Source organism: Cyanistes caeruleus, chromosome 2 (assembly GCF_971803275.1).
Source record: "Cyanistes caeruleus chromosome 2, bCyaCae1.hap1.1, whole genome shotgun sequence".
In the NCBI taxonomy this organism is placed as follows: domain Eukaryota; kingdom Metazoa; phylum Chordata; class Aves; order Passeriformes; family Paridae; genus Cyanistes; species Cyanistes caeruleus.
The window spans coordinates 60129164-60705879 of NC_141702.1; the positions used below are offsets into that span (position 1 = coordinate 60129164).

Below are 576716 nucleotides of genomic sequence, written 5' to 3' on the forward strand. Positions count from 1 at the left end.
AAACAGAGGGGGGAGAGAGAGAGAGAGAGAGAGAGAGAGAGAGAGAGAGAGAGAGAAAATGGCTTTCTTAGTTCAAAATATACACACGTTGTTGTTAGCAAGAGGAAAAATGTTTGCATTCTTGACCTTTACAGAGGTAAGACAAAAAACAACTGTTTTTTCATACTAATAGCATTCTGTGCCTGTCCCTTGTATATTTTCTTTTAAACTTGCCATTTTGCTGTTGCAGCTGGGCTTGTCAGTTTTCAGCACTAATGGGTTGTGATATGGTGTCAGGGGAAGTCAACAATCAATGCTAGAAAAAAGGGCTATCACTGCTGACACAGCCAAGGATGGAAACACAATGGCCTTCGCTTGGAAAGAAACAGAATAAAAATCCTGAGTTATATCTTGCTTTGAAGATTAGTAGAGATTTACCAGTCAGTGACCAAGCTATCACTTTCACCCCTTCCTACCTCAAACTATCCTCTTATGGGACTGTAATATTACTCCACGTCTCACCCAAAATATAGGCATTTAGATTAACAAAAAAAAAAGAAAAATGCTTTTAAACAAACATTTGAAAGGACCATAGTTCACATTTTTGTTTCAAGCTTGTACAGTTATTAGCTTTTAAAAAGCTGAGGAGAAAAAATGTTGGACTGCATAATGTATGCCTGTGGAGCAGCACAGCAGAAAAAGCATTTCGGATGCCTTTCCACTGCCCAGTTGTGAATTAGATCAGTGCTCAGCCCCTCAGCTCCAGATGAACTCAACACAAGCAGTGGACACTCAGCAGCTGTTAAATCAGATGTCACTGACAGAATTATGAAAGATAGACAGTGTTCAAAGGCATTCAGCAAGAATAATGGCAGTATTATTTATTTCCATAGCTTCATGTCAGAAAATCTGTCTAGCTCTAGGTCTTCTATAGTCCTGGAGAGAGACAGAGAGTATGGTTATCTGAGTTTCCAGACAGGGAAATTGTGACAAGTACATTCTTTAAGATGAGACCAAGACCTTATACATACAGACAAAAACAGAAATCAGCACACATCATAAATATGTTACCAGACCTCATAGCTTCCTTCCCTCAAAACTGTATTGTCCAGTGTCATTATGGATCTTTTCATACCAGTTGATAAAAGGTAAGTCACCAGTTTGCCTCTTCTATTAATGAAGGTGACTGAGATCAATTTCAGAAAATCCAACATCTCCAAAGCAAACAGGAGTAACCAAATCTTTCCTCTTCCAAGCCAAGAAATTATCTTCTCCAAGATATTTAGATATACCTGACTCCAAAGGCAGTCCCAGAATAATTTTTCCAAGGATAATTTGTTTTTCTATCAAGTTATGGTCCTAACTGTGGACTCACTCTTCTGTTAATTCAAAATGTAATTTTTAGAATCACAGGCTACCTTTACTAAAAGCCAGTTGCAGAAGGCTTTCTTCTGATATAAGGACACCACAGGGTCATGGCAGTAAAAGCAAAGGGATGAGAAGGAGTGGCTAAGAACAGAAAAGCAGCAGCAGTGAGAAAGCTGGGAAGATGGTAGAAGGAATTTGGAGAAACCTCAGGAGATGCTGGGAATTTTAGGGTATTTTGTCTCTATGTGAGGCATTCTTTTCTGTGGCTAATTTCTCCATCGCTCATCAGACAAAAAGCAGATCCAGAGAAAGAAACAAGCAGAAGAATATTTTTCACAGGATCTCCCATTATTCCTGCATCCTGCACTTCCCTCCTCTCCACAACCCTTGCTGCCAAAACCTGTCTGACCATTAAATGTTGTTTACAGGCAATCAGTAAGTGATAAATTCATAATGGCATTACTGAACCACACAGCTTTCAGAACATTACTACGGCAGCACAGTTTTGACACCAATCCTTAAATAACAGCAAAAAGCTGCTTCTCCAAATCACTTGTTGGTAACACACATCTGTTTTGGCCAGCTGCTCCAATGAAATACAGAGCAGCACCGAGGAACGTGGCTGCCAGGGAGATTGCACTGGATGCAGTACACACAGAAAACATCTCAGAAGGAGCTGTGAAGGCCTCCTCTCTATCTTGGTGTTGCATTGCACCAGGAGAGTGCATGGGGCTTAATGAACTGACCCCAAGCTCACTGAAGTGAGTGACTCTCTTCCCACTCCAGTGGGCTTTCAGTCATGCTGCTTGAAGGAGGGGTGAGCAAAAAATTTACTTTAGAAGCAGTTTTAAGAACACTCCGTACTGTGTGGTCTTTCATCACAAAAATAATGAAAATAAAATTTACTGATTCACAAGGTTTATTTTATCTAATTCATATAATAGAGACACAGCCAGTTTCTGATGTTCAAAGCTATATGAAGTCTGCAGACAAAAGAGGAGCACATCATCATAAAATAAAGTGCTTAACAATTGACCAGAATAAGTAAGGGAAATACTAGTGGTTTTTTACAAACATAAGCGTGAGAAAAGCAACAAAATATCATCCATCAAGATGCAAAAAAAAGAACATTATGACACCTTTAAAGTGCATAAATAAAAACTAAAATACAAAGACTAGAGACAATTTTGCATTCTGGTTTAATCAGTCAAAGACAGCCATTCACGCCCCCGCCTTCTCTATATCACTGTCTACTTCATTATTGCTATCTATGGAAACACAGTGAAAGAGAATCAGTCTCACCTGTGAAATGCAGGAAAAGGAGAAAAGGTCATGGAGGTAAATCCTATAAACACTTAAAAAACTGAAATTAATCTCTTAGAAAAATTTGATTGAAATTGACTTGAGTCTGAGTCCTGTGACCTGGATGGAAAAGGTGGTTGAAGGAGTGTAAACAGCAGGTAATCACGGGCACTAGTTTGCTGCAGGGGTGTTTTTAGTATGTTCTTATTTAATATCTCAATTAATGATCTGGAAAAGGAGGCAAATAGCACATTAATGAAATTCACAAATGACAATAAACCAGGAGGCTTGCAAATGTCAGAGAGGATAGCAATAGTATAAATGGAAACTAACAAGGTTAGAAATGTAGACAGGCAATAAAATGAGATTCAATGTGGAAAAATGTAGACTAATATACTGAGGAAAAATAATCAGAAACATGAAGAGTCCATGAGAAAGCAAAACCTGGAAAGCATCTGCACGGCAAGATATCTATGTGTGACAGTGAACAACAAATTTAATACAAGTTCTCAAGGAGATATATCATTTTAAAAGACCGATGCAATTGAATATTGAAATATGCAGTAGAATAATGTCAGAAGAGGGAAATTATTGTCTGTGCATCTGGGAAGATTTCTGCAGAACCCTGCATCCAGTTCTAGACACCTCCATAACAGAAGGATGCTGGTATGCTGAAAAGGACTTCAAAGAAGATCAACAAAATGGATTAGACAAGGAAAGGACTTGATTTATTAATCTAGGTAACAAGTTGTACTGGTATTAGTTGGGATAGAGTTAATTTTCATACCAGTACCTGGAACAGTCCTGTGTTTTGGATTTAGGACAACCATGTTGGTAACACACTGGTGGTTCAGTTGTTGCTAAACGGTGGTCAAGGACTCTTCCTTCTCATGCTGTCCTGACAGCAAGTAAGTAGGGAGGAGTGCACAAGAAGTAGGGAAGGCTTGCAGCCAGGACAGCTGACCCCAGATGGCCAAAGGGATATTCCAAACCATATAGTGTCATGCTCAGCACATAAACTAGGGGGAAATATAGCTGGGGACCACTGCTCGGGAACTGGCTGAGCATCACTGGTCAGTGTGCAGTGAGCAACTGCATTGTGTATCACCTGTATATTCTAATCCTATTATTAATACTGTTTCCCCATCCTTTTCTGTCCTATTAAACTGTCTTTATTTAAACCCAAGACTTTGACTTTTTTTGCAATTTCTCTCCCCCATCCTGCTGGGAGAGGGGGAGTGAGTGAACAGCTGTCTGGTGTTTAGCTGCCTGTCAGGTTAAACCATGACATAGGGGCAAAACAACCACTATCTAGAAATACATGACTGATGAACAGAGAGAATGGAATTTTTTGGATGCTAACATGCAGTGGTACAACTAAATATAATGGGATGAAACTAAAGAAGAACAAAATTTGGACAAAGTATCAGAGAATTTCTCAGAAACCACATGATTCAGTCTAGCAGGTAATTTTCAAATGGACAATTAATGATGAAGTCCCACCAAACAAAGCATTTGAAAGTTGAACAGTTAAAAGCACTCAATGGCAAACCGTAGTGAACAACTGTGCGCTCAGAGGAAGCTGAACTACCTGGCCTAAGAGTTTATTTCCCACATACAGCAGTATTTTTCAAGGAAATGCATATCACATATACTTCAGTCCTACTCCAAAGTCTAATTGTAGAGTAAAAGCAAAGTGACTGCATACATTGACTATTTAAAGTACTCAGAGACAAGCAGATGTGCGATCTGTTTTTACACAAAACACACTTCTTTTTCAGCAGATGTGTTTTTTTAGTGATGTGACCCTCAGTGTATTTTGTAGATTCAAAGGAAAATGTGATTAACTTACTTATTTGCTTATTCATGTCTACTGCCTTTCTCTTTTCACATTTTCTGTACACTAATATCTTTATTTATTCTCATGTAATATACTAGAACTTCCCTAGCTGCAGTACAAATCTATTCACAGTGAAAAAGGAAGCTTTTAATGCTGAAAGGCATTGTAATGCTCCGAGACCCTGGTGTTAAAAGTAACAGGGGAAACAAAGACTGAAAGTGAGATGTAAGCTAAGAAATACATGGATATAATTTTCCTTGAAGAGCAAAAATGTGAGTTTATCAATTAAGTGATTTGTGTGTATTTACATGTACCTACTTTACCAAGTTCCCCACTTTTATGAATGCCTACTTTGGATTTTACAAAAACTCTTCTCACATTCTTCCAAGGAGAACAAAGAGGTGAAAGGTTTTTCAAAGTTTTCCTGTCCTTCTCACTTCCCCTAGGGGTGGTTGGAGAGCTAAGGAAGGAGCAAAGCTTACTGAGAAGAAAGCTCCTGTTCTTACTGTAATAAAAGGTGGCAATCTTACCATGTATAGATGCTCAAATGATGTATAGACGAAGGACGTTTGCAGTGAAGATTGCCATAGGCAAAACAGCAGATCTAATCAAAAGCTCTGCACGCATGGATGTAGCCAACCAGTGGGAAAAGAAAGCATTCGCAGCACAGAATCTGGAACTGCTCTTCTGTCTCTCCATGGCTTCCCCACCAGAGCACAGGTGAAACCAGGAGCCTTGATACTCCGGGCAGAGAGGCTCTGAGCCAATGCACAAACTCTTTATGACTCTGTCACAGGACGCTATTAACGTAATAGCAGGCTTACTTTTTTCCTTTTTTTTTTTTTTTTGCATGGAAGCACATGCTGCTATCATCTATCTCCTATCAATAGTCAGTAGAATGAGGTGATGCTTGTGTGGCAAGTGCTGTAAAAATATTTCTATTGTACAAAATAAATTACAGATCAAACACATACATAAAAAAATATTATTAACATTTAGAGCACTTGCATTTTCAAAACTGTCAAACTGATAAATGTATACATGTCCTCAAAATCTAAAAATTACTGAAAGTCAGGACACAAACCACAAGAAGTAAAGCCCCTTCAGCTAAAGCTACCGCAGAGTTCCTTCCTCCTTCACCCTTCTGAGAGTAACTGTGCTAACCTAGGTGTCCCAGAATAGAGGTATTACACAATCCGTGATCTCCACGATCTGAGAACAATGACTGAGAACAATGAAGCACAGAGAAATGTGTTAAGGTACTGTGGCAGACACACCTCGGCACTTTTTCTGTTAATTTTTGTTAATCTGCCTGGGGGAGGAGAGTGTTTTTATCTAGCAACACAGGTATTTTAAACTGTACCCTCTTTTGGAACTGTCAAAAAACGGACAGCCTGTAAGTCAACACGTGGGGATTTTTTTTCGGTAGTTGGTTGGGGTTTTTTCCTCTGTGCCTCTGTCTCACCTTGCTGGCCCTGCCTATTTAGACTGCAAATTCCTTGGGTGGCAGGACACAGTACCACAGTTTACACAGTGCCAAGCACAGTGGGATCCAGTCTTTACTGGGCTGTGTGAACTGCCATGAAACAACAAGCAAACAAAAAAAACTTTAATAATAATAATAATAACTTACCACTCATCAGTTTTGTAGAACCTTGCAGAAACCAAGAGACTCTAAGGGGACAAGCTGGCAGGAAGAAACCTGCACAGTGCTCCTCTACATGACAGGTGATAGCATTTGATTGCAGACACCTCTCCTCCTCCCAATGTCCTCATTTTTATGGTGTAGCATGAAATACATTCCTGGGCACAGAAATCACCAATAACCCACCAGATTTATCTCAGCTCAACATGGCAGTAACCCCAACTACTCCACCCCCTGTGCCCCCCAGCCCCTCCAGGTGTCAGTGTAAGGAGCTGTGCTGTCTGGACAGTGCAAAACAGACAACAGGATGTTTAATGGTCTACGCTGCCGTCCGAGCCAGACACATGAGCTGAAACTCGGTCTCTCCACATGCAACTTGGATATCTGGCAAGTCTCAGTGAGACACATTTTCCTCTTGGCCTCCTTTCCTTATTTCTAGGCCCAGTGTTCATATTCAAAGGAGCAGAAGTAGGCGGGGGAGGGGGGGTGTGTGGGGAGGGGGGGTGGAAGCAGAGGGGGACAGTCCAAACAGTTTTAGTATACAGAGGAACAAGAAAACTGGAGGGGAAAGAAGATACATTCCCAGAAAACATAAAACCTAAGGAAATTCACTTGTCTGCAGCATAACAACAGATTTGGAAGGGGTGACAGGGACTGACTAGCACTCAGTAGCACATCATCCGAGGCAGGGAAGAGACATCAGGCAGGGGGTTGGGAAGCAGCAACCAGCTGCCCCATATGGTCAGCTCTTGGTAGGCAATTTGATTTTCATTTTCTCTGCTGATTGTGCTCATCCCTGTGGTATCTGGATGGAAAAACAATGGTGGAGATAATAGAACAGGATTGCCCAGGGCATTTTTGAGGGCTTGAGAGCCATTCATTCATAGATCAAATCTAGGCCAGAATGGATGCAGGTAATCTGCTGAATGTTGGCTTATATGAAATGTTCCAGTGCTATTTCACAAGTATTCACATAAAAATTGAATAATTCACAACTTTCTTAGCATTCTCAGCAGATAGCTCAGCCTCGACAGCCTCTCAGGTCTCCACAGCCTCTTAGTACTAATGACTTAGCTCTACAAATATATTTAAGAACACAAGTCTGTGCAGGTTCCGAGTGTAATTGTGGTCTATTCCGAAAAATGGTTTGAGGCAGTGACGAGTAAAGCAAGGTGTGGGAAAGATCCCATTATTGTACCAGTTCTGACAATAAAAGAAGCCCTTCATTCTCCTAGGCTGTTAATCTGGTACCTTCCATGAGCACAAACCTAGAGGAGGTATATACTTAATTTAGGTGGTTGACCTTCCATTGTCTTCCATGTGTTCACAGGTTAGCGAGTGACAATGGCACTTGTCATATCCCATTTTCTATTGCATTTTGCCCTGCAGCAAACAGAGAATTTATTATCATTGTCATCATCATTTTAAAATAAATTAATTACATGTCATAACAGAAAAAAACATCATTATTAAAAAAATACAATTAAAAAATGGTCATCAAGTGGTCATGTTATGTAACACTCCCTTTCCACTAATCTTCTTCAAAGATCACAGAAATATATATATTATATATTTATATATATATATATAAATTGGAGGCAAATTATGATGAATATTTGCCAGAATATCCAAAAATGTGCCCCAAAATATTTTTAGTTTAAACAAACCCTGAGGAAAAACTATAAAGATAGAACAAGTGTTTTCTATTTCTTATTCAGAATAGAAATCATCACGGCAACTGCAATTCAGCTGTTGATAAGGATGTTCAAACACCCCATGGTGAGACAGCATGGCCTATCTTTACCTGGGAGGCAGGAAATCTCTTTGGCCTTACATCTGGGAGGTCCTTCCTCCCACTCTGTGTCCCCATTTGAAAAGCTGCCTGTTAATGAGTTCCTGCATAAATTCATGCTCTATATGGGACTTGGACACACCATTGCAATGCCATTAAGAGCAACGGCTCTGAATTATGTGGAAATCTTTAGCAGCAGGTAGGGAGAGCCATGCCAGAATGCAAAACCAGAAGAAATGGCAACTCAATGGGAAACTTAAACTGATCAGAAGGTTTCCCATTTGGACAAAAACATGACCGCCATGGTGCAGCAATGCCCTGTTTCTATGATGACAGCCAGCATATAATTATGCCAGGGATGCTCAGCGTTCCACCAGCAGCTTCTCCCAGCTCTTCAATTGCAATCCCCATTTTTGCATGTGCATTTGTACACGAACGCATGAATGGAAGAGAGTCCGGATTTTATTGCAATGTGCAGGGTGGGTGATTCAAGCCTTTGTGTAGGAAGTTGACTCACCTCCTTCTGAAAGAAAAAAATGTTCCGACACAATTGTAATTCCCTCTTTTTCACGTAAAGTCAGGCAACACGTACAGAACCTTCCAGCTCAGTATTTCCTAAACAGTGGAAACGTGCCTAGAAAGTTTAGCTTTGAAACCTGTGACTGCAACAAAACAGGTCTGCACCTTCATGTCGGGTATCTCGAATCCCTGTGGCTCGGCAGCAGGCAGGAAAAGGGGGGAGGTGAAGTGGAAGGGAGAAAAAAACAAGTTGGCTTGGGGGGAGAGGGGCGAGTGTTTTGGGCTTATTTAATAATGCACTAGTAAACAGCTCAGGCACAGAAATGCAGTGCAGTGAGAAAGGGAGCTATCCTTTGGAGCCTATTGCTTTAAATTTGCGCGCTGTAGCTTGAAGCATTGCACAAACTCTCGGTCTGCTGACTGCCTCCCTGGAACACAAACACACGGGTGATTGGGAAAGCTGTTTTCCAGCCTGCCCTCCCTCGTTTCTGCCGGGCTGCTTTTGGTGTTTATTTATTTTTAAACAAGTCGTGTACATGGAAAAAAGGAAAGAAAAAAAAAAAAAAAAAAGAAAAAAAAAAGAAGAAAGAAAAAAAGCGAACAAAACCCACACATCTTTAATCAACACCTATTTCCTTCCAGGACCCTATGATCCTCTATTGATTCCCATTAAAATGCTTTTCTTTTTCTTTGCCCCCTCTGCTGATCGAATTTCAGATCAGCCAGGATGTGCAACTAACCTTCCGGCACAACTGAACCCAACTGACTCACCCAGATCAAAGGCTCGGCGCATTCATTAGAGCCCAGCACAGCCCAGGCAGGATCCGTAATGCAACATCTCCCTTTGCATTGCAATTAACGTGGGGGAGAGGAGTTCGTATTATTTTTATTTTTTGCAAATGTTCTGGCTTTTGATTTTTAAGCGGGAGGCTGGGGGGGGGGGGGGGGGGGGGAAGAAGTGGTGGGAGGGAACGAGAACAAAAGAGAGATCTTTTTACCCGAGGATGACGTCAGTTCGATGTTACTGACAACTATTGATGCACGTGGAGCAACTGCAGGCAGATCCCCCCTCTCCCACCCCCCGCCTCCCGGCACTTCTCAGGGAAACAATATGCGGGAACAGCCCGCGGGACCCGGCAGCGGCTCCGGGTCGCTCCGCCAGCAGCCTGAGCGCCCGCGCCCCGCGGCCGCCAGCAGCGGCGGGAGGGGCCGAGCAGCCCCGGGCCCAGCGCGGGGAGCCGGCTCCCAGCCCGGAAAGCCGCTCTCTCCCGCGAGGGACGCGGGCAGAGGACACTGTCCCCGTGCCCCGGCTCCCGCTGGGCGCTCCCTGCCCCCTCCCGAGCCCGGCCCGGCGCAGGCACCGCCGCGCCCCGGCCGCGCTTCGTTCTGCCGCGGGGAGGGAGCGCGGCCCCGGCCGCCGGGGCGCGGCCGCCCGCAAAACCCGGCCTGGAGCTCCGGAGCGGCCAGGGGTGAGGGCTCACCTTCGGCCGCCCCGGGCGGGTCAGGAGGAGGCGTAGGTCCAGCCGAGAGCTCTCCTCCGTGGGGTCGAGGGCAGCTCGTAGGCGTCCCATGGCCGGGCCTAACTTCCGAAAGTCACGGCTGGGTCAGAGCTGAGGCCCCTCCAGCCGAGCCCGTCACGGGGCTCCCGCACCCTTCCCGGCAGGCCTTGTCTGCTCGCTCCACCTGTGTTCAGCATCTCTAAAATAAAAAATCTGTGCCGGTTTGGTACGAATTGCCAAGGAGGTGTAAAACAGGAACAGAGAAATCAATTTCTGTGCTGCATAAAGGATGATAGAATCACATAATAGGTAAGGTTGGAAGGGACCACAGTGGGTCATCTGATCCAGCCTCCCTACCTAAGCTGGGTCATCCTACAGCACAGGATTGTGTCCGGATGACTCTTGAATTTCATCTCCAGTGAAGGAGACTCCACAGCCTTGCTGGGCAGTCTGTTCCAGTGTTCCGTCACCCACACAGTAATGCAGTTTCCTCACATTCATGTGGAACTTCTATGCAGCAATTTCTGCCCACTGCTCCTTGTGACCCAATGGTTTGCACCAACAACAAGAGCCTGGCTCCAGTTTCTTGGACACTTGCCCCCCACCACCTTTAGATATTTTTACACATTAATGAGGCCCCCTCACAGTTTTCTCTTCTCCAGATGAACAGATCGGCCTGGGCACAGGCTGTGCTGCCTCAGGAGTGCTGGGTACCAAGAGCCATGGTACTCCATGGCCCCCCACTTTAGATAACACACAGACCTTAACTCGGGAGTGGGGGCTGAGGCAGTGCCTGCTTCTGGCAGCCTTGAGCTCCTTTCCTAAAGTGCACACAAAATGTTCCCTTAAATGCATGAAACTCGCCTGAGCCTGCTCAGGCTGGGATCCTGCACGAACCAGCCTGTCAGTTCGGCAGAGGTATGTTCTGCCGACATCATTTCACGTGAGCCACCCAAAAGCTGTCCATCGATAGTCACCACTATCACTTGCCATTGCCTATTTGGGGATTTCAGTGAAATGGGAGATATTGTTTTGTGTGTGAATACTACCCCTCCCTGAGCTATCTTCTCCCATGTGCAATATGTTTCTTCCCTTACAGATTAAATTTCATCCACTAATTGACAAGTACACATCTTACTTGGAGTTCTGCCCATTTTTGACACTGAGCATGTGGCTCTTTCTGAACAAGGTGTAGCTGTGATTTACACCAGTCTGCAATTTTTGCTTGTCTCCTAAATGTAGTTTTCATAAAAGTGTTGTTGTCAGCTCTCATGATTGTTTGGTGAACTGATGTTCTGTGGTAGAAAATCTGTAAAGTTCCAGTTATGCAAGTAAGAATTTTGGCTTTCATCTAAAAGGAAAATGTCTGGTTCTGGTCCTCTTATTTGGAGCAGAAACTTACATTATGTGTTGTAGCAGATCTGAGCCAAAAGGAAAGGAAACATAAATGTGTTATTATGACTGTCACTGGTATTGTTTTATTTTACCTCTCTTGACACTTGTGTCCCTGATTCTTTATAGGCTGGCAATACTTAATATAAGACACAGATAAAAAGACTTGTGGAGCTTACACAACCACCTGTTTCTCTGCTTGGAACTCTCCACTATATTTTAAGGTGAGACAAACAAGCATTATTACCTACTGCTTACGCTATTTACACTTACAGAGTCGTGGTGGTTCTCTCTGCAAAACCAAGGTGTGTATTTATTCTTGTGTTGCTTTAAGGGACTGTAGTTTGGGCAGCTAAGTATATGTTTTTGTCTGGATTATTTCTGTAAAAATAAGACATTTATTATTTTTACAGGCTTGCATCTCAGTAGAAGGCTGTGTTGTACTATGAGAGAGATGCCATTTTCTCTAGATGTTTATAGCATGCCATAGCTTTTCACAGTTTGCCATGGTAGAGATCTTCAGGAGTTTTTCAGTCTCTTTTTTTTCTCAGACATATTCATATAGAATCTACTAAGAGGAAGAGATGATTGTTTATAGAAAGTTTACTTTGTCTTATCTTATTTTCCATCAAAAACCCTCTTAACTGTTTCCATACCAATTAAGCAAATTTTCCTTTACTAAGTTTAACTGTGAGAACATTCATCTGTCTCTTATCAGTTTTGACTCCTGACCTTGTCATGGTCAGGCTAACACTTCCCACCTACACACACACTCATACAAGTACCCTTCACCTATCAGAAGATATTTGCCACATGGTTTGAGAGGAGAGGTCCTCCTTTCTCAAGGACTGCATTGCCAGCATCATAGTTTGGGGAACCTGTCCATTGTAACTCTCTGTAGTTATATTCCTGTTTCCCACACCCTTATGTCCCCTTGTTTGGCTGGTTGCAAAATCCACCTCATCAAGGGCTCCAGGTTCTGTGGAAGAACCAGAGGAAGTAGGTTTGCTCCATTGCAACCATGGCAACACTTTTCAAAGATGCAGCCTACAGTCCTTGTGAGTCTTCCAGTTTTCCATGGCAGCCTCATTTCTCAGAGGCTACATCTACTCCAGGAAAAAGTATGTTGCAAAACATGTAAGTCGATATTCAGTAAAATACCTCCTTAGCATGTAGAAAACCATCTGAGCTCTAAACAAGAGTGGAGGACTTCATAAAGTGCTGTGAACGTAATATAAGAATTGAACAAAAGGGAGAGAGGTAATTTTAACTTCTCTTTCAGATAGGCCCTGTGCCATTAAATCAGCCAAATTTTTATAAATCCAAAATCTCAGTTGTGTTCTCACTTGTTAAAGCAGAACCAAAAAAAAGCACTCTGGTCTTCAGGTTGTCCATTTCCCGAAGATTCCTATGAGGCCTCACACTTGGATATACCTGTGGACCTAGAGAGTTTAAAGACAAACATTTTGGTTTGCTGTCCTGCTGTACCAAGCCAAATTCTCAAATGTCATGAATTTTTGTAATGTTCAGGAGTGTCCTGAAAGTTGTCTTTGTATGTTTTGATAGGGCTTATGTTATGCATTCACACGTGAAGTATCAAGAGTTTGAAACAATGCACTCGGAAGAGGGGGAGTAAAAACTTTGTGAGCCAAAACTTATTTTGTGGGAGACAGTGAGATAGAAGGAAATTTTTTTTATGGAACTTTATAGCCTGTGGTACTAAAATCAATTGAAGAGCTTCCACTGCCTGCAGTGGCAGTGGATGTGGGCACTGATATTTATAGTCAGCCTGTACACTGAAATACACTAGGTTCAACAGCAGTGTGTTTTTTACAATGCCTGTGTAGATACACATTTCCCAAATATTAGGTCTCCACCCATGTTTCTATTCTGAGTTTCGAGTTGAGCACTAGACACCCTCTCTTTCCTCTAATATCTATCACGCCTGGCTTCTGTAGCAGCACCATGCCACAGGTTTGTTCCACAGGTATTACTGAAGTTTATCTGTCTATAACCAAATTGTTTCCACTGCAGTATTTCTTAACGGAAAAGCTTCTATCACTATTGGTAAAAAGTTATTTGACACAGCCTAAATTTTGAGCTAAACATAACAGGAACCCATTAAACATACTTCATATCACTTGCTTGCAGCCCTTCAACAGGATAGATTTCTTTTTTTCTCACTCACAACTTGCAGATCACCAGTTTGTTCAAGTGCAGGACATGTCTTTCCAACTTGAGAAACCAATGCCACTGCTGCCAGAGTAACTGGGAGGACAGTTGTTCCATGTCCTTATTCTGAGTGTATGTGGGGCATCCCACTGTACTGAGGGCAGTTCTGTTCTTTTAAATTATAAAGGAGCTAAATTCTCTTCCAGTGTCCAGAGTGAACTCATTCGTCAATTGGATGCATTTCATTATCCTCGTCAGCTCATTTGCTTTTCCTGGTGGAGAAAAAGGCTGAATCTTGTTTTACTTTATGGAAGTCAGGATTCTTTCTAATTAATGAAGTTTCTGTTTAGCCAGCACTATGAAAGGTGTTCTTTCCACTGTACATGTGTGTACTGAAGAACACATCTCCTCCTCTGGTAATTTTTTTCAGTAGTACCTTTTTGTCTGAAATGAAAGGGATCCACTCCTAAGTCCTGGACTGAGAGCTGTGCTCCTAAAGGAGAAATTACTCTTTTAAGAGATTCCCAAGAGCTGTAGCCAACCACAGCATAGTGTAGATGTTACACTTTTTGTACATTGCATCTTTGCCAATATTTGAATACAAGCCATAATTCAGTGGGAGCATAAATAACTTCCAAAGAGATGGATGCTGTGGTATCAGGCCAAATGGTAAGCCTTGTCAGTGCCTACATTCTCACTTTATCGATCACACAGCATAATATGATGCTCCTTATTTAAATCCTTCATGCAGATGTCGTATCGGGTTAATTGACAAGCAACTGGATTTGATAATAGGTGTAATGCTGTAGCAGCCATTGATTTTTGGGTAGTGTGGATGTGCAGGTAGTGATCATGGGGTTATGATTCTCAGAGGTGGGACATGAATAAGTCTGTGGGTCACAATGTAAATTTAAGCTGCTGAGGGGTGAGCATCAACTTACATGCCAGTTTAGATTGATATAATAATCCTTTATAGGGACAGAGCATGATTGGCTGTAAGAGTTGTCCTTGTACCTGAATTGTTTCAGAGCAGCAGAGCTTTATGCTGAGCTTAAACAGCATGCTGTTAAGAATCAGTACCGATGTAAACACAGAGAATGATGTCTTTATTTTGGCCGTTATGTCATTGAGTATTTCACAGTTGTTGAAATCATTTCATTTTCAACCAGGCTGCTTCATCAGTCTATCAGCAAAGACTAAGCAAAGTGCAGCACTGAAAATGAAATTAAACTCCTAGCTCTCCAGATACATAAGTGATAGCACTTTTGTTGAGCTGGAGTTCTGTAAGAATGCTTACTAATTCCAGCTAATATAATACAAAGTAATTTGCTGCTTCACTTTTTTTGTGTTAAGTTCATCATAGTTATATTGTTAAGTTTTTACATGAACTTATGCTACTCTAGGTCATAGAGAGCAAAGAGGTAAATAAGAACGAGCAAGGAAAGGGTAAATAAGGAGAAGAGGAAAACAGGACACAGAGAAGGTCTATAAGGAGATGAGAATTAGGAAGTAAAAATAGGCAACATCAGAAGAACAAAAGATGAAGGAAGAAAAACAGTGTATCACAGGAGCTGCAAAAAAAAAAAGAGAGATGTTAAAGTGTAAAAGAAAATAGAGGAAATTAATCTAGGAGTTGGAAAAAAAGTAAGAAACATCTTTAATTTCTTGCAGAAATATTTAAACTCATTGGTAGTAATCCTGCTTGCGGTAGTTCACTGTGTTTGGCTCAAACCTTAGAAACACACTTCTATAGGAGTTTCCCAATTTCTTTTTGGCACCTGGCTTGCTTATGTATAGGACTAGGCCTCCAGAGGTCTGAGGAGAATGGGTTTCTAATAAAGCTCCTCCATACCAGAGTTCAAAAGCTCTCCCACAATGTAATACACAATGAAAACTGACACCACCAAATGGCTTTAGTTTCCTTCTTTCTTCCTCTGGATGTTACGCACTTTTTTTGGCATCTGCATATCTGACTTTAGTCTTTCTGCTGAATATTGAGCATGTGGTATGGAAAAGTAAGCTATAACCAAATATATATGTTTATATATCAAAAGCTACAGTAATACAGGTTTTTGTAAGGCTTTTTTCCTAATTCTGTGAGAATAAGCAAATGTGAGGCACTTCCTCTATTATGTACATTTATATGGGCTGTGTGGTCAGAGGTGCTTAGCAGTGAATTTGGCTCAGGGCAAGGGAACAACAGCAGTAATTTAAGGGGAGATTTACTCCTGTTAACACTTTTCAGAATTGGCAATAAAATCAGCTCAGTACTCTTAAGATAGGGAGGGCTGGATTTTAAACAAAATATGGAAAGTATATCATCAACCTGAAAAGTGATCCAGTGAAAAACTGTTTATTATTAATACCTAAAAAAATACATATGTATTTCCAACAAATGAATGATAATGAGAGGGCTGCTCCCTTTTCCTAGAAATGATTACATTTTCTTTGCCCTTCTGGTTTGGCTGCTTTTAGGCTATTGCTTATGTAAAACAGAACGCCTCCTAAGCCATCGTTTACTAAACAATCTCTGGCTTCTGATCTCACGCTACACAAGAAGGTAAATTGTATTCTGTGTGAGAAGCTTTAAACGTGAGCGTAATGGAAAGGGGATATTCAGTGAAACAAAGACACACCTCCAGAAACAACAAAGACAGTAAGTTTGAGCTACTTAAATTTGAATTTTCATAGTTGAAAAGTAGAACTCAAACATGGAAAAAAGACATCAACTTTCATTAGCCCCACAGGTATTTATTTTACCAATTTGTATTTTGCTTTTCTCTTCTCTTAGCAAACCTGTGTGGCAGTTTGTTGAACAGAGAAGGACAACTCTGCTCTGAAAAGATGGAATGCTTTTCTGAGAGATCAGCTTCCAAAGGTGACAATCTTGGGTCACAGCAGGGATGCTGACTGCTCAGTCCAGAATGCTTTTAAACAAGAGGGGATTCTCATAGCTATGAGCCATCAGTGATGAAGTAATGACCACATCCAGTTGTGCTATCAGTAAGATAGGTTGCTCAGCTGCAGGCCATACCTCTGACATGCAAGCACACAGGCTGCATGGCATAGGCCTTAAGGGATATCCAGAATTTCAGGCACACTGGTAAATTTGTGCTTCATGGCAAGTGTGAGAATCTCGTCTTCAGTCTGCAGACCAACTCCATGCAAAAAGCATCTGTTTATTAGATGGTGGTGTCCATCCACTGATGTGTCATAAAGTAGGCAAATGTCAAAGTGTTTGTGTACTGTGTGTGGACAGAGAGTCTTCTGTGATAGCCATCAGCTGAGAGGGAGAAACCAGCTCAGTCCCAGGTTCCACAAAGGTGTAAGAGCTATTCTTGCTTCTATAGGCACAGGTAATTAATCTTGTCTGTCATGTTAGAGCTGTTGAGAATAGCTACAGGCAAAGTGTTGCAATACAGGAATCACTCCAAGGAGTTGTTAATGCAGTGGAGTTTGACCCACACTGAGTCAGTAGAGTAAGAAGTGCAAGCCGAATGAGAGAAAATCTGTGGACAGTAGCATATGGACATAGTGTTGAACAGTTGAACACTATTACTTGAATTATGGTTAATTATTCTCTGTGATCTGCATGTCCCTAAGAATAAGTGGAGGTAGAGATAAAATGAAGGCATAAATAGGGCATTTCACTTTATATCCTGTGCTTTGGAGGAGCTGGCAAAGATCCCAGCTCATTCCAGCCTAATACATACAGGGTCATCACCAAAACCATGTACCAAGATGACTCTGAGGCTGCCCACCTGGCATTTGCCTGGCAGCCGTATAGGTTGTCGTACTGTGTGTCAAGGCAGAGAAATACCTCTTTCAAGAAGGAATGTCTTTTCTTATATTAGTCATTGGGATGTGCCAGAAACATAGCTTACTCAGAAGAACTGGGCAGGAGCAAAGGGAAAATCAGTAACTGTTCTCAGAAATTATGACGTAATTGCCTTTTCTCCCTGGAATCAGGCACAGAAGTCCCTGGCAGAGAGCAATACCTGAGAAAGCTTTACAGTGAAAAAGCATTCATATTCCTGAAAACAAAACAGCTAAAAAAAAAGGATCAGCAAAAGATGCTTCTTCTAAGGAACTCTTTGTGCAAATTTGTTTCACAATTAGACAGTCAGAAGGCATCTAACATGCTTACCCAGAACCTGTCTAAGAGAAGGACTGAGGGCAGCCTATTCTGTTTGTGGCAGAGGAGGGAATTTGAGCTCTCTCATGGGTAATTTACAAACATCCAGAAGAGATCCCTACTTGTACTCTGGGGGCTAAAGGCCCGGTTAGTTACGGAATAAACGCCATCAGTATTTCGCATGCATACATACTGTGCTGTGTCACACACAGTGTGTTCTTCTTACAGAGCTATGCCTGGCACCTGCATTGTTTTCCTCATTCATCATACACCGGGCGTGCATTAGTGACAGCACCGTAGGAAATTGTATTCTTCATACTGAAATGCATATATCTACCTGTCAGAAACCCACATGTTGTCCCAATAAGGGCCAAGGCTTAACTGCTTCTTAGTAGTCTGGTGCAGAAGCGCACATTACACAACTACCCTCTGTGTTCAAACGAGCCAGGACTTCGGATAGAGGCTGTTGCAAACCAGGATGGCAGCTGTCTGTGGATATAATCGCCACTGAAGACATACTGCCAGGGCTTCTGTGTCCTGGTTGCACAGCTAGGGGCAGAGCACTCAAATATTTCTAAAGCTAGATATGCAAATGCCTCTGGAATGAAGCCTTTTACAGTTCTGCTCTCATTAACCTGATTTGCATATGTAAATGACCTCTTGCCACATGATAATGAGGTCTGCTCATGCAGAGATGTTCAGCATATAAGCAGAGGGTTTTCAGTGACAATCGGAGCATTTTGGCTAAAGCAATTGGTACAGAGATGGGACCAAGAAAGAGGTATATGCAGAATCCAGGGATAGATAACAGGGCAAGGAAGAAGAAGGAAGCTAAAAAAAAAATCAAGTATTGTAAATGCCTCTTCCAAATGCCAAGGGCATCTCCAGTTCTAATGCCTTACTGGAGCAATTTCATAGAGGAGCCTGTGACATGAGAGCAGCTGGAGAACACTGACAATTGGGAAGTGACCTGTGGCATGGAGCTACTCGGAAAATAGTGCATGTTTGGCTCTCCTAGATGAGCGAGTGCATGGTCTAGCATTCAATGGCTAGTTTAAAGCAGCCTCTTCCAGTTACTCCCGTGAGAACCATCACAGAGAACAGAGCTGGACATGTGGTGGTGGGTCAATCCTTCTTCAAGGGCAGCCTCCACTTTAACCATTTCTCTGTGCATACCTCTTTGCCACTGTCACACTCATCCTGAGGTGACATTTCTCACAACAATATGCTGCTTAGCTTCTCATCAGGAATATTTTATACCTATGCCTTGTTCAGTGTGTGTGGAGGCATGACAAAATCCCTCCTAGGTTACCCTCCTTGGATACCGTGACACTTTTAGAGAAGAAATGACTGTTCATCTCCTGAGATATCTGTCTTCCTACTTGCTGTATTTAACTCTTGGTTCCTGGTTCTGCCATAGAACACTCAGCTGCTGAGAATTTGCTGACTCAGAGCTCTGCAAAACCTGACTAATCAAGCACTATCCTTATCCAGCTCAGAAAAAAAGGAGTGATCAGTTGCACTCAAGACTCATACAAGGTAGGAAGGAATACATTCATCCTTTCAAAGGATGAAATGGCGCTCTGGAGCCAGGTCTTTTCAAGGCCAACTGGGAGCCAGTGAGGCTGGCAGACAATATCTGCTATTGCCAGTGACAAAAAAAAATAAAAAAATTTAAAAAATTAAAAAAAAATAAATAAAAAAAAAAAATTGCAGTGGGCTAACTCAGAATTTGCCTGTGAAAAAACTTTCCTTTGTCCAGTCAATTGACTGTCAGTTTGTATTGGTACTTGGGAAGTCGGGTGTGGTTGGTCTCTTTCTGTCACTGGAAAAATAATAGTAGCCAGGACCAAATATCCATAACCAGCTCTATTCATAGCTGGTAAGCAACCAAACTGAGGTTTAATGAAATAGGGTAGCAGCACATGTCACAGTCAATTAAAAAGAAGTTGTGTACCTATCTTCTTAACAAGCCAGACTTAGCCAAACTAAGTTAAAGTAACAGTGAAGGCAAAGCAACTTGGATGTTGGATTTATATAGGAAGTTGAATTCAAGTTTATTGAGGAAATTAGTTAATCTTATTACTACTTTTGCTTTGCTCCTACTCACACCAAAGGAGAGATCATGCATATGGGAGAAAGAGAAACTAGACACACTTGTATTTCATTACCTGTCCACTGCTGACAGAAATATATGCAGTATGACTACAAGTTATGGTTAACTTCAAAGCACTAAAAACTGATTGTCAAACATGCTCCATCCTTTTTGCACATCAGTAGGCAGTTCCTGGCGCAGCCACTGGCCCAAACCTAATTCATGTGTGCTCCACCCTTTACAATGTGGTCATTACATGGAGAAACTGCAGTGTACTCCCTCCCCATCATGTCCACCATGAAGAGATTAAATCAAGAGATTCAGTCTTACCGTAGTCACACAGTCAGTATTGTATTTCACAGCCAACAATATCATCCAGACTCATGACCTTCCCTTTCTTAAAAGCCTTCAGGTCTGGGCCCCAGTTTACTAAGGTTATATTCCAAAGCCTTCTCAACACTGAATGCTCAGCTTTTAACAAAAACAACAGTATTGCATATCTGTGCTAATATTAATTTGTTTGGTGGTTGTAAGAAAAGAGTAATGTGCAGAACCACCTACAAATGAGTAGTGTCTAAAGAGCTTAGTCTGGGCCTGGTGGCTTATTCATATAAATAAATCAGAAGGATCTGGCAGAGCTTGCAGGGTCTTTTGAGTGTTTCTGTATAGCCTGTCTGAGCAGCAAGCCCTTAACCACACACTCAAACAGCCTCTGGGAGCACTCAGTCTATTTGGGCAACTAACAACCTGTCCTAAAACTGAACCTTCAAGCATTTGCCATTTAGAAAAGGCTGTCAGCCCACTAAGCAAAAAGCTCATGGAATTCTCTAACTTATTTGGTGCCATCTTTAAAACATTTTTGTTTAACTTGATTTTTATCTTTTTTAGCAGGCAGGCATTTTTTCCTTGTTTTTAGAGGCTCTAATCAGACAAGAATTTTATGAGGCTATTCCAGGAGAAGATAATTAATTCCAGACCTTTCTCTTCCCCCTCTTTTGTTCAACTTAGGTATACCATCTACATACCTGTCTATAACAACAGAGGCAAAAATCCTATGAGACTTCCAAGAAGCTTGGTTCATCTTTCATTAGATCACAGCAGAACTGAACCATATCCTCTCATTGCTAGACAGTTTTTGAACTAGGCTTTTCCCAGTCTCACTGGGGTATGTATGTGAGCTGGAAAGGTTCACAATGCATTAAGATTTCATGAGGGCCTAATTCTGTTCTCTGTTGCACTGCCCTGAATCTTCAGTGCGTAGCACTTCTGCTTCTGCGCCACATAACTGGGAATACAGTAAGGCTCTGAGTAGCCATCCTCCACTGAATGGACCATCTGAAAACCAGTGCTCTAGCCATGCTATTTGTGATTTTTATCTTGAACAAACATAAGTTTAGTGTCGTTACTTCATTCCTGTTGGATAAGTGTCTGAGGAACATTAAAGATGTTTTGGCTGACAGAGAAAACTTTTCTTTCAAATGTGTTCTTTTCTTTGTTTTAGAGAGAAAAAACCAACCAAAAAACCCAAAACAAAAACAAACAAAAAACCAGAACCGAAAAAGCAACAAAAAATTCAAACAAACAAACAAACATGACAAAGGCATTTTGAGAGATCTTATTTTGTATTAAATGGTCAATGGCCTTTCATTATTTTGTCATGGATTGGTTGCATCTGGTGCTTCTGTATGAAGTCATACAAGAAGGCACAGAATTCTTCCCTTTTTGGACTGCCATAGTTGCCATAATTGCAGACTCTGTGCGTTTGTGAAGAAGCAGCAGCTCAGAACAGAACTTGGACACCTTGTAGACCTGGGACCAACAGAGACTTTGACTCAACATACCATTATTAGAAGTGTAGACAAGACAAATTAATTGTGTCATAGGAACAGTTCCCAGCTCCCACAAAGAGCTATGGGCACCTTGGTTTCTCCTGTTCCTGTCTGTAGCATACAATTTAGTCACATTAAAAAAAAAGTGCTGTGGTTTTAAGTAGTAGCTGATGAGAAACTGAGTAGATGGAGGAATTCTTAATTAAGTAATTAGACAAATAAGAGGGGAAAGGATAATATGATACAAAGTGATGAATAGAATAGAATAGAAAAAGTAGGTCAGGAATTTCTGTTCTCCCTATATCGTGATGCAAGAAAAAATGACATGCAAAGAAGTTCAAAGGTGAGAAATTCAAAGTCAAGGAGGGAATGGTGTCATGTAACCAGTAATTATCTAGGGGAAGCCTTTTGCTTCTGGAAGTCCCTGATGCCAAGAATTTATCAGGTTTAGCACTGAGACTAAACTATCCAGAAATGCCATAGAGATAATAACAGCTTTACAAAGTAAATTAAACCTCCCTTCTTGTTTTAATCCAGTCCTAAACAGAAAGTCCTTCAGCTATGACACCTGCCTTTGAGCTATCTGGTAATGGCCACCATTTAAGATATGTTGGTGGAACAGTGAGATCTGAGTCGCCTGGTGATTCTTGTAGTCTTATGTCCATATAAAAGTCAACTTTATAATTGGTGCAGAGTGCAGGAGAAAATCCCATCCCAGGGACATTTACAGCCTTGTCTTGCCTCTAAGAGCTAAAGCCCACTAAAAATGAATGTAGAAATGAATGTAGTTTCTCTACAGCCCTAGGAGATACCTAGCTTGAGGAGGATTTGTTCCCTGCAACAAGTAACAGCATTCTCAATGAGATTTTCAGAGGCATCCATGTTACTTGTCTTGGAAAATGGGCCATCCTTCTGCTGATCTCTGAGTCCCTGGGATGCTTCTCATGCCACCAGGAGCTCAAAGATCTGACGCCTCATTATTGCCACTTTCCATCAGAACAGATTTGCTGCAAATGCACACTTTTTCTGCACCTTACATATTATTCCAGACATTCAAAATCAACTCTCTCAAGCTGACCCAACTCTGTTATGGTGCCTTTAAAACTGGTGTAAATCATAAATTTGTTGAGGACAAGCTGCTTTATATTTTCAATAAACTTTTGATTAATTTTTTTAAGTGTACTTTAGAGTTTTACACACTTTCATCAAAACCAAATGATTTGATTATTTTCTGTGTTCATCTACACCACTGCTTTGCCTGCATGTTTACAGCAGCTATTAAAACAGATGAAAATCATCATGTGCTTCAGATGGATCAGGGTAATCACATCCACCAACGCTGTGCATTAATTTTTAGCCTATTCCAGCAAGAGATGCAAGAAAGAAATCATCAAGAAAGAAAACTATTGGATACAGTTGTATTACCTGGAGCAAAGTGAGTCTCTTGGAGCCTGGTGGCATTCTGTGTGACCGAGGTGATGACTTCTTGTCATATTTGAATGAAATCTACCTGATGAAAATGAAGCATCAATATCAGTTCAACAGGCACTTAAATCCAGAAAATATTTCTACGTTTCTAAATAAATATATTTTCTTTTGTCCTGGAGACAATATTCCAGACTCTGGCTCTGGGATTGGACATGGTATGCTGAAACACAGTAATACAGTAAATGCATTCTGTATTAATTTAAAAACATATAGATCTAGCTTAGTAAAAGATAAAATCAGTTTGAAGGAACACAGGAAAAACCACATCTCAGCAAAATGTTTAAGTGTAAAAGGTTTATGCCAGACAGGGAAACAAAACAAGAACTGAAGGACTGCAGCAGTTTAAAGAGACACTGTTGCAAGAAAAGCAAGTTTTGGAGGTGTTCAACCTGATATAGGCATCCACAGGCTTGTCCAAATATGTTCATTTAGCCTGAAAGGTGTCGGGCCCTGGTCTTACAATGAAACAAATGTGTGCACTGATTGATTTCTTCAGACTTCAGCAGCCAATTATCTTCATGAAATTTCTTCCTCCTGTGAAGCAAAAATGGTAACTTTGGTTACTGTCTTCTGCAATATCACAGATTTTCACAGGAAAGAGCCACACCTTACAAATAACAGCTGGAAAGCTATCCTGGCTAAGCACAATAGTGTTAGTGTGAATCCCTCCTGGAAGATGCTAAATCCATGAGGCCCTTTTTTATCATGGAACCATTATAGAGACAAGGTTTTAAACCACTGCATATACCAAATAGTTCTGATTGTCACAGGAACTTTTTTACAGACTCTTTGACCACACATTCAGTTTGTCTAAGATAGTTTCCAGCAATTAATTTAATTTGCAAAGTTAAATATCATCAGTGTAAAGTAATATCCTGGGCAAAATCCAGCCTGCTCAAAAAAAAAAAAGAAAGGAAAAAAAAAAAAGGTGGCAAATAGAGTGCCATGACCATCTTCTGTAGCTTTAAGGTGAATTTCTGCCTTTCTGTATTCTCCTGAGTATTTATTTGGTGATAACAACTCTGTAAAGTATTTGTAATCTCTTTGCTTTGGGCATTGCTGATGTTATGCACATAGACAACCATCTGTACTTCTATTTCCCAGAAGGCTGAAAAAATGATAGTTTCAGTTGTGAGCTGTGTTACTGGTGAACAGAAGACTTCTCCAGCATTTCCATTTATGACTTCTAGGATTAATTCAAGCTTCCAGTACACCTTGAGACTATGTCCATCCCCAGAAATTACTTCAGATATTCAAAATATAGTTTCACAAAACAGTTGCTTATCTATCTTTTTTTCAAGGACTAGGAAGCAATCAGAATGGTTAAGTGATATGCAAAAGGCACTCTAACCCTCACATTGTAGGACTTCAAAGTTATCTTTGAAAGAGGATGCTTGGCAATGAGGAAAATGTATATGCATCTAAAAAAAACTTGTTAACAGTAAATTGAAAGATTTCACTAAAACATCCTTTTACAGTAGCTTTCCTATGGCTGTACAAAAATGCAGACACCCATGCACATACAGAGGAAGGAGAAATAACAGTGCAATTTGGGGAGTTCAATTACTCATTCCTGTACATTGAATTCACTATTTTATCATAAAGTAATACGGTTTTTCAGAATTTCATTCCTCACCGGTGTTTCAACGTCTTCAAATGAGATTAATCTGTAGGAATGTATTTCTAGTTTCTCAGCATGTTTCAGGTAGACTTTTGGAGTGAAGTAAAAAGGTGAAAATACATTTTCTGTTGTACGCATATAAGTGCAAAATCAGCTTTTCTCTCAAGCACTACAAATAATCATGAACAGCTCAAAATCTCGTCAATGGGCATGGGTTGTCCATTTCAAGAAAAGCTGAAATGAAGGAGGAAAAAATGACTGGGGGGAAAATGGTTTATGTTATTTTGGTTTATATTTTATTGCTAGAAACTGCTGTCTCTTTACATTTTCTTCTCCTGAAAAAGAGGTTGCGCTCAGTGACTAAATCTGTCCTCTCAAGGGAGCATGCATTACTACTGCAGCAGCAGAGGTGGAGGCAGCCCAAGCACAGAGTTAGTCTCAGAGACTAATCAGACCTTTTCTTAATATCAAGAACTCAATTCCAACTTGTTGTTTTATTGCTGCCTTATAACAAGGAAAAGGAAAAATAAATGAAGTTACAAGAACTGAATGATAAATTAAGCATATAAAGTCAAGACAGAGAGAATTAATTACTTATTTAAAGATTTGCTCAGGTCTAAGCAGCAGCATTTATGCTAACTTCTTATGCTGTTTTAACCTTCTTTGCTCTGATTCCAGGCCCATAGCTTTGGAGTTTCCATAGTATTTTTCTTTTCATTAGGATGTGGTGATAACAGCCATTCTTTCCTAGCACAGAAACTTCCCCTGGTCTTAGTTCTTTAGTTTTTCTCACCTTTCCTGCCACTGTAGAAGCTTGGCAGGGCAGTGGGTAGGTGATTTATAGACAGCTTTGGATTCTTGTATATTTCCTTTATTAAATGGAGCAAGATATTTAATTAGTTCATCATAACTGGCTTTGGATGCAGCCTTCATCATTAAAGTTTGTCAGCTGTCCACATCTGGAGGAATACTCTAATGGTATTGCTTCCCATGTCTGCCAGCCCATGTCCTATTATTCAGGGGCCTTATGTGTCTGTGCTACTTCCTCCCCTCTGCTTCTGTGAAGCTAGAATGTGAACACATTCAGGTTGTCACTTGAATTTCCCCTCAAAGGGGTATTTCCCAGTTGAGAAGGGGCCAAGAAGCACAATACAGCCAGAAATATTTTATCTCCATGGAGCTGAAGTGCACAGAAGAAGAAGGAACTCTGAAAATTGCAGAGTCTGAGGCAGTGCCCCAAAACAGAAAAGAAAATGTTAAGGTGCATTGCAGACACAGACTCTCCTGGAAAGAGGCATGAAGCCAAATATAAGGGATTGGTAAGTGAATACAACCTACCTCCCAGTCCATAAGCATTTCATTTAACTACAAAACCTTTGGCACCCAAGCAGAGTATGAGTTGATACAAATAAAAGCCAAGCCTTTGTCCAGCAATGATCAGATATTTTCATTAGCGTAGAATCATCTGTGCTCAGTGACACATAGTACACATGCATGAACGTAGCCCTAGATCTGGAAATCTAGTCAAGTCTCAGGCTTCTGGTTCAGGCATTTATGTGAGTGATTTTGACTGAGAAGTCTTACAGTCTTTTTGTTTTGGTTTGGTTTGGTTTATTTGTTTTGTTTTGATTTGTTTTGTTTTGTTTCTCTGTTGGGTTTTTTGGTGGTGCTGGAGGGATTAGAAATATCTTCCAATTCACTGTTCTTGTTGTGGTTTAGTAGTCAAACTTCCATTATTAGGTAGAACATTTAATTGGAAGAGTGGTTGAAGCAACAAGACAATATCCGGATTTAAAAAATCCCTCAAGGACAGTGGGTAGAATGGGTGGTCAGGCCTAACAAACACTGACAGCCAGGCCTCCATAAACTGTCTCTTTTACCATCTATATTCATCAGTCTCATAAAATGAGTCTACATAGCTGTGATGATAGCTGGGCAGCCCATTTCACAAGTATAGAAGTCACAGCTATTTAACAAGTGGCATTTTCTAAGAGTCAGAATGGAGCTTGCATGGGTAAAGTGCAATCTATGTCACACATTCCTGCTAATGACCTAACGGCCTATGCTCTCACAGCAGAAGAAGGGAAAATTAATCTTCACCACAATTGTTCCATTTCTCAAACTTCTTTTTAGCAAAGATATAAATTGTGCCAAATATCTATCAGTTTTATGATGACAAGACCATCAAACTTGTTTCATTAAACACCCTCCCCCCGCTTACAACTGTCTAAACAAGATTTTTCCATTTAGTACCCTATCAATCCAGAGTTATGATTATTCAGTAACTGAGGGGATCTCTTGTATTTAAATATTAATGTTTGTGTAGTTATTAAAGTATTTGATGATTTGTCCAGGGGCACTGTAAAATTAAATATAGCATGTCATTTATGGTAATACAGAGGAGAATAATAAAAAATCGTTTTCATTCTGGTTTTGTGTCTGGCTGTGCATGTTACTTTTACTGCTTATTTGATAGTTGGGGGTATTGTGTGTTGTTAAACCCTTTTAAATGTAGGACTTCAAAGCATATTGTTAGGAACATATAAAAGATTATCTCCCAAGTTATGACTTTGTGTTGCTGTGTATGAACTGTTGTCTGACAGTTATACTGCTAAAGGGGAAGGGAGTTTTCCAATAAACACTTATCATGTGTAGCAGTACAGTAAGCCCATAAATATTTTGGGAAGCTCACTTTTGTCCATGTGGTATTTGCTTTCAGAAATCACCTCAGCCTACTGGAGCAGAGATGTGTATATGTAATTAGACTTCTCAAGTTATGTATATTTAAAGAACATTATTTAGGCACTCCACTCTGACATCCTCATGCTATAAAGAACAAAAGAGAGAGAAAGCAGGAAGGAGAGAGGCAGAGCATCTTATTTGAGGCAAACACTTGACTGGCATTTTTATGTGTAGGTGTGTAGCTTCTTCAGGGATAGGTTTTTTGAGGTGGGATAATGGGAAAAAAAAAGTACCTATGCTTGACCCATTCTACTAGGAAACCATTCTGTCCATTTAAAAACAATAGTAGATAAAAATGACTTTTATAAGGTCACTCAGAGCCAGAGCCAGGAATAGAAAGCAGGTCATATGAATCTAAGTCAGAGCACTTGCTATGAGACCAGACTGGTATTTCCTGCTGAAAAAAAATTAAATGAGTTAAAATCTTGAATGACTGCTTTAACTGCACAAGAGAGGGGCTATGATTGAGGCCTGCTTCAGCTTTTTCATAGAGGTCATTGTAAAATGATTCTGTAGCTAATGATGGACAGTTGCTACAGGATGTATCTTCTTGGTACAAAGGTGTAGCAATCTGTCATATTTTTTAAAATATGTCTGGCAAACTGAATGAATACAGAAAACAGAAACTGAAACAACAGAATCAGTTGGTATATTTAAGTTTTATTTATTATGTTCATTCTAAGCCTGTTTTTACAGCTGATCATAACCTTCTGAGAGTGTGTATGTATGTATGTATATATGTATATATATATATATGTATGTATGTGTGCAATGTAGCTAAATTCTGTAAAACAGCTTTGTTTATAAATTACAACCATGTCAAAGTCAGGAACTTCACTTAGTGTTCTCAATGAACCAATAATTCACCTGTCTTAATACTCAATATAGAGAAGTGCTCTCTGCTTCATGTTGACTGCGATGACAAGATACGGTGTGCGTTTTTTTTTTCACTGGCTTAGCTTGAAATGCTTCATGGGAGGTTTGGGATCCTCATTATGTAACAGCAATTTAGAAATTTTTAATTAAGGACGTATATGCATGTGAGGCATCCGGATTATGGTTCCAATCCAAAGCCCATTGCAGGCAATGCAAAGACTCACATCAAGCACATTAATTGCTCGATCAAAACCCAAGGGCTTATACTGGAAATAATACACAAATTAGGGTTAGTTCCTTTTTCAAAGGATAGATTAATCTGCACAGACTTCAATGCTACCACAACAAGGCTGTTTCCTGTTTAAAATGGGTTTGTATATGTTTACATTACACCTTGGTATGCCGTGAGGATATGTGCAACTACCATGCCAGGCTGTCTGAACGGGCTGGAATGGCAGTATGGGAAAGGATCTGTAGCCTCAGGAATGATGTGTGGAGAAGGCTTTGCCATGAGCAGTGAAGAATGGAGACCACATCGATGAGAGATGAATGTGGTATGTAAATCTCCACTCCATCCCTGTGTCTCAACTGAGTCTTGAGGCACGTATCAAAGACAGGGAGTGTTTTAGCTGAACACGAAGCAGGAGTGCAAGACACTCATGCACAGGACTAAAATGGGTGCAGAGAACCATCATCCAAGTCATGGAGGCCACACAAAGTAAGGGTCAGACGATTTCCCACAGCCTCCTGTAGAACAGCCAAAAAACAAAGGGCTTTCATTGAAGTTTGAAAAACAGATGCTCTTAACTGCCTTAGAACTGCAACAGCTTCTACCAAACAGCTCTATCAAAACACACCCATCATCTTCTGTCTTGGCACTTCACTCCTGTCACCTCACTTCATTGTCGCTGCATGCCTATACCTCACATTTCACTTCAGACTCAAATTCACTTCAGTATTTATCTTGAGGGCTTACCCCTTCTCATCCTTCATGATTGCATATAATGAATCAGAATCCTTAGCTCTCATCTCGTTTTTACAAAAGGTGAAATGCTTTTCATCCCATTTTCTTATAAAGGCATTTTCCCCGTTTCTTTATATCTGCATGTGAAGGAGACATTACAGAAGTCTGCCTAGTCATTTTGTCATCTTCCTTCATATAATTCTCTTACTATCACTGTTGTGATGACTAAAAAATTATCTGAGAATGATTAAACAGCTGGTGTGCTGTGACCACCACTTCTTATAGTAATTGTAATCCTCCCACTGTAACCTCGAGTTGTCTCTGTCTCTTTGTTATATTAATCTGTTGTCTCTAATATATTCTTGGACTGCAAAATATATCCAAGATGGGAACCAGCCTTTTTCACTCACCCATAAAAATCAGCATAGTGCCTTGCACCCCAGTACCTCCACAAACATCACTGCTGATTTCCCTGACAGTTACCTCAAGCACAAATAATTTATAATATTTTTTTTTAAGAAAATTAATTGGAAGGGAATTATAGACACATGAGTAATATATCTACTCCACTCCACATGCTTTCATGGAAGAAATTGCTTATTTTAGATACATTTATGTCACTGTGTGATACTCCAGAAATATAGGGACACACATCATATATGAGACTTCAGTGTATTGTTAAAATGTTACTGGAAATTGGTGCATCACACACCAATATGTACTTCTAATACTTGGACAATAATTCTGCACCTCACAAGGATGTTGCAAGGATTAGTTAATATGCTAGCATTTATAAAGTGCTTTGAACATTAAAACATTATAAAGTGAACATTATACAGTGCTTTGAACATATCTAAATGTGCATTATTATTATGATTATTAATAATAAAAATAATAAACTGTATTTATTCAAAACTGTCAGAATCACTAAATATGCAAAATCTCTGTTGAGTGTGTGTGCATATTATTATTTTGTAATGTAGCAATGAAGTTCTATGCATGCTAAGGAAGACTGTGTCCTGTTTGATAGGCAAAAATGTTTCCCCTGCAGTATGTGCCCACCTCCTGCTAGTTACATATATCAGAAATGATTGGTAAGTGCCATTCAAACTTTACATCTTTTTCCTTGTCGCCTCTAGAAATGTCACCATAACCAAAGGTTAGCAAAGTACTGTTTCCTTTGTTGTAATTAGAGCTGTACTAATCTCAAGTTGTAACTCAACAGGTACAGAAGAGATCTGTTCTTTCAAGAACTGTTAGGAATGGACAAGCAAAGACTCGTCAATCCACACCCCAATCCTGAGCAGCCTGGGTCTACAAGGTAACTTTCTCCATAGTAATTTCATGTTTAACCATGGGGTTATATCATGGGTAGGTGATACAAAGTTAAACATCACAAGAAAACCAAAGCACAACAATTTATAGCAAAGCATGCCCTATCTCCAAAGGCAGTGGTCCCCTTTTTAGCCCTTTCCCACTTCTGCCTCCTGCACCCTCTGCTACCATGGCCCTGCAGCTCGACTCCCAGGAGCCTAATAGCAGGGCTGAAATGGATGTGTCCCCAAAGGGTAGTGACCCAAATAAGCTTCCCCTCTGACTCTCCATTTGGAAGTTCAGCAAGGTCTGTGTGAAGGATATGCTTTTCCTCATTAGCTGCATTCAAGCTCTAAACCGAGTACACAGTTAGGTGTCCTTGGTACTTCTGAAAAACTGCATTGCATTAGGTCACGGAATGCTACTATGTAGCTGGGTAGCGGTTGGCATAATCAAACCTAAGCTGTCTAGACTCAAGCTCAGTGATCAAAGAAGCTAATGGAAATAAAATATATTGATTAAAATTACATGTTTTGCCCTGGCACCATATTATTGTGACAGGAGCACTGTAGTAATCTCCATTCACAGTGGGGACACACACAGCCATGGAGGAGGTTACAACAGACATATTGGGTAGGAAGAAATGAGTTGATCAAACCAAATGTTGGAGCGAGGACAGATCAAATGATGCCACATGGAAAATTATGGTTTGGAATGAAGAAGTGGTCCATTTAACAGTACATAAAGTCTCTGTAATATGCATAAAATCAGCAGCTAGCAGATGTTTTCTGACACAGTGCATCTGTATGAGGCTGAGACATATTCACTTCCACTGTAGCGGCAATACACAGAGCAGATATAAAGGCAGACCCTCCAGACAGATGAAGGCAGCCCTGCCCTTACTTTATAATAACAGTAAATAATAACTTGCATTAATTAGCAATCAGAAATTTAATCATGGATTCGGATGCAATTGTGGGAGGTATCATACAGAGGTTGAAAGGAAAACCTATCATCCACTGGTAACAGATAAGACAAGGAAAAAATTTCATTCCAACCCTGCATTTGATAAGATCTTGCTGAAAATATCACCTTTGGGTTATAACTCTCATTCATACTTTGTGGCCAAAGGCAACTTCTTTTAAATCTCAGGAAAAATTCTTCAGTGAACTCAAATCTGCAGAAATGCAAATGAAAATAATTTTTCTTCAGTTAAAAATAATATTGTGCATTTTATTTCACAGAAGCGTCTTGAGTTTTGAGAAAGTAGCTGATCTAAGCAGGATGGTTTATTTAAAGAACTGATACAGCAAGGGCATTTCCTTTCCTGAAGTTGCTTGTTAGCTGGGAGACAGTAGAGGAAAATATAGTATGTTTCTGTCTCAGGCTTCTCTGATATCCTAAATAGCCATTCATGCCTGTCCATGGCAAAATATAGGCTACTCACAAGAGGCAGTGCAAATATTCACAATCTGTGCTTTGTTCTTCAGTGGTTTTACCACAAGAAATAATACTTAATGACTGAGAGACTTAAAATATCAGAATGAACGCTTAATTGGTCATGACTACTATAACTGATAAAAATAAGGAAGTTCCCAATACTAGAATTTAAGTCATCTGAACACTCAGGGCCAGCATGATGGAGGTTATCTTAGAGTGCACCGGCACTTGTGACAAATTAATTTATGAAGACTGAAGCCAATTGAACAGAACTGCACTTCACCAAACACAGTTGAGGAGCACCCAGTCTTGAGCACAATGACATCATGTCTTGGACACAGTACAGCCATGTGTTTGAAGCTTCCAAGGGCCATATTCATCAGGCAAAGAGACTTTAAAAGCTTCAGTCATGCAAACTACAGTTCTTATACTATAGACTAGAGATCGTGTATCATCTTAAGCCACTGTGCTTAATGATTTTTAAGATTCTCAGCTGTTTTCAGAGCCTTTTATGGGACAGTTCAGAGAGACTTAGAAATCTCTTCAGCCCACGCTAACATAACTTCTCAAAGCATCTCTCTTAAGCAACTGTCTGCAACAAGAATGAGAGATGTCAGCGCAGGAAGCAAAAAGCTGAATATGGAACTGTCTCCCTTTTGAAAACACTGGAACAGTGATAGATCTTCCTGACACGAGATTACTTTTTGTCCAAGAGACACAACAGCAATACAATCCAATAAATAAATAAATGCAATGCTAACTGCAAGATATAAATGTCAAGATAAAAAATATGTACCTCTGGGCGTAATTGTTAAAGTATATTATTTTGGAGTGTATTACCATGGAGGTAAATTGGATATAGCTGCCTTAACAGATACCAGGGATTAAGTTTTACCCAAAAGTTCCAGAGCAATCAACAAATTGGGAAAACAAAGGGAGAGAAGCTTTAAAATGAGACACGCTTACCCCAAAAAGGCTGTCAGATCTAGCAGTGAAAAATGAGCATATGTAGAAAGCTCAATTAAACTGAGCTTCCTACTAACTTTTTCTGTTTTGGACAACAATCTCTCACTTCTCCAGCAGTGTCTGTAGTATTGCCATTATGGCACTGGCTGCCAATTGCCAAAGGCTTTGTTAATAGAAAATGGAATTATTTTTACTCAGGACTCTTTATTCTTATTGAGTGTGATTTACTGTAGTGTTATTGAGAAGGTCTCATTGTCACCTGATCATATCTTGTCACAACCAATGAGATTACTGTCAGGGAGAAAGCTGCTCATTCCAAGAAACATTTGGTAATAAATTGATTACTAGCTGAAGCTGATACTTTACAAAAAGAGCAATCAATTACATATCTGCCATTGCTCAGAGTCTTACTTTAGAAAGGCACATAAAATAATCACTAACTAATCACACATGGCGGCTTGGGCTGGACTGTGTGAAATCAACTTAGACACACACAGGATTATAAAGTGTTTTTCACAGACTTTGAAAGCCGCAGTGTAAAAAGCAATGATTGTAGATGACCATGCATAATAACTGGGTTGTGAAGAAGCGTCTTGCTCAACCTCATTCTAAGCACGGCATACTCAATACTGTTTACACTCACAGAGTAATAGTTATTTTTAACAATCACTAATGAGCTGAAATATCCCAGCCCCCACTTCACACTTAGTATTCATTTTCAAATCTACTATTCCACTGCCTTCATAAATTCAGGAGGCCCTCGGGAGATCTCTTCCTTGCCTTGTGACTGTGCCTGTGGGACATGCTGCTGTTCCTCCCTTGACACTAATTCCAATGACATCAGGGGACAGACACACAGAAATGCACCAGGATACAAGCTCCAAACCAAGAGAAATAAAGACTGTATGAATGATCTCTTTTCTTACCCCTGCCTCCCTGTTTAAGCCATGGAGAGCTTTCCTTCGTCAGTGCCTTTACTCCTGAATGTCAAAACAGGCTGTGGGACTGTCTGCCACCCCCCAAAGCAGGAGACTACAAGAAAGGTTCCCCGGTGAACATCCCAGGCATGGATCCAACTGCTGAATTAGAACAGAAGAGGAAAGACTTGTCTCTACCTGCTGTTATAAGGATTCACTTGTTCACATTTTTCTCCCCTTCCAAAAAGAAAGACTGCAGAAAAATTCCTCCCCCCTTCTTTCTGGTCTCCCACTTATTCAGAAACTAGGTTGAGAATTTGGGTTTGGCTGGTGCAAGACCAGGCTTTCCAGTCCTTTTTTGCTCCACTAGCACCAATTACCCAGGAGCAACAAAAATCTCAGTCATCATCTGCTACCAGAAGAGGTAATTGCAGAATGATCCTCTTGTATATACATATTCACTATTGCTATCATGGCCACAAAAGAAGTTCTATCCTGAATTCTTACTTCTACTTTATTACAGATAATTTTCTTACTTTTTTGTTTCCCATGTTGAAAAAATTAAGGCTCTACTTTTTTTAATGAAGTGTCATTGCCCAACACTTGTGAGAAATGATGACCATAAAGCCCCTCCTCCCCAGAAATGGCAAAATCCATGCTGACTCTGGTCCATCACTGTCCAATGTTTAATTCCCCAATTTTAATACAATGGTGTAATTACTTATTTTTTTTTTCTTTTTAACTATTTGTGAAGCTAACAGCATTTCAGTTGAACTCAGAGGGCTCACCAGTGAAATGAGTAATGCAGAGTGCTTTGGAAGTGACATGCAGTAGAGCTGGGGGGGAAGGGGGAGCACCTGCAGACTGTAACGGTAAGGGCTGCAGGAGAGGCAGGAAACAGAGAGGAAAGCTGAGAAGGTAGTTGCAGATTTAGGAGGAGAGGATGGATTTGAACTACGATAGAGCTGCAATGAGCGCTCAAATACTAGGATGGGTCCTAGAAAAGGGTTTGAAGATAGAGAGTACATTCAGTTTGTATACACAGCTGTTCCTAACATGCCTCTGGAAGGAGGCAAGAGCAGGGTCAAGAGGTTGATGCGGTTTTTCATAGAGTATAACCATTTATTTTAGGCCCAGTTTCCAGAAGTGATTTAACACTCTATTTAAGTGCTAGTTTTTAAACAGTAAATGGAAACACACCATCCTCCAGGAAAAAAAAAAAAAAAAAAAAAAAAAAATCAACAAGCAAGGAACTCTAGCACATCCTCTGATTAGCAAGAAAAAGCATGAAGACAGGGACAATGAGTCCAGTTAAAAATTACCTTAAACACAGTAATGACAGAGACATACACATCTACAGTGAAGAAAAATGGAGAGATGAAGAACAAGGGCTAGCCCAAGAGGTATTCTTGGAGAAATCTAGAATAATCTTTAAATGAGCATTGTATTACTGATTGTTGTTCTGAAAGCATAGCTGCAACTGTAATAGTCAATGTAGTAGTAGCAGTAGTATAGTTCCTCTCTTCCAAGTTTTTTTCTTCCAAATGTACAATATTATGCATTATCCTGACACACTAGTAGAAACAGGCCATAAAGAAGCCAAGTGATTAGCCTGGAATCATGTGCACCACTGATGGACCCAGACTTTGACCCTTGTACACAGGATTCCCAACGTCCTCTGTCTGTTTAGCTGTGCTGCCACAACATGGCAAGACACTGTCCCACAGCCCATTCAAAATATACCACTAAAAGCTGTACATGCAAAATTCTGTGAGTTTTAGTTTATTCCATCTAGAAGAGACACCCAGCAAGACTTAACTTCTGCCAGTTAAGGACTTCTTAAAAACATCTGCCCTGGATCCAGGGAGTGCTGAAGCAGTACGTGGTTATTTTTCTCAGAAGAGCTGAAAGTGCTGCACAACACTCAGTGGCTCCAGCACAGTGATACAAAAACCATGTGGCACTTCTAGCTACTTGATGACAGATATTCTCTTGTGTTTGGCCATACACTTACAATACATTTATTCTTAGGATTATGTCATTGAGCATGAGCTGCTTTCAGGCATTAGATCATACACCTGGCCCTTCCTAAAATGATGTTTTAACCATTTGCTGAAAGCACCAGTTGAAAGGATGATTTGACTAAGTGACTAATTTGACTGAATGCCTGTAACACTTACAAACTATTTTTAAGCCATTTAATAAAGAGCTTCGTCTGATAGATTTGGGCAAAAGCTGCATAAATTGTGGGTCAGCACAAAGCAGCAATTCACAGATGGGCCTCTCTAAAAAAAAAATCACACTATTTTTGGAAGCATTTGCTCCTATACCAATTCAGACTAGTACTCTATCTTTTCTTTGCTCTCATGGATAAAATAGGCAACACCTTCAAAAGTAAATACATAAAAAATTTAGGTAAGAATGGAAGGTATTCAAGGCATAAAGGCACAAAAACAGGAGTTAGATGCCTAAGACATGACTGACAGGACTTCATCCATGTCCCTAAGTATCTGAAGGAAGGGTGTCAAGAGAATGAACCCAGGCTCTTCTTGGTGGTGCCAAGCAACAAAACAAGAGGCAACAGACAGAAACTGGTGCACAGGAAGTTCCACGTGAATGTGAGGAAGAACTTCTTTACTGTGCAGGTGAGCATGCACTGAAACAGGTTGCCCGGAGAAGTTGTGGAGTCTCCCTCACTGGAGATATCCAGTAACCATCTGGACACAATCCTGTGCCATGTGCTCTAGTATAACCCAACTTAAGCAAGAAGGTGGGACCAGGTGGCCTACTGCGGTCCCTTCTAACCTGACCCATTCTCTGATTCTGTGAAGTGCCCTTTATCATGAATTCAACACTTGCATTCTCTGCTTTTTAACCACTATGCAAATCATGGAATCATAGAATGGTTTGGGTTGGAAGGGGCCTTAAAGACTATTTAGTTCCCTAAAATAGACCCCTGCCATGGACAGATACTTTTCACTAGACCAGGTTGCTCAGTGCCATAGAGCCTGGCTTGGAACACTTCCAAGAATGAGTGTCTGGATTTGAAAAGACTGGTGTCTGCTAAGGAAGGCAGGAACTCTCCGTAAAATGGAACCCCCCTATGGATGCTAAAGACAAGCAAAAGCAGGGAGCACAGTGCCTGGGGAAAAGCAGGCTGCATAACTTTCTCAGTCTTGCCTGAGAAAGTTGCCTAGGAAATCATAAGGAGGAATTAAAACAATCCTCAGAGATAGAAGACAGCCTTGCAGGTGCTGTTCGTCAGTTTCTTGTTTTCTTGCAAGAGAAGGTTGAGGAGCGGTGTACCCCACTGACCAATGATGGTAATGTGTTAGTTCATCAACCAATAAGAGTTTTACCTTTCTGTACTTTCGTGTATCGGTCTATAAAAGAAGATCTGAAGTAATAAACCTTAGGCTCTCTCCTGTTCAACACACAGGAGAGTCTGTGTCGTTCTTCTCGCCATTCCAAATAGAGTGACAACCCCTCTGCAAATTATTATAATCTTGAAATCAAGAGGCTCTCAGGCAAAGATATGGGAATAGGAATAACAGTTCTTTGCTAGGAAAATTAAAATAAAAATGCAGTAGTAAAAAAAAAACAAACACTGACAGAGTCAGAATACAACCTGACACCCTGTTGGTCAGGGTGTTGCTAGCAGTTTGATTAAATGATAGCTGCAGTCCTCCTGGAATGACAGATGTGGTTCTGTTGAAGCAGTGATCCTGTAGAAGGGTGTAGTTTCCCTCTGAAAGTCCAGTGGTGGTGTAGATGGGTCTGGTCTTTCCTCTGGGAATCCAGTGGAGAAATGTTGTGGCGGGCAGTGGTGATCAGGGTGCCATGACCTTCCCAGGAAGCATCCCCTTGGGGACATCTTTCAGGCGCACAGGCACACCTGCCTTGCCCCAGTGATTTAGCAATAGCCCTCAGAAGGGCTGTTGAAGTTGTCGGTGCTCCTCAGGTGACTTGGAATGAAGAGACGGGTCCTCATATGGAGTTCCACAGGGAGCCTTTATTATGCTTCTTCTCCAGAGGGATCATGGGATGAACAATGCGGAGTGAGAGGAAGCAGGGATTTATATAGGAAACACAAGGGGCAGGGTACAGCAACAGGGCAAATGATCTGAGGGTTCAGGGGAAGGGGGAATGAGATACAAATAACATAAATATGAGGGAAAGGCATGCTGGGGGCAAGATAGCAAGTAACCATAACAAGGATCCTCAACTGAGGCCTGCCCTTGAAAGGGAACAAAGTAGACAAAAGGCTATAGGTTCTTCCTCCTCCAGAGGAGAGTGACCACACTGTCTATCACCTCAGCGGCCTCCAGAGAAAGGCTGACTGCAGTGCTCCAAATCTCAGATTATAGCCAGGTAGGAACGCTGGGCTCTTCCTAGGGGTGGAGCATCTCACAAAGGGATGATGTAATTTTATCAGTCATGCAGTAAGACTCAATGGCCCATTTACAGAAGACATCACCCTGGAGGGAGCATGGGTTGTGAAGAGATAACACTGCCACACTTGTTTTTAACAGCTGGCCCATTAATAGAAGATATCCCCCTGGAGTTAGGAGGGATGGGTCATGGAAGAGATAAAGAACTGCCCCACCAGGTTTTAATAGATGGTAATAGAATACATACATTTGGTTATTTCTTGCATTGCAACCCAACAATGAGGCATCCACATCTCCAGGCAACCTTCTGAATACCTTAGCACCTTCACCATAAAGAATTTTTTTCTTAATATCTTATCTAACTCTATTTTCTTTCAGTTTGAGTCCATTTCCCATTGCCCTATCACTACATGCCCTTGTAAAAAGTCCCTCTCCAGCTCTTTTGTAGCTCCCCCTTTAAGAACTGGAAACTTGCTCTAAGGTCTCTTCACAGCCTTCTCTTCTCCAGGCTCAAAGACCCCAATAGTCCCACACTTGTCTTTATAGAAGTGTTCCAGCCCCCTCATCATCATTTGTGGCCCTCCTTTGGACTCACTCCAGCAGGTCAAGGTCATTCCTGTGCTGAGGACCCTGGACCTGTATACAACACTTGGAGTGGCATCTCGCCAGAATAGAGGAGAGGGGCAGAATCACTTTCCTTGACCTGCTGGCCACGCTTCTTTGGTACAGTGGGTTTTTGGGGCTGCAAGAGCACGTATGCATAACATACTTAACATACATAATTACCTACACAAGCATCTGGATTAAAAAAGTTTTGAGTGGCTCTAAGTAACAGCAGTTTCCACATACTAACTCATTAATGCTTTTCTTCCCCCAAAATAAATTTCACCCCACTTTTGATTTGGGGCAGGCATATTCTGCTCTGCAAGGGGATACAAAATGCTACTAGTTCAGCATCTGCACTGATTTACATAGATGTAACTACATAGATGTAACTATCCAATAGCCATTTTCTGTTGACTCTCTTTGGTTTACATAACTGCAGGAAATACAGCGTAATAAAGAATCCAGCACGTGGTTTAAAAACAGGCACTCCATTTCTGGCAGCGGGTAAGATAGGAAAAAAAGCCTTTAATTTGAGCCTTTGAGTGTATCCATGCAACATAAAGTACAAGCGTGAGAGGAACATGCTGATAGTTCTGCACTATTGCTAACGGTGCTGAGACGCAACAAGAAGGAAAATCTAAGTGTGCCTGCTCGTTTTCTCAGAGAACCTCCCCATAAGAGCCAAATGAGGGTGCCGTTCTTGGCAACTTGGTCCAGTGTGGCCTTTCTGTGGCCTGCTTCATAGCAAGTGAGAAACTTTACTGCTTATATTGTGTATTATTTATACCATGGTTGGGCACACAAGGATTCAGAATGGCTCTACATGCTTGTATGTGTAATGTAGAAATGTAGAAATTAATTGTATCATAGAAATATCAGAGAAAAAAATTTTAGAAGTGTCTATATTTAAGGGCTAGATATAGGGAACAGGTTACCAGTGGATTTAGACAGTACAGATTATGAAGTGATTGCAGAAAATAAATGTCCCTGCCCAAACTGTGAAGAACAAAATAAACATATTTATTTAGCTGAAAGTGATATTTATTCTTTCCAAGGAGTCCTATGTATTCAAAAGGTAGGGATGTATTTTATACACCACAAAGGCAGCTGCGGGGCAACTGTAGCTCTATGGTTTTGTTCGGTTGAATGCAAGCTACGGGGAGCCTTTATTTTTCTATTATTTATCATTTTCAGAAACAATCTAGACTGAAAACAGTAGATTTTGTTCTTTCTGCAAGGGAAACATGGTAAAATCCAGCACAAAGCAGACAGCTTAAAGACCAGTGTTAGTTTCTGAAGTGACTGCTCTTCCCAAGCAAGCGACAGGAGAGAAAAAATTGGGTCTTGACAATACAGTAAGTAGATTTCTAAAAGGTTTTTCCTTACAGCTCAAATATATTATGGGACTCGACAAACATTAGGCTCCACTTGTAAGAAGAATAGAAAAGGATAATGGATAGAACAGTAAGAAAGATCACTTTGAAACAGAGTCAGAAGACTCAAAACAAGGAGAAGCATCCCAGGTTAACCTATCTACTATTTTCAAGATTCCACAAGCTTATGGGTTAGGCAGTTTGCCAGTACCAACCATAAGAAGCAGTATTATTTTACCAGCTTAACTGATCACTCAAACTGTTAATCACTACAAACAGCCCTCAAAAATATGGAGGATGTAGAGAAACAGAAAAGGACAGAGATTGTCTGAATATACAAATGACTGCTGATTGTTTACCTGGCACCCTAGGTCCTTGTTGTATCAGCTGCCTCACAGAGTAAGTGGGCTTGGATTCTTGATGCAGTTGTACAAATCAGATTTTGTTTTGGTATTGTTTCCAGCTGAAAGCCTTTTCTTTATTCTAATGGTAGGAGACTTTCTTCCTATTAAATGCTTCAATGGTGGATTTAAATATTTAGAGGATCCACATTACAGGAGAACTGTCTGAGAGCATCACAAAGAAACCATTAGTTAAATCCATTAAGGATCTCCTTAAGTGGAATTCCCTGCTGTTATCTACATGATAGCCACATAAAAATGACACTGGAGGAAGAAAATGTTGGGGAAAATATTCCTCCTCACATACTGTATCTGTAAAAAATCCAGTTTTACTGAGGGATCCCTTTTTAATTGTTTCAAAAAAATTTATCTGAGAATTGTTATACTTTGAGCTGAATTAGAGTAGGGGAAACAACATGTCTCAATTTTAGCTGAGCTTTTTCCCCTCTCAAGTAAACCTTTCATTAGACAAGAAGGTACAGGATCTCTTTTTGTTTTGGACATGGCATAAACCATCCAAGTTGTCTTCACATTGCAAGACACGTGAAGTATACACAAGTTTCTGTGCTGTCTATTTTAAAATACGCATAAGTGGTAGCAGTACAGCTAAGGTGTTCTTTCCTCCAACTCCTAGAGTAAGGCACTTGAGCCATCTGAATTTTAAAACTTACACCATCTTTCCTGTTGCTCTTGCTTTTACACAGGAGAAAAATCTTGAACTCCACAAAGTCATTCTTCCATTCTCTACAACCACAGTTTGATATACGTTCAAGAAGGCAGTTATATTCAACAGAATCTATCCATTCTTTTTCATTTATGTAACATTTTTGTACTATTTTTTGAATGCTCAGGAACTTCTGATGTGATGTAAGCTTATGGATAAAATGCAGGTAACAAAAACAGTACAAACACAATGCATAAATATCCATGTTGGTTTTAATATTGATATCCCTAATCTTTCTGTAAATCAGTATATAGTGTCTCAAATCATTGATTTTCTCTCTGGCCTCCACTTTGAGCGTATTTTATAAAACCCAAGAGAGAAAGACCTGTTCTGCGCTCAGGGTAGTATAAACCCATTCTATAAATGTAGGAAATTTCCTTCTAGGACGCTAAACAAAACATCTATTTTCTGTTGGAGAATGAGATACTCAGAAGTCTTGGTTTATCCATAAATGTAGATGTACATACACAGGACAGTGCAAGACCACTAAGCCCACTTTGTCTTCTCAATTAAACTTTATCTGAGAGATCCAATATAGAAGAGAAAAAACCACCTGAGCAAATCTGTTATTTCAGGGGTCAGCACCCTACTGGAGGGAAGGAACAGCATGTGGGCAGTAGTGAACAAAGCAGAAACAGAAGCCTGAGTCCTGGTGGTTTGAGAGAAGTATCCATTACAGGCAATGGCTCCAGGCTTCAGAAGTCTGGACACTGGAGGGACTGTTGCATCCTGTGAGGGAAGATACCATACATCAGTGTCCAGGAGCCTTGCACCACTCAGATTGGGTATGACGCTCGGGTCCACACCCAGAAAAACTACACTAGGACACAGTTCAGGTATGGCGTCCCGTAGTATTGCAAATTAAGTTCTCAAAAGAATGCAGAACACTGGCTTGCTATAACATCGCCTGTCAAGGCTGTGGCAACTACAAGTTCATATGACATTGGCAGCACACAGTACTGCCCATTGGAGCAGCGGGATCACAGCTTCTTCCTTGCCTGCTCCCAAAACCTCCATCACAAAACAGACTTAATGCCCGCCAAGTGGGGAATGGAGCAAAGATACACCACAGCACTGAGAACGTTTATTACAGATTAGTAAGGGTCTTGCTGTGTATCGCTACAATAAGAATTCAGGGTGTGATAAAACCAGTACTCCTGTTTAATCCCTCTATTGATTTTCCATTGGTATTTGTAACCCTTTAACAATTTAACTGCTGTGCTGTTTGTGCCCCAAATAAAAGTTTTAAGTATTTTCCAGGGTTTTTTCCAATTATGCTCCTTCAAAGTAACCATGATTGATAGTAACTCCTACTACCTCAAGCGTTTTCTCTACAGACAATGGCTATGCCAAGTTCCAACACGGGGAAGTTAAATGGCAGTACCTTTTAGAAAAACACTTCTGAGTAGAACAAGAAAGGGATGCACAGCCATGGAGGGAAATGCTGCCCCAAAAAAACAACCCTGGCGGGCAGTGTCACCGCAGCTCCAGTGGCACCACTGCGCGGATGACCTGGCGCAAGACCCTCAGAAGACAATAAGAAGGCAGGCACCTAAGGTCTCTAAGAAGAGACATTTCTCCCGTCCGGCTCCAGAGGGGCCGGTCCGTGTGCGGAGCCAGCCCTCCCCGCGCTGCCCACAGCCCGCGGTGCGCGACATGGCGGCGCTCCCGGCAGGCACCGGGCGCGCGGCGGGCGGGCGGCCGCGAGGTGGCGCCGGGCGGAGCAGGGCCCGGGCCTGGCGGGGCTCGGAAACGGGGCCCGGAACTTAGCTGCTCCGAGCCGGATTGAATCGACTGAGAGATACACGCTTTATTTACCCACTCACTTTGGGGTCCCATATAAATACTTGTTCACGTATTAAGTGTTATTGCGACAAATGGGGATCTGTGTTGCTCCTAATGCCAAAATCTTTGTGCTAAAATAACATTTTTGTGGAGCGAATTTGCAAGGCATGAGTGTAAGTGATGTTTGAATTCACTGTTTCAGCCATTGTGGCTTTTTGTTTGCTTGTTTTCTTTATAAATCTCCCTCTCCGTCCCAGGAAAAGCAAACAACTCTCGCCATGTTTCCATCTCCAAGACGACCCTTGAGAGTGTCCCCAAACCAATCGCCGCCCCAACGCTTCAGCGCAGTGCTTGTACTCCAAGCCGGAGGCCGCTTGTCCAAGGAGTCGCCTGTCTACCACAACAATGCCAAAGTTTTGGTCCTGCCTGAGTCGCACTGGGATTCCCGCTGGGTGTTTGGTCCGGTGTGGCTCAGGGCAGCAGTCAGGCCTCACCCTGCTCCTGTCTCCACCGGCGGAACCAAACCAAGCTGAGCCGCATCTCCCGTGCAGAGCTGGGAGCAGAAGGGCAGCGCTGGGCACACCGAGCTGCAGGGTTCCCTCACCCGGGCACGGCAGGCTCCGCACCAGCCCTTCCACGGGAGCGAGTTTGGATCTGCGCTGCTCCCACCTCCACTGGCAGCTGAGCCCTTCTCCCTTGCCTGTGTGAGCCCAAATTCCGTGGAAAGGGCAAGCAAGAACGCGCAGTAACTGCAGAGCGCAGTTCACTAATCCACAGGCTCCAGCTGTGGATTAGTGTTCCCAGCTGTGTTTGTCTCCTTGGGCTGCTTGCACACCTCATGGAGAGGAATGGACCGCTTCAGTGTTCTCCAGACCTCCTGTGTGCCAGCACCGTCCTTTCTGAGGCGCAAGGCACAACTTTGGAGCAGAGATTGCAATCTTCTCTCCAGTCCTTTGCTTCTCCCGGCCTCTAGCTGTGCCTGCCTTGAGATGTGCCTATACCCCTCCCAGATCCCTCACCTTCCTGCCTCACTGCCAGTCCTTCAAGTTTTTCCCGAGAGGATGAGTGAAACAAAGCACCACACAACCCTGCGTGGGATGTCTGCACACACGTGAGACTGGCAGCTGCTGCAGTGGGGGACAGACAACGGGGGTGATGGGTGGGATGAGTGAAGGAAGAGTCAGAACTTCGGTGCTGGAAATGAGGAGAAAATCCCTGAGGTGGGTGAACACTGTGAACAGCACCATGAGGCACAAATGGCACAACAGCTCAAGAGGGAGAGAGAAGAAGCAGTCAGAGCAGCCAGGGAAATTTGCTTCCCTAAAACACTCACCTTACTTAAAAACGCATTCCCAACAATCACCTTCAAACTGTTTCTGAATGCCCAGAGGTCCAGTTCTGTTCCTCAGTGAGGAGAAGGGCTCAGGTGTGAGTGGTGCAGATGTAGTGAAAGCTCTAACATACAACCAGTGAGTTTTATAAACTTCCTTTGAGCAGAAAAGTCATCGTTAAGCTAAAATTGCAGAACTAGTTACAGAGAAAAAACTGCCCCAGAGCACTGAAAGGCTTCAATAAGTTTATTTAGGATAAAAAGGGAAAAAAAGGGCATGGAATGTAGCACAACTTTATTAAGGTGGACTAAAGGTCGATTAGTGGTCATACCCTCCTGAATTATAGAGCGCCTAGATTTGAACAGTGGTAAGGAACTGCACTTTTAAGCACCAGCTCGGTAGAGACTGAACATGTCAGGCTGGTCCTTAAGCCATGCACACCTACCTCCTAGGAGCTCCCTGGAAATGGAGGCTGGGAGCACAGATAAATAAAGAGTAAAATAGAGTAACACCCACACCTTTCATGGGTGGGCAAGGCTTGAAAGTTGCTCATAGTCTGATCAGGCTGGTGCATCTGGCCTACACTTACAGACCTAAACAGTGATGTTCCCTCCTCATTCCCTGCTCCTGAATGAAGTGCTAACTGTTATCACCCTTCACCCTTTCCTCTAGAGTCTCTTCTGAGAGCTAGTTTACACCACAAAGAATTTTCCAGTATAGTTGTAATTACAAAAACCACAGGGTCAGCGCAATTTATTCCAGTATCACTTTTGCCAGTATTGTTAAACCTTTCCTTCAAATGACAGAAACTATTTTTGAGAAAGAACTTTTTTTGTTAGTCGTTGTTTATTTCGACTTTGTTCAGCCTGATCTTTTCACACTCCTCCCTGACATAACTATTTGGCCAATAGATTTGGCCTGAACTTCTCCTGAAACTCTCTCTGCACTCTCCCTTTATTAAATGCTGTCATGTGTGGCACAAAGCTGATGGTTGCCAGGGCCAGTTGTATGCCGTTTCTTTGGCAGCATCAACAAAACTGATTGGTTTAGGAATCACTGAGGGAAGTGTTTTTCGGTGAATACTAAAATCCCAAGCAGTTTAGCATTGATACTGTCTGCTAGTAGAATAAAACCATCTTCCAGCACTACCATAAAATGTTATTGGTAAAAATACCATTTTACTGGTACAATTGTGTCTCTACCAGAGGCTTCTGTTGACACAGCTATGCCTGTCAGGGCTGGCATCTCTTTAGAGCTATGCTGGTAGACATCAGTCCTGTAAATATGATCTTGGTCATTCAGAACACACATTCACCCCTTTTCGACTCACAGTGACAACTCCATCACACAACTGCAGTCAGTACAGTTACTCTTAAGACAGTAAATGCAAATGAAGATGCAAATGCATGTTGCAATTCAAATCAGTGAAACAACATCATATTCTGCTGTTCTTCCCTTACAGCTACTTTATGCAGATTCATAAAATTTAAGGTCAGAAGATACCTTTAGGTAACATAACCTGAGGTATAACAAAGGTCAAGCAATTTTATGTAATTAAGCCTCATGACTCATAAATAAGCAAGCATCTTCTAGAAACCATTTTTGAGTCAAAGACACCAAGTGAAGAAGTCACTATCTTTCTTTCTAGTTTATAGCTTTTGCCTCACAGTTTTAAATCCAGAGCACCAAGAAGTATTTTGACCTCTGTGATTCCATCATCTGTGCAGGTGCCCCTCCTTGGACTTTCTCCTCTCTGTGATGCGTTCTTTGATCATTCTTTGATTCCTTTTATTTGCATTCTTCCAGGTAACATTCTAATCCCTTTTCCAGCAGCAGACCTGCCATCAGTCTCCTCACAGAGCAGCATAAACCACCAGGCTGACACACTAAGACATATCCTCCCCCCGTTCTGGTGTCCTTTGCAGGGAGAGGGAGAACACCCTTGTGACAGTGTGTGCTCAGTGGCTACTGTCAGCTCTGTGAGTGGGGCTGAAATCACCTTGGTGGTGTGTATTTTTATTTTATGTTTTCTGTCTGCCACACCAAGTTTTACATTGCACTGATCTCCAAGCTCTGTGGAGGTAAAAAGCATGCCTGGGCACTAACAACTCTGCTTTTGTAAGGTCTGGGAATATTGCACATATATAAATCTTAGCAAATTTATTCCAAAATGCAGAAAGTAAGGGTTTTGACTGATATATATTTGTCGGTACAAAGGTATACTTCATATTAAATTCATGTTATTAAAGCCCTTACAAGAGAATCAGCCAAGCAGAAGATGACAAGCTTAAAAAGAGATACCATTGTGATTACAGAAAGACAAGAAAAACAAACAAAATTATCCTTACTTTCATTCTTTCTAGCCCATATAGTGTTTATGAGTAGCTGGGTTTAACTATTCCTGCCAGCACAAAAGTAATCAATAAAGGAACACCTTGTATAGAAATAATGCATTTTCTGCAGTTACAGCTAAACAGAACAGATTCTAACAAATTCCTAAGGATCCACTTTCATTATTGAAGAAGATTCTGAATTTTTAGCTCTGCAAATAACCAGCTGAATAGACTGTAATTCAATTTTTATTAATATCCAGTTGTATGTCACATACCTCAAAGTCCAAGTGTCCCTATGTATAGTGTTTCTGAGTACTTGACATCAGACAGCTGGGAATTTTCTCAATATGATGTATAGCAAGTGACTTTATTGGGGTAATTTAGGACAGACCCTGTAGAACATGTAAAAGAGTTCTTGGCTGGGAGCTGTTTCTCCAAATCTATCTGAGAAATGACTTGCAATCTTACTCATCTTCACAGGTGCTTGATGCCATTGATTTACAATTTTATATTGCAATTCTAACAGGTTAGCTGAAATAGAGCATACACGTATGAAGGACATTATTGAGTCCAATATCTCCAGCTCAGGAGAATGAGATAGTTCCCTTTCCCATTTAATCATAAATGTTTCTTTAGTGGGCAATAAAGAAAAAGCAATGGCTTTATACAATCACCCCACAATGTTCTGAGATTCATTGCTAAGGAATAAGATTTGCTCAGATAAAAAGGATTCTCTAATACAAGTAGATTTAACATCAGACTGAATAAAGGAACTCCTGAACTGGAAGTAAAGAAGCAAAAAGGAAAGTCTAGTATGTTTCACTTTTGTTGTATTTCTAAGGGAAATGTGAATTTGTTTTTACTGACAGGTTGAGATAAATATTCCAAATAAATTAAATCAGTTCTTTCGGCAGTCTTTAGAGAAAATAGGAGTAAAATACACAATACAGTTAGAAAAAGAGGCAGATTACTTTTAAAGCTAGTATAGACTTCATGACAGGAACAGAGAACTTGGGTTCAGGTCTGGTCATAAAACCCACAGTTTCCACACCTTCCGAATCATGATCCCTTGGTTTTCAAAGCATACCTAAAAAGTCAGTTCCCCTTAACTGAGTAACGAGCTGCATTTATACAACTGTAACAGAACCCACCATGCTCAAGAGGCTTGCATAGTGATTTTTATGATTCCCTTTCCTACCCAAGTAAAGTTAGCAACAATTCTTTTGAACAGGATGGAGCACTGAATGAGGTGAAGTTCACAATAGTGAACTTCGAAACAGACATAAAATAGAGATCCTAATTCATTCTTACTGAACCAACATAATTAATCAGCAATGCTCTTCAAATACATGACTCCATTGAGCTGTGCAAATAAGATCCCTGTATAAAAATTATATGTATTAAAATTAAATCAGCTAAGTGTTTAGTACTTTGCTCTTTACTTTGCTCTTGCTGAACTTTGATTTTTCTGTCACAAGGCACGTTGAAAACCTGCTCAATTGTCACAGCCCTTCAATGAAGAGCATAAAAGACAAGGTGACTGTGATGATTTTAAATTATGTGGCCTTTCCCAGAATGAGTGGAGTCCCTGATTTCTAGCTGGTGAGAATCACCACGGATTCCCAAAATATGGTCCTTTCTTCTTCAACATATGCATAATAAGTTTACACCCAGGACAGAATGGTATGGCAATTTAAATTTAAATGTGGTGAAGTGAAAACCATATTTGTCCAATCCTCTGTATGAAAAGAAATCAGTTGTAACATGGCAAAAAGATATACACACATTTAATTTTGTTACAAAGTCTGCTGAATAGGTTAGAAAAATCTTAATAGTATTAGTATATTACTTTTTTAAGAGAGAGAGAGCCCAGAATTTTTCTCTTCACTTACAATTTTTCTCAAATCCACCAAGTGAGTTAAAATATTAGAGATGGTCTGTTTGGAATGAAAAACAAATAGAAATAAATAATTGTCATAAAAAGCAAGCCTATTGTCAGTCCCTGAGTCTTTCCTGCCTCTGACTATAGCATCTGGATTTGTTAATGCAGATGACTCACATTGTTAAGTCCTTGTTAAATAACTAGATGATATTTTGGATTAATAAAATGTTTTTTCTAATTTTAATAACATTACTTTTTATATTTAAGCAAGAAGAAACAGATGTTTCAAACAATCCAGTCCTCATCACATGGTAGATTCTCTAGTCTGTCACTAAGTTTCATGGCTTAACAGGAGCAAGGACTACATGAATTAGTAAGCATTTCTAAGATCACACCCTAAACTAGTAGCATTTTGAGATCTTTTAGAACTGCATATCTTGAAACATCCAGGATATTAAAAAAACCCTCCTCTTAGCTTAGTCGAGCTCTTAGCTTATTTGAAGCAGGTGGCCAGCTGTGAGGGACGCTCTTCTAAAGAAATGCTTCGCCCTCATAATGAGGATTTGGTTGTGGCTTTGGCAATCAGACACGTCGTGGCAGAGAGGATGTGAAAGTGAGGTACCCAGGCGGCGGTTGGTGGTGACGTCCTGTTTGCTGAGGACAGGAGCAGCGCGTCCATGGGGACTGCGCGTGTAACCGACAGCTGCTGAACCCCTCAGGAGCACAGCTTTCTCCTCTGCTGGCTCCCTGGGAACAAAGCCACGGCTGCCTCTTTACCAGCTTAAGTGTGGAGCAATTTCATCCAAACTAACTTCAAAGTGAATCTACAGATCGCAGACATTTCAGCTGCATCCTGTGATCCCTTGAAAGAATTGCAAGCTCACTTTCACAGCTTACAGGCTCTATTGAACCACTGTATAAGCAAGGATGATGGATCAGCAGCTTTAATACAAACCTGGGACTCTGGAAATGTACATATGGTTCAGCATATGCTTCATAAGTGTCCATCCTATTGATGCATGCAGAAAGAATATAATAAGAAATTAATAAAGAAATAAAGATGGCAAACTCCACCCCCTGAAGTTTTTACTACTCTAGGCTGGACATATAAACTATGGATAAATGGTCTTTACTGACATGTAACTGTCTCTGTATCACCATGACTAATATTTAGGGCCTAAATAGATGGAGTCCCTCAGTACATCAAAAGTATCGTGTTTATTGAAGAGGTTACTACCACCTGCCAGCTGTTTATTGTCCCTCAGCTGGAGTCCACTGTCTCCTCAGATCTGTTGGCTTATTTTATCCTATAATCTTATTTAGGCAAATGGGTCTCAGTTAATGTAGATATTTTAAATAGTAAGTCTAGGAACATGGGTTGTTTAATCTGGACAGGGTTAGGGAATATACGTAGGAGCAACTGTATCAGCAGATGTGAGGATCATTAATATTTGACAGGGTGATGCGGACCAAAAATGGGGAGAGTAACTTTTTTTCACTGGCTCAGCTGGGTTTTGGAAAAGACCACCTGTTTATAATCTTACAACATAATTTTCTTTCAGCAGTAGCGTTGGCTAAACAGACCCTATTATCTCCTTCTGCCACCAAACCTCCTCTTTGGTCAAACAGAAAGACGTGGGTAACGGCCTCATGCGCTCTGCCCCTTCTCTTCCCCCTTCCTGTTATGCCAGAACTACTGTTTGGGCCGTTGGGTGAGTCAGTGCAAGGATCTGGATAAAAACAAGTTTTCTTTCTCCCCTCTTGGGTTGCTGGCATGTCATGCATCTGTGCAGACCCTTGCATCAACACCCCCAAGGTCCAGACCAGGTGACTGTGGCCATCATCTGGAGCTCCTGGAGCTGGCGCTGCAGCTGAAAGAAGTGTTCGTGCAGTCATGACATTCCTCCCTTGTGTCTCTTTTCCTTGATGGTAAAGTGGGGTTAGGGTTAGGACTTCTCAGTGTTACAGGAGTGCTTTAAGGGTAAATGTATCAAAGCAACAGCTCTCAAACCAGGAAGTTGCTCCCTTGAGAAATTACAAGATGCACCAAGTTGGGATGGAGAAGGCTCAGGACAATTTCATGTGACTTCTTCCACCTTCTCCCTCACCCTCTTTGCAGCTCTGCAGCTCTTCATTTTCATCCCCAAGAGCATTCACTTTGTGTCACTTATGCAAAGGGAGCTAAAGAAAATTGGTACAGGGGTGAACTTTGTTGGAACTTGGAGGGCAGGATTACAGTGTGAGTGATATTATGAGTGATACAGCATGACTATACTTCAGGAGGCTAAACAGACCAGCTAAGGCAGCTGCAAGTTGGGCTGCAGGAATCTGGGATTATCCAGCAAGCAGATGTGTATGCATGTGTGAAAGGGTGGGGAATGAAGATAATGTGAGGGAAAGAGGGAATTACAGACTATTACAGCAAAAGAAAAAGGTGTGTCTCCAGCTAAAAGACTCAGAGATGCTGTATTTGAGATTGCATATGGTAAAATACTATAAAAATGGGTCAGAAATAGAGTGCATCAGGCAAAATCATAATTTGGCACACTTATAAAAATTCAGAATTACATATACACTATAATCACAGACAAATAAAAAACCGGTTTGCAAAGGAAGAATACTGTGTCATCTTGTATTAAAATCCATGCATTTCTGTCTCTACGTAAAAATATCCTACAGAAAAATATTTTACTTGGTTAAGCCATGGAGGCCACAGTAATCTGTTTCTAGAAACAACAATTGATAAATACTATGATATATAAAATGTAAGACTATAGAGTGGAAAAAGTTTAGGAAAGAAAACTTGAGGCTTTTTATTTTTATTGGAACGTCCAGCATGTTTACAGCTAAGGTACCAATCTAATTTATTTTATGAGAGTGAAAGCTGTGTACTGTCAGTTTGACTGTTCCTTCAGTGTATCAGTAAAGCTGGCATGCTACAGCTGACAATAGGAAGGACCTCCAACCAGTGTGTAGCTAGCAGTAAATATTTCTTTTGGTTTCCCATGTATCTCTTGCACATCAGAAAATAAAAGATTTGTAAAAGGCAGGAGAATGGGAAAGAAACTTGGCAGAGAACTCTGTGATTACTGTTATAATGACTCTTGTTTAACTTTTCTAATTTATAAAAAACGTGACCATAAATTATTAATTCAAAGGAAGGCCAGCCTTTTCTTAAATTTCTCCAAAATGCAATACTGTTCTCAAACAAAGGCACAGGATCCAGAAGTATTAGTGTAATTCAGTTTAAAGGCTCAGATTTCAGTGGTGGGTGAACCCTGAAATCAACAATCCCTCCTATTATTGCCAAATGCAAGATTTTGTTTTGATTTAGAAAATTGATTGGGCCCCTATCTCACCAAAGTATAGACACAAAAACTGTTTTTTCACAGAGGCCTCAGTCCACAAAAGCACTTAATTAGGCCTTAACTTTAAGGATGCAAGTGATCTTATAGAGTCCAATGGATGATTCGCATTTGTAAAATTATGGCATTTAAACAGTCTACTCAAGTGGTCTACCTCTAGCATGTTGCATTTTCATAATAAAATCATGTATGACATTCTTGAGATGGAGATGGTAAAGTCCTTTTGTTTACACATTGCCAGAAGAAATTGATTAAATTGCCCAGGATTAGTGGCTGCTAAAGATTGGATTTTAATTAAATGTTACAGTGTGTCACTCTCTGTTTTAGGCCATGATCTGTTGGCATAAACCACATTTTTTTCAAAGTTCATTTTGTCCAGCTAAAATAATTTTTTTACACTTACCTACAGGCTTTACACCTAACAGATCCTGGCTTATCAGCTGGACATCTACGGCACTAGTTTACTTTTTACATTTGCGACTGAAATGTAAATATTACATAATAAAGAAAACACCGCTGTGTTACATTTATATGTTGACCACATAAGGGATCTTTTAAAGCAAAATTCCATTACTATAGTTCCAGATACCAGGCTAAAGCAGCTCTGAGCTGGCTGCCTACTTTCCTGTGATCTGATTTATGCCTTATTGAAATAAATTAAAAGATTTTCACTGACTTCAGAATGATTTCGATTGGATGTTTAACTAGTAATAGAAGTGATAATTTAATAAAAGCCCACGTACTTCTCTCTTTTTTTCTCATTAAATCTAATGCAAATCTAAAAGAAGGAAATTGAGAATTACAGTGAATTTGACAACAGTTTCATTAAATTGCACAGTGGATTTAACCATAAAGCACAACAAGATCCCAGTGAAAAGCTTTTTCTTTTGTACACAGAGATTTTTCAGACTCCTGTGTTCACCCGTGTCAAACCCGACAGGCCCTTGAACCTTGGACTGGATTTTTACCAAAAAAAATTTAAATATTTTTCCCCATACCTCTTAACATAACATCTCGTAGATGTTACAATATTGGATTGTTTTCCGTCTGTCTCTTCAGTGTTACTCTTCGTATGACTTGGAAGGCCAAATGGAAGGATGGCTGCTGCACTGCTGGGAAAGGCAGTAACTTTCATGGGGTCAGGCTGCAGACAGGTGGCCTAGGTGGTCTGTATAAATGTTGTAGCCAATGGTGTAAACAAATTACCAACAGTAAGTTTAGAAAATGATGTTGTTTATTTTGAATAGGGGTCCTAGAGCACCAAAGTTGAAAATTTATCATGAAAAATCAAGAGAAAGAAACTACACTTGGACAACACTGGTTTATAGAAAATAATTAAATTGAAGGAACAATGAAAATACAACTAAAGTTGAAACTGCGCATTTGCGATATCAAATATCAACGCAATCACTTTGCAGCAGATAATATGCATGGCAATTAGGGCTTTTTTACATTATATTAGAATAAATTCATAATTCATGCATACAATGAGAGCTTTTGGAAAGGAGCATTTGAATTTAACAAACACTACCACTCATCATCTGAGCAAAGATGGCAAAAGGAATTTCAACATTATTTGCGATCTAAAAAAATTGAACCATCGTTGTTGCTTTGTGTTGTGCTTCCCTTGCACAGACTGCAGTGCCTTCTGTCTGCTTTAGGGTGTGGCATCTGCCATTGGGGAGGAAAAACTGGCATGTGTTGCCTTTTATAGCAGACTGATTTCATTGTGCTGAGGGCCTCAATTTTATAGCCTCTTAGTTCCAATCTTGTAGCCGAGTTCCTGAAACAAATGGGAGGAAAAGGAGTTAGTGGTACGAACTCTTCAGTTTAAAGACTCATCCTTTTTTTTCCCTTTTCCCAGGGAAAACATTTCAAAGTAAATCTGTGTTAAACTTTTGTGGGTTATTTTCCTGATTGAAAAGAGTTGCGGAGTGTGTCAGGAAGTATTGCAATCTGCAGCCCAGGCACTATCAGCACAGCTTAGCAGATCATCAATATATGTATTTTTGCTCAAATATAAATGTCTCAAAGTGTAAGTGTTTAATTGATTTTATATTTTATGTTAGAGTACACATGTAACGAAATACACACAAGGAGACATCTATATTTTTATTTGCATATGAAAGACTTTAAAAATCAACTTAGGTGGTTTAATGTGTATAATTAGCGTGCATTTGAATATAGAAAAGAAGAAAATCCAGGAGATAATGTCAAAAAGGCTCACTAACAAAGATGTAGTATTCTCTTGGCAAAAGCTGATGAATGATTTGGCATGAATTCATCTTACGGTTCTGTTATTCTCTCTCCTACAAAGATGATATATCCCTTTCTAGCAGTTTGCATAGAATTGCAATTTGTTGTTGTTACAGACTGTAATGACCCTTGGGTATGCACCTGATTCCCCCCACTAGAATTACTCACCATTTTTTTTTCCCGGTCTGTGTTTATATATGTGTAGCCATATAACATTTTTGCACTTGCAAAGGATACCAAAAAAACCTACACAAAACCACCAACCAACCAAAAAAACCAACCCCCCAAACTGTAAAACAGAAGTATTAGCAAGATGTACTTCATGAGCACTGAGACTTTTCAAAACTAACTCCATAATGCAAATCATATTTCTGACTTTTCAGAGAGAACTAAAATTAATAGACACTGGAATCACACTGCTCATACATTTATCAATAATCTTTGCATGTAACTCAACATTAGAGCATGAAGCTTCTGCTCCTTTAATGTTTTCACAGTGAATTCAAAAAAGCCTATCTACTCGTGACAGCATCTTTCTTGATATGCTGCGTTTTTCTCTACCATTATGATTGAATCTCCTATTTATCCATTTTGAAACTTGAAAACGTGCTTACCTTTAACAGAGCGTATAAATATATTAATTCAAAACACAGTGGTTTAGATCCTTGCTGTATTGAAAACATTCGCTAATATCCCAGTTTGCTGTATTCATAGCCAAGTATTTGATCTCCCAAATGCTTTCATTAGTTGAACGTAATGTGTGACTATTACCTTTTGTTATACTAGGGTATCACTTGTATCAAGATAGTTATAAAAAAAACTTGAAACCGTTCTGGTTCAAAAATGTAGGTCATCAGCAGCTTTCCATTTGGAGCAAGAGTTACTCGGATTACATATATTGGGGTGTGTGTTACTATGTTTTCATGAGTGTCGTGTCCATACTGGAAATTTTATTGTTTGGGGAGACAATTATGAGACCGAAAATGTCTCTCGCTCTTTGATCAACTCCTGTTGAACTGCAAATAAGTACACAGAACATATTGAAAACGGCCCTATATATAAAAGCATCATCAGTGCAAATGACCGTTAGAATTTGGAGACAGCTGGACAATGTGGACAACTGCAAAGATGCTACCGCTGCATTATTTTTGGTTAAATTTTATAACCGTCTTCACATACAATATAAATCTTCAGGGGGCGGGTGGCTGGGGGAAAAAAAATCCAAAACAAGTCTGATTTCTCCGTCAAGCGAGCAAACGCGTCCCTGCCCTCGGAACACGAGGAGGCTGCTGAGCACGGCACAGGGGGCTGGGGGGCAGCGGGCGGCCCCCGAAAGTTTGACCGCTCCATCTGCTCCGGCACAGCGGGAGCGCATGGCGGCCCCTCGCCTCCCTCCCGCCGAACCGGCCCGCGCGGGGCAGCGCCGCCCGCGGCACCCTCGGCTCCGCAGCACCGGGGACAGTCCCGCTCCCCGCCCCGCCCCAGCGGCGTTCGGCGGCCCGGGGCGCCCGTCGGGGCCCCTCGCTCGGAGCAGCCCCCGCGGGTTCGGTGCTCCGCGCAGGCCGCGACCCCCGGCGCGCACACGGGCGGGACCCCGCCGGGAGCGGGGGGACCCGCGGGGGCCGCGCCCCCCATCCCGCCGCGCTGCCGGGAGAGCAGGGAGGGGAGCCGGAGCCCGAGCAAGTCCAGCCTGGAGTCCAGTCCGCGTTTTGCGGGTGCGCGGGAGCGATCGGGGCGGAGGGGGCGATGGCTGCCGGCGCTGGCTCGCTCGCTCGCTCATGCCATGCTGGGCCAGCGCGGCTCCGGCAGACGTGTGTTTACCCATATCCGGGTTAGGGAGGAAAGGAGGAGAAAAAAAAAAAAGTTTCATTTAAACCTGAACAAAAAAACTTTCAACATGAAATCACACAGCGGGAACGGGCACGGACCGTAAGGCGTTCTTACCATTTCTAACCTCAACCACGGACTCGGGGAGGGAAATCGCTGTAACTCGGTGCGTGCGGAGCGGTCCGCAGGGGATACTCCGGGCTCAGTCAAGTCCCTGCCCCGGCCGCTTCTCCTTCTGCCCCTCTCCTCTCCTTCCCCCCCACCCCTCTGCTCGCACCCCATTTTTCAGGGTGGGAGTCGATTTTTTTGTTTCGTTTATTTTTTCAATTTTGGGGGTTTAAATTTTTTTTTTTTTTTGGTAGTTACTATTATCAGTACCAATTTCTCCGGACTCGCAATGTTGCGATGATCATGGCCGCGCAAGTCGCAGCGGCTCCGGCGAGTGCGAACAACAGCAAGGGCAAAGCCCCGAGCCTGCCGGGCGGCCTGGGCCCAGAGCGAGGCCCGGGGGGGGCCGGGGCTCCCGGGCCGGGCCCCGCGCTGGGGGTCGGCGAAGGGAGTCCGGCCGGCGGCAGCAGCGTGAATAATTTAGATCACCATCTCCACCACCACCACCGCAGCGAGCCGCCGAACATGGCCAATAACGCGGCTCCCGCCGCTGCCGCCGGTAACAACAACAACGCCAGCGGCGGCGGCGGCGGCGGCTCCTCCTCGGAGCCGGCTCTGAAGGAAGGTGGAAGCTCCTCGGAGTTATCTTCATCTTCTTCGTCTTCTTCTTCCTCCTCCTCCTCCTCCTCCTCCAACCCGGGCTCGGCTATGGAGACGGGGCTGCTCCCCAACCACAAGCTGAAGAGCGTCGGAGGCGATCACCCCGCCGCGCCGCCCCACCACCACCATGCCCACCACCCGCATCACCATGCCCACCACCACCATGCCCACCACCCGCACCACCACCACCATGCACTACAGCAGCAGCTAAATCAATTCCCGCCGCCGCCGCCGCAGCAGCCGCCGCCTCAGCACCATCCCGTGCAGAATAACAACAGCAGCCTCGGCGGCGGCGGCGGCGGCAGCGGCAGCAACAACAACGGCGGTGGCGGTGGCGGCGCTGCTCAGCCCAGTGCAGACATGGAGCAGCAGCAACATGGAGGAAAAGACAGTGTTTTGGGCGCTCAGGCCGAGCCCCCCCAGCAGCCGCAGCAAATGCTGAATAAAGGCGCCGACGAGGAGGAGATGCCCGGCAAGATGGGCGAGCCCATCGGCGGCCGCTACGACCACCCCGGCTTGGGACCCCTGGGCGGACAGCAGCAGCCCCAGCAGCCGCCCCCGAGCGCTGGGAGCGGCGGCGGCGGCCTCGGCGGCGGCGGCGGGAGCGGGGGAGGCGGCGGCGGCCCCTCCGCGGTGGGTGTCTCGGAGTTCAATAGCTATTATGGCAACCCTGCCCCTGCCCCTGCCAGCAGCGCTACGGCGAGCCGCGCCGGGCCTTGCTTTGATCAACATGGCGGACAACAAAGCCCCGGGATGGGGATAATGCACCCCACGGCGGCCCCCAACAGCATGGACCCCCTGCAGAACTCCCACGAAGGGTACCCCAACAGCCAGTACAACCACTACCCGGGCTACGGCCGCGGCCCCAGCGGCGGCGGCGCGGGCGGCGGCGGCGGCGCGGGAGCCGTGGCGGCGGCGGCGGCGGCGGCCGCCGGGGCAGGCGGCGGCGGCTACGGGGGCTCCGCGGCGGGCTACGGGGTGCTGAGCTCCCCGAGGCAGCCCGGCGGCGGCATGATGATGGGCCCCGGCGGTGGAGCCGGCCTCGGTAAGGCTGGTGCCGGCGCGGCGGCGGCGGCCGGCGGCTTTGCGCGGTTCTCCGGGCAGAACCAGCACCCGTCCGGGGCCACCCCTACCCTCAACCAGCTGCTCACGTCCCCCAGCCCCATGATGCGGAGCTACGGCAGCAGCTACCCCGACTACAGCAGCCCCAGCGCCCCGCCGCAGCCCCAGCCCCAGGCAGCGGCGGCCGCCCCGGGAAGCCAGCAGGCAGCGGCGGGCATGGGCATGGGCAAGGACATGGGAGCCCAGTACGGAGCGGCGAACCCGGCCTGGGCAGCGGCACAACAAAGGAACCACCCGGCGATGAGCCCCGGGAACACCGGGCAGGCCATCAGCAGGACCCAGGTAACTCCCCGCGCTCGGTTAATGACGGCTCATGCCTCCGTGTCGCTCGTGTCGGGCTCTTAGTTTCTTTATAATTCACTTTTTTTGTCTCCCCACCCCCCCGCCTTTTTTTGTCTTTTTATTTTTTTCTCTTCCCCCCCACCCCACCCCCGTTCTCTTCTGGGCCAGTTTTGCCCCTCGCTGCCTCCGTAGCGAGGGTGAGTCGTGCACAATGCGCGGCCCCGTTGGGGCTGAAGGCACCGGAGTGTGGCTTTCACTGCTGAAATTAGGTTGTTCTCAGGCCCAATTAATATTTTTCCCCACCACTTTGAAACAGCGTCGGAGAGACGCAGGGCCTGGAGGACAAGCAGCTCGGGACGGACGGGGGCGGGGGTTTGGATTTTGTAACCGGAGTGCTCGACCCGGGGGGCTCCCGGGGGATAACGTCCATTATCTTTCACGGGGCCTTTTTTTTTTTTTTTTTTTTTTTTTCTTCTCTCTTTAACCCGTTGTTTTTTTTTTATTTATTTATTTATTTATTTTTTTAAATCTCCGAGCAGGACGAGTTGCGCCGTTGCGCGCTCTCAGCAAATTAGTTTGTCACTGATTGGAGTTACCGCAGTGAGATCCACGTAACGCGGCCGCGCTCCTTTCCCTGTGGGAAGAGCGCGCGCGCGCGCGCGTGTGGGCGCGCGTGTGCGCCCGGTCCGCCGGGTCGTCCCGGCCCGGTGACCTGCGGGAGACTCGCCCGCCGGCAGCAGCGAGCCCGGGTGCGCGGGCGCGTAACTGCCTTTCACTCCTCCACAAACACACGCGGAAATTTTAAAAAAAAGAAAGAAAAAAAAAAAAAAAGGGAGGAAAAAAAAAAAAAAAAGAGGGAAAAGTCCTTGGCGTCAGCGAAGGGGCGCGGGCACGGGAGCAGGCCGCCGCCCCCGCTCCCTCCCGCACTGCTCTGCCCCAGCCCCGGTAACTCCGGCGATCGATCGATGGACGGATCCGATCGATAGGCAGGCGCGATGATCGCGGGGCGGCGGGTGCGGCGCAGCGCCTTTCCGGGGCGGCGCGGCGCGGCGCGGGAGGAATGCCGGCTGCCGGGCGCGACCCTTGGAGGAGCGTCCGGGTCTCCTCCGCCCGCCAGGTTGGGAATTTGAATTGTGGAGGTAAACTGGCTGCAACCGTCTCCCGACAGCTGCCTCCGAGTTGACATCTAATCTGCCATCTGATTGGCTCCGCGCGCGCCACTGGGCACCTCGCGCCGCTGATGTAAATAGAGGCGCTGGAGCGGCGCAGGCACAGGAGCCCCCGCCGCAAACACCGCCGGCACCGGGGGGCACCGGGGCACCAGCGCCGCGCCGGCACCTTCCTTCCCCCTGCGCCCCCCGGCCTGCCCGCGCCGCCTGCTTCTCCTGGGCACCGACTGATTCGTTTATCTGCTTACCTCTATTTACTTACTTACTTCAGATTTTTAGTTCCGCGCTAATTAGAGGCGGTAGGGAAAGTGCCTCGTAACAACAGTGGCTTTGGACGAGGGTTCGGGTTTTCGGGTCGCGCTCGCGCCTTCTTACAAAAAAATCAAACCCAAAACAAACCCGACAAATCTAAACATTCTGTAATGTTGCGGATTACGGATGTTATGCGAGGGATTGGATTTTTATTAAAAAAAAAGAAACCAAATACTAGTTTCGTTGCATTTCTGTTAGCTCGATGCCTAACCTGTGCATGCCTCTTAAATAGATCGTCTTTGCGTGTGAGCTGCTGTAGGTGAGAGAATGCCGTGTATTGTACAAAGAAGGGAAGAAGGAGCCGCTCTGCCAGAGGTTGTGTTTGTTTCAGCTCTGCAACAAATCCAGATATTCGAGAGAAAACGTAGTTTTGGGTTTGAATTGTGGCTAGAATACTTCAAGAAGAATCGGGAGTTGTTGATCTCATTATTTTTCTACACGAGTGTGAGATTAGTCTTAAATTCTCAGTAGAAAAGTGAATTGTGTTAAATGGAGTAGTGCATTAGAATTTGATGGGTTTCTTTTCTCTTCAACAAGATCTTTCTATTAAGAACTGTTAAATCTTTTAACAGCAAGGTCTGACAGGAACAAATGCAGGTGTATGCTTTTGGGGTCCTCCAACGGCTGGATCTTTCCATAAAGTAATGAATAGAATCTGGAAAAATCACCGCTTAATATTGCAGATGGTGTATTAACACTGAAAAAAAAAAATAATAAAAACCTTAGATGGGCTGTGTATGTGTTTGTCTACTTCCAATACACCATTTCTGTCATGTTTTTAGTTTTTATTCCATTTTCCTTTCTTCCAAGGAAATAAGGGGTGTGTGTGTGTGTGTGTGTGTTAATTTTTACCTTTTTTTGAATTTGCAATGGTAAAAGGGTCACTGGAAGCCATAATGTAATGAGGCCTCATATGCATAACCTTTCATAATTACTCTAAAAATATTTGCATCGTTTCCTTTTAAACAGGTAGTTCAGAATTCATGTCTTTAAAAGCTAGAAAAACCGTTGTCAGACATCGTGCATGCTAGTTCAGGGTGCTGCTTCTTCGTGGCAGAGGCTGTTTAAAGTATTTTATTTTTATTTGAAGAGTGAGAGTAAATTCATTAATGTCCTCGGTATGACCCTTAGAAATACTTCCTTATATTTTTAAGGATCTAACCTTACATCCTTTCTTACAGATTCCTTTTTTCTTTTTCTTTTTTTTTTTTCATCGTACGGATTGGCATGCAGCTTAGAAAGAATAGTCTGGCAAAAGCACAATTTCTTTGATTATTTCTAAAATTATTTTTTCCCAAACAATAATTGTCATAAAGGGAAGACATCATTGTTTTTTATATTACGTTTCTTCCATTTAACCAGTAAGAGATTGAGATGAATTTTTTTTTCAGGTTTTAAATTAATATTTACTGATGTATAAAATGGGTTGTGTCAAAAAATAGTTACCATTAGCTTGCAGAACACAATTGGTTTTGGACGTTGTTATTTATTTTTAATTCCCACATGTCAATCTCCATGTATGTTGTATCATTAAGAAGAGAAATAGATTTCTTTTTGAAAGAGAAAATTGGAATGTTTAGTTCAGCATCTGAACAGAAGGCTTCTCTTTATTTTTTTTTAATAATCATCTGTGTGTGTGCTCTTGATATGTGTGTACACACATTGGAATACGCTCACTTGTCATGTGTCTTTGCAAAGCAGATGTTGATTGGCCCCTAAGCCTATAAGGAACTATTGTCCTGTGAACAGAGGAAAAGGACCGACAGTAAGCTACAACATCTGAGATGCTTGTTCAGGAAATTCCTGCCTCGGCATGGGTAATTTTTGTAATATGCAGAACTGTGGCATCCTACTCTGAACTAAGTTCTGTATTTGTCCAGCCTATTAAATTACTTAAGAAAATTCTGCTTCCATTTAATATAATCACCTTACCCAACTGAGAGATGTGATGTAAGCTTGCGATAGAAGCTTCCTGCTTCTGAAGAAATGCACATTTTCTAAGCAGATGGATGTTGCTCACACTATACATTGATTTGGTGGTGGGGAACTTGTGTGATGCTAGTACAGTACCTCATCATTCAGGTCTTTCGATTATTGATTAATCCTTGACAGCGTACAGTTATTTAGAGTCCTGAGACTCCTTTTATTCTTCAGTTCTGATTTGCACTGCAGTAGTTTAACACGTTAGCTGGCCTCTCAGTGTGCACTTTATACATGTCTCTCTCCTTTGTACATGTGTGTATGATTTACATACACCTACACAGAAGGAGAAAACCTGTGTCTTTTCAGAAGTACCTGGATAAGATAACAGAGCAAGTGTTAGAAAAAAATCTGTCGAGCTGCTCTGAGTTTGTGTATGTATAATTTGTTTTGTTGCAGAGAAACTCTGAAAATGCCTGATTCTGCAGCTCTTTTTATGCCAAATAGATTGCCCGTATTGAGAGTTCTGGCTAAGCCAAGGCTGCGGAATCATGTCCTGTGCCTGAAGACCATTAAACAGCTGTTAGTGTGGTGAATAGATTCTTGATGTCTCAATGGGAGAATAAAATATATTTTTCCCTGTGCAGTTTCAAATAAACAGTTTAGTATTCACATAGCTTCTATTTAGAAGTAGCAAATAGCAATATTCACAGTTAGTAGCATCTATATATATATTACGACCATATATTTGACACTTTGTGGTTTGGTGTTCAGTTATTGGTTTCTGTAGTAGCGCTTATGCCTACACATGGAACAGCAGAACCCTGTGTATGAGATACAATAAAGAAAGAGAGATGCAAACCTGCCTACTCTATTACTGCTTCCATAATGTAAGGATTCTTCTACTAAGCAGTCGATTATGTCTTTTTGGCATTCTGATCTGAATCTTGGGGGATGAAAACTAAGGCATTTAATCCATTGCTAAATTTTCTGGTTACGTATGTAAAATAATGTTTTTGAAATTACTAAGCGTGGTCTGTTAGGTGATGCTTGTTCATTCTGAAATAGTATCTTAGTTAAAACTAGATTAAATTTGTGCAGTGAAAACAAGTTTGATTACTTACTGATAGATCTTTCTTACCTTTGTGCCTCAAATATCTCCTTATAGGTATTTTGACATTCTAATTGTTAACATGAGAATGGCAGGAGTTTATTTACTGTTTGGTCCCTAAGATTGTACCTGTGCCCTATACCAGTTACATCTTTCAGTACTTCTTCAAAATGTGCCGTTTATCAGGAGGCTTTGAAGATTCTCTGTGGATATGTAAAGCAGTGTTGCCACATTCACTGTGCATGCATGCTCAAGGCTGCAGAATTTCAGTAGCATGTGTTTGTGGTAGGCTAACTTGCTAGAATATATTTTAGAATTGTGATTATTAAGGTACTTGGGAAAAAAACTTTTTTCTTTCAATTTTGGGGCTATTTACATAGTGTTAAATATATGTTTTGGTACGATTGAATGAGGACTTTAATTAAACTTAAATTAAAAGTATACCTTAGTGGTTTTCAAATTTGTTTTGAAAACTAGTAAGAGAAAAGTGCTGCTTAGCGGTGTTGTTTTTGTATTGCTTGGTGCTTATAGAAGCAAAGAAATGCAATGCACAAAAATCTTGTGGAGCCAATCGTATTAGAATAAAATTTATTTTAAGGAAGTCCTACCTGTTAATAAATTTAAAATTATTTTTTAGTAGACCTGAAGGGTTTCTATACATATGATGTATGTTTTGCCATTCAGATTGTAGTATTACCCTTTTTCTGTTACCCAGTCATACCTGTTCATGCTCAGTTTCACACACAAATGCTGATGTGCTGGCAGAGTGCTGCAGTGTTTGTGTTGCAGGTGGGCTGGATGATTTCCATTGTTGTACTTCCAGTTCTGAGAGTGTGGCATGCAGTGATCCACCAGGAACATGTCAGACCCAAAAAAGCCAAACCCACTCAGTTTCACTGCAGTTGAGGTATCCTCAAGGATAAATGTATCTTAAGATACCTATGTGAATCTGTGAACAGTGGGGACAGTAGATGGCTGATTTGTACAGGATTGATTTTAATTACCTTTATCTTCTCAGTAGCAACGTTCCAAGTACATTTGATCTTTACACTATTTTTCTAGTGTGCCTTGGACTGGAGTAAAAAATTATTCTTCCTGTTGTACAGGGTGGGGAAACTGAGGCATATAACATCCACTTTGCTTCAGACAGGCACGCCCGAGGACAGGTATTTTGGAAATAGCCAGGGTTTTGGTAACATAAGCTCTAGCTTTTAAATTAATCCAGTCTTATTGTGAACACATTCTGTTGTGGGAGAATGTAAGCCTTACTGGATTCTATTCAGTGAGTAAGAAGACAACTGAGAGAAACAAGAGGTTTGTCTTCTGTATCAGTTCACTTAAACTGAAGGCGCTGTAATCCAAAATTTTGGTATTCCTTGCACTGTTTTATCATTACATACCCAATATCATCTATATAAAGATGCTAGATTTCTCACAGAAATTAAACTCTGAGGAAAATTGAGTTGAACAAGTGCCCAGGAGCTTGATGAGTGTCATGGAACTTGTCCTTTGATGAATATTCTGCACAGAGCACCAGTGTATGCTGGGGCGGGGTGCATATGGGGGCGCATGCACAGACTTCCTTAACACCAAGTCCAGTTGTTTTATCTGGCAAATACATTGTCTCCATTTTTGAAGTGAGCAGATTTCATGCGGAAATCGCAGTTGTTATGTCTTATTTAAAGATTGCTTTTCACATAGGAATTGTTCTTACTGCAAATACGAAGTACCTTTTATCAAACTTTGTATTCTGAGTGTAGGATGCTTATGTTATCTGAAGGTGCCTGCAGTTGTTTTGGAAATTGTGAAACCTGAGATCATTGTCCTGATGCTTTTATTAAAATATTTTATTTGTTTGTTAAAACTAATGTGAAATCTGTGTAAAAGCTTTTGGGAGGCATGATTTGAAAGGGTGTTGATACATGGTGCATTTATATTCCATGCATGGTGGAAATGTTAGTTTCTATATTAACGGTTTATAAAGTGGCTGAATTTCTGAATGTGTAGTGACTAATTTGTGGATATAAAGCAGAGTTTGATGGTTCTGCAGCATGTATAAGGAATTGCTTTCAGTATAGACCTATCAGTGTGTGATCTACGTTCATATTACTTTTTGCATTTGAGTCATTTTGGGTTAGTAACTACATCAGAAGAACTAAGCATGTGTAGAAGTATGTAATCTATTATTATTTTTTCTCCAATTTTAAGATCTATTAATTAATCTTTTGCACCTGAACACGCACAATTACCAAATAATGTTTAAGAACTCATTGCTGTGCTCTGTCTTTGCCCTACATTGTAGGCTTCTCAGATTTGAAAAGATACTGAATTCAGGTTTGTGATGTAGTAATTGTTTATGAAGACATCCATCTGAGTGATAGGCCCTCTGACACTTCCATCTGTAAGGCCGTGCCACTGATCTCCCCTGCCACCCACATCAGTCTCTTTCTGGCCGTTGAAGGGTGGGGAAAAGAATATTCTTCTAATATATTTTTACCTTTTTTTTAATTAAGGAAGTAGGTGTACATGAAATTTTAGTTTATTGCTTAAAAAAACCCAAATATGTAAATGGGAAAAAACCTTGATGTATAAATTCCCTTTTTTTTTTTTTTTTTTTTTTTTTTTTTTTTGAGGGATAGCATTGTGTTACTATTAGAGTCATGCAAGCTTCTACTTCAGTTTTTTGTACTCATGGGGTTTTGGTGGGATGGTTTGGGTTTTTTGTCCTTCGTGTTTTGTTCAATATTTATTTTAGGTATCTACTTACTCAAAAAGTAAATCTTAGGTAGCAGGGCTTTCTCTTGGATGTGATTCTGCCAAGTTACTGAATCAATTTACTTGCCCTTTAAAGACCACGTGGCTAGCTTCACTGTGAAGTTTGTTGTTGCAGCTACATAGTTAGATTCAAGGAATTAATTGCATCCTTGACTAATAGCTGTTGTGGCAAACCCCTTTGCATTTAGTTTACCATTGGGGTGGTAACGTATCTTCACTGCCAAAGTAACAGCCTTTATAAGAAGCCTCTCTTGAGGGGATTTTCGGGTATGGCTGCTGAGGTATTTTGCTGAGTTTTTCAGAAGGTAGATAGTTCCATAACAGGTTTTGGTCACCTTTTAAAAGGGCAAAGAGGTCTGTCCTGGCTGTAGCAGTTCCTGGTACAGCTGTCTTTCGCAAAAGGACCTCAAGCTGGAGCATGGTTGTTCTTTGTTTGTTCGAGTAAAGAAAGGAAATCGGTTCAGAAAATCCCAAAAGGAGGGATCCTGTTTTAAAACATAATTGTAGTCATGTGTGCTGTTCACAGTGTGGACATGGCTTAATTCACAGATTGATTGAGGTGGAATAGTGCCTTCTTTACACAAGCAGTGAATTCAGCCATGGTAAGTAAATTATGTGACTTGAGGAAAATGGTGTTAGTAGAGGATTGGTGCAGGAATTCTTGATATCTCTCAGCTGGCCGCATGAGCTAAAGGTAGCGGTTTTACTGACTGATACCTTAGTTTCCCCATGTTGAAATAAGGATAATATTTTCCTTATTTAATGATTTGAGTTTGATATGCCGTTTTAATTACAGAGTAATGCAGAATAAATAGGTAGCCGAAATACTTGTTACATTTGAAGGTATCCAGTCTGCACTGTGCCTTCCTCTATTTGGATGGGATCTGAGACTTGGTGTTCCCAGCACTGATCATGTTATTTGGTTAGCTTGTCAGACTTCCTTGTTTGTAAGCAAGATACTGAAACATCAGCTCTGAAAATTTCTTTTGAAAGCACAAGGACAGGATTTGTAGTTCTTAAATTTTATTCTTTTAAAGTTAAAAATAAAGATAAGGAGGTTTGTTTTGACAGCATCAAAGGAATATGCTGGTTTGTTTGCAGCCTTTGATTTGGATGGAATATATGGAGTTCTGTATTTTTTTTTTGTGTAGCAATTTATGTTGTGAATATTTTGGATTTTCTGTTTATGTGAAATGTTAGTATCGATGTCTTATTTTCAGGCATGATTTATGGAAAATAATTGCGCTTTTGTGAATATTTTTTTTTTTAATTCAGTGTTTCTTATTTGATTGAAATTCCCAAGCGAAGAAAAGTAATAAGCACGTTCTTTATAGCTGTTGCTGTTTTAAATTTACGGTTGGTCATAGAGGTTATTTAAAGAAATAATTTTGGAAAAATAGAGGTAGGTACATTTGAGGCTGTATTAGCTGCGTACCAGCAGTACCAAAATAATTTCGCTTGGCAGTTTTACTTATATTTGGAAGTTCTTCCTTCCGCTAGGCAGAAAGGTCGACTTGCGTGAGGGAGGTACCTTCTGGGCGCCCGGCACGTAGTGTCCGTGGGACGTGCCGGGGTGTGTGGACGCTGGTGGCTGTTTTGCCGAAGCGGTGCCTGGCTGAGGCATTTCCCCGGCGGGACACGGGGACGGGAAAGGCGGGGACGGAGGCGAGGGGGGGCGGCGGGGTTCCGGGCCGGTGGCAGCGTCTGTGCAAGTTGCACACACGAAGCGAACAAGTTCGCTTGTGTGGCGTCACATGATCAAAATATTTTCCCCTTTGCCGCCGCCAGAAGCTATCTGTTGCTTTTCAGCAACCTCGCCGCTCGGGCAGCCGGCCAGGCGCTCCCCCCGGCCGCGGGATGGCCCGGCCCTCACCGGTGGCACCGGCGACGTGGGCACCGTGTTTGTGTCCAGCGGTGGCCTTTGCGCCCCTCGGGAAGCAGGTTTGTTGTGCCTTCACATCTAAGAATCGGCACCGCGTGGAGTATTTCCAGCATTTTAAGTGACACTTATTTTTACATTTCAAATTTTTGCTAGTAAAGAGATACTGCATTTGTTTGTCTTGTGTGTTGCGGTTTGGTTTACAATATTCGTATTTTTTCTTTTAAATCCCGAAGCTAACACACATGCCTTGTGATAGCCCCCCCACCCCCTTCCAGCCTGGCACAGAGCCGGTTTTCCTACTAACAAACTGTAGAAGCTACTAATTCAGCAACATTTCTGAGATTTTTAACTTTCTGCAGAATGCTCTTTTTGTTGTTGAACATGTGGTATGCAAATATAAATGGAAATAGTGCTATGGAGTATTTTGTTGTGGGTTTTTTTAAGTATTAAAAACACATTTTGCTTTTCTAATAAACCCCATAACCAGACCTTTTAATGTTTTGATATAAATAGCAATTACACTAACTGAGATCCAACCACAACTGAAAAAAACCATTTAAAATCATTCAGAAGAAAAGCTCCCAACTTAATTGAGCTTTTCCTTTAAAGAGGAGGGGCTGATTGAGTAGCAGCATCTGAAACAAAGTGTCTCTAGTTGTAGAACAGTGTTGAAGTGATCAAGGTGTTGGGTTTGAGGCAAATATTTGAAGACTTTTCCAATAATTAGCTAGGAATCTAAAGGCTACTTCAGTCTAAGCTGTTGAGAGCTTTATGTGTGATTGCTGATGGCAATCAGAACGTTTACTGTTTTAATTGAGACCCTTGAAAAGTTTTAGATTTAGGTACATGGACTGGTTGCTTCATATATTGGGACATGTAGGGATTTTGGTTGTTCACAGGAAACTTGCTAAACGCAAGTGTTTGAACAAGCAGTGGAGAGGGATTCTCTGTCCCAAGAAGACTTTGCATAGCCACACATACCCACTTTTAGTTCTTCGGCTCATTTCAATAATAATAGCAACAGTAACCATGCACTTCCTCATTACCAGGAAGGTTGAGGAGGGCCTGAGTGAGCTGTTACTTTGCTGGGATGTGGTTGACAGAATAGTGGATGCAATCTTCTACTTTTTCTGCAGATACTAATGTTGTTATGTGTGTCAGCTCTGTTGTGTGATGTGGTTGCTCAACACTCTACCTCTGTATTTTCCCCTTCAGTGAGTGAAAGATTTATTTGTGGGTTATTTACATCTGGTTGATTTCTTTTCTTCCCAAAGTCATAGTACTTTGTTTTATCCAGATGTCATAATGTCTTTTTGCTCCTTTGTCTTGTGATACTTCTTTTTCTTTCTTAAAATGTCTTTCTCACTTTCCAAGTCATTGGAGTGACAGAAAAGTCATCCTTACTGTCTTCTGCAATTTTAACAGTTGTGCAAGAGTGATTAGTGTGACTGTATAGCCACCAAGAAAATAGCTTTTGAGTGATCCAGGTACCCATCCATCTGTCTTGACTTGTATTTCCTCCATCCCTCTAACTTGTATTTGCTCCTCTGTCTTCCAAGTTGACTAAAGTTGTTGGGCAATGAGTGGCATCAGGGAAAGTGGCTTCACTATCCAGCTCCCTGTGCAGCCTCTCTCCTAGTGACTAGAGGTCACATTACATTTAAGAAGAAGGAAAAAAAAGCCATTAAAAAACCAAACAAGGAAACCCCCAAATCCTGACCAGACTTGATATAATAGTAAAAATTGTATGAATAGCTATCTGTGGGTGATGGTGCTGGTATTTTTGTTTCGGGTTCCTCTGTTGCTGGTCTTCTAAGCAATAGCAGACTTGAAGGAGGGAAACAAACAAAAGGAGATGAAACCAAGTTGAAATGTAAATGTTGATGTGCATAGTTTTTTTTTTACCTGGCATGGCAGGTGTGATTAAAAAAAAATATTTATTTGCCCAAAAGATATTTGAAAATACATCGTCATGAAAATTCAAGTGTGGTGTTGCTGTTCCTGTGAAAAGTCTAGAAAAGACTGGAACTGAGGAGAGGGAACATTTGGCATATAATTGCCTATATTAAGTAGTGATGTGGTGTACTAGATATGTCCTTTGCAATTTTATATTACTTGATACTTCATTTCATAGACTTCCTTTCCTTTTAATTCTCCTCAGAAGATTGGGGGTGTAGAGATCTGCCAGCGATGGTTGTTTGTTATTCCACAGTGTCATTTTATTTGAGGGAATGTATCTTAAGAAGATGGTGAATGAAGCCTGTTTAAAAAGTGAGTTAAGGTTCCATTGTTCTAGGAGAATACCTTAGTAATTCAAGAAAGAACTAAGGCCAATTTCTTCCTGTGTGGTAGTTTGCAAATTCTGTTGCTTTGCCTCTAGTAAGACGTAGATGTTTATTTGCAACAATCTTGTTACCTGAAAAAAACTCCACAATGTCTGATTTACCTTCTGTGTTTCTTTTCTCTATTCCTGCTTTTTGACATTCAGTTTAAATTCTTCCTTTGCTTGTGGCTGATGTCTTCCTTGAAGAGATGGAGGAAGAAAGTAGATGCTTTTTCTTAAAGGCTGCAGCTAGTCATGACATCATAATGGAAGGTTCAAATATTTATGATTTCTGATGACATTTTTACTTTCTTGAAATTCTTGATCTCGCATATGGTTGTATGTCTTACTTGAGAAAATTATCTCAGCTAGTGTGCCAGAAGTAGGAAGAAATGCACTGTTCCTCTCCAGAAGTGGGTTTATGTCTATCCAAAGAGACAATGAACATGACGGGAGTGGATTTCCCTTTTTTATCCCCCCAAATATTTGATACTGAGCATTCAGTATTGAGTAATGTGTTTTGTTTGTCATTTTTATGTTAATATTTGTGAATAAGCAGCAAGTATTTTTTTAAATTTGGTTCAGTCTATGTACATGGAACAGAAGGTCCACATGGGTATTTCTCAGAAGGACAGCTTTGTGTCCTTCTTGACTTTTGAGGATCATAGGCTGAAACAAAGAGCAAATTAACAGGAGAAAGGTTGTAACACATAAATGCACAGGAGAATATATGTTGAACCAAATGGACATCTGCTTTTTATGTAGATACCAAGCCAGAATTTCTCTTGGGAGAACTGAAGAAAACTTGAAAATATAGTTTGTTAATTTCTGTTTATTTCTGCATTTTTCAGTAGGCTTTTGTTGCACTCCTTGAGTACTCTTTTATCCAGTTTAGTGTTGCTAAAAGATCTTGCACCACTGTGTGAGTCTGATGGTTGTCTGAAGCTGATCTAAGACTTCACTTCTGTTGTAAAGACCAGTCCCCACCTTTTTATAAGCTTCCTGCTGCTTCCCTTGTGTCATAAGGTGCATCGCATCAGCTCAAAGATTTGTCTGAAAACTAATCCTGCCAAACAAGACCTGTGAATGTTTAGCTTTCAGCCAGATCATTGAGCAGGTGTGACTTACAGAATAATCTTTGCATCACAGAGGTAAAGCAAGGGAGAATACGGCCGGCTTGACTGAGGGTGGGCTTCAGGCTGTGACAGCCCCTTTGGTGGTGGTTCAGGCTTCTGTCAGCCTAAACTCCTCACTGCATTGCCTCTTGAATGTAAAATTAGTTCATAAATAATGACAGGCAATTTCTTAACATTTCTCTGGAGCAGGTAGTCATTGCTGTCCCTCTCCTAAAAGGAGAGAAGCTGAGGCAAAAAGTAATTTTTTTTCCTCTAAGGATGATAATTATACAGAATTCATTGATTGCAGTGGCCAAATAAGCTGTGAGTATCTTTGAAAAATAAGATTTCAAGAGTGGAACTCATCTAACCATATGTACTGTAGGCATTTGTACCTGATCTTTTTGTGTATCTTTGGTGCAAAAAAATAGTCAGATCTTCATGTGAATCATCTCATCCTAAGTAGATGTGTAATGCCGGTCTAATGAATCATGCTCCTAAAGTTTCATGTTTTTCCCCTCATCTAAAGAAAGTCTAAGCCGATAAGCTCAGGTGTTGATGTCAAAGGGCAGGTGAAATTAATTCCTTCCACTATATATAGTGTTTTCATACAGGCAAATGACTCCAGACTCGTGTTGGAATTCTGGACTAACTTAGCTTCCTCTCCTTGTCTTGTTAACCTGTTGGAACTAATGGTTTTCATACCCATTTCTACTTAAGCTTGACACATTTCTATTTTGTTGTCCTTTGTATAATGCCTATTCAGAGGGTTTTTTGCTGTTGCTTTTCTTTTGGTATGTCAAATTTTTGCATGTAAGATCTGTCAGTATTGTTTACTTTTGCCCAGCATATTTGCAGACATACTGGCGTACAGGCAAATTTGAAAATACCAGGATGAATTTCCAGATCAGTTGACCTTCACGCTTAGGTACGCACTTTCCTCTGTACAGAGATGCAGGCTTTTGATTTGGAAATAGGACAGCAGTTTTGTTGTGTAGATGCTGCTTCACAGTACATGGAAAACTCTTTACTCGTTGCTGGCACTTCAGCTACAGAGAAGTGGGCACCTCTGGGAAGGAGCTTCTCTGCTGTGGTGACCCTCCTCACCCATTACTGGTGCTCCCTGTGGCTCCAGTTCCTCCCACTGGTTGCTCCCAGGGGTGTCTCTGTGGGGCATTGTGCAGAGCAGCAAAGCCAGTGAGCACTTTGGAGGGCTGAGGGGCTCTGCTGGGCATGGGGTGTTAGGAAGGCGCAGCGCTGTCGGGGGATCTCTGCCTGCAAGAGAGACGGTGGTTGTGGAAGCAAACAAGGTGTATCGTGAATGCCACGGATGTATTCCAAAGTGACCAAACCTGGTGTTATGCTGAGGGATGAAATGGTTTAGGACAAAAGGAAACACAGGGATGCCTGTCCTGCATAGAGCTCTTCTTGGCAGTATCATAGTTAAAGAGGAAAAAAACCACAATTTGCTAAAGAGATTTATCTGCGCATCCTGAAAAATGGGTACCATAATCCTTAATTATCTCCAAGCTCACTTAGGCTTTCTTAGTAAAGTATTTTAAATGCCAAAACTGAAGTATTATAGTGATTAATAATTTCGCTGGTATCTTCTTAGCAGGGTGTCAGTACTTTCCACTTTTTGGAGGCTGGCACAGCCATATTTTTGTTTGCATCTCTTTTTTGTAAGAAAGAAGGGATCTTTCTTACAAAGGGCGGCAGTTTATTTGGTTTAGGCTTAGGTTTCTAAGTTGAGTATCCTCTGAAAAGTTGTTTGGTTTCAAAAGATTCTGAGGAGCCTTTTGTAGTTTTAAAGCTTGTATTTCTTTTTCGGTTCTCATAATTTGAAGTTCAACTCGTGGCATGATTTTCAGATGGACTGTTTTCCCCCCAGTCTGTACAGGGGGAGGAGCTTGAGGAATCATGGTTTCCTTAAGGTTGACTGAAATGTTCTAACTTCTATAGCAAATGAGGTGAGAATGAAATTGTCAGAAGGATAGAGACTAAATTATTGAAGCACTTGACTGTTTAAAGTGGCTGGGGATGTACTATAAAAGGTGTGAGTCTAACAGTCAAATGTGTAAACAGCACCTTATTCCTTCCTTGTACCTGATTTCTCACTTTTGCTTTATATGAGAGGCTAAATCAGTGTGGGAGATATCGCAGTCATTCTCAGAGTGTTAGTTTACAATGCCTCCACCAGAAGAACAATCTATTACCATATAGAATAGCAGTGAGAAAAGCATTTTCAAGGAAGATTAATTGAAGTAATTCATCACTTTAAAATGAAGAAGGTGCATCAAGCAAAAATAAAAGCTAAGTATTTTATGTGCCTCTATTGGAATTTGATAACCATTTGTTTTGCTAGAAAATATATGTGGACTGGGCATCTAGTGCTTGTCTACACAGTACAACTATGTGCTATAATTATATGCTATAATTATACCAATATAACTCCCTATGGAGACACTCTTATACCAGAATAAGAGTTTTTATGGTTTATCTTACTCTGCTTCCAAACCACGTAAGCTTAAGAGGGAAAGGGTACTCTTATGCTGGAGAAAGTTTCCACACTGAGATAGTTATATTGGTATAATTATGCATTTTTTTACTTCAGTGTAGACAAGTCCCTTGTGCCTTTTCAGCTTTGAACTTTAGTTAAGAATTTCTTGGTTGTGATAAGTGTCTAAGCATTTTTATAGTATATTTTTATAAAGGGACTTGGGTATTTAAACCAATTACTTAGGCCAATTAACAGCTTCCTGGGTATTGGATAACAATAGGATATAAAAAGGGATCAGAATTCATGTTCCTAGCTGCTTGGATATATCTGCATTTTTTCCCCCCCTCTGTGATTTTACCAGTATTCGGTGTACAGCACAACAGGTGGAATAGTGTGTGGCTGTCTAATGAGTTCTGTGTTGGACACTTTTTGTCTGCTGTTTCTCATTATTCCTTGAGTTTTGTTGTGCTGTGGTTCTAATTGCATGTATCTCCATGGATCACAGAAAGAAGCTTCCTTGATGAAGTTGAAAAAACTCCCTCCAAAAATGTTAATTGTTTGGAGAATTGCTGAAATGTATTGATCTTTACACAAGACAGGACCATAATTGACTTGTTAGGCATAAGTTGTGCAAGAAGTGACTCAAATTGGATTCAGAGGAAGGGGAAGGCGCAGGAACCCTTTTTGTATGCAGTGTAGTCAGGAGAAGGGTGATGAAAGGCAATTTGGTAGGGGTGATGTCTCTTGCCTGCTTCGGTCAAAAGTGGGTACCTAGAGAGAGGTAGTCACATGGATGGTGCTTTGAAATTGGCCATCTTCTCTGGTTCTCTTCTCCACATTTCTCCTTTGCTGCTTAGCACACAGCTCATCTCATCCTTACATTCACACCTCCCCAAAACCAGGAATATGTAAACATTTTTTACAGCATTTTTGCAGTTTCTGTAAATATCAACATAAATTACTTAGAAACAGTTTTTCTTACCTATCTTTTTTACTCCTTATGAAAAGACTGCTTTGAAAAACATACCTCTTTTTATTCCCTTAATTTTCTTCTATCAATGTGTCTAGCATGTTTGTAGTGTTATCCATGTGGTCTAGCTTTGCTAGAAATTGAGGATTATGACTTGAAATGAAAAATTGCAGGAATGGGAGAAACCTTGTAATAAAATAGAAGTGATGTAATAACCTCCAAATCATAGAAGAGCAGGGCTTGAGGTGACATCAAGAGGTCATTTAATCTATCCGTCAGCTCTGAGACAGGGTAAGGCAGACTAACGTTCATGGCAGATGTTCATCTGTCCTGTAGTAGTAACAGAGTGAGCAAAAAAGAATTATTTATACTTAGTCTTCTCCCTTCTGTCCCCAAAGCTTTGTGCAAACCAAACTTTACACAGAATTGGTGTGAGAGGATATATGGATTCTTTCAGGATTATTTCAAGTTTCAGAGCTACTTCTGTTCTTTTGGAAACTCTGTGTTTTCTGTCAAAACAGTCTAATGATATTTGTGTATTTTTGGGTGTAATATCCCATTTTAATTTTATCTGGCTGTCTGTTGTTCAGGTGTATTTCTTTCTGAAATGATTATTTTTCTGTGTTAGCTTTATTTCTGGTGTCTCCTCCTCTTTGGCACTGAGCAGCTCAGTTTAAAAATGTGTAGCGTTTCATTTTCATACTTGACAGTATTTCTGGTGTGTAATCAGTTTCAGTTTTCCTTTTTTTATTCAATTTCTTTTTGCATGAAAGAGCTGAGCAGAAAAAAGAAAAACAACTGTGGGTAGGAGTGTAGAAGTGAGAAGGGGAAGAATGTGTTTAAGAAATGATAGTACTCAGCAGAAGAGCTGGGTTTAGCTGAAATGTCAGGTTAGACATGAACAGTGTGGCCTTAAGTAAAGATTTATATTATTTGAAGAATAAAGAGAACATACGTTTCAGAATTTTATGTGTGGTATCTGCAGCTCTTTAATCTAGATTGAAGGTTGCAAATTAATGTCCAATGAATAGCATCTTTCTAAATTGAACAGTACCTGAAATTGGACTGGCAGGTACCTTGTTGCTAAAATGAGTGTTTCAGTTTGTTTGCTTCATTTTGCCTTTTGGTTATGTCAGCTGAGAAACATTGTCTTTGCTGCTAAATGACTTTTTCTGACTAGGTCAAGTAATTTTGACTGAGTGAACTGTCTTGAGTCCTCAACAGCTGCAGGAAGGTGCTGATGTAAGTTGCCGCCTTGGAGAAAGTTTAGATGTAAATATACTCAAATAGCTGTTGTCCCCAGAAATAGCTTACTCAGACTTACAGAAAAGATACCCTGTACCTGTACTGCTTCAGTGTTTATGAAGGTAGTGATTCCCTTCTCTTTCCTTCCAATCTAATCTCATCATTAATTTTACTTCTGTTCTAGATTTAGTAACTTAAAGAAGTTGGGAATACTCTGTTTTGGGTTGTGCCCAAAGGGGGCTCATTAATTCTGAAGATTCTCTCTAGCAAATAAAGAAGTTTCTTTGAAGTGCGTTTAGAAAGCTGTGTTGGTGTTTTTGCATGGTGGCTGATGTGGGCTCTCTTAAGGACTGGGAAATAAGAGGTGGGCATAGAAGTGGAAAGAAGCCAAGAGTTTTTGGGCAGAGAGAATTTGAAAATATAATGGTTTCTACTGTGGGAGAGGGAAGGCAGTTCTATGAATATGGCATAATCAGGTTTCCTGTTAAATAATATTTCTTTATGAGATGAGAAATACTGAAAAAGTGGATCAGCTTTCCTGCTTTCATACTTCTCAGACCAGATATGTCTCACATGCTGATTTTTAATTTAATTTTAAATGGTGTGATATTAAAAGAAAATTATGATCATATATTGAAAACACATGCCTTCTTTGCATAGAAACTGAAAGTTGTGGACAGCAGTTATACTAAAACTGTGAATTTAATTCTGAACATTCTATATGATTTGTTGCAGAGGGGTTCATAGCCATGATTAATCCTGCTTCTTTATTTGTGCACTTACCTATGTATGTGTTTTATGCATGTGTTTGAGTTGAGATGCTCTGGGATGTTTCATAGTCTGCTAGGATTTGTGGAAGGATTTGTCCCATTTGTTGTGATTGCAAGAAGAGTAATGAATACTTAGTGATTTCTGCCAGTTTTGAGAAATAGGTGAAGGCTCTAGAGTAAACCAGACTTTGACCTGGTTTAAACCTAGGTCTGACTTTTTTTGACCCTGAGTGAGCCACAGTGAACTTTGTGTTAACATTGAGATACATTTTTTGAAGGTCATTTCTCTAGAGGTCTTCGGAAGTCATTCCCAAATTTCTGCAAAGTTTTAAGTTTGTTTAAAACATGTGAGAATTAGAGGTGTTTATTTTAAAATTGGCATAGCTTTTAAATTATAATAACAATGTTATTTTGCTTTCAAAATATTTGTATAAGTACATACATGTTGATCAATTTTTTTTATTGTAGAAATTAAAATTTAAAGATGAACAGATCTCCTAATACTCTGATTTTTTTACTTGCTATGTTTGTTTCAGTACAGTACTAATACTAAGTGCACTAGTATTTCTAGAATTACTTGCAGGGTGTTACCCACCACCACCTTCAAAGTGAAATTTACAACTCCTCCAGTCTTTGTCCTTTTAATTCTAAAATCCCAATGATGTGCAATCCCAGGAGTGTTGTTTTGCTGTTGCAATGTAGTCTTTTTCAGATGATACATGATTTAGTTGGAAACAAATTAGCAGCAATGAATGCCTAAAGAAAGCAGTTTAATAAACAAGATTTTTGTAAGACCTAATCAGAATTGTAAAATGATACTTGTGAATCAGTTACATTATACAATAGGGCGGATGTGAATGTATGCATGTGTGTGGATTCATGGTTTTTAGTCACATTGTTCTCTCAAGTGATACAAGGGTTTCAACCTTCAGTTTACTGTTTCTTCTAATTTATAACTTAACTATTAAATGTTTTCAATCAATAATGAACATTCCCACTCAAAACTGTAATTTGTTCAGGTAATTGATTTTAATTTTTAACTACTGACACCACCCTCCTCCCTTTTTTTTCCTACTACTTTAAATCACCTGTTGCTGGTGAATTTTTGTTTGTTTTGCTCTTGCCCAGGAAGTCAGTTCCATGCTGCTGACAGTGTCGCTGTTGATGAGAAGGGTCATTATAAATGCAAAATAATCACAGGCAGGTATTCACCAAAAATCTATTGCTACAGCTCCACAGGATGGGTGTATAGCTCTGGATTCATTATCTGTTTGTAGCAGATCCTTGGGCTGAGCTGACGCTGCTGCTGTGTCTCTAACTAGGACGCTTTATTTTTGCAGTGTTCAATCAATGTGATAGAGAGATTATTATGGAACGATGGTAAAAAAAGATGAACTGGTTTGTTTCCAGGTAACTTAAAATTTTGCACTATTTGCAATCAAGGTTTTTCAGCCTCTACAGGAAGCAGTTTTAATATAGAAAATATGTTACAAGAGAAGTTTCTTGGCAGTTGAAGAAGTGACGGGGCTTCTGTTATAGAACTAAGTTTGCTTTCCAATTACCCTGATGCTAAATATATCCTTTTAGGAATTCCACATATATTGGCTCTAGCTAGGGGCTTTCCCCTGTTTTGTTATTTTAATTAAGACTATTTTTTACCTATTAAAAAAAAAATAGGCTTGAAAAGAGCTAGAAACCAACAAATATAGAAAGTCAGTGCTTTACACTGCTTTTTAATGTCCCAGGCTGCTATCTCGTGTTGTAAGTAGGGTGACTGATTTTTTCCTTTTTCTGAACACTTGCTCGTGTAGCAGAAGGATATAACTTAAAACTCTGGCAACTATTTCTCAGTGTGGCCAGAACTTTCTGAACCTCCCTTAGTTGAAATTTCATGTTATGGCTATGGAAAAAGAAAACAACTAATTGCTCTAGTTTGCCTGGTGGAGTTTTCCATTCTTTTACTCCTTTATGCATCTTTATTTCGGTAACCTATCAGTTTTGTCAATGATGTTTGTTAATGATGTTTGGGTGTCCCCTTGTCCGTGTCTCCCCTCCTCCCCAGTTTTATTCATCATGAACTTAGACACCCAAAAAAAGGGAAGAAAATTCCATAAAGCCATTTAAGTGGCAGAGCAGTTTGCAGAGAGGAAGATAATATTTGACAGTAGTTGGGATGAGAGTAAGAGCTGGTGGGTTGGAAATAAAAAGGAGCTGTGTTGTCTAGAGTGTCTGCTAGGTTCTAGTGTTACTTGGACTCTGATTTATTCTGGAATTGCTCTGGTAAGGTCAATTACAAATACCAGCAGTAAGTATAATTCAGTTTTTGAAGAGTTGCCATTTGCTCTTTTTTGGTAATAGTGTAATCTCAGAACATGGCCTAGAAATTTTACATTTGCTTCATTCATGAGCACTTGATGAAATCTAGTGTATAAGGCTGAATTTGAGCAGTTGAGGGGCTTATTTTTGAACTTATCTTAGAAATAGGTGATTTTTTTTTTAAAGGAATTAATACTGTTCCAAGTGATGTAGAAGCAGAAATTTAAGGTCGTCTTTTTTTTCCCCTCCTTTTTTTAGATGCTTCCAGGGATCTTTTTTTCTTTGGAATGGAGGTTCCTGAAAGATTTTTGAGTACCTTGTTGCAGCCTATAGATGCAATTTCTCCTTTTCAACATCTTCTAGATGTTTGAGGGTTTTTCCTCCCTTAACCTACCCATCCCAACTCCTAGTCTTGTTTCTTGTTGCATAATAACTGATATCAGTCTCCCCAAAGTCCTCATGTCTCTTTCCTTGTTAAAAGTGCATATAACACTTGTTGTTATGAGAGTGAAAACCCAGTCACAGGAAGGTGAAGCGTTGTGCTCATGTTTGCATATCAGGTCAGCTGCTGAGCCAGGAATAGAAGTCCTGTCTCATGACTCAGTGCCCTAACCGCTGGAGCACCGCTCTTTTCCAAGAATATAGTAGCAATGGGTATAGGAGTAACTACAGCAAATATAGGAGCTTTGCTTCCAACTCTGGCAGGGCTCCAAGGCTTATACACAGCTTAAAAGACAAGGGGAGAAAAAAAAAGCTTTCTAAAGGAGCTCCTAAATAAGTTCTGTAAAGTTACGGTTTGCTTGGCTTTGTTTAAAAACAGCAAAAAAAAAAAAAATCTAATTGAAAATAGCTTTCCAGAAGGTTTTAAGATGTGGAAAAAAGTTCCATGTGTTTGAAAGTCAAACTTTGCTCTACAAATAACCTTAAGAGCGGCCTGTGATTAAATCTTTTGTATATTCAACAACAAACTCATTTTATGCAACCGCAACTATGATAAAATTGAATTAAATGAACCTGCCTCTAAGAAAAGATACTGAATAGCTGAGTAGTGCATTATTCAATGAATGGAAAACGGGGAGGCTGGCTGAAACTGCTGGGAGATGGTTTTTAACATTCTATCGGGCTAAAGAGCAATTCTGTGAAATCACTGTATTTGTTTCCCCCCTACCTCCCCGCCCTCATTTTTTAAATAGCAGTGCTCTTCATACTGTCAGAATTCAGTGTTGTGACACCCCTACTCAAAAGTTATGACAGCAGTGTAATGACAGCTACTGCCTCTTGAGAATCAATCAGGCAATTAATTTTGTAAATGAAATGCTGATTATACAAAGCTTCACATGAGAGGCCCAGTGATTAAAATCAATTTAACAAATTGTTTCAGGTGGGACTTGATTAATAATTTGCCATAAATGCTGAGGATATATGACCAGCATACCTTTTTGTGTGTGTGTGTGTGCGTTAATATAGAACTATATATATCGCTGGGAGTGGAAAAAATCTGCAGCTAACTGTATGTACTTTTGGCTTGTGACCTAGATGTGATTGGTTATACCTTTTTGTGGGTACTCTATCGTCCCCCGTGTCCACAATGTCACCATTTTCTCAGCTAGTGTTCTCTCCAGCAATTAAATACATCTAACTTTAAATTTCATTTCTGTGAGTAAAGCCAAGTAGTTCAGAAAGTGTACTCAGATCCACTTGAATATTAAGTTTAGGAAGTTTTTGCTTTAAAATTTAAAGTGGATGTGGGATTTTTTTCTTTTTACATCTCTCCCCCCTGCCACTTTTATTTAGGACGTGCATTTTCCCCCTCTTACTGCAATACTTCTCTGCAGGCAGCCTTCCTGCAGAGCTCCCCTCGTTCCACTCAGGGCAGTGGCTCCTTGGCTGACAGACACTATTTTTAGTACATCCTTTTCTGTCCATCTAACGCTGTGTTTGTGTAAGAGCTGTACAAAGTAGGTAAGGGAATTTTTTTTCCGAGTTCCAGATGGCAGCCATGCACAGTGAGTGAAGGTGTTTACTTGTCTAGGAAGCTGAGAACCTCATTGCCAGACAAAATAGAAGTAACTGGTATTCTGGGTGGGGCTTTGCTTTTTTTAACTTGGTTTTCTGGGTTTATGAATGGATTTTCTCTTCCTTGTTGAGCCTCATAGCCTTATTGAGCCTCAAAGCTTTAAGGCCTCCGCTGGTAAATCCAGCCTGAGAACTTTTGGTTACTATTTTCCCTTGCTATCTGCCTTGCTCTCCTGCTGGGGGTTGCTATTTTGACAGTAGAAATGCCAGACTGAGAGCTCTGCCCATGTCTGACTGTGCTCCAGTGCCAAAGCTGTTGTATGGTGCAAAACCATCCCAACACAGGCAGTTCTAAGTTCAGACTGGACTGTGGATGAAAGTAGCCAAAGTGTGGTCATGATCTGGCAGCACATAGGAGAAGCAGCTGGAATGAGTGACCTGTTGTATAGTCACTGATAGGTTTACTAGCAGACATTTTAAAGAACCCCTGAATTCTGCTGCACTAGAAATTGCTGCAAACCTGTTGAAGAGGGGAGTAGAGCTTCTGTATGCCTAAAGAAAAGAGGTCTTCTTTGTAGGGGCGTCCAAGTTGGAGAAAACAAATCTAAAGACAGGACTTTAATTCCTGAGTACTTCTCAGAAGAAGTTTGATATCAGGAAAGTGGGTTACAGGAGAAGACTGAGTCTTCATGTGTGATGAGGACAGGTAACACACGTTAAGCTGACTTTAGAGTAACCTGTTAGCTGTCAGTGACAAAGTGACTAACATTGCCTGTTAGGCAGTGACAAAGGTAACTTGAGGGGCAGGGGTTCTGAGCTGTATATCCATGCAAACTTGTCAGAAACCTAGGACTGTTTTGGCCATCAACTTTGTTAACGTGTATTATTGCTTCTTAGTGTTTCTTAACCTTTGCATGCACTTGCAGTGGCAAATGAAGAGGTTAGTTATGTACATGCACTTCATTAAAAACAGGTTTCTTTTCTTTGCTATGTTTGTTGTTATTTGTTCTTTCAGTAGTTGTTTAGTTTTATCTATATGCAAAATTATAAATAGAGAATGGCTGAGACACAGACCTTACAGTTTTTGGGTTGTGTGTGTTAAAAAGAGAACTCAGAAGAAGATGAAAAACAATATATCCTACTTCCTCACCCTGCAGAAACAGTTGCTTGTATAAATTGTAAATGTTCTAGCCAAGTAGTAGTTGATTCTTTCTGGGGGACAGCTTTGATTTTTTTTCTTTCTTTCCTTGTTAATTACTTACTTTCTGTTTTGAGTGGGAAATAATCTTTCTGATGTCTCCCTGCAGCTGAAATCAGACAGTATGCAGAGCTTTTAAGACAAGGAAAATGGCTATGTTAAAACTCTGCTAGTGTATGCTTCTTCATTTACTGGATTTTCTTTCATCATAGGCTTATGTTGAACCGAGCTTTTTGGTTTTGCTTATTACTTATTGTGTTTGTGCAACTGCCTTTTTAAATTAATTTTTTAGTAAAACAGACAGTAGGAAAAAACTAGGAAGCATTTTTACTAGTCACCTCTCAGACTTTATTATTAACGTCAGAATTTAATGCTGTACATTCATACTTTTTTAATAGTTGCTTGCAACTTTCTTAAATGGATATTGAAACCCATGTGATGAGAGTTGTTTTGATACTCCCTCTTTTGTCACATAAAAATGTTGGCTGAGGCGTCCTTGTACATGTTCGTACAAATGATGACATTATCTAGGAGTGGATTATCTTTTCTGCAGTTCCATCCTCACGCCAGCTGTGTCATTGTATTATAGTGAATACTTCTGATTATCTTTAGCGATAAATTTGTGACTTGGTGCATGACATAGAGATCAGAGCTCCATGCCCATCTTCCTTGGAATGTCGGTAACTGATTGTCAGCTGTCCTTATTTATTATGAGGTTTTCAAGGCTTTGGTTTTTATACAGACATGGGTTTTCTCTTCCCCCCCCCCCCCCTTTTTAAAAATATGGAGACAGAATCTTTGGCTGCAGATCAGTGAATAAACAAAGAGTTATTGTATTCATAGCTCTGGGAGTTTGAGGGGAAGCCTACTTGTTGAGTTCATGTTGTTTGTTACATGCGCAAATGATGGAGCATTACTTGAGATGCTCTGTGGCTTATAGTGGCTTTTGCTGTTGTCAGCCAAACCAATGCCTCTTTCAATTTTTTTTTTGTTTACACAAACAAAAAAGCACACTGTCACTTGAAAAGTAGTTACATCTCATGTAAATACTCTTGTCTTCTAGTGAATTGCTTTGCTTTGTAGAAAAGAGCAATGGAATGGATTCACATCTAAATCCCATTGTGACCTTATTAAAGTGTCTCCCACTTCTCCCTCTTGAGATTTCAGTAGTGGGGGGGTCTTTGTGGTATCTTTAAATAGAAATGTTAGTTGTATTTTGGGACAGTGACTGGTATTGTTTATATTCATAATATAATGTTTATATTCATAAACATTTTGTTGTTAGAAGTGAAACACTAGTTGATAACTTAATAGTGGATGTATACATATAATGTGTGCATAACATCAATAATGCCTTAAAATAAGAGCTGGTTTTGGTCAGACTGCTTCTCAAGTTATTCTCTTGTGCAAGCTGCCTCAGATCTGAGTGTAGATGAGGTAACTGGAAAAACACTGGCTAAATGACTGAAGAAAATCGTAGTGTATTTTTCTCTCACTTAGGAAAGACAAAATTGAATCTCCAGGTAACTTCAGGGTGAGGTGATTTATTTGATTGTTTTGAATGGGAGGAGAGCAGAAGTGATGGTGATACTGAGTTTACAAGTGGGTGTAGAATATTAATTTTTTCACTTCTGCATATAGCAGGAATGTCAGGTTTATGTATTCTTCACAAATCATTCAAGAAAAGAGCAGGTAAGAAAAAAAGGTTGTCAGTACTTTTTTACAGAGATACTATTTGTAAGTAGTGTAGGCTTTTCAGTGTCCTACCTTAATGTGGTTGTATTGTCAATCTAAAGACTGGGAATGAAACCTTGGCCCTGTTGAAATCATAAGCAAACCTTCCACTGGGTGTTTTAAGGTGCTCATGAAGCACATAATAGGCAGAAACTCTTATGAAATACTCTGTTCTCACAAAGCCTGATAGTACATGTGCAAATGAATCTGATACTGACAAGAGATAGGCACTATAATAAAGGGGTTATAAATTATAGTATTTCTGTGGTCTGAAGCAAAGAACAAGACTGTTCAAGGTATTTTGAGGAGCTGCAGATCTACTCAAAGTTTTAATGAAATGCAGCAAGTTGAAGAGGAGGTGTGGAGTCAGAAGCAAAAGGCAGAATCCATCTAGGTTTGCCTGGAAGAATATGGTGGTAAAAAATAGCATGCGCAAACACTAGATAAACTGGCAAAATGCTAATGTGTATTAGGAGTAAAATAGTAAAATAAAGAAAAATTGGACTGTTCTGTAAAGGCAGGAAAAGAAACAAATGGATATTGATTACTACAATGACACTGAAATAAAATCTAATAAGTAATTAAGACTTTGCACTATGGCATGTGATAGGATTAAGTAAAGGCATGGAAGACGTGAAAATACATCATCCATTTGTAGTCAAACATGCACACTGGGTTTTGGAGGAATGTGATGTGATTAGAGTGATGTTGTCATTTTTGGTAAATGTTAGAGCACACTAGTGGATGGGGTTGGGTTATGATCCCTGTGGCATAAAGAGGTTGATACTTCTCATAATCATCCTGTCACTGAAAACTTATCTTTGAAAACTGTTGGAACTGATGTTAAAGAAAATATTGGAACTTAATAAATGTTAAAGTAACCTTCAGATAAAATTATGATATGTATGTCTCAATTAACAACTTCTTTTAATAAGTTTTTAAAATGTCATGGATAAGAGAAAGTTTTGCTATAAGAATGAAATCAGTACATCCACACAAATGATAAAGCTAAAAACTGTGCATGCATTAACGCTGGAAAAAGTTAAATTGAAATTTTTATCTTCACTGTAAGGGGAACAGTACTTGATGAGCAGCTCCTTTTTCTTTCTGTTAAGTCTATGACTCCAGGTCTTTCTCACCATACACTGTTCTGAACACAAATTTTGTCTTTTTATTAGAGAGTTTTCAGTGGTATTGATCGTGGACATATTAAATTCTAAAATTGGTTCTTGTTGAAGAAATGATGGGGCTTTTTTGTTCATTTTTAGGGTTGGAAATGTTTTCCCTTTTTTTTCATTTTTACACAAGGGAAACTGAGGCATGGTTGTAGGAAGTTTGGCCTGGTTTTGATGTCTGTAGATGAAATCTTTTGAAACACAGTTTCTGGAAACACTTTCAGAGCACATCCATCTTCAAACTCAAAAGTTGTTGCGGTTGTACATACAAAGCATTTCCTGCAGTTTAAGCCCTGTGATTTCAAGTTAGGATGCATTAAATCAGTAAATTTTGAAATTTTTTTGGTTTAGTGAAAAACTGTGGCAGATGCAGAGGTAGAGTCCATTTCTGCCTGAGCGACACAAAGCTAGTTTAGACGGTAAGACAGTTGTCTCCTTCATTCACTACCTGTATGATAAGTGAAGCCCTTGCTCCAATAGCTTACACTGACCCCTTCTCTGCCCTGTGCTGGGTGGATACCTGGAGGAGGCACATCTCTGCTGCATGTGAGGATGGAAGTGTGACTGTGGGTTTAAAGACAGCTATGTTTGTGAAGGAGACACGCTTAATGTTGGAGGAGCAAACTTAATTCCAAGTGCCCTGAACTTCTGCAGTAATAATCTTAAGCCTGGGGGAGAGCCGGCTCTTTGGTTTTGTTTTGCCTCCCAGAAATATGTTGACAGCCACTGAGTCACTGGTAGATGTCTTCACCTTTAGCTGCACCACATGGAGGGTTGGGATCTAACCTGAGGGGAGCCAGGAATAGCAGTGGTGACTTGTCACCCTCCATAAGGACCAGCTGATGCATAGGATGAGAAATGCTTCCTCACCAAGTCTGTCTTGACTTGTCTCCAGGTCCCTTGCTTCCCAGTGACCACATCCCCCTTGGTTCCGGTGTTCTGTGAGACACTGCAGCCCTGTATGGATTTACAGCAATATCTGAGGCTCTTCATCCCTCCACCTTTCTGAACTGGGGGGTTATCACCTGAGGGAAAGAGGAATGGCCCCCACCTGAAGAGAACACAGAGAAGAGTAGTGATGGCAGGCTGGTGAGAAGGAGAGAAGGAAGGATGCCCTGGCAGTGAGGCTCACACTCCCAACACACACACACACACACACACACACACAAGCTCCGCTGCTTGGAGGTCACTAGTCCAAAGGACAGAGACTCTTTGGCCTGTATCCATGTCACCTCCTGACCTTGTTTCCTCCTCTCCCCTTCAGCTCTTTCTGCCTCATTTCTGCCTCCATTGCTTTTTCAACTCATTGTCCCTCTTCCCTTGTCTGGCAAATTCAAGGCAGCCTCCACACACTTTGTAACTACTCTGAAGAAGCCTTGCCCTGCCCCTCACGTGCTCCTGTTTATTCCTTCTGTGCTCCCAGTCCAGTGGCATTCAGGTGCTCTTTCTGACAGGGGCACATGTCTTGCCTTTTGTGAATGTCCAGTGTCACCCTGGGAAATTAAAATTCTCTGCCTCAAAGCATGATATTCAAGAGGTATTTTCAAGTGTTTTATGTGAGAACATAAACCATGTATTTTTCTGTGACCTCATTCTAAGACATAGCTGAACTATTTCTGCTGAATTTTCCAGAGAATTTCAGCCTCAGGCATCCATATGCCCTGGAAAATTTCAGCCTAAATGCTAGAAGTTTGGCAAAGTTTATATGCACCTGAAAGTAGTCTTCATAATGGAAAATGTCTGATTGTTTTAGCTGTCTAGCTGCCTGCATTGTTTATATTTATGAATTGGATGCAGAAAATACTACACTCAAAATTAATTAAAGTTGAATTGAAGTAAATGTGATTATTGGAGATGAGACGTGTAAATTATATCCTGAAACAGAAGATGGTAGCAATGAAAAGTGCTTTTTGGCTTCATGGGAATCTAATGGAGGAAGCTCAAGAATCACTTTGAACAAGGATTTATTTTTGAGAGGAAGAATATGACAGGTGATGCACAGAACATTAAAACACAGAAATAAACATAGATAAAGTATTGTGGTCTATAGGAGGAAATGTAAGTTGTCGCCTGGGACCCTCTAAGAAGGAATCTATAGTTCATCTGCTTAGCCTCTGTGTTTTTATTTGAAACTGTGGTGAGAGTGCATGATGGCCTAAAAAAAGCCAAAATTGAGAACGTTGTTTTGAATCAGGTGATCTGAAGTGGTTGAGGAACCATTGATTTTGAAAAGTATGAAATCTAAATGGTAAATTACCCAGGAACATTAAGTGGCAAAAAATAGAAACTTCTAATCTGGCTACAGAGCAGGCAAACAATAAAGGGAAAATTGCTGAGTAATACTTAACCAAAATTAGCAGCGAATGTGGAATTTGCTATGGAAGCAAAAAAGGGCAGTCCTCTTTTGAAGTGAATGGAGATGTCATGTAAGGAGGAGGTTATCATTTCCATCTCCTCAGGTGTAGTGTGCTCATATTCAGAATATTTTATTAGTTTTGGGTGACATTCCTGGAAAATTGGTATTGGTAATGGTGGAGACAGCCAGGGGAAAAAAAATGAGGTTTGATGGATTTTATTTGCAGTGAGGAAAGAATAATAGTTCATTAAGCAGTGACTGCTTTGGAAAGGGCATATTTGGATAGGAACAAAAAAAGTAGTGTGTTAGTAGTACAAACAGCATTGATGAGCAGAAACAGGGATGGGAGTGGGAAATGTTAGTTATTGTCATAAGAACTATTACATCAGAATGTAATAGCCAGAAAGGACTTGAAGAGGCTGTATTACATAGGAGGTTTTAAAATTAACTGTTCAGCAGTGTGCTGCAGGAGAATATGTGCAAAATGTGCTGCAGGAGGGAATCCTGCTCCTGGTGGGAGGGTGGGCTGGATGGGTGAATTAATAGGTCTTTTTTGGGGGGGAGGGAGGGGGAGGGAGCAGGAGAAGAGGGTATGTGCCACTTTCATGAAGATGAGATTGTGATAGGCCTTGTGAAAGCTTCACCCCACATTCTTCCATGAATCTAACCAGAACTCAGGAATTAAAAAACGGATGTCATATTAACAATACAGGGCTCTGCACTTCATGAAGTATGGTACTTTTTCTGCCTCAGTTAGTTCTCAGTAATAAAACATGAGAGTAATACTACACAATGGTTGACACCTGTCCTGAAACTCTTACAGGGCTTGGTAAGTGCTGCCAAAAAGTCTAAAAATAAAACTTCCCTCCCTTACCTCCCTTCCCCCTCCATCACTGGTTGCAGTTTGGATTTTCTGTGGTCTATTGAGGAGGCAAATAAACTTTCACATAAAATGTAGGTTATGACTTGCTTTTTGATCTGGAAACTTATTAGTGTGCACAAAAGCAACAGGAAAATGCTGAAATGCAGTGTTCTGTATGCATTACACTTCTTGGAAACTTTCTTTTCTTTCCAGTTTCACTTGTTTTTTGATGTGAGAGAGCAGACATTTTCTCAGGGTTAAATGGTTTGTCCTGTGTTTGCATCTCTCTTGATATACATGTTTTAATTTTATTTTTGTTTTAACGTTTAGGTCAGTGATGCTAATCAGTGTGCAGCAGTATATTTAATTATTTCTTAAGCTGAATTTTTTTGGGAAGTTTTTCTCCTTTCAGTCTGTATAGGCAACAGCCTCACGTTTGAGTGAAAAATATTTTTTTAAGTTGTTTTAAATGGACTGGAAGTCCAAAACTTAATATTCAAAACCTCATCTAATTAATCAGAGAAGCCCAGGGTATGGTACTTTGCCAGTTTGCACATCAAGTCAATATTTGATGTATAAAGCATTGAGAAAACACATGTATCATTCGCCCGCAGTGAGCGTGACGATTCTGACCTTTTTCTTCGCATGTCTTAAATATTGCTTTGCTTGTGTTTGCCAACAGGGCAGTCCGATGGATCCGATGGTGATGAAGAGGCCGCAGCTGTACGGCATGGGCAATAACCCTCACTCTCAGGCACAGCAGAGCAGCCCCTACCCCGGGCAGTCCTACGGCCCTCCCGGCCCCCAGCGCTATCCCGTGGGAATGCAGGGCCGAGCCCCGGCAGCCATGGGAGGAATGCAGTATCCACAGCAACAGGTTTGTGGAGGATTTTTCTGGGTTGCTTTGGTTTCCCTCCTCTCTTTCTCTTCCCTCCTGACATTCTGGTAATACAGAGGGTGCAAGAGAAAAACCTCAGAAATAAGCATTTCCTGAGCAGAAGGAGGATGAAGGACTGTTTTAAAACTAAATAAATTATGTTCACAGTGTGAATGTTTTCTGAAATCCTTTACAGTTCAAACAGGATTTAGTTTGTTGCTGGTATCTTTCTGGAGAGAGAAGTATGTCAAATGCCATGAATTTTTTTTTTTTTTTCCAGTTGACACCACTTAGCCCTGCATATTTTTTCGTTCTTTTCTTTGCTGTTGTTCTTGGTTTTCTAGGGGTTTTTATGTTCTCTTTCTCTCCGGCTTACATGCACTTAAGTGTAAGATGAAAACCTAGAGCTGACATCAGCACATCAAGGCTAGTGTAGTCCAGTGCATACAAAAGCATTACATATTTATATCAGCTGTTTGTTGTTGTGGTGGCTGGTTTTCTTTTTTCTCCTCGTTTTGATAGGAGTCTGTAGCTTTTCCTATTTTTTTTTCTTTCACCAACTCTTTAAAGTCAGGATTTTTTTGAATGTATCAGAGTATATAGAAAGGTAAGGATCTCCTTTTTATCTACTTGGATTTCACTGTTGATGGAGACCTCTTGTGCTTTTTTCCTGCCCTTTTTAAGAAGGTCAATCTCAATGTGCATACCATGTACTAAAGAAAATACAGCAGTTTTCAAGAGGGAGAGATAAACCGAGGTTATCAAGAAGTTAATGTTTTGCTAATTTTTTTCTTTTTTTTAATTAGGGATGTGAATGTAGGCAGTGAGAGCTCTACACCGCCTTGTGAGCACAACAGATTAGTAACTTGATCATTAATGGGAAAGAACATTTGTTTTGTGCAGCTTCCCAGTTACAGATTAGCTTTTTTAATGTTGTTTATTGTTAAATATAGGAAATAAAAATAAAATTTTGGACTCCTGGCAGATAGGTGCCTGGCCAATTCTTGTTACTACCCATCCAGTAGGACAAGATGTTAGTCAGGCAGTTAATTAAATAACAGTTTCAAATATATTATAATATCATTAGTACAATGATATTAATTTTTATTCTTTTCTGCTGTTAAATAGATATTTACTGATAAGGAAGGGATTATTTAGTTTAGAGATGCCAAACATTAGATTTGGTTGCTAGATTCAGGCAGCAAAGCATTTTGTCATTTGCAAAAGGGAGGAGATATCGAATAAAGAAGGCCTTATTTTTCTGTGTATCTGTAACCAAAGTGAAGTTATTAAAACACATTTTTCATTTAAATAAGAGTTACTCTGTGTTACGCGGAGATGAGTGTTGAATTTTCAGTGCATTTGCTAATTGCTTGGTAATTGTAAATTACCCGTCAGCAGGCAGTGACCTGGCAGTGCCATTGGCTGCCGGCCCCATCCGTCTCCTCGCAGCACTGCCCTAAGTGGCTGAGCGGCAGCGCCGGCCGGAGCACCAGAGCTCTTCGGGGAAAAAGGGACAGCATAATTATGACATTGAATTTTTATTGAACGGACATCACCACCTAGGCATGATTTTGTTTTGGACAGCCTCCAAAGCTTCGTGTGTTTGGTTTGTGAACCTCTAATGATCTGAATCCAGTTCTTTTCATATTGCTCATATATTACCACCTTGCTACAAAGGATTAAAATGCAGGAATGCAGGTTTGTAAATTGAATTGCCAACTTACCAGCTGAGTGGTAAGTTGTCTTTGGCACAGGATGCCACAGTTTGATTCCTGGCTGGATTTTTATTCCTGTGACATGAATATTAAATAAGGAGAGCCTAGCTACGCTTGTTAAGACTGTGTAGCACGTACCTACTTTAGATATCATATATATATATAAAATATATAATATTGCCAGAAGTTTCAGAAGATGAATCTCAGCACTTTCTGGAAATTGGACTGCTTTACAGTATCACATTGAATTTATCAAAAGCGCAAGGCACTTCCAAAAATTTGATTGGTTAAAAAATACTGGGCCTTAAACACATACCGTGCTCAGATTTAAGTATTGTGCAGAGATAGCATTGAGTAGATGGATTATGAGGGTGGAAGTGCCACACTGTAGGAAGGGTGGGAAGCATCAATGGGGGAGATTGTTCTTATTTTAAGTTATAGTTTGCTGTTGCCCAAAGATAGCTGAGGGTGTCAGCTCTGTTTCCTTGGATGAAACAAGAAGGCTTTTTGTTAAACTGTGAAGATTTTTGAATTTTGAAGAAGACCTTGAAATGTTAAGTCTGGCTCTTTGTCAGCAAGTGTTGTGGCTTAAGGTTAGAACTATGGGACTTGACAGATTTTAACTTGCAGGCTCTGCTGCAGGATGCTGCAAATGAAGAAATAAAGATGAAAAACAACACCCTAAAGATTGAGCTAAAATTAATGAAAGTGGTAGAATTGAAGATAATTGCCTAGATGTAGTTAGCTGGTCTGTGTCATATTGCAGCAGAGAATAGTGTGCTCCAGCCTGCAGCCCAGGGGTGGAAGAGCTCTCTCTCAGGAAGGGAGGCCTCTGGCATAAGCACTAAAAGACTAAAGAGGATGAAAAAGATGAAATATTATCAGGTGCAGTCAGCCTACGTATCTGCAGCATGTGTGTCAAGCACAGCCTGCTAACCGGTCTTGAAAGGGGTATCTATGAAATGCTGCAGACGTTCTCTTACAACTGCTGTTTGGTCTAGGCATGCTTGACACCAAACATGAAGGTGCAAATAAACCCCCAGATTTTCTTAAAATTCCGCGTGGAAACTGCAGGATGTTGAAGTGACTGTGGAAGGTATGGGGGATTTATTCTGCAAAGGACCGAAGAGAGAAAGCAGATCTCCTAAGTGAGTTTGGAACTCATCTCATATTAATGATGAGACCCAGCACAACATACTAAGCCTTACATAAGGGGCACAATTTGAAATCCAGGCAATATCTTTACACTAATGCAGCTAAAGATAAAGGGGTCTAGATATCGAAATGGCCATATAGCAAAGGCAGGTTGATTGTGATAGAAGTAAATGGTGAATGGATTTTCTCTTTCTTTTCTGACAGTTAACAACAGAGGTACAGATTTGTCAGGTGAAGATGGGTGATAGCCTCCTGGGACAAAGTGCTAAGCAGTTTGAAGACTGCTGCAGCATTTTGTAAGATTTTAAGGGCATGTCCAGTTAACTCAGTCTGAGTCAAATAAATACATAAGGCATTTGCATGGATTTGACACCTGTATAAGACGGAAGGTATGAGAAAGGAAGGTGATACAAAAAGAGACATATGCTTTACTTATAGGCTTGCAGACTTGACATATCACTTACCAGGATGCATTAATATGGAAAATTAATTACTTAGAGATTTTTATGTTGTTAGGAAACTTGGGATTTTGTTTCTTTCCATTCCCCTTCACTGGGAGAAGAGGGGAAGAAGGCGAGGGAAAGCTGGGAGCAAGATAACCTGTGCCTGTGCTGTCAGTCTTCATTAATGAAACACAAGTTGCAGCAAGGCTTTAAAATACTGTTCTTGCATTTAAGTCTTAATATTGCTATCTCGTAATCTCATGAACTCTCTCTCCTGGTTTGCATGGGGTAAATGTAATTTTTTGATTAATAGCACTCCTTACCCAGGGAATGTATGTAAAACCAAAAAAGCAGAAAAATATTTTTTCAGATTTAGCTTGCAGTTTTTAATATCTTAGATATCACTTAGAATTACAAAGAGATGATGTCAAAATTGAAAATCCTAATATGCAAGGATAGCTAGCACCTGAAAACTTCAGGCTTGATTTTGCAATACATCTCACTATGAGTGAAATACTATCTGAGTAATAAGATCTGATTATAAAGACCATAACTTGCTTTTCGTTTAACTTCTTTTTTGCCTCACACCCTTTTTGGACTTCAGTCAAGAAAGTGATGATGCCATGATCAGTTCCTTCTGGCTTTAGTTCGATTGCCCTCTCAAAGTGCTTTAGTGCTGTGTGCTGTAGGAAAACCTTCTGCTGCTTTGTAAAGACATGTTTGCTAAAAATAAAAAGACCTCAGAATACCAGTCAAAATAAGGGGCTTTTTTTCTCACCAGTGGTGTTGTTTTTTCATGATACTAGCATGCAGTATTTTATTTTGTGATGAATTTCATTAAGCTTAAAAATCATATACTTGAAATATTCACTTACAGGTTTTTAAAGTTTTCATCAAAGTTTGAAGGCTTGGATTTATGAAAATGTTTGAAAGAACTGAATGGTGTGATGTGCCTGTTTAATCAGATGATCATTGCCTAATTGATTTTTTTTTAGCATGCATTAAAATTCCTTGTGTACTTGATGGACTGGAACAACAACTTATTGTGTAAATAGGATCGTGTTGCTATAATGCATAGTAAATTCTTTATGAAAGATATTTGCATGGATATGTACAACAGCCATTCCTAATAGCTAGTTAAAATGGAACATTTCAGTGCTGATCATGCAGTTGCCTTAGTGCCTTGAGCCTTCTTGCTGCAAAGTTATGAGGCCTGAGCCTCAGTCTATTCTTTCTCTTTTTATTTATTTTTTTTATAGAAATACTGAGATTAAAGGGTCCTAATCACTTGTCCCTTTAACTTATTTTCATGTTCTTGATTTGCAGAATTCAAAACCAAATGTTATCAGTGTCCTTACTGTTTTAAGAATGTAGCTGTAGATATTCAGAGAAGTACTCATTCCATTTCCTCCCTTTTTTTGATATACAGATTATTTTGAGGTGTAAGGAACAAAGTTGTAAAACCTCTAGGAATATGTAGCAAGAATTTATTGTATGGAAAGTGCAAATAAACCAGAACTATAGCAGCAGCAGCATGATTACATAATTTAGGAAAAGACTTACAGTGCCCGTATTGGGTAATGTCCCAGGTTGGAAATGTCGAGTTTATGCCAAGGAAATCAGTTGGCTGTTGGCTTGGCAGATAAAAGCTAGCAAACACACATGTTTACTCCTGGATGGCTGGTTGTGTGTGTTACTTTCTGAAGTCATTTTAATTCTAGAAGATTGAAGTATGCCAAGAAAGTGAAGCTTACTGTCATATTTAACTCTGAACGATTAATTTAAAATGCTGTGTATATATATGGCTGAGTACTGGTCAAGTGATTACCTTTTTAGTCCTCTGTGTGTGTAATTGCCCTCACCACCTAGATGGTGCTAAATTGCATTACAGTTTTTTGCTCCTGAGTAGGTGTTAATGCAATTGATGTTAGTCTTGTTAAAGAGAGCAGACACAGAAAATAAGCACCATTTTCAGTTCTTAGGCTATTTATTTTGCAAGAACAGAGAATGAATCAATGTGATTGAATCTCAAAAACAACCAGCAGAGGACAAAATAGTGAATGTGTTGCTTTTTCTTGAAGATTGATAGATGCATTTGATGCACATACATAAGAAGGGAGTGTGAAGCTTTGATCAGCATGTGCTTCAGAAGTACGTTTTTCCAGATTTTTGTTTGATTTACCTTGGGGGTTTTGGAGGCATTTGTTTTTCTTTTGGTTTTGGTATGGCTTTTGTGGTGTGTGTGTGTGTGTTCTATCAGGGTTTTTGTTTACTTGTTTCATTTATTTTGGTTTGGTTTTTTTTACTGGGCATTTATTTGGAGATGTCACTAGCAGATTATGGACCTACTTTGTTAATTCCTGGAAAGCAGCAATGTCGAAATTCTAAATGATTATTTTTCCCAACTTCTTGTTCTGTAAAAAACATAAAAAATTTTATTAAAATAATTCCTCTGTAACATTTTATTTGAATGATAGATCTGTTATCCTGTTGAACTTCTATAAACCTCTAGGAAAAAAAAAATCAGTAAAGTAGAGCTGTTGCTTCTTGGAGAATGTAAAGTTTGAATGAGAAAAAAGGACAAGAAGTCATAGCTAGTTGTCTTTCATGTAAGGTCATCTTTAAGAATGGGTCTTTTGATAGTCAAGTGTTAATAACTGCAAGGAAAAGTTGCTGTTCTTTGTCATGTAAAGTAATAGGATTTTTAAATTTCAGATTTAGAAAAATGCTAAGTACTGTGCTTGTGCAGACTGTAGGAAAATGTTTAGCATGGTTCTTTCTTTTGGGTATACTAAGCCTCATTGACTAAATTGAAAAAAAGGCTGCTACTTTAGTTCATGGCAGGATAAGGCTTTATGTTGTATTGTCTCCTTTAGAATTATCCCTTCTATTGAGTGTAATTCACTCTATAGAGGGAGGTGAGCACAGATTACAGATAATCACAGAATCAAATTTGACATAAGTTTGTGGTCCTTATGATAGTTTAGCTCTTCATCTTAATGCTGGTCATCTGAGATTGTTTACCGAAGAAAATCCCTAAAGTAATAGAATTGCATTATTATGGTAAATAGAAACATTTCAGTAGCTTCCATCATTCTTTGAAACAGTGCATAAAAAATAGGTTGAAAAGGGAAAAGAACTGATCTTTCAGCTGGTGAGAGTTGGCTCGGAAATGAGACTGGGTCAACATTTTCATTTGTTGAATTACCATGTAATGATGTTCAGTAAATGCTAATTTTTACATCCAGACTAGAGTAAGATGCAGACAACCTTTGTACAGAAAGTGTGTGAGAATGATCGATGTATTATGGCAAATGAAATGTATTTTTGTTAGTGCTAAACAATTGTCATTTAGCTGGAATATTTAATAGCTGTAATCGCATTTGTTGTTCTGCTTGGAAGTGGGGGCATGAGAGAGGAAAACATACAAGCCCTCTGTGCTGGTGTTCTGCAGAAGGTTGTTGTTAAAAGAAGCAGTTATCTTATTATTGGTTTGCTAGCAGAATTAGCTGTCAGTCTGCACTGGAGTTAGGCAGGAAATAGATTTTGGTGATCAGGAGCAGAGAACAGAGAGCCGTTCGCTGCTTCACTAGAAAGGTACAAAATCATTTACTTAGGAGCAGCTCATTTTACATGGCAACAGGAGACATGAGTTTATTTACATTTGAAGTAAAATAAGCATCTTGCTTTAAGAAAAGGCTTCTGCATTACTCTTTTCAACAGCTGCCATATAATGACTGTGCCAGGAGGGTTTTAAAGTGTAGGTAAGGAATAATTGACTGTTAATATTATAGTCATAGTAGATTTTTGTTAATAATATCAATCAGAGAATAGTTGACTCTTAAACAGTTGAAATGATGACCTGACCCATTATGCACATACATTACATGATTTTTGTAACCATATTGTAACTGGATTTCCTAATACTTCTGAGGGAACTCAGATATTTTTTTCTATTTTTTTTTTTAAATCCTGGTATGAGATTCTGAGAAGATGCTATCATTTGTCCATAAATTTGGACTTGCTCAAACGCAGCAAGGGAGGCATTGGAGTATGCTTTTTTAAAAATAGGGAGTGTGTTTCCCACAGCTCAAAATAGGGCTGAAGATAAAGGGAAATCGGTGGGAAATTTGCTGTGACTTGATTGTAGCTACAGTTTCACTTCAGGGCCACATTGCTGGAGTTGGGTGATCTGTCTTCAGTTGATATCAGGGTAGGCAGAATTAATCCAATTAAGCCAATTGAAGAGAATTTCAGAATGAGACAGGTCAGTACCCTTCCCTTTGGTCACTCTGGGACAAAGTCAGGTAGTTTCCTTCTTGGAACAATAAACCTGTATGTTTTATCAACTAAAACATTTTTTGTGTTAGTAGAGGAGTTATAAAATCTTTAGAAAAATCTTAAATATGTTTGAGACTATTTTAATTCTCTGTAGATAATTTTGTCTAATATTCATGTTTGTTTATATATTTGCATTGCTCCTTAGAGCTGTTCTAACTGGGCACATCTAAAAATCCTAATGTAAATACTTTAAGCTTTTGGTGTTTTGTTGTTTTTCAAGATGGATGAAAGAAAGATTTAAGAACTTAAGGAATAACTTGAATCTACAGCTCATGCAATCTCTGTAGGCTTTTATTCTTCTGCTACCTTGGGTGACCCCATTTTTGGGTACTTCTGGTACTTGTTCATTGCTTTGCCTAAAATAGAAAAAATGTGATAAATGCTTGCATCCTTGCTGATAAAGTATTTAATCTCTGAATCTTATAGTGTCTTTTGGGGGTGTGGAAGAGTACCAAGGAGAAAATCTGTCTATTTTATTTCTTTGTGCATTCCTTTTTTTTTCTTCTTCTTCTGAATATTGTTTCTTAGTAATGCTTTTTGCATTTGAGTGTAAAAGCAAGACACCAGGTAATAAACAATTTAGTGACTGGACATTATTAGAAATCATATTTGAATCTTCTATCCAAATACACCTTTAGGAAAATAAGTGGATTTAGTTTTGGTATGTGGATCAAAGGGACAGATTACACTTGCTTGTTAGTTTCTTTCACAGAACATTGATGAAGAGTTTCTGTGTGTTTCTTGGCGAACTGTAATATAACTTGTCTTCTGAGATGAGTCCAATCAAAATAAACAAGGTTTATATAGCCACTTAGGGAAGATGTTGTTTTAATTATAGAAGTAACATTAGTTATCTGGAGTCTGTATACATGTGTGTTTTACAGACCATGTTGGCAAAGTTGTGCTTTATGCAGGACAGGTTAGCGGAACCACTTTGTTCTTTGCACAGGTTTGTCTCTCTGTTTTGTGCTCAGCAAGTGGTGCTTAATAGAAACAAACACCCAAGAGTCCCCGCTGAGAACAGACTGAACCTGTGCATGAGCAAAGCAAGCAGGGCTGCTCAGCAAGGACCTCTGCTTTTAGCTACTCCTGCCCCTCCTAAGAAATTCCATTGCTTGCCTCTGTTTATAACTTTCCAAGCTGGCAGCACTGAAAATTGGCATGTGTTTCGACTCTTCTGCTGTACTGGAGAATGTTTTAAAAGACAGGTGCAAATTGACTGGTTTGTATTTTTCATTTTTCGTTGGCTTCATTATATTGCTGGTTGGCAAAACTGAGGAAAATCAGAGGTCAGGATATCCCCTTGCAGGTTTGGGAAGTGTGTACTTAATAGATTTATGGCCCTTTTATGTTTGGAAAGCTATTCTAGGGAGGAAACTATTATTTCTGAAATGAACCTTGAGTCCTGCAGAAAATTATGCTTTAGACCTCGTTTTCACAAAAAATCCTACCTGATGTTGGAGAGCAGGCAGGTGAGTTTTTAGTCCTCTGAGGTGATGCTGTGAGAAATTCCATGCATCCTTCTCAAACTGAAGATTGTTTTATGACCTGAGTAAATTTGCAGTCTTGCAGCAAGTTGTGAAGAATAGATTCAGTAAATGCCAAGATTGTGTGGAGTATTTGGCCTTTTCTGCTTTGATTTTATACATCACAAGAAAAATAATGTTTTTTAATATTCCTTTAGTCTTTTAACATCAGGGTTACAAGGGAGCATGACCACAAAAAGTAATTGAAGAATATCCAGGAAAAGATCAGATATACTTTGTGTGTATTAGGTGTAGGCTTTTCTTTCTCCTTTTTCTCTTGTGTTCTGTCATCCCATTTTTGTCTTTCACATGTAGAACTGACTAAAAATACACTCCTATTCTTGGCATGCATTAATATCTTGTAAAGCAGAATAAAAACTTGACAAAATACCAGAACCCTGTGTACGTGTGAGTTGCTGTGTCTTTACTGGAGTTGCTTTGACCTCCTTGCAGGAACTTAGAACTCAGCTTCCTGAGTTAAGGTTGTAAGACTGTTGTTTATAGGAATGTGGAAGGATCTATATTATGTGTAGTGTTGTGCTTAATGGATAAAACATGTTTTTACTTAAAAAGTATTTTTCACACATGGACCTGATGTTATGTATTGCACTTACAGACACAGGTGGGAATGGCTGTGTCCTGAATTCTTTCAGGTAATAAACTTAAGTGATCACAGTATTTTAATAAATATTTGCTGAAATAGAGGAAAGCACACTTTGGCATTTGGTGTTGATCTTGTAGTAATGAAATGCTGCAAATGATAGGATTTCTTATTGCATTGTGGTTTTGTTGGGTACTTTTTACTGTCTTAGAGAAGCAGCATTTCTATTTGCAGTACCAAATGGTAATTTATCTGAAAAAGGTGGGTGCAAATTCTTTAATTAGAGTTTGGTAAAATGCATGGAAGGGAGCCTGGGACTAGTACAAAAGCAGTATTGGCAGTGCTAGCACTGATTGTACAAGGAATGATCATCCGCTTCCTGCATGTCAATAAAAATGCAGGAGAGCACCTTTCTTGACACAGAGGTTGCTGAAACATCAGTGCTGTCTTTTTTTGTAATACTCCTGTGGATGTTTTTGCACAAAGTGGTATCTGTCAGAGCTTGAAATATTCTTGCACAGTTTCCTTTGAACAGGTAGCACAGGACAAGTTCTAGCACATAGCTGCTTGACATGGGGCCGCCTACCACGGGGAAGGAATGCCTTGCTTACATACATCTGAGCTGATGTGCTGAGAACTTTGCCAGTCATTTTGCCAGTTACATACTGGGCTGTAAATAATTACTGAACTTCCATTTTGAATCACAGGGAGGGGTTTCCCCTTTTTTTCCTCCCCCTTTAAAGTAAAATTGTAGCAGTGGGAAATACTGGGAATGCTTTAACACTTTGTGATTACCCTGGATATGTTTTTACAATAAATGTGACATAAATCTGCATATCTTTTTTGCTATGTCATCTTCATTTTTGAAATGCAGTATTTGTCGCTCTTTTGTTGCTTTCACTAGTACTGTTCATCTAATAACCACCTGATATGGGGTGTGTGAAATTACAATGGGAAACAAATATTGTGAATGGTTCACCTAAAAGATGCAATAAAAATACTAAGACTTAATATTTTCCTGAAAAAAAGATGCCTTTCTTTTTTTTTTTTCATAGACTTGGCAAGAGATTGCAGGCAAAATTTGAACAGTGGTTGAAAACAGCATAGTCTTATTTTTGTACACTTGCTGGAGTTTTTAATCTATGCTGTTAACATGTTGATTTGGAAATTGAGATAATACAGATACCAGGTTTTGATACATTGTGAAAATCCCAGTTGTGTTCAAAAAAGGTAGAATGAATTGAGTGGTAGGACTCCTTGAAAGGATGTGAATTCATTCTTGTCCCATAATTTTTCCTATGGTTGAAGTCAGTGTAAGTGCTTATTGGAGCAAGCAACATAGAGCAGTGTATTTGTGTGCAGTTGCCTTGAGGGATTTTTCTTGTCTTTTTTTTTTTTCTTTTTAAGATTCCTTTTCTTGGGGCAACTTTTTGTGTTTAGTTGAAGGTGAAATGAGCCTTGCAAACATACTTGTCAACCGAGGTAGAAGTGTACATGTTTGTCCATATTCCTATGTTAATATTGTTTGTTACACTGTATTTACTCATGGAAAATTAGGTGAGTAAAGGAAGACTGAAACCTCATTCTGGATAGAGGTGTTACGGATGCTTGGTCAGTATTCTGCTTGCTCTCCCTACTGGGTGAGGAAACCATATTGCTAGGGGTTCTCCCTGTTTGTGTTCAGGAATGCCACCACTGGCCATTAGCTCTCCCACTGGCTTACATGATTTTTAGTGAAATTTGCCTAAGGTTGTGCTATTCATGTCAGTTTTGCACTTACCCCTGCAGTTTCCAACTGGAGGCACAGAAAGCTTTCCATTTGGGTGGAGGAGCGAGGCCACCAGCCCTTCCTATGGGGCAGCCTGGCCCTTCACAGAGTTACTTAGTAGGAATCTGCAGTGGCTATGAGCTGATATGTCTCGAAGGCCTCCCCTCCTGCTTGTAAGACAGTCAAGGTAAATGTAGTGACAGTAGGGCTGTGGAAAAATCTGGACCTGTATTAACAAAAATACATCTTGAAACAACAGTCATTTGGATGGAGGTATGTTTTGATAACTATTAAGAAAAGACTTGACATGTGAAAATAAGTGTACAGGTGCAGATCTTTAATAAAAAAAAAAAGTTGATAATCTGTCTCCTGAACAAAGCTGTTGGTGATACGTGGCTGGCTGTTGTGTTTTAATGTCTTTGCCTGGACTTGTCATACCTTTGGACAGCCTTCAGTACCCCCGATTTAGAACTGAAATCATACTGCATATGAAAGCAGTAGTTTTGGATTTTTTTGTTGAGAACAAAATTACTATCTCAGAAATTTCAAGATAGCAGAAATAAGCAGACTACTGTGGGATTGGAGAATTCTGAAGCTGTGAAGCTTGAATTGTTCCACTGACCAGAAAATATACCTAGACAGGCCTTTTCTGATATAAAGAAGAAAAGTATGTCTCACACGCTTGATGCTGTAGAGACTCCCAGAAGATGATTTCCTGAAGTCTCAGAACATCCCATGAGGTAGGAGAAAACCCACTTTTTCCATTTAGTGTAAGAAACCTAGCACCTCTCCTTTTCCCATTCCCTTTCCCCAGCTGCATTTGGCTGTCCTATCAGTCAGCTGTGGTGGAAAAATTCACATTAGTAAGGTAGGGTTATGATGCTAGCTGCCAGGAGGCATATTTAAAATAAGCCTCTTTGTCCAGTCATTTGGCTCAAAAGGCCTTCCTTCCTGATAAACAGTACAGAAACAAAGATCCTGCAAGTGTCCCACTGGCAGGGTGAATAATTTGGTGTAGGTGTTGGTGTTTTTGAGAGGCTGGTTATTGCCTGCAGAGGAAAGGGAGCATGTTCTTAGGCTGAGCTCCCCCTGATAAGCAGAAAAGCTATTTCTTGTGGTCACTTTGGGTTGGGTGAGTAGAAGAGGTCAGAGCTGGGGAAGTGGGGGTGGAGGGTAACATTACAGGAACATGTAAGCACACATTGAAATTGAAATCATGGTTTTGTGGACAGCAGTCATCAAGGAACTAAACATGACAGGAGGGACACTCCCCCCCCCTCCAAACACCACCACCCCCCCACCCCCCCACCCCTATTTAATTGCCTATACTCTAATGCTGGCAGACAGGACAGTAAAAAAGAGAAGCTGAAATTTCTCATTTACAATTACAAATTTTGTCTGCTTGCTATTACTTGAAATCTAGTGGAAAGGTTCGCTGGATTGGAATGTTAAAATAAATGGTTATAACCTATTTAGAGAGAATTGAATGGATAGAAGGGGAAGGAAAGTGGTACTCTATATCAAGAGTGATATTATGTATTTCTGAGTAACTTGACTACTCAAAAGCAAATTATATTAAATGCTTGTGAGTTACTGTTCTGGCAGAGAAGGCAGGAGATGAGGGTACTAACCAATATCTGCTAGGTACCACTGAAATGAAGTAAAACCAAGATTATCAGTCCCTCAAGAATGTTACTTGCACTGGGAAGAGAAGGGGGATACAGAGACTGAACACCACCTGCTGCAAGCATTGAAACCATTAGGAATTTCTGTTAAAAACTGTGCATGTAAATGTAGGCAGCAGTTTGTCTGGAAAAACATTGTATCTGGCACCGAGGAATTCAAAAGCAGCTGAAGAAGAAACTAGTCACAGAAGTAAATCAGTTTTTTTAGTTGAAAGGACCATAGCTTGATTTAATTAAGTTGTATGCAGAAACAATTGAGCTCAAATAAGCAACAACATAAAATCCATGAGCATGGATGCATATTGTTTGATAGATATATTGTGTATGTACACAAACATGTCTGTTGCTTTCAGAGGGACAGCAGCACAAAAGATGGGAAGTGTCATGAGCTGAGTCAGTTGGAGGCATTTTTTTTTTTCTCTGTAGATGATGCTTGGAATGGCTTAAAGGTTTTTTTACTAAACAAATAGTTGAAGAAAAAGTTAATGCTGTCCTGCTGTTCTTGTTTCCAGCATCTGTCAGAATTTTAGAACTAGAAGCTTCACTTCTTGAAGCAATTTCTTGTTTTGTTTATAAAGAATATTTTGAATGTGGATCAAGTTTATTTTTAAGTGGTTGCTTTAACTAATGAAGACCTGTTTTAAAAGGGGTAAAATTCCTACAACTATAAATGAACACTAATTATGAATTTAAATAAATGATCTGGTAAGAAAGAAATGCTCTGTTTGCCATTTTTATAATGTAATAAGCATGTTAAACTTAAGGACTGAATAAATATTTGTTTAAGCACCTAATTGCTTAAATAAGTGCATGAGGACATTAAATACATTTTTCTGGTTAGCAGAAAGACTTGCCAAGCGTAGTGTGAAAGCTAGAGCTAATAATAAACTGAAATAGAATAGTTACCAATCAGTGAGACTAAACTTTCCTTTAAAATAATTAAAAAGAATAAAATGCAACACAAGATGAAAATACATTACTCGCACCACATTTTCCTGTTGCCAATTTAAATGAAGATAAGACCAGACTTACAGAGAATACTTTGATTTGAATAAATCCATTGTGATCTATGAACTAAAATGCAGTTCTCACTTACGGGATATCGCTTTCTTCTGGAAATGCAGTGACAGAGAAAGCTTTGAAGGTCATGGTAGATAATCAGTTGAGTGCAAGTTCCTTGTGCAGTCCTGCAGTTTAAAAGCATTAATATGATATTTGGCTGGGTAAAAGAAAGTGATACTGCCAAACCGAATCTGGGTTTTGGGCCCTCAAAATGGCTAATAGAGATGGTGCTCAGATACAGAGTTAGGATGGCTATAGTGAACTGGAGAGTGTGGTTGATAGCAAAAATTCCAAAGAACTGAATAACCTTTTTAGGGTAAAAGGAAGTGATTCAGGTCTCTTGGCCTGAGGCTGTGTATAACTGAATACATGGAGCAGAAGCTTTAAAGAATTTTTCAGTCCAGCACAGAGGTATATATTGGCTATACTTTGACATACAAGGATGGCCCATTGACTGGTGAACTGCAGTCAGGTGCAAATGTTGTGTAAGGCTTGCCGTACCATTCAGGTAATTCAAACAATCAAAATAACCCCAAGAGATCTGAAAATTAACATGGTCTTTAAAGTATTGAGTGACATGAATGTGAAATTATTTTCCTTCTGTCATACTGCAATCAGAGCATTTGTTTTTCTTTCTCATGTTCCAACAGCGTGGTCAGTTTATTAAACCTGCACCATATTGTTATCCCTTCAGAAACCAGGAACTTTAATTACTAAAAAAACAACCTGCTTGGGATCCTAATTTTGTAAAAGTGAGTGCTATTTGTGGAGGTGGGTTCTCTGGGCCCAAAATGCTTGCCATCAGGCAACTTAAAATGCATGTAGAAGGTGTGAAAACAGCTTCTGGAGATTGAAGGTATTCTTCTTCTGAAGTACCACATGTAAACTGTGAGAGTTCAGAAGACACAGAAATGGTATTTTGTGTCTCACTTGGAATCATGAGCAGAATTGTACCTGCATCCTTCAGAAAAGAAACCTTATTTTGAGAGGGCAGCAAGCTGACAGGCCAGCCTGTGGTCTTCACAGCTGGGGCAAACTTGGCTGTGAGAAGTGCTGACCCACCGTAGCTGACAGGGAGGACACTCATTGAATGGGACACACAAAAGTTTATCTCCTGAATTTGACTTCGTCCAACTCTGCAAAGCCCATTTAAACAGTGGATATCTTTTTTATTTTAGCTGTTTATATCCTACTGAAGCTTACTGAGAGTTTCTCCAAGGAAGGGAGGTCAGGTGTGGACTTTGCACGAGACACTTCTGAAGAGTGATTTTTGCAGTTTTTTATGTTGGTTAGCCATCATCTTGATTCTCAGGCGTGTGAAATCAAAAACATGCAAATAAAGAAAAGATTACCTTACTAGTTTCCTTGTGAAAATGTGTGCATATGTACCCATATTAAGCACACTGCTGTGTATCTATTGTCTGCCTTGGCAAGATATGGGAATAAAGGTCTTAGTACGAACTGATTAACACTTTACTTTCCAAAATTGACCACAAGGAAGCAAATTTAACAAATTCATGAAACTATACAGTAGATTTAACTGAGGCTTAATCATATTAATTTAGTCTGGTTCTCTTAATAGCTAAGGAATGGCTTTATATTTTTTTAATATCTGAAAGCCATGTTACAATACACTCAAGTTACTTTTCAGCCTCTCACTCTTCTAGACAATGAACAGTTATTACTAATTTTTATGTGAAATATAAATCTTTATTTCAGACATTTTGGGGGTATTTTAGAGAATATTAGAATTTTACCTATAGGTTTTGCATTTAATAGTTCAGTTTTCTTTCAGATTTTGGTAAACCTAATAAAAATGTAACTGTAGTTACATATTTATGATAATTTCAGTTGTATGTGCTTTTAGGAATGCATGTATATTACATACTAATGAGCAAATGAGATAACACTTTAGAATTAGAATATAGAAAGAATCCTAGTAATTAGGATGCTTCGGTGCAAATTTTGACTCTGCTGCTGAACTGCTATGCTAATTTATTATAAAATGCATGATACATGCAAATAAATGGTAAAATACCTACCTGGTACTGCATATTAGTTGTGCTTTATCCAAATAATGTTTATTGAGCAGAAATGGTGTTCTTGCAAAACATGGGAGTGAAATCTGAGTTTTCAGCGTGCTGGAGTTTTTACTTGCTTTGAACAAACCTGCTCTTGCACGTCAGGTGGAAACACTTGCGCTGTAGATGCAGCAATTAATTGGTTTTATCTCAGCACTTAATTTGATCTCACTTCCCCCACCCCCCCCATCCTTTTGTACAGTCTTGCCTTGAAACCTTTTCTGACTCAGTTGATGTCAAATGTGCCATATATGTGTGTGACATATATATGTCATACATCATGAGGAGCTGCTGCCCTCTGGCACTGGAGCTCTAAATTTGTTCTTAGGAGTAGTGGGGTTTGTTGTGTTTGCCAGCTCAGGCTTAATTGGGTTACATCATAGAAGAAGGTCTGGAGATTAGATGAAGAAGACCTTTCAAAATGAGTATGAGTAGGGGAAGCAGAAGCCAATAGACATACTCAAGGGACAACATGGCCAATGCAAAGAGTCAAGCAGGCATCTGCAGGAGTGTAGAGTCAGTGGGGTACAAAGCTGGTGACTGTATTGAGAGGAATGTTGCGGTGACTGACCTCAACCGATGGGAGCACACATGGGATTTGTAGCTATGCAGGCAGGGGAAGCTAAGTTTTCGGTGCTGTTGCTCTGCATGAAGCATCAAGGCTTTGGAATAGTTAACATCAGGGTTATTAAGGTAAGGATTCTCAATGGTTTATTCAAGCACAATTAGCTTTATGTTTTCTTCCATGGTTTACTGATGTAATATGTTACTGGATCCCTGAAAGATCAGTATATTGCAATGGGCAGCGTATACGTGTAGCTCATTAAAATAGTACATGTAAAAGCAGTTTCAGAAGTTTTATTTAAGTGGGCAAACTGTGGTGTTTTTTCCTTAAAACAAAAATAAAATTTGTAGCAGTTTCCATTTAGTTGTCAGGTGTTGGTTGTCACTTTTTAGAGTAGAACAAAAAGGAAAAGATCACCATCAGAAAACCATCTTGGCCTACAGTATTGCTGAGAACTGGGAAAAGTGTGTGTAGACATGCTCTGCCACCAGCCATACTGGTGAACAGTAGATGCTTGAAACCAATTCATTGTGTGTTTCTGTCCTTTCTCTTCCATCTGGTCCCAGTTTTGTTAAATTTTGTCTTGGATGTACTATACGCATGCACGTGTACGTGAATATATTGCGTATACATACCCATGTATGTGGTGGTGTGTTGCTCTCCATGTCCAGAAACATCCTGATGGTGTGGACTCCTGGGCAGTAGTAGGCCACTCTTAGTCATGGCACTGGCTGTTCTTGGCTCTGTCAGCTGTACTGATGCTTTAAATCTGGGATTTAGTATGACAATCAAATACAGAGCATGTATAGCTCACAAATCCCCCTCTGCCATGACCCCAGATATTGATTTGTTTGATTGGACAGTTGGAAGACTATTCAGAATTATCTGTGGAGCAAGCAGCATTTTGAAACCAGTTTTATTAACATTAAAATGATTTATTTCTCCTTATCTTTAAAATAACTTGGAGTTTGAGCCTGACGTTGCATAAATCTCTAGGTAGTGGTGGGTGTTTGAACAAATTTTATGCAGTCTGCTTATTCACTTAAAATTTTCACAACAAGTATTCAAAAGCTGCTTCATTTGAAAGGATGGTTTTCACAGCTTACTGGACTGCAGATTTAATACCAATGAACTTTGAAAGCTTTTACCAGGACAAGTGTATGCATCTTTGTATTGCTCCACAAGTTGGTGGTTTAGCTGAAAAATAAATTGTAAATGTCAGATCTGAAGAAGGGCTTGTGTGACTGTAAATTTGTGTGTGCAGCAGTGGGTTTTTTTTCCCTTCAACTATGTTGGTTAGCCTGGTAAGATGCTCTCTCCCCCTCCACAGACTTCCATTTATTTATTCCATGTATAGTGTTATTTGTTTATTTATGTATTTATTTTTAAGTATCGTTTGCATTCCGGTCTAAATGTGCTTGAAAATTACCATCTGCTCTCCTGCTATTTAGATAGGGCATGCTACAACTGAGGTGAAGAGCTGTCACATCAAATATTTTCATTCTAGCTTTCGCACCTTTGATATCAAGTTACATAATTGCAGCGCAGGACCATTTCCAGGGATTCCTTATTTTCTTTTTTAACCCTACCATTCCTCCTCCCAGTCTTTACTGAATTTTGCTGCTTTTTGAGAGTGTTTCCAGTGTAGATGCACATTTGTGGTGCTAGGAGAGGAGGGTTTAGCCCCTCAAAAAATGCTTCTCCGTTTGGTAAAATGTTAAAATTGTGGAATAAACAGGAATATAAAAGCAGAATTTGCCTATTTCTGGTGCACAATTTTTTATGTACAGATAAAGCAGGTAGGGGTAGGGTGATTCTGAGCTTGGTCAGGTTTTTTTCTCTTTTGTTCTGTTGTTTCTTTTCTGTTTCCCACATTTCTTGTCTTTTTTCAAAGTAAAATACAAATGGGTCAGTGACATACACAGAATGTATTTCCCATCATATTGAGGTTTAATCTGCCTGTGCTTTGGTGGATTTTTGTTTGATTCTATTTTTCCTTAGTTTTTGTTTTTATTTTTGTTTTGTTAGCTTTGATTGGCCTTTAAAGTTCAAGGACTAGGGGAAGTGGAAACTACTCTCAAAATTAGACCATTATAAAAATGAACAGATCATCTGTATTCATGCTGACAGTCACTTTGGGTTGAATGGGAATAAACTGACAGAAGATGGTGTTTGGAAATGAAACATGACGGGAAAGCAGTTAGCACAAACTGCCCAATAATTTCTCATAGTCAGGAAAAGAGCGCCATTATAGAGCAGGGGTTGTGCCAGTAAAATAGCTGTAAGATAAATTAATGGTTTTGCAGTACCAGGCAGTAAATTTGGTGTATGTCATCTGCCTCCTCCCCAGTGGTTAATATGGTAATGGCTGGGTACTGGAACAGACACCAAATTCCAAGTGTCTGAATCTTCTTTGAGGTAGAGTTTATTACCCACCTTGTACCCACTGGGGCCCTGGTGGGACAAACTGGTGCTGGCCACCTCCTGGGTGAGACTCCCTTGTCCTCTTTTTGGGATGGCAGCTAGTTCACCTGCATGCTTCCCAAACAATCTTCTTCACTTTCCTTGAGACTAACAGTGTTCTTCTGTACAAGGTTTGTTTTTTATTTTTGCTTCTGCTGCTGAAGCAGTGAATGCAATAAATGTATTTTTTTTTTTTTTGTAGTTTGTGCATTCTTGTGATGTGCGTTGGAGGGATCTGTGCTTTCACTGACGTCTGGGTGGATCTTTTCTAGCACTGCCACATTATATGTCCACATTGTGGGCATTTGGTGGCAATTTGGTACTGCCAGAGCCTCTGGTGCTTATGTGGGCATCTCTCTACTCCATCTTAAATGCAGCACTTGAGTTACCTGAGCTTGAATAATGTGATGGAGGAGCCAGGCAGTGGGACATGGCTGAGGTCATGAAGTTCAGCCAAACCATGGGGATATCATGGGGATAAAACACTTCCTTCTAACCACTCTCATTTTCCTCATTTAATCTGTAAAGCCACGCAGGAGAGATGGTTCATCTGAAATTGGGTGTTAGTCATAACCAGAGTGTGTGGTACCCTTGGTGTGGTAGCTGTGACTCCAGGCCTGGAAAGGATGCACCTGTCTTGCATGGCATTATGCTTACTACAGGCATCCATGTGTGTGCCATGTGCAAGCTTTCTCTTGTTTGTAAGATAGAACATTCTCCCTGTCTGTAAAAAGCTGCTTCAGAGTGAGGGATCACAGGTGTAGTTGTAAACTCAAGAGAGGAGAAACAAACATTTGTCCTGGATTGATCCTGTTGTCTGAGCTACGCCAGAGGGGTTTTTTGTTCCTGTTTGCTGGTGCCACTTCATTATTTGAGCTTGTGTTTCATTTCTTCTGGTGGTCAGCCGAAGCATTTTGAGGATAGTGGGCACCTAGTAACATAGGCTTTTGCTCTGAGTTTATTTGGTACCATACAGAGTTCTGCAAAGGGCATTGTCAACATTCATCCCAGAAGCAGTTACATTTTTGCAGTATCACCTTGAGTTTGTTCTTCCACAGGAAACCAAAAATACTCAGCTTCACTCAATTGATTAATTCCCTACCTCTATTTCTGCAAGAAAAAAGAGCACGGGAAAAAAAAACATGTCCAGCCACTAAAAGGTGGAAACTGCACAGCAGAGCTTGGTTTATGTTTTCTTAAAACTTCCCTGCCTTCTCTTAGCAAGGACTCATGTACTTCAGGTAATTGAATGGGCTGCAGGGTATGTCGGGAATTGTAGTTTTGCAGTGATTTGTGCTCTGAAGATTAATAATCTTACAACCCTCAGAGGGAGATAAAGAGAAGATGTTCTCAGACAAATTGTTATCTTGTATTTCAGAAATGTGCTTTGAGCACTGAGCATATCTTCAATTCATCCCTTCAGTTTTTGCCTTGATACCTTTAGTAATGGTAATATTGTAAACATCTAGGCTTGTCTTTCTCACTTCATCCCTTCTTGGTTTTCTGCAACTTTCTGGGGTTATTCTGGAGATTTCATTTATAAGGCAGTTATGTTTTCCAGACAATTGTTCTTGAAATACAAAACTTGAGGAAAAAATATTAAAAAATTATTTGGTTTTGTAACCATATAGACATGTACTGTGCAGATTGAACAAATAAGATCTTAGCCTTTCATGTTTGAAGAGTCTTGGCAATATCGTAATAACAGTGTTTTAAAAATAATTCATGTAGTCTCTAACTTTCAAGTAATTTTTTGGCTTTTCTCTGCAAGTGGTTTCAGCAGCTTTTGTTATAAATTTGTTGAGTTTCTTAAATATTGGTTTTGGTTTAGCCACTGAAGTAAGTTGTTACCCAAGAGCTAAAGTAGGCTGAACACCCAAGTCCAGTTAGAAGTAAGAAGGTGACCATCTTTCTTCTTTACCCATTACTTCTCTGCATGTACACCAGGGAGCTGCAGAGGTTTTCATGGCTCACTGAAGAACTACAAATTCTTTATTGTTTCTATGCTTTTAACACATACTTAAAAGTGGCTAAGAATACATACAAGTACTTAGAAAAATGTAACTTTAGGCTGGTTGGCTGAACCAAAAACTCTTGCTGCCTTATTTATTTTTCCTAACACCTTTCACATCCCTCTAGGCATGTTATGACTTTGAAAACGGGATTATATATGTGCATTGACTACCCAAATGCTTAAGAAACTACAGTATGCTAGACACATTACAACATTTGGAAGAAAGGAATTGGGAAAAAATACTTAGCAAACTAAATTGGTAGGAAATGATAAACAGACAAAATGTAATTCCGTATAGGGAGAGTTTGTTCCAAAGAGATGAGAGTAGGGCTTCATTGCTCTGCCATAGATTTGAATGAAAGGTTTAATCTGCAGTCTCTACTGGGGTGATAATATCTGTCAGCTTCATGGATATATTTTTTCCATCATTGTGAATTACTTAAGCATTTTCAGATGAAGGACTAATTACTAACAAAATTCAGTAAGGATGTCTGTGTGTATGTATGTGTTTAATGTCTTGGATGTTGGAGTGATTTTTTTACGCTTCTGAGATTCTCTTACGCTTTTTCTGCTTTGCATGATGCAAAATACAGTGTGCATCAATCACATTGCTGTTACATGACACTTAGCTGGTGTTACAAATATGAGTCAGATTTGGGCAACTGTGGGAAACAGTTTCTTTCATTTTGGATGGGTTTCTGTTACTTGCAGCAGTTGGTTCCTTGATTCTGGTTGGATCTGCTTTCCCTTGGGTCAGTCCAGTACATTCCTAATTTTTGTGAAGCTTAGCAGTGTTTTCTTGAATGGATGATAGACTTCTGGGGTCTTTTTTGTTGGGAAGGAAAGGAGGCAGCTTAATTTTCCTTAGTTTTAGGTTCAGTGCTCTAAAATGGCTCAGCTCATGTCTAAGCTGGTGCTGAAGCCATGCAAAAAAAAAGCAGGGAATATGTGCCAGGAGGATGAAGAGGAGGTGAATCTCTGGCACTTGGCAGTAAGGTAACGTGCTTTGTTGCATTGCCACAGTCAGAATAACTTAAAAATAAGATGTAATTGGCTAATTAAGGCTCATGTCATTGAACAAGGCACCTTGATGGCTGCAAATGGGCCTGCCAAAACTGTGTGGCAATGCTTTGTGCTCTTCTGCCCAGCAGTCTCATTCTGGGCCTAATAAATGTTTAAAAGGAATTGATAAGTTTCTATTATTTTCTCCTAGTTTTACAGAACAGAGTTTTGTCAAGATGCTTTGTCTGACTTCTCAAAGCAGATTTATTCAGAAGGATGATAGAAAAGTGTTGTTTAGGTTGGCACTCCTAATGGGCTAGTAAATTTTTTTATGGTTTTTTTTTAATGAAAATGTGCTGTCAATGCACTCTTACCTTATGAACTTGCTCTCTGTGCCAGGGAGCCACTCACCACAATGCTGTCTCCTCCATCCAGCTGTTTGAACTGGTTTTTGTTCTCCTTAGTTCTGGTAGAGAAGAACCTGTACAACACTTCTAGCAAAGGTGAATAATAAGACTAAAAATAGTTGGCCCTCTTGATGCTGTCTTCGTAGATGTGTAGTTGCTTTTGTACATGGAAAAGAAACTTTGCAGAAGTCACTCTAATGACATGGCTCTGCTACCAGTGTATGAATTGCTCCTCTGTGTATAACAGCAATAGGCAAACACAGAATCTTTTAATTAAATTCATGTATCTATTAATTTTCTCATAATACATTACATACACTGGAATCTAAGTTCCTTAAGACTGTTTGGAAAGCTTACTTTTTTCTTCAAATTTCCTAAATAATCTTAACAATCTAAACATCAGACAGACTGTTATTTGACATGAGTTTGTTTTCATATTCCAGATCTGCCTTGGATTTTGGCAGAATTTATTTCATAAAATCTCCTCCTTCTTATTTCTCTTACTTTTTAAATGGCACCCCATCAAATGTTGTCCAAAATCTGACTCACTGCTGAAATAAGTCTTAAAAAAAGACAGATGGAGAAAGCAAATGTTGTTAAAAATTTTGTCTGAAGTATTGTAGCTGTGCTAATAGTCACTTTTTAATCATAATTGCTGTACAGAGTTTGATTTGTTTTACATTTATTTTTTGTTCTTTGTGGTTTCTTACTTGTACAAAGCTATTGTTTTGGATGTACTAAAACCATTATGCTCTCATAGAGTTTCACAGTTGAGAAGTACAAAGGGAAGTTCTGTCTTGCAGGAGTACAGGCTAAATTTCTTTTTCAAAGATATTCTCTACGAGAATTGTTCCTTTTTTAATTCACTTTCTTCAAACTGTAAGCCTGTATAATTGTGTACTGAAATGTATAGATATCTATAAAGAGATACAAAAATTCTTAAATACAGCATCTCATAGATATGCACAGCGTAGTTTCTATTAAATTCACAACACTGTGGGGAAAAATATGATTGAGTTTTTATGTGTGTGTGTGTGTGTGTATGAAACTGGTAAGGCTTTTGTTCTTCTTGCAATTTATTTATTAATTTCTCCAAATCTGTACATAGCTCTCTTCTATTGATTTTTAAAGGAAAGACAGTAGAATTTTTCTTTCAACTGCTCAGATAGTGTTTTCAATCAGGGATATTTCTCAACTGTGATGTCCTTTTCAATTATAAAATAGTATTTGCCTTTTATAGCTGAGTATTAAATAAATTTTAAAATAGGATCAGCATGACTGAAATAAGATCTTTTTGTCAAGATTAATGTGTGTGCATACAGAAATACTATATTTCTGAGTATGGCAAATAATACGTCAAATCTGAGACACAAAATAGGAATGTAGATGGATCCTTGCAGTGCATGTATTTTTTTTATTGCTACTTTACCAGTGATTTTTCTTTCATGCAGATTGACATAAAGACAAATATGTACTTTCCTTTAGATATTAAACCCACTATCTCACCTGTGAGGGATTGTAAAATTATATCCCTTTAAAAGAGAATACATCAATCTACAAAAAATTGCATCTTCAAGACAAGGTCTTTCTTATTTCTCTATTCGTAGCTGCATTCAGAAAGACAGAGAAAGCTACAGGATTTAAGTCAGTCTGAAGATTGCATCAAATACTGGGATGCCTCTAATTTTGCTTTAAAGTTATGTAGTATATTGACATTTTTTCACACTCTTTCAGCATAAAGAGGCATTTGTTTTGTGAGTATCTGTTCAACAAGTTTTTTTAAGGACCTACATCAAAGGATATTACCACAAATTTAAAAGGATGTAGAGGTTTCTATGGCACCATAAACAATATAACAAATAATTTGTTGTAGAAGCAGCTTCTAAAATTGGGTCTTTGGGGTGGGGAGAAATGTTTAATCTGCGGATATAGCTGGTAGTTCTTAATGGTAATTAGTAGCTATTGAAGTAAGAGTTTAGGTAGAACATTAATTAAAGTAATCCCATCCAAGCCTTGCAATAATAGGCACTGACTGCCATCTATCCATGTGGGGTTTTTAATAAGGTTTATCAAACCATCATTAGCTTTCTGCCTAGCCTGTATTTTCAGTACAGTTTTACATCTTAATACCTGAAACCTTCCTCCTTCTGGGTGATTGCCTAAGATTTACCTATCTTCCCATGGGACTTTGGTGTTTATCTCGTTGGCTCTTAAAGCAGAAATACAGAGTATTTTTCTGAGCATACTCTAAATCTAGAATCAGCTTTATAAGTGAAAGGAAGAAAAAGTACACTTGAAGGATGGGCATCATTGCCGTGTTAATGTGCTTCCCTCTGTCCATCCCCTCTCTCATCATTGTCTTTTTGTCACTCTATTAAGTACTGCTTGGTCATCACTTGAAAAAACCAAGATGGAATGAATTTAGGCATGACTTTTTTTTGCATCTTTCCTTTAGCTGAAAAGTGAGGACAGCTGTTCATTCTTAGCACTGCTCATAGTGGTGGTGGAGCTCTTACCATTTCCATCCATTATACAACTTGGGTCATGGGGTAGAATGGGTGCGAACAGTTGGATACTGTCCTTAAAACTTAGTCTCCTGTTTCTCCTGTTTGAAGTTTGCATTGGTAAGTGTTTGATGAGCCATGTTTATTTACTGTAGTCTTGTTTGGTTGGGAGTTCAGATGATATTCATGCAAGGGCTTTGCTTCACTTGGGTGGGAAAAGCAATAGCTTGTGAGGCTTCATTCCCCTTGGAGCTTCGGATTTGACTGAAATCTCATCTTTGAAAAAACCCCTGAGCTGTGCAGCCCAAACATTGACCATCAAGCCTTCATTACTTTCTGAGCTGAAAATATTTTCATCAGTGTTGCTCAAGTCTTTGGTGTTTTTGGTTTCAGAGCAATTTTAAGAGAGGATACCAGTAGATTTAGTATCATAACTCCATTTTCATTAACTTTGTGAGAATGACTTGTTCATTTTATTGATGTCAAGTTGCTTATGTTCCAGAGAAATGGAGTTAGAAAAGGCCTCTTAGTGTCCTGGAGCTCTGTAGATGGGTACAGCATTTTTCATGTTAAAATTACCTTCGCCTTCAAGAAAGTCATGTTCCACTGTGACTCAGTTTAGTGTGTGTGTCTGCCTACGGGTTTACATGAACACTACATTAAGCAGACTATACACAATGTATAAATTTTAACTCAGTAGGCTTATCTTTGTTCCATGTAAGTCTGTTGTAAGTCCATATCAATTTTAATCTATATTAAGTACTTCTTAATTTCCACTTTATCAGAGTAGGATGGTGTACTGCAGTGTGTTTGTTTGGTTACCTGTAAGCTGTTGGAAAATGTGACGAGTGTAGTTTTCTACCGGGTAATGAATTTTTGTCGTAGTTAAAGTATCCTCAAAAGAAAATCAGTTTCAAAAGAAATATTTGGTGGGAATTCGAAAAGTTTTGTTTCTCCCCCCACTCCGAATACTGTTTTTCTTGTAATTTTTCTTTTTTTCTCCAGTTGTAAATTATAACTTGTATGTTCTTGGCAGTTACAGTCAAATCTAAATATTCAGATTTTGTAACTTTAGTTTTCTGTTTTGACAGACTTTGATTTTTTCTTTTTCTCTGTGTGTGTGTAATAATGCTTTCACTCTGAGTTGAAAACTTCCTGGTTAAAAACCACTTCTAATGATTTCTGCCGTGCTTTAGTGTACTGTATTTTATTTAAAACAAAACAAAACAAAACACCCTAAACTAACCCTCAGGAGCTTTCACATCTCCATATCAGACAATGAAATATTCATCCTTATAACTAAAAATTTCTACTTCTAAGGAAAAAGTGTTTTTCACGTTTCTTTTATTTTGAAATGTCATAGACATCAATTTTATTTTTCCCCCTCTGTCCTGCACTTTGCTGAGCTCTGAAGATCCTATTAATCTTCAGCCTTACTCTCCCCCCTTTTCTTAAGCATTTTTAAAAGCTCCTGCTTTTTTGAATTGGGAATTCTGTCTCAGTTTGCCAACTTCCTGCAGCCTGGTAGATATAATGGCAAGGGGAGATAATGGCAAGGGGGGTGATGCTCTGCCTACGGCTCAGAAGATTTCTCTCCCATTAGCTGTGCTGACTTCTTTTTCCTTGTCTAAGGTAGGGCGGGCTTTGATGGATCTTTTAATATGAGTATCATCTTCCAACACAGAGCATGGGAATGGATTAGCCTAGAGGGTATGAGAGTCGTTCTCTAAGATAGTATTTTAAGGAGAACATCAGTGACAATTCTGCTTCATATCTACTTTTTTTGTGTTTTGCCAGTACCGTTCTGTGTATTTATAAGGAGCTTTGAAACTATTTTCTACTGTTAGATGTTAAAATAACTAAGGAGTACATTTCCTAGTGTTTGATTCATTTGCTCTTCATCTTATGCTTTCAGGTGGCATACAGCTTGCCTGTATGGACAACAGTGAGGGAGATATTTAATTGAATTTGGGGTTTTTCCTGAGTCACACAGGCTTTCTTTCAGTATTTTTGTGTATATAGTCCTGAAATAAGTTCTTAGTAATTAACTGCAAAAAAAGATGAGAGGAATCTGGTTGGATGTGCTCAGTTGAAAGTTTCCCTGGAATATGAAGTTCTCAGGCAAAACAAATTCAGAAGTAAAAAGATACAGCTGAGATAAACTTTGGGGCAAAGTTTAACCTGTAAACAGTTTTCTTGGATCTACCACGTGAAGCATGTGGAGATATTGCAGCAGATAATGATGCGGTGCTGGAATTTTTAAGGAAAGAAATGGTTTTGTTGTTGTTTTTCCTAACAATTCGCTATTATCCTAGAAAGTATTTCTTTTTGCTAGTGAAGTACAAATTCAACCACTTAAAACATAAATAGTGTGTGATTAAATAGCTTCTAATAAAGATTGTTGTGGATTGCTGCTGTGGAAGCAATGATCTTCCTCTTGGTCAGGAAGAGACTGTTAGTGACTTTTAAGCTGCAGTAATTAATCAGTACCCTTGATCTAAACAGCTATTTTGAATGTATGCCTAAAGATAATCCTTGCTTCCAGTTCTTTCAGTTTATTGATGGAGAACGTTGCAGAACCTTGGGAGTGAAGCCTCCCAAGTCTTGTGCACAGATGATAGCGTTAGCACTGAAAGGGTAAAACGAATGAGAGCAGGAAAAGCACAGCACAAACAGAAGAGAATCCTGGTATTATAAAATAAATCTAAAGAGACCACATCTAGAGAGATCTGCAGGGTGAAGATAGAGCATGGAAAGACTGAGAAGAAAAGCTCCCTTAAAGTTGGTGGTACCATCTCTACCACTTCCTTGAGTTGTGTTGAGCTGTGGGGAGGCTGCAGCTGACTGGGTGCTGGGTGAGGGGCAGAGGATGAAGGTGCCCACTCCTCCTCACCTGAGAAGTTGCCTGTGTACAGGCAGGATCTCTTAGCCTGGGTAAAGCTTGTTCTCTGTCTTTGCTTTCACAAATCCTGCTGTGCAAAGGTGGTGCTCATTATATGCCATCATGGTTAACTTCTTGGCTTAGACTGAAAATTGCTAATGCAGTTCCTCCATCGGGTCCCTGAAGTCTGAACCTCTCCTGTGGACTGCTGGTGTTGTGTTCATGTGTTGCTCCATCACATCGCACAGTGAGGGGACAGCTGTGTCCTATGCAGTGTTCTGTAATTTATGTGACTTGGGTTTAGTTTTTTCATAAGAGAAAATTCCAAGGCATGCAGAATTGCTAGTTGAAATCAGCACCATGATTTCATTTTGCATGCTCATCTGCAGTTCTTTGGGGATTTTATTTGGTTTTGTTGTTTTGTTTAGGTCCAAGTTGTTCAATATAATCTCTTTCCCCTTCAACAAGCCTGTCTGAAAGCACTTTTTTGTTAATATTACTGAAGTGTTTTACTACAGCAGTGGCAGTGATTACAAGACTACTACATTTTGGCTAACAAATGCAATAAATGTGATGAAAATCCCCCTGTGTTTTACATTTCACTGCATAACATGTTTATGTAACATGTTAAACACTTCTCTCTGAAGAACAGCTTTCCACAAAGGTAAAATGTATTTTCCATGGCACTTTTTTTAGAAATTCTGTGGGAAAGAATAATTCCTGCTCCCTTCTCACTCCCCACATGTCTTAAGTCTACATTTCCCAGTGTTTTTAAAATACGCATTTTCTTTTTTTCCAGCCACACTTTGAAGTATAATTTTTCAGTGTGTCTTTGAGTTTTATGAGGTGAGAGACGGTTACCTGGAGGACATGGTTTTCCCAATGCTGGGGACCTGGCAGAGGTTCTGGGCTGGAGCAGGCAGGTCCCTGCCTGAGCGCGCTGTTGTGCGAGCGCTAATTTGGCTTTTTGTATTCTTGTCCTGTCTGTTTGTGGTATTTAATGCTCTAACATCTCTCTGGTTGGGTGAACCCATATGTCATTCAAATGGGAACCTGTGCCTTGCCATTGGCCTGACAGCCACTCAGCCGTGGAGCACAATGATAAAATTATGAAAACTGTGTCTCTGCTCATTGGACCAGTGGAATTTACAAGCATTTCTCCTCTATGTGCCTAAATGCTATGTTGCCGTGCCTTGGCTCACACCACAGATTTTTCTGGATTATAAGCCTTGTCAATAGTGTGAAACCTCACTTGTGTCTTTTCCTCCTCTACCGTGTCAGTTTTTTTTCCTTTCTTCCTTTATTTGTAGACATGTGCTCCTCACAGACAAAATCAAAAGTCAGCTGCTTGCTTTGATGGTTACAAAAATAAATACTTTGTTTATATCTTTAAAATAAAAGCAGAGATTTTTACCATAAGCAACATTTTGCTGCTGTTTGGTTCTGTCAGTGTATTTAACAGTCAATATAAGAATTGTTATTTATATGCAGATTTTGTTTACTTCAGCATTATTTATAAAGCAATATTGTGTGATGGTAGTCATGTCTGTAAAGTCATGTTTTTCTTCATGTCTCCCTTTTTATGGTATGGTGCACGTTACAGATATATAAATGTTATTTGACATAAGGGAATAAAACTATTTTCAGCTCATGAAATAACCCTGTTAGTATAAACTTGAAAAGCTCTTTCTGTAAATCTCTGCTGCTGAACTGATAGCACATTTCTGCTGTAGTGTCACCTTTCTCTTTTGTGTGTGGTTGAAATGTCATGGTAATAATCAATTCATCTTACAAAAGTCAGTGAAATACACTTGCTCATACTTGGTCACGAAACCAAACCCTGCAATTCTAATGTATTAGTAATATACATTTTTGCTAAAACAGCCTTGGCTTCCATTTCTGTGTGTCTCACTTGCTTTGTGTACCTTGTTACTGATGGTGTTTAGAAACCAAAGACAAACATCCCAGTAATTAAAACTGGCAAAGCTGTCCTGTACTCTTACAATTATGAGAGAATTTACTGCGTTTTGTGCACATGAAGGATGAATTTGCTATTCAAGAAAGAGTATTGAATATCTTATGCAGTGTATATATACTGAAATATCAGAGAAAGAGTCATTGCTAGGCTAATGATTGCTTGTTTCTCTGATAGTGAATTTGATAGTGTGTCTGTGTGTTATTTTTCCCCCCTTTTTTACTTACTGAATAAGTTTAACAGCAAGAAAAATGTAAGGGAGGTATAGTTAGTGTAGTTAAAACTGGTTTTGGTTTTGTGTTTGGTTTTTTAAATAGAAGTAGTATATATAGTCTTTTGCTTTAGACAATAGTAGAAAAAGATAGCTAAGAATGGCAGCAGGAGAAGTTGGTTCCTGATTAGTTTTCCAGTTAATCACAACTTTCTTTATCATACGTCATATGGAACCTTTCCTGACTACCATCATGAGACAAAAGATTGTGGAGATCCTTTTTTAATCTGACATATTGCAGAGCTTTTTCTGGGCTCTCTGCTCTCTCTTCTTTGGGTTGCTGGTAATAGGAAAATTTTAAAAGTGAAACCTTTATTTCCTGTTTTCAACCAAAATGATGTGCTGCTTTGTGAAATGTAGGAAAAGCCATATTCCTTGCCCCAAGGATATTGCAGTCTAAATCCTTCTGCTCCATAGGTTGATATGTGCATCAGTGGTTACGTTAGTGGCCTTGGCCCGGTTAAGCTCAGTGGCACTACTCTTAATGATTAAAATTTTAAATTACATAATAGTTTGTAGAGTTGGAACCTGAATCACACATAAAGGAAATAAATAGGATGTGGTTAGGAAAGATGTAAGGAAAAAGCTCAAGATTTTGCTGAGTTTGTAGGATTTCTTTGGAAATGTATGCATTTCAGCTGGGACTGACTTCATGGTTTTATTTGTAATATCAAATTTAATAAATTATAAGACCCATAGAGCAAGTACTTTGAATTTAGGTATTCCATGAACTAGGTCATAATGTGCTTTGTAGGACTATGCAAAGCACTGCACTACATTGTGTGTCTGCCCTGTTCATGTGCTGAATTTCTTTCCTACTCCTTTTACATTACCGACTTGAGAGAATTTTCACTTGCTAGTTGGAACAGAAGCTGGAAGGGATCTTTAGGAAAGCACGGTCGAGCAGACATAATAAATATTGAAAGGCATAAAAACCTACCTCCCAATTGAGGGAGGTAAAGATTTACAATACATCATAGAAATACTTCTTTTCTGAGAGAGCAAAAATCTTCCAACGTGGCAAAGCTTTTCTTGCTGAAAGGCAATGGAAAAGCCACTCGCAGTGTAACAAGTTGTTTTCTTTTTGATTGAAGATGCAATAATATTATTTTCAGATCAGTTAGAGGCAACAAAGGAGGCAATGCTTTTAAAGAGAGGTGCTTGTCTAGGTTTTTGTTTCTGATGCACAGAATGGGTACACTGGTTGCTAATTATTTGATTACATGCCTTTTCTTCTGCAGAGATGTTGAGATACACTGTACTGAAGCAGGTTATGTTTCCTCAAGGGAGCAGATCCTCAATGAAGTGCTGTCCAGAAAGAAGAATAAACATTAGTGAAACAAACTAACATTTAGTTAAAGATAGCATACATCAGCATATGCCTTATGGTGTGAGGTTGCAGCTGTTTTTTTAAGGGTCCTCGGTTGACAGTTTCCCTTAAAAGAAAAGAAAGGAACACTCCCCAAACCCTATCACTAACCCAAAATGTGAAAAAAATATTTTCTAAAACTCCCAAATATTAGGCTAAATGGGAGATATATCCTCAAATTTGAAGATAGATTTTTCTCTTAGATTGATAATTTAATGGCATTCACCACGTATTGAACCTGTTGAGAGAATTGGATTTTAAAGATTTGTAGACAGTTTTTAACAACATAGGCTATTAATTTATTTTACCTTTCTAACATTCCTGTTACTTTGAAATGTTTCTTTTTAAAGAGCTCTTATATTTTATCATAAAGCATTCCTGCTTTCACTGCAAAAGGGTGTTTATTACTGCTTCTCTTCTAGGTGAAATGTGATGACATCATATTTTCTCATCTATTTTAAATGTAGTGAAAGGGATGGTAATGCAAGCATGCTGCTATATGTGAGAACCAGAACAGGTGGACATCAAAAGTGTTTTGTAATGGGGTCCTACCAATAAGAGACTCCCCTTTCTGTAATTTAGAATATAAATTTACTTGTCTGAGTGCAAATCACTAATTTTACCTTTTTAATCCCCAAGACTTGATATAGATTTGCATAGATTTTTATAGACTTTTGAAAGTATTTGTGGCTACTCTGTTTGTGTGGGTGTTTTGGCTGTCCTTACTGTTTTGAATGTTGATCTTAGTTGAGAATCGCAAATGTTTTGCAGCTTCTTTAGCATACTAAATTTCTTCAAACATTGTGATCTTGGTGAGTAAATAGCAGTACATGCCATAATTCTTTATCTATTTCCTGTAAAATAAATTTTAAAAAGTTTTGATAATTTAAAGTAAGGGGATTTAGTTTAGTTTTGTCTTGGCGTGCAAAAAAAGCTGAGTAGCAGCTGAAGGACTAGATCAAAAAAGCACCAATTATTTAATGTTTTATTTTTTTATTTATTATTTGCTTTTAATTGGCAGTGCTCCTATTCTTCTCTCGCTCCTCTTCCCTGTTCAACCCCTACCCCGCAATTTCTGTGCTGAACATTTAAACCAGAGGTCAGTTTGGGTCCCTGTGTTGTTTAAAATACGCTGCAAGTGACCTGCTAAATGGAACAACAGCATCAGCACAAAATGCAGAGAACATATTAGGGCTGGGAGAAGGGAAGTGCACAGAGGTTATCAATAAATACTCAAATCAAAGTGAGCTTACTCTATAGATGTATTTTTTCACAGTGAACTAACAGTGTTTTTTAGCTCCAGTCCTCTTCTCATCACAGAGTAATAATCCCAGTTCGTGCTGTTCCTGTTTTCTCCTTTTCTTTCTTCTAACTCCCATAGCACAGCTTTTTCAATCCAGCATTCACTGCACATGTTCCAGTCATGAGGTTACAAAGCTGACATTGCAGTCTCAGCAGAGGTTATCTCTTTAAAATTCCCTAAAATTCCCCTTTGGCACATCCAGTTTGGCAGCTGGGTTTCTGTAGGAAACTGATGGAGCCACCCCCTCCCCTTATGTCCTTTATAAAAATAGAAATCTATTAAACCTCTGGCCAGAAGGGCAGATGGGTAAGTACTCCCTCCAAAGCAGACAGTGCTGCTTCCTAAGCTTTTCTCCCTAGTTTTATACACTCAAAAAACCCCCAAAAAGCAAAGCATAAAACCAAAAAAGTATATATTTCAGAGACAATTAAGTAATGAAGATAACTGTTTTTAAAATTAAAAAGCCTGTTCTTCAGGACATGTGAACTCTGTGCTCTGGAAGGTATATACAGCTTCTGAGAAATACTGACTTACTGTTTGAAATATTTTGAATAGTTATGCCACTGCAAAATCAGAAGCTTAGTTTCATCTTAGAAGCTCATGCGTGAACAACACTGTAGCCACTGAAGTACTGGTACTCAGAGGAAGATTTGCCAAACCAAACAGGAGGTTGAAATACCTAACTACCAACATAGATAAGTGATCATTCCATGCATAATATTCAAGAACTAAACTAAATGGGCATTACCTACTTGCACTTTACTTTCATGCTAAGAATGAAATGTATTAAATACTTGCTTTTGATTCCTGCAAGGAAGGGAGAGATAATTGTATGTCCCCGTCCCTGTATCACTACTTTCCTTTGGATATTATTCTAGGTGAGAGAAGCAATGAATTGTTTTCTGCTTAAAGTGGATTAAATTTTATGGCAGAATTTGAGTGTCTTGAGTTTGAAGAGATCTGAAAAGCCAGTGTCCTCCCTGAAAGTCAAGAGAGGCTTTCTTGTGAGACGGAGAGGCTTCTTTTGTAGCTTCTCTCATGGCATGTCTCCCTTAGAAGGGCTGTGCATGGAGAGCTGGAAGTTGTTATTTTGCACATGGAGTGCTTTTTTGGAAAGTGAGAATTGTGGATTTGGATTCACAAAATGAGGAGAGCCACAGAAACCCACACCAAAGAATTTGCAATTCGACAGCAGCCAAAGCCAACCCAGCTGGTACCTGCAGTGCCACTTCCCTCTTGTCACTGCTGGGTTCACCTGACCATGCTGAATTGTTTTGGTGTGCTAAACCAGCAGAAGAAGAAGGCTGCCCATTATCTTTCTGCTATTTGAGTGTAGCAGAACCCCGGTAGAGAGTCAGGAAGAACTGACAGGCTGGATGAAGTAAAGGGGCTTCTGTGGCAGCAGACAGATTGGCTTGCAGCTATAGACCAGTTGTCTTGGTGCTTTTTCCTCTGGAGCATTATACAAAACGTGATCAGCCCTCACCGTGTCTTTCATGGTCCCTGCTGTCAGGAGACCTTTCTGCAGGTCCTCAGCATGCAGAGGTGGGCACTGGGCAGCTGTGAGACAGGAACACACTCAGTTCATTGGATGAGAAGCTTGGGAGCATTTCTGCATGGTGTGTTTTTTCTAGAACAGCTTTGAATGGCGCCTTCCTGAAAACGTGTGGGTTTTCTATCACACTTGGAAGAATTTAGCATTCTGTTGTCCCTGCTAAAGAACTGCAACAGCAGCTGGAATTTTTTATCACTCTGCCTGGTACCTGTGGTCTCTCTTTGAGCTCACAAATAGGCTCATCTTACCTCTTTGATGGTCAACAAACAGTGACTACATGTCCCTGACACTTGATGCTAAAACCCATATGAGTTGCACAGAGCATTGCATTTTCTCGCTATAAGTTACTATGTCTTGGTTTTACTGAGGTAAACCTTTGCTAACATGGCCTCACGACTTAGCCATCTTTGAGTCAGCCTGAAGCCCTTTTCTTAGTATATTTTTAATGTAGTGAATTGTCTACCTTCTTACGCTGTTTTCACCACTCCTGATTTCCTCACCTGTTATTTATTAAGAACTTGGTATGTGTTTGTCATGTGAAACAAGTTTTTTTTCCTTATGTTCCCTTGTGTTTGCTGAGACATCCCCCCTGCCATGAACAACACCAGTGATTCTAATAAACTGTAACATGAAGGATATGGCAAGTTTATCATCAGTCTGTGTGAAAGAGTGTAATGCGTTGTGTGAGCACCTGTAACCCATTTCAGTGCAAAGTCAGATGGGATAACATAACATCTTCTCCACCACATGTGCAGAGAAATTTATTTATGTAACAAAAAACTGTTGACAGTCACCTCCTGCACTCACTTTTTGAACTAACTGCTTCCTAAAAGTATTTTGTAAGAAGCGGGAAGGCAGAGGATGCATGTTCGCCAAGTGTGTGTGGGGAGTTGCAGTTGACTTGGGGCTGAAGTGAGGAAGGTGTAGGGCCCTCACTTGACTATTGCAAACATTCTTAATCACCTTCCCAAACAATCTGGAGGTTGGGCCTCTTGTGCTTACCTGGGACATATGACACAAAAGCAAATCAAACTTTTCAGTTTCTTGCTTGTCTCTTTAGTAGTGACAAAATGCACTGCACCAGATAGGTCCCTTTACAGCCTGAGTATCCTGGAGGAAAAAAGCCCCAAAGCTGATTGCTTTCTTTGTTTTCAGTGGAAAGATTTCTCCATAATGCAGCTGTCTTGTCAAAAGACACTCCTCAAGACTTTACAGTTTTGAGGTATTGAATGTTCCTGATGGATCCTTTAAAGTGTTTCAAAGTGCATAATTGGGGCACTTGAGCATAAAACTACAATTATACACTTGTGTGTTAATTTTGTGTACAGATAGATATTACTTCAGTCTGGACATAAATGAGAAGGAAGCATTTTCTTGTGAATGTAAGAATTTGATTTGTGAATGTTTAAACAAAATAGGTGTTCAGATAATAGGCCAAAACAACCAGACTGGGGGGAAGTGGGGCTTGAGCTTTCAAGAAAGGAAGGAACATTCGTGGATATACAGGAGATGTTTGGATGCTTTGACAGAGTAATAGGTGCACAATATTTGAGTTAAATTTAGTTGCAATATTAGTTTAAAAACATTCTAGTAGTTTGGTAGAATGAATGTATGATTTTGGTGTTTTGTTCTTCATGGGTTTTTAAGGGGCCTATTTTCAATTAAGCAAAACAAGTAGTTTTTGATAAGTGATGTTAGGACTTTAAAGGTTCTCATTTGTTTTTCTGTTCCATTTTGAGTATTATGTTACATGAATTGGATTAACTGTATCCAGATACTTACATTTAGCAGATGTTTCTAAAACTTACTTGTGGTAACTGATATGAGGAATAATTTACAATAATCATCTTATTTTGAGTATAATAAAACTGTAATTATTAAAAAAATTGTGATGTGCTATATGGTTTCAGCTATGAATTTATAAGATAGATGTCTTTGATGTTTCTGTCAGGGTTCTTTTGATGTATTCCAGTGCTAAGTAATAGGTCAAATTAAATAATAGAAATGGAATAAATCAAATATCTGAACTCTGCGACTACAAGGAATGATTTGAAAGTTTTCTTTTAAAAAATACTTGCAGGAATATTTGAAATGACAGCTGTTATGTAAGTACTCCTATTTAAGAGGCTGACTTGGTTTTTATCTGTTCCCAGTAGGGAAGGGGAAAGAAAAGCAATCACAGAAAAGATTTACATCTTCCTTTTTTTTCTTATTTGTTTTGGTTGGTTGGTTTTGGTTTTATTGGTGGTGCACTTTGGTCAAATTTATCTAAAGAAGAAGGGTTTCTGATAGGAGTTGCTCTGTATTTCTTGTTTTTCTAAGCCAGCATAAGTACTCCAAAAATAATATTGAGGAACTGTGCCACAGGAATGGGACCCTGATCTTAGGCATTTAATGCTATGCTGCAGGATAATAAATTATCCTGGATGGATAGAGATGTAATCAAATTTTCTTACCGTTAGTTCAGCTAGTCAGAAATTCACAGAAATTCATCTTTGTGGCCCTTTGGTGAACTCTCTCCAGTATGTCCATGTCGCCCTTGTACTGGGGAGCTCAGAACTGGACACAGTCCTCTAGAGTAGAGCAGAAGCACCTCCTTGGCCTGCTGTCAGTACTTTGTCTAATGCAGCCCAGGATACCATTAGCTCTCTTTGTGGGAAGGGCACATTGCTGGTTCGTGTTCAACTTGGAGTCCACCACGACCTTCAGGTCCTTCTCTGCCCAAGGCGCTTTCCAGCTGGGTGGCCTCTACCATATATTGGGGCCTGGGGTTGTTCTGCACAGGTGCAGGATAGCAGTAAAGGAAGAAAAGCAGCTGTCAGAAAGAGGGTGTGCACTGTAAGGGTCTGTGAAGCCCTGTGGTGGAACTGGACAAGTTTAGGTGGAAAGAATAGAAAGTTTAGCTTGCTTAAGAGTGCAGGGTGTTGCTCCCTGTGGAAGATCTTTCATATTCTTCTCCTGCTGTTTTAAGAGATACGGAGAAGGGCTCTGAACAATCTCAAATGATTTAGTTCTGAAAGCCACTGAGTTTAGGAATGGTAAAGACAGTGTTCATCAAGATTGATATCTTTGGAGGAGAACATGAATTAATTAAAAAGCACCCTTTTCTCTCGAAAGATTGGAAGAAAGAAAGGAAATTCAAGGGTGTGCAAGATGCCAGGGAAGCAATGACAAACAGGGTGTGTGCATATTCTGCCTTTTCTCACTACTGAGATTAAAGAATGTTTGCAATTTTTCCTCCTACCAAGACTATGTGCCAGAAGAAGTGTAGAGTGAAAGCTGTTTTATGGAGGGATTTTTCAGTCTCCAGTAGTTAAGTGTTAGGTGTCTCTCTGTGTATAAAGGCATAAAATTGGAGGATTACTCATGCAGCTGGATTACCTGCTATTCAAGCTCAACCCATACCTCTCATTTGTGTTCCCTGCTTTAGAAAGTTTGAATGGCATTGAAGAATTTGTCTGAAGAAATATGTTTTTCTGTATTTTTTAACCATACTTTATTTTAATCACCATTTGAGAAATAATGGTCGAAATTGTTGCAAATTTCCTGGAAAATAAATGGCAACTAGAGAATAATGGCAACTAGAGCATTTGGGGATCAAAGATCACTGTTTATTCCATTCATGGATGCTCAAGAAGTGCCCTTTAATAAATTATTTGTTATATGATTAAAAACAGGTTAAATATAGTCTTTTGCACTTTTCTGTAATGGCTGGCATTTCATAGATGAATTTCATACTACTTACACAGCAAGAGGTGATGTTTCCTACAAGTTTTTTGCTGAAGCCCCAGTCATTCGAATCACCAAAGAGATCAGGTTGTAATAGTTCTGATGTAAGCTTTTCCTTATGTTGGTTTGTAAAGTGGAAATCTATTACTCAAGCAGATTACATGGTCCATTTTAATTATTTTGATCACTTGAAAAAAAAAAAAAAAGGAAGGCAGAGTATAATAGGTATCTTACCTGACTCATCACTTGAGAGTGTATGTGTGTGTGTGTAGGCACTATGATTCCTCTCTATTTGTAATGCAGTATATCAAAATAGCTCTTCTAAAAACAATTCTGTTGCAAATTTTTAGTCTTCTTCTCTATAGTGGCAGTCTGAGAGCATAGATACAGCAAAGTGGAAATCTCTTACTGGAGATTATCATATTTTCATCCCTTAACTTGCAGAATGGACCAAATGTTGCATTAGTTCAAGCTGTAATGCACTGTGCAAATCAACACTATTGTAGGAAGAATTTATTCATTTTGTTTCTAGACTCAGCTGTTTACCTCTCCCTTGAAACTAATTTTAGCTCATCTGAAACATGCAAATTTTTTATTTTTGTTTGTTTGTTGTTTTTAGGGGAATGTGGGAGTAGGAGTTGGTTGTGATATTGGCATAGATTTAGCATTTACAGCAGAGGTAGTTTTCATCAATTTCTGACAGGGGAATCAAAGTGTTCTTTTTTGGAAGGAGAGATATTGCTTTTCCGTATAAATGATTGACTATTTTGTGGTAGTAGTCTTTATTTATTTGGCTCTCATCATGAAGAATAGCAAACTTATTCAAAATCTCAGTACATCAAAAATATGTCAATACATAAAACATAAGTACTATTCCATACTACAGTCTATGCAAAAAACTATGTTAATAAGATGTGAAGGTTGCACAGCTAGGAAGTCAGAAAACATAAATGATAAGATTCTAGCAGCCACATTAACTAAGCCACATTTCACATCCTCTGTATTTTATGAAATGCCTTTGACAACATAAATCAGAAAGAGAAGGTGCTATATATGTGTAACATGGCTCAGTTAATGTTGCATTTGGAACTTTAACATCTGTATTTTCTGACTGGAGAGTTCCTTAATCATGTAATTTTAGCAGACTTTTTGCTTTTTATTTTTTTTTTTTGTAGTTTGGTTTGGGGCTTTCTTAAGAGAGGAAAATTGCCTGTATTAATAATCAGTTAGCTCATATTGCTTTGATTTAGGCTACAGTAAAAGGTAGTGTATAGAGAGCACCTTATGACAGGTACATATGTGATGCCATGTACATTGCACTGACAAGTGGTGTAATTGTGCTGCCGTGTACTTTTTGGGGAAAAGGGGATTACAGGCATGTGTGTAAGTCCTGTCCTTTCCTGAGTACTGGGTATGACTGCATTGCAGACTGCAGCATCTTGTGAAGATGGTTGAACTACCTTTTAAAATGAACTGGCTTGTGTACAAGAAGCAGTCTGGCTACAAGAGTGTGGCTCTCCCTTTGACCTAATTCACCCTTCTGTGGAGCATGGCAAATCAGCTTAGCACAGCGTTTGGTGTAGGCTCCTGCCAGTATCTGAGCTAGTTTGCAGATCTCTGTGCTGCACTGCAGTCTTCAACATAGGCATGCATTTAATGACTCTGCAAAATCCACTACCTTGCAAGTTCTGGAATGGGGATTATTGTTCTGTGACACAGAAACATGCTTTTCATGCTTCTGCTTCCTTGCTCTGTGTCACAGAGTGGACCAGTATCAGGCCCAGTGTTAATATTTTAAAGGCTCTTAATAAGATTTTAAAGTTCATACTTCAGTATAAAGGCAAGCAGCATAGGAAAGACAGTAATACAGGTGAACATTGTGACCAATGTATTGTCAAAAGGTCAGAGCTAAGTGATAAGAAGTAATAGAATTCATAGAATGTATGAATAAAATGCCGTAGCATCAGGATTTCAGATTTACCTCTGATTAATAGCCTTGACATTAACATCCGGTTTTCTACTTGGTTTCCTTTTAGATTTTTTTCTTTTTTGTCATGCAATGAGAAGGATTTTTAGCCTTCATTAAGACTGTGTGCACAAACATGATGGGGTTGAACACATTGATTTGAGACAGGAGACCATGCTGCCCCTAACTGTGACAGAATATTCCACTGAACATGTGCCAGAGGATTTCCTTATACTGCATAAGCATATTATATTTTTCTTCTTTCTATAATTCAGCTAATCATAGAGATGAAGACCTGGGATTATATAAAATTGAAAGTTTTAGATATGAACTAGATCTTGTTGTTAAGTGTGTGACAGTCAGGGAGTTAGTTTTCCATTACAGCTTTCTATTGGAAAGTATGGAGAAATGAATGTTTGGAGGAAAATACTTAGGATTTGGCAGAGGTCTGACTTTGGTAATCTAAAACTGAAGCTGAAATCACAAGTATTTTATTTGAAGGGTTGATAGGAGCTGAGTGACATCTTTCTTTATAGTTATAACTGAATTGACCACTGTAAAATTAAAATAATTAGAATTAAATACTGTAACCTTTTGTTAATTGAAAGAACGTGCCATTTTACTCCTAGTGTAAAGTACCAGGTTGGTAGGGTTTTATTTTTCTGAGAATGCCCTTCACCATATGTTTTAAAATTCTAATTCCTATGTAATTACAGTGTTACAGGTGCTAAGAAAGTGGAATGATGTTACTGATGATTCTATTACTCAGGATGGTACTTGTTTCACAATATTCTGTCTCACTGTTCCTGAGCAAAGGTGGCCACTGAACCAGGTAGTGCCACCCTTTCTTCAGCACTTTGGGCACCCCTGCCCCTGAAGTCCATTTTTCCTTCTCTCTGTAAGCTGGGCTTAATGCTGATCAGGCCAGACAGACCTGTTTTGCCCCAGATTTTTGTATCATGACGCTGCGGTCCGCAGCTTCCAAATTGTGTTTTTGCTTTCTACTATCCAGGGTAATGGATATCCAATATCATGCCTCACTTTTTGGGCACCCAATAGACTTCAGGGAGAAGCAAGGATATAGCCAGGACTCTTTCCCTGTAGTGAGCATGTCATGGTATCTGATGTGTTCGGCTGAATCCCAGAGTGATTTTGCAGAGCTTTTTGTGTGAAGAAGTATGTAAAGCTTCTTCCATTCCATTATTAACTGGATTTAGCCATCAGGATGGTGTAAAAGGGCAGTAGCTGCGTATTGCTGGTATTATTAGTGTACCTATGCTAACACACTAATTCTGTTACATTTTAATTAAAAAAATTATTATAATGACTCTAATGCTGTCTAATGATCCTTCTTCTTTGACATCAGTCATGGATTGCACATGCAAAAATTGCTTAGAACTTACATTTCTTTCAAGGTATTACCTGGAAAAAGAATGCCTGCCACCACATCCTTTATTCAAACAAGAATTAAAGATAATGGGCTAAGTTATAGATTTAATTGGATTTGCCCCATCTCTGCATTTTGGCTGCCAATTTTGTTCCTTTTATTCTCATCCTTTCTTTGTTTGTGTTCAGAGTGGTGTAATCAGTGATGGTCAGTCATACTTCTCTCAAAATAATGCTGTTTATACAGTGCAAGTCAGATAGGAGTCCAAAGTAATTATTAGAGTTTCTGTGCTTGCCTAGAAATAGATTCAAACTCAGGACTGTTCTCTCTTCAACTGTCCCCAGAATGTCTGCACTACCACAGGCATGATGAAGTTTGCCAAATTCTTGTCTCCTGCATTGTGTGGGCACAAAAAAATGTGGGTGTAAGGGAGAAGGGGAGGGAGGGTTTACTTTATGAAGAGAGAGGATGCTTGGGTCATTCACTCCAAGCATTGTAAGTAATTTGCTTTAGATGTGTTTTGTTCTGGGGAGATTTTAATTAAGCTTTTTTTTTCTTTCTTTCTTTTTTTTTTTTTTATTAATGCTGTTTAATAAACATTTGTCCATAAGCGGTATCTTGTGATCCCCGTCAGTAAAGCAGGAGGATTAATTTGCATGTTGTTGTTTGTTATTTATTTAAATAGCCACAGCAATTATATGGAGTGTTCTGCTAAGGCAGTGGTGATGAGTCTCTGCACGGAAGAGAAAAGCATCCAAACATACATGTAGCATTATGATTTTTGCTGTATTTCATGTGGTGGTATTTGGTTCATTTTTTAAAACAGTTTGGATTGAGAGGATGTGGAAGAAAATTCTAACATAAGTAACTGGTATGTAAGATCACAAGAAGAGCCTGGTACCCTTTCTTAAACCAGTGTCTGAAATCAGATAGCTTGGGAAAATATTTAAGAAAATGGAGCAGTCTCAGAGCTTTGGCAGTCGAGGTCTTACTGCCTCTTCAGGTTGCTTACATTTGTTCCTTAGTATCTCACAGACCAAAGTTTCATTGTTGTCTCTGGGGGCTCGACTGTCTTTTACCAAGAGGTGAGAAGGTAGGCATGGCTCTGTCAGGGCAGATAAAGGGCTCATGTAGCCCAGTATATCCTGCCTCCAGTGGAGGCTTTAATTGGAGGCCTAGAGGAGAGTCAGAGCAAAGCATGCATGTGGTACTCTCCCCCAGTACTCTTCAAGCCTCCAGCTATTTTCAGTTCAGGGACTTCCTGAGCCAGATGTGTCTCTATAAATTTGGTAACCCTCAGAGGATGTCTCTTTGTGAACTTGTCCAGTCTTTGCTTGAGCCCACAGAAACTTTCAGCTTTCAAAACATCAATTTGGCAAGGAGTTCTAAACATCTGCTACCTCTGTGACGAAAGGACCTGTTTCTCTCTTGTTTTGAAGTTTGCTTCTGCTATTGAATGCATCCTAATTGTTGTTGGACAAGATGCTTTTGTAGCTTTCCGTCATGTTCCTACTTCCTGGTGTCTTTTCCATCCTCAGAAGGTTATAGATTCTTTTTATGGAATGATGATGATGATTCTTGTTGCGTTTCCCTGAACCTTTTTGTCTGACCCTTCCTAGTAAGTTCAAGAAGTCAGTAGAGAGAGATTTTCTTTTGCTGTGTTGATCTTTCCTAAATTTCATCTTCATTCTTATCTGCCCTGATTTATCTGGAACAGTCATCAGTGTTATGTAGTCTTAAATTACTCAAATCTCTGACTTTTCTTTTTAAGCTGTACTGCAGTTCTCACCTACCAAGGCAGCTCCAATTTAGAGGCTGTATATGATCATTAGTAATTCAGCTTTTTGAATTTGATTAGACCTCTGGAGGGATACTTTGTGGTCCCGAGCCACTTCTGACTGTTCATTTGTCACTTTATTCCATGAAAAGTCCCATCAGATTCAGAGACATTTATCAAGTCCCTCACAAAGGACTCCAGCATGGCAACACCCCAAGATTTTTCCACAGTGCACACTAGAGCCAAAGATTTTGTTAAGCTTCTCTGTGATGGTATTGTGCTCTCTGTATCTCCCCTTATACCTTCATCATCATTCGTCACTTCAGACTCTGGCAGACCTCCTACTTCTGATGTGTTTGAAGAAATGAATCATTACTCATTTGATTCCCTTTTCTAGCTGTTCCAACAGTTCTTTCTGGCCTGTCTTATTACATTTGAAGTGCCAGAGTTTACAGTCTTTTCTGTTTTCCTCATTTGGACCCAGTGCTGGCTTATTGAAGGGGATGCCTTTTTGCCTCTAGAAAGCTGCAGTGAGCCTTGCTGGTGTCCTTTTGCTCTTATCAAATCTTTCTGAATGGGTGGCGAATATTGTTTCTGTGCTTTCCATGTGGTTGTTGTTAAACAGCTTTGATGCTGCCAGTCAGATTTGATTTCTCATAGCTGTCTGTTAGAGATTCCTTTTAACAAGCTTTCTCATTTTTGTGTGGTTACACTTTCTGAAGTTAAGCACGACAGTAGTAGATTCCTTGGGTTTCATTGTTCCTGTAGGGATGCTCAATTTAACTCTGTTATGGTCACTGATGCACAGCAGTTCTGCAGCTGCAGGATGCAGTAGTAGATGATTCTTGCTGCTCTGGACTGAGCCAAAGGCAGTGGCGGCAGTGTCTCCTCATGCAGGTTCCTTAACCAGCAGTTCCATGGAACAACCCATGACAGTTATCGGATACTTTGGTCTCAGCTTTGTAGTCTGCTTATTCAGTCTGTCTGGGAGGAGTTGAAATCTCCCCCTAATCAATCTTGCGGCGTGCCTTTTGCTGATCTTGCTAGTGTGCTGCTGTCAGCGTTGTTGCAGTCTGGCCATGCATGGTGGTTCCAGCACTCAATCTTCTTGATCTGACCAAGCTCCAGACCTCTGCTGCTCGGTGAGGTGGAGTTTTATTTTGATTAGCTTTTAAATGCTATGTAGCATATAATATTACTTTGTTATTAGTGGTCTTCTCCCTGAATTTCTATCCTAGGATGATGCCTACAGGTGACCCACAAATTTTTTCTTTCTACCATATTTCTTATATGACTACTATTAGTGCTTTTGTTTGCAATTTGATGTTCCAGTGATCCAGTCTACCCCTCCTTCTGTAGAAGTCCATGTATTGTTGGAAATTCTTATTGCCACTCTATTTACTCTGCAGTCACATATCCATTTTTCATCCTTTGATTCTTCTCAGCATCTTTGCTTGATGACCCAGAATTTCCATGTCTTCATTTGACATAACAATACCACGCATTTTAACTATGTGTTCTAATTCCCTCTTCATTTAAAAATTTCATTTTCTTGCACTTTATGTACCAGTGACCTGGCTCCTATGTTCAGGTGAACTTCAGTTCTTTATTATAGAAATATTCTGGTTGTTAATGCATCTGATCTTTCGCTTTGTTACCATCCTGTCAACTGGGCATTCGAGTTTTCTTTTTTCTTCTTTTTTTTTTTTTTTTTTTTTTTTTTTTCCACCAGCCCATATTTTGCTGTCTGGGTATCTTTCCTTTTCTTCCCAGTGTAACTGGAACCCAGATGGACCACAACATAGGTTCTTCTCAGCATTTACTAGGAACCAATCCAGGCTCTGTGACCTTTGCAGATGATGGGCAAATCACCATGTGGTCTTCTGTCAGATCTCAGACTCCAGCTGTCTGTTTGCCTGATGATATTCCAACACACCCTTTTTAGTTTGCATTATAAAGACCTCATTTATGCATCATCGGGGAGAGGGTATTTGTCAGAAAGGGTTGCTTTGGTCACAGAAACATTCAACTGCCTGTGAAATGATGGGAAAGGAAATGGAAGTGAAGGCAAGGAGCAAGTGCAGGAGTGGGGTTACAGTGCTGACCTTAGGAGTAACCAAGAGGAAGGACTGCCAACTTCTGGCAGAAGTAATAGAAGCAGATCAAGTTGTGATAATAAAAACAGCCTAAGCAGGTGTTTAGATTTAACTTCGTATATTACTACTATTATTATTATTATTATTATTATTATTATTATTATTATTATTATCGTCTAACAAATACTGTAGAATGAATGTAGTAAATTCACTTTAGGTAAAAGAGGTGTGTGTTTTCTTGTTGAATAAGCAGATTTATCATTGTATCAGAAACTCAGTGGGAACAGTTCAGAGATCAAAGCATTTCAGATGTGCTCAGGTATTTGAGACACTTGCTTGGGCAGGGATGTGCAGGACCAATGGAAGGTCCATTCTAGAAGGGAGAAGTCGTGTGCTGCACCTGTTATTTTTCTGAAATGCTATTAAATTCCAGAAACTGGGGAAAAGAATGGGTACCTAAAATCAGGGAAATCTGGGCACCATGTCAGCAGTCCAATGAAAGTGTGCTCTTTCAAATATCTCGAGAAAATGTCAGTGTCTATTGATACAAGGCTTACAGACTAAACCAATGCAGAAAATTTCTCTGACATTGTAATTGACTTGGTTTTGGTTCTAACTGGTGTGTAACACATTATTTTGTTCTTATTTTTAAAAAATATATCTTACTGGGGGGAGAAGACTAAGAAAGATTGAACGTGATGAAACCAAAATCTTACCAAACCCCAAGGCTTTGTGTAAGGCTTAAATACAAAAATACTAAAAACCTGAGGATTGCACACAAAACAGTAAATAAAAATCAGTAAAATTGCATTAAAAAAAAAAAAAAAAGACAAAAGGCATTTCTCTTTCAGTGTCTTTTTTTAAGAGTTGTGCCTTTTTTCCACAAATCAACTTTGGGGTCAGCACATCAGAATGATTCCTCCGTTGATTTGCCTCAGTAGTGCACCCATGGAGAGCAAATATTTCAAATAACTGCTTCTGTGTTTTAAGGGTGGGCATTACAGAATTGTGATGTTCAGATGTACAGCATTTTCCTTAGAAGCTCTTCCTGGAAAGAATAACTATGCAGAGCACTTGGGCTTACTCCTCCTGCTAAGGCAAGAGGATCTGAGGGCTCCCATTAACTGCAGAGTAAAGGAGTCAGACCGCCGGGTCAGGTGTGCAGCTGAGGATATCACTTGTGCTGAGGTTGCCGTATGGGTGGGACATGGCTTGATTTTGTGTCCTTCTGCTCCCATTCATGCGTTTGTTTTGCTTGACTCTTCCAACAGATCCCACCTCAGTATGGTCAGCAAGGTGTAAGTGGCTACTGCCAGCAGGGCCAGCAGCCGTACTACAACCAGCAGCCGCAGCCCCAGCACCTGCCGCCCCAGGCACAGTATCTGTCACAGGCCCAGCAGAGGTACCAGGCTCAGCAGGTAAGCTCTGTCTTCCACTACTGACAGTCATCCTGGGGCTGGAAGTGTAAAAGGAACCCATGTGCAATGAACAAAACCCATCCCTCATCTTTCTGAGGGAACAGTGTTAATTAAATAACAGTAATGAAATAATAAATTGAGCAAAATTAAATAAGCATGGCATCAGACCACATCCTTCTGACCGATCTTTAAGATACATGCACAAATACATCTGCACACATGTTCAGACTTTATTTCATACCACCTTTTTAGGGTAAAGCCAGTGTATATGTCCCAACAACTACTAACTGTGCTTTTAAAAGCAGGTAATAATTTCTTGATGAGATGTCAGTGGATGCTGGAGCTTTTTCTTTGGTTCTTTTTGTTATTTCTTTACAAGACAGACATTATTGAGAATTCCTGCATCTAATGTTGTCACTGCTGTTTTGGGGTTTTTGTGGAGGAGTTCAAGGCATTTTGGAGTTGCTTTGTCAAGGGAGCTTCTTAAAAGATATTTTAAATGGATATTGCAGCTATTAATTTGAATATTGTTAGTTTACACATCCAGTTAGTGAAACCACACGATTCGTTATCTGTTGCTGCTTTTGAATTGTGCTCTTTATATTAAGCATTAAAATTAATTTCAACTGATTCTGTTTTTAATTAAGAATCAGAAGTGATAATGTATGGGTCTGGTTCCTAGAGCTGGAGAAACACTTGGTTTTTAGATGCTGAACAAAATGGATGTGCATAGCTGATGTAGCTGAACATGTAGGCTCAGTTCTATCTGCAGTCTCAGCTCTGTTAATCATGGAGAGGTGATCAGGAAATGGAAGGATGAAACTAAAGCACACTCACCATCCTGGGAAATCTAACAAAAGTGAGTTGCTCAAGACTGGATATTAGTGGAAGCATCAGCACTTGCTGCAAGTCACTGGGGAATTCTGTCAGGCATGGTTGATTAACATTTTGGGATTGTGCTGGTGCAATGTAGAAATCTTAGCTTGAAATAAAAATAGTGTATAAAATAAACTAACAAAAGATGCTGTAAGTGGCAATGATACTGGAGACTCCCCTCCTTTGACTTTAAAATAAAGCTATGATAATTTCACTGTGTAATTACATGTTAATTTTTCTTCATCTACATTTTAAAATTCCATTGAGAATTAACTTTTTTCATTAAAATGCTGGATGGTTTATGAAATAGAATTCTTAATTGTATCCATGATATTCTTGTAAATGTCACCACATTCCGTCTTTTGGATTATATGTAACTGCAACTTTAAAGACTGCAGTTGTGTCTTTAAATTTAATTTTCTTCCTTTTTACTTTCCCATTAAATGCTTGATTTCTCTATGACTTGAAAATACTGCACATAAGCATCTTGGTGAAGTCTCAGCCGATAAAGACCTAGTAAAACAGCCTTTAAGATAGAAGAAACAAAGCTGCTCCAATGTCTACATATCACAGTGTGTGAAATTGAAACTACTTTTTTGCTGCCTTGGACACCTTGTCACGTTTTAAATATACTGTCAGTTGAATGGATTGAATATTTTGGCTTAAAAAATACACAAAACATTCCAACTTTATAGGCCTTAAGAGTACTGATTTATCTGTTGATAGGTGTTCCAATTACATCATTCGCTATCATAGCTGTGAAAGAGAAGGTTTGTGCAGTGAAGTGAGAGAGTTCATAGAAGGATGAAGGCAAAATTAGAGTAAAGCCTTCCGTATATTTTGAATTTCTAAGATGGGCTGAAGAGAAAGGCAGGGGCAGATTCACAGGTAAAAGGTACCAGCCTTGATGTAGCCAAATTCCTTTTTTGATGATTTGAAGTGACACTGAAGGACAGTCTAAATCCAGGCTCCAAGGGTGATCCAGGCATCTGAAGGTCAGTAGGCTTTTTTTGCCTCAGTCTGCAAGTTGAAATGATGCATTAGGTCCTCACCAATACAGCCTTGCAGTTGGTATTCCTTTCTGTGAGAATTTTACCTGAATTATTGTGAATAATTCACAATAATTGTGACTTGATGGTTGGTGAATGACTGTTCTTCTAGTGGTCAGCCTCTTAAGTTTGCACTCTGATCCCAGGTTCTGAATGATATCATAATTTCACTGTGTAATTGGAATATTTCTGTGTAGACTGGACTATTTTGTATAAATAATAATAAGTTGTCCTAAAACACCTTGGGGCTTGCTTGTTTCCCCATCTCCAGATGAGTTCCATGGCTGCTCCTTTCCCTTTCTCAAGAAGAATCAGCAGGTGAACACTTCTATCACATTTCTCTGTAAAACCTCACCTCTGTGCACTTTCCCATTCTTTGACAACTTCTCATCTAGAAAACAAATCCCAGCACAGGAGATTGAAGTCTCTGTTTCTGATACTTCAGCAGAAGTTTCTCTGCTGGTAGAGCACAGTAGAATTACCGTCAAGTGGTAACCAGTGTGGAATACAAAAATTAATACTAAACAAAAAACCAAAAAATGTCGTGAGTGTATGTCAAATTCTGCTGCTGACAGAAAAAAGTTACAAACTGTGCTTACTTAAGCATACATGTCTCTGCTTATGTGAGACTGATTACCTTTGAAAAAGAAAGAATTATAATTGATATGATTAAAATTTTAGCAAGAGAAATTGGAAGGAGTAGGTACTTGTTTAGTTTTAGCAGAGCTACCAAGTTGTGGGATGTGGGTGAGAGCAGAGCTGAACTTGTCTCAGGGGCACAACAGAAGGACAAGAAACAGTAGGGACACACTAGGAAGAGGGACGCTGTGACTCTGTAAAAGAAAGAAACAAACAAACTCAGAAATGTAAACCCCACAAAATTCAAGAGAGACTGGAATCTCCATCATTGGGGAAATTGAACTAGACAAAGCCCCCAAGCACCCTGTTCTTGCTAGGCTTGCTTTGAATTGGAGGTTTGACTATATGACCTCTCTGAAGGTCTCTTTGTATATATGTGATTATGTTGCTGTGACTTAAAACTGGCCTTACATATTCTAAATACAATTTTAAAATAAACTACAGAATCATATCTTACCTGTTGCACCAGTTGGTGTATCTTTCTTATTTCTGCTCCTAAAAATATCAGTACATCCTGTTTATATAATCCTGTCAATTAGAAGGCTGAGGTAGTTTCAGTCATACAATCTGTCATCCTTTCTGTCTGTCATCCTTAGTTTTGCTCTTTCTTTTCAGCTTGTAAATGAATTTCCGTCATGCTTTCTATATTCTTCATTAACCATTTTTTTGTCTTTATTGATTTTGTGATGTGAGTGTGATTGAAGTGGTTTTACTTCAGGAAGCAGAAGAGAAATGCTAGATTGGGGAAAGAAGGCTTCTCTAATTTGCCTTCTTTTCCTGACTGTATTTCTTTATTTCCCATGTAGATTTATGTCAAGCTACTTGTTTTGCAGATTATAAAGCTGAAAATAGTGTTTATTCTGTCTGGATGATGGGCTTTTTCTTGCCACCAGTTTCCTTTTATGTAAAACCCCATAGTGTGATTATCTGGGTATTCTGTTACAGGGACAAAACTGACGTGAAATTTCTTGCAGATGAAGTTTTATTTTTGCTCTTTTAGACACATTGTGAGTAAGCTCCTCAGGTCAGGCATAACTCTTGTGTTGTGCCTTAGAATTGGTGCTCGTCTTATTTCTCACATATTGTGAAGTGTGAAGCCATTGCTGTTTTTCAAGACTCACTTGAATTCAATATGTAGTTTTGTCTAATAAAGTAAACAGATAAAACAATTTCTGGTGTTCCAGTGACTTGTGACTTTCATTCTTCTAATAAGTGTAGATGGGAAGGAGGAGAATGGGATTTATTTGAATGTTTGAACTGTTAAGTTGTTTAGATCTTTGTTAAATTGATTACATGGTGGGCAGAAAGGGAGTTTCATAAGAGGTGATTTGATAGTAATACTGGCACAGTTTACTATAGAACCATATTGTAAGCCAGCATCAGTCATCCCCTCTTCGCATCAGGAGCCTGCTGTGTAAAAACCATTAAAGCAAGAGCTTTGTTTTAAGCAAATTTATTTCAGTAGCAGATTCATTGATCATTAGATATTGCCAGTAGATGTAGATACTGCCTTGTTTTGTTTTTTTTTTTTCCTTTAACTTCTTTTTACCTTTACTGCTCTGTAAAAGAAAAAAGAGAAAGAAAGATGTGCTACACTGCTATAGTGTTGCCCTTGGCAGGGTTTTTCATCTTGAAATGGCATATAAATGAATAAATGCTTCGCTTGTTTTTGCAGTTTTAAATCTTTTGCCATAAGTAGAAGTGATATTTTGCTCAAGAATGTCATGTAATTGCAAACTTAAACTGTCATCATTAAACATTATTTTGTTAAGATAGTGTGATGTATATTTTTGGTTATTATGCTTTCCAACTGGCTTGTAAACAGCCATGTTTATATATTTCCTTGCTTTATGTAGCATGTGTTCATATGTATCGAGATAGAATCGTGCCTTTAAGCTTTATTGTGTTATTTTATGAATTGGGACCATATCAATTTTTGACAGATGAAATGGATCTGCAAAATAGTTATGGTCTCACTCTTAGTTAAACAAAAGTAGGGATTTTATTCTACACCTACTGCTGTTACCCTGAATGAAGTCATCTTTTGTTTTACACCTTCCTGGAAGCTCTCTGCTTGCAAGTTTCCAGAATAGAATGCTGATCCCTTTTCTCACGTACAGGCATAAGATTAAATGGGAAAAAAGTGTGGCAGGTCCTTGAGGTAGGGCATGCACATGCCCTTTTCTGGGGCATTGGTCATCTGGTTAACTGTACGCACAAAGAGTTTGTGTGTGTTTGTACATCGTTTGTTGTGGTTACTACAGGGTTTTTTAAGTAGTTCGGGCTTGCTCTTCAGTCTGCTTTTACTTAAAAGGAGAAAATGTTTTATAAACAAGCAAACAAACAGCATTCTCTCACTGTCTCACAGGTTTTATTTAAATGTTCTAAAAGCTGGCCAAAATCTTGTTCACCCCCCACTATAATATACCTTACCTACTGATCTTGGCAAGATTTTTTTTCTAATGCAAACTGTATAGGACAAATAAAGAGCTGACTAACTGGTGGGGGTGTTTTTCTGAGACTGGGCCAGGGGACAAATACAGTTTGGGTCAGTAGGAATTTGTGAATTCTTTTAGTAGTCCCAGGTAGAAAGGCATCTGAAGCAGGAAGTCAGTGTACGTGAGAAGGTGGGAAGCATCTCTGGTGACACCTTGGTCAGTCTCTTCAGGCAGAGGGCTGGAGACCACTGATGCTTCCATAAAGGGCTGCAACTCCTCTGTGTTTCCCTGAACTGGGATCAATGGCTGGAAGTAGTCTCAGTTTTAAGCCTGAGATGATGATGAGAACATTCTTTCACAGACATCTGTTTCTAGTGTTGAGTCAGTGTAAGGTAGGACAGATAAAACATTTCCTGATTTGAAACAGTCTTTGAAAATGTGAACAAAATGTGAAACTAATTAATCTGTTTTCATGTCCAATCTGTATGACTGTCATGAAAACAGAACAAATTGTATTGTGGCAAAATGCACCAAATTATTAAAGTGATTTTGGTACAATGAAGATGAAGTATTGTTTTTAAATTCAATGTGAGCTGCTGAAGTTCTTTAAACAGTATAATAAGTAACATGTTAATTAACATTGTCAAGCTGTTTTGGGGTGTAACACTGTACAAAAATAGTATTGTAATAATAGGAATAACTGTCATACATGCAAATACCAGATTCACTGGTAAGTAATACAGACAGTCCTCAGTGAGTCCAAATTTGTATACCTCAATGCAATTACTCTTTATAATAAAATCTTTACTCTTAAGCTGCTGGAAATTGGCAGAGAATTAGCAATTAACTGTACAGTAGTTTAGTCTCAAATCCTTCACACTTTAATTTAAATTTGTTTTAAGGACTACCATACAGCTGCACATGTCTCAAAGTTGTAATAAAAATAATTTGTCTTTCTGTCCTTTTTAAACTTTTGTGTCTGTAATCATTCTACCACTAGATGAGTGGTTGCACTTAATATTTGCTGGATTATGAACCACAGGAAATCTGGGAAAGAACAAACTTGTATGTTAATCTGACATTTGCTGCCAGGCATATAGGAAAGTATTCTTTGTGGAAGTTGGCTATTACAGTTATATGGGAACTCATAATCAAATTTAATGTTCAGAAGAGATAGTTGCCTGCTGTCAGCAGCAGTGGCTGGCACCGCTGTTTGTTGTGTACCATAAATCCTTCATGGCTTTCGTCGTCTCAGCAGCAGAGATGCCTAGTGCTCAGTGTACACTCACTTCATTCTGAAATGCTGGACTTGTCTTTAGCTTAGGAGCAGTTATATTCTTTCCAGAGTGAAGAGGTACAAGGGAGAAGTAATTCCTGTAAAACATTTAATCCCAGGCTCATGACACTAAGAACTCATACAGATATATACATATATGTGTACACTTCGCTAGCTTTTTCAGCCTCCCTTCTGGGGGGAGCTGAAATTATAGACAAGGAACACCAGTAGTATTACTTTGTATGAAGGCATCAGTTTTGGTGCACTGAACCTTCTGTTGCTAACGTGCTTCAGAGAGGTCAGATAGATACCAAAAATAGTATGAGTGCAATATTGCAGAGTTGCAGAGAAAGTTGCAGCGTGCAATATTGGCTTCTTACATCTGTGGTAAAGCTTGACTGGCCTTGGGGAGAGCAGGGAAGGGAGCAGGCTTTCAGCAAATTGCTTCCAAACTCACACACCACAACTTAAATCCTAGCTTCTAGTCGAGTCACCAGTGACCAGCACCTGCTGAACACTGAAGTGATTTAAGAACTGTTGAAATACTTATGAACTGTATTGAGCTTGTGCATAAAACTGATTTATCCTCTTTGAGCCTCTCTTAAGCACATGATATTTTCAGGAAGGACAAGAGAGGTTTGATCCCTTCTAGGTTCAATGAGTACTTAACTGATTGAAATCTTTGCCAGTTAGATCTCTGCTTTTATAAAGTCTTACTTCATAATCATGATGCTGCTATGATAGCAAATAAGTTTTAAGCATAAGGCTATTTATCTGGTGGAGGTTACTTAGCTCAGCTCAGAAGTTCAGTCAAACTGACTCCTGTGCTACGTCTTCTCCCAGCAGCGGGAATGGCTGATTATTGTTCATTTGGGGACTGCTCTGTTTTCTCATCATTGCTTATATCATTCCAGGAAATGTGTCAAACGTCTCTCTTTCTTTCCTCAGTGATTTCTCTCTGTATTTATAAGATTATAATAGGTGCTATCTTGTCAGACTTGGAGAATAATCTTCCAGAGCCAAGTAGCTAGAAGGAATAGAGTCAGGCAGAAGAAGAAAATATAATTGTCTGTAAACTCACACCTGAGCACAAACACAAAATTGAGGGCATAGCACAGAGCAACAGTCACAGCGGCGCAGGCTTGTTTTTGCTGAGGGCTTGTTGACCAAACCCAAAAATTTGCATTCAGGTTTAGAGAAGACTTTCTTGGCCCTGTTACTTTCAAGAAAGTGTTTACAGACATTGTGATCAATTTATGCAAATAAAAATCCAACTCCAGGCTGTTAGGCCTGAAGCTGTTGAAGTTAGCATGTATAACTACCCCTTACACATAGCTGTCTTTGTAGTAACATGGATTTGTTAAGTGATACTACTGGGAAAGGAGAAGTACTTTATCTTGCAAAGTGGTACTACTTTTCATGTATAAAATGTAGCAAGCTTGTTTATATTTCTGTTTTATAATCTTCCAAAGGACTGTCAGTAAAAGAATTTGTTTGCCACTTGAGTTGTCTCAACAACTGAACAGCACCTTCAGTTTCAAGTTCCCTCATTGTAGTTAAACATTTTCTCAGTATATATGTTCTTTTACTGTCTTCATCTCTTAATGGTTTTCTGCTGATAGCAGGCTTTTCCATTTGAAGGAGGAATTCTGAACGTCAGCTTTCTTTTCCTGAGAAACCAGCAAGTGCACCTCTTCAGGCATCTGCAGCTGATGGGGGTTTGATGATACCTGGCCAGATAGTCAGAGGAGATAGGTCAGCGCACGTTGCAAACCTGTTTGGCAGGAATGTTCACGACCCCCTGTATCCTGCTGGTTTTTAATTTTTATTCCTGTGTTTTTGTATCATTCTGAGCCTGGCAGACATATTGCAGCTTCTGTGCTTGAAAGATACGCAATGCTGAAAGGCCTGAGTCTTGATTTTTTTCATGCACTAAAATGAAGTTAGCATACAATGTCATAAAGAAGCTCTGGCAATAAAAGCCTCCTTTCTGCTAAATTAGAAAGAGAGAAAACTTAATCTCCTGGGAAGAGGGAAGTCCTGTTTTGCTGCTTTAATTTTAAGTGGTCAGTTACTTACATGCAATCAGTCTGTAGATTTAGTGAGTAGTGCCCCATGTCCATAACAAAAATCTTCACCAAGTATTTTAGTGCAAAAAGCGAGGGTGCTTCAGTATTTATAAGTGAATAATCCTTAAAGGAAACATTTTTCAGCTCAACTACAAAAACTATGTAAAATCTATAATGGATTTAGTATGCTATGCTTAGAGAAAGGTATTTTTAGTGAGTTTAGAAACACAGTAAGATACACATGTCCAAATGTATTTCTTAAAGTTCTCAAATAAGTGGTTTGGCTTTGATCTGCAAAGTATTGTTGTTGTTATGATGGTGATATTATTTAAAGTTTCTGAGTTCTGATTTCTCCCAGTATTTAAATCACAGAAGGTTAATTAAAGCAGTTCTTTATTTTGCAATTGCTTTGGAATATTAACCTCACAAAGCCTGCATTAAATCAGTGAAGTGACAGAATTGCATTTGCTTTATAAAATAACTCTACAAGAGCAAAGAAGAACCATTTATAGTTCAGTGCCATTAATTGCTTGGCATTTAGATATTAGCATAGGAGTCAATTAATTAACTTGATAGTAAAACTACTGGAATGCAGACTGATAAAAACTATTTTGTTGTAGGAGATTAGTGATCATGACTATTGTTGCTCCCCTTACCACTCTCCTTAATACTCAAGGAGGGTTTTCTTTTAATGTTATTCTGAGAGCTCAATTAATATCCCAGAAATAATTTTATCCATACCTTTGAAATTTAGCGGCAAGTTAAATGGAATAGAGTGTTTATCAAAAGATACCTGATCATGTAATTGTTATTTATTTTATGATCCACTAATCTGATGGCTGTTCATTGACAGAAGTTATCTAGGCAAATATTTTATAATAGAAAGGCACAAATGCTGTTCTAAGAAAAGTTCAAAAATGCAAACAGAATAACATTCTTAATTAAGTGATCATGTTGTAAAGTATAAAAACTACTAATAAATCTAAGTGGTTGGGAGTTTTTTTACTGTTTGTTTTGGTTGGTTGGTTTGTTTTTTTAATTCTGTATGAGCAGTATATATTCCAAATTTCAGTGGTCTTGTAAATTGCACCTCATGGCCAGTTGCAATATAGCAGTATTCTCTTACGGCCTTTAAATTAATGCACATTATTTTCCTCAGAGATAGGGAAAATAAGTTTGTTCATATTCCTGGCATAAAATCTATCACTGCGTTTTTTTGGCTGCATGCATTTTCTTTAATAATTGAAGCTGTTCATTATACATATATTTAGTTTTATTTTCTGTATTTTGCATTGGGATTTTATTGTTGAGACAATCTATTATCTGAATATTGACCAGTATATATTTCATATGCATTCATTATCCTTTCCAGTATTTCCCTTTTGCTGGCACCTTGTCATACTGTAGTAGGATTTCAAATAGATTTTGGAGCATGCAGCTTAATTGCTACAGGGTCTTTTGTTGTTGCAATCAGATATGCACAACAAAGAATGAAATAGACAGTCAAAATAAATAAGATACCACTTAAAAAAACAAGTTTACCTTTACATGTTGACAAAACTACTTGGTGTTTATGTTGTGGAAGATGGAGAACAACTGTTGGTCTTGGTGAGCTGTCCCTCAATAAATCAAGCTCTGGAAGAACACAGCCTCTCTCTTGTGTCTTCCTCATGTTTATCCCTGACTGCCAAGAAGCTATCTTCCACAGGCATGTTTTTAGGTAGCAAGCAAAATAACCAGCTATAACCAGTCTGGAATTTGGGTCTCTGCCTACAGAATTCATGAAGATTGTTCTCCTTTACCATCACAAAGAAGAGAGGATTATTGTTGCTTTATTACCTGGTAAACCTTTACCAACTTTTAATGAATGTTCTTGTTTTTTCATTGCTGTATTAAAGAGTAGTCAGTGGTCTGGTCTCCAAGTTTTAAGTTTTCACCGCTTCTTTCATTTGTCCACCATCCTCTTAACTTCCTCCTGCCACTCCCAGCACCAGCCCAGCTGGGAATATTTTGTTTTGAGAAATTGTGGTTGTGGTTGTGGTGGTGAAGACTTTTCTATCTCAAAAGAATAAAGAAATCATTTACTGCTGTTGGTTGAAACTATTATATTGTGCAGTCCATTGAATTGCTTCTACTGGTGGGCACTTCCTTTTGGAAATTACTGTTCTTTCCCACTACTTGGACTAAGGTTTTGTTCCATATGGTGGGCTGGATTTAAAGATTTTTGCACATATATTCTGTGCCTTCACACACTGCAGAGAAAGGGAGGATGATAATGCAGCTAATTTTCTACTTCCAGCAGCCAGCTCCAAATGTAACACACTAAACACTTTCACATACTGAAAAACAAAGTTGACCAAAATGATCAAGACCAGTTGAGAATATCTTCTTTATGAAGTTTATTATAGACTTTTTTGCATCTGAGCTTCAGTTCCTTCTCCTATGATTGTATTGTTGATAAAATAGTAAGCAAATCTCGGTTTTTATTTAAGGGCTTTTTGTGGTGGAGTATTAGAGAGCAAGTTAGCAGGTGTCACTGGACTGTGATATAAATTGTCTGTAATACAATAAGGCTTTATATATGAGGGACAAGGGCTAGGAAGCAAACCTCTCCATTCTGTTTTTCTTAAAATGTAACCTCAGTGGTGTTTTGCAGCCCTTCCTCACCGATTTCCAGGTTTTCATGAGCCTTTAGATGAAGCCCTGGCTTTTACCTCAAAGCACAGACACAGACGTGCCCCTAAGAAAACAGTGAAGTAATGTTTCCCAGTCTTGAGTGAGGAAGTCTCATCCTTGGGTACCTAGTTCGATTAGCCTAGAGGTAGCAGCTGCTCTCGGTGCAGCTTTTCTCTTTATTCTGTAAGCTGGCTTCAGGCTTTCAGCTCTGCTGTAAGCTGCGGGCAGTGCTCTGACCTCATTTCTGCCAGCAAGCCGTATGCTTGGGAGAGCTTCCTCGGTGGCAGCAGGCAGTCTGGGACAGGCTGCTGCCCTGTGGGGCACAGAGCCCCTCAGCTCTCTGCTTCTGCAGCAGCCGAGTTGAAAGAAGTGGCAGGTTTTAAATCCTGCCCTTCTCCCACCTTTTGCCGGGTTTAGCTGTTTCTTTGGGGTGCAGAGCTGTTTCTCAGCCCAGCTTCACGTCTCGGGTCTGCTGAAGCGATGCATTCCTCCTGGAGTTGTAGGAAGGACTAGTGTGGCAGGGCAGGATGCTGGATGGCACAAAATCTGTAAGTCATCACATTAACATAGTAGTCTGTCCCAAGTGACTAGAAAGAATAGGACATGCAAAACCAGCCAGGGCTCTTTCTTAAAAAACTTTTTTGTTCTGTTTTGTTTTAAATATAGCTTTGTCAGTGAAAAAATGGCAGGGAGAGGAAGGAGGGGGTGTAGAAAATGAAAGCGTGGTTGAACTGTCAAGCTTTGTGGGTTTTTTAGGAAAAGTCCAAAAAGCTCTGTAAACATGGGAAAATGCATGGAAATAAAATTATTATTTTACCCTTCATTTCCAAGTTATATTTCTCAGATTACATATTTGGACTTGCTCTCATGTCTTTATTTACACTGGAACTTTAGATCTGTAGAACAAAATCCTTCCTTTTTTGCCTGTAAATAAAGAGCTGACAGCTGTTTATCAGGTTGTGCAGTGTGCAACAGTCACATTTTAATACAAACATCAAACTGGCCTATTTTTCTTGTGGCATGTTACAAGTATGAGAGAGGAAAACGAGAAGAAATGTCTTGTTTCTGATTAAATCCACTATTGATATGCTCTGTGATCCATGGAATGCAATAGTGGTGAAAGAGAAAAGCAAGATAAGGCTTTCTGAGAATGATTTCATCTTGGAGCTCTTCCTGCATCACTTGCTTAATGTGGCTCCTGGAGGCCGTATAGCAAGACACATGTGAAAATGGACTAGAGCGCTTAGGAAGAGAGACCCTTCTGTCTTGTTAGTTGGCTGAGATTATCTAATATGTGGCTAGAAGCTGTGTTGTCCAAACAAAAAAATCTTCCTGTAAGATGTGGGGAGGATTTTTTGACCCTGTCTGTGCTTAAAATGTTTTCAGTGTATTCTGCAGCAAAAAGCCTTTGATAGGTAGTCTGACTTGTTAATAACTTCCAGAGAATTCTGATGAACTGACCCTCAATAATACATTTGCTTGCCTAAGTTAAGTATCTTTTGCCTCAACTGCTGCATAGTGTATTTTTTTTCTTCCCTCTACATTGTCTTATGATTTAACTTAGATGCCATTTCATGATAACTGGGATTGTGAAGGGAGAAAATTATGTTACCATTGTAATTTATTTTTTTTTAATCAGCTTAAAGGATGTCTAGGAAACTGTTAGTTTCAGAAAAAAACTGCAGATATCTTGGGATGGACAGCATTAATAACATTGAAGAAGATGATGAGGTATCTTATGGGCAATGCCTGGTCTGTACTTGAGACATGCAAACTGGCAGGTTTTCCAAATGTCTCCGTGTACATGGTAGAATTTTTCTCTTACAGACGAGTTATGATTTCTGGATTAATCCCTCCTCTTCAAAAAGGAAGAGGTTATTTTGCTTTGGCAATTTTCTGAAGTTGTTGATTCCCTTTAGTACCTGTAAAGATGTTGAAGACCAAAGTTAACTTGGTGAGGCAGAGAATCATCTTTGTTTCTGAGGGCATGTTTCTACCCTGGCTTGACTGTGGACAAACGGTAACGACCGGAAAGAGCAGCAGTTGCTGCTTGCCAGTCCCACTGAAGTAGCAGTCAGCAAAATAGCATCAGCATGTTGAGGGAGATGCCAGCCTGCTGGTTGTCATTCTTCAGGACTGCTGCTTTCCTTTTCTCCATTCACATTTCTGTGGTGATGGTAGAGGGTTGGCTTGAAATGATTTACGTATTCTGGTTGTGAACAGGGTTTATTCAGTTCATCACGTAAACACAGACTTGCCTGTTTAAGAGGATTACCAGACTGCATTGGTAATCCACCTCCGGTGGTTAGCACGCTCTTCTTTTTTGTTGGTGTAATAGGTACTGGGACTGACAAAACAATTTTTTTTTCCTGCAATCACCTGTTCCTCCTGTGCAACAAGAGACTTGCTTGCTGGTTTGTGCACAGTGCTCTCCAGCTGCAAGATACCAGTTTTCTTCAAAGCTTTACAGGCTTCTGTTTCATCTTTTCCTTCCCCATTTCTGATTCATAAAATTCAAGATAAATATGTATGTATTTCTTCTTGACCCAAGAACTTCTGCAAGAGTCCATCTATGTCCTGCAGGACTTGTGCAGACCATCTGGCCAGGATTCAACCAAACATCTCTGCTCTTTTGTCCTTAGTGGATCGTTCCCCACAGGGCTGCTTGTGTGAGACTTGACGTTGCCTGTGCCCTTGGGCGTAACATTTTTTGTGAGTGCAGCCTTCCCTACAATATTCCTCTAACATGTTGGCTGGCCTTTGTTGTCAGTTTTGTACTACCAGAGAATATACAGCTTGAGAGGTGACATGTTAGGTATTCGGGTTGGGCTAGAAGTTGGCTGTTTAGGAATATGTCACCATTCTGATAAGTAATACTTTCTTTATTGTAGTCTGTTAGTGCAGAAGGTGGAAATAGGGGAGACGTGTGATACATATTTATCTACACAGAATGAACAGATGCTTGATTGAGTGGTAACAAGGTATGTCCTAGCATGGCCCCTAACATATCACTTGGCTTCTTTCTGTTCAGCAGCATTCCTTCAGAGATGAGTAAAATACTCTTGTATTGTAGGGCTGTCGACTTCTCTTGGCTGCTCTACTGGGTTCTGATTTCCCTTCTCAAGTGGTCTGAGTGGAAAAAAAAAAAAAAAAAAGAATTAACATTTGTTTTCAGTTTTGCTGTTGTCACATTGCTATAGAATTTACTGCTTTCACACTTGAAGTCTTCTTAAGATTACCCACTGAATCAAGAACATGGGCTAAAATAGTTTTTAATGAGTTTTTTTCAGATTGAATTCTAGCATATTATTTTCAATAAACTATCTTCTTTCTGTTTAACCATCATGGTACTTATCTTCCTGGGTGGTCATGTTACCCATCTAAAACTCTGCAGTAGAAGTGAATGAATCCTGAATGATATTTCTCACCCAGCCCTCCTTTAAATGTGGTTTTCCCCTCAAACATTAATATTTTCACTATGCTTTCGTTTTCCATTAAAAATAATTTAAACTATTTAATAATTAGATCTAATCTCCTTTGGCAAAACTTAAAACAAATGTGCATTTCATCTACGTGGTTTCAATCATTTTTGGCGCTGTATTCATTCAGATTTGCCGAGAACACATCCATGCGGACAGGCATGCTTATCTCAGGCTAGGTCCAGCAAGAGAATGGAAGCATGGCACTAATTACCACTGCACAGGAAAAAGGGAAAAAGCCGTCTGGCAGTGGCCTGCTCCAAAGTGTTTGCAATGTAATTGAGTCCTGCAAGTGTGGAGCCAGGCTCATGGCTGGCTGCTGCCAGAGAAGGGAAGTTTCCTTCCTCTCTTGCTCACCCAGCCCTTCCTAAGGCCAGCTCTACTCAGTAAGCCATGATGAAGCTGAGGTGGAAGGGGTTACTTACCTGGCAAGTTTTAAGTTGCACCATCTAACAAAGTGCTCTAATAAAGACCACTAACACAAACTAAGGGATGTGTGTCCAGCTGCAAGAATTGTGGGAGGCAGGAACAAAGAGCCTTTGACATTATTGCAGGCCAGTATGGAGGCTCACTCTGTCGCTTTAAACCTCTGTGGTAGTGAAATCCCACACCAGAATCAGAGACTTTGAAAGTCTATAAGATGAACATAGTAACAGAGAACAAGAGGGATGAAAATATCCCATTTCCTCCCTTACTGGTTAGACTACAGAAATCTTGAGTTCCATATACCTCAATTTGCAGAAAAAGCTGAAAGTGTACATAAATAGGAGGTGAATAGCTAGTCCAGGCTCTGTGGATGATGAGCAATTGGTTGCTGTTAATATTGCTGCTTCCCAAATATAATAATTGTTTATGGATCAATTTCTGAACAGCTTACCCAATATCTATCTAGGCTTTAGGCTCTGTGTAGTCCTTTTTTTTTTGGTCTACCTGTTTTAATCATAAATGTGTTTTCAAAAGTCTAAAAAAGTCTAAATCTCAGCTATTTTGAGTGTATGTTTATGACTTGCTGATTATTTGTCCCTGTGCTTTTCTAAAATCTGATGGGGGAAACCCTGACTTTAGTTATTTTACAACTTTGTTGACAGTTTGTACTGTAACAGCTATGATATGATTGGGTTTGTGCCAAGCTGGGAAGTTCTGAGTGGAAACTTGTAGCCTTCTGTTTATAAAAGCCTGGGTTTCTGTCTTACACACATGCTCATCTATGGGAGGAAGGATTTTTTTGTGATTCATAAAAAATCATAAGCTTTATTTTGAAAGCTGATGTCAATGATGGATGAAATACTGGGAGTCAAAAAAAGTCAGGAATCCCAGGAGAAGACTGAACCCCAGTATCAATGGGGAATTCCTCAGCCATGACTGTAGCACAACACGTGGTAACATGTTCCTCTTACCCTTATGTTCCCTCTGTTCAGTCCCCGATAAATCCATTCCTGGATGCTAGGAAGAAAAATGACCTTTCAAAGCTGCGAGAATTGCCAATTCCATGCATTTCCTCTGTGACAGACAATTTACTCTTAATACTTCTGTCCTTATTTCTTATTTATCTCTCAAAATCTGTTGTAGCTATTCTGTAATATGCTGTATGTTAACAAAATTTCCAAATGCAGAAGTGAAGAAAGGCAGTAGGGATTTTCTCTCTTCTGTTTTCAGTGAAAATGATACTAAGTACTACTCTGGTTATGAAGCCAACCTCTTAGTGAAATATGCTATTATTTAATCATTATGTTTAGGATATAAATGGACTGTTTTTATTGGACAATACATGTGTATAAACAGATAAAATTATACACACAGTCCCATGCATATTTCATCTGGGAGATTCCCATGCCTGCAGCTTACTGAGAGCAAACTGATCCTTTACTTCTCAAGAGCTGCTTTCCAAGTTTCTAGTGATCCAAGTATCTACATAGCTTAACAGAGAATAAGAAAGAGTTTGTGATCTCAGTCCCATTTGGAGTGCACAGGTGCCTGCATCCTTAACAATCACAAATGTCTGTGTGTTTCCAAACCTCACTTAGAGCTGAGCAAATGGATTTGATTTTTTACAGACAGAAAGGAAAGCTCTATGAAAACGGTGCATCTAAAAAGACAAAGAGTGTTGTGTCTGGGGTTTTAATGTACTCTTCAGTGTGTGGAAAGACGTTTCATACATTGTCTTCAAATACCCAGGTAAAAGTAAATTCCATTCAACCAGCAGTATTTCTCATGAGAAAGAATGCTGTCTCTTCTCTCTCCTGCTTTGGTCTCCCTGGAAATTTCAGTAGGAAGCAAGGTTAAAGTCTTGCAAACATGTGGGAAAACCCATGCTTGGTACTTTCTAAGGAAGTAATGGCTCTTGATTTTTCAATATATGAAACATGTTTTGCTTCCCAGCAAAATTCTGTAGTGTCTGTTTGGAAAAAGGAACAATTGTGTTTCTACACTGACGTCTCCTAAACTGAATATTCCATTTATCCTTTTTCACCACTCTTGGTATAACTGTGTGGTTTTTGTTGTTGTTGTTTTGACAAGTGTTTTTTATTTGGTGTAATTTTTTAAGAATTAGGAAGAAGAGCATTGAACACTGAATTAGAAGTTGAAATCTGGGGTTGCTGGGTTTACTGCGAATGCCTGTGTAGTGACAGCCCCAGCATGCGTGAGCGTGGTGTGTGTGCGTGTGTGTGTGTATGTGTGTGTGCGTGTGTGTTTTTAAATAAAAAGGAAAGCAGAGGTTTGCTCATTTGTTTGCCTATTGTGAAGCTGTCCTGCACCTTTCTACTCCTTTGTACTGGGGTGAAGGCTGCTGAATGGAGGCCTTGTGCCATTTGTTGATTTTAAACCTCACTGTTAATCCACAGGAACCTGCTGGTGTGCGCAGCAGGAGAGCTGTGTGACAAGTGGAAATCTGGGCGGGAGGGAGTGCGGGGGGTCACAGGGGATAATAATCATTCAGCCATCAGCCTTTGTCACCCTTAAGCCTAATTGTTACCCTCTGCTGGTAACCACATTGAAGTGCTGGCCTTTTAAGTGTTTCTTGATTTTACTTGGCACAGGCTTAGGGATAGGGTCATTTATTGCTGGGTTTATATCGTATCAAGTTTGCTGGGGTTTGTTTAATTAGCCCCATTGAATTTTCCACATCCCTTAAAATAATCTGTGAGAGTCCGAATGGGTGGAAGGGGCTGAATGGAAATGGTACAGTTGTTAACAAATTTCTCTCTGTCAGAAGCTGGGCTAAAACTGGAGACAGAAAGCTTTCCTGCTCTGCCAGCCAGCTGCCTTCTGGAGGCTGTGCATGAGCCGCAGCTGTGGCTGTGGGCACTGGGCTGCCTGAGCAGCCCTGCACAGGCAGCGGCAAGGTGATGGTGGGGTGGGGCAGAGGGCAGCTTGCCCTATCCTTCTGTGCCTTGCAGCTCCTGCCTGCTTCAGGTATGCTACCAAATCGAAGGCCTGAGGATGGCTGAAGGAAACTGAACTGGTAGCAGACTAGGGAATGGGAGAGGAGAGTTAAATAATTTAAAAACAAAGAAAAAAGTGAGATATCTTTTCTAGCAGGAACTGGTTCTTCAACTTTCCCTGCCAGTTGTACATGCTGAAGTTAGTATTGAGCTTTCTGTTGTTTTCCCTAAAGAAGCTGGTGTAGAAGCTGCTATAAAAGCTAAAATGAAGCCTGAATTTAAGGCTTTGCAATGGGCAAGTATCTCTGCGTGGGAAATGAGCTTGTGCTGGGGGGTGGGGGATGGGGTGCAGGACAGGAGGTTGTTTCATTGCTCCCCCACCCGTGCATGGTGGGTGTTGTGTTGGGCCATTAACTAGGACTGCTTGGGTTTGTGTAGGGAGAAAAATCCCCAGGTTACTGGTACAGGCTTTGAAGCTACTCTTGATCAAATACACGTGCCCTCTAACCCTTCAGACAGAATGTGGCTGCAGCAGATGCAGCGACTGTGCTGTGTGCTATGACCTCATGGCCAGGGTTTGAAATTTGCGCCAGTAGTACTGATGGTAAATCCAGGGTTGTTACAGGAGTCTGATTACACAGCGTGATTGCAATCCTATTTTCAAGTCCAGTCTTCCACCTGGCTCAGTACTTTATCAAAACACTAGAGAATACGTCTTAGAGTAGGATGAATGTTTGCGCTTACTACTTACTCTTTTACAGTAAAATGGGGCTGTTTATTTTAGAGCTTTGGTTTTGTGTGTTTTCCCATGTTCCAGTGGTATGATTCCCTGCTGGTTGTTGGCATGCATCTCAGCTCCCTGGTTTACTTTACAAACAGCACATGTCATAGTGGGCTTGATACTTGTATCAGAAAGGTTTAACTAGTAAAAACTTCAGATCAAAAAACCATCAGCACTCAGCTGTTGTTTTTTTCACCCTTCTGTGATGCATATTTAATTATAATTACTGAGTCAGGTTAATAATTCTTTTACAACTCTTGTTGCAGGACATGTCTCAGGAAGGCTATGGAACCAGATCTCAACCCCCTATGGCCCCAGGAAAGCCTAACCATGAAGACTTGAATCTAATCCAGCAAGAAAGACCATCAAGCTTACCAGTAAGAAAATCATGTTTGCTTCAGTATTTTAAAATTGAAAGCACTTTACATACTGCTTCATTGCATCTGGGATGAGCAGATGAGAAGTAGTGAAAGAAGAAATACTAAATAAGGTTGATGAAAAATTGTTTTTGAAAATATGGGAACATATAGCTTGTATATGAGTGGACTTGGCTTAAGGTTGTTCTATTTCAGAACGGCGCTATTTACACACATGCATGTTCTGTGCTTCTGCACATGTACATTTGCATAGAAGAAATTGATTTTTTAAACTTAAGAAATTCCGTACTTGCAGGAACCAATCTGGTTAGGAAGAAGCTTTTTTCTGTGTCCTTTTTCAAACGTTTTCAGTAGATTCTGGTTTAGAATACTGTTACCAAGAGTTGTCTGTTCTCAACCCTGATCATCAGTAATGAGTTTGACATGTTAATTCTGCTACTATCTATTCTACACAACTGTAGAAGCATGAATGACAGCAGTACTTAGGCTAGGTTGATTTTTGGTTAGGAGGTTATTTTGGACTACTATTTATCAGCTTTTCTGAGCTCTACGCATTGTGCTGTGGGGGAAACAGCACAAATGAATATATGTTGTGCAGGCACTGCAGCTACTTGCATTTTTGAAGGTCTTATAATGGACAAAGTACTTAGCCTTGTTTCTGTGTGCTCCTTGTGGTTTGGGGATTTTCTTGTTTGTTAGTATAAACCAGCATGAATTTAAACCAGCTAGAGTATATTCAGCTTAAATGATGAAAACTTTATAAACTATATGACCTCTGGCTTGGAATAATGTATTAGAAACATGTAAGATATTTCCCACAGTTCACTAGGTATGTGTTCATTTTCAGCTGGCAGAGGGATCTCTCTGAAAAGTTTACTATATCAAGATACCACATGTATTTGTGAAATTTGGTAGTATGTTGTATATATTACCTCTGGCACATGGCACAATTGTAAATCCATAAAAACGGGGCAATAAACATCTTCATCGCATTTTAAAGTTACATCTTTGGCACCTAGGAGAGGTGTGCTACAAATACGTGCCACAAATTCTTTACATGATGTTTGAGACATGCAAGTCTCTGGAAAAGCTATGGAAACTGGTATGAGAGAAGATACTCATTTGCTTTGAACCTAGTATTAATTTGACAGTTTTTCATGAACCCTTTTTTAAACAGACTAATTTGTCTGAACAGTTCTCAAAAATGGAAGCTGGCAGTTACCTTTAAAGTAGTAGCTCCTGTGGACATTGAACTGTTTCAGCAACAACTACCTAATTTAAAAAGCAGGGATACTAAAAAGGACTGGGAAAATCTCCCAGTTTTGCATGAACATTGTTTATTAGGGTAGAGAGAAGTGAAGTTATTTATCAACTAGTGTTCTGCTAATTTTGCCTGTGTTTTTTCTTAAACAATTGTCCTACTTTTAATCCATGCTCTGTCCTATCTACAGCATCAAGATATTTAAGCAGAGTATTGGGTATTATCTGTGTCCCTGAGTATTTGGTATATTTAGTAGCTCATAATTATTCTAGGTATGAGTAAGCTGGTTGTATTAACAGTGAATGTTAACCATTTTGGCCACTGAGCTTAAACTCTAAGTTGGTCCCAAATGCTGTTACTGAGACACCTAATTACTGAAAAGCTTTGATGCATAACCTGAGAGCACTTCATATACTCAAAAAACACTGCTGTTTTCATGTGGAGGGGAATTGGAGGATACTATAATTCTGTATTTTGGTGTTGCTGTGGATTTTTTGTTTGTTTTGTTTTTCAAATTTAAAAACAACTTCAATTCTTTGTATGTAGCAACAAGGGTTTTTTGATGATCCATACATTAAAAGCTTTAATACAAGTCTATTTGGGGTAATGGTTTGAACATGGTGGTTTTTCCCTGAAGCAGGAGAGCTCTGTATTCTGTTTTGGACTGCTTATGAAAACCCTTGATCACTATTCCTTGTTCAGTATTCCTAGGTAGCTTCATTTTGGTATACTCAATATGGCTTCTTAAGCTTGTTTTTAGGGTAATGTGGTTCTTCAGGGTAGTAGTCAGTAAGTTGTCTTTGTACAGTGAAGCTTGAAATTATAGCAGTGGTGTTAGGCTTTTAATAAAATTTAGTTATGTCTTGTTTCATGGTGTTCTGGTATTTATACAATTTGCCCGTTATCTTTTTATTTCTTAAGGGCATTGTGTAAAATCACAGCAGCTATATAGCAGGCTTATACAAGTGTCGAAAAACAACAAAAGAGATGTAATACTAAATGGTGAATGGTTTTCTCTGATGTGGCTTTAAAAAAAGAATTTCCCTTTGATGGATTTGAAGAGGAGCTGGCCACTTTCTGCAGCACTGAATGCTGGCTTGTGTCACCTTTTGGGGGAGTTTTTTCAGCAGGTTTGTGTCACAGTAAGCACAGCTAAACAGCTCAATAGTTGTTCCGTTTCCTTCACACATTGTATATAAAAGTCCTGGAATGAATGTTCCCATAAAGTTCAAAGCAGACAAATTTGTAATGTGGGTTGGTAACAAATGGCTACAAACAAAATATGGCTTTATTAGCTACTTCTAATGGCCTGTCAGATTCTATACAATGCTTGCTTTCCTTTTCCTAACTGCTCTGATATCTGGAGGGTTTGACCTGTGGGTCTCTGACCATGTGGAGTCACTGAGAGCCCAAATGAAAAGCTGAACAGAATACTGCTCCAAGCACTTTTGTAGGGGTCACAATTAGAAGGAAATCTCAAGCCTTTGAGAAAACATGGGAGTTAGGTACTCCGTGAAGGAAAGGAAGTCATAAACAGAAACTGTTCCCTGTTAGAGTGGAGGGAGGAATAAAGGGGGAGAGGCCTGAATGGAATTGTCTAAAGAACAGCTACTACAGGACATATTTATCAAGATTTAAGGGATGATGGCAACATACACATTTTTTCTATTCTGAGAAAGCTGGAGCAAACTTACAGGAAAAAGCTTCCAAAGGATGTATCTGCAGATTTGTTGTTGCAGGGAAAGAAGCTTGTGTCAGCAGTAGGCTGTGTGTGTGTATGAAGACTAATCCTTTTTTTTGTCTTTAATAAGTGCATTTATAAATGTTCACATTGGATTGTGTTGATAGAATGAGGAGCAGAAAACATGAATTAATTTAATTTATTTTAATTGGCATGAGTATTAAAGTCATTTCAGATAGGTGCTACTGGTTTTGCTGTTATTTTGTTTTAATAATGCCCTATTTTCCCCAGTGCCAGGTGTGCTTGTTTGAGCTATGAGGCCGAATGGCCCAAGGTTGCCAAGCTTTTGAAAGAAAGGTTTCTGCTAAGGCTTTTTTGTTGTAGCCTACAGGTAAAAGCTCTGTGGCATCTTGAGCTGTTGTAAGCCAGGGCAGCTGCAGTGCTGCTGTGTGCCCCACAACATCTTGCCTGTGCCATCCTGTCTCCTCCACTGTTGCTCCTGGGACTAACCAGTGGATTTGACTTGGGGAACTGAACCAGATGAAAAGTAATCTACTTCTTGGTTAGTTTGACTGAATCACTGAGTAGCTGCATGGGTACCAGTGGCACCTTGGAAGAGGAGATGGGAATCAGTAGCTGTGATGGGAAAGGGGACAGACGGTGGGGACCACGGCAGCTTTCATTTTAGCCATATCCTAAATTACTGTATGATCTTGCTGTCCTCCTGTCAGCTGAGACACGGTGGCACAGCAGATTCCAGTGTTCACAGTCAGGCCCTATAGCAGTCACAGAGCCACAGACAGACAGAAGACAGTGCACTTCTTTTTGTAAGGCGAGTTTTCTGCCAGTTCCCATCCCTAAGCTGTTTAATGCAAGCCCCTGAGTGCAAGTGCAGAGGCATGAGCATGCATGTATGCAGGCTGTGGACAAGGTGGGATTGTGGTGGTCCTCACCTGCATCCATGTAAACAATAGGGAAATTGTGGCTTTAGTGTCATAACTTTGATTTATCTTGTGCTTTCTGGAGGTCATGCAGTGTTGAAAGGGGAAGATTGTACCTGGAACTGAGGTACACTACTCTGCTAGATCGTTCAGAATTCAGAGTTTATGGATTCATTCTGTGACATCAGTTATTCACTGTGTCTTTTCATTGATGCAGAGCAATTCTATGCAAAACAAAACAGTAGCCCAGAGTGGAGGTTGAATGCCACTTGAATCTTCTGTAGTGCTGTGACCTGACAAAGTTGGTTGTGATTCTACACATCTACAGTTGTATGAGCTCAAAATAATACATACTGTTGCTTGGACAGATAAACTTTTTTAAGATGTCAGTTGTCTTGTTTCATTATGCTTGGTACCATGGAAAACAGCACATCAGCAATCCCTTCCTAATTGTATTAAGTAGTTCACAGTTCTGTTCTACCTCATTTTAATGAGTCTCTGAAAGATGTTTAGAGTGCTGGACAGTTTTTCCTCCGGTTGACACGCCTTTTTTGTTGTAGAAGGCAGGTAGTAAATTAGATTTCAGAGGACCTGTGTTGGGAATTAGTAGTGAACTAAATCCAAAACTAGATACACTTGGCTCATGGAACAGCATAACTTCAGATGGATCTCAGTAGGTGTAGGCTATGAGGAAAATACACGGGAGGGTTTGGGAATCCAGATTCTCTGTCCCGCCTCTAGAATATGAAGTAGTAGAAAAGTAGTTGAGAAAGTCATCTCAAGAAACAGTACACCCTGAACAAATATCTTTATTAGGTGAACTCTTAATAGACCAGGAAAACACTTCCTAGCATTACTTAAGCAACTATGATTGAGAGCAGGAGGTAACTCTTCTTTTCCCAGAGATTAAACAACTGGGATGAGGGACTCTGGTGACATTTATACACAGCTTAGTCCAGTAAGCTCTAATCATGATCAGGGCTGTGGGCACTACCATCATGTAAATATTAATTACCACTACAGCCATTCTTGTAAGGACAAAGCAGTATTAAAGAGAATGTAGTGCAGTAACCCTCTTTTTTTGTAGTCTTTGTTGAATTCTTTGCAGGTAAGCAAATACAAAGTTTGAGCTAAATTTAAGTACTATTTTAAAAATACAAAGTATTGGTTGTGATTTGAGAAAGAAGAGGAAAAAAAATCCTATAAATTGATTATTTTTAATTCTTGCAAGTCAAATGCTGTTGCCAGCTGATAGATGTGTGTAGTACATGATAGCAAATCTGTCCTAAAGTTGTTCATGTCTCTGCGTGAAAATATCTGTTTGGGAGTATGGTAAACCATGAACAAGAAAGAAATGACGAGCATGTAATACTTGTGAATTAAATTCTCCACTGTTTTTACATCAAGTAGGATAAAACTGGTGTGTCTCTTTTCCACTTTTCCTTTCTCTTTTCTGCAACATTGTAAAATAACTGAATGATTTTGTTTTCCTTTGTTTGGGTCAAGAAATTTTAGCTGAAAATTGTTACTCTGTGAAAGAAGATTATTGACTCAACAAGCCTTCAATTTTCAGTGAATAACACTCCCACCCTCTAGCTTCAGGAACATGTGGTGCATGCATTCTATTTTAAAGTACAGACTGTAATTTAAAACTGAGGCAGTTTGATGCCCCACTGAACTTTGTTTAAGCCTGGAATAAAAGGAAAAAAGCTTCAAGTTGCAAAGAAGTGACTAAGCTATCTCAAAGGTTTTTCTTAGCCATTACGTGCAGAGTTGGAAGAAGCTGCTATTTTTTCCAAGTTATTTTAATTCTGGATCAAGTGCAGTTGCTAGGTTGTTTTTTTTCTTCCCTTAACATTCTTTGTAATAAACCTGTAGCTAGAACCAGTTTCACCCAACACATATGTATAGAGATATCAACTATATGTATTTCTGTGTGTTTCTGAGATGCAAACTAAGTTCTGTAGCTGCTGCATCCACATTCTGCACGTGGCCTCACATTTGTGTTAGTCAGAATAATGGGTCAAAACCAGTGTGAGCCACTGCAGCACCACTGACATTGGTGATGCTGTCAGGGGAGGGAACTTTGTGTGCCCATGTTCTTGCCCACATTCTACATTTGCCTTCTGTTAAACCAGGACTTCACATAGGATGGTCAAAGGGATTCATTGTCCTAGAGTCAACTTGTACATGAAGTCCCATTCTGGGGAAAAAAATGCAATGAAAGTAGTGCAGAGCAGCCCTGGGTATGCATTGTCCATGTAGAGTTAAGCTGAAACATTGAAACAAAAATTACAGATGCTTGAATTAGGTATTCTTAATATCTGTAGTGGGAAGAGAAGGACCTGTTGTTATTAATTTGTGTTTTGTGCTTTACAGAATTACTTGGTTTTGCCTGACAGATTGATCATATTTATTTAAAAGAGGAGTTTTGAGTTGTTATTGAAGTATAAAAAGTAATTTCACTAAGTATTGTAAAAAAGATACTTGACTATTCATCACCTTCTCCAGATTCAAAATACTTTACATTTACAATGTGTACAACATCCCTGTAATAACAAAATGGCTAATTTATGATCCAAGAAAATTTACAAATACAAAAAGAAATACTTAGTCTGACCTCTTCATGAAATTTATGTGGGAAACCTGCTAAGGGATTATAGATCCCAGTAGTGGTTAAGGTTGCAAAAATTTGTAGTTAAATAGGCCAATGTTGTTCTAAGTGGAATAGTAAAGTATTAGTAGCTTTTTTTCCTGCAATTCTTTTTGAAGCCATGAGAAGTTGCATCATATACCTCCAAATACTAGAATAGTATTGGATGATTCAGAAATTAAAGAAACAGATTTAATTTGGGCGGTTGAAGCATTTTAATTTTTATTTCCTTACCACCCCCTGCCTCATGTTGATCCCTTCCACAGAGGCTGCTGCCCTCCTAGCTAGGGTGACTGAACTGCACTTGTGGTAGCCCCTGAACCACCAAATCTTGCCGCTTGAAATGAAGGGTAAACTGAAAGCTCCCAAAGTATTACTTCAGTATGCAAGGCCATAAACTATAGTAGCATGGATGCCTCTGCATGCATGTCTCAGATGTACTTGCTGCAGGGGCAGTAACTGCACTGGCTGTCCTTTTAATCTGCCTAAATTTCCAAGTCTGTGCCTTTATGTTCTGCTAAAAGTGGTAGGGATTTTTTTTATTTGGGGATCAATTTTTACTGTTTGAACATTTTATGTAATGTGTGTACATACATGTATAGTGTATAAAAATACACATATCTTATCTGCTTGGTTGTTTGTAAATTTTGAGTTGATAGCATACTATAAATTCCAAAGCTTAATGTATTCCCTGGTGCATGTCTTTGTTCATGCCTGTGTGAACATTGGGATTACAACGCAGAAAGTAAGACAAAGGAGTATTACTCACTTGAATACTATTTCAGGAAGTACCTGAGACACTGTAAATGTTTTTTCTTTATTTTTACCACAAGTCTTCCTGTAAGATCAGGCTTTTTTTTCAAGTAACTCCTTTGCTTGTCCAACCGTTGTGAAGTATGACCTCAGCTTCATAACCTTGGCTAAACACAGCAACTCACTCTGACCAGCAACATCAGAAGCCTAGCTGTAGATGCCTTTTCTTTTTCTTCCTCCTTCCATTCCTGTTTGTTTGGAACATGTTGGTTTCTGGTGCTATTGTTGCAGCTTTCATGGTTTTTTTTTTAAGAAAAGGTGCCAGTCTTTGATGTGAAGCTGACTCCGGAGTGGTCCTGGTCAGCCGCTGTTTCTGTGTGAGCAGATGTTTGTGCAGTCACGGTCAATAGTGGTAAGATTAGGCCAGGTTTCACAGTGCTTTGTCTGATTGTTTATAGTGTGTCCATAATTGCTGGGGATTCTAGGTGCCATCACAGTGCAAATGGGAAGTGTTTGTAACATACTGTTTGTTTCATAATAGTGTGCTTGAATAATGATAAATTCAGTCCTGTACTGTGAGGCCATTCACATCTTTCAGTAGTGTGCTTTTGTTGTTGGTTGCTTGTTGGGGTTTTTTGAGGTTTGAAACAGGTTTTTAAACATTCCTTAAATGTGTTTTCTTTAAACCTAATGTCTTGTACTACTTAAACCTCTAAAACCTTCCTTTCTTTGCTGGAGCCATACATCTCAGATTCACTATGAATCTTTTCTTAAAGACGGTGATGATGTGGTGACTTTTTACAGCGTCTGTGCTATATTGTGCTGTATTTGAGAAGTGCTTTTGAAGTGTGTTTCATGCAGATAAGTTTCGTTATCAATTTACCTTTAAAAATACATATAGGCAGACACACACACAGGCAGAGGGGGCGTCTGCATTTGTGTTTGGAAGGCATTTACATTTTAACCTGCTGCATCAGTTTTCTTTAAGACCATGCAGATTATTCTGTGCCATTTCCCACTCAATTCCAAACACAAGACTTTGTAAAGATGATCCTGTTTGAATTGGCAATTTTGGAGACGAAGCATTACAGAGTGTTGAAATTAAGATAGAAAAGCTGATAATGCCAGGAAAGGGCTACTTTCAGTTCCCAGTCTTTAGACTTTTGATCTCTTTCCTTCCATTCATACAATTGCAGATGACCCTTTTAATCATCTTAACCTTATTGTGAGATTTACTGTGTTAAATAAGACTTAAGACCTGAATTTTGAATTACATTTGAATAATTGCATTAGGATAGGGAAATACGCCATCCTGGATAATTTGTTTTACATTATAGTTAAATTGCATGAATTTGTATCAATGTGGTGTTGGGTTTGGTGGTTTTGTTCTGTTTTTTCTCTTCAAGGTGCAGATTCACATAATAGTTTATCTTCCACCTTCCAACTGAAATTATCATTTTGGGAAACAATATAAAAATAAGCATACATAAGCATTTGTATTTATGTTTGCATGTAGTAATACATTATGCATCAGTAAGTTTTAGTAAGGTTTGCTGAATATACAGTAGTGGATTTAGTGTAGAGGACAAACCTTGTTTCATGTCATAGAATAAGGCGTAGATTTACAGTATCATAGCTGATGAAATTTCCCAATGCATTTTTCACAAAAGGTAAAGAAAGAGATCTAAAATGTTACTAGTTTTGTTTCTTAAACTGCAAATTATTCAATAGTCAGTTCTAGCTTTTGAAAAGTGTGGAAATAAAGGAAGTGGAAGTGATCTGAGATTTTAAAACTCAATTGTTACAATCAAAATAAGATTAAATAGGTAGATAAAGTGGTGTATGGATTAAATACAGACATTGACCCTAGTGAACTAATTCATTATGGTGTGGGATAAAACTTAATGCAAACTGTTATCTTTTAGGTTTAGACTTGAAACTGAAAGCTTTAGCAGTTTTTCTATGATACTCCATGGGAGAGTAGAGATGGAAGAAAATCTCCAGATTATTTCTTTCCTTTATTTTAACTTACAGTTCAAGTCAAGATTTTAATAATAGCATGGCCTAATGAAAGCTTCATAGAAACCTATTTTTTTCCATCTTGTTTGTTGCATCATTATTATCATGCCTACATGAAAGTGGGGAAAAAAGTAAAAATTCAGTGCGATTTTCAGCACAGCTCTTCAGAATTTATTGAAACAAGGCTGTAAAATCTTAAAATATCTGGATTTTATTGCTGTTGTTCGGGGGTGGGGGGCTGACTTTGTTTTTTACTAAGTAAAATCTCATAGCTTCTTTTGGATTCCCTCATAATCCATTTTCTCCCAGTCTTCTTTACTTTCTTTTTTTCTGCTTGTACCTTTAAAGAAGATTTACAAAGACTACATATACACATCAATGTTTTTAAATGACTGCTGATTCTTCTTACATGGCTTTTTAGACATTTTGCCCCACTGGAAATCACAGTAACAGCATTTTTTTTTTTTTCCTATTCTGAGGTATGATGAAATACAGGGATTTTTTTGGCTCTGGAAGCTTTGGGCTGCTTCTGGTCAGAGGGTTACTCCAGCACTGAGACCACAGCTCAGTGTGAGAGGGCCCATTTGCCTATCTACAGAGTTGTCTTTCTCCTCTGCAAAGAACCAGAGGTTACATATCAAATCCTGCAAAATGATGAGAAATGCACCCATGAATGTACTTGCATATACTTACACTTCAGCTCTGTAATTTTTGCTGGTTAGAACCAGTGATTTCTAGTGCTTGCTTTTTAATGCTATATTCACAGTAATATAGGTCAGACTGAAGTGTATCCTGTAAATTCTTTACCTTATTTTTGCTAGAAAAACAGACCTTCCCTTCTGTGTGAATTTTGACCTCCATTTCCATGGAGATGTGATCAGAGGGCACTAGTCAGCTAGCCAGGCCAACTAAGGACTATCTTCACTTAGAGCAGGCAGTGAAACTCCAGAGTTTAGAAGGACGTAGTCTGACACATTTTTTCTTCACCACCCACATCCATTAAAGATGAAACTTGGAAACAAAATATGTGATCAGCTATGGTGCAAAGGTTTTTTTAAAGAAATGTTTATTAAAAAGAAGATAGAAACAAACAAAAAACCAAACCCAACCTCCTCCTTTATTCTTTCTTTTTAAAATTACTACTTTTCCCCACAATCTTAAACATTCTGTATACATGTCTAGGTATATTTGAATTTTTTGCATACTCTCTATTTCTGTGTGCTTATTTTGAAAAGCATGGGCAGCTCAGGTTCGTCAAAAGCTGGATTTTGGATTTTGTATTCCACAGAACTCAGAGATTCATGATTAAACAAGTGCGGAGATCAGGCGGCTTATGTTTCTCCAAGTTCAGTCTGGGGTTATTGGTCCAGGCTCACGTGCAAGATCCAGCTCCAGCTTGTGAGCAATGGGTACCTCCATGCTTTACAGCGACAAAACCCAACTCCAAGTGCTGGCCCTGCTGTGCCTTGGACTGGGAGAATGTGGATCAGGGACAGGGCGTGGTGGCATGTGCTGCTGCTCTCCAAGTCAGCTCAAGGGCTGGCATGTCATCCTAGACTGGAGTGTGTGCATGGGTGCTGTGCTATGTTTGCTGGCCAGCCAGGGTGCTCTGTGCTGCTGTTTTGGGGGTTTTGTGTTAGAAGTGTGTCTGGACACTTCAGGGCTCTCTCAGGTGGGAAGGTCCCTCTCTGGTAAGGGTGCAAAACCTCACAGTTCTTTTTGTGAGAAGAAAGCAAAGTGTCCCTATTTCTGCAGAACAGTTAAATTTCCTTCAGACTAGGCAGTAACCAAGTTATGCTTGTAATACCATTTTGATTATTACACATCTCTCTGTATGTGTTAACATTAAAAAATATACTTCCAAGTTTTGCGTGAAGGATCCGGCTTTTTTTCCATCTCTTCGGTCTCTTCTCCAAGGGGTTTACAAGGTAACCCAGCTTTAGTAAACTGAGAGAGTGAGTACATTACTTTTACCTTGGCTTCTGCACATGGCTGTGATGCAGTGGGGAACATGGCAACTGAGAAAATCTGCATTCCCTCCTGGAGACTCGGTACAGCAGATTTTAAAACGTGCATCCGAGCTTGGATCCGTGGCTTTCCAGGCAGCACACTGAACTATTGCTAGGCTACAAGGCCAAGCTTTACAGATTGATTTCCAAGTGGACGTTTTTGTCACGTTTGGTAAGAGCACATTGATGAGACAGCAGCGTGTAAGCTGAGTTAATGTCTGTTATTTCTGCACTACCATTACTTTTTATTGCCATTATCCACACAGTGGCAAAACTTAAGTGAGCTTTTCCCTTCCCGCTGAGGGTTTTCTCCCTAGAACCGATGATCTCACAAGTATCCCCACTCTTTTCACTTAGGATGAAAGAGCGAAAAAGACTTTTGTTGTTGCGGTGGTTGGAATGACGCGGTAAATCCGCAAGCGTGTCGGTGTAGCAAGCTCGGCTCGTGTGTCCTTCGGCCGGGCAGGGCCGGGCGGCGTTCAGGCCGGCTCGGCACGGAGCAGGGCGTTTGTGTAATGGCTGGTGAGGTGGCAGGGAGCTCTCCCCGCTCCCTCTGGCTGCTGCGCGTCTGAAATTACAGCTTTGTCTTTGAAGCCGGGCGCTCTGTTAGCGTCGCCATGGCGACGGGCGGGTAATGGCCTCCGCCGAGCCCAGCCTGGTGTGCAGCGCCGAGCGCGGCCCTGCGAAGGCCCCGCTCGCCGGAGCGCTCACTGAGCTGTCCCCTCTTCGAAAATGTTTAAAAACTGCGCTTTTACATGGCCGTACCAGATTAATAGTCATGGTTTATTTCGTTTTAACTGCGGGGATAAAAGCATTATTCCATTAAATGGGTAGCTTCCCCCCCCCCCCCACCTTTGGTTTATGCATTATTAACACAAGCTTTCCTGTTTTGCTTGTAACATTTTATAGGCCCTTTCAAACATGTAGTCAGATTTGCTCTGCTGCTCTTTTATTTTTCAGGACTTAACCCTTTCTCTCCTTGATCTTGTCTTCAAAAACTTGGAGCCGAGCCTCCAGCGGATTTGGTCACTCCCATTTAATGTGTTCAAAACAGCTTTCTTTCTATTTCTGTTTTCAAATTTTTTTTCACCAATTCCGCTTTTTAGAAGCACTCTAAAAAGCAATGCAGATTGGTCTGTTCTTGCAATTTAATTGAGGCGGATGCCAAAGTCAGCACACACAAGCCTTGATATGATTGTGGAGGGTTTGGGTTGAGGAAGTATTTTGGTGTTGCCTTTTAATTGTGCACCCATTCTCTCTTCTACCCATAGTGTTTTCCCCACATATTCTTTACATGTAGCATTTTTGTTGGCAGCCTTCAAAAGAGATGCACCTCATGGTTGAAGTACTGGGAAACAAAAAAAATCCAGAAGACTCCTGTGGACACAGTATTTACGTCTACCACCTTTCTTGTTAATGTGGAGCTGGTGAAATACATCTAGACAAGGAGAAGTATTGCTAGAAACACAAGCTGCAGGCTTTGTTTCACTTTTCCAGTGCTCTAAAATATAGCTTTCATTTTAGTCTCTAGTAGGAGGCATATATCCGAGTGCAGTCAAATGCTGTGGATACAGGGATTCAGTCATCCTTGCTGACACAAATGGTCTCTGTGTTACAAACTTGGAGGGTAACAAGCAAACACGGAATTCATATTTTCTCCCAACTCCCTTCCTCCCCATTTCTATTTTTTTTTTTTAACTGTGAATTTGTTGTTAAGGAGCACTTACTGGCACCTTGCTTTGTCCATCTGTATCTATCACAGATCCTTCTGTCCTAAAAACTTCCAAGGACATCTCAGGATAAGGCAAATATTGCCCATTTTTTGTCCTTTTTTCACTGATGCCATGTGGCAGTGGTGATGTGAATGGTACCTCCTGTGGGATGGACTTGCAGCTTGTGGACAGTGGACCAAAACGCTGAGATTTATTTCACCTACAGAGCTGACTTCAGACTGTGCTTGGGTATCCGAGCAGGGAGGTTGTGTGTGCAGGGCTCCTGCTCTCCTCACCACATCCATCTTCAGCATCCGTGTGACTCCTGTAGACACCTTTGGTGCATCTAAAACTCAAGGGAGTTTTATATATTTATATATTTGCTGCCTCGGGGAGTTCCAGGGTAGATGACAGATGGACAGGCTTCCCAGCTCCCTGGCCACCCGAGATCTGCACAAGGCTTGTATCTACTCTTGGCCAACAGCAGCTGTGAGCTGTGTTGCAGGCCAGCCTGGAGTTGCAGTGATGATGAATGTGGCAATAACATACATTTTAAAAAGTTTTTTCTTTTATGTGTTTTTTAAATTCCGTTTAAATTTTTTAATAAAATTAAAAAATAAAAAAAGGCAGTGATGGGTAAATGTGCTCCAAGTGTGAATATAGTATTGTACAGCTGCATATATTAAATAGCTGGACTAGAGGCTTAGTCTCATCTCCTGGCTTTCTGGGTATGAATTTCATCCTTTGGGTTGCATTCCCCTTAAATCTGCAAATTCTGGGAAAATTAGACAAAACAGTTTACATTCCATGAATAAGAAATTACTAATTGCTTCTAAAACAGGCGTATCTTTATCTACACAGGGCTTTTCAAAGTTGCTGCTTAATCTTTTTTCTTTTTTAATCACTAAATAAACATGTCTCAGCAGTCACTGGATGTGAAACCAAAACCTGGATGTGGACAAAAAGCAAACACACTACACTAATTTTCATTAGCATATCCTATCTCCTAGAACATTTATTTTTTCATCTCCTTGTAAATTGATTTTTCACGTGCTTGTGACTGATATTTGAACTGTGTGTTTGTAGTAACTGACTTATGTAAAAGCCAGGTCCTGGATCTCCCAACATGAATATATTATGGAGGTGACCTCGTCGGTTCATAGTTAAGGTTGCACTGAGTTTTCACTTAAAACGAGGTTTAAATCCCTTAATTAAACATTAAAACTCACATGAATTCTCAAACATGGACTGTTTCAATAAAGAGGATAAACTTTAATTATTTTGGTACTCAATGTTCTTCATAGTGCTGTATTTGCAGAATTCAGAACAACTTAAAATTATTCATTCTGCAGGTTTTTCCAGAGTTCCTGGTATTTTCAGTTTCTCAATTATTTTTAAAATCTTTTGTGTAGGTCTTTTGTTTCTGTAATTGTCATATCTCTGTTGACTTCATCAAACTATGACAATTTTCATAAGATAATTTAACTAAAACCAGTTCAGCTTTAACTACAATAATGCATGACACAAAAGAACATATAGCAGATGAGAAAGCTCTGTATGTTTTTTCACTCTTTTCCCATGGGAGTCAAAGAATATATTGGCTTCTTGTAGGTGATACCACTTTTTGATTTGGAATGAGAAGAAAAGACTAGAGAACCTGTTTAAAAAAACCAACCACATAGAAGAAAAATCCAAGCTCAAACCACCAGTAGCATCTCTTCCATACAGGTGACTTTTTCCAAGTTAGTGAATGAACAACAGCTACAGTATTCCCAAATGAATTTAAATTTCACTCTACTTTTCTACCTTTCCTTATTCTTAGAGGACCCAGTTCAGACTTTACTGCAGTGGGTTCCTTCACCGATTTCAGTGAGCTTGGATTAGGTTGAGTGATTTTTGACATCTGTTCTACGCAGTTGCCACCCTGTTTCTCTCTATCAGTGTCCGTTTTGAGCCCCTTGGACCGTCAGCAAAGCTGTTGTACTGTTGTACAGCAGCGTATGCTCTACCTGTAGAGACCAGAAAATATGGCTCTCCTTGCTAGCATTTGTAGCCTTCTGCTGAGCTATAACTGCATCCTTCAGCACAGCTAGAAGCCTTGCTGAAAGCAATATATTTGCAAACCATACATAAATGAAGAAGAATTCATTTAGAAACCAGTGTTACATAGGTTAGTAATATCTTTATTCAGAGCTCTAAGCCTTCAGCCATTCCTCTGACTAGCTGGAAGCAGAGACAAACTGGAGAAAAAAACCCCACCAAATTCTCATTAGCTTATGGCCTGTGGAATGTTTTTTGTTTAAGTCTTTTTTAGGTCAGAATTTCTGCTCTTCCATCGTTTTTATCTGACTTGCCGCTGTGGTCTCATATGCTTATTGGTTAAGGTCTCCTGTCCATTAAAACACAACAGCTGGTACTTCTGAAGTTCTTTTTGAAAAAATTCTTGTCATTGTTACCAGCAGCAGCTAGGGCCTACAAACATACTCACTGTTTACATGAGAAAGCATTGTTTCAGAGTATGCTAGTTCTTGAATTTTGCAAAGCACAAGCACTATAGCCTGAGATAGCATACCAATTCCATAACAATTCAAAAGAACTTGGTAATTTGAAGAGTTGCTTATTTCTTTAGACATCAGATGAACAAAATTCACAGGAAGTTATTACTGTCACTGACATAAGAGTAGGTTCTCAAGGTCTTGCAGAATAGGGATTGATATGATGGAAGTGAAGGAGTTTGTTGCACTTGCACACTGCAAGATTCATGTAGAAAAGCATGTGAACATAAGCTGAAATGGGCCTGAAATGTTCTTTTGTTGGTGGTGTTCTTGCATTTCATTGACTTCACTGTGTCTATACTTGAGCAGTCTGAGATAAATTGTAGTGAGAGGAATACACGAGAGCATCTAGTGGTGAAGTAATGTGAGGGTCTAATTTGTATGGGTTGGAATCTTTGGCAATAGGACAATTTCAGTGGTATTTTTGTATTTTTGGGGAGTTACTAGCCTGTGCAAATTCTCTTCATTCTTTTTGGTGGTGGAAGGGGAACATTAAAATAACCTTAGATCCAAGCACTGTATATACACTGAGACAGCAAGGGGTTAAAGAGATGTAATTATGCATTCTTCAGTAAGTGTTCTGTAGTCAGCAATACAGCTAGCTGTGCAGGAAGCGGGGGGAAAAAAAGATGACAGAGGGAGAATATGGAGAGAAGGTCAGATCCAAGGATTCTCTTAGGGTGTTCTTGTGTTTGCTTTTCCTTTGTGCCTTATTATATTCTCTCTTGGTAGAAACAGAAGAAAGCATTGTGGCCTGTTGGTTCCTCCTACTGATAATGTAAACTTAATCCTTATGCTTTATGGTAGCGGTAGAGGTGAATATATGGATTTAGTTTTTGAAGGAGTTCTGAGTCATCCCACTGCTTGCCATGGTCCTTGTTCCCCAGCTCTTAGTTACTGCCCAGTTTATTGCAGCCTGTGAACGCAGAGCATTTCAGCAAATGCCATTTGTCAGAAGTGGTTCACCCATTGTCTTTGAGAGGATTTGAATTTCCAGCAAATCCATCTACTAGAAGTAGTTTGGTTTGCACCTTTTCAGGTGGTTTGGATGGATGACTGGAAATTCTTGCACAGTCAGAATTTCAGGCTGACCTGACTGGTAAAGGTAAGCTTTCATCACTCCTGACTGCAGCTTTTGGGGAATCAAGGGGGAAAAGTACCCTGCCGTAGGATTGTCACATTCCTCACAGGTGAAACAGGAGTTTGTGGTATGTTTCGGGACAGTTGCACTAATAAAGGCAGATTATCTGGGTTGTGGGCTACCCCCTTACTTCCATCCTGTGAGTTACCTGAGGACTGGCTTGCTAAGTCATTCAGTGTACCACATCCTTCTTTTTTAATTAAACTTATGTAATTTGCAGTTGGATTTCAAAATAGCAGCGAAGTGTTTCTGGGAGATGTTTGTGTGTTTGGCAGTACTGTAGTCTGAAAGAAATGTTTGGGGATTTTTCCCACTTTTTTCTTTCATATGACATGGTTTTGTTATTGGTGGTTTTTTTTTCCTTTGGGTACTTTCCTGGTTCAATTATAGGGAAAAAACTGCAGACAAATAAATGAATGGGATTTATCCCTTCATCCCTGAAAACAAAACAAAACACAACTAACACAAACACCTCCGACCCCTGGAATAGCTTTTCTTTTGGAATAAAGATCCTTAGCCTTGCCATTGACCTTATGGGGACAGGCTCTTCTCTTTCCCCCAGAGCAAGAAGTGTGAGTCGGTCAGTTTACATTTTGGTGTGGCATGCCTTGCAATAAGAACCTTTAAGTTAGTTAATTGCACAAGTTGACTGAAAATGCAGCATTAGGGAATGCTCTGCCTCTAAGGACAACTGAAATCTTTCCTCCCACCCTTTTAAAACGCCATTTTAAAGCTATTGAGTTGCTTCTCGTAGAAAAATAAAAGTTAACTCCCATCATGCTTCTCCTCTCTTGCTCGTAACTTTTATTTTTCTCTGTGTCTTTATAATTTTAACACCGCAAAGCTCTAAAAGAATTGCTTCAAGGAGGAGAGGTAGTCTGATAAGTCTATTTCCTAAAGCTTTTGGCCTTTCAAGGTTTCTCTTACGGTAGGTTGAGCTGTGCGGACGACTTGGATTGAGACGACAGGAGAGTAGTGTGCAATACTTTCTGCTTCCGATAGCTCTTTGTTGATCTAAGAGAGAGCACTTAGAGAGTGGTAGGTCATTTATGTGATTATGAAGAGCACTTGGTTCTCTCTTATTCAAGATGGAAAAATAATAGTTTTTGAATAAGAGGTCGCTGTCAAAATGACATTGAATGTGACTTTTCTTCCCTCTTCATTCCCTCCCCCACTAGAAGAAAAACAGCACTAGACCTACTCAGGATAGGGCTGGATTTTTCTGACTCCGTGTGACTTTTTCTTTTCTTCTGTTCTTTGTTCATTTTATTTCTTACAATTTCCTCTCTGTGTAATGTTTATACTTCTTGATGATATTTATGGTAACTAGAAATGTAAAAATAAATGTAATGCATGTAAGACTATGTGGTTTTTTCAAGTCTTGTTTTTCCATTTTGCAGAATTAAGCTGCGAATGTGTGATGTGGTATCTGCTTGGGTGACAGATGTCCATTCCTGAATGATGCTGTGTTCCCTTTATGCTTTATTTATGGAGTGATTTGCTTCTAAAATAATCTGTTAATCTTTCTCAAACTACATTTCTGCATGTGCTCTTCTTACATATGCCATCATTTAGGGTAATGGACTAAAAACTGAAATTACTCCTAAAAGCTTTGTTTCTAAAGCTAATAATTGTGATATAATACTGTCATTTTTCGTTTGATATGTCCTTTCAGAACTAGGTTAAGTGTCTTCTTCGGTTTTGCTCTAGTGGTTTTTTGGTGTGTTTGTTTCCTGTAGCACTGCCATAATGAAATTGTTTTTTAATTTCATTCACTTATCAAATGAAAAGACAACACTAATATGTCTGTTTTTATGTTAGGTTTGCTTTTATACCTCAGAAGAGGAGCTGTATCCCAAATTAGAATGTGATTGCTCAGAGTACAGAACATAATAATATATTTTATGAAAATAATTAATAGTTATTACTCTAGGGTTAATTCACTTAAACCAGTGTTGAACATCAGTAAACACTCTCGTTCATCACAAATTTCCTTTTGGTAAATTTCATGAAGCGTGGTTTCAGCTTGGGGAAGGGCTGATCAGTGGAATATGTACAATTTCTTATAGCAGAGAAGACTTTCTGAGATTCTCTTATATGCAGTCTAAAAATAAGTTTGGATAAAGTATGTTAAAATTTTCAGGTGTTTGCCTATTTGTGTATTGAGAATAACTCAGATGGAATTTCTAAATTCTGCTTTTTAGAAAAACAAAACTGGTTTGGAGCCAGTTTGGAGAAAGACATCACTGAAATATTTTGTTTATATTCTTGCTGAAGTGTTGGGGGGAAGTATTTTTTATTTTGTTTTATTTCATTTTTTTATTCTTAAACGTGAGTGTTAACAATGAACAGTGATCTAAATGACACTAAGATACTTCATAGTAAGAGTTGTTGAGAACTTAGTTGTTGAGAATTGTTTATAAGTCAACCATTTAAAAAAATACAGAAAATTGTGTGCAGGCCTGAAGTAGCATAGTGATGCAGTTGATCTTCAATTTCCAGACTGTGGAAGTTTCTGTGGAAAAAAGTTGAACTTGGCTTCTCATATAAAGAAATCTCGCTTACATTTAGTCCTAGATTTAGAATTTTTTTGACAGTAGTATTTCATTATTTTTAATTATATATGAAAGCACTGGATCCGTCATGAGTACAGATGATGGGTATTGAGAAGTCAGCACTGAACAAAAGCTGTCTTTGTAGTTCTGGCTCTATACTCTACTTTTCCTGAGGGCACTTGCTGTGCTGCAGCCCCTGAAGGCCACAGTTTTCTGGAGACCTCTTCAATTCCTCTTAGGGACCTTATTTTACAGAATACGAGGGACCTTATTTACAGAAACTTGGCCTTGCTCCTTCAGTGGCTGCTCAAGCTGTCCCATGCTGGAGTGGGGCTGGAGGAGCATTTTGGTTCATATCGGGCAAAGGCTTTTAAAGCGAGTCTGGGTTGAGCCCTGGTACCATTTGATTCACGTTACAGCAGGCAAGGAGTGAGCTGGATTCCTTTTGGATGAAACAAAACTGCAAAATGTGCCCCAGGAGCCTGCCTAATGCACTCCAGCTGCTCATGGGTACTGGGTCCATGGGCCAGGCCAACAGAGAGCCCTCCAACAGGGTGCAGCCGGGTGTGAGGCGCTCAGCACGGAGCTCTCCCGACTGCACCAAGGTCCTGCGGAGCCGCATCGCTGGCTCGGGCAGGCACTGCCTTCCTTTCAGTGCAAGGTGCTGCTGGGCCGCATCTGGATGTTTTACATAAGGTCTGGATCCAAAGTCCTTTGAAGTCTTTGAATGACTTCCATTGACTTTAATAGGCTTTGTGGCAGGCCCTAATGATTTCGTTGTGATCTGAAAAGGGATGTTCAGAGATTTTTCTATAATGAGAAAATGTTACCTTTTAAAGAGCTGAGTTCAAATAGTCTGATCAGTTCTCAAGTGGAAGTGAGCTTCTTGCTATCGCCTGGAATCCTTTTGTCCCTGTGAAAAAAACCATCAGAAAATTATTACTCATTGCTCAAGTAAGGTCCAAGGTTGAAATTAGAAGAGGAGTTTTGGGTCATGGATTGAACTGCACTGACAAGGAGTGGAGAGATCTGCACAGTGCAGGTGTCTGCTCCTCTCAAAATTGTGCAGTAAGCCCCTTGTTCTTACCAACAGCCACTTTCTTCACAGTTTTGGAGTAAAAACCCAGAAGAGAGGAAAGGAAAACTCAATGTTCATCTGTATTAATAGTGTTCTGGATGAAGCCCTAGGTCTAAAAACAATGCAAATAAAAAAAAAATCTCAAGTTTGTTTTTAAAAGCAAGGGCAGAAAAGAAGACATTTCATTGTCTTACTGGAATAACAAAACTATCAGTTTTTTACATTTCTTGTTATCTCACATGTTCCCTGAAATTTTCTCTCTCATTTTCACAATTTCCAGAATTTTAACAAACTATTTTTTTTGCATGGACTTTTTTTTTTTTATGGTGTAAGTTGTTGTTTGATCAGTATTCAGAAAAGCTTTCATTTTCCTGCTTCCTCTGAATCCTTTCTTGTGAGGTAGGAAATCAACTTACTGCTTTAACAAATTAACATGGACAGGTTGGATCTGTTGAACTTCTGCTTCTTTATTTACTGTATTATTTTGTTTACTTCGTCCTCGTCTTTGTTAAATTGCAAAAATCTGTACTCTTTTTTTTTTTTTCCTAAACAGGTGTATGGTATAATAATGGTGTTTAAGCAGTCTGGGAACAAAATATAGCTCCATTTCATCATTGGACGCTAGGATCTAGTAGAATGTGCATTTATAATTATATGTAATTGGATGTGTCTTCCTGTAATGGTTTGTCTTAATATTTTTATTTGTACATGTGCATGGAAGAGTTCCTCTGAATTTGTGCTGGGACTGATTTATCACAGTTATCCTTGTTTTACATCTGTGTAATTACTTTGAAATCATTGATCTTACACTGATAGAAAATTGCAGTAGTGGTGAATTAGGGTCGCACTCTTGATGGTGCTTTTTATTCCAGTTGAAATACTCTTGCTGATCCAGGTGAGGATGAAATGTTGTACTAAGCTGTGAGACGTTTCACTGATTGGGTTCATGCTGCTTATCTGTCAGCACTTCCGTTCCTAGGAGCTCTATTTAATGCAGTTATTTCTGTATGCCTTGGAAATGCAAAGGAGTGGGGAGTAAAGTTAAAATCAAAAGTCCTTGGTTTTTCTAGTGTTTACTTGCCAGCTGTAGCTGAACAAAGTGGTCCTGAGGGTCTTGCACTGTATTTTTGGTGAAGGCATTATTCTGTCCTTCATCTCTCAGGGCATTAGCTTTAATAAAAGACAAAAGGGAAGAGAACATCTTTAGATGCTTTTCATTTTTCCTGTCTGTTTTGAAGCAATAGATAGCGTGTTAAAAGGAAAGGATAGGCTGGTGTTGCCAGGCTGGTGGTTTGTGTTACCAGGATGTGGGGGATGCTGGTGGCATTCAGAATAAATAAAATGCATAGACAGGACACACCTGCGCTTGTGTATCCATCAGCCATTCACAATCCCCGTGTTCCTCTCATCTCTGATCCAGACCTTGGAAGGGATGGAAGTAGACCAGCTGATAGTCCTCAAATAAGCCAGCTCCATGTACCATCCTTTTGTTTCATTTTCAAAACCTCCTCTATCGGAGGGAAGCAGTCGGAGCCTGCACGCTGTCATGCAGATCTGGAGGGCGTTTTTTGATGCTGGGGCCTGGTGTTGCCATGGTCTCAGCTGCCTGGTTTATTCACTCATCCCGGGACCTCTGCCTTCCATGGCTGGAAGTTGTCGGGGTGCTGCCGGCCTGACACTGGCAGTCTGTGCGGCTGGAAGGATGCTGTGTCACCACCCAACTGTCTTGTTTTCCCCTGCCTTTCAAGATTAGGAAAGCAGGTGTTAAGTCTCATTTTGAGAATTTATTGTTATCTGTTGCTGACGCTTTAGAGACCACTCTGCTTACCCGCCTAATAGCCAAATGCAAGCTAATAGTCTGTACAGGCCATTGAAGCCTAAAATCCTGCTAATTCCTTCCTCTAATGAATAATCCCTGATCTCTGTGTGTGCCTTGACTGTGGAAGGGCTAATTATGAAACTCATTGTAAGGAAAATTTCGGACTCATGATTTCTGTGCCTGGGATTTGTAAATAAATAATGCGCCTGCATGTATACCATGTATAAAGTATAGCTTTCATATGTAAAGTTAAATATCCCTGAAGAAATATAGTTAAAATAAATGGGATTGTAAAACATTTCTTTTGCTCAGTGGATTAATCCCTCATAGTTTAGGGAATAGGTTGCATATTCTGTATGAAAGGTTGTTCATTTTAACCCTTAGGAGAGACATCATAGGTTGTGCTGGTGAGTAAACTTGCTAATAGCTTTGAAGAAAGAAGCTTCTTCCTGCTACAGAGTGGGAAGTGCATGGGGTCCTGGGGGCTTCTGTGCTGAGGCCTGGAGAGCCTCTTTCTTCCCCCCACAGGTAATTCAGAGAAAGTGTTACCTACTGTTCCTTGCCTGGAAATGTATGGGAATGGTAAATCTGGTTCTCTGGGTTTGAAGCATGCTTGTAAAAAACAAGTCTAGTGATCTTTTTATTTCAAATTTAAAAAAAATAAAATAAAAAAAAATAAAAAAAGGAAAACATCTAAGCAACTGAAGTAGTGGGGTAGAGATGTTGCATATATTATAATGAGCACCAGAGGACACAGGATGTGTTCATTCCCAAGCTGCATGATTATTTCGTGTTGTGAAGGGTTAGCTTTTCAATTGCAAAGCTTAATCACTTTTCAAATGAATATTTCATAACAGTTATTTTTTCATCAAATATACAATGGCATGCTTATTTTGTGCCTCATGTGGTAGACATTAGTTTTCAGCAGCTTTAAATTCCTTTTATTTCTTCTCATCTCCTATTCTTGTTTTCAGCTATGGAAGGGCAAGAAAATACTTGGAAATGTTTCCTGATGAGTGGCTAATCTTGTGGCTGAGAGCTAGGAAGAACCCAGAAGTTTTATTAAAATTGGTCCCAAATTCTTAAAGCATTCTAATTTATTTCGTGCTGAGTGCAGCTTTTGTGACTGATTTAAAATATTTTAAACTTAATTTAAAATGAAAACATGACTGTTACAGACCTCTGCCACTACAAGGAAACTCAGTTTAGTGATGCAGCACAGCCGTAGTGCTTTCCTACTACTTTTTGTTACTGGCTGATGAAAGTTATCATAAAAAAAGCTCATGTGGTTGATTACGCTTTAGTACAGCTTCTTTTTGCTGGAAGAGTTGAGCCAGGGGGAGGGGGTGGTCTATATAGCTACGTTTGCACTTCTATAACAACCTGTACAAGTATTTGAAAATTGCTGTGGCTTAAGGCAAAGGCTGGAGAGCAACAAAATGGTACAGTTGCCCCACTACATGGCTTTCAGACCTTGAGTTGGGGCAGTTTCTGTAGCGTGCTACATTGGATCATGATTGCTTTCGGGATCTCTTGGAGCACTTTGGCAGATGGATGAAAATTAAACAAACTTGGAGGTTTTGGGTAATATTAACAGGCCAAACTGGCTTGAAAATACGGGATGTGAAAAGCCGACCTTAAGGCACCCTCTCCACTTTTTTTCTGTTCTTTTATTCAAGAATTCCATTAATACTCACCTGTCCAGTCTACTCGGAATTAAAATATTTTTCTTTGAAGTATGCAATAAAAGAAATATTTATAAAATAATAAGTGTTGTTTTGACTAGACAAACTACTTATTTTACTTGTCTAACTATTTTGTTCTCATACTTTACACAGAATATATAGTATTTGCCTTTTTTTTCTTCAAAACAATAATCTCTAAAACTCATGTAGTCATATATAAGGCAGAAGATAGTCTGTAATTCAGAGCAGTACAATGCATTTTGCCGGCACCCATATGAACTGAATCAGTGCTTTGAATGTAAAAGCTGCACACAACTGGTGCTCTTCCTAGAAGGAGTATTTTATGGGATTTTCCAGCCATATACTCCTTTGTATTGGACAGTAATGTTCAAAATCGAAGGACACTGAAATCTTTCACACATAAATATGTGATATGGGCTTAGCACTTCCTGACTCTTTCAACTCTTATTAGGTGGTTGGTGGTCATGAGCCGCAAAGTCCATAATACACCCTTAGTGTAAATTGTCACATGGAGAATTCGGGTGTCTGAAGAATTTCACAGTTTTTAGTGCATAAAACAATCTGCAGAAATAGTTGCCTTGCTGCTCAGAATTACATGGTGTTGGGTTGTTGTTGTACTACTCTGATGGTACAAAAAAAACAGAGTCAGTCTGTGTGACCTAAGAGGGAGTGTGCTGACCTCATGAACATCAGCAAATTTCTTCTTACTACAGTCCTGGGAGGTAGGAAGCTGTATTATTACTATCCCTGCTGAGTATCTATGGCACAAAAAGATGAATTGATTTGCCCAAGGTCATGGAGGAAGTGAGAGGCAGAGGTGGAATTGTATCGAGATGTTCTGCCTTCTGGTCAAATGCCTTAATCACAGGACCATAACCCCTTAATATTTGTGATTTTGTTTGCTTAACTAGGTGGTTTTCATGCTACATCTTAAAAGCCTTATTTTGCCTTTTGTCCTGAATAGAAATTTAGTGAAAAGGATTTTTAGGGACTTGAGGTTTAAGTGGCATCTGTTCTTTCATATACATATATATTAATTCTAAGATTATAGATACTTGCTCTTTGTTAGGTCACGTAAATCTGACTGTTGGAACTGCAACATAAGCAAAATATATTCCGTTATTTTATTTAATTAATATAGTTTCCTTCCCAATGTTTTTGTGACAGAGAATTCATCACAATAAAGGAATAAACTGCCAAAAGAATATTAGCTGTTAGTGGTGTGTTGATTCATTATATGCTTTCCTGTGTTTGGAGCCATTGTGCTCCACAGTGAGCAGGAGATGGGGCTGTCCAAGGGGAGCACCGCAGTGACCATTAGCGGTTGATTAAAAGGGAAGTGTATGCAGTGAGGAACTGCTCATAAATTATGTCCATCCAGCTGGAGTTTATCTGTAAAGGGAGCTGCCAGCATCCTTATTTGTCCATTTGGCATCTGAAAACATACGTGTAATCAAAAAGCATTAGGGAGTGGTCTGTAATAAGTGTCTGCACACAGTTGCCTGTACATAGTGCAGGTACATGGACTGCTTGTGGGGGACTTCATCTGGTGGTGAGCCCTGTGAGAGAAGAGGATGTGGAGCAGCTGCTGGGACCAGCCCGGGCGCTGGCCTGCCCCTGAGGTCTGACTGCCCATAGGAGTGACCGTAAGGGAGCTTCCCTCCTTCCTGTCCAGACAGTGAATGATTTGGCTACAGGGAAATCTGCATTCAGTCTTTGCAGCTCGTGGTCAAAGTGGGTTTTCAATCACTAGCCCGAGGCACACACTTAATATATAGAGTGCCTTGATGTGGTGCCCTGCTTTGCCACTGACACGTTTGAACCTCAAAGACATCTCCTAGCTCTGTAGATGATAGAGAACAATAATGTAGAATGATTTTTTTTTTCCTTCATTCAGTATTTATATTCGGTTTCTCTTTACACTAAAAAGAAAGTACTGAAAAGTTACATGAAGTGAATTCAAGTCAAAGGTGTTTAACGTATGTGAAGGAAATGAAGCTTAGATTTCAAGCAGTGATCAATGAAGTATAGTATTGTATGATCATTACCGAGCAATAAAGCAGGAAAGGAATTATCACAAGGATGTATATGCCATTCATCATACCCTTTTAATACCCCTTTTTCTTGCTTGCTTTCTTTTCATTGTCTCCTATGTTTTATGTTCTTTGATCCTATATATGGGAATAAAGTTCCCTCCTTCTGTCTGACATTTTCACCTACTGTTACAAAATGCCAGCTTAGAAGAGTACTTCGGGGGAAGAAAGTCTATATACTCTGTGCTTTAAAACTTTGAATGGAATAAAAATACCTTATACTTCAGGTTTTGTAATTTTTGTGAGAAATCCCGCTATATAGCATCTATTCTGAGAACTGTCAGAAAGCCAGTGGATTTGCTGAAAAACAAACACTGAAAACGGGAATAAAACGTCAGCTCTAGATTTGATGCAGCTGAAAATTCTGTAATACCAAAACATAACCTGTACATTACTTGCTGTAGAAGAACAATGGTGGGCAAGGCATCAGGGCTTCTTCAATTCTTTTTTTTTTTGTGCGCTAATCAGTGACCTAGACTGCCAAATGTTTATCAGTGTATACTATACAAAAGTAATTAACTAGCCATGAGTTGTTCTTCATGAAAAGAGACTTGAGAGTCTGAGATGAAAGATGCAGTGCTATAAATGTTCTCTCATGGCTTTTCAGGACAACCTTCCCCAAGTCCTGGCACACATTGCTCAGATCTGATGTTGGCGTTGTCCAGTGAATCTGGATGGACATCAGTCCCTGAAGTGATGCATCATAGCAGACCTTCTGCAGAGGCAGTGAGGTTTAGAATAATGAATTCAGGGTTGGAAGCATAACGTTAAGCAATGCAAACTGAGACGTAAATTATTAAAGTTTTTGTTTGACGATGAGCAAGTGCACAGGCCCATTCTCAGAAGGAAGGGTGACTCAGCTGTATCCTTGAATTGATGTTATCAGGCTTCTGTGACATCCTAAGATTTGATGACAGGTCCATTAAGGAGAACAAAATAGTAATTTATAATTTCTGGAATAAATTAGCATGTACTATTATACCCTAGAAGCTTTTTCTTTGTGGGTTGTTTTTTTCTTTTTTCTTTTTTCTTTTTTCTCTTTTCTTTTTTCTTTTTTTTTTTTTTTTTTTGGTGGTGATGGTAAATAGCATTTAAGAGATATTTACAGCTTTATTCAAAAGAAAGAACAGAACTTTGAGGAATCTGCCTTGAAATGTTATTAATTAAGATGCAAAGAAATTTATCTCAGTGCACTGTGTAGATATTAATCAGCGTAGGTGGAAAATGGGAACATACATGATTTGTGATAGTATTTTACCTTCAAACCTTGAAAACAGCTTAAAATGAAACAGTCTTAAATCCCTTGTCACCCCAAACAATATAACACACCATTTTGACTCTCTAATTACCAAGCCTAATTTGTTAATTTCAAAGGGGAGCACAGCAGCCTATGAAGGCTCGCAGGACTCTTTTGAAAAGAGCAATGCAGTATAATTAAAATGATCAAGTGGATCTAATTCCGGTTGGGGGGGAGATGTCTTCCCTCGTAAGGTTACTTCAAATTGAATTGGAGTTGGCATATATAGCCCTTAATGAGGTAACATCCCCAGATAAAACATCTGACTTGCTGTTTATTTTAGCCTACATTTATTTGCAGGCTTTTATAGTAAGAGAGCTCTGTCTAATGGTCCTATGAACCTGAGTGCTGCTTCCAGCATAGCAACTGGCTTGCTGCATGGCTGTGGGAGAGCATTACTCTCACGATGCTGAAATTGGTTTATGTATGTTTCTGATGCATCCATCACTGTGACAATTATGCTTGAGAAAAAGCAAAATGCAGAAGTGATGCTCCTTGTGTCTCTTTCCATGGATAGTGGTGGTGAAAGCATTAAAGAGGCCGTTTCCTTCCACTGTCTGCCTCCATGGGGTAGCTGTGTTAACTCTCACAGCCAGAGTTTACCTTCAGCTGGCTTTTGGACAGAATATTCCTGGTAAATACTTTCCAGCCATATTTTTCTGGGTTTATACAGATGTGATTTCCCAGTGGATACCCATCTGCCAAAATGTTCCTGTTCATTCAGGGGCTGATAGTGTCTGTCTTGTGGGGCTGGGTTTTGGGAATGGATTGGTTATTTGTTGGTTATTTGCAGTGGGGCTGTTCATTGGTTTGGTTTAGTGTCCCCTCCACCCTTCACCCCAGGTAGTGAGCATCAGTGTGCATCATTCTGGGCTTTAGTGTGAGCATCAGTGTGCTTTAAACTCCTGTATGAATATAGTTCTCTCTGTTCCATGTTAAAAACCGTAAATACCTAATCTGGATAACTTCCTGATCAAAACACTTTAGATTGACTACAGTAGGAGGTTTCTTGGTTTGTTTTGACTCTTCTGGGTGTTTTATCTTATAATGCCCCGTAATAATAAAGCCATATGAATCCTCAGCTTATTATTCATATTCCTCTGTGTGCCACAAAGGAGGAATTATGGAGCCTTGCATTTTAAAATAAAAGGTTCTGTGAAGAAGATGAAGCTTCTTTAGCAAAGTGCCTTGGTAGTGAATCCCATGGCAGGAGGACAGCAGGGAGAGGGAGTAGCTACCCCAGGGATGAAGTTTGAGGGGGTAATTCTGTTCTCCTTTTGTTTCTGGGCAGATCTTCATACTTTCACTCCCACCTATTTGTTTTGACCCATATTTTGGTGGAGTAGGTAGGCTGCAGTTAACAGATGTCCGAGCTCAGAGGAGACAGAATCGGGTGCCTGACAGGCACTTCCCTACTTGGCTCGGTGGTGGTTTTGTGTGGAAAGGCAGTGCTAATTCTGTGACCACTTGGTATCACCTGGGAGAGCAGAGGTTAATGTTTTAGAGGAGGAAAAGCTGTTTGTATGCAAGTGACATTGAAAGGAGATATGAATATTTTAATACCCATGGTCAAGGCCAGTGGGTTGTACAACACGCACATGGTTCCATTTTGGCTGGACTCCTTCTGAGCACCATTTTTCTGGACTGTGGCAATATAGCAGACGTCTACATTAACAAATACATTTGAATCTTCCTCTCTTCCTTTTCTCATGTACAAAGTAAAACTTTTATAAAAGGGGCCAGAAAGAATTGGGTAATGATACATGGCTTCTTATTGTTACCATCTTAGCAAGCCAGTGTTGCCTGTGATGTCTGATGTGATTGTAAACTAATACTGTATTTCCTATGCAGATTGGAAAATGCACATCAGCAGAATTGCCAGAATCTCTAAAGAAGGTTTTCTTGAATATTTTTTTTATTTCTGTTGATCTTGAACAGCATTAGCAGCATTTGCAACAGAAAACAAATCAAGAATAAACATGAAAAGGAGCTCTCCTGCTTATGTGGTGGGTTTTTTTTTCTTGGCTTACTTTTATTGTATCATGCTCAAGAAAGAGATAGTTAAAGAAAGAGTGATTCTGTCTACAGCCTTCTGATCTAGTTCCTTTTCCCACTTCGCAGAAAAAAGCTGGAATAGATAGCTGCAGTAAAACAAAAGTGACTGTGAGTGTGTGTGTGTGTGTGTGTGTGTGTGTGTGTAGAATACTAGTAAACATTTCTAATATGCCAGTCCTGTGTCCACTAGCTATTTATTAGAAGCCTTTGATGTCCAGTATTCTTCAAATTATTAATATAAAATGTTTGAAAAGAAAAGAAGCACAGTAGAGCAGAGATGAAAAGTACAAATTACGAAACAAAAGTATAAAGTAGATCTGTATAATTCAGTAGATAGAATATTCAGTGGATATATAATTCGTCTGTAGATCAATAATTCAGTGCAATGTAATTATTTTGTGCATTCTGTATTTTTTAATTTCTTGTGTGCGATTTGGTGTAGGTAATAACAAGAGTAATGTTCACAACTCTGCTTCATAATGGTGTAAAGCCTGTACTTGTTGATAGGGAAAATGCTGTGTAAAACAAGTGGATTACACTAACATTTGAAATCCTTTTGTTTCTTTAACATGTCTAGCAACTACTGAGCCAAGTATGTAGAAGCCTTTACCCTCCTAGGTCAGATTCCAGCAAAGCCGTCTCGCTTTTATAGAATAATGCCATACGGCAAACTGACTCAGCTTTAAGCACCGCATATGGTCCCGAGGGGAGAAATTACCCATCCAAATGACGGGTGGATGGCAGGCAGGCAAGTTAGAATGTAGCTGCAGTGTGCTCATATTCTGTTTCACTAGGGCTGCAAACATTCAAAATAGTTGCTTGGTGTATTTGAATTTGATCCTCATAACAGTAAGGAGCATGAGGGGATTGGAAATAAAATAAGAACAATAGCTATTTCTCTTTATGCTGCTTCTGTAAAGTACTTCTGATACATTGCAGGGAATTAATGTCTTTTGGCATGGTTTATTTCATTTTCCAGAGTGGATCTGGTAAGTGAATGGGAATCAAATACAATTATAATAGCCCATTTCTCCTCCCTAAATAAAGTTTGGTATGCTCATATTAACTCATATGTCAGTAGTTGCTTAGTTCACATGAGTAAAAGTCAGTTTATAATAGCTGGGAATTTGACTAATTTTCTCATACTGTAGCTTTTCTTGGGAACCTACAGCAGTAAAGAATCCTGGTTGTGTTTCAGTCAAAATTAAATGAGTAGAATAGCAGAAAGTGAATTACACATTCCGTGCTCTGAAAGAAACAAGAAGTAAATATCAAGCCCTAAATGATGTGTTACAAAACAGAGAAAACATTTTGGGGACAAACCCAGCCATTTTGTTAATTTGACAAGTCTGTAACATATACTGTAATTACCATGAAATTTGAGTAAACTCAGCCATGTTGTTTGATAAAATTAATTGGCTGAAGTGCATTAGTGGTAGCTGTCCTGCAGCCATGCACTGCTCAAGCACTGTCACTCATCCTACCTGTTTGGTTTGTGTTTCGTTTTTTTTAATAACTTCTGCTATTCTGCTTTACCTTCTTACTGTACAAGTGTAAATTTGGGCGAGCTGGCAAGGTGATTACTGGTCATTGTCTAAAGAAAACTATGCTTCAATGAGTGGCAGAAACAATGAACTGTAGTCACTGAAGGACTGTGGTTGGAGTTGGGGCTGAGACTTCAAGTGAAGAAGGCAGTGAAGCTCCTTCAGGAGGGCTGCTCAGATCTGAAGAGGTTCAGGATTGCAATATGCCCTCCTTCAGCTAATCTCAGTGGCTTTTCTATTCCTGTCTAGTTGTCTGCTGGGCACAGTGCAGGAAGCCTCCTTCTGCAGGCTGGGGTCTGAGAGCTTCTGCCTCTCCAGCATCCTTGCTGAGGTGCACCTCTGCCTGATCCTGGCAGTAAACCTTTATATGAAGCTGTGAGACAGACTGTGACATGTTTCTTTCTGTCACAGGTATGGCCAGGCCTTTCAAGTGATCTTTGCTTTGAGAAGCAGTTTATTGAAGAATTGATATGCTGCTTTGTTTCACTTGTGTATATTTGAATTTCCAGGGCATTCAGTCTTGATTTATATAACCAGGCATACTGGCAAGTGAAACCTTCGGGTTCAATTGCATGTATAGCAATGTTGACTCCTCCCAAAATCTTGGAATATGTAAAAGCTGTAGAGTATACGCTCTCTTAAATTTTTCAGAATTTGTCTGGATGTGCGAGTAGTGTTGAAATGTTAAAGAATTTACATCACCTATTGAGGGCCATGCTGTTTGTAATGCCTTAGTTTTTGAACTAGAAAAACATTTTTTGCACTCCCTGTGTGGTACTTGTCAAATCCTAGAATTAACTGAATATACTTCCATTTCTAAAGATTCATACAAAACCAAGAAATTTGTAGGTATTGTAGGGAATAACACCTGTTTCAGTGCAAGCTTGAACAATTGTCGTTCTCACAGCCTTGAGTAAATAACTGCACCATCCTAGAAAATTTGTGAAGAAATGCATCTAATTGCAAAAATACTGTGGGTTTGGATCCACCTTCTTTTTCCCAAGTTTCATATGCTATGTTTGCAATGAAATGAGCATGTTTATGAAATAACACCATCATATGCAAAATACATTTTTTAAAAAAATAATCTATTCAGAGAAATGTTATTTATTTTAATAAGCAGAGTATTGTATACACTGAAGTATCAAACCTAGGCTGCAATAATTATTTAATACCTTTTTCCTATCCTTAAGTTGCACACTGTGTGGTTCTTTCAAGTGTTTGTGGTAAATATTACTGTGACTGCAAAGTATGTAGGTTCTTTCCACATCTTTTGTTGCATCAAACTACTGTATTATCTGTACCCATTCTTCTTTTGCGGAGGGCAGGGGGTGGAGGACTCAGTTCTGTGATTTCAGTACAGCACCAGCTTGAAGTTGTGTATTTTCTTCTTATTGAAGTAAAGCTGAAAGCTCATAAGAGAAGTCTTTAAAATCCTGTTTTAGACTGAGTTCTAGATTATATGCTTGAAAGGAACTGAATAGGTATTTTTTACTCATGACAACCAGGACAGATGAAATTCACTTTCTAGGTTAACCTAATTTTTCAGGTTGCTTTCAAAAACGTGCTGTACTTGCAACCATTCAAAGATATTACTGACCAAATCATGGAAAGGATCCATGAAAAGGCACAACAAAAAATAACTAAAACATGTTAGTGAGTTTTTATATATTTTCTTCCCCTTAATTTGATTTCATTATCTGATGAAACCTGCCTCATTGGAACTTAAGAACATCTCTAGATTGAGTGTTTTATTTAAATTTTAGACAAGTGGTGGAGGGAAAAGAGCAGGGTTTTCTATGTGAATTGCAGAATGAGATGGAGGAATTTGTGCATTTTGATTTAATATCTGCATTGAAAATGTTTACGTTTTAATTTCCAGGCATTTCAAAGTTTCATTAGCTTACTTAATAGTACTGATGCTTACTTGTATTCATAGAGTACTTGATGCTTGTATGCACTGGTTATTATGAACACTTGGGTCACTCGTAACTCCTTCCTTTTTCTCACCCTGTGAACAGGCTGGTAGTTGTCAGAGCTTTTCATTTGCGTGTTCCTATTTTCAGTGAGGACACACCTAATAAAGATTTTGTTTTGTGTGCTTGATTTACATACTCCCACGTTTCTGAATGTCTACATTCAGTTAGCATTGCACAAAATGTCTTTTTTTTTTGAGGAGACATTGCCATTTCTTTCTGGAGAGACCTGGGGACTGTTTGGACTCTTGAGTTCTACTGCATGTCTTTTCACTCATTCCTAGTGGGAGGTAGAAGAAAGCTATTACTGCTTCTGTACTGTAGATATTTAATCTCTTTGACATCTTCTAAAGCTGGTAATATTACTTCAAAAATCCAGAAAAAGTTGTGTTTTCCAGGAAAGCTTGAAATTACTAAGCTCACTCCTGAAGTGTCTTGCATAATTAATAAAACTACACTGTGGTATGTTTTCAGGAAAGATCCATCCTGGAAAAAAAGATTCTGATGGTCTTCCGCAATCCTGCATGGTTGGTGGGTCTGCCTAATTTCTACCCTATTCTGCTGTGTGTCCATACCTTCAAGGTGTTCACACAGTTGCTGGGCAGTTGTGGTGTCAGAGCCCCATCAGATGATTCCTAGTACATGTTTGCTAGAGGGTGAGATCTTGAGCAGATTGCTTTGATGATCAAGAGAATTAGGAGCCTGATTGCCATGGATTTCACATGGAAGTTCTCGTGTGTCTGTTTGTAGAGAACTCATTTATCACCCTTGTTCATAATTCCATTTTGGACAGGCCTTATGACTTTGCACTGAAACACAGGTATGTTTTTGTACTCTCCTCCTTGTGAGTTTTCTGAGCAGGTGGTTCCAGTGAAGGCTTGGTTCCTTTGTCTCAGCATTTTCATGGAGGAAGGCAAAAGAGCAACTGACTGACTACTTTGCAATGGCCATGATACAGTTCTTGAGAGAGGAATATGCTTTTATGCAAAATGCTCTTCTTGCCATTAGACTGACAGGAATCATGCCTTGAAAAATACATTTCTGGTGCATACAGTTTACATTTACCTGACCACAGATTACAGTTTGGGCAGATGAAGAGCCAGTATGAGCTCATTTGTCTTTTAAGGGTATCAGGAACCTCTGCTTTGACATTTGCAAGCTTGGTGCTGCACAAAGGATCTTCCTCACCTTGAAGCAGGGATCGTGTGAGCATCCTTTCTTGCTCAGCAGGTAGTAGTGTGCCTATGCAACTAAACCAAGAAAGGGTCCAAGAACATCTTCCCTAAATTGGGTTGCATCTCTAGATTGAACAAATTTGAACCTTGCTGTTCCAGGAAAAGAATCAGTAACATCAAACTAAGTACTCACCTCTTTTAAAACCTACCTGTTTGGATGATAGCATGTTGAAATGAAAAAGTGAACTCCTCCCAAAACTTCACACCCCGGTGATCAACAGGAGAGGGAAAGGGGAATGCTTACACAGTTGTAAGCAAGATCTGCATTTCCACTGGGAGTTTAAAATAATTTGGCTTCAAACTTGTTTATGAAAATAGAAAGGTAAAAAGGCCAGGATTGCTAGTAAAGTCCTTTTCTCTCTATTGACCTCTCAAAAGAAAAGTTATTGTAGGCACTGTTTTGTTTCAATTAAAAGGTAGTCCTCCCATGCTGTGCCTTAATCCTTGTAAAGAACTGTGACATAGTCCTATGTGTATTGGGGGCCATAAGGCAAATTTATCTAGGACACCGAAGTAAGAGGGGGACAACACAAACTAAGCCAAAAAATAAGCACCCCAAACCCTCCTTTTTCATCATCTTTTAAGGGATAGGAAAAATCAGAATTCATGTTTATTTAAATAGATAGCTCTGTGTCAGCAGCACACAAGCTGCTGGGCTTCCCCTACTGTTGTCAGTATAAAATACCTATCAGCTGTATCTGCTTTATGTCCTGTAGGCTGAAAAACAGAAGGACTTGTATTAAAAATAAATAAAAGATAGTACACTCTAGGAGCACTTTTTAGTGCTGACATTTCCCTCTGAATATTTTATGTGGGCACTGTACAGTGGCCAACACTTGACTTTGCTTTCCTGTAGTGGGTACATTTTACCTGTTCTCCTCAAATTATTTTTTTTTCCAGTATATAAGAAAGAACTGTACTGTTGATGGGTGCTCCAGCAGTTGGCTTTCCCATGAAGCTACAAAGGGTTGTAAGAGCTGAGTGTAATCCATGTAGCTGCTTTGCTGTTCTCAGCCTATGTATTTTTAGACTGTGGTTCTCTGTAAATTCCATTCAAGCAGTATTACTTGGAGGGAGAGCATGAAAAAAACCTCCTTACCAATTTTTTTTTTCCCAGACTTTCATTTCCATCCATACAAGGACATTTTTTTATGGTCAGCAAAACACTGTGAATTTGTGCTAATACATGTTGTGCCTTCTGTGTTTCAGCATTTTAAGCTGTGGGGGATTTTTAGAGTGAAGAGGTGGACAAGAGCTTTGTCTTCTGTTCAAATAGAGAAGTTCAGCATATGGTTTCACTAGTTACAGATTTACCATTGGAAGAGGTAGGTAGGACTTAGCAGATCAACACTATCATTCTCCAAAATATTTAGAAAAATGGAAAAAAGGAGGAAATCTGAAATTTTGGAATAGTTGTGACAATTTGGATAAGGGAATCTAAATTTTAGAAATGTAAAGAAGCATGATGTTTGCTAGAGACAATATATACCCTAGAAGAAGCAGAAGTAAATCAGTGAAATGCAATTGCAAGGCAGTCTTTTCTCATTTAATTGATATTTGAACATAGGCTAACACGGATCTTTGCCATTGAGCTGACATTAACGACCTTGGTTAACTTGGTTTTGAGCTTTTTATTTTATTACACTGGTTTGTTTGTTTTATGTTAATTTCACTTTATTGCTTGTGTCCTTGTAAAATAGATTTTTTTTCTTTTTAAAAACAAACATCAAACATCCAGAATATCTGTTTTGTTTTAATATTTAAACATTTACACGCATCTTGGGCATAATTATATATGCATTTTATAGCATGAAAAAGCAAACCATATTGATTGTAAATCCTAAACATCTGCACTGCAAACCAAAACCATACATTTTCTGTGCACCTTGCTTTTTTCTAAGTTTTTCTTCTCATCATACTTTGAATTTTTCATTTTTATTAATTGCTGGCATTGCTTTTGGCTTACCCCACACCTTTTTTTAAATCTTTATTTTATTTTTTTAAACTGTTTCTCTTTTCTCCCCATCTGTTCTCTGCATTGGTAACTTGTTTGGAATAAACAAAGCTTAAGACAGGCTTTTGGACCACAAATCTGTTGCTTCTGCAGTCAGGTAGGAGCAGTGAGCGGCGTGCGACACCTGAGGGGTTCTGCTTGAGCAGGGGCCTCAGCATCATCCATGTTCTCCCTGCTCCCGTGTGCCTGACATGTCCTGCTGTCCCTGAAGTGGGTTTCCAAATATGTCCTCACTGCCCATTGACAGACATTGCCATTAGTACCCTGCACTGTTGCTGTAGCCCTCAGCAGAGGAGGGTAAACGACTCCTGGTGCGCAGCAACTTGTTCATGTGTCTGTGCTTTGCTTTCCAGCACTGGGCACTTGAATTCGGTTCAGTGGCTTCTCACTGTCTTTGGAACAGGCAGAGGGACGTGCTTGCTGCCCTGAATGCCATGTACCACCTGGATTACATTAATGCCCATCAGCTGTTAATGATAGTGGCAGCTGTAGTTTAGATGCATTAAAATACCGTTGACAAAAGGAGCGTGTCCCCCCCAGTCAGTATTCTAGTTTTTCAGTAAAGCAATCCATATGTTTACTTTTCCTGGTTTTAGCAAGCTTTGAGATTGTCACAGTATTTTAATCTGCTGGGAAATTGTTTGCTGCAAGGGAAATGCCTGTACCTAAAGCTTCTTCACATCAGCAGCAACATTCTGCTGCCTCAGGACACCTGGATATGGTGCTGATGGGAAGAAATATTCCAGAATTTGCCAAGCAGAACAACAGCCTCATTTATTTTCTCTCTGTCCATTCATTGTCTTTTATCCATCAGTAATTTCAACTCTGGCTGAATTTCTGTTTATATATTTCTGTCTCCATTCTGTCTCCATTCAGTCTTTTACCAACTCTTTTTAACCCAAGGTTCTGAGTTGGTTGGGGTTGAGGGATTTTTTTGTGATCGTATGTACAGATTCATGTATACATCTGTGGTTACAAGGCACAGAGAACTTAGAGTGAGAGAGAGAACATGTGTGCTGCCACTGCTCATTTGTTGTACAGTCTTGGTTGTGATGGAACATCTGATGAAGTTGCCACACAACAGAGCAGCTTTAGAGCTGCCTGAAGAAATTTTATTCTCTGTCATCTCTCTTCCATTCCTCCTTGTGATCTTCCACAAGCTTTGTCTGTTAAAATGACACAAAAAGCCTGTTTTGATCCATTTAGACACTCAAGCATGAGGACATCGTGTTTGGACATGTTGAAGTAGCTGTTGTAACAGAAGAGTGATGGAAACCAAGGATCACTGTAGGCAGCTAGATCTTATAGGTCTTTCCATGGGTTGAGTTTGGTCTTTAAACTGGTTGTCTTACCTCCACCTGCTCTGTTCTGTTTGGATAGCTGCTCCAGTATTTGCCCAAACTCATCTCTTCCTGTGTTTTTGTTTTTAATTTCTATACATTTGTCTTTGATGTAGATTATCTGCAGCCTTCACAGTGATGTGTTGTCTGTCAACACTAATTAGGCTTCTGCAACAAGTGGGAATTAGAGTGCATCTGGACTTCGAGCATTTCAGGTGGTGCAACTGTGTTGGTCAACCCTAGATGTTTGATGTTTCAGTGGGTGAGAGCTACTGGATTTTTTTGTTGTTCCTTTGTTCTTGTTTCCTCATTGAAGGTGTGTGCTCCTCCTGTTAAATTTGTTTGCCATATTGGTTAGTGCTGCCATCAGACTTAAATAGGTCAGCGTACTACAAACAAACATTACATGGCATGAAATGTGGAGGTACAGATGCCTCCTGTGTTTAATGCCCCCTATACCATCCCAAGTTATTAAAGAAACTCAACAACCCTACCCTTCCATTTTATGTTACTTCCTTGGCAGTATTCAAAAGTTCCTTCAATATTCTTTTATGCTGTAGAATTTAAGAAGCAAATGACTGAAATCTACAGATGACACATTTCTTCAGAAATCATTTAGTCATGGGTCTTCAGCCACATACCATTACATATTTTACATTTGTAAATGTACACACAGAATTTCTAAACACGTTTATGAAGCATGGGGTTAGGGCTTAACTGATGAAGTCCCAGAAGTGTGTGACTTTCTAATTACTGTTTACCTTCTCTAAATGGTTAAGTTATTAAGTTTTTAAAACAAATTCCCTTACTGATAACAAAGAACAAGAGTATCTTGACAGCACCTGTATTTTTGTGTTGCCTGATACAGAAGTGACATGTTGTAGCAATAAAACAATGCAAAGTTGAGGGAGAAATCCATAATTCAGCTTTTTTTTGGTTGGTTGTTTGTTTTTGTGATTGACACATTTTTTTGTTGAAAACAGTTTTTGAAAGACTGTTTCTTCTTATAAATATACTATTTTGAAATAGTGTTCACTTACACTTTAGATGCCTGTGTTTTTATTAGTTTAAGTGTTGTTTTCGATTTTGAGCGTACTACAAAAAATTTTGCTGTTTCTGGTCTAAGACTTAGAGACAGTCAACTCTTTAATTCTTTATCTTGACTTTATGCCTACTGGAAATCACTAACGACAAATAGGTTTTATTTTTCAGGAGATAGTTGGTAAGTTTTTTGTATACATCTTGATGTAATTTGCCGAAGCAATGTCAATTTGTCTTTAGAAGTAGGTACTGGCAACTTTTGCTTATGGTATTGGACATTGCCTAAATAGATTTGCAGTCTTGTTTTTCATATATTGAATACAGTTATTTAATTTAATTTTTGGAAAATGCATCATAAAAAAGTTGTTCCCAACATGTACTTATATTAGAGTACCAAAATCACTGTGTTTAAATGTAAATAAAATAGCCAGTTTTGACCTGGATGTATGATTTATAAATTTTTGTGGACATCTTGACTCAATGAAAATTCTAACAACTTTCATTGCAGTACTTGCTACTAGCTTTCCTTTTTCTTAATGTTATATTTTCACTTTTGTGCACTAAATATGTTTTCAAATTAAGGAAGTTGTGAAATTAGTTTGAAGCTGCATTAACTGCAAACTTACAGTTTGGGGGACTGTATTTTGGGGATTACTAGCATAAATCAAAGTTGTGTGATATAAATGTTTCTTGGTTGTTACAAAGTTGATTTTGAGTTCTAACAGGAAATTACTGCAAGAACATAAATTAAGGTTTATACTCTCTTCATTGCACAAGTGTAACTTGTGCAAATAAAATTATAGATACTTTGTCTGCTCAGAGATAGCTTTTTGAGTTGCAGAATTTTCTCTTACAGCAAAACAGCTTCAGACTTAGAGGTTTATGTGACACCCCTTTCAAGAAGCAAGAGATAGGGAAAACTGAGACTTTTACACACAAGGCTGACAAACTGTAGTATTTCTTTTCTAAATACTGTTCACATTTGTGCTCGCAGAAAATTAAGTGAATTGTCTAGGACCCAAGAATTCACAACCCAACCTACAACGCAAGTCCCTAAATTTGTACGATGTAATATGAGAAAAACTGCATATTGATATGTAATGTCTGGTACAAAGTCCTTTGCAATGAATGCAGAGACTGCCATTGACTCAACTGAGCTTTTATCTGGCTGTGTAACAATTGATATGAGAGGCTTCTCTTTCTTAAATAGAAGCAATAGGGTTTCCTTTTTTTTTTTTTTTTTTAATACTGCTGTTATAAGTGTAGCACATCATACTTCAGTGTGGCGTGGTCAACAGTAAAGTGTCTTTCTTCTGGCAATTATTAGGTAGGTGTTTTCCCTTTTTCAACAATTTTCTGGTTTTGTGAGTTTAAAAGATTTTTGATTGCTGCAATAAAAACTGTCAATGTTTTTGATCTTGTTGCAACCTTTTGCTTCAGATAATATATCGAATATTTCTGGAGCAGGTGCAAGGTTCATGACTTAAAAGTCAAATGGACATTACCTGCCTTGTTTGAAACATGGAAGCTCCAGTTTCCGCTGGATTGAGTTGGGGCATGCCTTTTTTCTGGTATCTATGACTTCTGTGTGGATAGATAGCCCAGGAGAAAGTTAATTTGTTTGAATTAATCTCTACAGTTATAGTCTCTTCTGACTTCTGTGTGTATCTCTTACTAGAGTCCTTATGCACTCAGTTTTAATGCCTGCAGGTAATTCAGTTCTGGTGGAAACAAACATCATCTGTCAGAAATCCTAGAACTGCAAATCCTAACCAAAATGAAGCATTTTACTACAAGTAGCTTCACTGCAGTGAACCAGCTCGTGTTCCCAAAGCAGCTCGCTTGTTGCTGCTTAACCTGAGCAGCGTCCCAAACGGGGCGTGTATATTTTTAAATGTGATTTTGCCCCTTGTGCATATTCTGTGTCCGCTTTCGTGTCAGTGAGCGCGGGGTGAGCAGAAGGCCGGCGCGAGAGCCACGCGGGTGCAGCAGGAGGCTTCTCCAGTGGGCTCCCATCTGTCGGGGGCTGCGTGCTGATAAAGCTCGCGGCAGCTGGCTCGGCTCGCCGCTAATCCATTCATCCCGGCTGTGGATCAGAAGGTGGCCTGTCCCCTCCCGGAGGCCTGTGGACCTTGGAGAGTTGCCGTTGCCTCTGAGCAGTCCCACTGGAGCTGGCAGCAAGTATAATGACAGAGCACATGCAACTTGAGCGAGGGGCATGTGTGGCGGCTGTAGGGCATTGTGCTGGGGACAAAGCCGCTCGCTCTCCTCCCAACCGACCTGTTGTGCCTTCATCAACAGCAGCGTGTTCCCAGTTGAAGTGTGCTAGCTATGGGTGGAAGATCATTATTAATGTGTTACTTGGGGAGGAACTGTGAAGTCCTGTAATATTTTTCTGCGTGTCGTGCAACTCGTTGCGCACAGACTGCGGAGCAGAGTTAGCCGCTTGGAGCTCCAGATGGCACCGACGACTGTGAGAGACCACGACTGTATGTGATCTTTCCTACTGCTTTTTGGTGTAGGCGTATTATTGCTGTTACAAATAATTTATGAGTATAGTGGTTATTTAAAACCATGTAGTAGGTTGCACTTTCCTCTCCTATCAAGGATACATTGCTTGTTAACTCACTAAAGTAGTGAGATAATTCCTGCCCTAAAAATTTACAGCCTTTTGTGCACAAAATCTGTCATTGAGCCTGGAAGGTCTGAGAGGAGGATTGCTGAGAACAGGAGACGTAGCAGAAGATAAGAAGTTCAGAGAGAGAACAGGAATAGAAAGATGATGGGAAGCGTACACACGGCAGAGCAGCTTAAGAGCTGAAACACTGTAAAATTGCCCAGCAAGTAAGGCCTTGTAGGTGAGGCATGGAATCTTCAGTCATCTCTTAGGAATGGCAGCTCTTTCTTACATTAAAGAGGACCTGAATATTTTGTGAAATACAGGATGGCCATGCATCTGGGTAATAGAAATGAAAGACGTAGGCAAGAGTGATTAACTGGCTTGTCCCCTGACATGGTTCCCCAGCAGAATCAGCACATCCTCAGCTCCTACATGTCTTGCAACAGCATCAGTAGTTGTGTAGCATTTCTGTTTATTTGATGACTTCCTTAAAAATGAAGAAAAAAATCTAAACCTCAGAAGTCAAAAAGTAATGAAATAACTCAGAAGAAATTTGTTCTATCCCACAGAAAAGAGGTACCTGAGAATTTAACTGAATCCTGGTCTAATGATGGGCATCAGTTGCAAAAAAATGCCTCTGAGGCAGGCCAAAAGCAAATGGACACATGCTACTGCTTGATTTGATTCCCGAATCAATGGCTGACATGACCTTCCTTCCGTGCATATGACATATGAGAAGATGCAGGACACAGCAAGTTGAACATGTGGAGGATGCAGCATAAAGAGAGCAAAACAAAAACTGCTCAAAGCTCCATCACAAGCTTTTTACACCGAAGTTTTTTATAACCACAGTTGCAGAGGCTACAAAAAAACAATATGGTATTCACAAATGTCTTTATTTGAGGTGAGAGGTGGCTCATCTTCACAGATGAATTGCTTTAAAAGGATATTTAAATGAATGCATATACAGTAACAGAAAATAAATTGATTTTGCTCTCCTTTTTTATGATGAGGCCCCTTTTCAGAGGTATACTTTAAATGAATCATTGTGTTGAAACCCTCAGAAAGGAAGACTCAGTTGTAGAGCAAGCATAAATGGGACACACAGTGCAAAATACTGGGAGCGGAAGCTTGGCTAGGAAAATCACATTCACAACTTGGGGGATTGGCCTCCATGGTTTTGTAGCTCTGCAATGAGCCCAGCTCTGGTTTGCTTCAAACATGAAAATCTACCTCAAGTCGCTCAACTGCAGTCCAGACTTACATGAACAGTTAAGCTCGCAATACCTTAAATACACTGTGGAAATATGGATAGATGAAACGGAACGTTGGATAAAATTGGATTTGGCATAGTAAATTTATATAGACTTTTTAGGCGTGTGCTATTTCTGTGGGACACTGTTCTGTTTTGACTCTAATTTTAGTTCAGAGAACTCGTTTGATTTCCTTTTTCACATCCATATGTGCTCATATGGTGAATTTATAGTCTTTTTACTAGGTTTTCATTATGTTAACTCTAATTATTATAGCACTGTAGAAGCAATGCCATAGTTCATACTGAGATATAAGTTCTTATGTTTATTCAGTAGAAGTGGGGGTTTTTGTTAAACATTTCAATATTAGGAGTTTAAAACAGTAATATTTTAGAGGTATGTAAATGGATGCACCATGGAGGCATGGTGAAATCTGTTGATATGAGAATTTTTTTCTGGATTAATCAAATAATTCAGAATGTCCTGAAATTTCCTACTACTGAAATAGAATTTATATTAATATACACTGCAGATGTTTAAAGACTCTATTTAACTAATAAAGAAGTTTAAAAACCACTGAAAATAGCCTTTTAAAAGAAGGCAATATTTTGTTCCCTTTTAGTGACTTGATGGCTCCCAATACATCTTTTCATGTGTGCAAGAGGTTTTTCCTGTTGGGGGCTTGTCCGTATGCCTTATTTGTCATTATCTTCTGTCCTTACATTGAGACTGGAATAGGAGCAGCAGCTCTGACTGTGGCTTTTGCTTGACTATCAACGCCAAGGATTAAATTTCAAGTGCCCCTGTGAAATGCCGTGTTCTGAGGAGTTATGAAAAGTGGAGGATTTATACAAATACAGCTTGACAGTGTCATGTTTCTCTAACAATACTGGCTGTCTTCTCCTTACCTCACTTGTCTTCCTGGCTCAGTGGTATTCCTTTCCCCAAGGAATCAGTCTTCGGTGTGAAACGCTGTGTCCAAGACTCACAGCTCTCTTGGAGACATGACAGAAGATGAGAAGAAGCTCTCCCAGGAGCACAGAAAAGAACTTACTGGAGGTGGGCTTGTCACTGGGAGGGGATGGACCATGGGAAACCACAGGAGGAGAAGGGTTGAGGAGGAAGGCTGATGGGGTAGATGGAGGAGGATGGGAATAGTTTGAACTCCAATGATGCCCAAAGGGCATTCTGTGGAGAAGAGTTTGAACTGAGATCTAGCAGCAGAAGTTCGTTTGGAAAAAGTGGAGAGTGAAAATGAAGATATGAACATGGAAAGACACAGTGAAATACATTCACTGACCTTGCTGATAAAGGAGAGATAAAAGATGAGGTATTAGTTGTTGAAGTTGTCAGGCAATTTTGTTTCCCGTGTGGTGGAGGAATAAATTTTGTGTCTGCCATTGAGGACCTAGGTACAATAGCTTTTTAATATTAGATAATTCTTTGTCACCATCCCTAGCCTTGCAGATGTTTCTGTGAAACCTCCTCTCCACATTGTGCTAACACTAGTGCATGCATCCCAGAGCTTTTATGGAGTTTTCTGGGATCTGCCATGAGCTGGCCATGTGGTCTGGCAGTGGTCACATCTGAACGCTGTGTGCCCCAGGTTTCTCAACAAATACAACGTGATGAAAACTGATTTCAGTAAGAAAATGACCACGTGTTTGTAGTTTGCATCAAGGCAGAAGGTAGTGTTTGTCACACATTTTATAGTGGCATTTTGATGTTCCTGTGTTTTATGGGTCATTCTCATGGTTAAACTCTGGCATGTGCCACAGATGAGCATTCATGTTTAGTGCACTCCTGAGCCACGACAGCACTCTTCGTTTGTGGCCTTACAGTTGCTCCTTCCTCAGCAGTGTATGGAAAAAAAAAAATCTCTCATCATCAGCTTTCTATTGCGATGAAGAAGTAGGTGCAGGGAAATAAAACGTAATTGCATCATTTGGTGGGCAGGCTTTGACTGAGCTTAAAGGCTTAAATGACTAGAAAAACCTACCTATGGCTGTGTTTGTTTTTTAATTAAAAGCTTGTGAATGGAAGATGTATCCTATCCTGCTGCATAATTAACAAACTGTCTGAAATATAATAGTGTAAATGGATGAACAGAAGCAGAAGCATCAGGTCTCACAAGAAAGTTATCCAGGACTTGTGGTGTTTATTGATATTTAAAAGGAAACTGATACAGTAGAAATAGATTCTGTTTTTAGCCTAGGGCTGAAACACAGATCTTTTCAGCATTCACAACTTTTTAAGAGGATCCATTTGTGACTGCAGCATGCCTTTGAGGAAGGACAGACAGTTGTATGTATCACTTCAATATTCCCTGAAATAAAAAAAAATTGTAGACATATAGGGAAACATATTCTATACTGGAACTAATACTTGTAATTCAAGGTTTATATTTCTACATTTGCTTAAAATGTCTTCTAGCTTGTCTTTCCTCATGCCTCATTTTCTTCTTTAGCCCTCTACCACCCACTGCCTACCCCAAACAAAAAGGGAAAAATAGAAAGAGAAAGAAACCAAGGAACCTCAGTTAATTTGCTATTGCTTGTATATGTACTCTGAAATAAACATGACAAGGTCAGCAACCCACAGAGGCACGCTTCTTGGTGATGGAATAGCTCTGCAGCTGAGACTGATGAGGAACCTTTATGCTGTAATCACAGATCACCACAAGATCTGTTACTTGGTTCTGCTCACGGCACACTGAGTGCTCTTTCTCCGAACAGGGCCCTTCTTGCATTCAGTTCCGTGACTGGAAGGTCATGCCATTACTTATGAACTTCTTCTCATTTCCAGCTTAAGCACAACTATTATTGGAAGTTTTTACTTATTTCTGCTTTTGCCAGATTGACCTTTCTCTTATTTACCTGTCTTTCCCATCATGTTTATCTTCTGATCATTTTAATTTCCATTGTTTATTTTACTGATACTTTTTTCATGAGTATGCTTCATCTGTAATAATGTACATAAAATATAGCAGTCCTAATTTTTCTGCAGATTAGGTGTAGCTATCTGTACAGAAATAGTTTTGGAAACCATTCATAATGCAAAATTCAGTATTTTCGGAACCGGTCAACTTCTGACATCCTTTCTGCTGTTTTATTTATTTATTTATTATGTTACATATAGCATCTGATTCCCAAACTGTTAAAATTTATTGTATCTTGGGAAGTGATGTGGATCAAATATGAATAAATACATTTTTATATATTATTGTCTCTGTTTCCCTGCAGTGATTCTGTAAAATAAGTGCACGCTGATTTTATCACTGAAGACAAAGTTTTTCAAGGAGCACGTGCAATGTCAGGCTCAGGGTCCAACACACTATTACCAGAAGTCATTCTCTGCGTGTTGTCTTCCCAAAACTTTATTTTACCAGTTTTGAGAATTTCATTAGAGTTACTTCATGTAAGTAAAAAATACCTTGTTTGCTTGTTGTGCTACAGATAATTTTCATACACTCCAAAGTGTGTGAGACACCTAAACCAGGTATTTCATTAAGAGAAATGGCAGATTTAAATGTGATCTGCATTTAGAAAAGCTAAGCACCAAAATTTGCAAGCTCAAGCCCAGGATAGTGACCCTGGCTGCTCCAGTTCTTGGTTTTTGAGGTAAAAGACTGGTGATGCCTTTTGATCTTGAGGTTTCTGGTTTCACACAGCTGTGAGAACATCCCGCAGATGCTTTCTTTGTCTTGGGAATGGTAAAACCGTTTCTAATTCCAAATTGTCTCCTTTTCTACTGCAAGCAAGCACCTTAACAAAGCTGTTTCCACCTCATGGGAATTCACTATCTTCTTCACTTAGTCCGAACAGCTGTTCAATTAAAGAATCTTAGAGCCTTTCTGTAGGAGCATTTTATGCCTTAAGAGCTGGAGGTGTAACAAAAAATGCCAAAAGCAACAGGTTAGCTTCATACAGGATTTACAGATCATTGTAGAGAGAACGTGGATTCAGTAGCTCAAAGGTTGTGCAGCAGCATAGGTTTTAGACCTCATGTTGTTTGTCTTGTCCTGATTGCAGTTTCAATCAATATGGTTCTGTGCAACCCTTCTTAACCATGTAGCTTCATAAACAGATGTGAAACCTAAAATCCTGCATTTAGACTCTTCCCTGATTTGTGAGGAGTGGTTGGTTCTTGTAATACACAGCAATATCTCAGTTTATGGACACATCCAAGCAAGGAAGTCTGTTCTTCAGGGCTGGACAACCCCAACATTGGAAACCCTTCCTGGTTTTTGTGACAGATACTTGATTTTGAACAGGGGATCACACTTTGGCTCTGAGCACACAGGACTGAGGGAGCAGATGACAAGATGATGTGCAAGAGACAGGCAATTCTAGCTTATTTTAAAAGACAGAAGTAAAAATTTTTAAAAATTTCAAAGCTAACAATTTTATATTTTTATATCATGTGCTGATGGATAAACTCACCTCCATGCTCTTTGGCCTAACCTTCAATCCAAAAGAATTTTTTCTTATTTCTTCTTACTGTGAAGGTGATGTTACTTTTGCAATCACCTTTTCTTGAAGTTGAAAGAAATCCATGTCCTTATTACTGATCTTTCCCAGGCAGGCTGGACAGGGTGCTCCTGCAGTACATTCAGAGTTTCTCTGCAAAGCGGCTTTTTAATTTCTCTTGAACACAGCTGTCAGCAGGTATGGTTTCAACCTGCTTTCAGTGGCAAGTCCCCTCTTTGCATCTTCAGCGTCAACAGGTTTGTTTTTGGATCCCTACCAGGTTTGTGAGTGTGAATGGGGCTTGTTCCCGGACCTCTCTGCATCTGTTCTTCGTCAATGTAACCATGGGGCTTGAAAAAAGACATTACTTACTGGTAACCAATGTTCTTTACAACAGCAGCATACGTGAACATTCATGGTGTGCATTCCTCATCCCCTCACTATACTCTCTCCCCAGAAAGTCCTTTTGGAACTCCTGTTTGGGATACTGCAGTGGAATTAAAAGCTGGCATGACATGGACATGCTCTGGCTTACACCCAGAGGAAGAAAGCACGTGGGAGGCCCACAGCTGTGTGCCAGGCAGGTGCTGGTACAGGGCATCTGCTCCTGAGTGCCAGGGTGTATCTGTACCTGCTGTGGGAGTGTACTTGTGAGCTGGGGGTATCAGGGAAATGGAGTGGCAAATGCAGCTTTTCTTTTCCTCTTGTAATCTCTTTCTTCTTTGTCTCTCACTATCTTAAGTGAAGTTTCTCTGCATTCAGATTTTAAATTCAGGCAAATCCGTCATTGGTTGTTAAAACGTTTGTTTCATTGTAAAACAAGGCTCTCCTGCTCAGACACACCGTCCCATTTACTCCAACATGCCCAGCCATGTTTTCAAGCTTCACTCATGTTCTTCTAAATGAAAATGTCACACTTCCTTTTCTAGCAAACTTGTGAAACTGGTCAAACTAGACTGACACAGCAGCATAATCTTACACTCACTACTTCTTTAGCTTTGTAGACAAAATGCAACCCTGACAATGCCTGTGTATGGCTCAGGGTAGATTAAAGCATGTGCTTTCTTGTAGGATAAATGATGTGGAAATGTAACTCACCTTGATGTGTCCTCCCTGTCTTTTGCTTTCTCTCTTTTCTTCTCTCTCTCTCTCTCTCTCTCTCTCTCTCCTTTCTTCTGCTGCCCCTCATCTCTTTCAAAAATAGTGGAGACAAGTTCTCAGAGATTGAGACTCTCTTCCACCATGAAGAAGGAGCGGTAGCTGGGGGAATGAAGAGAGAAAAATACAGCTCAAGTATTGATGTTGGAATGGCAGCTTTCTGTTTGTTACTCTTCCCTGGATTTTTAAGCCTGTGAAAGATGGCTGGAGATAGCCCATTTCAGAAAAAACCCCAATTTTTAGTATGGGTCGCTGGAAGCCCAGCCTAGTCTGGAGTAGTCTGGCATCTTCTTTGGGATTTGTTGCATTCTTCTAATGGTACTTATATTTGCAGTTTCCCTTTCTGACTGTAAAACACAGGAAGGTGAAGGTCAGAGGAGTGATTGTAATCTGCAGCCCCCTTCATTTCCCATATATATGATAGAGCAGAGCAATTCCTGGATTTCAGAAACTGATACAAAGCCATTCTCAACAATATATACTGCATTTTTTTAATCTATTGCATTTTCCTGTCTCCAAAATATTTATTTAAGGTACCCCTGTGTTCCCCTTTGTCCTCTCCCCCACATTACATACACATTTGTGTAACACAACAGTGCATTAGAAATAAGTATTAGTAGTATAATGATAAAATGAGCTTTTAATTACAAATGTCCTTTGTAAACGTAAGTATTTGGGAATGTAAAAAAATGCTTACTTAGCTGACATATAGTACAGAGATTAAAGTTTATAATATTAAAAAAAAAAAAAAATGGTAGAAGGGAAGTAGTAAAAAGCAATGTGCAGTGCTGAAGGCAGACTCCAGAAGTAAAACGGCTACTTCCCACATGTGGTGATCAAAATGGCAATAGCAGTGACACAACTGACTTCTACTTGCCTGATTCACAAACCAAAGAATGATCATGAAAAATATCTGCTAGGGTTATGAAGCCTACTGTGGATATATTCCTCTTGTGGATTAAAAAAAGAAAAAAAAAAAAAAAAAAGAACAAAAACTAAGTTTTTGCCTAATGTCAGACTGTTTAAAAAACAAAGTAAGTGAAAAAGGATAGGTAGATAGAAAGGGTATTGAATGACAAAAATGGTACATTTATATATTTAAAGTATATGCAAAAAACACACCCCCTCCTTTCCCCCCTATTTTCACTGCAGGGTAATAGTAAATAAAAAAGATCTCAAGCTTTCAGTCCTGTGTTTTAGTTTATTAAAATTTATAAAAGTCAAATAGTGTTTCTTGCTGCTTGTTTCATGTTCCCAGGACTGGCTTGTTTATCCCCAGGAAGAGGTGGGAGTGTCTCTTGGGATGCTAGCCTCATAGTCTGAGTCTGGGAACAAATTCATCTAACACAGCACTCCTAAATTAAAAGAAGAGTTACTGGTTGGTGGTTATGGAAATCTGTTTAGGTAAAGATATACAACAGAATCTAAATTTGATTTGGAAATTATTATGGGCAGGCGCGATAGCACTAATATTCAGGGTGTCTGACATTTCCTACGGTAAAAGCCTGCTTTAAGTTTTGCTTACAGATAGTTTTTTTAAATGTTGAAAATATCACAAAACCAACTCATTTAAAAAAAAAAAAAATTGGTTTAAAGAATATATTCAGACACCAAGAAAAAACCCACCGTAGCACAACCTCTCCTCTTCAAACAGACCTTGCCAGTCCCATTATTTTTAGCAGAAAGTTAAAAACAAACTGACTGCTGCCGCACTTGGCGGGCAGGGTAGGTCACTTGCTATTGCCATAAATCTGCCCCTGTTACCACACCTGGCAGATGAGAGTTGGTTACGCCGCCCGCTCAGTCCTGGAGCGCAGCTGAAGAGGCTCAAAGAGCCTTTCACCCAGACTGTGCCTGGCAACGGAGACAGCAGGCAGCTCTGAAAGCAGAGGTGAGGCCCAGGACTGGGCATGTGGCACAGGAGGGCCCTTAGGAACAGCAGGAAGGAAGCAAAACCCATAATGGAGGTGAGAAGAGAGGATGACTGGCTAAAGGAAGGGTCAGAAGTAGGAGGGAGAAATGGGCGTCTGTCAAGGAGACATGAGGAGGCTGGAGCTGCACTTTGGTAGGGCAGCAGTGAGGGAGACATCAGCACTGGAGGTGATGCTGACTTTAGGGGAAGGCAGCCAAGACTGGACAGAGAGAAACAGTACAGGGGACATTGTCTGAGCGCAAGGCCTGGGTCCCCAGGGATGGATGGGCAGGGAAGGCAGAGGCTGGGAGCTGTGGACAGAAATTGTCCAGAGGAGAGGAACATGAAGTCTCTTTTGATCTGCCTTGAGATTAAGGTCAAGAGATTCACATGGGAAGGGTAGCAGGACTAGGTAGGACATGAACAAATGTGACAGGTGAAAGAAGACTACATCTGAGTTGACATCAGCAACCTCAATATTCACATCTTTACTTTTGATCCTATTTTTGTGACCTACTGTAATGTTTTAACAGACAGGGCTCTGTGCGTAGGGGTGTTAAAAATACCTGACCTTGGAAGAACGTAGAATACCCTTACTGTGTGAGCATATGCAAAAACAGCCTGTATTTCACAAGTACATACTTGAACATCCATGACCTTCAGTGCTCGTATTCTAAAAATCATGACACATCTTGTGGTTTGTGTGTTTTCTTTTGAGAGGGAAGGCTTCATTAAAATAAGCTGACTGCAATCTGAAGCACATATACATGAAATTCTCCATCACGAGAACTGCACATCTTCTCTATATTGCAAAACTACAGTTTTGGTTGGCTGTTTCTGTGAAGGTGCTTGTAAAATGACATAGAGGCTTAAGTTACAGCAAGTGAAGTTACCAAAAGACTTTCAGAAGGTGGCAGAGCTGGGTGTTCAATATGATTATTAGACTTAGTGGTACTGATTTCAAAGCTACCTATGACTCTGACTTGATAACAGCTTCCAGGATGACTTTGGCAAGTAAAGAAATCTTTTGTAAAAGTGGTAGAATTTCATGCAAGCTTTTCTCCCTTCTTTCCAAATGTTAATATAGCTCCTTTCAATTCTTAATAAAAATTTTAAATATCTTAAATATTCCACTGATGATAGGCTTTTACTCACAGTGAGAGCTGAATTAATCTGTGCTCCAGAAAACTCACTGAAGTAAATACTTCTGTCAGGAATGAATGTGGGCTTAAGGGTTAACTGCTGTCTCTGTTATCACCTGTTTTACAGAGGAAAGGCAGAAAACTTCATCAGTTTTGACTACAGCCTTTTCTACAGGAAGAAAGTCTTTGCCTTTTTACATATTTTTAAAAATTATTATTTTAACTTTGAAAGTACCTGACTTTAAAGGGGGTATCTAAATGTCTCTCTGTGCAGACTTAAACGGCCTTTGTGGATGTATTTTGAGCAGTGCTATTAACAATGGTTTCTGGCAGTTGCAAAATGAGATCTGACCAATTTCAGTAAAACACTGGCAATAAACCCACCGAGTTTGCGTTTGAAATGGTGTTTCAGTTTGAACTGAGTTAAAGTGGTGTTTTCAGGAAAAAGTTTTGCACCTCACTAGAAATGACAGACAGCTGCTAGACAAGGTAATGATCTGTCTTCATGTTTGATGCCTTCTTTTATCAGTCTGGGGCTTTTCACTGAGTCAGATCTATTGATTAGCATTAGTTTGCTTCTCAGGAAGCCTGCTTTGCATGGAAATGTCATGGGCTGGGGATGCTAACTGCATGCCAAGCAAGAGCTTGAACTCTGCCTAATGCTGCCAAGTAAATTACATGTTTGCTGAATGTTTAGTGAGGATAATAGCTTTGCAGCCCCCCAAAATGTTAAATGGGGTCGGTTTTGTCTCCTGTGACCAAATACTGGGAGAGAAAATAATGGGATCATAATGGAAGATACCCTGCACTTTGCTTTGCTTTACTTTATGGAGTATAAATTTATGGAGTTCCAGTTGAGTGAAACTCCAGAAAGTTTGGGGTAAAACCGCTGCTTCATGGTAATTGGTGTATCTGTATTAAAAAGAATGATAATGGAAGAGTGGGAGGAGAAAGAAGATCTATGTCATTACTATTGATGAAATTATCTCTTAAAATTGTTTTTTAAAAAAAGAACACACAGAAGCAACTTGGGGAGACGGGAATTTGGTTGAATGCAGTGTTTTAATCTAAAATACCGTGGGCTTGTTTTATTTTTCCTATTTTGCTCATAGGGTTCTAAGTGCAACATTCTACATATACATGGTCACTTTGAAAGCAGAAGCCTAAAAATAACACTGCTCAGTCATTATGCATTGGTGGAGATTTGCAGCAAGCTAATAACCTTGCAAAGGAAGAAGACAGTCTGGATATATTGAACAGGATTTTTAACAGTCCATTATTTGAGAGTAATTTTAACTTTTTTCAGTGTAGTGAAAATCTACAATTTTTCTAAATGCTCCTGAAAATTTTATTGCTGTAAGAAAGACAGGAATGTAAATATTGATATCCAGGGATTTTATATCATGTTTCATCTTTTCATTAATGCCTGTGTATTTTCCAGACAAGGCCTACACCCCTTTATTCCTTTTCTGTTTTTTTTCCTAGCTCCTTTTTCCAGAGAAGCTTTTATACTTCCACATATCACTTCCAGTATATCACTTCCATGATAAACACTGACAGATTGGGTCAGTGCCTAATATTTACATTCTGCACTACTTATAAATAAGAAACTAACATTTTTCTAAAATTTAGCGGTTTTTTTCATGCTATAAACACACAACATATTTTCTCTAGTCATTGTAAGAGATGTACTTAAGATACACTGTAGGTGATACTGATTCTTTAAAATTTCTAGTACCATCCATTCTGCCCTGGACTCTTCCAATACCCAGGATTACAACTGAAAAAAACTCAGAATACAAGTTCAGGGAAAAAAAAAAAAAAAAAAAAAAAAGACAATTTATGGTAAAGCAGGTCTTTAAAATAATATGGCATGTCTGCAATATTTCTCTTACGTGTTTGTTCAATGGTTTAAGCCATTTCCAAGAACAATGCTGCATGCTGCACAAATGTGCAGTAATTGCTTTACAAAGAAATATTTGCTTCTGTTTAATACCTAATTTTAAATAATAAACGACATAGTGTTCCTTAGCTCAGAGATAACACCATCTGAGAAAGCTGGCCACTAATTTCAAAGAGAAGATGTGATCAAAATAGGAGAGAAATGGGGAGGGGAGGGCATCTCATGATGATTCTTGAAGGAAGATGCTTCCCATTTTGTATATCTGTAGAGAAAACTGAACTGAAAATGCTGAAATTTCCTAACAGTTTTAAAGTAGACTAATGTGTGGCATGCCTTGGCAAGCTGTATCTTGCCAATTTTTCTTCATCCTCTCAAGCATATGCCTTGCTTGCATAACCAGTTTTTTAGCCACATGGATTCAGTGTTCCACACTGCACGGAGGCTGTGCAAATTTATTGCTAATACTAAAAGAACATTCATGTTAAGTTGTTTTGAATAGCAAATTCAATCTAAAAAAAATCCTGGGTATTTAAAAAATAAAGAAATGATCTGGGGAGCAGCATGGATATGCCACAGCGTGTGTCACCCATCTCTGCATTCATCAGCTCTGCACTCTCACAAAGAGATCTTCCCATTGTGATGAAACTCCCTCCACATCTTGAACTACCCCTAAATGGTCTTTAGCTTGGCCAGATTACTGAAGGCCATATGGCCCTATAACATTTTGTTAATGCTCTTCCAAATCTCAGTAAAAGCCTTTCTTTCCAGCAATGCTAGTATCTTGCCTGAATAAAATTAAATTTTAGTTCCTTGAAAGAAAATGTTATCAGCCTTCCTAGCAGCTGTGAGAATTGTGCTATGCTGATTAGATGTGACACATAGAAGAAAAACTGCTCTAGCAAGTGGTATTTGTGATTCAGTAGGTGACACTGTTCTCTCTAAACCCATGCAGAATCAATGCCCCTGCAGTGTATCAGGGGACAATATACCTTTTGCTGGCCCTGTCATTCAGATGAGATGTAAAACCAAAGTCCCAGACACTTGCAGTCATGACAGGTTCCAGAGTAAACTGGAATGGAAGACAGGAGATTGCCCCAGCATCCAAGTTTGATTTATTGATAAATAAATGTACTGGAAAACGCACAATGACAGGTGGGCATGGTTCTCTCTCCCTTGTGTGTGTTGTACACAGCTCCTCTGTGCTGCGAGCCTCCAGGAGAGGAGTCCCACAGTCGCACACCTGGCAGCAGCCATGCATCCCGCTGCTTCCAAGCACTGTGTGGATAAACAGGCTCCACAATGGATCTGAGAAGGGATTTTTCCTTTGATGGAAGAGGATGAACGGCATCTTTTGGGCTTGGACAGCAGTTCCCATTTTTATGGAATCCAGGATGAAGGCTTTCTGCTCTTGAGCACTGAAAATTTACAAGTGCCACAACTGATTTTTTCCTTTGAAGAACATTTCACTTGAAGATTGGTATCTCTGTTTCTTCAGAAAACCTGCATAAGATTTAATTATTTATAATTAAAATAATTTAATATGAGCCTAGGTTTTTTGCTTCTATACAATTGTGATGTATTAATTAATAAAATGTTATTTACAGAAATAGGAACTGTTCTGAAAATCCTTCCTCACATGCTTTCTTTAAATTTGATAACAGACTGCACAAACTTAAAAGTGTCCAGGCAATTATATGCAGTGCCATGAAACTGGTTTGTGGGTGTTGTTGTTGTGGTTTGGTTGGTTGGTTGGTTGGTTTTGATTTTGGTTTTCCTTAACTGGAAAATGTGAAGTATGAGTTTTAAGATATTCAGAAATTGTGTACTGTAGTACAGCTGGTAGTATTTGCAGAATAGCAAGAGAGAGCTGAATTATGTATTTCGTAGGAATCTATTAATCTTCCTTGGGAATACCATATGCAAACAGGAATACTTTTAAAATTAGGCAAAATGTACATACTGTGTAGTCAAGAGGGGGAAGGCAAGTATGAGTACTTGAGAAAGTGTATAATACCTTCAAAATGTGTATAATAGCAAAAAGATTCTTACAGAAGATTACAGTCTCACATATTACAACATTTTACTATCACAGAGATTAAAGCTTATTTTGTTACATTTAATAGAGAACATATGTGACTTACAGTAAAAGTATAAGTCTGCAAAAGTCTCTTTAGAAATGTAGTTTAGTCATGTCTCAAAGAACTCATCAGGCTTGTATTTGAATTTCCAAGGATATTATTCCTTTTTCTCCCACAACTTGATCCCACTGGACTTTTTCTACCAGTGGAGGATGAGTGGACTCTTTATCCTAAACCCACCATTGGTTTTTTTTTTGAGCTTGGCTTAGGTCTGGCAAACAATAGAAAAGGCACTTGCTGAGCTGGAAATTTTTTTTATTTTTTTATTTTTAATCTTTTTAAATGTATTGTTGAAGAAATGTAACTGTAGTTACAAATGAAAAATTGAACATTAAAACAGAGTGAGCCATGGTGAGTGGAATCATCTCCCCCTGAGCCCTGATTCCATAGTCATGGAGTTTTTTCAGAGGTATTTCTTATGCAACTTCTGAAAGATGTTATAATAAATTTTTCACATTTTGTCAAATCTGACTATAAGGGAGGCCTGGAAACAGAGAACAAATGAAGGGGGAGGAGGAAGAAGAGGTAAATTACGCTTTCATATGAACCAGACCAGACAATTAAATGGCTCTGCACATGCTCAAATTAAAACTATTTTGTTCATTAAAATCTAAAAGGAGAAAATAATCAAAGTCTGTCCTCTTGCTTCTTTCACCTGTGCCCACGTACCCTGAGTTTATTACCATGGCCACAATATTGGTGGCTTCAGAATAAGTCACTGAATAAAAGCATGGTTGCTTATCCCAGATCAATTTTATGTCCTAAATTGCTGTCTAATTCTGAACAACATGCATGCGATACCCACCCTCTTGTCCATGAGAATTACCATGTATTTCAGATGCAGCCAAGCTTCCCATCAGTTTAGTTAAAGCAGCTTGTGCAAATTTATCTAAACCAAGCGTGTGTAGAAGCGTGTGCATGTGTGAAAATGAAAAATCTTTTCTCTGAGCAGCTAATCCTCAGTGGTTGGGGACTAAGCACGGTTCTGTTGGGGTTTTTTTCTATGAAAAATAATCAGTGGTGTTTCCCTACAGGCCATTTTCCAAATGCTGGGGAAGAAAGGAAACATCATATTCCTTTCCCTACTGTCTGCTCTCTTCCAGTATTTTGTTACTGCTGCTGCTGCTGTTGTTAACAAGTACAAATAACAATGTTACATTATTGTGCTGCCTTGGCTTTTTAGGAAATCTGCAAATTACAAATTATCTTTGTTCTTCAGAATCAAAAAATAAACAACAAAAACAACCTCACCAAAAAAAGAATAATACATCCCCCAAACAAGCAAACAAAATTCAACTTGTTTATCTGTTAATTGCTCTGGTTTTTTTCAGGGCCTGAGGAAGCCCCGAAGGCTAACATGCCACTTAGGAGCTAACTTTGTACTTGCAATATGTGTTTTACAAGCCTGTCTCCCTATTCTCTTTTCATTTTCTTGTCTATTTGCTGACACAACACAGCTGTAGAATTCACTTCTTTGGGGGCTGTTGTATAGGAGAAACCAAGGTGAGAGATTTTTTGTTAGATTTCTCTTTTTAAAGTTACTAAAGTGGTTAAGCTTTCAAAAAAAAAAACAAAAACAAACAGTCTTAATAAAGGACAAAGAAGTTTGGGGTTTCTTTAAATTTTGAACACGGAGACTCTAGAAGCCAAGGCATATCAAAATTCTGATTTACATTGGCTTCTTCAAGTAGGATAGACTGGACTGCCATGTTGTACTGAGAGCTCTCCTGGGCCCTCAGCCCAGCAAACCAGGGCCTTGCTAGAACTGGTACCATAGAAGTCAGTCTGTAGCAGCTGCAGTTATGAGTCAAGGCAAATATCAGCACCATTTAGCCCTAAAAAATTGATTTTGTTATTGCAGTACAGCAGAAATGTAGAATAGAACAGGTTTGCACAGCTAGAGATAGACAGTTAAACTCAGGAAGACATTATTCTTAAGGACTTCAGGAAGAGTACTTGAAAAAAATTCAGAAGAAAGTTCAAGTTTTCATTTATTATTTGCATATATTTGCAGCTCAGATACTGTAGTTATGCTGTTAATTCCAAAGACAAACAGAGCCATCATTTATAAAGCCTGTCATTTTGCACCAAAAACAAGTATTTTTGTCTTCTTCTGTTTTTGAGAAAGCATATAGTTTTTAGTATATCCCTGTTTGTGGGAATACATTTTCTGACAAATGCTAAAAAGTAAGAATTAGTTGCAGTCTTCCCTTAACCTTTTCTTTGTTTTCTTCCTCTCATTAAGGGACTGTCCCATGTTCTGGTCACTTGTGTGCACCAGCTGGGGAGTGGATGTGAAATGAAAATGGAGATGTTGATGTGATGACTTTAGAGCAAAGTGAATCATTAGCAGAACCGCTCCCACTCATTTTATTCTTCTAGGTGCTTGTGTGAAAGCAGAGGAGGAAAAAATGAAATTTTTTTTCAGACTCTTAATCAGTGGAACACTTTAACTGTGCAAGTACCATTAGGGGGAGAAGTAGGTGTGTGTGCATCCATGTGCCTACGCACACAGGACTAGAGAAGGAAAACCAGAAAATTCAGAATCATCACATACATTACAAAGTTCTATTCCACTGCTTTAATACATACAAAGGTATAAAGCAATGCCAGATATTAAGAGATCCAAAAACATTAATGTGTTGCATTCCGCTTCAAAAATAGCATTTATTTAAAACATAACACCTTTCGTGAATAATTGCAAAGATTAGTTTTCCTGCCTTTATGACTTAAAGCTGACTGGATTAGATGATGTGGGGTCTTTTGGATTAGTTGGAAATACACTTTTTCTTGTATTATGTGAACAGAAGCTGGTTTTACACAGACTTACATTAAGGCAATAACATACAAACTCTACAGAAAGCATGGTGTTTACTTGCTGGTGTTTGTAAAATGCAGCAGATCTTGTGCAGCCTTCTGCTTTTTCATGCTGCAGTGGTGGTGTGCTGTGTGCTGGGACATGCACACTTAGCAGGCTACAGCTCGTTACTATAGACGATGCTATCTCCATGGTAGAACTCCATGGATCTCATTTGGCTTGCTTCTGGTTTTGAGATTTTTGCCTGGATGTTTTTTCAGTAAGGTAATGTGGACTTGCACAGTTGGTACTGAGAGATGCAACACAAGTTTTCTGAAAAGTGAATGTGAATGACATTAACTGAGTTCTGTTGAGAAGAACTGTGTGTGTGTGTGTGTGTGTGTAAATAAAGATAATTTATCAATAACCCAACATTTGCTACCATTTCGGTTCTGACTGAGTTCAGAATTTGCATTGACACATTGGTGCAGCAAGGGTAGGGAACAAAATCCAGCCAGGCCAAATGGAGTTAATTCCTGTAATTGAGGCTCAGAGCCTTGTATTTGTAATGTTAGTGTCAGCTGCCTTTTATGAAGACAAGTAAATTATGCACCCTGGAGAACAGAGATGATTTTTCCACTGAAAGGTAGTTTTGTGAGGTCCAGAGCCAAATGTAATGTAAATCTCCCTCACTTTTGTAGTCATCATCCTTCCTGGCCTAAAACACCCAGCAAATCGTGAAGTTTGTTGAACTGTGGTTTGTGTTAAAGAAACACATTAAGAAATTATTTTTAAATGCATATATGTATAGACTCATCCACAGATGTGAAAGCTGTGGAGGTGAGAATACATCTGCCTGATAGCGCTGAGCTGTCATAGTTGGATTTGAATTAACATAATTTCTGGAGTAAGTTGTTGTGTATTTTATGTCTGTTTTGAAGGGCTTGTCCTCATTATTAACCCAAGAAGTCTGGCAGTAAAGCCCAACAGTTATTTTTCCCCTACAAAATAGGATTAGGTTAAAGTAATTTTCCTCAGTCAGAAAGCCTCCTTTAAAGACAAGTAACACAAGAAAGAGCCAGAGGAAGTTTTCTTCCTATTTAATTTGACCTATCAGATTTAAAAGTTATTGTAGTTACTCTTGATGAAAGTCTAACTGGGATGAGGGGAGTAGAGTTGAAATAAAAATAATCTTTGTTAATTGTTTGTAACAACCTCTCCTATACAGTGTCTCTCAATTGATAGGACTGATATGCAATTTTTTTTCCTCTAGGATTATGTTAATTAATTCAGTTCATCAGAAGCTTGTTTTTTCTCTGAAAAATGTATTCTGTAAAGGAAGGAAACACTGGCAGTCATTGCAAAATTTTGCAAATACTTTAAGAGGTATTTACCTTAAAAATAATGCTGAATTCAAATTTTGGGAAATAACATGATTCAAACTGTCAAAGTAAATTGTATTTTGCACATAGTCAATTAGTGCATGTTTAATCAAGGTATTCCAACAAATGTTCTTCATCTGTAAGACGCGTGTAAATTAGACATTGTAACCAGTTCTAGTAGGGAGTTTGCTAAGGGAAAAGTTAAGACAGTTTCTTTATCTCAAATGCCGAAGTGACTTAACCTTTCAAACTGTACTTTCCAAGACTGAAAGGTTGGCTTTTCCGTAAGGGGCTTTCTGGATATAAAAAGAGTGTTGTTTTCTTACCCTCCCCAGATTTTTGGCATGTGTTTTGGTCTCTATTCTCTTGTAAGAGCAGCACTGTTGTTGGGGTACCAGTTTTGGTGTTGGCAATTGTTGCAAACAAGTGACAGCTGTAGGAATTGTGCTGCACCTAGAATCCTCTGATTCCCACCTAACATCTGCCATGAAGCAGGTCCCCTGTTCATAAAAGGTATAATTTCATTTTTATTTCTCTGTGTGTGTGTGTGTACACAATACTGAGCACTTTAGGACTCCCATCCATGTTCTTCCATTCTGTGATCACATATGCATGTGCAGAAGTCCTATCCTGGAATGCCATTTCAGAAACACCTGTAAAGTCCTACTTTCAAACCAAGGGAGCATGCTGAAAGTAAAATAAAAGAATTATTAAACTGCAGATATTTTTTGCTGGAAGATGTTACAGATACTAAAAAACTACATGGGCTTAAAATAAAGATCTGATAAATTAGTAAAAGAAAACTCCATCAAATGCTATTTAATACAAAGATGTGTGACCTTTGGTTCAGCAAGTCTTGAATTACAAATCACTGAAGATTGGGAATATATCTTTAATGAATGTATATGGCTAAATAAACCACTCTTTTCAGCTTGGTGGGTGGCTGAAATTCTGAGTGAACCCATATGCAAGCACAGAAAGCCAGAAAATTTTATTTCCTCAGCAGTATCTGCAGAGGAACAAAACAAACATGACCCTGTTTCAGGTTGCTCTGCCCAGTATTCTGGATTACTTGCTTGAGCTGAAAAGAAGTGGGCCTCTGTTAAGTTTTCTCAGGTTGCACTACTCTCCCTCTCTGCCTGGAACTCCCAAGTAGAGATTTTCTCAGTGCTAATTCACCCCACCCTGATCCATGCAGTCTCTTCTCTGGCTGAGGAAGAGGTCCTTCAGTGAATCAGCATTCTGGATTACTCGCCTGTTACAGCCAGTGTCCACCTATCCTCTCTGCTATTTTTACTGAGTTGTCTTCATGTCTGTATAATCTTGTCCAAAATGAGAGATCCAGGGCCTTTTGGTGGACTATTCATTTTTAACTTTTCAGGACAAGGTAACTTCTAGGACACACACTAAGGTTTTCCCTGAGGCCATGTTAGAACTCCAGTCATTTGAGTCTCCACAGTTCATGTCTAAGTTCACCTCTAAGGACATTATGCTTTCTCCTACATTTTGCATGTTTCTTCATCATCTTCATCATCATCATTATCATCATCAAAAAAAATTAAAATCTGGAGGATACTTTTGGCTTTCTGGATCTGATCAGAAACTCTTTGTGCCTGATATTCTCAAGACAGAGAATGTCAGATAGTTAAATGATGCTTTGAGGGTCAGTTAGGAAAGTGGAAGGCCTTGGATGACCCAGGTATGCTCTACATAGCTGGGGCAATGCCACCATATTCTCTCTCTCAAGTTTCTCTCAGCACGTTACCTAGACAGGTTTTTCCCATGTTTACCAAGCTCTGCACCCTTTGAAGCCTGGTTTCAACAGGGTGATCTTGGGAGAGCATAGCTTTTCTCTCCCATGGACTTTGGAATCCCCCTTTAGGAAGATGGTATTTTGTGTGAAGCACAATTGGAGGTTCACATGGAGAGGCATTTAAAGAGATGGAAAGGTTATTTACTCTCAGCTATTCTGCCTCTAAAGTGTGTTATTCTCCTATATTTTCATAAAACCTCTCCTTACTGCCCCTTAGAAAAAATTTCTTCACAGGTTAGGAACTGATGGAAGAGCACATTGATTTCATAGCTGTATGCAGGTCATGGGGAGGGGGTCATATTTGTCTCCCTCCTCCACAGATACTGCTGAGAAAATAAAATTCATAGGCTTTCTGTGCTTGTATATGGTTTCGCTCACAATGAGAATGTATAAATAGACAATATTTATACAAGAACAGTTACCTGAAACTGTAAAATACAGTTAAAAACAATTATTGGTGAATCTTATGCTTGAACATTTTCAAATGAAGTTGTGTTTATGAAAGGTTGTGGGGAACCTAATGAAGGTTGTTTCAATCTGATGGAATAAATTAGCTTTGTTACAGGTTTCTTGTTTCAGAAATTGGTCCCATTGTGCTATGGAGCATGTAGCACTCTGTTTGTAAATCTCTTGATGCACGGTAGATGAGAACTTCAGTAGGTTGTTGAATCACTAGGCTGGAACTTCTTTGGCTTTCCTCATATGGATTTGAGCGCTTTGCTTTTGTACAGTATTAAAACAATCCTAGTTTTTCAGTCCCTGAAGAAGACTTAGCTTCCTTCAATGACCATGAATTCTCACTTTTGCCCACGTCTACTATAACAGATTTCTGTTCAGAGAAACCTTGTTAAGGAATCTGTGTAGTCTCGATAAGGATTTTCCTTGCATACAGTGATTGGTGTGATCAGTATGTAAATGCTTTCTGGTTTGGGGTGTTTCCCACTCCCCACGTGAACAGTGGTAATGACACCAGTTTGAACTGGGGAGGAAAAGGGAAATATCCAGGAGCATTAGCAATTCATCTCAATGTTAATCTTTTAAAGTGCCCAAGGCTGCATCTGCCTAACCAATCTGTTGCTTGTATGCTGATCATTCATTACTAAAGAGGCTTCAGATACTTAAACTATATCGTAAATAACCCTTTCTGTATCATGCTTCGTCTTTACCCACAACTTTCTCAGATGTAGCTTTTCAGTGTTCTTGTATAGTACAATGAGTATCTTTGCTCTTTTCCTTCAAGAATTGTTGCCCAGTCTGTTAGTTATTAGTTCCTCTGCTAGAAGCAGCACCGTGCCTTTTAAACAGTATTCTTCTGATACGAGTTGCATTTGGAGGACTGCATTAACTGGCTTAGTCTCCTGTTTCAATCTTGCTTTATTAAGTTGATGATATTGGGACTGACACTCTGCTAATGACAATTTCATTTAGTGGTAAAAGGAAGGGAATGGAAGGCAGCACTCATCTAATCATGCAGGCATTCGTCTGGGTTGGCTCCTTTCACATGTTCTTATTTTCTTACGTTTTGGAGGCTTGGACCAGTATGTCAAATATTTATGCATATATACCTTATTTTCCCTTTCAAGTCTTCCAGAGCGTGGAAAGAGATGTGAATAATTCCTATGAGGCAGTACAGGCTGTCTTAGAACTTTAAAAGCATTTTTCAGAGCTTTGTGATTGTGTGTGTTGAATGTTGCTATTGGATCTTGGAAGGTTTGGAAATAGAGATTTAGTTACCAGCAAGGAAATTTTCTTGCTTTTTCTTCTAGAGTTTTGGAAACCTTATTCTAAGGAATTGGGGTCACTTCATTGTTTAACAGGCATTAAATGGATGGCATTTGGTTTTTTTATGCTTTGTATCTCTGAATGGTCTTGTTGGTGCTTCTAGAAAAATATCATACATACAAAGCATTTGTGTTTTCATATGAAAAGGCTGGAAGCCAGTATAGTCTACCTATTAGATGTTTGATTTTTCCAAGTATAAACAGACCATCTGCTTTCTGTATGAGTTATAGTTGCATCATTTTCCAGTTGCTGTTACTGTCCACAAAGTTGTACAAGACTGGAAAAAAATCCCTTTTTCAACCATATTTAAGCTATATTTGCTGCTTACAGGTCATTCCATCTGAGCTTGTAACTTGTCCACATTAAAGTACTGATGAATAGCAGACAGTGGCCATTCGTGGTCCCCCTTAATCAAAGAAGCTTACTAGATTTTTCTTCTGCCACGTGTTTCAGTTCCTTAAACACCGCTTTCCCAGCCCCCATTCCCCTGGCCCTCAACACTGACCATTAGCTGAGACAGACTTAGAAAGCCTGCAAAGCAACAGCTCGACATTGCTGCAGGGCCTGCCAAAGCTGTTAAGGGGAAAGCGAGTGGAGTGGCTGAGATCCTGCACTGTGCCTTTAAAGCACTTGTCATCAAAGAACAGCATTCCTAGCAAGTTAACTACCATGAGGTAATACGATGAGGATGAGATAGTTTGGGGGTTTCAAACAATTTCCTACGCCGGGGTAAGCCATAGGTTCCTCCAAAGATCTCAGCTACAAATTTTGCCTTCTGCTGGCCATCCCAAACGCAGTGCTCAACTCGCCCTTGCTTGGCGCCCTCCCGGCCGCAGTGGGGCCGGGACTTGAATTCCCTGCTGCAATCTCTGTGCCCAGGAGGCCTGCTGACAAGGAGCGCTAGGACTATGAAAGCCACTGCAGCTGATTTTTCCCTGCATAAAGGATTTAGATCGAGCTAAAGATACTCCCTTACTATTACAGCAGGTCACCTTTTCTGGCGGGCACGGCAGAAGGAGCCATTGTTGCTGCTGCCCTGCGCGGGGGGAGGCGGAGGCAGCAGCGTCACGGAAGCCCCCGGCTCCCCGGGCATTTGGACTTTACTTTGGGAATTTACTTCAGGGTTTTCATGGGACGGCAAAGGGGAAGAGGAGATGAGGATGGACAGAGAATGGATTTCTGGTTTTTGGATAATTTGAGAAAACGAAACAACAATAACAAAACCCTTCAGCCTCTACATTCCAGTGCTTGTAGGGGGGCATTTTTTAGCTGCTGTAAAACGGTGGGGGAGGGACGTGAGAATAATGATCGAAGCACCTACTCTACAGGTTCAAAAACTAGAAGATGTATAAAACGAATCCAAAGTTGTTTCCTAAAAGTTTTATGTTCTGTAAAGCTTTTTTTTCCTTGTTTTGAGCCCAGACACAGGATTTTTGAGTGCTTCCGCTTGGTAAAACTGACTCCAATTCTGGCAGAAGGCAAGAAACATGATTATTTTTGGCATTTCTGAAGAATCTCTTTTTCCCTCTGTTTCTAATATTCCTCTTTAGAGCCACCCTTGTGCCTTGCTCAGACTTGCAGGAAAGTTCACTTGAAATTGAGGGGAAAACAGCCTTTGTACAGTTAGAAATAGCAGTTAAATTAGATGCAGTGAGGAGTATTTGCGCATGCAGTCTTTATCCAGTTTGCCTTTTCCCCTCTTAAAAGCAGAAGTGTTTCCCCCTTTAATTCCTTTGTGGGAATTGTTCATTAAATGCGATTAATATTGCCAAATGTTTGGGGTCAGTCCTGACAATTTGTAAACGTGTGCTTTATTTTCTGTCGGGATATAAGTTGTTTGTTTTCTCTTCCACAGCAACAACTGAATCCAATCTAAGTATCACATTCAGACAGAGCTCTGAATGTTTTTAATTCAATTGTCACGTAGCTTCTGTAGCACTAGATACTATTGCCCAATGAATGTATTTTCCTTTCTAGTCTCTCCATATTTAATGTTAAGTAATTATGCCGGAATTCGGCTGTAATCACTCCGGTTTTTTTCTGTTTCAGAGATACAACCAGAATTTTCAAACCTAGGTCAAATTTAGATATGTAATGGCCTAATTTTCAGAGATGTGAAATTAATTGGAAATGTGAGTGCTTATCATTTCTGAAAATTAGGCCAATTATTTCAGTGACTAAATATGAACATAGGTACCTAATAGCAGGCAATCAGGTTTGAAAAAATTTGTAACATTAGCTTTTATATCTCAGAATCAATTCCTTGCTTGTCTACGGTGATCTCAAACGCTAAATATCAGTGAAATTAATTTGTTATGGTGTGTGCACAGGAAGATGTTTGGACATTTTACAAATAAACAGCTACAAGGGATTAAAGTTTCATCTGACATTTCTAATATCAGAACAAAGAGCACAAATGTTTGTCTTCCACCTTTGCCTATTACAGTCAATTACGACTTTATTTACCGAACTCGGCAAAAGTCTTTCAATGTGCATTTTATCCTGGTCTCTTTCTTCTTCCCGTCCTTGTCAGAACACCAGTAGTTCCCACCCTCTTGTCCGCCCTCCCAGTCTTTAATTTCTAGTTTTGAGGGGGGGCTATCGCGGGCGGCTAGAACGGGGAAGCTGAAGGGCTGCGCTTCTTTTTAACTCGGAACATTTGATCTTTCCCTGGCACGTCCTTGTTGGCTCCGGGTTTGCTCTACAGCCTTTAATTAATTTCCGTGTTATCATGACGCGCAGGTAGCGCAGGAAAGCCTCACGAAATTTCTGTGAGGCGAACCTGTGTGTCCAGGGCGGCTCGGGGGGGCGGCGGTCGCTGCCTCCCATCGCGGGCCCCTCGCTGGCTGCCCCACATCCCTCCGCTCGCCTCTCCTCCCCCGCTGCCGGCCCGGGCTGCGTGTCACTCGGAGCTCATCGTTCATGGGCACGGCAATTATCTGGCTGTGTCGGTTGCCAGGGCCGGGATTTTGAGCAGGGGCTCGGGCAGTGTGAGGGAGAGGGAAGGACGAGCCCCTGCTCGGACACTATCGCACCGCAGATCTGCAGCCGGTTTAAGGAGCTGGAGCGGTTCGGATTAACCCCTTCCCTTGCCGAGGAGCCGGGGAAGTCGAAGCGGAGAGCGTGAAAACCCGCCCCGCAGCACCGAGAACTGCGAGGACTTAGTTGAGCAGAGCTTTTCTTTTTTTCCTTTCCCCCTCCCCCAAGTTGGCAGGATTAAAAGGGATTTTTGGCAAACGGTGCGAGGCGCCCCTTGACGATCCCGAGCCCTCGCGCAACAGCCGCCGACTACAAAGGTTGTAGCCTTAAAGAAAACAAGCCAAGAGCGCGGAGAGAGAAGGAGAGCGCGGGATTGCGACACCGAGAGCCGCCCTGGGAACGCCGAACCATTCCCAGCACATTCCCGGCAGGCCCCGCGCGGCCCCTCCCCCGGCGGCTCCGCTGCGGCGCGGGCTCGGCTCGGCTCTGCTGCTCCTCTCCTCCCCCCGCCGCTCCCGCTCCCCCTCCCCCGCACGTAGGCGCTTGGGGGGGGGGGGGGGGGGGGGGGGGGGGGGGAAGAAAAAAGCCCTTCCAGCCTGACTAGAAAATCAGCCTTGTTTCCTCAGAAACCGCAGCTGCTGCGAGCGGAGAACACGTCAGGCCGGCCCTCCGACACGCACAGATGTGCCTTTGTGAACCCACACACACGACGGGGAGGGAGGAGGATGGCGAGTGAGGGCAAGAGCGCGGGGCCGAGGCGAATGGCAGGCGGCTGCTCCTTGCCCAAGGCTGCCCTCCTCCCCCGGCCCCCGCCTATTAGTGGCCCTTGTTTTAATTCCTCGGAGTGGCTCAAAGAGCAGCGAAAGCTGGAGGCGACCTAAATAGGGAAACTTTGGAACTCGGAGAGAGAGAGGACCCGCTCCTCACAGGCCGGCCCTGCCCCCGCCCTTGTACACCGGGCCGAGCGCCGTCGGGTGGCCGAGGTGTACCTGGCCCTTGGGGATTTTTTTTCTCCCCATTATTTTTTTTAGGACGTGTATTAAAGGGATGGGATCCCAAGATACCGATCTTTTTCTGAGAGGAGTGGGAAAGCGGAGGGGGGGAAGTTTCTGCTGACCCGGGAGAGAGCTCAAAATAAAAGGTCACATAGCCAGTGGCAGCGCCGCCGTGCCCTCGCCGGCCGCAACTCTCAGCTGCTCTTCTCCGCTTTCCCTCCCCCTCGTCCCTTACGACCTCTTTCCCCACGCTTCGCCCGCTCTCTTTTTAATATATAACTTTCAGCCTGGATGAGTTGCGACTCGTTCAGCGTAATTGGGACGAGCGGCTGATGGCTGCGAGGGGCCGGGGGATGGGACGGGGGGGGGCAAGCGCGCACAAAAACAGGTCCGGGGGAGGGGCGGGCGGGCCGCCATTGGCGCCGCCATTTGCGAGCCCGCCCGGCCCGGCCCGGCCCGGCCCGGCGGGGGCTCCTCTGTTCTCTGCCCGTTCCAGCCACGCACAAGCGCCTTAGCCCAGTGTTGTTTACTTCCTTCTGTTAACAATGGCCGCAACAGAGTTGTTGTACGGTATTTTGGTACTTCCTGCAAATCTGCCCCGCAGTGGCTCGCTCCTTTTAACAGAGCCCGGCAGTACGAGTTATATACGGAAAGACCTAACCTACTTCGGTGCATATTTTTATTTTGACAGTTCAGTTATCGGCCTGTCCCGGCCGGCTCTTTATTTTAACCCCTTTTTGTAGGGTCTGGTTCCAGGGGCAGCGCTACAGCTGCGAGCCACAACTCGGGCTGCTTTTCACTTAATATTTAATTCTTGTGTTTAATAAAGGGGATGTGAGCACATAACTCAGGGTTCTCTGTATGGCACAGGAGTGCCAAGCTTATGGTCGGGAAGCGAGTAAGGGAAGAAGAGGACGTACCTGCGCAGGCACAGGCACGTACCTTTGTGCTTTGGTGGAGAGAGACTCCGAACTAGGTTATTAATTAATGTAACAGCTTTTGAAAAGGCAAAGTTGCACGTTTAAAATTTGAAACGGTGTCTAACTACACTTGGAGCTAAGGCAACTGGATTTTTAAAGCGTGTTTATTTTTAAGGTATGTAAAACGAACGGGTTTTATCACGTCGGCAGAATGATTTGGTAGACGTTCAAGCAGTTCTTGATTTCAGGAAGCCATTGCTTGCTAGTACGGAAACAAGTTTTCAAGCCGAGCTCTACTAAATAACACTTGGTGGGGTTTTTTCCTTTCAGAAAAGACAAGCGGAAACAAACAAATAAACCACACACAAAAACCACGCCATGGGGACTGTCCTTGTCTCCCCATGTGCTGTACTTGCCCCCCTTCAAGGAGTAGGAGGGACAGAAGTTGTAGCAGGGAGGTACTGATTAGTTGCTGTCAGTCTGCACAGATTAACACCTATTTTTAGGTTTTCGAACCTCTTGAGTAATACTAGTTAAATTGGCACAGGTTAATAAGTTGGGGTCCACAGAGCCTCTTAACTGTTCACTGTGAGATTTGAATTAAAGAGACAGGCTCACTTCGTCAAAACGATAAAAGGTTTATATACCAAACATTTACTGTATGTCCATGTTTGTGTGCATGTGTGTACACACACAGAAGATACATAGGCTTGGAAAACAAAAATTGAAATAAATTACTTGGCACAAGCAAGCAGAGGATCTTTGCAGAATAAATATGCAGTGAAATCCGTTTTGAAAGGAAACATTTTCTTTCTTTACTTTTAATATAAATGTAGCATCTAAAAATAAAACTTAATCGTTTTTTTCATGTGTTTTCTCCCTGTCCTCCCCCCATTATATCATTACACTGTTACACTGACACCCACTGGTAAAAGTTGATCTGAGATCAGGATAGTAAACCAAGCCTCTTGATGAGGGGACAGCTATTACTCAGGAAGAAAAAATAAAATGTGGACTGAAGAATAGCTTCTTCCCCTTTCTCCTCTTGAAAAAAAAGCATTGCAGTGGTCTTCATTTTGATGTGGTTTTTTTTGAGTTTTTTTGAAAAGCTAGTGTGTGGATGTTCCAAACAACAAGACAGACCCACAGTGTTTTTCTCCAAGAAACATAACAACATAGGATAGCTGCATTCAAAGCAGCTATTATTTCTAGACATTTATATGACTGAGGACAGGCTGGCAGAGATGAGAACAGGAGAAAGGTATTAGTATTTTAGTTTGTAAACTAATGTTTACATTAGTATGTAAACCGCTATGGTATGTTAGTAGCTGCTGGGTTTAATGCTGGTTCCCAGGTAAAACAGCTTGAAGAAAAACAGAAATAATGGTCATGCTAGAAATATATTTGTGTGGGCACTGACCTGATTGTATCAAAGCAGAGATGAATGCCAGCGCTGTGTAAGTCTTACTTAGTCTGTTTACCATTTATTTCAAAGTTGTTAGTGATCTTGAAAGCCACTCGTGTTGGAGAAACAAGGCTTATTTTATTGGAATGTACCACAGCACCAAAGTCTGGTTTGTGAGAGTGTCGTTCCATAGCCCTGCCTAGCACAAGAACAATACCATGCAATTATGCTGTTTCAGGCTCTGAAATGGGCTTTCTTCCAAAACACCCTCCCCTTATATTATTAGACGTGTTTCTATAAATGAAATGATTGATTGAAAATCTTCCTGTGTTTGTGTTGTTTGGGCAGCAGTAGCTTGGATTTCCCCTGTCTAGACTAAAATTGTATCCAGTGGAGATGCATGGGACAGCTGTTTGTAAACTTAGAGTGAGACATAACAAATGAACTGCAGCAAAACCTGTCTGTGACTAGCTTCCTTGTAAATACAGTGATGCATTCTTTATTGTAAGAGAAAAGGTAAGCCTCAGTAGAAATGAATACAGAAATAAAATGTACTCCACAAAACGTGAAAGTGTTGGAAAGCCCTGCCAGGACTGCACAGTTCAGAAATTAAAAATCTAGCCTTTCACCTTTGAAATTGTAGTTCAGGTCTTTCTTTACATTCTGGGTAAAGTGAGCTTAAAATAAGTATAAAAAGTAGTCTCTGTGACTGCCACCTTAATGTTACAATTGGTGCAGATAACCTAATTGGAAAACAGGGTAACTGCTGGGATTTAGTTCTTAGGAAAAGTTGTAAATAAAACCTTTACTGGGGTGCTTATAAAATTCATATATACGTATGTGTTTGTGTATGTATTAATATATATGTGTGTAAAGAAGAAATCTTTACAGAAGTGGTCACTGAAGTTGAGGATTTAACGAGGTTCCCATGCCTAAAGATGTACTGCTACATTGAATATTACCTTATATGCACACTGTCATACAGAAATGCTAAGTTTGGAAACCTACACAAGGCTGTTAGCAATTGATTTGTTTTGCTGTTTCACTTTGAATAACAATAAAAGAACGAAGAGGAGGTTTACTTTGAAATTGAGACAGGCTGGGAAAAAAAATGCTAGCTTGTATCCTGTAATTATCCAAAAGCACCCTTGTAGACCCAGAATAAAACTCACAGAACAGGCATAAAGCACAGTGAAGAATCGGAGTTTGTGAGGAGGTGGCGTGTCAATATCCTGCCACATCCTTTCTCCTCTCCGCTTTCCCTCAGTGTCATTCTTGTTCTGCTTGCATGAAGAAACTGCAGTGAACAAGTGAGAAGAAAAGTGGGGGAGGGGGGAGAACATTTACAGTTCATATTGTAGTATTCAAATAAATTACTTAAAATGCTATAAACAGTTTCATAGTCATTGTTTATAGACTCTAGAATTTTTAATATTCTAACTTGTAATTGAATTCTGAAGCCAAGATTCTGCAATTAATCAGGCTTTTATAAGTGAGCCACTATTTGCTAGCAGCAACTTCGAGAAGAATTTGGACTTAAATTGTTTGTTTGTTTGTGGCTATAGCAAAAAAGTGAAATGCTGAAGTGGTCAGCAAATTATATGTTGTGCATTTGCCTGGGTTAGCAGAAGTCACAAGCTGTTTAAGTAGTTCAAGCATTTGTGAAACCTAATTGTTTGATTCCTGTATGCAGATTTGGGCTTTGTGCATTTGAATCATGGAACGTGCGTCTTTGGAGGATGTGTTTTCAGGGCTTGTGCTCACTTTTCTCCAGTACAGTGTGTAGAGAACTCAAGTAAAATGGAAACAAAATGCAAACATTTTGTTGGTTGTTTCAAGCTTTTATTATTATTCACCCTACTTAGGACTGAAGTGATTCCTAGGAATGCTGGCATTTTTGCCTACCCCATTGAAATGTTCAGTGTAAAGCTGGGCTAGATGTGAGAGACAGTTTTTCCTTCAGTTCTGAGGAATCGCACTGCTATTGTGAGCTGGAAGAGTGTGGAGGAGTTATGGCACTGACTGGAGCACTTGTTCTTTCCCAGTCAACTCTTAAATCTTGATACCAGAAGGGTCAAAAACTGGCCAGCTGTGACATCTGAATAATTTTTAAAGCAGTTAATCCGGTCAGAGTGTTTATCAATCTTTGTACCACGTGTGGAGGCGATGAGGACACTTCCCAAGATAATTCAAAAGAAAAGATCATGTCACTGGCAAAAATCAAGTAGTTCAGCTGAGTCTTGTTCCACAGATTTGCCTTTTCAGATTAAAGATGGAAACACAGAACACTGCCCACTTAATTCCTACTGCATGGTTATTTGGCAGGTGTGTGGATAGTTTGTTGTGCAGACCATCCCTTCTGAACCTTCACACTGGATCTGACAATACCCACATGAGTTGCCCAGATGCTGTCAGCATTAGCCACTGTATATAGCATGATGTATGGGAGAAGGGGACATCAGGATGAGCCTTTGATCTGCTTAGGAAAGTAGAAGCCAAGTTTTTGAGAGTATGTTTCATACTGCTGGCGATTACGTTGATCCTTTCCCCCATAATTTACAGTTTCATGAAGCGCCATGGTTCTATTGTTAACCATATCACACTCCTAATGCAACATTAATTTAGCTGAGTATGCAATATCAGACACGCATTTAGTATATTTTAATCATCTTCAGAAAAATATGTTTCAGCCTTTTTTTGTATTTAAGTGTAGGCTTTCCATGCTTTTAATTGTTTCTCATCTCCTTTTGGATCTGTTCTGACTTTTTTCTTTTTTTTTTCTGTTGAAGATGAATAGGGTAATTTTTATGTTAACTGATCATTTTTCTCAACACCATGTTTTAAAAAATCCCAATTCACCAGTCCCACAGGGGAAGGTGGAGAGAGGAAGCACAGGTATAATGAAGAATCAGTTTTTTCTGACTCAGAATTAGGTTGTGAGCAAGTAGTATCATATACAGTCTAGAAAACAAATACAGAAGAACATAAGATGTACGTAGAGCAGATCTTACGGTGATAAATTTTGCCTTGGTGTGATCTGGTGTTTTTTTCAAAAAAGCACCACTTTTTCCAAATAAAGCAAGAAAAAAAATGAAGCATTTCTTGTAGGGTGGGAGTTGAAAGTACAGTGGGAAGTAGTGCTAAATTACAAAAAGGTGCTCAAAAAGGTGTTCTTCTTTTCCTATTATTTTTGAGATTACGCTAGGTTGTGTAAGTTACCCATTCTATTAAAAGTAGGAATAAAGAATGCAATTTAGATTGCAGTTGGTTGTGAGACACAGTAAAGGTTTTGAAGTTAAAATCATGTTTCTGAAACAGAGTGCTCCCTATATTGTGTTTAAACTCGCCTAAAAATTCTTCTTAACCCACATACTCAAAATAATGTTCTCTAAGGTGCAGGAAGCTTTTTCTCCTGAGCACAATAGGAATATGTTGAATCTCTTGAAAACAGTTTCTGTTTTTCAAACACCTTTTCTTTTTCAGCATAGATAATTAACGCCTTCTTCACAGTGCTTGGTGCCCTTGATACATCTGTTACCTTTGACAGATCCTTTCTGTTTGCCACCTCTTCCTAACATGCTTCCAATATTTTCAGCACAAAATAGCTTTGTATCTTTGATGTTGGTTGTATACGGGCTCAATTAAATAAGAAAGCTGCTGACAGAATGGTGTAGAGTTGAAGCTTTGTTTCTGTAAAGATTTTGTCCTTGGTCACTTATCTTCCGTTTTTGCTGCAAATGTTTAACTTCTTTTAAACAAGATTGTTAAGACATGCGGTTTTATCTGTAACTGTGTTTGTTTTCACTTTTGCAGGTGCTATGTGCAGTAATTATGTAGAGATGTAGGTAAAGGGGACAGAGGAATACTCTGCAACTGCAGTCTAAAGCAGCAAAATCCCTTCCCACTGGTTAGGGTGGCTTTAAAACATGCCTTTCTGGAGGTTTCTGGAATATTTAGAAGCATTATGGCAATACAGCTGTTCATTACCACCCCCTAGTTGCTGGTGGATGGCATCTTGTATTTAGACTGAGGAACCCAGCTTTGTCTGGAAGCGGCTGCTGGGGCTGTTCGGATGGGCTCTTGGGTGGCTGAGCTGTGGCAGTGGGAAGCTCCAGCCCTGCTAGTAGAGGGCAGTGACATTTAACCCTTTTTTGAGGTTTTCCATAGTGGTTCCTCTGCAGCCCCACAGCATGGTAGTGTCCAAAGGCAATAGCTGTAGAGACTCTTTGCAGACAAGGTTTTGTATTCCTCAGTTTTTAAAGTGGGGAATTAAAATGAAATCACAGTGTTGGAACAAGAGAGCAAAAAAATACAAATAGATTAGAAAAGATGCAGTCACAATACCTAAATAAAAGACTTACTGTTGGCAGTAATTGTTACTGCTTATGTCACATGGTATAATGACAGTTTTTCAGGATTTCCCGCATTTTAGAATGCATGAGGTTGGAATTTTGTTTTTATGATACCTACCACTCCTTTCTTAAGGGAAATTAAATAGCAGCTGCTCTGAGATTTTGGGTTATGTACAACAGTCATTTTGATCTCTACATTGTCAAACAAATAAATATCAAAAGCATTTTTAGTGCAGTTACTCTGTTTCATGCAGTGTTCTGGTGTGAAAGAACTAATTGCATGTTACACATCTTTTGCATATATATATGAAAAACAGTATGACAGGAAAATATAAAAGAATTTGAATATACGCTTACAGAGGGAAAATGTACATGGGTATGTGTGTGTTTATATATATCTTGTCTGTTTCATCTCCTAATGACAAGAGCAGATGAGCATGTTACTGCCATAAATTTACTGATGATCCACTATTTATAAGGGACCTACGGGGCAGTAAGTTGTGACAGTGTTGTAAGGGATGGGAGGGTGCCCACAGATAGGTTTCACAGGTTTCTCTGCAGTGAGGATGCACTGAGCAGAGATGTACACAATCTCAAATGTCAGTTTCTCTAGTTCCTGGTGCAAACCTAAATATTTTTGTACTTTTCTTTCTTGACTTTACAGAAATTGCCCCATAGCACACCATTTTTTTTTCTCCTGAGGTGCTCCTTGATATGTGTAATTCTGTTTTAAGTACAACATCTCCCAAGGATGATTGTTACTACTTTTAGTTAGCTAATATTTTCTTCTCAGGGATTGGCATTGTTCCCAGGATTTTGCAAAATATTTGCAAAGGGAGACTAAACCAGCAGGTCAGTCAATAGCACATCCAGCAATGTGTGTTGAGATGTTAATGATTTTTTTTTCTTAAATTGTTGTGAATCAGCTTCCCCAAAAGCACTGACATTTACAAAATACTTTAAAAATACGAGCAGGACAGATCTGTACCACTCACCAGGTTTTGAGAACACGGTGCATCATTGTGTTTTATCTCAAACACTGGCTGACCAAGAGCAGAGCAGCTTCAGAGAGCTGTGTCCTTGAGCCACTGTGTTGTCTGTACATGCTAATAAGGAGAATGAGGAGAATTAATAAGCAATTTGAGCTGCAGAGTAGTTTCTTGAAACATCTTTTCAAACCTTTTAAACCTTTTAAACACAAAGTAGCACACAAAGTTACTCTATCGTTTAAAGAGGGATCATTTTGTTACTTAATTTGTATTTTCAACCTAAAAGTTGTGGCTTCAAAAATTAGAACATTGATCTTTATTATTGCTAGACTCATTGAGCTAAGAGATAAATGACTGATAGCACAAAGAAGAAGCAATAAATGAAAGGGAAAGCCTAAGAAAAAGGGGATGCCAGATTTAATGAATAATTACTGTGAACTGGGTCACATGGTTTCTAGTTTTTACATAGATCAAACTGTGAGGTGATAGCATTTACTTAACTGAAAGGCCTGAGTAAGTAGTCTCAACAGCCTTTGTACAGAAAGTGAAGAAACTTCAGCTGATCTATCTTTGATTCATGAGACTGTTGCATCTTTATTTCAGGCATAGATTCAGGGTCATAACAAAGGTGTGTCTATGGTGTATTCAAGGATTGCCCAGGGAATGTGCCCAATACTCACTTGCTACAGACCTGAAACCTAGCCTGAAGTACACATATGATTGCAATTAAAAATGAATAAAACTGATGGCAGGTGACAGAGAAAAAAGGGAAGGAAGGGTTATTGCAGTTACCAAAGTTTATTGGCATACTTCAGTGTGTATTTAAAACTTTGTGCACCCTCAGAAAATCCTTGAAAACTGCCAGAAACTAGTGTGGGTCATGTAGGTTTGTCCCTGCTCCAACGAGAAGGACAATTATTTGCCACAATTACTGAATCCTAATTACTTGAAAAGGATGGCAAAGGGAGGAGATGGTAAAGCTGGTTAAACTGGATTTCTTAAATATTAATGACCATAGCCATATTCATCTTTGAAATAAACTAAGGACTTTGAAAAATGAAAACTGGATTAACTTCCTATCACCTTAATTTAAAAGATGAGTATGGAGCTGGTGGTGTGTGGGTGGGTGGGCTGATAGGAAAACCTTAAAAGCTGAAAATCTCTGCTAGAAAAAGATTATGAGGGTGTATCTGCACCAAGTACTACAGCATCCTGCGTGTTCCATGCTATCAAGGCTATTTCCTATAGGCAGCTCAGCAAGACTGGTACATGGAAATAGTAATTGGAGTTACGTTTGCATTGCTCTTCACCTGGGCTAATGAGACCTGCTGAGTTGTTGGAACTACAGAGCCTCTCCCTTCCCAGGAGCGGAAAAAGTCACCAAGTCCTGCGTAAGTCAGAGGGCAAAAATGGGTAGAAGACCACACAATTTGAACTGGACACTGTGACACGGCTTTGTCTTGGCATGATTGAGCAAGAAGTGCACCCCAACAGCAAGAAGGTGATTTAGCAGTAGTAATTCAAGAGGATGCACCTGTCTTTCTTAATTTTTTAGTTTTTGTTATCAGAGAAGATATCAGATATATATATAGATGTATATATATATCAGAGAAAATTTTGTTATTAGAGAAGATAGTCCTTTCTAAATTGATTGATCGTTACTGAACAGGGAAAACAAAAGTATTGCAAAATGCAAGTATTAACTTGCACATTTGTTTTGTTTTGAGCATATTTTAGAAGAGCCAGAGGCATGCCTTTTTAGTAAGCAGGCAGTTGGCAAAAACCCTCTAGGTATCAGAGAAGCCCTGTGCTATAATTTTCCTAGAATAATAATGTCAAACAAATGACAATAGAAAGGCTATAAAATTTGCAGCCAGCTGGGCAAATTCTCATGTGTGAACCACAGAAACTGTAAGTGCCCATATAAAATATTTTGTCTTGATCAGAGCTGCTCCAGTCTACTGTGTCCCTTGCCAGAGTAGATGTAACCCCCTCACCTGCCATCTGCAAATAGTGGCTCCATTGGGTGAACTCCGATGAGCTCCAGCCCAAGTCTCAGAGCACTGTTAAGTGTGTGCTGTATTGGAAGTTTTTGCCTGGGTAGTTAAATGTAGATCGATGATCCTTCTCAGCATTAATGTCATCAGGATATTATATGGGAATCAGCATGCATCAGAAATTATTGTTCGTGCTTATTTTCAGATTCCCCGAACAAGATGAAGAGGGCTTTTGTAACCCATATCTTTTGTGAGTTAGTTATTTTGTCATTGTGTACTTGGTATTTCACATTCCGTTGTTTGGATAACAGTCTGGGCATTAAGCGTGGCTGTAATTCCTCTTCTTAATGGTATTCCAGTTCCCATGACTCTTGCTTAGTTTCACCTAATCCTATCTCAAACAATGTCTTTATGTGCCAAGAAAGACCTGAGCTGAGCTGAGGACTGAACCAATGCTGAATATGACTTTGAAGAAGACCAGATTATAATAATTCCTTGTGTCATCTGATCACTAGGTTGTACAACTTTGTTCCAAAAAGGCCATGTTCAGCATCGCAACTCAAGCATTCTATCTATGTTTCAACTCCTTTTTTCTTTGACAGGGAGGTAAAAATGACTGTACATAATTTACTGTAAGTCTCTTGGTCGCAATGCAATATTCTTTGTCGAACTGGGTCTGTATGAGTCATTTATTGAGAAGCAAAATAGAACTACTGACAAAGTTTCATTACTTCTGACAAAAAGTGACTCAAGGCTACTCCCCATCTTGTTTCAGGGTACTCCACACGCTACTCATTGGGTCCTTCAGGCTGACATGATGTTTATGAATTCGTTCATCTTACAAAAAAATACTAAATGCTATTCTGTTCAACTGTTAAATCCTAGAATACTACATAAGTAGTAGTGGTCTTGGCCATAGCTGCCCATTCCGGAGTCCGTGTAAGTCATGCAGGGAGGTGGGAAGTTCACCTTGTCATGCAACAGGGAGGTTTCTGAACCCCATCCTGGCCAGCCCCGAAAGGCTGCACTTGGACCAGGGGCAGCAGTGGGGAGCAGGCTGTAGGAAGGGTCAGTTGCCCAGGCAGGACAGGCATGCTTCAGCTGTGGGATACTTGTGCTTAAACCACTAATTGTGTCTCATGCAACCGATCCACAGTGTATCCACAGTTAATACTCCCCAGAATACCACCCCTTCATTTACCCCTTACCACTTACAATAGCTTTCTAGCTCAGAATTGCAGGATACTGCAAGTGTGGTTTGAGTTTGATTATTAGAAGCAAAAAGGCTGTTTGGCTCTTTAGATAAACTGGAAAAAAACAGTGACCAAAAATTGCTTTTACATAGAAATTAAATACGGGGTAAACAGCATTCAACTGTAGCACTGTATTTTGAGGAGCGGGAAGTGTGGACTGGAGCAGAGATTCAGAGCAGTGCCTAGGGGAAAGCTGCTCTATCTGATACAGATATAAATATGTACATGAAATCAGCAGTGCTTCATTTAAGAATCAAGTCTGCATTTTTGAGTGATGCAGTGAATTTTTCACTGTAAAAGAAAAACACTCTACCTATCCAAGATATTCACGTGTACACACTCAGAACAGCCAACTAAAATAGAAAACGTTTAGCTGCCACAAATAGGTACATAATGGGAAGTTCTTAATTAACATCAGATTATCTTAAAGTAATAATGAATGTCTTGTTTATTTTTTTATGTATTGGAATGGAAGGGATATATTCTGAAGGCTATTAAGAGAAAGATGGCGCTTGCCTGATTCCTAAGGTAATGTTCTCTTTTGCTGGGGTGATGTGGGTGGCTGATTGAAGTACATGAGCATTCCCACTAGAGGGGGGTCCACTCAGCCTAGGTTGTAATGCATTTTTTATTTTTATTTTTTTTCATAAGTTCAGCATGAGGGGAACCTCATGTTGTCCCACATGTTTCAGTCCTTTATGTTGTGTATCTAATGGTGTCAGCAGTTGTCTCTTACTTAGCTTAACTGTCTTTTATACAAGGAGGGGAAAATTCAAATGAATGGACTAATGTACTAGTGCACTGTTAAACACAGTAGTAACAAAGAATACAGAGAATGTTTCATTGTATCATCTGCAAAGTGAGGACAGTTATTTATCACAGAAGTGGTGTGATCATTCTTGGAAAAGTAGAAGCAGCTTTATCAGACCTGTTCAATAACATTTTTAATTAGAATTGTTATCTATGTTCACTCCAACCCATTTTACTGTCTCTGTGAGCCTTACATTTCTAAGCATAAAAGAAAATATTTCTATATGCGAAAGAGACTCAGAGTATGTTAAAATACCTGAAACTTCTGTTCTACTCTTTGATGTCACAGTTCGTTCTTCCTCTCAATTTCTTGGTGAAATGAAGGATTGGGTTTTGCACATGTGTTGGTCATTTTTTTGATCATGTCAATTAATGTGTTTTGGAGCTGTGGCAGTTGTGAGCATTCTCTTGGACCTGAGCAGGAGCTTCCTTATCAGAGCCCAAGTGTTGACAATATGCTTGTGCTCTGCAGTGAGGGTCCTGGCGTGTGAGGTGGCCTCTCTGCAGGTGAGGAGAGTGCAGAGTCCAAACTAAAACTTTGCCCGAACTCTGCAGAGTTGATGCACGGTTTCCATGCTATCCCATCCATGTCATGCTTCTGTGGGGCAGGGGATAGGCAGCCCTGGACAGGCTGTCCACCCAGTTGGGACCCTTGGGAAGGAGAGGGAGGAGGAAAGGACAGCAGGGCAAGGGAGACAGAGTGTACTGGGGCTGGCAAGGCATCAGCAACTCTGGTAGATTCAAGGAGGAAGTCAGAGAAGGACGCTGTGGCACAAAGAAGGCTCCATTTTTTCCCTAATGAATCTCCACAATAGAAATATAGCACAGTAATAAGCATCCACTCTCTACAGCTACATGAAAGGTAGAACAACAGAGGGTGTAGCCAGGTGGAGGTCAGCCTCTTCTCCCAGTCGACAAGTGACAGGGACAGAAGGATATAGCCTCAAGCTCTGCCAGGGAAGTTCAAGTTGGACATCATGAAGAATTTCTTCACTCGAAGGGTGGTCAGGTATTGGAATGGGCTGCTCAGGGAGGTGGTGGAATCACCATTCCTGGAAGTATTCAAGAAACAACTGGACATGGCACTTGGTTCTGTGGTCTGGTTGACATGGTTGTTTGCCATCAAAGGTTGGACTTGATGATCTTGGAGATCTTTTCCAGCCTTTATGATTCTATGATTAATGGGACTGGAGATACAATTTGTGATATGTGACTCTGTAATACTGGATCGAGAAAACTGAGCGAGTTTGGAAAAGTTTTGGGGTCTGTCTAGTGGTGGTAGCTGGAATTTGTACCAAAACAGTAAGCCTAGTGAAAATGAGCATTCACACTTCAGATGTGTAGCACATTAACCCTAACCAAGATGCTTCTGATAGTGGAATGACTTTTTTTCAGAAACCACCTGAGCATCTGCATAGGGCAGTGTATTGTGACAAGCAATCATACAGTTATTTCCAATCCATTGGTTGATTATTCTTTTTGGCCCTGGGCAAGTCACTTAACCCTCTGTCTGTTTCTTCATCTGTAAAATATATTATGGATATTTATCAGTCTCACCAGGACTGATTGTTTAATATTTATAAAGTGCCTAAAGGATTAGAAGCTTAATATAAGGAGCTAATATGTATCATATCATTTTAGATTGATTTTATTTACTTGGATTTTTTTTCCTTCCTCCTATTGAATGAGATGCTATTTTGTAGCCTCTTACTGCCATTCCTCATTAGCTGGACAGGTCACAATTGGCTAACTCCAGGTTCAGTTTCTTCATTTATTCCTAGCTCCTATGAATGCTTTATCTCCCTCCTGCTTTTTTTTTTTTTCTCCTTCCTTTTTAAATTTAGAGATGAAGAAATACCATATGTTGCTAGATCATGACATAAATATATTTAAGTGCTGCCATCATTGTTAGTTTATCAGCCTTTCCATTATAAACCCTCTTGTTCAGGGGTTTATAACTCTGGCATTATAACATGCTTCAGGGTGAAACTTCACATTCATTTTTTTTCCCCTTTTGATTCGCTTTAAATCCTTCACTCTTCTTAAGTTAAACCGGAGATTAGATACATTAGTTATAGTTATACTAGTTGTATAAATTATAATGCAGCAGTAGGCATTCTAAATAGGATGTAAATCAGAGAAATAGAGAATTTTCTAGTTGTTAAACTGTGAGCCTGAGAGTAGAGATCTGGGATTCTTTCCATGAGTGTGTCCCTGGTTTGGCACATAACTACTAAAAAATGGTTTAACCTTTTTCTGCCTGACTCTTCTCTCTGTATATTGGGATGATGACATTTCTGACTTCGCTGGTGTATTGGGAAGCTTAATTAATTAGAATTCATAAAAGACCAAGATTCTCAGGTGAAAGGCGCCAAAGTGTGAAGTATTTTTAAGGAGTCTAATGAAAAATCGGTGCACCTGCTTTCCTACGTCTGTTCCTGGTGTCACAGATCAGTGCCTATCAACTCTGGAGCTGTACAGTGTGTGGCAGCCAGCAAGGGTTTTGATCTGGAGTGCCACTCAATGACCTGGCAGCTTGCTTTTCTCAGGCTTTCACACATTCACTGTATCTCTCAGCCAGTTGTTTGCAGCCTTTACCTGGGGAGCTTGTGTTCCCTGAATTCTAGTTTTCAAACGGTTCTCTAGCGCAAGACAGGATAGGAGCCTACAACCATGACCTTGGCTTCAGAGTTTCCCTTTGGGTGCTGTTCCACTTGGTGCTGGTGCAGAAGTACCCAGTCTGCTTAGAAGGTAAACAGAAGGAGAAGAGGTCAGCTGCTTCCAGCTTTTTTTTTGCAGGGACTTAACATGGCAGATCATTCTGGTTGTGCTTAGGCAGCTTTTTGGTGTAGTCAAAACACTGTATGGAGAAAATTGTTTCAGCTGTAGTACAGTAAATTCTGGGATGCTGACAGGTACTCTTTATGTCATTCAGGTGGAGAAGCTCTGTTTGTATCATGAGGGATGCTCTCCAAGTTTCCTCACTTGAGGATGTCTATTGTCAGCTGTTAGTTTTGCATACCCTATCATGTGCAGGTTTCCTAGGCTTGATCCAGACTGGCACCTTCATTTACAGATCTCTTCTTTGCCTGGGCTGTGGTGCTGTGCTCAGGAGAGAGAGGTTCTTGGTGGTGGCTAAATTTGAAATTATCTTTCTCCTTATAATTTCAGGTTGAAGTCTTGGCCTCCGAGGATGCTACATTTGGACACAAGGTGTGTAGTTTGGTGCAGTTTTGTTATATAGGTCCCAACAATATGAACTGTTGACAATTTTCAACCTGAGAATTGAGGATCCTGTGACTTGCATCCATCAATTCAGAAACTTTACCTTGTGTGTGGTAATCTGAGAATGGCACACAGGCTGTCTTAATCCTTGTCTTGGTATAAAACCTGAGCAAGTTTTACTTGCGGAAACCCACATGGAAACATGCAAGGTCATCTTAGCAGTAGTTCTTAAGATTGGACTTGCCCAAATGCTGAATTTGTTGTTGATTTGCAGCTAAGAAATTTTACTTCTTGTCTGCTTGGCAGTCTGCTGAGTAAGCCACTTTCTTCAGGTCCTTTTCCACAAAGCATCTTGAGTAGAAAGTTATTAATTGAACAGCTGCATCACCCTGTGTTCAATTGTAGATCAGCCTGTGGGAGGCAATAGTGTGTGTTGGAGACAACTTCAGATCTGCCCAGCTACATGGATCCTACTCAGTGCTCAAGCTTCTTTGGCCAGTGAGCGTTGTGGTGATGACCACTGTTTAAACTGAGCACTAATAGCAGATGATTCTAATCAGGGCAGATTGCATGTAGGCTATATGCAGTTAGCCAGGAAGAGAGTGGATGGGGAAGGGAAAAAGGAGACTGTAGGAACAGTAGGCTAAATCATGACAATGCAGAGTTTCCTGCTGCTGAAGGCCTATATGCTGTGATGCTACTGCAGGTGAAAAAATAGCAGCGCTGTTACTATTAAGGTAAAAAGGAAAAGCAAGGAAATATTAAATAAGTTATCCAGGTTTATTTGGAATACAATAAGCAGAATTAACCAGCAGGAAAAAAAAAAAAGCTTTAAAAGTACATAAATATTCATGATGCCAGAATCTGCATTATGTCTATATTGTATATTTTTATGTTGATATGTGATAAGTGATTTCAATAAATTATTAGAAAACAAACAGAGCTACTCTGGTATTATTTGAAGTATATAATGTACGGTAGTCTGCAGTATTTTCTGATTTTTTATTTAATACCAGCAAGCATACAGAATATTCATTGAATATTTAATAAACCTGGAGGGTCAGCTCTTGTGAGCTCATCTCCATAATCCTTCAGACTAGGTGGGTAAATAGAAATATTGCTGATGATTATTGTCGCCAGTCACTCTTGGAGCTAAAAAAAAGCACTGTGGAGGCGGCTTCTAAGTTTTTTTCATGGCTAGATTTACAAGGGGTGTTTATGTCTTGTCATTTCTGATGGACATCCTTTGAAACTCCTTTTTATTACAAAAACTTCTAAGAGTTTTCTGTTGCTAAGCTTCAATTTTACAAAACTGAACCAGTACTGTTGCCAGCTCTGAACATCAGTGTCCAGAGTCCCAAGCATCTTTTGTCCTAATATTAATCTTCAGAACCATCAGGATCTTTTACACTCTCTTATGATAGTAGGTCTATGATATATAGTGAACTGTGTATGTCTAGGAATGTCATCTGCTTTTTAACAATTAAGAAGAAAGCTAAATACATCATCCAAAACTTGTTAATTCCTGAACTTATTTTTGCTGTCTATTTAGAGATGCTGCAGAAGCACTTTCTTGCCTTCTCTCCTTTAAGAGATGCTTTCTTTACTGTCTGTCTCAATGACAAATAAATGCTAGTGTCTCTGTTACGTTAACAGATGAGTTGGCATGCCAGCAGAGAATGTGTATAAGCAAAATTTTTAAAATGAAAAATAGTACATTTTATAAATTAGAAAGTTAGTTGAATACCAGATAACACAGTTGAGAAGGATGTAAGATTAAGGATTTGCATCATGCAATACTTTCCTTGGTACCTGCTTTTAAGCCTGAATTTTCCTCCAGGGCTATTGTAGACGGTTGAGGGGAGTTATCTTTTTCAGGTTTGGGTGTAGCATATGTCTCAGCTTGAAACATTGTAGGGCCCCTCTGTATGCAAGAGCAGAAGCATAGTTTGCTGCAGGGGATGACTCTTCTTTTGACTGCATCCATTCCACCTATCCTTAGATGCCACTTAGTTTTAGGCTGTTGACAGGCTGTGTTGCCTGTAGATACATACAAGAATAGTGTCTTTTTAAAAAGGATATTTGTAGACTACTGAAAGAATGTACAGTGTCATTTGTTATTCTTAAATTCTCTGTGATTTCAGTCTCATGGTAAATATGCATACTGGCAGCAAATGGGGCTGTTTCCCAGGAAAAGGTTCTGAATGAGATGTCAGAACATTGTTCAGCTTCACTGTAGTTATCGTTGGCAAAGTGAAGATCTGGCTGATGTAGTGTGCCTCTTGAATGGTTGAATCTTGGATGATGATCATCATCCTCGTGTTTGCAGAAATCAGCTACGGGATGCTTTTGATGCATGTTATGTGTATTGATTTAGACAAAATAATTGTTATTTTAGAAAATAAAATGAAAACAAAAGAAATTGTGTCAAACTGTCAAAATACCCAGGGAAAACGCACCTTGAAGTACCAAATCCTATCTTTACTCCTTAAGCATGGAACAGATGCAAATTGCAAACCATTTATAGTAGTCCTTAAAAATGTTTCTTTCTCCTCAAATTTTTAATAATTAAACAGTCTTCCCCAAACAAATGTAGGACATAAGACATTTATTAGAGTAAAAATTGCATTTTAATATTAATTTCTTATTTTCATTTTGTACATGAGTGAGATGAATACTGTTTAAAAGGCCATAAAAATCTAAGCACATCTTCAATCAGTTTTTAAAAAAGTTGTAATTTGATGAGTATAAATATGTACAGATTTGATTGCATTGCTGTCCAAAGCTTTCTTTTGGTTGAATAGAAGGAAGTAAGCCCATTCAGCTTTCTGTGCAACTAATTCTACAGAAGGAGGAAGCTGTTGGTGTGCTGTAACAGCTTTTTCAAAGATGGTACACAGGGTGTTCAGTTTAATTTACACATTTATTTGTGTGTGTGCTTGAATGCATGTTTTTAAAGAAAAAAAATCTTCCAGCTTTTAACTGGTTCTTTGTTTCAATACTTGGAAGGGTTGTGATATACACATGGTTACGTATGGAGAGATGGAAGGGGAATGACCATGTTGTGAATCATGAACAGCTGATAGGTGATCTGGGACAGGCTTAGCAGTTATGCCTGGTTTGTTCAAATCCTGCTGAGGATAAACTTACATATATAATAAGTTCCTTCAAAACCATAGTTGTCAAGAAAGTAACGTAGAGTAAGAGTGAATAGATGGAGTGATATCTGCCCAAGTCTGCAGTCAACACACAGGAATGTATTTCAGTGTTGGAAACTCCTTGAGTCACATTAATCTTACTAAAGCCTAATGATGACGTGTAAAATACTAACAGTACCAATTTATTTTGTGTTTATTTTAGCTGAGTAGGAAGTTATATTTTAGCAGATGGGACCAGTGTTCGCAGATGGCAGAGAAAATAGGAGGAATACAAAGATGTGAAAAAGAAAGAGGAAAAAAAAAAGGTGCCCAGGGCAGAAGGTAAAATGTTTAACCATTTTGAATGATGCTGATTTAAAGACCAAGGCAATGAACAAATAAAAATAGGAGTGTGGGAGTTTTTTAAATCCTCCTAAGAGATTCAGATGCTCAATTTCCATTAGAACCTTTTTATCCCTGAGGTAGAATTGAAAATCTTAGTCTGAAAGGTTGGTTATTATATAAAGATTTAACCCACATTTTATTGTCGTAGGAGCTGCATGTTGGCATCAGTTGGAATTACGGTGTCAAATGCACTAGCACACGCTTCATAGAGGCTGCAAATGGTGTCTGGCCCTATCTAGAGAACAGGATGCCTGACTTTTTATATATCTGTGCTCGGTTTACTCTCCCTCCCTTTCCCTAAGGCTTTTACTGTCAGCATCCACCTGACCCAAATAACGTAGGGTAGGGGAGGCTTCATTCAGTTAAGCCTGGTGAGATCACCTCATGCACGTGTCCCAGCCTGTCTGTGGACCTGTGGAGTGCCATAAGCCGTGTTGGCAGCGCTGGCCACAGAGCCCGCCCTCCACAGCTAATGCCGAGGTGCAGTGATCCCAGCTTAGTGCTGCATTAATATAAATAAGTTTGTTAATGGCAGTCCAGCAGCTACATGTCAGAAGGCTCACAAGTTTGTGCAACAGGAAAAGAGACACTTCTGTTCCCACAGTGGGGGAGCTCCACCAAGAACAGGACTCTCTTATTTGGTAGTGAGCTTTAATCCTTCCATTGTGTGTCGTTTTAAGCTGTGTTGTGATGTAATTGGCTTAATCATTACTATTATGTTGCTTTGCACAAGTTAAGATTGTAATTTGGCATATGGAAATAAATGGCAACTGGATTAGTGATTTGCAGGTGTCATTTAAAAACGGGGCAGGAAACAAAGCCTTCCATATTTTGCAAGTGGCATGTTTGCTAATGTACAGAAGCAGAATTAAGCACACAACCGCATCTCACGCTGGCTTGAAGTAGGAGCAAGCTTCACCTGTTCTTTCTGGGACTGTGTGCTGCTGGGGTTGGGGAAAAAGAATCTCATTCCTGATGGATGTGTTCACTGTAGGAGTGATTTTATATTTCCTTTGCGGAAGACAAATACAGGAGTAAAGCTTTCTCTTTGATCAAGAAATCAGCATAATGGAGAGACAGCTCTATCAAAGAAATACAGCAAGGGTGGTATTTCTAATGTGGATGTGTCTGTATGGTAGAGCTTCCAGCATTGTTCATGTAACTAGCTGTATTTTTATTTTATGACACAACATAAAGTGATGACCTTGTCTCCATAATTTAGTAACTCTGGAAGTTGTTTAGAGAGTCTATTCCTAAGTCTTTTAAAGTATGTGCTGCTGGATTTCATTTTTAAAATGTTCTTTCTCCAATATGGGGTACATGTTTCTAGGAATCAAATGTGCTTAGGACTAAAATATTTTTCCTCCCAAACATACTACTTTTACTTGAGTTTATTAAACAGCTTTTTGGGTTGTTTTGGTGGGGGAGTGTTGAACAGAGTGGGGAGGTTCATGCTTTCAGGGGAGGGGTTTTGCTTTCCTCCACCTTGTAGATGCTGCATTATTACAGCAATCAGCACATCATGGTGCATCTTCTGTAGTCTATTTATTTTCATTTTCCAGATAGCAGAAGTTCAAATCCCGAGGGTAAATTGAGCTACACAGTGTAGCTATGTGTCAGCTTCCTGGTTTGAAGCATAGGACATCAAAGGGAATACATTTGGTGGCTGACTGTGAGTTATGACTGTGCAAACCTAGAAAGAAACTGTTGTTCTTGCAATATCTGTAACAGAACCCTTGAGCTATGGGATGGAGATGGCATGAGATAAAATTGAGAAACATGTTCTCAAGAGACATTTTTCTTTCTTTTTTCTTTTTTTTTTTTTCATATATTAGCATGATTGCAATAAAATAGTACTTCTTGGAAAGAGGAAGAAAATAACCAATTGAAAGAGAAGAAAAAAGTAGACATAAAAAATTGTTCTCTTCTAACGTTCGCCTTGATTAAGACAGCTTTCTTTTGTTGAAGACTGTAAGCAGCCTTTGCTCCTGCCATCTGGTGGTTGCTAATAACAGTTGCATCTTCAAAGCCAAATTAAATTGTTTTAAAGCCAATTAATCCTTTTCAGAAGAGAATATTTTCAAGGGTCAGAATTATCTCTGTCTTGATGTGTTGACACTTGGATTGTCTGTGTGTGCTTAGTATATGGGAAAATATAGAGAAATGAGTCCTCATTTACATCTGTCTTTGCACTGTTGACTTAGATAGGAACCTGGGAGTTGTAAATAAGTTTCTGGATTTGTTTTAGCTTAGAAAAAATAGATATTCATATTAACCTCCAGTAAATTCTGTTTTGCTACTCATAGGAGAGTTTGGATTGCACATTCTCCCAGTTCTGTTTTTCATTTCTTTGAGGACTTGTTTCACCTGAGATATTCAGATGACTAAAAGGATTTTCTAACCTCTTTTCTTTGACTCATTGTTAAAATTGTGTTTTGGGGTTGCTGAAGTCTCCTGAGTGCCCTCTGTGCTGGGTTTTTTCCAAGGGTAGAGAATGGCACTACAGCAGGGAACAAGGTGCTCTTTTTCTATTCTTAGGGACCCCTTACAGATGTATCAAAGTATTTTGAAGTACTTACGACCAAGTAGCAGCAACTTGGACAGGTTTCTTTCTAAACAACGTGTGCATATCACTGCTATGTTGTTTATGACAGTCCAAGAAAACACAAAATTGAGAAATTGTGATCATGATTTACAAATTTCGTCTCCATAATCAATAATTTTTCATGTCTGGTATATTTAGTCTCAACAAATTCCTCTGTGGTTTGTGGGTTTTTTTCCCCAATTAATTTTATACAGATAAAGAGGCACACCAAGAGATTTATGGGCATAAGTTCATCTCCATCCATCAAACAGCCCTAACTGTGGTCCAGCTTTGTCCTGAGTGCTGCAGGCAGTAGAGGAGTATATCTAACCACCTTGAATATGGAGAATGATTCCAAACATTACCCACTTGTGGTGTCCTGCTCCTCACGACTGTGTCCCACTTCCCATATGGAGAGAATTTTAAAGCTTTCTGAAAGGATGGACAAAAGTGCAGGCTTCCTGGAAATTGTGATGCCTCCTTGTGCAGTGGAGGTAGGTCTGGACAATTCCATGACAATCCTTCATAAAGACAAAAAGACAAAATTATACACAGAATAGGAGGGAAAAAAAAGAAAAAAAAAAAAAGCTATGATAGCTGAGAAGCTGAGACTTGTCAGAAAGTCAAGATTGGCTGGATAAATGATGTATTAAGAGTGGGTTCTCTCCTCCTTCTGCCCTATGCCCACACTCCCGTAGTCTCAGGAAAGACAAGGCAAGATGAGGCTTTCAGAAGAGCCTGTCTTCTGTGGCAGTGTCCCTGTGTGTGTACAGCATGTCAGGCTTTCTTGGATATTTCCTTTTCTTCTCTTGCCAGTGATCCAAGCTAGCCATAAATACATGTTTAATGTTCCTTTTCAGCATGAAGCATCTCATGGTGCTTGCAGAATAAATACTGATGGCCTCGGGTTTAGGCTTAGGCAGTTTACATGGCTATGTGGTAACGTTTATTTTACAAAGCTCCCAAGCACTGTGTGGCAAGCTGGAGTGAGCACAGATGGTAAACGTGCCTTCCTCAGCACCCTTGAACATTGTTGGCCTGTGGTTGGCCCCGTGCCCTGCAACCAGCTGGGATTAGTGCTAAGAAAACATAAACTGCTATCTTTCTTCTTACATCATCTTTACTTTTGGACGTACACAAATGTGATGAACAGCCTTCCTCTCCAGCACTGCATGGTTTAGGTTATCAAGGTGTGGCCACATTTTGGATTTTGATATGAATTTAAAGATCCTATTGCCTTTGTGAGAGTACTAATGTGGAGTTTTCAGAAGGTGTGTATGCAATTCAAAGCAACTGTAAGGTATTTGTTCAAGTGATATCTGTAAGTAGGAATCATGGAATGGTTTGGGTTGGAAGAAACTTTAAAGATCATCTAGTTTCAACCCTCCTGTCATGGACAGGAACACCTTCCAATTGCATCAGATTGCTCAGAGCTCCATCCAAGCTGAACACCTCCAGGAATGGGACATCCACAGTCTTTCTGGGGAACTTGTTCAGTGCTTCTCCACTCTCAGAGTAAAGGCTTGGCAATTAATTTTACTCTTTGGGCAGTCCCATGCCCATTTAGATTGCCACCATATTAAAATCAATTGCTGCAACATTGTAACATCCAGTTTTTGTGGTGGCACCAGCAGCAACAGCAGCAGCAATCCATATTTCCCCCTGCTGCTTTTATGGAGAGGCAGTCTGTAGTATGGTTTTTCCTTTCCAGAATTCATAGCAATGCCAGAAGAGTGCAAAATTTGGTACTACTTTCATGGTGGGAATATGCATCTCCTCAAGGGTTTGAACCCACCCTTTAACACCAGTCACTGCATCGCAGCGACTTAAGTTACTACCAGAGAAAAAAGAATTTATTTTCTCAGTCTTCCTTCTGTTACTCATTAAATTTTAACTGGTGGGTGCACTCAGGCAGCCTGAGTCTGGTGTGCTTGAGCTGTCTGGCTGAGTGTGCTGCTCAGCATCCTCCCTCGCTCAGCTGCCTCCTGTTGACATGTAAACGGGGGTGATGCTTGCCTGATCAGGCGGGTCCTTTACAGTTCCGTGTGGCCCCTTTGATTTACACTGCTGGTTTGAACTTGGAGGGAGTATCAGATTTGCCAAGTCGTCTAACAATCAGAACACAAATTTTGCTTGTAAATACCTGCACATTTTAAATAAATGTTAAGGCAGGTGGTCTCTTTGTTTAGGGGTGGGAAGAGAGCAGCTCAGAATATTTGCAAATACTTTGCTGCTCCTCCTTGATGGGGAGAGCAAGTTAGACCAGATTTCTTTTTCTTCTGTAAATTCTACCTGATTGTACAACTGGTGGGACCAGAACTGTGCCCTCCAGCAACTAACGTCACCTTGCCAGAGAACGCATGCTCCCATTCAGATTGGGACTTAGAAAAACAGAAACCCCACAAATATTTATTTTTTTATAAAGCTACTGTTAATGTGTTTGCCTTTGGTTGTTGTTTTTTTTTAATAGCATACTTTTTTAGAAGCATGAAATACAGATGTAGGAAAAGATTCCGATTTTTGCTACATGGCTGCTTTCCCTGATTTCAGAATTGGCTTGTTAAAACTAATGCTACGTTTGAGGAATAGGAATTGCAGAGAGAAGCGTGAGAAAGTTGTTGGGTAGACAGATGTGATTTAGGTGTTCATTTCCCCTGGTTTTTTTCCTGAGACAAGGACAGGTGTGTATCATCGTTCAGAGCTGTGCTTTGCTGGAAAAAGTGCTGTTGACATATTGCAGATTTCAAGAGGAAAAAACAGTGACAATAATGCAGAATCTGGGGCTTTTTACTGAACATATATTTCTTTTACAGAAGACATAATTTTTTAACTTTGAAGCTTCAATTATTTCAGTTTGCTTTTTAAGAATGTCTTTTTGTGAGACGGGGTTTTCTAGTGAATTGGGATATTGATGGATAATTCTATTAGATTAGGATGACAGTGGGAAATCATGTTTTTCAAGGTCATTCCTTTGATTTTCTTGGTGAACAGTTAATTATACAGGGTCTTCTTATATTTTCTTATATAGGAGGATCAAGATTACAGATCATTTTGGCATGATTTTCATACTGTTGCAATGCTTTACATTGTTTTATACTATACACATATAAACTGTTGTGGCAGATTTCTAGTATAACAATCATTTTGTGTGTTTTTTGATTTCACTACTAAATCCTTGCTGCTGCATGAAATAGACAACAAATTTACAGTCTCTTTATTAAAACATACCTTTTTAATCTGAAGCAAAATAAGCATTATTTGTACCGTTCAATTTAACGTGACTGTCTGTTTTCATTCTGTCATCCATTTCCACCCCCCACTTATCAAGATCTGTTTGAATCTCCCCAAGCATCCTGCAAAACTTCCTCACGGTGTTATTCCTTGTGTCAGAACTGATGTACCGATTACCTTGTACATGTAATCTATATCTAGGGTGGTTTTACAACTCCAGTCCTTGTGCAAGGGCTGTGCTCCGATGGAGGGATGTACACCTGAAAATCATCTCTGGGTAGACCAGTTAGAATACATGCTTAATGTAAAAACTAATAAATGTATTTTAAGAAGTGAGTTAACTGCTGTTTATGAAGGAAAGCAATGAAGTGAATCATGTGGAACTGGTTTTTGTTGCATTGAAGTAACCAAATACCATTATAGCACATATGATTCTGCAAATGCTTTACAGTAATGTAGGTATGGCTGTTAATATGCTTATTAACTTGTAGGGGGTTTTTTAGCTGTGGTGTGTGCAGAATGCTGCCAAGGTCAAAGTTGTTGAGCTTCTCTGAGTAGTACTGAGGGAAAGAATTGCATTTGGTAAAGCATTGGGGTTTTTTAAATAACTTCCTTTTTATTTTTAATTTTTTTTTTTTTTTTAACTAGCAGTATTGTGGAAGATGATCTTGAAGGAGAAATTGAGGGTTGCTGGGTTTAGAAACAGCATGGAATTAAGGAAATAGGATTAGAACTGCAGTCTTGGTGGAACAAATGTTGAAGGTGATCACAGTACTCTTAGGATCCTGCATGTTGTCTGGCTTAGTTATAGAGAGGGTTGAAAAGTGAGAAGTTCAGGCTTAATACAGTGAGCAAGGGGAAGCTAATGGGGCACATTAAAAATGCAAGCTGACCTAGATATACTGTTGAATGGTGCCATGTGGTGTGCAGCTTTATATGGCAGGCTGCAGTGCCTTGTTGACCAGAATAAAAGCTAAAAAAGCTGGTGATAATACTGCATTGTTTACAGCTTGAAAGAGAAGATAGAAAAATTGGGCTGTCCTGTTCTATTTCAAAGGTGACCTCAAGAAAAACAACAGTTTTTCAACATAAAATCAGCTATTGATTTCTGTTAAATGTATACAATATTTATTTTTTTTAAAAATTACAGAAATCACTTTTGAGGAACGGTCAAGGTGCATGCCTCATTGCCACAAGTGTCTGCTTTCTGCTCTCCTGTTAAAGCTGTATGTACACAGAACCCTGGGAGAAGGAAGAAAAGTTAGTACTATGCTAAGAGCTAGTTGATCAGAGCCAAATTCCATCTGGAATATGATGATATTCAGAGTGGAAAAGGGTAGCAGAATGCAGCCATTAATTTTATGGTACATAACTTCCAGATTAACTTTGAAAAAGTGTTTTAGGAAGTGTGAAAGTATCTGAAAATGTTAATATTATATTATTTTTCAGATAATACTAAAATAATTTTTAACTGCTGTTTGAAACTTGGTAGTAAGTTATTCATTTTAGTACTGAGACAATTTCAACTTTGAATTATTATCTTACTTATTTATAAATACCAAAAAAAGCTTACAGAGGAAATGTTGACATACCTCTCCACCTATCTCCCACCCCATCCTCCTGCCTTGCATCTGCCTTAGCTCTCCCTGAACTGTGTAAATGCAGCATATATGATTGGTAAATTATATATTTTTATAAGACTAGGTGGTTTTAAATTGATTTTTTTTTTCCTAGGGCTGTATGTTATAATGCATTTTCAGTTGGCAGAATAATAATAAAAAAGGCTTGTATGTACCTGTGATGCATTTGATTCCTCCCTGCAGTGACTCATTGTGGATCTCTTACAGCTAAGTGCTTGTTCCTTGTGATCAGAGGAAAATGCTACACACCTTCTGCTTCGTGCCTATTAAATTCAAGTTTCTATTGTAGGCAGCATTACACAGCTATCTTTGAGAATTAAAGGGGGAAAAATATGAAGAACAGTAAGTGAAGTGAAAATTCAAAAGGCCACTTTGTTCGTCCTCAACCCTAATTCTGATTTTTAAGGCATTTCTGTTCTCATGCTTGCTTCTTCCAAATTTACAAATTTTTCTTTTATTCAGAGCCCCAACCTTTGGTACTATGTTGAAATTAATGACCATAATGGCACTTGCTCTTTTCTGTCTCCTGGAACCTAAATGATGGATACCAACCTTTTTAATCCTGTTATGTTAAACATAACGTACAGTTCCTTTATCCAGACCAGTGTTTTGAGTTGAAGAAGGGATTGTTTTCTCCAATTTTGTTACCATTTTTCCCCCTCACCTTTTTCATTCCCTGAGGGACTGGTCTGGAGAACAAAGTGTCCGTGTTCCAAGGAACAGAAATAGATTGTTCCATTCATAATTTAGTGATCTATTTCTGTTTGGCAAAGTTAAGCACATGCTTAACTTCAGGTCTATGATTAAATCTCACTGACTCCAGTATGACTTAAATGCTTTGTAAAACTGTGACTTTTATTCCTATTTCACATCACATCATTCCTTCCATCTCACTGCTCTTTCTTTTTTTCTTTCCCTCCCTCCCCTCCTCTGCCATGCTGCAAGTTGACTGTGCTTAGTGTCAGCAGTTTATGTTCTGCATGTTTAATGAAGGCCACAGCTCAGCTCAGCATAGCCCTTCCCCTTACGCTTACAGAATTTTGATAAATGAGATTTCCTCGTGTGGAGAGCCAAGAAGAGGCTTTGATGGGAAAAGGCAGGGCATGAAATCAGCAGGTGTCAGGGTGTGCAAATCATAGGCATTTTAAACCAAAAACAAAATAAAGTAGTTGTTATGACTAACTGTCTTCAAAATGTGTAGCTTCCTATGAAGCACAAAAAGGATTTAACAATACACCAGCAAAACAAAAGTAGATTTGGAAAGCAGTAATTTGAACCAACGTGTTCCTACCTTCCTTCTTGCTCTGTTTTCCCTGTGCCTACCACCTGAATTGTCAAAGTATGCTATATATAGTCAATTGGATTACAATAATCATTGCTGAGTTTAGCACGTGGAAATGTGTTTCAGTTGTGGTTTATATCCTGTGTTGAACCAAACCCTGAGAAAAATCTATTTTATGCCCACTCAGGTTATTGACTGCAATAGAGGGAACTAGTGGTAGATAAAAAGAAAGTGCCAGCAGATATTGAAAGAAATCTTCTCAACTAAGGTGTATTTCTATGATCCTTCATCCTTTCCCATTTATATGTTCATTTTTCTGCTCACTGCATTCTGCCCTCCCACCTCTATCCCACCTTTTCAGGCTTTCTCCTTCATGCAGATTTAGCTTGTTCAGTGACCGATTTCCTATTGTGCTGTGTAATTTAAAAAAAAAAAAATGGGTTTTTGTGCTAGCATGTGCCAGCAAGGTATTGGATTGTTGAAATAACATCAAATTCTTCACTGAAGATTATAATCTGACATAAATGATTCAAGGGTAGAAATGTATCCTCCATACCTAAAACTGGAGCTGTTTTATTACCTTAACTAACATTCCATAGAAGTTTCTGCAGCTGTAGTGGATTAGCAGTGTGTTGTTTTTATTGGAGAGATGTAGAGAAAGGACAGTTGGTATGGTTATAGTAATTAATAAATAACCTAGTTAATTACTCTGCTGGCTCTCCACTATGTTCAGAGATTAATTTAAATCAATTTGTGCTTGCTTCTACTAAAATACTCAAAACTGTAATTTTATACATGCACACAGAAATATAAAATATATATACACAAAGCTGTATATTTAAATAGATATGTAAAATTTTATTTCTTATGTATCTATGTTTAGTTACGTAGGTTTTTTCTCCTTTTTTGTCAGGATTTTTGCATGGCTTCAAAAGAGATAGTTGCTGATCTTGTAATTTTTTCCTAAGTTGGTTCATATCATACCTGGGCACTAAATCTTCCTGTAATGTCTGCAAAAAAATTATCAGGATTTTCTGCTCCCCTGCAATTGCTCTTCTTCCCTCCTGTCAGCCAGGTGCTGATGGGGCTTTCCAGAGCTGGGAGAAGCTCAGTGTGACTGTAGCACTCCTCCCTGCAGAAAATCATCAGCCCCAGGTACTCCAGCTCCTTCTGGACCATCATTTTGTGTGTTTCATTTTTGTGCCAAAATGGAAGTCACAAGTTTAAGGTCAAAATACAGGAACAGAGAATCATGTGAATCACATTATCATCAGGTATATGTGTACACACACACACACACACATTGTGGCACAGGCCCATGTGATGTGCACAGCTATTTGGTTTGCAAATTACTTAGTCCACCACTCTTCCATTGGCTTTACCAGGCAGTCAGCATTATTTGAAGTAACTAGTGAGCTCTCAAGATTTGTTTCAGACACCTTTTTCTCACAGCAAGTGAGAGTTGGGCTAAAAAGAATCTTGGATAGGACTGTGCAGAGAATCAAGTTGGTACTCCATGGCCCAGAAAGAGAAGTATGGGGCAAATCCCTCTCTGATTTCAGAGGGATTTAGCTAGGACTTGAAGATACACTAAAATGCATCCTTCCTAGGAAGGAATGTGTGCCCTTGTTTGTCTGGGCTGTGCTTATAGTGTTTTGGGATTACTGGAGAGAAGCTGTGCAGGAGTAATGTGCTATGATCGTATCGCCATCAGATTTGAAATACAAGGTCTTAGTAAAACAAAGAAAACCAGTGTTAAAAGGTAAAAAAATGTGTCCTTTCTATATTTGAGAGTTTAAATTCTGTTAATTTTGCCTTAAATTGTAGGGAGTTGGATAAAGACGGCTACATATTTTAAATCCCTGATCACTAAATCCCCCAGTAAGTGAAGCCAAAGAAATTTTATTTTTTTGCTCCTTGCCACTTATTTCCTACAGACCAGACAGAATGAAATCTTCAGGCTAGAATAGAAATGTTTCAAAAGTATGTAATAAAGTCTTTCTGCAGTAATTTCTAAAATATTGGATTATCTTGTGAAATAATTAAAAGTAATTAAAAACACAAGTTTATAAGGCAGCACCTGGTTCTTTTTTTTCCTACTGCAGCCATTACCATTTTTTCTTGTTGATCTTCACTGTGAATATATGTTTTGCCAAAGAGCATTGCTCACTAAGATTTAGAGTTAGTTTATGATATTTTACATTGAGCTAAAGTAATTATGCTTTAAACTATGACAGTGTAATTTAGAGATTGCATTCCATACATACCCCCTTCCACTGTGTTCTGGCAAAGACCATCCTTCTGCTAAACCTAATGAAATACACATTTCAAACCCCAAACGTGCACACAGTTAAGAAACAACCCTACCAAGAATAATGCCTGTCACCTCATGGTCTCGGCCGGGACATGGGTGCCTTACCTTTACATCCCCACAATGCCTGCTGTGCTGTGCAGAGCTGCAGCAGTAACCTCATTCCTAGGGGAGCGCTGGTCTAGCCACTCACTCCCCTGCTCTGTGGGCTGGGTGCCACAGCTCCATGGGGGCTAGTGCCACCCTGGGCAGGATGCTCCTGCTTAACCATAAATATTTCAAGAGCCCTCAGTTATAGGGCTTTACAAAATGCAGAGTTGTGTGGAGCCTAAAATCTACCCAGAACTCGGTGCCGTGGTGTACTAAATCTGAAATGATCTTCCAGTTGGACTCAGATGACTGATGTACTTCAGCAGAGGAGAAGAGGTTGCCTTCTCACTTTGCTACTGGCACATCTTTAAGGTGTGGAGGGGGAAAAAAAGGCCTGTCAGGGCAGGATAGATTTCCAGATCTTTCTCCGGTTAGAATTGTCCCTTCTTATTTTAGTCTTGCACTTCCAATTTTGCTCTGCAAAGTAACTTGAGTTCAGCATGTTCTAATTTAAAAGTGAAAGATGGTTTTTGCTACACTCAGATACATGAGACCATTGCACTGTGGTCTCCTTGCATACTTCAGCAAGCCTGGAATCTCTCACTCCAGGGCTTGCTTCCCTCAAGGCTCATCTCTCTGTGTTTTGATATAGAGATGAAAGGTGCAGAAAAGGGCTGGTGTTGAATGGAAGTTCATTGTCTCGATCTTTGATTTATCCCCTTATCTAGATGTAGACTATCTTACATTTAAATATTTTAGTAACTTAGGGGAAAGAACTGTGAAGTAATACGTTTTTCTAAATTTAATTTTCAAAATGCCAACAAGCTCAGTACATTCTGGGACATGTAACCTCAAAGCACAGAGAGTCTGAGTGAGCCACTTGACTATGTAAATTGATCAAACACCAGTCAGTAGATTGAAGTGTACATATTTGCATATGTACACTTGTATATGACACTTGGTCTAGAAGAGAGTGGATTTGCTTTGCTGGAAAGATGTTCAGTAAAAGTGAATACGACCATTTTGACATCTAGGCTAATCAGTTTAAGAGCAGGTTGCCTTGTTTCTGTAATTGGTTTTGCCCCCTTGTCACTTTAGTATTAAAAAAAAAACTAGGCAAGAGGCCCCAAATAACAGGAAATAAGGCTCAAATGCAATGTTATCTGTTATTATTTCAAAGTTACAGCTCCCTACTGTGCTGTAAAGTTTGTGTTAGGAGGTGTAAGTAGAAAAGCTAGGTTTGGTTTCTGTCAATTTTAAGATTTCTTTATGCATGCACTCTGAATTTTTGTGTGCTCGTTGAGAACATCTTGCAAAAGGCTTATGTACATATGAAGTTCTGACAGCGTATCTGTAGAGCCGTACGTGCTCAATTGGAAGTAATAAAATCAAAGTTTTTCTATACCTTGGGTCCATTTTGTGCATACTAGCAGCATGGATAGCAGTAATAGTAAACTCTTTGGTGAAAATAAAATAAGCCTGAGATTGTCACTGTAGGTTGCTCACAGCTCTGCTTGTTGCTTATGTGTCACTGCTGAGCTATAAGAAAGAGCATAATAAATTTAGGAGGAGTGTTGGGGGTGCCAGTCTTCAGTTTCAAAAGGGCTGCGCAAACGTCTGGTGCTCGGCGCCTTCGTCCCAGAGGTGGCATCTGCCATAGCTGAGCAAAGGGGAAACGTTCCCTTTTTCAAGTCATTGTGTAACAATGGAAAGACAGTTTCTTAAAGTGAATTTTGAAAGTTAGTTACGCATTGAATTATTCAAAATTGTAATATAGTATTTCTGGGTTTCAAAATGCTTTATAATAATTCATATTTATGTTTATGTGGTAAATTGATATGAAGGAATTATTTGTAAAGGGATTGCAAATGGTTTCTATTCTTACATACATATGATCTTGCAAATCAGAAAGGAAGCAATAATTTAAAACAGAAGTTGTTTAAAAGTGCATATATATTAGCAGTTTTATTTTGTATTGGATCTTGTCATTCCAGACTTAAAAAGGCTTTTTAATACCTGGAGCCAGTCGGTGGGGAAATTATAAGGTAGATGATGTGATGAGCAGATGTCTAATTCCAAAATACTATTTCGACATTATCCAGGTTTTGGAATATTTTTCAGGGAGAGAGTCATAAGCAGTTTTAATAATTAATTTAGAGAAAGCACTTTTTGCAACCATTTTTGGATGCAGTTACTTTATTAATTTGTCTCATTTCTTTATCATTCTTTATAGAAGAAAACCATGACATTTAACTAACCTGTCTTTGGGATGATGTAAGTTATTCAATAATGTGGATTTGAGAGTCCTAGATAACTGAAGATTATATCATTTCCGTGATATCATACATATACTAAGAAATGTAATAAGCACATGTGCCTGCTTTCATTCATGCACATATAGCAAGGGAATGAGAACAGCTATGCATGGAACTGATTGCTTCCCACATATTTAGACTTAATTTTTGTGATAAGGGAGCTCTAATCCCATTTTTGAGACCATGTATGTTTTTCTTACAATCCTCCAAGCAGTAACTAAAATGCAGAGTATTATACTCTGTAATAAGAACTCAACTGTATTTTCTCTTGAATGGAAAATGCCGTTCCTTTGGAGACACTTGTATCCCCATGGTATAGGTGTGGTTATGCTGAAAGATCCATGGAAAAAATAAGGCATCATTCCTGTTCAAATCCAGGAAGTGTAGGAAGTCTTCTACATTATAAGAGGTTCCTAATTTTCCTCTCAGATTTAAGGATTTTGTCTCTGGAACATAATGCACAGTTTCCTCCCTACGCTCCCACCCTCCAGGAAAGAAAAGGGAAATGGGAAAACAACATTCTAGGGAAGGCAATTATCATCTCATCTTTGTCTTGGTACTCCTGTTTCTCTCTCGAAAAGTAGTGACTGAGTGTTGCTACGACATTACATCTGTGCAATTTATCAAAGCTTATGGGATTTTTACTTGGGTTACAGAAGGCTCATTAGTCGTCAAGTCAATTGAACATAGGTCATAATTATTACAGTATTAGAGCGTTCTTGAAAAAGATAAATAAGTGTTAGGGCTGTGAGATCTATTGGAATAAAAGTATTTTAATAAAAATGTCAGTATTTTAACATCCTTCAAGATCCACAAAACAAACGTGAACCTGACTTTCAAATAAATTATAGTACTGCAATTGACGATGAAAGTTCGGTGATAAAGGGATACTGCTGCCCAATTTTTGAAACATAAACCAGCACAATCGTGAAGGAAGGCACTGTATTTCTGTTTCTCTAGGGCTGTCCTTAATAAGAACGAAAAGAGTTTGCATCCAGGAGAGAGATCTGAATGTGTGACTAAACTCTGCAAATCTGTACAATTTCAACAGTCTTTAGGTCCCAGTTTAAAGAGTAGTAGCTTACGGTTCTCTACTAACCACTTACTCCAGAGAATACATCTTCCCATCAGTTCTTGGATTTGTCTTACATGCTTTTTCTGCAGACCGTTCTTTTGCATTCAGACATCATTACAGTGTCCACTGTGGGCAGACTAATGTTCAGAGAAGCTAAGACTAATTTACAGAATTCTCCATCATCACTGTGGAGCTGAGGTTGGTGTTAAACCCATGCTTCCCCTGCCCCCTCCTTTTCTGCTGTGTCTCTGACTGTCTTGTTGTATAGTTTATGTTTCTCTGTCTCTACAGTTTTGCAGACAGGCATTGTCCAGGACTATGAAAATTGTGTCTCATAATGTGCAAGGCAGCTGCAGCATGTCACATTTGCACTTGTAAACATCAACACAGAAATTCCCTAGCTGAGTAAAAATTTGCATGCGGCTTGCAGGCACTAAAAGACTGCATCTGTAGGAAATCTTGGTAGAACTTAATCCATTTGTTGCTTACAGAATCCTGATCATGAATGAAAGGAAATAATGTTCCTGAATTTCAGTTCCAAGCAATGTAGATTTAAAAGGGGTTTTTTAAGCTGTTGTTTTGTTCCAGGTATTGGTGAAGTTTTCATAGGATGTTCTTCCACCTGAAATTCTGGAACCTTTCCTTAAAAGCTGCAGTTTGCAGAGCCTTTCATATTTCCTGTAAAATTATTTATTAACATGATTTTGGATTTTGGTATTAGATGAATTGCCCTTTTCTAAAAATACGAACTCCAGTATGTGTCTGGGTGTACCATCAAGCAGGCAATATCTAAAACTTAGGCCACAGTTTTGATGTTACTGTGTGATGAGTGTGCTTTTTATTTGCTCCCTTGTAAGAGCTGAGAGCAGTCCCAGTATAATATAATGTTGTAGAATTTGAGTTGTGTGATTTTAAGAATCATCTGTGCATTCTTTTCATTAGTTGTCTATCAGGAAGTCCTTTGACAGATGATACTGCAGAAGGTGTTAACTACTCCTAGCTACTTATGAGAAGTTACAAACCTCCTAATACATGTAGATATATTTGCAGTAGTGCAGACAGTTGTCATTTAAACCATGGGACTCAGTTTGACGTTCAATATCTGGGTGTAAGTTTACATTCTCTTATCATGATTTTTCTGTAAAAGCAGCAAAGCAGTGAGATAGACAGATACAAGAGCCCTGACCTTCGTTGTTCAACCATAGCAGTTTGTCAGGTACTAGTTATAGGACAAACTGGAAAAGACTAAATTTAGATTCGATGTTAGGAAGAAATTCTTCACTGTGATGGTGTTGAGACACTGGAACAGGCTGCCCAGAGAAGCTGTGGATGCTCCATCTCTGGAATTGTTCAAAGCCATGTTGGGATGGGGCTTTGAGTAACCTGGTCTAGTGGAAGGTGTCCCTGTCCATGGCGTGGGGGCTGGAACTAGGTGATCTCTGAGGTCCCTTCCAACCTAAACCATTCTGTGATTCTAACCTGCACCATCAAGGTCTTTTGAAATAGGACTGTAGACACCTTTGCCCCTGGAGGTGAAACAAATTGTTAACAAGACTGCTCACACTTCAAAATAAATCACCACTTCCTGGGAGGGCTTTGTACTACAGGCTGTCAAATCCTTCAGCTTTTGGCTTTTTTCTCTTTCCACTGAGAAATTAAGAAAACTTGTGTACCTCTGTAAAACTGGATTTGATCTTAGCCTGCCTCTTCATAAAGAAGTTGTTAATTTTATAAAGCTGGATGCTTGTGTTTGGGAAAAAAGAAAGATAAAAAGGAAGAAGAAAAGCAGAGCAAATTCATTTCTTTGCACAGGGTGATGTGGAAGGGCAGTGTTCACATGTCTTGTTCGGGGACACGCGCTATGCCTTTTAGATTGCAGGAATGAAGAAACCTCAATAGCTCTTGAACACTTATGAGCAGTAAATGCAGTGCAGAAAGAAAAGCAGTGTCTGTAGGGTTTTATAAAGGTTCCTGTAACAACATTTAACTTGGTGGTTTTTTTGGTGTAACCTGTTATGACCTAGCTGACTGGCCTTCATTCACTTAGCTGGGATTTGTACAGAACAGGAGTGAAATCAGCAATAGCAGGAGAGAAATTAAAATTTTTTTCAAGTCTTTCTATCAGTTGAGAGCCATGATTTAAAGCCAATTTTTAATGGAGTTTTTTTTCTTTTTTTTTTTTGTCAACTGGCTTTGCCCCAAGTCACATCGTTTTCAGTGAATCTGTTGAGAGTAACACAGTACCTAGCATTATAAAAGGTAATAAGCTGGAATTTGGAAAGCGTCCTCCATCTATTTGTATGAAGTAAGCAGCTTGGAAGGCGATGCAACAGAGTAACACTGGAATTTTAAAACAGTGAAAATTTTATTTGTATGACTACTCTATGCCATTTTTTCTTTTAACCAAATGTTCAAATGAGAAATGAGTTAAAATGAAGGGTACAAGTGGTAGATCTTTTGTTCTGTAGCTCTTAGCAGAAGCAGGCTTTGGCCCTGTAGTGGCACAGAAGAAAAAAGTAGCACAGAAATCTGAATAGTTACCACATCTTTGTGAACACTCAGGTCCATTCAGGGGACAGAAGCACAGATCCTCCACCAGTATTTCCACTGTGAAACAGTCTCAAGCCTTGCTTTGCCCTTCTCACTTGTGCTGTGGCTGCAGCAGCAGCTTGGAAAATCAGTAGTGTATATCTTTCAGAAGACATGGGGGTAATGCAGGTATTTTTCTTCTCACAAGCTGTTATTCTTCACCCCCCAGCTTTGTGACAGGGGTTTAATACCAAGTTGTTGCCACAGCTTCACTGTATGGAGCAGTGCTGGTACACAGAAATATAATAGGATGTTATACAAAAATAATTCAACAAGTAAAGGAAACTGCTCTATCTTGTTCAGCTCCATTTTGGAAAGTAAGGATCACCACTGATTAAATGTATCTGGTATTAAATCTGCCAATGAAACATAAATTATGGTGGGGTAGAAATTTGAAAGTGGTTTAGAGAAAACAAGGGTGCAAAAAGATTAGTAAGAAGATGAAACATTAAATGCTATTTTAAAATTATGATGTCTTCTAGCTAAAATAATGTATAAGCTCTCCAGTATTTAGTACAAGGACGTGAAAGCAACTCCCTCCCATTAGACCAAAATAGGTACATAGCTTGCCTAAACTTTACTTCCAGAAAGTCCTGGTTTTTTGGTATTATGTGCTATTTTACCTATACTAGGTAAAATCTGTAGTTATGCACACTACTAACCAAACAGCAGGAATGCACTATGCTAATGGTCTGGTTATATGTCTTAACTGCTCTTTTTCTTTAGTAACATTTCATTCTCTGTTTGGGGCTGAACTAGAAACTACACTCACCTGAGTCTGCTACCAGTGATGACAACAGCACAAAATTAGTACAACTTGCTTAAAATTTCAAAGAAAATAGTTTGGCTGTTAGATTTCAGAAGGCTTTCCAGGTTTGTAATACATTTGAAAATTTCAACTGTGCTGATGTAATACTATGGAAAATCTTTTGAATTCAATTCATATCCTGATTTCCCAGGGCATTATTCATGCCCCCAACTTCTGACTGTTGAGAGGATCACAGACTGTAGAGCTGATGCACTCCTGCCCTGCAGGGTAAGCAGATGCCAGGAGCACACACAGGCCTGGGATGGTCCCACCACCATCCGTGGGTAGCTCCTCCATCAGAACATGGCTCTGAATCCCAGAATGGGGGAGTCTCAGAGCAAGTAGCTCACCTGAGATTAGTCCTGCACCACCAGTTTGAGAGCTGTGGGGAGATTGCACATTCAGGAGCCCATTAGCCTTAAACTGGCATAATGGCCATGGAGAATTTCTGTGATACTCTCATTTGCTCAGATTGAACACAGGAGACAGCAATGAGATGTCAATTTACTTTTGTCTCTTTGTTTAGCTAGTGAAACTTTTGTTTTATGTTCAAAAAGGTGTGTAGGATTTTAATCTAGATGTATTAAAGAGACAACAAATAAAAATTATGCTTTGTGGGCATCTCACTAGTTGTTGAAAACCAGAAGGCTAATGTCTGCAGTAAGCAGTACCATCTAAAACAGTACCTAACTGTGTTAGATCTCATAAATCCTTTATACTTAAAGGAAAAGAAATTCTGCTTGCTCTAACATGAAATGTAAAACTTTCTACCTCGAGCAACAAACCCATCTGTCAAAGCTAGTCTGTAAAGCAGAGCCCCGCTGGATGATCTGAAGGGCAGAAAACAGCTGTGCTATATTCCAGGCTGGCATTTGTTAGCAAATAGTCTTTGGGTAATATTTATCAACACGCTGGTCTTCCTTTAAGAAAACCCAAACGGGTTGTGTGTGTATGTGCTGAGAAGTTTAGCCCTAAAGAACAAGTTTGGAAAGGCAGAAGGAAATGGAGACCTGCCAAGCCTGTTGGCTAGAGTCATGGACAAGAGCAAGGCCTGTCTGAACTGCCACTCAGTTTTTATTCTGCGAGTTTGCAGGGTTGGTGATTAGAGTGGCTTTCGCCCAATTATGCTGTGATTATTCCGCTGCACTGTAATTGACTGGGGAGATATGCTAATACCTGTCATTTGGGATGATAAAAGATGAGCGGAGGACGCAATGCATTATTTAGCTGGCTGTGTGATAGATGAGGGATGCGCAGAGTACTTTAATTGCTGAGAAGAGAGGTTAAGCTGAACGAACGGATGAATTAGAAATGAGTTTTTTTATGGCTTGTGGAAAAGTGAAATAAAGGGAAATGTGCTTTAAAACTGTAGCAGCAGATAGAAGCAAACACGACAAGATGCGGTCTTTTAGGCAGCTTACTTTCTTAATTTAAATGTATAAGACAAAACATGGTTTAGTGTTCAGTAAATAATAGTAACAATAATGATAAGAAATGCTCGGTGAGTTCATATCCTTGCCAACAAAATCGTTGTAAAAGAACTGTTTTTGTTTGAGGTGAAATTTGGTTATTTGGATCCTTTGCAATTTCCCTTGCAGTTCAGACCTTTAAAACCTTGTTTCTAAGGGCTGTGGTACCACTGGTGAATAATGTTTTGTGTGCACAGGTCAACTAGAGATTTACATAAATAATATCACGTACACACATACATATATACACACACACACAAAATCTCTCGAGTATTTGTGTTATACAGTTAATAAGTGCACAGAGAGAGAAGTGAGAGAAAATGAATATTCATGACAGTTGGAGGAGTGTAACGATACAATTAGCAAGAGTATACAAATAACTCACAAGTGACAAAGCTCTTACCCTTTGGGTGGGAAGGTTATTAGAAACTGTATCTTCTTTAAAAAAAAAAAAAAGCTAATGAGAAACAGTGACGCCGTCCAGTAATTTTCCTATTGTGTCATTCTTTGCATTTGCACGAGCCTTTGCCTGTGGTTCAGAAAAAAATTTGGAGTCTGTTGCACAAAGACATCGGATAGGTTTTTGGAAAGGACTTACAATTTGAAGTTAGGAAAATAAGGTACCTGTCTGTGTTACAGCTGAACCTTTATAAAATGGAGGAAATTATCTGTGCTGTTGTTGACTTGTCCCCAAACCTGTCTAACTGCTGGCAGTTTGCTGCTTGTCCATTGCAGTAAATCTGTTTTTTTCCAGAAAACACTGGCTCTTGAGTCATTATTATTGAATGATAATGAAATTGTCTAGAATATCATGCCTGCAGAGCTGGATGCCAGCTTGAGGCGGATGAGGTGTTACACATGTAATCTGCTGCTGAAGTAGAGTTTGCAAGGCCTGATCACTCCCCCAAATATACTCAACACCTTGTTCTTTCTGCCATTCACCAAAATTTCTTCATGGCTGATTTTCATCATCTTTGTTGGGGACTGGCAGCTACTACAGCTATGTAGTCTATGGTTAACCATTTTTTCTTTTAAAAGAGCAGTTTATAAGGCAGTTTGCTGCTTTTATGGAGAAATTTATATTGCTATGTGCTGGTTAGTATAATTTTTCTGAAGTGACCATTTGGATTTCAAAATACAAGTGCCTCTGGTTGCACCTTGGCTTCTTTCCATTACTTGAATGGATGCAGCTCTCAGAAAAGCTGTGCATCTTTGAAGAAAGAAGCAATAAAATACTCTGTTATTGTTTTATGGAGTGTTATATAGAAAAATCTTAACTTTTAAAAATCCCTTATTAACCATTTTTTAGGATGTTGAAAGAGAAAGTTTATTCTACATTACTTAGTTTTGTGATGTAATATTCAGTGTAAAAGAAATGGATTTTGTGATCCAGAAACTCACATAGTTTTGCTTCTTGAGATGGGGATATCCCTGACAGCAGTCAGCTTTGGGGAGCATGAGCAGTTCTTGGCACACTGTTGAGGTCTTCAACATTCATGCAGAGCCAATGGAGACAACATTGTTATGTGTGGTCTAGAGTAGTACAAGTTGTGATCCTAGTCCAGCAGCGCACGGATGAGAAGAGGCTATGGAAAGGAGCGGGGCAGCTGCTGCTCATCCTGAGTCCCAGGTGGGAGTGGGTCCCTCCAGCAGGTATTCAGAAGCAGCAGGATGGACCCACACAAGCACCAGTCTGGGATCTGGTAACTTCTGACATGAAAAATTCCTTTCTTTTGGTCTAAATTCTTCTGCCGTGTTTGTGGTTTGTGGCCTCCTAGAGTTTTCTCTCCTTCTCTGGGTTGTGGTGTACCCCTGCAATTAAGAAGAGAATGGGGCCCAGCCCTGCTTGCATGCAGACAGTGTCAGCACCTTGGGAAATGATCTTATCCAACTGCATGGACACAGTCAGCTGTTCGTCTGCTTCTGTGAAAGTGTGGGTGTATACAAGGAGGATAAAGCTCCTAAGTTTTCTCAGACTTTTCTAGTCTGAATTCCCCATCAAAGCACTACTTCCACTGTTACACCGTGTACAAAGCATCCGATGACTTTCAGCTTGCTGTAACTATGAAATCAGTGTGCATGCTGATTTTCGTGTGCAGAGGATTTTTATACTCCTTGAACAGCAGATTTTAACTTGCCCAGGAAGATAAAAATCACTTATGATACAATAGCAAAGCCTTGCTGAGAGTGAGCCATTTTTTATTACACAGCTTTACCAGTCAAAGATTACATTATATGTATTGTGTATATACAAATGTGTGCATTTGCATAAACATGTAAATATATGTAAATAATTTTGTAATGTATGTAAAATTTATCTGTTACATGAACAAAGAATCCATACAGTTAATTTCTGTATTGAATCGTGATGTAAAGGGGAAGATTACTTAAGTTATAACCCAGTATACCTGAACTAAACAACTTGCTTATGATCAGCTGAAATGAGTTACAGGAACAGTGTTAGATGGTAAGAGTTAATCTTTGTTATTTTTTCTTTAATACGTTGTTAGGTCAATTGCAACACATTAGTCCCCAGTTATCACTTGGCTCAGTGCTATTTCTCTGCATATAAGTATCTATAATTTAGATTCTCAGGCAAAAATAACTTTATTTTGTTACTGATAAAAGATGAAACATATTTGACTGACATTGTTGGAAATAAGCGATAAGAAACTTTAACAGATCTATCAATCAAAACAGCAGTTTTATTTCTTGTATTATTAGCTCCTGAGGCTTTGCTGCAGCGCGTGAGAGGTAATTTCTTACTGTAGGCTTTTCTTGCTGTGCACTTGATGTACTTCTGGGGTGGGTGGTGAAAACTGTACATTTTATTTTGTTTTCAGCGTTTCAGTCATGAGGTTTTGATGATCTCAGCTTGTTCCTTTAGTAGTTATGTCTGGCTATGATCTAAGAAATCTTGGAAACCCACTAAGGCAATAGGAAACAGAGGTCAGGAGAGAACGGAGTAATTTTTTAGGCTTAAAAACATTGGGGGCGGGAGAGGAGCAGTACTGCTCTTACAATGCTTTATGAAAGCAAACCAACAACAAAACTTGAAAATTTCAAAGCATCCTTTCCTTTTCATAGTTTTCCATCAGGGCTCTATACGCATTTTGCGTGCTACTCTAGGCTCCGTTTGTGAAGTGTGCTCTGGATGCTGTGAGTGATGCTTGTGGTGGTTTTTGATCCCCAGATCAATCCCAGTGATGGGATTTTATTGAAGTCTGCAGTGGGTGAAACACGAGACAAGGCAACAGAAGCTCCTTTGATAGTGTCTGAGTAGCACACTAGAAGAGGTAGTGATGTCATCCAAAAGAAGCTATTTGGGAACCACAGAGTGCAGTACTGGAGCGAGCACTTTCCTTGACTCATCTGGCATGAATGTGGACCTGGTATACTTATTTATCCAGAAAGAGGGAGGGAATTTCTCCCCCACCCCATTTTTTTCAAATAATTTTAATAACATCATCCCAGAGCCTTCCATCTTTGAATTTCAAATTGCACAGCTATTTAAAAATGAATAGTCACAGCTATGTCTGAAGCCAGGCACATGATTCCAGGGCTTTGATTTGGGCAGAAATGTCTGTGTTTGTGTAACTGTGTAAACAGGCGCACACACACACACACGTACACAATATACACGCACTAAGAATTTTCTTATCCCCAGTGGAAAGAGGTTTTTTGTGTTTCCTGAAAGGAAAAACTAGTATTAACTATAAGAGGCTAGGCCCAAGTTTTGAGATAGAGGTGTTATTCTGAATTGTCGAGAACAGTTGTGAGTTAGAAGGAAATGTGTAGGGAGAGTGAAAAACAACCATTCGTTTCCAACTAACGATATCATTAAAAAACTTGGAATTTATAGGACAGTAGTGCAGTTTCTTTCTCTCCTGTAAGAGCACTAAACTGTGAGTGGCTTTGCTTGATACTTCTTTAAAAATGTAATTGTTAATGTATTTATGTTAAACTTATTTCAGAAATTACTAAGTGATTTGATACTTACTCAGTCATGCCTGTGAGCAGTAATTGCTGAGTCATGATACAAAGTTAGCTTTTGGTGGGAGATTGAAGGGGGAGTGTGACCAGCATTGTATTTTCAGCTTCAAGAAAGACATCCCAGCAATTCTAAGCAGACAAAGGAGCAGAAAATGATGCTGTTTGGAAGCCTGAAATTATGATTTTTTTAATTTATTTTAAATGTTTAAAAGGTAATGGAACAATTTCTAATAGTCTAAATTATTTTAGGGGGAAGGGAGTGTACTTCTGTGGTTGTTGCTTAATCAACATCTACTCTGCCACTTCACATCAGCTTCTGTCGTTTCCAAGTGAATTAGTTCTTTGGGCAGCACGTTGAGAGGAAGTGTATTGTTCTTGGCAGGGCACTTGAATTTCTAATTACCAGATTCTTGCCTTAATTGCAATTACCTGGACACCCAGGCAGGGTGAACTTTTGGAAAAGAATGTAATTAGTGCAGAAGAAACCTCGCTGCCAACTGCTTGTCTGGATATCTACACTAGGCAGAACCTTGATAAGTTCACATCTCTGCGGACAAGCTATCAATCCATTGAGATGCTGCCCAAATGTTGTGCAAATCTGTTGCAATGTGTATGATTACTGTATGGTCTGAGACCTGGTGTACAGTTAAAGACAGCTATTGGCTTTTCTATTCCTGCCTGAATTTAGGGAGGAGCAAGGACTGCTCTGAGAGGAATGTCTTCGTGTTTTTGTAGGTGCTCACCAATAAGGAGTTCATTGCATGCAGAATTTAAATAAGTGGCAATAGTAAGTTGTGGTCTGTGTGAGATAAATGAGCTGCACAGAGTAATTTAACTAAAGCAAAAATAAATAAGTTCCTTTATTTATGGAAAGGTTTGTAGTGAGCCATTCTTTGCATACAACTACAAAAACAAAATGTTGAGAGAAATCTTGTAAAACCATACTTTTTAGCAGAGGTGGAGTCCTAGTGAGGATAGTTGTGAATACAAGCATATCCTGATTATAAGCTGAAGTCACTTGGCTTAAGGGCCTGTGGAAAGGTTTGCTGCATCAGGCTTTTATTGTCAGCTCCCTTGTGTTGGCTCACAGGAAAAATTAAACTTAATTGATGAAAAATGAGGGAAAAGAAATTAAAGAATTACTACTTCAAAAAAAATTACTGAAAACCATCTTTCTGTAATTGCAACCTTTTAGTAAGGCAGCTTTCAAATAATGTTGCTGATGAGGAAATTGAAAAACTTATGCATTAAAACATTTTATGTACTTTGGGGGAGCTTTGTTTCTTTCCTTGATCCCTTTAATAAAAAAACCGAAACCTCATAGAAACATTGATGTGATTGATCCCTTTGAGGTCAGGGACGGACACACTTTGTCTCCATGGTGGTAGCCAGTTGTAACATATCGGTGTCACTTATTGATGGTCTGAAAATAAGAGAGTCCCTCAGATAAGTGCCTTCTGTTTGTATAGAGAGAGTTATAAAACTGCTTTGTTCTTTCAAAAATGCAGTTAAGAGCTCTTCAAATGAGCTGCTCAAATGCAAGGCTACCCAAACACACATAATAGTGAAAAGTTTGTGGTGGGAAGGGTGGTGGTGGTGTAAAATTCTTCCAGTTGCTTTGAAATAACACAGGGCTAGAGGAGATGAAGGAGTTGGGCTGATGAAGCCCTGGTGAATAGTTAACTGGTTTAAATTCAATTACTGGGCTGTTCAAGTCGTTAACAAGTACATCAATATGGTTTTTATTAACAAAAGTTTTCCTGTCACATATGGTGTGGTTGGCAGCAGGAACTTATTCTCAGCCAGCCTGGTTGCATAGACAAATCCTGTTCACTCAGATCCCAGCTGATGTTGCCCATCCCTCTTTTTGCCAAAACAGAAGTGAGGATACTAAAGGCTTTGCCAGGTAATTCAGGAGATTCAAGGTCAGCAAGCTTGAATGGGCTCAATACAGAAGATTTTACACAGCTTTTAAATTTTGCATTTATGAAGAGAAGGTGATGTAAAAAGTTTGTTGCTATGTTTTCCTTACTATTTTATCTCTATGCTTCCTGTTTAAATTTGACTGTTCTCAGTCTTAGCAGTCATGTTCTTTTCTCAGACAAGTATTGTTGGAGAAAGTCACGCTTTTCTTTCTCTCTGTTTTAGCAAGAGCATAAGTTTCTATGCTTCTTGTGGCAGAAAATAATATACCCATATTAGTATTGGGCAGAATATTGGAGAGAGCATGTGATACTCTTGCACACAAGCAAACAAAAGTTTAAAAGACAATTTGTAGTTTTCAGATACTGTGCTGAAACACTATGAAGTCCTTTATTTACAGGCTTCTTCAACTCTTGAAAAATTACAGTATTTTTACGAGGTCTCAGTCGCTATTAAATTTGAAAAGCCTTGGCAAGAAGCATGATAATGAACATATTTTGAATATCAGATAAGCAGTTTCTCCTGTCCTTCAAAAATAAATAGGAAAGCAAAGCCTAGATGTACTAAAAGTACTGAAAAAAGAGAAACAAAACAAAAAATGCAAAAAACCAAACAAAAATACCCAACAAAAAACTCACAAAACCACAACTTTTAGCATTTCTTTAATGTTTCAATTTTGGTGGTCTTATAACTGTAACATTAAAAGAGTTGCATGTGAGAATAGCTCCCTAATTGTTACAGCTGAGCAGAATTCACTAGATGAGAGCTTCGTTACTGCTAGTCCTGACCATGGCTTCTAGCATCAGCAGAGCCGTTAACACCTTTGCCTGGTCACTTCACTCAGGAAAGCAGAGTCCTTCATAAAGTTATTTTTAGCATTCTCTTTTTTTTTTTTTTTAATTTGCACATTTGCTGGCGGTATTTCTTTTTTTCCCTCAATCTTTCGCTAGGAACAAACAAGAGATATCTTTTGTTTTCTTCATTGTTCATATTTTTATGCCCTTAGTGCATCTCCTTCTGTACTCCTAAATATACTTCCTCATACCTTTCTTTCAAAAAAAACCCATAGTGCATTTCAGTATTGAAGAGCACTGGAAGAAAAAGGAAAGTTGCAGCTATTTTAATACATACGTGGCAATGAGTGGATTGAAAAGATGTCCTGGTAGCTGGTGGTTTTGCAGTTCCTTGTAAAAGTGAATTAAACCACAGATTCCAGAAAGTGGAAGTGGACCTGGGTAATATTTCACATCATAGTTAGAGCAGGTCTTAATGTTTCTAATTAAAGACATGGTGCACGTATTGAAGTACTAAGTAATACCAAAAACTGGTGTGGAATAGAATAGTGAAGCCCTTCAACTTTGCTGTTGCTCAGAGTGAGCAAAAGGCCATCCTCTTCTGAGGATGAACGAGGGGACTGTTTGCCCTAGGATGATTGCTGGTTTTGCACCTAGGCTAGAGTGCATCTCTTACCATGTGTATCTGCTAAATCGTGTGCTGCTGAAGTGAGCAGAGTAGACATTATGATTTGCACTTTGCTTCCTTTTGTTTTGAATTCAAAGGCCATCCCTAATTGATGGAGGTTTCCTTTACGATGCACTTATTTTCAAATCCATCATGCAGTGCTTCTGCTGCCCCTTGCCTTCGTGATGTGCTGGTCTTTGACCCAGAACTGGTAAATGAACCCTGCAGGGAAATCATTAGAGAATTGGAACGGTTGCAGTGGAGGGACCAAGGGTCAAACCATTACCTCCCTGTAGGACCGTCGACTTAAATTGGACTTCTTGCTTTTCGGAAGCAGGTCAAGTGTCAGGGACAGCTGAAGTGGTCAGGTACAAACCGATACAGATCATGGACACAGTTTGGGGGTTTTAGCTTAAAAAATGAAGGCAGCGCAGGATGGACTTAGTCTAATGATGCCTTCTCTGTTTCTCTCCTCTTTTCTCCCTTTAAAAAGCAGAATTAAAATCCTGAGGAGTCAATGAGAGCCAGCACTCTGACACTAATGTGCTATTTCTGCTCTTTTGGCATGCATAATTTTTTAGAGTAGATGTTTCAACCTTTTTTGTGTTTTCTTGCAGTTTTCTTTGATTGAAAAATAACAAATGATATTTTGCAATAAGAAAATACCTCCAATAATTGTTTTGAAGAATATACCTCCTGCTCTATTTCCCCTTCCTCAACTGTTCTTTGCGTAATTTTTTTATACCCTTAACAAATGTAAAATGACCTTTACCAGGCTGTACAAAGTAAGTATTTTGCACACCTGGAGGAGAAACTCCCCATCTATGGCAGTGAAATATACTGCTGTATTTGATGTATTTAATGTAAAGTATTTAATGATTTAATTTAGAAATTTGATGTCCTTGGAATATTTCTATAATGTTTTCTATAGAAAAATCCAAGTGTGTAACTGTGTTAAATAAGTTTAAGATATCAGAAGTCTCAAAAAGCTATGGATGTCATACTACTGAGGTATGACCAAAGCTGCTGAAGGACAAAATAGATGGTACTTAAAAAAAGAAGAAAAAAAGATGAGTGTGTGAAACCTGAAATTCTTCTCACTGTGACATAAAAGCTCTGCAGAGACCCCTGAAAAACATCTTTCTCCTTGTCTCTGTCCACTGCCATTTATAGCACATAGCAGTTAGAAGGTTTAGGTCACTTTTTAACTTGTGTAAGGAATTCTCCTATTCTGAAATAATTAATGAGGCAGAAGAATTAATACAAATCTATGTTTGAGTGAGTGGGCTGAAACCCACCTCTTCTTTTGAAATGGGTGGCAGAGGAGTGTTTCTACAGAACTAAATGTGTTTTGACCAGGGAAGATAAATTAATTGCAATGTGGCTGCTGCGTAAATGTTTCTAAAATATTAAGGAAAAAGTGAGCAAAGGGAAGAGGCCAGAAATAGAGCAGCATCTCCATTTCTGTGCTTGCAGAAGGGACTGCAGCCTGCCCCATGCCCTGGCAGCATCTTGCCTACTGCTCAGGAGAGACCGAGGAGCTAACCAGCTGGAAACTGTTGTCCTTTCCTCCAGCTCCTTCCACTTCCAACAGCTCTTTCCAGGACTGTGGAGCCAAGATGCACACCCTTGCTGGTGTGTGGAAAGAAAGCCACTTCCCTGGCACCTTTGGTACTGTGTGTGGCAGAAGCCAATTTAGGGCCAGCCGTTCAGAGAGCGGCTCCGTGCGTTCCTGCTGGCAGAAGGAGAGAGGGGCTGCTGCCCTCCTGTCAGGGTGGGCTGTGGGCAGAGGGCACACACAGCATGGCCAGCAGCCCCCTGCCCGAGGTACAAACCCCACCTCAGCACAGAGGCCAAAGGGAGTGGGCTGGCAGCCTCTAGAAGTTAAACAGGGAGGTTTTTCATTCACAAAGGCTGTTCCAGCAGTTCCTGTGTTGATAATGATGAATGGTGTGTAATGAAGGGCTTCACAGCTCAGGGAAACAGTTCTTTGAACATGGCTTTTCTGCTGTAGTGCATCAGGAGTAACAACCCGACTTCTTCTGATAGCAGGTGATGGCATAGGAAGCACACTGGAAGGAAAATTATTTTCCCAAACTTCCCTCAGAAAGCGTGCAAGGCACCAGGGTTTTTGCTTGTCAGTCATATAGTTTGCTTTAAAAGGTGAAGATCTGAGTTTATAGTAACAGTAACACTAATCAGATTTCAGCCAACTAGAAAGATAGACGTGACTATTTAATGTACTGGTACATTGGTGTTCAGTACAGGTCACAGGAGGGAGCAGTGTTTTGGGGGGTGGGGTTGGCAGGTGAGCAATTATGTTCTCTACCACCTATCTTGTGGGAGGAATGGTGACCAAGAAGCCTTTTTCCCATTGCTAGGCATCCCCTGTATAACATAAGACCTGTTACTTTATTTACTGGCAGTGTTTCCGAGGTTGTGAACCTTTGAGCTTTATTAATATTTTCACGTTTGGTTTTTTTTATTCCAAGGTAATAAGTAGAAAATAAAAGCTCTCTAGAGATAGCACTGCTGATCTCTTGATTTCCCCTAATATTCTGAAAACCACTGTACCTGCAACTTGAAATCAGCATGCACTACATGATAGTGTTAATTTATTTCAAATGTGTCAAGTTTTATGCAGAGCTTACTTTTCACTCATCTATATAGGTATGAATCTAGGAAAAAGTGGGTATGGAAGATATGTGCTGTTTTCACTCGGCTGTTTGTTAACCTCTGACAGGTGATGAAGAATCAACATTTGCACTCTTACAAACTTTAATTTCCTTTTTTTGCACATTTGTACCCCCAGATTTACTGATTCTGCCCCCTCTCTGTTTGAAAATTCAGTCAGAAAAGAAAATTAGCACTAAATGTCACTTTATAATTGCAATAATGATCACACAGCTGTGCTTTCCTAGTTGTATAATGCACGTCAGGATCAGTTTAGGAGCTCAGCCTCATTTCCTGCCCAGATGTAATTCTGGTGACCATTATTACAGTAGTTAGGCTCTCCTTATTCATTATGGCCGTGGTCTGAGGGAGGCCTGCACGGCATCACGGAGGCCAGCATAGAAGGGTGTTGCAGCTCTGGGTTAGCCGAGTGTGAGGTTTTGCCAGTGCAGGATGCGTACAGATAGAGCGGCTGCAGACAGCACAGCTGGCTCAAGCACATGTGCCCCTGTGTGTGTAAAAAAAACCAACATAATAAAAAATAACTTAGGTGTGCCTTGCTTTCTAATGAAATGTTGTCTTTATTTATGAGCATGTGAAATTCTGAGGAGGAGCTCTTACACTTAAATGAACCTGTGAGCAGCCCATAGAAAAGCAAGTGCCTGCAGCGCTAATAATGAGAACTGACAAGGCGATCCTGCTGTGTTTATTTATGACCTTCTGCCTTTGTTAGCTCTTGTGAGAAATTCCTCTCTAACCATAACAATATTGCTGGAGCTTGGCACTGCACTGAGGAATCCTACGGTGCCCCGAGGCCGCCCACTGGCACGGGTACAGCTCGCAACAGATTGGCATGGTTGTTGAAATTTTCATATGTTTTCCCTTTTTTTTATTTTTTTTTACTTAATTCATGAGGCTGTTTCTTCCTTTGGTACGTTTGTTTGTTCTGACAAGCATCCTTCAGAAGTATTTTGAGACTTTGCAAAGATCTAACTTACTGACTTGCTTTTTTTTGCTCTTTTTTGGTGGTCTATCTAATGAATAACTTAAAGGTTGAAATGAGCTGTGGCTTGATAGTTACATCAGGTAGATCCTAGAAGTTGTGATATAGGTTGTGATCTCTTCAAAGAAGGACAGCAGTATATAAACACTGGCCCCATTTTTAGGCTTCAGCATAGAAGACTCTGAACTGGGAACTAGGACAGGAGCTCAGGCAAAACTGCTGCCAAGTAGCAATGACCTTAGAAACCATGCAGCAAAACTTTCATAAGGTTAAGAACCATGTTCTTCTCAAGCTGTAGCACTTACAAACCATGCCTTGATACAGATGGCTCCTTTCCCATCTTTCTGTCAGATGCTCGCCCCAAAAGCCTTCTTGGCCCAGCTTCCTAAACTGTGTTGCAAAGCTCAGACAGTCTTGGAGGATGGAAAATCAGCAATAGGTAGGGCTGCATCTGAAGGTCTGGCAGGGCTGAAGTCTCTGCTTCCTCTTGCAAGGACCAGGAAGCAGCCATTGACTAGAGCTGCAGCTTTTGGCTTCCCATGGGGGAAGAGGAGTGGCCAGAGACGAGAGCAAAGGATCACTGCCTTACAAGATCCTGGGAAACCTTCCTTCAAGGAAGCCTCCAGCTGCAGTTCTTTCTTTTTCCACCACTGTCATTTTACCTGACACGTTTTTTCACAACATTTATGAATACTCTCAAAATTGAGTGGAACAGATCAGTGAGCAAAGGAGTTACCTTTTATTGTTACATTTTATTGTTGTTTATTATTACAGATATTTTATGCAAGTAGCTTCCAAGTGCTCTGTGGGCTATTGCACTGCAGTGGTGCTTGCTGGAGGGAGCTGCAGCAAGGACGTAACCTGGCAGGCGTTGGAGAGGCACAATTGGCACCTCAGGTGAAGAGCTGGGTAAAGCACCGTCATCCAAAAAGGCAGATGGAGGTGCCCTGCCCAGTAAGGCCCCACCAAGTGATCATCCATTGTGGCAGTCACATTTTTGAGGACCACAATTGCTGTACACTGGGCATCCTACTCATGCTTTCTTGGAATTTTTCAAGACCACTTTTATTAGCATTGCAATGAATAGGTAGTTCTGTGCAATACCAACTTCCTTCCTTAAAGACAAGGAAAATTTTGGAAGAGCAATCCGCTACAAGCTTTATCTAAAACATGTCAGGACTCCCTATGCTCTCTATCATAAGAAAAAGCTGCAACATTGAAGCATGCTCAGGCACATAAAACCCTCAAGAATCCCCATGGATGTTTTTCCTTTGTGTGATATATTAATTAAAGAACAGTAGTAAATCTGTTGGGTTTTTTTGGTAGATTGCATAGTACGCAGTGTTTAACACTTCTGTAGTGACACATCCGTGTGTTTCTTCATTTTCTGCATCTCACTGGATTTCAGGAGTGCACCTGAAATTATGAACCTGTTGGATAAAGTTTAGTCTAGTTCACTCAGTGAACAAAACAATCCTGACATTATCTTAGCCTTGAGATACCTCTTCCGATGCCAAAATGGTGCTTTGCAGTAGAATGGGAAGGTCATTGGCCTCTGAGAATTTTTTCTTAATGCCCGGTTGAAGTGCTGCAAGTTTTGCTTCCTACTTGGCTAATCAGGGCATTATTTCAAAAAGAAAACTAAAGCCAAGACACTTTTCTAGAATTTCAAAAGCCTTTTGAAATTTATATGGAGGTTTCTGAGACTTGAGTTATACATAAGTTTGTTAAAGCTGTATCATCTCAAAATACCACATTCCCTGGCCACTTAATTATTTAGCATGCCCAGCAAGCAGTGAATTACTAAAAGGAAATGTGAATTCCAGAATGTGGGGTGTTGCAGGAGCCTTGTTCTAGCAGGCATATGTCAGAAACAATCTGAAAGTTTATTTTCTGCTTTTTTACTGTCTTGGATTTAATTTTCCAGCCTTTTCTTTTGATTTTTTTTGATTGAGCAAACAGCTCTTCAGTACTTGGTTTTTGCTGCTGTGGTCCACAGACCTCAGAAAGAAGTGAGCAGTTTGTGTGTGTGGCTGGGGGTGAGGAGCAAAGCAGACACAGTGATCACAGCCCCGTGTGTTTGTGCTCTACTGATGGTCAAACTGCACTCCACTGAGTCGCACTGGGTTCAGTAAAAATAAAAAGGAACAAGGGTGAGAGATTCTTACATGAGGATGAGACAATGAGCCTGAAGTAGCAAATTAAGCTGAATTTGCTGAAGTTACCTTAAAACACTTATTTCTGCCTGTTACCCCAGTGTAACACCACATATCCCGTATTTTAAATAAGACTTAATACATTAATTAATATTGTTCTCTGAGAGAAGTCACTTTATTCAGTTCCTTAAAAAGGAAGTCTTTATAATATTTATCAGTCTGTTTGATATATACATTTTTCTCCTCCTTTCTGATTCTGATTCAAAAGGAAGCGATGGAAAGTTAACAGAGCACCTGTGTTTTTGAAGTTTAAGATGTGTCTGGGGCTTATTTACCATCTCATTGAATTGTGGTATTTGGTTACAGGGTGTTGTGGGAGGGAGAAGAAAGAGACGCAGTATGATGCATGCACAAGCCCTAAGCTAATGAAAAACTATGTTTTGTAGATCCTTATTCCCACGGTAACCTGCTGGGACAGACTTTTTTATCAAACCATAACTCTACAAAGGGTATTAATATGAAAAAAACAGAAAAAAGGCAAGTGCTGTACATCAAGAGTTTTTAAACCTTGGGCATACAGGTGTATAGGTTCAATCAGTTGTTTAAGCCCTTTATCATGCTCCATGCATAGGTGGCCTTGGGCTATCAGACCAGCTCACTTGTTATCAACTTGCCAAATTTACTGTGGCATGACAATATCTGCTTCCACTGATCAGCGGGCAGTCGGCTGTTGGACCAACACTTTCTCTGTTCTCTCAGCTGCAGTCTCCAAAGCAAATAGTATTGCAGGTCCAAACTTAAAAGCACAGTTAATGCCTTCTGGATGCCATGTGGGATAGTCTGAGAAGCACATGTGGAAAGATGTCAATTACTAGTTGCAAAATAGGTGTGTTGTGACTCAGGGTATGTCTGTAGTAGTAAACAGTAAGGTAAATTCAGCCACATGAGGTTGTGTGGTCATGTTCAAAGGGCTTCTCCTACATGAGGTGCCCTGCACAGACCTATTGAGAATCTCTGCACTGCAGTCTCGTGGGTGTAGTGCAAGTGAGGCATGGTGTGAATTTTACCACATTACATGTTATGGTATTCTGAAGTTTTGTTTGTTCATTTCTGCTTGAGCCTGCAAACACGGCTCTAAAACCTGTACAATATCAGGTTTTTGAACATACAGTCTCAAAGATAGACAGTCTATGTCTGGCTGCATGTGCTGCAAGTTTCCAAACTATGATAGCCAAAGTAAATGGAATAAAGGGAGTAAGCAATACTTTATAAAGCATACTGCTATGCTCTTGTTGAAATGTTTGGTCTCTTTCAGATTTACCAACCCATATGTTCTATTAATGGTGTCTAGTTCCTTCTCATACGGCTTTGCTCACATCCGTGTTTGCCTCTCTTGTGATTTGGTACTCCTTCCTTCCTTAGTCTGATTTCTTTCTACCTCGGCTATGAAAGTAGAATTAGTAGGTAGTGGGAGTAGGACTAGCAGCCATGTGGTGTTTTTCCTATGGCTTTTTGATGCTGAATTCAGCATGGGAAGAAAAAGATCCAGGAGAGTAGTCTGGGCTGGTGAGCAGGGTGGTCACACAGTGTCCATTCAGGTTAAAAATCAGGACGGCATCACTAAGATTGCTGCATAGAGGGAGAAGGATAGTGATCCCCAAAAGAACAAGCTCCAGAGAGCTTGAAAGGTTTTGGATTAGTACATGTTTTGCTTAATTCAGCTTCCTCTCTGTTTTATTTACCCTGCCAGTTAGTCTGTCTTCTCCCTGTGGACGCAACTCTAGGCTACATGATCTAGAAAATGGTTGTAATCCAAAGAGACGCAAAAAAAACTAAGTTGTTACATCTCACCTGATTGTTCTTTATATGAAAAACCCTTTAGGTTTAACAGAAGGGATTTCATATTTGGGAGTGGTTAAGTTTGGTACTATGCATGGGAAGATGTATGAATAAGCTACATTTTATTAGATTGCTGTTATACAAATACAGCTTTTCTTTCTTCTTCATAGGGGCCATTTGTTGTGGTTTTCATTGATTTGGTTGTTTTAAAGGTTGATGATTTATTGATGATTAATGACTGATGCTGTAGCTACAAGAGTTGTTAGCTGGGAATTTTTCTTTGCTACGGTACTGAAGAAACAAATGATTCCTAAGGGCTTGTGGCTTTTTGGTTTTAAATTTTGTTTCCAGAAATTCTACGTGCTAAGCATTCTGCTTCAGAGATAAACAGAGAAGTTCATATCTTGAGAGATGCTATGTTATTGTTTTTCTGTTCTGGAGATTTATTGTTTATTTTCAATATTAAAAAGTATCCTTGTCAGACAGGCTCTGTGTCCTACACTTTACAGTCCTTGTTAGACTTTGTCAATTTGCTTTGATGGCACATGGGTCATTAGTATTTATTGTTTCATACATGGGAGTCAGTGTTTATAAACCAGTGACTTCTTTTGTGCCGTCAGGTTACTGTATGCAGCTGTAGGACTCAGGAGCCCTTTCCTGGTAACTACCAGGGTGCTGCTGATACACAGTGAGTGGCACTTAGCACAGGCAGGAAGGAGTGTGGCTGGTGGGGCCTTTGTCTGGTGCCTCATCAGTTTTGAATTTATAGATGCCCTAAGTTTGTTTTGGTGTACAGCTCTTAACTGGACAAACAAATAAGATGCCATTGTGGATCATTTTAGACACAGAAATGTGATTGTATGTATCCTAGCAACTTCTTCTCATCCCATGACTGACAGATACAGGCATGTCATGTTCTGTTCTTGGACTCCTGTATCCCCAGGCCAAAACTTTTTATTTTTTGGTGAGGCTGTCTTACAAACACAGATCCTTGGCTTGCTAAACAAATGTAGTAAAAAATTACTCTTTCTTTGAATAAACAGTCATTTGCTTAGGAATTAGGTAGTAAGCTGTGATTTGAATCTGTTTTTCCAAGTCAGCCTTTTGTAGATAATTTCTTGAAATGATCTAATTCCAGGATCTCATAGACTGAAAAGACAGGCAGGGCACTGGCACTTCATTGTTTGATTGCACTTCTTTGTTGCTTGAGTGAATACAGGGCTTTTAGGGAAAAAGATTTTTGCATCCTCAAGGACTTGCCTGTAAGACTTCTCAGAGAAAGTACTTGATAGTGATCAGAGACAGTACTTGCAACACAGCAGTTCAGTAATCAAGTTATTTTGGGAAGCATGTGAGGTCCACAGAATGAAGGGAATGTGTTTCCCCAGCAAGTGGTGCTTTGCCACTAAATTTAGCTCAAGACACTAGTATTTTTATCATATGCTTAGAATTCCCTTCCTTTAGAATATTGCATGAAAAGTTTATCACATAGAGGTTAAACTTAAAAATCTGGTTTAAAATGCTGAAACATACAGTAAGTGAAATTAAGTAAGATTTCTAGCTAACATGAGTATCATAAGAAGTACCTCTGCCTAGCTATTGTCAAAGTTTGTGTTTGTCTTGCAAGTGAAACAAGCCCTCTCCTTATAGTAGCATGTTCTTAGATAGAGTTGTGCCTGTCAATAGAAGTTAAGCTTTTTCTTCAGGGAGGTGTTTGTACTAGAAGTGTTCTCTACTTTTCGTGCTCCAGACCTTGATTTAACAAGACTCAGAGAATGAATCTTGTTTTTACTCAGAATTAATTTCAGTAAGGTGTGTAAAAGAGATTTTGACAGAAATGTCATGGCAGCCCTGCTGTCTCCTGTTAAACAATTTTTAAGGATGTGTGTTAGGTGCAGTTTTTGTGCTTACATGAGGGCTGCTATGCAGTTGGTGTGGAAGGAAGATACCCAGGTTGGGGATAGCAGCCTTTGAAAATAAAAGAATTTTCCACGTGGTCCCAATTGTTGGTGCACCCGTGCAGTTTTCCAGTTGTGTAGGCGCTGGGAGGCTGTTAGCTCGCTCTCTGCCTCCACAACGTGACCAGCAGGGCCTTTGGAAGACTTCTTGAAACATACTATTACAGGCTGCTTTGTGATGAAAAGAGGTCTTACAAATATCTTGAAATTTAACCAGAGATATTGTGGGTTTTCCTTTTGTGTGTGTATGTGTGTTTGTCAGCCAAATCATTTGTTCAAAGTTAATCTCAATTACAGAGCATATTGTTCATAATCCCCCATGGCTCCAAAACAATAGCAGAGTGTACGTCTGTTTGAATATATATTTACATACTTACATGTGAAATATGTTTGTTTGTATATATAATTTGGCTTCTAAAGTGGTGATTCGTGGTAAAGAGAGGGTTATTTAATGCAGGATCCTGTCTTTTGAGTGGCACTATCCTAAGGAAATACTGCAGGAAGGCCTGAATGGAATGAGCAGGCTTTGATCCTGCAGCCAGCCAGCTGATGCAGTTCCCTATGCATAGCACTAGGATTCATCCCCATGTAATGGACAATAGAGTAGAGTCTGGGGAGTTCAGCTTCTTGGAGACAAGGGTTTTGTGTGTCTTTAATATCTACAGAATACCTCTGCTTTTCTTCTACTCCCTGAGCATTAAGGAACTGGTAGGCAATAGTTGGAAAATTTAAATAAACCACAAGGTTGTATGTGCTGTACGATCCCCGCAAGAGATCCCCAAACTGCAGTAACTTCTCAGAGAACTTAGGCTGTGATTTAGTGGCATAGGAACTATACACCTTAGCAAGGTGCCCCACATCTTCTCCTTTGGCTGATTTCAGAGAAGGTGCTCATCCTTTTTCAACTGTAAGTATTTAGCAAGGGATTCCCTTAAAGTCTTGGTTTATGTCTGCTGAGACATTGCTAAGCAAAGCTTGCAGCTGCACAAAGTACTTGCAGTGTAAATTTTTGCTCCACACTGAATGCTGTAATCCTGTCACATTTGGTGTGTAAAATTGTGGTGGCATTGCTGACCTACTGTAGTCTCCCTTTTGCTGTTTATTGGATCTAGGTGTGTTCCTCGAGTAAGTTAATGTTATTATGTTATATATGGGGTTTTGTAGGTGTTTTCTTCCTGTGGTCTCTTTGTAGCTTTGGGTTTCCTGGCTCTGCATAAGCAGTTTGCTTCCTTCTACCCCTTGCTGCCCACACTGCAGTAATAAAATGGTGTGCTGTTTCAGGTGTCTCTCCTGTCACTCTGATAAGATCATGCCACCAGGAAGGCATAACATTATAATCCCAAGCAAATGTGATCCTGTTCATTTCAGCTCTTGTTCTTGTCAGACGGACAAGAAAAAAGGTTGTCCATAGGTGGAAGGTGAGGCTAGAATTGAAGATAGTTGAAGATAAAACACTGCTAAAAGAGATAAATCCTGCATGGGCACATTTCAGTTTGTAATCAAGGTATTATGTAGAAATGAACTTCGAAAGCTGGTTAGGATGTCCTGAATAATGCAGGATATAAAGGTGAACAAGAGAATACAGAATTGTAATACAGATTTGTGATGGGAGGGAGGAAATATTTTGTCCTTCATTTTTTCTTAGATTTGATGTCAGATTTGAAAATATAGTCATAACAATACCATAGATAGGAATAATAAGATTGCTCTACAAGAAACAGATCTGTAAGAAACGCAAGACACTGGAAGAAATGAGTGCTTTCCAGAAAAAGCCTCTGAAAAGAGGCAATATTTAAGGCATGCCTTAGGGTATGGGGACTTCAGGCCCTTAAAAGAATCCCAGCAATTACCTAACCTGCCAACTTTCCTACAAGATAAATGGAAGCACTGTAGCTTGAAGGTGCCTTGGTTTGAATGAGATGCAGTAAGTAAGGTCTCTCTGTTCTTTACAGGCATCATAGATCTGATACTACTTATAAAAGAAGAATAGAGTTGGTGCCCTGCTGACTAAATTGTCCTCTAGAGGAGTATTAGTTACAGAGCTTCTTTGTTAACTAGGCTGTATGCTTAAACCTCTGTGAATTTCTCCTATTAGCAGGCTTCCTGATAGCTTTACATGTAGGTATGCTAAGTAAATGCAAGTGTATCCATGTAATTTATATATATAATGTGTATGTGTATACTGTTTCATATATAAATAAATGTTTGTGATGTGGAATTTGCACAGCTTCTCTACTGTTCTGTTAAAATGAGGTAAAAGCAAGCATTAAAATGCTGATAATAGGAGAACAGAAAGTCAGCTTCTGCTCTTTCTGTCCAGGTGCTTCACATGAAGTCTTTCTTCTCCTTCTCTTTAATTTCCCAATTAGCTTTTTTAGTTAAGAGAGGTGTTTCTAAAACCTCTGTATGCTGCAAGTTTCCCAGTTGCTCTCCTGCTCAGGTTTTCCACCTTAGAAGACAAGCTAAGGCCTCAAAGTGTATGTTAACAAAAAAGAAAAAAAAAAAACAAAATCAAAGCAACGCCCCCCCCCCCCCAACAAATTTAAAAACCCAAACCACCCTGTACAGAACAGCTGATATTTCCCATTTTAGCCCACTTGAAGACAACGTAAGAGACTGTGTGGCACAGCCCAGACTTCTAGATAGGTAACAATCTTTTGTGCCATCCTGAGATCAACCTCTTTCTTGGTTTTCTTCATGTGTCTGATGAGTAAACACTATTATTACATTCTCAGCAGACACGTTGATTGTGAAGTTCCCTATTCCTGGGAGAAAATCCCAGTGCTTACACTGAGCACACGTGGGGAGTGTAAGGCCCTGCAGGTGTGTTGTGCCCGCCAGGCTGCTCCTTCAGCCTGCACTGCATGAGGGTGGCATGGCTTCACAATTTAAATAGGCTGGTGTCATGCAAGCTTTCCTCTTCCTTTTCCACCTTGGTGAAAGAGTTTCATCAGGTGGGTGAAGAAATTCCTGGAAAGCAGGCGCTCGACAAAATGCCTGAGACTCATCAGTTGTTCTGCTCTTGTGGAAGGCTGGAGAAATCAATGTGACCTGATGGGAAAAGTGGATTTCAGTCCCATCCTGAACTTTTGCCTTAGCCTGTGAACAGTAGGTAATTGCATCAAGGACAGTGCTAATTTCTCCATGGCTTTTCCATTATCCTGGCAGATTTGTTTCTTCAAGTACTTTGGTTGGCCAACACAAACGAAAGCTTTACTCCACACACCCTTTTAAAATCTTTGTTATTCTAAACATAAACCTGTGTGCTTTCTATATCTTCTGTCAGTTGTGTGCCTGGTTTTTTAAACAGAATTTATATTCCTTTAGAATAGGCTCTATTCTGCTACATTCCGTTTTCAGAGGTTTATTATATGCTTTTCAGTAGCATTTGTTTTATCAGCACTTCCTGCAGCATTTGTTACTCGTGACAACAGCAGCGATTTGATTCCGTTTAGAAGAATACCATATTATGTATGGAAAAGCAGTAATTGTTTACCTGTTTGCCAAATACATTCTATGAAAAATATCTAGTGTTGCTCTATGCAGTACCAAGTAGTGTTATTTCTTGTTTACATTTTCTACAGTTGCTAGTTCCAAAAAAGAAACAATGAAAATAGTTTGTTGCCCACTTCATAATTAAACTTCCATTTGTACAGATTTGGAAGTCTACTCTTGAGTGAATGCAGCATCCACATGTAGACTGAAGTTTTAGCCTAATTTTGGCTTTTCATATGCCTAACAAAATACAGGTCCAATTTCATGCTTGTCAGAAAGAGCAAAATTTAACTATGGTGGGAGTTGTCCTTGAAGTATCTGTGGGTACTCCTTGGAAATAAGGTCCACGAGATGCCCTGCAGGGAGCTAAATCGTGTGGTTTGTATTCACTACCCTTAAGCACGAGGAGGAATAATATGTAGCATTCTATGTGGCTTCTAGTGAGTCTTAGCAGTGCTTAAACTGTTAATCCTCCTCTTCCTGTGCCTTGGAAGACTGACCATGTCCGTCTTTTAGGGGAACCTGGCTATGAGCCTCCCTTGTAATGGAGGTAGTCATCACTGGGTATGGCTCTGAATACACCACGTGAGTTTTGTTCTGTGACTTCTAAAAAACTTTCATTTTATGGCATGAAAATTAGACAGCACTAAGGCTTTGCTTCCTGAGCTCTTTGCTCAGGCAGAACCCAATTCTTTTTGTCCTATTCAGACAAGGGGTCCTGCTGTCTGTGGTGCAACCACTTGCATGAGCCAAACAAATGAAGTTAGGATCAGCCAAAGTAATGTACTCTGTCATCCCAGTTATTTCAAGTCTCAGAGGTCATTTAATGATCTGATCTATATGTGAGGTAGCTCCCTGCCATTTTTTAGAGCTTTAATTTGCTAATAGAAATAGTAACATAGTAACATGCTCCTTGTGACCTGCCAATAGCTACAGAAGTACAGCAATATTGGCACCTTTTGGTTTGTATGAGGTTTTTCTGTGATGCTTAGGAATGAACATTTTTCCTGACAGTTGGGGAGCATGTGCTTGCTTTGTCACAGCATTCTTGGTTTTTCATATCTGATCATAAAATTATTTAAAACCCCTAATTACTCCCACAGATTCAAAGACGAGTATAACTCCTGTGTTACAACTCGAGGGAATATGTCCAGCAGTTCATAGAATTCAGATGTGCTGTGACCTATAGAGGAAATTTCTCATTGAAAATGCAGCAGTTATGAGATGAAATGGAGTAACTGTTTAGCAGTGTATTCAGACAAAATTGAAGAGAACCTGTGAGCTGTGCCTTGGTATTTGATGGAAGTGGAGAAGCAGCAGTCCTTGTTCCTTGGTGACCAGTGGATCCAGTGCTGCTGCTGAGGGCAGGGCCTCTTCTCACCTCCTTGCGTCAAGGCAAAGGAGCTGCAAGGGAGGGAGTGCTACAGGGCTGCATATTTTACACTCTTCTTCTCTCATTGTCATAATGGTTTAGAGTGAAGTGTATAAGCTGTGATTGTAATGGTAGCAAACCCCGAAATTAAATACTGTGTAGAAGTGAAACTGATGTATCATTTTCATTAGTTTTGGTATGCTCAGGCAGAATTTGTGGGATTAATTTTGAAAGCTTAATCCAGATGGAAAAGGTTAAATTCAATGCTGAATGAATTTGGTTCCAATTCATTTGTTGCCCTTGCTTGTTCCTTTTCTCAGAAGAATTAGCGATTAAGCAAAGAATTGTGCATACCGTCCTTGTTTTCTGCCATCATTTAACTACTTGTTAAAGACAACCTCTCAGTTATCTGCTGCAGTAAGTAAACAAATGGATCTATTGCCATGTCAGCTCTTGAGTCCTGTGGCCTGAGTATTCATGCAAGCACTTACATTCATTTTTCCTTTTTCCTCAGGATTTATCTGGATCCATTGACGACTTGCCGACTGGAACTGAAGCAACCCTCAGCTCAGCTGTTAGCGCGTCAGGCTCTACGAGCAGCCAAGGGGAGCAGAGCAACCCTGCACAGTCTCCGTTTTCCCCTCATGCTTCTCCACATCTCTCTGGCATCCCTGGGGGCCCATCGCCTTCCCCTGTAGGCTCACCCGTTGGAAGCAACCAGTCAAGATCTGGTCCCATTTCTCCAGCGAGTATTCCAGGTGAGTTTGTTCTAACAAACAAAATGAAGCCAATTGGTAGGTTTACTAAATACATAAATAAATCCTCCTGTGTTCTGAGCTTATTTATTTACTGAGAATCCTCCATTTTCAGGGCCTTTTTCTGAAAAAAATGCATACTTAGAGCAGGAGTAAATTCAGTCTAAACTTCAGCTGCCAAGCCCTCAGAATGCTCAAAATTCTGAGCTTGCCTCCACATAAGTGTTTGATAAATGTCTTTATTGCCAACCAATGCAAATAGTTAATTGTAGTTTTTGTATTTGGTTTGTGTGTCATTTTTCACATACTTCTCTCAATTATTTACAGTCCTTTTTTTGTTATAACTGTGTGCTTCTGTAGGGTTTGGCTCTTGAGCTTGAATGGTGGTTACAGACCTGCAGGATGAAGCAGAGATTTTCCAACTCTGCATTGTGGCAATGTTATTTTGGACATGAGTACAGAATATTGTATGAGATATTTCTTAATATTTGCAAAGATTAGCAAGTTATTAGGGATTCAGTTCTACCAGTAGTAATTGGAATACCAGTGGCAGGCTTGCTGCTCGCTTTCTTGTGCAATTTGGAGTATGACACACAGTCATGTATATTCAGAAATTTCTGGAAATGTGTTAAGATACCAGAAGAAAAAAATGGCACACATTAATTTCAGTTCTTACCTTATCCTCGCCCATCTGGTATGTTACTTACTCCAGGGGTCAGGCAGAAATTTGTATTTAGTATTTCAGGTGAGTTTATTCTCTTTCTTAATGCTCAAGTATTTTTTTATTATCATCTGACATTTTGAATACTAGGGGAATTCCTAAGAGTAGGAGAGTGCTGACATTACCCTATGGATAACATCAATTGCTGACAAAACCACAAAATAATAAACATGGAGCTCAGTTAAAAGAAACAAAAGCAGAGGTGCCTTTTTGTTAGGTGGTTTGAGTGTTGCTGTTAACCAAATGCTGGTTAAAATTCAGAGGGTAGTGTGTGTTTCTGTATTTGATACAAAGGTATCTGTGTAAAATGTTCCTGCCTGTTTGTCCACAGAGGTTAAACTAGATCAGCAGAGGGAAGTAAGCTCAGTGCACACGGGAATGTTTAGTACTAAATGTGGCCTGAGCATGTTGAGCCCTGATGCTGTGTGCATGCCCTGCAGTTATTTTTTGCCTCTCCAGCTACTCGGACTGACTGCACATGCTCAGGTGGAGCAGGAATAGTGGGGACAGAGTATTTGCATTGTATGCAGTGTGGTAGCTTTGTATTTCCAAGACGGCTCCCACCATTTGGTGTAGAAATCTATCTCTCTTGTTTAGTGAATCTTGTTTAGATAGCCTACCTGGCTGGAAAGGTAACATTTTGCCACAAAGTCAGATTCAGGTGAGTAAATGGATTGGCATTTTAGCAGCCTGATTGCTGAATAGGGAAAATTGTTGTGACACTGAAAATAGCATTATTGTAACCATGATACATAAGGATGAGCATAAGTATGTAGGGGGAGAGTAATAACTTCTATGAAACCACCTGATCCCTGTGGGGTAAAAATAGAAGGGATATGGGTTCAGAGGTCAGGGTCAAAGTCACTTCACCGCTTCAGATGAGCCCCAAAAGCTCATTTTTATAACTCACCTAGTGAAAAGCATTGTCTCTACATACAAACTGTGCCACCATTTTGCACAGTGGTTTTCTGGTCTGCTGCAGTAACACAAAAGCAATTCTTTCTCAGGAAGGATTTTTATGAATGGTGCTAAATCAAAATCACCCTCCACTGTTCCCCTGTCATATACAAGCTTCTGGTCTCTGCAGCTTTTGCTAAAGGTGAACTCCCAGGCATGAGCTAAGGCAGCACTCTCCAGAGGGCAGCCAGGCAGCTGCGATAGCATCGCTTCTGCTGCTGCTGCTGTTACTGCTGCTGCTACTGCTGCTGCTGCTGCTGTTTCTCGAGCTACAAAAAGCAGGAGCAAGGCTGCTATTTAAAGCCCTATGATAGAGGGATGCTGCTGGGTGCTGGGGCTTTCAAGCTACATGAATTAGATTGTGCTTTCACCTAAGTGTGTTTGCACCATTGTTCTTCATTACAAGGACTTCGGTAGCTTTTATCATCAGCTGCATTCATGAGACCCTAAGAAAAGGTACCACAGAGCTTGTTTGCATTTCTGTGGCTGTTTGCAGTAGTCAGGTTGTAGACGTTTTCAAACATAGATTGTGTAGTACAGCACCTTGCCTTTAATAATTTTGTTCTCTGCTATTTTCTCCTCCGTTCTCACCCTACCCTTGTTTGTTCTGACCTCATTCCTCTCCTATTACCTCCTGCGATGTTGTGCCACAGTTTCTCAATGTGACATAGATTGGCTCTTTCAATCATTCTCTCTCCAGCAAGTCATTGTAAAATGAGCAGCTGTTGTGTTGCTGATAGCTATGGCTAGGGAAAGCCAAAATGTTGCAGGGGGTTCTTGGTGGGAAGACCGTTAAAATAAAGGTGTTGCTTTCCCAGGGTTTACTGGAAGAGAAGCATCCTTTTCCCGATGGCTCCTTCCTTGCAACAAAATTGAAAACTAATTTAACATCAAAAGGGCAGACAAACAAACAGCCCCCTATTAAACCTCCCAAATGGCTGGTTCTCTTCCACTGCCTGTTTAAGCTGTCTCTGCACCCCTCCGCAAGCCTGCCACCCCGCATTGCTTTCTGCTGCACGCCACCAATTTCACAGGAACAGCCTGGCACAGGCAGCACTGACATTGGCACGTCCCTAGCTCAGTGGGCATTTCCTTCCTGTGCTCTCTGAAATACTGGATGGATATTTTGTGTGGTAAGTGGCACATGCATATACAGCCTTTGTTTCCATTCACATTACCAGAATAGACCAGGGAGATTAACTCCTAAGAGCAGAAAAAGCAACTTGGATGAATTTTGTTCAGAAAGGTAGTTCTGTCTCAAAATCAGAAGACTTCTTGTTCAGATGTATGTTCTTTACAGGGCTGAAATCCTACTCTTCTTTAATTTCTACTGATTCAAAATGACATTACTATTTCCTATTAAGTAGATCATTATTCTGTTTTGCCAGAAATCCTGATCTCTCTATTTTGTAGCCATCTTTATAATTATGGTACATATTCTTCCAAAGAATGAGATGTGATGCCCTGCACTGCTTTGGGTCTTGAACTGTGCCTGATTCAACCCTAAACCATTAGTGGAAGCTGACACAGCACATATCAAAATGCACTGCTGTTGCCAGAAGGTTTAGTGGCTGTTAATTTCACTTTTCTCTTTTTTTTTTTTTTTTTTTCTCCTTCCCTCCTGCTCTAACAGTTCCAGTTTACTAACAAAGCAAAAATGTAAATAAGCTAAGCTTTCCTTTCTCCCCCCCATCCCCAATTTTGATCTCACTGGCCAAAGGCTTTTGTCAGCTCTTTCTCCCTTGCGGTGTAAGCAGCAAAATTTTTTTAGTATTAAGAGTTCTGTGAAAGATTGCTGATAGGCCAGGAATCCCTTAACCCATGATGGACAAGCAGATTTTGTACAAATTAATCGATTCTATTATTTTTAAACCCTTACAGCAATTTTTATCTATATAGAAGAGATGGGTCTGCTATGCTAATGAGTAGCAAATGCTGCCTTTAAAAATAGGTAATTTTATTTTGTTTTTCACATGGATCAGTATTTTGACTTGTGCTTTTATGACCTTCCATGTACTTTCTGAAGAAACAAATTTATTTTCACTCTGTTAAGCATCAACTACATTGGGTTTTTTTATTGCAATTATAGTCTTCTTTCACTGGGGAGCTCGGTTACAGATGAAGTTACAATTTTCAGAAAGAAATCCATTTGTGAATACTCTGGCTTAAGAGTGTTATTGCCAGGCTTCTTAATTTATGCTAACCAGTCAGCATCCTCCCCTGATTAGAAATAATTCAAATTTTAATTGTGATAAGTATACGAATCAATGGATGTAATCCATTCAATGTTAAACTCTACTCTCTGCAAACCTGGAGGTCTTCAACACCTGTATTGATCAGCTAGCTGGCTTGAATTCCAGGATTCATCAGAATTACAGCATTACAGCCAGCATTCCAGGCAAAAGAGAGGCACAGAAGGGAAATGGGATACCCAGTTGGACCAGTTACAGGAAAACTTGTCTTGGTGTGCATGTTAGTCAATGTGTGTGACTAAAATGAAGCAAGAAGAAAAATGTGTAGTAGTAGTAGTCTATAATAGTCCAAAGGGACATTGTACTGCAAGAATCTGATTAGGAATGATGCTTTCTTTAATGTAAAACAGTACAACAATAGTTTTACTGTAGATCATGTTTTTATTAAGAATTTGGAAAAGTCTTTTCCTTGGGATTGAGCTATTCTACATACTGTGAACAACCATTATTGGTATGTTGTATGGCATGGACCTCTTTTAAACATTATTTGAAGGAGAGAAGGCTACCATATGAAAGTGATAAACACTGTTTAATGTCTTTGTGGGTGACAGGGACAGCGGGATCAAGTGCACCCCCAGCAAGTTTTCCAGTGACACAAAGCCTGCAGTGCAGCTGACACACGAAGGGAAGGGATGGCATCCACAGGGATCTGGGCAGGATTCAGAGGTGGCACTGGGTGAACCTCAAGAAGTTCAACAAGGCCAAGTGCAAGGTCTGGCACCTGGGTCAGGGCAATCCCAAGAGATACAGGCTGGGCAGAGAATGTATTGGGAGCAGCCCTGAGGGGAAGGACGTGGGGGTGTTGGTGGAGGAGAAGCTCAGCAAGACCCGGCCATGTGCACTTGCAACCCAGAGAGCCAACCTTGACCTGAACTGCATCAAAAGCAGCATAGCCAGCAGGGTGAGGGAGGGGATTCTGCCACTCTACTCTGGTGAGACCCTACATGAAGTTCTGCATCCAACTCTGGGGTCCCCAACACAAGCAGAACCTAAGTTGGAGCGGGTCCGGGGAAGAACCACAAAGGTGATTAGAGAGCTGGAGCGCCTCTTCTAGAAGACAGCTTGAGAGAACTGAAGTTGTTCAGCCTAAAGAAGGGAAGGCTCCAGAGAAACCTTATGGCAGGCAGCTTTCCAGTATTTACAGGTGGCTTACAGGAAAACTGGAGAGGATCTGTTTAAAAGGACATGAGTAATAGGTCAAGGGGGAATGGCTTCAAACTGAAAGGAGGTTTATATTAGATATTGGGAAGAAGTTCTTCACTGTAAGGGTAGTGAGGCAGTGGAACAGGTTGCCCAGAGAATGTGTCAATGCCCCATCCCTAGAAGTGTTCCAGGCCAGGTTGGATGAAGGTTTGAACAACCTGGTCTAGTGGAAGGTGTCCCTGCCCATGACAGGCGGGAGGATGGTTGGAACCAGATGAACTTTAAGATCTCTTCCAACCCAAACAAATGTATGAATCTATGAATGTGTAATACTAGGCTTTTTGTTGAAGTTTTAAATACCCTAAAGTAATTGCAAAACAAGAGGGGATTATATCCTTGTAAAATAGGTATGATCCCCCTGTCTAGAAAGATTATTTTAACACATCTATCAATGTTTCTCCCTTGGCTTCTCCGGAGGCAGAAATCTTGCAACAGCTTGTTGCAAGGAAGATGCATGCTGTTCATTGGCATCCAGACCAGAAAAAAGCCAAAACACAAAATGCCATTGACGTAGCTATGTTCTTAATCACTTCTAGTACACAAAACATCTAATCAGCAGTTTTGCAAATCTAGAATGCTTACAAATTAAATATGTGAATATTTCACATAGTAATAGTTTAATACCCTTTCTTTTGAATGGTTGAACAACACTTAAAGTGTTTCTGTCTTTTCAAAGGATGGAAAAAATAAGCAAATTGTAAAGTGCTCTTGCTCAAGGCATTGCTTCTAGCACAGGGAGCATCTAGCCTGTGATACCTATTAGAATTCAGCCCAGGTCACAACTGATGAATTATCTCTTGTCTCAAGACTTCATGAAATAACTAAATAGTCTCAATCAGGTTTTGTGAGGAGAGCCTATGCTACAAAAGGCACTATAAAAACTCCTATCATAGTTGCAATGTCACCAGAGATCAGGGAGGTGTCCTTCTCTGCAGAGGTGGTCTTTCCAGAACAGGTGCAGGAGATGAAAAGAGACAGAGACATGCTGTTCAAGTTCCTCCTGTTCAGTTTTCATGATGACAGAGGGTTTCATATTGCACCAGCATCAACCTGCTTTTTTTTATCGGCCCAAAGTTAAGCATAGACAAATAGTAAATCACCAAAAAAAAAGCATGCCCTGGGTGGTTATTTTTTATGAGTAGTTTATGGAGTTTAGTTTTAGGTGGTTTCACTTGCTTAATATCTGGTGTATCAGTGTTTATATTTCAGTCACACATTGCAGTTTTAGCGTTTAATTGCTGTCTTAAGCCAGTGCCAAAAATTTCTGCCCTATGGACTGAGCACCCTGAAGGGTCCAGCACTGAGAGTTGTCCAGCACCCTCCCACAGATGGCCAGATCAGTGGCATTCACATCCCCATAGCTGTGCTCTGCCCCATATCTGGTTTGTCCTCTTTGCTGATTCCTGCCAGGCCTGTTTCCACCGTCCTGGCAATGGCTGAGCAGCCAGCATGACGGGGCATCTGCTGCTGTGGACACTGTGGCAGCACGCGTACACAGGCCACTTCTTGTAGCTCTGTGAGTCACTGACAGCACCCTGCTGGTACAAATCCATCTAGAGCATGAGGGCTGTTGAAATCCAATTAACATATTTGCATAATTATGCATGTGCTCTGCTTCACGTAACAAAATTCAAATATACTTAGCCACAGTGGCCAAGATTTGACAGGTATGTTTGTTGTTAGTTTTAGATGTATGTTTTAAGGCCATCCTTGGACAGTTATTGTTTACATTTTATCATTAATCTATGCATTTCTTTATAACTTTTTTTTCTCAACCCACTTACGTTTTTGTCAAGAAATTTAAGGTGGTGTGTTTTTGGTTCTGTATGTTGGGGGGGGGTTTTATTCTGTCATTCTTTAGCTACACAAACATAGATTGTCTCTCTTTCTTTGTGTTGGCAAATAGGGCATTAATTTGAGTTTTATCATAAATTAAAAGGTTGTCTCTCACTCCCTTGTCCCTTGCAATACTAAGCAGTGATTGATGAGCAAATGGGAAAAGTCTCTCACGTCTCCATCAGTGTGTTTTTGTTGTTGTTGACAGATGGTTGTTATACCTAGATAAAATAGAACATAAATGTCATAAGGTGTTTGCTTTCTGTGATGGGATAGGCTGCTGCAGTTTTCAGTTTTTCAGTGGACTATGCATCACTGCCGTGAGAGATATTTAAAGTGGCCTTCATGCTTCATAGTTAGTGTCAGACTTGACTAGACAGATACGTGGTATGTCCCTCCTCAGAAGAAGGAGTCTGAACAATTGCAAATATGGCTTGAATTAATTCTGTGCCTCAAAAGAAGAACATTTTCACTACCTCCAGATAATATTTTTTTTAAAAATTAATGAAAAGCAAGATATCCTTTCTCCTCCTTAGAGACAAAATTCATGCAGCTTGAACTGGGACTTGAAAGATTTGAACAGCCCTTTGACAGCATTGCTCTGTAGAAAGATAGGGAAGTGAAATTGCAAAGTGGGTTTTTAGCAAGCAAACACAAAAGAACAATTCACTCAGTCGTCAAGCTTTTCTGTTTGTTCCCCATCTTCAGATAACAGTGGACTCAAATTATTGTGATGTGTTGATTGATTACAGCCGTTAAGTTTCTTAGTAATCAGTTTCATCACTTATTCTCAATTCACGCTTGCACCTTTGATTTCTCTTCCACAACAGGGTGATGTGGGTTGTCGTTGACTAATGAAGAACAGAATTGGTTTCGGCGTGAGACAAACGGAATGCCGACACCAATCCCAAAATGCATTAATCTTTAATAATCCACATCTGCATGTTTATAAATGATATAACCAGGAGTTGCTAATGTTAATACTCCCCCTTCCAAACAGAAGCTGACATAGGAGTTGGTGTTTGCAAACTGCATGAGAGGCACGTGGCCGCGCGTGGTGCGTGTGACCTTGCGGAGGGAGCTCGCCAGATGAAAGTTCTCGGTTGATTAAAAATACATGAAGAATTGCTTCGCTTCCGCACCGGTCTTTGGAGCTTATCGTTGTCGGGCAAGATGAAATATGGCATGATAGATCTTGTCTTCTAGGGAGATCAGACCCACCAAATGGTTTTTGGAAGCAGGTTTGCCTCAAGGTGCTTTTATCCTTTATGCATTCAACTTGCCCTTTTCTCCCTCATCCCTGAGAATTGCTGAGACCAGGGCTGTGTAATATGCAATATAACACAATAAGAAAAACTAGATTAGCTGAGGGTTTATTCCTTTTGAGGGTAGTATTAGTGAGAGCACATACATTTTGCTATTAAAATGCTCTTTAATCAGAGACAGTGATCTAGTATGAGGAGTAGCAGGCAAGACTAACTAAATAGTTCATCGCCATGTAGCGCTGCTCCAATTTCCTTTCTTGCTAGACTTGAGAGAGCCAGGAGGAACAGGGTGAACTCAAACTCTATCATTCATGGTCTTCCAAGTTAATGCTGCCTGATTCTGAGAAATTCTTAAACTTACCTGGATCGAGGGAAAAGAAATATGGATAAGAAATGGCAATTTCACATCACAGTCATCCTTTCTTTTGTATCTTGCATGTTTTCACTCTACGGGTATCATAAATGAAAATTGATCTCTGGTTTGGTTAAAATTTGGCAATGTTAAAGTTAGGAGTTAAGGTTTTTATTAGGTGGCAAATTTTAGAAGTGTATGTCTGCTACATCTGTTGTGCTTCTCAGGCTCTTGAATGCAGGTGACACAATGAGGAGCAGCTTAGAGAAAAAAATCTCCTCCTGGTTATAAATGCAATCTAGAGAATGAGCACTGATAATGAAAAATTCTTCCTTTTGGAACTTGGTTTAAATCCCTAAATAGAATTCTGAGGTTTTAAGTTTCAGGTGTGTGGCAGGGTAGGTTTTATTTCTGGAAGGAAGAAATGAGCCAAATATAAGAAAGAAATACTACCCTCTCCTTTGTTAGGAGCTTTTAGATCTTTAGCACTTGCATGAATTACAGTTTATATTCTGTTTAATTGACATTTTATAAAAAATTTGAGAATGGTTTTTCTCTAGCTGAAGTATATGCTTTTTGCATTATATGTAATTACTACAAACATGTAATGATGTGTCGTAAGTAATTACAGATTACTAAATCCATGCAACCCTTTACAGTCTTCTGCTTCAGTCCAAATGCAAGCAAAAACTACCATTTTTATGGAAGGATTAAAAGGACAGAATGAAAAAACACAGTATGACTACAGAGTCTGGATCATTCCCTAAAAAACATAGGCACTGCTTTCAAAAATTTAAGAAAATACAATTTTCAAAATCTGAAAGTAATTCAGAGGCCCTGTCAAGGTGTGAGAGAAGGTGCTGGCCAGCTGTGGCCGCAGCCTCTCCCAACCCCTCTCATCCCAATTCACACCATCGCTTTGGAGAACGCAGTGACAGAGTGCAAAACATGTGGAAGGGTGGTTAAACGAGACTTTAGAGGGGAAAAACGAGAAATTAAGTCAGTGGCTGAGATGTGAAGAGGTCTGTCTAGTGCAGAGCAGAGAGCAAGTGGGGAAGAAAGGAGCAAGCACCTCATCTAATCTTTCTTCTGGGGACCCAGGTGGACAAATTGGCAGCCCTGTTCACAGCCTCCCCCCAGCCCCCTTTGTAGCGTAAGAACTGCTAATCGGATCCATGCTGCTGCAACTGTGGTTAGTTATTAACAGAATAAAAGCAGAATTCTTCAAAAGAATGGGTTGGGGAAAACGGCTCTACAAAATTGCAAGGTTGTTAGAATCTTAAATGCACAGCAGTCGGTTTTTCCCTATTCTGAATTAGACGATGAATACGGCCTTTCATCTGTCACTGTGCCCATTTCTTCAGAAGGCAGCCAAACATTCTCAAACAAAAAAAAAAAAAAAAAATTGTTTGAAAGAGGAAAAATATTGGGGAACAGGAAGAATAGGAAAATGAGAAGGAGAAATCAGGTTTTGTTTTTATTAATTTGTCCTGGTGAGAGAAATATGAGCTTGCCTACTCTATTCAGTTCCTGCATGCCAGCCGCTGTGAGCCACCGTTTCTGAATGTGGGGATTAGAAAAGATTTAACTGGTTGCTATCCTGGGCTGCACCATTCTGGACTGGCCTCCAGCAGAAATATCCTTGGCTGGAAACTCTCCCAAGCTTAATGGAAATAATGCATTAAATGGATGCGGAGTTAGGCAGAGGTGAAAGCAGAAAGAATTTTATTCCCCCAAATGAAACTTCTCATAACTGCAAAGTGAAATTACAGGTCTGGGGTGGGTGTTACTGAGGATAGGGAAGCAGTAATTCCTAGATTTAGACTGACTTATGCCTTCGCTTATACATGTAATTAAATGGCGCATCCTTAATTTTGAGGAGCTCTACTGCCTTCCTGGTTTGCAGCAGAATTTCGGAATTTGTTGGAAAGGAATAGTCCTCAAGCATACAGGGTCTTGCTGTGACCTACTGGAAACCACTCATTATTTGGGTGAGTCACATGCTTCTGAAGATTCCCATTGACAGCTTGCTTTGGGTTTAATTCCAAAATCTCAGGAGAAAGTGCTTCACTTTGGTCAAAAAGAGCTTCGGCCTTGGAGGGCAGTATATTTTATTTCTGCCCCTTGCCACCAAGACTGTTGTTTGTCATTCAGGCAGTACTAACAATTATTTCACTTCATACTCCTGAGTATTTGTTACAGTCTTCATACCTTGCTCAGAGGTTACACTACCTGGGAATAAATCTTGGATGTCTAATTTGACAGACCCCAGTTTCAGCTACTTTATTTTTTTTATTTTTTTTTCAAGTCCATAATATAATGAATTATTCTGTAGTAAGGGTGACATTTGGATGGTGTTCCATAAATAATACCTTGGGACTACACGTCAAGTAATGAGGATGAAACAAAATATTGAGTTAGCTACCTCATCCTGTCAGTGTCAACTTTGCTTTGAATTAAATGTTATATCATGTCAAACAAGTAGCTCCTACTCACAAAATTAAGATGTTTATGCTTTTGCATTTGTGCGGAGAAAAGTCAGAGCTAGGAATCTCCAGGCCCCTTTGTTCATTGTTGCATTTTTTAAAGGAGATTTGAGAGCAATTTAGCACTTAAGTTGCAGTGAATTTTTGAAACTTGCCCACAACCCCATTCTTGATTTGGTGAATGTGACATAGATAGGAAAAAGAAGGTGAAAGTGTAACTACCCTTGGTTGTCTGAGAATTTTATACTTTCATGAGAAGCAAAGTGGGGTTTTTTACTTCTTATTGATTTTACATGGATTGTCATACTCACATATGTTAGGGAATCTTATGTCTTTGAAGCACAATACATTTGTTCTAATAGGTAATATGGAAAGGTTAGGCCTGGTTAACCGGCAGGGTTAACCAGCGGGGTTAGGCCTGACAACAGTCTTGATAGCACTTCATGATGCAGAGCATCCATAAATCTGGCATGAGTTGATAAGCTTCTTGTTTAGAAGCTTGTTCAGAAGCTTTGTGTTGCTGCAATGGAGCAAATCAGCTTCATGTGGTCTCACCTTCAGTGAGCCTCTCAGTCAGCCACCAAAAGCATTCCAAGGCTGGAACGTTCTGGGTTTGGTTCCAAGTTCCTGGGTCAGGGAGGTGAAAATTGTCTTATTTAAGCAGGCTGCAGTGGATTACCAGCATTGTAAGGGGTTATTAGCTGCAGTGTGCTGCTGAGCAGAGCCAGAAGACTTGGTCTGAGTGTGTTTGACTCTGCATATCCCAGCACAGCCACAGCTGCTGTATCTGAAAAGGTCCTCATGTCTCAGGCCTCTTAAAACATCTGCACTCAGCTTACGGGATAGATAGGAGGAAGGTTTTAAAATTTTGCACGTCTTTATTTGAGAGGATATGCAGACAACCCTTGCTTTTTACTTGAGTGAATAGGTAATTTAAAAAACACTGTTGATACAACAGGAAGCTTGGCTACAATGCATAAATTAAGGAAGAAAATAATCTTTATTCTTAAGGGGTTGTAGGCTTTATGAGATGAAAGAGATAACACAAAACACATGACCAGTTTCCCTTTATGCTACCCATAGAAAAATTTCTTTCCTTTGAGGTCATTTGCACCTCACTTCCAATTTCCTGAAAAGCTCATTTGAAACACACCCATACAGAAGCCTACTTATGTTCCTTCATTTCTGATTTAGGGATTGGAGACCAGGAATGTCTCTTCTGGTCTGTGAGCCTTTATTGTAGCATTGACTGTGTGATGATTATCCTATTATTTTATCAGATTTCATCTTAATCACTAGATTTTCAGGACCTCATTATTCCTAAAACAAAGTTGTTTCGAGTTCCAGTAATGGTTTGATTATCCTCCTGAACATCATCATGCTCTTTTTCTTCCCTGATATTTAGCCTCAAATATATTTTTAGAAAGAATCCACAAAATTCCAGTTCTAGTTTTTATCATACTAAATAATACTCACACTTTCAGCCTCCTGTCATTTCATGCTGGTAGCTGGTTCCCATTCCAGTTTGCATTAGGCTTTCTGGGTTTGTCTCTATGAAGGTTCACCAGTGACACATCAGCAGTGATGTTGTGTTGTCTTACCTCTACTGTAAACAATCCTCCTAATTTATCCTAGGGATAAATTTGTTTCTTTGCGTGCCACATGGCATAGTTGGTTATAGCTGTTTGTAGGCTATAACCATTTCAGGTCAACAGATATGGTCAGATTTTTCCTTCCTTTTCTCTTCCCATGTCTACCTGATAACCTACAGTTCTTCGGTTATGAAAGGCCTGGTTCTGATCCATGTATATAAATGTTTGCATTTTTAATACTCCAAGCCAAAAGGTGGTCCCAAGGGCTTCCTAGGTAGTATATTGATCATCTTTTGTATTGATTAATATTCCCCACTTTGTAATCAATAATGTCTTTAATCCAGTCATAGCTCTCAATTCCTAAATTAGATTGGGAATTGTCCCAAAAACAACCCACAAGGTCTGTAACTTCTGTCTTTCCTTCAGCCTAGTGTTCTGTTTCCAGCACAGGCTGTGATCAGTCCCCCAACCTCCAGTTCCTCATGCATCTTAAAATTCCCGTGCTTATACCCCTCCTTCCCTACTTAACTGGTTATTTCCCAGAGGGAACCTGTTATCACCGAAGTGTTTTCTTGACTCAGTTGTTCAGGCATAATTCTGTGAGGCACCGTCCAGCTGGTACAGGGTGTCACAGCCAAGCATCCTCCAGTATCATTACAGTGATGGGAGCAGAGCGCCCTCAGCATGTTTCAAAACATTGTTGATACGGACTGTAAGGACCCTTCCTCCGCAGAATGTCAAAGGTCTGCTTTTTCTTGCTATGTTTGCCCTAAGGAATTTACTTTTTACAGTTTAACTGCATTATTAGCCATAATGTAGTCACTATTTAGCACTTTTTGCAGTCCATCCTTGCTAAACATAGGATGCACTGTCTCCTGACTCCATTTGAAGTGAAGATTTTCAAAATGAAAAAAATGTAAAAGCATTTGACATAATTTAAAAAGTGTAAAACCTGCCTACAAATATAGTATTATGCATTTTTTAATTCCCTTACCTCTTCATCTGACTTTTTTTTAATTTTAAATAGCAGATACTATATTAAGTGGACTGCTTGTTTCAGTAGTTTTAACAACTAATTTTACTAGATAGCTATATAAATTTGAATAGTATTTTGCTTCTCTGTTAAATACAAGGGAAAGAACTGGCATGGCAACTTCTATCCCTTTAACATGCATTATTGCATTTTCTATGGTTTTGCATAATAGCAGTATTGTGAAACATCTGTAGTATTCACTTTGCATACATTTTGGCAGGTAGAGTACCTCACCAATGTGGCAACAAGAGTATAAAAACATGGGAAAAAGTCATCGCTGTTTAAACTTAATTCTGTGTATCACTGGGTCAAAGGAGGCAGTAGTCTGTCAGTGAAAAAAAACATCCTGGATTTTTTTTTCTCTCTTAAATAGCTGTGGAAGTTATGTTAAAAATGAAAAAGGGTTATTTTTCTTTTGTAGAAGTTTTCCTTCCCTAATAAAATAGAAAAGTCTGTTCATGTATTATTTAAAGTGTCTTCCAAGAAACACAACTGCAATACTGGTTGAAAGAGAAAAGGATTACTATCATTTAAAGGAAAGAAATGGAAAATCTTTAAGGTCATTTCTTTTCATGACAAAGAAACTTTAAAAGCATGGCAGACAGGATCTTCAAAGGTTTTAAAGTCCTGTCATCAGCTCCCAATCAATAGGAGTTAGATACCCAAATTAGGAGTTCAGTTCAAGTCTTCAAAGGTATTTGGGCGCTTAACCTCCTTTTACCTTTCACATCACTTCTAAGAATAAAACGGCAGCTCGATTGAAAACATTTTGATGCAGTCCCTTCATGTCCAGCACCTGGATGATCTGTAGCACCCTCTGATAATTAGTGTACTGAGTACTTCTCTTGAAAGTTTGTTACTTGTTAGAATTTGTGCAGAGTTGGTCATGTTTATGAAATCAATTTTCTTTGTGAAACAAAAATTTGCTTTGCAGTTTGTTTAGTAAGAAAAAAAAATCAGAAGTACACTGAATAGCATTTCAGTACAGTGGAATAACATTAATGTTTGCAGAGACTGATAATTCCAGTGAATCTGCAAAACTCCAGAGTCTGTATTAACTGAGGATGTGGATGAAACTGATTTCTTTGTGAAGTTACACAGGTACTGTTCTACACCTTGACTTTCCCAGTCTGTGATTGAACATTTACCTGTGCAGGATAAGGCTCCAGCCAGATAACTGATACTACTATCATTGTAACAACCCAGACACCATCTATAATATGCAAAATATGCTGCCTATCATAGATATTCTCTGCACTATAGCTTCTCTCAAAGTTGCCGAGCATCCACCTAAAGGAGGATCCTGCTGAGAGCTATGCAGCGCAGTTAGAACCACCCCTGCTTTATTATTATTATTTTTAAAGTGTTTGTAGAAATCTTAGATGGTTCCTATCTACTTGAAGTGCTCTCTCTGATAGCAGTGCCTGGGGCATACACAGTGGAAGTGGCAGTGCCCTGTGTTAACATGGAAATGCTGTTTGTTTACAGTCTTGAGTCACTGAATCCTTCCTGTCAAGCCGAAAGCTTTCATTATAATGCAGCACTTACCATCTCCACAGCCTGCTCTTGAGTGACATCAAAACATAAGCTGGAATTTGTCATTATTATTGTCATATGCCTCAGAGTTCGTGAATGGGCCGTGGAACCCAAAGCCTTGGGCGCTGAGTGGCATGTTTGGTCTTTTGGAGGAACAATTCTGCCTCTGGTCCAGCATTTGCATCTCTGAGACAGTTGTCACAGCTGCTCCCGGTAATGTTGACTGTCATGTTTTTAGTGCAGAAGCACCTCGTCTGAATAGCTAGGCAGTGGTTACACTCCACATTTTACAGATTTTCTCTTTGTTCTGTATCAGTCTGGCCTTTCTTCAGAGTTGGTGCTGAGAGCTGGTAGCTTTGGGGAGGGAAGTGGATGGGGCAGAGCAGACACATTTTCTTTCCTGCATTTATATGCAACTTGGGGCCCTTGGTGGCTCTAAAGGGCAGCCCCTGCTGCCCTGCTGTCAGTCCAGCTCCCAATGCCAGAACCATCCACAGGATTCTTGCTCCTGCCACTGCAGAGGGGCAGCTGCTGAGCAGGAGGAAATGAGTCTCAGCAGGCACAAATCTATTGCCTGTGTTTTTATTCTATCTATTTCTTTCAAATGGAAAACAATCTGAACAGTTTCTGAGGATGAGGGATATAAATCTGTCTGCTGCTATTTATACCGTGCTCGTCACTACAAGTGTCTAAATGCTTAAAGTACATATTTGCTGCCTAACCTGAGGTGGTCTTCAAGCCTCCTGGGCTGTCACAAGCAGGCGTGTCTCAGACCAAGAGCAAAGAGGAGTCCTAGGGGATGTCCAGGTCTCATTCTTCCTCCTGCTCGGGCTGGGGCAGGTTGGCTCTTAAGCTCGAGGCCCCTGGGGCATTGGGAGGGTGGTAAGATGGACCTCTCTGCCTGACACTGTTGAATGGTGATCCAGAGGAGTGACTTGCATCAGTGCAATAAGCATCTGCCTTATTATCCATTAACACTGAAAGGGAACATTTTGTGTTCTGAGCCTCGCAGACAGTGCTGGGAGTGCTCTGCTTGTTTGGGTGGGTAGACAGCAGTGCATGTCTTTTGAACAAGGTCATAAAAAATGGATGTGTCTGTTCTGGCTAGTTATTTTAATAAATAACTTCCCTTTGCTTTTATTTGAATAATAAGATAACCCCTTTCTGTCTGATCTCTTTCAAACATTCACTTTCACCACGTGTGCCTACATGTTACTCTTCATTCCCATATTCTACATGGACATTCAAACAATATTAAAACCACTGATTCATTGAAATACTTTATAAACTGTTGTTGTTAGTCATTTTTGTATTGACCGAATTTTTCATTGGTAATATTGTTGGCAGCAGTCCATGTCTGCCTGGCTGGAGGCCAGTTTAAGCTAGGCAGGATGAGCCCTATTGTTCAGCAGACTTGGATTTTGTTAAACTCCCTAACAGAAATATGTGTCAGGAGATTTGCAGCTATAAATTGGATCATGTTGGTGAGGTTGGGAACTCGCTCAGTGCGAAATTGAACATTTCGCCATGCCTGTTGCTAAATGTGTTTGTGCATGTTTCCTCCATGGGTTTCAAAAAACAAAAGGAAAAAAAAAGAAAAATGTATGAAAAAAGCTGAACCTGTTGAGCTCTGTCTTTACCTTTTACAGCTGGTACTTTCTTTAATGTTGAGTAGTTGAAAAATGCATCAATGCTTGGTTTTGTGTACTGAAATGCTAAAAGCAAGTGTGTTTTTCCTTTTCTCTCTGTGTCTTACAGGCAGTCAGATGCCACCGCAGCCTCCTGGCAGCCAGTCAGAATCCAGCTCCCACCCTGCCTTGAGCCAGTCACCAATGCCACAGGACCGAGGTTTGTTAGGTGCTGGGGCTTTTTCAGCTGGTGCCAAATGCAGCCTTCATTTTAAGTTGCACATTAGTAATGTGGGATTTCCTGGTATTTCTTTTCTTTTCCCAGGGAAAATAACAACAGTCTTCGTTGTAAAGGGCTTGGGGGGTTTCCATCTCTGGGGAAAGAGCAACTGAATAGCAGGTTTTACCAAACTATAATTGAAAACAAGGATTTCTCAAAATACAGTGAATGCCCAGGGTATAAAGGCAGTTTCTGTAAATACTTGAGTCGCGTCCTGGAGAATACAGCTCTTTGTTGTCCATCTTGGAATTAAGACGTAGAGAAAGAGTGCTAACTAGAAGCAGTTTTGCTACTGTTCTTAAAATTGTCATCTCTAATATATTTGCCTGGACACGATAGTCCTTTAGCCAGTTCTAGGGTAAAAATATCTTTAAATATAAAGGGAAATCAAATATTTAGGTCAAATGGTTCAAACATTTGGAAATCTTGCTATGGAAAACCTTGCAGGCAAGAGCATTGTGCTCCCTTACCATGCTCACAAAAATAAGCAGAGCATTTTTAATTAAAGTTACCTTTTATAAACTTTAAGCCCTTTTTCCTTTCACCTCTTTTCTCCCTAGCTCATGGGAGATAGTTGTCACAGCTTTGTTGCGTGGCCATACGTGCGATCAATTGCTGTAAACTGGGCATCCTGTCCATGCAGTGGTTAACATGTGCCAGTGACAGGCTTGCAAAACAGACACATGATAACTGTGATAAACATGGAGTTATTTATGAAATGCCCCTCCTAAAATGTCTTGCTTCCAGAAATATCCCAAGTAGCACCATATGGGGATACCATAAATACTAGAAGTTTTCTCACAGTGAAACAAGTTGAACTCACAGAATGACAAATTTCTGGGATAGAATCCAGGAGGAGCTAAGAGGACTCACAAAGAAGAGCAGAGAGTCTTAATTTTTGCTATTTTTCTGGGTTGAATGTCTCCTCCTCCAGGAATGCTGATTAATGAGAACATGAAATACAGAATTTCGTGCTCATTTGTTTTGTTTCCTTTTCAGTCGTTCTTCATACTCAGTTGTTAGTTCAGGGACATATTTTCCCATTAAAAAAAAATTCAGAGTAACGTACATGTTTGGAGAAAAAAAGAGTGGCCTCAGAACCCAATACAAATATATGATGCTTTGTGGGATAGAAATGTCACAAGATAGCAGGAATGGATCAGATGGAGGCTTTGAAGACCCAGACATCTCAGAAAGATGTGTGCATTTCCTGGCACAACTGGGTCTTGGCATAAAATGTTATAGTGCCCAATAATAATTATTTCTGCAGTGTGTGTTCCTCACATGGCTTTGGGGGACAAGTTACACAGGTCTGATAGAAATGGAAGGATCGAACCTCTCTATTCTGCTGTAGAAGAAAGTTGGGGTTCAGTGTATAGTCAGGAGAGGCAGACAGGTATTCAGAAGTAAAACAGAAGCTGCCATAATTGAGAAGTCACACAAGTAAGTAACAGTGAGGGAAGTAAAATTTACAGATTGATTTCAGGTTTTTTTCCTCTCTGCAGTGAGAGTTGTAGGTATGTTCTTTGAGAAAATGCATTTAGAAATGTTGCAGGTTTTGCACACTTCATATGCAAAATCTGGTCTAATGTGCGTGATCCTTGTGAATAGGCTTGTACAAGAAGTCCATTTGTTTCATGCAGGAGATTCAAAATTTGTAACTAGCTAGGTCATATTGATTTTGCAGAACATGTTCCCCAAAGCTTCTCTAAAGTCTGTGCTGTACACGCATAAACATGCGTGCAATCCCTTTTGTGCCCTGTCATTGATTAGAGGCTCCTTTGAAATGGAAAACTTCACCTTTTAAAAAGGCTGTTACATTAGTTGATTCCTTTGCTTGCTTGAACTGGTTTCCACAGAACTTGAAGAAAGGAAGGAGGGGGAATGATGGGGACTCAAAGGGAAGGTGCTTGTCATTTACTGATAAAAACCTGAGCAGAAAATCGTTGCTGCTAAGGACACCTGATCCTTGGGCATCTGTTACAGTAATTTAAACTCTCAGGTTACTGATACACTTTCTCCAAAAAAAGAGAAAAAAAAAAATTAAAGGAAAATGAAAACAAAAACCCCAGAGACACTCCATAGGATAAGGTAATATTGTTTGTTTTCACACTCTGTATAGCATTTCTTTCCTTGTTTAGAGAGAGAATTGGATGACCAAAAGACTACTAATTATTGCTTGAGCAGAATCCTCCGTTCTCAATGCTTGAAAAAAATGTTATTTATCAGCTGTCATGAAGAACGACCAATGGGTGGAGTCTGAGCTGTAGTAATTTTGGATGCTAAACCCCTACCTTGAACCATTAAGTTTACACATATTTATTTTATTGTTAAAGTGTTTGGTTATATTTTACCGTGCTTTCCATAGGTACTCAGCAGCTTTCTGGGATTTTTATGTTTGCCTGCCTAAAACTCTACATCCCCTGTGTCACAATGCAGCATGAAGCAATGACCACTTTTTTACATGTACATTCTGTGTGTGAAAGTAGGGGCATACTAATGTAGTGCATATATACAGTAATAGGAGTTTCCTGGGTCTTGGATATTTTTTGTGTTCCTCAGGTTTCTTTTTATATAACTTACTTCATACTTTTTGTAATAAACATTAAAATGCTCACTTTTAAAAAATAATTTTTGATTTTTTCATGTCCTGCTCAAACTGTAGGGCATTTCAACCTGATCAGTGTAAATGTAGCCTGCTATTCTAGGCACTTCCATTCTTGTCCCTCAACCCTTGTCCCTTAGCTGGTCACTGTTGATTGATGCCCAATGAGTGAAATGGTTTTAGTTCTACTAACACACATTGTCTACCTAAGAAACAAGAAGTTGCACTTATTTTATGTACATAACCTATTTCTTAGCTGACATGACTTGGAAAGCAGTGGGACTTGCAGTCAAGTCCCATACATCTTAAAGAACTGTTGGAGCTGGACAGCTGTGGAGACAGACTGGTGTCAGAAGTCTCTTGAAGAAGCAGGAGTGTGTTTAACTGCTGCTGAATCCCAGCAGTTACCATTACTTAAGGCTACCATAGTGACAGTGTAGCCATGACTACTTGAGGTAGTCATCGAAACTTGCTATGTTTTTGGGAGTAAGGAGGATGCACATTGTGCTTTCCCTTTATAATAGACCTACTCCAGACTTTCATTTATATGATCAAAAGTAGGGGCTTGATAGTTTGTGTTTATTGAAGTCAAAGTTCTATATCAACTTTTTTTGCATCAGCCCCAGAGGTAGGGCAGCAGTAATACCTCAGCTGTCATAACCATTCAGCAAATACTTGAGGTGCACAGTGACTTGAGTTCCCTATGTTCAGCTCTATCTACTTATTTGTTTGGGTTTCAGAAGCTGTGCTTTGAGGATGTCCTTAGTAGCCAGTACTACGAGCTCAAGGAGTTAGAAGCTATTTCTAGGGATCATATAGAAGCCCAGCACACCCCAAATGACCCTCTAAATTAGTTTTCTGAATCTGCAGCCTGAAAAAGAAACTTGGCCATTATCTTATACTCCTGTTGTTACCTTTGTAAACTAATGAAGATTTCTGTCTGCTTTTATGAACAGTCACCTGTGCAAGCACTGTGCATAGGAGAGTATTTGTCATAATAATGTTGAAATAGGCGCTTTTACCCCTGCAGGAATTAATGATTTTTTACATAATTCTGAAAAAAGCTTAGAAAACTTACCTGCTTTTAAATAGTATTTTCATGCTTATGCAGTTGGGTATGGAGATGTCAGGTTTCAGTCTTATATTAAAATAGTGAATTGGGAGCTCCTGAAAACCATTGAATTTAATGAAAACAGTTAATGACTTCACATTATTACTCTAGCAAGCACTCTCATAATGGGGATACTTAAAGAAGCCTTATTTATTAGTGCAAATGTATATGGGTCAGAATTAATTTTTAAAAAATCTTTAATTGTTTTCCCCTTATAATTTTCACAGCGGTACATAGTTAAATATTCATGATAATGCTGATGATATGCTAAAGGTCTGAAATAGATCTGGAGTCTCAAAATCAACACAGGTTATTTAACCCTTTTCATCTAATGCACCATTGGGGACTTGCGGAGTGAAATCCCAGAGCACTGGAATAATTAGAAGATAGTAATGAGGATTTAATTAGTCCTTGAGATATGCTGAAATAGGACCACTGAGAACTTTTCTTTTTGGACATGGATTGCAAGCAGAATTGATGCAGTTGCAGCTGCTGTGATGTGCTGGAAAATGTATTCCATTGCTGGAGGCAGTTTCATGGCAGCGTTCTGTGCCTGTCAGATCTATGTGGACAGTGCCTGGAGTAATCACCTCCAAAATTGTTGAATAGAAGTTGCCGCCTTCTCTATCACCTTCTCCTAGTACTTCTTCATTTTTTTCTTTTTTGTGTCATTCTCTCTGTTCTACCTTTACTTCACTCCGTTGTTGACATCCAGCTTTTGAAGAGTGTTGTACAGTTGTGTGCTCTGTTAGAAACATCTCACAGCCGGGGACAAGGAGTAAGAAACTGCGTGCTCTTAAGAGTACAGGTGTTACACTAAGCAAAATTTGGATCCTTTTTGACACTGCTTCTTGTAAGGTTTATCCTCTGATCGTGTCCTTATTTAGTATTAGACCTTCACAGAAGTGATATTTATCAGTAGCTGCAATGTAGTAAATTTAAATAGCTTTTTTGGCAGTCAAGATGTTATCCAGTAAGAGGTTGTAACAGATGGGATGTGATCAGGCATTTTGATGTTCTCTTTGTGCTTCTCTACAAGCACTAAGTAGCAACTGAATTCCTGTAACTAAAATTTCCTAATTTACCCATTAGGTTTCATACAGGTACTTTTCTTCCCTCTAACTGTTTTCTGGGCATGCTTATTTGTACACGGTCATTACATAAATTCCACTGTCATGCATTTTCTTCTAACGAAATATAAATGTTTTTGCTTGTGTGGAAGACACAGAATACCAATCAGGTGTTTTGCACCTACAATTCCTGATCAGATTTATGGCTTAATACTGACATTGGATGGTAGAGATTCTTTCCCCTGAAACCTATTTTCTTCTTAAAAAGAGAAACCAGAAGGAAGAAAATAGATCAAAGAATTCTTATTGCAACAAAAAAGATACTGTCGTTTGCTTTTAGATCTTAAAAAGACTTTTTCCCTGAGAATACGTTTTTTGCTCTCATTTGGGGATTTGGGATCTATTCAGAGCACTGAGGAGCTAGAGAATAAAATGATTCTTGTCATTAACATTCTTCTTCTTGCCATGTTAACGATGATACCACTTAAGGTTAAATCAGACTTGGTAATAAGTTTACTTGATGTAGACTGAAGTGTTTCAGGCTCTTAAAGAAAGATGCTTGAGACATGCATAGAGTGCAAAGCCACAGGTATGTTTGAGTGCCTCTTCTGCACACAGCGTACTCCAGATGGGTCAGTGGAGGGGAGCTGAGCTCTGTCTGGTATGCAGGAGCACTCTGCCAGGCTGGGTGGAAATCATGCCTGGAGAACTGGGGTTAGAAGAACTGTGCCCTCAACAAACAGAAAAAGTGCATCATGTGAGTAGTAAAAGCATGTTTTAGTTGAAACTGTCACACTAGCTCTGTAAAACATCCCTTTTTTATCTCAAGGTGCATGATGAGGTAGGAACATGATGCATAGGAGTACACGGAGCAGGTCTGTATGTGAAGGCAGAGCCATGCAGTAAAGCCAGGCACTAAGCTTTTTTGGTAACTCAAAAAGCTACATTCCTTTCTCAACTTAGTAAGTGCTAAATTTATTGACAGTCTTTAAAAAAGACAGGGCCATCATTCGTTTGTACCCTTGTATTTTTAATTGGATTGTAGAAGTGGAAGTGCACCAAAAAGTAATGTCAGTGTGATAAGCAGGTTTTTCTAATGTGTATATGCTATTTTTCTTTGCTATTTTGATGAGCAGTGCATGGCAAAAAAAGCTTACAATATGTGTACTTTGATTAGCAATCAACATCACTAGGATGAAAAGTTTCTATTTTTCTCTCTGAGCTGTGGAGTGCATAGTTTTGTGTCTGTTTGTCTCTCAAGTGTTTGAGGAAAACCTGCTTTTCTTGCCCAGAAGTATTAGAAATTACATTACTCTGCCAAAACAGGTTAATTCTTAAAGAAGTCAAGCGCTGTTTCAGGATGCTGGTTCCAGACTGTGCTTGGATTTTAGACATACACCAACCAGTCTCAGCTTTAGGTTGATCTGATTAGTTGTGGCCTATTCTAAATATACAGCAGGCCATCTGCAAGAAGAATCAAAGGACAAAAGGGTATGATTTACATATGATAAGCCATGCTGGGAGACAGCAAAACTGCAGAAGTAGGATGTGAGGAAGGTAATAATATCTGTTCAATCAAAACCCAGAGTCAGGTCTCAACAAATAAATTTTGTATACTAGCAGCTGGTCATTGCACTCTTCTTGCTGATGTTAAATCTTGTTATACTTGGAGATGAATCTTTATTTCATTTTTTAAACTAAATTGGGGATTCTCTTTTTGAGTTTAGGGAGCAGAATTGACTTATTCTGAGTTTATATAGTTGCCAGCAGAGAGACTTCTCAATAGAAAAGTTTCCACTGACTTCATTAGGCAGCCATCAAATTCCCTGCCTCTGGGCTCAGGGAGCAAGATAAGCTACAGCAGTTACTGATGAAGAACTTGACAGAGTGGCAGTCAATGTTGCTGTCACATGCTTGATGTAAAATTACTGGATATGATCCCTGTCCCTGGGAGAGCTTCTCATCGTGGCCTATAAACTGGGACCTGCCAGTGGTCTCCCTGTTGGAAACACCATGGTTGTCAGGACACTGCTTCCTCAGTACCTAAATTAACCTTTTTATGAAGCTTCTGTAAAGATAAACAACCTCTAATCTAAGACCCTATATGTCTTTTTTAATTAAAATACAGGACAGTGAATTGAAATCTATATAATGTATATATTAATAGCTAACACTGGATAATTCCTACCATCCCAAAGGATTCCAAAAGAATAAATGTTCATCAGGGAACAGCTGCAAATCAAGGAAAGGAAAAAATCAGTCAAATCATAAATCATGGTAAAAATAAGACTGAAGAAAAGGCATTTTGGGACTGAGGACAACACACTGATTTTGTGTTTGTGAAAGAAACAGTTTGATTTATTTTACATATGTGCAACAGAAGACACATCATGTATATTATAGTCTTGTCCACAAAATATATGTAGTAATATTCAATATATTTACTTCATGAAAAGGAAGATCTGAGTTGATTCAGGGAACCTTTGAACAGCAGGTTTCTGAGGAGGATAAAATTTTCAAACCTGAAATTTAGACCATTAAGCCTGCAGGCTTTGCACATTACATGTTACAAAATGCTCCTTCCTTGCTGTCCTCCATGATTTTCCTAAATGTGCACGTTATTAGCGAAACTTAGACAAATGTCAATTGTGCAAAGCAGACTAACTCCTCAGATTTTTCATTTTGCTGCTGAGATTAATTCCAGCAGCCCAAGCTACCTACTGAAATTCAGGATTTCCTTCAGTGGCAGCTGGGAGGGCAGGGTGGGCTATTGTCCTGCAAGTCACTGTGACCCTGATTTTTCAAGCACCGAAGTAAAAGCTTCTTGTGTAAAGTATATTACAGTAACAAATTACGTGTAAAGTAGTGGATGCACAGTGTTTTTTGTTTAGTCTGTGCATGAACATCTCCACAAATGTCTTTCCTTTGTCCTCAGTATAGCACTTAAAATTTGCATCAGAGAGCATTATGCAAGGTTTGCATTAGGAAAGGTTGGATATTTCTTCCCCGGCTACCATCTGGGTAATCTGTCTGATCCTTCCCCAGATTCTAATTTATCAGTGATAGATTATATGAATTTCAAGGCTAGGCAGTAGCAGAGGGAGGTTTAGGGGTGGGAAAAATTTAAACATTATTGCATGCTACACATAGACTGGGTTTTGTAATATCAGAGAGAGAAGCAGAGGAGATTCAGCCAGTTAACCTAATAGCACAGCTGGTAAAACACTGGGGGGTCTGGGTTAAAACCTTAGCTAGGTCATTAGTTTCCATCTTCCCCAAAGCTATTCACATTGTGAAGAGAAGCAGTCAGACAAATAAACAGTGAGAAGACTGTAAGATAGATATTAAGGCGTAATAAGAAAATAAAGAAAAATAAAACCAGTCCAGCACTTTTTCCTAAACAGAACATTGGTCTTTTTGTGGAAACGAGAAATGCTGCGGTGATCTTTGCAGGAAATCCTAATTTTGCTATAGTGATGTTTTTCTTTACTGCTGTTTCACACAAGCTAAGAAACATTCTTTCTTGATGTGAAGAAATGTGGTGGTGGTGGTACTGCAGATATTAGCAGATACCATTGTGAAAATAAATTGTCCAGATACCAAAGGGAAATCATAGCACTGTTACTCTAGCCTAGAGAACTTCAGATGGTTTTAGTGGTACTCTGATGGACTTGGAGAAGCTGGCAAGCTTTATGCGGCTTCTTATGTGGGCTGAAAAAGAGAGCTCAGTGTAGAAACTTGATTATGTTTTTTCATGGCTAATGGAGAAACATTAGAAGAACTTCTAATTAGAAGAAGAGCAGTTCATTAGAAGAAGAGTTCTCAGAAGAACTGAGAGTGAACGTCTGAGGAAGGAAAGTTTGCCAAAAACTGTATCATGGATGTGCAAGCATTTGCTCTTTTTTCTCAAAGAACTTTCTCCTAAAAACTATTTTGGGACTTCTTTAAAAAAAAAAAATAGAATGTGGTTGGAGAAAGAAATAAGAAATTTTAAATACTTTCTTTCAGCTTTTATAAAATATTATATCCAAAGATACTGTATTGGTACACTGCAGGTATTTTATTTATTTGATTATTTCTTTTATCTGCCTATTAACTGGACAGGAATATTAAGAATTAGTATTTGCATTGTCTAAATGAGATTGACACTGCAAGCTCAGCCACTCATACTCACCAGCCCATCACCCTGTGGTGTGTATTGCTGTCAGATGCTTTGCATGTGTCAAACACAGGTCTTGCTGGGCTTGTGTTAATAAGGTTGCTTTCTGGAAAATTAAAATAGGATTTGAGGTATCTCAGATGTAAAGAAACCTTGTGCCTGCTTGCTCTAGATACTAGATACCAGGTTTTTTGTGCCATATGATTTCACTTGATTTACTTGGTTTATTTTCTCATACATTGGTCAAACCTTCACCAGTTTCTTAGTTGCTGTTACTTGTTTAGACCTGTATAACATCTTTGTTTGCTCAGATTTGTTCCAGTACCTAAATCTCTCTCACTGTGTCGTTTTCAGTGTTTATTTTAAGTAGGACCTTAGGGGTAGGTACCATGCCATTCTTTGCCAGTGATAGGAAGTAGTTTATTGCCATGTAGAGCTGGCTCCCCATAAGCAGTGGCACAACAGTATTTTCTTACGTCCTGCTGCCTGTAAGCCACACATCTCCAGGTCTGACCACGCCATTTGAAGATGTTTGTTCAAGTACCATCTGCACACAACCTGGCTGCATATTTAGGGTTCTGGTATCACAGGCTTGCATGAGAATAACCAACTTTTTCAAGTACTACAACACTCAGTGTGTGAGTTATGTTCTCTTGGATGTTTTCTTGCGTTGTGCTGAGGTGCTGACTGTGGACATGTTTAGCTGGGCAAAAACCAAGACATGGTTCACCAGTCTGAAGCTGTCCTTGCCATCTGAAATGGGTGGGCTAGGCAGAGTTTCAGTGTGACTGAATCCTCATCATCCTGCCATGTTAACAGGGCACCAAATCACAGAATAAAGCTTTTTCGTTGGTTAAGCTTTACCCTGACATGTGTATCTCAGTGTTTTTTATCAACAGATGAGCTAGATTTGGGAGTCACTGCTTTAGATCTGTTGCAGTTCTGTTGTGTACTCTGGTGAAAATCCTGAGAGAGTGGACACAACCCAAAGCGCTGTCTGAGGAAGGAAGGTCTGCCAAAAACTTGTGTCATGAGTGTGCAAACATTTGCTCTTTTTTCTCAAGGGTACTGACCAGAGCCTTGCTAAAATACCAAGCATTGGAAATTTCTGTGTTTCTCCCCACACGAAAGTTTTTTCCCTTTAGAGGTAGTGGAAAATATCTCTTCACATACTTAATTTTTTTGAGCTGATTCATAAGTACAAGATTTTATGTTATTTTTCTGTAATTAGTTGATGATCAGTGTATGCATCCAATCTGCTTCTACTTTCCTTATTCCATGATTTTCAGAGTAATAAGCCTGTCTAGCTAGTAATAGCCCTTTCTTCATCCCCTGCCCTTGAACAAGGGGAACTTCCTTTTTTCTTACTCAGAAAGGTTCCTCAGTTGTTTTGGTCCCAATCTCTGTCACTGAGCATGCCCCTCTAAAAGGAGCCATAGCCCAGTGTATTTTTTCTTAGGTAAGTTCATTTTTACAATATACTGTTGTACATTGTACATTTCCTCATTTTTTATTTATCAGATGCATAACTTAATGATTATCTGCTATCTGTAAACTCCAAAGTTTTTGTGAGTTTAAAATGAGTAAGTGTTGCACATGTTTTCAGATTTAATTCATTCATGAAAATTGATGGACTAGACCTGGCTAAACCAAAAGACCTCTCGTTGACCATGGATTGTGTGCCAGTAGACAGCTGCTGTCCATCGGCTGGTATACAATAACCAGTTCCTTTGCAGCCACTTCCTTTTTGTTTGAGCTTCTGTTTTGCTGTAAGGTTTTTTCATATTCAAGCCAAGATTTTAAAATATCAGAAGAATTCGTCTGAGATTTTACGGCAGCACCCAACACATTTAGTGACTGTTTTTCATGGGTGGTGCTAAGGTGATTGTATTCAAGAAATAGATGGGTTTGTATTGGTCAATTTACAAATGTAAGTAAGATAACCTTAGTGCATAATTTCACAAAGCTTTAGTAATTTACTGTTGTATATCTGTTTTGTGTATACATATGCATGAGGGAAAGACAAGGTTTTAAACACTTTTTAAAAGGCATCACACAGGTGGTATTAGCTATATAATGTGTGTGTTAGTGCTCTTTAGAACAACAGAAGCTTCATTTTTGTCTTTTCCTTCATCAAAGGAGCAGAAACACTACTACCATAAGCATTGCTTGGTTTATTTTTTCTCTGTACTTTGCTAAAAAGAAAGAAGAAAAATAAAAGGCTACCTGACCATTTTAAAACAATCTATGTATGTTCAATTTGAATGTGCAAACATATTTTATTATTGTTACGGTGTGATAATTGATAATAGTATGCTACTCTTCCACTGAGAACAAAAAAAACAAGCAACCTGCAGAGATGACTCTGCAATGTTAAAATGGTTCTTAATACAGTCATTCTTCACATATGTAAATGTAGTATAAAAGCTAGCTAAAAAGGGAGAGAATGCTTCTGGCAGGGTCACTTTATTCAGCTACTTCTGAAATAGCTTATTTTGCCAAAACTCACTCAAGTGTTTTTTCACTAAGTAATCTTTTGTTGTGATGGCAAGTAAAGCATCACCTCTACCTCTTTTTACCACTAATATTAAGGGAGGGGAGTAGATTTGTTCACTGATGAGTATGTTGCCACTACAATTTCTAAAGGCTTAATTCATAGCTGTTTCCTAGCAGTTTAAAAGACAAAACAACCCACCTTGTTGTCACAGGGGTTGACATGTCAGATGCAGTCTGGCTGTTGAATCACTTCACTGCCATTACTCCAGTGCACCTCTAATGTAATCCTACTTCCATTCTTTACAGAAGAAAACTTTATCTTAGATCTAATTTTCCAGAAAGAAAATTTATTTCTTTTTGTATTGGCTATAAAATGAAGTTGAACACTAGGGAAAATGTGTGTAAATAAGGAAAAATGAATGTATGCCAGCTGCTCCCTTTCATTTCTGATAAGATTTTTAGAATTGATGTTGTTTTTTTCTTTATGATGCATGAATGTTAATGTATTGACTGAGAACCCTTTTCTCTCTAAGGCATCTGAGCTTTCTGCAAATATTTAAAACATTTCAAACTCATGCACTGATCTCTGGATGTTGACTGGGCTCTCATGTAGCTTGATTAGGACAGACTCCTCTGTGTTGTAATGGAATCCAGATAACATTAATAACTCTTCTTTGCTACTCCACATCTCATCTGTAGCTGAAAGGACTCCTCTGCTCTGTGGAAGGATAGAGCACGTCATGTTTTGACGCCATGCTTCAGTGTACCGTACAGACAGTAACAGGACATAGCATAGCATAGATATTCTTGCTGAATTTTAGAATTACTTTTCCTTGGTTCTTTATCTTCCTTCAAGAGAAGATAGTAAAGCCAACCTTGATTTGAAAGGAATCCTACCCCCTCTGAGATGATGAAACTCATGCCTCATGTCAAAAGCAGTTTAGGAGTGTGTTCCTTTTTTGTTGTGTTAATTGATATCTTTATTAAACTAAGGGTAGAGTATAAGTTTGAGTAGTATTCTCACAGTTATCTCTGCTCTTGAGTTACTGGTATGTCCCTGGCTTGGTTTTGGCAAGTGCTCCCTGAGTCACAGCCCAGAGCATGGATAAGGCAGGACAAGGGACTTTGCGCAGAAGTAATACAGATAAGATTACCAGGACTGAGTGGAAAGGTTTATCTGGATGGACACAAGTGTCCCACTCTCTTCCTGGCATGTTTTATGACTGTACACATAGCTGTACATCTATTCCACGGCATCCAAAATGAATGAGGAGGAGTTTACTGAAAAAGAGGTCATTTGAGTAGAAACACTTATTTTTATTTATTACTCTGGTCCCTTGAGAAGCCTTTTTGACAACAACAGAGCTGTTTAAAAGTGATAATTTCCATGTTTTTCATAAGATATTAGTCCATGTTCTCCATTAGCTTCAATAACCAGCATTTCTACTGGAAATTACTGTTCCAGTAGCTATTCAGTGTATCACCATTCCTTGTGGTGTCAAGTACTGCTTGCAATAATAATGGGGCTCAAAAACCTTAATTACTAGTACATTTGGAAAGTTACTTCACATAGATTTAAAGCTGAACAGAAAAAAACCCCTCACTTCTGTACTAGACACAGGAGTAACTTTATTATTTTTATAATAAAAACCTTAGTGTGACCAGTACAAATTTTTTCATTCAAATGGATCCCACAAGAGTGATATATATCGTGTGTGTCAGGAACATGGGCATTTATATTGCACAGACATGTGATTGTATTAGGTTTCTAAATTACTTACAGCACTCTTAGCAGAAGATGTAGGCTTTGTAATGAGAGTTGTGGCCAGAGTGAAACTGCTTTAAAAATCAAGGTGTCTGCTTCAAAATAAAGCTAAATGGAGAAGGGCATGCATGTTTTCCTTTGCAGAAGTGTGGAGTTTTCCAACCAGTACAGACCAGGTTCCAAGCTGCCATTTTGCACTCATTTTTTTGCTGTGTCAATGTCTGCTCTACCTCCAGAGCAAGTGCCACGCTCTAACTTTGCAGTTCGGGAGTGATCAAGTTCCTTGTCTTGGGGCTTGCACAAAGATCAGGAAAAATTGATGCATATTCTGCAAAATCTTGCAGTTGGAGTTTTAGCACAATATGGGTTGAGCTGTTCATAGCACAAAGAGCTGGGCACAAAGGGTGCAAAGCCATCTCTCCTGGCTTTTCTCCTTACAACCTGCACCTCAAGTTCTCAGTTATGAGTTGGATCACATGTCTGGATATGGCCCAGAAAAAATTTTCTCTCTTCATTAATCAAGCATTGAGTGTCTGGCAGTGGGGGAGAGGGTGATGTTTGGTGCTAACCAGTGGGAGGACACCCTGGCCCTGTGGGATAGTCATCCTTTTGTGCCTCTTTCTGGGGCTCCCTCCTCACCCAGCACAGTGGAAGCACAGCCAGAGCTGGCTTGTGCTATGTGGTATGCACGGGTTTTGCCTCGCAGGGAAATGGAAAGATGAAATTTAATATGCAAGCAGAACAGGAAAGAGAGCGGATTTCCTCCAGAAATAAAAAAAAAAAAGGCCTAAATTTTGCCAGCACATCCTCTTCAACATTTAAAGCAGCACTAAAACCTTTCAGGGTATAAAACATCAGAAAACCAGCATCCCTACATAGACATTTCATGGGCAGGATTGCAGGGTTTTTTCCAGTTCATGAAAACTTTAAAACCCCACTACAAACCCCTCTTCTTCCTTCATTTAATAAGGCTTAGTCCTGTTCCTTTATGTGAAGCTTAAATTTGATACTGTTTCACTAGGTCTCTTGCTGTAGCTTTTGAACTTTAAATTAAATTTGGATTCATTAATACATTTACAAAAGGGAAAAGGAGAGAATGCAATGGAATGTGCAGGGGAAAGACTAGAAAAAGGACCTAGAGCACAAATACAGAACAAAACAACTGTCACTTCTGGCTGCTATGACTAGTCTTCACACAGAGGTAAATTTTAGCCCTGGTGAGTTTGTTGGCAATAGAGGAGTATTTACAATGGGTTTCTATATGCTGAATTGAGGCATTTTGGTAGCGACATATAATTTTGGAAGATGTGATGCTCTCGCCATAAGTCATCAGGCAAATTCCTTAGTACTGCTAATTAAGTGATGCAATAATTACCTTTTTTTTTTTATTTTTCCCTAAAAGTTGTTTTAATTTTAAAATTAACACCCATTTGTAGCTAAGCAGGACTGCCCTGTAAAGTAATGGTTTTCAAACCTTATGTACAGGTTTTGGTGGTTGAGACATCGTTGCTGATTTGGAGATGTGTTTGGTTTTGTTTTCTGGGTATTCTTAGTCTGAGATAACTAAAAAGGGTTGGTTTATTTTAATGCCAAAGATTTTTTTTTAAAAAAATAAAGAACAGTTACCTGAATATTAATTTTTGCTTTGGTGCTTTTCTCCCTATAGGTTTTATGGCAGGCATACAGAGGAACCCCCAAATGTCACAGTATGGACCTCAACAAACTGGACCTTCCATGTCACCACACCCCTCACCTGGAGGTCAAGTGCATCCTGGAATTGGTAGCTTTCAGCAGAGTAATTCAAGTGGTACTTATGGGCCCCAGATGAGCCAGTATGGACCACAAGGTAAAATGCTTGCTGGTATTACAGTATATATATTATATGTATTGTGTATGTGAGTAGGTATGTTAAAAACAACAAAAACACACACACAACACTCTCCATTTAAAATAAAAAAATCCTAAACAAATAAAGCTGTATCCAAAGGTGGAGCTGCACCTTGTGGAAGAAGCTGTTTCTGTTATTAGCACTTTTCTCTGTATAAAAATAGTGACCTTAAATTAGGCAAGGAAATGATGAATCTGTGGCATTGCCAGGTCTATTGTTTAGGTGCCCAAGCATGTCATCTCTGTGATGAGGCTGCATTTGAACAAGCATGAAATAAGGGTCACAACACTGATCCCAAAATAGGACTTCTTTTCTTGGATGAAGTCCCAAGGCCAACCTGAAATTGCGTGGTGACTTTGAGGGTAAAGTCTTCTAACAAGGATAATAATACGGTGGCTACTGTGGAAATAGAATATTGAGCTCTAATGCATATGGTTTGTGAATCTTAACTAACCCTTCTGACTGAGAGAGACAGTTCCTTTTATTTTGCTTGTTTGACAGAATTGGTGGGGGTGTAAAACAAAAATAGAATACATAGTTTCTGCCCCTGGACAACCTTGAACTTGTCTATTGTTTTGCCTTTAATGGATAACCTTTATAAAGTATGCATGTGTTTAGGGGTTTAATGAAGTTGAAGTCAAGTCATGGAATATATAAGGGTCAGTATTTTCTTTAGGGGTACATAAAGAAGCTTTTCTATTTCTGCACTTCCTACTGTTGCTTTCTCACTTAAAAGCCTCAGAAAGGACTTCAGCCATCGATGGGAATTTCTGTAGGGCTCAATAACTTTCCGTGCTAGCAAGGATGGTTATTTCAGTCTCCCAAGTTTCTGAGAGGTGGTTCTGATGTTTGTTTGCAAGGAGCCTTGCTGCCCTACGCAATGTTCCTTTCTGTTTCATCTCTGGGTAGCGTTTGGTTTAGTGTTCTGAGCACAGGGCTACAAGCCAAGATTTCCCAGTTTCTAATTTTGGCTCTGCCTTTTACATCATCTTTCAACTTAGGCAAGTAGATTCATTTCTCTGCTTTGCTTCCCTTAACTATAAAATGGGTCTAGTAATGCCTTATAGCCATGTGTGAAGATTAATTACCTAACTCCAGTTGACTGGTGCTTTCCTTTTATTTGGAAAGCGTTTTGTGGCCATAAAATACTGTCCAAGTGCTTATTTTTATCTGCACAGTGAGCAACTAGCTTAACTGGTAAAAAATCCAGTGGATTTATGATGTGCTATCCTGACTTCCAGCTGTACTGCCGCTGCTGAGATTCCGAACCATGGGAATAGTGGGTGTCAAGTGCAGTAAAACATTAGCCATCCACACTGATTGAATGGAAAGGTTTTTGTACTAAATCAATGCATTTAAGTAACACGCCAAATACTACTTTCTTTTTTTGCTTGAGTTCAGCAGTTCTTTTCCTCCCTCTGTAGATGAAAGTGCCTATGTAATGATTTTATGGGTCATGGTCAGGAAGAAACTGCTATTAAAAAGTGAACTTGAGGGACAGGAAGAAAATGAGCATCATTGTCATTAACAGGCCATTTCAGAAGGGTTTGGTGAACAGTGTGATGGATGAAAATCATGTTCTTCTGCCAGTGATGAGTAACAGTGCACTGGTACTCATAAAATTAGGGCCTTGCAGGCTGTCAGCTCTATAGGTAACAATTAGACCAGAAGAATGCTATGTTTTCTCCAGGTTGATCTAACCATTAATAAAATCCAGGGATGAAGATAGCAATATTTCCAAGTTATATGTTTACGTGGACTTAAGGTTTTAATAGCATTTTTTTATTTTAAATGAAAGTAATCCATAATTGCAATTCTTAACATACCCTGTTACAAAGCACAATCATATGGCAGCAACAATGAATATATAATAATGTTATCCCATTTGCCTTTTTCTGCCAAAACAGGAAATACATTAAAAATTACCTGGGTTGAAACCAAGTTCTTAAATTATTAAATTAAAGTAATTCTCACGGATCTGATTTGTTTTCTATGTTTTGTTCACATAGGCCTTCTTCCAGAATATTGTTAAGCTTAGGCTAGGTTTCACAGGACTGCTTGTATTTTCATATATGCATCAAAGCATTCTGGACACTAAGCTTTTGATCCAGCTTTGAATACTGGATTTCACTATGTGCTGTCCTGAAAACAATTGCTCAAGGCTAGTGTTCTCTGTGCAGTGGAATTGCTCACTGTAGTAAAGACTACACCATTAAGTTCAGACTAGAAGTATTAGCCCCCCAGTTCATGAGAGCAGAATGATCCATTTCATGCCTGTGGTTGATTTATTTGATTTTCATGTGTTTACATGACACTTGGAACTATAATAAGGGCAGAATATATTTTCCCAGGAAGCAGTTCTGTAGTGGGTCCTAGTCCAATTCTGTGAAACCATTTCCTACAAAAATAATAAATGGCTTTGGCTCCACACTTCGTGTGTCTGGGATACAACACAGGAGCATGCAGTACAGAAGATTAATTTCAATAAAAAATTAAATCCCAGCATTTTCCTGTCCCAAAGAATTCTTAAAAATAAATTAAAGCAGAGCGAGGATGGAAGTTGTTACTGTAAGAATCTACTGAAAGAATCTCTTCAGTTTGTGTTTGGGCAACATCTAGCTCGGGGGCTAATGAAGCTCTGGTCTATGAGCTGACCATCAGACTGCTGCCATGGCAAAATGTCCCTTAAATGCACTCTAGAGAGCAGTCAGATGCCACAATCAGCTGCATCTTTTAAGACTGGGGCATAGAAAAGCTTCCTGTGATTCAGTAAAATGTCTCAGAAATGCATCCTATCTTCCTAACTTTTCCTACTCAATTCAGCAGTAAGGCTGTTCTGTTGGGGTATAACAAAGAGAGAAATTGCTACTGAATTTGTTTGAACCACAACCCCCAGAGCTTAACTGTAAGTTAAACTCCCCTTTTGCTTGTGATAAAGTGTTTGTGCTTTTAATGTTGGACTCCTTTCACAAAAGCACTTTGCTGTCTAGTTCCCACTGACTTTAATCCTGGATTTTATTTAAAATGGTAGCATTTTAAGGATGAGATGTCCCATGTATCTTGAGAATCTGGAACTCTGAATCCAGACCCACATATGCAAGAGTCTGTGGGGCTAAGGCTTAAATATCAGCTGTATCTTGCCGAATGAAGTCCCCTAGGTAAAACCGTTCAGAGGAATTCAGAACACATTTAAATTGTCTGTAGAAGAATAGCCTGATGGTGAAATGCACATGTAAAAAATTTTAGAACTATTCTAAGATGCCATTTTAATACAGTGAATCTGATCTATGTCTCTAAAGCAGAGAGCAAAGCTAACAGGTAGTTCTCAAATTTCCCTCTTTTCAGTTTGCCTAGAAATGGCAAGATCTCAGAGCACTTTGTTCAGCAAACCTGAACAAAGTGGACCAGAGTTTCAGCAGTAAGTATGAACATCTGTCTTCAGCAGGTTGTTAGTCAGCTTCTTTCTACTTTATCTTCATTACACTTTTTTTTTTTTTCTTCCTGATTCCTGTTACAGCATTGTTTTTTCTCATGCATTGGAGATGTTGTCTCTCTGGGTAGAATTCTACTCTGCCGAGGGGGAGTTAGAATCAAAAATCCCTCAGATATGGAGGGGAGGAGTTGTTCAGTAGTACTGTGCAGCCGCTGTTGCCAGGCTTGTACCCACTTGAAAAGTGTGGGCTCTTGAACTTGGCTGCCTGACACGTCCAGCTGATGTGGGCTGGCCTAGCATCTGCTGCATTCATTGTGTTTAATGCTGCATCCATCTGTTTTCTGTCAAAGCCACTGCCAACAAATTACTAATCTATTAGAGAAACATGGAAATAAGATTGCACTCCTCATTCCTGGCAATTCCTCTTGTATTTTTTTTGGCTTTTATTTTGCCCTTTTTTTTCTCTCTTTTTCTTTTTTTTTTTTTTTTTTCTTTTTTTTTTGTGGTCTGGGAAAGGTATAAGAATAGCTAGTACTTGAGGTATTAAGGAAATGCTTAAGGAAAAAAACATGGAAAAAACCACTGAAACTTGTTTTCCTTACTAAAAAGATGTGACTTCCCTTTGCTTTTGGATGTGTATCCCTGGAGATGAATGATTAGAAGCTATTTTAACTGAGCCACATATTTTTATGGGGAAGATTTCACTGTTTTTTCTGTGTTGTGTGTATGCTGGAAAAGCCAAAGCACAAAAGATTAAATTTTTTGTCCCAATTCAAAATAGCATCAAAACAGCAGTAGTGTTTTAGCATTGGTGTTTGCTCCTCCACACATGCTGCTGAATGTACTTCGTAGACCCTAAATGACAAAACAAATTGGCTTTATGTAAATTGGACTGACAGTAGCTCCCAGTGATCATGGATATCAGGTCTGCTAGTCTAGGGAGAGAATTTGCTCCACTTTGGGAAGTGGTGTTACTAATAGCATGTACATAATACGTGCTAACTGCTGTGCAGAATCTTTGAGTACACATATACACCATCCTGCTGTATTACATTTTCCTTGCGCAGAGCAAATGGAAACCCAGAGCAACATCCAAGTTGTGTGCTGTTGCCTGTAACACATAGCAGAGCAGTGTGAAACTAGTCAACCCTTCAGTCTGTAGTCACTTATGCTGGATCAGACACGTAGCTTGAGCAGGTCTCAGCAACCAAAACTCTGGCTGGGGGCAGTGGCTCACTGAAGAGAGAATATTCAGCTGCCAGCAGCCAAGCCTAGAGGAGGAGGAGAAGTGACAGGGCAGTCTTAAGCCAGCATAAAGCTGAATCTGGAGCCTTTCATCACTGCTCAACCACATATTGGGGATCATTCTGTGTGGACTCCCAGGCAGAAACTTGAATTTTAAAGCAGAGGACAATGGTTGCTTCATTTCCTTGGGAAGCGTAGGTCCCATGCATTCTCGCCAAGGAGATCTTGTAGTAGAGTGAGTCAGTTATAGGGTGGAGAGGAGAAGATTAGCAAAAGCACAGCAGCAAGAGCACATGAATTAATTATGTGTGCGTTCAAACGATGGATGAATATGTTTATTTTAAATACAAATAGGAGTTGGATGCCACCAACTCCTCTGCTTGGTAGCTGAGGCCTGAGGAGGGGCATGGCTGATCTGCACAATCAGAGGAAGAGTCCAAGGGCTTCTGCCTTCAAATAAGTGAAATAAGCGTGGGAATATCTCAGAGTAGTCAGGAAACTCTGCTTTGTGGCATCCCACAGGGAGGGAATGGGTCATGTTTCCACTAATCTGGATGAGATGGAAATGAAGACAAGTCAAAACGGATGACTGAAGTAGTGCAATGTGATACGTTTCCTAAAATAGTTTTTCTATCATATCTTTAGCTTTCTTTTTTTTTTTTTTTCCATTTTTCCTCTTTCTCATGCTGCCTGGGTTTGTTTCTGTAACACTGCATGCTGTATACTCGATTTTTCTTGAGATTTCAACATGACAGGAAAATCAGCACTCAAATGAGTTAAGCTGCTGCAAACTGAGCACTTTACTCCAGTGACAACACAGACTGGGTTCAGCCAGCTTTTCATGCTGTCCTTCATAAGGCACCTGCTTATATGAGCATCTTTGTACTGTTGCTGCCTTTTTGTTTCTAATTTTCTCAGAGGAATTGCTCTGTAAGTTACGATTCCTTATGCTGACACAACCAAACTGAACTTACTAGGAAGCAGGTCAGTAGAGAACAGGAATCTTTCTCAGACCCCAGCAGTCATCCTCTCCAGCCCAGTCCAAATCATCTCTGTCTTAAATGGGCAGAACAGTTAGGAGCAAGAAGCCTCTTGCTGAAACTGCAGAAAGACAAAGGAGTGAGAACATGAAATTATAAAAATAAGATTCTCCCTTGAACTTATGTAATGGGCTTCTTACGTGCCACATTTCTCTTTACTGCATAAGGCAGTTGTGTACATTGTGCTGTGCTGTTAGCCCTCTGGAGGCTGTGCTTTTCTTTATTTCCTGTTGCCTTGTAACATACATTAGACAGAAGATGTTTCAAGAGTACACGAAAATCAGGTTCATAGGATCGTTCAGGTTGGAAGGGTGCTCAAGAGCTCTTCTTGGCTGACCTTGTATTCAAAACAGGGTCAAATAAAGGATCAGACCAGGTTACTCTTGGCTTTATCCAACTGGGTTTTGAAAACCTCCTTGCAGAGAGCCTGTGTAACCTTCTTGGGCAGTTTGTTCCACTGCTTCTCTGTCCTCATGGAAAAGCGTTGTCCTGACTTTGAGGCCAGCGTGGGTCACTTTAGTTCACATGTGTAAGTTCTGCAGCTGCTGACTTACTAAACAGAAATACTTGCTCAAAAGTTTTAATGATTTTCTCTGTGCTTTCTTATCATTTTGTTCAGGAAACTACTCCAGACCACCGACGTACAGCGGTGTGCCCAACACAAGTTACAGTGGCCCAGGCCCCGGCATGGGTATAAATGCCAACAGTCAGATGCATGGACAGGGGCCAAGCCAGCCTTGTGGTACCATGCCCCTGGGACGGATGCCATCAGCTGGGATGCAGAGCAGACCATTTCCTGGAAACATGAGCAGTATGACCCCCAATTCTCCTGGCATGTCTCAGCAGGGAGGCCCTGGGATGGGCCCACCCATGCCAACTGTGAATCGCAAGGCACAGGAGGCGGCTGCTGCAGTGATGCAGGCTGCTGCAAACTCCGCTCAGAGCAGGTATGCATTCAGGTGAAAGGAGTTTAAATAAGTAGGAATGTTTTCCTTGTCATTTCTGAAGTAGCTGTACAGCACTGTACAGGTGTGTGAATGTGCATTTATGCAAGTTCTAGCTGTGCCCTTGTCTCTGGGAGGAGATGGTGTGTCCAAAAAATATTTTTTCTTAATCATTTCCTTTTCTTAAGGAGAAAGCATGTTGTTGCCTGTTTGAATTATTCTCTCAAAAAGGTGTTGTGACAATGGTGATGATGGCCACTTCTAGTTTGGTTATTGGCATTATAGCTTTAGGAAAATCCACAGGATTACAATGACAGTTGACAAGCCCTCTGCAACTTTAAACTTTTTTGAGCTTTTGTACTTCTTTTGTCTCTGGTGAAGAGAGAGCAAACATGTCCTCAGCAGTTTACCCCTGCCACAGAGTAAGGAAGCCTGTGAAGCTGCCCACAACTCTTGCATCTACTGCCCATGTTTTGAGCAGCAGTGCTGATGGCAGTTCTCTTCTGTGGCATGTTCTGACTCCTAAACAGGTCTGCAGAGTGGGAGAGGAGGGCAGCCTGAGGGGAGCAGCTGGAGGGGAGAGGCAGAGGGAGACATAAAAACAGTCTGGAGTTGTCTGGAGTTGATACCTGCCACTTGTGCATCCATAATAGAGAACCTGCAAAAAGGACTGCAGTGGTTGGAGCAATGGTCCGTCTTATCTCCCCTTTGGGCACCAAAGCTACATGTTGCCATTTGGTTTTTGGTAAAAGGCACTTTTTTGTCCATGTCATTCTTAAAATGCCTGAATATTTGCAATTAAATTTTTTTTGGTGACATTTTTCAGACTAAGTAACATCCACATTTCCCTGGACTCAAATAACTCCTGGCATATTTATTACCTTTTTCTGTTGCAAGAAGGTCCATAATGTTGGAGAATAACACAAATCTAGTTGCACTCTTCTGGTGAACATGTTTATATGTGTGTGCATTGCTCACTGCACTTATGCATATGCTTACACAGATGCACATACATTCACCCAAATATTTGTCATTGAAGACCGGTGTTTGTGGACACTAGAGTTGCTCTTGTTCCAAGACGCAATGTTAACAAGAAGTAGGAAGCCAGTGTGTCCCTGTATTTGTTACTTTCTTGTTTTGAGAGCTTGAAAGGCAGGTGGCTACTAATTGATAAGCAGCAGCAAACTTTTAAAACAGTAACAGTTAATTTAGTGTACTTCATGTTCTTGCTCAGTAAAATAGAAACAGGCTCCCTTAAAACAGACCATACTCCAGCAGATATCTGTGAACCAGCAGTGCCTTTCTTCTGCTGGTTGTTTTAACAGACCTGTCTAGTAGGATTTATGGAAGTCTGCTTCTGTCTGTCTGGTTTAGGCTATAAGCTGATAGGTCAGGCACGAAGGAATAAATAGGCCATCACTGTAGCTGCAGGAACAGGATTTCTCTATAATCATAGAATGAAAGGAAAAGCTCACGTTTGTTGGTCTTGACAGCAAGGAAAGACTTTGTGTTAAGTGGAAAGCATTTGGTTGTGATTCAGCTTACACATTGGGCATAGTGTGTGGTGTTTGATCAAAAACTGGGTTAAATGATTGCCACTTCTATCTCACATCTTCCTCCCAAGTTGGTTTAGTAGAACTGCTTTTTCTTTCTAGCTTTGACTAGACAAAACTGCACCGTTTCAGAGCATTCCTATCACATACTGCCCACTCCAGTGATCCAGCACCTATGGATGAGCTGAGCACTCACTGAATCCCTATCACAAATACTGGCAAAAGGATTATTTAAAAACTGCAAATTGGGAGGAACTTGTCACACCACTCTCATGCCAGGGGGTTGCAAGCACACTGTTTCCCTCTTTGATCTCAAGTCAGCTGTAGGGGAGAAAGCATAATGGCTTTTGGCTATTCCTGCAAGTCCTCGAGGCTTGCATATGGAAGGAACGTATTTGACAATGACTCGGATTTGTGATACAGGTCAGATCCAGAGAGGCTGTTCTTTCCTTCTGCTTCAGACCACCACACATTAGGTCACCTGCTTATCCCAGCCAGTCTGGGGCTGGCAGACACCCCATGTTTTCTTCACAGCACCCGAACAGTGGCAAAACTCAGGCTTCCTCAGTGCACCAGCCTGACCAGTACGGTAGGTAGCAGTGTAAACTGGACTTGCTAGGGGACCTTGGTTTGTGAACATCCCATCTTACTGCTGAAGGAATATAAAAATAACATGAAAGATACAGAAGGACTTGCATTGTAGGGAGGATTTTTGGGTTTTGTTTTCCTTTTACTAACACCACTGTGATACTACAATGAAAATATGCATGTCACTCACTCACACACCTGCATGGATTTTGGCACAGCTCCATTTCCTTGTGCCTAAAAGGGAAATGAAGAATCGCCTTGCTGAGAAGGAATGAGATGTGTCCTTCCCTGACCCAGGCATCATCTTTCTCTCTTCATTGTTGGTGTTCTTGTCTGAAGTGGTGTGTGCAGCCACATTTTCTGGACTTGGTGGTATTGTCACTGCTGCCTAGGCAGAGGACTGCAACCCCCAAAGTATGATCCTTTTCTGAGAGATGATGTACTGCAGCAGTGATTGCAGGGTTTCTTAACAGGATTTTCAAGCAAGTTTTAGCACACTGTAGCTGAATGTGCATGTATTTGAAAAATTAGTCTCTAGAAGAATTTTTAGGAGCACTAATTACCCCTTGCAAAACATTTGCCTGAAGTGCAGCTACTGTTTTCTCACCAGAGTCCTCCACACATTTCTGTAACCATATCACAAATTACAGAACTGGGAGAAAGTATCTACGTTGGCTCCCAGTCCATCTTCACCTGAGATTTAACCTTTATAGATTTCCCTGCCATCGTGTTATTTCAGTTGTTGCCTCTGTAGGAAATCTTTAATACCCAAATTATTGCTGCTGTCATGGCAATTAACAAGTTTTAATTGCCAGTTTTCTGTTTGGTTTTTCCCTTAATAACATAGTTCATGTATGTGCACAGAAGAAGCAGAAAGAAAAGCAAAAAATTAGAACACAAGTTTACTGGTTTTCCAGTTCAAAAAACAAAACTAAGTAAAATGGGAGAGCACTTGCACCGTACTACTTTGCCTAGCTGGGAAGACATCCACTCCTATATGCAAAAATGCATGAACAGTGCCCAGCCTCTTTCTTCAAATGTGTTGAGTTTATAAGATTGAGCTGTGGAGCTCAAAAAGTGTTGGATTTTTATTACTATAAAACACCATCTTCTGTGTAGAATTAAGAATAAATTACATCATAGTCATGGTTACACAGCAGTATTTCTGTTCAGGTTGGTTGTGATCCACTTCAAGGTCAACTTGTTGACTGAGTAGCCGAGTATCAATAGGGGAGAGAAATCTATCTTCAGCTGTTAATCCACAGGATCTGTCCTTTCCCAGCTCAGGAGTCTCATTTAGACATAGAACACTGGTTTGCCTCTGCCTTGCCAAGCCACACTAAGCAGCAGCATAAAATGAATTTAAATTGCATGCATCAGAAAAAAATCTCTTCCACTGGGGCACAAAATCAATGTTCATTAACCAGAGCAGGATGATCAGGATCTCAGTGTCAGCCAGTTATACCTAGGTATCATCCTCAGAGCAGACCACCACCCTTTTCATTAGAAAAGATTAAAATCATACAAATGAAAGTGGTGGCTGTGGAAGATACTAGGTTTACACCATTTGAATTAGCCTTTGACCTCATCTTGAGGTCAGCTTCATGTTGAGCTTAGATTAATTTCTATGTCTACATAATACCTTCCCTGCAACCTAAAATCTTACGATGTGCTAGTCTGTCTTGTGCATGCAGGCCAGGGTTTGCCAAATGATAACTGCCATGTCAGGCTAGAGAAAAGAAAGATATTTTTAAGATCTCTTCATTGAATCTCTTCATTGTTTCAGGCTACCCAGAGCATTCAAGTTTGCTCTGAGTAAAAGTTCACAGCAGGCAATGTTAAATAAATCTTTAGTACCCTGTGTAGTAATTCACTTTACTTTCTGGAGGGCAGTGTGAAAGAACTACAAAACAGTGTTTTCCTTTTTATATTTGTCTGGTCTTGGCCTCAGCATAACCATTGACTGGTGAGGACTGTATGTTGAAGACCTAATATATCCATGGAAGAAAAGACTCTTCATAACTTAGGTTGGCATTGACTGAAACCTCAAGGGCTGGTTCTGCTGCTGGAGAATAGAACCCAGAGGAGACCTCAAAGGACCAGGTGGCTCCAAAAGATCTATTATCACTCTGTGATTCTTAGAACAGCACATACATTTATAGTGATATAGAAATGTTCCTTTGTATACAAAACTGCATCACAATAAGCCTTAAGTAAAAACAAACAGTTCTAAGCAAAGGAGATACTGTTTTCCCTGTCAATGTGAAAGGCAGCAAATTTAGCCCATATCTTTTACTACCAGCCAATGTTGAGCTCCTCAGTTTGTAAATGCCCAGCTTGAACCTTTGCAGGACTATGTGTGCACTGTCTGTGAGCTTTCGCTTCCTACAGCAAGTTCTCAGTTTAAAATTGATTATCAGGTTGGCACCTGAAGTCAACAGACATCTTTAGAGCTAGATGCTTGTCACCATCAGTTTCAGCATTTCTCATGCTAGCAGTGAGTGTCATTCTGAGCGTGTCTTCTTAGCAGTTGAAAGTGTGACTGTAGTATATGGAAAGGTAAAAACATAATTCTAAAATAGCTGGCTTGCATGCTGTTAGTAGTGTGGCCTTAGAAGATGCAATTCAGTGCTAGCTGGCTATAAAATGTGCATCCAACTGGATGCTAAAATGAGCCTTTTGCTGGTGCAACTACAGTTATCAATACCTGAACTAATTACAACAAAATGAGTTTTGATGTGCCTACATGAGGAGCAATCCTATCTTTGAAGGCAGCCCCTTTGACCTCAACATACCTTAATATGATTCTCAGGATTGCATGTTGCAATTTTGTAAATTAAAGCAATTTTTTTTTATAGATTGGGTGAATTTAGAATTCAGTGCCATTGATTTTAGAGGAGACTATTCAGACACAGTAGTTTATTAAACTGAGGAATTGGGAACCAGCTTTGCTATTTGCAACCTCTGATCATTTTAAATCCTGGCCACTGGGTTGCTAAATGGAGGTGGATATTTACATTATGTTCTGCTGATCCCCATACCACCTGAAAAGTGGTGTTCAGTCTCTACAATAATGTGTGATGTTGCATTGCTTTGACATATTTCTAGGCATTCTAGAATGTCTGGTTCTGGTTCTAAATTGCTTAGCAACTGGTTAGATACCACAGCCTCATTGTAATGTGGTGAGAAGAATTTAATACGTTTTTAATCAGTCATAAAACTGATTGAACAAAGCTGCACTGATATGAGAGAATTTCTATTGTACAGAGAAACACAATTAGTGTAAATTAGTTTTAAAAGTGCATTCTAGATGTCTTCTTCTTAGTTTGTGTGTGTGCATACACGCACATGCACACTTGCACACATACAGGCACGCTAGCCTTCCATCAGCATTTCTCTCCTTCTATGTATGTATAATTCATAATCTATGTTGCTGGTGCCAACAAAGCACTTTTTCCGTATTATTTTCTCCAACAGCAGGGTAATGCAGCACTGCTGATGGACTAGAAGGTAGTGGTGAGGAAATATAGTAATGGACATGGTGCATTAAAATGTCAAAAGAAAAAAGAAGGAGGCGGAAATGGGGAATAAATTTTTTAAAAAGAATAATAATATAAATAAAACCCAGAACTGTTTTAGGTGTTTTACATCCTAGTGCCTGTCAGTTTTGTGCAGTATTTTCCAGTCTGGCCCTTTTGATCTTGAAACTTGGATTTAAAATTCTAATTGTGATTTTGAAAGCTGCAGTTTTGTAGCAGGAAGTCTTGAAGCACTCCAGTAAAACTTACCATCTTTAATCCCTGGAGAGAGTATATATTTTCCATTGTTTTCCCTTTTCCCCTTAAGCTTGGAGGTGCTGTTCTTCTCTGCTGGGAAGTTCGGTGGAGTGCAGGAAGGTTAAGTACTCATTCAAGTTTCTTTGCTTATTCAAACCAGGCTACTTCTAGATGAAAGGCTGCCAGCTGTGAAATCCCCAAAGTAAACTAGGCTAAGATAGGACTGGTAGCCATAATTGGAGCCAGTGCCTGCGTTATCTGTTGCCTTTGAAATAAGCCCCTGGCAAGAAAGGCTCTTTCTGCTGGGTCTTTTATTTAACATTCAGTCACACGGAAGGAGTTGCCCCTGTTGAAATTCAGGCCATTCACAGTTCTTTAGGATCCAGCTGTCTGGTCATTTCCCCTCTGCTCTGCTCCTCCAAATCACAGATTTCCTTCAGAGATCTTGATGGGTCACCCTGAAATGAGCCCCACTTTGCTTTCAATTAGTGCTGTTCTAATTACCTGGTGGTACTTTCAGACCATGAAACTAAATTTGGATTCCAAAATAAAGTCCATGTGTAGTTTTTGCAGGATGAAGTGGTTTAGCTTTTTGGCCTAAATGATTGTACTGTCTGTGTGAACCCCAAATATTCCAGTGCTGGCTCTGCCTGGGGCTGGAGGATATGCAGTAATAGCTGGAATATCTTCTTCCCATGCTAAGCTTCTCTGTGATTTGAGGGGTTAAAAGTCCAAATACTAGTGCTTACTGTAACTGTAATTTCTAAGGAAGCTATTAACCAGTATTGACATATTTCTCTTCTAAAGGACCCATGCTTCTTCCCTCTTCATGAGAAACAGTCATTTGTATCAAGCTCATTTTTTTATTTCTTTTTTTTTCTTTTCCTCATATTTTGCTTTTCAAAGCAGAATCATGTATGAGTTTTTTCTATAATGTATTAGGAGGGAGGAAATTCAGCTCAGCTTATATGTATTTATTATTGTAAGGGGAAAGCTAGAAATCTTCCGTGATTATTTTATTTAAATGGAGATGCATTTTATGGATCAGCTCAAAATTGCTGATAAAATCATGTAAAGATTGGAAGAAACTTTACATGCTGAGCTAACCAAAGCCATTTCTTGTGGGAGACTAAGAGAAATACATTTTTATCTGGAATTTTGTTTTACTAAAAGGTAAATCCATCATTTTGGAGCCCTGGTTGTCACCATGCTGCAGAGCTCTTGCAGGCAACCAGTGATTTGGGGAGGCATTTTTTTCTTCTTTGGACTCATCAATCAAGTCGACTGCTGTATGCTGTTCATGCCATTAGAGATTAACCACAGACCTCAAGAGTCCTACTCTTTTCCTCCTTCAGAGAGTAACCATTCTTAAATTGTGAAAGCAGGAGTGTGTTGGGAAGGAAGCGTGATTTTTAGTCATGAATGAGAATTTTCACTTACCTCAGAGACACTTCTAATTTGATTATTATTTTGTCAAAATTATTTTTGGCTTGATTTGGTTGTTTAGGAGATTCGTTGCCCTCTGTAGAAAGACTAATTATTTTGAAACAAAATTGCAGTGTAGGACTTTGTATAGATTGTTAACATTCTGGGTTGGATGTTACATAGAAATTCTGTACCTTAAAATATGATCTTTAGGGCATTAAGAATGCTGTACTTCATTAATTGATACTGTATAAAGTTAAAGAGTAGGGGAGGACCTTAGATTGAGTACACTTTTGTGGGTGACAAAAACTATTTCAGATGAGGGAACAGTTTTCACAATCTGTCAGAAGATCTACTAGTTTAAATCACAGAAGTGTTTAGGAAAAAAAAAAAGCCAAAACAAAATAAGAGAATAGCCATCTGTTTAATGGGACTCATGAAGAAAGCTAATTCTGTGACTGCGCTGTGTGATTTGGCACATAACACTGTGCAAGTACAGGATTGTGATTGAACAGCCTAAGATTTTTGTGACAGAATGGGAGAGACATAAAAAATGGCAGGAAGGTTTCAGGTTTTAAAGGGGGTTTAAGGTTTTAGGTTCTTTTACAAGGGTGGTATTTGAGAGAAAAATTTTTTTTTTTTTTTTAACAATGCCGCCCAGGGAAATATGAGTGGGAAAAGCCCTTCAGTTTGTTGATGAGTTCAGATGGGAGCACCAATTCTAGCTGGACATATAAGTAGCTTTGTAAGAATCATATTAGATAATAACCTAACAGCATGAGATTTTGTTAATGATGGCTGGCAGTCTTAGTAACACGTTAAATACCTGTTGCAGTGGCCACAGTAGGTTTCAGGCATCTGAAACAAAGATGAAGAAAAGAGGCAGCTGAAATCATGCTGACATGTGCACTACATTGCTCTTGTGAAACTGTCTAGTGTGCCAAAGAGCCGAGACTGATGGTAACAGTGCTGGTAATAATATCAATAAACATGTAACTGCTCCAGGCCATTGGGCAAAGATAGGTGAGTGAAAATATGTCTGCTGGAAAATCCCTCTGGAGAACTTCCTCACCATGCTGATGCACATGCACAGTTGCATTCAGCATGCTGCTGTCAGCCAGATGACATTTTACTATGAAAAAATACATTGCAGAGCTGGCATGAAATGATCAGGTTTTTATTAGATTTTCGGTTGGTTGCTAGCACAGTGCATTCCAAGGTGCTCAAAAGCAGCGTGAGGATGCGACTGAACATGGTAAAAAGGTGGTGGGAGACAGCATCCCCAGGTGGAAGATGAGGGAGCTCAGGGGTAAAACCTCTCCCAAGACAGTGTCCCACCAGAGGAAACTGAGTTAGTGAAACACAAAGTGTGTCCTTAGTTTCCTGTAGCTTTTTAGCACCACACTTTGGTGACCTTCTGGCTGTTCATGTGCTGGGAACACACTCTTACCACTTTCAAGTAATCTTTCTGGGAGAGAGTTCATAGGGCCTTCCAACTTTTTAATACAGCTATTTATAAACATGCACAAAAATAGAAGGTGCATAGTGAGAGTCATATGAGTCATTCCCATTTTGATATCAAGTCGCACCAGGCTAAATCACCCTTCTTGACATTCTGGTTCAGATTGACAGCATCATGCCATACAGGGCAGATTTCTTTTTTTTTTTTCCCTATAAACCCAGTTCATGCAATGCTCTTTGCATGAACAGATTAAAGCATCACACACTCCACTTGTGCTAAGAGATGTATCCCCTCAGTGCTCAGATACCATGTCTGAGGGGGACAGTTGTGCAAGCAGTTGCTGTTAGAGCTGCTGTACAAATCCATGCTTGGGGAAGGTAGACAGAGGTCACCGAGAATGGATCTCTGATGGGTCTTCAAGCCATTTGACTTGGCCCACTTTTCAGTTGCTCTGTGTTTTTTGTCACACAGCTTTATAATTGTATTTATCCAGTACAGGTTACATGGAGTAACAAGATCTTAGTTTGTTCTTACACAAATAAATTCAAATATGGAGGTGTTGCTGCACTTCTAAGAATGCTGTGCAATAAAGGCATTTCAGGGGTTCCCTGTGGGTTTGAAGACTGGTGATAAAATGCTATGATCATCATGAAATTCAGACCAAAACTACTTTAGTTAACACAAAGGGAACTTTATAAAAAAAACCCAAATGGCTGCAACTTAAAAACAAGCAAACAAACAAACAAAACCTTACAGTATTTGCCTATCACTAAATGCTTTTCAGTCACACACCTTTCTGTCAGTAGGTTAATGAATGAAGTTAAAGGATTTTTTTTAATTTTTTTTAATAGGCTTGTGCTGTGTTTTTCTCACTGTATTTAACTACTTTATTATTCTTCTGGCCATATTTTAGATCTAGATTATTAATCTTGTATCTCTTCTTCAGTTTTTATTATCTGTAAAATGGGGTAGAGAGAGTTATTCTGATCCCAGCATGCATTCAGCTGTGCAAATGTTGGGTAGTTGTGTTGTTATTAGCATTATTACTTGTGAATTACACATGCCTCTTATGTTGCTCCTCCAGAATTTGATGTGGTGTGACCCTCCTGTTTTGTTGAGCTTTAAATGACTACAAAGTAGGTAGCCCATTGGACAGATGTTTTCACTGGAAAAATGGTTAATGTGATGACAACAGCTTGTAAACAAACAAGTAGGTTTTTGTGGCTGTTTTTCTGAGTGGCTCAACATTGAATCAGTGTGGTAGGAACAACTAATTTTTAAGTTTCTCCCCCCTTCTGGATTGGTTTTTAAATGCAACCGATAGAGATGATGCTAAAGGCACAACTATTTGTGTAAATCGGAAGAAAAATAATATATTTAGAAAGGCTATTACAGTTAGTCGTTTTAAAAGTATCCTGCACAATAATATTTGGATCAGCCAGACGAAGAAATGAGGCAGTGTACTTGATCTGACTGCAGTGGATTACAAGGCAGTTTGCACTATCACATAATTACAGTGTTAAAATTATTCCCCCATTTCAGTATTGCCATTTAGGCACGGTTGTTGAGAACAGTTTTCTGTTAGTTCTGTGTACCTCCTGTCAGCAGACACATACACACACACACATCCCTCAGTACAAATCCGGATGCTTTTTCATTGATGTTTCCCAGTGTTTTGTCGGTGTTAGTGTGTTTCAGAGCTTTGGCCTCCCATTTTCACTCAAGTAGATATGCACAAGTGTAAAATATTCTTTCTTTCTAACCTGAAAAATGGCAAAAAGTCTTATGGCAGACCTAGCACCTGTCACATCAGCAGCTTTTGTGGCTGTTTTTCTGAAACTTCGTTATTACAATCAGTGAACTTCCCTACTGAACAGAGAACATGTAAGTCCAGGTTAGTATACTTACAGTAGCAGCTAACAAGAAGATACTTTGCTTCCACATATACTGATGTTAAATTCATTTGTTTTATTCACATGGGAACTGCCTTCAATGCCGTTTTAGAGCTGCTCAAGCCAATATTCAGGCTTCATTTGTCTAGCCCTTTGCTAAGAGTGCTATGAACCCCCAGGCAGAACAAAGTAAGCAATGTTGGGTTTTATTTTCCCTTGCTCTCTTTTCCCTCCTTCAGTTCTCCCATATCCACTGACAATTGAAATGGTTTCACTTCTCCAAGGAAGCCCATAATGTAGCAAGAAGGAAAATCCATAACAAAAGAGCATATGTATCTGCCTGCACATGTGTAAATTCTCCAGGGAGAAAGCATTCACAGGTCTCACTCCTGAATTACTCTCATTATAATAACCCATTTGGTGTCAAAGTGTGACAGATTATAAGCGCTTAAGGCTAGTCCCAGCTCAAGACAGATTTGAATAAAGTACTTCTGGTTATTGTGCAGGTCAGTGTGTTTAAATAACAACCCCCCAAATCATACTTTGACATTTAAAAGAGAGAGGAAATATTGTCATGCTGCAGACCTGGCACAGATAAGCACAGGGCAATTTGGTCAGTACACTGTGATTTGTGAGTGCAGCCTAACACAGTCATTTTCACAGTTTGTAATCAAGTAGCCAACTTAGCAGTGTGTCAGCATTAAAAGAAAAAATGTTCCTTTTAAAATGTTTACACAAATTACTCCCCTGAGGTGCTGCAGTGCATTCGCTGCAAAACTGATGTAGGTTAAAGATTTGGAGCAGAAATGGCAAACTTGTGGGCCTTTTATTTTTTTTTCACCAGCCAATTGCTCAGGTGGCCAGGTCACAGTAACAGGATAGTTTTTCAGGTCCAGCACTTAGGGCAGCATAACTGGGAGAAATCCCTACATTAGGTGCACGCAGTGTCAAGTGTCAGGAAGCACAGTGTCCAAGTGCCTAACAACTGATATGAGTTTGTGACTGCCAGGATTTGTGCAGTGTGACTCAATGCCATCTCTTCCCTGCTTGGGCTGTGTGCCCCATCCCTGTTCTTGTCCCTGTAGCACTGCTCCTTCAGCATCTCCCCGTTGTGCCACATTTGGACCGGGGCTCCCCCAGCATTTGGCCAAGGTGGCCACCTCAGAGCCCAGCCCTACCTCGGGCAGTGTGCACAAGCTGAGGGAAGGCACATGTCTGGTAGTACTCTGCTTTGCAAACTTCCCTTTGAATCCCTTCCTTCCTTCAGGCATATCTGGCTAAGGGGCTCCACTTGTGCTGGAGGAACCACAACCTGTGTTTACAGTGGCAGTAGCAGCATTCTGTGTGTTTCTCCCTGCATCTCTGTTTCAACTGCCTTCTTCTGCGCACTTCTCATCCTCCTTGCCTTAAAAATCATTGGCGCCTAGTGAGGATGCTTCCAATCCTTTTTCCCTTCTTAATTTCCTTCTACTGTCTCCTTCATTTCCATTTTCTGTGCCCCAAAAGTCTCCTCATCTCCATCATTTCTAAACTCTTCACCTCTGAAACTTCTGTTCCCTATGCATTTCCATGTTGGACTTGCCTCTCATGTTTAGGCTGCCACAGGGCTCATTAAAGAAGATGGATCATTTTTCTGACTATATGAAGGGCTTTCCTTTAATGATGTAGATTGAGAGAAAAGCACAAGGCATCAAATGCCTCTTAGGAAATCCACAGAAAGTTTTAGAACTTGATCTCTCTGTACACAGGAACAACCTGAGCTTTGTCACGTTTCCATATGAAGACTTGTGTCTTCATTTCTTGTCTTGTTGAGAAGCATAATCCACTTCTGGCATTGTCCATAGCTAAACCACATAACACATCTGAACTCAACTTTGTAGTGAATTCTTATTTTCTCAATAAGAAGAAAGAAGCACAATGACTGTATAAGTCTTCTATCAGGTGACAAAACTGAGGAGGTACTAAATCACTTATCAAGAAGTATGAACCGCAAGGGCTGTAGAATGACTTCTGTGTAGCAGTTGGAGACAACACATAAACTAATTGAGGATTTCAGGTCCAATTAAAGGAAGGTATTTTAGTACAAGAGACTGCTCAGCAGCTGTGATCACTCATGTGCTCCTATGTATTGTCAGTGCTGTTCTTTCTAACAATTTCTTTGTTGTGCTTTTTAACAATGACCAGATCTTGCATGTCAACTCCTCTTTTTAAATACACAGACTTCTGCATTAGCTCAGAAGACACAATTAGATCTGTTGCTACTTGTTTTGCAGGGAAAAGAGATTAAGTGCAGATTAAGCTTTGGGTAGATTGGAAATGAAGGAAAACAAAAGATCAGAAGAACTTCTTAAAAGGGAATGGTTTGAATTTGAGCAGTTGTATTTCGGACCCAGTAGTACACCAGACTGTCAACAGCACAGTGAAGCTAACAAGCTAAGATCATAGGATCGTTCAAGCTGGAAAGGAATCTCAGGAAGTCCAACCTTCTCATCAGGCTCATCTTAGAGCTTAGAGTGTTACCATGTTGTGTCTTCAAAATCTCCAAATGCAGAGATTGCCCACTTTGGGCCACCAAATCTAGTCTCTCACTATTTTAACTGGGAAAATGGTTTCCTTGCACCCAGTCTGAACTTAATGTGTTTCCACTCTTGCCCAGTGTGTCTTGTCCCCCGACTATGCCCACTGTGAATAGGCCACTTTTATCTTCTTGCTGACCCCCTTTTAGGTGCTATGGGGCTGCTGTAAGTTCCTCTCAAGAGCTGTCTCTGCCCCAGGCTGAATGAGGCCTCATCCTTAAGCCCTTCCAGGGTGAGTGCTCAAGCCCATGCCATGTAAGGGGTTCTCTGCTCACTCTAGTTTATCATCATCTTTTCTTTTCTGGGGATCCAAAACTGAACATGATACTCTAGATGGAGTCTAGTGGGTGCTGAGGAAGGAGGGGATGATCAGTTTCTTCCATCTCCCGTCTCTGCACCTTGTCACTCAGCCCAGGATGTTGTTGGCTCTCTTTGCTCCCAGGGCAGCCTGCTGGCTTATGCCCAGCTCCGTCTGCCAAGATGCTCAGGGACTTTCCAGCAAAGCTGCTCCCTCTAGTCAAGTCCCAGCTGGCACCACTGCAGGGAGCTCATCCTTCCCAGGTGCAGGACTTGTCTCTGTTGCACTTGTCCCTGTTGACTTTTACAAGGTTCCTGTCAGCACATTCCTCCAACTTGACCAGATCCCCTGAGGTGGCAGCCCTTTCCTCAAGCATAACAACTGTCTCTGGGCATTATGTATTGCTAAATTGTCAACTGAGTAAATAAACCATAGAAAGAAAGCAGATTCCTCCCTTCTACTTTAAATCTCTCTGGGATCAAGGTATTGCAAGAGCAGATGCTATAGTTCATACACAATGCAGGGTTTCTCTGACCAATACATTTTCTAACATGTTGCCTGCATGCAGAAATGTCAGATGCTGAGATTTCCTTCACTCCCTTGGAGGGTAACTGTATCTCACCATGAAGACATCTTTTCATTATTCTAAACTTAAATGTATCTTTCCTTAATTTCCTCCTATTATTCCTAATGGCACCATCCCTGAGCATCCCAGCTCTTGGTGTTTATGTGGCAAATACTGCAAAATTGTATACTTCACTGGGTTTGTATTGCTATAAAATTCATAGCCGGCCAGTTGAATTTTTGCCATTAGATGTCACTACATGTACAGCAGACTGTTTTTAAAGGCTTGATTTTTATTTAGCACCCCAGAAAAATGGAGGAGGGAATTGGGAGATGTAGGAGAGAGTCCAGTGCTGTAGTATGTTGGATATGCCTTAACTAAAAGCAGCACAGAAGGAAACATAAGATTTTTGACTTAACTCCAACAACCAACAGATGATGCTGTGACCTTAAGCATATATAAATATGTTTAGCAGCTGCTGTGTAACATATTTATAAGTGTTTAGTGACCTGGAGGTTAATCAAAATGAGTTTGGTGATCTCAGCTCAGTTCTTAATGGACTCCACTTCATATTATAGCACTGATGCAGCACAATTTGTCACAGTCGGCAGTCTTTACTCAAAGGAGGCCTACTGTGGAGTGAGAATTAAAGGCTGAAGTAATACCTGATTATTTCTCCCTAAAGAAACTTTCCATTCCAAGCCATCATAGAGCAGAATAATATGTGGAGGAGCTCTGTACTGCTGCACCCAATCTCAGAATAAAACAGCATTTACTCTGACAGGATGTCCTTTCAGTGTTACTGAATTAGCTCACGCGTGCTGCGGTCGGGGCTTTGATAGGGGGCCGGGAAAGGACAAAGTCCTGCCAGGGATGGTGCTGAGTCTTTTCACTTGCTGGGCTCTTTCCAGAGATGGAGAGCTGTGTTGGTTCCAAGTGCAGCATTACATAGGAGGATAAAAGGGAAAGGTGAAATTTCAGAATTAGGTTCTGCCATTCAGGTTCTTCTGGGTGCAGAAGCAATTTTTTTAGACTTCAGTTGTTTTCTTGCTGTCCTGGCCAAAGCCAATATATTCTTTTTATTTAATTTCCACTCTCCATCTAAACTGGAAAGAGTTTCCTACTTCTTGATTTAAAGCTGTTGTACAGCAGTATGCTTGCATGAGCTGCAATTGAGATTGATGTCCATAGTGGGTAACATGAAATAGGTTGTACCTCAATTTGAGACAATGAACAGCCCCACAGCTTACAAGATAGACATGCTACAGGAAGTAATACTACTGAAATATTAGTAGGTAAGGACCAATTTCACCTTACCTGCAAGGTGTGTGTCTCCTGTGTATTTTTAAAGTAAAAGAAGGACATTAAAGAGATAGATACCTGTAGAGACTTGCCTTTTCCAGGATCCTAGCCTTACTCCATAAAAGAACCTCTCAAAATCCATTACTTCATTTTTAAAGTATGAAAATACACTTGCACATTTTTTTCATCTTCACTAGTAACTTTACCAGTACAGAAAGGATCTTGCTTATCCAGCATAGAAAGCATTTTTCAGCTAACTGCATTTGCTGAAATATAGCAATTTTCAGCTGGGGGGGGGGGGGGGGGGGGGGGATGTTTAAGATACAGTATTTACATAAGAAAAGCTTGATTGTGTGACTGAAATAATTTAAAGTTGTTGCCAAATGGTTCTGCTCTTCTCTTTTCCCTTTGTAATTTTCCCTTGGAGCATTGCACCACTGTGCATTTTAAATCTTTTCCCTCCACTTCTCGTTGCAAGCTTCATCTGGGAAATGACATTGTATGGCAGTTATCTCCTTCATATCAAAAGAAAGCCTCTGCCTCTTTGCAAGAGTGAAGAAAAGTTTGTCTTCAGAGAGCAAAGGACAAAACTGACTTGGAAAAAGATGCTTTATTTAGATAACACGTTCTCTTTTCCTTTGAAGAAATTCAGAATGTGTCAAGAAAAATTAGGCCAAATAGTGCTTTAATGGTCTTCCTCCTGTACCTCCTAAAAAAGAAATCTGTTTCTACCAATTGTGTTAAGAATCTGCCATGAGTTTGGAGAATACAAGAAGCCATTGAAGTTACCCAGGGTTCTTGATTTAGGGTCTTTTTGTATTTTTTTATTTCAATACTTTATAATAATTACAAGTAGAATTTCTACCAAAACTCTCATCTTGCTACCTGGACATTCAGCTTTCCCTTCCTGTAGGATGAAATTAAGTGCTTCATTTTTTTGTAAGGGAATAAAAGTTGACAGGTACTAAAGCTGTGTAAAAGGGTGGCTGCTTTCTTGTTTCTTTTATTTGCAAAAGCAGCAGAAATGTACAGAGGACACACTGAAGAAAGTGGTCTGACTTTTGTATTTTCCTATGATTTTCCTATGAATATATAAGTAAGTATTTTTTCCACGTGTTTTTATTCATATGTATGATTTTATATGTATGTGTTACTTATATACATATGATAATACATGCAGTCTTCAACTATACTAAGAAAAGGTAGGTAATTGTTTTATGTATTGAAAGAATAAAAGGTTTTTGTAGTTGAATCATGCATTATATTGGGTTGTCATGCTTACTTGGATTGGATTGGAAAATTAGATTATTTTCTTCCTTGTGCCTCAGTTTGTCTATAGAATTTAACAAATCAGGTACCAAGCATACTTAGATACTTCTTAGAACTTAAAAGTAGATAAGTTTTAGACTTTCAAAATACTTGGTCTGAACATGTGGAGAATTATGCAAGAGCTTCATTTAAGGCAGTTTTTGTGACAAATTTAAGTCTCGATAATAAAAGCATTATACAAGTATGGAATTAAATTTCAAAAGCAGAATAGTTCTGCTGAGGTTTCTTGTTTCAATGGAGTGGAATATGTATGGAATTTTTTGAAAGAGTGGACATAGATGACACATAAAGATGAACATTGTTCAACACAATAACAGATGCAGGAATCAGAAACTGAGCCTATGGTACCCATTTTTCTTCTGGTCGTTTCACTGTTTATTTAACTCTGGCTAAAGGTGAGGATTGCTATTACATGGTCAAAATAGTAAGAATGATGATGCACTGGATATTTTTTTTATGCCAATGCTAAGTTCTAATTTTGATTCCCAATCACATTATTGTCTACTCATAGGGTATATAATGTGAACTGTATTTTTCTTCTGATTGATAGTGACATAGGAAGATTCAGTATACCTCTATTGAAATTAGTCTTCAGACCAATTCTGTTTCACATATATGATAATTAGCTCAAGACTAACTCAAAGCTCCTCACGTAGGTAAAATGAACTAATTGCTTGCTTTCTCCTTACAAACAATAGGTGATGTGCTCTGTGACAAACCACACCTTCAGCAATGAGGTCTGTAATGAGATATTGTATGTGTGCTTTCCTCTCTTAGGCAAGGCAATTTTCCTGCCATGAATCAGAGCGGCATTATGGGATCCAGCTCCCCCTACACTCAGCCGATGAACAACAGCTCTGGTCTGATGAACCCACAGGCTCCTCCTTACAGCATGGCACCCAACATGGTGAACAGCTCAACAGGTAATGGTGAGTAACCTTCCAGCAGTGACCTTCCTCCATAAACCTGCTTAACTCTATCAGCCCCAGGCTGGTGGCAGAGGAACATCCTTCTTCATTTGATTCACCCCTTTTGGGTAGTTTGGAGTGATTTGAAATTAGGCTAAGTTACTCACTTTTTTTTTTTTGTACAGTAACTGATACATGTTTCATTAAGTCCTCCTGCACAGCACGTAGATGAGTTCAGTGTTTTGTACAGTTCCAGCATCACTCGAACTCAGCTTGACGTAGTTGTTGACTAGCAAGTATATGTATATTTGTGTGTATGTGTCTGCAAAGAAGAGAAGGAGAACAGCTTCTTGTTTTAAGAGGTTGCTTTTGTTTTTCAGCATTTTACTTGCTAAGGTTGCAATTTCAGATATTTAATGTGGTAGTCATTTAAAAAAAAGATACGTGCACTTGCTCTAACTTGAAGATGCTGTAAGTTGAACACTTAACATAATACTTTGTTTGGAAAAAATAGGCCATGTTTACTGTTTCCAAAGTTTATACAGGGTTTCCTCATTTACTTAAGTATCAGTATATAAAATCTTATCTTTACTTTCTTTTGCAAAAAAAAAATTTATCATAGCTTTCTTTTGCCAAAAAAAAAAAAAGTGTATTCAGTGTAGCTCCTGGATTTATCCTTCATGTCATGACTTAAGAGTTCAGAATTGCTTGTAGCTTTGTATGTGACTCTGAGGACAGGTAAATACAGTTCTGCACAAACGTGCTTCATGGTCCATATTCAGCTTGAATTCCTAACAATTATCCCCCTTCAAGATAATATTTCAGCAAAGATCAATTCTTGGATTGGGCTGTGTTTGGATGGAGTTTCAATGACCCTGAAGCAGATCTTCCCAAGTACTTATTCCAGTCATGGAGTTTCTGTGCATGCTTTACTGATTACATTATCCCTTTCAGAAGTGTTGGGGGTTTTGAAGTTTTTTCTGAAAGCTGAATAGGTTGTGCTAAGGTAATATGATGTTGTTTCGTAGTTGTTTTTGTTTCTACTTTTGTTTGTTTCTTAAGAAATGCCTTACTACCTAAGTTGTGTCTTACCAAGAACAAGGATTTTCACATCTTTTTCTCTACTCCTCTTAGCCTGTATGATTCTTTCATCCTTTGCATATTTCCCTATCTTTTCTCCCTGCCAATTCTATATGTTCTGGCTTCTTTGGAAGAAAATGGCGACAGTGAGATGCTAGTGTCTAGTATGTCCAGAGAGTTTCTTTCCTCTACACAGGAGCTGCTGAGACACTGAATAGTGTCTTATATTTCAAGAACATTTTGTTAGCATTTTAGTTAGCAGAAAAAAGGAAGCTGCTAATCAGTAAGATTTTTAAAATAGAGAGAAATTAACTAACAAAAAAAAGGAAAAAAAAGCACTTTTTCCAGTGCTGGCCTGGAAGCTATTGGCTAGCCCAGACTGCACACTGCACCATCTGGATGAAGAGGGACAAGCTATTGAAAAGAGCATTAGATAATAGCTTGCTTTTTCCCCACCAGAGCTGTCCCAGGTAATATTATGTTTTGTTTGTGTAGTTATGTGTTTTGTCTGGCTTGCTGAAATAAAATTACTTCTGAGCATTGAAACTGTGCTATAAATTCTGTTTTGCTATTAGCAGAAGTAATTTTTCCACCCTTTTCCGTTGGCCCCCAGAGCTGCAAAAATAACCAACAGCAAACAGATGGCAGAGTGCCCTGCCTAAGAAGATTTATGTATTCCTAAGGAATAACCAGTTTAAAGGAAGATTCACAGAGGTTTTTTTGTTCAGATAATTCAGCCATTCGTTATTTCATACAGTGGAAATCTGTTCAATGCAAGACCATTTATCCTAGCAGTCTTTTGTATGGGGTAGTCATACTCTTTTTATTGTGTTATGCATTCTGAAATATTGGATTTTTAATAATTTAAACATTTATCAGGGTTTTTTCTGCCAGTGCATTTGTGAGGTTTTCTTTTGTTCCAGCTTTATTAATTCAGAGATTATCCAATGGAAAGTAAGTATGAGATGAACTAGAGGAGTTCAGTGCACCTCTTTCAGTCTGTGTGGGAGCAGACACGCATCTAGAATTGCTTTATAGGCCTCCAAGAGACACTGTTGGGGAGGAGATGGGGAGATGGACACACACAACACCAAAAAGAGAAAATTAGATGTGAATACACTGCTGAGTGCACGTGCTGTGGGAATGCTTAATTTTCCCCTATCCAGACTCATGCTTCTGTTTGGGTCCAAAAAATGGAAGCTTAAGATAAGTGTAAATACAGTACTTTTAATGATAGTTCCTTGAGCTGGAGGTGCACTTCAGGGTCAGTTCTGGCCCTAAATTTGATGAGGTGGAGAACCTACAGGTGATACCCATTTAGGGGCTTGAAAACAGGGGTTTTTGTGGCTGGAAGAGCAATTCAGCTATGTGGCTCCTTAGCTCTCCCTTCCTCCCTGCCCCATTAGCGTAAAATCCCACATCTGTCAGATAAACCAGGGTTCAGTCAATGTGGAGCACCAAAACCAAGTGCAGCTGAGTGATTGCTGCTGGAGTGAAGGCCTTGGTTAACTTGCTCACCCACACTGAGCATCAACAACTGTGGTTTCAGTTAGGGGCCAATGAAAACCTAAAGTGAGCAATAAGAAGTTAGTTTCTTCATTGTCTGGGTTTTGAAGGGTGCAGTGTTGTTGCCTGTTGTGAGGAAGGCAGGTTTATTTCAATAAAATTTCATTTCAATAAAATGCACTTTTAGGTTTTACTCTAAAGTAGAAGATTGCTGATAACTGATGCAATTGTTTTCATATGGTGTTGGAGCTTCAGTACAGCTGTGTCTAACACTGGTTTTGTCACCCATTTTTAGTAGTGTTTATAACTCCTCATTACCAGTTGATCCTTTTGTCTTTGGGTTTTTTAATTAATGTCACAATTGAAAGGAAAATCATGCTGCAGTTATGCATCCTGATACTTCAACAGTGACTGTGGATCAAACAGCAGATCACCAGCTTCTGCTGATGCAGAGTGGTTTAGGAACACAGAAATTACAAGATCAAAGAAGACAGATTCTTCTAATAGAGTATTCCATCCATAACAATAACAAAAGCTTCAGGAAAAAGGTGTCAGAATCCCTTCACAATTATGGAACAAGCTGACATTCAGAAAAATTGTATAACTGCTGCTGTCCTTTTATTGTATGATTTTACATTACCTGTCTATATTTTATACTTCTTCCCCCTATTTTTCAAATTCCAGAATGCTTACTTTCCCCCTATCTGAACTCATCCTTCTTCTTGAGTCAAAAAAATTGAAGCTTAAGACTTAATTTTGAAATTTCAGCTTTAAAAATGCATATAATAAACAGGAAATTTGCAACCCCCAATATAGCTCATGCTGTGAGCTTTGTTAATTCTAGTGAAAATTATCTTTCAAAATAAGCAATATGAAGTCTGTATCTCACAGGTTTCTATATTGTTCTTGCATAGAAACTGGCATTCACAGTCTCTGCTACCTCTGGAGATGAACAAACTAATAAAAAGGCATTAATCGCCTTACTGTTCAAGTATACTGAAACCAAAACCTTTCTTTTTCTGGGTATTATTATTCCCAATTAACTTTTAACATCATAATACTTTACATAAAATGTGGAATTCTAGGCAAAATTATTTGCACAAAAAGAATTAAAGGGACACTCTTTAAAATAATACTAAAAATCATACATATGCTCTATATTTGACTTGGTATTTATTTGGATGAACCTCTAACAGGAAAAACAATATTTATGCAGGTGACATATTTTTCAGAAACTTGATTTGTTTTTTTCTGTTTTGCAGCTTGGTTGCATTTTTCTGAAAAATAGATACCTCAATTTATTTCAGGGTTGGTTTTTTTTTCCCTCTAATGAATATATTTGTAGGAGCTATTAATGCACATTTAGATAAACTTTCTGAGGTTGTCAGTAGGTGGTAACAGCAGAAGTGTCCCATCACCTACACTCCAAAGAAGTGATGCCCATTTTCCCGTAAATTAAGCCAGTACCTGCATAGGAGATGCCCACATCCCAAACTGCTTCTATTTGTCATTCCTTGGACAACACTTGTCAGCAGAAAGGCAGTGGGGCACTGAGATACCTGGTGGCTGAATCATTCTTTTCAGATTAGGTCCCCCAACCACCTTGGGCTGCACATGTCCACAAAGCTGGAGGATCATTCGTGGCAGGACACTGGGCAGTGCTGTTGTCCCTCTTCTGTGTTTTCAGTGGGCATCAAAGCAGTGGGGATCCTCTCATCAGCTCCACAGCCACTAATTCACTGCTTTTTTCTTCTCTCTTTTTTGCAGAGGGACAGTGCAAGGGTTGGGAGAGAGGAATGTGTTACAAAGGAGGGAGTATTCTGTTCTGTAGAGCATGATTTGTTATCACACTAGCAATAAAGAGAAAAACAATGTTTGTATATTGCTGCTTCTACAGTATTTCATCATCTTCTGGGACTGGTAGCGCAGCCTTTAGCAAAAAAGAATTCTTTGCTGCAGTTTTACTCATGTCAATATCTGCCTTTGAGTACATTAAATTCAGTGTGGAATAGTTAATTCAGGACCTTGACCTATACTTGCTTTTTGAAATCATTCTAGCTCTTAAATTCTTATAATAAGCCAGAGGCTAGTACTTGAAACCTATTCACAGTACGCCACAACAGTTCTTGAGTCAAGATTTCCCTGTTATCCTCCTCTCTGCAATGTTTTCTCCTTTGGTCTTCACTTCACAGGCAGAATTATTAGTACCTGTGTAGAAAAAGACTGTGTCTTATTTTAGCAGTTTCGTGACAATAACAGTATTTCACTGCTCAGAAAGGGTCAAAACAATGTTCTCGCTGTACCGCTTAGCTAGAAAAAGTGCAAGAATGTCTTCTCGCAAATCGCTGGAGAGTATGTTTGCAAGAAGTTACGAAACAGCATTTCAACAGCAGATAGAAAAATAGCTGTGGAAACATCTTGGGTAAAAGCTATAGGGAAAATAGACAGCCTTGCAGTTTGCCAGTAAAATGCTTGCAGTTCTTCTCTTATAGGTAGAAAGAAAGAAATTATGAACTAAATAATTTAGAACAAAAAGTGAAACAGAATTTGGGTAGCCTTTTTTTTTTTTTCCATAATTGTCTCCAATTCCTGATAGTTACATTTGCATATGCCAACAAGAAATAGTCAAAAGCCAAAATGAACCTGTATTTTTACATTTCTCAGCATGACTAAGAGAGTCAGAATGTGTATTACAATCTGCAGACTGGAGTTACTAGCCCTTTATATGAGGTGTTAACTTAAACCCCTCTGGAAGAGAGATTTCATAAGGGAGTTCTGATGGAACTTTCCTGTTCCTGGAAACAGGACTACCAGAAGTGAACACAATTTTTAAATTCTTTGTAATAGCAGTATGATGTGCCAACTAGATAAAAGTGAGATATCAGCAGAGGATTTAGCTGTGCAGAATTCTGGTGAAGAAGTGTGATTATTAACTTTGCTTTGTTTGACCTCTCTAAAATTGCTTTATAGGGGAAGGGTCAGCTTTGCTTGCTTTGAAACTAAAACCCAAGACTTCTTTTTTAGCACTTTCACAGCATGAAATGTGTTAACTGTTAAAATGGATTTTGTATAACAGTTCTTCATCCCGGTTTAAAACCCACTGTGGCATATATCTGACCATTTTGTACTTCTTTTTTTTTTAAATCTCTGAAAGAAAAATAACTATTTTTTTAATTGTGAATTCAAAACTAGAATGTGTTAGGCTGCCATCCTTCACTTGAGAATGGTCACAAGCTGCCCCAGCTCCTCAAGCAGAATGTAAGGGCAAAATGCATACAAATCAAATGCTTGGTGGATGCTGACTTCCCAGTAGCATGTTGACTGGCTGTTTTGTTGAGATTTCACACACATACATAAAAATAACAGCATTTTTAGCTGATCCCAATAGATTTTTCTCTGCAGCTGCATCACTTGTAAAAGGCTTTTTGTTCCAATTCTTGAAGTCTGAAGTATTGCAAGTATTTTTTTATTTTTTTTTAAATCTCAATTATGATTTATGTGTTGTGATGACTTTAAGGGCTTGATTGGGCTACAAATGTGCTTTGAAAAAACAAGAAAATGTGCCCATGAAAAACACCGGCAGTTCAAAGCTGAATATTGAGCATACAGTTGTAAACTCACATGGCACATGGCTGGGTAGGTTTTTTTGGCAGAGCCAGAGTCTCAACCTGCAGTGATGCTAAAGATATTAGCAAATTAGCACTGCAAAGCTTGCCAGCGTATTCGCTAGAGTCCTGCTCATGCTCTCACTGCTGTAATTAAAACTAATTATTTTCTAAAACATAGTAATACATGAATATGTGCAATAATCATTTTGTAGTGGGCAATCTGTGAAGTATTTTTAAAGCTTCTTTTCCCCTTCGTATCTTTGGCTTGCTGTGTGGTGTGCCTGCTGCCTGGTGCAAGCCAGCACTGTCATTTTGCAAGAGCCATGCTACCCTGGTAAAGACAATGATCCTTTACTGAGTTTTACATTTTTACATTTGGGATATATATTTTTTATTTTTTTATTGTCTTTTAGGTTATTCTGTATGTTTTTTTTTTTTACCTCATATCCTTTGAAAGAAGGGCGTAAGGGGGATTAAAAAGAAAGGGAAGGTAATCCAGTCTTCCACAAATGCTGTTCACATGGTTTTCAGCAGGCAAAGAATTGCCTGGTGTCTTGCTGCTGTTTTCTGGTCATTTGCATTGATTCAGTGTCATGGCACCTCCTAGCATCTACTCTGCCCAATATTTTCTGTCCATTTGTCTGAACGTTTCTTCGTGTATCTTTCTAGAAATCCAGGAACACAGCAGCTCTGCAGCAGTAATACTATACTTGGAATTTGAATCTTCAAATAAAAAAAAAAACCCTTAAACTCCTTTCACCCCTGGGAAGCAGCTCTATGCCATTATCAGAGAAAGACATTTGTCTGTTCGTTATAGTCCCACCTCATTTTGGCAGGAGGAAGAAGCTGAGTGCTGGTTCTCCAACAGAGCACAGTTTACAGCTTGTAATTCTGTAGTTAAGGCTCACAGTGGCTGAGCCATTCATATTGAAGTCAGTAGGGGCAGGAATTATCTGCTGGACACCAATATTAATACAGATGTAATTGGAAAATGCAAGTTTTTCCTTGGATTTAACATGGCAAGCAGAACATGCATTGTTTTCATTTACATTTGTCTGTTGCTAAAGGGAGAGTGCAGTAATTAAAATAGACTTGTAGTGTTAAAATGTTGTGGACAAACACAGAGATCGTTGGAGAGCACCAGCAGCATGAAGAACGAATTCTACTCTGTTAAGTGGTGGCTGTTGCATGGTGCTTGTATTCTTTTCTTGTTTGTTCTCCTTTGTTTCCTCAATTCGACTGAAGAGGTTTCCAGGTTTCCGGATGCTAGAATAACAGGACAGAGGTGGGAAAACCTCTCCTTCATGTGGCGCCACAACCGTGCAGCAGGAAGCGTGTTTTTGCCTACAAAGCCAAACACAGTCATGCTTAACTGTTTCTCCTGTTTTCGATTAGCACCTATGGGTCTTGCAGATATGATGACACCTGGTGAGTCCAAACTTCCCCTTCCTCTCAAAGCAGATGGCAAAGAAGAAGGAGCCCCCCAGCCCGAGAGCAAGTCAAAGGTATTTACCATCTTCCGCACGTGGTGTTGGTTCCGCCCGCAGAAGTCTGCTATGTTGTCCTTCATCTCCTGGTTTTGTCCTACCCATTTCTGTTCTTTCTTGCATGCCTTTCCATTCATGTGCAATCTCTTTGTTTCTTTGTTTCTTTTTGTTTTTCTTTTTCTTTTTTTTCCTTTTCTTTTTTTTTTTTTTCTTCATTGTGTGGATCTGAAAGTTACTAGTTCTTACGGCATTTTAACTTGCGGGGGCAAAGCATCCCAAGCCAAAAGTTGCGTGCGTATTTGGCTGTGCCAGGTGGGTGGGAAAGAAGGGTCTTGCCTGGTTTCAATCCTTGCAGCCATTTTTCTCTGCCTTCAGTTAAAGCTTCCTGTTTTGGCCACAGCAGCAACATACTTTAATATTTTGCTTTCATACCTTATTTGATTAAATAAGGTGAACAGCTTGTTTTTTGTTTCTTTCTTTCATAATGGGAAACCCATGCTTATCATTTCATGTGCGCTTGAAGTAAGCATGGTGGCTTAGTGACTTTAGCCAAGCATCCAGCAAACTTTCCAAATTATACTAATTAACAATGTTGTTTTAATACCTTTTATATATATATATAAATATATTTATATATGTGTGTGTTTTCTGTATGTGTCTCTCTGTTTATATATATTTTATATATAAAAGTTGGTCAGTCTGTTAAACTGGATGTATTTTTTTTTGTTTTTAATAAAGTTTGCCCTGCCTTTGTCATATTTTTTTTTTTTGTATTCCTCTACCACAGGATAGCTACAGCTCTCAGGGTATTTCTCAGCCCCCAACCCCAGGCAACCTGCCAGTCCCTTCCCCAATGTCCCCAAGCTCTGCTAGCATCTCCTCATTTCATGGAGATGAAAGTGATAGCATTAGCAGCCCAGGCTGGCCAAAGACTCCATCAAGCCCTGTAAGTGGCTCTGGTTATTTTGGTTTTTGTTTATTTTTTGTAATTAATTATATTTTAATGCTTGCTTGTTTGTTTTGTAAATTCCTTTTCTTTATTATTTATCCACTAAACAGTTTTCTTTCTTTATAACACTGGGTACAAATTCTGCTCTCGGACACATGACTGTAAGTTCCACTGCCTGGCTTCAGTGGGGCCTGAGCATGCTTATCCAAGGGCAAAATTTGTTCCAACAGTACTTTGAAATAAGAAAGAGTAAAATTGTGTGCATCATGTGAGTGTGCTGTCTGGTAAAACAGCAGTTGTTGTGAAGAAAACATCCTTCCTGTAATGCATCAGCTTCCAAGCATGCCAACTGTGTTGTTAAGAACAATTCCATTTCTGTTCCTGGGCCCAAACTCCTTCACATGACTGACTTCACTCTGGTTACTGCACTTGTCTTTACTAGGATTATTTAGGGGAAAAAAAAAAAAAAACAAAAACAAAACAAAAAACAAAATGAGAAATCTTCTCCCCTACTGAAACAAATACCCATCAAAAGTCAAATTATAGACTCAGCATCACAAAAAAGTTGCCGTTTATATTTTTGAAACATTTTTAATTTTGAATTGTGTATTTGGAAATACAGCCATTAGACTGTCAAGGCACAGTCTAAACCAAAATTGTTTCTAAATTTGCTTCATTTGGTTATTTTGAAATAACCCAGACATTGAGCTGAAAAAAGACCCTGATGCATGTACATTTTTAGAAAACTATTTTGTAGATGAGTAATGTTTAATCATTCTCATACAGGTTGTAAAGAAAAACCTGAGAGAGATGTGTGGAGCTAAAATCAGATTTCATCATGTATCTTTTTATCTATATATATATATATATATGCACACATCTAGAAAATCTGTATGCATATATAGAAAAGAGAATGCAGATGTAAGACGATCTTCGGGGAGCAAATGTCCATCTGGTCATTTTTGCTTTGTTTGTTTTTTTTTTTATAATTAGGAATATATATGTTGTTCCTCTTCTTTTTATCAAAAGTGGAAATGATCGCAATTTCTCGGTAGAAAAATAATGTAACATTCTTGTGCAGAATGTAAAGGGGGTTTTCCCCAGTGTTAAAGTGCACTTAAGTTAGCAATAATTCCTTGGTAACAGTTTTTTCAAAGTGATATGTTAAAGAGTATGTCTCAGGGCAAGCAGAGGAAGGCCAGTCAGAGGGGAAGAGATCTAACTATCCAAAACCCAAGACATTTACAGAATCCCCTGAGCAAGGGGGCAGCATGGCATGAAATGTACCACTTAAATCTTTGGATTTTGATTTGACAGCAACTTTGAGTCTCAGAAGGCAGCTGATGTTAATTGTTCCCACAAAGCCTCATCTTTTTCTTACAAGCATTTGTGAAAGGGTGACACCAAAAATTCTGTTAGTTTTCTTTGTAGTAATGTTTGGGGTATTACTTGTTTGGGCAGTTTTCTGGAGGAAAGCAAGAGAGTTATTGCAGTGCATTCCTGAGCTCATTGCATAAACTGCATAGCAAATCCTGGAGTCATTGTGAACATAGGCAGAGATTTTTTTGTGTAAATAAAGTATAGATTATTGACAGAGTATAACATGGGAAAAAAATAAATGAGGAAAGTTTGCACTTTCAATTTCTTCTGAATGTCCTTCTCTCCAAAAGCTTCAGTTAGACACGGATAAATACAGTGCTTTGGAATGATAGAAAAGTAAGTGCTGCAAATGAGCTGATCCCTTTTTACCTATGAAGGCCAGTGGATTGGATAACTTCATCGACTTCAACAGCAGCTTGACATAGACTGGAACGATTGATTGCAGGCATTTCGTTACACTTGAAAACAGCCTGAATTGGTTCATTAAATCCCAAAGCCGCTTCATGTGCTACAACTTCTCCATTCCAGTAGAGGATAAAAGCAGGGGTGAATGGTCTCTGATTCACTTCAAGGTACCCCTGTGATACTACTAAGTGGATCCTCTCTTTCAGCTGTTTCCTGTGGAAGGGAGGCATGAGAAAATGGGGAGAAAAATGTTGAACGTTAGGTTTTTAGGCCTCTTTGGGTATGCCAGGAAAAGGACACTTCTGCTATGCCACTTTTGCATATAAGTGCATCCCTGATAGTGGTGAGATAGTTCTAAAATTCTCTAAAAGAGACATTTCAAGTGTGGGTGTAAATTATGCAAGGTCACTGCCACGTGAGTTAAACAGTAGGTTGGGAAAACCCCATAAAATGCTTTTCACTGTCCATAGATAACCCATGAGCATGACAGTGAATACACCTGGACAGTACTACACCTCCATGGTGCTAGCCAGGAGGGGTCTCCAGAGTCCTTCAGGAGAAAATCTTGACAAAGGAATGTGTCCTGCACAAGCCTCTGCCAGGGATTGGACTTGGGAAGTTTTAGCTGCCTGTGTGTGCACGCTTTGTCCTGTAGTAAGAGAGGTCTGTATAACACATGTAATATTGGCAAATTCTTCATTAAAGTCAGGGAAGGGAAGAGTAGATAACTGTATAAATATAGAGCCTTAAAGATATGTACAGAAGCAGCTACCCACTGCCTTTCATGTGAAAATAACTCCTACAGAAATTTGTGTTGCTCTGAAGGATTCTGCAGACTCATCATACAAGGGTCTGCATATAATACAGTTTCAATAGTGGGTAGGTGTATTGAAAAGAAAGTATGGGTTTCGACAGGTTTAGTATGGGAATTGGATTTAGTATCCACATACTTTGATAGAGTTTTTTTAATCACCATTTAAACACTGCCAGTATATCATGTGGAAGAGTGCTGGGGATTGCAGGCAGAGTAAATAACTAAATCACTAAAGATACGTGCCACAGGCTTGCACTAGCATTCTTCTGTCACCAAAATTATCAGCATACTTAACCAAAGGTCATGATCTGTGTTCTACCAGCAATGCCTGGGATGTGCTCATTTTAGTTTAAAATGGGATCTTTCTCTTTTAAACCCTTGTTTTATAAGGGTTAATATTTAATATTTATAGGTAAATTTAGGCTTCCAGCTGAACCTGCCCGTGTGAAACTGAAGTTTGTTTGTGTGTAGACTAGCTTGCACACATCTGTCATTTTTAGCCGTTTACATTTATAAAAATAGAGAAGAGAAAAAGATCTTTCCTCTTGAGGAATTGCATTCTTCCCTCCAGTGCATTCTTCTAAAGTTAACATTTCATTTTAGAAGAAAATTGCACCCATTTTACAAAGCATGACAACCTGAAAGCTCACACAGTAAGAAACACTTCTTACCTTCTGTAAGCTGTGAAAAGTTTTCAGATTATACTGTCATTTTAGAGCTTGCTGCCACACTGCTGAAAAGCAGCATCATTTGAGATGTATAGCAGAAAAATGCAGAAAGAAAAATTCTTAACTGTTTCCCTTCTGCTCTGAATCTGATTTGAAAAAGTGAATCTTAACATATAAAAATGAAACTCTAAAACTGGTAAATCTCAAGTTTCCTGATCATGGCTCACCATAAAAGTGAGATAGAAACTATTTTGTTGCCTCATGTTAGAATATAGGCACATAGAAGATTTGCTTGGTAAAAGCTGGAATTTCCCACCTTCGTTTTTGTAGAGTTCTGGGATATCTTAACTGTCAGATTAAAATTGATGCTGGTCAGCAGTAGAGTAACTTCATAGTTACTGCAAAAGGTAGTGGGGTAGTTCCAGTTCATTCAGTTGTCCAAGCCTGTCTGTGCTCATGTATCTGGCGCTCACCACAACATCAAATTAGTGGCAACATGACTTCCCTACTTTCCCCTTTCCACCTACCCAAAAAAACCTTCCCAAACTTTGACAAAGTGTATTTGTTGCTAAGAGTTAAACTGATTCTCTGAACACTCAGATACAGAGCAAGTCATACTTTCAGTAAATTGGTTGCTATTACAGAATCAGTTTGTGCTTTCTTTGCATAATTTGCAGGATTCCTGTCAATATACTTCCTGCCAGCCACTTAGTATTAATAAAACAAATTTAGCCCTGACTCTCACTTCAGTAGGAGTTGTAACGCAACTAAGTCTGGCTGAAGTAAATTCAGGCATGCACCTCGTTTCTAAAAGAGGTAATCATATCTCCCTGTAGGAAGGATTGCTGTGAAGAAGTTACAGTGTCAGCAAGGCAGAAATCTTTAAAGGAGGCTGTTTATTTAATTAAAATGAATATCCATTCACTGGAAAGAACAGCAATGGCTCATGGAACTGCTAGGTCACCCACCTTGGCTTCATGTTTCTTCTCTCCTGACTATCTTCCAGTTTTGCCAAGTTGCAGCTGATAGCTGGAAGGAGATAGAGAGTCTGTCATATTTTCCAGGCTTACATGCAAGATGAATGGTGGCAATGCTCTTGATGATTGGCAGTGGGGTTCTACTCTGCTGTATCCCTCTTTTATGGTGTTGAGTTCCAGGCCTCACCACTATGTGGGGACAAGGCCAAAGTTAGTGGTTCTGTAGCATCTGTGAGGTACAGTGAGGATCTTTTTAGAGATGTTCAATTAGGAATGAGTTTCTGTTTACTTGACAATAGTCTGTCTTCAGTTCAACGTAAGGAAAAGGCAAAGGAGGGAAAGAGTGATTGACTAGATGAGTTTTAAGAAGTGTCTACTGCAATCAACAACAAAGTTTAGGTTTTCACTATACAGACATAAAGGATATGTTTCCTTTCACATATTTGGCTCCTTTCCCAAAGCTTTATGTCAGTCTTTCTCCCCTGTGTTTAATTCTGAACCACTCCCATCTTCTACTACTGAGCAAATCAGTTCACACTCTGCAAGTAGGAGGGTCCTCCTGCTGTAGCAGCAGCCCCTCTCTGCTGTCAGAGCTGAGGCAGCTTGGGTAGGGTCTGTGACAGGGTCTGTCCACACATGGCACAGAGCCCAGCTCACAGGGTTACATAGCACAGAAAAGATGGGGTGAGAATTTATAGCTTCTGTAGCAGCCTCAGTGCTTTCTGCTGTCTCTACATTAAAAAAAAAGAAAAGAAAAAAAGAGAATCAAACATAGCATGAGCTTTCATTAGCTGTAACTCCCAAAGAGCAGCAGGAAAGCAGGTTCACTCCCGCCTTTTTGCCACAGAGATGGAATTCTGCTCTTGCCACCTCTTCTTCTTTTCCTGGTGGTGTCTCAGCTCTGATTGCTATCCATCCTTGGTTTTCCCCAGGTCATAATACACATTCCCTTTGCAAGGCAGGACAGCTGAGATGGATATCATCTGTACTCTGTCAAGGGAGGAGAGTAGTTGCTACTTACAAGCCACATTGGATCAGGCAGCTAATTGGCACTTCACAAAGAGTATTGCCACCTATCTCCTGGTACTGTAGGTGCTCTTGCTCATCTTGCTTTCTGGCCACAGTGGTGTGAAGTGGTAATAAAGCATAACCATTTGTGACTCTGAAGAGAGGACTACTTCTCCATGTACTAGTTTGCCATGATTCACACTTCAGGCTATTTTTGTGCAATTCCTGCTCTGGAGGATCACTTTCAGGTTTTCTAGTTCATCTTTGAGGGCAAAGAGGAGAGGCTTGGTTTGGTTTTAGGATTTTCTAAACTTGTGTGGGAAAAGCTTGTTTCTAATTTTACCAAAATAGTTGCTTGCAAAGCACTTTAAGATAAGTGGATGAGAAGCACTCTGTGAGAGCTACCTCTTCTTAAGATGACATGAGGCAACATCAGAAACTTGCCTTCTGGGATCCAAAGTTCAGATCAATGAAAGAAATATGAAAATGGGGAGTTTGGGCCCTTTATTTATAAAGCTGACTTTTCTGTATATGGACAGAATGTACTGTTTGTGCCTGAACTAGTAGCCTTCATTCCTGACTGTTGTGTGATAGCTTTAGTTTGTTTGACATCTTCTCTTTTTCAATGTTGTGAGTTTCTTACTTTCTTTTCCCTTCCCCTCCCACCCTTCCCCCAACTCTTTCTTTTCTTCTTGCAATTTAGAAATCAAGTTCCTCTACCACAACTGGAGAGAAGATCACTAAAGTCTATGAGCTAGGAAATGAGCCGGAGCGCAAGATGTGGGTGGATCGGTACCTGACATTCATGGAGGAGAGGGGCACACCTGTGGCCAGTCTGCCAGCTGTGGGCAAGAAGCCCTTGGACCTGTTCAGGCTCTATGTCTGCGTCAAAGAGATTGGAGGTTTAGCACAGGTGAGAAGAGCTGGTTAAAAATGAACCTTCAAAAAGTCTATTCTTTTTTTTCTACAGTATTCCTGCTGGATACATCATTAGGTTTTCTGCCCTGACAATATTGTTGAAGAAAATGGTTCCATGGTTTGATAGCTGTCTGGAGTTCATTTTGGGCTGCATAATGGCCCTAAAACTTTACAGTTTAAATCAAGATTGACCACTGCTGTAGACAGATGAAATTGTTGCTTTTTCAGGGGAATCTATTAATGCTGCTGAGAGAAGAAAAGAGGAAAAGGCCACTGGATCAAAATTATGAGTAAGAAGCAGATGACAGAGCTAAAAGGAAAAGGAAATTTTTAAGTCCACCTTTCCTATATAGAGATACAGCCTGTAGGACAATTCAGTTCATCTTTCCAGAGAAGCTGCAGATATATTCTTAAAACACAGTCCTTCATCCCAAATCTTTAAGTCCCTATATGGTATATATGGTGTCTCTATATGGTATATTTGTTTCTTAGACATGGACTGTGCTTTGTTTGGAAAATGCTTACAGTATATTTTGGGTTACCTTGCAAACATAATGATTCCAAGGAAAAGGTGAGTTACCTAAATGAGTTGAAGAAAAATGAAAGCAGGAAGAGCTGAGAATAAAATAGTCACAGATGAGAAATAGAAGCCTTCATTTGTATTCTCACCAGTTAAAGTTTTGCAAAGGGACATTGGAAAAATACTCATGAATTCTATAAAGCTGTTCACCAGAGAGCAAAATGAAATGTTTCACTGTTTAGCATCTAAAGGGAAAGCAGGAGAAAATGGTCAGTACTTGCAGCCTTAGATTTGGCATTTGAAGTCACCTGGCCTTGCCGGATGCTTGTACAAAGCATCCCTTGCAACTAGGGGATCACTGGCTAGACACCAGAAACTATTGTAAAGTGCAGAGATCCATGAGTTCTATGTTTATGAGAACATTTGTTTAGTATCTTGCAAAATGAGGTCTTAAATACAGCTAACATGTAGATAAATACACATGTGTAATATTATATAAAATGTGATACTGAAACATACAATTCTACACTAATTACAAAATCTGAACTCAAAAATATGGCAAACAAATCAGATTCTCAAAAAGATAACTTATTTTCATAATCTATGTGGTTAGTTCAAGAAAGGAATGTCCAACATCAATTAGTACCCCTTTCAAAGCTATTTTTAACAGTGCACCTCACAACATAGGATTTGACTACTGAATTAGTTCATTCGCCCTTCAAATCCAGGGATTTTAGCTATTCTTATTATTAAAGGAAGGGAGAGAAACCTAATATAGTTCATTCTACCAATTGTTAAATGCTGCATATTGGTAAGAGATGTTATCCTGACATTTTCAGTGATCAGCTCATGCCCCTCAGCATCATACAGAATTGATTACTTTTAGCTCAGAAACTTTATTACAGGTAAATCGTATCATGCAGCTGCTCTGCCTTGTACAGTATGATTGTGCCCACAGTATGACTGTTAGCATCAAAAATTGAGCAAGATGGGGGGCAGATGGGATATTCTAGAGAGTCATTCATGTTTGCTTATTATGGAAATTTATTTTATTTTGGGACATTCAGTGTTGATTTTCAGTGACAGACATTATGCTTTGCCAAAGAATAGATGCTGTTCACTTAGACTGATTTTTGAAAAAGCTAAAGTTACAAATGTGTATGCTTCAGTACTAGTGAAAATTTACACTTAAAATGAGGGCTCCTGGTTTTTCTGGTGCACACACATGAATGGTCACTATGTTTATCTGTTTAGAGCTACTCAGAGGTTCAGAGCTTTGCTTAATGAGTTTCATTTAAATGCCCTCCTAAAAAGCTGTTGCTCCAACTGCTGCACTCCACATCTCGTGACTCTGCCTGGAGAGTGTCAGTGGGTGGAGCTGTGCAGCAGTGGTGCATGTTCCCTGTCCGAGGAGTTGCTGTTGATGGGGTCCCAACATGAACAGACCAGCTGCTGGCAGTCTTCTTTTAAATGCCAATATACTGGGCATTTAGGCATGAACATTGCTGTTTGCATTATGCAATGTGTTCATTACGCACCACTTAGCTGTAAGCCAGTAGGCACAAAGAGCTGTGTAACTGGATTTCAAGCCTCAACAAGGGCAGTTTATGAAAATCTGGTCTCCTTTAACTCCTGGGTTCTTGCAGGATGTACCAGAGAAATAAAAACACGTGGCATAGCCATGCCAACCTGCTCGCTGTTAATGCCATCCTTAAAAGATCTTTGCTGACTGGCAGCAGTTACAGTGTTATTAAACACTGAGAGAAACTTAAGAAAATGTTTTCTTTGCTGGCACACAGTCTAAGGAATAGTATGGCTAATGATAATCTTTCTAGCTATACAAGTTAAGATAGAGTCATTAAAATATCAGGCCTTAGGGCAAGTAGCAGACATCATGGAATCAGAATTGCTACCAAGAAAAGATGAGATTTCTCAGGTGTTTAAAGCCAGTTTACTTTGGTGCTGACCCTGCTCCTTGGATCATACCTAGAAATTGCATAACTGGTTGAATGAATTTAAAGGCATCAGGTGTTACAGCAAAAGCAGTGGCTGCTACGAATGGTACAGCTGAGTGAGTCAGTGGCATCACCCAGGATGACAAATGAACTTCGCTATTATTACAGATCAGCTGTGTTTGAGGAACTCATGAGCAGAGTCTTTCAATGTTCTCAGCCTTAAACTGCAAACAAGACTCACAGTGGAGTGGTGCAGTCAGCATTGTAATACAGAGTATTGCTGGACTAGCCATGAGTGTTTGAAGTCTGCCTTAATTAATTAAGGGGCCTGGCTTCACTCTGCCTCTCATCTAGCCAGAGGATCATTGATCTGTCCCTGCAAGATGCACTAAAGTGAAAGGAATTGAGCCAGGAGTTACAAGCTGAACTGTTTGACAGCTGGTGGCTATTTGGGAGAAAAATTTATTTTTCATATCAATGTTCAAACGAATTGCAGAATAACACTGTTATTGCTTTCTAAATTATATTTTAGAAGCTGCTTTTTAATTAGAATGGGGTGGGTGTGGGTGGGTGTCAGGGAGGGAGTGAGCAGGAATTTGCTTGGAGATGGATTGCTAACTGAAGAGCACAGGCCCTGGAAGGGCGTAAGACATTTAAAGGATGCACCATGCAGAAGACTCCACAAGCAAAGCTTTTTATGTAGCTATCAGCAGGTTCCTTAATGGCTTTATAACTGTAAATGCTGTCTGTGCATTACTGCGTGTGGGAGTAATGAGCATTAGTTAAAAGAGGAAAATAAAAAAAAGTAAACCAAGACATTAAGTGCTTTTTTTTTTTCTTTTTTGTTTCCTGACTTAAACAAAGCGCTTTGCTGCAAACCAATGATTCTGCCGTTTACTTTGCTAGGTTAATAAAAACAAGAAGTGGCGTGAGCTGGCAACCACCTTGAACGTTGGCACTTCGAGCAGCGCAGCCAGCTCCCTGAAAAAACAATACATTCAGTACCTGTTTGCCTTCGAGTGCAAGATTGAGCGAGGGGAGGAGCCCCCTCCAGAAGTCTTCAGCACTGGAGATACCAAGAAACAACCTAAGATTCAGCCGCCATCTCCTGGTAAGCCAAATAAACTGCAGCCTCTTACACAATCATTTTTTGAATGCAAGGCATACTAGGTAGCTGCACCCTGTATATTTATAAGCGTGTCTTGATAATGCTGGATAAACAAGGATAAACCTGTTGTTGGCATCTTGTTCTCAAACTTGGAGCCAGCTCCTGAGTCAAATCAGAGTGAAATCTTCAGGGCCACCACAGCTGTGTGTCTGGTTCGTCCTGCTCACTCCAGCTTACGAAGATGTGTGTGCCAGCGTACCCTTAACATTGGAGACATGGGTGTAATAAAAAGAACAGAGTTTTGCACAGATGTTAAGACAGGAGCAGGCATTTGTCTAAAGGTCAGGCTCTGGTACCTGCCCTTTCCTTGCTGTGACTGAAGCTGCTTTTCAACACAACTGTTGATCAGCAATGCTTCAGTTGGAGCAGGATGGCAGATGCTGGACTGATCAGCGTGTCTCAGATGGTTGCTCTGATGCAGCTCGTGTTGAATGTGTGACAGATGGAAAGCTGAGGGTACGGTGTATCCCCACTGCCAGACACCCTAGTTTGCAGGCACGCTCTCTGCTCTTTTGTTGCTAATCCTGTGTATCAGGTAAGTCATTAGGATCACTGTTTTTATCTTCTCATCTGAAAAATTGGAGCTGGCATTGCTTTATTTTGGCTGTTCCTTCTTCCATTTATGGTGTGGTGCTTGAAACCACTGTTTTCTTTCTAAACGCATGTCACTTGAGATTCTCAAGATTTGATAGTCACAGTTGATACTGAATGCAGGACTATTTTTAAGTAGAAACATTTTAAGTACGTAGGAAGAGTCATAGTATTAGTCTAGATGTTGCCTTCTGGACTACCCATGGAAGAGTACAAAAATCCTTAAATTATTTTGGATTATTCCTTTTGTTATTAGTTTTTCTGACCAACAAAATAATTTGACAAAATTTGCAAACTACCACCACAGTTACTATTAGGCAGACCACCGTCACTTACTGCCAAAAGAATATATAATTTCTGGGATGTTTACAGCAGTTTCCGGCAGTAGAACACAGTTTTAGGAAAATGTCAATTAACCTAATTTCTGTTAGTGCAGTTCACTGGCTGAAAATGGGAAGTGGAGAGTCAGAGACCCAGCAAGCCCTGCAGACGGTTTGCAATTGCATGACTTCAGTACCCTATCATGGACACTGGAAAATTGCAAAGACCTTTATAGTCATATAATAAAGTTCTGGCCTTTCCAAGATTATCTCTTACAATAATGCTTTCTCAGTATAGAAAAAGATAACAGTGATAAGGCTTAAATCTTTCTCAGACTGTTTCATTCAGTGTAAGGATTTGAGGGAGTGTTTAGTTAAAATCTTCCTAAGCACATCTCTGTGTAATAACTTAAATATTTCCTTCACCTTGTTAAAACCTAGGGTTATCAGGTACCCCGGTGGTGATTGTTTAATAGAAAGGACTTGCAATTTAATTTTAGAAAATAGAGAAAAACACTCAGTACTAGAAGCAAAGCCCATAGTCCAAATATTTATCTGTCTGAAATAAGCACAGAGTATCCTGAATGTGCACAGCTTCAAAAAATAAAATATATATGCCCGTCATCTCCTGAGAAGACTGGTAAAGAAAGCTGAAATAGTTAGGCTTGCTAACTAAGGACAGTGAAGAAGAAATTAATCTGTCTCTAAAAATGAAAGAGTATTACACTTTGTTCTCTCCTCCCTTACCTCCTCTCTCCAATACTTCTCTCAGTAGTTGATTTGGGGATGATCACCATAAATCAGCTAAATTTCGAGATGAAGAATTGCTATTTAAATATGTAAACATGAAACACAGGAATGGAAATGTCAGCTGTACCACTTTACAGGGTCCTTTTGCATCACGACGCTACAAATGAAAATGGCAAAGTCCAAGTTTAAATTTATCATAACATTCAAGCAAGCTGTCTTTGAGGAGAACTGAAACTATTTTTCTAAAATAAAAGCACAGCAGGACATAGAGACTAGAAATGGAGGAAGCAAGCAAGGATCTCAAGGTTTGTTTTGTTGGAGAGAAAAGAGCTCGTGTCACTGAATGGGACTGCACTTCTGTACAGAGAAAGGCTTTCCCAGTGTGTATCAGCTTTAGTACATGAAATCCCGCTGAGGTATAGATGCCTCAGAGAGTACAAGCCTGTTCTCTTTAATAGTCAGCTTTTTTCTTGTTCCTTTTCCTTTAGTATATACCAACATTAACATTTTAGCTGCACAAAAGAGGCAGAGTTGTAGACATACTTTAGATAATCTGTCACTCTTTGGCATTCAGAGGAAACAGGAGCCCAATACAAGAAGAAACAGTAGCCTCCAAAGGTCCTTGCTTTAACCATTAGCCTCTCTTGTGCAGTTAGCTCAGTGTAGGCAGAGCCACTTGGAAGCCAAATCCATTTGCAGAGAACTAGTTACAGTATTAGGGCTGAAGTTAATCTGATGGAAAAGCAGAAGGACTTGACTCAGAGAGGAGAGTGTTGTATTTTGTCCAGTTCTAACAAGCTGGTGCTATGAAACAGGTCTTGAGATCTTAAAAGTCAGCTGAACTTCATACAGCTTTGAAAATAAAATATTTCAGTTGCTCATAAGAATACATCAGGACTAGCAGCCTTAACAGTACAGAGAAGGATTCAGTTCCAATGTCATCGTAGTTCCCAGGTGGGTGGTTATGCAAGGTGGGAGCAGGCTGAAGTGCAGCTTAGAGCAAATCCGTTCTTGCAGATATCTCACATCCAAGGGGTGGTTATGTGACTGCCTCACAGATGACCTTTAGAACACAGGCATAGAGGAGTGCTAGGAAACACGGTGTGACAGCCATGGCGAGGAGGTTCATATGGAAGAGCACGGTCAAGAAAAGGATGTGATGTGTAAGTCAAATTTATGGGACTGTGAGACAGTGGTCTGGGATCGCGTGTCCATTTGTTTGTAGCACTATATTCAGGATTCTTCTGTCACTTCTGGTTTTTAGAATATCACTGTTAAGGTAAATGGTACATAAAGGAGTGAGTAATTTAGTGTTGTGTACAGTGAAATTCATGATAGTGTCAGCAATTATAAGTTGAAAAAAGGAGTGAGAGTAGAGCAGCAAAGTGACTCTGGTTGGCCTTAATCAGCAGAGATTTGCACAGTAGCCAAGGTGTTAGGGTTAGGTGTTAATTTCAATAGTCCTTACTTCATAGAACTGTCAGAGCCTCTTCTGCTCTTTCATAGAGCTCCTGGGGAGGGGTGGGGGCCTGAATGTGTTAGTGTGCCTTGCACTGCTCTGAGGCTGTGCAAGTTGGTGACGCATTTGTGGTTGGCTGAGGCCTTTGTGTCAGCCTGAATCTGCCTGGGTCAGGTAATACCATCAGCAGCGAAGGACAGCAGTAAATGCCTGATGACAGAATGACTACTGGGGGATCCATGGTGGCCTTCTGTCCTGATCATTGGGCCTGTGCCAAGGTCCATGTCAACTGCTGATGACTTTAGCTGCGTAAAAACTCCCTTAGAGAGAGAAGCATTGTAGGTCTTCCTTCTTTCCAGGAGTGGGTGCAAAGACAAAATGCTTTTCCTGTCATGTGCATTTGATAGTTTTTGACCAAAATGCTCACAAATAATGTGGGCAGTTCTAAACTGAGAAGAATTCTAGGCACCATTACTGTAAGCACTAATGGATGCTGGAGAAAAAATTCTAAAGGAGCATCAGCATGAAGGAGTCGTCTTCCTTTGCTGTACTCTGGCACTCAGTTGCAGTGTGCAGTTATGTGTGCACAACTCTCAAAATAAGAGGCTCAGAATTTATCCTGTGTTGAATGAACAGGATGGCCAAAGTGGTCCAGCTGAGGATGCTTGTGAGTAACAGCAGCTGGCCCTGATGTCAACAGAGATTTCATTAAAGCAAACCTGGGAAAACCATACGCTTGTGCTGGACAGAGGGAGCGAGAAGGCGCCAGGAGTGTGTTGCCTGCGTTTCCTTGGCAGCAGAGAAACGAGACTTGGGGAGGGGGCTGGCGGGGGGGACACGACGCGGCACCGCAGGACACAGCCGTTCAGTGAGTGCGCCTGTAACCAAACCCATCCGTCTCTGCTGGCGGGTGGCTGACTGAAGTGCTATTATTAGCAGGCAGGTGATGTCATGGAGCGTGTCATGAGGCCAGCCAGGGAATCCCCACTGAAGATGGATGGCCAGGGGCTGGGAGGGGTGGCTGGGGGGACAGGCGGAGGTGGCCCTGTGGCTGCATCCACGCCTGCCCGGGGGGGCCCTGCAGCAGCCAGCAGCCCCCAGTCCAGCCTAACTGGGGCACTGGGTTCATGCTGTGTAAATTATCTTCCCAGCGTGGTGGCTGGCTGTTCGCTCTGAAGTATGTGAATGTACTTAACCTTCAGTAACCTTTCCATTGTTTACTTTAGAGTATACATTTGTAGCTTCTGGCAAAAGGTAGGGATATCCTAGAGAGCATGTCAGGCCTCACATTAATGGAGTTTCAAGAGGCTTCATTCTTCTTTCCTTTTCTTTTTTTTTTTTTTAAGGGAAAAAAATTGCTAGCAAGAGGAAGGTTTTATTTCTTTTTTTAGCTGCATATTTCTTCTCTGGTAAATAAAGAGTCTCTCCTGAAAGCACTACTTAGTGCTATGCAAGCTTTGCAAGGCAAAAGGCATGCCAGTACTATAATTCCATGCTACAGAGAATAATGTGTGCTATCATGTGTTATTAACACGTACTTACACAGCAAACTGTGGAAGACCTCACCTTCTCACTGACCAAGATGTCAATTGTATTTAAGTTATGATGTATTTTGTATTGTGGAAAGCATATTCTTACAAATCTGTTATGATACTTGAAAGACAATTATTGCTTAGATGTGGATGTGAGACGAGGAATTCAGTAGCTATGAACCCACCACAAATACGTTTTTCCTGGACATCCCCAAGATAGCTGCAGAATCATGTCAGCGGAGATTTCTTTTTCTAAGAGAACATTATTGTTTGTCTTCCTTCTTAGAGCTTTGTTTAATACTGAAGCTTATGAAGCACTCTAAAAGGTACTCTTTCAGAATGTCCACAATCAAAATTAAACATCTAACATAATAAAATTCCTGCAAAAACAGATGTAAAAATTTCAGAGTGCAGCCCAGCAAATGTAAAATTTAAGGTGAAATAGGAAATACAGGCTCTTCTTGGTAGATGGAGTCCTAATCCAGAGACTGAAACGCAGTTCTTATTCTGTAGAAGTGTCCCTAACCCAGTGGAGGTCAGGGGCAAAGTGTATTAACAAAACAGTACCAGAAACTTTGCACTTCTCATGACAGCATTTGGCTTCCATTTTTTCAGTTGTATATAAGCAGTCATTTAGAAAGAGGCTTGAGGAAAAATAATCAACCTTTTAACTACACTCTGAAGATAGAAATTGGACTTGTAGCTTCTCAATTTGGTATCTTCTTTTTTTCTTTTAAACCTTTTTTTATATAAAACACACTGTCATGAATAATTTTGCATTTCTGTAAACACTGAAAAATCTTTTACTTTTTTCCTTTAGGTTTGCTAGAGATATGAATTAAGCTCTTGCTCAGGTAGGATAGGGAAAAGCTTAATTGCTTCTTAATAGCCCACCATAAGAGAAATATGCAGGGTTAGGCAATATCCGAATTTACAGTAAGTATATGGGTACACTAATATGTTTATTTACATGTTTCTAATACAGCAAGATAGTATGTGACAGTCAGAAATGCTTTCAAGCTTTTTAGAAGAATCTAGAATTGTGTTTAAAGCTCAAGGCCAGAAGAATGATCTTGACCAGCTTGGGGGTCATATATACAAAGAGCTCATTTTATGTGAATATGATGGGTTTTTTTGTTTTATTATAGCACTAAAGCCTTGAGCTAACAGTAGACTATAATGTAACTAACATTAGTGGTTGCAAATGTTCTTGTTCCTGTATTAATGCAATCAGAGAGCTTTTCCTAAACTTTTTTTTTAACCTCATTACTATGTAAGCATAATTCAAAAATGCCTCAGAAAGCTGAGGACAAGAACAATGTGGTCCACACAATGTGGATTTTACATATGCACTTGCTTCTGAGACTGATTTCCAGATAGAGGAACATGTGTTACAGATATAAATGAATCACATATAAAAAAGGTGTTCTTCAGTTAAAAACAAGCTCTGCCTGTCAGGATGATGAGTGTTCTAGGATTCTGAGCCAATTATAAACTACTCTCTTTCATATACGGAAGAAAAACCCATACTGCTTGTTCCAATTTTCCCTCTAACAGTAATTTATAAAGTTTTGTTAATTGGTTGTTGAACGTAGATAGGCAGGCACAATAAAACACATGACAGTTCATAAAAAAAGAATGACCTCTCAAGCCAAATCCGTGTCCTACTCAGTGTGTTAGATTTGTGAAGTTTTTCTGTTGGTAATTTTTTTCCCAGTTCCATTAAAGACTTGAATCCTGCAAGTTCTCTTTCCATAGAATTTCTGCTGCAAGACCTGTCAGATCCAAGGCTTAGATGTTGTTACTAATCCTCACTTACCACCTTCTAAATCATAAAACTACTGTGTAGAGCTTTGGGCTCAGGGCATGTTTCTGTTCAGTAGTCACATGAAAATAGTAGCTTTGGTGTCTACTCTGGAAGACTGGTCTGGATGTATTTTAGTGCTATCTTTACCATTACCAATATCTGATGTATTCATTTACATGTCTTTATTGCTGCTCAGTCACATCAGAACACAGCAGTAAAATGCTCTTCTATGATTCCTATACCAAGAATATCAAGCTATTCACTTCCATTAAGGAGGACACTAGTGCAGATACTCGATTGCTTTCTGAACAAAGAAGTTCTTGCAGATTAAACAGATATTTTGCAGAATTGACCTGGTTTTGTTACATGTGCTTTACCATCACTGACCCTAACTAACATTTTGTTAAGATGTCCATTTCTGTTTTTACGATTCTTTTAGGAGTTATCTGTAGCCTCCTGTTCAAATTCTACTTTCAGTTATTGTTTTCTTCTGATCCCAGATTGCCTTTTGCATTTCTTAAATACCATCTTTTGCCATGCTGTCTCAAAGATGCCACAGGATTGCAGTGTGTCGCTAATCATTTGCTATGTTTCACCATGGAAATGTCTGCCTTTTAGTGCTAAATAAAACCATGAATTTATATTAATATAGCAGCTTAAATTTATGATGAAAAGCTTCTGGATGAAATATTTCTTATAAACGCATGTGTTGTAATAGTGATTATATGAAGAAGCTATGCCAAAGAACAACCTTCATTTACTCTGTTGTAAACTACAGGCAATTAACTTTGTATCTCTGACCTCTGATTTAAATGATCCTTCATCTGGATGATTTCTATCCATGTTGCTTCAGGCAGCAGATTAAATTCATGATTCTAGGAAAGATGATGGCTATTACTGCACAGCATATCCTGATCTCAGAAGATTTTGGGGAAGTTACAAAATACTGAAATGGATTGAGGTATACACAGGCTTCTGGAGGAAAGAACTATTTTTTTTTCCTTGATGATTATTATTTCCACAGGAATTTGGCTGCTACCTTTTCATAATTACATTTTTTTATTATTATTATTGTTTTTCAGCTAATTCTGGTTCCCTGCAAGGCCCACAGACACCACAGTCCACTGGTAGTAATTCCATGACAGAAGTGCCAGGCGATTTGAAGCCCCCAACACCAGCATCCACACCTCATGGACAGATGACACCTATGCAGGGTGGCAGGTATGAAAAGGGCTTTGCTTCGTTTTTGATTGCTGTAGTTCTACAGCAGTTTAATCTGGTCTTTCCTAGCTGCTTAGGCACTTGTAGGATTTTGTGGTAAACCAGTCAGAGTCTGAAAAGTGGCAGAAAATTATTTATTTTATAGGAGGAGGAGGAGGAGAGTGAGGGAAAGGGAGGAAGGAGTAGAGGTCCATTAGCTTTCTAAACACCAGAGAAGGATCAGACAAGCACCAGTGCAAAGAGGTTCATGTGAATATGTCAGTAGTGGGGAGGAAGGTGCAACCCAACAGCACCAACATAGAACCACAACCTTCCTTTCCTTGATCATCCTGTACGCCTCTGGTCAACAGATTTCAGTCATGCTCAGGAAGGAGAAACATGTGGTTTAAAGGTGTCACCTGAATTCAAATTGTGAAAAGCATATACAGTAACAGTGGTTGAGATAGCAGAGAGTTCAACTGGATGGACCAAGAGATCCCTTTCAGTTCTGTGCTCTGGAAGTCTCACAGACTGGCTTAATCTGAAGTGAAGCTGTCTCGCCATCCATTAAGGAGCCTTAGTCCACTGAAGTCCAGCAAAAGAGTTCTTTATGACTTCAGCAGGAACTGAAGCTTTGAACTGTGTACAGAGCCACTCCAAACTTAATTTACTTAGGTTCTTTTTTTCTCCATCTGTAATGCTGCAGAAAGGATAGCAAGAACCATTTTTAATCATCTTCAATTCAGATTGAGTTTCCTAGGTAAAAAAGAACAAAACAGCTTAGTGAAATTTCAGGAAGCGCTGGATTTTTATATGAGTAATACAATACACAAACAATAGAACTAGATGAAAAATCCTGATCTCTAATGTAAGTAGACAAAGAAGCTTGGGGGAAAAGTAGGTATATTCTTTTTAATGATTGTCCATTGTGAAAGTATTTTGCATCTTCCTTGGATGTATCCTGCACTGATCACTGCCACAGCATGGTGAGCTAGTTGTATTGTAGTCTAGGCTGTTTTCACAGTTGTTACAAATACAGGATGATGTTAATGTTTCTTTTTTCTTAATCTGCCAGGAACAGCGCAGTCAGTGTGCATGATCCCTTTTCTGATGTAAGTGATTCAGCGTTCCCAAAGCGAAACTCCATGACGCCAAATGCACCATACCAGCAGGGAATAAACATGCCAGATATGATGGGAAGGATGCCATATGAGCCGAATAAAGATCCTTTCGGTGGAATGAGAAAAGGTAGGAGCTTTGTAGGAGCTCAAGTGTTCTTCCCTGTGTTGTTGGTAATCAAGATGTTGTAGTCAGAATGAGCTTTTTCACTTTGATGATTTTGCCATTAGTATCCTTGTAGCAAAAAGAGAGGAGCAGTACAGTTGAGTTTCTGGTCTGGTCATATTCTCCCTGCTCAGAGTCATGCCTGTTATTTTGGAATTAACAGAATCCTAAAACACTAATAAGAATACCTTTGGGAAAATGGCATAATTCATAGGGTTAGATTTGGTATTTCTTCAGGCTGGTTAGCTACTCTGCAAATCAGGTGCTGGACTTCTCTGTGAAGAATGTGACTTAGAATGTGAAGTGATGAAGCAACATGCCTGGTTATAGCAGGACTGATCTGGGAATTCACTGTGTGAAACTGAGCAAGCCTCCTAATGCTCTCTGTCTCAGTTTACATGTCTTTCAGAATAGTAAAGCTAAATTTATTCTTACTTGGGCAGTCCCTGACAAAAGGTGATAAACACACTCAAAGTTTGTTTTTTTTTTAAGAAAGCAAAATTTAAAATTAATGTCAAAACTGTCTCTGGTCCTTTTGGGTACTTAACCTACAGCTGGCTTTGTGGATATTGTAAAATTAGCTTAAAATGAATCAATCTTGCATGCATCGGATACAGGAAAGTAGGAGGAAAGAACACAGGCAAGGCTCACAATGGCTGTAAAGAGAAGAGCAGGTGGAGGAGATGAAGTGTAAACTAAAACAGGGCAAAAGGGAGATATGGCAAGAGGAGGCCCTGAAACTGAGGAAAGAAAGACATGTGATGAAGTGGGAGATGCTTTAAACGAGATAGTTAATCAGGTGTGATTTTTTTTTTAGAGCCTTTCCTTTAAATCCTTTTGCCTGGACTGTGGACAGTAAGATTTAACACAGCTGACGGAAGGGAAAACTCTCTGCTTTAGATTCACTTTAGATTTTATATCCATATGAAATTACGTGGGTGTATTGTACTTTGTCATACATTTCACTCCATCCTGTCGAAACAGAAATAACTCTGTTCAGTATCTACTATGAGGGACTAAAGGCTAGAATCTCTTCTATTTGCTAGGTGATTTATATCTGATAATAGTGCCTTTTCTTGGACCCATAGAATATGCCCGTCCTGCTTGAGAAGCTACATTAGGATACAGTATCCTTTCCATAACAGCATTATTGTATATGTGTGTATGAGGGTTTTATGGGGGGAAGTAAAAGCTTGATTCTGACAGCTTTGTAGTTCAAACTAGCAGATTTGCTTTCATCTGTTTTGTAGGGCTTATGTTTGTGTTCATTTTTAGCATTGTTTTCGGTGAAAAGAACAAGAGTAAGTTCATCTTCAGCTGTGAAGACCAGAGGGAAGCAGCTGCTTGGTGCCTGATAGCTCAGTTCCATAGGAGGAAATTCCTTTCCTCACTGCAGCTCCTTTATATTATACCCATCATCTTGGTAGTGGTGGTGCTTCATGTGTTCCATTAGACCCTAGAGAGCTTGTTAGACACCTGCTGATTCTCCTTGGCAGTGTTAGGGATCTGAACATTCTCCTAAAATACTTAATTGAAAAGAAAGTGATCATCAAACATGCAGATGAATAAATTTAATTTCACTGACTGTTGCAGTGCCTGGAAGCAATGAGCCTTTCATGACCCCTGGACAAATGCCTAACAGTGGAATACAAGATATGTATAACCAGAGTCCATCTGGAGCAATGTCCAACATGAGCATGAGCCAGCGACAGCAGTTCTCTTATGGAAGTGGCTATGACAGGAGGTGAGTCAATCTTCAGGAAAAAGCAAAGCCCATTAGTGAAAATGACCTCTCTCTTCCATTTTCATTTTCCCATTCCATCTCACAGAGAACATAGCAGCCTACATTTCCTACAGCATCTTACTAAATCACTGGGAGTCAAACCACTGGTAATGACTGAGTCTAGCTGTTCACAGAAATTAATAAGGAGGAATTTTTACACCTTAGAAGTCACTCAGGCTGCAGCACATCAGCTCATGGGTGTCTCTGACAGCTGCCTGCAGCTGGGCAGGGCTGTGAAGACATAAAGTAGCACTTGAGCTGGTCTCCTAGCTGTGTTTTCACCTAAACAATTGCTGGTTGGCTTTTAATGAAAAACAAAATGCACCGTCTAAATGTGTCTGATTTGTGGTCTGTGAGTGTGAATTGCCTTTGGAGAGTCTGGAGTCTGTTGTCAGAGCTGTAGCAGCATCAGTCTTGCAGTGTGTCCAGCAGCATCAGTCTTGCAGTGTGTCCAGCAGCATTCTCATAGGTTTGTCCTTCAGTGAAGTACATGAAATAAATTTGGTCCTCTTTTGTTTATATGGGGAAAGGTTTTGGGGGAAAAAAAAGTGGTAAAATCACTGTAGTCTAAGCATTGGTAGAGAAGCAGAATGTTTTGGGAATGTTTGTATTATATGAAGTATTCTGGCAGATTTTGCTGCTCTGGCCATATTCCTGCTTTTACTTTCATTAGGCTGTGTACTTAGCTTCTCTTTTTGTTTCCTGATGGTAGACAAAGTGGTTCAGTGTGGGTCTTTAAAGTGTAAGGGCAGAGCAGTTTTCAGTCAGTAGTTTTAAGTAGTGGATGTGTCAAGTAAAGCAAATCTAATCAAGCTGTTCAATAGGTCACATTGCTGGGGAGTTGGTGAGAGTAAGGGCCCCATTGGAAGGTGTTAAGTCAAGAGAATGTTTTCTTTAAGGGATGTGATTTATTTTATTTTGTTGACAATTTTGGAAAATAAGTACTTTTTACAGAATGAGGTTTCCTTTGTAATTTTTTAGGTTGGATCATGGGCTGGGTCCTGAAGGCAGTATGGTACCACCTGGTCAAAGCAACATGGTGCCTTCAAACAGTGACCCAAGCATTTACTCTCCTAATTGTTATTCTGGCCAGCAAGGATGAGCACTGAAACCAGCTAACAAGTGCTAGAAGCCTCTGTGAGAGCACATAGGCAGAGCATGTGGCCTCTTGGTGTGTTACTTCTGTTTTGCTTTCTTGTTAAGGCTTTTGCCATTGGTTCAGTTTCTTGCAGGGAAGCAGGGGCTTGTGAGAGTCAGTTGACTTCCTGTAGTAGTAGAATCAGAGATATTAGAAAAGGAGCGTACATCCTGCCTTGTCTATCTGCTGCTCAGCACAGGACTAGAACATCATTTACAGTCCCAAGTTCTCCAGAGCAGCATTAAATGGTACCATTCTGAAGGTTCCACAATTTTACCTGGCTTGTGGTTATCCTGTGGCTAACAAACTGAACATTTAGAAAGTCTTCCCTTATGAATAACACATGTGTACCTTTGCTTAATTTTATCTTAGTGCTGTACTCTTGGATAACTACAGACAACTCCCCTCATTTACATTATTCTTTTAACTGGCATTGGATAATTTCTCTCCATTCATGTGATAATTTTAGGAGATACTGAATTGCTATTTCTTTCTCTCTGGTCATCTCTTTTAAAAAAAATTAGTTCTCTATGCTTTTGGAAAAATGAGGTTCCATTAGTTCTTTTAACATGTCAGGTTCCCCAGTTCTATGTTTCTGTGACTCTCCCTGATACATTACATCCATAATTATCCTCTAATTGTTGGTGTGTTCTCACTGGTAGTGTACAGAGAGGAATTACTGACATACTAGCCTGCAATACAGTGTTATTTATCAATCTTAATGCTTTCCAAGTACTTGATTTCAGCAACCTAAATTTCATTCAGATGTGCTAAAAATATTGCACTGTTGTGCTCCTCAGAGGTCTTAAAGGCCACAGGTAAGTTTCCAAGAGTAACACAACTCTGTCTCTCACCGTGTATGCTTCATTATGTAGCTTTAATTAAAAATTACATGAACATTAGCAAGATTATGAGTGCTGTTTTTACTCACTTTAAATTGATATATTCCTGAATAATCAAGAAAGTAGCTTGCTCTTAGACTGGCATTCTAAAACACAAGAATTTTTACCTGCAACCTTTGAGCTGTACACCAGATACTTCCCCACCAAGGATGGACTCCCCATGTCTGCAACTTCCTTTCTTACCTATTTGCTGAGCATACCCTCTTCTCATTCCTGACTGGTCCCTCTAAATCTCTCTGTTGTACCTTCACTGCTCCTCCTTTCTTCTATCTACTTTATCTCCTTCCTTCCACTACCAGCTCCAGCAGAGCTTACTACCTCAGGCTCAGGACCATACCAGACTGTACCTTAACCTTGTTTCCAGATGGCAAATACCTTCAAGATGCAACATTTTCAGAGGACTTTACTCTTCCTGGTGGTTTGAAAACTCCAGCAGCTCTAAGTGTTGATTTGAATGCTTTATTTTAGGCATGAACCATATGGGCAGCAGTATCCAGGACAAGGACCTCCCTCAGGACAGCCACCATATGGAGGACATCAACCTGGAATGTATCCACAGCAGCAGGTAGTATAGGAGAAAATGGCTATGTTCATAACATTTGTTTAAAAAAATTCACCCCAGGATTCTGTATACATTGAAAAATTTGTTTATGCAGTGTATGTCTTCTGGCACAGAGGAGTACTGTAGTTCTGGTCAAAGTCACAGCCTGTATGGATAAGCAATGTATGTGCAGCTGTAGGAAAATGTGCTCATTACACTGGAAGAATGTAAATTCTAACAGATGTTCTGTGGATTTGGATGTGCATCAAGTGATTGTCCCAAGTTAATAACCAGCAGACTGGGAAAGTATAAAGCATAGAAAAGTAAAGTGACTAATAGAAATGAAGTGACAAGCAAAGGAACAAATAGAAAAGTGGCTTGAATGGCAGGTTCAAGGGCTTTAACTTAATGTCATGCAGCCAAGTGAACCCAACAGAGAGCTGGAACAAAGTGAAATGAGCAGCACTCTCAATTATTTTCAGTGCTGTGGTGGGTCATATGAAATACCTATCTTTAGTATAGGTCAGAGGGCATATTCCCACATGACGTCTCTAGTAATAATAGGGTACAAATACATAAGAGAGAATGTTATTGGTGTTAAAAGTAGTTTAAACATTTGCACATTGCAGTCTCCCCAACTCTTACAACTGAAAAATACAAATTATATTAATTAATATGATTTTTCTGTTACATGTATGATTAGTACATTGTGAGCAAAATCCCACCTTAGAAGTCAATAGCAAAACTCTACTGACTGCAACAGGATCAGTTTCATTTTGTGTCTTATTAATTCAGTTCTAGTCATACAGTACTTGAAGTTGGCTTCCAGAATAGAAAGCATTTCCTTATTATAAAAAAAACTGAAATGTAAACTAGTTTTGAGCCAATTTCAGATAGTTCTTTTCAGTTTGGGATAGGGTTTTACTAGGAAATTGGGGTCAGGGGTTGGGAGTGCTGTGGGGAGAAACCAAAAGAGATCTTAGATTGCACTGTACTAAAAACATACATAAGTTTAAATTTCAGAATTTCTTGCTTATCTCTTTGGTTCATAACATCTCAAAAATGGCATAATGGAAAAACTGTTTTGCTGGTTTTTATGATGAGCATATGCTAGCAGTCTAGGTGATTTAGTGGGGAAATTGCAAAGATATGTAACAACAGTTTTGATATTCCATGCTAACATGTGCAGGGAATACATTAACTATATGTTCATTTAAGCCAGGAGACAGCTAGAATTTGTAAAAATACATTTGGTCCTGTCCTTAGTGCTCTTGAATGCGAAATGCATTCATTCAGAAAAACAGTGGGGAATGAAGGACAAGGATCCTGACCAGACTTAGCCTCTCTCTCCCATCCTCAGAGGATTCCACTTCTTCATTTAGCTACAGATTCTGTTGCTAGTAGCCTATTTACAATTTCCTAAATCTTACTCTGTAGTGGTACAGGAGGAATGTGAAAAATGACCCTTTCAAAGCTTTATCTACTACCTGAAGGCTAGGGAATGACTTGCAAAGGAGGTGCAAGTGTTTCATTAGCCCCAGGAGCATGAACTCCTGGGGCTAATGAAACACTTGGAGCCAGGTTTTCCAATTCCTGTATGAATGCTTACATCCCAAGAGCTATTACACAGCAGGTGACCTGTGTTGGTGGCTTTTTGTCCTCTGTGAGGTCTCAGAATTCCACATCTCAGTGAAGAGAGAGACACATTGTGTAGTCTCAGTGTCCTGCTGAGCATGTCCACAGGAGGGAGGAGCTCGGGCACATCACTGTCCTCTGCTCTGGGGACCATTGGGCACGTTGGCACTGCATGTGCTGGAGTGCTTTTAAAAAGGCACATGCTTCATTCCAAAGTGTCTGCTCTAAGCACTGAGTCACTGTGGCAAGACAAACAGACCTTCTTAGGTGTGGCTGCTGCCAAGTCATTTCTTAATGTATAAATTGGCCCCAAGGGTGGAATTTAGTACAGCAATTAGTTCATGTAAGGCTTGAAGTAGGTATTTCTCAGATAACCAGAACCTCTACAGCAAGTCTAAAAAAAATACTTTCATACAATACAGTAGTTGTGGTTTTATGTGCACCAAAGTTGGAAGATGACTTTATGAATCCCAGAGCTGTTTTAACTTTCCCATATTGAATACAGAGAGAATTTTATCTGATCTTAACTCTAGTACATTAGTATACATTGTACAATGCTACTGAGCTACTGAGTTTCCAGGGGAGCTGTAACTTTGAATTTGCCATAGATCATATATTCAAAAGTCACCCATTTAATTCACATTTTTTGCTTCAGAGCACTCAGTGTGGTTTGAACTGTGGAACAAACTCCCACAGGAACTAAGGACTGCTGCAAACCTTACCACCTTCCCCTCAAAGAGCAAGATGTCTTTTTTTTGTTCTGCCACCTTAAACATAAATACATTCAAGCTTGTATGGTTTAAAAACCACTCCGCTCTCCCCAAGGTAAAACAGCTTACCTCACACAACATTCCCCGTTTGAGAGAGTGAGAAACAAAGAGGGAGTAAACCATAGGTGGCAGCTGTTAGTTACATTGCTTAATTCATTACAGAACAGCAGGGTAAGAACCTGCATAAACTAGAACAGAATGTTTGGATGTGACCATTTGCTGTAATAATCTCACAGTAAATTAAACGTAATAAGGGTGATTTGGGAAGAAGATCATTGCCCAAAGAGGACCATATTCATGGGAATTACACAAAATATCAAATGCAGAAGATTGTTTTGTCCTATTAATAAATTTACTATCTGTAACCTGTGTCATATTGTAAGATTCAGTATTTCAGACGTGCATGCTTGCAGCATATCATGTTACTTTAAGTGTTTATTCAGTGCTTGTCTCTTGAAAAGATTCACTGGATGGTTTTGAATTTTTTTTAAGATTTTTTCTTCTTGGTAGACTAAAAATAAAACAGAAGTGAAAATATTTTAGTTGGTGAGGACTGTTGCCTTTTCATGCATGTCTGAAATGACCAGTGGAATTTAGTCTGACAGATGGAGGAGGAAAGGGAAAGGAAAAAAATTAGAGCGAGCATAAGAAAATTTAGCCCAAGGATAAGCTTCCTTTTAGTATTCAGTTATAAGTGCAGCAAAACAGAGGCTTAAAAAGAAAGCACTGGATCAAGCCTAACCATAGCACTGTGTGGCTGACTCTGGAGTCGGCACGATCCCTCTAGAACTAAGCGCCTTCAGCTTTTTAAATTAGTTTTCATCCAGTATATTTGTATCGTGCATTGAGTAAAAATGACACATCTTTCCAAAATTTCTTTCAGAACTACAAGAGACACATGGATGGCATGTATGGGCCTCCAGCCAAACGCCACGAAGGGGATATGTACAACATGCAGTACGGCAACCAGCAGCAGGAAATGTATAACCAGTACGGCAACGCTTACACAGGGCCTGACAGGAGGCCCATGCAGGGACAGTACCCATATCCATATAACAGGGAGAGGATGCAGGGCCCAGGACAAATGCAGCAGCATGGAATACCTCCCCAGATGATTGGTGGCCCCATGCAGTCGTCATCCTCCAGTGAAGGTCCTCAGCAGAACATGTGGCCAACACGAAATGATATGCCTTACCCTTACCAGAACAGGCAAGGTCCAGGAGGCCCCGCACAGGCCCCTCCGTATCCAGGGATGAATCGCACTGATGATATGATGGTACCTGACCAGAGGATAAACCATGAGAGTCAGTGGCCTTCTCATGTCAACCAACGGCAGCCTTCTTATATGTCATCCTCAGCCTCCATGCAGCCTATCACTAGACCTCCTCAGTCATCCTACCAGACACCACCCTCTATGCCAAACCACATCTCCAGAGCTCCAAGTCCAGCATCCTTCCAGCGCTCTTTGGAAAACCGTATGTCTCCAAGCAAGTCTCCTTTCCTACCCTCCATGAAGATGCAAAAGGTTATACCCACAGTTCCAGTGTCACAGGTCACAGGACCTCCACCCCAACCACCACCGATTAGGCGAGAGATTACCTTCCCCCCAGGCTCTGTAGAAGCATCCCAACCAGTCTTAAAACCAAGACGAAAGATTACCTCAAAAGATATTGGTAAGCATCAAAACAAAGCCTCATATAAATTGTGAAGAAAGGGACTTTGATTCTGATTTGATTTTTTTTTTTTTTTTCCCTTTCACATTTTAAGACACTCTTGACAAATAGTGAGCTTTGGTAACTAAAATGTGATTGTCTTCAATAAAAACGTGATAACGTGTGCATAGTGAGGATGATAGGTAAAACTCATCCCAGACAATCTGACATGAAATGAAAGTAATATTTTATATGGAGACTTGAAGTCTTCATAAATGCATTAAAAATGAAGCTTGCCTCAGATTTCAAAATGAGATGTGTTGAAAGGTCCTTTAGAATGTCTGTTAAATTACCAGTACAGCATTTAGCTTAGCAAAGCTTTCCATGTTTTTGTTCCATGGAAGCTCATGCTGTTCTGCTGTGTAGTTGCAGTCTCTGCTTTCCTTGAATGATCCATTTAATCATGCCATAGTATTTGTCCTGGTTGTTTCTCCTCCACTTCTCAAAAAGATCCCCAGGTATTTTCTGATCTTAAATTTTAGTTACATTTCATCCATTCAAGTTGTCATAATTCAAATTTCCACATTCCTGACAGAGTATTCTACTTTTGTTTACTGATGAATTGAGCTAGTCAAGTTCTTTAGGTTTGTACAATTATTTCAGGTTCAGCAGAGTCATGAAGAATGGCCTTGCTAGGGTATTCTCCTGCACTAAGGCTTATCAGCAGTTACAGAAAACTGAACAGAACTAAGCAGTGAAAATAGGGTCTTAACCAGTAACCATTTAATTTAAATTTGCATCCTCAGAATATCACAGTTTAGTCTTTCAAAACCCATTAACAGTCTCCAAGGATGCACTAATACTGTTTTACTTCTCCCTCTTTCTTTCTCCAGTAACTCCTGAGGCCTGGAGAGTGATGATGTCTCTTAAATCTGGTCTTTTGGCTGAAAGTACCTGGGCGCTAGACACTATTAATATTCTTCTGTATGATGACAGCACTGTTGCTACTTTCAACCTCTCTCAGGTAGGTGGGGGAAAGCATTATGCTTCTCAACTTTCCAGGGAAAGAAAAGTGAAATAAGACACCTACAGAAATGCTGCTGGCTTTTCCAATTTATTCTAATTAACATATATTTTAATATTGAAAAATTTGGACTTGTTTATGATTGGTAACAGTAACAAGAGACAGATTTAGGTCTCATAAAGAAAATAAAGAAGCCCAAAAAAGGATGTTTCTTGTATAAAGGAGCGTGTAGGAATATAAGAATTTTAGCATTGCCTGAAGACTAACGTGTAAATTCACACACATGATAGTAAATCCCTCAAAACAGCAGTATGTTAGTAATCTTTCTTAATCTGTGTTTCTTTAAAGACTTTGCAAAACTATATTAAACTGATTTGAAGGCTGTTTTTTGGTGACAGCTTACCCTGTTCTGTACTTCGATGTGAGACTGTGGGATTTTATTTAATGGCTTATTTTCTGTTTGGTTTCTTCTTCCAGTGAATTAACTTTTCACAGAAATACCAAATTGACAATTTGAAGGCTAAAATCCACTGTCTATTCATAGGATGCAAGCAACACAGGATTTAACAGTGTGTGCTTTTGCCTCACTGCCTCCCAGCATTTTTCAGCTCTGCTCTAATCATTTGCCTGTTAGGTGGTAGTAATAGATGGCATGCTGATAATGCACATCATCTAAAATTTGTACAAATTAAATATTCAGTTTCTCTCCTCCATTCATTTCTTGGTTACTAATAGTGTAACTCATCATTTTCTAAATATAATGGCTTTTTTTTTTTTAAATACAGACACAAATGGTACATTACATCCCACCTTCCTTTAGAACTAGGGATATCTATAGCATGATTTATCTCACCCAGAAGAAGAGATCTAAAATAGGTCAGATGAATCATACCCTAGAAATGGCCTGTAAAAGACCATTGATTATAAAAGGAATCGAGATGGTTATGTTAGGTGTGTGTCTAGAGTGGGTGTTTGAAGTTAAATGAGGTGAATTTCTCTGAATTTCGTCAGAAATTGTGTTAATGCATCCTATGCAAATTGCACAGAATACCAGACATCCTGTAAATACATACATTCTTTTGTGATGTCTGCTTTGGACTCTGTTTCCAATGGCAGCCAGGACCTTATGATGCCTGGTAACTCCTGCAGTTCTGATAAGCTTAAGTTCGTTCTAAGTTCTCTTAGAATCATAAGAGAATACAGAATGGACAAAAGGCTACATTTTACTGAAAACCCATTAGCCCACAATTAAAAAAAATAAACTCATTAAAAGCCAGACAATTGGACTGAATGCATCATAACAACAAAGAATTCTTAATAATAAAGCCACTAAGCATAAATTAATACCAAGTCCAGCTACTGCCTTTCTATAAGAAAGTGATTACAAGTTAATTAAGAAGATTAAACCTAAATGAAAACTGTTTCTGAAGGGTGACTTACAGCACCAGGCTCCAGTAACTACTTTAACTACTGCCAGACAGAGAATGGATCTATTCCAATGGAGATGAAATACTAATCTAGGATATCAGTACCTGGCCCCTGAACTGCAGGTTCCTACATGACAGTTGGTTTTAGAGACAGAGGAGGAAAGGAAGAATTGCAAACTTTAGATATTTAATAAAAGTACAAATCAGAAAAAGTAGCCGAGTTAAGAACTTCAGTTCTGTGTACAAAAAATGAAGAGTAATAGGCATTTCCAAGGGGACAGAACAGCTAAGCCAGATGTCTGCTATGGTTTAAAGGAGACATTAATAAAGTTCTCTACCTCTCATAGCTGTTACAGCTGAAGCAAACGGAGCTGTGATAGTTTGACATGATATACTGTTTGGACAGACTCTAGAAAAATTTCTTTTGATTAACTTCTGCTATGCAGGACCTAGCCACAAGTCCAAAGCAGGATGAGAGAAATACTCACACATGTATGCATCAGTGTTCCTAATAAAATTTAACACAGACAAAAATATTTATGTGATTTTTATGTTCTTTCTTTCTTCTTCCCTCAGTTGTCTGGATTTCTTGAGCTTTTAGTAGAATATTTTAGAAAATGCCTGATTGACATTTTTGGAATCCTTATGGAATATGAAGTGGGAGATCCAGGCCACAAAGCACTTGATCACAAAGCAGCCAAGAAAGATGATAGTCAGTCCTTGGCAGAGGATACTGGAAAAGATGAGAATGACGAATGTATTGACTATTTTGATGAAGATGAGGAGGAGGGGGAGGATGAAAAGGTAGAAGGAGAAGAAAAGAGCATTGTTTTTTCTACTCCTGGTGCCATTGCTGATCCAAGTGAGAGGCCAAAACAAGCCAGTAAATTTGACAAGCTGCCAATAAAGATTGTAAAGAAAAATAATCTATTTGTTGTTGACCGTTCTGACAAACTTGGACGTGTTCAGGAATTTGATAGTGGACTTCTCCACTGGCAGCTTGGTGGTGGTGACACAACTGAGCATATCCAGACTCACTTTGAAAGCAAGATGGAGATTCCACCACGCAGGAAAGCCCCTCCTCCCTTGAACTCTCCAAGCAAAAAGAAGGACCTTGAGGGGAAAGGTGAATCTGAGGAGCAACAAGAAAAGAGTATAACGGCAACCATTGATGATGTCCTCTCAGCTCGGCCAGGAGCATTACCTGAAGACTCAAACTCTGGTTCCCAAACAGAGAGCAGTAAATTTCCTTTCGGGATCCATCAAGCCAAAAGCCACCGGAATATTAAACTGCTAGAGGATGAGCCAAGGAGCCGGGATGAGACTCCTCTATGCACCATAACTCACTGGCAAGACTCCTTGGCCAAACGCTGCATCTGTGTGTCAAATATCGTCCGTAGCTTGTCTTTTGTGCCTGGCAACGACACCGAAATGTCCAAACATCCAGGCTTGGTGCTGATCCTGGGAAAGTTGATCCTTCTTCACCATGAGCATCCAGAAAGAAAGCGAGCGCCGCAGACTTATGAGAAGGAGGAAGAAGAGGACAAAGGGGTGGCCTGCAGCAAGGATGAGTGGTGGTGGGACTGCCTCGAGGTTTTGAGGGATAATACATTGGTCACATTAGCCAACATTTCTGGGCAGCTAGACTTGTCTGCTTACACAGAAAGCATCTGTTTGCCAATTTTGGATGGCTTGCTGCACTGGATGGTGTGCCCGTCTGCAGAGGCACAGGATCCTTTTCCAACCGTGGGGCCCAACTCAGTTCTTTCGCCTCAGAGACTTGTGCTGGAGACCCTGTGTAAGCTCAGTATCCAGGACAATAATGTGGACCTTATCTTGGCCACCCCCCCATTCAGCCGTCAGGAGAAACTCTACGCTACTTTAGTTAGGTACGTTGGGGACCGCAAAAACCCGGTCTGCCGAGAAATGTCCATGGCGCTCCTATCGAACCTTGCCCAGGGGGACACATTAGCAGCAAGGGCAATAGCTGTGCAGAAGGGAAGCATTGGAAACTTGATAAGCTTCCTGGAGGATGGGGTCACTATGGCCCAGTACCAGCAGAGCCAGCATAACCTCATGCACATGCAGCCTCCGCCTCTGGAGCCGCCTAGCGTAGACATGATGTGCAGGGCAGCCAAGGCCTTGCTGGCCATGGCGAGAGTGGACGAGAACCGCTCCGAGTTCCTTTTGCACGAGGGTCGTTTGCTGGATATCTCAATATCTGCTGTCCTGAACTCTCTGGTTGCATCTGTCATCTGTGATGTACTTTTTCAGATTGGGCAGTTATGACATAAGTGAGAAGCCAAGCATGTGTGAGTGGAGATTAGAGGGTCACATATAACTGGCTGTTTTCTGTTCTTGTTTATCCAATGTAGGAAGAAGGAAAAAAAAAAGAATCTTTGCTCCTCTGCCCCATTCACTATTTACCAATTGGGAATTAAAGAAATTATTAATTTGAACAGTTACGAAATTAATATTTGCTGTCTATGTGTATAAGTACATCTTTTTATTTTATTTTTTTTAACCAAAGTTGCTGTCTAGTACATTCAAAGGTCACACTTTTTTTTTTTTTTTTTTTCCATAGATTATCCTTTTCAATGTTCTTTTCCATGTTTGTATTGCATATTTTTTGGGAAGCGAACTAGTGACTTTTTAAAAAAAATGTTATGGCAAACCATTGTATGATGGGACAAAAATGTCACCACTTTGAAACAAAAAGGTGAAAAATAACCAACATACCAAGTTCCTGTGTGTTTTATTTTTTCAGATAAGGAAAAAATAAAAAAAAACTTGTATACCATCACCCAAAGCTCTGTGCAATAGAAGATTCTAGTGATGTAGGTATAGGGGATCAAGGAGGGTGTCAGTCAGTAGTCAAAATCCAAAACAATACTGATTTCTCCTCAGGAGAAATGGTTACATTAGGCTAGGAGCAAAACAAAACGAAATAAGTCAAGTTAAAAGATTTTTAAACAAAACCTGAAGTTAAACATCAATTGCTTCCTCACCAGAACTGTCTTGTCTACATATTTTCCTTTTTTTTGACCTTCCACAATGACAGTTCTTCACAATTCCTTTAATCATTTTTTAAAATATTTTTTTATTGCCTAAGGGCCGTGATGTATATAGAAGTTGTACATGAAACATACCCTCATTTTTTTTTTTTTTAGTACAAAGTTTTTAGTTTCTTTTTCATGATGTGGTATCTACAAAGTGATAGTAGAATTATTTTTTCTTTCATTTGGGCCATATCTCCAAAAAATAATAAAAAAAAAAAAGAAAAAAGAAAAAAACCCAACACAGAAAACCAACAACTGAGGGTAATGTACAAGTTTCTGTATGTATAAAGTCATGCTCTATTTCGGGAGAGCAGCCGATCACAATTTGCTTTATAAATCAAGGTGTGGAAATGGTTACGTATGGATTGATTTAAGAAAATGGTTACCAGTCTACAGACAAAAAAATATATACAGGAAAAAAAAAAAAGGAAGAAACACAACTTCAAAGATTTTTCAGTGACAAGAATCTGCATTTGTATTTCAAGATAATGTAGTTAAAAAAGAAAAAACTTGATGTAAATTCCTCCTTTTCCTCTGGCTTAATGAATTTCATTTATTCAGTATAAAATCTTTATATGTTCCACATGTTAAGAATAAATGTACATTAAATCTTGTTAAGCACTGTGATGGGTGTTCTTGAATAGTGTTCTAGTTACAGTGTGGGATATCGGAAAGCAAACTATTTACAAGAAAGAGCAATAATGATTATTCTCTTTCCCCTACTTTATTATTATGACCTTCAAAAATAATATGCTATTGTATTGCAGCAACTTGCTGTCCTTTTAGAAAAGCCTTCTCCCATCTCAGAGAAGTGTTTTTAATTATTATATATAAAACCATGAAGCCTCAAAGGGGAAGACATGGCTGACAAGTGATAGTTCTGACTATGCAGGTACCAGTCTCCATGCTGTGTTTGGGGGACTGAAGGCGGATGTTAGAAAAAATGACAAAAGATTTTGTTAAAGCAATAACCAACTGGTAGAAATCGATCTGTATTCACTACCTGTAATTCTCTCTGTTGGTTAAAAGTGCAAATACCCCAGTGATGTGGGTATTTAGAATAAACACCCACCCACTTCTCGATCCTGTATGTGTCATTGCATACTTACGTGGCCTCTCAGGCTGGGAGCCCCCCGTTAAAGTGGATCAGGCTTTAATAGAGCACATCCATCGTTATAATTGGTGGGAGATGGCCATTTCCCTTTCAGGAATTATCTGGTTTCAGATGCATCCACTCTCACCTGGTGATACCTTGTTGCTGAATATTGTTCAAGCACTGATTTTTGCTATTTTATCTTGGATCATTGACTTTGTTAGTGTGATCATAAAAAGCTAATAATAATCAATTTCCCTGGAATTGCCACATAATTACACTGTTAGTGGATATCCTCCTCCCCACTCCAATAACAATACGGAGGTACTTGAAAATTACAGCCCCCTTTGGCATACTGCCCATTTTGTTCATATAGATTGTTGTAACATTAATATACGTCAGAGAATTTCAGAGACAGGTAAAGTACATACAATTATAAGCCAAGTTTGAAACGTGCCTCCCTGGTGTCACGAGAAGTAATTTCTCCTTCTAGCTTCTCCTACTCAGTAATCTCTCTACTCCTACATCATCTGCTGCAGTGGTCTGTCTTCCTCTTGCATATCACTGCTTTTAGAAATGTCTGGTGAATTATAACCCACTTGTAACTCTTCATCACAGCAGGCGTATTTCAGGGATGATTTTTACAGTTTATTGCTGGGCAGTGTGAAAGTAGAATGCCCCGCTAAACTTATTTCTTACCAATATTTTACTGTTTGATACCGCCCCGTGGATACAAGCAAGCTGTTAAATAAACCCTCTGCTGAGTGCTACACACCCCTTTCCGATCAAGGACAACAAAGGACGTCTGTTCTCTTCCCTCTTCAGCATTCAGACTCAGAGTCCTCTGGGGAAAACTACACCTGTGGCAAAACACTCTCAGCTGTCAGAGGCAGCATGTTAATGCTCTTCAGGACTGCTCTAAGCCTGCTTAAACAACATGGGGGGGAAAAACACCCAGCCAGCCACATAATGTCCATATGTATGTGACATCTCCTGCCACTTCTCCAGCTGGGCCAAGAACTAGCCGAGGAAACACAGCACTGAAAGGGAAAGGTTAACAGTGTGGACTCTGCCTGAACACGATTTTATTCTGTTACAGTAAGAGTAAACAGTCTAAATCATTAGTTAGTGTTACATTACATTTATCAGAAGAAAGGGGACACGTAAGAAATGCAGTTCCCTCTCTTGTCTTCATATGATTTCATCTTTCCCACAATGTTCTCTTAAGCCTTTGGAGACAATCTGTTCATGAGACTTGTGCTCTTGGCATGTTCTGAGTCCTGGCCAAGCTTGAACTGCTGTTGTTATTGTTCTTACAAGAGGTATTTTTGGGTTCACTTTAGCAAGCAAATTCTACATTTGTATGCAGGTGTGATCACTGTGATGAAGCTCAGAGTAGTTCTAACAGGATGGACTATTTGAGTTATTTAAGAGAAAGCAGCCAGATAGTATTTTAGGCACTAATCAACCGGAAATACTTGACTAACTAACTGAATATATAGATATGTGTAAACCTACTTGGTTCTTTGGCAGACCCAAGCAATTACTTACTTGCAGGTTGAAAGAGCATCAATGTATCTTCACTGACCTTTAGAATCACTTCAGGGATTAAATGCCTATCCCCTTTGACAGGAAAAAATGGGTTTGTTTCTTGTTAACATAACTTCCTACACTATTCTTTCAGAAAACCCACAAAACAAAACCAGCACATGAAAATATCCTGCTCAGAAACTCCGTGTTTTCAGCTACCCAAAATGAATGATGGAAAAGAAAAATTCCTGTGTTCAAAAGCCTGTGGGTTTTCTCTTCCATCTTCTTTTGCTATTTCACACCACAGTCTGTGCCATCACCACAAGACCATTGCCTTTTGGCATAGATAGATCTAGAAGAAAAATTTACTTAATTAGAAGAATACTGTAGTAAAGTATGTACATGTGTCACATGTTACTGATTGCTGTACAAGACTTTCACAGTGCAACACAGGCTACACTCTTACTTTACAAATAATATGAAAATACTTCTTAGTAATAAAGAGGTGTAACTGAAAAAAAAAAAAATAATTACCATCATCTCTGTTGTTCTCCCCCATAGAAGAGAGAGGATTGTAGGTATTAATATAGTGTAGGGCTCAAGCCAACTTGAAACTGAGCTGAGTGACACACAGTGAGTTCACCTTCCAAGAAGCCGTGAGTAGTTTCCTTACTCCGCAGGCAGTGATGCTGATGTACCTAAGAAATAATACACACCTGCTGCCCAAACACTAATAACACTACCAAGAAGTCAGTATTTTGGGACTTTTAACTAAGAGCAGTCTGAAATTTTGAGTCCATAGAAAGATGACTTCTATCACCTTTGGCCCATAATTATCAAATATGTGGAAACCATGCTCACAGAAAAAACCACAAGGCAATCCCTGCTGCAAAAAGTTTATTTTCCAAGTCATGAACAAGTAAATGCAAGTGGGAAATAGGCAAAAATAGAAACAAAAGCATCAGTAAGCCAAAAAGGTACTACTCTTGGAGCAGAGCAGAATTCAGAGATCTACAACATGGCCCCATGCCACTTTAATTTTCTTCAGGATAAGTTGTGAAATTTCAGGGTGCTCCCTGCTTGTTTTCTCATGAAATCGTACAGTTCCCCATGGAAAATTCCTTTGCATCCATTCCTCACAAAGATTATTTTTAGGATTACTGAGCATGAAGAAAGGAGAGAGGAAAAATATGGGTGGGAAAAAAGGGTGAAAAGGCATGGTCATTTGGAGAAAGAACACAAAGCTGAAAGAAAAGCTTCTTATGTCCCTTACTCTATTTTTATGTTTATGTCATTCCAAAGAAACAATTAAACCAAGCTAGAAGAATTTGGCATTTCATTGGTGGCTGGTATAAATACAATGGAAGTAAAAAAATATTTTTAGTTGGGACCAAGGGAAGGAAAGTATGAGCCTCCAAGTGTAGACTGGTAAATTCGAGTTTTTCTTAATTGCATTTACCTTTCAAATCTTCAAGACAGCAGGAATGGAGAAGGATTAATATTGTCTGCATTGTTAAATCCACCCTCAGTTGTTTATTTGTGCACTGTCAGAAATGGGTTTGCAAAGTCTGGCCATCCTTTCTGTGAGTGTCAGTAGCTGCGGATACAGGAGACAGCTGTTCTGGACTGCATACCAAATAGAGCCTGTCATGTGCCTAATCTATTCATCTTGTATTTCTAATCACTAATTCTAACACAAGCTAAAAGGCATTTCATTGCAATGCCGTTGTACAGTATAAAAAAGTGTTGGTTTATACTTCACATTTGTTTTAACTGGCATAAACTAATGATACAGCAAGATTTTCATCTGATGCCCTCACAGAGCTAAATCTTCCCCTGCATTTGTTAATTTACTTATTCTGCCATTACTCAGTATATATTGCATTTCCATTAATTAAGCATAATTATTTACATTGAAAGGGTGATGCAGTGGAATTGCCTGGCTAGCAGGGCAAATCCCTAATGACTTGGGCATCTCTAGAATGTTTATTCAGGTCTGTAAAGAGACTCGTGAAGGACAAACATTCTGAGTTTTGCTCTACTATAGAGCATTTTTAAAAGACAACTTGATGTATTACCATGCCAGGAGAAAGATATGTTTGCCTAACATGAAAAATACATGCTAGATAAAGCTTATAGTACTCCATGATGCAATTCTACTTTACATGTAGTAGTATGCTTACCAGTTCTGAGCATCTTCAGCTGAGAAGAAAAACAACTAAATCATGGTTTGCCATCAAATTACAACACAAAATTGCAAAAGCAACTATTAAACTTCCTTCCCTTTAAGAGAATTTGGAAAGAAACAATGTTCCACCAGATATATCAGCACCAGTGAAGCTTACAGTGGACTCCTTCAAGAAGATTCCTTTTTTGTTTTTTAATACAAAAGATGAAGCTTTATACATAGTGAAACACAAGAACTAAGAAATACTGCTATTTAAACATAAAGTCTCATTTGCAGAACCACCAATATGCATTTTCTATGAAGTCAGGGAAGACAGACTTGTAACAAGTTATTTGTTATCAATATCCTAAGTCCACCTAAAAAATAAAGGTACATTTCCACACACTTTGTATAGGCATGTATATTTCACTAGTATGTGTCTCACAGTGCAGGAGAAGCTGTTCTTCCCTTTGGTCCTTTTTTTTCCTAATATTTACTCCCTAAACCTCTCATATTGCTTCCTTCCTTTCCCCTATGCATTAGTACCAAATTGAGAGTCCTGGTTTTTTAAATAACTGAATAGCCTAGGGTTTGTCTGTTATTGATACCTTCTAATATACAGAGGGATTTATTTATTGTGCTGAATTAAATCACCAGCTCTTGAGACAGTAGTGTCTCCCAAAGATTCTTATCCTGCAGGGAAAAGTTACTACAATGGCTCCCAGCCTTAATAGTGCAGATGTGGTCGAGATCTGCCAAGGATGGGTAAAGAGAAGAAAAGAGCCTCAAGTTATACTTTTGACATCCTACATCTTCAAAAGATGGGCTTGTTACTTACAGTAAGCAGAAATAACCAACCTTTCCAGTCAGCTGCTGTAACTTCCTCAGCTTTTATATTACACAGGGTCCTTTGTGTAGAGAGCTTGCTTTCAATATCAATAAAGCTTCCCATTCAAAAGCACTTAGATGTATGACCAGTGTACCCTGTGAAAATAATATTATGGCCTCCATAACATCAGCTCATTCAATAGTGGCTCTTGCATTTTTATCAACCTGGAACATTCCACAACATGTATATCTTGCCCAGGAAAGCATGACTAGCATAGTATAAGGAAGAAAATAAAGCAGTATGTACAGATCACATCCATTAAACAGCTTATTTTAAGCAGGAGACTTGGAATCTGGTTTCATTAGCTTGTTTTCAGCTGGAGCTGTGCAAGTTCTTCTGGCTGTGGCCTTACCTGAGGGGGTTGCCATTCCCCACCTGCACCTCCTGGAAGTTATTGGCTCCCTGCAAACACAGCAGCTCTAGGGTACTGTTTCTAACCTAGCCCAGGCTGGGTTAAGCACTTCATGCATTCAGGTGTTTGGTTTGCTCAGTCTTCCACATAGAACATTTTGACAGCTGCTACAACCACACACTCAGAGTTATTCACCCATTATACTACAGACAGGGATTTGTTGCTGGCTCCAAACTCTCCAGGAACTAGTACATTTGATTTACTTCCCAGAGCATCTCAAAAAATCGTGTAAGGGAGAACTAGCATGCACTGGACCTTCAGCCTGTTCTCACAAAAAGTGGCACATTTTCTTAACCCAGGTACAGGCAGAGGATGTAGTGCTGGAGAGATAAACTCATGCTGAAAGGGGACTACTAAATATACTGATAAATCATTATCCAAGGACATTTAAATGCTCTTTAATTCCTCTTATAGGCAGTCTAATCTGCACTTTTTGCTTAGTTTGTAATATCTGGAGATGCTATTTATGAAACAATACATTGTACTACAAGAACACAAAAAAGATTTCTCGTTTCCCTTCTGTCTTGTATAGAGGGACAGCCAACAGGCGACCAATCCATCACAAAGGTGTTGCAGCACCCAAAGGCCATAGATACAGTTTTGGGCAGCAGTGCCATCACTTAACAGGCATGAAAGGAAGCCAGTGAAGCCCTCATCTGTATGAATTTGACATTTCCATCAGTAGCACTCATTTGCCCTTGAAAAGAAAGTGGTTGTGGGAGAGAGGGTTGTTCCAACAGTTCTTGTTTCAATTTTTAAATATTTAATAGTCATTTCAATGGGAAATGATGCATGGATGAAAAAAACCAGAACTCCTCCCAGTCATACATGGAAACTCATTCTCTGTGGGACTGAGATCCTTTTGGCCCTGCTCTCATAGAATGGTTTGAAGGTTGGAAGGAACCTTAAAGATTGCCTAATTCCAACCTGCTGCCATGGTCAGGGACAATTCCCACTAAACCAGGTTGCTCAAAGCCCTATCCAACCTGGCCTGGAACCCTTCCAGTCATGGGGCACCCGTGGCTTCTCTGGGCAGCCTGTGCCCAGAGAACCTGTGCCTCACCACCCTCACATAAAGAACTTCCTTATAGCCAATCTGAACCTGCTGTCTTTCAGCTTAAAGCCATTATCCCCATCCTATCACTAAACACCCTCATATAAGGCTCTCTCCAGTACCCTTTAGGTACTGCAAGGTTTCTATAAGGTATCCCCAGAGCTTTTTCTTCTCCAGGCTGAACAGCGCCAACTCTCTCCACAGGAGAGATGATGCTCCATCCACCCTCTGATCACCTGGTGTCCCTCCTCTGAGCTGGCTCCAACACGTCCATGCCTTTCCTGTGCTGGGGCCCACACAGCCGGACGCGGAAGGCCAGGCAGGGAGGGTCTCACCAGAGACGAGAGGGACAATCACCTCTCCCGGCTTGCTGGCCGCTCTCCGCCCTCCTCCTGCCCCTCGCGTCCCGCTGCTTTCCCTCAGCGCTCCCCGAGCCGGGCAGGCCCGGCCCAGGCAGCCCCGGAGAGCAGCCCCGGCCCCTCGGCCCCGGCTGTGCTGGGAGGGCCTGGCCCGGCCCAGCTGCCCTCGCACACGCAGCCCCTCTGTCCCTTCCAGAATGCTGTCCCTGCTCTCAGCAGCACAGCGTGCCTTTCCCCCCGCCCTGCCCTTCCAGCTGCAAACACACAATTCAATTACCACCAGCTTAAATTTATTGTTTAAAATGGCACTTGGGTTTAATGCTTTTTCAATACTTCTTTGTCATTTGAAATCAATTCATAAAACTCTTTGCACGTACTATTTAAATTAACTTTAATTCCAAGCCTTAGCAGAATCAATATTTAGCAGGTTGCTGCAATCCATCCCGGTCCATTGACACAGGGGGAGGCAGAGCCTGCTGCCCCACAGGCCGCCCCGTGCCCCCCGAGGTGGCAGCCAGCTCCTGGGGACCCTCCGGCACCCGGCCTGCCACCGAGTGCCACTGCGTCCCCTTGCCCGCGGGCCCTGAGCAGCCCTTCTCCACCTTCTGGAATCGGTGTCGCCCGCCCAGCACCATCAGTGGGTTCCCAAAAGGTCAGTCTGCCTTTATGCTTTTTACCCAGCTCTGAGAACAGAATTGGAGTAAGTTTTGTTTGATGCCCTCAAAATCACGGACTCACAGAACTGTCTGGTTTGGGAAGGACCTTAAAGGTCATCTAGTTCCAAATGGCCTGCCAGGGACAAGGACACCTTTCCACTGGACCACATTGTTCAAAGCCCCATCCAACCTGGCCTGGAACATTTCCACAGATGGGGCACCTACAGCTTCTCTGGGTAACCTGTTCCAGTGCCTCACCACCTTCTCAGGAAATAATTTCTCCCTAATATCTAATCCAAACCTGCCCTTTTTCAGTTTGAAGCCGTTTCCCCTGTTCTGTCCCTACATGCCCTTGTAAAAAGCCTCTCTCCATGTTTCCTATATGAAATGGATTAAATATGGGGAAATGGCTATAAAAGCACACACACATACATATATACAATTATTTTTTTTTCAATTTCACAAGGATGTGTTTGTATGAGAACTCTATTTATGAGCACAACTTTTGTCATCAGTTTTTGGGAACCCAGCAATTAGCATACTATATCAAACTTAAGCACATACAGATCAGCTTGTTCTAATTCAAAATGATAAAAAAAACCACAATCTTCCAGCTCATATTGAAAGAAATATGAATAGTAGTCATTCACTGAAAGAGCCACTTTATCATTGTTAAGCTATTAAAAAAATGCAATCCTTGCCTCATGTTTACAAGCATCTAGTAATATGCAGTATTTTAAGACCCTTCAGCGGCATGGTAATACATTGAAGACTTACCTCTTCATTTTAACAGAAAAAGAATTTTAAAAAATGTCTTTTGTTCCAAAATTCGTTGGCTGATAAAGAAGTAGTAGCTGGTACCATCTATTATGCAACACTCAAGATCAAACAATGATTTTGTTATAGCCAATTATGAAAAATGCAAGCAGAACAATCATTTAAGCACAAATTTTCATTTTCTAATTTGTTTGTAGGCAGTGGTGCTTACTAGTGTTGGTATCAGCATTATCAGCTGTAGGTAAGTGAAAGTTAAAAACACATGGTATTACTATATCTTCACATTTTTTGAAGAATCTTTTTGCAAGTTCTGTTCTGTTTTGAAAATAGTCAAATAAATAACAACCCATTCTTCCATTAACTATATAGCAACAAACAAAGTGTTGCAAAATTTTGATATTTCTGTGCTTTGAGGCATCTGGTGGCTGCAGACTAAGATATCAAGCACATCTTGAGGTTTTGGGTTTTTTTAAGAAGCAAACAACATAATTGTAGCAACATAAAACAGGTAAAATAATAGAAATATTCTCAGTAAATAGATAAAAACTGCCTAATATAACAAAGATCTCTATATGACTTAGATCATCCAGACTTTCCATCCAGATTTCTTCCTCAACAACTTATGTGAGAGATCATGAAATAGTTTGGGTCTGTCTTCTCACCTCTCACTGTGATTCTGCTCAGATGTTTCCTTCCAACCAGGAAATCAATCAGTAGATTCAAGTGGTTTGTTCTGAATGTTTCCCATAATAAAAAAAAAAAGGCATTTGAAAGCAGTATTTTTTTTTAACTTCTCAATTGAAGCAGAATTTCAGTCCCCAGTCGAGAAAACACAAATTTTAGTCCAAATAAAGAAGTGTGTTGACTAGCTGTCAGCAGGGATAGGAGTAACAGAAGGAGATGAGGACAGCATACTGGAGAAGCTTGCTGAATCTCCCTGCCATTGGTACTCTAAACAATGTTACTTCAAGCAAAGAAAAGACAAACAATCCTTACAAGGCTCTCATTAGAAGTAAGCACACTATTGCCAAGGCAGCCACATTTTTCCAGCAGTTTCTCATGAGCTCTGTGAACAGTACAAGTCACAGTAGCATAACAGTAGGTACCCAGCCATGCCTTTGCTTCACCTAGCTCCAGCCTTGGGGAATTCAGAGCCTTATATTTCCCTGCTGGCAAAAGCTCTTTGTCTTACTGGCACATTAACTCAGTTCTGGCCCATCATGTATTCTAGCTGAGCTGACAACGTTCATACAGCCTTGAAATCTATCCACAGCCTCTGATTCGACTGAAGTTACGCTAAAATACATAACGCGCCGTTACAATGCTTCTGATTCGCTGCTGCCTTTTAGGTAGTCTGGAGGAATTCACCTTGACAGCCAAAGGTTGCACAGAAACCTCTTTCCCTGCTGCCCAGGCTGGCCTGGAAGCTGCTTGGAGGGCTGGCTTTCTCCAGTGCTGCCCCAAGGCTGTAAGGTGGGGCAGGGTCCAGTGCAGCTGTGAGACTGAGTGCAGGCAGGTATTCCTTAGCAGAAAGAAGTGCTCCTGAAGGACCTGGAGGTGTCAGGCAGAACCTCTGGCAGCACAGGAGAGCGTGGAAAACAGATGGAGTGAGAGCAATGATGTACATGCTTTTTCTGCCCTGCCTGTCTCCTCAAAGGACTTGTCCCACAAATGCCATGGGGGCATGGAAGAGATGCTTGCTAATATTTTTCTAAAATAATCTCTTTCACCTGGCTTGATGAGGTTTTTTAAAAGGTTAGTCTGACTAGTCTGAATTAAACTTCTTCCTCAAAAAATGTGTGATGCTAAAGAAATAGAAATTATTTGGAGGTATGGAATGGAGCCTGAAAATTATGAAGATTTTAGAAGTTGCATTGTGATAGGTTGGTGCTGATTTTAAAGCCACCTTAGGACAGTGCAAGTCCTTGCTAAAGTCATGTAATATAAAGCTGAATTTAAGAATATCATTAGAGTTCAAAATATCCTTAAAGGACTTTTGAATTTCACAGAAACTTAATAAAAACCAAAAACTTGGCTAGCATTTTTGTGCCAACCTCCTGCCCACAGGTAACAGCCATGGCCACTCCATGCCTCTAAGTACCTCAGCTTTACAAAATACTTTCCTATTTTCTGAAGCTCATTTTAAATGATGCAACATAGTGAAACAGCAAAGTTACGTCAATAATGGGGTTTTCTACATTTTTTTGATAGTTGTTTCTACCCTTTCTGCAGATTCTTTAGAGAAGTTGTATCAAAAGTGTAGAAAGCAGCACTCAGTGTGGAATACTTGCTGCTGGCTTCTTAATTCTGTCTTATTTTCATTGAAATTCAAGCAAACACAGCCTTCATTTGATAGGATACTTACCATACAAAATAATACTAAAATCAAGGGGGGGGAAATCCTTTGAACCTCAACAGAGAGGTGAGAACTTGACATTATTTTTGTCTTTGGTTTGAAAAAAGTCTCCTTAAAAAAGAAACGAACGTCAAAGGGAACTTCAGTCCAATAGGCTTTATTTGTTCTTTTCCAGCATAAAAATTAAGTTTTCAAACTCTTTTTGTTCTCATCTGAGTAATACATTACATTTGTTTAAATAACTAAATGTATAAATAATAAACATTTTGTAAATCTTATCTGAGATAGTGATATTGAAGGAAACTCTTTGAAGTGCAGATAATTCCCCTCATGGTCTCCTCCCCCCCGAATCTTCTTCAGATCTTGCAGAACGCTTTGCTGATTCCCCAGAGGCACTTTTGGTCCATTGAAGATTCTAGTTAAAGTAAAGAAAGATGTTTAAATCTTTTAACTGAATTTTTGGGGTAGCACTAAATTAGAAATGTACATCTTTCGTTTTCCCAGACTTTTTCTGCTCTGTTATTTAAGCTTCAAAGTTCAGCTCACAGAAGAACTATTCATATTTCATATCTCAGCTGAGGATCTCTTTCCCTTATTTGGTTTTTAGTTCTCAGGCAAGTAGAAGAGACAGATGCTATGAGCAGAAGAGTGTATGTGTCTGTATTGTTTGTGAAAAACACCCTGAGGCAAGGCATTCAAGCCTGCCTGTTTAGTTAGTGGGCTCCTGCTTTGGAAAGCTCACCTGGAGACATATGAAAGGTGTTCAACCTTTTGGAATGTCAATGGTTTTAAAACATTATGTGTTTGGTATCTAAAATCCTTCTGAAAATCTTCCCTTCACAAGGATCTCAGATCTCCTCAGCTACCCATGCCAAATGACCTGTGCTTTCTCACACTCATGCAAATATTAAGCAAGATGAGCTTAATTATTTATTGGATTAGAAATAACAAAGAAGAAAAGAAAGTCATTTTTGTTTTAAAGTGTCAATTTAGGAAGGCTTTTTAAAATTGTGTTTGTAGGAAATAGCAAATGCATAGCATGTTAGGATTACTGATTAGTTTAAAACAGTGAGTACAATAATCCATTATTTTAATTAGTTTTCCAAATTGCTTGCAAAAATAACAGAGAGATGTTGTCTGTGGAGAGGTAAATGCTTCCTTATAATTGTTTTGGATTTCGCTCTAACCTTTAATGAATTTATTCTTGTAATGACAAGTACATTATTTTTATTCCTGCACTTATGTTAGGGAAGTTCACATGAAAGAATGAGGCATCTGGGAACTCAGCAGAGTTTTGTTTTGACAAATGACCTCACTGACCACGCTGACAAACACCAGCCGTATTGGTAAATGACCGAGCCACAGCTGTTCATGTCCAAACAGCTCTGACTCAAGCCTTCGCTGCCTCCCAATTGCCTGTTGCTGCCCCTTTCCTGGGCACCGGCTTTGTGTGAGCTCTTGAGACAAAATGAGCCAGGGAAGCTCACAGTGTGTGTTTCAATGGGTTACACCACCTTGGCTGATTTTGCCTGAATCTGATGGCCCGAGCTCTCGTACAAACTGCAGCAGCAGCAGCAGCAGAGACGCTTCCAGAGCAGGCAGCTGACCATGCACTGCCAGCCTTGGTGACCACAGAGCGTCATGAGAGAGAAATTCATTCCCACCAGCCTTCCCCTCCCCTTTCCAGTAACATTTAGAGACCATTCACAGTACCTGCTTCCCCGGGCAGAAACGCTCCTAAGTGGAGACTGTGCAGCCCTTTTGCAAAGCAGTTGTGAATTGCTCCCTCCTCTTTATTTCCATCTAAGCGCATTCAATGTGAAGACAACACTGAGTTAAATGCTGTCCTAACAATTCCTTTAGGCATTTGGCAGTGGTTGCCACAGGGCTACAGCCCTCCTGAGAGCTGGGTGTAAGAGCAGGTTGTGTGTGTGTGTGTGTGTGTGTGTGTGCACTGTGCAGCCCACAGCCACATGCCATCAGGAGGGTAGGCAGGATTTTTCAGACAGGGACACAGGGCCAGGTAGCAGCAAGGGAGGAGCCCTGAGTGAAAGAAGTTGCTGCATCACCTGTGGAATGAGAAAGATGAATAATGAAAGGGGCACTGGGTCAGTCAAGGCGGGAAGTGGGAGCAGAGTGAGGGTGCGCCAGTATTTTGGTCTAAGACAGGATATTCCACTTCCTAGAAAACATGACTTACAGTATGCTACCACAACACATGCATTGATGGGGCACCACACAGCACTCACACTTCCTTGGAATGTTGATCCTTTGGTCCACCAAAGACTTGCCCAATGTCTGGGGTCAGACAGGAGGACAGAGATTGTGGCATTGTGCAAGCTTGTGCTCTCCAGAATTGGTGCACCACTTGCTTTCCTGTTCTGTGGCTGCAGGCACCAGAGGCATCACCCTTATAAACCACAATTCCTTCACACATGTCTTGGAGGATGCGAGCAAGGAGGCAGAACATGTGAAAGTGAATGTCAGAGGGCAGTCAGTCCCCAAGACTCACTTTTTGTAAAAATATCAGCTTCATTTTGAAGGAGCCCATGAGCGAGGAACATTTTTCTCTGAAAATAAACAGATTCTCAGATTGCTTTGTGCTGTGCCAAATGATAGCGTAACCAACATTGGTCTTAATGCAAATTCACTGAAATAATCATGAAGCAATGGCTGCTTTGCAATAAAGCAAATGGTACAGTCTTTCTTACAGAAAAGCCTTCTGATAGTCATTTGTACATTCACATAAGCACCAAGTGAAAACCAGCCCTTCCATGGGCTTTCCCAGTTTAAATACAGTGTTGTATGTTTAGGGTTTGGTTTTATTCTTTTTAAATGTCTTCTGAAAAATCACAAATTTTCATCAGCAAGTAGTCCTCTCATATCAAAGTAAATGTGGGTCTGTGTATAAATGTTACCCTGCATGCTTCAGAGGCCTCTGAGTTTTGGTGTCTGGGGGAGAGAGAATTGCTGTCCACAGGAAGGGGAGTGATACTGCAGGAATACTATGGATATATAGATTATATTATATTATATTATATTATATTATATTATATTATATTATATTATATTATATTATATATTACATTACATTACATTATATTATATATAATACTGGATGATACTGGAGGAAGGACACGGCTGGTATGGCTATGGAGAAATGGGTAGGGAAATAACGAGTACATGAGAGAGAAATCTGTTTAGTGTTAGTCTTCCTGAGTTTGTCCTGTGTTAAATCTCTGGAGCACTGACTTTGTCCTGTGCTGTTTAGTGCAAGGTCAATGGTTACTAAAGCACTGTGTCTATCATCTTCCAGCAAATCCCCCATTCTCACTTCCGTCACTGCCCTCTGATCCGCGTTCTCCTCTAGTCTCCTGCCCACCTTGTTTATCCAGCTCATGTTTTCACCTGTAGGTGATTCCTGCCCTTCACAGGTGGCACGGAGACTAAAATCTTTCATTTCCATTCTTGCTTATTCATGACTTTGTTCTGACAATGCTCCAGAACAAACAGTAATAGTACAGTTCATTACAAGTCTTAAAAACAAAGCATGTCAGAAATTAAATCAATGCAAATTGTCTTTCTGTGGGAATAACTACTCACCTCAAAGCAATTTTCAACCTTTTTTTATATTTATTGATTTTTTTCCTTCCACCATTACTTTGCCCTGTCATAATGTCCTGTGTTCTTGTACTGTGTTTTGACCTAATTTAAGACACAGTTCTGGGAGTCTGAATAAAGACATTAAGGTGTGGTACCAGAGAGTAGAGCTTATTCCTGACTACTTATTGCAATGTGTTATTGGGTGCACCACATGAAAATAAATCTTACTTTGCTGCTTACAAACCATGCCAATATCAAGGGTTTGCAATAATGCAATTACTCCAGTGCTGTGTAATTTCTCTTATATTCCAGGATCTACTGGATCCAGGGGCAAGGATCCACCTCTTGTTAATGAATAGTAAAACACCATGCCCATATTGGGTAGGTATAAATTGTACATGACAACACTTCCATGACTTTTTCCCCACACTAACTAGGACTGGACTCACGTGTGTTTCTCCTCTGGTCTCCTTATGGTGGCAGAACCACTCATCATTTTGTTTCACAGACTTTAACAATATACAAGGAGATATTTGGAAACATAACTGCCTCCCTAAGCATGTATAGCTAATCATTACTCTGATTTCACAGAGCACCCATGATATGTGGTATCACAAATGCTTCACTGAGACAGCCTCAGAAGAGAAAGAGAGTTTTGCATTGAGAAAACCTTGAGCAGAAGTTGGATTCACAGCAACAGAAGAGCAGTAAGTAAACAAGAGGTTGAGCTCAGAGGCTACAAATAGACAACACTTGTGAAAGGCTGGAGGGAGGATATAGTCCTTCTTTCTCAGGTGAAGGAATAATCTGAAAGCAGCCTGTAGCCTTTAGAGATCATCAAATGTACAGACAGTAACCAGTAGGAAACTGAAATTTGCTGGTTAATATTACACAAACCTACTATTTTCCATTTGAAGAAGCTCCAGAAGAGCTCTGATGGCAACCACTGTCTGTCCTAAGGCATTTAGTAATGGAGGAACACATCAGTTCCAAACAGTTCCTGACTCAGTACCCCCTGAGAATGAAGAAATGAAACACTGTCTATAAGAATGTGAGGTTCCTGTTGCTTCATTTACACACTGCTCAGGTCTCAAACCTATTAACACAGCTCCAGGAAATCTTGAATTTCAAATGTCTGACTGCATTGAGCTTTGCACTTGACTAATCAAGTCAAACATTGTCTGCTAATCAGATTTACAGGTGTGAACCTGTCAGCGTGTGGGATAGGCCACGTAAACATGCAAAGAGATTCAGATAGCTGCCCAGCAGTATGTGAAATTACAACCAGACCAAGAGAGCTGAGTATTGGATTCCTCAGCTTCAAGCACACTGATAGAGGGATTGAGTGAATTACCCATATTTCCTTCCACACCGTAACTGCTATTTTAAAAATTCTGTTTCTCAGAGAAAAAAAATCTTCAAGTAATCCATATTCTTGGATAATCTGTACTTCCAAGAAAATGCCCAAAATGAGAGGCCAAAGGAGGAGGATGACAATATGTGGGATCAAAAATTGAGATTCTAGTAAAGAAGAGGCTCTTTGGGATAAAAATTTCCCTTGTACTGTTTGCACACAGATATTGCCTACACAGATTCTGACTAGTGTCCAGTACTGTTTAATTTGTTCATCAAGGACTGGGATGAAGGGACAGAAAAGCATCTCCTGGCTGGGAGGGGTGGCCAGTACCCCAAAGCGCTTTGTGGCTGTTCAGAAGTGTCTCAAAGGGCTGGAGTGGAACCTTTTGAAATTCAGCAAAGGCAATGAAGAGTCCTGCCCTTGGGGAAGGATAACCCTTGGCACCAGCACTGACTGGGAGCTGACCTGCTGGGAAGCAGCTCTGCAGAGAAGGAGCTGCTGGACACGAAACTGTCCTTGGGCCAGCAGTGTGCCCTGGTGGCCAAGAAGGCCAATGGCATCTTGGGGTGCATCAGGAAAAGCACTGCCTGTGAATTGAGGCTGAGGATTGATTCTGCCCCTCTGCTCAGCCCTGGTGAGGCCTCATCTGGAGTGCAGTGTCCCGTTCTGGGCTCCTCAGTTCATGAAAGAAAAAAGAACTCCTGGAGATTGTCCAGTGGAGGGCTACAGAGGTGATCAGGAGTCTGGCATGTCTCTCTTCTTAGGAAAGACTGAGGGAGCTAGGCCTGTTTAGCTTGGAGAAGAGACAGATGAGAGGGGATCTTATCAGTGCACACAAATATCTGAAGAGTGGATGTCAAGAGGATGGGACCAGGCTCTAGTAGAGCCCAGACACAGAACAAAGATAAGGGGCATAAACATGTGCTTTCAACAGTGTTTTTCATATGACTGCAAAGTTACTATAAAACTTTTGAAAGGAAATCAAGGCATATTTACCTTAAAATACTTATAAAGTCATTTATAAATGGTGTCTATTGTAGTACCCCAATTCAGACTCCATCTGTAGTTGCCTTTGACCATCCTGTACAATTAAACATGAGTGTTTTAAACTGGACATTATTAAATGTCTTGTACATCGTCTGGTGGACAATGTTGCCTTCCTGCCCCATTGGTTAATGCTTTAGGATGCTGAACTAAAAGAAGTAACAGACAAGAATTTTAATCTGTAATATTCCTAAAAGTGCCTCCCTCTGTAAACAAAATGATTAGATATGGTTCTGTGTAAAATACATTTTTAGAATATGTTCCTGGGATTTGGTTAGGTAGACAAACCTTACAGATAAGAGAGGACAAAAGACACATCCTCCAATTTATTGAAGCTGCATGGGGTTTAACTCTTCTATGCCTTTGTAAAATAGCATGACCCATAGTCCAGCATGGTTTACTTTATTTTTTCATTCACTATGATGTTGCTTTTCCTGCAATAAAAAAGAATTCTTCCTCTTAGAATTGATGGCAATATATAAATAGTGAATTCTCCCAGCATAAGCTATCAGCAGTCCAGAAAGCCAACTACATATAGTGCTCACCAGCACAGAGATCAAGGGGTAGAGATGGATATGAGTCAAAATATTGCTTTTGCATTCCCTCTTCAAGTCTAGTTTATTGCTGGCAGAGACTGCAGGAGAACCTTTGCACAAGATCTCCAGGAAAGTTATTCTACTGCAAACTGCAAAACCTGAACATTACTATAGTTATTACTATGACTATTACTCAGTTTAAACAGAGCCCATGCCTTGCTGTGTGACAACGTTTTATGGAGCTTTTTTATACACAGAACTGAGCCTGCTGAGATCTGAGACATTTCAGTATCTCCTCCAGGAAAATTATAGATTGCAAGTTTAATTGAGAAAGACTGACTATAAAGTGATCGCAGGAATTATTATGGCTAATTATATTTCTCCCTTAGTAATTAATAAACTCAAAAGTATTTTATACTTTGTTTGCTCTCAGTTCCAATGAAAAATATTATATATTTTCTGTGAACAAGAATAAATATTCTATTTAAAGGCAATAATACGGTTTGGTACCATGGTTAATATTATTTGTTGTATAATTATTTTATATATTTTTGTACTGTTTGGAGAAATTTCAGAAAAATGAAGGTTGCGATTTCTTCATAGCATTGGCAAAGGCAGGAATTAAGGAAACCTTATTTCTTCTCCATATGTAAATGATACAGAGTGCAGATTCACTGCTCTTTCCAATTTCAGACATAATGGAGGAGACCTATACAAATCTGTGGGTAATGTTGAGTTCTTATTTTAAAGCAAATATATTCTTGTCTAATACAGAAGAGGTGTGACTCATTTTGAATACTCGTGACAAATCATGCCCTATCTTCTAGGCTGTGCATATCTATTAATTTAGAAATGTTACAGAAGTGGCAAGTAAGGACTTGCTTTGACCTATGATGGCCAAGGGATTCCCACTAAAATATCTTAGCAATGAGACATGGCTAATTAATCATCAATAATGACTATGAAAACTTCTAAAATAATGTTTTTGGAGAAATGTAGCTTGACTGTATTAACTGTAATTGCAGCTGGTTAATTTCTTTGACTGCTAATTTCCTTACAATGCCTTTTTTTTGTGTGATTTTTTGGTTGGCTGGATGATTGTTTGGCTGGTTGGTTTTTTGGGTTGTGTTTTTTTTTGTTTTTATTCTTGGTAGCTTGGTTGGTTAGGGCTTTTCTGTTTTATTCGCAGTAGTGAAATTATCTTGTAAATTTTTTTTTTTTTCAGCAATCCATTCACATTTCTTTTTCTGAAAAGATAATTTACTGGATACAAATTCCCCAGCAGCTCTAATTTCCTCTTGAGGCTGTGAAGATGAAGGCACAGTCATTTCCAGAATGAGTGTTGCCGGTCTCAAAAAGTATTTTCTCCTTTTTTGGCAGGGGATATAGAAAAGAAGATACATGAAATATATTGAAGGTGAATATAAAATTCAGAGTATCTGTTACCTGAACTAATAAAATACACTGAACAACTGTCCTTGCTTCACTAGTTTACAGCAAAGAGCTGAATCTGTGAGTTTTAACTGCATAAACTGAAAATGCTAAGCCAACTGAAATCCCATGTGACTTCGACCTTGGCTGGAATCGTGTCATTACCGAGAATTTCCTCCCTGGTTTTACTATTTTTAATGGTTTCTTTTCAGTCTGTGGCTTTTGGCATCAGAAAGGCAGCTTTCTTTGTGAAAGTAACCTTTTTCATCTTAAAATTGCTGACAGAATATGAAAACAGAATCCCTGCTTTACTAAAGTATTTATCCCAGATTATTCAGGGTTTTTCTAACCTCATAATCTGTAATGAAGTTTCATAGTTTCTTGGAACCCAGCCTAGTACTTCTGGCTGTTATAGTGGTTGTTGTTTGCTGTTCTGCTTTGCTTTTTTGTTTGTCTGTGTTTGTTTGCTGTTTGATAGTTCAGTTGGGTGGAAATAATCTTGTTAATTTAGTGAATTTAGCCAAATGGGTAAAGCAGCAAAAGCAGAATAAGTACTTACCGTTTTATTTAAGATTTTTTTCTAACTATTGATAAATCTGATATCAGCACACATTTACAATTTAGCTTGAGCACTGTTATCTACTGAGAGTCTCCATCTCTGCAAGGATCTTTCATGTCTTTACAAAAAGTAAGAGGTGGAGAGGCCTGAGAGGAGTAGGAAATCCTTCATGAACCCAGAGTGTGCAGCATGTGATTGCATGGAGGTACACATCACAGGTGAATGTGCACATTATCCTTGGGAATGCTGGTAGCCATCCCCCACGCTGGGCAGTTAACTCTGATTTAGCTGTTCCTCACATCCGCCACTCCTGTGACACAAAGATGACAGTGTGCCACCCACACCTAACTAGCAGAGTAAGAAAGGTGGAAAAAATGACAAGAGTGAGAGAAGTCAGGGAATGACTTCCAGATGAGAAGCAACTACACTAGCATGGTTCTTTCTGGGGAAGCAGTGACCAGCATTGTTGACAATCCAAATCTATGAGATACCTGAGGAAGTGAACAAGGAATTGCTTTTTCAACCCAAGAAATAGGTGCTGCCACTGGAACTAGGAAATGGCTGGTGGAAAGCAGCAAGAAGAAATGCTTTTTAAGGAAATGTCATTTGGATCTCCTCAGGTAGAAGTCAGAAGTTTATGAGTTCCAAAAGCAATTAACTAGATTTGCACATGAAAAATTTGTGATGCTACCTCTGGCTTTAAAAGTACCTGTGTTCTTATATTGTGCTCCAGGCATCTGCTGATAAGAGATAACATTGCATGCTAGACAGATTTCTGCTATGTTCTTTCAGCGCTGCTCCTCTCAAGGTGCAATTGTAGCCCGCAGTTCAGATCCATGATTGCAGCGTGATGGCAACTACAACCTCACAGGGTTTGACATAGGCTGAGGAGCCCATCAGGGATCCTGCATAATATTTGGCAGCTGAAAGCTCTTATCTGCAGGGGTTGTAGTTAAGCCTCTGAATTGCAGTGTGCCCCAGTGAATTCAACAGGCAGGCTGAGGCAGACGTAGCCAAGGAGAGCAAGGCTGCCCTGCTCCTGTGCCAGAGGCTGCAGTCCCTGCAGCAGGGGCAGCACAACAGCAGGACTGGCAGCACCTCAGCTCTGTTCACAGCTTGTCTCTGCAGCACAGACCTCCAGTAACAAAGCTGAGCTGGGCTGAAGCAGCTGCATGCACAGTGTTCTGTGGCAATCCATGCTGGAGAGGTGAATCCAGGCAACGTTGGGAATAACATCCCAAATTGCTGCAGCTAGGTTTGTCAGATTTCATCTGTCAGCTCCCTTAAATGCATGACCTTGGAAAAGCACTTGTTATAGAAAAGATTATTACTGATGCAGAGTTTCTCTGTTGTTTCTGCTGTGGCTTAGAAAGTTTTCACAGCTCCAGGAAGAGAACTACATCTTCAGATTGTGCAGTCTCATTTTTGCTGTTTCTAATAGGATGCTGACCTACCTTTAAGTAACATACTTGTGCATTCTAATCCTCCACAGGTGAGAATGTGGAATGTTTTTTTTTAAAAACTGGGTGTTTTTAAACTACCCTGTGACCCACTTGTCCTTACAGGTCAGCCATGACACTCCACAATACCTGAGAGCAGGTTATTAATGACTAGATTGTACTGTAAGTAGCAGGTATGCTTTCAGTTCTCTTGCACATCACCAGTTTTCATCTGATTCTTGTGAGAGTCTATAATATAAAAATTCACTTGGTTGATTTTTAACCTCCTGAGCTGATATCTCATTTGGGAGATAAACAGTGCCAGAGCCTCACTACAGAAACTACTGTGTATCTTTCTCTCCAGAATATCAGTTTGTTGTGAGACAGATTTCTGAAGAGTCTCAAAGTTAATAAACCTTTTAAATACATTTTAGTAGCCGTATTACAGGCTCAGCATCTGTGAGAAGACAGGTTATTAGCAGAAGACTTACCTGGCTGAGCACCAAAACATTGGTAGACATGTACAATGCAAACAGAGAATGTTTCATGTATTTTTTTTCCCAAGAAAGGTAGTAATTGCTCAGCTGATTATATTTGTTATTCCTAAACTATTCTGTAGGTGGCTGGCAGGGTAGCTCTGGTCATGTCTGCACAAATCCAAACATCCTTATTTCCTGACCTGTCAGTCTCCCCACCTCAGACCCCAAACCATCCGTTGAGAGCATCACCCTTGGGCAACTCTTTCAATCCCATCTTCCTGTATCCCGAATGAATATAATAGTAACCTGCTCACAGGATATTCAGTTGCTCCATACAAATGTGTTATTACCTGCTCAGTATTTTTTTTTTTAATTGTAAAAGAGATGACATTAAATTTACGGTGCTCGGTGATAATTTGTGCAACTAATTAAATCTGCGGTGGGTTGTGCTGCTTTTTTAAGTGCTTAATCAGTCACACAAATGCTACCTCCATTCATGAAAGCAAATGCTAAAATAAATAGCTTCTGATAATTTATGCCTTAAAATAATAAAAAGCCCAAGGAAGTTAAGTGTCAACCTAATGTTAACTTTGAATATAAAACAGTTTTCTGAAACCAGGAAGCAATTAAAACATACTGTTTTATAGAGTCCTTTATAGCAAGATAGTTTTTATAGGTCTATGTCTGCTGGGGTTTTTTTTTGGAGGGTGAGCCACAGTTCAGTTTTGCCCAGGAAATAATAAATGGGATTCAGAACACATCAAAAATGCAGCTGTTTTTGGTAGGTAGGTGTGTGGTGGTGTTTTTTCTTATGGGGAGGAGGGAGTAAATAAATCCAGCATGCAAAGCTTGCCTCTACTAATTCTGTAAGGAAAGAACTGCTCTCCATTCAGGGTGTCCAATGTACTCCAGTGCATACATATTTTCATGGATACTGGCTCTTCCACATGTAGTTCTCATGCAGAGGTTCTCCTGTCCTTGTCACCTGAGGCTTAAGAGATGTGCTTTTCTTTACTACTAAAAAATTAAATAATTGGCAACTCTGCTTCTCAAGAGATACATAAGAATAATGATAAATCTGATTATGCTAATAAATATGAAAACCACACAGAAGCAGCAGGCCAGATATAAATCCTTTTTATTTTTCCCCTTTACCGTGTATCTCTCATTCACATAGGGAGCCAATGTTTTCTGTGAATTTATACTTTGAGTGTATGCTTTGCTTGATGGGACCCCTGCAGGAACAAAAGGGATTCAAATTAAATCATGCCTGGTATTGTACCTGGATATGCTATTGCTGTGTAGGAAAGTGTTAGAAGGCTGCTGTCAAGCAAGCCTGTGATCTCCAGACAACTGCATTTCTAGCACCCCTAAATCTGGCTAAAGGAAAGGCTTGATTAAGGCCCTTCATACAAATGAAACATCTGGAAAGATTAGGAGTTCCCTTCACTAGCAAAAGGCTTCATGTAAGGGAGTGATTAAAGGTCTGAGTTCACCAGCTACAGGTAGAGATACATGGTGCTTCTTTGGCTTTAATTGGGAACAGAAGAATGGAAAAGACCCTGGGGCACAGAACAGACTAGGAAGGCAACTTTGGCAATTGTGAATGTGAGCAACACCTAGGTTTGTTCTGTATTTGGGGACACAGGATTGCTGTGTTTTCAGCAACTCAGTAAAAGTGCATCAGAGAGCAGACCTGATTGCATCATTCCTTTCTCCTTTTAGCAAACGTGCTTTTTGGTTTCCTTTCACTGCCAGCACTAACATGTCCCTTGGGCTAAAGAGCATATGCAAATAGCAGAGCTTACCTATGAATTTTTAGACAATGAAAGAGAGTATCTGAATAATTTGTGTTATAATTAATTAGAAATATGTCTGCCGCTAGCAATTAGTCACTCAACAAGAGGTTTTTGGGGAACCCCTAATAATCTTCACACAAAGTATTACAGGCTTTCAACACTTTCCAGGCAATTAAAGTTTACTGAGTACAGTAAGTATTGCTCATATCTCAGACCCTTAAATATGATGCACTAGTCATTTTGAAAATGTATTTTGAAAAGAAAGTAATTCTTCTTGAGCTTTCCTGTACAGAGAAACTTAAAAAGATGAAACCCAAAAGCCTGAACAGCAAAATTACACCCTGTTTTCTTCCTCAGTAATAGCCTAAATAAGGAATAAAAGAAATAACTTTAAAAAATATTTTCTTCTAAAAATACCACACTCTCGTTTAATTCTATGTTTTGAAAAATATCCCATTTTATCAGCTGTATGTTCTGTTGGTCTTGATTCTTTCTTACTATGTTCATTTGAAAATATTTTATATTTTTAATTTAAAAGTTCTTTATTAGGCAATGTAGCACTATGCTGTTAGATATTGCTATTTACTTTTGTTCCTGATGTCCATTAAATCAGCAAGATGCCTCATTTTCAGTTATTCCACCGTTTCTTCCTACTTCCTCTTACTCAGACCTCCAAAGAATGGGGTTGTGTATGGATCTTAGTCAAGGCTGCTGTGAACACCCTTAGAGACATTCAGATGAAATTAGCAGAGCAGAATATGTAGTAAACTTAACTGAGCAACAGAACCTGCTTCCTATATTTATTCTCAATTGTCCAATTGTTATAGAACAGGATACATAAAAACCTCTATATAGTAAACATTCTTTTCCATTACTTTGTTTCACACTTGAGGTAGCTAGATCTAACTTAAACCATTTTATGATGACACACATTTTCACTTCAGTTCCCAGAATGAAGCACAAGCTCCATCCATTATTGCCATGACTTCTTTTTAAAGTAATTTCAATTTCAAGATTCCACACATCCATTATTTAAAATTATAAGCATGGAAAAATGTCAATTTCAGTCTCTTGACTTTCTGGAATACACTTTTTGCTGTGAATTCAGATAAGTTAAAGCAGAATCTAAATGGGTGGTTTTAACCAGGAAGCCCTGTGCTGTCCCAAATAAATTCCCCAAGCAGCAGTCAGTGAGGTGGTCAAAACTTGTCAGAAAGCTTGTTCCAACTAATTTCCATAATTCAAAATCTATGCTAACCTCATATTACCAAGACAACAATGCCAACTAAATCTTGCCAACTAAATTGAAGTGAAAGGGGAGCTGCTATTGTCCAGCTTGCTCCCCTGGACTAACTCCTTTTAGCCCATGGCAGCAGGAAATTCTTCAGTTCTTAATATCATAATTTTTACACTTCTAGGTGGACTGAAGGCATTTTTCAAAAGTGAAGGAAAGGTATGACCTTTTGCAGCCTACTGGCCTAACATTGCTAAGGACTGGATTGTCCTAAGGATGTGTCCCATCGATTTTAATGCCACTACTCAGATGAACAGGTTTATATAAATGAATGCAAGTTTGCATATCTGAGTCTTAAATTAGAAAAGAGACAAAAAATTAGGCAAATTAATGAGCATTATGAAATATTTCAGGTTAATATTTTTCCCTAATCTCATATTGTAATAGTAAGAAAGGAATCATCTGCTCTGCTAGAAATTTCAAACATAATTTTCTTAATACAACAAATAAGCTATTTAGATTAAAGACTTCTCATACAAGCCAGAAGAATCAATGATTCATTCATCTCAAGAATTTTGGAAAATATTTGTTTGCTTCTTACATTTTCTATTTCAACTTTTCTTTAAATTGTCATTCTGTTTTCGTTCCCAGCCTAGATAAATAAAAGAATTAAAATATGCTTGTATATATTTTATTAACAGTTAGAAACACTTTTTTTTTCTTGTAAGTAAATATCGCCCCTGACATTCTTCATATGGGAACAAAAAGGAAAGAAGAAATTACAGCAGCTATAAATCAGCTTTGAGGGTTTGATAATTTAATACATTTTTCACGGGTTGCTTTCTCTGTCTGGCATCCTCATAACAACTCAGTTGGCATGTAGCTTTGCAATCTCATCTTTTTTCCTCCACTCTCTTTTCCTTCCCAGTATAATATACTTCAAAGGAGTTTAGATTCCAAGCAGTGTTTTGCCAGGTGTACAAGCCAAAGACTCATCTTTTAATCCCTTACATTCTCATGATCCAATTCTCCAGATTTAAAATTATTTCATTCTTTTATTGTACGGGCAGAGCAATGAATATTATTGTGGAGTTAGTAAGTCTAAGTGGCTATGCTGATGAGCTAACGTAATCCTTTGGAAGGGGATAATAGGGTAATAAAGCACGAAGGAATAATCTTAGTCATGTCTCTCTGGTATTCTGACAATTGCACCCTGTTCTAAAACAGTCTCATGTAAAGCCACCAAAGAAAAAAAAAAATTACTGTAGTCGTCAACTGCACAGATGAGGGAAACGTCCGTGCCTGTGTCAGTCATTTTAATGAGTCACAGGAGGAGGGAAAGTGCAGGAACAAATTAAACACAACAGTATTTTTCTCCCTTCCCCCCAACAAAAGAAAGTGAGAATAGTTACATTTTCATTTGCTTTTAAAGCACAGCACTTGGGTAATAAACGTCCCCTGCAAATGTGCTGAGCAAACACCTCCGCATTCATCAATATGCGGGAGCTGTTTATTGCCTCATAAACTTGGAAGCAAGTGATATTGTCTCCTAAATCAATGGTTGCGTGGACATCCTAGGCACTGTAGGAGAACAGTACATCCAGACAATGCTGATACTTAAATTAATGGTTCTAGTAATGACTGAAAGGCCCTTTGTCACTACTAAAAAAGTTAGATATAGATTAAAAATATGCCTAGGACACAATGTATATATGTTGTGACAGGGATGTGTGTATGTATGTGTCTCGTTACAGTTTTTATTACTTTGGCATAAAAACTTACTACTCCATGCAGTTTTGATTTAAATGTGGGTTGAGCTGCCAATACAGGGTCAAACTTGGTTTAAGCTTAGTTTATGTACAAACCCAGTTTCTAAATCTGTGGGAAGTATGGCTTGGACTGTGAAACTGTTTTACCTTTATCAATTTCAAAACAGATTAAAGAACTAAGAATAGTCTGAATTCCACAGTGTCCACTATCTGAAAATAAGTTATAAACACTGGGATTAGCTGACATTGTACTGTAGGTTTCTGATCTGCAGTGCCTCAAGCTGATCCTAACTTCTTTATCTGAAAGGAGAGAGCACACGGCTGGAAGGCATTGCTCCTGCCTTAATGTTCAAGGTACAAAGTCAGTGTAGGAGAGGGTGTGACAAGAATCGAGGAAGGACTGACTGATCAAGTGATGTGTTTTGCTCTCTATGCCTTGCAGTGTCCATATTGCAACTAGAAGGACTAATTGCTTCCTGAGCAACCGTAACTTTAATAACAGCAGGGAAATGCAGTGGAATCTGAATTAGACTTCCATGTAAACCAGCCATCTCACTACATGCCATGGGTCCCAGGCAAACCTGGGTAGTTCACACTTTTCATGATGTTGAGGGAAACTAATTTAGCAGTAATATAGCTACACTTACCCTCACTGCTATCTTATCTTCTCAAGGTAATCAACCATGCTGCTAGATCATCCCCTGTTTTGCAGAGAAACAGCACAAAGGCACTGAAACAAAAAATGCTCCTTCTCATCTCCTCCTCCTCTTTTACCCCAGAATGTTTTACAATTAACCCAGAATGGTTTACAATTACTAATGAAATACCAATACTACACCATAGTGGAGGTTTCCCATCTTCAGATTGTTTAGGCAGATCCTACTGAGTAAGGGTACAGCAGTACTCTATTTGAAATAATTTATTTATTTATGGAGTATTTTCTCCTGATAAACTGCATTTCTGAAGATCTTCTGTAGGCATTTAGTACCACAAGTTTCACTTCTGCAAGCAATGAAGCACTACTGCTGATGTCCCAGGAGGGGACATTATAAACTCTTTACCAAACCTACATATTGCTCTGATTTTAATCTTTTACTTCAAGTACTCTTTGAATTAGACATGTCCATTGGAGCATTGGAATTCTTTTCTGATTAGAAAAATGTTTTTTTGGGTAAGTTCTAAGTGGTCTTTCTTCAGAAAATGCAAAGCAAAAACCTGTTTTCATAAAGTGAAACTGTTTTCTGCAAAAGGCAAATATTTTGCTAAACATCAGACCTCTCATAACAGCTTAAAATGAAAATAAAATAAAATAAAATTGTAATTTCTGGGTAAAGTCAACAGGAGCCCAATTCAGATTTCATTTTTTTTTTTTTTATGACATCATTAGTAGCATTTAAGCAGTGCTGAGAAAGAGTAAACCAGCTGAATAGCTTTATGCCACTGTCTTACATATTCTAAAAGGGGTAATAGAGAACAGAAAATTAAGCATGCATATGTAACATGACACAGTTGCAGTGAAGCGTAGCAAAACTTCAGGCTGCCTGTGCAAAAGCTGTGCACCACTGAGCCCTGACTTAATAGCACTCTCTGTGTAGCTCTGTTGTAGCCTGGATAGAATACTAGGTATGTTTTTGATTTATTGTGTCACTAGAATGCAGCTGATGAGCTAAAGCAAATCCAGAGAATGGGAATGGGAAGATGAACTTGCATGAAAAAAAAACACCCAACTAGTCAAGTACAGGCAACTTAGGGAAAGAGTAACTGAGATTAAATATAACAAGTTTTAATTTTTTATAGGGTATGAATGCTAAGGAGAAAGAAAATATACCTTATTGCAAAGAAAAAAAAAAAAAAAATCCAGAAAGCTCCTTTAGTTTTGTAGTACCATGGAGTACAATCCTCAGAAGAGCAGCAGAAGAGCTATCCATTGGGAATTTCAGCAAGTTTTGACAAGACAATAGAAAATGAATATAAAATACTGTAGAAAATTAATACAATAGAAAATTAATACAACGGTCTCTGTTATCAGGCTTTGGTTTTGGTGATGCAACAGCATCTCCCTCTTGCTTCCTCTCAGGGAATAAAATAAGTGGTTCATTAGTATTTTCTTACCACAGGAAGGAAAAGAAAATTCTATTGCCTAGTGAAGCAGCAGTCCAATATTTGTATTTCTGCTTGGAGAAGCATCACAAGATTTGTAACAGGTGAAATACATCTTTTCACATGGAAGAGCTGCTCCTGGTGTTGCCTTCTCATTCTGGAGAAGGCAGTCTCTAGGCAGAGTTCAGGGTGTGGCCCCCTTGAAATACAGGAGAGGAGTGCTATATATAAAATATATATAAATCCTGAATATTTAAAAAGTATATATATTTGGTACTTTCTTGAAACAAAATCTATTTCACAGCTACAAAATAAACAGATGCAAAGCTACAGTGTATTGTGCTGGGTTCCCAAGCACAACTACAGGATAATTCTCTCTTTCCTAAACACATCCTGAGCCTCATGCAGGAAATTCAGTCAACTTGGTAGCAACAACTTCTGCTTTGCCTTGAATGGCTGTGAGTTCTCATGGTCGGTGTCCTCCTTTGCAGTCCCTGACAATTTTCCTCTGTCCTTTTATAGTCCTTTATGGACATGGTCTCTCCTCTACCCCTTTAGCCCTAGTCCTTTCATGATCTTGCTCTACCTGTAGTTTCTCTATCACTCCTGCCCTAAGGCTCATCAGCTTTCTGCGTTTTCTCCTCTGGTGCTTTTTTTAATCATCTAAATTAGGTACACTCACACAGGCAACATTCTATGAGCACCCTTTTAGTTGGAAAGTGGTTGCACTACTAGAGTTTAAGTGGATGTATTGCCTTTGACTTCTGTGAGGCCAGGATTTCAATCTTACAATGCTCACATTTCTCTACTGTCTCAAAAGCAGGAAATTACAAAGTCCCTAGGCAGTACAAATATAGTTGTTTGTGCCATACAAAATGTAGCCTGGTTATAAGACTGTTGCTTGCTTGGCTTTTCAGTCCTACCAGAATACTTTGGCAGGCTTTCTGCAAAGGTTAACAAAAGTTAGATAAATAAGGGCTTGGTGCACTTAGATACTTTATCATTCCATAATGTGTCTCACTCTATCTGTGTATTCAGCCAGAAGAATGTTGGCCATGTTCCTGTCTCATTTCTAAATGCTGGCAAGCTAACTGTAATCAAGGTATTCCTTTTAACAGAATTGATTTAGGGCCAAATGGAGCACTCTACTCCTTGCAACTTTAGGTCCTTCAAAAGTCAGGGAACATTCAACTTGTGAATAAAAGTAATAGCCCTGCAGTTTTTCCCTCACTACCTTTGTTTTCAATTCTTTTCCCATGATCTTTATGGAAACTTTCCTTTCACTCCTCTTCTTTTAATATTTATTATTCTATCTCGTTCTTCCTGATACTTGAATTCTCTGTGACATTCAGCCCTTTTCATTCTTGATGCCTGATTTCTCCTTCCTCTGGCCATCGTCTTATCTCTTTCTCTAACCCTGAAGGACATGTTATGGGAGAGGAAGAGAAGCAGCAGATGCTCAGCGTAAATTAGAGAAAGAGAAGAATGAGAGAGTATTAAACAAAGCTGGTTGATAACACTCGAAGAAAGAAGAATGAAAATAACACCTAAAGGAAGAAAGAGAAGAGAAAAAAAAATGAACAAGGTAAAAAAATAGTGTTTAAAGTGGGGACTGTGATCAAACTTTATATAGAAGACTTGGTCAAACTTTATGCAGAAGAAAAACAAACAGAAAATGTAGGAAATGTAGAAAAATTATGGAGAAAATGTAGGAAAGTCATAGAGACATCTTCTTGGGCAAAAAAAAATGTGGCAGGAGGAAAGAAAATGAGGAAAGGAAATTAAAGTTCAAAGCTGTTCCATTGCATAGTATTTCAGATCTTGATAGAACTGTTACATTCAAAAGATCCATATGAGGTAATAGGCATGTATAAAATCATAAAATATTTAATTATTATTTAGGCAAGACACATATAATTTTGTCTCTGATCCAGCATAGCACTCAAGCACTGGGTTAATTCCCATGAAGTCAAGCAAAACTAAGTATTTTACTAAAATGAGTCTAAGCTCCCTCCAGATTACTCAAGATGTATTGGTTAAATACTCTGCACTGAGAGTTTGGGATTTGTGTTGTTCAAACACAAGAGCTATCTCACAGCTTCTCAGTGATTTTAGCAAAATAACTAAATAGGAAAGTGCTTGAAGGAGAAGGTGGAGCTGGTCTGGATAGTCAAGGGTATGACTTCCTTCTAAGGGGGACAGAGTTACTCTTTCCTTTCTCCCAGCAGCACCTTTTACTCCAGTGTCTCCTTGGTGTCCAATCTCATTGCCCAAAGCTCTGATATAGTCAAACCAGATAGAATTTTACTGCTATGTGGAGCCTTCAGTCTTCTGCTTCTGCAGCCAGCCCTGTGCAATGCTGCTGCCTTGCCTTCCTGTGTGCTCCCACCCAGATTTTTTGTTCCAGAGAAAAGCTGTGCACCAGGTCTGACAGACTCAGGAAGCACTTACTGCACTAACACAGAATTGAAGTTCACAGGATCCTTATCCAGCTGAGCACTAACACAGCACTGAGTTTCATTTTCAGTGTTATAGCAGCTTTAGCCCCTTCTTCACCCACCAGCCTACTGGAGATGCATCTATCATGCAGAAACCAACCAATAAACCGTTCACTATCCACAGTTATTCTGCACAAGAAGTCACATTCCATATTTCAGGAATTGGTCTGATACCTTCTTTACTCTGGCATGATTTGGTTTATCAGGCTGGGCTGAGCAGAGCTAGGAGATGGTTTTGGCAGAGGTGAAGTTGCAATTGAGTCATGATAAAAGTGAATAAATGAAATTTCATCAATTTATTGCCACACAAAAAAGCATCTATTAAGGGATTCCAGAGAAGAGGTCATGCACTAAACCTCACATACACCTCAACATAATTCTAAGAAATTTGTAAATTAATCACATAGATGAATGTTCTGATTACCACCTTGTCATGCAGCGTCCACATCAGCTCCCATAGGAGCTGAGGGTCACTCTCTCCTCTGAATATCCACTCAGTATTTTCTTCCTATTCCCTAGGGAAATGATGTCTTGGACACTTATGGATCAGGAGTTTCAGGAGCTTTCACTTTCAACTGAACAGAAAGGAAGTTTTTTTTTTTTTCAGTGGGCAGCAAGGGAGATAAGAAATCTCTTAATAAAGTTTTCACTTCTCAGTGAAATAGGCATCCATGCAGGCAGGAAGCAGGTTGAAGGCATACTGGCAGCAGATAAATCCTCCAGCTCCACTTCCCTTATCCCATCTCTGCATCACAATACATTGAGTTGTCATCTGCCATTTGTGTATTCATTCTAATTCTTTCTGCCTTGTTATTCTGTCAATTTCTTAATCTATTTACACTGACTTTATTTTCAGTGTGTCTATTGTGACAGCAAATCCTAGAATTGCCTTGGGTGTTGTCTGAATATGGCCATTATCAAATCATAATGTCTACCCAGATGAGGAACTGTAAAGGCCCTAGGCATCAGTAGGAGTCCTTAACAGCTGCCTGCAGTTTAGACCTGCATATCAATTTCCACCTTGGAGGATCTGCTGCAGTATTATAAGGTGAATAGGCACTGTGTGTATTAAAATTTGGATTAGTGGCTCAACCAAAACGTTCACTTTCCCTCCCTCTCTCTCTTTGTCTCTCTTCTTTCACATTAATAAACTTGCTATCTCCATCTTTTGTTGGTAAACTATATAAAAATGCAAATGATCCAGAATCCAATTAATTTCTGGAAGGTTGCAGCTGTTTTGGGCCCTATTCACAAAGACATGTGGTGTGCGTGCGTGCGTGTGTGTGTATACGCGTGTGTATGCATCTGATTGCTAAGAAAATCAGGCCTTATTATTGAAGCCTTGACTCTCAAAATTTGAGCTATTGTTCTTTGCCAGTGCTGATGCAAACAGATAATTTCCAAATTGTATTCCACGTTTATTAAAGTGGTAGAAAATGTGGCTAATTTCAGACAAAGCTGAGAAAAGGTGGAGCTTGAGAGCTGAAATAGGAGATCTGGGAAATCTGTTTCTATTACAACAAAGAAAAGTTTATCTAATATCTCAAAAAGCATTAATTACTGTGAGGCACAGGCGAACACATTGTGGATTTCTTCATCTGTTTTGTCATTCTTCATTGCTTTATTCTACTACTGTGAGTTGTTTGGCTTCATTTGATGTTTTGTTTTGGGGGATTTTTTTGCTTGTAGCTAATGTGTAGTTATGAAATTGAGACCATCTTGGGAATATTTTTCATTACCCCAGCCCAGGCTTTGAACAGAAATTTATCAGGGCCAGACAGTTTGAAGCAACATATATAATTGTTCCCATTACTGGCTGAATTTGAGCAAGACACTCAGGACTGATTTTTCAATCCATATTTTTATATTAAAGGGCTCCATTTATGGCTGCCCAGTTCGCACCTGAAGCTGGAGCAACGAACATCAAAACACACATCAACAACTCTGTGAGTGCATGTCTTGATCTTCTGTGTGTATCTGTTCCCTCACATTAATATGTTATCCATGAGCAACCAAATCAAGAGCATTTAATTTTCTGTTATATTTATGTCTTTGTCTGCTCTTTTCTGCCTTCTCTACTGTCTAATACAGGTTCAGTATATTTCTGTCACTGGGGTATTAGTACTCTCTCTCCTCTACCTAATGAAGCCCAAAGGAGTTTAATATCCATGAGACCCCTTCCCCTGTGCTCTTCTATCTATTTGCTGAAGTTGGCCAACAGTTCTAAATTTATGCAAGTGAAGGGAGACAGGGCTGATTTTAGCATGATCATAGACCAGGCTGAAAAGGCAATTTTTCCTTAGCTCTAAAAAAATCTGGGAATCTTATTTCATTTATTCTTAAAACAAAGGTTTGGTATTTTTGTATAACAGTCAATAAAGAAGTACAGACGCTGCTGTTAAGGGAAGGTGAACTTAGAAACACAATCTGTCATCTTTATTGTTACAAGGATTTGGTGGAATTAAAGCCATCATGGAAGTCCTACATTTCAGGTACAGAGGAGCCTATTAGGCATATGTAGAGCAAGCCCTTCTCAGTTTATTATAGTCAGCAGTTTCAGCAGTGAGTGCATGCAAGGCTAAATTCAGCCTTGTGCCGTGAGCTCATTTAAGGTCGGAGCACCATATAAATCCCACTTGAGCTCTAAAAATAGAATTCCAAAGTGGAATTTAAAGCCCTGTGATAGTGTCTGGTACAGGCAAGAATTTAACGAAGAGGAGACAATTTTTGCCAAGGTTGTGATGGCCTCTCTAAATACGATCTCCCTCACACCAGCCCACAGAGGCAGCAATCAGGCCAGTTTCACCAAGCATGGCTTTTCACTGAATTAGGTGCTGAGGTGCCTTGATTAATAAGAACAGGCTCCTTTATGGGCAATAAACTGAAGGTTGCTCTCTTCCCTGGGACAGAACTAAAGGTTTGATCAGATAACTGGGGTTTTAAGTTAAATATTTTACAGGGAAAGCTTTTCTTCTCTCGGCTTTGTTGTGGCCGATAATGTACAGAGATAATGCATATTGGGAGCAGTGATAACAGAAAGAATAAGCAGATCTACAGCAAGAAAAATGGCAGAGAGGCTCCCATTTCAAGCACAGTTCTGGAAAGCCTAGGAGAGGAGAGATACAATCGATAAGGTTATGTGTGGATCAGCTGTAACTGCTTGTCTTTTTGCCAAAGGAACCTTCAGTGGTAGAGCCCTGCAGGGGAGGTTACCATTGAGAGCAAAATCAGGGTGTAGTCCTTGTGCAGGATACTTTATTCCCACTGTCATGTAATAGTGTCTGAATAAAGAGCAGTAAGGGTTCAGGTGATGTCTTCATGCAGAAGTCCTGAGAAAGCAGCAAAGAGTTCCCAGAATTGCAGCTCAGCTAGAGGCACTAGGACAGAGAGCAAACCCTCCTGTTACTTTCTGTAGTCTGGAACACAGAAATTATTTTTTAAAAAAATATGTGATACGTAAAGTCTTAAAACTGAGAGGGTCCTTGCATGCAAAGGAGAAGAATTTAGAAGAGTGTAAGTAACAGCTCCATCTGCTGATGCCGTCTTTATAGCAATTTATTTGTGTCTCTTTTATATAGTCCCCTTGCCTTCCCAACCTTCTTTCAAATTTTGAACCTTTCTTCTTTCCCAGTTGGCATCATTATCTGAAATAATTCAGATTTCATTGTAGTGAACAAAGTATAGTTATTTCTTTAAGGTAGTGACTACACTAGAAGATTATTGGAGATCCTGGCAAATAGTCCCAGATCACTAGATAAGGTGATCTCTGTCATAATTCATTTGAGAGTAGAAGGAAGAAAAGTCTGTCCCTCTTGAATAAGAAACATCTTGTTAAAGTAATCAAAGAAAATCAATTGATTTGTGTGAGTCAAGAAGAAATATCTGAAACTATTTCATTTTCTTGCAGAGCCTACCTCTGTAATGTGTGCATTGCCTTCTGCCAGGACTAGTTATCCTTAATGTGTACAGACAGGAAGTTCAAGATACCTACAATTTGTCTGAATTGTACAACACCTTTGTTATTCATTCCCTCGTCTTAGTTAATCAACTGCATTTTGAATATCCCAGGTGCAGCAATATTTTAGAAGAAGGTAATATCATATTAAGAGCCATTACTAGTAAGGCCAAAGGCTCAGCACCTCTTTTTGGGTGATACTTGCCCTTGCTGCTTTCCAGACTCCATGTTCATCCTGAATAGATGTAGTCACTACTGCATTTTCATAACTCTCAGCACATGACCAATCTACTTGCTTAATTTCCCCTTTCAGTCGATGCATCCACAGTATCAGCAAATAATTTTTACACATCTACCACTGTGTTTGTTTTAAATATGGTTCTTAACATCTTCATTTGATGTTCCCTAGTTTTCATGCAGTAAGGATCAAGATCCATCCTTCTCTCTGTGTTCATGATTTCCCAGATTTCTGTCATATTCTTACAGGTCATCCTTCTTTCCAGGATAACGTGTGCTAGCAGCTCATGTTGTAGTTACTGAGTGGCTTTCCTTAATATGATGGCTGCTTTGCTGCTTTGATCATTTTTGTTGCTTTTCTCTGAAATTTTCAGTTTTACCTGTATCATTTTTGAAAAAAGGGGACCTGACAGTATTCAGCACACACTGTTCAGTGTGGGGTTGAGTGATGGTTTTCTGTAGCAGCACAGTGATGTTCTCTATTTTGTTCTTCATTTATTTCCTAATGTTTTCTAACATTTGACTTGCCTTCGTGACTGCTATTAAGCGTCAGGTTGACATTTTCGTAGGACTATCTGTCATAACCCCAGATCTATCTCCTAAGTAGTAATGATCAACTCCATCATATTAATATGTGGAGTTAGAATTGGTTTTCCCATGTGCATTGCTTTCCATTTATCTACAGTGAATTTCATTTGTCACTTAATTGCCCAGTCACTCAGACTCATAAGGTTCCGCTGAAGGTTTATTTGGTCGCTGCTTGCCCTTGCTATCTTGAACAGCCCTGTACCGTCATCAAACTTCCTGAATTCCCTATTCAACCACTTTCCCAAATCACTTATGAATACAGTGACTGTTCCAGTTGCCAGCTCAGATCCCACTGGAACTGCAAGGGTGAAACACACTCTATTGCAAAAATTATTCATTCACTTTTCCTCTGTTTCCTCTCCATTAAACAGTTTCTTATACATGTGGGGACCTTTCCCTTTATCCCATCACTGCTCAGCTTTCTTATAAGCTTTTTATGAAAGATTTTTTAGAAGACCTTTGGAAATCCAAGTAATTTAAGCCAACAAATTAACACCATCCATACACATTGATCTCTTCAGAGAATTCTAGTAAATTTGGAAGACAAGACTGTCCATTATAAATGCCATGTTGACCTTCCCAAGTTTGTCAAAGTTATTACCTGCTCTTTTTTAGGCTATTAATAATTTTATAAGCTGACAAATATGATATCTTCGGAGTTATTCCAACAAGTATTTCTTGGAACGCTATCTGGAAGTGGCTTTTTGGATGGCTAGACAGGAGGGTTAGTAATACTCTTCCTGGTGTATGTGTTTTCTCCGTGTTGAAGCCAGTCCTCTGCTATGTGATGGACACCACAAGGATGGGTGTTCTGCTCAGTGAGAAGGGACTCCAGGTATCTGCTACAGCACTCACTGCTTGGGGGCGGCTGCACTGGTGCTCCTGTGTCAGAGCTGCCTGCATCTCTACACAGCAAGAAGATCCAGTCACCTCAAATGCCTTAGCGACTTCTGTCACTCACGTTAGAAACAGGACAGGGGTGAGAAAGGTGATGTAAAAATCTCCCCAAAAAGATTGTTTGTAATCCATGCACCTAAAGTGTTATGCTAAATATTTATGGGTGTTAAGCACTGTCACTTTATCTATTTACTTTTTCTGTTTTGCATAATGTGGCAATAACCTATTGATTTGTCATGATATAAATATAGCGCTAGGAATAAGTCCTCTCTGTTAAATCTACCGTCATTTTATTCAGCCTGGTAGAAAAGACAGAGGAAACAGGGATGAAAAATACCAAGGAAAAAAATACATTTTTAAGTGTTCATTCTTTTTTGTGTGCATGTGTCTGTACTCTATTAATGTGCCATCTGCTGCTAGGACGTAGATTCATTTACCATTACAGTGTTCTAACATGATTACCTTTTTTTTCCCCTCAAAAGCCACAAAGGGGCTAAATATAGATTTACTTAAAATTCTAGGAAAAGAGACGGTCCTTGCCTTAGACACAATGGTTCTCTTGATTTTGAGAGCATTACCAGTGGCATTAAATGTAATTTACTTTATCTGATGACAGTTTGCTGAACAAGATCTTAAGTTTTAATAGGATCAGGACATAGATGGTAAGTGGAAAGAAGCATTGTGGGTGGAATTCATCCCACCCCATTACCCCTTCTTTAAGCAAGAACAAATTGAGCTCAGAGAAGACATTAAGCTGTATCCAGGAGGTGGGCTGAGTTAGAGGGCATTGGCACATCCAGTCTCCAGGCTGGAACGGAGTCTGAGGCCCTGCTGCATTTCCCCTGGTGGGTTGTTGCCCTGCTGTAGTACAGTTGCGAGCTCATTACTCAGATATATGCTCCTCTCCTCTCTATTCACCACTGCACTTCTAATTACCCTCTAGTTTATGATAGCTACTACAGCCTCATGCAGCAGCTCAGGGTACCTGTTCTGTCAGCCATCCACCATTTACACAGCAGAACCTTTTTTTTTATGTCTCATACTATCACAGGTAAATTTCATATTATGGTAAAGCCCTTCACCAATCAAAGCACCAAGTGCTAGAGGAGAAATTGGTTTCTCATTCAGAGTTATGGGACTATTATGACCTCCTACATTACTGCTGGTTCATTTGCAATCAGCTTTTTCATTATCTTTCAGCTACACCGGACCAGAATTATGTTAATTGCCCATTAACTACAGTTGGGTGATTCATTTATTCTTTTAATTTAGAGTATCGAAAATGGATCTAACCTCTATTTTGCTTTTAAAACTTTCTGATACAATCTCTGCCATTACTGAGGTGAAAGTAAAAACAAGATATTGATAAGAACCATGTCCTTCACAGGGTATGGAGCCTCTGTGGGCAGCACAACATCCGGTATTTCTTGTAAAGTATCCTGCTAAGAATGACAAATAGGTTTATCAGACAAGATCCTTTCTTTTCCTCTCCTTTTCTGCTGGTGTAGATTTTTCTGCATGTATACTGAAGTGTCTCAATTTTGTTTTTCACTGTGTTATTTCTGCCTCTTTCAAGGAGTTTGCTTTCAAAATTATCCCCTACCTAGCAAAAATTTGGATGCGCCTTCCATGTGGCAAGCTTATCAAACATCTGTGGGGTTCTCTGCACAGTTGGGATGTGTGGTCAGTCTTAACCAGGTTGAGAGTAGATGAGAGGGAAGACAGCTGGATGGAGTCATTGGGGCAAATGGAAAGTCTGAGGAAAGTATAAGAGACTTTGAAATGCAGAAGGAGGGAAAAGGAAGGTCATGTTGGATCACACAGGTATTTTGGCGTTGCCAGTTTCAATTATAATTTTTAATGGACCAATGATGAGCACTTGCTATATGCTTTTCTGTGACATTCAAAGCAGGAGCAGCTTTGAAAAATCTGACATTTGACATGACAATTTTTCTGGTTTTTTAACTGGAGGTTTTGTACAAGGAATAGTAAGGTACAGGGAGGGAGAACAGAAGCATGAAAAAAGAAAATACTCAGTGTTTTACTTTTATCATTCCTGGGGGATTTAAAATTACTTTGAATGTTAGATTGCAAATACTACACACTTAAACCATAATCATTTTCAACTGAAAAATGCAATGAAATGGATGTGGTTTTTTGAGTTACATAGATAGATGTAAGTATTTATAATAAATGTCTACATTTCACAATGCGTGAAGTCAAAATTTGTCTTTTTTTTATTCCATCCTTTTTTCCTCTCTACGTTTCAGTATATAGCTTTATTCTTTAATTTTCTTTTTGCAGGTTTTTGTTGCCCATCTTTCTATAACTTCTGTTTTCAAATAACTTCTAACTTTTCCTTTTCTATGCATCCTTGGACCCTGACTTTTTAAAGCTTGTGCAAAACTGTTCACATTAAAATCAACTATATTTTTATCACATTAACTCAGTGTTGCAGAACTATGAAGAAAGTATCACTGGTTTACTATTAAACCCTTGTTTTTCGTCAGAATTGAGTGGGTAGGTATTACTGTTATTTTGTTTTGATTCGTGGGAAATTGAATTTGGTTTTGTGGGGGGTTGAGAGGTTTTTAGGTTTTTTTTTATGGGGCTGTGGTTTTGGATTTGGGGCTTGTGTTTTTCTGCTTGTTTGTTTGCTTATGTTTGGTTGGTTTGGGTTTTTTCTCTCATCTCAGAGAAAGATTTGTAAATAAACTAGAAATGTGTAGATCTTTATTTTTCTGAATGCTGAAGGATTGCCTGCACAGGTAATTTAGGTAATTTATTTTTTGAGGGCTTTTAATGTCAATATCTTTTTTGTCAAAAAGACACAGAGCAGAAATATGTCTTAAGCCATATTTTCATTTCCATGTTGCATAGGTAATCATTTCTCAGTACAGCAAAACCCACAAGATCAGTCTGATAGCCAGTGTCACACAAACCATACACAAAATTCACAAATTTGTTTTCTGCTCAGCCATTTTCTACTCATCACCATGAGTTACATCTATGAAGAGTGGGTGTGTCTCCCACAGTCACTGGTGCACTGGTGCACTGGTGCACTGGTGCACTGGTGCACTGAAAGTTCAGAGGTTAATTCAGCATCTTAAAACATGGTTGTTGCTTCCAGCAGTCTCTTGAACTCCTGCTTATGTAGCATCACTTCCCAAGCTCACTCTTGTTCTAATCACAGTTGTCATCTTTTTGGAAAGGGTAGCAGTCTTGTAGATTAATTACCTCTGAATTGTGACTGGAACATCCAAACTATTTTCTGGTCTTTCAGCATCTTCATAGTGAATCTCACCACCCTACTCATGAAGCCAAGCAGTATCATGACATAAAGACATAAATTCAGACAAAAGGACAGCTAGAAGGGAGGAACAGCAGAGAAGGAGAGCAGCCCCAGTGCAGCTCAGCCTCTCAACATGGGCGAATTTCCTCCAGTAGCTTACATTAATGCAATGAAATTAGTTTACTGAGACAATGAAATTGCAACAATAAAAGAAGGGTAAGGGATTAGGCTCCAAGAACCACTAATTTAGCTGCTTTTGCATGGGCAAGACTGTTTTTTCACCCCATGTTTTAAAACCCAAGAGCCTAGAAGTGCTTAACAAAGCTGCTCAGGTGTGTGTCTGCTGGAACTTGTTGGTTTTAGTTGCACACAGGGGCACACACACACACACTGGGGTTAGCTCAGCTGCTCTGAGCATGGTGCCAATAATGCCAAGATTGTGGGTTTGATCCTTGTATGTGCCAGTCACTTCAGAGTTGGACTCAATGATCCTTGTGGGGTCCCTTCCAAATCAGAATAGTCTGTGATTCTGCATTCAACACCTTCTGAACTCCTCTACTCCCTGATTGGGATTGAATGATTTATCCATTCCTAAGCTATCTATATTTAATCATCACAGTAATCAATATTATAATACTGTCTGTGTTATAAAACATACAGAATGTAAGACATGGCAAGAGTATGTCTTCCAGCTTTGCTTCTGGAATCTGAATTATTTCATTGCTGATAATTTTCAATTTTAAAACATAAACTTAAATCTTGACCTAACGTTTTTAATATCATACGATTCCATGTTTTATTAAGCGTTCAGGTTAGGATGATAAGTTCATTTACCTATGAAAGGGGGATATTGTCGGGCTCTGTAAGAGGGAGCAGGACGCGCTGGCTGGAGGAGAGCAGCACTTTTCCATATTCGGATGCTGCTCTCTGCTGGAACACGGCAGCGCCACAGCTTCAATTTCCCCAGCCTTACTGCTCGGGTGACTCCTCCCAGGCTCACTGGAGGTGACACAGGAAGAATCAGGTTGCTGTCCTGATTCACAGGCTTGCTTGCTCTAAATACAGTGTTTCCCTGGCTGTCCTCTGCCTGGAAAATATGACACCCGCCAGGCATCTCTGACTTAGCAAGGCTCTAAGAACAAGGCAAGGCACAATTACCTCTTGTAATGCGTGCCAGTGATGCTGCACAGAGCCCTCCTTACCTTAATCTCAGCCCTGAACCCACGTAAGAAGCTAGTCCAGACACTAACTTCCCTGCATCTTTCTTTACTTGCATGGATACGGTCTGCTTGGATCTAATTCTACTTCTAGCTTTCTTTTTTTTTTTTTGTCTGAAATCTATCCCCTGTCTGTCTTCTTGGCAATCTACCCTTTTCAGGGTGACTGTCTAGCTCAGGAGGAAAATGAGCTGACTGGACTTTTCTGTAAGATTAGTGCCAGCCATTGGGGTTTGTAGTTCTGAGCTTCAAAGATTTCACTCTTCCTGAATTTAGTTTATACAAGATGACTTTATAGTCATAGTTTAGAGGGTAAGAATAGAGCTGTGAAAGAACGTAATGCAGTGCAATCAACATGCCAAAAAGCCAAAAGAAAGTGTAATTTATGCCAATTTGTACTACCTTGATGGCTAAACCCAGCAGAATATATTAACAAATGATATTTCTACATGATGCCATCTGCTATAATTTAATGTATAATCATGCCTTTAGTACAGAATACTAAAGGATGGTTTAAAAAACTTCTAGAATATATCTCAGAATTACAGTAATTTCTATTGATCCCAATTATGTCTCATAAAGCTTTGTTGATTTGGGTTTTTCTCTCTTAAAGTGTAGGCTGTTTTCATAAAGGAACGTTTGATTCTGGTTTGCAGACTGCATAAACAGAAGGTCTCATAGGATAATCAGCCACACTTATCCTGGTGCTACAATGTGTCCTCCTGTTGGGCAGAAATAAAGCAGGATATTTACTGTATGAAGACTTATTACATGTAAAGGTACCAAATTCAGTTTTGCATTTTGTGATAAGCACAGAACAGCCAGCTTTCTCACAGGACTCATATCTGATTTTGAACCAGCCTGCGCTATTTTAGAATTTGCCTCAGAGCCCATATGAAGCCTGTCATTTTAAGCCGACGTAAAATATGGAGCTTTTTTATTATTTGAGTTCTAAATACAGCTTGATGGGGTTTAAATCAAAGGAAAAATGTGTTCTATCCTCATTAGAAACAGAATTGTTGCTACTTTCCCGTATGGTTTCATGATATTAGTTTTAAGGGTTCTTGTTATCTTTATCAAAATTTTTGTTTATTGTTGATTTACAAAACTATCAAAAAAACAAGTTCTTGAACCTTTCCAAAATAATCATCTCATGCAAAGGATCACTAGATTCAAAAACTCTAAGTGATTGTTCCTAAGATATAAAACAAGTTTATTCCTTTCAGCTGTAACTCGAACACATTATTGTGAACATTTTATAGTATTTTGAGCCGTGTTAGATTTTGATCTTTATTGTTTATCTCCAAAACAAGGAAATAAAGCAATGTATTATAATGTTTTGCTGCCATCTGCATAAAGACATTCTGGAATCTCAAGTATGTGTTGGGCAAATAAATATATTTGACAATATCTTCCAAATCAAGAATTTGATTGATGCAAAAATAAACAGAAATAGACATGCTACATTAAGGTATGGGGATATAATATGACCGAGAAATCACAAGAGGAAAACTTTTTGCTAGTTTGTTTCTTTCAGTGTTCCATTTTTCTTTTAAAAGAATTCTTAGAAAAAAATGACAGATATATTACCCAAAAGTGTGGTTGCTATGGACGTATTCGTAGCATTTTAGCACAGATATTTTTTATCTTGTCTAACCCGAAAAAAAAAACACATGAAAAGTTTCTTTTAAATTCATAGGCCATACACATTAACATGAAAGTTAAACCAGTTTATAACAGTAGAGGATCTTACATGGTTTATAGTATCCTCCTGTTTCACTGTTTCATTGTTAAAATAGCTTTTCAAGTAGTATCCAAGAAAAAGAAAATAAAGATATTGATACATAGGCCTTAGGAAGTAATTAAACAAAATCAGTTTCCTGAAAAAAATGGGTGAAAGGCAGCTACAAATACATTTAGCCTGAAAAATCAGAAAGAAGTTCTCCGTTATAAGGGAAGCTCATTCTGGAACAGATTTTCGGTGGGTTTAGTCAGAACAGCAGCAACCAAATCCCATCAATTTACAAAGAATATAACATGGTCCTTGAAATCAGAGTCTTGAGAGCCCCGGAGGTCTCTTCCAGTGCTGTGTCCCTAGAAATAAGGTGTGTATTTGTAGAGGGAGCAGTTCGCTGTAAATGGCCAGCTTTTCTTAACCACTTCTTTCCAGTGGTTTTCTCTCCTCTTAGAAGTTTAGAACAACCTTCAGGCATCTGTGGATCTTGACACCCAATCTGAAAACCACAGCCCAGGTGGTGGTTTTGAACTGTGCTGTACCCAGCATAGCACCTGACAATGACAATGGAGTATCTCCTCATTGCACAAATTTTCTTTACTTAAAGGGAATTGAAGGTTTTGTGCCTTATGTTCACCTCCTAATCACCAACTGGTGGAAACAGCAGATTCCTCAGTGTTGACCCTCCTGTTACCTTGGGATATGTCTCCTACTTGCCTTGGAATTCCTGTTCCCCCCTGAATTTCTACAGCACTGTTAGGACTCAGATTTGGTTCCTTTTTTATCAGCTTTCCTTTCTTTAAAAAAAGTACTAAACCTCCAGGATTATGATCAAACCAACTGTTGAGCTAACTTTGGTTTTGGAAGGTGATGGAAGAAACATCCCCAAGTATGATGCAGAATAATCTCTTGCCCCGTAACCAGATCAGCTGTAAAACCTTGATCTGGATATTATTTTCCTCCTGTGGAACATTTTATGGTGAGTGTAAGTTCTACTGTATTTATAATGTCTTTCTTTTTCCTCATCTGCATTCTAGCAGATTTGAGCAGGCCTAAAGGTCACTCTGCATGTAGCCACAGTAGCTTTTTAAAAACCTTTGAATGCTAATCCAGTTCCGAACTGCTTTGCATTTGCATATTTGCTTAATCAGAAGTGTGTAAGGTCAGCACAGGAGCTTCATTAGGATATTCATGGCTAAAATTGCTCTCCTCATCACTTCTCCTAGAGTGTTCAGCACAGCTCTGCACAGGTTGCACACCTCCCTCATGCCCTGCTGGAAGTGACAGCGGAGATAAAAACAGATTCAGAAACAAGTGGGAAGGCTGAAACCCTCTAGCAAATAAGGGGGCAGAGAGAGCTTGTATATGCCAACTATGTTTTAGGCTGTGCTATTTTAGCTACTGAGACAATCAAAACGAAGTCTGTTTGGGAAAGCAGAAGCACAAAGCAAAGATAAGGAAGCTAAGAGCTCCAGATGGCTGGAAGCAAGCTGTTTTAAAGAAAACTTAATTGTTAGTCAGCAATGATGGAAGAGTGCAATGCTTCTGGGGCTGAATTCAAATTTACCCCATGGAATATTCCTTCCAAGGAGGCAGTATTCTGCAGAGATCTGCAGCACCAGTAAGAATCGACTCCCACTCGTGTAGCTGTTCTATGGAACATATCAGTTTCAGGCAGCTTGGTATGAAATAACAACCTTTGCACACCTTTCCTTTTAGTACGTCAGTGAGTCTTCAGGGTCCCTAGTCTCATCATCTTTCACATTCACCTGCTGCCCTGCTAAGAATTTTCATCTTCCCGAGGTCATCATTTAATCCACATTCCTCACCCACTGCAAACATCCCTTTCTTCCTTCCTCAGCTGCTTCTACCCTGATTTCTTCTACCAGTCACGGGTACAAAGCCTAACTGCAAAACTATTTCATAAAATAGGAGAGAATTTAGAAATGGGGAAAGGAAAAATAGGGGAAAGGAAAAAGAGATATATTAAAGGAGACAGGTACATGACTCTTTTAGAACATGAAAAACTTATGAAAGTCAGGAAGTTGCACTGCAATATATGCCATAAAAATGTATGACCTTTTGTACCTCTGCCTACCAAACAGGAGGCAAATATCCCTCATGTTCATTTGGCTGGAAGGACCCAAAATGGCCTTGTGGGATATTTCCCTTACTGTTCACTATTAACCACAAACATTGACTTCTATATGGGATGCAAAATAGTGGTAAAACTATTTCAGTCCAAGTGCAGATTGTATCAGACAGATATTCTGCGCTGAAGCTTTCACTGCCTTGTGAACAGACGACCACTCCTTTTTGTGACAACTTAGAGCTATAGAGGAGATAGTTAGGCTTTCAATTTTGTTATTTCAGAGCGGAGTTTACAGACACTGCCCATTAGGGATAACTGCAAAGGCTGTGATGTAAAGAAGTTTGAATACTATTTCCTCAAAGAAAGGAGATGTTAATAGAAACTTTCTATTCAAATTTTAAGAGGATGCTACAGTGACTGTGGAGGCAATATAAGAAAACTTGTAGTTCTGAGAGTACAAAGACCATTAGTAGAGTTGAGAGGAATTAGAAAACATACATGTAGACAAACTGAACATCTGCTAAAGATGAGATGGCTTTTTAAGTGGAAAGTGGAATAATGCTAACAGATGGCTAGTAGGACAATAAGAAAAAGTAGGAGTTGATTCCAAACATTGTCTTACAAGAATAGATTCTGTTGTTCATTACATAGTATTTTGGTCAGATTTATTTTTCAACATTTTCTAAAAATTAATTATTGTATCTCTGCTGTTTTCATCTTTCCCCCCCTCTTGCCATTTACCCTTCCTCTAAAATTTCATATTTCACCGGTTCAAGCTTTGCCTGTGTTTTGGTGAGACTCTACTGACTGCAGAAGTTTTGGTAAAAAGTGATTAAAGCCTGAAGAATTTAGCTTGATATGAAAATAACTGTCATGAGTTTTCTGTTTGTTAAGGTCATTATTTTTACAATTAAAGGTCACAGATCTATCTTCACCAAGATCACGGCTTGCTTGCCCCAGACTGGTCGCCATCGTCTACCTTGTCCACTGTGTCAGCCCAAGCTGAGGAACTGTGATGCCCTAGGTCAGGGAACCAGAGCAGCTGGGAAATAATCCTTTTGGGAGAAATCTTTCAGCTTGAACTGTCACTCAGCTGCACTACTGATGCTGCTAGCTGAGCTGAGGGGATGGCAGAGGACGTGGCTGCAGGAAAAAGAGACTTAAAGGCTACTTCTTCATGCAACAGTATCCTCTCAAATAAATGCCCCATTAAAGCCTCAAGTGAAGCTAGAAGCAGTTGTATAGGAATAAGCAAATGTTCAAGGTTGGCATATCACTAGAGACAGGTCATAAGTAGAACAAATACATCTCCATTCTAGCCCAAACTGTCTCTTTTGTCAGAGCCTAAACCTAGAAACAATCTATTTTCTTAACAACATTTGAAATGACACATAGTAGGAAAAAGCCCATCATTCTTGAGAGATTTTTGCCCTTGAAAATATTTGGGCTGAAGCTTTTGCAGTTTGTGTGATTTTTACCACTATTGTACTCAGACTGCTTTTGTCATTTAGCCTTGAATTTGAAGAGCTAAATAAGAGCTGTGTACACTCCTTCCTCAGTCCTGCCTCCCCTACCTGTAGGCAGGGGCATCTCATCAATAGAACAGACTGGATGAGTTGCTTTTCATTCAACAGAGTCCAGATTTATGAACCTTTAGTTTGTGATAGAAGGTTATATGTTAGTTTATGATGATGAATAAGCAAAGAAAACTTCAGAAAACCTTCAGTATCATTTTTCCCTTTGTTTCCCTGTCTATAGAGACATATTCTTGCCATGTATCTCAGGGACCTCTGGTGACCAACAGGACATGATAAAACATTGCAAAAAAACTGCATACATCCATGATTAAGTAAGCAAACAGAAAAAAAAAAAAAAAAAAACCAACAACATGAAAAATCTACTGTTAGGTCAAAATTTTTAATAGTTTTCTTTAGATGAAAAACACTCTGATTCCACTTACACAAGATAGTCCCTAGATTATTTCAAGGGGAATGTGGGCTTCTCTATTAAAGAAGCGTGGGCAATACTGCAATAAGCTGCTTGTGTAATAAAGGATTTTTCAGTTATTTTAATGGCAATAGAGCTTACAAGAGCTAAAGATCTGGCAACTCACAAACTAGTCTGTCTGTCTAGAGCTCAGCAAGGAGAAGAGTTCTGAAATAGAAATCTTTTGATCTTAAAATGACAAGATCTGAATAGTAAAACCCCTCTCATAAGAAACACAGGCTGTAATTATAGCACATCTATTATTTAAAATGTTCTTGAAAATTCACATGAAAGCTGTTCAAAACAAAGTAAAGCATTAGGTCAGGGAGTGGTCTGTAATACAGGGAAAAAAATTTAAATATATTTCTGCCCTTTTTATTCAAGCATTTGCCATGCAATACAAAAAATGTTTGGTCCAAATGAGTCGATTCTTTCCCTGTAAAAATGGATTCTAATTTATTCTGTTTCAAAGAAGACCCTGTGCATGCATCAGCAAAATCTTTGCTCAGGCTCAGATCTTTCCCTTTCTATACAGCCTCCACCCTGGACAGCTGAGCTGTATTTGTGCCTGATGGCTGGCAAATCTGGCAGAGTCACTGTTAACATGTTAGCCACAGCGCTTATAAACAAAATCCTGCAGTGTAACTGTCTCACAGCAGACATCAATTAACCTAGGAAAACGAGTGAGCTGGAGCTTAGTCATATTTGATAATTAATGTGTGATGGTTTCCAACCAAAATTAATATAGTGATGGAGCAAAACATATGGAATAATGCTTAAGCTTACATCAAAGGCAAATATTGAATACATTAGGATACATTATCTCTACTCTTTCTGGAGTATACATTATGTTCTGTTAAGATGTGATGTTCTGAATTTCTGCCTGGTCTTCCGAGAGAATTTGTGTGATGGCTCACAAATGTGTTCCCCAGTGCCCTCCTCTCCAGCACTCTTCCAATTCAGCTATCATTTTTTTGTTTCAGATGAAGCATTAACACTCATTATCTGTCAGTGGAATAAAAAAAAGAAAACAAAACAAAACCTTTAAGACCCAACAACCTTTTCTTTTTTTCCAGATGAAACATCTTTCCTGGGTGACATTTCAGATGTTATCAGTAGGAAAAGCCTTCAAAGAAAATAGGTATCAAGCCTGAAACATTACATAATGCTGAGTTGAAAGACAAAGCGTTTTTTGGAATTTTAATTTTTTTTAAGCAGCTGCCTTTAAGTGAACACAGCCATCACTGTTATAAAATATTCAGAGCCTCATACATATCAAACAGAGACACAGTTACTAGGGCAAACAAGCTCACATACCCGTTAAACAAACACTTAGAATTTTTCCTGAGCCCACTCTAGGTTCTTACAATACCACTAGTTTTAATTGATTTTTACTCAGTCCCCATTTGTTCTCTTTTTTATGGTAATTTTCAACTTTCCAGGACCCTGCTGGCTTTGTGGGGGAGCAGATTGGCACGCAGTCATGGGACCCAGGGATTAAAAGACTTCTCCATGATAGGTCATTAGCCATTCCACTTGCTGCACCGTAGCTCATTTTCCCATTCCTAATTGATCACTCCATTGATCAGACATTACGGAGATGGCTTAGTAACCTGAGCCTTAGCTTTGAAACGCAGTAGACACTGCAATTACCTGAAAGTCTTCAAGGGTGCCTGCAATTTTCAGACAGTCAGAGGCTCAGTTAATCAAAGATTCTGGCTAATGGAAAGGAGGGTGAAGAGCTGTTTCAGCTGGGTTCCCTAAGGCCAGGACTTTCAAGAGAGACGTGGAGAGAGAGGAGAAATGTGCCTGTAAAATTTTCTGTCCAAAAGTCTTGTGGGGTACCAGTGCATGCTGAGAGGAGATACAGAAGCCCCTGTGCTGAAGATGGGTTGGCACAGCTGGCACCTGCTGACAGGTGCAACAAAAACACTTGCTGAACCATCCCCAGCAGTTGGGGTTGTTGCACCCAGGAGTTTGAAATGCTTCACAATGTCTGTTCTGTTAAGATAAATATTACATTAAAATGTCATGTCTCTACTATTTTCTCTGGCATTGCAGATCCTGCCAAATAGTGGTTTTCCTCTGCATTTGCTAATTATTGACCTACTGTCAGTTAATACACATCATGCTCCAGGTGTGCATATTGTGGTGTGGGTCATCTGCTCTGAAGACTGTTTTTCAGTGGTGTGCACATTGTGGTAGGGAGGATAAGATATTTCCCTTTGAAGGCAGTTTATAAATCTTACTGGGCTTCTTCATGATGAAAGGCACTATAGATACATATGAGATCAAAGCTGTGTAAAGATCAGTGGTATTTGTTTGCATGAGGTTTCTCTTTCTGTTCCTTCTGAGGATTTTGAGCTTCAAAGTTTCAGCTTTAAAGAAACTCAAAACCCAAAAGAGAACCCTAGCAAAACCCACCATGTTATAGCTGGTTTGAGGTCAGGCCAGCCAAGGGCCACAGGATTCCAACATGGACTCAAAAAGCTCTTCCCCAACATTCTCTATCTGGTAGCAAAAGCTGGCAACCAGAAAATTGTTGGTCTTTCTTAATGACAGTAGAGTTCAGAGCAGTAAATTTTGGAGGGAAAGAATTCTGCTTAACAACCAAGAGGGAAAAACAAGCTTAGCTCGAAACAAGTGTTTCTATTTTGTCTTGTCAGCCTGCTAGCAAAGTTATTAACATTTGTGACTATACAGTAGCAATTGGCCTAAAAATTCAGATGAATTTATTATACAGTTTGTGGTATAGTATATAAGGTGCACTTTATTTTTCACTTGAATGTTTTAATATTGAGAATTTTGAAATATGCTTCTGCAGACAGCTATAGGGAGTGGAAATGGAAATCCAGTACATTAACTGAAAATCACTGGCTACAAAGCATTGTTTTTGACTGCTATGTACTTTGATATCAGATTAGTGTTTGGCATCAAGTAAGTCATCCCTGATATGTGAGCTGCTGTTTTTCAACAGGATCACTGCAGTAAATTTTCTTTAATTCATAGTGTGCTCTAATAAATGACATAAAAATAAACTTGTGACCCATAAGAACAGATTTTTATAACAGAGCCACACTCTGGTCCCACAGGACATAGGAACGCATTGCAAATACTAATACATAATGTAGTAAGGCATTTTTTTTAAAAAAAAGCAGATAACCCTGTCTGCCCAGTCTGAAAATCCTTCTCCTCTAAAGGGCTGCAAAAAAAGTACTTGTCAGTATTGTCTGTTTATCTATTATCAATAAAGCTCTTACTGTCAGCATCTAAAATCCACACATCTAAAACCACTTGTCTTTTTTTTTCTTCAATCCTTTTAAAGAAAAATAAAGGACCTAAATGAAAGGAGAAGGAAAATTAATAAAGAACTGGTATAGATCTACATATGTCTCTGTAGAAGAACAGAGTATGAAAGCAATGAAGCAGACCCAGAGATATGACTGAATCCCAGGCTTTCTGCAAATCATCTCCACAGTACTCTTGAGATAAGTCATACCAAATAATAAATAAGTTGCTTAGCCAAGCAGAGTAGAGAACAATAACCTGTCCAGTACATTTTATCAATTTTAAGTCATAGTCCAAGAGCCAAGGGGAAGGATAGGAATCAGAAATAGAGTTTAATCAGTTGCTATTGCTTGCAAGAACTCCAGAGGCCTTACAGAAAAGACAAATGCAAATCAAGTCCAGCAGTGCACGATAAAAGTAAGTTCAGTCTTCTGCTGAAAATGTTTCTTCTAGGGAAGAATACAGAAAATGTTTCTGTACTGGAAAAATCCAACCAACCATGAAAGTAAATGTTCCCATTCTGAGTTGGTTTTTGGGTTTTTTTTGTAAGGGAGGGCAAAGCAGAAAGCATTAAATTTGAAATAGGTCTTCATGTCCCAGGAGGCCATCCTGGGGCATATCTGACACAGGAGGCATCCGTCTCCACTGTAAAAACTGTTCCCCCTTTATGTTAGGTATTTCTTGAACTTTACCCTTTCCTATCCCAAGCGAGTAACTTGACCACAAAATTGTCAGTGAGCTCCTCAGGTTCCTCCTCTTTCTCTCCAATCTAATAACTATTGTGTTATTTACATCCAATGAAACAGCTTCAGCAGGAGCTAATGAGGCAGACACCGTCCCTGCACGTTCCTAAACCATCCATATGGCAATAGAGCTTTGGTCTGGGAAACGTTCCTGTGGCTGAGTGGGCTGTGCTGCAGAGCAATCAGCACCGACTGCTCAAACTCTTTGGAGGGAGGGAGGGAGGGAGGGAGGGAGGGAGGGAGGGAGGGAGGGAGGGAGGGAGGGAGGGAGGGAGGGAGGGAGGGAGGGAGGGAGGGAGGGAAGGAGGGAGTGCCAGCAGACACAGGGCAAGAACTGCACCCATACCCAAATTGATCATTGTCAGCTACCTCCTCACTGCTCTGCTGATGATCAGAGAAACACCTCAGACTGGGAGGAGAGCAGGATCCACAATTGTCAGGCTGATGAATAACTGAACCGATTCTCTTGATGATCCAATTAATAGCAAAAAGTGTTTCATAGAAACACTTGTCCAATTAAATAAAATTGATGGATTTGGGGATATGGAGGATTAAAAATTTTTTAAACTATCTGCATGACAGACTACAAAATCTGATTTGATCCCTTCCAGAACCTCAGGATTAGCCCCCAAATATGCCTGAATAAAGTTTCTGGAAATAGCTTTATTTAAATGTAAAAGGAAAAATAACTTGTCTTGTTCACTCCATTCCAAGTTTCTAGTGCTCATCACCCATGAAATGGATTGCTAAGGTGAGATGATGTCTTTTTTGTGCCTTCCAAAGTCTGTGAAGAATGTCTTCCTGGTTAATAGGTTGACTTAAACTGTATATGTTCCAGAACATAAATATGATTATTTGTCATATTGCCCAAGATAATGACAGTAAAGAAGACAAGGCTGAAATTCTTTATGATTCCTCTCTCCCACAGCCAGCAACATTCAGCACACAATACACAGATGGCATGCCACATAAAGGATCACATTAGCTGTTAAACATTTTTTTCTTCCCATTAACTAATTTAACAATATGTCCACACTATGAAAGAAATAGAAAAATTACAGAAAACTTCTGTCATCTTAATCCCAATTGCTAAAACAGGCCATTTGCCCAGATGGGATTGTTTTCTGGCCTATCGGGTTTGAAACATCTAGAAATTCTGCAACCACCAGCCCAGATTCTCACAGTGTTGATTCAGCTCTTCATCCTTAATTGCATTTCAGGCATGTAACTCTCTGGAGAGTTTTGACTGACAACCTAAATATTGAAGGCTACTCCGTTCTGCATGCATGTTAGGTGACCTGAATTTTCTAAAACAATGAGCTCTTAGGAGCCTGGTTGAAGTCAGCAGATGCTGTAGGTGACAAAACTCACAGCAAAAGCCCTTGAGATTTTTTGCCAGGGTGGGCAGTGGACCAATTCAAGCAAACATTCCCAGTTTGTTTTAATTTGCCACCTTCGAGAGCAAATACACTGTTAGTGACTTTGGGGCTGGTGGTACTGTGGGGGCTCCCTCTGTAATCGTGAGCACGGTAGAGCTGGGCAGGCCGCTGATCTCTTCTCATCACCGTTTGTTTTCCTATTTTTCTTTCTGCTTCTAAGCAACACAGGAGTATGGAGGGAGCTCATAGATTATTAAGCATTAGCCTACAGGCTAATTTTAAGAACATACATGCCCTCTGTTACTCCTGTAGCTAAATGTGACCAGAAAGTTGAGACAGATCAGCAGAAATGAAACAGAGACCAGCTGAAGAGTAACTTGAAACAATTTGAACTCACTGTGGTTATTCTACATTACCCACTTTGAGTATCAGTGTTGCAAACATCACCTTACTTCAGCGTAACTTCTTGCACTGGAAAAGTTGACGATGAAAACAAACTTCTGTTTTGTTCTTACATGCCCTTCAAAAAGGAGAGTAAGCCATTTTTAAATAAAAGAAAGCAATTAGGGGGTCACTGACCCACTAACTTTTTTTTGCACCAGTATCTACTTCTAGTATTTAACTTTTAAAAATTGTTTTGTTTTTTTTTTAATGTCTATTGCCTGTTGGGCTTTGCTTAATTTTATTCGCTCACTCTCAATAACTACATACACTATGGTATCTAGCTGCTATTGGCATACTAAGTACTTTTCCCTCCATTTGTTCAATGTTTTTTGTGGTTTTCAGTAACTCTTGGCCAAATAGTTTCATAGAAAGAAAAAATGACCCATCATAAAATCAGCAGAATGTTCACTGAGTGAAGAGAGCTGCACAGTGTTTTAACAAATATCCAAGATCTCCTGTGTTTTTCATGTCAACTGAGACTTGATTTATGCTTGCACTCTTCTACACAAACCCTTATCTAGAGAAAATCCGTTTCCAGCCAAAAGCACAGAATAAATTGGAATACAATGATCTACAAATTCCTGTCTTCTTGAATCATGTTTAATGTACAGCCTTATACCTCAACATGGATTTATTTCATCACTCTGTACTTGCCCTGTAAGTGTGATTCTATTTTAAAGATTTATCTGTATATTTCACTGTTAGCATTTTTTGAAGAGCATCATCTGGTATGTCCTTGTTACTGGGTACCTCCAGATTTAATTAATCTGATCTGTCATAGGGAAATTTATTTTTTATAATAACAATTACACTAATTTCCATTGGCTAAACATTTCCAGAAGGGACAGTTCTCTTGTGCCAAGACTCATAACCTACCTAACCCTCTGAGCTCTAAAGTGCTAGAAGACCACTCACTTTCCTTCTGAGTTTCTCCTCAACTCTGTCTACTGTGTCTACGTCACTGTGCTGATGGGGGTAAGGGGTAAGTGTAGGACAGCTCTCTCCAAAGGCAGCCAGCAGGCAGGACAGATCTGATGCCTTGTACAATTCCAGGGACAGACATTCACTTCAGCACAGGGCAAGCCAGCCTCTGGCTAGCCTTTCTCCACTGAACATGCAAGGCACTTTGAATGACTGATTTAGGTGAGTTATTTAGTCTAGATAAAGACAACTCAAATCCCACCTTAGAAACTAAGAGTAATCCTAAGGACATCATGTGATTTGCATTTAGTTCACTTCAGTATTTGACCAGTTATAATGACACAGCTACTTGTTAAACTTGGTAAGTCAGCACTGATATGCTTAAATGTAGGCAAAACAGGTATCACCACTCACATGAAACTAATAAAAATAGAAAAATAGTACCATTTTCACGTGTGTTATTTTATTGTCATGTTTCATAGGAAAACTATACTTCTCTATTATTCATCTGACATTTAAAGTTTTTTTTTTATATTCTTTCCTATGAATATAAAGACTTAAATCACAAAAGACAAGTTTTACAAGAACTTTCTTAAATCTGACAACTGACTAACTGGACTTTGTGCAATTGAAAAGAAAATCTTATAATCAAGCAACAGAGGACAGTTCACTGATGGCACTTTTTTTTATTTCTCCAGTTTTACATATCTTCAGTTCTGCAAATACATTTGAGTAAGACATTACTCTTTCTGGTTTACACCCACACTTCATGAGATTGCTGCAGTGTGGAAAATGTCACATTGCTTCTCCTGGTAGAAGAGCCACAGAAATGACTGGAACACACAAAATTAGTCCTGCCCATACACTTTCTCAGCTGAAAACATTTGTGTAAGACTGACTGGGTGTCTTACTATTTTATAACTTCTTCACTTACTATTTCAATTGACATACAAATATAGTAGAGACTTTTATACACAAAATCAAATTCATTATTGTGGGATCCAATTTTAAAAAGTTAATACTGAGAAAACAGTGACCTTTGTAAGAGATCTCTTCTAATGCTCTGCAGAGGAGCTTGTAGGTCACTACTTGCATACTGGGTTTTAAACTTACCCTTCAGACATATAAAAATGATTTAGATATTTTCTCTGTTGCAAATTCAAATATGTCCTTTCTTTTTGAAGAGTGCACTATATGCTTTACCCTCAGGCTCAGCAAGAGATCTGTTATGATTGACTTGATGGTTATATTCCTAACAGGACAAGTCACTGGAAGTACTGTTTTCATTTCCTAGAGAAATTTCATAAAATTCTTCCTGAAATGCAGGATGGGACAGGAGTTTATTTGGATTATATTCGTATATTTACTAATCAATAACATCAATCAACTAATCAAGAAGAAACTTAGTGTTTTCTCTAAGTCTTTGAAAAAGTCTTTTTTCCAGTTGAATCCAAGTTATCTTGCAGGGTTCATTTTCTCATGCAAACATCATCAACTATACCAAACATGCTAAAAAGTATAGTACTAATTGGATTGGTTTGGCTTGAACTCCCTTGCTCCTGGATGTTTACTGGCATTCCCAGGTTCCGTGCACTCAGTCAGTAACTTGCTCAGTCGGAGTCTTCTTTGTTTTCCAGAGGGGACACTTCTGCTACTTCCACTCTTGTTCTCACTGGAAGAGACACCTTCAAATGGCTCTGAGTCTTTCATTTGGATTTAAGTAAGTTTTCCCATTCAACACTGGATTCACTATTTTTAGGAATTGCTGGAAAGATTGACTGCATCTTACTTCTGAATTCTTTCATCTATAAAAGAGATTTAAAAATAAAATCAGTTAACTGCGACTAAGGAACAAATAAAGTAGCACCATGAACCCCAGGCTTATCCCACAAAACAAGCTGTGTGAGGTGAAGAACAAGTAAAAAGCTTTTAAAATAATAGAAAACTAGGACTTTCCCTCTGATTATGTTGGTTCAATTAATAAAGTGAAAAAAAGCATGAAGGGACCCACAACAACCACCCCTTCTAATGCACCACACTGCGGTGCCTGATTTGGAATGCTTGCCTGAATGATCCACTGCTATCATGTGAATTATTACATACACACAGACGCACTTAGAATATTTTTGTTTGGAGAAAAATTACCTCCATAGAATGTGCCTACTTTGACTGCAGTGCCTTTTTCTACACATGTAATGGATGAAAGGTCCAGTAGTCTGTTAAAGGATTTTAAAACAAGGGCTAAAGAAAAATACTGTTCAGCTCTGACACCTTAGGTTTATCCCACCATATGGATAGAGGTGACAAAACAAAGTCTCATTCAAATGTACATAACAGTAGGAAAGAAAACAAATTTCATAACAATATATGGGACCAAGCTTTTCTGTCACTGCTGTTAAAATGCTGTGGAAGAGGAAGAATATCCACATTATATAGATACAGATATAGATAGATATATGGTATTTATAATTTATATTTTATCACCAATGTCTGATTCAATAGTCTTGTAAGGTCAGAACCAAACATTCATTTAAATAAAAATCACTTCTATCAGAATATTTATATTTAGTGAGCTTCTTTCTTTTTTTTAGAGTTTTACATGTATTTTAACATATAATATATTTTTAAAGGATAGGCATGGAAAAACCAGATCAGTGAAAATCCTGTTACACAAACAGCAGGATGTACAGGGGAAGTTTTGGACTGCTATTTTTAGGAAGCCCTATGACAGAATCTATGACATTCACACAGAGAAGACAGGATGTGGTATTCAAGCACTGGATGCAATGACCTCTTGAAGAGCAAATGCTGTTTCAGGCAGAATGTCCCACAGAGAGGTTCCAGGAAATCTAGATATTCCAAACAGACACACAGGCATCTACTCTTGTATGCCTACATTTTGTGTGTTATAGGTCATCGGTATTTATACAAATACCTCTGGGTTATTTCTTCTTCAAGTCCTTCTGTGGATGAATAATTCTGACAAAGTATTGGTACTTCTTTACAGACATGCTACCAGAATGCAATTATTCAAGTTACAGCTGATACAAAGAATGAAAACATTTACAAAGAAATTTCCACTCCTTTAGTTAGACAGTAGCTAACTATGATGGATGAAAGCATTTCAGAACCCCAGTTTTTGTGTAATAATGCCCGAGTACCACTAATCAAATCAAAATATATGTTATATAAAGTAGGAAGAAAATTCAGAGCCAAATTATCCTTCTTGGTTTTTCCCTGATTTTGTTCCTAAGTAAAACTAATTCACTCTCTGCTCTATATTTCATTCTGATCAGATAGTTGTTTTGATTAATTATTCCTTCTTGGTTTTTAAAAATCTTGGACATCACCCACAATTGTTCCTAAACTAACATTTTTGCTTCTCATTTAAAACTGAGAAGCTCTCACAGACAGCTAATGTTTCCAAGAATAATAAACAGCAGTATCAGAGCTGACGTAGAGGAACAGCCCAAATTACATTAAACAATTGCTGCCAATTCAATGCAAGTATTTACAGTAGGAAATGTTTTAGGAGCTTTGGCTTAGCTGTTTTTTCCAGTCCTATGTAATTAAGTTATCCCAGCTTGCTGATGGGCGGAAAGTATTCAATTTACTTAACATTTTTTGCTTCCTAAAGAGTAATTCAACTCTTCTACTTTTTCATCTAAGTATTATCTGGGTGTTTGGAACACAGGAATAGTCAAATACTAACCTGATGTAAAATGCTGTAGCTCTGTTGATACAACCAAAGATAAAACACTCAGCACCAGCCAATGATCTGGTGGAACATGGATTTTCTGACTGTTTCTAAACTCAGACCTAAATTTCTCTTAGCATAAAATTTAAATGATGCACTCATAAGCCCTAGAAGACACCTCTGTTACCCCACTGAAGATGCACCAAACCAAAGGGAAACTAAAAGCAATTGTAAAAAGCCTCCAAAAAGATGATGGGTGGAGTGACTCAGAAATCTGCAGTGATTCCTCACTCTGACAACCACCTCATAATTATTAACATGCCAAACCCTAACTCTTGAATACAAAAAGCAGTCTTGTCTGGGAAATAAAACACTACAGCTTGGCTCTAGGAGAACAAAAAAGGTATACATTTTAGAAAGCACTGAAACACTGCTAGCAGCTGGAGATTTAAGAATATTAGATAGATTTCTATCCCCTCAGAACATTAATTTATGTTCTGCAGGTAAAGGCAACTAATTTCCTGGAAAAGTAATTTTTCCTTAACATGTGGACCAGATCTGAAATATTCAATGTCCTTCTTCTGCTTTTAAGACTCCCTGAGAAATTTCCTCAGCCTTGTCTTCTCAGACTGTGATGCTTATTTGCAAAACCACTTTGGAAGTGATGCCAGACTCTGTTTCATTTGCCACTTCCTCTCTCGCCTGTCCTTTTCCACGAGCCCACTCTACACAGAAACAGTTTTTCATTGCAGTTCTCAATTTTGACCATGTTTGTGTTTTTCCACAGTTTTTCTTCCTTTGTGATTCCTGGACAGCGATCTAGTTCAATAAATCATAATGCCAAGCTGATCACTTCTGTGCATTGTCTTCTCAGTGTAACACTTTAGGCTGCCAGCTCTTTCTCAGTGCAACACTTCAGGCTGTCAGCTCTTTAAGAAGGACATTATCTGCAGTGACTGGCGTGGGCCTCATTAATACATGACTTCACAGTATGTCTAAAACTGGGCCAATTTCTTCCCAGTACAAATGTAACAGCTACTAACTCTTACTAGAAGTTTTCATTTCTATAGCCCTTAAAAGATACTGCACCTGATTACTTCTCTCCACAACAGTTTTTGAGTTCTCACTAGTAAGACATTAAGCAACTTAATTGGTACCAGTCACGGACTCCTATTTTCCCCAGTCAGAAAGTGCAGTCCAGTGTTTCATTAGGGCTTTGATCTGGACCTCTAAGGTATCTCCCCTTTCTTTCCTGTTCCACTAATAACATCAGCTTCTGAGTTTTTTCCTTTATTTCCACATTTCTGCTTGGTGCTCTCCCAAATGCACTTCCAAATCCCAATGTCTTCCCTGCACTCAGAATTCCTCTAAAACTCGTCTTAAACCATGGAGAAAGCTTTCAAAGAGAACTACACTCTGATGTCACAGAACTGGTGTATACCCACATAAATAACCATGAAAACCACACCCTTAACCTCCTGTCCCTTCTCTCCCACTGACAATGTATGCCTGCTTACAAACCATTCTAGCACCCCATTTTAGGCTGTAATTTCTTAATGGACAAACATAATGATCTTAGAGGTCTTTTCCAGTCTAAATGATTCTTACTCTTTCAGTCAGAGACAAAGAGCTCAGTCTTCTGGGCCCCAACTGATCAAACTCTATTTAATATACTTTTATATTTAGGACTAAATTTGGCCTCCAAAGTACCTCACACTGGCCTCCAGAGTGTTCTTGCTTGCATTTAGTTGACACTGTCATACTATGCCCATTGCAACTTCAAAGTATTCTTGCACTGAAAGTAAAATTTGTCCACTAAACATTTAAGTTAGTCCTTCAATGAACTGGGCTTACCGATGTCCAGTTCTCCTGCAGTGTGGTGAGCTTTTTGTGAAGATAATTAATCAGCTTTATGTTCTATTAGTACTTGAGGTGTGAGAACTGGGACCTTGTCTTTACTTGCTTTAACTCATGGGACAAACACACTTCTGGATGAGGGATATGCTGCAATTAGGAATCTTTGTCTTGCCTTGCCTTTCTTTTCAGCAGACATGTAATGCAAGAGGTCTCTTCTCCTCTCTCCTTTCTTCCTGGAAATCTCTTCTGTATTTCCTCCAGATTCCACAATACTCTCATCAGTGGTATCAAATCAAAAGGCATTAATTTAATTACAAGAGCTAATGTGTTATGTAGTAAGCACTGGAATGTTTTGAATAACTCACTGCAATGGCTGTCTCTTTATTATTGTCAGCCACACTAGCACTGGGGTACTCACTTCAACTGTGATAATGTCTTCAATTAATAGTGCAGTAAACCAAGCACTAAAAGCTGAATGCATTTTACCTCTTCCTGCTGCCTTCAGTACCATAGGCCACTCTCAACTGCTGCTCCTGAACCTTCCTGTACATGAATGATTTGTAACACATTTCTTAACATTCCAGCATGCTCCATTCCTCCAGGCAACTCTCTGAATTTCACTCAAGTGAATTTTATTTTTTTGTCACAGATATTACAGAGTTTTACGCTGCTTTTTCTTACCAAATAAATTACAGTAACTGTTCTACCTCTGTCAGGCTTCCTTCTAAAAGGGTATCATCTACCTTACTGCATTAAATAATCTGTAATAGCTACAGATCACTGTTATTTTCTTATCTTAACCTAATGATCTTGCCTCAGATGGCAAAAATATGGGGACCTAAAAGCATCTTCCATTTAATAATCTCTTTTTAATGTACATCGTTGACAGAATGTCACACAAAAATTGGGATAGCACTATTACTGAGAGCACTTACATGGCCGTTCATATTAAAATGAATGGAAGAGGGGCTAAGAGAGTCTATTTGATTCCTAGAATGAAAGTTTTGCGAAGAAATGTTCTCTCTAATGTCTGACATTCTTAATAGGCCAGCGCAGATTCCAGGAATTATTAGTTTCCTATTTTAGTACTCGTATCAGTAGGAACTGCTTACATTAGCTTCCAAGTGAAATGAGGTTAGATGCCCTGAACTGGAATATCAAGTGGCAGTAGAATGCAGTATGTACATGCCCTCTGTTCTCCACAGGCACCATCCATTTCACAAGGCATGAAGATGAGGCAGGCTGCCCTGGATTTAAAAGCATCAGTGAGGATTGCTCTTGCCACCTTTTCCCAAATCTTAAAAAGATTGCTGTTGCCCTTGTTAGCAAATGATTACCAAGGGCCACATATAGAAATAGCAAGTTATTTGTAAAAAATGACAAGTGCTGAGCCCTTGCAGATCTGGATGAGCAGAGCAGCCAGCCTGGTGGCTGAAGGTGATTGTCCTTCTCTCAGTATAAAATGGGGCACTCACTGAGGGTCACTCTGTGCCAGCTCTGGAGTAACATGGAAAATAGAGCTCTGGTTCACATTCTTACATCTTGTACATCACTGGCAAAGGTGTCATGAATGTTTGGATTATGCAGAACTACAACTCTACAAAAATGGCCCTGAGAGTGTCAGTCCTGGCAGTAATGAACCTAATATTTTTGATGTACTCTCACAGTACCCTGTTCAGCACCTGTTTGCTAATTACAGCATTTCAGGCTTACACAGAGAAAAGCAGCAGCAGAATTGTGTTAAAACATCTAGAGAAGTCAGGAGCTCATACTGGCCCCCTGGCTCATGGAGGCATACACACATGCCTTATGCAGTGTTGAGCACCCTCTTTGAAATCAGAGGGCTATTTACAGTGTCTAAAATTAAACACATAGACTATTTTCCTACAGATTTATCTCTATACATCCTGCATAAGTGGGTAAAACATGTCCTGTACTTTTTAAAAGAAAAACAAGGTGGAAACAACCTAAATGAACTTTACAGGGAGAGGGGGAGAGGACCATCACTGCTTAGAATGAAGCTGCCAGTTTCCAAACAATTATAAATATGTAACAGCCTCCCACAGCTACTCCATATTCTGTCTTGAATTACTGGTGAACTAGAGAGCTGTCAAGTCACAGGGGTCAGGCTGCCTCTTTTCCAATTATTGGGTCACATGAAGAGATAAAACACATGAGATACTTTACTCATGTTACTTTTCCATGAGTGCAGAAGACATGTTGCTCATTCATAAATGGGAAGAGAGCTGATCTACACCACAAACATGTTTTATTAGCCTCACTTTGGTTTCATTTCTGTGCAAATGTAACTTAGATCCCTAAGTGGGAAGAAGATGCTATTTCAGTAGAAAAGCCAAAAGAAAGTAAAACTGCTCTGGGTTAAGGCCAGATTATTTTGAATTTAAGGAAAGAAAAAAAAAAGAAAAAAAAAAGAAAAAAAAAAGGATGTGGCTAGCTAATTATGTTCAGGTTTTTTTTATCCACAGAGACAGTAATTTTGTAAAGTTGATTCTGAAAAAAATAGGAATTTCCTTAGGTTCAGAAATATATGAGTGTTCTTTTCACTTTTATACATTCCCATGTTGGTATTTCTGAAATAAATGCCAAGGACTTAACTTTTTGTAGTATATGGTATCTTAAAGTAAAGGCTTTTGTGCCATGCAGAAAAATGGAGTGTGGGTATCACTGAAGAATGTGCCATTTATTTCTGCAGAATCTTACTTTCAAATCTGGGTGCCTGGAAAGGACATCCACATGATTAGTCTATTATGGTTTATTAGTCATTGCCCCTTAGTCACCCCAGGCAATTTGAAAAATTAACCTTGAAATAATTTTAAATTTAAAGCAGCTAAATATCCAAATTTATAAAGCTAGCTGGTTAATGGACCCAAAATCTCAGAATGTGTGCCCCAACCCTATAAACTCCTCTGTGCTGTAATTTGGATTTCTGAATTAAATTCAAAAATATGGATTGTCTACAAGCAGGCAGTTCCTGTAAAGAGCAACCTAATTTTTTTTTTTCCCCTCTGTATGTCCAGGAATTAGTTGTATGTATCATCCACAAGTGAGATTCAAGGCAGGGGAAAGGACCAGCGAAAACCCAGAACTCTTTGGTGAGGCTTCAGCTTCATTGCCTTGGCTGGGGCTGAATTCCATGCAGGAAGCTGTCAAAGCCAGTGTGACACACAGAGGCAGGCAGGGCCAGCCAGATGCCCCCAGGCAAGCAGAGCAGCCGGGGTCTTGGCCCACAGTGGGGCATGGCCACGCACTACGCTCAACATCCAGGATAATGCTACAGGATTGAGATGTAGCATGGATAACTCACACCCATCAGAGAAGCCTGGATTGAGATTTTACTTGTACATGCACAGTTTACAGTTATGTGTGGCCAAGACGTGGATCAACCCACTCGTCCACGTAGGGTGACACAGAGGCATTTCAGACCACAGGCTTCCCAGTGGGTTGGTGGCAGCCAACAGCTGCGAGTCTCTTCCAGGACACAACAGCAAAACTCCTCAAGACAGCTACAGTTGCAGCCTTTCCATTTCTAGAAATACTCCCTTACAGCTGTCCCTATTCATAAAGCAGATGTAGCAGCTTTCCAGTAGGAAAATGATGATCCTAATCCTTGAATAAGCATTCTGCTTCATCAAGTAAACACTGAAGTTCATTTGTTTCATTTTTTTTTCATTCTTGAATAAAATACTAGCAGTACGTATGTGTGGAGGCAAGTCTTCTCCAAACCAAACTAATTAGGCAATATAAGCAGCAGAGAAAAATCCAGTATAAACAGGAGGAGGAAGTGCTAACATGTACTAGTACTCCATCTTCTTTCTAAGAGCCTGAGTTTAAACCAGCATTGAGGAAATAAATATTGCATTTAAAAAATGGGCAGATTTGATTTATATAGAAATATGTGATCATGAAATAACAAGGAAAAGGTAAATTTCTATTATGCCAGCAGACATAAGCATGATAAGGAATAGCAATTTCATAAGTACCATTTTTTTGTGAGGATTAAACACAGCAATAATTAAAAACTAGTAACAAAATATTTAGAAATTACTCTAGTATTACTCTAATTATTTTAGGAGATATGGTGCTTTTTTAGCAACATTTGCTCATTTATAAAATAGAGTAAAAATTTCAGCCACTGCAATATGCCTACATCGGGATTTATAAACTTAGTACAATTTACAGATGCCATATTTGAAGACTATGACTCTGTGCTCTCATCTTCTGTTTTAATTTAGTCCATCCTTAAGGCAAATATTCCTTTGTATTTATACTGTGCCTATGACTATACTTTCACAAAATTATAACAAATATCTCTTGACACAAGCAGGGGGATGCTATTTTTATGCTTAAAATGGTGATTCAGAGGTTAGATTTTTTTCTGGAGAAAAGAAGTTCACTTAGGAAATGTTCTTACCATCAAAGCCACAACAAGCATATATTCTCTGCATTGCTTTTAATTGTTTTAGATGGTGTCGTGGTTTTAAACTAGTAACTAAAAAACTACTTATTTCTTGTTGTGAGATATGGATTAAAACAAGAGCAAAACAGGCTTAAAACTTAAGAGGAATAAAGACAGTTTATTAACAAACTACAAGAATGAGAATACCAGAATAAACTTTCAGAAAACCCCCTTATCTTCTACATCTTAACTATTTCTCTGTACACATGACAATATAGAGACAAATAACTTTAGGACTTTGGTGGTTAAAAACAGTTTTAATTCTTGCTACAGTCTTTCATCAGTCTTTGTAGAGAAACAGAAGTCTCTTTCTGTTAGCTTACGGAGTTTCTCACTAGAAAACTATTTTTCATCATAGTTTTCTATTTCTCTAATGCTAGCTGCCCGGAAATCTGTTATTAGATCTTCTCCTCCCATTTCACATCTCCAAGGTGTGTATGGGTCACAGAGTTTAGGAATCTTATTTTAAGGATAAGTTATTCAAAGGCAGAAGTCTTCTTCATTTGTCTCTGTGAGCTTTCCTGGAAAACAGTTTTCTCTTTGCCTTCAAAGCTTTAAAATCTTAACTCAATTCCAGCAACTCACAGTATCACAAGCACTCTCTCTGTCTCTCTTCTGCTCAAAAGTTACACTTTGAATATCTCATTCCTCTTAATACTCTTATCATGAATTAAAGGAGTCTTTTTATACTATTATTGTCCATCTCTATAGCTTTAACAGAAAGATATTTCAGCTGTAAAGCATCTCTTTATTCTCTCTTTCTTATTTAAACTTAACTCTTTTCTTCACTGTTTTTGGTGGTTCTGTGATGTCTCCTCTATGTTGATTGTCTCTCTCTCTCTGTCTTTCTGAGAAAAGGAGTAATCTGTATGTTTATCCAGGTAGTAAAAGAATTAAAAGCTTTAGGAAAACTGCAAGAGTTCATGGTGTTAAGTTTCAGTCTAGCAGCAAAAACTGAAAACCAAGCTCGGCTGGCCAACGCTGCTTCTCTTCTCCCTCCCCCCCCCCTCCACCCCGCGGCCTTGTAGGCCTGGAGAGGGGGGGAGGAGGCCAATACAAAGCTTGCTACCTTGTCCGAAGCCGGAAACCAAAGAGAGCAAGAGAATTCTGTCTGTACTTCTTAAGGGGGTGTTTACAAGTTGAATTCACTTTTTAATGGTCAGATCTGCTGTCAATTCTTAAAAATGACCGATAATTGGTCAGGAGGGAAAAACTCCCATCAGCCACCAGCAGCTTCAACTTCCTCTCTCTCTAAGCTGTCTTAAAGGTAAAGCTACCCCATGACAGATGGCCATGCAATTGTTTTAGATTCCTAATATTTTAAAGGCTAAGATCAATGAAAAACAGAATATTTCATTTGGAGACACCATAAAAGTGATAAACTAATATTTTATATTAGTCACAAATTGCTAAGCAATTCTTCTAATATTTTTCCAGCTTTCCACAGAACAGCAACAATCAGGATCTCACAAACCTACATATGAATCATCCTAGCCCTTTTCCTATGGGACAGAGAATGCTTTTATTTTTGAGGAAATGAAACCTAATTTACTGAGGCCATGAAGAGCAAGAGGGCTTTTAAAGCATAATTTATCTTGTTTGTTAATTGTTGTACACTTCATTCTACCAGGGCTGAGGGCATATTTCTGCTTTTAAAAGAAGGTTCATAATTGCTGGCAGCTTAAAAAAAAAGAAAAAAAAAAAAAATCAGACATTAATTGCTGTGTGTTAATATCTGCCAAGTACTCTAAAGCTGTGAGATTAATTTAAAAGAAAGGTTTACAACTCCAAAGTTAACTTCTAAAAAATTCTAGAGAACTTACAGAAAACCATCACCTGCTGTAGGTGACCCTGCCTTGTCAGGGGAATTGGACTACATGATCTCCAGTGTTCCCTTCCAACCCTAGTTACTCTGTGATTCTATGACACTAAAATTTTTCCCAGTAATAAGAAAGTGTGGTGGATCATAAGACTAGCAGAATAGGTAAGTAAAATAAAAAAGGTTTAATTTTTGGAAACTGCAATGGAAATACTTGTTTAGTACAAATGCAATAATAGCAGGTTTAAGATCTTTCGCATATTTTAATTTTAAAAATTTTTACTGAGTGAAATGCCATCTATTCTTTAACTGAAAATTTTAAATTTCATTGAACAGCTCATACACAGAGTGTTGAAATAAGATGTTTCAACTACTATTCAACTTTAAAATAAACCTGAAATGATAACCAAACCCAACCTTTTCTACAAAATTTATTTCAATACTTCTGTGTTCTGTATCAGCAAAAAGCCATCCCACTGCAGCAGGAGTGGCCACCTACATGGTTTGGATGTTGCAAGCTCAAAACCAGTAAGGTAATGCCATAGAAGATAATATCACGATGTGGAAGTTGTTAAATAGCAAATAAACTTGTTAAAAACAATGGTGCCATTTTATTTCAAACCAGACTTATTTCAAGCTTGTGTTTAACATGGCATGTGTCTTTCCACATTGTAAGGTGCCTCAGAGAGGAAGGCTGTAGGTATGTTTGGATGAGTCTCAGATTCAGATCAGGAGTGCTCTTTGGAAGCCAATCTCCCTAGGAATGAGTCTGTGTAATTACTGAACAGTCTCAAAATGCATGACAAGCAGTTTTTTAGGGTGACACAAATCTGAAGAAGCTTTCTTGCAGTGCACACAACATAGTCCAACATGCCAACAGCCATGGGGCAAGGCTAGTGTCAGTCCTAATTTTGAAAACTCCTGGAATGGTTGTACATATCAGGTCCTCAGCCTGCTCTCTCAGCCAGTGCTGCCAGTCAATAACACTCACTAATACAGATGGAGTTTCCATCTCAGAGATAATCAAAGGTGCTGCAAATTTAAATATTTTCCCAAGCGATTTCAGGAAGCAAGTTTAAAAGTCTGATTATCACTGACACCTGATTATTTTCTGCAATATGAAAGTATGTAAGCACCATCTCCTAGGTTCTAAAAAAAGATTTCTTTTATGCTACTGAGAAATAGAACTTAAACCATTATCAAACAAAGTCCTCATTGAACCATCAATTCTTCATTTCAGAATAAAAATTGAGTGGAATTTAGTAGCGTTTATTACTTATCAGCCTGTCCTCAGATTACAGCAGTGGTAACTACAATCAGGGAATGTTAACAACCTGAGACAGTGTAAAATATTTTATATTCCTTACCAAGACATAAAGATCAGTTACTTATTCTCACCCCTGGGTTTTGATGTTGGCATAAAAACAGCAGACTGTAAAACTATAGGGAACCACCTTTAACAATAAAACCACTTAAGAGCTGGAAGCAGGCATTGTCACAGCACTGTTTAAAGAATTAATAAACCACAAAGATTAAACAAAAATCTAGAATCACCAAATCTGATGCATCACTTCAGTATCTGGAAGGAATCTTAACAACTGGCTTCTAGGGCAAACGCAGGCTGTCTCAGAAGGTGTGAGGATGAGGCATCCTGAACTGTGGCTTCAGTTTCCTTCCATGACACAAACTGCTGAGGAATCGTGCCACTGACACAGATAAATTACAACTACTCAAGGAACTATCACTCCATTTTGCTCTTGTTTCATCTTTGACTTTGGGAGCGATAACAAGATAATTTAAAACAACCACAAAGCTTAGGGTATTACATACTTTATCAATCACACGCTGTCCCATCAATAATTCACGCTCACAGGAAATATCAGAAGCATTTTGGCAGCGATGGCCAGTGAGGCCGCTCTGCTGGGCTGTGCCTGGGGGCAGCCCGGCTCGGCGGCGCAGCCCGGCTCTCCTAAAGCCCGGCCGGCCGCGGCACACGTCCCGCACTCCCGGGCGCAGGGATGAGCCGGCCCTCCGGCGCGGCCGCTGCAGTTCCGGCCGGCGCCACCGGGCGTCGCTGCGGGGCAGCTCCGAGCCGGGAGCGGGGCAGCAGCGCCAAGCGCGAAGCCAAGCGGGGCTGGGGCGCAGCAGCGCCTGCCCGGCTCGGTTCTGCCCGCGGCTGTGCGGGGGAGGCTCGCCACGCTTCCTGCCGGGCCGGGCCGCATTCCCGGCACGTGGCACAAGGATCAGGGCCGCCCAGTGACACGGACCGTACATTCCACTGCCTTCTCGCCGGGGCGCGGCCGGCGTGGGCAGCGTTCGAGGCACGAAAAGCACCGAGCACACCTCGCACTGCACTCAGTGACCAGCTCTGCTCTCCTTCTCCGGCCCAGCCAGCCCTGCCCCGATGTGCTGCAGGCCGGCCAGGACGAGAACTCCCCCATGGCCTCCCTGGCCACGCCAGTCCCGCGCCAAGATCTGCTGGCTCTGGGATTCCTTTTAGTGTGACTTCTGCCAATCCATCACATCCCATTTTCCACTGAGACTTTTGGTACTTTAACTTTCAGACGAGTGCCATTAAACACTTATATATTACCCTAATAAGATGCACCTTTCTGACCAGGACCACTCAACAATTCTCTAAAATGCTTGTGGTTTGCTTCTGACACAGGAGTCCTTGCTGTCAGAAGCCCCACGAGACTCAGGCACATGCTGGGGCTCGGCCTTTTCAAGCTTTTGTGAGTGCTCCCTGGCAGGCAGCCTCAAGAAAAGCCTCATAGGGAAACCAAGTAAGTGGGTCTAGGCCAGTACTTCTCAAGGAAGTAAAAATTAAGCTGACCAAGAAACAGATAACATAAATTGCAGACTAGGGTCAGACTCTGCTGTCCTTCAGCAGGACCAGACACTCAGAATGAGAAATCAGAACTGGCAGTACGGTGTGAAATGAGCCCTTGTGACTGGTGACCCGACTGCCAGCAAACTGAGTGAATTGTTGTAGCTCAGCATGCTGACAGTATAAACTCCCACTCTTCCTCCCCCTTCCCCGACATTCCACCACAGCTGCACATGGAGGATTCTGTTTAAACAAAATGTGTTGTAGCTGCCTCCTATGTCCTACCACACTTTTTTGGTGTTCAGCCTTCCTTTATCTGTTCCTACTGAGAATCAACATTGAAAGCTAAGAAATAAAGGATTGTGTAATGCTGTATTTGGGACTCAAATTATGAGGTACAGGATACATCACAAGAGTAGATAAGAAATGAGAACTTGATTAAAGGTATTAATGAGAACAGTACTAAGACAAAGTAGGATCACCTTTCTCCTTTATATATGCTTTGCTGAATATGTAAATAATTGCCACGTAAAATAAAGGAAGTTATTCATTCCTAGTCCTAAAGAGGATGCAAACAACTCTCCCACACCTACAGCTGCAGGGGACTCTTTTTAAGTCATGGCTCATTACTAGGGGCAAACAAAAATGCTCACATGAACTTAAGTGCTTACATTCAACATTGTGAAATACTGGAACATAATCAAATTACTAAAGAAAGCCATAGCTGGTATCCTGGGATATACAAATGCTTCCCGAGCTTCTTTGCCTTGACGTGACATGTCAAGGACCACCATTCTAATGCACAGGATACTCAGTCTTCTGTCCCCTTGCCACTTCTAGAAAGCAGGCTGGCTTCCTTTTAGTTTTTCTTACATCCTCTGTGCCCTGATGCAAAAAAATAGAACTTGGACAAATAAATGTATTGCTCTAAAAATAGGATTCAGGAGGGTAGCCTTCAATTCAATAAGCAAAGGATATAGAAAGTTTGCAGCTACTGTTTAAGTCTCTAAATTAGAACACTGGCTCTTTTGTGTGGTATCTGAAACATCTGTGCAAATAAACATAAAGTGGAACAAAACTGTTCCTCCCCCTAAACTGTCTCCTCCCATAGCATGCCATTTTTTGCAGATATAAGAATACCTTTCCTGTTTGCACACTTTCTGGTTAGTCATTCTACAGGTGGTGAATGAACGTGTAATTCTTAGGCTAAAGTAGTATAGAGATGCCATCCCAAGATGCATTACCCAAGGAAAAATATGGAGCTGAGGGAATCATAATTGCTACTCACGCTGTGCACGCCCAGAGCCTTCCAGATGGCAAAACTCAGCAATCCAACTCCGCACCATGCATAGAGTGAGCCCCACCCTAGGGCTCGTAAGGCCAGGGATGAACCACTCTCTGGTAATGCAGCTGTGGGAGTAATCCCCTAGAACCAAAGAGAAAAAGATCATGAGAAAATGAGCAATTGGAAAACAAACAAACAAACAAACAAACCACTAAGAAAGTTGGTGATTTAGAGTTTTTTTTTCCTGACCTACCAGTTGCACTTGTCTGGCCACAGAAAATCTTAGGGCTGCCAGCACACCTCAGGAGCCAAGAAAAAGGGGCTGGATGAAGTGCCTTCCTACCAGGAGCAGATTTCACTTGTTACCAGTGCCACTTGGGGATGACTTTCATGCCCAGAAATACCAGTCAGTTGTTCCATGGGCACAAGAAGCCAACACTCAGTTATCTCACCAGCCAAAATATGAAACTGAATCTAAACCAGTCACAAGCCTTTATGCCAGGGACATCTGAACACAATCACTATGGCATTGATTTTGGTACTTTCTCATGGGGGGCAACCAAAGGCCTACAGGTTTTTATTTGCACTTTTGGAACAACTCATTGGGAACATGCAAGAACACGGAACAGCTTTCATCTGGATGCTGAAAGAGTATTGTAGTGACCCAGGGATTAATTTCAGAGGGCTACAACTCTGAAGAAGCTCTAGAAACTATTAAGGAAAATTTTGTAAAAGCAAACAACGCTGAACCCATTCCCCTGCAGAGTTCATGCTTCTCATTTTTGTCAGAAGACAACTACGAGAGTAGGTGGTTTTTAAGATACTGCTGCATAGAAGTTTGCCATGAGATGTCTCCTGATAACATGAGTACTATGAAAATGCTGTCACTTGGAAAAGCCACCTCAGGCCAAGAATGCAGCCCTGGCTACGATGGGGTCCCCACCATAAGGAAATGTGTTCTCTACCACAACACATAAATGGACACTGCAGCTTCCAGGGACACCATCAATCCATGTGCACCCCACCTCACTGCTAGCCAGCCATTCTCACCTCACAATGCCCACTGTACTGCACCTATTTGGCACAGCAAAGCTTCAACCTGTGTAACCCACAGCAGCAGTGACACAGACAGAATTCTCCTGCTCATAGTGCCAACTACCATTCAGAGGATTTTTCTCCCCTCCACAGGATCACTGTTCAATTGTTCACATGCAAACACAGATTTCAGATGGTAACTGCTAATAAGATTGGTATTTATGATCCTTACACAACTCAACAGTTCTACTTAACTGGGTATCTTGGAAAAAAGAACAACTAAGTATTGCTCAGGGGTAACATAAATGAGATTACACATATAAAATTACAAAAAATTATTTTATTTACAGTCTAAAATACTGAAAAGCAAAATTAACTTGTGGAAGCATCAAAAAACTTTTCTCCAAAACATGCCAAAGAACTGTTCTTTTTTATTTATCACAAAAAGTGGGGCAAAAAAGTATTTTGTATTCTGGCTTTTAAAAAAGCTTTAAATTTTTAACTTATTTTTAAATGCTTCTCTTTCTTCTTTGATAAAATTAAACATACTTAATGTCTACCACTATAGTCAGTCAAACAGCACCAGTAGTTTTCTCCTCTTGGCTTTTTACTTATTGAAATAGTATTAAAATGATCCTCAGATATTCCTCAGCATTGACACTTTCCCTTGGGATTTAGCTATAGGCACAGCTACCCAAGGACAAACACTGACTTGGAAAGGGCACAAGCAATACGTAACTTGACCCTTATTTATTCCAATTTGGACATCCCAAGTGGAAGCTGTTAAGAGAAACAATGCTCTGTAAGCATACATGCACACAAACAGCAGAGATCTCTAGTCACGCTATAATATCAGGTCCTATTATCTCCTTACCACAGATAATGAACTATTATAACTCTTTTAGTAGAGACAGCTTTGAGTATTGAAATGCTGATTACTTTCGACATTTTTCCTGCTTCCATAGTCTAATCATATATAACAACACTGAGAAAAAAATGGTGCCATTTGGAAGATGGGAAATGAATGGACAAAAATATCCTCTACACAGAATCTTTAAATAGGAGTCATTATCTGTGAAAATTGCTGGCAAAAAACCCCAACTGACTACTTTTTAAATGCTTGATTGTCCCAGAAAAATATCGGTAAATGGAAACAACTGATCTGGTTTTACTGGCTGCAGTCAAACAGGGCTCAGTCACAGGCTGATTCCTCAGGATACTTAAGACCACAGATAAGGGTTTCTGTAAACAGGACAGTTGGTTAAATGATTATCAGATACACTGCTCAGAACGTCAAGAAAGCTGACTAATGAAATGCTAAAAAATTAAAGAACAACAGTAGCATGGGAGAAAAGGATGACACCAGCAAAAAACATTTTTAAGAGAATTGAGTTTTATTCAGTAACCTGTTATTCTATGTTCATATTGTTTTCTCATCACTGCTGCTCTGTATTTTTTAAAAAACATTGTTTAATTTAAGAAATAAGCTTTTAAACAATATTGAGTCTTTCCAAAAACAGGCCAGAAAAAAACAGGGCAGAATTAGCTATTTGTTTTCCAAATATATCCTGCTTTTTTAATTTCATTGGTTGTTGTTGTTTTGTTTTCCTCTGCAAGATATAAACAGGAAGCAGGAGAAGGAAAAAAAATCACACTCTGTTTTTTTATTCAAACACAGGCCTTGATCGTGTAACTGCCCCCTTGTGTGCACAGCGTGTCTAAAAGGAAGCAGTGCCTAAAATAAAGTGTGTTCAACTGTTTTGTTTGATTGTATTCAGTGTTTTCACTCTTTTGTGTGACCTAATCCATTGTGAAATTAAACACCTGCATAATTGCTGGTAACACTGGACACTTCTCAAAAGGAAGCTGCTGCAGCAGAGCATTTAATTTTAACAAAAAAAAAATCAATTAACCAGGATCATATCAATATCAAATATAATCAAACATAATCAAATATATCAAATATAATAAAATCCAATAGCACATGTACTGGTGGCTTCACTGAACAGGAATAAATTGCCAGAAACTGAGGACTGATAGAATTAATTCTTTCAACACTGGTGCTGGCTGATGTTGGCTTTAAGTACCTGTCAAACTATGGCCTCACCTTAACATTGATAAAAAATAATATTTAGGCATTGAACATCTAAAAAAGGTGCAATCTTCTGTAGTTGTTATTATACATGATGTATTATTAAAAGTTACTTCCAGTAAGTAACTATAAATTTAAGAATGCTAAAGCAAAAATCTCATTGGTACCTTGGAGAGCTTCTACAGAGAGTTAAGCCACTCTCAAAGTCTAGTCCTTCCTTTTTTAAACTGCTCACTGACAAATACCTTGACAAAAAAGTATCTCTCTACACTCTGGAGTACTGAAGTCAAGGTGCCCATGAAATCACAGATTTTTGTTAGCAAACTGTTGAAACTCCTTTGCACAAATAGCAGCAGATACAGTTTTTAGCAAAGACTGAAATGGTATGTACCACTTGATGACATTTCTAGCATATATGTTCTCTGATGTCAATGCAATGTCACTCTTGATAAATTTCACACTGATAACAGGACAGCTCAGACACCCAGGAATATGTGCAAGCCAGAAAATTGCAGTGCTCAAGAGAAAAGAAGTTAAAAAAAGAGATGGTATAAAAGGAGACCATTTCCTTATTGTAAGGTATTTTCACAGCTTGTGAAATAACTTCTCGTGAAGTTTTCTGTTTTGTCTATTTCAAAAACAAAACTCATGCTTATTGTTTCTGTAAAGCCAATGGATGAGTTGCAACACAGCAGCCTACAGAGGAAAATAGGAAAGCAAATGAAGGATCTCATGCTCTTTGACCAGAAAGGGAGATTACGAGTGATCAGAAATGAAGGTTCTGATAAAAAGTACAATGGAAGAATTATTTTCTCTTGATTTTCATTGAATAAACTTGAATCTTCTCAAATCATCATTTTTAATATAAACACAATTGATCAGTTCTTAATTCCCTAAGAACATTTGTAGTACATGTTGCATTTTAAGAGCCTGGTGGAGATGAGACTGATCAACTTTAAGGGCCTATTTTTGACATTTTCAGCAATAACAAAGTATTAGGGAGGAAAAAACATCCTTCAATTAAATGTGCTATGTTTCAAACTAATACACCAACACAGTATAATTTCTAGCTCTGCTTAGCAGTTCTTTTCTTCAGAATGCACAAGTGGATCCAGTCAGTAATTGCCTGAGTTCAGATTCATTTTGGCCATGAGATCTCACAGCCCCATAGTACTCATTCTCATCCTTTCCCTTACACAGTGGGATGGGAACGGAGAGCTTTAATTCTGACTGAATGATCCCACTTACATACTCCACAGCTTACAGACCTTCTACCCCTTCCTTATTGCACCTCACTTCCAGACTCACTGCAGCACTATGAGACTGCATGGTGAACTGGATCTCTGAAGTGATGCAGGCTCATGTCTAAAGTGTGTTCAAATCACAGAATCAAAAGAGATCAGTAACTGTATTTCAGTATACAGAAGTATGACTCCAGCAAACAGTGTAAGCATTATGTATTTCAGCTAATCTCAAGTACTGAAGTATAGCAGGGCCAACTCTGAATTGATTTTTAAATTAATCCTACGCCTGTACCGAATTCAATTAAGTCTAGTGCTCTTATCATCAATTCTGCCAAGTTCCACGTATATCAATATAACCATGTCTCTAAAGCATTCAATGCATTCTTATTTCCTGCGTATCACTATTGGAAAACAGCTTAAAGGAACAAACCTTACTGAACCAGTCTGGGTTCTTCTTTTTTGTCATTGCAAGTGTAGTGCCAAAACCTGCTATCATTCCTGCTGTAGCAACAGTACCTAGAAAAATTCCACCTGCCAAGAAAAGTTGAAGAAATAAAAGTCAAGACTTTGTTACTTAAGGGTAAGAAAAAAAAAACAACAACTTTTTTAGAAAATAAAACCTGAAAAAGTAAAATCTGTCAGCACATGCTGAAGGGAAAGGCCCAGCTGTCCACAGTTTTTATGTTAATTCAGTATGAAAAAATAGCAAGACAAATAATTAGTTCTATGAAGCAGGGCATTCTGAAAATAATGGCATGTGTAAGCATTTTCAAGCCACACACAAAAATTCAAATCCCAGGATGATTTTTTTGCAGTACATTGAGATTTCCCTCACTGCAGAGCCAGCCTACTAAAATCATCTTGTTTTATAATGATTTTTATAATGATGCCTGCCTCACCCTTCCCCAAATGGGAAACTGAATTGGTTTTGTTGCATCACTTGTGATTTCAAATGGTGACCTAGAAATGGTCACCACCAGTTGCTCTGAAGACCATTGTGTAAGCAACACTTGTTCTTCAGCTTTATGTTTTAATGTTCTATTTAAAATAAAAAAAATAAATAAAAAGGACTTATTTTTTTAATAATAAAAAAAGAAAATCACACTAGCAAACGCTATTCCAAGAAAGCAAGCATCCCTTGCTTTTCAGTCCTTTCAGTATTTCCAGAATCACTTGAGATACCTTGATCCTTTCTAGCTCTTGCAGCAAAGGCACATGGAGCCATACCTGCCCACTTTTAAGAAAAAGGCTTGTTACAAAGACTTACTGCACTGTAGAAACGAACTTGATCCATATTAAAGCATAAAAATTTCAAGATGTTAAACGTTCTTCCTTTGCATGTATTGACACCTATGCTGTTTTCTCTTTCCTAATACCAATTAGGTAATTTTAAAATGGCCTGAGTAGGAAGTAAGCAAAAATACACTTAAGTTAGGTCTCACTTTTAAAAAAGTTATTGATCGGATTACTGCAACGAGGAAATTTCCTGTACTTGTGTCAATGGAAATTTGTAAGGCACCTCCTCTGCCTAGGAGCACAAAGACTTCGCATCCTGGTCAAATTATGCAGTCCACCAAATTTTACATTTCCAGGTGTGGTAACCACCATTCCCCAATTTCAGACACAGTAACTGTCGGGGGTACGTCCATCCTCCGGCCGGGCCTGGCCGGGATGTCCCGGCGGGCGGAGCCGGGACGGAGCCGCCTGAGTCTCGGCCTCCGCTCCGCCGGGGGGCGCGGGGCGACCGAGGAGACACCGGGAGCAGCCCGGGGATACGGACAGAAATCACAGTATAACATAAATCTAGAGCCGCATAGCGCCACCAGTCCTTCGGACGCTGCCCTGCAGCTCCGTGTAGCTGCGGAGACTCTGGCTCTGCCCTGGCCGCGCTTCTCCCGCCTCGGATCCGGCCCGGGACGCGGGCTCCTTCCCTTAGAGAATCCGCTAGGCTGACTGGACGCCGCAGGAGCCGCCTCTTCCCGCGGGCTCCGGCCCCCTCGGGCCCGGCCGCGCGGAGCCCCTCAGGGCTGAGCTCCCTCCCGGGACGGAGGCGGCTCCGCTCCGCGCCCGTCCCGCGTCCCGCCCGCTGCCGCGCCGGGCTCGCAGCCCCGGGGGAGGGCGGCTGCAGGTGACCGGCGCCGCCGCTGCCAAGGGCGAGGGTAAAGGCGGCCGGCGCTGCAGGGGTTTCCTCGCCGTCTCTAGAAGCCTCGGCGAGGCCACTCCCAAACGTCTCGCCTTCTCCCCACGGGTGGGAGAGAGGGGCAAGACCTGGGGTTACGGCAAAGGGAGCACGGCTGGGGACGATCTCAGGCCTGCCGCACACGCTGCTGCTCGTCCCTGACCCGGGCAGGAGGGGAGGGGAGGAGACGAAGGCTGTCTGCACCTTTGATTAAGAAGAGCTTGTCCTGGGATGCCGCAGAGCTCCCAGGCCCCCGGGGCAGGGACAGCCCGCGCCCGGGGTCCAGCGGCGCTGCGGCCACAGCTCCCTCATGGGCGGCGGCGCCGGCAGCCGCCCCCATGGCCCAGGCACGGCAGGAGGAGCGGCCGCGGCTGCAACCCGGAAGAAAAGGGAGCAGGGCTGGGACACGCAGCCGCCTTTCCTCCTCCTCCTCCTCCTCGCCCTCCGCGGCCGCGCAGCCGGGCGGGATCCAGCGGCAGCGCGGGCGGAGCTGCCTCCCCCTTAGGAGGGGCCTTCTCCCCATGCGGGACGTTCAGCGTCCCGTGAGTCCAAATCGCGCCGGGGGAAAATGGGAATGAGTGGTCACAGCCTCTTTTATATCAAGTCTTTTGTAGCTGGCTCATAAAGGTTTTGGTTTGAGGGGGTTTTTTTTATGTACGAGGGACAGATCGCGTAGCGGACTCTACCAAATAAAACTGGGAAACACTCTTATAATTCACAGGAATTTTAGTAAGCTGTATCTTGACGAACGGTGTCGCTTTAAAGTACATCTTTTTGTTCCGAATTGTCATTCTTTCAAGTTATGTAAAGAGTTTTTCACACTATGAGGACATACATCTGGGTTTTTTTCATCTCTGTGCCACCTTAATTCTCAGCTGCTGATGAATATAAATTGATGTGCTACCTAATTTTATCACTTTTATCAAACAGTGTACTAATTTAAAATTCGGTATGGACTGCTAAGGTGTATTTTTAGTTATAACAGCCAGTACTTCAACAGCAAACAATGAATGTAAATAAATCCAAACCAAGCATTTCTTCCCCAGCTTCCTTTTTTGTATCTGTTAACATAATTTATAGCATGTATCTAAGGGTCTAATTATAGGGACTGGGTTGCTAGGCAAAAAATTAGTATTTTGGGAAACTTCCTGTTCATGATACTTCTAAAAACCAATCCAAAGCTGTTTCCTAATAGTCCATGTGCTGTGTAAATTAAACAATATTTTACACAGGGAACCCATGACCAATTCATTGTTTTCTAATCTGGACAGCAGGCAAATGACTCCTTCCTTAGTCTTCTTTTTCCCATGAAAAAGTACCCAAAAATCCTGTGTGTGTTTTAGAATAGAATTAGACTTTGCCACAAATAATAACAAAACCTCTTGGAAAAGCTTAGAGAAGGGTATCTTAGAAAAAATACAGAGTGACAATGTGAAGAGAATAAATTACTTTTTATATAAAGTATTTAAAATTATTAGAATGCATAAAACTATAACAGGAGCTTGCATATCGTTTGGATTGTAATTAGTGTCAAGATCATCACTGCATTTGATAGAGGAATCCTTGAACTGTGAGAGACAATTAGGTTATTGTGTCTGTTGTATTTTTTTGTGTCTTTGATGATAAGAATCCTGTATTTTCTTCTCAGGACAGTTTTTTGAGTTCACATCAATCAAGACATCACTTTCTTTCAAATTTTTCCAGAACCAGGAAGAAAGAGAAGAGAAAGGTATAATGGTGTTATTTAATCCTGGTTTGAGCAATGCCAAGAATCTATATTTAAGAGAGACAGATCAGATCTGTCTCTATTAATCATTCACAGAGACTGAAAGCAGAGCATATAAACCATGAAATCCACTCTCAATAACTTAAAATTCTTAGTGTTGTAAATTTTACTTCCTTTAAAAATCCCAAGAGATACTCAGCAGAATTGTGTTAATTTAGGTTACAATATTAATCTCTTCTTGTTGTATATAATTGCATATAATATAATGCTTTCTTTCCTTTTTCTTAAAAAAGACTTGGTGAGCCAAAAGCAGACAGTGAGAGGGAACCAAAGTTTTCCACTTCAAAGGATGTGTAAATCTCCACTGGTGATTCTGATGTAATGGTTAGGAATTTTATATCAACCCCTGGGTTTTGACAAAAAATTGGTAACATGATGTCTCTCATATGGGAGTTTATATTTTTGTGCAGTATTAGCGAGGGAGGAGTGCGGAGAGTAAGCAAGAGCACGAGGAAGAAAAATAAAACCAAAGAAACAAGTTAGCATAAATATATTCCTTATGATATTTTTATAACCCTTTCAAACATGGGCCATTGCTGCCAATAAGCAGCTCTATCAAGAGAACCCCAGTGTGCAAATTTCTTAATGTAATATTGTGAGGTATTTCAGTCCTGGCCTGTATGTCTCCTGCTCTTCTTCCTCTCTGGTGCAGGACTGCACAGTGACACCTGGCCATCTCCACTAACAGTGAGTTCCACTTGAGGACCAAGCTTGCAATTTAGGTATTCAGAGGCAAAGAAGCTAGTTGATAAGCTGGCTGGGACATAATAAAGGCAGTAATTTATTATGTTCACTAAGTTATCTCTCTGATTTATATAGCCAAAAGTCTTGAGTTACACTGCAGAAAATGCTGGTACCCGAGACACAGAATCCTGTTTGGAGTTTGAAAATCCAATTCAAAACATAGAGGAGGTTGATCTGAATAGTGGTTAAATGGACATGTTCAGTAACTGAACTGGATTATGTAAAAGCACTTGGGAAGGAGCTGAACACTGGTTTTGGAAAGAGAAAATTGCAGCAGTTGAGCTACCCTTTGGGTCTCAGGAGAGCTGAGCTTTATCCTCTGCCTGACTTGCTAGGGTCATTTCCTCTATTTATGGCAGATTTGATATTCCTGAAAGCACCATGCAGCATCAGCACTGTGTACAGGCAGGGGCATGAAGAAACCAGTTACATATTTTGAAACAATTTTCTAGTTGATTAGACAAGAAATTAAAGTGTTCTGCAGCTATGATTTGGTTTCTGCAGAAACCTCTGTTTTTATAATTAGCTGGTTGCTGTTGTGTATCCTAAGGTTCTGGTGGCTGAAATTCCCATGTTGAGAGCCTGTCCTCTGATCTCTTGTCCCACTGCAGCAAAAATCTGGTCACTGAATAGTGATGTGTAGAGTTTAATTACAGAAATACTGACAAAAGGCAGTGCTCATTTGTCAAATGTACTCACAATTGTAAGAAGAGCCTTGCACTGGAGAATCAAAAGACGCATAAAAAATACTGATTGAGCTGGCTTCATCCACTTATGGAGGGGTATTTTTTGTTTTGGAGGTGATGAGGAGATTGTTTTGTGCAAGGCTTTGCTGTGGTTCTCCAGCAAAGGTAGGAGCTGAAAGGCCAGATCTCCAGATTTCCAGCCACCTGCCCCAGCCCCAGAGATGCTTTTCAAAACTGCAGCTTGCTTCTACAAATATGCAACACTCTTCCTTAATTTCACTTCTGCATTTGGTTATGCAGGTGCGCATGTGAGGCATAACTTTGGACAAGACTGTGTGTGCAGGCATGCTGCACATGCTGCAGAAACACTACAGCAGCATTGTTTGTTATGGCCACAGCCTGGCCACGTTTCAGTAAATGGCAAAAGTCCCGTTGGCAATCTGGCCAGAGTTTCAGTTATAAATCCCAAATTAACATTTGTGGATGATGATATTATGGCTGGTCAGAGGCGCGCTACGATTTCAGAGATGTTGATAACATACCAAGGTTGTCACATGCCTTGGATGGAATTCAGGTGGGGTTGCAGAAATGAGAACACTTAAGGAGGGTCTTCTTTATGCCTGTACCTGCTTGTTTTCTGTTCTTATCCTTTACTAAATTTTATGTTTTATTACCTGCTCAGTGTTTATAATACTCTCTTTTGGCAAGTAAAATATGTGTGTATCTCTGGCCTTACCCACATTTACTAGAGAGGAAAATCACAGATCCCTTCCCAATTCCTGTGGTATTTCCACTGTCTTTAGAGACTTAGCAAATATGTTTACAAGTTGTATTTGAATTTCACTGGATATCGTGTCTTTAGTGGTCTTAGCATGAGTTTCATTATGGAACTTTTAATAGTACCTTTGCTGTACCGTATTAGAAAAACCTCTACTATTGTCCAGGAAAATAAAAAAAAAAGTATTTCTTACTGAATTTAAAAAAAAAAAAAAGAAACAACAAAAATTAATTATTATTTTCATTGTGTCACTGACCTAGTACTTGCGTCTCAGCCACTGTTACTGGATGCTGCAGGCTGAGATAGCAGCAGGAGTCCTTAACCACCAGACCATCTGACCGGGTTCTGCTGGGTGACAGCCTGGCAGAACGTGGCCAGAACGGGAAACTTCCAGAATTACAGTTGGCAAGATGAAGGAAGCCTCTCTCAGTGACAGTCCAATAGATAGAGTTGTCCATCCTGTGTGTTACCTTCTGTGGCTCTGGGAGATGACTTGTAACTAGCAGGTTCCCACAAGGACAGTCAGGCTCAGATCAGACTCCCTGGAAAGACTGTACAGGTTCCTTTAAGGAAGATTTCATGAGGACAAAGCCATGAGTGAGGTGCTCTGAGCACACAGCTTGAACCTGCTTTGGGAAGGAGGTTGCACCAAGACCTGGGTGTCTGGTTTGCCTCTTCCACGAATATGTTCATGGGCAAGGGTAACTTCAAGCTTGGCTCTGATGTAAAACCCCACACATTGGTGGCTGCAGGGTGGGAGGGGTGTGCTGCTGGCATGCACCGCTGGGCAGCAGAGGGTCCCTCAGAAGCTGCTGCGTGGCATGTCCCTGTGGGAAGGCTGCTGTGCCCACCCCATGCCACTGGCCATGCTCATATGGCCAGTGACACCAATTTGGGGACCCTCTACAGTGGCATGTGCTGCAGAGGAAGAAATTGGACTGGCATGTCATTTATTGTGGGGAGGTGGCCACTATAAACTTGACTTGTGTATGCTAGTAGTACGTCACCTGCTGAGAAAGCCAACTGTAAAATTAATTGTCAGGAATACAAGATGTATATTTTTCTTAATTGGCTTCAGTGCAGTCATATCCAAAGGCCCTTTTTGCAGTCATTCATAAGCTTAATTGCTATAGTTTAATATTACGATCTAAAAGGCCTGGAAGGAGAGCTGATATTAGGCTAGGTTCCCAATGAATTATAATTATCACTTTGTGCAGATGGGTAGAAAACATTTCTTATGAAATTAGTCTTGTTACCTAAATTAATATTGTATTCTGGATAAAGCAATTCTGATTTCACATCTAAAATATTTTTAAGAGCATTAAGTTTGTGCCAGAATTTCACTTGGCAGGTCAAATTGTCTTTTAAAATTACTTGACTTTTCAGTAGCATCTTATGATAGGTTTCTGCATTGAAGATGTTTGGCAATGACAGAATGATTCAAGAGTTGGACAGCAAATAAAGTAAAATATAATAAAATAAAACAATGCAACTAGCATAATTTCCTAGTTCTATGAGCATGGGGGAATTCACAGTCTGAATGACAGGAATTCATAGCATGACTGTCACACATTTTCTTCCTGTATTAATTTCATTTTCGTCTGAGGGTGTCTGCGAGACATGAACCACTAATCTAATACTTTGAAAACAGGAAAGCTCATTAGCAGCTCTAGGGAAGGGAGTGAGATGGGTGAGGAAGGTGCAGGTCATTAAAGGTTTACAAGTTAAGGAACTGTGAAAGTTTTAAGAAGGATTTCTCCACACACAATCTGTTTGTGCTTTGTTAAAATCCCAAGTTTTTTGTATATCTCGTATTTCTTTCTCATGAATGAGACCTGCAGTGGATAAAGTAAACAGGCACATGGAAAGGTGTCAGCTGAAGATGTCAGGCTGCATTTCAAGGAGTGGATTACAGACAGCCATTCCCAGATGACTGGCAGCTTCGTGGCCTAGTGCATGCACCCGACACGTCAGGTGTTGAACACAGCCCTTTCCACTCTCATCAGACATTCAGTTTAAGTTTCCAGAGCAACTGGAGTCTGTGACTCCAACAGGGTATTTTTCAAGAGCATAAAGTGGGAGCTAGATGGCCACTTTCTGGCAGAAGATAGTGGGAATATTGTGTCAAGACATTCTGTGCATATTGAAGACCGTTCCTGAAATTTTCTGCATGCATGCCCTTTTGTGTATGCAATACATTACAGCTTACCATATATATAAAAATTTGGCACTACTGTATCTCCCTAAACATTGCATTAATCCATCTGTCTGTCACCATGGTAACAAGGCTCCCTATTGATGACTGAAGACGAGCTGAACCATTAAAACTAAATGTACACTGTTAAAAAAAAAAAGGTCACTTGGAATAGCACTACAGAGACACAAATGGTCAAAAATAGGCTAACTAATACTTTTAATGCATTATTTTTATAGAATATATATATTATAGATCTGAAATAAAGCCTGTTATTAAAATGATCTTTAAATCTGATCTTTGCTTCTCAATATCTATTTTTTATATAATATGCTGAACTCAATATTTAAAATTGTGCATTTTTTCAGAAATTTACATGTTCCATACTCATTTGTCCCAGAGGTTGGAAAGATGGAATTAATATCTTTAACACACCACATTCAAAGCAGATTAGAAACATCGCTGAATATTTTACTGCACTTTTTCTTTCCCTCTCTTTCTCTCTTGCTTCCATACTTGTAACTTTGCCAAAATAAAATCAGTAAAGTGCATGCATTCATTAAAGATCAATGTCTAACTGAGCACTGTTAGTTAGTTGGACCTGAGATTTTGAGAATCACAACATTGTGGAAACTCTGACATGAATTACTGGACTTCATAAATCATTCTTGGACAATGAATTTCCATTTTTTATTACACTGGCGCCATGCATGCAATTAATGGTAGATTTGAGTCTATAATTCTATTAGGCTTTAGGAGGCCTTTGATTTTCGAGCCAAAATAGAACTTGAAGTTAACAGCCAACTTCTCATCTCCTTCTGTGTTCATTGGATGGTGCTTTTGGTTCTCTAGAATTGAGACAACTAGAGAAAGAAATGGGAATACTGCATTTAAGAACACTTTGTCACATTCACTGAACTGAAAGTATGAGTATTTTTATTTATGTCAGGATTGATACCTGGTTTAAACTATGGTTCTAATCTCATAATAAACCCTTGGGTCAGGAGGTAGCTCACAAGGGTACTTTCTCAGCCCCATGAAAAGCTGACAGGTTGGAAGGTCAGATGGGGTCATTGCTCTATCTGTCTGTGCATGGGGATATGGAGTTTGTACACCTGCACGTATTTTTCATGGGTGTATATCACACAGATTTTATTAACTCTAATGTCCCAGTGGGCAAAGATGGATGGTTTGCTCTGTTATGGGGTATATGAGCCCCTGGAGGATATGAAATATCAACTTAACCTAGAAGATCAACTTGGTAGAACCAGCTGGCACAGATGCAACTAAGCAGCCTAGAGTTTCTGATTAACATCTGACATTTAAAATGCTTTCAGCTCAGAAGAAGCCACAGAAACTTACAGGTGTGGAGGAAAGCTACCTCACTCCCTTCTTTCTTTCCTCCCTTTCTCTTCAGGAAAGAATCCCTTGAACTGACAGAAAAGGGTATTCCTGTCTGATGTGAAGCAGACAAGAAAGTAGCAACTGAAGAGAGTCTTCCTAGTTTCATCTTTGACAGAAAATAAAGTACAATTCTGAACTTTAGAAACAGAGTTGTGACATGTATTGCTCTGGGTGGACAAAGACATGACAAAATGATCTGACAGCAAATGCTTTTGGAGGGTGTAAAAGTAACACTTGGCCATGCAGATGATGGGGCCATGATGTATGTTGTGATCTAATTTGTCTTTGTTCCAAGCAGTACATCACTACCCCTGGATCCAGCAGGCCTTCCAAAACAGTGGCAGCTACAAGCACAATTTCTCAGGGTTCTTCCAGTGAGCTAAGCTGTCTCAGATTTTAAGGAGATCTTTGTTGGTCAATACAATTTATTTTGCTTTCCCAAATGTTAAAACAGCAATGTAGTATGTTCTGCTGATACAATTAATTTCAAATAGTTTATTATATAAAGAAAAATACAGTGCAATAGCATTCCTAAGGATGGAAGGAACTATGATTTTTTACTTACAAAATTATAAATTTTATCAACTTTATAATTACAGTTCCAAAGAGTGTGTAAATATTCAAAATTCAAAAACCTTACAGTTCAAAATTAGTGCTCCCATCCTATTCCCATCCAAATTATAACTGAAAAAAAGTATGCTCTCTCAAAGAAAGCATTTTTAAAAAGAGTATTCTTTTTTCATGATTTTTAGAAATCACAACATTTCTCTTTGATTTTTTTTATTTTGATTGCATTTTGCAAGATCTGGTCAACATCTTTTGTCACTCCACTGAATTCCTTCCTCTCTTGAAGAAAATATGAAAATTTTCTTTTCTTCAAAAAAGGAAATTGTATGCCATTGTAATCTAAACTTGGTTTGAATCCTCACCTAGCATGAGAGAGTTATTTCCGCCTCAGCTGTATTTCTGTCTTCAAGTCATGCTGTAGTTATTCCTCTCACTCCTGCTGTAAGGAATTTGAGTGTTGAGGACATGCTTCTGCACTCCTGGCGGCTTTGGCTGCTACTCATATACTATGGAGTATTTCTTCAAAACCTGTTTTGGCACCTTCCCCTTTTAACAGCGACTTTCACACGGTTAAAACCCCATCCAAGGAGGAGCCACATGGGTTCTGTCAGCCCATCAAGCAACAGAATTAGCCTAAGCAGTTCCCAGCCTGAGCATCTCTCATCCATGGTGGCCAAATCCAGTGCTTCTTTTCTGGAGTGGTGTCTGCATAGCAACACTAGATGGAGACTTAACACGTAAGTACTTGGATTTATTTAATTCAAGAGGGTTAATTATGGTGAACTCTTCTACTTGTGGGAAGTACTTAGATCCATATGTATTGTACAACATGTTCTCAATTAAAGTTTTCTGCTTGCCATCCATTTTGAGTGAGGTCTTCAACGAAGGCAGGTGTTATCTTCTTTCATCTCAGCTCCATGGCTGGCCTCCTGGAGAAGGACATTAGGGAATGTGGGCTGCCTCTGTCTGGCAGGGATATGGAGCAGGAACAGAGCAGTGAGATACAGCTGATCTGCCCAAAAGAGTTTGAGTTTTGTTTTTGTGTGCGTCTTTCAAGATACAGGCCTGATCATTGACCTTCAAAAAGAGCTTTCTTACTCCTCAGAGGCAGGGGAGGAGCTAATCTTACAATATGTAAGAAGATGGAGAGCGGTATCCTTCAGGTAGGTTGGTGAAGAGAAGAGATAAATGGTAAACTGGTGGTTTTCATGAGTTTGGAAGGATGTGGGAAAAGGAAGTGGGAGGATTTTCTTCTTTTTTTTTTTTTTTTTTTGGTGTTTTTGTATAGACAGGAAACTTGCATTTGTCTTCTTGAGGAGGTACAGAGAAAGGAAAGATATTAATACCTTTTTTCTTATTTTTATGTATGTATGAAGAGAACAATTATGCCCTGTAAGCACTGGTTGGAATGAACATTCATTGAAATAATGCCTTTCTTGCCCTACAGACTCAAGTGGTGCTTGTGAGGCTTTGTTGTAGCTAACACATATTTGCCTACCATCCCAGGGCTCAGAATTGCCTAGAGGCAGCAGTACTGCTGAGCTAGATATAGACAGACTGAAAGACATAATTTTACCAGGCTTTACCACATTGAAGGGTCACCAAACCTTGCATACAGAGATGGTGTGGGATGTATCCAGTCATAGGGATTCTCACAGAACTTGGAAAATTGACATTCCATGAATCCTGGCAGCCCACGTGGTCAACAAGCTGAGTGCACAGTCCCTCACAACACAGTATGTGTGCAGCTTGGCTGGGTACGGACACTTCATCCAAGATAAAAAAACAGCAATGCCTGAAATAAACACAAGTTCTCCAGCTTTGCAGAAGCTGAGGTTCTGCAGTGGGAGAAAGAGTGCCAGCTACCCACTCTGGAAGAGTAGAGAATTGACAATGACTGATATTTTTTCTCTTCAGTGTAGTTGTAAGAACTGCATAGTCACATCCTGTGGGAATATGAATCCTGTCTTTTTTTTCCTGGCAATGGGGGAGTCCACACTGGGCAAAGAGCTATCAGTATTTTCAGTGTTGCTGAAGATTATGTAGGGATATAAGCTGTGGAGAATGGCTTTGAAGATCTTTACTGAAAACAGACCCACCTTAGATTTGCTGAAGCTAATCTGTACTAGATGCCTCCTGAATATGCATGGCTGCCCAAAATGCCAGCTCGTGCTGAATGGCAGGTGCTAACTCTGAGACAGGCATCTGGCATGCAGAGTGCTTTTGATTATCCGCTGCTTGTTCCAAATACAGACCATAACATAGTGCCACAGGGAATGCTAGTCTTCAAGATGCAAAACCTCATAAGTCATGAAGTTATTGGAAAAAAAATGTATTTTATGTAAGTCTGGAAGTTCTTGTGAGGTATTGAGATGTAATATCTAGAGTTGACTTATCTGGCCCAGGTAGGCTCAGGAGAGGCCCAAGATGCTGTCATGATTTCCTGAGCTGTTGCACAAGGAGCAGGTAGAGTGGCAGCCAGCAAGCAAAGCAAAATAACAGGAGGTGGGGTGTGTTTGTAGCGTAGGCTGCACAAAGGTGACGGATGTGTGCTAGGCTTATTCTGAGCAACATGCTGTGGTTAGGGACCGTGGTTAGAGCAGACAATTGCTGAGCGTTGTGCGTAATGCATGACAGGCAGGGCTGTGCCATGCAAATATAAACAGCGTGGGATGGGTTTTGCACTAAAATATGCTCTGTGAATGTGAAGAAAGGATGGAGCCAGTCCGCTAGGAAAGCCCTAGCTTTGACCTGTGTGCCAAAAGCTAGTCTGAGCCAGATGGCTTGGATGAAGAGAATCACCCGAAAAAGGGAAGTTAAATTGGGTTCTCATAAATCCCTGTGAGCTGCCCCTTCATGCCACCAGTAATTTGCTTTTTGTTAGAATTTCTCTGTGGAAAATATCTTCCTAATTGCAGTTATCTTCAGAAGTGGAAAAACAATGCAACTTTTTACAGATTATTTTCCCTCACAAGGTGTTCCTTTCTTCCACCTGCACTTTCCCTCTGTTGATGTCTTCTGTCCCTAGTCCTCAGCTCTGAGTAGCCACCTGAAGATTCAGCCATCAGCTTTACCAATTCACCACCTCTGAGGCATCATGGCTGATGCTGTTTGCATGAAGGACTCACACTACTCATGGAAGAAGACTTCATTCTTCTATATGAAACCCCACTTAATACATTTTTGCATATACATATTTATGTTTGTATCTCAAAGTTAATTTTTTTCCTGTTTTATTCCCGCTCATATTCTGTACCTATACTCCTCTTAATCAAATAAAACATACCAATTCAGAATGCCTCTGAGACTAATCTTTGCATATTATTTACTGCATGAATAATTTTCTTTAGAATTCTGAATAGTTTTCCTTGTTTTGCTGGTTACAGTTTTATTGGTTTAAAATGTGATTATACTCCAGACTGCCATTTGCTCATCAGAATTAATTTATATGAATGCTAATAGATTAGCACTAGAGTTAGGTTAAACTAACTCTACAAAAAATCAGATTTATAAACTCATTCTCCTATTATGGTGTAAAAAGCATATGTTCTAAAGTATTTACAATCATTCACAGAACTGTGGCCAAGACATTCTCTTGATCAAACAAATAATGCCTTAGTTTTTCTTATAAGAAGTTCTTGAATTTTTTTAGGAATAATTATTGGTTAAAATAATTTCAGTTAATAAACCATACAGGAAAAAACAGAAATAGGTCTAATGACACCCACATGGACATATTTGAAGAGGACAAACTTCTGAGAACACTTAAAAGTGAGCCATTATGTTGATTTCAATATGGAATATGCATTTATTAAGTGAAAATCGGATTTCCATCAGAAGATGTTGTACTAGAAGCAGAAGTAATTGCTAAAACTCTGCTTCCATAAACACATATGTAGCTGGGCACACACTCCTGAGCAAAGTCCAACCATTTAAGTGTTCACAGAAACATCAGAATTATCTCTATAGTAAATACATGAACAAAAATAGCATAAAAATGTTTTTGTTTTATGCCTCTGACCACATTTGTGTATGATCAGTATCACATTTCTATTGATTGTCAGACTTCCTTTCTCTACTGCAGTGTTGTCAGCCATATGATTCATGAGTCATATCTAGTCCTTTGTATACAGAGCTCATTGAATATTCAGATTCCACAGAGTATAAATTACCAAGTAAATGAGCAAATTTTTTTTTATCCTGTTTGCTATAGGGGGAAGGGAAGTAACCCAGGCTTTCCAAATTTGAAATTAATTCAATCATTGCAGTGCTGCACCCCTGAGCAGCAGTCCTGGCTTATTGTCCTGAATACAATAGCTCTGAGAGGTGTAAAATGACATGTTCTCCCTTATTCTTTTTACTCATTGTTTTAGGTTAGGAAGGCGAGAAAGAGGGGTTGGTATGAAACCCAAGATCAACACTGCTGTTTGCTGAGATAAAGTATATGCAGTGAGGGAGGGCAGATCTAGAATAGACACAAAACCAAATGGAAGGCAGGGAAAGAAAAGAAAGGCTCAAGAGAAAAGCAATGATATAATACTAAATCTTCCCCGTTAATGATGCTGAATGTGACAATGAAGAGATTTTCAAAAGCAGTTAGCTCAATTTTGAGATGGCCTAGTTAAGTGTTTAATGATGCAGGTAGCCCCACTCGGATTCACAGAAGTCTCTAATTGCCTGATTCCTCCAGGAAAACTTTGACGTATTTTGTGTTAATCCATGTAAGCACACATCACGGATGTGTTCCACTGACAGCAATGGATGGTTCTTCTGTAAATGCTCAAAGTATGTAGTCCAAAACAGTGAAACAGCCCACAACTATATTATGAAAAAGGCTTTTCTCAAAATGAGTGTCATGCTCCCACGTAAGCTGGATGGAGTCACTTTCTTGCACTCTGCAGCAAAGCATAAGTTCCTACTTTCCCACAGTACTGCAGGCCGGTGTTTACTGAGGCAGCAGAGAAGAGAAGGAAGAGGCATGAGGAAATATACACAGAGGGGGCAAAAAAAGGCTGTATATGAGATAAACCAGAGCATATCTGCAGTTGTTTTGTCAACCAGAAGTACAGTTCCTTCTATAGCCTCAAGCAGGAAACAGGAGGGAAAAAGAAAACTTGTATAAAAGGGATTTATTTTTAAACAGGAGATACTTGCTAAAGAACAGCATCAAAACATTTTTACTACGTTAGTTGGTTAATTAAAATAATTGTAGTTGACAGCATTCCTTTAATTGCATGACATTTTGTAGGTGTGTATTTTATTGTTCTTTGTTTTGTTTCCTATGGGAACAGACTTAGGCAATTGTTTAAAGTGTCAGTCGGACTTCACAGAGAATAAGTTGAAACTTGCTCAGCTGAATGGGAAAGAAAGTAGAGGCTTCAAGTTTAACTATCTTTTAAAAAAGTTTCTAGAAAAATCAATGAAAGAAAGACAATTTGATGCCAATGCTTTTTGAAGTAATTGGGTGTGATGTACCACCACCCTGTGCAAGTCATGATGAGCTGGCTTATCTAACAGCCCATCACTACGGGATGTGAAGGTCCTGCTCTCTCCCTTCCTTTGCTGTCTTTAAGCTGCATCTTGTGTCCTCCCATGTTTTGTCAGCTCTTGCATCCTATGAAATGCCTCCATGAGCACATCTGGTTGAGCCTGAAGTTCAGTGGCAGCCTAGACCAATCCAACTGCTGTCTACAGTCCTACTCTCTGCCCCTTTATATATTCAAGCTTATATAACATATTTTTTAAAGAGGAAACTCTTTCCTCTTTCACTTCCCTTTCCCTGAGCATTCTGTTCCTGCCCCTCCCTTGTTGCAGTCCTTTGTCATGCTTTGTCATGTCCTTTGCCAAGTCATTTCAGCAGTTAAAGCAGCAGAAAATTAACTTGCTGAAAAAGAAAAAAGTGAATGATGTTTTGGCTTTTTTTATTTCTGATATTCTTGTACCAAGACAGCTCTGCAAAACACCTGATGGTGAGAGTGCTCAGGAGGGTGGAAGGATCTGAGGAGAGGACAGGGCAACAGCCGCCCTTCATTGCTGGTTCAGGCACAAGGAAATGTGAAGCAAGAGGCCTTCCTGCCTTGGTGCTGTTTTCTTTTCACCCATCTTTTGTCACTTCACTTTTGGTCATGTGGTGGCAGCCAGCTGGCCCCTGGTCAGCCTGTGGGCAGGCTCCCATTAGCCACAGTGCGTGATGCTGGTGTCACGAAGGAAGCGTCATGCGGATCACGGGGCACAGTGAGGTGGCTGTGATGGGGAGAGGAAATCCAGCTTGCTTCATCCACTGCCCACACTGACAGCTGTCTTTATGTTAATTGTGCAGAACGCAAAGAATTGAGACCTGGCTCGGTAGGGTAGGGAGTTGAAAACAGAGAGAAAACAGACAGAAACTGAAAAGCAGGTGTGTGGTAAAGTGTACAGATAGGTATGACCCATCATAATTTGTTTACTTCTCTGAAGTGCTACATTCATTTCCCATACACATCCCTAAAAAAAATTTTTATATATATATATTTTAAAGAGGAAGCCCACTGAAGAAAAACATCTGGTTTGATGGAGTGGGATTAGGATATTAGAAATTTCTGTATAGTACTGAATTATTATGCTGTTCTCCATCTGCAAGGCTCTTCATGGGGAAGCAAAGAATCAAACAAACGGTAATTCACTCAATTCTGTGCAGTGTACTCTACTAACACATGATAAAAGACTAAGGAAAATTATTTCCTGGCTCCAGTGAGGGAACTTTCAACGTGACTGGTAACACTGGAAAATGTAGGGGTTTTCTTCATGTAACTGTATTTTCTTGGCTCTTTCTTTTGGCTGGCTCATGTTCTGTGTAAGCTTCCCAGAATGAAAGAATTATATTTTTTTTCCCTTCAGTCAATTCAGAGCAAGATAAAATGTTCAATAGGCTTCAAACACCACACGGATAATTTCAGACAATGCTCATCTTTATTTTTCCAGTTGAAATTGTAAGATCTTGAGGCAGTTTACCTTCATATTTGGAAACAGTCATTGATCAGGGAAGCATGGCCAATTCTAAAAACTTCTGGAATTTAATTGCATTTTAAGGAGAATTCTTATTTTATTCTGTTGGAATAAATTAAAATATCCATAGATTCTGACTTCTATCCAAAGCAATGAAGTTGTATGGTAGAAGGCCAAAGTCAGAAGTTGAAAAGCTACCAAAATATTCCAGACTTTATATGATTAGGCAATTTCAGATTTTTAACTTTCAAACAACTGTGTTTCTAATGCTTCAAAACAGGAAAAAAAAAAGTCACCCTGATCAAGAGATATGATTTCAACATGCAGTAGATAAATGTAAATACAAAATTGTTTCTGGTCTCCAGAAATTGCCACAGAAAGCTCTCTTACCCCATCTTGCCTTCTAAACTCACCCACTGCAGAGAAGGAATATATGTTAGACTTGGTTAGGAGACTGTACAATAAATGACAGTCATCTTGGTCTTTCAAAAGCAAGATTTAAGAGACACTTAACAGATTTTTTGACCTGCTTAAGTTGATCACATTGTTGTAGTAAAAAACCCAATTTCTTTTTATTCTTTAGAGAGATTCTGATGTGCATTCTCACTCTCTGCTCCTGCCAACTCCTATGAAATGTAATATTTCTAGTTTCCACAAAACCCTTTTCAAGGAAATTAAGTATTTTCACAAAATGAATAGTTGGTAAGACTCTAAAATGATGGCAGGGAGAGGTAATTTCTGAAAAACAGCACAGAAAAAGGAGAGAAATATTTGGTCAGAAAACAGGTGTATTGTAGCAAACTCTTAGGATTATTTGCTCTTAACATTGTAAACTGGCATGTATGATGTACTGTAGCATTCAACAAATAGGGAATGTGCAAGACACTGTCAGTGTCTTGCATGGCAATGGTATTATTGCTAATTTGTTTGAATTTGTTTAATTTGTTTTTCAAAATTAATTGTGAAAGGTGTCTAAAATGTGTCTAGAAAACATGTCCACAGCAGTGTCAACTTACTTTCCTTCTATAAGAATAGCAGGACTTTCAGTTCAATCTTTGACAGTTCAAGTATTTTAGATATTTGTTTATATAATCCCCTTTTTTGATTGGAAGCAAAAAGCAGTTTGGCAGCGTTGGATATATGATATACAGAGACCTTATGACCAAAGTGCTGCCGTTTGCTAGTTTGTGTTTATTTAACCACTTAAATACTTTTCCTGATACTGCTTCCAACATATGCAAGCAGATTCTGCTATGAAGCATGGTAACAGATATTCTATACATGTAAGGTGACGTGTCATCAGAGCAAATTAGCTTCCCTGTTGTTTCAAGACTTGCCCTTGTGAAACTTCCACACTGTAGACAGGGTAAGAGACAGGAATTTTCAGCAGCAACAGCTTTTCATTAGCATTTGCCAAGATAGTCTGTCTTGGTTTCTTTTAAGCTGGGTAACATTACTATATCATATTCATCTTTTGCATGAGATCAACCTGAATCACAACTAAGAAATCAGAAGAGTACATACATAACACATGAATGCAACACAAAGTTTTATGAAAGAATATTTCTCCTACCTACTGTAAGATTTCAACTATTTAAGTGCCTCAAACCAATTTTCACTAATGTGAATAAACAATAAATACTTTGAGGAATAATGTTGAATCGTGTGATGTATTACTATGTTTAATACTTTTTTTAAAGGAGTTTTTAAATAGTCTTGAAAAAAAAACTTCAAAGAGGTATTCATATAAAAGATATAATTAATACTTTGAATACCAATGCAATACTAGTACTGATTAGGGACTAAAATAGCCTATCATGAAAAGTACAATGTGTAGGCCTGGATAATCCTCGTAGAATCAAAATAGATTCACTATTGAAAATAAAAGTGGTTTTGTTCTCTGAGTTTGACTTTTAGAATTATTTTTCCCAGCACTCCTCAAATTCCTTTATGTATTTCTCTCAAGTTAATATGCTTGAGGTTCACTTCTCAATTACATTTTAAAACTCAAGGAAAGACTGTAGCATGAGACAGCAGCTTGAATGAGGTGCTGGTATTGTTTACAAGTGTTTAACTTCTGAAGAGTGTTTCTGAAATTAGCCTGACTGCTACCTGTGAAGATAAGCCAACAATAACATTTTTGCATGTACCATTTGCTCTATTTGTGAATGTCTAAAATATTCCATAATCTCAGGAGAGAACAGTGGCATTTGACATGATACAGTCATTAATATTGTCAAAGCACTGAAGATAGAGCTCCAGCAATATGCTAATAGAAACCTGATGAAGACTAAGAATGCTTGTCAGTGAACCAAAAAAAATTGTCAGCAGCCTTCTGAATACATAGGTGTTGTATTCATTAAGAAAGAAAGAAAAGTTATTAACTGTTTATAAAGACCATTTCAAAGAATAAAAAATGCTGTGATATCTAAGTTATGAAATTGCAGGCAAACTGTTGACATCAGGCACTACAAGAGGAGGAGGAGATGGGAAGGAATAATGTAGCAGTGTGGAAAAAGGATGCCAATGCATTTTCATGAGCGATGATACTAGAAATTATTTTTATATCTTGCTGCCAAAGGACTACTTCTTTACACCTTATAGAGGGAGACACCCCCCCATATTTTTGCCATATGTCATTAACATTGCCAAAATTATTTCTGTGTATCAATAAAACAGATTGTAGAATCACAAGGAGAATGTGTCTACCAGGCTACCCTGTGTAATTTGGTTACCAAAGTAATTAATTTCCTCCAAGGAAAGGGAAGTTATCCAGTGCTCGTCAGTCTGTTCCACGGTCCCTTTGTTATTAGGCACTGTTTATGGATAAAGAATTAGCTTATTGTATTAAAGGGATAAATATTCCATTTCAAAATTCAAAATGAAATTATGAAAACAGAAAACACATTGCCTGAGAACTCAGCTGCATCCTTACGTGTTTTTGCTGTCTCTCCAAGGACAACATTCAGCCATGAGAGAGGCAGACAATTATAATCAACTTTTTTTCTCAACTTTTTACAGAAGTTTGCTCAGTTTGCTTTTGGCTTTTCTGAACTGTATTGATTCCTACCACATTTCCCTATTTCCAAACTAGTCCATTCTCTATAGCTTATACAGCTCTGCTAGTAAATTGCAAAACTGTAAAAGATGAATCAAAATGAATCTTTGTTAGCACTGGTTTATGCCTGCTTGCCCATTGCAGATCATAAAATTATAGAATCATCTAATTTGGAAAAGTCCTTTAAGATCATTGATTTCAACTGTAAACCTGGCACTGCCAAATCCACCATGTCCCAAAGCACCACATCTACAGTCTTTTAAATACCTCCAGGTGTGGTGATTCTATCATGTCCCTGGGTAGCCTGTTCCAATGCTTCCAGTGTAGAAATTTTTTTCTAATATCCAATCTAAACCTTCCCTGGCACAACTTGAGGCTATTTCCTTTTGTCCTGTTGCTTGTTAGTTAGAAGAGACCAACCCTACCTGGCTACAGGTAGTTAAAGAGCAGTGAACTCTCCCAAAGCCCCCTTTTCTCCAAGCTAAACGATCCCTGCTCCTTCAGTTGCTCATCAGAAGCTGCTCCAGACCCGTCAACAGCTTCAGAGCTCTTCTTTTGATACATATGGAGAATGTACTAGGCAGAAACAAGAGCAAGCAGCTTTGAGAGTGGCTCTGCCTCAATTGTGGGAAGCCTCCCTGGCGTTTCTGCAGGCACCCCTGCCACCAATGCCCATGTGAGAAGGGCTTGGTACAGGATGGCATTTATAGGAAAGCTTTCCCTTCTTGGCTCATACCTTTCTGGGATGTGATGTCAAGACACAGTGAGGGTCTGTATGAACATGTCGACGTTGGTAGACAAACCTTGTACTTCCAGCAATGTGCCCATGTGGAAAAGAAGGCCAATGGCCATCCTGGCCTACATCAGGAATAGTGTGTCCAGCTGGAGCAGGGAGGTTATTCTTCCCCTGTACTTGGCACTGGTGAGGCAGCACACTGAGTGCTGCGTCCAGTTCTGGGCCCTCAGTTTAGGAAGGAGGCAGATTCAGGAACTTGTCTGGAGAAAGGCAACCAAGCTGGTAAAGCGTCTGGGACACAAGTCCTAGGAGAAGTGGCTGAGGGAGCTAGAGTTGTTTTGCCTGGAAAACAGGAGGCTCAGGGGAGACCTTATCAGTCTCTACTACAACCTGAAGGGAGATTCTAGCCAGATGCAGGTCGGTCTCTTCTCTCAGGCCACCAGCAATAGGACAGAAAGACACAGTCTTAAGCTGCCTCAAAGGAAGTTTAGGTTGGACATTCGGAAATTCTTCAGAGAAAGGGTGATTGAACACTGGAACAAACTGACCATGGAACTGGAGTCATCATCCTTTGAAGTGTTTTTAAGGTAAGGATGTGTCACTTAGTGCCATAGTCTAACTGGCAAGATGGACTTGCCACTTCATAGGTTGGACAAAGGTTGGACACGATGATCTCAAAGGTCTTTTCCAAACTAGCTGACTCTGTGATTCCAGCAGCATAATGGAGCATGTGGATGCCGCCGGTGGGGCAGTGAAGCACTGGCATGCAGCAGAAGCAGGGACAGTCGAGCGCTGGCCCAGCACGGCTGCGGTCGAGCACTTTGGGCAGCTGGGACAGGAACACTCCGACTTATGCCGCGTGACCCGACCGCGGGGGGTCGTGCGGCTCCCGACGGGACGGATCAGGGCTTCTAGCGCTGGCCTTCCGGCCTGACTGAAAGAGAAACCCGGACGCAGTCCTCCGCCGCACAGGAGGGCACGTAAGGCTGCCCGGGGAGAAGCGGGACCGTGCATGGGGATACGGATGCGGGGCAGGACCGGCGCAGGCCGGGCAGAGTCTCCGCCCGCCGAGAGCCGGCGGGGCGGGGCGGGGCGAGGCAGCTCAGCGCAGCCCGGCCCGGCCCGGCCCCGCCCCGTCAGAACGGCTCGAAAGGCATGCTGGGGCTTGTAGGCCCGGGCGACTCCGTCCCGCCTCCGGCTGCAAAACTACGACGGAGCGAAACTACAACTCCCGGCGGGCGGAGAGGTGTGTCTCCAGCGCCGTGTCCGAGCCCGCACGGGGCGGGGGCCGGTCCCGCTAGGTCGGGCCGCGCGGGCGGGGCTTCTCCGTGCCCATCGTTCGCTCGCCCTCGGCCCGGTAGCGGGGCAGGACGCGGCTGGCGCTCGGGGCTGGCAGCGCACACCGCTCGCGGCTCAGCGGAGTGTGGGTCGGGGGCGGCTCGGCTGAACGGGAGGTGGCGGCGGGGGGAGCGGGGCTCCAGCGCGGACAGCCGCTGCCCGGCTCGCTGCCCTGCGGTTCCAGCCCGGCCGGCGGGCGGCTGCCTGCGGGGAGGTGGCGATGGAGAAGAGTTAGTGCAGTCACCGCGCTCCCGTGGTCGGGGAGAGGGCAGGGCCGGGCCACCTGGTGCATGGAACCCGCTGCCCTGTCGCCGAGAATCGGCTGAGTGACCGACCGGTCGAGGGCGGCGGAGGGTGCGCGCCTGTGTGGTGCCGTCCCCCGGCGGCTCCTCCCGCGGGCGGGCGGGCGGGCGGCCGGCGCTGCGGTGGTTACCGCCTCCCCCTGAAAATGAAGAGGTGGTGGCAGCTGCTGCTTCGGGGTCTGGCTGCCGGGGGGAAACCTGGATAGAGGCTCGTAAAGAAGGGTGAAGAGAAAGTCGCCGCTCTCTGGTTCGCGAAGGGGGAAGCCGGGCGTTTTTCTCACCTTGCTGCGGGGCCAGAGCAGAGCGAAGCCAGGGACGCCGGCGGGGAGCCGCTCCTGCGCGCCGGGGGAGGGGGCGGGATGCGGGGGGGGGCCCGGCACCGCCGCGGGCCGTGGGCGAGAGCCTGCGGCGGGGCGGGGTGCGAGCGGCCGCGGCGGCGCTGAGCCGGGCGGCGAGGATGGTGCGGGGAGGGAGAAGTCCTGGCAGAGATCTAGCGGCGGCGGAGCCTCCCTGTCCCCTGCCTCCCAACCTCCCTCCCGCGGGGCCGAGGCGCTGGGGAGCATGAGGCGGCGGCGGGGACCTGTTGTGTAGGGGGAGGCGCGGGCAGGGAGGATGAGGAGGACCTGCTCCCGAGGCGCTGGTGTCTGTCGGCGACCGGCCGTGCCCCGGGCTGCCACGGGCTCGGGAGAATCCCTTGCTGTGGAGTGGTGACAGGGGAGCCCTGCGCCCCTAGGTCTGCGCGGAGCGGCGGCCGCTTCCCGCTGGACTGCGGCTTCAGGAAGAGGAGAGCTTCAAGTGTTCTTCGGAAGCTGGAGTTGCTGGTTCCTTACTTGCCTGGTTTTTTTTTCTTTTTTTCTTTTTTTCTTTTTTTTTTTTTTTTTCATTTTCTTTTTTCTTTTTCCTCCCCTCCCCCCTTAATGATTTGTTTCGCGTGTCTCTCTCGAGGGAACGTCTTAGGAATGGTCATTTTTAGCAGTGGAATCTGCTGCGCAAAGAAGGATTATAACAAATCTCTATGAATGATAGACTCGATTGCTAAACCTTGCCTTGACCAACCTTCTGACCCTCGGAGAAAACTCTCAGGGTGTGCGTGGGAAGGAAAAAGCTTTCCCACTTGAAAATAAACTTGATAAAAAAAGACTTGATTTTTTTTTTTTTTGAGAGCCTAACTGATTTATAATTACTTTTTTTTTTTTTTTTTTCTTTTTGTCCTGTTTTGTGATAAGTTGTTTTTAAAAGGATTGTCCTACGTGGTTGTTTTGTAACTGGTGGAGGAAGGAAGGATCCGTCTCAAGCGTTTCTGATATGACAGCTTTGGTTTCTGAAGAGTTAAGTGGTGTTTGCATGATACACCTATTGCTAGTCTGGTAGCAGAGTTTTATTTGCTTTTTTTTATTAACTGGGGCTGGTGGAGAGGGCTCTCTTGGCCAGAAGAATATTTGCACATATATATTTGTATATATTTTTGGTGGGGTTCTCCCCACATTTTACTCTTTCTTGATGACTCCTGGAGGTGGTAGTGGGCCCATGAAAGACTGTGAATACAGTCAGATCAGTACACACAGCTCTTCGTCTCCCATGGAGTCTCCCCATAAGAAAAAGAAATCAGTTCCCAAGAGAAAATGGGAGGTTTTTCCTGGAAGAAACAAATTCTTCTGCAATGGGAGGATCATGATGGCTCGACAGACTGGAGTCTTCTACCTGACTCTTGTTCTCATCTTGGTCACCAGTGGACTCTTCTTTGCATTTGAGTAAGTAACTTTAAAGTCTTCATATATTCCTTCTCCTCTAGTTATTTATTTTCTGGCTGAAAGCAAAGTTAACATTTTTATTTAGGAGAGAATGCTGTCTGAATTCCACTAATATTGATTTATGTAATTGAAAATATGATCTGATAAGATGCTGAGGGGTGCACAATACAGTTTGTGTTATCATGCTCTGTGGAAAACTAATGAGAATTAAGATTGAAGTTGCTTTTATACCACAGGTTTCCAGTCTTGCTGGTGTTGAAAGAGGAGCGTAAAACAGCAGGTTTGGGATGACCAGGAAATGATGAAGCTCCTCATTTGTCACTTACTCTGAGAATCAAAGCTGGCAAAAACACTGACCCTTTGTCACAGAACTGAATGCAAAAAAAGTGATATTTTTCATTAGTTTATGAATCAGGCATGTTTGGTTTTTTCTCTTGACATGATTTTAATGGCTTGTAGATGAGAATTTGAAGTGAGGAGGAAAAAAAAATGCTGTACAATTCTGCACGTACCTAGCTTTCCACCACTAGGTAACAGCATTACTTTCTCTTTGTGATAACTTGTGAGTTTAGTCTTAGTTTAAGCTACTTTGGCTTTGGAGGTTTGGACTGTATTTTTTTTTAAGTAAGCTTCTGGCATCCTTCTAGGGCCTTTTTCTCTGTAGCTCTGGAGTCCTTTTCATCTGTATGAAGTGAACACACAGTGACAGCAAATCAAATGTTCTGATTTTTGCTCTTATGTTGTATTAGTTAAATTAACTACACATGGCAGTAAAGAATTAGAAACTTAATGTGGGCAATATAGTGTAACTTTTATTTAGGAACCAAGTACAAAGAAGTTTACGCTGCTAAAACACTTCCTATAAGAACAGCTGAGTTTTCTTAAAGGGTTAGTGCTCCTTTACCTGCTTTAAATTATTGTAGTTTAACTTGAAAAATATCTTCAAAATACTTTTTTTTTTTTTTCCTGCAATACGAGCTATTATTTATAGTTAAACTTCAGTGCTGCCTCCAGAAATTGTTTTGCTAAACAGCACAGTTGAAAAACAGGTCATTCATTACTTGGTGTCTTCAGGCAAGGAGATAGGGGCATTAAAAAACCCTAAATTGTACTTGTTAAATGCAGATCATCTTAACAATAGTGGTAGCAGTAAAGAAGGTAAAAATGCTCAGCAGGTAACTAGTGGCTAAATGTATATGTGAGCTCAGTAGATAAATTGTCATTAGTGGGCTCCAGGTTACTTTAGAGGGGCTTATTAAATGTAAATCTTCTGCAGACATTATGAAGCTGCTTGAGTATCATTTGAGTAGTTGAAATAACACAGGCGATGATAGTATCCACACTGCAAGTGTGTTTACTTTCCTGGTTTTAAACGGGTATTAAAGGTGTAACCTGATAGTATTGCATTAGGACTGGGTGCTACTCTATTCTGTTTGCCATGATTTAGCCTTTGGAAAGTGTTTCTATGTGGGCTGACACATCTGTCTGTGTGTAGTCTCATCACCTTCAGCACAGCCTCTGAAGCCTGCTGGACTTTCTGCAGATACCAGAACGTAAATGTAGGATTGAAAGTATAATGTTTTATAATCAGGATTGTAAAACTGATTTATTAAGCCACCATTTGCAATTTATTTATATGTTTTAACACTTTGATCTTTAAGAGAGAAATTTCCTTTACAGCTGCATGATTCAGAGCTGCTAAAGCAAGATGAGCTGCTAGCTGTTCATCACCTTCTGATTTCATCACTGCTGTGAGCTACATGCTCTACCAGTGTTGAATTCTGCAACTTCCATCATGTCTTTGAGATTATTTGCAGTGTAACCATATGTGATTGACAAGATTTTTAGTCAAGGATTTTCATATATAGTTGATGCTTATTCTTACTGTCAGTCTTGAAGCAGAGAGGAATCTTGGGCTTTATATAATAGAACTGTATAAATTCTCTGTGTGTACTGGTCTTGAGTCATTCTTGTATCACTTGCATTCTCCTAAGGAAAATCAAAGAAGAGGGTGGCAATGGTATCTCATTTTTATAATCATAAGGTAGATTTTGGTCTTTAGAAAACACTTGCATTGAAAAGTTATTACTCATGCTCTGAAGGCTAATTAAAACCCAAATCTAAAAACTATGAGAATGGTGTTCAGTACATCTGTGATGGTTAAACTGCAGAGGATTGTTAATGTTAGAACAAAGGGGAGTCTCTTACTGGAAAGTGTTACTTTCAAGCAGTTTCTACTTGTGTCTGTTCCTAGTAGTGTGAAGTTACTATTTAATGATGAGTGATAACATGCTGAGCGTTGTCACTGCCCTTATTGGGTGATTTGATTATGGCATACCTCATTAACCAGTCATTTACTGAATATGACAGAAATGCTTTTCAATCCTTCATGTACCTGTGGAGCAAAGTGTTTTTTAAATGAATGTGTGCCGTGTGTATCTGAAACATAAGGTCAAACTGCCACTGAAGAGGAGGGTACCCTGTATGTTCTTGGAAATGTTTGTTCTTTTTTGCTACAGTGGAAATAAATTGTTTTGTTCCCTTTGGGTTTGGAAACTTGAAAATGGGTACTCAGGGTTCAAATCATTCCCCAGTTAAAGGCTGGGAAAGGAAAGAAGTAGGAAAGGTTACTTTGACAACTAATTCCTTGGAAAGCATCATGCTAACATAAACAGTTGTCCTTTATACTGTGGCTTTGTTTGTTCCTTCAGTGTGATTTCCCTCCCTTCTATTTTATTCTTGACATCCATACATCCAGAGCTGTATCTCTTGCTTTGGAATACTCTCCAGGGGAGAAATACATTTCTCAGAGTCAACAAATCCTATGTCTCCAAAAGCAAACGTATGTCACGCATCTTGACCTGTATAGCTTTTGACATTGAGTCATGCCTCTGTAATCTTTGTTTCTTTATATTTATGCTTCTGTGCTTTATTCCTGCCTACTTTCTCCAGCTCCTGCTTTCAGCTGGTTTTATTCCTTTCTCTCTGTTGACTTTTATGTCTCATATACTGGAAGTGCATCACCACTTTTTCCTTTTATCATTTCACTGTTCTTTTTCATTTTCAAAGAGATAAGCCAGAATTTTCTTAAAAGAAAAACAACAAACCATGAGTTTTCAAGTAGGTAAAATATTTATAACTACTGCTTCCCTCCCTTTCCAAAGGAAGAGAATGCAAATAACAAGCAGTTTTATTTCTGTAACTTGTTTATTAAATGTAACATGAATGATTGCAAGCACTTTTGGGTCCTAAGAGGGATGCTGTGCTGGGTTGTTCTTAAAAACTATTGCTCAAGACGAGACACCACAAATTACTGAATTTGTCTTTGAAGTTTGGGTATATTACTTTACCTTGAAACTTTTTTTCTAACCCAAACCTTGAGTTATTTAGCTGTTTTTAATGTTTTCATGTAAATTTGGCCTCATGTTGCTCTTTGGTTTTTCCCTTTGCATTGCACCTGTACACAGACATATATTTTTCCAAACTTTTTAGCACTCATTTATCAAGGTAGCTGCATTTAAAGCTTAGAAAACAAATTCCTCTCCACAGGGCAAAGATAGCATCTGTGACTGAAGGGCAGATCTGTTGCTGTGTGCAGCCAGTTCAACCATTGTATTTACATGTATGTGAAGTCCTTTATTTGTGCAATAGAGGCAGAACTAACATACTTATTACTTACTGCACTTAGCTAGGTATACCTATTTAAAAGAAATAAGAGCCCTTTATGCTCATGGTCATTTGGAGTCCTGTTTCTATAGATTACAGGAAAGCAAGATGGAGGCTGAATAACATATTTAACACAGTAGGATTTGTGAAACAAACATATTGTTGTTACAATACATTGTTGTTATACATATATGTAATACAACATATTGTTGTTACATGGATGCACAAGATCACAATTTCCAGAGTGGTGGCTGATGACCTCAGCTATGTTGCTACTGTGAGTTGCCTCTGAGTGCTCCCTTTCCTCTTGGGCCTCACTGGGCAGGTAGCAGGAGGGAACATGTCTGCACCTGAGCTGCTTCAGCTCAGGCTAGCAAATTAAACTTCCTATAAAATGTGGGTTTAAGTGAAGCTGCCGACTGAACTGAATTGACTCGGACACAGTCATGTTTTCTTCTGTCAACTTATTTGCAGGGTGAGTGGCTCTGGAAGAAGGTTGAAGCAGATGGTAGGATGCTGCAAGGGCTGAAGCAGTGCAGCTTTTTTTCTCTGTAAATGTGAATCAGAGCCCTATCACTTCTGATACCATTTGACACTTGCACTGATTCAGCAAGCTGGAGGGTTTTTTAGTTTGTTTGTTTTGAGTTAACTAACACTTGATTTTTAATTTTTTTTTTTTTTTATTTTTTATGAGCATTTGTGTAATTGCATTTTCTTGCAAAGGATGGTTGCTGGAAAATTATTTAAACTGAGTCTGTTTATGTGCATACGTGTGTACAAACCATTGATTTCTATGTTCTCGCAGTTGCTGGCAACCTGCTCCATGCCTCCCACTTTGAAAACCAGTGTGACTGGAGGACATTCATGAGTCACACTTTCTGATGCTGTGTGCGGATTGTTCAATATTGAACATCTATGGTGAAATGGTGCAACTTGCTGCTCACCGACACAAACCTCTGTGTGTAAACACTGATGTCAGTAAGCTGAGCATTTTCACTGTGGTATCAACAGCCCTTCTCATGTTATGGCAAGTGTTTTCTGCTCTTGCAAGAAGTGGTCTCTCAGCATGAGGCTGTATGCCAAGTAGGTAGAATGTTCATCTAATAACCTCCTTTATCTTTGTTCTGCTCTTAAGACAAGTTACTTGTGTCTCTTGATGACCATGTCCTTAAACTATGAGTTCCTTAGAAGGAAGTGGTACCAATCTGACTTCAATCCAACTGTTAAGGGCTGCTCTAAACTTATGGGGCATTTCCTGTTGAGGATGTCAAAATGGATTTTAAAGCAAAGATCATAGTACACAAACTATTATTCAAAGAGAGAACTGCATCTTTTTCTATGTGGAAGGCGGTCACTGTCTAATTGTGTATGGTGACATAGGTTAGTGCAGTGTTGAGTAGGTGTTTTTTCTCCCAGTTTTCTTTGTTGTTTTGTTGGTTTTTTTTAAAAACCTGTCATTGAAATTAAACCAGAGGAACATTTCTGTTCCTTATTTTGTCATACTATGCATCTCTGATAACTTAGTGAAAAAGACATGGAATTTCAGTAAGTCTAATCTTTAGGGTTTACACTTTGTATTGAGCAAATGATACCATGAATTTCTGAGGGACCATATGCATTCCAAGCAGAATATTTATTCTTTGTACTTAACTGCCCTGAAAATATTACTGTCAGGATCAAATATCTCTCATGTACTAACTATATCTAATACTTTTTTCTTGACGAGGGACTTCCTTCATTGCAAAAGAGTTTGCTTAATCTCCTAAGTTCTCAGTGATCTGAGCAAGTGTGAATGCTGAAGTTTCTCCCTGGCCAAAAGAGTGTAGTTTCATACAACTGTATCTCAAAAGTAGCATGTCACTGAACAGGTATGTCAGTATAAACTTGTAAACCTGCTTTGAATGAATTATATAAATTGAAAATATATATAATAATTGAATATATATGTAATTGAATTATATAAATTGAAATCCTTCTGCCCAGAAATTAACTAATGGCATTTGATATTAAGTCATGCACTTCTGTTTTTCAAGGCTAGGTCATGGAAATGGACAATGATTAAATGCTTCATTTTTCAGAATAAAATTCTGTGAGGATAACAAAAGGAAGGATAACCTCTCATGTTTTTACAAGCCATGTCTTTACTTCTCCTGAAACGGCAAAAACTTTAAATGGTTTTGTAATGCTAAATTACTTTCCAAAACAGCTGTTAAACAGCTTTTTTTTTTTTCTTTCTTTATGAGGGTATTTGGTTTATTGGTTCTTGGTGGTTTTGTTTTGTTTTGTTTTGTTTGTGTCTGGGTTTGGTTTTATTTGCATTCAGCTTAGTTGATGGCCTTTATCTGCTGTTTCATGGAAAAGTTTTGAACACTTTTTTTTTTCCCCTTCTACTTATATTTCCGTTTTTTCTTTGTGGAGGTGCAGGGAAATGAAAATAGGGACTACAGTGGTCTAATGGAATGTTAGCTTCTGGGTTGCTGGCTTCTCAGAGACTATATCATTTGGGGACCTTAAGGAAATCACTGTGTAGTTTTGGATCATCGATACACATGCATCTGCAGAGTGAAAAGTGAACATGAGCAGTCAGCTTTGCCTGATGCTACCCAAACCCTTGGGAAATTCCTGCACTGTTGGCTAGTGGTTGATTTCTAGGCTTACCATAAGTGTTGCAGATAGGTGTAAATCCTTACCTGGAATATTTTATATTCATTCCAAAGAAGGGGCAAAAATTTTAATAGTAATTTTAATAATTTAGTATTTGTAATAGTTTAGTTATTCCTGTATATATATGTATGTATGTGTGTGTATATATATATGCATGTATGTATTTACAAATGCTGATGCCTAATACTTCTCTACATCTTGAATCTCCAGAATATAAGTTTTGACTTGTAATCTTGTGACAGTTGTTTGATAAAATCTATCTTAATTTATCACTCAAAAATTTGAGGTTTCTATTGTTAATATCTGCATATTATGCCTGTTTTATTTTGTCCTTCCCTGAGTAGGTGCTGCTGTCCCTTTTTCTGAATAAATGTGTGTTAAAGGCATAAAGTGTATCTTTTGGAGACTAGTGTGGTCATGTTAAATAGCTTTTTACACTATTGAAATATCTATCTGTTCTTTTTGAAAGACTGATATTGTTATGTGGCTGTCTGGAAGTCTTGTCATATCAACTCTGCAGAGATTTCCATTTGTGTTTTAAAGGAAAGATGGTCTTTTCAGGTGTATTTTCAAGTTAGTTTCTTAGGAATCATATGTTAAGGTTTGTGTAAAGTATTATTTTCATTCAGGTTGAAAATTGGACTAATTATGCAAAAAATACCTTTTTTGCTACATGATTTAATTTCTGTCATAGCTGTCATATTGCATTATTATTTTTTAAATGGCCTTTCGTACAAAACAAAGTATCCCTGGTGGATCTGGATGACCAAGAAGTTGCCTTTTGGATATGGGTGGGGGAGGGGTGGAAAAATACTGTACTAAAAAATATCTGGGTTTTAACACCTAAGTTTTACTTTTTAAGTAATTAAAAACCCCAGCAAAATAAAGTTTCTAATGGAAATGGTCTCTCTGTTCTAGTGGAGCACTGAACTGTTGACTGTAGCACTCAAACACAAACTAATGAGAAAGTGAAAATTGCTGCAGAAGAGGAGAAATCTAGGAATATTTTTAACTTTATAAGCTGTGTGCTTGTTTCAAAATGGCCCAGTCAAAAAACCCTAAAGCACTAGCTTAAAATACTGGAACATTTTGAAAAATTGCTTAAAATTTTTAACAGCTTCACCTAGAAAATTTTTCTTACCCTGATAGGTGATTCTTGCAAGTGAGGCTGTAGTAACTGATGATCACTTCAGGTCTAGGTTGCCAGTAAAGGTTTGCACATAGCGGTGCAGTTCATCTTTCATGTGACAAAGCTGATGGAGAAAGGAGGAAAATCCCCTGAAGTCAGCTGGAACTACCAAAAATTTATTAAACTTCATATAATTACAGCCCATTTGTTTTTCAGAGCTGAATACAAAACTGTAAAGTGGATAAATTTTTTACAAATCAAAGAAGAAAATAAATTGAGAAATCAAGACGAAGCCTATATGTAATAGCCCCAAATAAAATTCTGTTTATATTTCTCACCTTGCAGAAGTACTAAATGATAGTAACATGAAACATACTTACGGAAGGATGCTGAAGTTGTTTTGAAGTTTCAGTTTTGGGAAACACATGCCCTGTCCCTTACTCTGTTAGTATTTGAGCTCCTGCTTATAGTGCAGTGAATACGCAAAGGGGGCTTTGCATTTGCAAAGCCTGACCATGGGCTTTTTTCAGTGTGCATTAGTGGAGCTCTTACCCAAATGGATCCTAGAACTTCAGCTACGAAGTTGGCAGGGTGGTGTAGTGCCATATGATTATATATGATTCTGCAATTCTGTATATGATCACTTCCATTTCATCAGTGTCCATAGGTTTTATTCACATTATTGTGGGATGGTGCCTAATGAGGTCTTACATAATGAGCTTGGCTAATGAGATCACAGCTGGTTTTGTTGTATGTTTTTCCACCCCTGCTGTCCCCTGAAGTTGCTTACTGCAATAAATGCTGGCAGTGTGCATTTGTTGTGGTAAATATAGAGTCAGTTACGCTGCTTCTATACATTTTAGTCTTATTAAAAATAATTATGAAACAAACCAAATAGAATACTGAAAACCAAATTGAAAACAGAGAACCTGAACTCAGAAGCTGATGTACATGAAGTCTGAAGTTTGTGAATTTCATGTTATAGTTTAAATGCAAAATACCATTTTTACACTGTCTGCTTTGAATGAATCTATGAAATTAGTTTGAAGGCTTTAGTACACATTTCTTATACATATGATCAATATATATATCAGCTCTTAAGAGCAAGAAACATATATTAGAATTTGTTAGTATTTTAACATAAATATTTGGCATAGTACTACAAATTATGAATGTAGATTAAAAACAAGGTCAAGAATTGGAAGCTTCCTCTTCCCCCCACCTTGCAAATAGAGAACCAATACAAAATTTCCCTGATTTTGATAAATTTTGTATTCCCTCTTTTTTGAACTGTGTATCACTGTCTGTATATCAGGAGCTTGCAGTCCTGGTCTTGCATGTTCATTACACTGTGAGATACCCCACTGGTTAAGAATGCCATGATTCTGGGCAGAGAAGCAAATGTCAGACCAGCCTGTACTTAAATTTTGCTGGCACGCTTGTTTGTACCCGTGATGTGGGTTTTCATGGCATATCTATGCATGTTTCTTAGCAAATACTTCTATTAGCAAAAAGGGTTTTCTAGTGTTCAGTTTGTATATGGAAGAGTTATAATTGTTCCTTATTAGGAATTGCATAGAGCAGTTATAAGTACTACAAAGAAAAGTAACAGCTAGAATTGCTGTGACTTGTCTCGTCAGCATTGCAACTCGTTAATAAACTTGCTTCTTGTGAATATGGTTTCCTTAGAGCTGAAGATCATAATGCTTCTATATGAGGAAAAAATACAATTTTTAAGATACTTTTATTATTTAACAGGATTTGAATTCTTTCCAAGGCTGAGAGGCACTGAGTGTGGGAACAGCAAGTAAACTGTATCATTAGTCAGGGTAGATGGGTTCATGAAGTGTGCTGCATGGTGTGATACCAAAGATTGGAGTGCACTGTTAAGAGCATATTCACTTCTGATTTGCTTCAGTGCATTAGTTTGGAGAAGAGAAAGCTCATGGGGGAATCCTGTTTAATAAGTACCTGATTGGGAAGAGGGAGTGAAAAAGAAGAGCCTTGGACGCAAAATAAATTAGCATTAAAACAGAAGAAAGAAGAGTGGAGGATTGGGGATTTTTTCTCTCTTTTTTTTTTTTTTTCTTTTAGTCTTTTTGCCTATTTATTTTGATTTGTGGGGGATTTTTTTAGCTGTAAGGATGACTTGACATGGGCTTAGGTTGCCCAGTAAGACTATGGACTTACTGAAAACCAACCAGATACAGACCTGAGCAGTCTTCTCTAGCTGACCCTGCTTTGATCTCGAGTAGTTACACTGAATTTTCAGAGGTCCTATCCTACCTCAGCTGCTTTGTGTTAGCTGTGAAAATCAGAGAATTTATCATAACACAGCAAAGCAAGAGGTTTTTCATCTAGCAAGATAATTTTAATCTTGTTTTGATGACTCATTTATCACCTGCATACTTTATGAGAACTTCAGTTTTATCTAGTCATAAAATATGAACCTAAAGTCTCGGTCTAACAAAACTTAAAATTGCCAAGTAAAGGTCATAGCTGTTCTTCCTGACCCTTCTCTTTTTTCACCCTTGAATGTGGTTTTCTCAGATCAAAGTGCATTTTCCAGCAGTTTTTGGAGGTTCTTTTCCTGTTTTTTTCTGCTGTTCCTCACCAGGCTTTGCCCTGTACTATTCATCTGGCTATTGCTGAATTATGGTTAGTATTTTCTTTTCTTATAAATAATAACATTAAATTTTAATAAATTTCATGCAGAAGGATGTCTCCATATACAATTGTTTCAGCAATGTTACATGCTCATCAGGTTGTCCTTGTCTTGCTTTCATAAACTTTTCTCTCCTTCCATCAATATTCCTAGACACTTGAAGATCACTGTTGCTGTAGAAGGGCTGTGAAGGCAGTAAAGTGATGTTGATAGACTTAATTTTTCCCTTTCATAGTCATAAAAAATGAATGTATCTTTTTTCTTTTTTTCCCTATAATCTGCACTGTTTGCCTATATCATTATGCAGATATGTGAAATCATGGGGTCTGTCTCCTAGTCCTTGAGCCAGGTCAGAAAGTCCTTCAGATCCTGCAGGTTCAGCTTCCTCCCTGAGCCTGCTACTTGGCAAAAGCAGTTTCAGATCAGCTTCTGTACCTTAAGTGATAGTGTGTTCCAGCTTCTGAATGCCTAGATATGAATGAAATGGCTTGTCTGAAAAGCTGCGAAAACTGGATTAGTTACCTTTGGGAAATGGAAAACACCCTAGATATGTCATATTAGTCCAAGCTCCTTTTAAAGGGTGATTTGCTTAAAAAAAAATTAATGTGTAAATAATTCCAGCAAGGCAGGTGTCCAGTTCTGGATTAAAAACTGGAAATAAAACAGTATGAAAGCTTAAATGATACAGAGCGTATTTAATTGAACCAAAATATATATATATATGCGAGTGTTGAAAGGGACAGACCCACCTCTTCCCTTCTCCAGACCTTAGATGTCATTTCTTTTGTCTTGCTCTGCTGTTTTCCCCACCAAATGGTGAGCCACTTCAGGGAGTTCCCTTCCTGCACAAAGCCTAACCTTCCCTTCTGCCCACACAAAGAAAAACCTTCTGCTGTTTAAGTCACCGAGCTGAATCCCTAAAAATTCAGAAAAAATGTTACTTGTGGGAGGCGGGAGGTTGTCAGTTCGTCTTCACTGTGATTTGGCGCTGTATCCCAACTTTAGGAAACTTGTTAAGTAGTCTTGGCTCTTTGACATCTGTGAGGGTGCAAACAGAACATCTTAGTTGCTTAATGAAAATCTACGGAGTTCTGGCTTTTTAACCATACTTTACATCTGAAGTAACTGGGTTGTAGTTTGTAGAACTTGAACTGCAGCATCTTTCATATAGCATCCCTTAGTTGGGCATATCTTAGGGCTTTTCTGTTTTTTATTTATTTTTTTTTTTAAAAAGACATCCTGTTTTTAACACAACACAGGGGCAGTAGCTGAAGCAGTGTTTATTCCTGCATCTTTTCTTGGGTAGCCTGTTCGCCATTTCCAGACTGCAGAGGCAATGTATTGTATTGCATTTCATAGCAGAGCCTATGGAAAGCTCCATGAATGTGTCTTGACTTTAGTCTTCATAAAAACAGCTGAGTTAGCTCAAAATATGCTAAACTATACCAGGAAGGGAGTGAGTATTGTCAATCCTTGCCATTTCTCCCAGCTCCAGCTTAGATAGCATGCAACATAGGGAAGTAGCATATTTCTTCACAGTCCCATTTAGTTGCCTGCTTGGATGGGGTTTTTGTTTTGTTGGTTTGTTTAGTACTGTAAATGTTGAAACTTTCAGCTTAGGAGGTTAAAAGAAGGACAATGATGCAGTTAATGGAAATCTTAGCAGCCTGCATGCAAGAGACTATCGGAGTGTATGTCTCTACTCACAGTGCGATTAAAAAATGGCCTTTAAAATGATTTTGTTAAATAAGACACCTAAAGCTAATTAGAGCAGAAGGAATTGTCTGTAGAGCAGAAGACGGGGAAGAAGTTGTGGACTGAAATCTGACAGAGATTAATCTCATTCAGTATAAGACCTTGGAAAGGTAATCATTCTTTTAAGAGACACGAAGCTCAGAAGGCTGTCTTCACCTTGAGGTGTGGAGGCTTTGAGACTTCTCATCACTGATGAGATCAGAGTTCATCTTTAGAGTAGAATATGGGTTTTTTTCCTCCACAGACTCTTTTAGGATCAAGCTGCACTGTGTATTGTTTTTTAATACTAGCCTCTGAAAGCTGGAATCTCATTTCCAGTACTTGAGTATATCAAAAGTAATGTGCTGGAGGTCAAAGGGACATTGCAGAGGAAAGTCTATAAGGACTGGGTGGAGTAAAATAATTTTGCATTTTTACTGAGCTCATACTTAAGAAGAGTTTTGGAAACAGACAACTGACTATGAATGTGAAAATCCAAACATTCTGATATGTGAAAAACAACTGACATACTTGAGTCCCAGTAAGTGAAACTGTTATGGGCTGATATCCAGCTCGATTAAAAGGTAAACGTACCCTTCCCAGTGTGCATACCTTTCTATTATTGCATCCTAGAAAACTTTAACCAACAGTTCAAGTTGCTAAATGATAGTCTGAAGGTGCAATTACGCAGTGGTCGACTGTTCTTAAGGAAAGTAAGTTTATTTTCTGTTCTGAAACTTTTATAAGTAGTTGCTGGCACTAGTTCTTGCTGTTGCAAGAAAGAAATGCCATTTGCGAAAGGAGATCAAAAGTTTGTTGCTTCTTAGTTCAATACAAAAAAGTGTCATTTTATTGAAATAACATTCACATATAATAATATTTTAATTTCAGCTATATTGTAAGTATTATTTCTGACTGCACAGTAAAGGTTAAAGATTTAGGGAGCATATAATTTGTTACTGAAGTTGTGTCCTACAGATAAGAGTTGCCTAGTCCTGTTATTCATTCAGAATGTGTGCAACTGTAAGCCAGCTATAGTTGTCCTGATGTTCTGATGAAAAGATGGACAGTTTTTGAAGGTTGTTCATTATTACATGCAGAAGAGTTGAGGGGGAACGAGGAGTGGAGAAGAACTGAACTGCTGTAGTATTTGCTTCTGTTAATAAGTTTCATTTACTCAAGGGAAAGTTGTTTTGTTTCCATGTTTAGTTAGTACCTATAGGTAAGGCAGTAATAACTTTGGATACGCATGCTGGATATTTCAGTTACTATATCCAGTACTGTAGATATAGTTGGACTGTACTCTTAAGGTGCTTATGCATGTTGTAGCCTATCAACATCCCGCTCACCTCAGAATCTGAAAGTAAGAAAAAATAGGTGTGCATAGATACGAAATGTTGACAAGACTGAATGATGAAACACTGACGGTCCTGCTTCATCAGTGCAGAGTCAAGAATGCTGGCAATGACAGCATGGGGCATAAAACTTTGTTATTTGACTCCTTTGGAGTTTGGTTATTTCTGTATTTGTTTTAAAAGGGGGTCAGGAAAGAGAGCTGAAATGGACAGTTATACTGGTAATACTTTAAGGTTTCAAATTCTTTTTGTGGTGAGGTTTTTTTTTTTTTCTTCAGTCAAGACATACTCTTCCCTTTTCTTACCATTCTTGATTTCTCTTGCGTTAATCTTTCATGACAGGGAAGCTCTGTAGCTCTGACCATTGTTGTTCTTTTTTAGACTTCCAGTATGATGGTGGTGAGAGAGACCTGGGAGATTGGCTTGCAGGTTACATATAGAAGAGACAGTGGGTTATTCTGACTCTTCGTTATACATAGGCAGGAGTCTGCAAGTGTGGTGGTCTCTCAAAGATGTGTGTTATGTTGTCTTCATTAAAGTACTGACATTTGCCAAGAACTTGATTTTTAACAAGTCAAATGTGATACCTGTGCCTATGCTGGACATGCCTTTCTGAGGGCAAGGCAGAACTTCTCCGAAATCACGGTTTTGAGCAATGCCAGGCTAACCACAAGTTTGGTTGCATAGCTGTTTTTGAGAATTAAGCTCTGCTCTGTGGAGCTGTTTTCACCTGTGGCTGTAGGCAGCATTAATGAAGAATCCCTTTAAATTGCTTCACTCACCACTTGTCTTCCAGTTTCTGCAATCTCACGTTCTGTATAGTGTTATTATGTAGAAGTCATCTTTGTGTAAACTCCAGTTCATCTCCAGAACTGTCCCATCTAAAGCTGTAAGGGAAGCAGGATTCTCTGGGGGTTTTGAGGTGGAGGTTTTAAAATAAAGGGCATGTGACAGAGGAAGTGGGGAGCATGGCAGAAGAGTATCAAATTTAACTTCTACAGGCATGCTGGCATTTTATTTCATTTTGGCAGTCTTGAATGTAGCAATCTCGTAGTTTGTTTTAGAATAGCTTTTCTATGTGTAATTATTAGTCCAGTGAGCTCCCAAACGAGCACTCTGTTCTTTTCCACATACTCCCTCCTAAATCATCATCTCGCCTTCTTTTCTCTTGTAGTACTAACACTTGCATGTGCTTGCTCTATACTGTTATGTTCTATGGATTGATGCTTCTTCCTCTGTGTCTTTTCAGAGAGCCATAAAAGGGGCAGCACTGCCTCTTCTGCTCAAGACAGCTTTTGAACCTGTTTCAGTGATGGGAAAGGTGAAGACAAGGGCTTCATTAATTTTGTAGTGCTGTTGTAGTCTTGCATATTTTTACTTCATTTTTGCGATTCCTCCAAATAAGTCAAAGTTCTTTTTGTTTTTCAGTGCTCCTCTAAGTAAGGAGGGAAACCACAGATAATGAGAGTACTAGAAAAGAAGTGTTGCTGTGCTTTGTAGTTTGGAGGTATTTGGCTGTTCAGGTGGCACTTACTTGCCACAGTTATCTTTCACAGTTCTCACAGTGCAGTTACTGGAAGAAACTGGAAGATGTTTGAAGATGCCCTTTGCAGGCAACAGAATACATTTGTGAATGAATAGAATTGGGTGCTCCGCACAGGAGGCTACTGCTCTGGTGTATGAAACAAGGTGGCTTGATGCATCACCTTATTCTAACATGGTGCCTAATGCATTGTACAGAATACTTGATCGAGTGTGGCTAAATGCTGCTTGTATAGGAATAAAAATATAAACCCCACTTTGTAATCCTAAATACTGATACTGCTTTTCAGTCAAAGTTCTAAGCATGTTGCATAAGTGCAGCTGTTTGATTTAAGTACACGTCAGTAGTGAACCAAGCGGTGCACCAAAGTGACCAGTGAAACTGCCTAGGTCTTGATGACATGGAATTTGTAGCAAATATAGGTTAGCAAAGTCCATGACATAATGGTGTTTAGTGTATACACTTTTCATTTTGTGACCATGTTATGTGCTTAAGACACTGTTCTTCACAAGGTAATGTAACGTAGATAGTTTGATAATTAGTCACACCAGCCCTATATTGACTGGTTTTGATTTTCATATTGTAGTGCTTCAGAACCTTCTTGTTTGCTATCATTTTTTGTCATTACTTCCAACATAATTCTTGTGTTCTGATTCTGACAATCAGCTTTCATTTGTGCTTTTTATGTATCAGCATTAAATATTAATTTTTTTGTTTGTTTTGAAGGTGCAGAAAATTTACTGCTTCAGCTTTGGTCATATATCATAGTTCTAAATTTATTTTCCATTTGTAAGATGACTCTACCTTTTGATATCTTGTGTTGACTGAAGTGGACTAAAGTTCATTTACCAGTGGAAGAAACTGAGGAGATCAGCTTGGTTCTCCAGTGATAGCATTGGTTTAGTATGGATGAGAAAATAGTAAATACATCAAAGTAGTGTTTAAGTAGTAGTTGTAAGAGGGTCAGGCGTTAATCAGACTACAGGCAACTCAGAGGTGTGTGTATGTGTGTGACAGACATGCTGGATGAAGATTTTTGTTCCAGTAGAGATTTTTCTCAGCTGTTGATCAGCAGGCACAAAACCTAGTTAATATTAAACAGCTGTCAGGATGAAGAAGCAAAACTACTTTTGCTTTGCTGTTTGTTATTTATTATTCTGCTATGACTTGGGATGGGTTTTTTTGCAGTGAGATTGGCACTGGCTGCTTCCTCAGCTAGTTATCAAGGCTCTTTGCCATTTTGAGTTTATTTTTCTTGCACAAAGCCTGGGAAAAAATATGAACCTTGTTCTGAAGGTCACTATGTCCAGCTGTCTTTCTGAGCAATGGGAGTGAATGCATTTTAGAACCACTGACCCCTCATATATAATATTGTGCCACTGACTGCCCTCGTTTAAAGCAAGGACCCACAGGACACTGAAAGGTTTTTCAGCAGTGGTGGAAATGAATGTGGAGCATGTCCTGTTAAGGTAGCTGAATGCAATGTGTCAGGATTCTTGTATTGGCAGGTTCCAGTTCTGGAATTTTCTTTAAGCAAAAATTCATCCACAAACAAACCTTTCTCTTTATTTGATGACAGTAGTGTTTTAAAGGGGCTTTCTTTTTCTTCTGGTAAGACATCAGCTAAATTTTACTACTGTTTGTGACTTTGATACATGAGACTGTCTGCTGGGAGAGCTTGAGTCCAGAAATCTGCATCTGTCTCTTCGTCTCATGGTTGTGAACACAGCTGTGTCATCAGTTTAATAAAAATGTATCTGTAGGTTGGAGTTTGACACATGAAAAGGAGAAAATCACCACTGACAGATGCAATATTTACCTTCTTTTTTTCCTTTTTTTTCTTTTTTTTGTTTCTTTTTTACTGGGCACAAACTATGTCCTTTAGTAAGAAGTATCTGACATGCAGTTGTGCTCTTGAAACGTAGTGTTTAGCACAATTCATGCTGCAAGTTGAAGGCCAGCTCTAAGGTCTTGTTTATTACATACAGAAATACCTTTAGTAAGGCACTGTATTTTAAGATGGTATCTTCCCAGGTTTTTTCCTATGGCCTCTTTTTTTTACATGCTTATACTTGAAACTGTTCAGAATCTCTGTATTTGTGTTTGTATTCTGCCAGTAGGACTAACACAGTCAAATCAAACTCTTCAGAATAGTACACTCCTCCTTGCAGCATTGCTTGGTTATATGCAGGATAGCAATTCAACAAATTGTGTGCTTTGTGTTGTGCAAAACAACAAAGCAAAAATTTGTAAAAAGAAACTTGTTGTTGATGAGGGGCACTGAACTATGACAAATAGGGCTTCAAGAATCCATTCAGAAACTGTATTAGATCAGATTATTCTTCTCAGATATGATTGATTTCTGTGAAGTGAAATCTTCAAATGTTTGGAAGACATCACAGGCAATACTTAGGATGTGTACAAAAATTGTTAAATCCTGTTAATGTCAGTGTAAACTGTTACTGTAGATCACAAGTGCATGTATTTAATTACTTGAGCATGTTGCTTTTACTGGAGAACTCACTCTCCTTCCTAATAGTCCTGATGGTGCATGGAGTGATACAGGCAATATAATGAAAGATGCTGTATTCCCTTGGGTATTATTTTCCTAACAATGTGTAGATTAGGTTGTTAAATTGAGAAATGTTTTGAATATTTTTGCTTTGATTTCCTGAACTTTTTATATCCCTTTTATTTCTCTCAAAAACAAAGAACACATCACTAAAACAGGCAGTTTTCTTAATCACAAGAATTTCTTCCTTCTCTTCCCCTTCCCTCTCACAACCCTTAAAAAAGGTTGGGGTTTATTTTAGTCAGAGAGGATGATGATTAAATAGTTACATTTATTCCTTTGTTTATGTAGAAGTATGATAAAAAAATGGTTCTTCACATTGCTTAGGATGTGACAGGGCATTATGACTTGTAAGTTGCAGGAGGAAGACTTCAGGTTAGAGCTTAGTAGATAGTGAAAAGGACCTTTTCCAAGAAAAAGTATGGATGAAAAGTGAAATAAATTTCCTAGGGAGATTGTGGAATTGTCATCACTTGAAATTGTTTACAAGGCGTGGTAAAACTGAAATGATTTGTGATCTTTTCTTGAAGAAGACTAACTTCCAAAGATGGTTCCACTGCCATTATTCATGAATATGTCTATGAAATACTAGAAGGATTTTGTCTGAAACTGTTGTTTTTCATGTCTTGATTAATAATGCAGCACAGCTGGGGGCTGGGAGAAGGAATGTGCTGTATGTTGAGTAGAATAGAATTATGTCAGTTACCTAATACATTGCAACTGTTACTACATAGAGGTATATTAAAAAGTGGACTTTCAAAAACAGGGATGCTATTGTGACTTGCATAAGAGTTTTAAAAGGAATCTACAATCTAGAGTTTAGAGAAATCATAGTAGACTATTTATGTCTGAATAAATCAGTATAAATATTCACTGATGTCTTGGGAAAGGTAATTAATGAAGTATGACATTAAAAATCTCATAAGTTACCAAAGCAATTCGATGGTATTTTCCAGTCTTACTACATTTTAAAAAAAATATTTTATTGTAAAGCATAATCTTTTTGTTCATATTAATAAGCTAGTTGTAAATGTATTTTCTTATTAGCATGAAAAATCAAGTGTACATACAACTTTCTTTATTGCCCGTTAAGATGATTCATTAGTCTATCTCTTGCAAAGCCCATGGGGTTTTGCAACAGATGGTACTGTAGTCCTGGGCATATTTTTTTCATGTCACCTATGGTATGTATTTTGTTGTAATAGGGAAGAATTGGGACAATAAAACGTCCTGTGGAAGAATAATGGCAGATGAGAAGAGCTTGGTGATGCCCACAGCTTCTTTGATGGTTAGAGGTAGACTGGACCAAGTAATTAGGAGTGGTGTTTAGCTCTTGCCTGCCTGATTTATTGAATAGTGTGTGCATAGTTTCAGGGAAGCCCTGGAGCTGTATATGTACACTTACCAGCTGTCTTGACATGTAACATGGAAATGGCAAGTGCCTGCAGCCACATTCTGCTATACTGTATATACTGCTATACCTTATTAGAGACTGCGTGGTCCAGTATCCTAAATTTATTGAACTAAGATCAAAGGTAGGATGAAATTTGCAAAACTTCCAAAGGGCTTCCATGTGATTTATTGAGCTCTAAATATGTGAATTTCTAAATTATAGTATGTGTTATGACCTTCCAGTGAGTTTCAGTAGCATTGACAAGAGATGTTTTAAAAATCAATAGTATGTGAAAATACGTTTGATTTGGACTACATAAAAGAAATGTTTATAGGATCTGTTCTTACTGTTTGCATTACTAAACATCTAAATTTTAATGAACTAGTACTTAGGATGAGCTAGTACATAGGATTATCTTAGTAGGTTTACCTGTCCCATGCTAGCTTTGGTATCAGAGTAAGTAACGAAAACCTTAATTTAACCAGGTAATTTAGAGATAGACAAAGACAGGTGATGAAAGCATAGGCGAACAAATTGCAGGACTGATCTTGAGTTGACTGGCAGGACAACAGACTGGCCCAAAATGGCAGGTGGAGGGTAATTTGCTTCCCTTGCACTGCTGACGTACATCTGGGACAAATAGGCTTTTTATGGAAATAATTTCTGAAATACATGTGAGACCAATTTGACAGTAAGAAAACACCTGGATCTTGCAGCATGGCTGTAATTACCATGCTTAATTTGAATGTTCAAAGAAGTAATTTGAATAGGTAACAACCACCTCTGAACCGGTTGTTTTGCAGATTTTGACATCTGGTTTCTGTGCTGTAGCTAGGTGTTCTCACTGCTGCTGATAGTCTCTACAGCACTCAACAACAAACAACTAACCTGGGCTCTTCATTAGAGGGAACTTGTAACTTGTTTCCTAACCTGGGGTATCCTGCCCTCCTGCTACTCTCTATCAGGGATGGTCACCTTGGTCTCCTTTTTATTGGTGCATTGAAAAGGAGAGAGAAGAACTATTTTACTTTGTGTATGCTTCTGTTATTTTGTGGCTGTACTGTTTTGTGTTATTAAAAAAATATTTGATGTTAAAGTAACTGTATGGGAACTGTAAAGCTTTTACAGTTGAATGTTAAAAATTTGTGGAATGGATCATAGCTGCCTGGTAAATTAATTGTGCATCTCTTTGAGGAGGGAAAAAGGCTTTCTGTAGATTGTAAGTTCAAATATATTCCTCCCCATCCCCACCACATGCCTTTTAAAAATACTGCTTTTGAGGCATCCTCTTCACTGTATGAAAACTCTAAATGAGTTTCTCTGTAAGGCTGCCATGTTTCCTGACAGTGGGACTTTGCAACTAATTTAATCTTTGCCATAGTAAATTAGACTTTAGGAAAAAATAAAAAAGGAAGAAAACCCAACAAAACAGGACGAAGATAAATTTAAGGTAAATAGTGTTACCTGTTTTCTGGTTTTGGATAGGGTAGTTTAATTGATTGTAGACTTTACTGAGGTGATGTGTAGAAAAAGGAACATATTCCTGTGGGTGATGCTAGACAAATCAGTTAGGGCTTAGTGTTGTCCTAACTCATTTCAGTTGGCCCTTCCAATAAGTTAATAATGTTTTCTGAGAGATGGAATTGAAATTGGTGCTGCAATCAGCACTTGGATATGTTTGAGAATTAATCAATGGTAGGGATAAGGCTGTAGCTCTGCAGTCTTTCTTCTTCCATTGACTGATAAATATATATTTTTTAAAGCTTTAATATTAGCTGACAAAGAATGATTTCTGTCTCAAAAATTAGAAAATAATGTAACATGCAGAATAAAGATACAATACTTGTAATGTATTGGTTCTAAATTCATAGTTATGCTTGCATAAAGTTTGTGTGTGCTTATCAAGAAGATAATGTTCTATTTTTTTCTGTTAACTACTTGAATATATTTTGTTATGTTGAATTTCTGACAGAAAACACTTCAATTTTCTGTGAATCTAGGAATATCTAGTCATAGATTAAAAAAATAATCTATTTGTAACTGTTAGGAACACTTGGAAAACATTACCTATTAAGTGGTTTGAACACCCTCTTATAATACTTCATTGAGATCACGTACCAAAATCACATAGTAGTCTTTATTCTCAGTTGGTATTTTCAGGTGTATAACCTGATTAGATGAAAACTTCCTGTGTTAAAGAGACCTGGGTGTTTCAGTGCCTTTAAACCAGCAGACAGTTTCTTCATATATTCTACTTTTTTTTTGTAATGCACTATGTAAATAGCCATCCTAGCTCAGACTGGCATGTGACTTAGAGAACTTTCGGTAGGGTACACATCAAGTCTGCTTTATTTACTCTACTTTGTTGTTTTGGTTTTTTTTCTGACACTAACTTATGTTAGATTTAGGCCTTGTTTTGAGGTATATACAGGGTAATTGGTAAAAGTAATTGAAAAGTCTGATTTCTGTATGTCATTTCATAATGATAGAATTATGTCTTTGTTATTTTAGATCAAAAATGTAGTCACCAGAGTACTTACCCTCCTGATTTGGCAGTCCATAATATGCTTGGATTTTTTATGTGAGGTTTACCAGCATCAGAGTTTCATTCTGGAAAGTGAGTAGACTAGATTGTTTTGTGTTGCCAAAACTTAAAAAAGTTCTTAAAATTATAGTTATTGAGAAAGGGAAAATAGGGCATCACTTGAACAATAGCCAGTTTAATTACTGTTGAAAGATAGTAATATTTCTGTGACTACTATTAATTGCAGAATTTTGCAAAGAGGCAATGGCAAAATGGCAAACTCCTTTTGATATAGGACAAAAGGTCCTATAATCAATATGTGGGAGTTGTGTTTTTTGTTGTTTTTTGTTAAATTTGCTGTTGTATCTTTTAAGGTTTTCATTAGTAATTGCTGGGATAGTCAAGGGAGAAACAAACTTTTTGTTGAACAAGTTCATTATTCATCCATGCTGCCTGTTCTTGCCTTTTTTTGAAATACTATGTGGGGATCTTCTAACTTTAAATATTTTTCTTTATTCTACACTTCTGTATGTTATAAAAGACTTTTTAAATGCAAAATATTTTTCTGATTTTTTTTTCTGTAGTACAGTCTTCTTTCAATATCTGAAAAGTGCAAATTGAAATTACTTTCTGATTATTTTCCTAACTTAATAAAATGCTGCTGCAGAGTCCATGAATTTTCTTTCTCTGATTTTCCTAGGTTAAGGAATGCAGGTGTGAAGTAAAGCTTTCTTCCAGGTTTTTCTTTGGAGTTTGTTGTCTACTACTTTATTGCTGATTTAATGCAGCAATATGCCAGATAATTCAGTTTATTTCTTTTGTATGACTCTCTTTTCTTTTATACACTTAAGAGTGACCTGAAAGACTTGGAAATTAATCAGAATGGGTATCTGCAGGGTATTCTGGAAATCTAAATCAAAGTTGTTTTGGATATCTTTTGGAATATGGATTATTATTGTGTCTGGATGTGCTGTAGTTGGGGTTTGAGTAGATCCTGTACTTTGGTTAGCTGAGCCAAGATTATGTTGTATGGATTTTGTTTAAATAGATCTGGGTCTTCCTTTCTAGCAGATAATGAAGATTATATTAAATCAGCTGTAAAATCTCCTTTGCAAATGAGCCAGTCTGACTTCCTTCTCAGTAGAAAAATAGGTTGACTTCTCACAATGATTTATTTTTTGATGTAAACTATTTACAATATAAGCAGTATACGTGGAAATATTGTTTCATTTCTGCCACACCTCTCTTTAAAAAGTTTCTGGGAAAGAGGCCAGTCTGTTTTCAGTTTTTGTTTATGGATGAGATTATCCAAAGATAAGGCCAGGGAGAGACCGGACTACAAGGACAGTTAATTTATATACCTCAACAGAACAATCAATGTGCCTTGATGAGTTGGAGATGACTAGAAACACGTATAATCATGGAAGACACAGAATAGCATAAAGCCCATTGTCATCTTTGTTTTGGCAGCTCTGATACATCTGACTGTGCAAGTCTTGTTCTCTCAGCCTCTTTCAGGGATGTTTTATTGCAAGTAACTGGCAACTCAGGTTTAGCAAGACTAAAAGAAAACAACCTCCTCTTTCCACATCTTTGATCAGTAGTAGCAGTAAATATACTTCCTATAGACTTTATGGCTTATTATCATTGAATATGGCCACTGGACATGCAATGACCCAAATGGATTTCCTTAACTTGCCTTTTCTCGTCTGTGATGACAGTAAGAGCAGGAGGTTTTAGTCTTCTGTGTAGGCAGTGGGAAATACTCTATTACTCAAGTACTTCCTATGTGCAGCCCCCCGCTCTCTTTCTACTTGCACAGTGGTTTACGTTTGGTGTCCTGCCAGACGTTTGCTGGGATTTAGACATTTACTGAGGAAGAAGGATTTGTACAATGTCCACTGTAAACTCATGGAAAGGTATACAGGAAATACTGTTGTAGATGACATGCTTTATATTTGTAGAAATGTTTATAGAGGATGCTGTGGTTTTTCAGGGTTTAGCAGGGTTTAGTGTAAAGCCTACCTCTGAACATGAAGGAAAACTAATTTGAGGCTGTTTTATATCATGGCTGTCTGTAGACCTGACATCTGGTTCTGTAGTCCTGTCTTGTATTAGTAATACACAGTAAGGAGACTGAAGGATGTTAAAGCAAGTCTACTTAAAGATGAAGAAGAGGTTAGAGAAATTTTGTGGACCAGTTGTAGTTTTCCTAACTGAGCATGTTTTAGTGTTGCTCTGCAGAGAGCAGGAGTCCAAATCCAGGGATTCTACTAAATACTGTAATTACTAAAAATCTGCTCTTGCATAGCTGCTTACAGGGGAAAGCAAATGTTTTTCTTCGTTACAGTCAGCAGAAATGTGAGCAACTCCCGTCAACGAATTATTCCAAATTATTATTTTGGGTGTGTCAGTCATTCTACAGAGTAAGTAAAGAGTGGTGAGTTTTGGCACAGTTTCTTCATAAATTTAGCCTTGTTATCAAAATTGGTTTCCTCCTTCCTTGCAGGCAAGGAATTATGTTATATCATACTTAACAGAAATGCAGCAGAAAATAAAATTTTGTTTACCCTGTTTCACAATAGCCACAATTATTTTTCTTTTATATATTCAATAAACTCTGATTTTTTAACTTGTCAACCTGTGTTTTCATTGTTCCTAACATGTACACTTGGAAAAAAGGTATTTTTAATAAGGGAAAAGTAGTGAAGCTGCTTTTTTTAATCTTCTGTAAAATCCTTTTAAAATAACTGCATCTCCTCTCCATGAAGATGCCATGGAAAACCCTCAGATATAATACCTGTCCCCAGCACCCTCTTACCTTCCTCCCATAGTATCACCAATATAAAAGATATTAGTGGAGTACTAATTTCTTTGTCACCCCTACGTTTTGATTTTAATTAGAACAAGCATATTGTTAGATATTCTTTAGTTCTTTGTACTTTCTCAAAATTGTGTGGAAGGTTTGTCCCTGTCTTTTGGAAGTTATGGGAAAAAAAATGGAAAAGAAAGAGTAGATGGACAGCATGATTGTGTGCACTCTGGTCCTTAGAATGTCTAAGATGACAATAAAATGGTTGAACTTCAGTTCTTCTTTACCTTACTTGTGTGGTGGAATGACCAGGAGAGAATTTTGAGTGCTTTTTGTACACATGTGCACGCTGTAGCATGCTGTTTTAAAGTGAGGTGGAAATAATCATATGATATTTAATGTAAAATGTAATTAATGTGCTTTTGTATGTTTCCCTTACTTTCTCTCTCTTGAATTCTTTTAATCAGAAACAGGTAAACAGTTGAAACTTCAAAATTTTTTTGAAAACTGGGAGCTGAGATGGCATGCTCCCTCAATTTAGGCCTGCAATCACAGCCTGAGTGGAAGGAGAATGCACACAAAATCCTTGAAGTGCAGATCATGCACAGTGAAATTTAATACAAGTGAAAGGGTGATACTGCCTTGGATATACTCTAGTTTTCTCTTACAAAAACAACATGCCAAATGCAACAGTTTGGGGTCTTCCTCATGTCTTTTCCCAAAATAATTTCTTTCTTTTTTTTTTTTTTTTTTTTTTTCACCGAGATACTTTAAGGCTATTGGTTAAAATCTCAGCAGTAAGCCATATAATAGTTTATATCTGCCTCTTTCTTGAAAATATCTATATTTGCTTTTGAATGTTCTTTTGTATATACTCTAAATTATTAGAAAATGCGTGAGAGAGTTCTGTAATTGTTCGCCCTGCTTGGCCAAGGGATTCTGTGGCAGTTGCAAAAGTTGGATCTGCAACTAGAGAGAGAAACTATTTCAGCTGATTGTCAAAGAATGTTTCTTTGGAATTTGTACTGATACCTGTCTTTTCCTTGCATAGGAGCTCAGAGACAGGCAATGCTTTGGCTGCAGCATGTGCTTTTTTGATACAGATGCCTCTCAGCTGCCCCATTTTTCGTTTGAGAGCCCTCTGAACTTGCATGCATAACATGTAGTTAAAATTTGCTTTAAATATTAGCTAAGCCATAAAGATTTTTCTACTTGTTTTTCACTGCTGCTTAGGTTTAATGGTATTAAGCTCTGTAGAGGACAGAGGAATTGGCAAGATTGTTTTCAGCAAATAATGTCATCCACTTGGCCTAAACAGGATGCTTGTATATATTTTTAGCATAGTTTACTGTCTTCCTGGTAACTTCAGATATGTAAACTCCTGGTTGTTATGTATTAATGGGGTTTTTTATTTGAAATAAATGCTTAATATATTTAAATCATGCTACTATTTGTTTTGCTTTTAAACAGCAGCAAAAATAAACGGTTACATCTTTCTCATAATAAAGTTGATTTATACGGGATTATTGTACAAGGGGACTCGGGTGCACAGAGATGTTCAGATACCCAGCATTCTGGTGGAATCCATAGAAATTCAGAGACACCTTAAACACATTTTGGAACCTGGCCACAGCTAGTTTTAGTGCTTTTTAGGCCTAATGATAGCTATTTAAAGTGATCACTAGGTGAACTATTTTCTAAAGTGATTCCTTTATTGTTTAGAGCTGTAAGTTTCTCTTGCAAGAGATATTGATAACTATGTATCACAGCAAGAGTAAGCATATTTAAAAAAAATTATGTAAATATAAGTCTGTATATACAAGCAAAGTCTTTTTTGCTTGCTGCCAAAGTGCTGTACAGTTCCGTCCTTTAAGGGAACTTGACTTTGCTTTAGGAGCTGTGAGAGGCAGTTACTGTTCTGGTAAATAGCCATGGTTTGAATATTATATTAAGCTGCCTGCTGACAGAAATTATTTTAATTGAGAATGTAATTAAAAAGAAAAAAAACTAAAGAAGACAACAACAACAACCCAAGGCTGCTCTCCTAATTTATTTAACCTTCTTTAAAAAAGAACATCAGTGTGTGTGTGGGAGACAAAGATGGAGGAGTAAATATGATCAAGTACATAGCAAATTGAATTTGAATATAAGGAAGGAGAATGTGTAGCGGATTCATTTTGCTATTCTACCTTGTGGATAACACCTCTTTACCTCTGGTAAAGAGGATAGTGATGGACTTTCAGGTTAGCTAGTGGGGGCTTGATTAAATTGGTTGTAGTAATGTATTTATTACATGGTTTTCTTTGGGAGAGTTCTTCATGGAGTTTGTGGCTAGAAGAGACCATTAAATTTCCAAGTCTGGTATCCTTTACATACAAGAAGTCTTTCTTTCATTCAGGTCTCTTGATAATGAGCCTTTTGACTTAACTGACCAAAATGCAGTTTCAGTTTGTGCTTAGCTAAAATGTATTTGCCAGAAGTATATCCATCCTTCGTTTAAAGATATCAAGGGATTGAGAAGACACTACTTTTTGTGCTAGTTTTGCTCTCATGATTGCTTCACTTCCTTGTTTTTAGGGGAAAATTTGTACTTCTGCATTATGGCAGTGATTTAAAATTGATCCTGACTTTTCAGGTTGATAACATGTTTAACAGCTGTATAATAGGAAGGTATATATGTACACAGTATATACATAGGTCCATACACTTTGTCTTAATTAGTTTTAATAATTTTTTTGGCTTGGAAATTGTGCTATGCCCTTTGTCTTTTACATATAATATATGAATATAGTACAGAAATGACAAATTGATTTGAACACAAATGTTTTTATTTTAGTTTTATCTAGTACAAATATTTTAATACAATTCTGTAAATTAATTGATAGAAAATTATTTCAGCTTTTTATTAATTATCTTTGCTCTGAATTTGTGGTAAAGGGCTTTCATTAAGCAGCGTAATCAGAATTAAATTGCACAAACATTTGCCACAGAATTTAATAACTTCTCATACTTATTTTTGAGCATGTACTGGTTGGATCTATAATTCATCTAGCTTTTTTTTCCCCCACAATATTCTACAAAAGTTGTATTTTTATGTTTATTTTTTTGTGTCAGGTGTTCATGTCCCTAGTATTCATCAATCCCTGTACTGTATGGGGATTGAAAAAGTTTTTTGGCAGTGGACAAAATCCCTAATGGCTTTTCAGACTCCTGTGAGAGAGTTCTTTTCAGCCAGGTTTTGGGTTATTAGACTCTGACCCACATAGTATTAATAGGCCTTCAAATATGATGTTATTTTCCATTCCCTTCATTATGTTGCTGTCTGGCACGCTGTTGCATTAAAGTGCAAAATTGTTTTTGGTATGTATATTTTGGTAGACATTATTTGAGTTTTCTGTCTTGTATGGTTTGGTTTTGGTCATGTTGTATGTCCTCCCCCCACCCCAGAACAAAGTTTCAGCCTTTCATAGGTAATCCTCGTATTTTTAGTATGGTGACCTATATTTTTCAGCCAAGTATATGTATTTGAGAAGCTTGGGACTAATAGCTGTATTGATGACTTTATTTTAGAATTTAGTTATAAAGTAGAGCTCAGTGTTGTGTTGAGAGCTGGGCAGTATTCCTACATTTCCCACATTTCTTTTGGTGATTCTCATAAAACAAGAATTTCTGCAGTTATTACTTGTGGGATTTTTTGGGTTGACTTAAGAATCTAGAATTTAACTAAGAAAAGTGCTCTGAGCTGTCATATGCAATTGAATTAATGGTAATTTTGTGCTAAGTAAATACAAAATTCTGCTTTTATATATAATAAAAATACTATGCAAGTACACTTAGTCTGGAAGATAGGCTGCTGTGTGATTCAGTTTGACACCCAAACCTTGAATGTTTTTTTGCATTTCTGTGCCTGAATTTTTCCATCTCAGGTTTTGAGGTAATGCTTTATAGATTTTAGGGACGTATTTTCAGGACAGTGTTTTGTAAGATGCTTAGTTGATGCAATTATAAGCGTTATTGAATACCACACCAGGAAACTAAGGAAGGAGTCCTTTTTACAAAAACTTGAATAGTGTTCAGTAGAGAAGGTCTCAAGCTGTATTTCAAATGCTGAGAAGAAAACAAACAACTGAGTAGTTGCTCAGTAAATGGGTGTTGATTCTTCTTTTTAACTGAATCAAGGAGCAGCCTTGTGGGTGGTGGTAGGATGTAATTCTATAAATAAAAACTCTCCATAATGCATGCACACAGGGCAAGGGCAGATCAAGGCTCCCAGGCATCTTGCCCATTGCTTCTGGCAATGACTTTGACATTTGCTGACTTTGGAGTGCTTGATTTTGCAGCTTGATTTTACTCTAGGCCCGGTGTCTGTTCCTAGCTGTGTAACTAGGAACAGCCTGCGGGACCTATGACACGAGTATGATATGGAACGGAACAACTTTTAAAAGTTGATTTTGACAAGGGCCATTGTAAGGTTGAAAAGAAAAATGTCATGCCAGAAAAAAGGTCAGGCTTTTGGGGTTAAGAACAAATGACTGGTATGCCAGTGTATTTGTAAACTGTGTTTAATCATTGCTGTGGACAATCCATAATTTATCTGCTACCAAGGAAAAGGAACATGAAATTTTCTTCTCAGAATGAGCAATCTAGTGTGGGAGCTATTCATCAAAGCTTGAATGTCAGAAAGGTCATGGGAAGAGATTTGTAAAATTTTCATAATTCCAGAAATAACCCCTTTGGCATCCAAAAAGAAACTTGAGTATTTAGGAAAGAACCTAGTGTATCTGATACCATCCTGCAGCAGGGTGGGTCAGCTCTGTGTGATGGATGTCCTGTTCAGCAGGGCTGTATGTTTTCTCATACCTCTCCCTTCCACCCTGTGGGAAGGAAGGGGGAGAGAAAATACACATTTTGCTGCTTATGTCTGTCTTGTTTTGATTTTGCTATTCTGTATGAAAACCAACAGTATACTTTAGAGACCATATATTAAACTTGCTGTTAATTAAGTTCTTCAGATAAAAATCTCCCAGCAGGAGATTTTTTAGTTGGGATGATTTAAACTGGAGCTCTCAAACAGGGCCTCCTGCTGTAACATGCTGTGCTCTCTTTGAAGGTTCTACATAACAAAAATGTCAGAATTTACAACATATTTATCAGCCTGTTTGTTAATATTTTTTCTATTCAAATGTTTCTTACTTCTCTTCGGTTCTGCCTCTTTCCTGTCCTTATTTTTAAACATATTCTTTGTCAGAATGGTTTTCCTAGTAGATTTTTTTTTCAAGTTCCAGCTCTTGAACTTGTTAACGTCTTGTGATTGCACATAGGAAAAGGAAATGTATTTTGGAGAATTTTTTCCTGGATGAGGTATGTCAAGATGCAAAATATTTGGTTGCATATTGTAAATGTCTATGAAGTACTCTTGGAAAATTCTATTTTCAAAGAGATTACTATGAAGAATCAGAATTATTCCCTTTTTGATCAGTTTTTTTCTCCACTCCCACATGAGTTTAATACTCTGATCAGTATTGATGCAGGTAGTAGTAGAGAATATATTCTTTCTAAAGGAAAAGTAACAGGAATAACTTTATTTTCTTTAAAAGCAAAGAGTGTGGCTTTTAATACAGAAAAAAATCATTAAATTGTTTGGACTAGAGGAGAGCTTAAAGATCATCTATTCCGAGCCCCGTTCCACTAGAGCAGGTTGCTCAAATCTCCATGCAGCCTGGCCAGGAGCACTTGCAGGGATGGAGCATCAACCATGGAGTAAAATAAGTGTGCATTGTCAGATAAGGGAACACTTGCTACATAATTGGTAGGCTAATATAAATCTTGCAGGGAAGTATTTGATGGCAACAGACAATACTGCAATAATAAAAAAGAAATTCTCTAAAATAAATTTCCTCTTAAAAAATCCAGGCAGAGAGCAGAGGCCATTCAGGAACATCTTTGCTTCTTCCCTTACTGTTTTCACTGTTTGAGTAGAACCAGCATGTAATAAGGTTTTTGAAATGTTCTCTCATCCTTGATCTAAGGCTATTGATACAGTTCATACAAAAATGTGAAGCTTTCAGAAAAGAGTGTGGTTTTAACAGTAAAAATTTTTTTTCGAGCATTTTGAGGATAAAGATCACAATGAAGAAAAATTTCATTTTTCTATAGAAATTAAAGTATGGCTTCTTTAGTTTTTCAGTAATACCTAGTGTTGCATTAATGTTTTAAATTTTGCCTGTTTTGTCAACCATTTCATCTGTCTGCATCCAGTTTCACCTTCTGTGTGATATTCTGTGCAATTTTTTTCCTTTCTATTTTTCATCATGTAGATTGCAAGCTTGGCAATTTTATTCATCCTGTATAGTGTTAATACTTGTAGTAAAAGATTGGCACAAATTTAGCAAAGTCTTTTCTTGAAAATTGCTTTACAGAGGAGTTGTGAATTTACAGACATATGCTAATGCTGTATAAATGTATACAGAGAACAGGTTTAATTGTAATGATGTTTTGAAGTGCCTTGACCCTACTGCAAGTGGCTCCAGAAAGGATAGAAATTGCTGTTCTTTGTCTGAAAGGAATTAGCAGAGCTCAGGAAGTGCTGTGCAGTGGTTTTCTTGATGATTCATAGCACATTTTTTAGCCAAGGAAAAAAAAAAATTATTTCACAACCTGGTGTTGTTTTGAAAAACGGTCAAAGAAATCGAGAGGTTTGTTCTGGAATGCATCACTCCTATTGCAAAGTTAAAGTGGATTTAAGTGCACTAATCAGAATTTATTTTTATATATTTGGGCTTTTAAATACTTCAATTCTAAATTTAATTTTATTCTTTTTTGAAGATGAACTTAATTTATGGTAGAACTTTTTCTTTTGATGGATTTTTTTAGGCCAAAGAATAATATGACTGTTAGAACTTGTGGAGTTGCACTGTCTGTTTCACCTCTTCTTAATCTTATCAGTGCTTCTCTGCAACATATTTGCTGGTTTTAAACCAACTGCTAAATTGGAATAGTTAGTTCTGATGAGAGAAAACAATGTCAGAAATATTTCTTCTGAGCTTGCTTTATCAGGTGTCCTGGGAGAGAATTTCCAGCTTTGCTCAGTCCAAATATATTTTTTATTCCTTAGAGTACCGTATAGATTATGATTAGTAGTACCATAGTGTGAAGATATGGCTATAAATCTCTTGTCAGAATGAACTCCCACTGATGTTCAGACTTACACCTAGCAAATGTTAGAAGTGGCAGCGTTTTTTATATTGGCTTTTAATATATTATTTTTTCAGTGTATTGTCAAATTCCCCCTTTGTAGAGGTTCAGGTCAGCTTTTTACAGTTGGTTTAAAAAAAGCATGACTCTGGCACTGCTAGTGCTAAGCCTTTGCTTTGAACCTTTTTTCATTTTCCTTCCTCAGATTTCTCAAATTCCCCTGCACTAGCTAATGCCTGTGTCACCTGTCTTTGTTCTTCAGAGATGAAACTTCAGAATAGATTTTGGATTGCTCCATAGCTAGGTACAGTTGCACTGGAAGCACTTCAAAGCTCCCTGGGACCACGAGGGTCAGAATACACGTGTATGTATGTGTTTGTGCATTCATATGTATAAGGATGTATGCATATGTATCTGTACAGACTTGTATGTGATATTAGATTCTTGGTTTTTTCAGGACATGTGAAGATAAAGAAGTCTAGCAAATTCCTAGGGGCTTGTGAGATTTACACATGCAGCTGTTTCAGAAGAGTTTAGCGATTGTATAAATTCTGTGACTGCATGAGGGGATGGATTTTAGTGCAAAACATTTTTAATTCCCTGTTTTGCCAAGAAAGCTGCCTGTTAGAGCGAGCGGTCAAGATGCTCATAATTTCATATATACAATTCAGGTATCTAATCTCAGTTGGAAGTCCTGTAACCTTGGCCATCACCTTTGGAAGCATTAATAGAAGGCTAATCTTAAAGTTTCTTTAGCTAAAAAACTCCTCAAATTTGGATGATACTCAACATGATGTGTTGTGGATTTGATGTGTCCTGTTGCTGTATCTGGTATGTGACTGCCAGCTTTTCTGATTGCTTTGGTAGTAGCATCATGATGTAATGTTGTGCTGAGAGTGAAATTTGTGTTATTTATAATGAACATTTTTTCTAAGCTTTTAGTAGTTGTATTTAGCAATACCATGAGTAAAAATAACATTCTGAAGTGGTTTTGAGGAAGCAAAATGAAATATTGAGGCAAAATGATGACTTAATGTCTTACTGCTTTACAATAGTGGCTGCTATTACAGCAGGATTTTTTTCAAGTAGGAGTGAGACAGCAAATGTAGTACTAGAAAAAAAGACCTTAAATGCTGTTTGTGTTGCTTGTCTGCTGGGGATGAATTCCATGCTCAGCCAGAGAATATCAAAATGAGTGGCTGTAAAAATCCTTGCAAAGCCTTGGCAAATTTTGAGTATGAAAATAGGTATTGGAAGAATAGTAAACTTAGTAAGTTTTGGGGAAATGCAAGTCTTTGTTTCAAAGAGTGAGGCAGCAGTTTCTTCAGCTGAGACATGCTACAGAGCAGTCATTTTCCAAATACACCCTACATTAAAGTTCTAATTTTGAATATTTCAGACCATATTGCTGGTCTGTGCTACCAACGCTGCTGTGCAAGGGATTGGATTTCCTTGATCTCTGCCCTGTGGGGTTTTTTTGGGTCTTGCAGATTTTAGACCTCACCTTTTAAACATATCTTTTCCCACTTGCACATTTTGGTGACTTAAAATTCTTTTTACTGAAGTTGGACTTTTTGTCCAACTTTGGCCTATGAATATGCCTTCATATTTTGCATAATATCTTATCAGTATGCCTATTGTAAGTTATAAATACTCTGAATAAGTTTCTTGCAAGCTGCACAAATCCTTTCTTGTGAAGCTTTCAGTAAAAAATGTTAACATAATTTTCTGCCTCAGCTCCTGGTTGATCTTTTTTTTAATCATATGCCTCTCTTAATCTAGGGATTAGTAATCGTTTCCTATAAATTAAACAATTTAGATGAGGATAATTCTTTTGGCTAAAAGTCTTTAAATGTTCAGCTTTAACATTATTATTAAAAGTTTCTTACTGACAGAATTTTGCTATTTTTATACAAGTTAATCATTAGTAAGAAGACTATTATTTAATGTAAGTGAGCTTTTTCCAGGTTTTCAGGAGTTCGTCGGGAATATATTTTTATCTCTTAGAAAAAAGTAAATTTGAATAACTAATCAAGTCTAGACTTTCTCTAAGTCACTTTATCTGCTTTATGCCAAAGATACAGACCTTTATAGTTTTTTGCTTGGGGGTAATTTACAGGATCAATCACTTTCTGTAATCTGTAGATCAGTTTACTTTTATGTGTGCCTTGGTTTATCTTGTGTATGACTCACTTGTATTTTTCTTCTGTATAAAATTAGATGTAAACAGCTGTTTTTAGTGAAGCTAATTTATATGTTTGCTTAAAAAAAGTTGCTTCATAACAGCCCTGTTAATAAATTAGGGTTGTTTAGTGTAGTAGTTATCTAGGATCAGTAATCTGCTTTTAAAAAGTGTACTAATTTGAGAAAAAAAAACAACCATTGAAGCAGGCTGTCAAATAAAGGGTCAGGCATTTCATGTTGGCTTTTTGACTTATATGTGGAAAATCTAAACTGCCAAAGCAACTGTGGTAAAAGTGTGATTGTATTGGCAAATGCAGTAGATTATGTTCTTCAGAAATTCCTTTCTATTCTTTGTCTTTTATGTTAATGGGTTATTCTGCTTTTGTGAGCTCCTGTTATGATTTACATGAGGTAGAGGTTTTTGGCAGTCTGGAGTAGAATAAGGGTTTGGGACACTGTGTAGGTGTTTTTGCAAAGAGCAAATTAGGCAATGTTCGTCTGGATAGGACAAAAGGCAGGAATTTCTTTGCAAGTATTATTAGTTTGCCTCAGTTGATGAGTAAATCAAGGTGCACTCTAAAGCACTTTTTATGGTCCTTAAGGCAAATTCAGAGGTCTTTATTTGTCAGAATTAGTTTCACAAATGCAATTATTTATTGCTTGCTATTGATATGGTAACATAACTACTTTCTTAGACTTGTTACAAAAACTTCCTACTTAATTTCTGGTTTAATATGCTGCTTTTTTTCAGTTTTCTGGATTATCCTTACCATTATTTTTGATTTTTCACATTGTCTCTTCCAGGCTTCGTATATTCAAATGCAAATGTCTGTTACTGCTCTTCTAACCTCTCCTGAAAATGTCAGTTCAGGTTCAGTTCTTTCATGAACTTTGCTGTAGTGACTACAGTCCCCATCTCTATTGGCTCCTTTGCTGTCCTTGTAGCTGGAGAATTCCTTATGCTTTTTCTATGTATCTAGCTTCACATGGATGTGGGAATCAAAACTCCATTATTACTCTTTGGGACTCCAAGATCTGAAATCTGGGTGCTGACTTCATGCAAAAACAAGTTTAAGTTACAGCTTGTACACACAGGAAATTTCCTTATTTCCTTCCTATTGCCTGTGCTAGACATTTTTGCTTTGGTGAGTTGAATTACACATAAATAAACCTAAAGTGGATTGGGTGATTACCTGTAAGGTATAAAGCTGCTTCAACTTGCTTACAGTCCTGCTTTTAATTAAGTTGATGCAGCTCTGAGTATGAATGAGACATGATTAAATCCAAAGTGCAGTTGATAGTTTCTTTCCATTCTGCTTTGTTAGACCAAGTGAAAAAAAGGGCTGGGAGAAGTGTTGCTGATTGAAATAATATAGAAATCTAGTCTTAAGTATCACCTGTATCATATGTAAAAGTCTGTCTGTGTGAGGATTTTTATGGAATGTATTTTTGTACTTTGTCAACAAGATGGCACTTGCTGGTCATTGCCATTGTGTTGACCCAATTTACTCAATACCATGTCCCTTAACAAAACAGTAGTGGTAGTGTACAGGTAGTTAGTATGATACTTGGAAGAAAAAAACCTTGTTAACTAAGGATTGTCTGTATCTTGGATGTTTGCATTTCTTCAAGGATCTTTCTTTTCTTTTCTGAAGCTCCAGGCCATACAAGGACATATATTTTTGTATGGCATTTATCATTCTCTGCACTGTTGGGTTTTGGTGGGTTTCTTTTTTCCTGTTTCAGACTTTGCCATTGATTGCACAGTCACAGAGTGAGCTGCAGGGCAGAGAGGGAAATGTACTTTCCTGTCACTCAAAATTTGCTTTTGTTGGAAAGGAAGCATTGCTGAAAGGAGCAAAAATGAAGCTATTCAGCCAGTGCTGCATTGAAAATGCCTTTCCCCCCAAAATGATTCTTTTCTCTTTTATTATAGGCTTATAACACTGGAATATAGCTCTTCCTGCCAGTTTGAGATAATTGAAATCACCAAGCTACAACATCCTTCTGTAAAATGAGGCTCTCAGGTGTAGTCTCCGTAGAGGTTTCACTGCTGAGCACAGCACAGAGATTTGTCCTCTGTCTGGAGTCTGCAGTGTTGAAGCACTGAAGTATTTGTCAGGTGCTGAGCCTTGTTACTTAAGTAGGAATAAAAAAATTGGTTGCATTTTTATTTAAAAGAACTGTTTATCAAGATGCTTCCCTGGACAGCTATCTTGTAAAAGTTTAATTTCACTGTGAACACAAGATGCTGTTTTTATGGCTGCTATCCATGTCTCATGGCTAATGTGTATGGTGGGTGGAAGGACAACCAGCGCTCAGCAACCTTCAATACTGACCACGGGGATTCTTGTGTTCACAGGAAAGGGCTGTGAGCTGAGGAAAGCTCTTAGTTTTGAAGAAAGGTGTTTTGGTGTTTCCCAGCTCAAATGGTCGGTAAGCTTCACTACTTAGTCCATTTGTAGTCCTGCTCCAGTGTTAATCCTTTCCCAATTTAGAGGTGTTTGTGTCATCTTAGAGATGGCACTGAACATTTGGGTTTTAGATTAGGCTCATGTGATTATTCTGTGTTTGCTGGAGTTGATTTAATCAACTCATACAGGCATTGGGAACAAATACAGATTTGCCCAGTTTCTTAAGCAGAGATTTCTAACAGTAAATGCCAGAGAGACTGATGGGGAGATGTGTTTTTCTTTCAAGTAGAAGGTGCAAAACACCTGATGTCTGTATTCAGGATTTAAAGAAAGTGAAAAATAAGGCAAGTTTGACAATGTAGTAGGATTTTTACCCATGGAATCATGGGATTATTTTATAATTTACTTAAACCTAGAAATTATATAGTTACTGAAGTGTTGTTACTAATGATATGTTACAGTATGGAGAATATATATCAATGCTAACAATTTAACTGTTGTTCTAGCTAAAGAAGATTACAATTCTATTAATTAAAATCATACAGCAAATATTTTTGCTTGACACAAGAGGAAGTGGCAAATTAAACAAATCTTATATCAAGTAGCAGTAATTCTCATGTAATACCAAAGCTTTTTTTGCTGTCTAGGATTCAGAGAACTGCTGTATAACAAAAGCAACAACAAAGGAAAGGAGAAAAGTTAAACTTCCCTTGTTGCTATAATGGTAATGGTAGAATTACTTTGTAAATGTAGTTCATATCTCTGCAGATGATGACCTATTTTAACTTAGGTGAGTGTTTTGATGAGACTGTGTGAAATTAGGATTTCTGTTTCAAAAAGCTTTTCTCTGTAAAATTCTGTGGAGTTCAAGAGCAAAATGTTGAAGGGGCTAGGGATTTTCATGTACTTTAGCTTATTTCTTTAATCAGTCAGCTCTGTTATAATGGGCTGCAAGTATTGATTAATAGCACCTATTCATATTGACTGTGAATGTTGCTTTCCTTTAAAGTTCAGTGTTACTACATAGTACTTACTGTGCAGGAGTCAACCCTATGCTGTGCCTCAAATTAAATTGAGGTGTGTGATTTTTCCCTAAAAATATTTCAAAGCTTTTCTCTCTTGTAGCTATGTTTACAGTTTAACTGAGTATTATTTCAGATATTTGAAAGTTGATCATTTATTCATTGACAATCAACAATAAGTCACAGACAAATCTAAACAATGAAAACTAGCAATTTTAAAAACAAACAACCATCTCACTTCTCACTTTAGCACTTACTCCCTGGAACATTTGTGTCAGCGCAAGGCAGGAGTGGAAATGACTAAGCTGGCTGAGAGGAAGAGGAGCTTCATTTGGACTCTCAACAAAAAGTTACTCTCAGCATGTTAGTGATGGAGGAAATTACTTTGGTCTGTATGGACTACTTTCAATTCCTCACAGTAGCAAATAGATAATATCTGATTGCTTCAAGGCTCAGATCCTGAAATTTCAGATCCTGAAATTCAGAAGGTCTAGGGCTTTTTTTGAATGAAATTATTTTCTTGAAACACACTTGTTTCTCAGTATCATTTACCTCACAGAACAAAGAAGAAATCAGGTATCTCTAGAAACTTTTCAACCCTCAGAACTTTGAAGTAATTTCCTTAGAGTTATTGTCTAAAATATTGACAAAGATGTGCTGACTATACTTGGAAAGATACTTCCTAATGTGTCTAACAGCATCAGATTCCTATGAAATATATTTGAAAACCAGTAAAGTTCTTGTTTAAAGCTGAATTGTGTAATTTTATAAAGCATATAAAGGACAAACACCTTGTCTCTTTAGGAGAAGCTGAAACACTTTTGGATTGATAAATTTTCTTAATCTTTTTTGTAATCATAGTATTTTTTTAATGAGACAACTAATATAATCAGCTCAGTAACATATGGAGTTACTATTTTAAGTCCTCCTCCTTTTTCTTCCCCTATTGTAATGTGTACGCCAAGCAGTGTTTCCTGTTAGCAATTATTTGTATTTCAGTATTACCTAGAGATTCCAGCTGATTTGCTTGCTGCTTGGACAGTGTTTTTGTACAGTAGTGTCCAAGACCATCATCAGGGTTCACTGGCAGCAAAAAAATCCCCCAATAAAAATAAATAACATGGGGAATTTTTATAGTCATACAGGATTCGGCATGTAATTTTGTCTTGAATAGGTGTCCTGGATAGGTGTATGCTCTAAAAAAGGAGGGATCATAGTGTGGTGAGTTGCCTTTGCACAAGGTCACACAGCAGAATGCTGGCTGATCCAGGAAGCCAGCTTTACTGATTCCTGGTCTCTTGCCCCATCCACTGAACTGTTTCTGACCTCTTTTGTAATGGGCCTCTCTTAGGTTGATCTGTCTCCTTTTTGAAAGAAAATAAAATATGATTTCATCAACCAAAAATGAAGTCCAGTGCACACATTCAGTGTCCTTCAAAAGAAACAAAAGAAGAAAGATGGATTTTGCATTTAGCAACAGTTGGAGGATACAGTATTGTTTGTGCAATACTCTTTAGGTCTCCAGAGATTGTTTCCTAAGGATAGAAAAGCTGAGGAAGTGAAGGCATTGGCATGATGTTGAAGCAGCTGCAGAGGGTTGGCTAAGCTACAAGCGTTTGACTGCAGAGTAGTTCAAAAAATAAGGAATGTTTCTTTGTTGTTTTGAAATGCATGTATAGTTTTACCTAATTTTAGTATGAATATTATAATGTCTTATACAAAAATAGGGATGATTGCACTTTAGGGTTGTAATGTAGAATATTAGCAACTGGGGGGTTTATAAGATGTATTTTGAAAATATTTTCAGTACTTATTGTGTAGTCTAGACACTTCCCTGTATCAGTTTGACTCTGATAGACTTCTTCTGGCCAGTAATGCTACCAGGCCCTTTGTTTGCCCTTTGCTTATTTTGCAGATTTCCTTGGCATAGAGATTTAATATTTAATTTAATTCCTCAGTACCATATGAGAGGTTTTTGTTAAGGGCAGTGTGCCTACAGATGTTTTAATTATTTTTGTCAGTTGTATGTATGTTTCGATAAACAAGAGAGAAGGAGTTAATAAAGTCTGAATTAATAAAACTCTCTCAAAGACTGGATTCATACTGGTACTAGGTTCTATTACAATCAGTGTTAATCGTCTTCCCAAATGCTGTCTTTTTTCCTGGGACCTTACCCTAGGGTAGGACAGACTACCCTAGTAAGAACAAGTAAGAACAAGTGTTTACTTTTTTTTTAGGTTACAGAATAAAGTGCATCTGAAGATGCTGTGAATGATTATCACTGCTGTTGAGAAGCAGCAGAATGCGTTCATGTTCTAAGAAGGAGATTTGTGCTGTCCTGAGGATGCTCACAGTGAGATAATCATACCCTTTGCTTAGTACATGAGCGTGAAACACAAGCCTGGCAGTTGTTCTGGGTTGGCAGATGTGGACTGTTACATTTTAATGGCTCTTTACTGTTCTAAAAGACTGAAAAATTGCAGAGAGCTCTTATCTTAGTATTTCTCAGTGTTGATGAGGATTCAGACACCAGTAATAGGGCTTATATGCATTCATGGCTATGAATTTTAATTCAAGAGTAGTTGCATTTAAAATCTTTCAGGAGAATGAATACAGCTATACTGGCAACTTGGTATTTGCCATGCTGCTTGCTATTTTAAGGTTTGTTGCTTTTCTGAATAGAGTAATTGCACTCTTAGCTCTTGAATGTTTACTTCTATTTCCCTCCAGCCCTAGTATTTTCTGCATGTTTTAAGTAAGGTTGTTAGTATGTATTTGGGACGTAGAGGATATTAATGCTGTGTTGCAGTTCAGGACTAAAATGTAATGTTTAGCATTTTAATTAACACACATTTGAAATAGAATTTTCTCTCTAGATTAGAGTGTGCTTTAGGATAATGTCTGGTTTTTATAAGATGTGTAGTCTTCAGTCCTTTTTTCATCCATTCAGCAAAATCTCATTAGACTCTTCTGTATCCTTGTAAGCTTTGACTTCATGGACAGAATAGAAATGTATCTGACAAACTGTCCAATATGAGAAAAGAATGGAAGTGGTCTAGGAAAAAGGGTTTTTGTAAACCTGTGAAGAAACAGAAGCTTGTGCTCCTGGTCTGTCCTTTATTTGTAGAGGTTGCTTACTCTACTGCAGTGTTGGATATACACTTTGCTTTGTCATTTATCCACTGTGAGCTTTAGTGTAATTTTTAGAACTAGGAGCAGGATGCACCAAGGCTGCTCCTTTCTGAGCACTTGTAGACAGAAAATGCTATAAATCCCATTACGTTGCACCTTTCCATAGAAAAACTATTCAGAAATTGGCCACAAACCTGAAAACTTCTGAACTTTGTTATCATGTAAGGGTCACAGAAGAGAAGGAGGAGCAGCACACTGGGCATTTATCCTTTCATTTAGTGTAGCTATTTGAAGTGACACAATCAAGATGCTTCTTAGTTCCATGTAGCTCATCTCTTTGGCTGTAGTATGTTCTGTTAACCTGAAAGTCAAGCTTTGTCATGGAGAAGAGATGTAGTCAGAAGACAGGGTAGAGGAAGGCTGTAGAAAGTTACCAAACTCTGTGTCTTCCTCCTGATCTGTGTTGCTGTGTATGAAGCCACTGATTAACCCATGGTAGCATCTTCTCTTTAAATTCAGTTGCAAATATCCTCAGATAAATTGAACAATGGTGGGATCCAAATTTATCCAATCCAGTCCCAGGCAGCTTCTCTGTCAGGAGAGTGTCTGGGGGACTGGGGGCCAAAGCAGCAAAACTGGTTAAAGACAGAAAGTACCAGGCCAAAAGGTGGAGCTCACAATCTCAGTGTTTGAAGGACTCAGTGAAATACGTTGCATATTGGTGATGTACATTTAGAGATGGTGCACTACAGAGATACAGGCTGTAATGTGATGTCATTTTGTACAGTCAGTTGCAATCTCTGTTTTAGGTATTCAGAAGATTTCCTTTTCTATTTAGCTTCATGTCCCACTGGTTTCCTGTTAATGTGAAAGTGGCAAAGTGAAGACCAAGAGTTAATGTGGTATTTGCATGGTTGAAAGTGTCTGTGGGAATTGTTTTTATGACAGCATCTGAAACTGGAAGGTGGACAGCAGAACATGTTTGACAGTGGAAAGATAGAGAATAAATCTTGTGTTGCAGTTCCAGCAAGTAACAGTGAAGTAACTGAGCTTTTCTCTGATTCTCATGGCTGTAGAGAGTTCACATCATTCCACTTCCAAAGCTGTCTGTATAAATACTGGCAAAAAGAAGTATTCTTTCAGTGGGGATCATGTCATATACAGGTGCTAACAAGTTGCATAATTGAAATGTTAGAAGAAGAAAATAATTTGAAATTTATAGTCGCAGTGGATGTAACAATGACCTTTTCTTTGCTTCACCTTCTTGTGACAATTTTTAGTTTTGGCAGTCTGACAAAAATAGACAGATGTTAAATTGAAGAAATAAATTACGCTTTCAAAGAAGGATAGCAGTAACATCCTGTGTTTGTTAATCTCCCCTACCTGAAATCCTGTTTTGGTTAAAATCAGGGGTTGTGATAATTACTGGACAAAACTGGATATTAGTTGTGAAGAGGCTTGAAAATCTCAATGAAACAGTAGAAAAGGAAATTTGAATATGACAAAAAATTAAAACTGAGTGGGAATATTTAATAAAATGTTTTTAAGAAACTGTAAAAACTGGGCATTTCTTCATTCTACATTCAGATCTGGTTTATGCATTAGCAGTCAAAATATTTGGTTACTGTATGGCATATAACTGTAAAGTAACTGTAGTTCTTAAGTGACTGACATTTGTGTGAAGAACATAATTATTTTAAATGTGGAAATTTTTTTTGTTCCTGCACTTGCTATGGAATCTTCTGTGATATCCTCAACTTTAAATCATTAACAGGAATTATTTTCATCCTTAGTTTTTAATTTTTGAAGTAACATTTCTGTGATAACTTCCATTTTATTTTTCTGTGATATGTAGTTCTTGATGTAGCTGGCTTAAGAGAAAACATGCTGGAATATGGTTTTTTTTTATTTAAACAGGTGATTTAAATCACAGAATTGATGTATGGTAGAAATAATTGGTGAATTATAGAAGAGTACAGGAAGAGAATATGAAATTAATCATTTCAGTCAGTGGCTTTTCCCAAGAGGAAAATGCCCCTCGGTCATGTGTTTGTGGAAGTACAGAGAAAAGTATAATATGATAAAGCCACTGATTTTCAATTTGTGCTTGCTTATCTAGGTTTGATAAGTATTGAACATATTAGTCTATAAAGAGCATTTAAACATCTTCCAAAAAAAGGAGGTGCTCTGACAGAAGTGTTGCATTATTCAAACAGTGGAGTCTTTTCTGTACATACCCCTGAAGGTAATTAAATGCTATGACATTACTAAACTCTGGTGATTCCAAAGCAATCTTTCATTGTAGGGTATTTCTTAAACTTCTCATGCCTGGACTTCTGTGACTTGCACCCAAATCTTGGTTCTAAGGCAAACAGTAAAAGGCTATTCCTAGCTATTTCAATTATATTGCTAATCCAAATAGTGGTGATGCTGTCTGTGTAGATGAAGCACTGTGTGCTTTATTTTTTCTATGAAATAAATGATTTGCCTCAAGCTGGTCTTTGCAAGCTGATATATTTAAACTGACCCATTTTTAGATATGGAGATCTGGCACTGCTTTGGAATCATGAGTGCAAATTAGTTGTTGGGGTTTTTTCAATCTGAGGTAGCCTGCAGTATGCCAGTCTGCCTCTCCAATGAGTGCTTAGTGTGGGATAAGAGAATTCACATGAGACTGTGAGGAGGCAGCAGGAGAGAGCAAAGGATGCCATTTCAGGTAAAACTCCAGCACTTGTGGAGACCCGTGGCTGTGAAGTTACTACAAACAAGCCTCTTGAGTCTTTTTATAATCAAGTTGCTGAATTGCTCAGCTCTGCTTCTTTCGGGGAAGAGGAGGTTAAGCTCTCTTGGTTTTATCCTCCTCCTTAATGTTTCCAGTTGCTTTATTTATAACAATGTGATATATACTTTTGCTGTGTAGGGTGGGTAGGATTATCAGTTCTCCATTTTTATAAGTAAAGGAGTCCTAAGAAGAGCTATATCTGCTTTTCAATGAATATTCAAAGGCTTTTATTATAGTGGCATTCACTGAGAAGTTAAGATGTAAACGTTTTTCCTGTATTTTAGATGAAAGTTCGTTTGTGTGTTCTGAACAAAAGACTTGTAATATGGAGAACTGCAGAGAAAAGAAGAGTAAAAAAAAATAAAAAAATAAACCAGGGTAAACGAGCAGCTGTGTGGGGTTTAGATACCTCCCAGGTTAAATCATGACAATAAGGCGCTGGATCTGCTATTCCTGAGTGGGATTTCTGCATAGCAGCTGAGTGGATCTAGAAATGACAGTTGAACTTCATCCTGCCCTTCTGTGTGTTCCTACCTGTTCTCTAGCACCCATTAATTGCACAGTGAATTAAATTGTTTAGGAAACTGATGAAAGGAATGTTTTTGGGAGTTTTTTGAGTTTGGTGGTTTTGGTTTTGTGGGTTTTTTGGAGATTTTGTTGTTGTTGTTTGGAAAAGGGGACAGATGAAGAACAGTTCTTCTGTTTTAACTTCATGTTAGCCAGCTCATTTGTGCTATACAGGGTAAGGGACAGTGGAGTGTGGCCAGAGGTAGGGATTGTATTGACAGGCCTTTGCCCTTTAGCAAGAGTTAGGCTTTACATCTAGCCTTTAGACTTTATAGATTTGGGAGGGTGAAGACAAACTCCGGCTCATTGAAAGCTCAGAGTTCAATAACTGGCAGGAGCTTTTTGTGTGTGCTTCAGTTCCCAGAGGATCCTGTGAAAAATCATCTTGAAACTCACACTCCTTTAGGGACTTAGTTGTGGCGTAATGCATTTCCGCTTGTTTTGTCCCAGTTTTCATTTCAGTTCATTAGTACTTGGGATTAACCTGATGGTTTAGTTATAAAATCACATAACAGGAAATAATAAGAAATAATAAGGAAGCGATATGAAGCACAACAGGAAAGGAAGTGCTCTATATGGGTTGTTTAAAAGAAATTGCAAGCTTATGTATTTAGTCAAATTCATTGATTGGTCATCTTACACTATGAAAACCAAACCTTGCACTGTATGCAAAACTGGAAAATTTAAGTATAAATGTATTTTTAGTTTCTCAAGTAAGTAATTAGTCAGGGAGCGGAAATAGCAATAAAGCAAGACTTCAGTTTGCTGCATGTTTGGAAGCTATGCCTTTTCGAAATTTGTCTTTTGAGGATATATACTTGCATTGACATTTCATAAGAGGCACTTGATGTATCTACCAGTTTGGTAGATATTCCCCATTTTCTTATATCTTGCTTGGAAATTTTCGGCCAACAATTAAAGGAATCAAAATTTTTAAAATAGTGTTTTGTAAAGCAAAGATGTTCCTTGTCTCTAGAACAAAGTAAAATATAATTGTCCTTGCAGGAACTTCAGTAACCACATCTCTTTCAGTGACAGGTTCATTTTGCATTATGCATTTTATTAATTCCACCTTTGAAATTCGACAGAGGATCATTAGAGTTAGTTCATGTAGCAATAAAAATTGGGAGGTCATGCATGGCTGTTACTTTGATTGTTGTATATCTGCTGTGTTAAACCCTTTACTTATAGGAGAGAGTTTGTGGTTATCTTTTACAATGTCATAATCAACAGTGCTTGCTTTGCTTCATCTGAACTCCTACATTCAGATCCAACCAGTGTAAATCTTATTTCGATGGTAATGCATTACAGATTAATGGAGTCAGTGGAGCTTCAAGGAGTTCCATTGAATGCTTGCAGGTTTGAACCAGAGGAGAGAGGTCCCTGCAGTCCCTCATTCTTAGTAATTGCTCATGGATTTGAGCAGCTTTAAAGACCAAACTGCATCCAGTTCCTTCAAGAAACTTTGAAGACCAGTTGTTGAGCTTTTGCTGTTCAGGGTAATGTTAAGCTAATTTTATTTTGTAATAGGTTGGAGAGAACCTATAAAGCACTTACCTTATTAGGCTTAAGGATCATGCTGGTTCAGTAATCTGTGCTATTTCATCATATTAATCTTCTTTGTTTTAAGTAATCATTTCTACATGCTGGTAGAGGCTAGGATACTTAGTTATATACTAGAATTACTATTAGTTTATATGTGTTTCCACTTAAAAATCATTTTCAATTAGAATTAATTTTAGATGGAGGTAGCCCCAAGAAATAGAACAAGTATAGAAAAAATACCTATTTAAAAAATGTATCTAATAGTGTAAAATAGAGAATAAACTGGTAAAGCATTTAAGCAATGTTAAATGGTACATTTAAATGCCTCTCATCTGAATCCATTCAATAAATATGCCTTTCTGATTAGGGCATAGTATTTTAGATTATTAAGATGATGAAAAGGTAGTATTCTGGCTAGTGCTTCCTGTTGTCATTCTGCCTTTTGTTTGACAACTGTTCTGTTTTCCGTAGTCTTCACATGCTTGCAGCATTCCAGATTTCCTGAATTTGAAATAAGGCAAATTTTCAGAAGAGCGCTTTTTGTCTTGTATTTTATCAAGTAAGTTTCTAAAATTGCTTTACCACTGTAAAGTGAAGGAATGTGTGATTTAGAAAGAATGTTCAAAACAAAAAATCATAATGAAATAAATTAGTTTTTTAGAAGTAAATTTCAAATCTTATTGAAATTAGTCTCTGTGTTCCTTAATATCCCTTTAAACAATTCAATAGGGATTTAAGAAGCTGTACAAAAGAATGAGGCAGATGTAGGAAACTAATGCAAAACTTCCTTAGCTAATCTTGTTAGGAATTTCATGTAAAAATACTTGGACTAATCTATACTCAAATAATACCACATTTTTTGTGTGCCAGCATCATTCTTCTGAAAAAAACAAGTAAAAAGAGGAAACCCTCTGAACGCCACAACAGTGACATTATTTCACTCTGATCATTCTCTTTGTCCTGTTTATCTTTATAAATTCTTTATCAGGCAGCAATGTCCAAGGTTTTTGCTGTGCCCTCACATTTTGCTCATCTTTACGTCTTCCTCTGCCCATGTTGTTCTTCGTGCATGTCCTTGGCTGCTTTCTTTGTACTGGCAACTTATCATTAGAAAAATAAGTTATAAGCTATTTTTGTTCTTCTAGCCCAGAGTCTTTGCCTTTAATCTGTCTATATATGGGTATTTCTGTTGCCATCTCTAAATTGGAAGAGGTCAAGGTTAGAACATGATTTCACAAGAGGCTGTGGTCTGAATGAAAACTTTACTGACAGCTGCTGATCTGAGGTCTCATCCCAATGTCCAAATTTCCCTCTCCCTGTAGTTTCATGTGTGCTTCTTTCTCCCTTGCTTTGTGCCAGTATCCTTTTCAAGTGCATGTTTGGTCTGTTAGACAGAAAGAGAAGTCAACAAAATGGTGTCATTTTCATACATTTTAGTAAACTAACTTCGCTCACAAAAGAACCTGACGAAGATTTGTGTTGGCATAAGGGCAGAAGTTTGGGACAGTGGCTTGGAGCAATGATGCAGTGGAGTTGAAAGGAAGGGTAAGCTGAGAGGAGCCATAAATGAGAACAGAAGGAGAAACAACAAGCCCCTTGGGCAGCCCAGTCTCGTTCTGATGTTAACTTGTAACATGTGGAACTGAACCCAGGGTGCTCAGTGCCAGCCTTCTCTCTTCTGTTGGACATCACCTGCATGCCAATAGCCACAGGCATGTTAAACGGGCAGTACGTGCAGAAACAGTAAGTTGATGATGTAGGACAAGGAGCAATAATTTTATTTCCTTATGTTACTTCGCTCAACTATATTTATATTATATTTTTCCTAGAGTTACACATATTTTATATCTGATACAAAGAATTTTATATTGATGAAAAGCTTGACATAGAGTATCCTCTCAACAGTCCTGCAAGCCGAGCTTATAGGTTTGGGGCTATTTCATCTTAACATGAAATTTGTACTTTTATGTTTTCTGCCTGCCAACTGAGCAAATGTTAATTTAAATCTTCAGTGTATAAAATTTGAATTTTGGTTTTGTTTTGTTTTTTTAAATACATGCTCAGCCTCTACTGGACAGATTTGTCATTTACTGAGTCTCCCCACCAGTGAACAACTGTCAGTGAACCTTTCAGGAAAAATCTTCATCTTTCCAGGAACGGCCTTCAGGAGATTTCTTCTCTTTCCTCCCCTTTTCTAATGACAGTGCTTGAAAGTTGTAGGACTCTGACTGTGCGTGCTCCTCAGCACAGTTTCTTGTATGTATTTTACTGCTGATCTCAGTAGCCACGGGGAGCATGGTTGCACAGTAAGGAGGGCTGTTGGGTGATAAAAGTTGCTTTTGTGTTTCTCCTGCATCCTTTGTTCACAGGGGTGATGCTTGATAATTATCATTTCTGTGCCAGGGTGTTTTTATTTTTATCGAGCTGTGACAGACTAGTCTTCCACCAGATTTTATTTCCCTCCTACACTCATGCGAACTTTCACATGATGCTTCAAAAAAGCAGCTGAGAAGCGGAGCAAAAAAGCAGGGCTAAAAGTATCAAAGTTCTCAATTAATTTGCAAACTTCAGGTTATGTTATAGTTTGCAGTATGTGGATCCAAACATTTTTGTTTGAAAAAGCAATTTTCACAGTAACAGTTTCTAATGGGGTCTGTGGTCTAGTAATATTTTCTAAAAATGTTTTTTCTGGGATAGACCTAGTCAGTACTTGTTATCCTTACAGATGCTGATTAAAAGTAACTGTTTTACCCTGTCTAAGATGTAGACTGAGGATGTCGGTTCACATCTAGTAGTTACCAAGTGCCAATTGGAAAAGGTTTGTCACTGCTTGCTCTGCAGTAGGACAGAGCTTTGTCCTGGAGCTCTCTGCTGTTTATCTCCAAGTGTTACTGGCAGTGGGCAGGTCTCTGCACAGGGAGTCCCTCTGCAGGGAAAATTCTGAAATTTGTTGTCAGGAAATACCCACTAATGTTTGCTTTAAAAACTCACTGAAAATACCCTCCAGAAAAGATACTTCTTGTAATAATCTGAGCTGTTGCCTGAAGGGATACATCCTCAATTAAATTAATTAAGGAATCTGAGCAAGCGTGCGGGATAATCTTTTTCTGTATTCAGTATTTGACAGTTCTAAAAGCAGTAATACTAGAAGTGTTTAAAATAATATTGACTTAATGTAGCAGTACAAATACATTTGTTATATAAGCATGCAAATACAAAATATATAAATATGCAAGTGTATTTCTACAGATTTATTCACAATTTTGAGCTATGATCTATGGTTTTAATTCAATCACATTTAATGGATTTTTTAATAACTCAGGACAAGTAAGATTTTTTTCCTCCATTTTTTAAAAATAAATGTGAAGAAAAAGGAAGTCTTAATATTATCTGCTGGTTTTTGTTTGGTTTAGTTTTTTTGAAATTTAGTTCACAAGTATTAAAAAATTAATTGGATGTTTTTAAAGGAGAGATGTCATTGAGCTCTCTGTGAGCCTATGTAGTATTATATGGTCTGTACATAAATCAGACTGTATTAAACGATCCTGCCCAGATTTACTGTCAGAATCTCTGTAAGGAGCTGCAAGGACTGGTTTCTCAGCTTTAAATAATTTTTTAATTGATGGAATATTACTTGGCTTTTATTCCCTAAGATCCGATTCATCTTTCTGCATTACTGCTGAATTAATTCCAGGTCAAAGTTGGTAAAATATGTGTTAAATCTTGAAAACTTTAGGCAAAGCAGATTACTTCACACTTGCTTGTTGTGAAAATTGTACAGAGCTTTGAGAGTGGGGATTTTTTCACTGCAAATGGACTTGATTCAGCAAGGTGGAAACAGATTTTTTTCATGCTTTTTTACTATGCTGAAAACGTCACTTTTCAGCAATGTTGGGTTTTTTTAGTATTTCAGCACATCAATTTGTTCTTTCTATCAACTTCCTATGAAGTTACTGTTAAAAGGAAACATGTTAGTCATGATGGCCCTTAGTTTCCATCCTGTGAATATCAGTGAGAATTTGTGTATGTAATGCCACTGTTGGTTTTGTGTTGGCAAGTGTCGAAATTGTACTGTGCCTACTATGCTACCCTGAGATTATCTCATGTTACCTTTCACACACATACAGCTCTTGTTTGGTCAACAGACTTCAGCACAGTTGCAATTTCTTGGATACGTGCAATGAATAATGCAATAGAAGAGTGAGGGAACTGTGCTATATTTAGTGTTCATTAATGTACACGTTCCCTCTAATCCTTTTAAAAATACGTTCTTGCAGCCTATTTGTACTCTTGTCTGAGCATATTACAGTAGTTTTGATTTCATAATCCTTTGTGGCAAGAAATAAATTGAGCAGTAGAACATTCATGCGGTATGAAAGCTTTGGCTGTTCATTTTGACTGGCTTCTCCTGACATGAGGGGAGCAAGGCTTATAGCTACCAAGGCTCACATCTTGCTGCTGCTTCCTTTAGCTAGCACTGATTTCATAAATCTGGGTCTTTGAAGATTTTCCTAAAAGCATACATTTGAAGGATGTTTCCTAGTATTTCAACAGTCTGTTACGTGAAACCACAGTATCTCTTGGCACATGTCTTTTTTTAATACCCAGTTGGCTTTTTAATCTTTGGTAACTTGTTGCAACAGTGGTATTGCATTCATGTAGGGAGAGATGATTTCCACTTGTTATGCTGTGCACCATGTATATGGACTCACTGCATCCATGAAACTGTCTAAGTTTGGTGAAACACCCAAGTATTTTTAAACGATTATGCAGGGAGATAAATACTTTCTACATGGCAGCTGGTATGAAAAGTGTTTCCATTCTTTCCCTATCCTGTTGGCAGAAGTGATGGACAGTGGAGCTGACATTGTCATCACTTGCTCAGAGTTAACATTCCACTGAGGTTAACTGACTTGCAGTGCAAAAGCTTGCACGTCTGAATCGTCGTCTGAGGCAGTCAGCAGAAATAGGGAAGACAATATTAATTAGACTTGATTGATACCCAGAAACTTTAGATGAAGCCCTAAGGCCTAGGACTTGTTGATTTTTAACTTCTGTTTTTAGGCTTATTTTATGACTTCTTATGTAGATGTCACAAATATCTGAAGCCATTTTGGTATTCTATCTACACGTACTTAATATAAGAGCTATGAAGAGAGTCTTCAGCCTGTGTGTTTTCTAAGATGGTGCTGCAATGCTTCTGTAATGTCTGAGTGTTCATATCCCTTCTTTTTGCAGAGCTGTAAAGAGATGCTTACACTTGTGTATTGGTTGGATTCCAGTGTTTCTGTCCATCTTGATTTAATCATATGTGAATCACAGAGGAAAATTTGCTAAAATTGTAATCCAGTCTTAAACCCTGCGTGTATATTGTAAATCTGGTGAACACAGAGCCATCTTTGTCCTGGTCAAGGGCTATTGATACTGCCATAGACATGCCCCTGGATTGTATGCTCACAGGTGTATTGAACTGCCATTTGTGTTCTTCTTACCTTGTAAATGAGTAAACAAGTTTACTAAGTTAGAAGAAATGGGTTAAGGAAGAAAATCAGTAGAGGTGTTAAAGTACTGATATACACCAAGACTATTAAAGGAATGTGTTGCATGTTCTTGAGCACTGTCTGGTGGATGATAAATGCGTTTTTAGACTTAATTATGTATTTCAGTGTGGCTTATTTCTTCATGTTATGGGCTTCTTCAGCTTATTTCCCCTTTCCTCTCTCTGCCCAATTTACTCTTACGTAATTGGGCAGTAGGTGAAGAAATATATAAGCTTATTATCCTGTGATAAAAATATTTTATCTTCTTATGTAAATGAGCATTGCATATTAGTAAGGTCATTATTATGCTACTTGTGCCTTTATTATATTGAACATATTATGAAAAATTCCAGAAGTGTCATGAACACATAAACAGAAATTTCAGCTTCAGTAAACATTCCAAGGCAAGTAATGTATCAGGTGAAGAAAGAGAATTCTTCATATGCATTTATAGAGGTAAAGAGTTTTTGAGAGCAAGTTGCATTATGTGTTGTTGATTGTTTAATCTTTTTCTTTTTCCAGTTGCCCATATTTGTCAGAGAAGATTACGCCTGCTATACCTGCAATTGGTGGGATTCTTTTCTTTTTCGTGATGGGGACCCTGCTGCGTACTAGTTTCAGTGATCCTGGTGTCCTCCCCCGCGCAACACCAGATGAGGCAGCAGATCTAGAGAGACAAATAGGTAACACTGAAGGTCTGTTGTCTCTTCGCTTTCCTCCCGAGGGTGCATGTACTGTGTGAAGGCAGTGTGCTGCTCTGCTCATGGGAGGAGTTACTCCTACCTTGCCACAGTGATTGTCCTGGAGCTGTAATGTCAGATGATGTTTCCACAGTGATTCCTGTGGAAAAATGATTGATCAGTTCTTCACCAAGACAGTAGAAAAAGTCCTGGCCTTTTAGAGTGATAGGTATACTGTACATGCTTCTCAGCAAGTCTGGTAGAAATGTCTCTGTGGTACATAAGAGAATAGTTTTCGAAGTGTTTTTGGCAAGAAAGCTGACAGAAGTACAGAAGATCTACAATTATGCATTTTTAAAGCAGTGTATCCTCAGAGTTTAACTGAATTCAAGTATGTTATTTATATTGCAAAAGAGTTAGAAAAGTCTCATTTTTACTGTATGTTAACACAGTTACCTTTTTTTTTTTTTTTTTCTAGTAAAGCCAGCATAATTAGAGAGCTAGATTTTAACCATTCTCACTTAGGAAGAGCACTGTTAACTAAATTCTGTAAGTGAGACTTCTCCAGGTAGAGATATGCTGAATAACTAAAATGTGCCACCTGGATAAGAAAACACAGGATGAGTTTGCAGAACTGTTTTATAAATAGTGGGTTTATGTGCTTAGTAAGTTACTCAGCCTTAATAACTATTACTATATCTGCTTTGATATGATAGTCAGTGGAAATCCCATTTTCCTGAAGCAGTTTCAGAGAAATGCTCACTCATGTGAACATTGAAAAGACAGGTAACGGGTCTGTGCAAGCACATGAGAAATGCTTGCAGCATCCTTGGTGTTTAATACTATAGTGCAGTCTTAGGCTTTTTATGATAGAAGTATTAAAATGTTTGCTATTCATCTGAATTTCAGAAGTGCATAAAAATATGGAAAAATATAATGAAGCATTCATTTAGCACCTTTTCCTTACCAGTGTTATGGTTTACTTCTATTGATCTCCTTCAAGGAATTCTTTACCCAGAATAAGGTACCACCCTTAGTCCAAAACACAGGCACAGGTTCCTGTTCAAGGAATTCCTTATTTGCCCTGTGTTCACAAAAACATTGATCTATGTCGGGAAATAAATTATCTCAAATAAGCAACTCATGACAATAATTTTATCATCAATTTGTCATCTGTCAGTTTTGGTGAAATACAAAACTAAAAATACAAATTGAATACTAGAGACAATAGTCAAAATGTTCCTGTGTGCAACAATTTCAGAACTTGTGTTTACAAATTATCATTCTTTTTAAATAGTATTTCATACTTGTTCAGAGGTTGAGCTGATCAAAGCCATTGACTTTTCCTCAGCAGTAGCAAAGGCAGTAGTCTTCCAAGAAGGGTCTGTGAAGTACTGAGGCGAGGAATTACTGTGCCAGTAAATGTGGAATTCCCAAGCATGAGGGCTTATGGCAAGTCTAATAGAGGAACAAGCTATGTAGCTATAAGAAATCATTCTGCCCTAAACTTGTGATTCTGGATTCAACAATGGAAACAGAAAGAAACATTTTTGTACTGTTACAATACATTTTTTTAATGTGCCGGTGAAAGGTGTATCTTAATGGAGTGCTATCCGTGCAGCATGAAAAGCTGAATGGCTCCTGCAATTGAAAAGAAGACTAGATTTTCCAAAACTATCATTCAGACTGGATTGCCTTGTAACTTGCTGTACCTTTCAGCTTGAGGTGCCTTGTGAAGATGGGGTGCAAGGTTAACACTGTGGGTTGTTTTAGACAAGTTCTTCAGATAACTCACCTAAAAATAATGCCTTTACCAAATAATTTCTTTGCTAAAATGTGTTTATGTAACCTGTCCTATCTGTGGCTTTACTTTATTCAAATCATTCTTAGATACTTGAGTCTTACCCTATCCTACTGGTCTCTTAGGGAAGCAGCCTACCAGAAATTACTACAGATGCACTGAGAAACAGTTGTGTCCCAAGAAAAGGAATTGTGATTTAAGAATGCTATTTTGAAGTTCTCTTGAAATGTATCAAACCTTATTTTTTAATGTTAGAAAGCACAGAATAGGAGGACCTGATTAGGAAGAATGGTTCTCAATATCAGACCTTCTAGAGAAGCTGACAATACTTGTCTTTTCAGGTGACTTTCTGGAAACAGAATTTTTTCTGGAAGCATTTACAGGTCATATTGAGAGTGAAAAATGTTTCCACCTAGGCTATCAGCCTTCTTCAGGTGAAGATGGGGGACTAACTGAGCTGTGATGCCTATTTCCACCCCGTTTGTGCAGGAATGCAGTTATTTCTTGAGAAATTTGCTGTGTTCATAGAAAAACAAAAAGTGAAAAGAACTGGAAAAAAAAAGGAAATTGTCCAAAAATCAAATGGAACTTCTGTTATTTAAAAATATTATTTTCAATGCAGATCATCAATCTAGCCTCATATGAAGGAAGATTGGGAAGTGTAAGAAGAGGCCATTCTGATTATTTGATTGTAGTCAAAAAGATACTAATGTCAGAAGTGGAAATAGTTTCTAAAGATCAGTATAAAAAGGTGGCACAAGCATATTGGGAAAGGCAAAAGGAGAATAAAATCAGTTACAATCAGCAAGGAACAGTAGAAGACAACAGGACATAGTCTGTTAGAGGTCAGAGGAAGAAAGAAAAGCTGAAGTCATGCTGTGTAATTGGGAAATGAGAAATAGCAGAGGACAATCTGAAGGATTCAACACTGCTTTGATCTCAGAAGATGACTTGTATGCTTCTTGATATCTGATAGAGCAGGTCAGAAGAAAGGAATGTAGTTGTGGTTTAAAAGTCTGTTAATATGCTATACTGTATCTTTATTGGCTTATCTTGTGTTATGCTTTAATAGAAATCTGTCAATTCTATCACTAGAAACACTTCTCTGTCTGGAAGGACGTGGAGTGCACTGCTACATCATCATTACAGGAATTGGGACTGTCAAAGAGTTGGGACTTGTGACTATTTAAGTCTCAAAACAAGCAACAAAGAATTTAAAGAGGAAATCAAGTGTAACCAATCTGATACCCTTCATTGAATGGGAAAGCAGAAGATGTGCTTCATTTTTCACTCTAATTAAGCTCTTGACGGTGTCCTGCATAGGATTCTTTCTGTATGAGTTTTGGAAATAAGTTCCAGATGAAATTGCCACAAAGTCAATAAGCACCTTTTCAAAAAGACACTATAGTAGCAAGTGCTAAGTGGTCAAATAGAACCTTTTGGAGACTGATTGTGAGCTCATGAGGAATATGCTTAACTCTGAAGTTGGTGTTGAGATAGAGAAATTTGCAATCACTGGGTTAGATTTTTTTTTAAAATATTTTTTTAATAGTTTGGGCAACTTTAGGGAAAAACCACAAAATGCATGAATACAAGTGGAAATCAAATACTACTGGAAAGCATTTTAAGTGGTGAATGGTGCAGGAAGAGGACACTTGAGTATTATTTCCAAACAGATTGAGTTAGCACTGTGATATGGCAAAAAGGGGAAATCATTTTTGCGACATGTTAGAAGAGGAATAGTCACATGAATCAGAAGAAGTGACATTCTGGAATACCCAGTGGTGACAAGGGCTCAGTTCACTGTCTGGTTTTCCACAACACGTGTAGAAACTCTAGAGGAAGGCAGCTAAACAGAGAAGTCTAGAAAACAGGACCTGTAAGAATATTTAATACATATGTGCATTTGGCCTAAGAGAGAGGAGAAGCAGAAGTCTTGAAATACTCTAATTTGCTGGGGTTTTCATATAACGTAATAAAACAAAACCAAGTAGATGTATGAGGCTTATATAATGTAAAATCACTGAGGGTAACTTTATTTGCTATGAAAGTGCTATAATTTCACTGAAATGCAGCAGGATTTTTTTCTTTCTTTAAACATTAAACTTCGCAATGTTGTATTTTACTTCAGTTATAACTTTCATTAAAATTGAAAAGTAATTTTTTTCCAGGGGTACCCTAACTGTAATTGCATTATTGTCATGGTGCATATAAGCGTGGCTTCTGCAGTCACACAAAATATTGTATCGAGAGGGGCTTTTTTTATATGGAAATACAAATACTAAGAGCAGCCTTATTTTGTAGCCTCTTTGCAGTTACCATATGTGTCTCTTGTAGTTAGGTCAGTGTTAAGTCACTTCAAGTGGAAAAATTGTAACCTTCTGAATATGAAGGCTTAGAAGGATAACCCAGTCCAGGAGAATGGGTTTTGTAGGCGGGAAAGCATTTGTCCAGTTGATGTATACAAGTTTAACGATTCTTCCGCAATATCTGTCTTGTTTGTATTGGATAGGTGATGGAGATAAATTAAAAGATGGTCATGGTAGTTTATCTTTCCAGCCTTAAAATGCTTTGGAGTTTTATTCAGGCTAACTGTCTCAAGTATCTTCCTTATTTAATCTGTACAATTAGCTCAGGCCAGTTCACAGGACAGCTTTTGCTTGCTTGCTTTTGTGTTTTCCAAGCCCTGAACTCAATGTATGACCTACACCAGCAAATCATCTCTGCAAATTGTTTATGTCTTGGCCATCTACTTTAAGCTGATGCTCAAGACCACATTTGAGACTCCTTCACAATTCCTTGCCTGTCTTTCATTTGTTTTGAAATGCACTATTTGATTTCATTATAGCCTTATAAAATTAAATCCATGCCACAGACATTTCATAGAACTGGCAATGGCCTGAACACATACCATGTGTAGTTACCACGTTTTTCCTTCTTTACAAAGGTGAGATGCCAGCTTCCTAGGCTTATAGTTGTACTTGATACTGCACTCTTTAAACAACATTCTTAAAATAAATATAGTGAAATTACTTTGTGTGTCAGGTAAGTCTTAAAAAGCTCTTCCTGTCTATGCTTCTTCCCCTCAGCAAATCACTGAAGATTACATTTCTTTCTGGTAATGAGCATAACTTTCACATGAAGTTTAAGTCTTCAAGAAGATCATGCAACTCTACTTTTAAGAAAAAAATACATTATTTCAGGAAAAATCTAAGGCAGCAAGTCCTTAAAGTCAGGGGCAATATGTGGTCTATACTTCTTGATGGCTATCAGATGAAAAGCTATGTGAAGAATGCTGTTAGCAGATGCTGGTTTCAGTCTAAACCAGGTTCCCAGTATTGTTTGTCCCTGAGATTACTGTCGGAAAGCAAAAGCATTTTATTAAAGTTCTCTTCCGTCCAAGAGATAAATTACTCTTTTGTCTTGTTGCCCACTGTTAAATGGGTAGCTTAAATTTAAGTGGTTAAACACAGAGGAAGACATTTCTTAGAGGTTTGCAGTTTGGCAGGCTTTGTTTTGTTTTGGTTGGGTTTTTTTTCTACTGTTTTTCAGATGTTACGGGTTATATGAAGAGATTCTTTTCATTACCTTTTCATTTAGTCCTCAGGAAGCATTAGAATTGTTTCAGTTTACTGACTTTTCAAATAATATTGTTTGAAGATTGAAATTATGGCCTTTTAAAGTTGTCAATAAACATTGCATGATATGGTTATGAAGCTTGTATGCAGCAATGTAGGGTTGCCTTCTAGAGGCTGTTTGTCTCAGGTTCTTAGGAACATTGACCAAAAAATCCAGCTCTTGATGGAGCAGGAGAATTCTATGATATTTATACAAACTTGCAGCTTCTGTCTTTCGTCAGCACCGCTTGTTTGTAGCATAATAAATTGAGAAATCTAAGTGGAGTTTGTTGTCCCATTAGAAGGTTGCTTGGCTGTGCTGTATCTCCATTAAATACTTGGAGTATCTTTCTTGGAGCAATTCAGGTCTCTTGGTCCTCCAAGGACATGGATTGCATGTATGGGGTTTTTGTAATTACAGTGATAAAAGTGCTGGAGCCCCACCTAGTACATGAACAGTTAACCCTGCTAGAGAAGCAAAAACATACATACAAAATATGTCTGAACAGAGGATGGATGGTAATCCTATTAGTGGGTAAAATTTACCTTTTTTTTGTGAACTAGCATTACTACATAAATTGGATGAGTTAAAATGTAGGAGTGGTCAAACACAGTTTATTTGGGGAAGGTGATTCCATAAAGGTTGGTCTTTCTGTTCTTCAAAGAGACCTCATACATTGAAGATTTAACTTTGTTAGACCCCAAGTATAAGTAGTTGAATTGAAGTCAGATTACAGTGAAAACTCACAGTAAGACCAGGACATGTTTAGCACATTTAGGTTAGATAAATTGTATTAAATCCAAGCACATTTGACCTTGCTCTGCAGCTTGTTTCCAGGAAAAAGATATTAGTAAACAGAAAGACTGGAACATTCAGGTTTGATTATGCAATTTAGGATTTTGTGAAGAATTCTCAGAAAAATTCCTTGGAAAGTCAGCAAGACTGTTTACATTGATTTAATTTGCATCAGCTTTCACCCTTGGATTTTAAGATTAATTCACCTTGGAGAGCTGGGATTTGCTGTGTCTGTGAACTTCCCTGCAAATGTTTGGAGGAAATCCTTTTAGAAGACCAGTGTTGTAAATAAAATGGGTTGGATGGTAGTCTCACTTCACCAGAGAAGACAGAAGTTGCCTTTGAGATTCTGCCAGACCCATTTAAAATAACTGTGGTGCACTTTACAGACATCTTGAAAGGGAAGGAAAATACTGGTTTTAGTCAGTGTGCCTTTTATAAAATAAATGTTTATCTAGGAAAAAGAGCATTTTTCCTCTAAACAATTCCCTTTGACTGGTTTAAGTAATTTTCTTTCTATGATTATGTACATACTCAGGAATAATAAGACTTTTTAAAAGAAAAAAATCTGAAATATCATTTTCATGTTAAGAAATTCAATGCATCAGTATTTCTAGCATACAAAGCTACACCTAGGTGAAATTCAGGCTTTAGTAGTATTTATTTTTTATAATTATGCACCTAAATATGAATATCAAATGAAATTTTTGGTTTATTAATGGATATGCCATGCCAGTATGTGTTAAATGCTTTATTCAATAAAAAAATTAAGTAGGGCTAATGACCTATATTTATGTTCACAGTTTAAGTCTTATCTTGACCACAATATGGTCAGAAATGGCTGTAAGATAATGTTTTGTAATGCCCAAAGATTTCTGGAAGAACTATGACTATTACAAGCCAATTGGTTATATGTCACCAGAAGCTTTTTAATATAATGTGAATTATAAGAAATTCTTCCCTGTCTTCTGGATTTAGGTAACATCAGCTGTAAACACTATAAGCACAGTTGTGCTGCACCTTTCAAATAATACCTTTTTAGCTTATACACTGAAATACACTGGTAGCATTACTTAATCATAAATAAGTAGTGTTGGCCTTGAGTTCACAATCAGTGTAACTGCTAAGGTATGGGAATCACACAATAGCCTGTTCTTCCATGTGCAGGTTGTAGGATCTGGCCAAGCATCACAAGCACATTGTTGGTTTATATCCAGCACAAGTGAATGTCTATAACTCATCAGGCTGTAGGAAGCTGCTTCTAAGCTCTTCTTTCTTCAGTATTCACCATTTCATTCTCATAATGGATGTTTGGGAGCTTTATACACAGATTCCATCTATCTCAGCTATTGCTCCCTTCATTTCATCCTCTTCTCCATTAGAGTTTTCTGAAGTCTGGTTGTTTTAATGGTCAAATTTACAGTGGTGTCCCACAAAGACTTTTATTGGTTCATATTTATGGCTGAGCACGTTGCAGATGAGAACTCCTTAAGCTGGATTTGCTGCCAAATCAGCACATTGTATAATTGCACCTTTGCTAGCACAGCTGCGCTGTTGCCAGTTTGAAAACCTTGCTAGGTGGGAGACTTTCTTGTTGCCCTTTTGGAAAATACGTAATTTGTAGGCTGTATAATTGGCAGAAATCAAGATTGTGGGTGGTATTTCTAACAATTTGATCTCAAGTACAAGTCATAGATCTTTTAGTAACAAGCTTCACATGAAACGTAAGACACAATTTAAGTGACTTGACTGTGACTTTGAAATGTATTTTCATTCATATATTGGAAAATATTTTATTTTACTTCCTAATGTCTTAGCTGTTCTATTGTCCAAGTGTAATAAATTTAGGGTTAGTTTTTGGGTTTTTTTCACTTCTGTGTTTTATTTGATTGTGATTACACAAGAACAGATAAACCTAGAAAAAGGCACCACTTGTACATGTTGAGCTTTCAGAGTAAAGCTCAGCTTGGAAAAAATTGAGCTTTAATGGTTTAGTCTAAGGAGTCCTCTAGATGCTGGTAAAATTACTGGTAATAGCCTAAAATAAAACAAAGAGAAGCTTAGAAAAAACCCCAAAACTCTACCACTTGTATCTAACAGGGTAGTTGGAAACTGGTTTTTGTGCAACAAACAAACTTCAAGGTGTGTAGAAGTAACACTGGGAATTGGGTGTTAAAATTTCTAAACAGCAGAAGCTGTAAAATATTTTCACGAATATTCAGAATTTTCAGTTGTATCATATGCAAGAGATCTCAACATTCACCAGGCTCAGATGACAGAGCTGCTTTTGCTTAAGTAAATGTGCAGATTCTCTATTAGGTTGTAGAATTTCTGCAGCACTTCTAGGAAGATTTTTTTGTTATTACAGGAATTCTGAAAAAAAAATAAAAAAATAGGAAGATTCTAAAGGTAACTTTCAAGTTTTGCTGTCCTACACCAGTAGTTATAGTTGTCTTTAATATATTATCTAAGAACTATTAGGGGGTATGAAACTGTAAGAATTTTGGGATCAAGCTCATTGTCATCATTTGAGAATTGAGTTTGGATGGGTTTTTTTGATTCAGATTGATTGGCTTTGGATGCTATTTGCAATGAAATATCTTTTTGCTACTTACTACTTGAGAATTAGAAGGGGAAAAATTGTTTGTTTTAAATGTATAAATACAAATTTGAAATCTGCTATGGATTGCCGTCAAGGACAGTTTTGTGCATACATAATAGCTCATGTACAACATTTCATGTCTTGTATTTTCATGTTTAGATATAGCAAATGGCTCCAGTTCAGGAGGATATCGCCCCCCTCCCAGAACAAAAGAAGTGATCATCAATGGACAGACAGTGAAACTAAAATATTGTTTTACTTGCAAGATTTTCCGCCCACCTCGTGCCTCACATTGCAGCCTTTGTGATAACTGCGTAGGTGAGTAAAAAAAAAAGATATGGCATATGTTCTATTTAGTAGCTTATATATTGTTATGGATACTTTTCATAGGAGATGGAAAAAAATCAGTTAGTGACAAGATTAGTCATGAGGTGACTTGCTCTGTTCGTCTTCCTTTCCTTCAAGATCTGTTAAGTGGTAAGAATTTTAGAGGAGGCAGAAAAGGAGACTTGGCCTAGCAGATGTTGCTAGTCTAAGAAGGGAAACTATTTTCTGATGCATACATCTTTCCTAACCTGCCCTAATGACAAGGAACACAAACACATCAACTCAAATAAGGCCACATATAATGTGCAATGACCTTTCCAAGCTCTCTGAGAGTCTCAGAATTGTTTTCTTCACCAAACTAAATTGAGGGCAAGGAGCTGCTTCTCCAGTTCATTAGTAACCAACTGTAAGGCACAGTTCAAATGGTTAGGGCTGTATGACCAAAATACATGCTGTAGGTGATTCTTACCTTTGAGCAGTTTTATGACTAGAAGTACTTATGTCAGAATCCATAAGAAATTACTGGGCAAACATGCTATTTTGAGAGTAAGTACATGTTGCCAGGACCTAAGCATATTTTATAATTATAGGGTTGGGCTTTTTCTCTCTGACTATCTTGTCCTTTTTCATTACTATTTCCTGTGGAGGTCAGACAAGGTGATTAAGATATGCTTGGATTTAAAAGCAAACCAAAAAACACCTACCAATCAAATCTGAGCGGTTTCCAGTTAATTAGATCACATTTGCAGTTTAGTGCAGTTGATTAGCACACTGTTGAGCCTGGATCTTATGCATTCAGGAAAATAATGTAGAAAGATGTCTCCAGCTGAGAAATGTAATTGCAGCATTCAGCAGTGATATTTTTAGATATAAAGCAGTCATTGGAAGAATTGGAGTTTTATGTTTAGATGATACTCATTTAGGGAGTACACTTACATTAGACTGAAAAGCTTATTAGCCTTTGGGCCCTATAGAATTGATTGGTATCTGTAGATGGTTCCTTCAGTAAATAAATTTTTCTGATGTGTTAGAATTTTGTAAGAGTTGCAAAAGCTATTGAGCAAGTAGGGATGTTTATGAATGGCAGTTGGCACATTTTTCAGAAAAATATTTTTAGCAAATGTGTAACCTGAACATTACAGTGTAGTGATATTACTCAGCAAACTGGGTAATATGTAAATACAGTTGTTGACCAGTGTGATAAATAAAAGTTGAATAGCTGTTGTCTTTACCAAGAGAGCAAAAATAAGAGCAACTTCCCCCTTGAAGCTTATTTTAAAATAAAGTTTTGGTTTTTTAATGCAGTGGTATGAAGGATTTTCTGATAGGTTATTCTGTAGGCTGTGTCCTTTTCATACCACATCTGGAAAACCTATTCTGTAAAACATAAAAGTAGTGATGGCAGGGAAACAACTTACACAGTCTTCTGATCATGTCTGTGATGAAAAAACAGATGTGAATTATTATGAATATTTATCAGAAAAGAGTGAGGAAATGATTTGTGTAACTGAGATATCTTTTCTGCTCATAAGATAAGTATGATCACCTTGCACATTTTTAAATTTGGAGTTACTTGTTTTAAAGTAATTTAATGAATTTTCTATGGTTTTTCTCCTCAGTGTTTATAAGGGGAAATAAAATAAATTTACTTTTTCAGGGTACACTGTATAATAGCTTTGTTTCCTGGTTAGATTCAGGTATTTGTCATATAAGTATTCAGGTGTTCTGAATGCAAAAAGTGAAATCTACAAGTACCTGAAAATATTTTTCTGTTAAAAATAAGTGTCAAGAAAATTGGATAGACCTGTGGAAATCTAACAATCTGCGAGTGTACACTTAATCAGAGTGTTATATAGTTTGTCACCACTCTTAAAATAGTATTGTCTGTATGATGATGTTTTTATTTAGTTTCTGAATAAATCTTTTAATAGCAATGAGTGTTCTTGTGACACTGTTTGTTAGTTCCTTACTGGTTTAACGAAACCCATGGACAAGTAGTCCTACTTCACACACATATGGATATTTAAGTAACTTATGTTGTTTAAACATAACGTATTTAAGCAGCTCACTACCAGTATGGCCACACATTCCTTTTTACCACATAGTTTCCAAAGATTTTGCAGCAGTTACAAATCAGCCACAGAAACTCAGTGGTACAGGAATGGAGCCTGTCCTCAAACCAGCACTTACTGCTCAGAAAAAACAGTGTGCTGCTTCTACCTAAAGGTGTCTTATGATACTTGGCAAATGAATGCAGTGTGAAAGAGAGGTTCTTTCATTCTGTGTTCTCTATTAATGTTTTTTATTCTGTGAGGAATCTATTGCAGCATTTTAAATATGTAAGTACATACAAAAACTTACTTTTTTTCTGTCTAATTGTTTAGTAACCATATCTGTTACTTGACCTTGTTTAATTTTTGTTTCATCACAATTTTTTATAAATGTCTATGTGGTATTTGTAGATACAAGAAATAACAAATAACTTAAAATAAGAAAAAAGAAGAAAATATCTAGTTTGAGTTCTAGCCATGGTAATACTTCAAACTCCTTTAACTTTACAGTATTTTCCTAGTAGCGTCCAGAAAAATATCTATTTTCATACAAATGTAGTTTGTTCCATTTATGTAATACCTTAAAAAATTGGAAATTGGTTGAAGAAGTGTTCCCTGAAGCACATACCTTGGGTGTATTCCTGATCTGCTTTCTTTACTGCCTGTGTGAATGTCAGTAGGAAGTTAGCCCCTCAAGGGTTTTCTGTACCATTATGTTGCGTAAGAATTACAAATGAGTTAAACATAACATGCATCTAAAAACAAGAGATAAAGACTTTAGAATAAAAGTAACCAAGCCAGACATAAATTCTGAGCTCAAGCTAGTTATTGCTGTGTTTTGACAAGAGGTTTTGATGGCACTATGTAATGTTAGAAGGAAGGCAGTGGTTGGACTTGCTTCTGAAATGACCTAATGGCGGCTTCTTAATTTATTTTTGGTCATTGCAACATCGACTGTGTAATATCCTTTTGTTTGGTTTGGTTTTAATAAATAATTTTTGTTTTGTTTAATTCAATTTCTATAATGAAAGCTGAACAATAAGCAGGTGGCTATATCTGAACAGTATGGGGAATTAATTTCCAAAGCACACATAACACAGACAGTGTAAGACAAAATGAAAATTACCAGTGTGTTCTGGGGACAAGCTTTTCCCTGTGGTTACTCCAGATACCACCATCTTCCAGCCTGAAGAACACCAATTACTTCAAAAGCAGGCTGAGAGGTGGCATTGTGAAAGTTTGGCTTTTCTAATGCAGACAGTGTTTCCAAGAATAATTTTCTCTGGACTTTGTAGTCCTTTATAATCAATGTGTATGTTGGGACTTTGGTTTCTTGGTTTTAATTCTATTCTGTAGCACTCTTTCTTCATTACCTTATTATTTCCTTTCTTGCCTTCACTTCATTTTCATGGCCTTTGCTTATTTCTTTCCTTACATTTCCTGCAGTGAACAGAGTATAATTTTCACTTCATTTTGAACCTGTTAAACCTTAGCTCTGGTTGTCTTCAAATAGCTCTTTTGCTGAACAGTTTTAAGCACAAATTTGGTTGCTATGACCATTCTTTTCTTTTTTCTTTCTTCTCTTATGCATTTTTCCCAGTTTTTACAGGTGAGAAGTGGCTTGGACTGTTTTTGTTTCGGTGCTCCAAAAAGGTAGAACAAGAAGCTGCTAAATGGGAGTACTCACCAGCACTCACAGAAGTGACATATTATTTATGATTGTGCCACTTACATAATTAGATGTACTTTGGAAATTCAGGGAGCGTGGCATATGTGTCAGGGCTTCTAAATCCTAAGCCAGTGGACTGCAAAATATGTCAGTCTCTTTATAAAAGAAAATCGTATTAGAGGTTACTTAAGAGAGCTTGTGGCTTACACACTGGTCTGCATATGAAAAAATACAGAGATGATCAGAACATCTGACTGTGTAAATGATGTTGTAAACCTCAAGGTGTCAGAGTAAAAATGAAAAAGAGAAATTACTAGTTAAAATTAGGAACCTAAGAAAATAAACACTTATTTACATTCAGTGCAGTAACAATTTGCAGAATGTTTAAAAAACTCAAATTCAGTAAAAGACCACAATGGAAGCATGTAAAAAAATATGCTTTCCTGTGGAAAAGAGAGAAATTCATCCATAAACCTTGTGAATGCTGTTACTTGGTAAGGATACTATGCTTTCTCCATGGACAAATATGGGGGTTTTAAAATCTCTTCCCCCACAGTTGGGTCTGTGGTAGGCACTCATCTGAGTATGTACTCGAATGGGTGCGTAATGAGATATTGTTAAGTAGTGAGGTCCTTCACTGTGCACTCTTTGTACCTCTCAAAGAGCAGCCATTCTAAACTTCTGCTGCTGCCTTTGAAAACGTCACCATTAATGTGCATACAGTCAAAGGAGTTTGTTAATTAGTCAACGTTTATTATTGGAGGGTGCAGTGAAGTGATCTATGTGACAATACAGTTTAATTACTGTGAGCTATCCTAGGGCAATGGCTGGATGTTTTCCTAATAAATCAATTGCTATTTTTATTTTGAAAATTAAGCATGTTTATTTTCTTTTTGTGAATAGTGATAGTCTGCAAGCATTGAAGTTGATTAGCATACAAAAAGTTGTCATTGCAACTTATTTTCTTAAAACCCCACCCAAATAGCTTAGCTGTCTGGAACACTTTAAAGTCATGAAAGTGAAACACATGTTAAGTAGCACTTGTGTTTGTTTTTCTGATTGACTTTTTGTTGTAGATACCCATGCACATTATTAACTTATTTCATTAATAGAGGCCCATCTTTCCTGGTGTTACATTACCGTTTCAGTTTGCACCACCTTATAGAGATTAGTGTCCAGAGTGTAACTTGGAGCAAACTTTTGGTGAGTATTTCCCAAATGTTAGCATGAGGCCAGAAGATGCTTTCTTTGTTTGATTTTCATGGGGCTTTTGATTTGGAGTCGGTGTATAAAAACATTGAAGCTCAGTGATTTAAAGGATCCATTGTGCATTGTCCATAACAGATGTTCTAAAATAACACCAGTGTGCATATAAATGTAACTTGCAATTGATCTTTTGTTATTCTCTGCTTTTTTGATTTAAATTTTTACTCAAATTTCATTCCACGAAAGTAAGAGCAAAGGTATCGTCAGGGGAACAACTGTCAGGCAGGTGAATGGTGTGTAAGTTAAATTGATGCAAGTATTTGATTGCTGTTGCCATTTGGTGGCAAATCCCATCAGTGGGGATGTTTTTTTAAATATTATTAAATAAATAATTTTCTTAGGAGTGATGATTTCAGTTGGTGAAACTGAATTTTTATGAATATGTTATAATTATTGGATATTAATTTTTGGTATGTTAAATGATTAGATATTTTGAACTGACTGTAAAGGACTTAATGTAATTGTTATATTTGCTTTTGTGCATGTGTGCATCACTTTCAGCTGTTGGGATTGGACTGGTGTGTCTTAGAAGAAAATAAATACTTTTTATAATAAAATATATTTCTTGTGTGGACTTCTAAAATCCTCATTTGTTTTCTTTTCAAGAGCAATCAAATTCTGAAAGTACTATTTGTCATACAAAATGTCAAGTCAAGAAGCCTGAATAGATGTGGTCATATCATGACATCATAGTCCTTCAAAAAGCTTTGATTGTCATCATTATAAATACGTGCAGATGTGTCAGTCCCTCTACATAATTACTCAGTGTGACTCCTTGACAATGGGTATTGTAGTCCTGTGTTGTACTACTGCTACTATCCAAAGTAATTTTGAGTAATCCTGGCCCAACTGGTGGAGCTGTAATGTGACTTCTAACTGAGGCAGGATTTGCACAGTGGGCTCTTGACTCTTTCCAGTCATGGGATACACGTTTGCATGTTTTAAATAAAGAAACATTCAGGGAATGCCTTAGGTTTGTGTCTTTGCCCTACAATGCTTCGCTTGCACAGGGTGGAAAAATTACCAAGTGAATTCTAACTTGTGCTCACTGGTAACATGACCTAGATATTTCTGCACCTGTCGACTTCTTGTCTTTGAGTCCTGCCTTTACATTGAGCTTTAGAAAATATATGCTGGTGTGCAGTGATCCAGCTGAGCAAAGAAAAAGGGAAACAATAAATGCTGCAAACTGAAGGGCCAAGCTGTCCTGCAAATGTTCCATTTAAAAATGCTTCTGCATTCCTTGTAAATTATTAGGCTTTCATGAAATGTTTTGAAAAAGGAAGGAAAGCATTTGGGTCATTTTGTACATGGTTTCCTGGAGTGTAATGACTGAAAAATGGAAGCAGAACATTTAAGTATTTAGGAGTCTACATGCTGTGCTGTGGAAAAGTAGAGATTTGACTCTTTGGTTCTGAGCAGCAAGGAACATGCTTTGGTGTGGCTTCTGAAGGAAACACTGCATGTGAAAGACCATGGCTTAGTAAAATGGGAAATGTTCTCAGGTTCTTTTTTGTCTGAGATATCCAACAGTTAATGTTTCTTATGCAAGTTTTAAATACAAGTATTTCAGGTGAGGTAAAAAATTAGGAATGTCTAAAAGTACAAAGTATAATGTTTTTCTGTCATCCAGTTAGCATAGATTTTTAGGTGCATGTTAATCAGAGCATTTGGGTGAGTGTTAATGAGACTACTGAGTCATGCTGACAGCTTGCTGCTTCCAAAGGGATTTGAATGGCATCCTCTTCTTTTTTTTTTTTTTCCTTATTTCCATGATTCTTTTCTTTGTGCCTGTTCACAGAGCATTTGGTAACACACACCACACACCACACACACACACACAGAGCCATTGGTAAGTCAGTTTTTCTCACTCATCAATGAGCAAAATAATTCCTTTTTCTTCTTTCCTGCCAGTCCAGGGAACTGACCTGATTCATCATCCGCTTACACAATGAAAGAAGGAAGTGGGATGAAGTGGCAGGCAAGGCATCATATGACCATCTCTTTCACTGATACTAAGGTTTTAGATTGGCTCAATTATCTTGGGAAGCCTCATCCTTTGGATTTAGTTCTGGGGGTGCTGGCTATCCTCAGAAGTTATTATTTAAATTCAAAGATGCTGATCACCTGGGAAAGAGTAATGAAATAGTCTTTGTTACTGACAGTTCCTGAAATTTCTTACCTCTTTGGTTTTCTGTGACTTGTACAGCAGCATTTTTAGTCTCCGTTTAGTCATCTGCTCTTTTCATTGATGCTTTACCTCATACACTATTCACACATTCTTTTTCAGTCTTTTTTTGTTTGCTTCAGTTTTTGCTCTCAGATCCTGAAAAAATAATCAAAACTGGATTTCTCCTGCAGTTGTGATAGCTGCTAACCTGTAGTAAGATTGATGTCATAGCTGGGCTGAATTTACACTTAGCTGCTTCTGAAGGTGTTACTTCACCCCTTCTCTGGCAGTGTGTTCCCAGTGCTTCACTTGGGCCAGCCTTGGTGTGTTTGTCTGATGAGGTGATCTGAGGAGAATAGGCAAAAGCAAGCCACAGTTTTAGGTTCATCTGGCACTGTCAGCCTGCTCCCTGCAGGATAAAACGAGCACTTAGGCTTGGCCTAAGAATGGAGAGCCATGAACACACAGGCAGAAGACTTCACAAAAATGCTGAAATGGTAGAAACTGGACCATCTATTCTATCAGTAGTTCTTGATTAGGTAGATACAAGATACAGCTGTAACATCAAGAAGGCAAATGTCTTGCTGCTTTTCTTTAAATTTGGGTGTAGGAGGATGATATATCACAATGTTTCTATCCATAGAGTGCTTCAGCTTCTTCCTTCATTACAAGTTCTAATACATGTATATTAGCAGGAGTTTATATTACCAATGTTTTAATTGTCTGTGTTTGCCTCAAATATTTTTACATTAACCTTGCCACAAATGTTTGTATAAATAAAATAGTATGTTAACTATCCAGAACTGCAGTCGTCACCTCTTAACAGTCTGTTCTTCACAACAAGAAATTATGTTTCTCTTTGCTTTGCATTTTAAGTTCATGAGGGGTGGAATTCCAGTTTTTGTCAGCATCAGTAGTTTTTCATTTCTCTATGAAATTGTCTTAATTTTGCTAACAATATTGTCCAAGTGGAGATGTCAGATAGATCTTCCTTTACAAAATCATTGATTGTTCAGTTGTCAGGCATCTGGAATGCTGGAGGTGAGCTTTAAGACATTGTGTTATTTCTTCATTAATACTTATTAGGTTGTGTGTTTTTCTAAGGAAGAGGAAACAGCTCCACATTTAATAGATTTTATATTTCTTTGCAGCATTAGAAGTTTCTGCTTAGCATTTCTCTCTTCATTTTGTGAGGGCTGGCAGTTTTCTCTTGCATTAATAACTAAGCAGAGCAGCTCACAAGCTGTAAGGCTGTTATCTTTAAATTGCATTTACATATTTGTGTTCTGCTGAGTAGAATAATGTCTTACCTTTTAATATACTGTGTTGTGGCACGTCACATGCCTTTCTATTTTCTGACTGAGAAAAATGAGACCAAATTTATTTATCATGAGATTCATGTAGACCTTTTAATATGCCTCCTTTTTCATTAGAGTTGATTCCAGTTTAATACTGTAGCATTGTTTTTTATATCCAGCATTTTTGGTCCATTCTTCCTTTGTAAATATCTTAGGTAGTTACTCAGCTTCACAATGATCAGTAAGGTATTTATTGAGAAAGCAGAGCCTTTCAGTTCACCAGGAAAATTTGATGATGGAAATTGAAGAGGACTGACAAATAGGTTACAAACACCAAGTCAGTCTTCAGTATGGAGTATGTGTATGTATAGGAACATGAGTTTATAGATAGATGGGTTGTGCGTATGTGCACGTTTTTGTCTGCATTTATCTGAATCCATCAAGTAGATGTCTGCATGTATCTAAATGTTGTGTCATGGCTAGAAGCAGCTTTATGCCAATATAACTCATTTTCTACTGTGTCAGCATAGAAGAGAATGAATCTGTATATACAGAATTCATCTTGCAAGACACATAATGTATTTTTTCAGCAGTAGGGTACAAAAATACCCTAGGATTCTGCTTTTTAAAATGGCTCTGTAGCTGAGTTGTGCTTCTTTGTGGTGTTGTTTGCTTATGAGTTGTATGTATGAATTAATTTAAATTGAGTGTTTATCAGAATATGAAGGCTCATTCAGAAGTACAGATTTAAAGACAAGCACTTTTAAAAAGCAATATCAGTTTATTTTGGGAATACAACTGTAGTGCACTGAGAAAAGGTAGTATCACCTACCCAGAGTGTTTAGTTCTTGGTATTCTTAGCAGTACTCAATCAAAGTATTCTGAAGCCTTATCCTAAGAAAGTTCAGTAACTTCACCTTGAATAGCCCTGTTGGAATTTGAAACAGATTTATGGCAGAAACATGTGGTCCAAACAGCTGTCATGCAAAACCATTTAGAAAAAAAACCCCAGATTTCTGGTGGACTCAGAAATCCGTTGTGCATGTGGTTTTTACTTTTTTTGAATGAAGATAATACTAAACAAATCCTTCAAGAAAAACCTCTAATGTAGGCCTTTAACATAAATCCATAACTAAAATAAGCTGGTGTACTTGGTCAGATGTACCTTTCTATCACAGGGCTTAAAGGACTTCGGATTTATAGCTTGCCTTTCCTGTGGAATTACAAATAGTTTGATAGTAAGTCAGTGGAGGCATAAAAGTCACAGAAAACAAACCAGGATTTGGACAAGGATCAGAGAGTAAAAGAAAGATCATGAATGCATCTGTCTTATGATCTTGGGTTTGATTTTAAAAAAACTTAAAATTCTGTCAGTATAATCTGTCCAAAGTAAAGTTAGGAAATGCAAGTTTGTTTCCTGGCAATAGCTGTTTCCATTACCAAGCATACTGGGACATGGAGGGTGGATCCAGGCTGCCTGGGGAGAAGCAGAGTAAACCATGCCTTCTGCTGCTTCCCAGCACTGAGGCATTTCCCCCATACTGGGGACGCTTGTTTCTGATCCACCCTGGCCTTTTCCTATCTCATGAACGAGTTCTCTCAGGGAGGTAAAAGGACACACAGCCTATAGTGCAAAGGGTTAACAGAAGATGCAGATTACATCTACCAGTCTTTATACCATGTGTTTAAATTTTAACATTTGAAAAATGTTGGATGTGAATGATTTTGCTATTTTTAATGATCTTATATGACAGCACCAACTCTAAGTGGAAAAATAGGGGGTCTAGAATGAAGAATATCTTGAGCGAAGCAATAAAAGGGAGTGGGAAGGTGTAAATATTTCATGCTCCATAATGGATGGATGATATGGTAGTAGGCATAAGTCAGAGGTGTGATCATGACAGATGTAAAGGAAAGAACCTCAGAAATTCCAATTTTGAGTCGAAGATGCACTGAAGGGGAAAAAATCCCACCTTGTTTTGAAAAACTCAAATACAACTGAGTTGCTAATGCTCCGTGTGACAATGGATAAATACATGCTTGCTGGTCTGACTGCACAATTTGTCACAGTAAGGCTGTTAGTTCAACAGGAACTCACCTCAGCCATGCTTTGATTTCTTTAAAAACTGTAAGGTTTCATTCAAGTACTCCTTTTTTTCTTTTCTGTTTTTTCTGTTACTTTCTAAATAAGAACTTCTCTGTGGCTACTTTGCAAATGCCAGTTAAATCATGAGTTTTAATATAGTATTCAGAGAGCATTTTTTCAAATAAACAGCATTTTATTAATTGTTTTCCATTTTTTTTTCTTCTGCCTCTCATTTCAGAACGGTTTGATCACCACTGTCCCTGGGTAGGCAACTGTGTGGGGAAAAGAAACTACAGATTTTTTTATATGTTTATTTTATCTCTGTCCTTTCTGACAGTCTTTATATTTGCATTCGTTATCACCCACGTCATCCTTCGTAAGTATGCTGATGAAATCAGATTACGTATGTAGCCATTTGCTTGAGTTTTTTAAGTTAATATTTTGATCATTCAGGGTTTATTTATTTATTTATTTGTTTATTTACCTTTTCTCTGAAGCTTCACAATCCCCAGTGAGTCCCATTCTGGTCTATAGTAGGCACTGTTCATAGTAGTCATTGGCCTGGCACTGGCTTTACCTTAATGCAGTCTTAATTTTTTTTATTTTATTTATTTTTTAATTTTTTTTGGTACTTTTATGGATGATTTATTGGGAAAGCATCACAATCACTGTATGTTTAAGTAAATAGGTAGTATCATTTACCTAAAGAACTTCCATGTGCTTTTTTAACTGTAAGCATGGGTCACTTGCCATCCAGACAGAGGTAAATTACTAGAATTAGTAATACTAGATTACTATACATTTTATAGTTTGCTGTTTAGCTTTATACCATTCTCAAGCCTATTTTAACACGTTATTTTCATTTGCATAGACATTCTGAGAATAACCAATTCATAAATAACCAATTCATAACAGAGTGAATCAGAAATATTACTGAAACTGATTTTATTTGTATTCTGAGTTGTGTTTGAGGTCAAAATTCTTTTGGGTACTGTCTTTTTTTTTTTTTTCCATACCCCTAACTAATTTTTCTGGCTCCTATATGATGATGATGTGACATTTATAACAGGTTACATGACTTGTCTTTAAATACCTTTTGTATGTTAGGGTTTTTTAACCCACAATCACTAGAAGAGCATTCTATATTTTTCACTAATTATATAGGATATTGCCTTAAAGAGTGTTTCTTTAACCACTTTGGAAATGTGATGTGTTTATTGCTTTGTGTTCTATAGTGCAACAGAAACCTGATAGAAATAATAATTTCAGTATATAATGCATTTATAAAGTTAACTTGATATTCAGAGAATATTTTACTGGAAAAAATATGTCAGATTGTGCTCAATTTCCAAAATTGTTTACAACATGCAGAGAAAAGTTGTATTTTAAAGAGCAGAATTCCTGCTCTGACTTGTTCTTCACAAAACTGTGATGCAAGTGCTGAGAGGCTAGAAATGGGATACATAATTTTGAGGGAGTCTGAATGAGCAGCTTGTTCACACTACCAGACACTGCATTTCTAATACTACTTGAAAAAAGCAGAGATAAGACATATATATAGTTTAAAAATGGAAAACTATTAGAAAAACAACACTTGCTATTAATACTTAGGTGCTTGTTATTTATCTGAGCATACATGAGCATACACATAGACACCTTTTACGTTTAAGAAGATGTGTTTTTCCTGCAATCTTTGCTAGCATTCAGTAGTTGAAAACATTCCTACTCTGACAACATAAAACTATTTTTTACACTAACCTACCTCATTTCACAAGGATTTCAGTGCTTTTTTGTTTAGTTTTCGGTATATGAGTTATCAATATAACATCAGTATTTAATTTTTTCATGTTAAGTAGGTTTATCTAGTGGATTTTAAATTTACAGTGTCCATACCTAACTCTTGAGTATGATTTAGACAAAGAACGGCGTAATTAATTGTGCCTCTGCATGGTTGAGAAGCACTTAAGCATTGTGTAGGTGTTACAGATTATGTATAGTAAATGTTAAATTTATATATAGTAAATGTTAAATGCTGAATTACCTGTCAGCTGCAAAATATTATTGCCATGGAGGTTCATCTACTTAAGAAAAACATATTTAAGCTCTAAAGATCGGTCAATCCTCAAGGGCAATGGGAGCAGGTATGAAATGTGATTAGTTCCTTGATGTTTAATTGATATACTGGAGCTTTAAGTCTAACTTTCAAATTTGTCTGCTATAGTCTTGACAGTGTCCAAAAGAGTTCTATACAAATAAGGTTTTCTTATCAATCCATTGTCTTTGTGCCTACCATACCACTAGAAGTCCTCCTGTCCACCTTTCTGATAATTACCACTTAACAATTTGTGTTCTGTTTTGTAGCTCTTCAGTTCTTTAGCTGATGCTAACTGTCAAGCTGGATTCTCAGTTACTTAATCTGAACCTTTGCTCTTGGCATAGATTGCCTTTTGTTAGTGTGGCTTAAGGAGGGATTAGTTTTTAACCTTAGACTATGACCTTCCTAAAATATTTCAAAGTCATACGTAAGTCCTGGCAAAATTATTTTAATGCCTCTTGATTTTGACAAATTTTTAAAGTTTGTATATTTTTATAATACATTTTGCAATCTGGCATTTTATAAATTTCAGTGGGCCTAAGTTGTGATGAGATATAAGACAAGTCTTTTTGTTTTCTGTGGCCTTCTGAGGCATATGTTGGAAATTTGTTCTTTCTAGGTTTAAGAATATGTGCACGTAACATTATTGAAGATAATAAAACTAATTTTTAAATCTGAAGGTACTGTCTTGAAACATTTTCTTCCCTCTCCCCAAGTTGAGCACATTTCCAGTAGTAATACCTGTCTTTACAGTTACTAGTCTTGGTTAGAGGCATCAGTATTTCAACTGCTTGTTGCAGTGAAGACTTCACCTTCTGATGTTTTGGGTACTGCTTGGAAGAGTGGGACCCAGCAGTAGGGTATAGAAATCACACCTGTCTGCTGCCATTGCCATTAAGGATGCTAAAAATAGTCAGAAGGCAGGGAAAGTTCCTTTAGTCTTGTACCTTGAGACTAAGAACCAATTATAAGAGTCTGAAAAGGCTCAGAAATACAAGGTAAGTAACTTCCCACTTGTAACAATAAGCAGTAAAATTGACCAGATAGATCTAGAGAATTATACATATATTTATTCTTGTCAAGAAGATTCTTCTCCCCATACAGATCTTCAGATGAATTAAGCTAAGTGGAAAATTTTTGCTGTGGGGAAAACTTTCAGCTTGATGCATTTAAATCATTTATGTTATACAGTAAAGTTCAAACTGTGTGCCTGTAGCTATGTCACATTAAGTCAGTTTCTACATAAAATTCACTTGTTGCAATCAGCAAATTGTCAAATCACCCTTTGTTATTAATACCTCATGGTTATGGAACCCAAATGCTTTTCTACTTTGCATGCTTCTGCATTTCTAGTTGATGGGCTCATGCTTCTTTTGAGCTCTTTTCAGCTACTAGATTGTCTTTTGTTTGCCCAGAGGCAACAGTAACCTATTAGAAAAATCTTCTGCGTAGGTGCAGTAGGAGCAGAATTATAATCAAGAGAGCTTTGCTTCCAAAACAAAGGATGGAAAGTTAGGAATCTGAGTTTATAAAATAAACTTTCCAAGTCAAAAAGTTACTTTGAAAAATAGTGTTTCAAAATGAAAGAGGAGGTTATATATTTTTTTTTGTTTCCATATTTGGTCTGAAAAGAACAGGGGTAGTCAGAAATGTTTTCATGGGAAAGTATGTGTGCATCAATTTGGTATGACTGGGAAAATATCCTGCAGATGCTAAACCTGATAAGGTGCTCAAGGGCTTTTTTGATGTTGTTGCTGCTGAGCAACATACTCTCAGATTCATATTAGTGAATCTATTCTATGATTATTTGGTTATCTTCAAATGTTAATTGTTTTAGCTATAGTGAAAACAGCCCATAGTCCAGTTTCTTACTTGGCTGGTAATTTTGGGTTCTATTTCTACAGGTTCTCAACAAACAGGGTTCCTCAATGCTCTGAAGGACAGTCCTGCAAGATATCCTTTTGCTGAAACATATTGTAGATTTTGTTGCAAAATAACATCTGAGGTGGTTTTGCTTGGTTCCTTGCTGTTGTTGAATGTATGCTTTTAGACTTTATCAGTTAAAGATTTCATCACTTCCTGCACAACAGGATTTCTTACCACATGTTGGAGCTAGGAATAGCCTGGAGTGTTTTTTATTTGTCATGTTTTGTAGAGCAGTACTCTTGACAAAGATCTGCAGTTTCCATGTTCATGAAATATGCTTCATATTTTGTGATGGAATTCATAAATTAATTTCGCACTATACACATGCTGTGGTTTCACTAAAAATATTCAAGAATTGTTTTACTTTTATGACTGAAGGTATCCAAATGATTCTTTCCAGGGATAGAAAAAGAAACAACATACTTTCCTTGAAGAAATCAATTTCTGAAACTATTCTTCATGTTTTTAGAGAAGTCATTTTCAAGTAGCAACTTGTGCTAAGTTACATAGCAGTGTGTAAATTGTATACACAGGGACTACTATTGTTGTTCAACCCAGAAAAGACATGACTCTGGAGAGATCGCATTGTGATCTGTCAGTATATAAAGAAGTCTCATAAGAAAACCAGAAAGAGTTCTTAACACAGTCTGTAGTGACAGAACAAGATTTTAAGCTGAAAGAGAGCGGGTAAAAATTTGCCATAATAAAGTTTCTGCCATGAGATTGGTGAGACACCTGAACAGGTTACCCAGAGATTTGGTTGATGCCCCATCTCTGGAAATGTTCACGGCCAGGCTGGATGGTGCTCTGAGCAGCCTGGTCTAGTGGAAGGTGTCCCTGCTCACGGCAGAAGTGTTGGAACTGTATTACCTTTAAGGTCCCTTCCAACCCAAGCCATTCTGTGGTTCTATTCTGTAAACGCTCCATGCACTTTTTATCACTTCATTGGAACCTCCTGTATATTTTCTGCTCGGTGAGAATGCAGTCAGAAAGCAGCTAACATCATGAAAAAATGGGAAACTGATGAAACTGCTGGTCTACTGAGAGTAAGCTTCCCATTGTTTATGTATGTGTTTTGAACAGTTCCTGTCTGAATAAACAGTTTTTGCCTCTCACAAAGACACTATAAAAAGAATTCTTCCCCATTTGTCCGTTGTGCCTCATACAGTTTGCTTTTCCACACAAAGGTAGGAAGAAGAACTGTCATTCATAGTTGTGCATGGAGACCTCTTTCCAGGTACTTTTTCCAAGTGCCAAATTCTAGATACATTTTTCGTGTGCTTGTCTTCAGGTAGAATCACTGAGCTGTAAACTCCCTTTTTAATCAAAGCCATGTTCAGATTTTTTTGCTCAATAATTTTAAAAAGCACAAACAAACAGTTCTAAATAGCCTAACAGTAGCTTCCAATTAAAACAATTACAGTCAATTCTTACAAAAGATAATTCTTTCAAACTATTTTCAAACTGAGAATAGCTTTCAGTTGTCTTTAAATCAAAAGGTAATTGCTTATGTATTTGAGGATTTTTGTACTAGAAAAATGGCCTGAAAATTCTTAATTTGTGTTCAGAGATGTGCTGCTTCAAAACGCGCAGTAGCACATCTTGCAGAAATGCCTGGCTTATTAGTGATATCTTGGATAATTTAAAAGCTTGGTTACAATTAATAACGGTAAAAACTTAAATTGTCCAGAAAATATTGGGAATTCTGCTTTGGAGCCAGTCAGTTCAGGCACAGAGAACATGGCCATTTCAATCTTGTTAATAACCCTGTCTGTGTGGAATACTAATTATTTAGTATAATACTAAATTATACTGTATGATTCTAGTAAGATACTATACCATAATATGCCAGAAGGTTATACTTTTTTGAGAATATATTGATTTTTTGTGTTTGTTTTACAGTTAATGGACTTAGGTTGAATTAGTGGATTCTGTTTTATTTGACATAAACAACCCCTGCTGTTCTCAACTTGTTTTTGGAAACTGAAAATTGTTTTGGGGAACTGAAAAACATCTCTTCCTGTGTGGAACTGAAAGAGGTCTTGAACTGAGAGAAATTGCCCCTTTTTTCTTTTCTTTTTTTTTGCCCCAGTAAGAATTACCGCATGGAGGGAGAAACTCACTTTTCAGTGCCCTTTTGAGTATAATTGTAGTGAGGAACATCCTGTTAGTGATATGTTCAGGTTCCAGAGAGCTCTTTTTCCTCTAAGGTTCTTTTCTGACCCAGTGAATCTTCTTCCTGGTGTGTAGATTCTATCCAACAGTGCTTGTCTGCAGCCTTCCTTACTATTTTTACTCTTTCAAAGCCCAGTTTGTATTGTGCATGATGTTTTGGGCTGTTTCCTTCTTTTACACATTCTGGAACCCTCTGCCAGCAGTCTGTTTCCTTACCCATTATTGATTGTACTCCTTGCTTTAGATGTGGCTGTTGCAGAGAGTCAGAGTTTCTGTCTTGTGTCGGTTTGAGTTCACACAGCCTGAGGAGGAAATGAGAGGCAGAGAATAGTGAACGTGCTGCTCAGCAGTGCCCTTTGGTCATCCTGCTGCTTTTGGAGCAGATCTGCTCAGAATGCAAATGGCTCTTTCCTGGCTTTAAACCACTCTGATTGAAATAGGTTCTAGGGAAGATGTCACAGATACTTCAGGTATCTCCCAGTTCATTAGGGGTGAGTAGTTCTGCAACACAAAACTCTACACTTAACTAATGTTAGGATTTTTTATTGCAAGTATTTATGTCCATCCATACTGTTTCCAGGCTATGTCTGTGTGTAATGGTGAGGAGCTGTCCTTTTTTTCTTCTGTTGATAGGTTCGGTGATAAGAGCATTTTTTCTGCGTTCTAAGGCTGTGTCCTTGTTCTGGAAAATTTTGAGTTGGCGTTGTCTTGGAAACTGACTTCACTAAAGGTTGATATGGTTAATATACAGATTATTTTTATCCTATTCTTTTCTCATCATTTTGTTCCTAGTCATGAATTTTATGTATTTTTCTGGGAACCAAGCCTTTTCTTCTGTTGGTTTGTATTCCCTAAAAGAAAACAAACCAAAAATATTGAAGTATTATAGGAAATAGCATTCTTAAAGCAGATGTATTCTGAGTTCATGGCTATTTTGTGTAAATAAATAAATAAAAGCTATAGAAGGAAGACTTCTACAAAAAATTTGAAAAGTTTCTCTTTATGCTTGATTCTGTAAAGTTTAGAAGCCACTTTGTCTTGCTTCTGAGATGATGACTCTTTCAGAGTTAAAGCAATTATATAAACTGTAGTAAGTATGCACTGCTGAGTGCAGACTCTTTTCCCTAGTACACCAATCCGTACACTTGCACACCTTTGCTGCTCCCTTGGAGGTGAGGGTGCTCTTGCTGGACATGTCCCTGTACTGTTGCCTGTAAGTCACAAATGAGAGCACCCCACGAGGTCCCATCCGTGTATCTGGGGTGTGCAGCCCTATATATTGCACCTCATACCAAATCTGCTGGCTGGACACACACTCCTCACAGTGCTTGGTGTGTCTGGGCCAGGCAGATGCCTAGAGTTTATTTTTGGCTGACCCCTTTGAAGTACTCCAGAGAACTCAAAGGACCTGGGGACTACCCTGAATTTTGTGATTTTAACTACTTGTTACTGGACTTTTTTCCCCATTTGCATTTATTTCCTTGACTTTCAATTACTGTGCTGGAAGCTGTGGTGTGTTTTTTCTCAGTATGGTCCATTGTTGGCCTCTCAGGTTTTCACACGTATTTGATCAGCTCCAATCAAACAACAAATGAAGATGTAAGTTTGTAGTATATTTCTACATATGTATTTCTAAATAGCAGTGAGAAGGTTTTTCTCAAGTCAGACATGCATCATTTGTGAATACCTCCGTAGGAAAGAACGAAAGTAATATGGTCATGCTTGATTCAAAAGATCAGATGAAATCTTGACTATATTTGTTGTGGTTTGAAGATAGACATATTATATACATAGTGTGTCCATTATGGCTTACATACATAGGATCTCTATCTTGAAACAGGAAAATAAAGGAGGGAGGAGACAAAGAAGTATTTTTATACAGTAGGAAATTAACAAGAACTTGTCAGTATCTCCTTTTCACTGGGAGTGGTAAATATTCTTTAACTCAAAAATTGCTTACTGTGAAACTTGAAAAATGTGTTGAATTCTCCAAAGAAAAATTTTATCCTTTATTTTATCTTACCTCTGAAACTTCTTTGCCATTCTGAGGTCCAAAACCTCTGGCAAGGAGTACATCATTAATTTAAGGGTCAACTTTCTCATTTCTACAGCCATCTATTTTGCATCTAGGATTCCTTTGTTTTGGTGTTGAATTATGTTTAACTGTATGTAGAGTCTTCATGTGTCCTTCCCTAACTAAAAGGAGAAATGTGTAATGTATGAAAGGAGAAAATAAAATTAGCTAGGCAGCTATAGAAAGCTTTTGGAAATTTAATAAGTGATTTAAATTTAATAAGTGATTTAAGAAAGTGCTGCAAGCTTTAAGCTATTTTATTGTAATTTTCTTTCTGTACCTTTTTCATAGGTATCTGGTAGATAGAAAAGTAACATATTCTGTATTGTCAAGTATGTTTTGTTATTGTTTAAGGTCACAGTTAAAATTACAAATTTTACAGTAAATATCAACGAACCAGAAAAACACTTCCCAAGCAGGGTCAAAATGAATTGTGCCTCAGCAACAAATATCAGAGCAAGTAGCCTGACTTGGAAGAAATCTACCTTGTTAATAAGACAGATGAGATACTCAGTTATTCCTCGGTTATTAGGTTTGCACCAAGGTTGTCTCTCTAGATGGACTTAGTGTGCTTCCACCCACTTCCCTCAAATAAATGTCTCTTCTGGATTGTTGAAAGATAGCTGGGAACTGCAGCTGTGGAACACATCTGAATATCAAGTAAACTGTTTAGTAATTTAATTTAAAACATAAATTCCCAATTGAATACAGCAAGACATTTTATGCAGGCTCTCAAGTATCTCACAAGCAGAAAAGCAAACTAGCTAAGGGAAAATGTAATATGCAGTAAAAGGTAGCAATGCCTGCATTTGCTTCACAATATTTTAGAACCATTTGAGAACGTTAGGGAAGATAATGTTGTGTGATATTGTGCAGCTTGAAAACTTACCCAGGAGTATGGAAAATAAGTGCTCGATTGCTGGCTTTAATAATACTTTGTAACTGAGCCTCTTCTGTAAAACATGCTATAATATTTGTAAAATTGAACTTGGACCATTATCTTTAGATGCTGAAATTCCTGCTTTGAGTATATTGATCTCTTGAGATTGTGGGTTGTCTACATCTATGGAGGTAAAGCATTTGCTCATAGGGTCCAGCCTTCATAACAACCCAAAACTCTTAAATTGTTTGGAAAGTGTCATTATGGATTTTCTGTGGTCTCTTCTGCAAGTAGCATGTTGTAACCTCAATTTCTCACAGCCATTTTCTGTATTGTATTACATGTGATGCATGTTGTTCATATCTCTTCAGATTAAAGGATCATGGTCAAATAAAAGAGGTAAAGAAAACTATAATCCCTACAGTTATGGCAACATCTTTACTAATTGCTGTGCTGCTCTCTGTGGGCCCCTCTCTCCAAGGTAAGAGTATCAAAAGTATTGTTAGCATAAATGAAGCCATGTGATTATTAATGAAAAAAGTATTATTTTTGATTGAGTTTACTCAACAAAATGAAAGTTTTGGATTAGTGTCTGTTAGAAGCTTTAAGTTTTTCTTCAGTGGTAAAGAGATAAGTTGGTAAACTGGTTAAACCAAACTGAGTTAGTGATCAAATCCTGTAAAAGTGTATCTGAAATGAAAATAAGCTTTGTTGTTTGAACTTTCATCACTGCAGTTAATAGCTTATAGCAATAAAAGATTTCTAGTAGTTAGCTATTGCATGAAGTTTATGAAACTTTTACAGCCTGGAAGTTTATGAAACTTTTACATATCTAACAAATGTGACATGAGTTGAGGAACCTTAAATCTGCAGCTAGCTTGATAATTGTCAATTTTTGTCTTTTCACTGAAATGTTTTATTTAAAGAGATAGTTTTGGGTTTGTTTTTTTTTTTTAATACAGTTAACATATATAAATTAAACTCATTTTGGTGGTCTTACACCAAAGCAATTCCAAAGAACATGTAATGGATTATGTTTTGCTGAATATATTTTCACCTTTGGAAATCTGATGTTGGAGATACTTTTTCAGCTTGAAGAAAATGTAGTACAGAGCTGAGACTAGAGAAATAAAACTGGCAGCCAGAAAAACTTAATTCTTTTCTTATTCCAGTGCTCAGTGATTAAGCAATTCATGTACTACATACACAGTAGAGGCCCAGTTTCACTGTAGAAAGGGGCAGAAAAACTTGTAGATAATTTTATGGCTCACTCCTTGGTTGGTGTATTTTGCTTTGCGAAGTTATGAATCTGAACAAGAAGAAAGAAAGTAAATGACTTTATGTCCCAGTGGTTCAGGGTGTTTAACTGGAGTGGGGTTTCTGGCTTTGATGTCAGGAATGTCAGAGGTGGTTCTACGAGCAGCCAAAGTTCAACAGGGGAGACTGATATCTTGTCCTGGAGAGGAAAAAACAGAATAGAGATTTCCACATATGGGGTTACCCCTGGTGAGAGGGAATAGCTCTGTCTCTGCTTCCTGCCTGTATGGATGTTGCCTGAAGCCAACCTTTTAATTCTACCATTTTGCTTTTGATAAAAGTATGGGACATAAAAGCTCAATGCCATGCTTCAAATTCTTTTGACTCCAAGTGGAAATCTTTATTAAAACTATATCATGTTTCTCAGTATATGGAATAGTCTATTAGCCTGATAAAAGTAGCAACAGACAATTGGACCAGACTGGTACTGGCTCCTGTGTTTTAGCACAGTTTGTGCATTTTTTCCTAAATTCCATGTAGCAGCATTACTTACTTAGACATTGACATGTACATATAGAGGTTCTGCAGGGAGGTATTTTGTGACCACAGGGAAAAATTTACTGACTGTAACATGTAAATTATAAGCTTGCTTCTTTTAATCTCAGCTGTGTCCCAAGTCACTAAATATTAAGTTTTTCCTTAAATTCTGGAAAAGTGACTTACCAGCAATTTCAGCTCAAAATTCAAAATGTTCAAGTGCCTTTGACCATGGAAAGCAGATGAAGAAAGGATCTGTAAATAATCAAAACTTTTCTCACTTCTGTTAAAGATCATTTATCATTATTAAACCTACACTAGCAAATTCAGAATGTATTTTATATGTCCTCAACAATTACTTTCAAATCTTAATTTAAAATTTTGATTCTTGGGTTTCAGCATAGGTTTAACCAGTATTTTGGTGCAACAAATCATATAATTTCTTTAAGCATCTTTAATTTTTAACTACGTTGGATTATTTCATTCTATGTAATTTGTGTATAATCTTACACAGATTTTTTTACTTACATTTAGTAATTTCTCTACAAAGCATTTTCTTAGAAATAAGACATTTTATGACTGCATCACTTTGGTTAGCACAGTGGAACACTAGAAGCAGTGTTAAGTAGTTGTCATGGAACACCTGGCAAGTTAAGTTGTCTGTCAGAAAGAAAGATGAACTTTTCTTTGTTCTTCCTAAATTTTTTTATTAAGTAGTTCCAATTTAGATGTAGAAACTGGAAAAAAAAACCAAAAACACATTAAAAGAGTTACTATGTCAAAGTGCCCTAGTGAGTTTTGTCATTTGTTTTTTCACCTGTGGTTTGAAATTCTTTGGTTTTGTGGTATCTGCTGGTAAGCTTCTAAGTCTACTGTATGTGATAAAAATCAAAAAGGTAGCAGTACATGTGACAGGCAGTATCACAAAGAACAAGTACCTTACTGATGAGTAGAAAATGAAGTCTAGTACTTAATTTGACTAAAAGGGGACATTAGAGTCCATTGGTGAGGTATTAAGGTCTGTTGTATGATAGAAACTTTTTATTTCTTTTTATTGAGAGGAGATAGTTACTGACCAGCAATGTCTCTAATACTTTTCCTTTATTGTGATTATTCTGCAGCTTAATTGACAGAAGAGGATTTATACAGCCAGATACACCACAATTAGCAGGACCATCAAATGGCATTACCATGTACGGGGCCACACAATCTCAGAGCAACATGGTAGGAATCATCCCATAGTGTTGTTCATCAAGATTCCTGTGAATGTTTTTCTTCTCCACTTTCATGTGAACTAATCAAGTAATAACTAACTGGATACAGCTGGCACACTGGGTGGAATCAGTTGTTTAATAACAGTAAAGAAAAAAACAAAATCCAAGGCTCTTTTAAATGTGCATTTCACACAGCGTAATAGTTATTGCTTGTGGATTCTAAAAAAAGAGTCTTTTCTACGCTGTTGATTTATTGAATATACTGGCATTTTGACTTTTGCTGTTGACACCTACTGTGTTTTGAACTGGAATATTCAAGTATCATGGACTTACTCTGGTTCATCATTTTCCAGCTAATTGTTATTTTGTGTGGCACTTTCTTCATACTCTATTTTCTTCTTTGCTTATACCCTGCGGTTTTGCATAGACTAATGTATTTTAAAAAGCAAAGATGAACAAAGAGGAGTTTCTAGGGGAGAAATATTTTGAAGAAAGAGCAGGAGGACACTGAACCTGAACAAAAAATGGCAACGGGATTGTTACAACAAATGTTTTTTAAACATCTTTGAAACTGTGCCAATAGTATTTGGTTTTTTTTGTTGGTAGCATTGGCTATCATAATGGAAGATCGGATTTCCAGTGCCAAGAAGAAGAGAATAACTGGAAAGAGATCTTTTTCTGAAGGCAACCATCTTGCATATGTGCCTGTTTCTGAATTGCTGTCCACATATCTTCACAGTATGTGGGTTCTAATACTTTGTCAAAGAAGTCGTGAGTTACGGATACCCTCCCTCTGCCAAAAAAGAGGAAGCCACGAGGCCTTCTGATATAGTTCAGCCTTTCTTTTGAACAAAAGAAGAAAAGACACGCTCTTCCCAGACAGATTAGTTTTAGTGTCACTGATAAACTCTTATAAAAGTTTTGTACAAGTTCCTAATGTAGTTCCTAAGCTGGTTTTACTTAATGTTTTGAGGATTAAATAGATTTGTTAGTCTCCTTAATAAGAATAAGTATTAGAGACATGGTATTAAGTCTGAATCTTCTGAGGTGCAGTTGAGCAGAACAAGGTAATGCTCTATGTAAATTTTACTCAAAATATTATAATTCTGGAGAGAGAAAAGGGAGTTAAAAAAAAAAAATAAAGCAGACGAAATGGGCTGAGGTCTTTCAGGGATTACCCAAACTTTCTGACACTGTCAAGGCTTCTTATTTGTGAGGATCATAAACCCACAATGTGTCCATGGCATTAAATTGTCTTATAATTGCAAGAATTTAGACACTATCATTATTCCTATATATTGATGAGAAAATCTTTGCCGGTTTGGTAGAAGATTGACTAAGTTTGTCTCTAGAAATTGAGAAATCTGTTATGGTATTATTTTAAGTCAAACAGGTAGTTGTTACAATTTTAGAGTGTAATACCTCTAATTACACAAATTCTTCAATGATTTCTTCTTATATCCTAGAATACCATACCACATGAGCTGGGAAAAGCCTCCTCTTAGAAGACTCTTGAAAAATGTAGTATGTTTGGTTTGAAGGAATATTTTTGAAGATTGTAATGCCGTTTTTCTCAGGGCGTCTTTTCTCTTGGTCTGTATCCAAGACCAATTGATTTCTAAGGATTCTGGCTATCAGCATTAAAATTTCTCCCTTGAGTTTTGTTGTAAACTGCTAAAGGGCAGCTTAGTTTACCCGTCTCTCTAATACTATTTTCCCTTCCCTGTTGAAGGGGCTATATCTGGTACAAGAGATGGTATTACTTTGGCTTCAGATAAAGACAGACAAAGTAAAATTCCTTGACTTAAAGGAGCATGTGTAGATCATAGCTGTAGACCATAGTACGTTTCAAATGGCAGAAGTTTGGCTATTTATACATCGTCAGAGATGTTTATACTATTTTAGCAAGCTTACTGTTTTTGAGTACGAAAAATAAATTACTAGGAGTCTGAAGTGCATTTGAGTACACCTTTGTGGTGTACTCTTGATTTTATTGCAGAATGTTTTACATCAGGTCTTCATGTCTAGATGTTAGCCTGCTTAATCCACATCCACAGTGCACTAAACTATCTCTCCTCACCATTGACATAAAATAAAGATTTAAATTAACATATTCTCTCACACTTGTCTTTTCTTATTCCTTCCCTCTTTCATTTCCCTTTCTTCCCTTGAATCTTTTGCAGAATCTAGGTTGGAAAAGACCTTTGAAATCGAGTCCAAACACCACCTTGTCAACTAGACCATGGCATTAAGTGCCACATCCAGTCTTTTCTTAAAGACCTCTAGGGATGGTGACTCCACCGCCTCCCTGGGCAGCCCATTCCAATGCCTAATCACCCCATCTGTGAAGAACTACTTCCAATGTCCGACCTAAACCTCCCTTGGCGCAGCTTAAGACATTGTCCTCTTGTCCTGTCACTAGTTGCCTGGGAGAAGAGCCCAACCCTCACCTGGCTAAAACCTCCTTTCAGGGAGTTGTAGAGCACAATGAGGTCTCCTCTGAGCCTCATCTTCCAGCTAAACAACTCCAGCTCCCTCAGCAGTTCCTTACATGAGTCAGTGACTTGTGGCTTTCTAAATAGAATTCTTGTGCTTCACCCAACAAGTCTCTTGTCCCTCATTAAATCTCTATGGGTTGCTTAGTATTATACTCTGTTTTCATTTATTTTAATGAATATTTTAGCATAGCCTTAGTTTTGCAGTTAACTTCAAAATAAATATCAGGCTAAGTTAAAGTAAGGTTGCCAGACACTGGTTTTCAGTACAATACATTATCTCTTATTCAGGTTACCATTTGTGGGGCACTCCTTTTGTATTTAACAGCTTTCATAGTAATTTTGCCTCTGAGACTATGAATATTTCATACTGAATCTACCCTACTTGTGGTAGTGACCCAATTTGTCACAATCTCAGAAAGTCAGAGTCGTAGATATAATCAGTGCTTGGTAGACCCATCCTGTGATTTTTGTTTTTTTCTAGATCTTTATACAAGAGTTTTAGAAGTTTAGAACTCTATAGAAGTTTTTCTCATGTTCTCTGTGTCATATCTACCTTGTTTTAACAAAAGCTGAATCCATATTTACTTCCATGAAAGCTGGAAGCACATACAGTTATTTTCCTGGTGCATTCCCAGTGTTTTTAATTTATTTTCCAATATAATTTGAAATTAGTCTGGTAAATTCATTAGCCAACTTCTTAATATCCTTATCCACATGAAAAGCATGGTCACTTGGAGCTCATAATATGTAGATCTGGTAATTTCCAAAGTATTTCTCTATGGCATTTTATTGCTGATTATTTTTATGAGCTCATCATTAGTTTGATTACCCAAGTAATTTCCTTATTCTCAAGAATTTTTTTTGTATGAAGCACAGTATCTCACCCATTATGAAATAATATTTTTCTCTGTAATTTATTCTTTATCTTGCATTTTAAAGTTTATTTTCTTTGTGTTCTGAAAAATGTTCTTATTTACCCATAAACTCATCAGTTACTAATACTTGGGTCTGGAACACTGTAATACTTTATTTTACCTTAAAAGCTGGAGTTGATTCTTGGGATTTGATGTAGGGTATTTTATTCTTTAGTAATCCATTAGGAGGAAACACAGAATCTGTCTCACCCCATGAAGTTTTTTAGAGGAATTAGTTTGGTTTATATTCACTTTTATGTCTCTAGGAATTCTCTGATCCCTTATAAAGTGATAGACTTTGCTTCTGTTTGACTGTGTCAGGACAGGTTTGTTTCCTTGTTTTTAAGAAATGTTCTTATATTCCTGCATTCCTAGGCATCTCTTCCTCAGTGTATAGGTAGCTCTGTGTGTACCAAATTATCTTGTTTCTAGTTCTCCATTTCCTTTCAGTCAAGAATTTCAAGATGCAAATTCTTTAAAGTGTTTTCTTACGTATATGTACTACTGAAAACTGTAGGAACTCTAGTGCATGCACAACATTTATTACCAGTGATAAGTGCAGGAAAGTCCTGTCCTACATGTTTGCTTCAGTATTTCTGTTACTGATCTGGAAACAGATCCAGCTGACTCAGGGAACATTAACTCTAACCATCCTGGTGTACTTTTTCCTTTGCTTTTCATATTTTCATTATTAGGAGTAAGTATTTCTATCCTGACAATAACAGAATTGGCAAGGACCGAGTTTTGCAATGTGTTTCCTTGTATATTTACTGATGTACTTCCCAGATGCCCAAAACAGAACTCAGGGCTCTTACCAAGTCAACATTACCACAGTCAAGGTTGATAGAGGTTTATCATTAATGCATTTTACTTCATGGCTAAAATGGGTTACAGACACATGCAAGTAAATAAATTTCAGCATTTTGTTTTTGGTTAAGATATGTTTTAGGAGTAGTTCTTTTGATAGAGCATGTTTACTGCATTTTTATTCACATCTCAGAGCAGTGTCAGAGCACATGAACTAGATTTATTTAAGAAGATACAGCCCTGGAATGCACCCAGATTGCTCTAAGCTTTCTCAGACTTTCAGTCCATAAGAACAAACAGTCTCCAATCTGAAGTAAAAGTCTCTGGGCCAAGTGCAGGTTCCTGTTTGGCTTCAGAAGTGTTTCCCTTCATTGACCTACTCCTCATCCACTGTACTGCTGGATAGTGAAGCCATTGGCTTGGTGAGGTTTGTGGCTCAGTTGTTGCACAATATCCACAATACATTGATTTTGATTGTGAACTCCTATACCTGCTGGGAACAGTTACACAGCTCTACCCCTCCACTCTTCACCCATTTATTTATCCAGAATATGGTATTTCAGCATCCTTCCCATAACTTCATACTACTGTAAGCCTCCTCTGAACTCCTTTTTGTTTGTACTTTATTCAGAGATTGTGAGACTATTCAACCTGCTTTTCTCCATTTTTGAGAACTGTAACAATTCTTGAATGTTACTATAATTTAGGAAATTTTAAACTGAGTTTATTTAATATTTAAAGTAAATAATTCTGATTATTTTGAAGTAATCACATTTAGAAATGTGAAAAATAGATTTCTGTGTACAACGTTATCATGTATTTTCTGTGTAGCTTAGAAAAAACATACTTTCTTTAGAAAAAAAGAAAAATATTTTTCTTTAGTTGTTTGTATTTATTATTTGTGAAATAAACACAGAATTCGAGGTTTTGTTCAATTTGCTTTAATTTGTGCCTTTTTACGTGGAAATAAATAGATACCTAAAAAATTCTGTGCATATATTTAGTTCAACTTTTTTACTTGTAGAACTTACTAAACTTGTCTTACCTTCAGAATCTGCTGTTTCTCTGAAACAGTGGAAATTTTAAATGAAGAATAAAGTCAGCATACCTGAAATAGGAAGATGCTGGTGGAATAATTTTTGAATAGATTTTTAGTTATTTAGATTTCAGTGCTTATCTTCCTTTTTCTTACAATTATGGGCTCTCTTTGTTTCATTTGAAATTCTGATGTTGGATAATTAATGTGATTAGTAGCAGCTAAGACTTCCTGCCCTAAATTTTATTCAGTCAAGAGTGAAATAATGAAATCGAGGAAAAAACACCAAGCCAACCCTAGAACAAATCTGATTTCCTTGCTTTACTTTTGTGTTGGCTGTTTAGAGTCAAGAATAGTTTACCTGTATATTATGTGTTTTTATCAGATGTTTTTGAGAGCCTCATAGAACACACATACGTTTTCTGGCTTAGACCCTGCTTTCAAAAGCTCTTTACAGCCTGTATTTTCCTAAGGATTTTGTGCTGATCACTGTTGAACAGACAAGAAGAAGAAAACCTGAAATTTATCTAAATGAAAGGACGGGCTTTAGGGAAGGGATAAGTGCATGGAAAATGAAGAGATATATAGCACCTGAAGTTCATAACACTAATGGAGTTTTATGAGGCTGCTTTATCTTTTCTATATTAGTTTGACTGAAATGCAATAGAGTTCTATAAGAAAAAAATTAATTCAAACTATACAATGAGTTCAGTTATTCAGCTAATACAAAGCTGTGTACCTGTATTGCCTGGAACATGGTAATGATTGCCTTTTGAAGATCAGAGCTGAAGGTTCACTAAAGCAGTAAGTCAGCTGCTAACATTATTTGTTTTCAGTGTACCCTAGTGATTATAAGCATTCCTTTATAAAAGGCTACTGCCTTTTAGAGAAAATAGGTTTTGTTGGTCTTTTTGAAGTTTGAAAATTCAGTTAACATATTTTTAAGGTCTGATAGTAAGGTTGGTTGAAGTTTTAATTTAAATAAGCAGGCGTGAATAACAGGATATTAATCAAGAATGAGTTATTCACACTGAATTGCTAATTGAAAGCTTGACTTTAAAAGATGCTGACAGTTTTCTTCCTAGTAAGGTACTTAAGCAAGGTTATGGCTTTAAGACTGTGAGTAATCCCTCTGAAATGATAGGGAACCACTTCAGTTGTTTGGCTGAAGCTGTTCATCATTTTGTGGGGGGAAGATTGCTTGGAATTTATATGAACTCAATTTATGTAACAGGACAGTCGGTTTATCTTTCTGAAAGCAGAAGTAAGGATTGAGTAAGGATTGAGCTTCTGCCTATCAAAAGTAATTGGTCTGGGAGTCCTAAACCACTTAGATGTGTTTTAAACACTACCTGTCTATTATGACCAAGTAGGCAGCTTGCTGAAAGTGTGCATCCGTCATTAATCTATTCAGTGGTGAAACTGGATAACCTAATTTTCTCCTATTTGGAGAAAATAACAGAGGAAGCATTGTTAATCCTGGTTTTCATCATACCATAAAGGAGGCAAAAGTCTTCCCATAAGTTTTCAGAGAGTGTGTCACAGTGGTTTATTAAACTCAAATGGGCATTTTAGGGAATTGCTGTAATGTTGGTAATGATGGTTATGGTCAGGAATATCTGAACAGATGATGGATCTGTAATATGTAGTAATTTGATAAAAATCTAAGAAGTCAGTCATAGAGCAGAACATATTGCTTTAACAGAATACTTGAAATAATAGTGAATAGGATGTCTTATCTCTCTGGATATATCTTTTATTCCACTTGCTTGCTTCTTTGCATTTGTAGCTGTGTTCACTGATTGTAGTGATTTTCTTACCCAGCAGAACAGTATTATGGCAAATGAATCTAACAAGATTTTGAAAAACTGCAATGTTATAAATGATCAGGCTATGAATTAAATATTGTTTCATTAGAAACTCTTGAAAAGCATGCCAATTCATGTTAAAGAAATTTAATTTGGCAGTAGATATACTACTCACTTAGCTAGCTGGCTATTACTGAAATACATACCTGTCTTGTCATCTCAAGGAATGAGTGGTAATTTTGTATAAACAGTTCTTAGGAATAGTGTAGAGCAAAAAAAAAATTACTGGTAACACTCACTGAGCTTAATTGGATTTATATAATGCTGAATTTGGCTTGTTTTTGAGACAGTGCTTGCCAGAAAACTTGTGTTTTGTACCTTGGTTTGTCACATTGTCAGGATTAATCAAGAAACAGCCTAAAAATCATTAAGGTTGATCTCGATGCATCTGCAGTGCTGCATGGTTTCTGCACATCCTCTGGAGTATGGAATATAGTGTAGGACATTCTCTAGAATTCATATATAATGTTTTAAATTGTGAGGCAAAAACATTTTACTCATAGAGCTTTATTATTAGCTGTGTAAGATATCTGTGTCAAAAGAATTCTTGTTCTGGGAAACGTCTGTGGTAGGTTAATTGCTACATGTGAAGACCAGTTAAAAGAGGAAATTTTCCAGGTGTTCTTTAAAATGAACACTGTAAATATATATCATAATTTACTTCAACAATAATCCAAAGCATTGGCTCAGTTCTGCATGCCTTTCTTTTTTTTTTTTTCCTAGGCAGCATGCAATGGGATGTTTGGGTGGCTAACCATGGAATGATACTAATGGCTTTCTTTTTTTTCTCTTCACATCCCATTCTTTTCCATACCTTTTTTTATCCATATTCTTCCTTTTTTTTTTCTGTTTTGTTTGCCTTACATGATTTTGACGCTCTTCCATTCTACAGTGTGACCAAGATCAGTGCATTCAGAGCACTAAATTCGTTTTGCAGGCTGCTGCCACCCCCCTCCTACAGAGTGAGCCAAGCATAACTAGTGAAGAGCTCCCTTTACCAGGAAAGACTTCTATCAGTGGGCCTTGTGCAACTCTGACTCTAGGGCAACCAACACCACCATCTTCTATGCCAAATCTTACATCAGATTCAGGTTTGACAGACATCATACCATTAAAAGAGGAGCACGAAGGCCATCAGTTTCTCACTCCTGAAGAAGCTCCATCACCCCCTGGGATGCTGGCAAGTGGAAGTCCTATTACACACAGCCATACAATGCACGTCCTGAGTCTAGCCAGCCAGGACTCGTTGCATGAAGACTCAGTGCGTGGTCTCGTAAAGCTTAGCTCAGTTTGAACAACTTCTCTGAACATCACACCACATTTCCTGGTGTCTATAAAAATCTGTTGTGCTTAACAGGAATGACACTGCAGTACCACTGTAAGGCTTCGTAACATGCCTGTATTGGAAACTTTATCACTTAATGGAGTCTACTAAAAGGACATTATTTTCTTCAATGGAGCTATGGCATTTTTTTGACCAGGTTGTTAATGGTTGTGTTTTGATGGTGACTGCATTTTACTTTTAAATAAAACCAGGAAAGGTCAATAATCACGTTTCCTGAAGCTTGGGTACAGCGAGTTGGAAGTCAGCCTGTAACAAACACCATGTACAGTACAAAAGAGAGAGATTCTTGGATGTAAGTGTCATGCTCTGTGTTCTATGCTCTTGTAATACACACTTGTTACGGCTTACCACACCTGTGGCCAGAATGATCTGCACTTACATGTTATGCTACCAATATCTGAGATAGAAAATTACCATTCCATTTGTTAATACAAAATAAAACAAAAGACTGCAGATGTGGATTTGCATGCCACGCTACAGTATGTGTTACAGTGGTGTTGGTATTAAGAGAAAGTGCTGCTTTTTTTATTTGTGACTTTCAAAGTGCTGTTTCGTTTAAAGACAGTACAACAAACAAATTAATGGACTATATTTTTTCAATTTATTAAATTTTATTTTAAGTTAATCAGTGGTGCCTAGAAGATGATGAATTACTGATTTGATCATGTTGCATATCATTTAACCTTCTGTTTAAGTGTTTAAGTGAGGTATTGTGTTGTGCCATACACAAGATTCTTCCACTCCCTAATGTGATACAATTACCTGTGGACCTCCAATAAAATGACATCCTCTATTTCGTGGACGTGTACAGTTATCCTTGCACAGTTTTTGTGGGGAAAGAGGGGGAAATCATGACTTGTTGACATAGTTTATAAAGATTTTGGAATGTGTACATGATAAAACTAAATCTCTGGAGGAATAGCTGGTTACGATTAGGATTGCTTCATCATTTTTCATGGTTTTGTTTGAAATGTGTGTTTGTTCCCATAGGAGGTCTTTATTTGGAAGCAGTAGAATTAACCTCTGCTTGCCCTGGAATTCAGGGTGGCCGAAGGGCGAGGGGCTTCAGAGTCAAGACAAAGACAGAGCTTAGTGAAGTAATCTTCAATGATTAATAGTCTGTAGCTGTTTCCCAGCCATTGTTCGTCATTTGTATTTGTCCTTTGATATTTTAAATGGAAATCTTGATTTAATGGAATTCTTCTGTGCTTTTTGTTTGCTTGTTTAAGTAAAGCACAACTGAAAGGTTAAAGAGAATTTATTAAGTATTTTTTTGTGACAGCTGAAGAGAACCTTAGTTAAGCTGAAAAACTGTAATAGCTTTCATACTGTATTTACCTGCTTTTCAGGGTGTGGAACCTGGATTCTTCTATTCCTAGGACAAATTATGTGCAGAATAGGCTTTATCTGATGTTTCATGGCATGAAAGTATTCGCCAGTTAAGAAATGTAACAGTTCTATATTGTTGGCCATGGTCATTCACTAACTCCAAGCTAAAAATCTTTTTTCTTGTACCTTTGGTTGTTGAAATAGAGAACAGTCAGCCCACAGAAAATCATGCACCCATGCTATTGAAGATTCAGACAAGATACTGACAGAATCCCTACTCCTGTAAGATTTCATGAGCAGTCTGTTGCTAAAAGTGATGATGTTAGCTTGGACCTAATTCAGTGTGTAGAACATGGCAATGCTTTCTGTCTGTAAGTGCCATAGTGGCTCCACCAAAGAACCTCCGGCAGACAAATCTGTCCCAGTTACGTGAGCCGCTGAAGAAACTCTGGTGGACAAGTCTGTCCCAGCTATTGTAACCACCCTCCCAGCATTTTCCAGAAGCTGGGACAGCCCAGAGTTCTTTCCACCAGAAAGAGTGTAGTGAGTGACATGTCCCAGTTGGCTGGTCTCCCAGTAAGCTGTGAGTTTCAGCACTTCTGTGTCTGCTCTTGATGAAGTCAGTGATGCTCATCTTCTTGATTTCACTTTTCCTCGACACAGCTTCTTGCTATGAACATCTGCATTAAAGCAGGCAATGGATTGAGGGCTGGAGATGCTGACAGACCTGGGTAAAGATTCCCAGCTTTGAGTTTGTAGACCAGTACATGATGAATCATTCTCTTCTCTCATAGGTGTCTGTGGGTAGTTAACTCTGGATGCATTACTCACTACTTAGAAGGGCAAGTCAAATATTTTTAATGTGGTATCAAAACTTTCCATTTGTACAAGTCATGATGAGGATGATTATTTTAAGGAAATTGTTCTTTTTAAGTTTCCCTGAAATAGCAGGTCAATTTTATGTTTCCAAGAATACCAACTTCGTGACAACATTTGTATGTCACTGCCACTAGGGAGTAGTGAAGAAAGCTCTATGCACAATAAAATCAGTGTCAGCTTTAACATGAAAGGGAAGGGAGGGGGACAGGATTAGAGTCTTTATGCTGTTTGCCTTCTGCTCGTGCTTTTCACCGTCATTTTTTGAACCTTTTGTTTTGAAGTGTACATGAAGTGTAAGAATTATGAAACATTGGTGGAAATATGCTGCTTCGTGTACTTGTTCAAGTGACTTTCTTTTAGTTTTTAAGATGACACTCCTTATTTCTAGACGTGTTGCCTGTGTTTTTTAAAATCGGCTTTTGAGAATACACTGAATACTGATCTGTATCATCCCTATTTTAAGTCTCTTTTCCTCCCCATGACTGCTTTAAATGGTGACATCTGGAACCTCCCAGACATGCCTGCCTTGCGAGGACATCTGCTGGAAGGCTTCGGAACTAAGTCCTAACCCGTTCCAATCGGTAATTGCAGCCTTTGACTGACAGCAGTCAGTGGTTGATCAAAAAGGTGCCTCTAACAGGGTTTTTGGTCCCTTCCCCTCACCTCCATCACACCTGGCTTCAGTCCTGGGCACTCCCTCCATTGGAACCTGTGTTCATCTCAAATGAGTCAGCAAAGTAACTATTCATCACCTTCTCTACAGATTTGATTGTTGATATTTTGATGACAGAGCATGCACATAAGGATAATAAGGATCCAAAATTATAATTCTTGTGAGTACTGCACAGGGTTTTTTTCTATTTATTTTTTTTTTTCTGTTACAGTATATTACTATTAAATAACTCTTTCCATGTTTGATTTATAAATCTAGAATAAAAATTGACATTTTTGGAAGAGTAAATATTTTTTTCTTAAAAGTCTAAAATCTTTGAATGTGTAAAAACTGGTTAGTTTATCTGATTTAAAATATTTATTCTGTTTTGGGTTTTTTTAATAATATTTTCACCTTCTAGTTGTCTATATAACCTTCCTTGTAGAATGAAATACAGTGCTTCATAAAATTTTTAAAGGCTATTCTTGTGATTTCTCAAAGACATTTCTATCTTGAAAGGGAGTTTATATTCATTCATAGCAGTTAAACAGTAATAAATGTCCAAGTGTTACTGTATTTTTGTATTGTAGTACATCCTGTGGCAACTTCTCATCCCTTCCTGCTAACTCATGATACAGGTAGATGTATTTCTGCATGCCTTAAAAATAATCTTATAGACGGAAGATCAGCTGTTTTGCAGTTAATCCTAGCGAATGCTCCCAGAAGAAGCAAACTGATCTCATAAACCCAAAGACATAAGACCTGGGTAAGACAAATTTAAAAGACATGTCTTACAAATGTGATGACCAACTTGTGGTAATGCAGATCTTTTTTATTTTTTTTCCCAGTCTGTTCACAGATTGTAACAGTTCACAGTACCTAAATGGTTGCCTAATGTTCAAAATACTAACAAAGGGGCTTCACTGGAGAGCCAACAAAACTCAGCTTCTGTTTGTCTTTTAGTTCCTAAATTCAATACAGCTTGAGGAACAACTCAGCAATGTTGTAGAGAGATCCAGTGCTTACTTTAGTTATATAGTGGTTTAAATTATATGAAGGAACTGTCGTGTATTTGTTGACTTACTGCTCTCTCCCTTCCCCTCCTTATCAGCAGTGTTACTCTGAAGCTGAACATGTTGTGTTTGACTATGGACTATTCTCAGTCTTGGTTTTAAAAGCCAGGTGCTGCCCAAATGATGACATTTGGGAGTGACATAAAATGAAGTATTACACTTCAACACACTTTCAAATTCTCCTAGGCCCAAAATATGAATGAAATGTGCTTTAGACAGTTGCATGTAGATTTAGTTCACTTAAGTTAGAGCACTCCTAGTTTTCAGAATTCATCTGAGTCAGGGCTCCTTGATTTTGCTTGCCTGCCTGCAAAGATGTTGCAGTTTGACATCTGAGTGCACTGCCTGGCTACCAAAAGCCTCATGAGATTAAGTGAGCTATTTAAATCTGTGGGTATCTAGATTAATTATGAGTCATTGCAGCAATTCAGTTCCATCACCAAAAGGCAGATGTCTGTTAACATTCAACTATACAATTTGAAAGTTCACCACAAACAAGGCAAGTTGGGGAGGAGAACAAGTTTTATATGTTCTAAGGAGATTAAATAGGAGTTTGTTTCTAAGGTAGGTCAGGGAGGACAGGAATAAGAAGATGAAAGGGAGAAGACTGAATGAAAGCAGAACAGAGATTATCAGGTGACATAAAGGAAAAGAAAAATTACCTGTAAGCTGTGAAGGGAAAGGGAGGGGGTATAAACAAAAAAGCCTCATGGGGAAAAAAATGAGGACAGCTGACAATATTGATCAAACAATATTTTCAAAAAACCCAAATTAACAATTACTCATTGGTATTCATATTTTTTTCTGAGAAATTTCTTAAAAGTCATTCTAGAAAAAAATAATGTCAAACTTTTGAGAGAAAGTAATTGTAGAAAGATGGTAAGGAAAGTGTGAGAAGTTAGTTTGCCCTCAAGCTCCTCTCCCTTAACATCTTTCTCTATTTCTGTTTTGAAAATACATCTGTAAATACTAAAACAGGTAAAACCTAGGCTCTTTAGAATTTGACAGGAATATAAGAACATGAACTATGATAAAAACGGCAATTGCTTTAGCATTTTCAATTTCCATACTGTTAATCATTTGAGCATTTTGTATTTCCATGCCAGAAGTGCCATTGCCTTGAAAAAATGAATGGTGTAGTATGGTTTAATGTTTCTTGGTGATGCCTTTAGTGAAGTGTTTTCCTAAGCAGTAGTTTCACCAATTTAGCACGAAGCCTGGAATTCAGTCAGTTTCTGTGACAAGTGTGCAAATAGGAATTAAGACTATAGGCTAGATAAAATTCATGGTTTGAAAACTGGAAAGATCTGTCCCACCCAGATATATTTACTTTGCAATATAAAATGAAGTCAGTTCCACTGGCAACAAAACATTAGTGACAATGTTATCTTGATGTATTTTATGCACTTCCCAACTTTAGCTACGTTGCCACTTCTGAAAACCTGGAAAAGCAGAACTAAACTTAATCCAACCACAATTTAAATCTCCTCAAACCCAAAGCTGGTAACAGCTGCTTATCTGTGTGTATTTAGGTGTAGTTGCAGGAAGGACATGAAGGGACCAACTTAAAACAACTGGGCTGAATGATATATGATGTGAGGAGAGCTCTTGTAGCCTTGTAGTTGACACTGGGAAGTTCATTTCTCTATTCCATGTTCTTCATAGTAGCTAGTATGAGGCTACATTTTGGATTTGTGGAAACAGTTGAGAATTCAAGGATTTCATAGTTTTGCAGGCAAACCACAGCTTCATTACAATAAAACAGAAAATTGGTTGCAGGACTTCTGATGTGTCTGCCCTGTTACATGCTTTGTGGTAGTGGACCACTCAATGGTGGTTATTGGCTGGAATGGAAAGGACACAGCTAGACAAACTTTCTTTTTTTAGTGAAGTATTAAGTTTCCTTCTATGTAGGTCACAGAAAATGAAAAGCATGCTCTCTAGTGCTAACCAGCTAATTTTCTAGCATGCAGAAGATACCTATTATTTTTATGTACCTTGGTTTTCTTCCTAAATTGAAAGGATAAAGTTCAAAAAAGTTTTTGCAGGCTCTGGAGACTACAATTGGACTTCACAATCTTTTGGAACACTTTTTTTTTTTTTAATGATTTGTTTGATTTTTAAATAAACAGTAAGTGTTTAATGTTTATTTTATTATATATATGAAATTTAAATATTAAAAACTCATCTCAAAGTTCTTCTATTATTTTTGTATTTATTTGTGTCATAAAATGGTTTGGAAGGGGTGTTGAAGTTCTAACTATCCAGTTCTAACACCTCTGCCATGAGCAGGTACACGCTTT

The 576716-nt window shown here is 39.1% G+C and overlaps 4 protein-coding genes and 8 long non-coding RNA genes across 30 annotated transcripts; 8 read left to right on the plus strand and 4 right to left on the minus strand.

Annotated features, from left to right (window-relative positions):
* The first annotated feature begins 9784 nt into the window (after positions 1–9784).
* On the plus strand, positions 9785–42659 carry LOC111926735 (uncharacterized). The gene is made up of 4 exons (XR_015280601.1): positions 9785–10253; positions 11466–11560; positions 30484–30579; positions 41371–42659. It is a non-coding gene; the product is annotated as an uncharacterized LOC111926735 (long non-coding RNA).
* LOC111926734 (uncharacterized) lies at positions 16766–21204 on the plus strand. Its single transcript, XR_002863148.2, has 3 exons — positions 16766–16864; positions 19064–19182; positions 20747–21204. It is a non-coding gene; the product is annotated as an uncharacterized LOC111926734 (long non-coding RNA).
* On the minus strand, positions 37888–43074 carry LOC111926736 (uncharacterized). The gene is made up of 2 exons (XR_002863150.2): positions 42775–43074; positions 37888–42119 (listed from the first exon to the last, which is right to left on the minus strand). It is a non-coding gene; the product is annotated as an uncharacterized LOC111926736 (long non-coding RNA).
* On the plus strand, positions 43071–49794 carry LOC111926737 (uncharacterized). The gene is made up of 2 exons (XR_002863151.2): positions 43071–43348; positions 43433–49794. It is a non-coding gene; the product is annotated as an uncharacterized LOC111926737 (long non-coding RNA).
* Positions 49795–56472: 6678 nt separating this feature from the next.
* Positions 56473–380914, plus strand: ARID1B (AT-rich interaction domain 1B). Of its 9 annotated transcripts, none has more exons than XM_086868229.1 (21): positions 56532–58341; positions 88773–88967; positions 135883–136029; positions 154962–155072; positions 236791–236832; positions 282168–282411; positions 299400–299489; positions 314422–314601; positions 320981–321308; positions 338849–339000; positions 346569–346678; positions 347448–347606; positions 353565–353774; positions 357161–357365; positions 364964–365102; positions 366157–366329; positions 367959–368109; positions 370657–370753; positions 374018–374807; positions 375680–375810; positions 377814–380914. In XM_086868229.1, exons 1-21 carry the CDS (start codon positions 56575–56577, stop codon positions 379524–379526), a joined length of 7134 nt encoding a protein of 2377 aa, XP_086724355.1. In that variant the 5' UTR covers positions 56532–56574; the 3' UTR covers positions 379527–380914. The 9 variants fall into 9 exon arrangements, with proteins under 9 accessions (XP_086724360.1, XP_086724355.1, XP_086724368.1 ...); XM_086868242.1 differs by having other exon boundaries at positions 56803–58341; positions 338849–338994; XM_086868234.1 differs by lacking the exon at positions 236791–236832 and having other exon boundaries at positions 56473–58341.
* On the minus strand, positions 173033–176959 carry LOC111926741 (uncharacterized). Its single transcript, XR_002863155.2, has 4 exons — positions 176791–176959; positions 175440–175542; positions 175183–175265; positions 173033–173123 (listed from the first exon to the last, which is right to left on the minus strand). It is a non-coding gene; the product is annotated as an uncharacterized LOC111926741 (long non-coding RNA).
* A 2885-nt stretch (positions 380915–383799) lies between the features above and the next one.
* On the minus strand, positions 383800–387768 carry LOC111926740 (uncharacterized). The gene is made up of 4 exons (XR_002863152.2): positions 387678–387768; positions 385945–386070; positions 384379–384516; positions 383800–384079 (listed from the first exon to the last, which is right to left on the minus strand). It is a non-coding gene; the product is annotated as an uncharacterized LOC111926740 (long non-coding RNA).
* Positions 387741–398623, plus strand: LOC111926742 (uncharacterized). Its single transcript, XR_002863156.2, has 2 exons — positions 387741–388452; positions 395784–398623. It is a non-coding gene; the product is annotated as an uncharacterized LOC111926742 (long non-coding RNA).
* An 11745-nt stretch (positions 398624–410368) lies between these two features.
* On the plus strand, positions 410369–419324 carry LOC147654846 (uncharacterized). Its single transcript, XR_015280630.1, has 3 exons — positions 410369–410524; positions 413311–413383; positions 416987–419324. It is a non-coding gene; the product is annotated as an uncharacterized LOC147654846 (long non-coding RNA).
* Positions 419325–434882: 15558 nt separating this feature from the next.
* TMEM242 (transmembrane protein 242) lies at positions 434883–460941 on the minus strand. The gene is made up of 4 exons (XM_086868506.1): positions 456931–460941; positions 454978–455078; positions 450180–450317; positions 434883–436016 (listed from the first exon to the last, which is right to left on the minus strand). The coding sequence occupies exons 1-4, from the start codon at positions 457247–457249 to the stop codon at positions 435918–435920; spliced, it is 657 nt and encodes a 218-aa protein (XP_086724632.1). The 5' UTR covers positions 457250–460941; the 3' UTR covers positions 434883–435917.
* LOC147654847 (uncharacterized) lies at positions 441602–449252 on the plus strand. The gene is made up of 2 exons (XM_086868517.1): positions 441602–444252; positions 445530–449252. The coding sequence occupies exon 2, from the start codon at positions 448080–448082 to the stop codon at positions 448599–448601; it is 522 nt and encodes a 173-aa protein (XP_086724643.1). The 5' UTR covers positions 441602–444252; positions 445530–448079; the 3' UTR covers positions 448602–449252.
* A 15897-nt stretch (positions 460942–476838) lies between the features above and the next one.
* On the plus strand, positions 476839–571273 carry ZDHHC14 (zDHHC palmitoyltransferase 14). Of its 11 annotated transcripts, none has more exons than XM_086868444.1 (10): positions 476839–476909; positions 478530–479054; positions 530014–530186; positions 539147–539305; positions 550093–550230; positions 553854–553902; positions 557547–557649; positions 559376–559485; positions 561920–562022; positions 570028–571273. In XM_086868444.1, exons 2-10 carry the CDS (start codon positions 478804–478806, stop codon positions 570427–570429), a joined length of 1488 nt encoding a protein of 495 aa, XP_086724570.1. In that variant the 5' UTR covers positions 476839–476909; positions 478530–478803; the 3' UTR covers positions 570430–571273. The 11 variants fall into 11 exon arrangements, with proteins under 11 accessions (XP_086724570.1, XP_086724563.1, XP_086724585.1 ...); XM_086868437.1 differs by lacking the exon at positions 476839–476909 and adding an exon at positions 477396–477550; XM_086868459.1 differs by lacking the exon at positions 476839–476909 and adding an exon at positions 477396–477550 and having other exon boundaries at positions 530014–530174.
* Positions 571274–576716: the final 5443 nt, after the last annotated feature.

Excerpts from the sequence above, each read along its gene's own strand:
- ZDHHC14 (XM_086868444.1), top strand. The coding sequence starts at position 478,804 with ATGACTCCTGGAGGTGGTAGTGGGCCCATGAAAGACTGTGAATACAGT. Across the intron at positions 550,231-553,853 it reads TATCACCCACGTCATCCTTC|GTTCTCAACAAACAGGGTTC; the intron begins GTAAGTATGCTG and ends CTATTTCTACAG. Across the intron at positions 557,650-559,375 it reads ATCAAACAACAAATGAAGAT|ATTAAAGGATCATGGTCAAA; the intron begins GTAAGTTTGTAG and ends ATATCTCTTCAG.
- LOC147654847 (XM_086868517.1), top strand. The coding sequence starts at position 448,080 with ATGAGCCGGCCCTCCGGCGCGGCCGCTGCAGTTCCGGCCGGCGCCACC.
- TMEM242 (XM_086868506.1), bottom strand. The coding sequence starts at position 457,249 with ATGGGGAGAAGGCCCCTCCTAAGGGGGAGGCAGCTCCGCCCGCGCTGC. Across the intron at positions 455,079-456,930 it reads CAAGCTCTTCTTAATCAAAG|GTGGAATTTTTCTAGGTACT; the intron begins GTGCAGACAGCC and ends TTTTCTTGGCAG. Across the intron at positions 436,017-450,179 it reads AGGCTCTGGGCGTGCACAGC|ATGAAAGAATTCAGAAGTAA; the intron begins GTGAGTAGCAAT and ends TCTCTTTTATAG.
- ARID1B (XM_086868229.1), top strand. The coding sequence starts at position 56,575 with ATGATCATGGCCGCGCAAGTCGCAGCGGCTCCGGCGAGTGCGAACAAC. Across the intron at positions 136,030-154,961 it reads AGAGGTACCAGGCTCAGCAG|GACATGTCTCAGGAAGGCTA; the intron begins GTAAGCTCTGTC and ends CTCTTGTTGCAG. Across the intron at positions 370,754-374,017 it reads GAATGTATCCACAGCAGCAG|AACTACAAGAGACACATGGA; the intron begins GTAGTATAGGAG and ends AATTTCTTTCAG.